General features: G+C 53.4%; 169 protein-coding genes across 169 annotated transcripts; 75 read left to right on the top strand and 94 right to left on the bottom strand.

Annotated features, from left to right (window-relative positions):
• Nucleotides 1–3891: 3891 nt before the first annotated feature.
• On the top strand, nucleotides 3892–4792 carry JN550_000858 (uncharacterized protein; the record flags this gene model as incomplete). The annotated part of the gene is made up of 2 exons (XM_049320562.1): nucleotides 3892–4425; nucleotides 4493–4792. The coding sequence occupies 2 exons, from the start codon at nucleotides 3892–3894 to the stop codon at nucleotides 4790–4792; spliced, it is 834 nt and encodes a 277-aa protein (XP_049176764.1).
• A 684-nt stretch (nucleotides 4793–5476) lies between these two features.
• Nucleotides 5477–7471, top strand: JN550_000859 (uncharacterized protein; the record flags this gene model as incomplete). The annotated part of the gene is made up of 7 exons (XM_049320573.1): nucleotides 5477–5522; nucleotides 5683–5707; nucleotides 5802–5861; nucleotides 5927–5954; nucleotides 6103–6448; nucleotides 6526–7223; nucleotides 7280–7471. The coding sequence occupies 7 exons, from the start codon at nucleotides 5477–5479 to the stop codon at nucleotides 7469–7471; spliced, it is 1395 nt and encodes a 464-aa protein (XP_049176765.1).
• Nucleotides 7472–8254: 783 nt separating this feature from the next.
• JN550_000860 (uncharacterized protein) lies at nucleotides 8255–9634 on the top strand (the record flags this gene model as incomplete). The annotated part of the gene is made up of 1 exon (XM_049320584.1): nucleotides 8255–9634. One exon carries the CDS (start codon nucleotides 8255–8257, stop codon nucleotides 9632–9634), a length of 1380 nt encoding a protein of 459 aa, XP_049176766.1.
• Nucleotides 9635–10383: 749 nt separating this feature from the next.
• JN550_000861 (uncharacterized protein) lies at nucleotides 10384–10982 on the top strand (the record flags this gene model as incomplete). The annotated part of the gene is made up of 3 exons (XM_049320595.1): nucleotides 10384–10530; nucleotides 10616–10816; nucleotides 10890–10982. 3 exons carry the CDS (start codon nucleotides 10384–10386, stop codon nucleotides 10980–10982), a joined length of 441 nt encoding a protein of 146 aa, XP_049176767.1.
• A 572-nt stretch (nucleotides 10983–11554) lies between these two features.
• JN550_000862 (uncharacterized protein) lies at nucleotides 11555–12466 on the bottom strand (the record flags this gene model as incomplete). The annotated part of the gene is made up of 1 exon (XM_049320606.1): nucleotides 11555–12466. The coding sequence occupies one exon, from the start codon at nucleotides 12464–12466 to the stop codon at nucleotides 11555–11557; it is 912 nt and encodes a 303-aa protein (XP_049176768.1).
• A 1246-nt stretch (nucleotides 12467–13712) lies between these two features.
• Nucleotides 13713–17358, top strand: JN550_000863 (uncharacterized protein; the record flags this gene model as incomplete). Its single annotated transcript, XM_049320617.1, has 3 exons — nucleotides 13713–15408; nucleotides 15470–15544; nucleotides 15596–17358. 3 exons carry the CDS (start codon nucleotides 13713–13715, stop codon nucleotides 17356–17358), a joined length of 3534 nt encoding a protein of 1177 aa, XP_049176769.1.
• A 7239-nt stretch (nucleotides 17359–24597) lies between these two features.
• JN550_000864 (uncharacterized protein) lies at nucleotides 24598–26027 on the top strand (the record flags this gene model as incomplete). Its single annotated transcript, XM_049320628.1, has 2 exons — nucleotides 24598–25739; nucleotides 25796–26027. The coding sequence occupies 2 exons, from the start codon at nucleotides 24598–24600 to the stop codon at nucleotides 26025–26027; spliced, it is 1374 nt and encodes a 457-aa protein (XP_049176770.1).
• Nucleotides 26028–27435: 1408 nt separating this feature from the next.
• On the bottom strand, nucleotides 27436–29678 carry JN550_000865 (uncharacterized protein; the record flags this gene model as incomplete). Its single annotated transcript, XM_049320640.1, has 2 exons — nucleotides 27436–29001; nucleotides 29052–29678. The coding sequence occupies 2 exons, from the start codon at nucleotides 29676–29678 to the stop codon at nucleotides 27436–27438; spliced, it is 2193 nt and encodes a 730-aa protein (XP_049176771.1).
• A 770-nt stretch (nucleotides 29679–30448) lies between these two features.
• Nucleotides 30449–32144, bottom strand: JN550_000866 (uncharacterized protein; the record flags this gene model as incomplete). Its single annotated transcript, XM_049320651.1, has 4 exons — nucleotides 30449–31269; nucleotides 31327–31813; nucleotides 31878–32072; nucleotides 32127–32144. 4 exons carry the CDS (start codon nucleotides 32142–32144, stop codon nucleotides 30449–30451), a joined length of 1521 nt encoding a protein of 506 aa, XP_049176772.1.
• A 3181-nt stretch (nucleotides 32145–35325) lies between these two features.
• On the top strand, nucleotides 35326–39760 carry JN550_000867 (uncharacterized protein; the record flags this gene model as incomplete). The annotated part of the gene is made up of 6 exons (XM_049320662.1): nucleotides 35326–35368; nucleotides 35629–35776; nucleotides 35831–36257; nucleotides 36328–36888; nucleotides 36959–38622; nucleotides 38704–39760. The coding sequence occupies 6 exons, from the start codon at nucleotides 35326–35328 to the stop codon at nucleotides 39758–39760; spliced, it is 3900 nt and encodes a 1299-aa protein (XP_049176773.1).
• Nucleotides 39761–44516: 4756 nt separating this feature from the next.
• JN550_000868 (uncharacterized protein) lies at nucleotides 44517–47769 on the top strand (the record flags this gene model as incomplete). Its single annotated transcript, XM_049320673.1, has 9 exons — nucleotides 44517–44741; nucleotides 44788–45151; nucleotides 45477–45498; nucleotides 45549–45838; nucleotides 46022–46718; nucleotides 46770–46845; nucleotides 46893–47272; nucleotides 47339–47604; nucleotides 47684–47769. The coding sequence occupies 9 exons, from the start codon at nucleotides 44517–44519 to the stop codon at nucleotides 47767–47769; spliced, it is 2406 nt and encodes an 801-aa protein (XP_049176774.1).
• Nucleotides 47770–48814: 1045 nt separating this feature from the next.
• JN550_000869 (uncharacterized protein) lies at nucleotides 48815–50131 on the bottom strand (the record flags this gene model as incomplete). The annotated part of the gene is made up of 3 exons (XM_049320684.1): nucleotides 48815–48904; nucleotides 48986–49916; nucleotides 50049–50131. The coding sequence occupies 3 exons, from the start codon at nucleotides 50129–50131 to the stop codon at nucleotides 48815–48817; spliced, it is 1104 nt and encodes a 367-aa protein (XP_049176775.1).
• A 709-nt stretch (nucleotides 50132–50840) lies between these two features.
• JN550_000870 (uncharacterized protein) lies at nucleotides 50841–52870 on the bottom strand (the record flags this gene model as incomplete). The annotated part of the gene is made up of 2 exons (XM_049320695.1): nucleotides 50841–50882; nucleotides 50936–52870. 2 exons carry the CDS (start codon nucleotides 52868–52870, stop codon nucleotides 50841–50843), a joined length of 1977 nt encoding a protein of 658 aa, XP_049176776.1.
• Nucleotides 52871–53676: 806 nt separating this feature from the next.
• On the top strand, nucleotides 53677–54390 carry JN550_000871 (uncharacterized protein; the record flags this gene model as incomplete). The annotated part of the gene is made up of 1 exon (XM_049320706.1): nucleotides 53677–54390. One exon carries the CDS (start codon nucleotides 53677–53679, stop codon nucleotides 54388–54390), a length of 714 nt encoding a protein of 237 aa, XP_049176777.1.
• Nucleotides 54391–55118: 728 nt separating this feature from the next.
• Nucleotides 55119–56332, bottom strand: JN550_000872 (uncharacterized protein; the record flags this gene model as incomplete). Its single annotated transcript, XM_049320717.1, has 4 exons — nucleotides 55119–55154; nucleotides 55224–55310; nucleotides 55370–55780; nucleotides 56036–56332. 4 exons carry the CDS (start codon nucleotides 56330–56332, stop codon nucleotides 55119–55121), a joined length of 831 nt encoding a protein of 276 aa, XP_049176778.1.
• A 2153-nt stretch (nucleotides 56333–58485) lies between these two features.
• On the bottom strand, nucleotides 58486–61743 carry JN550_000873 (uncharacterized protein; the record flags this gene model as incomplete). Its single annotated transcript, XM_049320728.1, has 6 exons — nucleotides 58486–59511; nucleotides 59566–59930; nucleotides 59998–60310; nucleotides 60368–60826; nucleotides 60893–61162; nucleotides 61240–61743. 6 exons carry the CDS (start codon nucleotides 61741–61743, stop codon nucleotides 58486–58488), a joined length of 2937 nt encoding a protein of 978 aa, XP_049176779.1.
• A 3994-nt stretch (nucleotides 61744–65737) lies between these two features.
• On the bottom strand, nucleotides 65738–68383 carry JN550_000874 (uncharacterized protein; the record flags this gene model as incomplete). Its single annotated transcript, XM_049320739.1, has 1 exon — nucleotides 65738–68383. The coding sequence occupies one exon, from the start codon at nucleotides 68381–68383 to the stop codon at nucleotides 65738–65740; it is 2646 nt and encodes an 881-aa protein (XP_049176780.1).
• An 845-nt stretch (nucleotides 68384–69228) lies between these two features.
• JN550_000875 (uncharacterized protein) lies at nucleotides 69229–70158 on the top strand (the record flags this gene model as incomplete). The annotated part of the gene is made up of 4 exons (XM_049320751.1): nucleotides 69229–69287; nucleotides 69347–69375; nucleotides 69460–69921; nucleotides 69992–70158. The coding sequence occupies 4 exons, from the start codon at nucleotides 69229–69231 to the stop codon at nucleotides 70156–70158; spliced, it is 717 nt and encodes a 238-aa protein (XP_049176781.1).
• Nucleotides 70159–70627: 469 nt separating this feature from the next.
• Nucleotides 70628–71182, bottom strand: JN550_000876 (uncharacterized protein; the record flags this gene model as incomplete). Its single annotated transcript, XM_049320762.1, has 3 exons — nucleotides 70628–70887; nucleotides 70968–71082; nucleotides 71141–71182. The coding sequence occupies 3 exons, from the start codon at nucleotides 71180–71182 to the stop codon at nucleotides 70628–70630; spliced, it is 417 nt and encodes a 138-aa protein (XP_049176782.1).
• A 317-nt stretch (nucleotides 71183–71499) lies between these two features.
• Nucleotides 71500–72261, top strand: JN550_000877 (uncharacterized protein; the record flags this gene model as incomplete). The annotated part of the gene is made up of 1 exon (XM_049320773.1): nucleotides 71500–72261. The coding sequence occupies one exon, from the start codon at nucleotides 71500–71502 to the stop codon at nucleotides 72259–72261; it is 762 nt and encodes a 253-aa protein (XP_049176783.1).
• Nucleotides 72262–72716: 455 nt separating this feature from the next.
• On the top strand, nucleotides 72717–73572 carry JN550_000878 (uncharacterized protein; the record flags this gene model as incomplete). The annotated part of the gene is made up of 4 exons (XM_049320784.1): nucleotides 72717–72753; nucleotides 72807–72871; nucleotides 72937–73316; nucleotides 73389–73572. 4 exons carry the CDS (start codon nucleotides 72717–72719, stop codon nucleotides 73570–73572), a joined length of 666 nt encoding a protein of 221 aa, XP_049176784.1.
• Nucleotides 73573–74122: 550 nt separating this feature from the next.
• Nucleotides 74123–74644, bottom strand: JN550_000879 (uncharacterized protein; the record flags this gene model as incomplete). The annotated part of the gene is made up of 1 exon (XM_049320795.1): nucleotides 74123–74644. The coding sequence occupies one exon, from the start codon at nucleotides 74642–74644 to the stop codon at nucleotides 74123–74125; it is 522 nt and encodes a 173-aa protein (XP_049176785.1).
• Nucleotides 74645–76866: 2222 nt separating this feature from the next.
• Nucleotides 76867–78217, bottom strand: JN550_000880 (uncharacterized protein; the record flags this gene model as incomplete). Its single annotated transcript, XM_049320806.1, has 3 exons — nucleotides 76867–77779; nucleotides 77841–78091; nucleotides 78152–78217. 3 exons carry the CDS (start codon nucleotides 78215–78217, stop codon nucleotides 76867–76869), a joined length of 1230 nt encoding a protein of 409 aa, XP_049176786.1.
• A 1498-nt stretch (nucleotides 78218–79715) lies between these two features.
• Nucleotides 79716–80417, top strand: JN550_000881 (uncharacterized protein; the record flags this gene model as incomplete). The annotated part of the gene is made up of 1 exon (XM_049320817.1): nucleotides 79716–80417. One exon carries the CDS (start codon nucleotides 79716–79718, stop codon nucleotides 80415–80417), a length of 702 nt encoding a protein of 233 aa, XP_049176787.1.
• A 587-nt stretch (nucleotides 80418–81004) lies between these two features.
• On the top strand, nucleotides 81005–83320 carry JN550_000882 (uncharacterized protein; the record flags this gene model as incomplete). Its single annotated transcript, XM_049320828.1, has 4 exons — nucleotides 81005–81154; nucleotides 81225–81383; nucleotides 81446–81811; nucleotides 82115–83320. The coding sequence occupies 4 exons, from the start codon at nucleotides 81005–81007 to the stop codon at nucleotides 83318–83320; spliced, it is 1881 nt and encodes a 626-aa protein (XP_049176788.1).
• Nucleotides 83321–85114: 1794 nt separating this feature from the next.
• JN550_000883 (uncharacterized protein) lies at nucleotides 85115–85594 on the bottom strand (the record flags this gene model as incomplete). The annotated part of the gene is made up of 1 exon (XM_049320839.1): nucleotides 85115–85594. One exon carries the CDS (start codon nucleotides 85592–85594, stop codon nucleotides 85115–85117), a length of 480 nt encoding a protein of 159 aa, XP_049176789.1.
• A 1206-nt stretch (nucleotides 85595–86800) lies between these two features.
• On the bottom strand, nucleotides 86801–87333 carry JN550_000884 (uncharacterized protein; the record flags this gene model as incomplete). Its single annotated transcript, XM_049320850.1, has 2 exons — nucleotides 86801–86912; nucleotides 86966–87333. 2 exons carry the CDS (start codon nucleotides 87331–87333, stop codon nucleotides 86801–86803), a joined length of 480 nt encoding a protein of 159 aa, XP_049176790.1.
• Nucleotides 87334–88271: 938 nt separating this feature from the next.
• JN550_000885 (uncharacterized protein) lies at nucleotides 88272–91355 on the bottom strand (the record flags this gene model as incomplete). Its single annotated transcript, XM_049320862.1, has 7 exons — nucleotides 88272–88699; nucleotides 88780–88857; nucleotides 88906–89027; nucleotides 89084–89303; nucleotides 89354–89549; nucleotides 89605–91136; nucleotides 91193–91355. The coding sequence occupies 7 exons, from the start codon at nucleotides 91353–91355 to the stop codon at nucleotides 88272–88274; spliced, it is 2739 nt and encodes a 912-aa protein (XP_049176791.1).
• Nucleotides 91356–92105: 750 nt separating this feature from the next.
• JN550_000886 (uncharacterized protein) lies at nucleotides 92106–94229 on the top strand (the record flags this gene model as incomplete). The annotated part of the gene is made up of 5 exons (XM_049320873.1): nucleotides 92106–92356; nucleotides 92410–92633; nucleotides 92728–92804; nucleotides 92847–93276; nucleotides 93337–94229. The coding sequence occupies 5 exons, from the start codon at nucleotides 92106–92108 to the stop codon at nucleotides 94227–94229; spliced, it is 1875 nt and encodes a 624-aa protein (XP_049176792.1).
• A 413-nt stretch (nucleotides 94230–94642) lies between these two features.
• JN550_000887 (uncharacterized protein) lies at nucleotides 94643–95806 on the top strand (the record flags this gene model as incomplete). Its single annotated transcript, XM_049320884.1, has 1 exon — nucleotides 94643–95806. The coding sequence occupies one exon, from the start codon at nucleotides 94643–94645 to the stop codon at nucleotides 95804–95806; it is 1164 nt and encodes a 387-aa protein (XP_049176793.1).
• A 659-nt stretch (nucleotides 95807–96465) lies between these two features.
• On the bottom strand, nucleotides 96466–99884 carry JN550_000888 (uncharacterized protein; the record flags this gene model as incomplete). Its single annotated transcript, XM_049320895.1, has 3 exons — nucleotides 96466–99638; nucleotides 99700–99796; nucleotides 99852–99884. 3 exons carry the CDS (start codon nucleotides 99882–99884, stop codon nucleotides 96466–96468), a joined length of 3303 nt encoding a protein of 1100 aa, XP_049176794.1.
• Nucleotides 99885–103418: 3534 nt separating this feature from the next.
• JN550_000889 (uncharacterized protein) lies at nucleotides 103419–106947 on the top strand (the record flags this gene model as incomplete). The annotated part of the gene is made up of 2 exons (XM_049320905.1): nucleotides 103419–104051; nucleotides 104110–106947. 2 exons carry the CDS (start codon nucleotides 103419–103421, stop codon nucleotides 106945–106947), a joined length of 3471 nt encoding a protein of 1156 aa, XP_049176795.1.
• Nucleotides 106948–107808: 861 nt separating this feature from the next.
• JN550_000890 (uncharacterized protein) lies at nucleotides 107809–109065 on the bottom strand (the record flags this gene model as incomplete). Its single annotated transcript, XM_049320916.1, has 3 exons — nucleotides 107809–108049; nucleotides 108110–108804; nucleotides 108907–109065. 3 exons carry the CDS (start codon nucleotides 109063–109065, stop codon nucleotides 107809–107811), a joined length of 1095 nt encoding a protein of 364 aa, XP_049176796.1.
• A 3068-nt stretch (nucleotides 109066–112133) lies between these two features.
• Nucleotides 112134–113968, top strand: JN550_000891 (uncharacterized protein; the record flags this gene model as incomplete). Its single annotated transcript, XM_049320927.1, has 3 exons — nucleotides 112134–112449; nucleotides 112791–113478; nucleotides 113536–113968. The coding sequence occupies 3 exons, from the start codon at nucleotides 112134–112136 to the stop codon at nucleotides 113966–113968; spliced, it is 1437 nt and encodes a 478-aa protein (XP_049176797.1).
• Nucleotides 113969–116275: 2307 nt separating this feature from the next.
• Nucleotides 116276–119423, top strand: JN550_000892 (uncharacterized protein; the record flags this gene model as incomplete). The annotated part of the gene is made up of 3 exons (XM_049320937.1): nucleotides 116276–116761; nucleotides 116862–117469; nucleotides 117542–119423. The coding sequence occupies 3 exons, from the start codon at nucleotides 116276–116278 to the stop codon at nucleotides 119421–119423; spliced, it is 2976 nt and encodes a 991-aa protein (XP_049176798.1).
• A 1387-nt stretch (nucleotides 119424–120810) lies between these two features.
• Nucleotides 120811–122255, top strand: JN550_000893 (uncharacterized protein; the record flags this gene model as incomplete). Its single annotated transcript, XM_049320948.1, has 2 exons — nucleotides 120811–122076; nucleotides 122133–122255. The coding sequence occupies 2 exons, from the start codon at nucleotides 120811–120813 to the stop codon at nucleotides 122253–122255; spliced, it is 1389 nt and encodes a 462-aa protein (XP_049176799.1).
• A 4389-nt stretch (nucleotides 122256–126644) lies between these two features.
• Nucleotides 126645–127083, bottom strand: JN550_000894 (uncharacterized protein; the record flags this gene model as incomplete). Its single annotated transcript, XM_049320959.1, has 2 exons — nucleotides 126645–126919; nucleotides 127026–127083. 2 exons carry the CDS (start codon nucleotides 127081–127083, stop codon nucleotides 126645–126647), a joined length of 333 nt encoding a protein of 110 aa, XP_049176800.1.
• Nucleotides 127084–128927: 1844 nt separating this feature from the next.
• Nucleotides 128928–129929, top strand: JN550_000895 (uncharacterized protein; the record flags this gene model as incomplete). Its single annotated transcript, XM_049320972.1, has 2 exons — nucleotides 128928–129371; nucleotides 129624–129929. 2 exons carry the CDS (start codon nucleotides 128928–128930, stop codon nucleotides 129927–129929), a joined length of 750 nt encoding a protein of 249 aa, XP_049176801.1.
• A 618-nt stretch (nucleotides 129930–130547) lies between these two features.
• On the bottom strand, nucleotides 130548–133383 carry JN550_000896 (uncharacterized protein; the record flags this gene model as incomplete). The annotated part of the gene is made up of 2 exons (XM_049320983.1): nucleotides 130548–130958; nucleotides 131011–133383. The coding sequence occupies 2 exons, from the start codon at nucleotides 133381–133383 to the stop codon at nucleotides 130548–130550; spliced, it is 2784 nt and encodes a 927-aa protein (XP_049176802.1).
• A 658-nt stretch (nucleotides 133384–134041) lies between these two features.
• On the top strand, nucleotides 134042–135023 carry JN550_000897 (uncharacterized protein; the record flags this gene model as incomplete). Its single annotated transcript, XM_049320994.1, has 3 exons — nucleotides 134042–134044; nucleotides 134104–134709; nucleotides 134850–135023. 3 exons carry the CDS (start codon nucleotides 134042–134044, stop codon nucleotides 135021–135023), a joined length of 783 nt encoding a protein of 260 aa, XP_049176803.1.
• Nucleotides 135024–135565: 542 nt separating this feature from the next.
• JN550_000898 (uncharacterized protein) lies at nucleotides 135566–138844 on the bottom strand (the record flags this gene model as incomplete). Its single annotated transcript, XM_049321005.1, has 6 exons — nucleotides 135566–135967; nucleotides 136068–136719; nucleotides 136773–136835; nucleotides 136889–137600; nucleotides 137658–138641; nucleotides 138709–138844. 6 exons carry the CDS (start codon nucleotides 138842–138844, stop codon nucleotides 135566–135568), a joined length of 2949 nt encoding a protein of 982 aa, XP_049176804.1.
• A 3191-nt stretch (nucleotides 138845–142035) lies between these two features.
• JN550_000899 (uncharacterized protein) lies at nucleotides 142036–143505 on the top strand (the record flags this gene model as incomplete). The annotated part of the gene is made up of 1 exon (XM_049321016.1): nucleotides 142036–143505. The coding sequence occupies one exon, from the start codon at nucleotides 142036–142038 to the stop codon at nucleotides 143503–143505; it is 1470 nt and encodes a 489-aa protein (XP_049176805.1).
• A 379-nt stretch (nucleotides 143506–143884) lies between these two features.
• Nucleotides 143885–145782, bottom strand: JN550_000900 (uncharacterized protein; the record flags this gene model as incomplete). Its single annotated transcript, XM_049321027.1, has 4 exons — nucleotides 143885–144648; nucleotides 144712–145337; nucleotides 145412–145524; nucleotides 145588–145782. 4 exons carry the CDS (start codon nucleotides 145780–145782, stop codon nucleotides 143885–143887), a joined length of 1698 nt encoding a protein of 565 aa, XP_049176806.1.
• A 990-nt stretch (nucleotides 145783–146772) lies between these two features.
• JN550_000901 (uncharacterized protein) lies at nucleotides 146773–147904 on the top strand (the record flags this gene model as incomplete). The annotated part of the gene is made up of 4 exons (XM_049321038.1): nucleotides 146773–146854; nucleotides 146944–147062; nucleotides 147132–147708; nucleotides 147774–147904. 4 exons carry the CDS (start codon nucleotides 146773–146775, stop codon nucleotides 147902–147904), a joined length of 909 nt encoding a protein of 302 aa, XP_049176807.1.
• A 587-nt stretch (nucleotides 147905–148491) lies between these two features.
• On the bottom strand, nucleotides 148492–152382 carry JN550_000902 (uncharacterized protein; the record flags this gene model as incomplete). The annotated part of the gene is made up of 6 exons (XM_049321049.1): nucleotides 148492–148567; nucleotides 148641–151058; nucleotides 151118–151208; nucleotides 151306–151339; nucleotides 152137–152161; nucleotides 152234–152382. The coding sequence occupies 6 exons, from the start codon at nucleotides 152380–152382 to the stop codon at nucleotides 148492–148494; spliced, it is 2793 nt and encodes a 930-aa protein (XP_049176808.1).
• Nucleotides 152383–154875: 2493 nt separating this feature from the next.
• Nucleotides 154876–158111, bottom strand: JN550_000903 (uncharacterized protein; the record flags this gene model as incomplete). Its single annotated transcript, XM_049321060.1, has 5 exons — nucleotides 154876–155817; nucleotides 155870–156014; nucleotides 156073–156263; nucleotides 156320–157878; nucleotides 157937–158111. 5 exons carry the CDS (start codon nucleotides 158109–158111, stop codon nucleotides 154876–154878), a joined length of 3012 nt encoding a protein of 1003 aa, XP_049176809.1.
• A 957-nt stretch (nucleotides 158112–159068) lies between these two features.
• On the bottom strand, nucleotides 159069–160693 carry JN550_000904 (uncharacterized protein; the record flags this gene model as incomplete). Its single annotated transcript, XM_049321071.1, has 3 exons — nucleotides 159069–159283; nucleotides 159343–159759; nucleotides 159811–160693. The coding sequence occupies 3 exons, from the start codon at nucleotides 160691–160693 to the stop codon at nucleotides 159069–159071; spliced, it is 1515 nt and encodes a 504-aa protein (XP_049176810.1).
• An 864-nt stretch (nucleotides 160694–161557) lies between these two features.
• On the top strand, nucleotides 161558–162927 carry JN550_000905 (uncharacterized protein; the record flags this gene model as incomplete). Its single annotated transcript, XM_049321083.1, has 3 exons — nucleotides 161558–161620; nucleotides 161705–162354; nucleotides 162405–162927. The coding sequence occupies 3 exons, from the start codon at nucleotides 161558–161560 to the stop codon at nucleotides 162925–162927; spliced, it is 1236 nt and encodes a 411-aa protein (XP_049176811.1).
• Nucleotides 162928–164341: 1414 nt separating this feature from the next.
• On the top strand, nucleotides 164342–166306 carry JN550_000906 (uncharacterized protein; the record flags this gene model as incomplete). Its single annotated transcript, XM_049321094.1, has 1 exon — nucleotides 164342–166306. The coding sequence occupies one exon, from the start codon at nucleotides 164342–164344 to the stop codon at nucleotides 166304–166306; it is 1965 nt and encodes a 654-aa protein (XP_049176812.1).
• Nucleotides 166307–167076: 770 nt separating this feature from the next.
• Nucleotides 167077–169235, bottom strand: JN550_000907 (uncharacterized protein; the record flags this gene model as incomplete). Its single annotated transcript, XM_049321105.1, has 4 exons — nucleotides 167077–167352; nucleotides 167411–168432; nucleotides 168498–169107; nucleotides 169167–169235. 4 exons carry the CDS (start codon nucleotides 169233–169235, stop codon nucleotides 167077–167079), a joined length of 1977 nt encoding a protein of 658 aa, XP_049176813.1.
• Nucleotides 169236–170348: 1113 nt separating this feature from the next.
• On the top strand, nucleotides 170349–171282 carry JN550_000908 (uncharacterized protein; the record flags this gene model as incomplete). The annotated part of the gene is made up of 2 exons (XM_049321116.1): nucleotides 170349–170419; nucleotides 170553–171282. The coding sequence occupies 2 exons, from the start codon at nucleotides 170349–170351 to the stop codon at nucleotides 171280–171282; spliced, it is 801 nt and encodes a 266-aa protein (XP_049176814.1).
• Nucleotides 171283–171737: 455 nt separating this feature from the next.
• Nucleotides 171738–172660, bottom strand: JN550_000909 (uncharacterized protein; the record flags this gene model as incomplete). Its single annotated transcript, XM_049321127.1, has 2 exons — nucleotides 171738–172439; nucleotides 172577–172660. The coding sequence occupies 2 exons, from the start codon at nucleotides 172658–172660 to the stop codon at nucleotides 171738–171740; spliced, it is 786 nt and encodes a 261-aa protein (XP_049176815.1).
• A 1674-nt stretch (nucleotides 172661–174334) lies between these two features.
• JN550_000910 (uncharacterized protein) lies at nucleotides 174335–175331 on the bottom strand (the record flags this gene model as incomplete). The annotated part of the gene is made up of 2 exons (XM_049321138.1): nucleotides 174335–175086; nucleotides 175148–175331. 2 exons carry the CDS (start codon nucleotides 175329–175331, stop codon nucleotides 174335–174337), a joined length of 936 nt encoding a protein of 311 aa, XP_049176816.1.
• Nucleotides 175332–181532: 6201 nt separating this feature from the next.
• Nucleotides 181533–182654, top strand: JN550_000911 (uncharacterized protein; the record flags this gene model as incomplete). The annotated part of the gene is made up of 1 exon (XM_049321149.1): nucleotides 181533–182654. One exon carries the CDS (start codon nucleotides 181533–181535, stop codon nucleotides 182652–182654), a length of 1122 nt encoding a protein of 373 aa, XP_049176817.1.
• Nucleotides 182655–185643: 2989 nt separating this feature from the next.
• Nucleotides 185644–187888, bottom strand: JN550_000912 (uncharacterized protein; the record flags this gene model as incomplete). Its single annotated transcript, XM_049321160.1, has 3 exons — nucleotides 185644–185905; nucleotides 186010–187466; nucleotides 187520–187888. The coding sequence occupies 3 exons, from the start codon at nucleotides 187886–187888 to the stop codon at nucleotides 185644–185646; spliced, it is 2088 nt and encodes a 695-aa protein (XP_049176818.1).
• A 4490-nt stretch (nucleotides 187889–192378) lies between these two features.
• JN550_000913 (uncharacterized protein) lies at nucleotides 192379–193898 on the bottom strand (the record flags this gene model as incomplete). The annotated part of the gene is made up of 3 exons (XM_049321171.1): nucleotides 192379–192720; nucleotides 192778–193243; nucleotides 193387–193898. 3 exons carry the CDS (start codon nucleotides 193896–193898, stop codon nucleotides 192379–192381), a joined length of 1320 nt encoding a protein of 439 aa, XP_049176819.1.
• A 725-nt stretch (nucleotides 193899–194623) lies between these two features.
• JN550_000914 (uncharacterized protein) lies at nucleotides 194624–195123 on the bottom strand (the record flags this gene model as incomplete). Its single annotated transcript, XM_049321182.1, has 2 exons — nucleotides 194624–194789; nucleotides 194837–195123. The coding sequence occupies 2 exons, from the start codon at nucleotides 195121–195123 to the stop codon at nucleotides 194624–194626; spliced, it is 453 nt and encodes a 150-aa protein (XP_049176820.1).
• Nucleotides 195124–196742: 1619 nt separating this feature from the next.
• On the bottom strand, nucleotides 196743–200118 carry JN550_000915 (uncharacterized protein; the record flags this gene model as incomplete). The annotated part of the gene is made up of 5 exons (XM_049321194.1): nucleotides 196743–197131; nucleotides 197180–197301; nucleotides 197350–197921; nucleotides 197975–199637; nucleotides 199787–200118. 5 exons carry the CDS (start codon nucleotides 200116–200118, stop codon nucleotides 196743–196745), a joined length of 3078 nt encoding a protein of 1025 aa, XP_049176821.1.
• An 844-nt stretch (nucleotides 200119–200962) lies between these two features.
• On the top strand, nucleotides 200963–201792 carry JN550_000916 (uncharacterized protein; the record flags this gene model as incomplete). The annotated part of the gene is made up of 2 exons (XM_049321205.1): nucleotides 200963–201538; nucleotides 201598–201792. 2 exons carry the CDS (start codon nucleotides 200963–200965, stop codon nucleotides 201790–201792), a joined length of 771 nt encoding a protein of 256 aa, XP_049176822.1.
• Nucleotides 201793–202163: 371 nt separating this feature from the next.
• On the bottom strand, nucleotides 202164–203297 carry JN550_000917 (uncharacterized protein; the record flags this gene model as incomplete). The annotated part of the gene is made up of 1 exon (XM_049321216.1): nucleotides 202164–203297. The coding sequence occupies one exon, from the start codon at nucleotides 203295–203297 to the stop codon at nucleotides 202164–202166; it is 1134 nt and encodes a 377-aa protein (XP_049176823.1).
• A 2599-nt stretch (nucleotides 203298–205896) lies between these two features.
• On the top strand, nucleotides 205897–207063 carry JN550_000918 (uncharacterized protein; the record flags this gene model as incomplete). Its single annotated transcript, XM_049321227.1, has 1 exon — nucleotides 205897–207063. One exon carries the CDS (start codon nucleotides 205897–205899, stop codon nucleotides 207061–207063), a length of 1167 nt encoding a protein of 388 aa, XP_049176824.1.
• Nucleotides 207064–209487: 2424 nt separating this feature from the next.
• JN550_000919 (uncharacterized protein) lies at nucleotides 209488–212435 on the top strand (the record flags this gene model as incomplete). Its single annotated transcript, XM_049321237.1, has 4 exons — nucleotides 209488–210691; nucleotides 210774–211015; nucleotides 211299–211431; nucleotides 211591–212435. The coding sequence occupies 4 exons, from the start codon at nucleotides 209488–209490 to the stop codon at nucleotides 212433–212435; spliced, it is 2424 nt and encodes an 807-aa protein (XP_049176825.1).
• Nucleotides 212436–213169: 734 nt separating this feature from the next.
• Nucleotides 213170–215001, bottom strand: JN550_000920 (uncharacterized protein; the record flags this gene model as incomplete). Its single annotated transcript, XM_049321248.1, has 2 exons — nucleotides 213170–214409; nucleotides 214481–215001. 2 exons carry the CDS (start codon nucleotides 214999–215001, stop codon nucleotides 213170–213172), a joined length of 1761 nt encoding a protein of 586 aa, XP_049176826.1.
• A 1074-nt stretch (nucleotides 215002–216075) lies between these two features.
• JN550_000921 (uncharacterized protein) lies at nucleotides 216076–217953 on the top strand (the record flags this gene model as incomplete). The annotated part of the gene is made up of 3 exons (XM_049321259.1): nucleotides 216076–216163; nucleotides 216242–216327; nucleotides 216427–217953. 3 exons carry the CDS (start codon nucleotides 216076–216078, stop codon nucleotides 217951–217953), a joined length of 1701 nt encoding a protein of 566 aa, XP_049176827.1.
• A 549-nt stretch (nucleotides 217954–218502) lies between these two features.
• Nucleotides 218503–218995, bottom strand: JN550_000922 (uncharacterized protein; the record flags this gene model as incomplete). The annotated part of the gene is made up of 2 exons (XM_049321270.1): nucleotides 218503–218803; nucleotides 218880–218995. The coding sequence occupies 2 exons, from the start codon at nucleotides 218993–218995 to the stop codon at nucleotides 218503–218505; spliced, it is 417 nt and encodes a 138-aa protein (XP_049176828.1).
• Nucleotides 218996–226653: 7658 nt separating this feature from the next.
• Nucleotides 226654–227843, top strand: JN550_000923 (uncharacterized protein; the record flags this gene model as incomplete). Its single annotated transcript, XM_049321281.1, has 3 exons — nucleotides 226654–227113; nucleotides 227263–227502; nucleotides 227662–227843. The coding sequence occupies 3 exons, from the start codon at nucleotides 226654–226656 to the stop codon at nucleotides 227841–227843; spliced, it is 882 nt and encodes a 293-aa protein (XP_049176829.1).
• Nucleotides 227844–230213: 2370 nt separating this feature from the next.
• On the top strand, nucleotides 230214–231821 carry JN550_000924 (uncharacterized protein; the record flags this gene model as incomplete). The annotated part of the gene is made up of 3 exons (XM_049321292.1): nucleotides 230214–230358; nucleotides 230420–231067; nucleotides 231124–231821. The coding sequence occupies 3 exons, from the start codon at nucleotides 230214–230216 to the stop codon at nucleotides 231819–231821; spliced, it is 1491 nt and encodes a 496-aa protein (XP_049176830.1).
• Nucleotides 231822–232394: 573 nt separating this feature from the next.
• JN550_000925 (uncharacterized protein) lies at nucleotides 232395–234149 on the top strand (the record flags this gene model as incomplete). The annotated part of the gene is made up of 4 exons (XM_049321304.1): nucleotides 232395–232728; nucleotides 232820–233094; nucleotides 233158–233276; nucleotides 233333–234149. The coding sequence occupies 4 exons, from the start codon at nucleotides 232395–232397 to the stop codon at nucleotides 234147–234149; spliced, it is 1545 nt and encodes a 514-aa protein (XP_049176831.1).
• A 1239-nt stretch (nucleotides 234150–235388) lies between these two features.
• On the bottom strand, nucleotides 235389–238898 carry JN550_000926 (uncharacterized protein; the record flags this gene model as incomplete). Its single annotated transcript, XM_049321315.1, has 2 exons — nucleotides 235389–235688; nucleotides 235737–238898. 2 exons carry the CDS (start codon nucleotides 238896–238898, stop codon nucleotides 235389–235391), a joined length of 3462 nt encoding a protein of 1153 aa, XP_049176832.1.
• Nucleotides 238899–239812: 914 nt separating this feature from the next.
• JN550_000927 (uncharacterized protein) lies at nucleotides 239813–240748 on the top strand (the record flags this gene model as incomplete). Its single annotated transcript, XM_049321326.1, has 1 exon — nucleotides 239813–240748. The coding sequence occupies one exon, from the start codon at nucleotides 239813–239815 to the stop codon at nucleotides 240746–240748; it is 936 nt and encodes a 311-aa protein (XP_049176833.1).
• Nucleotides 240749–241543: 795 nt separating this feature from the next.
• On the top strand, nucleotides 241544–242402 carry JN550_000928 (uncharacterized protein; the record flags this gene model as incomplete). The annotated part of the gene is made up of 3 exons (XM_049321337.1): nucleotides 241544–241790; nucleotides 241844–242055; nucleotides 242109–242402. 3 exons carry the CDS (start codon nucleotides 241544–241546, stop codon nucleotides 242400–242402), a joined length of 753 nt encoding a protein of 250 aa, XP_049176834.1.
• Nucleotides 242403–242706: 304 nt separating this feature from the next.
• On the bottom strand, nucleotides 242707–243070 carry JN550_000929 (uncharacterized protein; the record flags this gene model as incomplete). The annotated part of the gene is made up of 2 exons (XM_049321348.1): nucleotides 242707–242907; nucleotides 243023–243070. The coding sequence occupies 2 exons, from the start codon at nucleotides 243068–243070 to the stop codon at nucleotides 242707–242709; spliced, it is 249 nt and encodes an 82-aa protein (XP_049176835.1).
• A 712-nt stretch (nucleotides 243071–243782) lies between these two features.
• Nucleotides 243783–244679, top strand: JN550_000930 (uncharacterized protein; the record flags this gene model as incomplete). Its single annotated transcript, XM_049321359.1, has 1 exon — nucleotides 243783–244679. The coding sequence occupies one exon, from the start codon at nucleotides 243783–243785 to the stop codon at nucleotides 244677–244679; it is 897 nt and encodes a 298-aa protein (XP_049176836.1).
• A 455-nt stretch (nucleotides 244680–245134) lies between these two features.
• JN550_000931 (uncharacterized protein) lies at nucleotides 245135–246064 on the bottom strand (the record flags this gene model as incomplete). Its single annotated transcript, XM_049321370.1, has 1 exon — nucleotides 245135–246064. One exon carries the CDS (start codon nucleotides 246062–246064, stop codon nucleotides 245135–245137), a length of 930 nt encoding a protein of 309 aa, XP_049176837.1.
• Nucleotides 246065–246687: 623 nt separating this feature from the next.
• Nucleotides 246688–249771, top strand: JN550_000932 (uncharacterized protein; the record flags this gene model as incomplete). The annotated part of the gene is made up of 1 exon (XM_049321381.1): nucleotides 246688–249771. One exon carries the CDS (start codon nucleotides 246688–246690, stop codon nucleotides 249769–249771), a length of 3084 nt encoding a protein of 1027 aa, XP_049176838.1.
• A 165-nt stretch (nucleotides 249772–249936) lies between these two features.
• Nucleotides 249937–251397, bottom strand: JN550_000933 (uncharacterized protein; the record flags this gene model as incomplete). Its single annotated transcript, XM_049321392.1, has 3 exons — nucleotides 249937–250056; nucleotides 250121–251115; nucleotides 251169–251397. The coding sequence occupies 3 exons, from the start codon at nucleotides 251395–251397 to the stop codon at nucleotides 249937–249939; spliced, it is 1344 nt and encodes a 447-aa protein (XP_049176839.1).
• Nucleotides 251398–253547: 2150 nt separating this feature from the next.
• Nucleotides 253548–254510, bottom strand: JN550_000934 (uncharacterized protein; the record flags this gene model as incomplete). Its single annotated transcript, XM_049321403.1, has 1 exon — nucleotides 253548–254510. The coding sequence occupies one exon, from the start codon at nucleotides 254508–254510 to the stop codon at nucleotides 253548–253550; it is 963 nt and encodes a 320-aa protein (XP_049176840.1).
• Nucleotides 254511–255089: 579 nt separating this feature from the next.
• Nucleotides 255090–257670, bottom strand: JN550_000935 (uncharacterized protein; the record flags this gene model as incomplete). Its single annotated transcript, XM_049321415.1, has 7 exons — nucleotides 255090–255544; nucleotides 255604–255783; nucleotides 255840–256175; nucleotides 256228–256665; nucleotides 256747–257138; nucleotides 257342–257476; nucleotides 257531–257670. The coding sequence occupies 7 exons, from the start codon at nucleotides 257668–257670 to the stop codon at nucleotides 255090–255092; spliced, it is 2076 nt and encodes a 691-aa protein (XP_049176841.1).
• An 864-nt stretch (nucleotides 257671–258534) lies between these two features.
• Nucleotides 258535–261285, bottom strand: JN550_000936 (uncharacterized protein; the record flags this gene model as incomplete). The annotated part of the gene is made up of 1 exon (XM_049321426.1): nucleotides 258535–261285. The coding sequence occupies one exon, from the start codon at nucleotides 261283–261285 to the stop codon at nucleotides 258535–258537; it is 2751 nt and encodes a 916-aa protein (XP_049176842.1).
• Nucleotides 261286–265620: 4335 nt separating this feature from the next.
• On the top strand, nucleotides 265621–267266 carry JN550_000937 (uncharacterized protein; the record flags this gene model as incomplete). Its single annotated transcript, XM_049321437.1, has 2 exons — nucleotides 265621–266672; nucleotides 266726–267266. The coding sequence occupies 2 exons, from the start codon at nucleotides 265621–265623 to the stop codon at nucleotides 267264–267266; spliced, it is 1593 nt and encodes a 530-aa protein (XP_049176843.1).
• A 630-nt stretch (nucleotides 267267–267896) lies between these two features.
• On the top strand, nucleotides 267897–268995 carry JN550_000938 (uncharacterized protein; the record flags this gene model as incomplete). The annotated part of the gene is made up of 2 exons (XM_049321448.1): nucleotides 267897–268051; nucleotides 268134–268995. The coding sequence occupies 2 exons, from the start codon at nucleotides 267897–267899 to the stop codon at nucleotides 268993–268995; spliced, it is 1017 nt and encodes a 338-aa protein (XP_049176844.1).
• A 1468-nt stretch (nucleotides 268996–270463) lies between these two features.
• JN550_000939 (uncharacterized protein) lies at nucleotides 270464–271585 on the top strand (the record flags this gene model as incomplete). Its single annotated transcript, XM_049321459.1, has 1 exon — nucleotides 270464–271585. One exon carries the CDS (start codon nucleotides 270464–270466, stop codon nucleotides 271583–271585), a length of 1122 nt encoding a protein of 373 aa, XP_049176845.1.
• Nucleotides 271586–273064: 1479 nt separating this feature from the next.
• On the bottom strand, nucleotides 273065–275189 carry JN550_000940 (uncharacterized protein; the record flags this gene model as incomplete). The annotated part of the gene is made up of 4 exons (XM_049321470.1): nucleotides 273065–274003; nucleotides 274063–274803; nucleotides 274851–274943; nucleotides 275184–275189. 4 exons carry the CDS (start codon nucleotides 275187–275189, stop codon nucleotides 273065–273067), a joined length of 1779 nt encoding a protein of 592 aa, XP_049176846.1.
• Nucleotides 275190–281893: 6704 nt separating this feature from the next.
• JN550_000941 (uncharacterized protein) lies at nucleotides 281894–282880 on the top strand (the record flags this gene model as incomplete). The annotated part of the gene is made up of 5 exons (XM_049321481.1): nucleotides 281894–281932; nucleotides 281996–282124; nucleotides 282275–282465; nucleotides 282534–282663; nucleotides 282818–282880. The coding sequence occupies 5 exons, from the start codon at nucleotides 281894–281896 to the stop codon at nucleotides 282878–282880; spliced, it is 552 nt and encodes a 183-aa protein (XP_049176847.1).
• Nucleotides 282881–283903: 1023 nt separating this feature from the next.
• On the bottom strand, nucleotides 283904–285651 carry JN550_000942 (uncharacterized protein; the record flags this gene model as incomplete). The annotated part of the gene is made up of 2 exons (XM_049321492.1): nucleotides 283904–284117; nucleotides 284177–285651. The coding sequence occupies 2 exons, from the start codon at nucleotides 285649–285651 to the stop codon at nucleotides 283904–283906; spliced, it is 1689 nt and encodes a 562-aa protein (XP_049176848.1).
• Nucleotides 285652–286584: 933 nt separating this feature from the next.
• Nucleotides 286585–288714, top strand: JN550_000943 (uncharacterized protein; the record flags this gene model as incomplete). Its single annotated transcript, XM_049321503.1, has 3 exons — nucleotides 286585–286685; nucleotides 286820–286955; nucleotides 287023–288714. The coding sequence occupies 3 exons, from the start codon at nucleotides 286585–286587 to the stop codon at nucleotides 288712–288714; spliced, it is 1929 nt and encodes a 642-aa protein (XP_049176849.1).
• Nucleotides 288715–289112: 398 nt separating this feature from the next.
• JN550_000944 (uncharacterized protein) lies at nucleotides 289113–290118 on the bottom strand (the record flags this gene model as incomplete). The annotated part of the gene is made up of 2 exons (XM_049321514.1): nucleotides 289113–289803; nucleotides 289883–290118. The coding sequence occupies 2 exons, from the start codon at nucleotides 290116–290118 to the stop codon at nucleotides 289113–289115; spliced, it is 927 nt and encodes a 308-aa protein (XP_049176850.1).
• Nucleotides 290119–291651: 1533 nt separating this feature from the next.
• On the top strand, nucleotides 291652–293993 carry JN550_000945 (uncharacterized protein; the record flags this gene model as incomplete). Its single annotated transcript, XM_049321526.1, has 5 exons — nucleotides 291652–292140; nucleotides 292202–293173; nucleotides 293235–293325; nucleotides 293375–293538; nucleotides 293595–293993. 5 exons carry the CDS (start codon nucleotides 291652–291654, stop codon nucleotides 293991–293993), a joined length of 2115 nt encoding a protein of 704 aa, XP_049176851.1.
• Nucleotides 293994–294870: 877 nt separating this feature from the next.
• On the bottom strand, nucleotides 294871–296152 carry JN550_000946 (uncharacterized protein; the record flags this gene model as incomplete). The annotated part of the gene is made up of 3 exons (XM_049321537.1): nucleotides 294871–295273; nucleotides 295334–295809; nucleotides 295901–296152. The coding sequence occupies 3 exons, from the start codon at nucleotides 296150–296152 to the stop codon at nucleotides 294871–294873; spliced, it is 1131 nt and encodes a 376-aa protein (XP_049176852.1).
• A 538-nt stretch (nucleotides 296153–296690) lies between these two features.
• Nucleotides 296691–299106, bottom strand: JN550_000947 (uncharacterized protein; the record flags this gene model as incomplete). The annotated part of the gene is made up of 4 exons (XM_049321547.1): nucleotides 296691–297164; nucleotides 297222–298506; nucleotides 298559–298665; nucleotides 298714–299106. The coding sequence occupies 4 exons, from the start codon at nucleotides 299104–299106 to the stop codon at nucleotides 296691–296693; spliced, it is 2259 nt and encodes a 752-aa protein (XP_049176853.1).
• Nucleotides 299107–299933: 827 nt separating this feature from the next.
• On the bottom strand, nucleotides 299934–301220 carry JN550_000948 (uncharacterized protein; the record flags this gene model as incomplete). Its single annotated transcript, XM_049321558.1, has 2 exons — nucleotides 299934–300947; nucleotides 301017–301220. The coding sequence occupies 2 exons, from the start codon at nucleotides 301218–301220 to the stop codon at nucleotides 299934–299936; spliced, it is 1218 nt and encodes a 405-aa protein (XP_049176854.1).
• A 592-nt stretch (nucleotides 301221–301812) lies between these two features.
• On the bottom strand, nucleotides 301813–303545 carry JN550_000949 (uncharacterized protein; the record flags this gene model as incomplete). The annotated part of the gene is made up of 5 exons (XM_049321569.1): nucleotides 301813–302322; nucleotides 302391–302512; nucleotides 302567–302654; nucleotides 302705–302803; nucleotides 302859–303545. The coding sequence occupies 5 exons, from the start codon at nucleotides 303543–303545 to the stop codon at nucleotides 301813–301815; spliced, it is 1506 nt and encodes a 501-aa protein (XP_049176855.1).
• A 1275-nt stretch (nucleotides 303546–304820) lies between these two features.
• Nucleotides 304821–305732, top strand: JN550_000950 (uncharacterized protein; the record flags this gene model as incomplete). The annotated part of the gene is made up of 3 exons (XM_049321580.1): nucleotides 304821–305150; nucleotides 305209–305385; nucleotides 305436–305732. The coding sequence occupies 3 exons, from the start codon at nucleotides 304821–304823 to the stop codon at nucleotides 305730–305732; spliced, it is 804 nt and encodes a 267-aa protein (XP_049176856.1).
• An 830-nt stretch (nucleotides 305733–306562) lies between these two features.
• Nucleotides 306563–309019, top strand: JN550_000951 (uncharacterized protein; the record flags this gene model as incomplete). The annotated part of the gene is made up of 1 exon (XM_049321591.1): nucleotides 306563–309019. The coding sequence occupies one exon, from the start codon at nucleotides 306563–306565 to the stop codon at nucleotides 309017–309019; it is 2457 nt and encodes an 818-aa protein (XP_049176857.1).
• A 448-nt stretch (nucleotides 309020–309467) lies between these two features.
• Nucleotides 309468–310316, bottom strand: JN550_000952 (uncharacterized protein; the record flags this gene model as incomplete). The annotated part of the gene is made up of 1 exon (XM_049321602.1): nucleotides 309468–310316. One exon carries the CDS (start codon nucleotides 310314–310316, stop codon nucleotides 309468–309470), a length of 849 nt encoding a protein of 282 aa, XP_049176858.1.
• Nucleotides 310317–311576: 1260 nt separating this feature from the next.
• On the top strand, nucleotides 311577–311927 carry JN550_000953 (uncharacterized protein; the record flags this gene model as incomplete). Its single annotated transcript, XM_049321613.1, has 1 exon — nucleotides 311577–311927. The coding sequence occupies one exon, from the start codon at nucleotides 311577–311579 to the stop codon at nucleotides 311925–311927; it is 351 nt and encodes a 116-aa protein (XP_049176859.1).
• A 1412-nt stretch (nucleotides 311928–313339) lies between these two features.
• Nucleotides 313340–314989, top strand: JN550_000954 (uncharacterized protein; the record flags this gene model as incomplete). Its single annotated transcript, XM_049321624.1, has 2 exons — nucleotides 313340–314134; nucleotides 314297–314989. 2 exons carry the CDS (start codon nucleotides 313340–313342, stop codon nucleotides 314987–314989), a joined length of 1488 nt encoding a protein of 495 aa, XP_049176860.1.
• An 810-nt stretch (nucleotides 314990–315799) lies between these two features.
• Nucleotides 315800–317138, top strand: JN550_000955 (uncharacterized protein; the record flags this gene model as incomplete). Its single annotated transcript, XM_049321635.1, has 4 exons — nucleotides 315800–315862; nucleotides 315921–316131; nucleotides 316187–316330; nucleotides 316462–317138. 4 exons carry the CDS (start codon nucleotides 315800–315802, stop codon nucleotides 317136–317138), a joined length of 1095 nt encoding a protein of 364 aa, XP_049176861.1.
• A 199-nt stretch (nucleotides 317139–317337) lies between these two features.
• JN550_000956 (uncharacterized protein) lies at nucleotides 317338–318627 on the bottom strand (the record flags this gene model as incomplete). The annotated part of the gene is made up of 2 exons (XM_049321646.1): nucleotides 317338–317780; nucleotides 317838–318627. The coding sequence occupies 2 exons, from the start codon at nucleotides 318625–318627 to the stop codon at nucleotides 317338–317340; spliced, it is 1233 nt and encodes a 410-aa protein (XP_049176862.1).
• A 1136-nt stretch (nucleotides 318628–319763) lies between these two features.
• JN550_000957 (uncharacterized protein) lies at nucleotides 319764–320732 on the bottom strand (the record flags this gene model as incomplete). The annotated part of the gene is made up of 1 exon (XM_049321657.1): nucleotides 319764–320732. One exon carries the CDS (start codon nucleotides 320730–320732, stop codon nucleotides 319764–319766), a length of 969 nt encoding a protein of 322 aa, XP_049176863.1.
• A 2014-nt stretch (nucleotides 320733–322746) lies between these two features.
• On the bottom strand, nucleotides 322747–324522 carry JN550_000958 (uncharacterized protein; the record flags this gene model as incomplete). The annotated part of the gene is made up of 1 exon (XM_049321668.1): nucleotides 322747–324522. One exon carries the CDS (start codon nucleotides 324520–324522, stop codon nucleotides 322747–322749), a length of 1776 nt encoding a protein of 591 aa, XP_049176864.1.
• Nucleotides 324523–326140: 1618 nt separating this feature from the next.
• Nucleotides 326141–327733, bottom strand: JN550_000959 (uncharacterized protein; the record flags this gene model as incomplete). Its single annotated transcript, XM_049321679.1, has 1 exon — nucleotides 326141–327733. One exon carries the CDS (start codon nucleotides 327731–327733, stop codon nucleotides 326141–326143), a length of 1593 nt encoding a protein of 530 aa, XP_049176865.1.
• Nucleotides 327734–329165: 1432 nt separating this feature from the next.
• On the bottom strand, nucleotides 329166–331112 carry JN550_000960 (uncharacterized protein; the record flags this gene model as incomplete). The annotated part of the gene is made up of 2 exons (XM_049321690.1): nucleotides 329166–330415; nucleotides 330467–331112. 2 exons carry the CDS (start codon nucleotides 331110–331112, stop codon nucleotides 329166–329168), a joined length of 1896 nt encoding a protein of 631 aa, XP_049176866.1.
• A 1071-nt stretch (nucleotides 331113–332183) lies between these two features.
• JN550_000961 (uncharacterized protein) lies at nucleotides 332184–333220 on the bottom strand (the record flags this gene model as incomplete). Its single annotated transcript, XM_049321701.1, has 3 exons — nucleotides 332184–332289; nucleotides 332348–332539; nucleotides 332685–333220. 3 exons carry the CDS (start codon nucleotides 333218–333220, stop codon nucleotides 332184–332186), a joined length of 834 nt encoding a protein of 277 aa, XP_049176867.1.
• Nucleotides 333221–334647: 1427 nt separating this feature from the next.
• On the bottom strand, nucleotides 334648–335902 carry JN550_000962 (uncharacterized protein; the record flags this gene model as incomplete). The annotated part of the gene is made up of 4 exons (XM_049321712.1): nucleotides 334648–334686; nucleotides 334790–334877; nucleotides 334932–335418; nucleotides 335518–335902. 4 exons carry the CDS (start codon nucleotides 335900–335902, stop codon nucleotides 334648–334650), a joined length of 999 nt encoding a protein of 332 aa, XP_049176868.1.
• A 920-nt stretch (nucleotides 335903–336822) lies between these two features.
• Nucleotides 336823–338218, bottom strand: JN550_000963 (uncharacterized protein; the record flags this gene model as incomplete). Its single annotated transcript, XM_049321723.1, has 2 exons — nucleotides 336823–337954; nucleotides 338022–338218. The coding sequence occupies 2 exons, from the start codon at nucleotides 338216–338218 to the stop codon at nucleotides 336823–336825; spliced, it is 1329 nt and encodes a 442-aa protein (XP_049176869.1).
• A 1251-nt stretch (nucleotides 338219–339469) lies between these two features.
• Nucleotides 339470–340603, bottom strand: JN550_000964 (uncharacterized protein; the record flags this gene model as incomplete). Its single annotated transcript, XM_049321734.1, has 3 exons — nucleotides 339470–340142; nucleotides 340195–340452; nucleotides 340524–340603. 3 exons carry the CDS (start codon nucleotides 340601–340603, stop codon nucleotides 339470–339472), a joined length of 1011 nt encoding a protein of 336 aa, XP_049176870.1.
• A 1104-nt stretch (nucleotides 340604–341707) lies between these two features.
• Nucleotides 341708–343118, top strand: JN550_000965 (uncharacterized protein; the record flags this gene model as incomplete). The annotated part of the gene is made up of 2 exons (XM_049321746.1): nucleotides 341708–341847; nucleotides 341906–343118. The coding sequence occupies 2 exons, from the start codon at nucleotides 341708–341710 to the stop codon at nucleotides 343116–343118; spliced, it is 1353 nt and encodes a 450-aa protein (XP_049176871.1).
• A 2538-nt stretch (nucleotides 343119–345656) lies between these two features.
• On the top strand, nucleotides 345657–346805 carry JN550_000966 (uncharacterized protein; the record flags this gene model as incomplete). The annotated part of the gene is made up of 1 exon (XM_049321757.1): nucleotides 345657–346805. One exon carries the CDS (start codon nucleotides 345657–345659, stop codon nucleotides 346803–346805), a length of 1149 nt encoding a protein of 382 aa, XP_049176872.1.
• A 3307-nt stretch (nucleotides 346806–350112) lies between these two features.
• JN550_000967 (uncharacterized protein) lies at nucleotides 350113–351327 on the top strand (the record flags this gene model as incomplete). Its single annotated transcript, XM_049321768.1, has 1 exon — nucleotides 350113–351327. The coding sequence occupies one exon, from the start codon at nucleotides 350113–350115 to the stop codon at nucleotides 351325–351327; it is 1215 nt and encodes a 404-aa protein (XP_049176873.1).
• Nucleotides 351328–351885: 558 nt separating this feature from the next.
• On the top strand, nucleotides 351886–352954 carry JN550_000968 (uncharacterized protein; the record flags this gene model as incomplete). The annotated part of the gene is made up of 3 exons (XM_049321779.1): nucleotides 351886–352463; nucleotides 352519–352605; nucleotides 352654–352954. The coding sequence occupies 3 exons, from the start codon at nucleotides 351886–351888 to the stop codon at nucleotides 352952–352954; spliced, it is 966 nt and encodes a 321-aa protein (XP_049176874.1).
• Nucleotides 352955–355021: 2067 nt separating this feature from the next.
• Nucleotides 355022–355561, bottom strand: JN550_000969 (uncharacterized protein; the record flags this gene model as incomplete). The annotated part of the gene is made up of 2 exons (XM_049321790.1): nucleotides 355022–355340; nucleotides 355398–355561. 2 exons carry the CDS (start codon nucleotides 355559–355561, stop codon nucleotides 355022–355024), a joined length of 483 nt encoding a protein of 160 aa, XP_049176875.1.
• An 850-nt stretch (nucleotides 355562–356411) lies between these two features.
• On the bottom strand, nucleotides 356412–356979 carry JN550_000970 (uncharacterized protein; the record flags this gene model as incomplete). The annotated part of the gene is made up of 2 exons (XM_049321801.1): nucleotides 356412–356752; nucleotides 356853–356979. The coding sequence occupies 2 exons, from the start codon at nucleotides 356977–356979 to the stop codon at nucleotides 356412–356414; spliced, it is 468 nt and encodes a 155-aa protein (XP_049176876.1).
• Nucleotides 356980–357469: 490 nt separating this feature from the next.
• JN550_000971 (uncharacterized protein) lies at nucleotides 357470–358933 on the bottom strand (the record flags this gene model as incomplete). The annotated part of the gene is made up of 1 exon (XM_049321812.1): nucleotides 357470–358933. One exon carries the CDS (start codon nucleotides 358931–358933, stop codon nucleotides 357470–357472), a length of 1464 nt encoding a protein of 487 aa, XP_049176877.1.
• Nucleotides 358934–360922: 1989 nt separating this feature from the next.
• On the bottom strand, nucleotides 360923–362718 carry JN550_000972 (uncharacterized protein; the record flags this gene model as incomplete). The annotated part of the gene is made up of 2 exons (XM_049321823.1): nucleotides 360923–362398; nucleotides 362626–362718. 2 exons carry the CDS (start codon nucleotides 362716–362718, stop codon nucleotides 360923–360925), a joined length of 1569 nt encoding a protein of 522 aa, XP_049176878.1.
• Nucleotides 362719–363960: 1242 nt separating this feature from the next.
• Nucleotides 363961–365325, bottom strand: JN550_000973 (uncharacterized protein; the record flags this gene model as incomplete). Its single annotated transcript, XM_049321834.1, has 3 exons — nucleotides 363961–363994; nucleotides 364053–365205; nucleotides 365265–365325. 3 exons carry the CDS (start codon nucleotides 365323–365325, stop codon nucleotides 363961–363963), a joined length of 1248 nt encoding a protein of 415 aa, XP_049176879.1.
• A 4430-nt stretch (nucleotides 365326–369755) lies between these two features.
• Nucleotides 369756–370823, bottom strand: JN550_000974 (uncharacterized protein; the record flags this gene model as incomplete). Its single annotated transcript, XM_049321856.1, has 2 exons — nucleotides 369756–370699; nucleotides 370808–370823. The coding sequence occupies 2 exons, from the start codon at nucleotides 370821–370823 to the stop codon at nucleotides 369756–369758; spliced, it is 960 nt and encodes a 319-aa protein (XP_049176880.1).
• A 2168-nt stretch (nucleotides 370824–372991) lies between these two features.
• On the top strand, nucleotides 372992–375678 carry JN550_000975 (uncharacterized protein; the record flags this gene model as incomplete). The annotated part of the gene is made up of 3 exons (XM_049321867.1): nucleotides 372992–373110; nucleotides 373184–375604; nucleotides 375666–375678. 3 exons carry the CDS (start codon nucleotides 372992–372994, stop codon nucleotides 375676–375678), a joined length of 2553 nt encoding a protein of 850 aa, XP_049176881.1.
• An 876-nt stretch (nucleotides 375679–376554) lies between these two features.
• JN550_000976 (uncharacterized protein) lies at nucleotides 376555–377208 on the top strand (the record flags this gene model as incomplete). Its single annotated transcript, XM_049321878.1, has 1 exon — nucleotides 376555–377208. One exon carries the CDS (start codon nucleotides 376555–376557, stop codon nucleotides 377206–377208), a length of 654 nt encoding a protein of 217 aa, XP_049176882.1.
• A 989-nt stretch (nucleotides 377209–378197) lies between these two features.
• Nucleotides 378198–379301, top strand: JN550_000977 (uncharacterized protein; the record flags this gene model as incomplete). The annotated part of the gene is made up of 4 exons (XM_049321889.1): nucleotides 378198–378498; nucleotides 378592–378943; nucleotides 379002–379042; nucleotides 379093–379301. 4 exons carry the CDS (start codon nucleotides 378198–378200, stop codon nucleotides 379299–379301), a joined length of 903 nt encoding a protein of 300 aa, XP_049176883.1.
• A 1711-nt stretch (nucleotides 379302–381012) lies between these two features.
• Nucleotides 381013–382920, top strand: JN550_000978 (uncharacterized protein; the record flags this gene model as incomplete). Its single annotated transcript, XM_049321899.1, has 7 exons — nucleotides 381013–381015; nucleotides 381088–381388; nucleotides 381442–381689; nucleotides 381752–381979; nucleotides 382244–382370; nucleotides 382519–382756; nucleotides 382812–382920. The coding sequence occupies 7 exons, from the start codon at nucleotides 381013–381015 to the stop codon at nucleotides 382918–382920; spliced, it is 1254 nt and encodes a 417-aa protein (XP_049176884.1).
• Nucleotides 382921–384201: 1281 nt separating this feature from the next.
• Nucleotides 384202–386632, bottom strand: JN550_000979 (uncharacterized protein; the record flags this gene model as incomplete). The annotated part of the gene is made up of 6 exons (XM_049321910.1): nucleotides 384202–384594; nucleotides 384644–384754; nucleotides 384821–386144; nucleotides 386209–386282; nucleotides 386383–386457; nucleotides 386513–386632. 6 exons carry the CDS (start codon nucleotides 386630–386632, stop codon nucleotides 384202–384204), a joined length of 2097 nt encoding a protein of 698 aa, XP_049176885.1.
• Nucleotides 386633–389144: 2512 nt separating this feature from the next.
• JN550_000980 (uncharacterized protein) lies at nucleotides 389145–392202 on the bottom strand (the record flags this gene model as incomplete). Its single annotated transcript, XM_049321921.1, has 2 exons — nucleotides 389145–390218; nucleotides 390265–392202. The coding sequence occupies 2 exons, from the start codon at nucleotides 392200–392202 to the stop codon at nucleotides 389145–389147; spliced, it is 3012 nt and encodes a 1003-aa protein (XP_049176886.1).
• A 1241-nt stretch (nucleotides 392203–393443) lies between these two features.
• On the bottom strand, nucleotides 393444–394634 carry JN550_000981 (uncharacterized protein; the record flags this gene model as incomplete). Its single annotated transcript, XM_049321932.1, has 4 exons — nucleotides 393444–393581; nucleotides 393645–393772; nucleotides 393825–394295; nucleotides 394520–394634. 4 exons carry the CDS (start codon nucleotides 394632–394634, stop codon nucleotides 393444–393446), a joined length of 852 nt encoding a protein of 283 aa, XP_049176887.1.
• A 2116-nt stretch (nucleotides 394635–396750) lies between these two features.
• Nucleotides 396751–397876, bottom strand: JN550_000982 (uncharacterized protein; the record flags this gene model as incomplete). The annotated part of the gene is made up of 2 exons (XM_049321943.1): nucleotides 396751–397162; nucleotides 397212–397876. The coding sequence occupies 2 exons, from the start codon at nucleotides 397874–397876 to the stop codon at nucleotides 396751–396753; spliced, it is 1077 nt and encodes a 358-aa protein (XP_049176888.1).
• A 712-nt stretch (nucleotides 397877–398588) lies between these two features.
• JN550_000983 (uncharacterized protein) lies at nucleotides 398589–399980 on the top strand (the record flags this gene model as incomplete). The annotated part of the gene is made up of 1 exon (XM_049321954.1): nucleotides 398589–399980. One exon carries the CDS (start codon nucleotides 398589–398591, stop codon nucleotides 399978–399980), a length of 1392 nt encoding a protein of 463 aa, XP_049176889.1.
• Nucleotides 399981–400095: 115 nt separating this feature from the next.
• Nucleotides 400096–402046, bottom strand: JN550_000984 (uncharacterized protein; the record flags this gene model as incomplete). Its single annotated transcript, XM_049321966.1, has 3 exons — nucleotides 400096–401304; nucleotides 401355–401566; nucleotides 401611–402046. 3 exons carry the CDS (start codon nucleotides 402044–402046, stop codon nucleotides 400096–400098), a joined length of 1857 nt encoding a protein of 618 aa, XP_049176890.1.
• Nucleotides 402047–403676: 1630 nt separating this feature from the next.
• Nucleotides 403677–405593, top strand: JN550_000985 (uncharacterized protein; the record flags this gene model as incomplete). Its single annotated transcript, XM_049321977.1, has 1 exon — nucleotides 403677–405593. The coding sequence occupies one exon, from the start codon at nucleotides 403677–403679 to the stop codon at nucleotides 405591–405593; it is 1917 nt and encodes a 638-aa protein (XP_049176891.1).
• Nucleotides 405594–406361: 768 nt separating this feature from the next.
• Nucleotides 406362–407903, top strand: JN550_000986 (uncharacterized protein; the record flags this gene model as incomplete). The annotated part of the gene is made up of 4 exons (XM_049321988.1): nucleotides 406362–406555; nucleotides 406629–406770; nucleotides 406840–407209; nucleotides 407269–407903. The coding sequence occupies 4 exons, from the start codon at nucleotides 406362–406364 to the stop codon at nucleotides 407901–407903; spliced, it is 1341 nt and encodes a 446-aa protein (XP_049176892.1).
• A 343-nt stretch (nucleotides 407904–408246) lies between these two features.
• JN550_000987 (uncharacterized protein) lies at nucleotides 408247–408930 on the bottom strand (the record flags this gene model as incomplete). The annotated part of the gene is made up of 1 exon (XM_049321999.1): nucleotides 408247–408930. The coding sequence occupies one exon, from the start codon at nucleotides 408928–408930 to the stop codon at nucleotides 408247–408249; it is 684 nt and encodes a 227-aa protein (XP_049176893.1).
• A 2302-nt stretch (nucleotides 408931–411232) lies between these two features.
• Nucleotides 411233–412460, top strand: JN550_000988 (uncharacterized protein; the record flags this gene model as incomplete). The annotated part of the gene is made up of 5 exons (XM_049322010.1): nucleotides 411233–411655; nucleotides 411728–411880; nucleotides 411955–412199; nucleotides 412265–412374; nucleotides 412429–412460. 5 exons carry the CDS (start codon nucleotides 411233–411235, stop codon nucleotides 412458–412460), a joined length of 963 nt encoding a protein of 320 aa, XP_049176894.1.
• A 278-nt stretch (nucleotides 412461–412738) lies between these two features.
• On the bottom strand, nucleotides 412739–413977 carry JN550_000989 (uncharacterized protein; the record flags this gene model as incomplete). The annotated part of the gene is made up of 3 exons (XM_049322020.1): nucleotides 412739–412840; nucleotides 412981–413319; nucleotides 413378–413977. 3 exons carry the CDS (start codon nucleotides 413975–413977, stop codon nucleotides 412739–412741), a joined length of 1041 nt encoding a protein of 346 aa, XP_049176895.1.
• A 1617-nt stretch (nucleotides 413978–415594) lies between these two features.
• On the bottom strand, nucleotides 415595–417779 carry JN550_000990 (uncharacterized protein; the record flags this gene model as incomplete). Its single annotated transcript, XM_049322031.1, has 4 exons — nucleotides 415595–417128; nucleotides 417291–417339; nucleotides 417391–417550; nucleotides 417609–417779. 4 exons carry the CDS (start codon nucleotides 417777–417779, stop codon nucleotides 415595–415597), a joined length of 1914 nt encoding a protein of 637 aa, XP_049176896.1.
• A 1061-nt stretch (nucleotides 417780–418840) lies between these two features.
• On the top strand, nucleotides 418841–419993 carry JN550_000991 (uncharacterized protein; the record flags this gene model as incomplete). The annotated part of the gene is made up of 2 exons (XM_049322041.1): nucleotides 418841–418966; nucleotides 419019–419993. 2 exons carry the CDS (start codon nucleotides 418841–418843, stop codon nucleotides 419991–419993), a joined length of 1101 nt encoding a protein of 366 aa, XP_049176897.1.
• Nucleotides 419994–421170: 1177 nt separating this feature from the next.
• Nucleotides 421171–425904, bottom strand: JN550_000992 (uncharacterized protein; the record flags this gene model as incomplete). The annotated part of the gene is made up of 1 exon (XM_049322052.1): nucleotides 421171–425904. One exon carries the CDS (start codon nucleotides 425902–425904, stop codon nucleotides 421171–421173), a length of 4734 nt encoding a protein of 1577 aa, XP_049176898.1.
• A 1603-nt stretch (nucleotides 425905–427507) lies between these two features.
• Nucleotides 427508–429619, bottom strand: JN550_000993 (uncharacterized protein; the record flags this gene model as incomplete). The annotated part of the gene is made up of 4 exons (XM_049322063.1): nucleotides 427508–428872; nucleotides 428933–429095; nucleotides 429143–429226; nucleotides 429303–429619. 4 exons carry the CDS (start codon nucleotides 429617–429619, stop codon nucleotides 427508–427510), a joined length of 1929 nt encoding a protein of 642 aa, XP_049176899.1.
• Nucleotides 429620–436709: 7090 nt separating this feature from the next.
• JN550_000994 (uncharacterized protein) lies at nucleotides 436710–437456 on the top strand (the record flags this gene model as incomplete). Its single annotated transcript, XM_049308148.1, has 1 exon — nucleotides 436710–437456. The coding sequence occupies one exon, from the start codon at nucleotides 436710–436712 to the stop codon at nucleotides 437454–437456; it is 747 nt and encodes a 248-aa protein (XP_049176900.1).
• A 503-nt stretch (nucleotides 437457–437959) lies between these two features.
• Nucleotides 437960–439195, bottom strand: JN550_000995 (uncharacterized protein; the record flags this gene model as incomplete). The annotated part of the gene is made up of 1 exon (XM_049308159.1): nucleotides 437960–439195. The coding sequence occupies one exon, from the start codon at nucleotides 439193–439195 to the stop codon at nucleotides 437960–437962; it is 1236 nt and encodes a 411-aa protein (XP_049176901.1).
• Nucleotides 439196–439697: 502 nt separating this feature from the next.
• Nucleotides 439698–440195, top strand: JN550_000996 (uncharacterized protein; the record flags this gene model as incomplete). Its single annotated transcript, XM_049308170.1, has 4 exons — nucleotides 439698–439700; nucleotides 439751–439770; nucleotides 439851–440033; nucleotides 440135–440195. The coding sequence occupies 4 exons, from the start codon at nucleotides 439698–439700 to the stop codon at nucleotides 440193–440195; spliced, it is 267 nt and encodes an 88-aa protein (XP_049176902.1).
• Nucleotides 440196–440602: 407 nt separating this feature from the next.
• JN550_000997 (uncharacterized protein) lies at nucleotides 440603–443098 on the bottom strand (the record flags this gene model as incomplete). The annotated part of the gene is made up of 1 exon (XM_049308181.1): nucleotides 440603–443098. One exon carries the CDS (start codon nucleotides 443096–443098, stop codon nucleotides 440603–440605), a length of 2496 nt encoding a protein of 831 aa, XP_049176903.1.
• Nucleotides 443099–444234: 1136 nt separating this feature from the next.
• On the bottom strand, nucleotides 444235–445816 carry JN550_000998 (uncharacterized protein; the record flags this gene model as incomplete). Its single annotated transcript, XM_049308192.1, has 2 exons — nucleotides 444235–444648; nucleotides 444719–445816. The coding sequence occupies 2 exons, from the start codon at nucleotides 445814–445816 to the stop codon at nucleotides 444235–444237; spliced, it is 1512 nt and encodes a 503-aa protein (XP_049176904.1).
• An 807-nt stretch (nucleotides 445817–446623) lies between these two features.
• On the bottom strand, nucleotides 446624–447847 carry JN550_000999 (uncharacterized protein; the record flags this gene model as incomplete). The annotated part of the gene is made up of 4 exons (XM_049308203.1): nucleotides 446624–447214; nucleotides 447263–447579; nucleotides 447652–447775; nucleotides 447836–447847. 4 exons carry the CDS (start codon nucleotides 447845–447847, stop codon nucleotides 446624–446626), a joined length of 1044 nt encoding a protein of 347 aa, XP_049176905.1.
• A 1335-nt stretch (nucleotides 447848–449182) lies between these two features.
• Nucleotides 449183–450191, bottom strand: JN550_001000 (uncharacterized protein; the record flags this gene model as incomplete). The annotated part of the gene is made up of 3 exons (XM_049308214.1): nucleotides 449183–449844; nucleotides 449910–450080; nucleotides 450140–450191. The coding sequence occupies 3 exons, from the start codon at nucleotides 450189–450191 to the stop codon at nucleotides 449183–449185; spliced, it is 885 nt and encodes a 294-aa protein (XP_049176906.1).
• Nucleotides 450192–451810: 1619 nt separating this feature from the next.
• JN550_001001 (uncharacterized protein) lies at nucleotides 451811–453910 on the top strand (the record flags this gene model as incomplete). The annotated part of the gene is made up of 1 exon (XM_049308225.1): nucleotides 451811–453910. The coding sequence occupies one exon, from the start codon at nucleotides 451811–451813 to the stop codon at nucleotides 453908–453910; it is 2100 nt and encodes a 699-aa protein (XP_049176907.1).
• Nucleotides 453911–454865: 955 nt separating this feature from the next.
• On the bottom strand, nucleotides 454866–455803 carry JN550_001002 (uncharacterized protein; the record flags this gene model as incomplete). Its single annotated transcript, XM_049308236.1, has 4 exons — nucleotides 454866–455045; nucleotides 455131–455426; nucleotides 455526–455611; nucleotides 455655–455803. The coding sequence occupies 4 exons, from the start codon at nucleotides 455801–455803 to the stop codon at nucleotides 454866–454868; spliced, it is 711 nt and encodes a 236-aa protein (XP_049176908.1).
• Nucleotides 455804–458297: 2494 nt separating this feature from the next.
• Nucleotides 458298–460924, bottom strand: JN550_001003 (uncharacterized protein; the record flags this gene model as incomplete). The annotated part of the gene is made up of 2 exons (XM_049308247.1): nucleotides 458298–460109; nucleotides 460160–460924. 2 exons carry the CDS (start codon nucleotides 460922–460924, stop codon nucleotides 458298–458300), a joined length of 2577 nt encoding a protein of 858 aa, XP_049176909.1.
• Nucleotides 460925–462481: 1557 nt separating this feature from the next.
• Nucleotides 462482–463423, top strand: JN550_001004 (uncharacterized protein; the record flags this gene model as incomplete). Its single annotated transcript, XM_049308259.1, has 1 exon — nucleotides 462482–463423. One exon carries the CDS (start codon nucleotides 462482–462484, stop codon nucleotides 463421–463423), a length of 942 nt encoding a protein of 313 aa, XP_049176910.1.
• Nucleotides 463424–464657: 1234 nt separating this feature from the next.
• On the bottom strand, nucleotides 464658–467859 carry JN550_001005 (uncharacterized protein; the record flags this gene model as incomplete). Its single annotated transcript, XM_049308270.1, has 5 exons — nucleotides 464658–465938; nucleotides 465994–466476; nucleotides 466538–466568; nucleotides 466629–467369; nucleotides 467711–467859. The coding sequence occupies 5 exons, from the start codon at nucleotides 467857–467859 to the stop codon at nucleotides 464658–464660; spliced, it is 2685 nt and encodes an 894-aa protein (XP_049176911.1).
• A 683-nt stretch (nucleotides 467860–468542) lies between these two features.
• On the top strand, nucleotides 468543–470662 carry JN550_001006 (uncharacterized protein; the record flags this gene model as incomplete). Its single annotated transcript, XM_049308281.1, has 6 exons — nucleotides 468543–468901; nucleotides 468959–469140; nucleotides 469195–469279; nucleotides 469335–469738; nucleotides 469810–469904; nucleotides 469958–470662. The coding sequence occupies 6 exons, from the start codon at nucleotides 468543–468545 to the stop codon at nucleotides 470660–470662; spliced, it is 1830 nt and encodes a 609-aa protein (XP_049176912.1).
• A 1278-nt stretch (nucleotides 470663–471940) lies between these two features.
• Nucleotides 471941–475008, bottom strand: JN550_001007 (uncharacterized protein; the record flags this gene model as incomplete). The annotated part of the gene is made up of 3 exons (XM_049308291.1): nucleotides 471941–473104; nucleotides 473176–474870; nucleotides 474925–475008. The coding sequence occupies 3 exons, from the start codon at nucleotides 475006–475008 to the stop codon at nucleotides 471941–471943; spliced, it is 2943 nt and encodes a 980-aa protein (XP_049176913.1).
• Nucleotides 475009–476722: 1714 nt separating this feature from the next.
• JN550_001008 (uncharacterized protein) lies at nucleotides 476723–478666 on the top strand (the record flags this gene model as incomplete). The annotated part of the gene is made up of 1 exon (XM_049308302.1): nucleotides 476723–478666. One exon carries the CDS (start codon nucleotides 476723–476725, stop codon nucleotides 478664–478666), a length of 1944 nt encoding a protein of 647 aa, XP_049176914.1.
• Nucleotides 478667–479193: 527 nt separating this feature from the next.
• Nucleotides 479194–480522, top strand: JN550_001009 (uncharacterized protein; the record flags this gene model as incomplete). Its single annotated transcript, XM_049308313.1, has 1 exon — nucleotides 479194–480522. One exon carries the CDS (start codon nucleotides 479194–479196, stop codon nucleotides 480520–480522), a length of 1329 nt encoding a protein of 442 aa, XP_049176915.1.
• A 2828-nt stretch (nucleotides 480523–483350) lies between these two features.
• JN550_001010 (uncharacterized protein) lies at nucleotides 483351–484563 on the bottom strand (the record flags this gene model as incomplete). The annotated part of the gene is made up of 4 exons (XM_049308324.1): nucleotides 483351–483788; nucleotides 483848–484311; nucleotides 484411–484443; nucleotides 484509–484563. The coding sequence occupies 4 exons, from the start codon at nucleotides 484561–484563 to the stop codon at nucleotides 483351–483353; spliced, it is 990 nt and encodes a 329-aa protein (XP_049176916.1).
• Nucleotides 484564–486876: 2313 nt separating this feature from the next.
• JN550_001011 (uncharacterized protein) lies at nucleotides 486877–492184 on the bottom strand (the record flags this gene model as incomplete). The annotated part of the gene is made up of 4 exons (XM_049308335.1): nucleotides 486877–488250; nucleotides 488301–488573; nucleotides 488628–492050; nucleotides 492107–492184. The coding sequence occupies 4 exons, from the start codon at nucleotides 492182–492184 to the stop codon at nucleotides 486877–486879; spliced, it is 5148 nt and encodes a 1715-aa protein (XP_049176917.1).
• A 3949-nt stretch (nucleotides 492185–496133) lies between these two features.
• Nucleotides 496134–497801, top strand: JN550_001012 (uncharacterized protein; the record flags this gene model as incomplete). Its single annotated transcript, XM_049308346.1, has 4 exons — nucleotides 496134–496497; nucleotides 496556–496629; nucleotides 496721–496805; nucleotides 496867–497801. 4 exons carry the CDS (start codon nucleotides 496134–496136, stop codon nucleotides 497799–497801), a joined length of 1458 nt encoding a protein of 485 aa, XP_049176918.1.
• A 361-nt stretch (nucleotides 497802–498162) lies between these two features.
• JN550_001013 (uncharacterized protein) lies at nucleotides 498163–499437 on the bottom strand (the record flags this gene model as incomplete). Its single annotated transcript, XM_049308357.1, has 1 exon — nucleotides 498163–499437. The coding sequence occupies one exon, from the start codon at nucleotides 499435–499437 to the stop codon at nucleotides 498163–498165; it is 1275 nt and encodes a 424-aa protein (XP_049176919.1).
• Nucleotides 499438–500002: 565 nt separating this feature from the next.
• Nucleotides 500003–502143, bottom strand: JN550_001014 (uncharacterized protein; the record flags this gene model as incomplete). The annotated part of the gene is made up of 7 exons (XM_049308369.1): nucleotides 500003–500075; nucleotides 500131–500273; nucleotides 500330–500958; nucleotides 501006–501096; nucleotides 501144–501261; nucleotides 501312–501818; nucleotides 501872–502143. The coding sequence occupies 7 exons, from the start codon at nucleotides 502141–502143 to the stop codon at nucleotides 500003–500005; spliced, it is 1833 nt and encodes a 610-aa protein (XP_049176920.1).
• A 1553-nt stretch (nucleotides 502144–503696) lies between these two features.
• On the top strand, nucleotides 503697–505047 carry JN550_001015 (uncharacterized protein; the record flags this gene model as incomplete). Its single annotated transcript, XM_049308380.1, has 2 exons — nucleotides 503697–503770; nucleotides 503826–505047. 2 exons carry the CDS (start codon nucleotides 503697–503699, stop codon nucleotides 505045–505047), a joined length of 1296 nt encoding a protein of 431 aa, XP_049176921.1.
• Nucleotides 505048–505513: 466 nt separating this feature from the next.
• JN550_001016 (uncharacterized protein) lies at nucleotides 505514–507105 on the bottom strand (the record flags this gene model as incomplete). The annotated part of the gene is made up of 4 exons (XM_049308391.1): nucleotides 505514–506680; nucleotides 506797–506832; nucleotides 506896–506975; nucleotides 507027–507105. The coding sequence occupies 4 exons, from the start codon at nucleotides 507103–507105 to the stop codon at nucleotides 505514–505516; spliced, it is 1362 nt and encodes a 453-aa protein (XP_049176922.1).
• Nucleotides 507106–508570: 1465 nt separating this feature from the next.
• JN550_001017 (uncharacterized protein) lies at nucleotides 508571–509346 on the bottom strand (the record flags this gene model as incomplete). The annotated part of the gene is made up of 3 exons (XM_049308402.1): nucleotides 508571–508946; nucleotides 509020–509077; nucleotides 509142–509346. 3 exons carry the CDS (start codon nucleotides 509344–509346, stop codon nucleotides 508571–508573), a joined length of 639 nt encoding a protein of 212 aa, XP_049176923.1.
• Nucleotides 509347–510113: 767 nt separating this feature from the next.
• Nucleotides 510114–511570, bottom strand: JN550_001018 (uncharacterized protein; the record flags this gene model as incomplete). Its single annotated transcript, XM_049308413.1, has 2 exons — nucleotides 510114–511411; nucleotides 511477–511570. The coding sequence occupies 2 exons, from the start codon at nucleotides 511568–511570 to the stop codon at nucleotides 510114–510116; spliced, it is 1392 nt and encodes a 463-aa protein (XP_049176924.1).
• Nucleotides 511571–512082: 512 nt separating this feature from the next.
• Nucleotides 512083–517285, bottom strand: JN550_001019 (uncharacterized protein; the record flags this gene model as incomplete). Its single annotated transcript, XM_049308424.1, has 16 exons — nucleotides 512083–512302; nucleotides 512353–512733; nucleotides 512786–513325; nucleotides 513379–513544; nucleotides 513596–513660; nucleotides 513711–513761; nucleotides 513811–513882; nucleotides 513945–514068; nucleotides 514121–514465; nucleotides 514514–514679; nucleotides 514731–514904; nucleotides 514955–515730; nucleotides 515787–516003; nucleotides 516056–516423; nucleotides 516479–517013; nucleotides 517061–517285. 16 exons carry the CDS (start codon nucleotides 517283–517285, stop codon nucleotides 512083–512085), a joined length of 4425 nt encoding a protein of 1474 aa, XP_049176925.1.
• A 1396-nt stretch (nucleotides 517286–518681) lies between these two features.
• On the top strand, nucleotides 518682–519729 carry JN550_001020 (uncharacterized protein; the record flags this gene model as incomplete). Its single annotated transcript, XM_049308435.1, has 2 exons — nucleotides 518682–518801; nucleotides 518857–519729. The coding sequence occupies 2 exons, from the start codon at nucleotides 518682–518684 to the stop codon at nucleotides 519727–519729; spliced, it is 993 nt and encodes a 330-aa protein (XP_049176926.1).
• Nucleotides 519730–520236: 507 nt separating this feature from the next.
• Nucleotides 520237–520969, top strand: JN550_001021 (uncharacterized protein; the record flags this gene model as incomplete). Its single annotated transcript, XM_049308446.1, has 4 exons — nucleotides 520237–520367; nucleotides 520423–520623; nucleotides 520681–520825; nucleotides 520883–520969. The coding sequence occupies 4 exons, from the start codon at nucleotides 520237–520239 to the stop codon at nucleotides 520967–520969; spliced, it is 564 nt and encodes a 187-aa protein (XP_049176927.1).
• A 220-nt stretch (nucleotides 520970–521189) lies between these two features.
• Nucleotides 521190–522500, bottom strand: JN550_001022 (uncharacterized protein; the record flags this gene model as incomplete). Its single annotated transcript, XM_049308457.1, has 2 exons — nucleotides 521190–522178; nucleotides 522239–522500. The coding sequence occupies 2 exons, from the start codon at nucleotides 522498–522500 to the stop codon at nucleotides 521190–521192; spliced, it is 1251 nt and encodes a 416-aa protein (XP_049176928.1).
• A 1001-nt stretch (nucleotides 522501–523501) lies between these two features.
• Nucleotides 523502–524395, bottom strand: JN550_001023 (uncharacterized protein; the record flags this gene model as incomplete). The annotated part of the gene is made up of 1 exon (XM_049308468.1): nucleotides 523502–524395. The coding sequence occupies one exon, from the start codon at nucleotides 524393–524395 to the stop codon at nucleotides 523502–523504; it is 894 nt and encodes a 297-aa protein (XP_049176929.1).
• Nucleotides 524396–524822: 427 nt separating this feature from the next.
• JN550_001024 (uncharacterized protein) lies at nucleotides 524823–526085 on the bottom strand (the record flags this gene model as incomplete). Its single annotated transcript, XM_049308480.1, has 3 exons — nucleotides 524823–525666; nucleotides 525749–526010; nucleotides 526073–526085. The coding sequence occupies 3 exons, from the start codon at nucleotides 526083–526085 to the stop codon at nucleotides 524823–524825; spliced, it is 1119 nt and encodes a 372-aa protein (XP_049176930.1).
• A 1120-nt stretch (nucleotides 526086–527205) lies between these two features.
• JN550_001025 (uncharacterized protein) lies at nucleotides 527206–528566 on the top strand (the record flags this gene model as incomplete). Its single annotated transcript, XM_049308491.1, has 2 exons — nucleotides 527206–527331; nucleotides 527391–528566. The coding sequence occupies 2 exons, from the start codon at nucleotides 527206–527208 to the stop codon at nucleotides 528564–528566; spliced, it is 1302 nt and encodes a 433-aa protein (XP_049176931.1).
• Nucleotides 528567–536371: 7805 nt separating this feature from the next.
• Nucleotides 536372–537649, bottom strand: JN550_001026 (uncharacterized protein; the record flags this gene model as incomplete). Its single annotated transcript, XM_049308502.1, has 1 exon — nucleotides 536372–537649. The coding sequence occupies one exon, from the start codon at nucleotides 537647–537649 to the stop codon at nucleotides 536372–536374; it is 1278 nt and encodes a 425-aa protein (XP_049176932.1).
• Between the last annotated feature and the right edge of the window lie 1182 nt (nucleotides 537650–538831).

The raw sequence follows: 538831 nt of genomic DNA on the forward strand, positions 1-538831 counted from the left end.
CAACCATGTATTTGCTGACGACGACTTGACATTCAACGACGAGTAACCCACCAAGTTCGTAAACACAGGAATTCTCCGACAACGAAGACCGATCTGTCGATAACCAACGATGCTAGTAGCCTGACAACGAAGTTCAAGCGAGGATACGAAAAAGAAATATTGTGGTCTATCCCACCGCAAAGGACCCATTTGCTATGCTTTACCGAGGCCGAACGAGCAAGCCTAGGACGGCCCCAAGTGTGCCACCTCTCCTCTTCAGCCGGCCACCATCGCCTAGACAAAACAACTAAATATGCATTACGCGTCGTGTTCGAACAGCAATCGATCGTCTACCGAGACATACACGACCACGGTGTGTCGTAGCACCAGGCTCAACGAGCCTAGGGGCAGAGCACGGTAGAACAAGACAAGCTTCGTCCTGAGGTGAAGGCATGACTATCATGCTTGCACGGCAAGCTCAACGTTAAACAATGGTGTATTCACCATGTAGTGGGACGGCTTGCTGCGTAGTTTGGCCAAGGCGCGTGATGGATCCTGCACAGCAACCTTGCGAGTGGCCGACCGCAGTTCAGTGGGAGCACCGCCATGCCCTAGTAGTCGTATTCTCTTGCATAGAACACATCGACCAAGATTGCTCCATGGCGTCAAGCACCAGCGCTCCGCGCAGCAACAAGCCTTTCATCCACCACGACATGTAACCCCTGGCTTCACAAGGCAACTCGATGTCGCTGCGTATGGAGGGCAGGCACTCACCCACAGTAGTCTAGTGGGCTTGCGAGCCGCAGTTTGTCATAGCCAGGATATCGCCGGAGGCGGGCTGCCAGCCTCTAGATATCCTACCGCTGTTGCCAATATGAAAAGCCTTGTCGATTACCACTGCAGGAAGCGGTCTGCCAAGGTGAGATTGGCGTTGGAGGCACATGAAGGGAACCACGCCACTATCACCGTGCTGTCACAGAGTCCGCTTGCATATGAACGCCGTGTCTGGTATCTTTCCTTAAGCATGTGCACCTGTCACATTGAGAGGCCGAGCCCTGCCCTTTTCTTTGATGTGCCGTCTAAGGGGAAGCCATCTCCAAATAATGCCTCGAGGAATTTGGGCCAGACGTCACTGCGGTTTCGTGCTCATCATCCTACTGATGGACAATGTCTGCTCGCTCGGCGATTCCAAGGCCTGGGCTTCGTATGGTAGACAGCGTGGTTTGTTCAAATATTGGTACAGAATCAAACACTTCACATAACATTCCACTCCTTGCATTCTCAAGTAGACTTCGATAGATAAACCTCACTCACTCCCTGGCTTGGTGCTCGCACAAATAGCAAGTTCTGCAATGTATGTGTAACACGGCTCGTTAACGTTCAGGATCGTTGGCTCTGACTGGATTTGTTTCCTATAATCGCACTGAAAGCACTGCTCTCCTCGCGCTCGTTGTCAGTAAAACCAAAACCGTCTTGTACTTTTTACGTTACATGAGGCCACAATTGTACCGAGGAGTAACACTGTGGTTAAGACTAAGCTGAGGCAGGTGATGAATGTCGATATTACATAGACAGGTCTGATTTCCGGCACTTTGAGACGCAGTTCGGGTGCGCCCATCGGGAGGCGACAGCGAGTTATTCTTCTGCCCATCCTCCGTCATCCTTGAATTGATAACCTAAATTGGATCATGCCACTCTATACTGCAGCATGATCTATGAAGTACAGCCAGTATCTCCGGTCACTGTGCGGTCGAAATTGTTGCCGCTGGGTGCCGATTTACCACTTGCAGCAAGGCTATCCGCAATCCGGCCTGCAGCCTCACTGCCACATGGACCAAGCCCAGACCAAATAAATCGACTAACTATAACAAAGACTACTCTTGGCAGAGTAATTAAGGGTTCAAAGAACCTGATACTGGTTTTTCCTGGCACGTTTCATTGCGCTGAGATGATCTCTGATTACGGGGCTGGTCAAGGAAAGATCCTAGACAGCGAATGCTAATGGAGCAGCTTCGAACTTGAAATTGCCCACTTCCATGGGTGATTTAATCCGAATGTTCTCCAATACTCTAAACTCCGGGATATTGACCAGCGAAGATCAAGACTCACTCAATCTGATCTGGAGGAAATAAAGAGCGAAGCCAACTTCAAAACATGGGGCTGAGAGATAACTTCTGGGACGATCAGAAAAAGGAACGCCTTTCCAATTAAGGAATCGGAAAACTTCGACCTCGATGATGCCAAATGACAGTCACCACGCTCAAGACTTCTTAGAGTTTAAATGCTGCCCCCAGAGAAATTATACACAAGTGGCAACCTTGTTGAAAAAAGGACTGCAGCAGTCAACATGTGCTGGTGGACGATGGGTTCATCACACTCGCAAAAGAGAGTCTCGTCAAGAGATGACAGCACAAGCGCTAAATCATGCCTGTCATTTCCATTAGTTGTCGAGGGCCAGCATGGGATGTGCGAAGAACCGAAAATCAAAAACACAGCAAAGCAAAGGAACCATATGTTTGCTGGTGGATGGAACACTTGACTATTAATCTAGTATGATGGTTGCTATCAGCTTCGGTCGAAAGAGCGAAAGCATGCGTCGGAGACGCAACTTTCCTTGGCTGGAGAGCACCAGAACTCGAGTTTCATTTCTTTGACCAGCTCTGCGACCACGCGATTATCAGTCACGATGCGATCCGAGCATGACGTTTTCACCAATCACCAGGTGTGATTCGTCACTCAGCTTAGAGAAGCGCTGGATTCAAGTCTGAACATGAGTTGGTACGTAGGAAATCAAGAGCTCCAAGAATTGGTAAGATGATGACCACCTTGAGCTCGCTTGAGGCCCGCAATACAGCCTCTTGGTCCTGCTGATGCCAAAATATAATGCATGTTTCCCCCCGTCTTTATCCACAGATCCTGGATGTTCGGGTTTCTAGGATGCTATTACTTCATAGGACTGTTTCCCAACCAACATCAGATGGAAACGGGTCATCGAGAATGTCCGAAGTTGCCTGCCGGGCTGTGGAGCTTAGCCGTATCGAAGCTCTCGCCAATACGGCTGACCCTTTTGAAACATGTGAAGATGAATAAAGTGACCACAAGCTTTAACAAAGCTTCAGATCCCAAGCGCTTGTGAGAATAACGATGACTAGGGGAGCAATAGCAACGAGGCACGTTGAACTGACAGATCATAAAACCTACCTGTCCGGACGGTGCGTCGTTTGCAATGTTGATGGGCGCAACTCGCTGTTTCCAGAATTGTTCCGATGAATCTACCTATACCTTCAGACACCGCGACCTCGATGACTGACCGTGGTTTTCAATATTTCGGACCTTCATTCGCGTGGCCTGGCCGACTTCCGGAATTTCGGAATGCTGCCGTACCTCATAGGTGTATTGTTAACAAAGCCTATCATGGCCACGCCCATTGGAAGTGACTCTTTGGCACACCACAGGTACTCTTGGAGATGCAGCTTAGTCTTGTATTGGCAGGACGCATGTGTTCAGTTTCAAGCCTCGCGGGTGTTGGTGGTAATAGACTCCGTTTGGCTGGAGGAAAGCGGTGGTTACGGCTGCGTGGGCTTCGATTGCATAGATAGAAAGGAGTTTCCATAGCCAATTGCCACCCTCATTATTTCTGATCGTTTTGATTTTCATTCGTATTAGGCTCGAATTGATCACACGTTGATTTACTTAAGCAACTGTCGGCAAAAGTCAACGTCCACTTGTCTTCCAGAAGCGCGGCTATAAAATTGTGGCGCACGGTTGTGGCTCTTACTAAGCTGCGCCACAGATAGAAAAAATTACCAGCTGGTAGCTGTCGCTTCACGCGAGCTGCAAGGCTTCAGCCCGATTCTCCTGTCATTTTCAGAAACCTCCCATGTCCTCAGGCGAGGCGTGATTTTCTCAACAATGGCGACCTCGACCTCCATACGGCCGGTCATTGGCCGGATACTGCAGCACACAAACAAGTGCAGCCCCTCGACCGTCTGCCTAGCAGCTGCCTCCGGATCGTCTCGCGTATCCGCGGCCCCTTTCTCGACCACGACCGCTCTGTCCATGCGCAAGCCGCGGCGCGACAACAACCGATTGCGAGGTCTTTCCTCCCTCTACCGGTCCGGAACGAAGGGCCGAATGGCTGTCGATGGTTTCGAAGTCCCCGAACCGGCCGACTACAAGCCCGAGGAACATGTCAAGACAGACCCCAACCACGGACTGTACCAGTTTTTCTACGAGAGCGACAAGGCGCTGCTACCCCCCGAAGAGGAGGCAAAGCATGGTCGCTCGTGGACTGTCGAGGAGCTGAGGCACAAGAACTGGGACGATCTGCACCGGCTGTGGTGGGTGTGTGTGAAGGAGAGGAATAGAATCGCGACGGCGGCCAGGGAGAGACAGAGACTGGAGTTCAGGACTGGTGAAGACGAGAGTAAAGCTAGGATGCGAGCAGTACGTTGACCCCAGAGCTCGTTCCCCTGGACCAACGCAACTTTTACTGACCCGTGGCGGACTGCAGGTTTCTAAGACGATGAAGGCCATCAAGCAGGCCCTCACGGAGCGATTCTACACCTGGGAGGACGCAAGACAGCTCGCCGAAGAGGATCCCGAGGTAGACCTGTCTAACGAGAGTAGCCCTTATACGCCCCGGTCCTACCTTGAGGAGGAGGTGGCAGACCCTCAGGCTCTTGAAGCCGAGGCGGAGGCTGAAGCTGAGGCTGTTGTACAGGAACAGCAGCCCGGGAAGCCTGCCGAGCAGCCGATCGACCCGTCCGCCTTACCGAAGGCACCTGCGACACCAACGACGACTCAACCGTAGACAGGCGACTTCGGGATGAAATACCAGTTGTACTACTAGAGGCACGGAACAGATGTATAGAAGCTTACCCACCCAGAAACCAGCACCTCGCACCCACTTACCTGGGCGCGCATGGAACGACGAAAGTCTATGGCAGGATATACCGCATGACACTGAAGTTCAGCCCTGTAAATAAGTGTAATATATATTTCCTGACATATTACCGCTCTTGTCCAGGCCATTTGTGCTGGGGTGAAACCGTTTTCACGTTGGGAAAGCCTGAGTGGCGCATGACGAAACACAGAGTGACGAAGAAACACAAGGAAGACACGAATGCGAGATTGGATTCTCCATGTCTATGTCTGCGTGAAGCTTACTTATCGGGGTCGTGCTGCGGCCTGTCGTACCGTTCTGTCGCTGCACACTTGAGAAGCTACCTAACGTTTAAGTAAGTAGGCACCTAAGGTAATAATGGCGGTGGTGATCTGGGACAAAGGCAGAAGACGCCAAAACGCAGCGGGACCCCGCCCATTGGCTCCCCCGAAATGGGTCCAAAGTGGCAGCTCATCAACAGGGTCTACCACAAAGACCATGCAACTCCTCACCGATACTTTTCCTCCCCCCCAAAGGCTCTGTTGCTTTTGTTTACTTCCCAAGATTCCTGGGCTTCCGTTCAACAGCTCTCTGCACTAATCACCACACACCATGGATGAGATCGCCCCCGAATACGATGTCATTGTGCTGGGCACTGGTGAGTCTCCCTGCCCCGCATCCGCCTTTCTGCTTCACGGGCGTCCCCTGGTGGGGTCGGGGAGCTCAGCGGCGATGGGCGTTGCCCCGACGGAGCATCTTGGTCTTGGGATAGAACTCGGGAGCAGAGCCTTGGAATGCTGACAACAGAAACCACACAGGCTTGACCGAGTGTATTCTCTCGGGGTATGCAAATCACTGATAAATCACTGATGCCCCCCTCCCCGCATCTTCCCGTCGCTGCTGGGAACCAGGCTAACAGGTGACCCCCCTATCACAGTGTCCTGAGTGTCAAGGGCAAGAAGGTGTTGCACATTGACCGCAACGACCACTATGGAGGGTGAGTAAAATCCTTTGGAATCTTGATGCCAGCCATGTGAAGCTCTGGCTAACAAACCCCTGCAGAGAGGCAGCGTCTGTCAACCTCGAAACGGTACGACCCCTACCCAACGTCCCCGGCTTCCCGTTCGCCACCCCTTATCCAGCTATCACCAACCAGAACTCGTGGTGCGGTGGTGGTGGATAGCATTCTGGTTCCAATACCGTTCGAGTATGCACCTGGCTAAGATGTGTCGATACAGCTCTTCAAGAAGTATGGCAACTTCCAACAAGGCACCGAGCCGTGGAAGGCCTACGGTAGACCCGCCGACTGGAACATTGACCTGGTGCCCAAGCTCCTGATGTCCTCCGGCGAGCTGACCAACATCTTGGTCTCGACCGACGTCACTCGCTACCTCGAATTTAAGCAGGTTGCCGGCAGCTTCGTCCAGCAGAACTCCGGCTCCAAGGCCACCATTGCCAAGGTGCCTTCGGATGCTGGCGAAGCCCTGCGGTCGCCGCTCATGGGCATCTTTGAGAAGCGCCGTATGAAGAGCTTCATCGAGTGGGTCGGGACCTTTGACGCCAGCGATGCTGGCACGCACAAGGGTAAGCGCACTGTTTCCCCGGCCTCGCCCTCTGCCTGTGCCTGGGCTGAAAAACACTTATGCTGATGAGCTGGATAGGACTCGACCTGTCCAAGGCCACCATGAAGGAGGTTTACGACAAGTTCGGCCTCGAGGCTGGTACTCGGGACTTCATCGGTCACGCCATGGCTCTTTACCTCGACGACACCTACCTTGACGCCCCCGGAAAGGCCCCCGAGTCCATCGAGCGCATCCGCCTGTACGGCAACTCTGTTGCTCGCTACGGCAAGTCTCCTTACATCTACCCGCTGTACGGTCTCGGAGAGCTTCCCCAAGGCTTTGCCCGCCTGTCGGCCATCTACGGAGGTACCTACATGCTGAACGCATCCGTCGATGAGGTCCTGTACGACGGTGGCAAGGCAACTGGTATCAAGGCCACCATGGGCGGCATTGAGCCCGAGATGAAGTTCGAGACCAAGGCCAAGTTCATCCTGGGTGACCCTAGCTACTTCCCCAGCAAGGTCAAGGTCGTCGGCCACGTTTTGAAGGCTATCTGCGTCCTGAAGCACCCCCTGGCCGGCACTGGTGACGCCGACTCTGCGCAGTTGATCATCCCCCAGTCCCAAGTTGGCCGAAAGAACGACATCTACGTTGCCTGCATTTCGTCGGCGCACAACGTGTGTCCCAAGGGATACTACATTGCCATTGTCTCGACTATTGCCGAGACTTCGGCCAACCACCACCTCGAGTTGCAACCCGGCCTGGACCGCCTGGGCAAGATTGAGGAGCAGTTTTTGGTAAGTGCTTGCGTAACTCGTGACGGATTGACACGGTAACTGATGAAACGAAACAGGGACCCCCTATCCCGCTGTATGAGCCCCTTGAGGACGGCACCAAGGATAATGTGTTCATCTCCAAGAGCTACGACGCCACCTCCCACTTTGAGACCACCACAGATGATGTCCGAGACATCTACCGCCGCGCCACGGGTGAAGAGCTCAAGGTCGAGGGTCTGCGCGAGGGCCTGCAGGTTAGCGAGGAGTAGAGAGTTCCGGTGGAAGGTTGGCGGTGGAAAGGCCAGAATGCATGCTGAACTGATGGCCCCAAAGGTGTAAACTGGGACAGTAGATGGACGAAGGAGGCGACTGCCATCAGTCTGGGACTATGCCGACTCGCTAGGGAGACACAATACCACAGTCAGAGCCACGGTGGATGTGATTCGAAGTCCTGGACCAAGAGAGCAAGAAATCGATAGACCCCTGGGCAACGAATAAAATAAATACACTCGCATGAACATTGCACCTGGAAGAGAAGCAGGATTGCAGAGGAGCCCGAAGCTGCTGTAAAGGGTGAAGAGGGTGCGCCCGCAGCTCCTTGCTTGCCACGAGACGTCCCTTGCCGTACTGGTGTCGATAACCCACCCCATTTCTGAGTTCGAGGCTCCATGGCACAGGTAGCGTGTGGCAGTACAAGAGGCACTTACCGCCGCCACCAGCATCATACCATGGGATGGAACAAACAGCTGCCTGTAGTGCATTCCCATCCTCCAGACGTTTGCATACTACCTGCGATTTCCAAGTACGTACGACTGTAGTCGCGGGCGAGGAGGTATGTAAGTAGTTATCGAGGTTTGAATGGGCAGCTGCCAGCGGCCCGATGTCCACCAGCCCGGGGACGGGGACCGCGACCCGGGGGTCGGCCAGTCCCAGGGGTCTGTGCTCGCGAAATTCTACTGGAGCTGCGTCGAGGACTCAAGATCAACGGCAAGCTCAAGCTCCAGCTCTCAGTCGCATTGGTTTGAGCTCGGCCTCGAGCGCATTCCTCAAAGATGGCGACGGCCAAGAATGTCTCCCCCGGAGCCGCGCTCTTGAGATCATCGCGCATGTTCTCCATGCCAGCGCCCATATCGGCACCCAGCGACCTCTCAATGGCAACCAAGCACAAGTCGGCGACGGCGACCACGCCCTTCCCTACTCACCTGACCGTCACCACGCCCCAGGCCTCGCGTCTGGTGGGCGACTGGGGCTTCAAGCGCCCGTTTCCCCTCAAGACGACCACCAAGTCCACCCTGCCGCTGGTGCGCGTCCGCAAGGTCGACTCGATCGAGCATGTGACGGATTTCCGGTCCGCCTCGGACCACGCCATCACGCTCAAGAAGTTCCAGGAAATGAACTTGGACTTCACGGTGCCGCAGAAGGACGACCAGCGGCCCCCCAAGTCCGTATTCGAGGAGGACGCCGACGTCACCGCCCTGACCCCCGAGGAAAGGGTGAAGAAGGAGAATATCCGCTGGCGGTTCAACGGGCCGTGGCTGGCAGGCATGACGGACGGCGAGTTCAACGAATATCTGTCGAGCACCGTCCGCGGGAAGCGGACCGAGTTCCGTGCGTATCTGAAGGCACAGCTGGCGGCTGATATGACCAACGAGCAGAACCAGCAGGCCCAAGAGAGAGCCGAGGAGGCCCCGGTACCCGTCCAGTCCAGCGACATTAGCGAGACTGCCTTCACCGAGCACCTCAGACAGCTCCGGCAAGACCCGGTCATGCTGTTCCAACACGTCAGCAGGTTCCTGGACCTGGCGCCCCTCGCCCCTGAAGAAGCTGCCTTCAACAGGCTGGGTGCTCTACGGCCGAACAAGCGATACACTTTCTCAGACAGTCCGTATGCAGCAAACGGCCCGCCCATTACACACCCCTCTGCTGGGCTTTCCTATCTACGGACCAAGAACTATCTGGACAACCACCCGATCTACGGGCCACAGCAGCGCCACCCGCCCGTCAAGGCCAGGATCGTGACACCCAAGAACAGCGCGGCCAACTACGTTGCCAAGATTGGTGTCGCAGGCTTCATCTCCAAGATTCCGGAGGGAGAGACGTCGTTCAACTTCAAGGCCGGAGGCACGTACAACAAGAACAGCGCCATTCCGGGCTTGAACGATTTCCAGCCAGATGTCGTTGGCGGATCCAAGGTCTACGTGGAACCGCAGAAGGTCACCATCAGCTCCACCGGAAAGGTGGTGCTTGGGTTCGGGGCTACAGACCCCAGCGCGGCCGTAGTACAGAAGGAGATGGTCGGCGAGGGCGTTGTTTTCGAGGACGCCGTCAAGGAGACGAACGAGGCCCTGAGCGCCCAGAGGCCCATGTTGCAGAGACCCTGGGCAGCACGGAGTAGAAGCATCATGGGCAGCTCCAAGACGTACGGGCTCTGATGGGAGCAACGCGAGGTTGTCAACGCGGCTCGGTGTACGAGAAGCTGCGCGGAGGTCTTGGTTGATGTACATTACTTGTGACAATACATACGGATGATATGTGTAGACTAGACTCAGGGGGCCGAAGGGCTGGCTGGATAGAGAGGCAAGTCTTCGCCTTATAGTGTCGCCTGAAGACCAGTCTCAATACCACACACTCTCGCCAGGTGCTGATTCTTCTACGTAGCAACGATTGTGCTCTCTTGTATGGCTAATCTAGCATTCTGTGTTGTCAAACGGCACAGGCTGCACCTCGTAGGATACAATCAGCTAGCTCTTCCCTATATAACTGCAAACCAGAGACCGACCCAGTCCTAGACCGCATAGAATGCAATGGTATTTGTCGTTTTTGCGCAGTGCACGAGCGCAGGTAGTGGACCGGTTGGACTGAGTTATATGGATGGTACCGTAGGATAGCGTCATGTCTCCAAACCGACCAGCGGTCAGCCGCAGCTGTAGACGAGCTGCCGCAATAGACTGCCAGCTGCCAGAATATGGCCTACCCCTGCGGCAGAGGGTCTCTTCCGGCCAATCAGAGCGCAAAACACATTTGCCCTAGATTTTTTCCGAATTCACACCCCCACACCACAGGAAATTCCCACCCGAGTCGACTTTTCCTACTGACGAGCGACGAGCAACTTGGACATCTACGACCTTCACGCCCAACACCCGTCCTCCCCGACCACTCGACAACCACCAATACCGCCAAAATGGGTCGCGTCAGAACCAAGACCGTCAAGAAGTCCGCCAAGGTCATCATTGAGCGCTACTACCCCAAGCTCACCCTGGACTTCGAGACCAACAAGCGTGTGTGCGATGAGATTGCCATCATTGCCTCGAAGCGTCTGCGCAACAAGGTCAGCAGCCACCACACCCGCGGCAAGACACGCGGGAGAGAGAGAGAGAAGGGGCACAGGGAACTGACCTTTGGATGAACTGCAGATTGCCGGCTACACCACCCACTTGATGAAGCGTATCCAGCGTGGTCCCGTCCGTGGTATCTCCTTCAAGCTCCAGGAGGAGGAGAGAGAACGCAAGGACCAGTACGTCCCCGAGGTCTCTGCTCTCGACTTCGCCCAGAACTCGGAGAGCGGCCAGCTCGACATCGACGGCGAGACCAAGGACCTGCTCAAGCACCTCGGCGTATGTGACACCCAACATTTATACCCCCACAGCCACCTGGTGGACAGCCCAGCTAACCTTGAACCTCCTGCAGTTCGACTCCATCCCCGTCAACGTTGTCCCCGTTACCCAGCAGCAGGGTACCGAGCGTCCCCGCCGCTTTGGCGACCGCCCTCCCCGATCATAAGCATGTTGTATGGCATTTGGGGGCAAGTTTCACGTCACGACTGAGGGTTCACGAATTGGTTGATTTGGGCAACTGGCATTACTGGTCTCACGGCTTCATGGCGTCTATACGGACGATAGTGAGTGCTTTCTAGATCTGCAAAAAGAACAAGATCTACCCACACAAGGTGTCCCTGAGTCTTTGGTTGATTCCGAAGACGACGGTTGATGGCCAATTCTCCCCTGCTCCTATTACATGTGTGTGCGTGTGAGATGTGACTACATAGGAATCTCGAAACAAAAGTGATCCACATCCGTTACAGTTTCCCGTCAGTATGGTCGACAACCCCTCGAGTACCAACGCCGGTTTGGATCGACCGAAGTGGCCGATGAAGGTTAATTAACGAGCGTGGGCTCTGTTTTATTTTTCGTATTAAAGCTGTTGCATGGACTGGGCGAACTTCAGAAGATAACTCTGAAGCCCTTTTGCTGTAATGTCCATTGGGGTATCTCTTTTTTTATCTATCATGCTGCCGTAAAACGCCGCGAAATGCTTCAAAAGTGCCCGTACCATCATATCCCCCCCCTCGGTGATTAGCTTTTGTCTACCATACTCGTGTCATCCTCCTCCGGAGCAACCTCAGCAGTGAGTTGGTTGTTCTCGAATTTGGTCTTGTAGCCGTCCAGGACAAGGTGGCCGTCGTCCTTGCCCAACGACGGCTCCTCCGCTGTTCTGGTGACTGGCTTCTCTCGTATCCTGATGGGAATGTCGCGCTGGTTCTGTGGCTCGCCAGACTCTCCCCTCTCCAAGGCGAGCTCCTTGGCGTCCTTGGCCGCCTTCCGCTGGGCCTCGACCTGCTGCTGTCCCGCGCGGTCCTGCGCCAGACGGGCGTCCTGGCCGGCCGGCTCGGCCTCCTCCTTCTTGTTCTTGCTGCCGGGCTCCTCGTACAGGTCGATCTGGATGGTGTCGATGCCGGCGCGCTCCCACGCGGCCGTCTCGCTCAGCTGGATCTTGACGTACATGGCGCGCTTGGCGCAGGCCTGCGAGCACCACCTCTCGACCTCCTTCTTGGGCAGGATGTGGCTGCCGACAATCTTCCACTCGCCGGCGCCCGCCACGCGCCGCCGCGCCTCCGGGCACAGCACGTACCCGCACCGCCCGTTGGCGTTGCGCTCCTCGATCAGGTCGTCGTAGTCCGACGGCTGGAAGAGGCGGATGCCGGCGCGGAAGCCCTCGGCGTCCGAGGGCGCGGGGTCGGCCGCCGAGTAACAGGCGGTACCGGCACCGTCCCCGCGCGCCGCCGCCAGCGGGTACCGGCACAGCTCGACGATGGCGTCGCCGATCTGGTCCTCGATGCCCCAGCGGTGGTGGATGATCTTGGCGTGCGTCGTCGCGACCTCGCGGGCCTTGGCGGCGGCGGCCTGGTCGGCGGCCAGGGTGCCCGGCGCCGAGCTGGGCTTGAGGATGGACTTGGGGGGGTTCTGCTGCGGCGCGGGGGTCGTCATGGCTGGTTTGCAGGCGTTGCTATCTCGCACGAGGCTCGTCGTTCTTGCAGACCTGGAGATCTATCGGTGACTATCCCATAGAAAAAAGAGGGCGCGACTGTGTACGGTGCAATGCTGAAAGTTAGTTAGCAGGCAAGCCACAATGACATAGTGGGCTGTGGCGCGAGCAGGAACCCGCCAGACCCGACGAGACGCGGGACGGGGGACGGGCTGCGGGCTACGGGCTGATGATGAGTCTGTGTGAGTCTGATGGGGGGAGCTGGAGCTGTGACAACCCTGCCCAAGGATCCCCCAAGCTGCCGAAGACCCATGTATGCCATGCCAATTGCCCATTGCCCATTGACCTGTAAGGCATGCAAGCATGCATTCAGGCCCATGATTATTAGCCAGTCAGACGTCCGAAGTCTGGAACGCAAGGAGAAACACCCCCTACCACACAGGACTATTTCTACCATCGAGTGTTCATGCTGTCAACGGGCCCGTGGACGATGATCAGCCCAAATAGCCCAAATAGCCCCAAAACCCTGGCCGTAATAAAATAGAGACAGACGGGCGACTCCACCGACACCTAGCGGCCAGGTAGGACGTCGAGTGGCGCCCTTTTCGGTCTGGCGTGCGGCGGGCCCCATACAATCTTCATGCGCTGACGTCTACAGCTCCAGTGCGTCCGTCCGACTCCAGTTTCTCCAAACGAGCGGGCGAACGTCCACACACCCACCAGTGACACCACCGCCCACCACCACGCCCACACCACCCCAGTCCCGGTTCCAGTCCCAGTCCCAGTACCAGTCCCAGTCGGCCCAGCACTGAGCAAGCAGGCAGGCAAGCAAGCAAAGCAGCCCACTCAACCCAGAGCTCTCCAGCAGGCTGCCGCCGCAACTTGCAGCAACTCTTGTGCTCAGCCTCGACCTAACGAGACACGAGAGGAGACCCGATCTGTTTGAGAATAGTCGGTAACCCAATCCTCCACTTTCGAACACAGCTCAGTCCAATACCTCCGAGATATTTCTCTGCGGCGACCCCTCATCTGCCCGACGATCAGCGGCGCACTGCCGACCACCAGCCAGGCAACTGCCTCCTTCCAACCTGGCCGCCGCCTCCTCCCAATCACCCCGAACCTGAACCTGAACCTGAACCTGACCCTGACCCTGACCCAAACCCTGACTTGGACCTTGAGACCGGCACTCAACTCACAACCTCCCCCAAAACCTATCCTGGTGCAGTCTGCTGGCGACGCCGAGGCATCATGGCTGCTGCACCGTTCAAGGTCAAGGCCATCTACGAGTACACCTCGAGCCACGAGGATGACTTGCCCTTCGACGTCGGTCAGGTCATGACCGTCATCGAGGACGACGACCCGGACTGGTACACCGGCGAGTACGTCGATGCGTCCGGCGAGAAGCGGGAGGGTATTTTCCCTCGCAACTTTGTCGAGAAGTTCGAGCCGGTCGCGCCCCCGCGCCCCACGAGATCCAAGAAGAAGGAAGCCGAGCCTCCCGTGCCACCTACGCCCGCTCAGGAGCCCCATCCCGAGCCCGAGCCGGAACAGGAGCAGGAACAGGAGCCCGAGCCTGAAGCCGAACCTGTCCCACAGGAGCCTGAGGAGGTCGAGGAGGAGACACCAATTGCTTCGCCTCCGCCTCCAGCTGCCGCCGAGCCGCGCTCCCCGAAAGCCCCCGTCGCTCCCGTGTCGAAGCCGGTTGAGCCTGCCCCCGCCGCGGAACCTGCTGTGCAACCTCCGGCAAAGGCGCCAGCCCCTGCTCGGAGCGGCCCTCCCCCGGTTTCCGGTAAGCCATCGAGCAGTGCATTCAAAGACCGTATTGCCGCCTTCAACAAACCGGCTGCGCCGCCTGTTGCGCCTTTCAAGCCAGGCGGTCTCGGATCCGGTGGGAGCTCTGGCTTCATCAAGAAGCCATTCGTAGCAGCTCCCCCAAGCAGAAACGCCTACGTCCCCCCTCCGCGAGAGGCCGCCCCGACTGCCAAGGTCTACAGGCGCGAGGAAGATCCTGAGATCAAGGAGAAGGAGGCCGAGAACACGGAGAATGCGGCCAAGGCAGGACTTGTGCCCACCCAGGAGGGCCAAGACGAGGACCAGCCCAAGCCAATGAGCTTGAAGGAGCGTATGGCCCTGCTTCAGAAGCAACAGGCCGAGGCTGCCTCACGACACGCTGATGCTGCTGCCAAGAAGAAGAAGCCTGAGCGGCCTCCCAAGAAGCGCACCGAGAGCCAGGAGCCACAGGAGCGCGGTTCCATCGACATCCCCGAGACGGCTTCTCCGCCATTAGAACGCCGTAACACGGAGTCCACGGATGACGCCCAACCGCCGCCTCCTCCGAGACAGTCACTGCCATCCCGAAGGAAATCTTCCAGAGGGCCTCCCGAGGATGGAAACGAAGCTGACATGTCTGGCGCTGGCGACACTACCGAGGGCCCTGAAGAGCTGACAGAGCGCGAGGATAGCGATGCTCAGACTAAAGGTATCTCGCGCGCGCCCACCGGCGCTTCTGTTGCCAGCCACGACAAAGCCCGAATCCCTGAAGAGGGCGAAGAGGAGGAGGCCGAGGAGGAGGAAGACGATGAGGAGGATGACGAGGATCCTGAGGTCAGGCGAAAGGAGGAGCTCCGAGCTAGGATGGCCAAGATGAGTGCTGGTATGGGCGGTTTGGGCATGATGGGCATGAACCCCTTCGCTGCGCCCCTGGGGTCATCTGGCGCAGCCAAGAAGAAGAAGCCCCCGCCAGTCGAGCGACGAGCTAGCGAACAGGCTGAAGACGCGAATCCAACGCCCCGCATGGCTCCCCCTCCGGTTCCGACCATGATGGCTCTCCCAGGGATGGGTAAGAAGTCTGAGGAAAAGGAGGCCGAGGCCGAGGAGCAGGAGTCGCCTGTCGAGGAAGATATCACCCCAGTCACCTCGGCTACCTCTCGTGCCGTTCCTGAGCGTGAGTAACTCCATAATTACATATTGTTCTTGTGTGCCAGCGAATGCTAACGTACATGAAGCTCCAACGCAGAGCCCGGGGGGCCCTCCCCCTGTTCCCAGTGGACGACCAGCGCCGCCTCCCGTTCCTGCTGAATGTAAGAGCTGCTTTTTTGTCTGTTGTGAAAGCTTTGCTAATGATGGACCAGCCCGGCCACCACCGCCACCTCCTCCTGCTGGTGTGACTTCGCCCAGCGTTGGATCCGAGTCTGACGACGAGCTATCTGAGAGTCAACTGCAGTCGGTGGAGACACCCCGTGGTGAGGCTCCTCCTACGAGCAGAGCTCCTCCGCCAATTCCTGTAGCTTCGCCAACCATGGCCCCAGCATCCCCTCGGCCTGCTGGGCGCCGGACGTCGTACATGGGAGCGGAAACATCACCGACGTCCCCGGACCAGCCCAGCAAGCGAAACAGCCGTCCGCCGCCTCCTATTCCAGGCTCTGCACCGCTTCCCCCTGCACAAAATCGGGCTCCGCCGCCTCCTCCACCAGGCACTGCTCCTAGCCGCACATCTACGTCTGATGAGAGGGTGGTGTCACCAATGAAGCCTGGGCACCTTGACAACGGAGAAGAGGAGGAAATCACCGAATATGACGGAGACTACGACACTGATATCGGATCCTCGGTTCCCCACAAGGACGCGCTCAAGTCGCATGCTCGGGATTCAAGCTTTGATGAGAGCGTTAGGTCGCCCGTTTCTGACGCTGCGCCCCCGTCGCTACCGCCTCCCATTCCAAGCGCTGCCGCCCCAAGGGCTGTCCCTCCCCCTATTCCAAGCCAGCCGCCGCCGCCACCAGCCCGGCCGTCCGCGGACATGCCTCGTGCTGCTCCTCCTCCTCCACCTCCGCCGAAGACGGAAACCTACGCGCAGGACGACGACGAGTACGATCCCTACAACTACACAGCATCACGACCTGCAGCGCCGACAACCTTGTCTTACAGCATTTCGAGACACGAGGAGGAGGCGGCATCACCCGATAATGCACCGTCCTACCAGTCACCCCCGCCGCCAACCACACGCGCACCACCTCCGGCCCCGCCCTCGAACAGAGCTCCACGCCAGTCCCTCGATGTTTCCAGGCCCACGGGTGGACGAAGATCAATGGACGTAAACCGACCTTCAATTTCGATGGAGTCCGGATTCGTGGCTAATGATCTTGACCTTGCGCCCCACACGAACTGGTGGTCAACGCCAAACGGCGTCCCGCCAACCCTCCAGGGGCGCAGAGATGTATTCTTCGAGTCCGAGGAATCTACCACCTCTGCACCTGGGGGCAGAACTGTTGTCACTAAGGAGGTATATGTCTTGTTCCAGGATTACTCGCAAACGATCATCACAGTGCGGTACGATCCACAAAACCCGTCTGACACGCAGCTTGATCAAAGACATGAACCCCCACCACGTACTCTGCGCCAGGATCAATTGGAACAGGCCTACGAACGATTTGGTCTGCAAATCTCGAACACGATTCCATCCAAGAAGGACTCTGTCGTCGGTGACGGCTCTCCCCATAGCTTGGTCTACGAACTTCTGCGACCGTTCAAGGATGCTCTGCTCCCTGTTGGTACACGCACCTACGGCGCTCTTGTCTACGCCAACATTGCCAATGCTTCCACCACGATGAACGATGAGATCCGACCCGGTGATATCATCTCTATCCGCAATGCCAAGTTTTCCGGCAAGCACGGCGCCATGCACGCCAAGTACTCGATGGAGGTGGGCAAACCAGATCACGTCGCCATCGTTGCCGAATGGGATGGTACCAAGAAGAAGGTCCGCGCCTGGGAGCAAGGCCGCGAGAGCAAAAAAGTGAAGCAGGAAAGCTTCAAGCTAGAAGACCTCCGTTCCGGAGAAGTCAAGATCTGGCGTATCATGCCTCGCAGCTGGGTCGGATGGGACTCGTCGAACTAGAGGTCGGACTGGGGGTCATTCGACTACTACCTGCCAATGCTCATGCGAGTGAACTCTCAACGCTCATCCAGAACAAGCACGAGAATAAATTCACCGGTATCATCACGACATAGCCGAGAGATCATGGGTCCTATCAACGAACATCGACCACAACAGTGGCGTCGCTGATTTTCGTTCTATTGCCAGGGCACAAGCGGAAAGGGGGAAGATCCGGTATTGATCATCAACATCAATCAGGAGGGTAAAAGTAGCTCGGTGAAGGATGAGAGCATGTATTCTGGCGAAGTGAAGAAGAGGAGATGCCTATTGTTTCCACACTGCCTTTCCATGCTGCATACCTGCTGGCGTAGGTAACTGTTCCCGACAACAACACATCAACCCCTTCTCGTTATCATAGTTTATTACCAACCAAATGCGAAGGAATTAAATATGCAAACCCAACGCTAACGACCTCTAATACATCGTGAGCTGTTTTGACCTACCGTTCGGCTGCGGCTGGCGAACTTGGGGCAGAGCTGCGCCCTCAGAGCTTCCTGCAAGCACAACGTTGGTGCGTCCCTCGACCTCTCGCAACAAGGGGCCGGCCATACAAATAATTGCCTCACTATATAGAATGATACATTAATGGAATTGCAGAGGTACACCTTCAACAATTTACTCTCGAGTCATGCCATAAACATACCACCACGCAAGGGCCTCGCTCGAACGACAGCCAAAGCTAACCGAACGTCGGCCATCGCCGTCGCCTATTGTGGAAGCGAAGTTCCAGCTGAAAAAAAAAATTCTACCCCTTGCCTGGCCTTGGCACCATATATGCCAAAACCAGTCCTACCTCGCAGGGAAATGGGACAGGAGACAAAAAGCCACACGGCCCGAGGATTCCCTTCAACTCCCGTAAACCCCCGATCCGAGCGAAACCGCCTGCTTGGGATATCTGCGAGAAGCAAATATTCTTTGCTCGGTTCTGGATCCCGTGATATGCGCTGAGACACCACGTCACCGTGCTTCTGCTTCGCTGCACCTCCTGTTTCTCCTTCCCCAGCTTCTGCAATCCTGCGGGGTGGAAGTGCCGGGAGACGGGCACGTGGTGACTGGCGAGGAAAGAGGCAGAGCGATGGGAAAAAAAGCAAAGCCCGCAGAAAGGCTAACAGGCAGGAGAAGAAATAGCAGGGCCCTCTGCTCACGTGTCTCGCGCCCCAGGGAGCCGGACACGCGAGAGGGCGCGGCTGTCGGGCTCGGGAGGTCTCGAGATTGTCCTCGGCTTGCTTTGTATCATGGACGTTGATCAAGATTCACTATCCCCTTGCACATACGGCGGTGGTCCAGTTGGACCAGCCACGCGCTGCCGTGGGCTGGCTCGGCCGCGCAGCGAAGGTTCGTCAACAGAGTGCGAATCTTACAGCACCGGTTGACTATCCAGCCGACGCCCGTGGGTGATTCGACACCCCGACCCCTGAGCCCTGTAACAGCGGAACGGCACTCCAGGTACGCCCCAGACCAGCGATGCGGATCCGTTAGATCGTCGGATGATGTCGCGCGGCGTTGTGCCCGTCATCGTGGGAAACATATGATACGATGGGCGTTCTGCAGGCTCACTTTCTGCGTACTCCTGTTGGCTAGAAGTGCTACGTTGGTCTCTAAGCACCTTTAGACTGACAAAGGTCCCTTGTAACGCCCTTATGTCGTATGGCATGTTAAGCATCCGTCATGGTACTATGTTCTATATCTCTCTGTGCGAGCCGATGGTCCCAACGAATGGTTCTTAGCAGCGAGATCCGAGTTGCCACTTGTTCTTAGTTGCACAAGAAGAGCCGGATTTTCTATGTACAATCTTTATACTTGCTGTGCCTGCTGATATCGCGGCGAAATAAGCGAGCGAAACCCTAGATACCAGCCGCCGACTCGTCATGGGAAGTCATCTATGACTACACGTCCAATAGGGCAAGGCTGGCCGGCATCACTGAAGGCCGATTTGCTGAACCCAGCACGCTGGAATCCGGGGTCCGCGCCCAGTGTTTCCATGTATGTAGCATGTATGTAATGCATATAGAGTGGCCTAACGCGGTAGCGCCGGATACTCGCTGAATCTTGCGTTTTCTGTTCGGTCGTGCGCTCCTCATGGTCTGCCTACCCCTCCATTTCAGCAAGAGCCTGGCTTCTGATAGATCAGAGCGAGAAGATGGGCTGATGGAGATGGCGAATGGCCTTGTGCGGCTAACAGCGGCGACGGCGCGGGCAGCCATTGGCGATCGCCTTTATATATAGCTTCACCAATGGCACGAAGGCGTGGATGCAGATCGTTCAGCCTGTGTAGCTCTCAACAGTAGCAGGACTGACTGGCTGGCTGTCAGCTCTGAGCAGAGGCAAGGGCTGGGGTACTACAAGCCCGTTGTCGTCCCCACGCCAGAAAGCGTCTTGAAGCCCAGATCCATGGAGAAACACGTTTCGCAGTATATCAAGACAAATCCCATTGTCCAATAATTCGAAATAAAATTTTCACGGCAGTCATCGGAAACCTTGGGCTTGGGGGTATATGTTGCTCACTCCCACGCGTTCTGCATGGTCTATCGCAGTCTGGACGCTGGGCGACCCCAAATGCGCTGGTTTTCTATCCATGGTGTTGTCCAATGGCGCGCTGACCAGCTGAGGTGATCAAGCAAGCCCCAATCGGAGGCTCTACGGCATTGAGGGTTGCAGCGTATTCTCTCAGCCAATGTCTGCCTTGAACCGAGAATCCAACTCAATTCAAGCGACTGGCACTTTTGGGATCGATCTGCAATATCTTACGACTTCAGAACGGGACTGAAGCTCCCTGCCCTGGATGTGTGGGGGATTGGAGCAAGAAAGACGACTAAACAACAGGAGGAGAGAAAAGTAAGAGGAAATCATGTGTGTTTGGGAAAAGAAGTCTGTCCAATTCGGCGGGACTGGAAACTCAGTATTGTGTACGGCCTAACCACCTGTACCAAACACTGACCCTGCACGACTCCAGACAGGCATCAGTGACTTGGAGCACCACTTACGTTGTTTAGGAGCAGAAGCTCCACGCGAACTGTGGTTCAAGGAGGGGGTCTCGAGAACCACCTTCGAAAAGACTTCTTTATTTCTGCAGATCCTCGACATGAATTCGGCGTTCGCTGCTGAAGATCCGTCAATGGGTTCCATGATGGTTTCCTTGATGACATCTAATGACATCTTCTAGCGGGCTGTTTACACAGACATAACGTCAAACACAAGAGAGTGTCATCGTCCAGTGGCCAGATTCGCGTATCACGACAGGCGGCTAGTCAAATAGTACCTCTCTCGTGGCTCTCACTTAGGAAACAAATAAGATTCTCTGCTCCCTCGATAGCTCGTCGACGATATCCACTTCGGGTATATCGGACCAAGCAAACAATACCAAGCTACTGCACCAGCTGGCCGAGCTCCAGTGATACGCATTATCATTGCGTCAAAGGGGACACAGAAGCGGCCGGGTAAGCGCGAGCTCTGATCTTGACGCCGATTCCGGTAACCTGCATTGTGGGGTGCGTGGAAGGACAAACAGGAAGCGTCCCACGGTAGGTTGGTAGGGTTAAACAAATATGTACATAGAGTGGCTGGAGGAATGAGAGCAGACGTGGAAGCCACGCCGGGCTTAGTATCTAGATCCAAGGTGATCAGCATGGTATTAGTGATCATGATCATTGCTCCAGCGGCTCTGATGGAGGCTGCCGGTCTCATGTAAGTGTGCCTGGAGGGCATTTTGAGTGGCCAGAACCACTGCTGCAGCAAGTATCTTTTTTTGCCTAAAGGGCTAATGGCTGCTCGAATAACATGCGCTACAAGAAGCGCAATGATCCGTAGGGCTCTAAGCCTTCGAGGCTCGTCATCACAGACCAAGGCTGTGGCACGGTGGGTAACCTCGTGATGCCTAAACGATGAAAACAAAATCAGCCTGAGCACTCAGTTCACTGCAGGGGCCAGCATAGAGTGGAAGCCAAGGATAGCCACGTCTCCAGAATGACCCTTATCGCATCTGAGTATTCTCAAGATCCCCTAGATTGCTCCATCTGGGCCCAACATGGTCGACGGGGCCTATGACGCCAATCCGTACTCTGCGGGTAGTAGCCCCGATGCACGAAGCAGCTTAACTGCACGGAGCGTCGATTAGCTCAAGGAATGCCTCTCCGAAAGCTGCCCAGCACACGTGCTTCGATCTCTGCGTGCCTGGGGTTGGTGTCGAAATGAGGGTCGATGTCGCACAAACCGGCGAATGAGAGGTTGCCACACTACAGGTCCGCATTGGACGGCCTGCAGGAGGCCACGAAACGGCAGGAACGCCTGTACGCTGCTCATGCGTCAGTCAAAGACGATCTGACAGCAGTGGAACAGAAATCTTGAAGCGAACTGGGTCTGAACTCGTAGGAAGCAGACAAGCGCGATGCATAGCTGGTAGTCAGGCATCATCCTCTTGGGTGCGGATCCTTCTTACTTGTCGGACAAGTCAACTTTGATCGAGGACCAGGTACTGTGGAGCAGTCACGATGCGAAGTCGTGCTGCAGCATGCTTAGCAGGCAATCATCATATGTTGTGATTATCTTGGGGCAAGAAGACAGTCAGTACTGTGTCGCTCCATTCCAGGTTGATCCCGACGATATGCAGGTGTGTAAGTGATTGAGGTCTGGTAAGCTTAAACATGAACTGCTTACAGGAAAGGCTCCGCATAAGGTAAGCGCCAAAGAACGAATAGGAAGCCTACCGTAAACCACCTGGCCGTTTATTATGTGGTGCTGCCCGGAATAGGTGGTCCAGATGGGAATCCCGTGTTAGGATTTGGCGCATGAATTCATGGAGCTCTTCGCAACCTAATGATGCGCGCCTGTGAGCCAGGTGACCTGCGCCTGGGCATGCTGACGTCCAATGGGCCGCACAATGATACAGTGTAGCCTTGAACCGAGCGCATGCGCCCGGGTTGTCTATCGACTGCTCTCCCGTCGCCGCAGCGGCCGTCGGGCAGCATTGTACCCAACTTGCTAGCGACCCCGGGGGACAGTGCCACGTAAGTTGGAGGCTGTACTGCCAGCTTTGATGGGGATAATTCGTCATGAGCGGGATCGCGGACTTGATTGCAAATGCGCATGGCTACGGTGCTGCGAATTGGCCAATGAAACACCCGTCGCAAGCCAAAGTCCGACGGAGAGCGCTGCGTTTGACGGGGCCCGACTCGTCCACGATCGGTTGTTCTCAAAGCCAACGAACTCTTTCCGGACAGTACTGTATCACGGATCCAGGGGCCTTGTCATGAAGGTGGCTGGAGCATGAAGTCTACCGTAACGAGGGCGAAGGATGGGCAGTCAAGTCAGCTGGGTGTCTTAGAATCTCGGTCTGTCAGCCCTGCCCCTTCGTATACTCATCACGTCCTGCCTGCCGGCGCCGCACCGGGGCATCTGAGATCCAGTGTCCAGCCAAGGCGAACAGAGTGACTCTACGCCCTGAGTCACGGCGCGTTCATGGTCTGGACTGTGGTCTGGTTTATTAATAAGATCGATCGGCAAGGGGAGCTGACTGATCGATCTGGAGGCTTCTGCAGAAAGATACCAAGAGGATAGATAGTGAACTCGATGCAATTGGCACGCATGTGCCGGGAGGTAGCCGCGGCACTGGTCTCCTGGGATGTGTGATGCGAAATGAATAAGAAGAGAAAAAATTTTCTGCTTGCAACTCTACTCCCACGGGCAGCCATGGGATGCCGAAAAGAGAGCATGAATCCCACGTTGCGGAACATGTCGCCGTCTGCGAGAATGAATCCTGGATCCTTGTCTTTGGATGACCTTCTAGCGACAGCACCTGCATCTAGGCGCTGACGGAAGTCTAAAGTTCGCTGGGGTCCCGCGGCTTCGGCCGTGCAAGTCGCTGTTCCGTGGGATCTTCTAGCGCGTTCAGGAAAGTACAGGGGAGTAATAACTCGACTGGACTGGGTTACTAACTTGTAGGTACTGATCAACCCGCCGACTACTATGGCCCCATGGATGGATGGTACTGTGCATGGGTACCTAGGTACGCGCTCTTGCTGTGGCAATACACGGACTATTGTCTAGTAACAGTCATTCCCAAGAGTAATGGGAGGCAGCAACTTCTGCTTTCTCCAGTAGCTCGACCGTGGCCTCTTTCCCAATCTTGGAAGGCCTCTGCCAAGGTCGGTCAAGACTAGGCAAGCAGGCTGTTCAGTGTCGTGCCACCCGGGGAGAGTCGTCACCTCATGGACGAGTGGGACATGCCAACTTGCTTAGCTACTGCAGCTGCACGATACTATTGTGGCGCGCGGGCTTGTGACGCTGGACAATGTCGCTTTCTAGGGCACCACCGGGGCCCAGCGCGCAGCCGCTGGCGTGTCCCGTCGTCCCACCTGCGTGCGTCTCCTGGTGCTGGCCCACCGTCCACCGTCCCCCGTCCCCGTCCCCGTCCACCCGTCCTGCCCGTCCCCCACACACCACCTCTTGAAGAGCTGCGTCTGTCACTCCCAGGGCCAGTGCAGCCACTCACGACGGCCGGCTCGGTGGGGACCAGGGTGTTCCACCAACGGGATCTACCCCCAAAGTCAGATCCTGGGTTTACTAAGATGTACTCTGACATCCCGGCCCATCCCATCCCATCTCTAAACGGCGAGCGTGGGCGAAACCGCAGGGTATCTTCCACGCCTCTCGGCTCTACTCTGACCAATATCTGGGAAGCGCGCACCAGGCCGACGGCCGTCCATCAGTCGCACGTCCGAGCTCCGTCTTGCCATCTCTTTCCAGTGAAGCTACCTCGTTTATAACGGGCAGCGTCCATCAGCATCCCCCCCACCAGCCAACCAGTTCCTGGCCCAATTCTCGCAACATATAGCTACCTCTCCCGTATCGACACATCGTCCCGCCCTATTCCTGTATAGTACCATACGACATACAACATACCCCCATTGCACTTCAACCCGCCCCGCGTCTATTTGAACCGGCCACCAGGCACGTCTCCAGGGATCTGCTCGAGAGACCCACCAGCTTCAGGCTTCAACTGCTTCGTACCAAATCACTGCTTCGTGAAAACGTTCATAGATGTTTCACTCGCCGCCCAACTCTGCAGGACCCTTATACCCCTAGGTGCGTCTGACACGGCTATATATACAAAGCCCGCCTGCTCACTCCTGCCAGCAAGCAAGTTTCCGGTATAGACATATTGGCTTTATTTGCACCATATTCACAGACTCTTAAGTCGACACAATGTCAAGAAGACAGTACACCCATGAGTCAAACCACACGACAAGCACGCGAGATTCTCACAGGAGTGCTGAGTCACACGACTCCCGGAGTACGGCGCTGAGCTCGCTCTATGACAGCCCAAGTTCCACGAAGGCGTCCAGTTCCAAGGCCCCCAAGTACTTTCCTGACCGGTACGATGTGGATCTATCCCCGTCGACAAGTCTGTATCCGAGATCCTCAGTTGAGACGTACTCTTCACGCGTTTCCGCCGAGGAGTTCGAGGACCCACACATGAATGACATGGTGGATGAGACGGAGGAGGTTCCCACTTTGCCAGTGTATCGACATGAGATAGCCGACGCCAACGTGCGGCCGTCGTCACCAGACGACTTTGCCTCTCTCTTCCCCAGCCTGAATCGACTGTCGATCAGGCATGACGACTTCACACCAGATGGCAACATGAACCTGCGAGTTGACACGGTGGTGTCAGGCCGCAGGAGGAGGACCGTCCAGTTGTTCCACCTGCGCATGTACGACCTCAACAAGCGCGAGTTTTCCCTTCGGAGATACTGCCGAGATTCTGGCCGGGAGGTCTGCAACTCGAAACGCAAGTATAACGATCCAACGACCCAAAGCCGCCCCAGCTTGCAACGCTCAATGTCGAACGCCATGAAGTCACTTGGACGGCCGCAGCTCAAACGGACGGCTACAGGCAGCTCCGTGTTCTCCACCAGAAGCCGGCCAGGCACAAGCTACTCTACCGCGGATGCCGATGATGAGTTCAACGAGGCCTTCAGCCACGCCGTCTCCCTTGACAGTATGCCAAAGGCACGTCAGGTCGCAACCAACAGCATCAAGCTAGAGTTCTCAAACTATGCCCGGGTTGACGTTCAACGTCGTGGCCACAAGACCTCGAAGCGCTACGAATTCGACTGGTGGGGTCATACCTACATCTGGAAGAGAGTCACGGACAAGTTGACGGGTGTTGTATCTTTCCACCTCTTTCGGGATGGTAGCCACTCTGCACCCATCGCCCACATCGTGCCTGAGACCCGGTCACCGAACCAGGTGGCGGCAGACAACCACGCCGGCGGATGGATCCCTCCTTGTCACATGTGGTTGACAGATAAGAACCTTGTCAATGCCGTGACTGACGTTGCTGAGTAAGCATACTGTAATTTTCCCCCTTCGAGCGATTATAGAATCTAATGTGCAAAAGTGTCGTCGTCGCAACTGGGCTCATGGCGCTCGTTGATGACTGCATCAAAGGGCGCTGGGGAACCAAGCGACCCCACCGCATCGGCCTCCCCATCAGATCCAAAACCACGGACGACTTCGAGCAAGTCGCTCCGAAGGGGCTTGTGCAACGCATATTCTCCCGTCGATATTCGGAGCATCACCCAAGTCCTCCCCGAAACATCCACCAACACCATCCAGTGCAAGCCTACTAGAAAACGAGGCTGGTCAGCCTGGAGTTACACGACAGAAAAGGCTACCACCCTCCCCCCTAAGCGCTGGTCAGCATCAAGGGGTTCGCAGGTCAGCCTGACTCATACCTTAAAAAAATTCGGATGCATACCGAGACACGGTATCATCCACCAGTACAGAAAGAATATCGGGTTCCGACGGACATGCAGACATGTTGACCGGTTTCATTATTATCGCATACCCAGTTTGCACAAACGGAAACTCCGAAACCATTTCAGCTCGGCAGCACCGAGCGATCGGCGACGTCAGCGCGACTTAGCAACAGTATTGTTTTTTTCTTATTTCTTTGCATTTATCGCTCTCAGAAATTTGTCATCTTATTATCACGGCCTACATCCAATGATAGGAGCGATGGTCGCTTTTCTTTAGTGTCGTGTCTTAGTCTTTTTTTATTGTCTACTTTTCTACTCGCATCAAGGGATCAGCATCTGGCGTGGCGTATACTTGGAGGCATTGGGAAGAATTTGCTTGTACAATTATATACAGTATATAACTGGATTGGATGATGGAGCCGGGTTCGGAGGACTCGCGAACTACGTTGTACGATTTGCGCACATTGTCGAGCACGGCATCCGCTCGAACAAGGGCCAAGATATTGACCTCGCAGTCATTGAATGAAAGACCCGTTGTCTGGGAGCGTCATATGCGGTATACTCAGGGTTACTGCCACTTCAGATTTGATGAAGGACGAACACATTGCACGAGGACCCATTCTCTGGTCCATCTTCGTTCTCACTCTCTGTCTCTCTCGCTCTCTTCTCTTTGCCAGCTGTGTGTGTGGGTGCATGCGTGTGGATAAGCTACGTGGCGAGCGATGTAAAGAATCCTGCGATCTTGCTTCCAGCACTTTGTCTACTCGCTCAGATAATGCATGCATTGCGGCCCGATCCTCCGAAAGTGACCCCGGCTCTTCGTCTGGCTTTTACTTTTGGACGTAGCACTTCACTTACCTATCGACTGTGTAAATGCTACTGTCGGCCGTACATCCAAAAGGGCCGTTGCAGCGACAGCGAAGTGTAGTATTTGCAAGTGCGTCGCGCCACTTCACGGACTCGGGCCCAGACGGGTCGGTCCTTGGGCTCCAACTGACATCACGGCAAATGTTGACGAGCGGTTCAAGTCATCGCATGCACGACCACGTTCTGAGCAACAGCTGAAGGGAAGCCAGGGGGTAAAGTTATGCGGCGGTTACGAGAAGTTCGGAAGCTCGACAAGCCACGACTCTTGCCGAATGTCAATTGTGGAATACGCTACTGTTCTAACTCGTACTCAAAGTTCATCTTTGTAACCCCCGGTGCCCCCGGTGATGATCTTCCCGCCTGTTCCTATCAAGCTGGGAGATGTGTTTCCATCAAGTGTCGTCGGTCTTCGTCACTCTTTCGCATCGAACCAGCGACCGAAATCCAATTTCATCAACAGCCGATCCACTCCGCCGATCCGCTTGGGTTTAAATCGTCCCTCACCCTCGTCGATCATGATCTCCCGGCTGTCGCCTGCTGGATCCTCGTCCTCCATCTCGGCCAGGAATTCGGAATCCATGCTCAGATCCCGGAGGACCCGGACGACTTCTTCGACTTCCTTCTTGACCTTGCTCTCCACTTCGCGGAGATGAGATTGGACGTCGGACTCTTCGGCCTCTAGGTTCGAAAAGGCGTCGACGACGCCTTCGTCGGCTTCAAGGTCCATGGACGTCCAAATACCATCCAGCCGGTAAATGAGGGCAACGAGATGATCCGTTTGGATGAGTAAGTTGTATAGCGGCTCGGTGAATTTGGCTTGTGTCAGCAAAAGGCGGCGAACCAGAGCTTGCAAGTACTGTTGATGGGCTATAGATAGAGACTGAGGATCATGATTGGCGACTGTTGGCCTCGTCAATGCCTCATCATATGTAGCTAAACTCTCACTTCCGGGCCTTGTTTCCTCCCTTTTGCCTGTCAACCAGGACTGGAAGTCGTCCCAGAGACCTTCGACGACTTCAACCTGAAGGTACGCCTCTATTTCAGCAAGGAAGAAGATCGATGCGCTGCTTGTGGTCCATGCGCTACGCATGTTGGTCGCCCGCGTGGACCAGCGTTTCCGAAGTTCCTTGGTTTTCGCTATGCCGCCTTGCGTGCTGCTGAACGGCGGCCTCGGGGGCGCCAAATGGTGGCGGCGAAGCCGGGTCACTTTCCACAGGTCGGTGAGCCGAAGGTGTGCGCGACGTATTGATAGTAGGTATGAGTTTATCGAGGTATATGTTTGCATATCGGATCTGCTTAGGAATAGGTCTAGGGGTGAATAGATCCGGACTGTCATATCGACAGGTACTGACAGCAGGAGGTTTCGGAAAGGGGTGGCCACCACTTTGCCCAAAGACAATCCTGTTGATGCTTTCGACTTGGAGAGGTTTAACTGTAGAAGCTCCCTGGCTAGTTCGAGCTCTTCGTCTTCCCCTGCGTGTTGACTTTGCATAGATCCTAGAGCGACCCAGGTCCGAGCAAGCACCGCAGCTACCTCACCTTCCTTGATATTGATCGTACCAAGACCGTCCCGTTTCTCGTAAGCCAGATTGTCTGCTCGGCGCCATCGATCACGGATCTTCTCGTCGGCTTGTTGAGTTAGAGCCATGGCGAACTCGCCACGGCCGAGTAGCATGAATTGCCGTAGCACTTGTAGCATCTCGAGTACCTTCTCCAAGGGCAAGAGCTTCTGTAGAACCGTTCTAGATAGATGTAGGCGAATAGACATGATAGCTCTCGATAGTGCTGTAGGGCTTAGTGGGTATGTGAGAGCTGAAAGCTCTTGGATTTGTGAGGAAAGATGCCCAAGGGCCCCAAGCGTAGGGTCGGCGACGCCTTTGTCGCGGACTCGGTGTAGCGATGTACCAATGAATAGCATCGAAGCTGCCATGTCACCACTGACAAATGACGGTAGCAATTGGGGATCAACCTTATAGTCCTGTAGCAAAGGTTAGCATTATTTCTTGGATAGCTGTAAAGAAGCCGCACCTGCTCATCTTCGCTATCCTTCTGAACGAAGAAGTCATCTGCGCCAAAGCCCGGCAGGCGGCCGTAGAGAACCCAAGCAGAGACTTGTTTGAGCCACGCTGTCTCGGCGACCTGGATCAAGGACAAGGACGTTGCTTCAATGTCAGCATAGCCGGTCTGGAGTTCAGCTCGTAGCTTGTTCATCAGCTCCGCGCCCCGACACGTCGACCCATGATCTCTCTTCTTCAACATGAATTGCGACAGGGCCCAGAGCCACTCGAGCCTGCGAGTCCAGCCGGTGAACTCGCCCAAGGCGGCAGTCAAGGGAACTATGTTGTAGGCTCCGACGAGGCCGGCGTCTTGGCGGAGAATGCCATCCTCGACTTCCAGTATCTTGCGCTGGAAGGCAGCCAAGTGAACTGAGCTGACGGCCGTCGAAACGGCTCGGCAAATTACCGAGGGATGGGTTGCACTGATGTGAGTTGTATGTTGGATGAGACTGCAGTGAAGCTCACTTATATGAGCGGCCGTCTTCAGAAGCTCTCTCTCCGGGGCGGACAGCAGAGGCTGGCCGCCCGCGGTGGACTCCTCATTCCTAAGAAGTGGCGACGGGTGTCCTGACAAGGAGAGCAGTATTTCATGTAGCATATTGACGAGGGAGACGGCCTGTGAGAATGCGTCAGAATGCGCCGAACCTGGGCGTTAGGCCATGCGGATGCATGGGGGGTGGGCGAGAGGGCCATACCAGCGACAGGGGAGCGTTTCCGGGGCCAGAACCTGTCGGCGAAGTCGTAGAAAATAAGGAGGATACTGCCAAATATCTCAAGGCGACACATGGGTACAGTACCGCGGCGGGAGAGAATGGGGGAGACGATGCCAACAGCAGCAGAGGTCGCTGGTCTGATTTACGCCTGTCTTAGAAGCCGGCAGAGGGTTCGGGCCATGTGAAGGCAGCATGCAGAAACAGGCGAACCTGGTTGACCAGGGTCCTTACCAGAGGGAAGCAAAGGGCATTTCAGAGAAATCGATACTTCCGCTGACTGAAATATCACGGTCTCGAGTTCGGAGCGTCCAGATACATCGAGTCAAGTCATTTGCATGAAGGGAGGTGAAATGAGTTATCCAGACCCAGACCGCGCCTGCTGCAGACGGACTGGTTCCGCAGCTTGCACCACACGCGTTCCGGCGAAAGCTATGTATGCATCACGTGATTCTCTATAGCCAATTCAGGTGTCCGTCATTCATCAGACAGCATCGCTATTTCACTCACAGCGCATTGCGAAACGGATCGAGGCTGTCGCATTACGAGACAAGAGACTTTCTTTAATTTCAGAAGCGCTGCCACCGCCACCATTAAGCCCTGGGGTCTTCGTCTTCTAAGCAATGAGAGATCTACCATCCGTATCCCCGTAGGTCGCCTAATATGGCTTCTTCCCGCTTGACGAGCCTGCACTTCCCATGAGAAGATTCGTCGAAGAGTCCCGCTTCTCAATGTTGGGTTCCGGGACGGCCGTGTCTTCCCCTACGATAACCTCACCTCCTCCCTTCACCTTACCCACGACCATACCTTTCCCAACGGCCTTGATGATGGCCTTCCTTGAGACACCGGTGACGTCAATGTACACAAGCCCAACGTTCTTCACACTGCCGCCAAGATGCTTTGACAATTCTCCGGCCTCTTCTCCCCACCTGTGAGTGACCATGGTCGTGGCCGCGTTAGTGCCCGAGGTCATAAGACTACGGCCCGCATGCTCAATTCCGTCCGCGACAGTGGAGAATGCCATCAGACTCTTGTTCAACAAGCCGGGCTTAAAGTTCTCCAGAGGCTGCCCATCGGGCCCGTAGCCCCTGCTCGACCCATTCTTCTCCTTCTTCCTCGTGAGGCTGGCGCCTAGATTCTGTGCCACCTTGGACACTTGGCCGACCGTCTTCGAAGAGAGCTCTGCCACGCCTCCCGAGAACTTGCCAATGCGACGCGCGTGCTCGTGCGTAGTAGGGTTGAACGTGACTGCCTTCTCGACAGGCTTCGTCTTCTTCTGGAAGCTGTCGGCTCCGCTTTGCATTCCCTTGGAAATGAAATCAGACGTTGTCACTATGAGGCGAGATGCATAGACCGCTTTGGAGACCAGGAAAGACTTCTGGTACGACGGATGGAGTTCCATCTCAAGATACTCCTCCGAGGCTGGTGCCACTGCGAGAGCATTCTGCCCTTCACTCGGTAGCGTGATCTCAACTGGATCTGCTGGCGGGTTAGCCCCTTGTTCCCATGTTCAAGGCGGAAAAAGAAGAAACTTACCCTTGGACCCAGGTTTTACGGCACCATCCTCGACAATTTGGTATCCCTCTCCAAGTTCCCCAATCACGCTACCATCTTCCTCATCTACGAGGACGATCTTGCCTCCCGCATGGGTGCTTTGAGACCCATCAACGTACCCTTGGCCGGGGCCATACTCTGCGGGGTTATAAGGGGGAAGCTCGTCCTGGAGGGCTGATTTGGACTTGGATGACGTTGGCGAGGATTTTGTCGAGGAGGCAGGACCCTTCGCCTTCTTGGCCGAGGTAGGAGGCGCCGCCCGCTCCAAGAAAGCCGTGCACTGCGCCAAAATTGTCTCGAACGTATCAATGTCCTCCTGAAGGCCCTTTCGAGTGCCGGGCGAAGGGAACTCGAGCCTAGTGAAGGCGCCGCTGTCTGGCCCTAGGTCCCAACGCGGGATCAAGTAGCTTGTCGGGGGTTGGTGATAGATCTGCGTGGTCGCCGGCAGGGGGATATCCAACTCGGGCGGCTGGACATCTTCAGATCAGCACGCAGCTCCTTGGATGAGTGATGCGGTAGATTGGCAGACATACCAGATGCATGTGCAAGTAGAAGTCTTGCGGTGTCGCGTTCCCTGCGTCGAGTGTCGACGGGTCTGCGTAGGTTGACGACGTTGGTACCATCAGTAGCGACAGGGTTTGGGGTCCCGCGGGTGTGAGCGCCTCCTCTCTGCCATGCGACAGGTGGTAGGCTGAGACGCCCTGGATGGCGTACAACAGCTTGGGTTCCTTCACGATCCCGTGTTAGTCATGCAAAATGACAGCGGCATGTTGTAGACTGACATTATGCCCAGACGCCATTTTCAATGTCGTGGACTCCAACAATGAATCCTGCCTGCAAGGGGGTCTGCGACGGTTCGCCTGTCCGGTGCCTCTTTCTCTCTGGAGAGAGAGATTTGCAGCGGCGTCGTCGCTTTCCGGGTGTTGGCTGTCAATGGAGGTCGTGAGGGGTACCAAGCAGTCAAGTTACAGGACGAAGTGCTGAACCTGAAAGCTTGGGTAGATGAGCTTGTGCAAGTGTGTAAGCCGCGATACAGCTGGAATGTTGGTATCGGTAGTTTGTTGAATCAACGCGCGCGCATAGCCGCTACGTCAAGGCATGTATTTCAAGATTTCCAGGCGCTTAAAGGTGCTGCAGCTTGCACGCCTGGATGTAAGGCGCACCAATACAGAGAGGCCTCACGGGCGACGTCATTGGTGTTCGGAGAGGGTGATCGCCACACCCTTGCGAAGTCTGGAACGTCTCGAATGGCCTAACTGGTTCCAGCAAGCTCCTGGGGCCTGGCTCCGTGGCACGTCCAGGGCGGCAGGGCCACTCTCAACTGCTGGAACAGTGAACACACCACCTGGGCACACATCGGGGACTGCTCCTCTCGTCCAGCAACCAGTCTGGTGAGGGGGGCCATCTCGCCAAGAGGCCTAGAGAGTGGCAGTGTTCACAGCCTGGCGCGTCGAGGGCCCATCCGTGGAACCGTAGCTGTCTTCTCAACACAACTGAAACGCATGAGCAAACAATTCTTGAACGGTGACCCATCGTGAGGAGTCGGCCATCTTGGTTCTGCTGCTATTCCACGATCAAGCTATACGTTCCAGACTGGCCACGCCGCTTCCATGAAGCGAAACGGTGTCTCTCCTCGATTTTATCTGCCTACCTCTTCTCTTTGATCGCCAAATTGATTGTGTCCCGGCGGCAACACCGACTTCCAGCAGGCACTCAGATTGCAGAGAGAGGCAATGATTTGCCTCCCTCACGTATTGCGTATGCCTCTATTGCACAGCCCGCCTGTTTTATCTCTCAGCTATCAAATGTGCAGGTAGTTAGCTGGACAACAGGAGGCGGCAACGAGGCCTTTTATCCCCAGCTGGCAGTTACATTGCTCGGCGAGTATTCTTAGAAGGCGCACCTGTCGCTGGTGACGCAGAGCACATCAGTGAATTGATTGACACTGTTAGGCATGTCTCATGCGGTGCGCCATGTCTCGTACCTGGAGTGATCCAGTGACGACTCGACAACGCAAGCCACGGAAAGTTGTCACTATAATAAATGTTGGACCGTAGTCTACATCCCTCCCGGCAGGCATCTCGGGGAACAGACTGCCGCTCGCTTGACAAATGACAGCGGTATCAACAACCCCTCCCTCCCTCCGTCCCTTGAGCACCAGGGGGCCGGAGGTCTCCCCGGAGAAGTAAGTATACGCAGTACGCGTACTAGGTCATGTAGTCAATGCCCATGGACCAACACACACCGAGTGTGAAGTGGTGGTGTGTACGTTGCAGGGGGAAAGACAGGGACAAAGTCTACGCAAGTATTCGGGCGCCTCCTCCTTGGCGGCCATCAGTGACAGTTGCACATGCACAGTAGTTACAGTATCGCGGCTGTGTGTTGTACACCGAAGAGGGTTGAGTGAGGGTTTTTTGGTCCCTGGGCAAGGAAGACATCCATTGTCCAAAGGCACAGGCAACTACACCGGTATGTCACAGTGCAGCCAGCCTCCAGAGAGTGCAGAAGTGACAGAGGCACTTGTGCCGCATTTGTCAAGGGGGCATGTCGGGTGATCCTGAGCGATTTGGCAGTTGCATGCAGTTAGCTAGCCCGTGCTTCAACAATAATAGCAGCAGTCAATATCGGAGCCCGGGCCTTGAGCCTCGGAAGCGCCTGCGTGCAGCCGCCTTCCCCCCTGGAAAAGGGATTTCAACCCAAATTACAGAATCACGCAACATTGAACTCTGTTTCTTCGCTAAAATAAGTCCTCTAACTACACCCACCCGTAGGCCTGGTCTTTCTTCGGTCAATGGAGATTTGGGGGGGCACGCGCGAAGAGCCAGCTCGTGTCGTCAAGGGGGAGAGAGTATACAATGCAGGACTTATAGTTATCCTTGCCTTTTTTTTTTGTTCCCTTTTGTCGTTGTTTCTTTTCCGTTCAGGATATGATATGATCTTTGTTTGGCGCTTCACCCCAGTTGGAAGGGCCGACTGTGCTGCGCGGGCCGATGTCTCGCGTCAGCACAACCGGCGCTGGCAGCCAAGTTTCGTCACACACACGAATCCATACACGCATCCGGAGTCCCGGAGTGCACGCTACATGGTACGCACAAAACGAGATGCAGCGTCTCCACCCACCCTAAGCACACCCTCGCCGGGATTATGCGCCAGCGTGACCCCGACACATATTGCAACGGTCGCTCGCTTCCAGAGCAAACACCGGGCGGTGCTCGGAAGGCCTCGGTCTGAAGGGCATACAGTTCGGACTCGCGGCGTGCTTGAACGGTCTCCCTAAAGATGAAGGAAATGGCCAACTCGTCGGACTGGTAGCTTCGCCGCAGCTCCCCTCCGGTCTCGATACGTACAGGAGATATACAGCCAAGACGCCTGGTGGAATCAACCGCTGCGCGGGGTCTGAGCGGTACGCGCAGCAGCCGAAGGTGATCTACGGGGCACGAGTTACGATCCTATTGGACGTTGTGCTTGCATTGTTTCCGCTGAAGAAGCAGCAGCCTACCCGAACCCGCCGAGAGCTGTTGGGGGGACTGGCCGGTGGCCGTGGTGCAAGCCGGTCGCTGGGGGGGGGCTTCTATTCCCGCCGAGGGTCGCGTGGCCACTAGTTCCATTTAGCAAGCAGCGACAGCCGCTGTACGGAGGATGCTTCCGAGGCGGTCCATTGGTACGGAGAGGCAGCCACGACGGTGGCCTCACGACGATTGCGTGTTTTGTTTTCAGAGCGCCTTGCTTTTCTCTGTTGCAGGTGTGTACACAGTAGGTCGGCAGGCTGGTTAACCTTTAGGACCTGTGTCAGTGCCTGCCGCTGAGGCCAGTGAACGGATGGTCTGAATCCATGTAGGTAGCATTGGATAACGCAGGCTAACTGTACGTACATGGTACTACTATGTATGCACCGACCTGGGTCAAGCGCAAGGGGGGTGTATGTTCATCCATCCAAAGGCGCAGTCAAGTCAGTTGCCGACCGACCGCCCTGCAATAGCGATGCGCCGTGTAGCAGCGGCACTCCTACCCGATCCTACTACATGTACGTACGGTACCGTATGCTGTGATATGGGCAACCGACAGTACTGTACCTACCCTTCTGACCCTGTTTTTTATTTTATTTCCCTCTCGCGCCGGAAAGAGGAGTGCCCACGGCGCAGCAGCGACCTGCGCTGCGATGCAGAACAGATGAAAGATGACGATCAATCATTTGCTTCCATAATTCAGGTACAACGCATTGACTGGACGTGTCTGGACCTCGAACTACTGTGGCCACGGTACTTGTGTGTCTGTGTGTACCAGTGTATATCTTGGGTTCTCTGGATCCGAGGACCAAAGGAGAGCCGGCCATTGGAAAGAAGAAGCGGCCTATTTTAGGCCGGGATAGACCGCTGGAGGGCGTGGGGTCCCTTTCTGGGGCTATCGCGCTTCTGGGTGCGTCCACAGACGGGTAAGTTAGCAAGGTAGTTAGCTAGGCCACTGTCGCTGTCCAATGGTTCTTCAGTACCACCTCAAGGGATGTGCGGTCGGGTGCCAGGCATGGCGAAGGAGGATCCTGCCGCGAGGACGGACGCACTAGAGGTACCCAGTCGCGCCCCCAGTTCCATGCTTCCCAGCACGCCCAGCAGGCCCGCAGCTGGATGCCCAGCACCACCATTGCAGGCTGCCCCTGGCGCCGTCGATTGGCTGGCAAAGTCGGTCCCAGGCTCGTTGGTCTAGTGGCCTTCCCGTCCCCGGCATTCGACCCTAGCGGCCCAGCGAGCCAGGAGGCACGCCGCACCACGAACCTGCGGCATAGCCAGCTCCGTCGAATGGGACTGGCGCTCGACACTTCTCGATTTTCATCTCGGTCTGTCGTCTGTCTGCTTCTGCTTCTGCTTCTGCTGTCTGCTGTCTGCTTCGCCTCTACCTCTGGCCCTCAACGCTGTGCTGTGTCTTTCTCCCGCTCTTCTGTCCTTCTTCTTCTCCTCCTCCTCCCAACTCCTCCTCCTCATCCAGAAGCACGATCCCGCCCTCACCGTCCTCTCCCTCGCCGGCCACCCATCGCCGTCGCCAACCCCCAACGACCCGATCGAGTCGCTCGCGCATATCTCTCTCCCCTCCCTCACCACCCCCCGACGCTGCACTCTACCGGGACCACCCAGGCACTCCGCCGCTGTTGACATCCTACCCTCCGCACCGCTTCTCGCCCGGCGCCTAACCAGCCATCCCCAGCTGTCTGCAGATATCTACCTCCGACGGGCTGCCGTTTCTACCGAGCACCCACCAAGCTCTGCACCGCATTATACTGGACAGCGATCCGTTGACCCTTCCCTCGTCCACGGATACCTGCAGTCTTGTCATGCTGTAGCACATTGCGACCATCCCGCCACCTCTCGCAATCCCCTCATTCCGATTCTCCTCTTGGCAGGCGGGCCACCAGATTGCGCCTCTCATCGCACGGGCAAGCCAGCCGTCTGTCCGTCCCGACAACAAGCCTCGCGTGCAGACTCCTTCCCGTCGACTTCCTCCCGTGGCCAGCCAGCCTCAGAACGCGGCGTCCCAGCCTCGTCCGCATCCGTCGTTGGCCTGAGTCACCAGGCTTGCATATCTACCGACCAAATCCATCTCGAGCCTCGCGGGTCTGTCCCAGACCCGAACCGTCACAATTAGCACCCCAATCCGAATCCAGTCCATCCTCTCGCCGCCAGACCCGCCCGACACGGATGATACACAGACAAACTCGTCATATCAGTCGGCACCCAAGCGCAGATACGACGACCCGTCGGGTCACCCCGATGCGTCCTTAATACCGCCCACGCCTCCAGCACCCCCGGACAGGCGACTCTCCACCGCCACGGATCTGTCGCAGGGCTCGGGAGTCGGGGGTGTGCCGCGGGGGTATGTGGACCACGAGATGAAGCCGGTGCTGGCAGGCTTGACCTTCGAGAGCAAAAAGCAGAACAAGATGCGCCCGCCCATGCGCTCCAGCATCGCTTGTCTGCGCTGTCGCAAGTCCAAGATCAAGTGTGAGAACAATGGCGGCACCAGCCCATGCGACAGCTGTCTCAAGACGGGCAAGGACTGCGTCTTCAAGCTCCCCGAGGCCAACCCCACGCCCCCGAAGAGGAACGAGCCGCCGTCGGCAATCAAGCAGGAACGGGACGGAGGCTCGGATCGGAAGAAGCTCAAGAAGATCGACGAGTTGTCAAAACTGGATGGGGAGAAGGCTACCCTGTTCGCAGACGAGGTGCTGTCGGCCCCTTTCCTGACCGAAGATGTCTGGGATCAGGTTCTTGACCTGTATAAGCTCCATTTCGCCCCGGAGCTGCCTTTTCTACATTTACCGACCATGAAGGAGAAATTGGGCCGTAGGTTCAGGAATCAGCAGCCCGAGTCCAGTGCGGATTTCAATCTTGTCTTGCTGGGTGTTCTTACGCTCACCGCCCGGTACCATACGGACCTGGTCAAGTACCTAGCGCATATCTGCAACGCCCAGGGCGGCAACGCAAGGTCGCGCCCGGTGCAGACACAGGTCGACCCGGCCGCAGCCTCCGAGTACTACGCCGAAACCCTCACCCGCGCTCTTGGCTCCGTACGAAATGCCATGGGCTCTGCCTCTGTAGAGCGTGTGCAGGCTTTGCTGATGTTGGGGCTCTACGAGTGGGGCCAGACCCGACCGAATACTGGAGGTCTCGGTGCGTGGATGTTTGTGGGCACTGCGATCAGAATGGCGCAGTTCTTACAGCTCGGCTTCCTGGATAGGGATTTCAGGGCAATTGGGGAAAAGCTGCATGATAAGAAGAAGTCTGGCTCCCAATCCCAGGAGACCCTGGAGAAGGAAATCAAGCGGCGCACCATGTTCAGCTGCTTTGTTCTGGATCGGATGCTATCATGTGGGAAAGAGAGGCAGGCGATATTGCATCCCAGCAGACTTTCGATACAGCTGCCTTGCTCGGAGGACAAGTTCGACCTGGCGATGAACGCAAGCACGGGTTTCCTTGATCCTCGGGATGATGATCCCATGGTCTCGGACGACAGCGTTCTGAGTCGTTTCATCCAGTTAGTGCACCTATGGGGCGACATCTCAAGGTATAGTGTCGATGGCGGCCGGCTGATCGAGACCTTGCCCCCTTGGGATCGGGAGTCCAGCTTTTTCAAGCTTCGGACGCGACTCTTGACATTCGAAGAAGAATTACCCGCCACCTTTACCTTCTCGCGATCCAACTACTTCAAGCATGAGAATCACCAAGCTTCCAGCGTTTATGTGTTAATGCACATGCTGAGAAACGTCTGTCTCATCATGCTGCATCGAGAGTAAGTCGACACTTACACCCACATTTCCGCTCATGTTGTCTACTGTACTATGATTCAACATGATTGCTGACGGTATTGCAGGTATATCCCGTTTGTGCCAATACGCTGCAGTGAGCCAGAAGGTCCAATCGATGACCCGATACCGCCGAAGGACCAAAACCCCCCAGGTTTCTGGCTCGACAGCGCCGAGCAGGTCTTCAAAGGGGCCAGGGAGATTATCGACTTGATTGAGATTTGCCAGAAGAAGGATAAACTTCCACAGTCGACAATCGTCTTGTTCGCGATTTGGACCGCAGCTTTCGTGTCACTGTATGCCATACATTTCGAGCAGATGGACACGCAGCAGCATATTCTCAGTTATAAGTGGAATGAGCCAGCGGAGAACGAGCAAGTGGATATCTTTCGGCATGGCCCGCTAGGTCTGGCGAATACGACGCTTAACAAGATGTCCATCTGTCTGAGCATGGCCACTACCTATGTCACAGTACTGCAGAAGATGGACGTGTATTTTGTCCGAATCAAGCAGGACTATCATAATCATGTCAAGGAGAACAAGGGGCTGAGCGAAAAGACTAGCTTGAGTCTTCGTCTTGGTGGGAGAGGCGGCGGCTTGGAAGAGTACAAAAACCTTCCCATGTTGAAGGAGTTTGGCTACCTACAACCTCACGACCATTCCTCGATGGATCATCCAGATCGGTCACGGGCAAGCACCATGGATCGCATGTCACCAATTACATCCGACAATCACCTGCCACCTATAGATCGCGGTGGGCCGCCAAGATCTATGCCGTCGGGTTCTTTCACTGCTATCAACCATGCAGGCCCGTATGGCCTGAATGGTTCTGCTGGTCATCGCCTGGAAGATGCACATACCGACAACTGGAACCGCCCCTCGAATCTAATACGCCAAGCTCAGTCTCCAAATCAGGCCATAGCATCATCAACCTTGGCGATGCTGAATTCTTCTACGGCGGTGGCACAGTCCTCGCCGTCTGACGACGAATACTCGCTGTTTGACCAAGAGCGGAAACGTTTCGCCAACACCAATGATCTGACTATCTTGACGCAGAACAACGACCCATGGATGGATGCTCAACAGTTTCCATTCTTCGACCTACCGAATGATCTGTATACGTAAATACTCGTTCAAAATCCCTACTGAGAAGCAGCATTTAGTGAGCATCGGGACTCTGCCCGGCGTATTAGGAGTTGAACAAAAGAACGGAGACGCCATGTATACGCACCTGGTGATGGATTTTTTCTTCTCTTCCTACTTCTTTTTTTCTTCTATTTCCTTGAATGGCATGGTCATGTTTTGGCGGAAGAAAGCCTTGGAGGAGCGGGGCGGGCGTATCTAATCTTGCTTTCCTACGAGTGATATCCTCTACAGCTATAGCTGCGAACATGAACTTTTTTTGTCTGTTCTCAAGGACATGACTCGATGACGACATTTTACCTCGCGTGGAAGGCTGTCTTAAACCGTCCAAGCTGCATTTGTGCAAGTGACTATCCTTTGCTGAACACGGCACTGATGAAGAAAACGTTTCAAGGGGCGAACACGACACAGACTGCTGTGTTGGGGCCGATTGAGGACTTCGTGGTCTGAATAGTTGGGAATTCGTCACATAACAGCGATAGACTTCGCAAAAAGCAGACGCCATTTTCAGGTTACGTCATGAGCAACTTGACAAGGCATGGCACGCAATGCTTGTGCAGCAAACAGTTGTTTCCCGTCAACTTGGGGGGCACAATTTATATCATGGGACTAGCTTACTAGGGCTTTAAGCTTATTTCCCCAAATCGCACTATCTCTGGCGGTTGCAAGCCTTTGCAGGCCTGATTGGTTTCCAACAGCAGCAAGTCTCATTGTTTCCTCGCTGGTCTCACCCGGCCGAGCTGTACCGCGGCCGGCTCGTCTTGGCGCCGACTAACTAGTCATGACCCGCACGCTGCTGTCCTTGCTCACGGGAAGCAAAGCTGCCTGGATCCGTACGTCCACCGTGCTTCCACCCCGTGCCTCACTTAGCGGGAGACTAGCAGCTACCGGACTGTTGGGTCTTGTCGGGCATCTATCTGAGCGGTCCGAGGCGGGGAGCTCTGTTCAACGGGACCTGGAGCTGGTGAGAGATCCCTGTGTTGCCCCGTCTCTTCCCCCTCAAACTGAACGATAATTTGCGTATGCTGACACTTGCGGCATTCGGACTCTGAAGATGAGGTATAGACCACTTGCGAGAGTGAGGGTTCAATCTCCCTCGCGGTGGATAGGACCAATATAAGTAAGTATATTAGCACATCCCAACTCTCTGTGACACGGGTTCGATATGTCTTGACCTTGCGAGTCGTTTCTACGCTCTATACTAGAATGTGCGATGTGTATACTTGCCTGTTCCACGGAACCCCCAGGCCATTATATAGAGAGTTGAGAAGACCTCCTACAGATTGGCCCCTGGTGAGCTGCCGATCAGAGATAGAGACTACCGACCGAGCGGTCCGGTCACCGTGACTCACACGTACATTGTCATCGGCAGGGGCGGCGCGGGGGTATCCATGTGTCTCATGACGAGAAAGGATTACCGACGAAGGCGTACATCAGTATATAAAAAAGTAGGAGTAGACAAACCACCCGTCCATTCTTATATGCAGGTTACTGTAGATTTACGTGGAGATATGTAGCTTGTTACTGTCTCTGCAGAAAGTTTCGATACAAGCAAGGCCTCTTTCTCGACAATGCCAGGCCAATGGTTGTGAAGCCTATGGTTTCGAGGAACACGTTTCGGTTTTTGGACAGCGTGCCCCCATTCACGTCGTTGCTTGGTCAAAATGTAATGATTGCTGGAATTCCGACACGTAATATATGTAAGCGACAAAATTTTCATATCCAGCCAATACATCTTACCCATAAAAGGTTGGACGGCATCACACAAAGGGATTTGAAGTCTATGACGCCATATCCAAATCTTTTGTAAATAATGACCCAACTTGGATGCTTGAGTGGCCCTATCTTTCAGGGGTATGACAAGCCTCTACTAATGGCACGTAACGTGCCTCATGAGTTTATGTTGGCGGCGATTGGATCAAGACTCCTTAGCAGAGCACGACGAACTTGTGGTGGAAGGTCTGACGTTGAGGAGGCTCTGTTGACCCCACCAGGAAAAGCCATTGTTAATGATTAACCAACTAGACGCTATGGCAGTCTGGGGTATTGATGGCAGTCTGACAACGATCGGCGATCTTGTCTCGGCTCTTAGACATGTCGCAATAGGCACGGGGTTGCCAAGTTTGGAAGGCCAGGGAAGGCCGCAGTGACGATCTGTCTACGCTGACGAGTCGTAGCTCTCTGCTCTAGAGAATAGACCTAACTAAGGCTGCAGGTTTCACCGTCATTGACAGTTCCGTCAGGAAGGCAAGACCAGGCCCAATCCCCGGCCAATCTGATGTGCATCTCGAAGGCTTGGCTGGCAGACTAGCCAGCTACACAACCCCGGATTTTGAGGCTCACCGGCGCACACGTGTAGCTTTTGTCTACCGGGTCAATATGAGCCGGTGTGGCGTCTTTAAACTGCACCACACCATTGCCGACAATACGGATTGCTGGGCATGGAACGATGGTCGGTATCCGATAGACCTATGAGGCTGTAGTACTTCAACACATTGCATCAGCATAGTGGAGTATAAAGTTTTGAGCATATTGCTTCTTTACAACGTCGTTTCGGCAAAGCGGGACTCGGACGAAATTCGACGCTTCTTTACGGTCCCGAGTGATCGATCGCGACGCATCCTTGACCGCAGACCGCAAACCGCAGACACTTGTGGGAAAGCCTGTGCCAGCGAGCGCCCGATGAATGGAGCATGGAGGATCATGTCCGGTGGCAGCGTACATACATACCATAGTGGTTATGGCTGCGGAAAACAGTCAATAACTTGGGCGAGTTCTCATTTTGTGTGTTGGCTCCCAATTTCTCCACAACTCAGAACGCGGAGTGGACGTGCGGAATGCTACATTGCCTTCCGATGCACCAGCACGTATAGTCCGATGATATAATAGTTGCCTGCACAGTCTGTTCTACTGGCTTTGCAATGTCTGTATACGCAACTCGCGACATACTCTTCCAGATGACAAGATGAGGGGCAGTGAGGGGTACTTTGGGACAGTGGAGGCACCATCGTACCATGTGCGGCAGTGCCTTCCTTCCTCGAGCTGGCCCCGGTGCGCGCGTGTGGCGTCTGGATAATATGTAGTCTGTCTAATTACACAAAATACCCAACTTGGGGCCGGACGACCTGTGACGACGAAGTGACGAAACGCGGAGGCAGGAAAGTAACGCCGAGGGATCAAGTGCCCGGTAGGTGACCCTGTGCGCGTTGCGAGATGGGACTCGACGAGCCGTATCAATTGCTGTGTATACTAGGTACAGTATGTGCGGTAGGTATTCTAATTTCGGGAAGTACCATTCAAGGTAACTTTGGCCTGCGGCGTAATATCATTGCCACGGCCCAGATCTTCAGGTCCAAGGGCATTTGCAGGACATCCCTAGCCCGAAAAGGGACAGGATTGCATTGGATGCGGACCTTGCATAGGGCGCAAACCAGGTAAGTAGTGCTCCTCGGAGGCATTCGAACACGCGCGACTCCTGGCGTCAAAAAAGGTTGGATGGACTTTGCGATTACGGATTCAAGGGCGTCAGATCGTGGTTCTACCTTGCACACCAACCCCCACACTAACAGTCATTAGTCGGCCCTGGTGGTTTCCCGTAATAATTCATTGCTGCATGTGGTATTCCGCCTGAGCCGATACCTGCGGTGGTTTGCAGGCTGGCCCGGAAGACGACCCGACCAGTCTTCTCTCCTTTCAGACGACGACAGAGCGAGTGACATGGACATCTGGACCACGTCCCGGTACAGTTAAGTTTACCGTGGCGGCACCCCTGGCCTCCTGGCCGGCCTCGTGCTTGACTATACTCTGACGGTCGCGTGCGGACCCCCCTGGACGGCCTCGTTGTTCGACAACGGCGCCCTGCTGATGATGGGGCATCTGTTCGCCGGGGGACACATACCGGGTCGTACATAGTAACTACGGCTAGGAGCGAAGAGGACAAAGCCCCAGCAACCCATGGGGCCAGCCATACCGGGGGCGCCAGGCACATATGGAGCTTGAGATTGCCGTTCTCAGCAGCACGCACATCATGTGAGGCATCGCACCTGTCCAGGGTCGTAGACAAATTGCGGGGACGCATGCAGGGCGTGGGGCTCCAAGCCTGGAACTGCAGTGGCTTCGGCGGCCCTGATTTGCTCCCCGAAAACCACCTCCCACACCAGCTCCAGGATGTGCCTTCTGTCAGACCCAAGTGCTACATAGCATGACAAAGGGATTCAGTCCTCTCTACAAGCCAGCCCCGAGGCGGATGCTGCGAGACGACTGCTCGTCCGGCTGCTGGCAGACCTGCCGAGGACGTCCGAACATGTACACACATCCCTAAGCCACCAGCTCGTGGGCCATCGCTGCTAGCGCCCTGCTGGCTTACGGACTGTGTGTCGAGGGACGAATCGAATTGCTGCGCCGTCCAAAACGAACTTTGGCGGTACCCGCGATTGACATCACCATCTGAGGCCAGCTCCAGGTCCCGCCGGCAATGGGCCAGTCCAAAGTATTGACTTCGTTAGTATGTCGTAGGTATCTATCTACCTACCGCAGCTCTCCTACCTGCTACCTTTCCTCTCTCTGTGCACACCAAGGCATTCCTTCACGTCCCGTCTTGTCGTTTATATATTCTTCATCCCCACGAAAAACTTTCTTCCTCACTGACAACTAGTCCTCGTGGTCCGCACAGAACAAGTGACTAGCTCCCGCAAGAGCCTTTTTGGTGTCCCTGGCTGCTATGCCTTCCACCACCACCATGTTCTTCGAGTCTCAGACGGTGACCCCCGGCCTCAAGGCAGGCAAGGGGCTCACCTCGTCTTCCAAACCACATGCCAAGTTGGATATCATCGATATCCGCCAAGCTGCTGTCGAGCTTAACCTCAAGGAAGAGATCCACAGATTATTGCGTCCTCAAGAGGGACCACGAACAATGCCAACACTTCTGCTGTATGACGAGAGAGGCCTCCAGATCTTTGAACAGGTGACACGGTCCGCCTCATGAAGTTTGACAAACGTGCTGACCGTAGATTGAGCTCACCTACTTGGAAGAGTATTACTTGACCAACTCGGAGATCCAAGTGCTTCGCCGCTCAGCCCACGCCATTGCTAAAGCAATACCCTCTGGGTCGATGGTTGTTGAGCTAGGCTCAGGCAACCTTCGAAAGGTCCAGATTTTGCTCGAAGCCCTAGAAGAAGCTCATAAGGAAATTGACTACTACGCGTTGGACCTTTCCAAGGAGGAGCTTGAGAGAACACTGGCGCAAGTACCTTCGTTCCGTTGGGTGAAGTGTCACGGCCTCTTGGGAACCTACGATGACGGCCGTGAATGGCTGAAGCAACCTTCGATATCAGCTCGACCCAAGTGTGTGATGAGTCTGGGCTCAAGCATCGGTGAGTATATATGACTTGTCTTTGGTCCCGCTAGACAGCCACGGACTCGCTCATCTTTTGACAGGTAATTTCTCAAGAAAAGAAGCCGCAGACTTTTTGCGGGGGTTCTCGGATGTTTTACAACCGTCAGACACGTTTCTTCTGGGCCTGGATTCTTGCACGAACCCGTCAAAAGTATAGTACGTTACGCCTTGAATCTCACCTTCAGCTCGAAACTCACCCGGCGCCCTCCGTGATAGCTAATTGTTAGTGCAGCCATGCATACAACGGTTAGTATTACTCATGCCTTTGCTGAACCGTACTGAGATCTATCATTTCTGCTTAGATCGCGAAGGTTTGACCCACCAGTGAGTCTAGCCACTTGAGAAACCCAGTCGACATCAGCTGACTGGCTGAGGTTCATCCTGAATGGTCTCGTCCAAGCGAACAAGGTTCTAGGTATGGAAGCTTTCAACCTAGACGACTGGCAGGTCATCGGTGAATATGTCTACGATGTTGAGGGTGGACGGCATCAAGCGTTCTACGCTCCAATTCGGGACGTCACCGTACTGGGCAATTCCATCAAGGCCCACGAGCGTGTCCAAGTTGAGCAGAGCCTGAAGTACTCGGAAGAGGGAATGAACAGGCTTTGGACGCATGCAGGGGTGGTTGAAACGACCCGGTGGATGACAGAAGGCGATGAGTATGGTGAGTTATTTTCAACTGTTTACCTTGTCTCAAACCCAGAAAACATGGGGCATAGTTGCTTCGGCAACTTTCCCAGTATTACGGAACGATCGGGTCTTCAGGTTGTAGCAGGACCGTCCTTCGAGACTGTTGCATACTGAGCACCTGACTGCTCGCCTATTTGATTACACTAACATTTGATAGGACTTCATTTATTGACGAAGCCAACCACCATGCCTTTCAGCCTAAACCCGGATCAGTATGCTGCTACTGCCCTCCCCTCTTTGGACGACTGGAAGCACTTGTGGGCCACTTGGGATACTGTCACCAGGTGTATGCTACCTAGCGACGAACTTTTGGACAAGCCTATCAAGCTACGAAATGCCTGCATTTTCTACCTGGGGCATATCCCAACATTTTTGGATATCCAGCTATCCAAAACCACTAAGACCCCGCCGACCGATCCCACGTCTTACTATGGGATTTTTGAGAGAGGCATTGACCCTGACGTGGACAACCCCGAACAATGCCACGCGCACTCGGAGGTTCCCAACGAGTGGCCTCCAACGACAGAGATTCTAGAGTACCAGAAGGCCGTGCGTGCCCGCTTGACCAAGCTGTATTCTGATGGGCCAGAAAAGATCCCTAGAGATGTTGCTAGGGGGATATGGGTCGCCTTTGAGCATGAAGTTATGCACATCGAAACGCTTCTCTATATGATGCTACAAAGCGATAAGACGTTGCCGCCGCCTGGCATACCATACCCCAATTTCGAGGCTCTGGCTCGGGAGGCCGCCCAAAAGAGAACTGCAAATGAATGGTTCAATATCCCTGAGCAGCAGATTGCTGTCGGTCTCGATGATCCGGAGGATGACAAGGAGGCTCAAGGCCACTTTGGGTGGTAAGTGCATCTGAGAAGGCGATTGCAATGCTATCACTGACGCTCTTCCAGGGATAATGAGAAGCCATGTCGTCGCGTCACCATCCCTGCATTTCAAGCGAAAGCCCGGCCAATCACGAATGAAGAGGTAAGCAAGCCCCATGATGTGTTAGACGGCACCTGACCATGGAATAGTATGCAAGATACATGTATGACGCCAAGGTGGCCAAGGCTCCTACCTCCTGGACACAGGAACCCCTAAAGGAAAACGATGGAGTGAACGGGAACGGGCACATCAATGGCCAGAGCAATGGCCACAATGAAGCCTCGAACCTGGTGCCGCTATCGTTCTTGGAGGGCAAGGCTGTCAGAACTGTGTATGGTCTCGTGCCCCTTGAACATGCCTTGGATTGGCCCGTCTACGCCTCGTACAATGAGCTGGCTGGCTGTGCCGCATGGATGGGAGGAAGGATCCCCACCTTCGAAGAGGCAAGAAGCATATACAGTTACGTCGACTACATGAAGAAGGAGCAGGCAGAGCGCAAACTCGGGAAGACCGTCCCGGCAGTGAACGGGTAGGTTGCCCAAAGAGACCCAGTTTTTCCTCCAGACCAAGGCATTAACGTCAGGATATAATTCAGACACCTAGTGAACGATGGCGTGGAGGAAACTCCGCCATCCAAAGGTCAGTCTGAGGCCAGCGGGGCATCGTCTGGAAACGACGATCTCTTCATGGACCTCACCACTGCCAATGTTGGTTTTACCCATTGGCACCCCACGGCCGTGACAGCGCACGGCAATCGCCTAGCCGGTCAGGCCGAAATGGGAGGTGTGTGGGAATGGACTAGTTCTCCCCTGACTAGACATGAGGGATTCGAGCCCATGGCCCTTTACCCTGCTTACACTGGTATGTGGTTTTCCCCCAACCCTTTTCTTGCGTTGGGGTCTTATCTCGATTACTGGTATATGAGATTGACGGTCTCTAGCGGACTTCTTTGACGGAAAGCACAATATCGTCCTTGGTGGCTCATGGGCGACACACCCCCGCGTCGCAGGGCGGAAGTCTTTGTAAGTTATTTGCCTCCAGGAACACGGGGGATCCGATCACTGATCCGCCTTACTAGTGTTAATTGGTATCAACGGAACTATTTGTATGCGTGGGTAGGCGCAAGACTCGTGCGCGATTTATAAGCGTACGAGTGTTGGACTGGTCCCAGGAACACGTTTGAGCCGTGAAAGCCAGTCTTCAACCCTGGCAGCACTCGTTCGCAAACAAGGTGTAATTCAACATTATACCTACATCCCTGAAAAAACCAATCAAGCATAAGGCTTCCAGTCGGCGCAGAAGGGGCTTCTGGCCTTGCATTGCAAACGTGGCATTTGGGTCGGCGTTTCCTGAGGGACATCAGGGTCACAAGCATCATCATATCGTTACAAGCAAGCATCTTAACACTGTCGGCTCGACCATCCGATCTCTTAGCGTCACCAAAATTTCGTTGGAGTTGGCACGAATCTGACTCACGGGCATTGGGTCAATCGCACATGGTATTGTTAACAAGTAGGAGCACATGATGCCATAGTCAACTAGGTATCCTCTGAATACCAAAAGCAGTCTTTTTTCACGGTCACTTGATTGAGGAGCCCTAGCCTTGTAGTACGATGGCGCTATATACACCGACTTTTTTTTTCTGTGCCTCTCCTATCAAGAAATGAGTGACACAAGCCAGGACTCTTGATAGGAAGCCTCACGCCTTTGTTCCCCCTATCTCGTGCTCATTCCTTCTCACCCGCTTCACCATTTACGCCGCCTAGATAAGCCAAACATGTCGGCATATTTTCCAGTGTGAAGTTGCATGATCAGAAGGCCGGCACTGGGAAATCTCTTAAAAGTGTAGTGTCTATTCTGCCCCCATCTCTCAGGGAGGCAAGCATTCTCAGCTCTAGGCTGTACCCTAAATAACCAACGGAACGACACGGCCTGCCCCTTTTCCATTATACCAGAACGCCATTTGAATGCTGTCAGGACCGGCGGCCTGACGTTGTACCAATGCCACCACCATATCCTTAGTCTTCCCCTCCCTTCAAAAGAGTACTGAAACCGGCCACGCGGGACCGTTCTACATGAGCATATCAATCACCTCCTTGGCCACCTCGGCCGGCGTGAGAACCTTGTGGTCCGCAAAGAAGGACTCGATGTACTCAGGCGGCTGTAGATCCGGAGTCAGTATGGGGGGGTCCTAGCATTGGGGTGCGACAGAAATGGCCAGGTGTGGGCAGTTAGGACTCACGGTATAATCAATCGGGTTGGCCATGGGCTGAGGGCGGGGCTTGGCGGCGGCGGCTGCTCCGCCCTCCTCCTTCTTGCTGGCGTGGAAGTCGAGGAGGTTCTGGTCGAAGCCAAAGTCGAACTGGTTGAGGGGGAAGGTCTTGCCGAACTTGTGCTGCTCGGCGGCGACGAAGAAGGGCTTGCGGTTGGCCTTGGCCAGCTGGGCGAGCTGGAAGGTGCCGAGGCGCGAGACGACGCCGCCGTTGGCCGTCACGGCCTCGGCGCCCACGACCACCATGTCGACCTTCTCCATGGCGTAGGCGGCGGCGGCCAGGGGCACGGCGGCGACGGGGACGCCCTTGGCGCGCAGGGCGGCGATGACGCGGTTGCTGCTATCGCCGTCGAGCGCGGCGTCGACGGCGTAGACGACGCGGAACCGGATCGGCTCGTCGACGTAGTGGCCGTAGTCGTGGCGCTCGGCGGCGCGGCCCAGCAGCGTGCCGACGACGCGGCTGCCGCCGTGGGCCAGCACCGTGGTGCCGTCGTAGATGTGCTTGCGGGCGTTGACGGCGATGCGCTCGCGGCCGTTCTTGGCGCGCGTGGCGAACAGGCGGCCGTTCTTGAGCAGGTGCTGGCGGACGTCCTCGAAGCTCTCGTGGGGGTCCGTCGCCGCCGTGGCCGCGGCCGTGGACGAGGACGAGGTCGAGGTCGAGGTCGGCTGCTTAAGCGAGTTGACCAGGTACTGCTGGAACAGGTCGGTGCCGTGGGACAGGGCGATGGGGTTGGTGACGGCGGCCTGCAGCTTGGCGCTCTGCGTCTTGACGAGATCGATAGTCTCGTAGACGGTGGTGACCTTGCTGTGGCCCAGGAAGGCGATCAGGGCCTCGATGGCGGCCATGGGCATGGTGAGGTCCGGGTCCTCGGCCAGGAGGCGGTGGTAGGTGGCCACGATGCTGCAAAGACGCCATCACGGTCAGCTCTTCTTGTTTTTCTTCTTGTTCTTGTTCTTCCTCTTCCTGCTGTCCTACTGCAAGGCCGGTTCCAGGCTTGAGGATGAAGGCTTATGAGTATAAGAGGGAACGCACTCGAAGGACTCGACGTCCGGGTTGCTGGCGCCGCGGAGGGGCAGGTCGCGCGAGGCGGGCACGGCATCGTCGCCGCTCGCCATTGTCGCAAAGTGTCGGACAAGATTGAACGGTGGGAGGGCTCTTCTACGGGCGAGCATGCATTGGGGGAGAGCGACTGCGTCTGCGTGGATGTCCCGGGTGCGATGCTGAGCTTTCCACCAGCTGGGGGTAGCGGTAGCGGTCTTGAAATGATTCCAGTATAACAATAACAATAAATTATGAGTCAACCGTCGGACGTCACAAAGTAGCAACTTTCTTTGTCGAGTAACCCCCCAAAAGCCCCACGAATGCCCCGCGGTGGCCCTAGCGCGGCCTGGCCTGGGAAGAAAAGCTGCTCGCTGCTCGCTGCTCCGCTGCCCAACTCGATCCGATGGTTTTCAGGGTCCAGATGTGAAGTTGTTGTCTTATCATGTTCGATCCGGGGACCCTCGCCCTTAATAATCACAGCCACACCAATGGTTGAGGCCATTTGTGCCTTCTCAAGCTCACGCGCACTGTCTAATCGACGGACATTTGCATACAGACACAGAATACCTGCTGTCAATGGCATGTGACACACAGCCGACGAGCACGGCGTAGGATGGGATGGGTATAAGTTCAATTAACAGATTCGTCTCAAGACCTCTAGCTACCATACTTGTTTTCCGATGGACTCCGGAACGCCAGTCTGAAAGGGCATCATTGCGAACCCTCTTCCATATGCACATAAACGAACAATGTAGTGACCATGCTGTCTCTCTCCCCCGCCGTCTAACGGCGAGCAGTCTTGCCCACTGTCCGTTTTCCGGAGAACTATGTAGACGGTTAGCTTTCAATTCGGTGTGCAAAGGGACGCCGCTACTCACCAAGTGCTTCGGCATAGTGGCGCCGATATGCCTGTCGGCCTCTCCCTGTCTGGCCATGCGGTTCATCTTCCTCTGGCCCAGCTTGGCCACCCTCTCTGCCTTGTCGCGCGATACCTCGTCCACCACACCGTCGTCTCGTCTGTTGGTCGCGGCCATGCTTCGGTCCCGCGGCCTGCTCTTGGACCGTAGTCTCGCCGCGGGGTCGTCGTCGACGTCCATGGCATCCGACACCTCGGTGCCCGCCCTCGAGCGTGTGACTGATCGTCCGCGAGACACCATGTTGGAGCGTGCCCGCAGACCAAGGTCGGTGGTGTCCACACCCAGGACGTCGAGCCCCTCCTCGAGCTCCGACAGAGGCTTCTTGATGGCCTTGCGCGGGATCATGGCCTGGTTCTTGAGAGACTTGCGCATCTTGGCCTCGTTGCGGATCAGCGCTTGCTTCTCCTTGATCAGCTCGGCCTTCATGCGGATGTCGGCCTCCTCGGCGTCGTCGATCTCCTCGTCCGAGTCGTAGTAGCCCTCGGCCTCGAGGCGCTCCTCTTCCTCCTCGAGGGCCTGCAGCTTGGCATCGATATCCGGGTCGATGTAGTCGTAGACGTTCTTGCCGTCAAAGATCTCCGGTATCCTGTCGTGCTTCCACTCGGGGTTCTCCAGGAGGTAGTCGGCCCGGAGGTCGACGTTGTAGACACCGGCACCGCCATTCTCTTCCTCGATGTCGCGGGCCAGGCGGCGGCGCTCGGGGTCGCCCTTCTGGTACTTCTTCAGCTCCTTGATGGCGTCCGGAATGAAGGTCTCGCGGACGACGCCGTCCATGGGTTGGGCGACGTGGATTCTGCCCATGACGTCGGCCAGGCGACCCCCGACGGCGCCGCTGCTGTTGGTGCCGGCCTTGAGCTTCTGGGACACACGCTCGGCGATCAGGCGCTCGCAGGCGGCGTTCTTGACTTCTTGCACACCCTCCTGGGTGTTGCACGACGTCTGCAGCAGCTCGACATCGCCGGCGCTCAGCAGCGACTGCAGCTCGTCGTGGGTCTTGGCATCCAGCTCCTCGGGCTTGAGGATGTCGATCTTGTTGCACACGATGAAGACCAGCTTGTTGGAGAACAGGGGCTTCAAGCTCTTGAACAGCTCGACCTGGGCCTTGACGGGGTATCCGCACTGCTCGCTCAGGTCCATGAAGTAGAGGACGGCACTGCGCAGATGGGCAATGGCGGTGATGGACTGCATCTCGACGGTGGTCTTGGACTCGAGAGGCCCGTCGAGGATTCCGGGGGTGTCGATGGCCTGGAAGCGCAGGTACTTGTAGTCGAAGTGGCCGACGTACAGCGACTTGGTGGTGAAGGCGTAGGGGGCGACCTCGACGTCGGCCCTCGAGATGCTCTTGAGGAAACTCGACTTGCCGACGTTGGGGAAACCGCACAGCAGCAGGGTGCGGGTGTTGGGGTCGATGGCGGGCAGACGGCCCAAGTGCTGGCGCACCTGGTCCAGGTAGGCGAGACTGTCCTTGAGGCGCTTGAGCAGGGTGGCCATGCGACCGAGGGCGGCGCGCTTCAGCTGCTTGCACTGGAACAGCGACTGGGCGTACTTGAGCAGGCGCACGTAGTCGCGCGAGATGGTCTCGATCAGGTGCTTGGCGGTGGACAGCTGGCCGAGGGCGATCTTGAAGTGGTCGGCATCGTAGAGGGTGTTGAGCAGGTCCTTGTGGAAGGGGTGGATGTCCTCGAGGCGGGGGAAGCTCTCGAGGATCTGGGCGAACTTCTCGCTGAAGGTCTCCTGGGTGAACTTGACCTTGCGCGTGTAGAAGCCGCGGATACGGGAGATCTTGAAGCCACTGCGGATCTGGGTGGGCAGGCGGCGCTGGGTGCGGGAGAGCACGATGTCGAGGAACTCCTGCGACGTCGGCACGGGCGCGATGTCCTTCCAGGTGGTCTTCATCGTGGCGACGGGCTGTCGGGAGAGCTGTCGACGGTGAGGAGGGAAGGGCGAGGGCGAGGGATGTGGTGTGGTCGACTCGGTCTATCGTGGTAGACGAGTGTTATCGAGGAGGGATCACACCGCACCGCAGGACGGGACAGGCACTTTTTCTCAGGAAAAAAAAGGCGGAGCGAGACGATAAAATTTCAGGCGGGTGGCTCGAAATCTTGGCGCTAAATCTCTTATCTTATCGGCGTTAACAGGGGACTTGGCCCCGCTGTCCGACCGCCAAAGTGCCAAAGGGCCAATTGGCGGGGTCAGTCTGGCAGCCAGTGGGAGGAAAGGAAGGGGAAAAAAAAAAAAAAGTTCCAATCCCACCTTCGGACCCCTCCAACCCATGCAAACGATAGTTCCATACAGCATGGTAAAAGTGCAACACTTGCTGGGCAAACGGTTATCAACACTGGCGACATTTCAGAAATGCGTGGTGGAAATAACAGCAGCAATGCATACAACCACTTATGATACCACAATAGAATGAGAAACATCTATATTCTGTACAAGTTGCTGAAGGCCATGTGAACGAAACCTCCAAACCCGACGCCCCACGCCGTGTCCGGACCTGGAACCCCGCCGACTAACAAGTTAATATAGGCCTACCTCGTACATCGATCCCACTTACACATACCATACATACTTACATCCGAGCATACACACCTCTGAGCGCCCTCGACGTCTCCCTTCCTGCCTCCGTTGCTAGCTAGCTAGACACCTAGACACACGCACCCGCAAGCCACGACGAACAGCGAGCAGAAAGCCCACACACCATGTCCATCCCGCCCTGGAAAGCCGCCTTCCTGGCCTCGGCCCTCGACGGCCGCGCCCTGCGCCTGGGCTCCTTCGAGCTCAAGTCCAAGCGCATCTCGCCCTACTTCTTCAACGCCGGCGACTTCTACCGCGCCGACCTGCTGACGGCCCTGGCCGTCGCCTACGCCAACACCATCCACGAGTCCTTCTCCTCGTCCTCGTCCTCGCCCGACGCCGACGCCCTCCCCTTCGACGTCATCTTCGGCCCGGCCTACAAGGGCATCCCGCTGGCCACGGCGACCACCATGGCGCTGGCGCAGCTGCCGGGCGGCGCGGGCGCGCGGTACGGGCGGGTCGAGTACAGCTTCGACCGCAAGGAGGCCAAGGACCACGGCGAGGGGGGCTCGATCGTGGGGGCGCCGCTCAAGGGCCGGCGGGTGCTGATCATCGACGACGTCATCAGCGCGGGCACGGCCAAGCGCGACGCCGTGGCCAAGATCCAGGCCGAGGGCGGCACCGTCGTCGGCATCGTCGTCGCCCTCGACCGCCAGGAGACGCTGCCCGACAGCGCCGGCAGCGCCATCGGCCTGCTGCGCCGCGAGTTCGGCATCCCCATCGTCGCCATCCTGACCCTCGAGAACATCGTCCAGGGCCTGAAGGACAGCGGCGTCGCCTCCCAGGACGACCTGCGCCGCATCGAGGAGTACCGCGCCAAGTACGGGGCGACCGACTAAAGGTCGTCTTGTTCCGTATTATGTAGGGAAAAGGGAGTTGAAAGCTGCCCGGGAAAGTGCTGCTGCAGGTTAGCCATGACAGAATGAACTCCCGGTAGCACGTCTCGGCCCCTGTCCGTTACATACGTCGGACGGGAAGCAGGTTGGACGGCTCTCGAGGCCAGGGGGTACACCATTTAGACGACCTAAAATAGAGATTTCGGGGCTCAGGCCGCCGCCAACCCGTCATTCGTAGATCCGTGATCATGAACAGGCAGGCTTTCCATTCTGAACATTGCCATTTTTGTCGGTTAAGGAGAATAACCACGGCAGTCGGAACTGAGAAGTCAACCACCCCATATAAAGGAGGTTATGGACCATAAGTAAAAAATAAAAATAAAAAAGAGTTCTATGCATAATGCGTAGCTACCCCTTCTGCCATCTATGACCGTGACCTCTATAGAAAACGCCAGCATTTCGATGCTGACGGCCAAATCACACCATGCCTACTCCGCTGGGGATGCGCAGAAACAAATGTGACGCGAACAAACGAAGGTCAGCCACCGTCCTTGGCTATGGGGTATCATCTCTCTCCATTTCATACGTATGTTTTCCACCATCAATGCAGACCGCTGACATGGCAGGAATATGGCTTTCCGGCCACGCTGAGAGTTCAATAGAATACAATGCAAGCATGCAAGCAAGCAAGTCATGTGACTTTACGAAAATGCAGTCGTTTCCTGTGCTCTTCACCGTTTGGGAGAAGGACCCCCTAGGGTGATCGTCTGCGAGTTGGGTTAATCATATTTTATCCTACCGGGGAGAGTTTCCACAGGAATCAAACGAAGACTCACGAGATCGTGCCAACCACCGCCGCCGAACGCAGCACTGCTCTCACCCTTGTGAACGAACCCAAATCGAGTGTAGTAGTTGACGAGATACTATGCACGTGTGTAAGTGGGATAACTCGAGACTTCGGGTTTCTTCCGGGTGGCCCTACCCCTTGCGAGATCAGCGAGATGCGCCTCGCCGTGCCGGAGTTGTGAATCTGCTGCATGTACGCCTTCATGATCAGCTTTCCGAGCCCGCAGCCCTGGAGCTTGGGGTGCACCGCCAGCGAGTGGATGGCAACCGTGTGGCCGTCCTCCTGGTGGCCGAGTGCCGTCTTGTTCGGCTTCGCTGTGCGGTAGTCGCGCGGATAGTCCATGGCAGCGTCCGTCACCAGCTCATCGTGGGACCTCGTGCCCACGACATGGGCCAAGAGCACGCTGACGGCGCCGTCGTCACGCCCCGTCTCGACCGGCTTTGCGGGTTTGCAGGTCTCGATCTCCCATCCCTTGGCGCTTGCAGGTGAAACCGTGCAGAACAAACCCATGCAAAGTTCTGGGCAGCTTGACAAACGGTATTCGAACTGGACTTGCGTTAGCTTCATTGGACTCTTGCTGGCTCACGAAGGAGCTCTGCGGAGACAAGATGAATATTGGGCAGTGATTGGTTGTGTACCACACATGCTCGGATCTTTGGGGGTTCAGAGCCTACTAAGCCAACCTCCACAGGTGATATCGCAAGAAGAAGTGCATGTACGAGAAACCACGTGCAACGCTTGCACTCATGAGGTGCTGTGGGTCGTTGATGCAGAAACCGTGAATATTGTGCAACGACTTACCTTCTCACGCGAGCATCGATGGTCTGGGTTGGCGAAGGCGGCATTCTCGAGCGCGACGCAGCTCTCGAGATCCGAGATGGTCAGAGGCCGGACATTAGGCAGGAAAGGGAACGGGAGGACCTCCTGCACCTTGACATCGCCATTACTTTTGCTCAGGCGCCTGCGTGAGCCAGAGATGGTCTTCTGGATCTCGACAAACTCATCGTCCAGGTCCTCCGTGTCATCGATGGCGTCGTCGGGCCCAAACGGGTCCGGGACGGGCTCATCCCCCTTGATCGGTCTATCGTCCGCCATCATGTCTGCACCCGGGGTGTGACGGGCGGAGAGGCAGCTTCAATGTGCGTGGTCCCCACAGGTATATATGTATGTGTGGTACGGGGTACTTGCACCCGGTCGTGTGTAGAAGGAGTTTTGCGCGTACAAGTGTCGAGCCGTTATCCCGGGATGTTGCAACTGTGAACTGTAATACCTACAGTAAGTAGCTTAGGGAGGTCAAGATTGCGGGGGACCTGTCGAGGCCCGATCTAACGCTTGTCAATGAGCCGGCAGCCGGCAGCAAGCAACGGGCTGTGGAGGAGAATGTGGGGTGGGTATGATGGTCGAATGCTCTCATGGGGCCGGCCGAAGGAATAACGACGGAGCCCAAGATCGTCAGGATCGCGCAGCCCGGGTGGGCTCTATTTAGGCCGATGCAGTCATATCATTCATTCGTCCATCCACACGCACACGGCCACAACGTCGTGTTTCAGAAACAAGTCCAGACCAATGATGCCAGGACTGTCAGATTCAAGAATAGTAAATGGCTGCAGGAAATGCCCCGGGTTATAAACCCTCGGCTCGGGGTTGCACATTGTATTTGATTGTTCAGTTATCCCAGGTCATTTCCCTGTCGTTTGGGGGCAGGTCCCCATGGCGGAGTTTGTTTGCTCGCGTGACCGTCTGCCAACGCGAAAAAGGCGTGATGGTTGACGCTGGCAGCGAGAGGCAATTCGAGGCAACCACGTCAAAACTTTGTTTCTTCAGCAGCAGCAATATTGAATACCGCAGCCCATCCGTTTGGCTGCCTCCGGGCCTGGTTCATTGTTAAGCGCTCGCCTGAGGTCCTGCATACTAGGGCAATGAGACGAGACCAGTAGCGCGGCTCCAGGCGTGCGTACCGCAGTAGAACAACCCCCAACTAGGACTCGGGGTGACCCGTCGAGGTTCCTCGATCGCGCAATGCCCATGGAGAAAGGCATACGGAGCAAATATTGGGACAAAGCATTTCCCAGGTGCACTCGTGCCCAGTTTGCGAGCGCAGATTGCTCAGACCAAAGTGATCTGGTCCTTGCGACTCTTGTTCAGAAGAAACACAAAAAGCAGCCATCGTTGCGCAGCACTTTCCATACAGATTCCCCGCCGATAGGGCTGGGTACCAGCCGTGGTACTGTACCCAAGAACCTATATCCTTGTCTTACGAGGCCAGACAAGTGCCGCCGGCCTCCCTGCGCGGTTCCAAGACATTTGGCCATTGTTTGCCAGCAGCGCCCTCGACGTGCCCGCAAACGGGTGATTGGGGGGTTTCGCTGCCATCGATTGATTATGTTTCACATACGCCGAACCCCACGCACACAAACAGAAGCAGTTCGGACTTGTCCTCAGAGGAGAAAGATCGTCATTAGACCCGCTGCCAGCGAATGTCACGGAGCAGATCAGGTATGCAGCTAGTCAAAATGAAGACCAGAGGGTATCATAGCGTTTATCGTCTGACGAGATATCGTACACGTTCCTCACCGCCCCAGAACCGACCAGCCGTCGTAGTCGCCCAATCCCAAGCCCAATCATTCTCCCCAAATTGTCGCTCGACGAGTCCAGTCTGGCCAGTCAACAACCTCCATGCCGACGCTCCTGCTAAAGAAGTCTTTCTGGTGCCCTAAATTGCAACTTTTCCGAAAGCCTTTTAACCTTCATGTATGGTATGCTCATGGAATGATGGTTCGAGGGAGATTCGAAGAAAATGGTCGACGAGGGAGGCGACAGAAAAAATAAGAGAGCAAAGAAACAAACGAAGAACAGAAACCCTATAGATCAAACGCCTGTATAACGCAAACCGCCGCAGCTTCGTGGTATCTCTGCCGTATTCATGACATTTTGCTTTTTGTGGTATCATAGAGTGCTCCCACCCACTCGATCTTGTGCGCAACGCCGTGGTTTCCTCCCTTGAGCATCCTCGTGGTATCATAGGTTGGTTTCGTCGATTCGGTGTTGGCCGTATCGTATGCAGCATCACCCAGCTGCCCTTGGAAATCGCATCAAAAGGAAAATAGATAAAAAATGATCAGAAACAGAAAAATCAAAACGAAAATCAAAAACAGAGCCGACCGATGCAGGTTTCATGGACCGGGTATTTTGACGCCAGGGTATATCCAGCCGGAGGGTATTGCACGTAGAAGCATCTAAAAGATGAGAATCTAACGGAAAGGTCCACCAATGGGACCGGGGTATCCTGAATTTGTAGAATGAGAAGTGGAAGGCCGGCCACTATCACCAGAAGCGCGGGTGCCATGTCGAGGGGTGACATCACCCCCGCCATGGAGCATACTGGGAGGGGTCAATTTGGTCTCAAAGCCATTGCCAAAGTGGCGGCTTGACCAAGGGTTGTTGTCGTCGTCTGGAAGATTGACGCCGCTATCGTTCCAGGGGTTGCGGTCAGCATTGAAGCTGCGAGTCGACTCGATCGAGATCAGAGACGACTTGGAAACATTGGTAGATCCCTTGAAAAGGGTGTTGACAGAATGTGAACTGTTCTTTCTGCGGTCGAGCGACGAGAGCAGCTGAGACGGCTTTCGAAGCTTGTCTAGCAGCGTGGTGCCTCGCTGTTGAATTTCCTCGCCGAAACCAGGCTTGGTGGGCGAGTCGGTACCAACTGGGGCAGGCGCATGCTGGAGAAGCTTGGAATCAAAGTACTGCAGGGAATCCTCGAACGAATCCGACTTGGGTCGCGGGATGGCGCCCTTGACGACGGTGGCTTCGACACCAGCTGCGGCGAATTGGGCTTGCAGGAAGTCGATGGCGTCGCGGAGGCCGCCGGTGTTGTTGCGAGTCAGCTTCCACAGCAAAGTTACGGTACGGCCACCGTCCTCAGTCTTCTCCTCCGGGTTCTCGTGGACCTCTACTGTAACCTCATGCTGGGTCTTCAGCTTGTTGACAAGGTCGTTGACAAATTCCGGGGACTCGAGGAACTTGACTAGGGCCGGGGTGCGGACCATGACAAGCTCGTGGGTCTCTGGGACCATGCCCAGGAACTCGTCGGCACACAGGGGAACCTGCCACTCAGGTCCGGTCACAGTCACCTCATCGCTTGCCTGTTCGGTACTGGGAAAGACAATCTTGCAATTCCACTTCTTCTCAAGCTCCTCGATCTCAGGCAAACGGGCAATCAGTTGGCGGTGGTACAAGCGGTCCACGTGTACGACCTGCGAAGTAAACTCGGAATGCTGAACCAACAAGATTAGCTTGACACTTGGTACACTGATGCAATCTGGACTTACAGCACGATCAACCATGTCCAAGATCTCAGACTTGACCAGCTCCAGATTCTGAGCATTGCGAGCCGGAGTGCGGCAGATCACATTGTCGACCTTGACGTCATCGTCTTCACGACCCATGCCGCCGCGATCCATGGCGTTGGAAAACTTGACAAAGACCGAGTGTTTCTTCATGATCCGCTGGATGTGCTGACCGCCAATGCCAATGATGCGCTTGTGGTATTGGTCAGGGACATGGAACGAGATAGAAGCGGGCATCTCTTGCTCAACAAGGCCTAGGCCCTGCTTCATCGAGTCATAAGTCGGAGCGATAACGTCAATATCGAAGTTGTATTCTTTGAAGCCATCAAAGATAATCTGCACATTACCTGAAATTTCAAGACATATTAGTACGGAGCGCGGAACACTTTTGGGGGAGGGAAAGAAAAAACGCACTCTGCGTCATGATCTTGTTGATCTTGCCGTTCTTCTTTCCAGACACAAATTCTTTGTGCTCCTGGGCGAGTTCGATCTTGACTCTAATCTGGTGCTGAGTTTGGTTTACAAACTTGATTTGAGACAGTACGGTCAATGCATCCTTGACAGCATCATCAGAACCAGTGACAGTGAAGGTCATCTTGTCAAAGGAGATGTCAGCATCGGAGTTGGCACAGATGTCCCCAAGCATGGTGCGGATATCATGGGGGCTAGGAATCTGAGCAGCACCAGCCTGCTGAATCCACCAAGAGGCGAAATAGTACTGTCCGAACTAGAGCAGGACGTTAACTTTCTGATCAACATGACATGGTGATGAGTGACCACTTACCAGAGACATGATCTCCTTCATCGTTCGCTCGATCTGCAAACCCTCGACACCCTGAACTCGAATCAAGTCACGGTTGGATGCCAAGGGTGGAAACATGGCATAGGTGCCGTTGTTCTCCATAATCTTGCGGACCTTGTCCATACGGCCGAGGAGAATCATATCAATCTTGGCAGGGGAGATGTGCGCGTCCTTGACGAAGAGGTTCGTCCGGGTGACGAGATCGTGGATCTTGCGTTTGGCCAACTCAATGCCCTGAGGGTTCTCGCCAGTGATGTAGATCTCATCAGGTTTCCGACGCTGGGCATTCTGCGGGATGTATCGGTAGGGCTGAGCGAATGGCGGGAAGTAGATAGCCGTGTTCGTCGCCGACTCAATCAGCTTGATGTTTTTTCGCGACCGCCCGCAGACAATGGGATGCAAGGTGCTCTCGACATTCATGACGTCAACCCTGCGTCCGAGCTAGATAGCTAGGTCAGTATTCCTGCCGTTCCATCCCGCGAGGGGAGTTTTTGGGAGGCAACTAACCAACTTGTCGATGAAGATGAGCACATGAGTCTTGGCGTGTTCCGACGCCTCCATGTCTCCGTATATGGCAACACGCCATCTCTGATCCCGGATGACCTCGACATCGCCGTTGAGGCCGTCAACCATGGGCGTCAGCTTGGGGCCAAGAATGAATATGTCCACTCCGCAAAACTGGGAAAATGTGTCCAGGGCGTCAGTGAAATGCTTGAGCAGGACACCGGCTTGGGAATCAGCCACCAGGCCGTACTCGATATCGACGGTTGTGCAACGCTAGATCCGGATTAGTGAGACACAGCTCCCAGTACCATACCTCGACGCGAGGGCCGGGAGGGTGTGGGCATGCATACCAGTGCCAGGGGAGTGTCGTTCAAGATGGTCTCTCGACTCTTGTTGACAAGCTCCGGGGGTCCGGTTAGACACACGGTGGTGACCTGGCCCTTGAGGTGCTTGGGGTTCGTCGAGACGACGTAGGCCTCGATGGGCAGCGGGCCCTTGGTGAGGTCGTTGCACATGTTCCGCAGGTTGGTGACGTTCTGTGCGTGGACGGGCAGCTCGTAGATGGGCACGTCATCGGGTGCGTCGCCGGGGTGGGTCCATCGCATGACCGAGTCACCGGTGGCATGGAGGATCTCTTCCGTGTTGGGCCCAGCCAGATCTGAGGCAAAGGGCACGTTGAACGAGTAGTGTATCGTGCTGTCGGCAGCAGGCGAGGGACTTAACGGCGGAGCTCCCGCAGCGGCGGTCTTCTGGTGCGGGTTTATGGGTGCCAAGTTCATGTTGGGGCGCGGCGACATGCCGAAGCTGGGACTCATCCTCTCGGGCCAGTGACGCATATTGGCGAGTTTTTGCATGGTGAAGAGGGGACGCAGACACGAAAGCACACGACTCTACTGGCAGATGGGATCCGGGGGGGGATGCGTGGCCGCGGTGTCGGTGTCGGTGTCGGTGTCGGGGCCGTCGGTTGCGGGTGGGAGGGGAGGGGGGGAAACGGGGCAGGGAACGACACGAAAAAAAGGAAAAAGAAAGATGAAGGAAAAGAGAGACGAAGGCAAGGTCGAGTCTCTTCCTGGGCTGCAGTATACCACCTCTGCTGTCTTGGGTCGTGGGGTGAGGTGGGTGGTTGAGGTGGGTGGTGAGGAGGAGGAGTCGTAGTAGCCAGGTCGGAGAGGGTGGATGAAATGGGTGTGGACGAGACTGGGACTGGGACTGGGACTGGGACTGGGACCGCGAGTGGACCGGGAGCGAGAGCGGGTTGGGGGGAGACAGTCTGGTGTGCCTGTGCCCAGTCTGGGACTCTGGGCTGCCCAGGTGGTTCGTCGACCGCACCGCTGGCAGATGGTACGGTAGGGTACGGCACTGAATGGGATGGGTGGTGGGCGCGGCAGCGCCAATGACAGGCCCCGGTGGCCAGATCCCAGGTCCCACCGTTAACCTGCTGCGGTGCAGTCAGCACTTAGCACTGGGACAGCCAGCGCAGCGCGGAGGCCCAGAGCCAGAGGGATGCACTGGAGGAGGGCGCGAGCCGAGTGCGCAGCGAGCCCTGTGCGCCCTGAACCAAGCTCGAGAGGAGGGCCTGGAGATACCCGGCGGGTGGGGCCAGTTCGCTAATCCAGCAGCAGGTCTACCTAGTACTAGGTAGGGTCTAGACAAGCAAGGTGTCTCGTCACAGCCCCCCGGGGGACGAGTCGGACCAGGGCCCTGTGGATGGAGATGGAGACTTGTGAGATGATGCTATCCGTGAGCAACACTGCTGATCGGCCAACTGGATCTACACATGTACTGTACTGTATACAGAATGGATGTGGCTGCTCTGCGGCACCCGCGTGCATACGGTATCAGCGAGAGACACCCAGCTTATGTATAGTTCGCAATGGAAAACAAGAGACCACCCCCATGCCCAATCGAGCAAGACACCCTCGTATGGATCCTAGGTTTCGTGCATCGTGTTTGTGAGCCGTTCCAAGAGCCAGGCCGCATCAAGCTGACTGGGGAACCCAATCCACCAGTCCGCCTAGTCGTAAGACAATTTGGGACGACGAACATGAAGCTCTCGACCTACGCAAGCTAACCTCTCTCCCCTTCGGTCGCGGGTGTGCCCCATAGAGCCCCCGGCCGACAGCTCTATCAAATCCTCTACTATGGTACACAGTACGCGTCTTGCTGTCTCTGTCGCTCGGTAACTCTGGATCGTCCCGGCCTCCAGGGCGTGGTTGATCATCGTACCAGCAAAATGGAGCATATCCACATGCATAGACGGAGTAGCAGCGCTGCGCTACTGTGGTACTCTATGGCTTGGTGCTGACCTCATACATGCAGCCAGCGGAGCAAGCCACGAACCACACAATAAGCCAGATGCCCAGTCCATTCCATTCGAAGCTGGCCTCCAAAATTGATAGCTATGTCCCTACAGCGCTCCGTACATGCTTATTGTTCCCGTGAAACTTTTGTTGCTTTCCCATCCCGCTAGCGACCGGCTTCTGATCCGTCGGCTGGCTGCGAGACCCGTCAACCGCGTCTGAGCACGTTCTCTAATTACCCTGATAACTCCAGGTCCAACGGCCTATTGCCGTACTACCCAGGGAGTGAAGCTTCCTTCCATGCTTGTCAGGGTTCACCGGTGGGTGGGTGGAATGGGACGAGGGTACTTGGAGCGAGCAGCGGCCAGCCGGATCTCCTGGGCAGCAGGGATCACCAAGAAAGCCATGCCGCCTTGGATCGCATCTTGATTTCTCTACACTTTGCCCAGTTTGAAATGAGGACATTAAAGCATCTCGCGGTCCAAATTACATGCTTCGCCATAGCCACGGCGGCCCACACGGCTAGCGGTCCACCTTTTGACGGTGACGGACGCGTGGACCAAGATTTCTCTGTCCAGCTGCAAGGAAAGAAAATCCAAGAATAGAGCAACATTACACGGAGCGCTCGGGCACTAGCACGAGAAACACCTGGAAGATTGCGTCTGAACTGTGAGACTCGACACGTATCGTTGGATTGCCAAATGCACCCATGGGCTGGGACCAGAAACAATGTTTCTGACCCGGGCGGCGGTCCTCTGGGCACCGAAGCCACGCGACACCCTAATAAGGTCGGCTTGAAACCCCATTGAAGCTCTCTCCGGCGACATGCCTTGGAGATGACAGGCGCATCCTGACGGTAACATTCCCCCGGTCATAGCTCGCCCCTGAGCTTCACCTACGAACTCTACGGCCTCACGTGACATTCCGAGCCACACATTTTCCACATCAATGGCTCGCTCACACGTACATTCGGAATATGATGACAAGATTTCGCAGTAATGATACGGTCCGTACTTGCAAAGACTAGCGGCATGGGCACCGATCCACATCCAACGTCCAAGGTCGTGTAAGCTGCAGGAGAGCTCGCCAATGACAGCCCGGCGACGGGTTGTGCCTTTCGAACTATGCACGTCAGCGTTCTAACTGGTTCTCTTTCGAATGCCGAAGCTCGACGTCGGCCTCTCTGAGACCTTAACTAAAAAGCACCGAAGGCGCGTCTCCAGCAGGCTTGGACAACTAGACATTGCCTCGAGCAGCTTCCCCTCCCCCTAGAGATGGGTAGCTCGCGGGGTGTTTGTTCCTAGTCTTGACCTAATGCTCTTTAGTTCGATACCTTTCCATGGGTCTGCAGCAGTATCGTCGTTTCTTGACTTCAGCTCAAAAGGGTCGGCGACGGCACCAGCAGCTCGTCCGTAAAACGGTGTGGTAGGGCTGCCAAACCCCCGACTCCGAAGATCGCGAGAGGGAGAGAGAGAGAGAGCCAATGCCGACACAGGACCTCGGATTTTTCCCGTTGGGTAAGAGGCCCCGTCGGCGGGCGCAGCAAATGTATACTTTGAACCCCCAACAAATTGATCAGCCGTAGAATGTAACCCGTACTGCGCATCAACCTCCCGTTTCCTCGTGCAATCCACTTGAAAGGCAATCCCAACCGACAGCCTGACATATAGTAGTAGACCTCCATAACGTCGACCAGAGCTACAATATTCCTGTGAGGCGGCTCCTATGTAGCAATTTACACCCTCATCAAAGATCTAAGTCCAATGGATTATATGTACCAAGTAGAGAGCACCTCTCTACTTCAAGAGCCGAAACCTCCCATGATCCCACACTCCTGCATCGGATTCCTGGAGACTGACTCAAACACTACCTGGTCAGCCCACAACCGCTCAGATATGGATTTTAGGGTTTATATCATTGGCTGCAAAGTTTCACAGTGAATCCCTCCCAAAACCCTACAATGTGAAAAGCTCCCCTGATTTGGACCGGACACCGCCTTGGACGGAACCGTTACATTTCAGAGAATCTGTCCGGCCCTTTCCACAACCGACACCCGACTTCCCCGTTCCAATCGTCTTGCGGATCCACGGCCGGCCACGGCAGCTGGTTAAAGGTAGGATCGACTCTGCCAGAACCGAGGATACCCAGGACCTGCGGCTTCAGTCGCGATCGCTGTCGAGATATTGGCTGGCTCATCACGTGTATGCTTTGTTTTCGTTAAATTTACTTTATACTGATTCCGAGGCCCCAAAACTCAGAGGGGGTTGCTTCGCAGTGGCTGTGAAAGTCAAATGGCATTCATGCAAGCAGCTATAGTATACAGACGCTCTTGTGGCAGCATCTCCTGTACGTGAGAGCATACGCGCTTCTGTCCCTCTGAAACACCAACTCCTTCCAATGCATGCATGTCCTTATCCATCCTACCGCAGGCCTCTGCGGTTTCCAGACCTTTATAATAGCCGTCCTCCTCAAGATTGACTCTTACACAAGCTTGACACTTGAGGCTGGGTATATTTCTCAATGCCCAACTCAGTGCATACCAACTCGTTCACCGGTATAGTTCTCTTCGCCCATCTTCGTAAATTATCTCCCGGTGAACGGTACGTGGCTGCTGTTCGATGAACTGTACATCGTCGTTCGCAACCACAGGGCGATCATAATAGCGCTCTACGGGGCGAACACTAAATTCGCGACGATGCATATCTGGCTCAGCTGCGGGTCTCACGCTGTATTCGCGATAGACAGGCGCGACTTCACGTCTCGCCTCGGGGTGAACACTTGCAGCGTACTCTCGGAGTGGAATGTCAGGTCGAACGCTAGATACGCGAGGGGGCGGGTACTCGTAGCGGACGTGTTCCGGAGGTCGAACACTGATGGGTCTGGCACCGAACTCTGCTACCTCTGGCGGTGGTCGCCCATCGCTTCGATACTGGACAAACTCCTGCCCAGGAGCGGTGGTAGCCACAGGCCGTGCCGAATAATCCCGCTGTCGATATTCACGGTAATCAGGAGCCCCATACTCCGGCTGCGTAACAACTCGTCGAGGAGCGGACACAGGAGAGGCCCGTCTATAGATAACGCCGTCTCTCTCAAATGTTTCAGGACCTGGCATGCGGGTAGCAGCACGCAAGGGTGCTTGCTCGTAGACCACTTCAGGTTCTGCTAATCTCGCAGCCGGTGCAACTGAATGCCTAGTCATGGGAGGCGGAGGTGGCTCAATGTACTCACGTCCATAGCGGTCAACAACTATGCGAGTCGGGGGGCGCGGAGGTGCCATGGCAGGTTGGCGAGCGTCTACCATGACAGGGGAACGGGAGCGCAGGTGGTCCGCGATAGGTCGCACGCTCATACGTCCTTCTGGATGGTACGGAGGCGCCTCTCGATAGATCGGATCTGCTACAGAGTATGTCGCTGAGCGCATTGGGCGGGCCTCACCTGGAGCATACTGAGGAACATAGCCTGGAGAGTGCACGCGACGAACGTATTGCACTGCCTCCTCCGGTCTTCGCTCCTCATACACAGGACGCTCTATGCGCTGACCGCTTGGGGCAACCGAGTGGCGTATCTCGGGCCGATATGGGTCATATACCCTCTCGTATTCCCGGGCGGGCCTGGGGATGTAATCGTCATGTATGGTCTGAACCGGCTGGGTCCCTCTGGCTTCATCGTAGTTCAGCTCATGCTGAGAGCGGTTGAGGGGGCGCTGCCGCTTGTGAGGGCGCGCGAACTGCGGAGTAGTGACAGGCGACGGAGAGCGTGGCTCTGGCTTGATATACGGCGACAGGGGGCGGTCCGCTGCTGGGGCGTCGGCTGCTTTTCGCTTATTCTTCCTCTTGTTCTTCTTCCTGCCACTCTTCTCGCCTTGGGGAGAGCTCTCCGGGCTGGTACCAAATCCTTGCTCTTGTCGCAAAGCCGCCACAGGGCCAGGAGCGCCTTGTAGTATGGTTATTTCAGGGTCAGGTATAGGCTGCTGTCGTGCTGTAGCGAGCGGCGATACATGAGCTGGTTGGGGAGCATAAGGCGAGAGATCATGGGCCCGGATGACGGGTTGATCATGGCCATATGGGTGGTGATTCGGAAGAGCTTGATGTGACGTCTGAAATTGGTTGTGATCAGCACGTTGTTCCGAAGCTGCATTACCAGATTCCTCAGATCTACTAGCAGAGCCACTTCCGTTGGAGCTGACAACCTGTGCGTGCAACGCGTCTCTTCCCAGCAACTGTCCGGCTGTGGTAGAACTTTCACCAAAGTAGGACGGGTAAAATTTGGACGCGTACGGATTAGTAGCATCCAGCACACCGCCGTGGGCTCCGACAGTTGGCATGGCATTACCTGGGCGCTCGGCAGAGGGCACGGTGTGAGGCTCGGTGGCTCTGGAAAGGAAGGGGGAAGGGGCTAGATTCTGCTCGGGCGTGGGAGCGGCTGCAGTGGCTGGGCCGGCGGGCCGGTCATCAAGACGTGTGGGTGCGATATCTGGCATCCGGGCGTCCTCTGCGGCCGCGTGAGCTTCAGGCCTGGGGGAAGGTTCGGGAGTGTCATGCTGACTGGAGTAGAAGGTATTCTCGTCGAACGAGTCGCTTGAGTCAGATGCGTTAGCAGCCATGTCGGCGTCAGTCAGTGGTGGAGCAGTGGCCTGCACGAGAGTGAGAGCCTTGGCCAGTATGTCAGAGAGGTCAAAGTCAGCCGCCTGCTCTGCGGATTTATTGATGGCACGTTCATCAAGCTCTTCCCGCAGGGCCCTCTCGAGTCTCTGCCGCTGCAACTGGAACTCGGCTTTGATGAGCTCTTGCGACTTGGTGAGCAGCAGTGGATCGATCTGGGGAGCGCTCAAGCCGGATGGCTTCGATACGCCTGCGGTCGAGGGCGCCGTGGCCACGCCTGGAACTGCAACAGCTGATTGCTGAGAGTTCGCTCTGTAGGACTGCAGATTATCTGCGGCAAACGCCTTCTGCGGGCCTTTTGTTGTCGTCGCCGAGGCCCTGGGTGATCCAGTAGCCTGCTGACCGCCTGCAAGCTTCCCTCCAAGCGGAGCTGGGACCTTGATACGAGGATGGGTGCCGGCCAAGATGGCATCGCGTAAGCGCACAATCCTATGATACTCTTGCATCTCGAGCAAATCACCTGCAGACGGTGCAGCAGTCTGCGACGATGGCGTCGTGGCCATCGACATCGTAGCTACGTTGGCTTGGGCCATCGCGGTCAACGGGCGGCCGGCAAGCGAGAAGAACGGTTAGAAAAAGAGCGAAAGCCTATAAAGCCATCGACCGACATCTATAAGATTACAAGAAATGGACGCCGGGAGGTAGAACGATCACTTTGCGTCACTGACGCTGTCGGTCGAGTACGACTTCCTGAGGTTTGTCGGAAGGGAAGGGGAGGCAAGACGTGTCGCATCACCAGCCTGAGCCGGAACTTTTATTGTGATGGAATGGGATTACGCACGGGCGCCGCCGCGCTGCCGCGCTACTGAGGTCGCCTCCAGTTAACTTAGCGCTCGGGCAGCTGCTCGGTCCCCTGTAAGATTGTGGCACAGTGGACGTGTCAGTACCCATCCCCCGCCACACGTCGTGGCACGACTCAGCTGCCGCCACAATTCACAATTCCTATGAACGGCCTTGGCTGCACCGAATGGCACTGCACTGCACCATCGGAGCCGCCAGGATCGCCGGTGACTCAGGGCCTCAAGAACGAACAACAGCTGACAAACCCCGCGGCGCTTGTTGAACGACTATAGGATAAAGACTCCTATAAAGACTTGGAATCCTGCCTTAGATCTAGGTTGTTTCAAGCACATCACAGCATAGCTATAAAGAAGACGGCGGCATCCGAGCAAGAGTCATAGACTGGACCATTGCCGATAGCCCCACCAGTTCGTTCCCTTCCGATTTCTCTCTCATCGACCTGGGCCCCAACAACACCATTTACAGCGTCTACCCATTGCCTCAGAGTCTCACCTCTCTTCTGCGCTACAAAGTTCGTGTGGATCGAGCATACATCGAAACGCTATCTGCACGCCAGAATAACGCACACATCACCACGATGGGATCGCAATCCGAAACCCCCAACGGGGACAGGGGCAATATGCCGGTGCTGTTCTTGTAAGTGACGCAGCAGCATGAGAAAGATCCTGATGAGCACGTGTCTGACCTTTTCAAAGCGACATAGACAATTGCTTATACCCTAAAAGTGAGTCTCTGGAATAAACATGTCCTTGATTCAAATGGAAATTGCTTCCGTCATGGTTCTGATCTGATCCTAACTGGGTCTCAGGCACAAAGGTCCATGATCTCATGGCAGATCTCATCGATCAATACTTCGCCAAGCACCTGGGCGTGAATGAGGAGGAAGCCATCCGGCTGCACCAGGAGTACTACCAGAACTACGGGCTGGCCATTGAGGGGCTGGTCCGGCACCATCAGATCGACCCCCTGGAGTACAACGCCAAGGTCGACGACGCACTACCGCTCGAGAACATCATCAAGCCGAACCCGCAACTGCGAAAGATGCTCGAGGACATCGACACCACCAAGGTGCGGCTGTGGCTCCTGACCAACGCTTACATCACTCACGGCAAGCGCGTGGTCAAGCTCCTGGGCATCGACGATCTATTTGAGGGTTTGACGTTCTGTGATTACTCCAAGATACCCATCATTTGCAAGCCACACCAGGACATGTATGCCAAGGCAATGAAGGAGGCAGGCGTAGAACGGCCCGAGGATTGCTACTTCGTTGGTGTGTTGATTGATTCTTTGAAGCCCCTTTCATATACTTTTTTGATTGAATCGTGCTAATGTTCAACCAGACGACTCCTACGGCAACTGTGTCGGCGCCCAAAAACTTGGATGGACCGCCGCTCATCTGGTTGAGGAAGGCCTTAAAGTACCCAAGACCCCAGCGTCGCAGCACCAAATCAGGCACCTGGAGGAGATGCGGAATATCTTCCCGCAATTCTTCAAGTCGTCGAGTTAAGGCAAGTGCTTATGCGAGGCCGAAGAGGAGTGAGCCACTGGAGAAAGAGGCGTTTTCTGCAAGCATTTTAATGCATATCAACACATTCCGCGGATAGGATACGCAAATAAACTAGCTAGAGTAAATTGCCAAAAAAAAAAAAAAAAAAAAAAAAAAAAAAAAAAAAAAAAAAAAAAAAAAAGTAATATCAAACATGCGATTGAACCCTGCCGGTACGCCTATTCTCCCCCTGGGTATCGTAGCGTAGTGACAGTCAATGGTTGTGGAGCGGTCCTTGAGAGCAGTCAAAGCTCAAGATTTCTTGCATAGCGCAGGAAATCTTAGGCAAAACGTCGACAGCAGGCAACGTTTGCAACGTGGCGGTAAGGTTGAACAGTCGAGGAACAGGTCGGGCAAGCACATTGACAGGAACCTGTGCTTCCAAGGGGTACAGCCTTATGCCGAACCGTAACGATGAGACCTGCCGCATTCATGGACGCCGTATGCTCCTAATGACTGTGTCCAACCGGCCCATGATCTCCTTCCTCTCCTTGACGGCCTCTTGCCTCTGGGCCTCGGCGACCTTCAGCTCCTCTTCCAGCTCCTTGATGTTGCGCTCTTGGTCCTGCTCGCTGTTGTCTAGGCCCGGCAGAATAGATATTAGATACTCTATCTGCTGCTCTTTCGTGATCAGATCCTGGGCGAGCTCGACTTGGGCGGCTTTGAAGACATCGGCCGGATGGGGGTCAACTGCACCATCGGTTAGTACCGATGCTGAACGAAGGCACAGGCACCTGTTTCCTTCGGAGGGGCACGGGCCCGGGGCTAACCTTCGTTCTGCTCCGGTTCCTTATTCGATTCACGGACCTGATCGCCCGGCCTCAGGGTCTCGAGGCTGTGGTGTCGGTTGATGTAGTGAATACTGGCAACGAACTGCTGCGCGAGCTGGGAAAGTAACGGGTCAGTAGGGCGGTCTCTTCCGGACGATGGCAGGATTGCGAACCTGGTCGACAGCGTCTTGCAGCTGGGTGAGCCGGTCCCCCATCTCGCTGTTGCGACACGAACGGCAAGCAGTGTGAAGTTCTCGTCGGTTTGCGATCTGCTGTGACGCGACCTAAGTTAACCAACGGATTGAGTACGTCGATTCCGGCGTGGGGTCGCTAATACCTAGGTACTTACAGTAGACTACCGGCCGGGCTTGGGCGCTGCAGGGATCTTCAGCAAGCGCGCCTCTTGATTTCAGTGGTCATAGCTCCTCCAAGGGTTGGATGGTACAGGGGTTCAAAATTTCTTGTACTATCCAGTACTTGCAACACCACGCTTGCAAACATGACCGAAGGAACTGCTTGTTCAGCATGAAACATGAGACTTGGTACGAGGCTGTCGCTGCCTCATAGCCGCCGGCTTGCCCCCTACTCGAGAGTTTACTATTCAAGGCCTCTGCAAGCGCGTCGCTGCTTGATTCACACCTCCCCCCTACGCCCACGTCCGGCCACATCAGAGGAGGAACTCAGATATCCGGACCCTTCCAGCAAGGAACACCATGACGTGCCGTCCTATGAGGCGTACGCAACGCGCATCGGCCTGGATAAAAATGCGACCGTCTACGTGGGCACCCGCTATGAATACACCGTAGCGGCCGCTCTCCGCCAGTTCGGGTTCGACCTGACCCGAATCGGCCGCGCTGGCGACTATGGCATCGACCTGCTCGGGACGTGGGCTGTCCCCTCCGCCCCCCGCCCGCTGCGTGTGCTTTTGCAGTGCAAGGTCTCGTCAGCGAACACAAGGATCGGCCCGTCCATGGTTCGTGAGATTGAAGGCGCCTTTACCGGTGCGCCTCCCGGCTGGCGTGGCTCCAGCGTCATAGGATTGCTCGTCACGCACCGGCCCTCGACCAAAGGGATCCGCGAGTCCCTAGGCCGCAGTAAGTGGCCCATGGGCTTCATCTCTTGTTCATCTGATGGAGCGGTCCAGCAGATGCTCTGGAATTCGAGGGCAGAGGAAGAAGGGCTTGCAGGAATGGGTATTGGCGTTCGTTTGTCTGAAGCTAGCTCAGACCAGGAGTTGGTCCTGACCTGGAAGGGAAAGCCTGTCCCTTCCAACGAACAATCGATGAGCCAATGAATCGCGCGCCGACATACAATGCACAACTAGATGGAGTCGATGTTTGTCAAGCACCTACGACTTTGTACATCCCTGCGGCCACGTCGTATAGGGAAGTGGGTCTTGGCGGTAAGCTCTCTGATTCGTCAGAGATCCACGCAATGTGTCTCAATGATGCTTAGAATATCTCGACAGTCTCTAGAGAAGCATGTGGCACGATCTAAACAACATCCTGGCGCTCGTAGTTTGTAATCGGATGAACATATTGATCCTTGCTTATGAATAGGTGGAAGATGGGAGTTTGTCAGCAGTATCAAGTCCATGTGTATAGATACCGCCCGGTCTAGGCGACATGTTGCCTCTTGTGCTCAACTGAAACCCCATCGATCTCCTAGGCATCTCCGTTTGATAAAGCACTGAGGCCCCCAAATTAAAGCCCCTTTTCACCCAGTTCAATAATTTTCAAATCACTCACTATGGCCAGCTTGAAGCCCATCACTGTCCATGGCCATGGTGTGTCCAAGGAAGCTTAGCCAAAAAGGTTTCCCTGACTGACAAGTTCACAGACTCGAGCGCCAACCCATGGAAGGTCGTGATGATTCTTGAAGAGCTCGGTCTGCCTTACAATCACGTAGGCCATTACCGTGACGCCGTACAAAAACTCAGCCATCCGACTAACACATGACCATCGTACAGATTTTTGTGAACATAGCCACCATCAAGGACGAGCCCTACACCAAGCTCAACCCCAACGGCCGCGTGCCGACCATCGAGGATCCGAACACGGGCATTACGCTGTGGGAGTCTGGTGCAATCATCGAGTACCTGGTGGAGACGTACGATAAGGAGCATAAGATCAGCTCCACCTCATTCCCAAACAAGTTCCACGAGAAGCAATTCCTGCACTTCCAGATGTCTGGCCAGGGCCCTTACTACGGTCAGTATGCATGGTTCACGAGGTTCCACCCGGAGAAGGTCGAGAGCGCCATTAGCCGGTACGAGGAGCAGATGTTTCGCGTCGTGGGCGTGCTGGACAAGATCCTAGAGGACAGGCAGTATCTTGTCGGAGATAAGATGTGAGTGTAGTTCTTTCGCTACTATCTTCTATACAGGTTGAGCTGGCCGAATTTGGCTAATACGCGACGAAGCTCCTACGCCGATATCTCCTTTATCGCCTGGGAGTCCACCGCACGCATGGTGTTTGCGGATAAAATCGATCGGTTCAAGGGCTTTAAGAACTATGATGCGTGGTATGAGAGGATTGCTGCTCGGCCTTCTGTCAAGAAAGTATTTCAGCTGCGAGCTGATGCTATGGCGAAGAGCTCACACTAACAATACCTATGAATCTTCACTAGCCGGGTACGCTCGTCCTGGATATCATAGCTTAGAGAATACACCATTGGCTAGTTTGCGTCATAGCAGTAGATGTTCATGTGTATTGTCCAATCCAGAAAATTTGGAGTCTACCTGTGAAGGAGCGTGAGCGTCTACTTTTGTTGTATATGACAGGTCTTTCGTCCATGTTAAAAACGTGCCATCATGTAGCAACGTTGATCTTCGTTTAAACATAATATCCTCCTGCGAGCGTACTCAGTCGAGCTTGCAGCCCGCGTCCCTTTTGAGTGGCTTGTCCTTTGATTCGTGCTTGTTTCTCGTATATCAAGCTGCCAGAAGAAAAATATGAAAACACACAAAGCCGAATTCGCTAATGCCAAACCCATACGCATCGTACTCTCATCATGACGATATCAACTCAATGATATCAATGGACTCAACCACTCTAGTGGTCTCACCCTTGCTTCCCTATGCGCCGCCTTGTGTCTTGACACAGGAGGGAGCAATTCCTCCGGGGGGTGTATCCTTGTCTGTCTCGGATTTCTTTTCAATCCTCCCACATTGCGATCTTGGCCCGCTCGGCCTCCTCGGCCTTGCGCCTCTCTTGCTCCTTCTCCTCCTCGCGCCGCTTGCGCTCCTTGTCCCGCATGGCCCGCTCGTACGCCTTCTGCTCCTCCGTCAGGCGCGGCGCCTTGACCCCGAGCGCGCTGGCAATCATGCGCCGCGCCACGGCGTCCGTCTTCTCCGGCCGCTTCGCAGCTGTGTCAGGCGAGTCTGGCCCGCCCATCATCGACTGCCACGGCGCACCGGAGCTGTAGCTCGGCGAGCTGGGGGTGGGCGGCGGAGCGGCGAAGCCCGAGGACGAGGATCTCGCCTTGGAGGTGTCAAGGTCTTGCTGTTGGTTCATGGATGCAGCGTTCTCGCCGTTCTCGTCGTCGCCCGAGGACTCGTCCTCCCAGGAGTCGGCAACAACGGGTTTCTTTGTCTTGGCGGCCGGTTTGGACTTGGGGGAGTCGAGTGATAGCTTGGACATGGCGCTTGTCGCCTTCTCGCTTGATTTGGTGGCCATGGCGGCTTGTATATAATCTCGGTCCCGAGGGTCTGTTGGCAAGAAGCTCTGTCCAAGGGCGCAGCGGCGTGCTATGTCTCGAGCACCTCTGACGCCGGAGACGCAACAAGTTATACTGCGTTGGCTTTTGCGAAAGATGCAGGAAACTGGTAGCGTGGTGGGGCACGCAGCTCCGTTTATAGCTTACCGGAACAACGAGGGAACTTGGCTACATGTGCCAAACAAGCTTGATACACTCCACACGAGTGCTAGGACATTCAAGAAGACAGAAGGTCCGTCGGTCGGGGGAGGAAACGAGCACCAAAGCTTGCAGCATTCATCAATCCGCTACAGGGCCGAGTTCCAGGTCGTCAGTCTCACGAGCGCCAATGTGGGGTTGCAAGACCCATGTGAGTAGTATCACCCCGCAAAAGCCCCCAGCCTTGGAATGAACGAGATCAGCGCGTGGGTATGCCCTGGCTGGTTACGTCTCCTTGGCTTGTTTGATACCGACATTAGGTGCGTGGCCGTTTGCTGCACTTCTATGACTCGTACTTTATCGAGATTTGCCAGAAGAATAGGTCAAGCGTCGAGACTCCCTTTCGAGGTCACTGTTGGGATAGTCGCTCGCATAGGAAACCCCGAGTTGGTCAAGGTCCGCGGAGGGCTGACTCGGTCCGCAAATTCAATAGCTGGACTTCAGCCGAACCTCTTTCCCGCCCGTTTTGTGTTTGTCGCTTGATCCGTCCGAACAGCTGGTTGGTTGGTTCCGAACGAGCCGCGGCTTAGCATGATTACCCACGAACTCGAGTAACGGTGCTCGTAACAAGAAGTCCCGAGAAGGGTAGATTAAGTATATCGTTCATTATTGCTTCCATCTAAAGCGCCTGTACATTAATGGCCGACCTCCGAATGCAATAGTGAACAACCAAGACTGCAAGATAAGAATCCACAATGAAATGACGACTTCAATCTCGCCAAGTAGCTGACTCAGGGTCTTGGGCTTCATGGGCTGGATTTTGACCTATACGGGTTACATGTCAGTGGTCTTTGCAGCTCCCACCAGCCCAGTATCAACTTCCGCCTCAAGTCCGGATCGCTCAATTCCAATTCTTAGGTTCTCACATCTCCAAGTCTGAGGCTCTCTCTGCTGCAAAGACGAATTGCTGACCTGTGTTTCGGGCGTTCTATTCATCCGGGGGTATAGCTAGGCCCAACTACGAGTTTTCGGGAAATGCCACTAGTAAAACCACAAGGGTTTGGACTATATGATTACACTGCCCTGTATAATCGCGACTTAGCTTTGTCGTATTAGTCTCCGCCGCCTGCTCGGCCTGTCACACCATGATTACTAAGGCAGTAGCCTACACTGTTCCCCAGCCTTCCAATGCAGAATCTAGCATGACCTCCGCTAGAATTTCTATATCCGTCTATAGAAGGTGTCCCCTCTAATACGCTGCTTACAATGCCCAGGTTGCGTCACGAAAAGGGCTTGCTCAAGCTCCTTCTACTAGAAAATCCTGGCCATGGCTCGCTTATTAGTTCCAGGCGTATGGCTCCTAGGTTAAGTATCGGTCGATTTCAGTGCTCCGGCGCTCCTCAACGCTGCTGCCGTAGCCGCCGTTACAAGAGGCCCGGGGGTAATTGGATTGCCAGACTTCCGAGGATGTTATAGCCTTGCTCGAGCTCTCGGGAATCCGTACGACGCGCCAGAGGTAGACATTGCCCGGTGCCTAAGACACCCCGTCTGCATGTTTTTCTGTCAATAAATTCGTGGCAGGGAAACACCGGACTCCTGACCAAGCCCTCTAAGACTTAGGCTGCATGTGGCTGGAATGGCCATATCGATACCCACTCCCGTAACCGTGACCGTAGGTCCTTCGGCTACTCGACTTCATATCGTAATAGGCTTGCGCGGCCGTATTTGGTCAGTTATTGGGTGCCTTGGGGCTGCCATAGTCCTACTGTCTTTGTAGGATCAGAGATCGACTGGACTGGGGCTGGATCCGAGAGCTGCCGTAATCTTGTGAGCCACTTTTATATATCCAATAATGACAATATAAGACACCCACATACTTGTCACGTCGTTCGTTGGCATAAGGACGAAATGGCCCAGTTACACAAAGCTTTACGGATGTACTTCTCTCATTCACCCAGCCGAATGACCGAAAATGGCATGTATGGATAAGTCTACGGGTATCTCAAAACGTCAAAACGCGAAGAGAAGTTTATGATGTCCACGTCTAATCCGCAAGCAGGTCAACCCCAACGCCTTGGAGAGCGCCGACGGCCCAGTCGGGATATTGAGCCTTGTCGGGGTATATGTCAGCGAAAAACTGCCTCAGAAACGCCGGATACCTGTCCTCAATGATGGCGGTCCGAACATCCCTCATCAACTGCAATTGATACCAAACGTTGTGTATGCTGAGGAGATGAGCGGACACGGTTTCCTTGGATGTGTTGTGGTGAACAAAGGCTCTCGTGACACCAATCCCGCCTTCTCCCTTTCTGCAGCAGATGCAGCCGCATCCCTCCTCGATAGGTCCAAAGTCGATGGCGTACTTGGAGTTCTTGATGTTCAAGACTCCATTCTTGGTGATGGCGTTCCCGAACCGAGCGGTCCTCGTCGGCCACACGCAGTCGAACATGTCGGCACCAAGCGCAACACTCACCACCAGATCCTCAGGGTAGCCGATACCCATCACGTAACGCGGCTTGAGCTCGGGGAGGAGCTCCGTGCATGTGGCTACAACCCGGCAGAAATCCGCCTTGGCCTCTCCGCCACTGAGACCCCCGATGGCTATCCCCGGCGTATCCCGGGCGACCATCTCCCTGCAGCAGTCACGCCTCATCTCCAGATCCAGCCCACCCTGGATGATGCAGAACAAATTCTGCGTCGTGGGGTTCTGGTGGGCAGCGATGCAGCGGTCCAGCCACCTCACGCTGCGCTCCATGGCCTCTTGCATGCGTGCCTTATCCGGCGATGTCGTGACAATGACATCGTCGAGCTGCATCATGATATCGCTGCCGATGGTATTCTGCAGCGAGATGGAGTGCTCGGGGGTCAGCAGCATGGGCGTGCGGTCATGCGGACTGAGGAACCGAACGCCTTCCTCGGTGACGGTGGCAAGAGAGAGCAGACTCACCATCTGAAAGCTGCCCAAGTCGAGTTAGTTTCAAAAGTCACCGCGTCCGTTGTGAGATGAGCGTGCCGTACCCGCCGCTGTCAGTGAGGATGTTGTGGTTCCATCCCTGAAGCTTGTGCGCGCCTCCGATGGCCGCGAGGACCTCCTGTCCTGGTTTCAGGCCGAGGTGGTAGGTGTTGTTGAGGCAGAGACGACATCCTGTCTCCTCCAGTTGCTCCGGGGTCAGGCCCTTGAGTGAGGCTTGTGTTGCCACGGGCATGAAAATCGGCAGCTGGACGGTTCCATGAGGCAGCGTCAAGATGGAGGCCCGAGCCCGGGTTGTCTGGCACTAGTTAGGGCTCACGGCGTCGTTGCACGGTTCTGGGTTTGAGTCAAATCTTACAGAGCAGCGGGCAACCAGGTCAAATGTAAGGGCCGCAGAGGACTGTGATGCTATGACGTTCGCCATTCTCTTGAGCATCCCCTCTCTGGTAGTCGTCGGTCCTGTCAGATCTTGGAGTTTCCTAGGTAGGTACCCTGGCCTCAACGGGATCCTGGTGCATGAGTGGGTGGGTCAATGGGACCTCGCAGGTACGGGAGCAGTTCCGGACGGGCTCGGTCGCTGCTGAATGGACAGCCCTGGAGTTGCAGCAGGCTGCTATGCTATGACCGTTCCGTGTGCGTGCTGCTATCGCCGTTCAATGCCCGTTGCAGGACGCAGGCGTAGGACCTGATTTTGGCAAGGTGGGTTTTGCCGGTCAGCTAGGCCAATTCTGCTCCTCGATCATGGATTCTTCCGGACGCTAACTTCTGCTGAGCAAGACCGTCTGACTAGTTTCCGCAGCTAAACGCAGCATGAAGTGGCATATGGGCTGGAGATTGCCTGCTTGAAGTGAAAATCGGATGAAATTTGAGGCTGTCATGCTCGCGTGAGCCCTTTGGGCGAACCAGGTCTGCGGGTTCTAGAATGCTGCTGCTTGGGGCGTAGCGCCCGCCAGCACAGCGCACGCATAGCGTCCGGGCGCCCCCAGCGCTGGCCCCCCCCCCCCCCCTGGGTGGCCTGGGCGGCCTGGACACCCGCAGATCGGAAGTCTCCGGGCTCGTCGACACCCTTCCGAGCAATTTAGACGGCCATGCCAGGCCACCAGGCACACCCGACGCCGTACAGTTTTCTGAAGATCGTACGATTTCTTTCTTTGGCACCATGATCCCCTTTTACCGCGGCCGTTTCTCCTCGAATAGGAACCCCTGGCGACAAAGCAGCGACCTAAATGGCCCCTTCCGTCGTCAATCGGATCGCAGATCTTATTGATCATTGGCATGGGCGGGCAGCCCCCGTCCTCGACGGAATCCCCAGAAAGCAAGAGTCGACGGTTTTCCTGGCCCTGACCCTGAACCAGGATCCCGTTCCAGCAATGGAGGGCGCCTGCGAACAAAGGCAAGACGGTCACGACAGCCCCGAAATAGCCCAAGTGAGCTGAGGCAGCCATGGTATTTTTCAGTTTGGCCTAATGCCTTGTCTGCCGTCATTGTACAAGTCGCGTGGCCGCCCTCCTCTCAGCCCTAGGACCTGGACCCTGTCGCAAAACGGTTTTCTTGGATCTGCCATTACGGCGACACTGCCCGAGGCGAGGCGGAGATGGGGCACCACATGCAAAAAGCTATGCAGGGGTGACCCCCTTCAAAGTTTGATCAAGATGGCTGGCTTGCTCGTTGCCGGCCGGGTGATGGGGCCAATGCCCATTACCGTATAAGTTGCTGCGATTGCGTAGGGGAGGCAAGGCTTCCTCCCACCCTCCCTAGGTTGCTTATAATCCTCAAGCAGCCCAACCTGCCCCAGGGTCATGACTGTGTCTCGATCGTACGACACATCTCAAGACGCGGCCCCCCTTCCACCTATCACGCTGTCTTGTATTCTACTTCTTGTGTCGTGATTCGCTCTGTACATGTCACCCGTGCCCTGCGCCATGGCGGGCCAAGAAGGCTATTTTCACTTGTTTTCCTCGCTGCCTGCCGAAATAAGACTCGAGATCTGGCAGTATACCTGCTGCCAACCACGTGTGGTGGAAGTATACTATGATGCAGCGCAGGACATATGCACGACCAACACACCTCAACCCGCGGCTCTTCATGTATGCACCGAGTCTAGACGTGAAGCCTCCCGCGTCTACAAGCCGCTCTTTGGTACAATCAGTTACGCCGCAAACATATACTTCCATCCCGATCTGGACACACTCTACATACCGCGACCAACGTATATGGGATACGACGACAATGCCAGGGATTTCACGCAACTTGTGACGGGCGCAGCGGATATTTCCAACCTGGCTCTCGACCATGTAAACCCTGCCATTAGGAAACCATGGGAAACGTACAACAAGTACGCCTTGATGCAGAGCTTCCCGAGAGTTTCGGAGGTCTATCTGGTCCTGGACTCCAACTCGGAGAATGGCGTCGAGAATGACAGGGCCAAGCACGGATTCCTGAGGCTTGCCGAACCAGCCCGCGACTCCTCCGAAGTATGTAAACTGCTTCAAGACATCAAGATGTCCTTTGCCTATGAGGTTGGCGCGGATTTCGGGTTTGATGACAAGACCGAGGGAGCGCCCCAGCAGCCTGCGTTGGTTCTCAAGTCCAGAGTGGAAACCGATTACCTAAGGTTACTGTGAATGAATGAATGATCGATCAGCAATCGATATTGGTAATGTTGGTATGTTATGGTGTTTTAATGCATTGTAAGGGAGAAAAGGGGGTCTTGCTGCAGCATATCGAAGGTTATTGGGCGTTCCGGTACGACCCTTGTACCATGTTTCTGTTGAAGGCGTCGTTGAGCTTTGGGATAATTACATACATGTGATGGCATGTGGGAGTCAAGGAGTCACGCGTGGGAAAGGAGTCATGCATTCAGGGGCGGTCAGCATATTGAGTTCTGGGAGTGAATAAGGAAGCGGGTATCTGTGTCCGGTTACTGCAAGACGAGATGCAAGCGGCACCAGCGGAAGCAGTCCCGGATACTCGTAGTCGAACTGTAATAACTCATCATGAGCCTCTAGAGCAGTTTACGTGCAGGGTATGCTTGTCTTGTCGAAAAGTGTTCTGCTTATTAAGGTTCGTTGGGATGACCTCACGTTCGGTACACAAACTCTCTTATATACTCCGAAGACTTGGGATGAACGACTTGGGATGAAAGGGAAGTGTATGCCCACGTGGAAAAGCACAGCAAGGCAAAGCAACTTTCGGCAATGAGTGAAACAGCATGGCGGCCCCCACGTTCCGTGAGCTTGAGGAGACGGCTGCCCTGACGATCCGTATGATCAAGCATATTCCAGGACTGGGCCATACCAAAGTCGCGATCATAGGCGGTCTGGCAGTGTGGAATTACTTGCCAACACAACGAAGGACTGATGTAGGATGTCTTCTTGATCAGTAGGGAGCTGCGTTTTGAGGATATTGTAGGCTGACAACACACTATCTAGAATATCGACCTCCTCATTGACGCTTCGGTCTCACCAAGTTTCGTCAGGAGGCGGCTGTTGCAGTACCCGCGCTCCGTATTCATTCAGATTGGCCGAAGTCTCTGGTACCAGAGTCCTACGGGATGTGAGATTGAGATTCGCATCATCTCTGAGGATTCGGTGCGTGGCCGCTTCCCCATTGGAAAGCCGTCCTTCTGCTGCTAATCCTTTGTCCAAAACAGGTTGCCTATCTTCCAGCTTCTGCGTGGCCTGTGAAGGATATCCGCCCGGGTGTATTCCCCTACATATCTCTTTCCGATCTGATCGTTCTCAAGATCGATTCTTGTGGTTACCATCGGGCGTGGGGTGCCCGGGTACGCGATGCCTACGATGCTGCGGCTCTTCTGGAATACGCGTCGGCACCGCATCCATTGATCTTGAGTTGTAGACAGGAATGTGTCGTGCGAGAAGGGCTGCCAGATGTCATTGAGTATGGAGGAAGAGGAAAGGCGTGGTGGCTCTGTTGGCTCGGGCTTCATGAACTGCCCAAACGCCGACGACGGCACAGCGTGCACAATTACAGACACAAAGTTCATGCGAACAAGCACGTACGCCGACCGAGACATTCCACCGCCCATGACGTGATAATCGTGGAGACACAACTCGGGAAACATCATGCCGAGCGAGGGCGAAGCCACAGAAAGAGGAGGCATAGCAGTTCTTCTGCCGAGCATCACGATCGTGCCCGCTGCCCGCCGCATCCTCCCCGTCCCCCACCGCGGGAGATTATCCTGAGGGAATATAAATCAAATCACTCCAAGTCACATCATGATCACAAAAAGCCAGAGAAGGAGCGGCACCACCAACCCTGCGGGCATCACCATAATCGGAGAAGATCCGTACATTCCCAGGTGGACCTGCTTCCACTTCATGTGGCAGAAGACAAGACTCCACAAGTACCCAAGTCAAACAAGGCGAAAGATGATCACGGAAAAGGTCAAGAGCATGTACCTCTACCGTACAATGGCCACAGCATCACTCTTCAAAGGTTTCTTCTCAAGGGTCCTTATGCGCAACACCCTAATGAGAAGCCTCCTCATGAGAAGCCTCCTCCTGCGAAACCTCCCAGGTTGGAACGCCTTCCTCCCCAGAAACCCCCCAAGAAGCGTTCTCAAAAGCCTCCCCCCAAGAACCCTCCTCGCAGGAAGTCACCTTTGCCAGAACCTGTCACAAGACCAAAGCCTCCACACCGTCCTGCTCCTTCCCCTCCTCCTGCGATTTCTGATTCATACCAGGCGCCACCACGATATGTCGAGCCTAGACCATGGGAAAGGGTATCACACGACACAAGTCCTCATCCAGGCTTCTTTTACATGAGCGGGGCCAATGGTAACACCCCTCCCAAACCTACGGCCGAAGCTCTAGAACCGGAGCCACGACAACCAGAGCCACGATCACAACCGAGATCTGATAACAGGGCCTCTGTGGATTCTGCCATCTCCGTGAGCACGCCAAAATCCCCTACCTTCAAGGGTGGCCTGAAGACGCTCAAGGAAGACTCCGGTGCCACGGGCGGGAGTTCGACGGATTCGGACCAATACCTGGGAGTGCGATCGCCTTCAGACTCGGAGGAGGGCAAGCCTCCAAAGGAGATCTTCCCAGCAAGCCGCAGAAACCTCAACCCGATTGCGACCTACAAGGAGCCATTGCAGCCTGATCAACATAGCCGGCGGAGCGAGTCCATTCGATCGTTCAACCGCCTGCGGCCCCCGGAGCCGGGGTCTGGTGCAGTCCCAGGCGGGAACGCGGGCGCCATCGGAGGCGTTTCAACCAGGCACAGCGAACGTGGCGGGTCAAATAGGTCGTCCGCACGATCAAGGTCGGTAGATCGAGGGTCTCAGAAGGCAGGCGGGTCCACGGGAGCCAACGGGAAAGGAAGCAGTCACGGTTCCGTCAGATCGTTCCGGCGTACGCGGCCGCCGCCTCTGGTTCTTGGAAACCCAACGACCGCGGAGGTTCATAAGATGTCTTTAGGCGGCATCGGCGAGCCAAGCCCTTCAAAGAAGGTACGCTTCCAGGTAGAGGATGGGCGAGTCAGTGGAGTTGACGATCGATAGTTTTCATCTTGATCCTCACGTGAAGATGTGGAGTTTTACCTTGGAGAACCACAGGATACAGAGCAAGAAGACTAGAGTGATTTAAATATGAGAGATTTGATATTTTCAGTCGAATGAACGGAGGGGGTTAATTCTTCGGTAGGCACATGCACGTTTATACTTTAGATTCTGTGGTAGTAGATGACTTGAATTGAATACAATGATACACCGTATTGAGGTTACATGAGTGGGCAATGATACGGCTAGGCGTTAGTAGGGTGTGATGTAAGGGGGTTTCTTGTCCCTAATCCTGTCTCATATCCTGATCGATCCCAGGAATTGGACAATTCAGTTCCCGTTATTAAAATCACCGCCCAGCTTGACTTCAAGACATGTGTCGCGATGTAATTCGGCCTGAACGTGGTAATTGTGAACTCCCGGCTTGGAATTGTGACTGTTCGTCTACTACAGAATATGGCGCTTGAGCCTTTGTGGAGGAGTACCACAGATCATATTTGCTATGGGCACGTCTTTTAGAATCCGCGGCCATACTAGCCCTCATATTAATGTACGTTGCCACTGCCACCACCAGACTTGCCGGAGTGGCCATTGCTTGTAAGTGGAAGCTCATAGTGGTTCCTTAACGAGTGTGACATGAGCTACAAGGGATATTGCTTCAGAATGTTGCTTTCTGATCTCTGCGGGCATGCACGTGTCGAACTGGGAGTGAGCTTCTAGCATAGAGAACGCTTACCATGTGCAACGTAGGTAAGTATTTGAAGAAGAGGCTAGATGCAGGGGATGATTTTGCTTCGGGATAATCGCAGGGTCAGAGCGGGTGGACGAAAGTGCAACTAGAATCTGGCGCTTGAAAGCTATGGAATACTATGCGTATGGTTAGAGAGGAACCGGATCAGAAATATGTTCGCCGCTTTCTGCTACGCTATGGCAGCATATGAGATAAGACAGTTAATAAACCGCGTCTCCGTGTAACATCCATAGGGTGCGATCGCACGATCCGATCGCACCCTTTGGCAAGAAGCTATATGATACAACCGCGTCCGGCCAACTCGGATGAAATCAATACTAAATTGTCGGTCAGTGACTAGGCAATTATCTCCTGGGCATCACAATGGCATGGCGACGTTTCCTGCCGTTCATCGGTGTACATGTGTGTGGCTATCTCGTAGTCAAGACTCTGCGTCACCAGTAGTCCGCATAGCCAGTCCCGCGGCAGGTCGCTCCCAAGTGTGACATCTCACAGACGATGGCTGCAGATGACCTGTTTCCACTGATGATTCCTGTTGTCTGCCCTCGCCGTTGCTCGTCGTATGCGTGTTGATTGCTGAACAGAAGCCTCAGTGCGAAAACTCCTGCTTGATCCACCGCTTACAGCGACCAACGCTGCCGCTTCACCGTAGAGGCACTTTACAACTAAAACCAGCCTTTTAACGACAAGAATGTCCCGTCCAGACTTCATCGGCGCTCGTCCCGCACTCTCAGAGCAGTCTGGTGCCCCAGATCCCGTTCAATCGCCCGTCCGGACTGCCAGCTCGCCTCACGCCGTCCGCCGCCCCCTGCGGCCGTTCTGCACCATTTCCGGCCCTTTCCCGCGCTTTTTAGCGTCCCCTAGCGTCTCCTAGCCCTCTTTTACGCGAGGTTTCGCCGTCCCGTCCCTGCCAAGCCCCCCTAGCCCGCCCACACCCGCCAATCCGCCCCAATCTCGCCCAACCGGCCACCTGGCCCCCTCCTGGCTTATGGACCGCGATACCATGCCGTTTCTTCATCCAAGAACATCCTCCATGTCGCAATTGGCTAGCGAGTCTGACTGTTAGGTGCTTCCGACGGCCCCGGCCGACGGCGCCGAGCGATCAGGAGGTTCCTGGTTCGAGCCCAGGTGGGGGAGATGGATTCTTCAGCTTTTTGGCGGTTTTGGGCCGATTTTCGCGGTTCCAAGTGCGCAGCGACGTTCTGCGCGGCGGGAACTGCCTTTTTGCCGAGTTTGGGCGTGGTCGGGCGAGGATTGGGTGAGATATCGCCGGTCTTGGCGCACGGGTTTGGAGGGCGGCGGGCCCGCGGCGACACTCGACTTTCTCGGCGGGATTTCGACGGCAGCCCGCCATTCTGCGCACGCTTGGACGTTCTGGTGCGTCCGCAGTTCATTTTGCTAGAGTTTGGGCGCGTTTCGATGACGGGTGAGCGAGCTATCGCGGATCTTGGCATGTGGTTCTCGCTGCCAAAGCCGCGCCACCAGAGGCGGCGACACCAGGACTCTGAGCCGGCTCGCGGCGGCATGCTGTAAGTCTGAGTTAATAGATACGCTCAGCGGCATCTGAAGATTGCTCTTGGCAAGTTTGATCGCGCCACGAAGAACTCTGGGAGAGGCACATCAATTTCAACCTGACGATCTCAGGGACCGAGATGGCGGCCCACAGCAGCAATTTGGCCCTTCTTGCGATTCTGCTCAACAGCAACGCCCTCTTTTGGACAAATGGTTTGATACCGTATCTGAACCTATGGATGCAAGCACCGAGGCAGATTATGTCCATATGCTATAGGCCGCCATGTCCACAATATTTGCTCGCACGGGTGGCCAACTTGCATTGCGGTCCTGATCGAAAGCGCATCGACTTGACCAAACGTGCAGATTCCTCGCAGCACACATCAATCCGGTGCCAGTCAATGAAGCCGTTACATTCCAACCCAATATCCCAGCCAATGCGACTATACATATACATGCGCAGTATAGTCAAGTCGCTGTGTAGTTGCGCCGTCGTTGAGCCTCATTCGAATAATCACGGCGCGGCCCGCATTCGAATAACCACTCCCGGGCGCCTGGTCCGCTGGAGGCGGGCGCTAAAGCCGGCAACCACCCGCTAGAGGGGCAACTCGCAGGGGCAGCCTATTGTACCTGGACAATCAGGTGGTCATGCGCTTTCGCGTAGAGGATGCATGGACAAGAGCGAATGTCAACTTGACCCTAATCTCACATCTGAATCAACTGACTCAAATTCTTTGATTGCTCCGGTCGCAGCCGCAGCAAGGAGACTCGCGGTTAGCTCCAGGATGATCGCCGACGAACGACGGGCCCCCAAAGCCTGCCACCTGCAAGTGGTCAGGACGCGCGATTGCGCATCGTGAGCTTGTACTGACGCCCTACGAAAACACCATGCGAAGACACATCTCAATTGGTTCGAATGACATATTGTACTTGGCCTGTAAGCGGTTCCCTGCGAATTGTCCTGGCGTGGTTACTGGACTATGCATCGACAAATCTACGACCCAAGGACTGACTATCCAATAGTTGTCTTTAGCCAACGCCGTCACCTAAACTCAGTCTTAGACATGTATGGTCCTTTCTGTTATTATCCCTAGGCGATTAAAAATCTGTAGACGACCTGGTCGTGGACAGCATTGTAATGAAAACATCAAAATATATGCAACTTGCAGAGTAAGCCGCAATCGTCGTAACACATCTTCAGCCGTCTCTGGACTTATTCCTCACCTCCACGGCCATCGTAGGTATTTGAGAACGAGAAACTTTTCCAAGACGTATTCGAAAAACGACACTTCTTGTATGTTTTCCACGGAGGCTTTCATCTCTTCCAAGCGTCTTAAACGTCAGGACGTTAGTCATTGATGGCATTTGTCCAACTGAAAACTCACGCATTAATCAATCCCAAGTAGTCAAATAGCTGTACAAAACTGTCAAAACCGTACGACTTGTCCGGTCCATGCTCCCGAGCAATGGCAGTGAGCTCCCTCTGAGGATCCTCAAACACCGCAACCTCGGCCGAGAAATGCCTCTTGTTCTTCCGGGCAAACTGTTCACAGCACGACAGCCACGCGTCAACCATGCTGAGCCAGAGAGTAAGGTGCCCAGTGACGCAGCGCTGGATGGCGACCTCGCGCCTATTCCGGATAAGATGGCTGTCGATGAGCGCTCTGACGGCCCCTAGGACGCGACTGACCTCAGCCATGCCATTCAGCTTCTCTTCGACTGCTTGGCCCTCGTGCTTCGCAGAAATCTTCATGCCAACCTGAACAAGTCATGTAATAACCGCATCGATGCCTGAATAGAAGTACGGTAGTGGTTGTTTGTGCATTGTGTCGAGGGCAGTGTGAATCAGCTCCAAGATCCTTTCCTCTTCAATAGGAAGTGGCGGCATCGAGGCGGGGTCTGGATACAGAGGCGGCATGACAGGTTGTTGGTCGCACGTAGATAGAAACTGTGTCCTGTTCACAAGGATCTGTGTAAGGTGGCTAGATGAGATTTGGGCAATCCAGGCTGGGTTGTGTCAATTTGGTTGGATGTAAACAGACCAAGCCTATATTGAGTCCCGGTGTCGGACACGTGATTGGGTTCGGTAGCCAAGCTGGTTCTCCTCTTGGATGAGATGCTCCGGCCCGAAGACAGAAACATGAAACGCGGCTTACTTTCGAATCTCTTCACCGCTAATGGCTTTTAAACACCGATTCATAGGTACCGGTGCAGGGCAGGCCAGATTGTGTACCAGTCCTCCTTTCTACTCTTTCCGTCCATTCTATTGGGATTGGAGCTGCCCTGAAAGGATCCAAGTCAGCAGAAGTTACCTTCGACTTGTTCATGCCCTCGCCGACAAAAACCAACTGACTGCCACATATTTAATTTAGACCATCTATCTCTTCAATATAAGTAGCTTGAGATGACTTTGTCCGGGATTTGGAAACAATCGTTATAAGAAAGACTTCGTGAGAGGGACTTTTCACGCCAATGCTCAGGTATAAACGCCAGCTGAACCGTTGACTGCTGAGCGATACTCATTCCCTGTGATAAGACGATTGAAAATTTAGGTATTGTTAATGACAGTGTTCTCTGCAATAAATGCGCATATATTTTGCCCAAACATGGTTCTTCTTTGCCAAAATCCGCCGGAACCCACAGCGTCGTACAATCACAACTTAGTATACCCTGTTACTGGTGTCCGTACTTTCACCGTAGCGATTGGCTCTTCGCCCAAGTCTCATCACTGACTCCTCTAATATCTTTGAGGTATTTGCTGAAATTATCCGACAAGATCAGGACCTGGCTCAAGTGCTTCCACTCCAAGCTTTCTTGCCGATGCAGGGCCAGCTGTCGGGCTGTCAGTACAACGTTCCGGATCTGTCTCCCATTCATTTTGTAAGCCGCGAGTTCTTCCAAACGGTCATCGAGCCCTCTGATATTCACTTTTATGTCGTCGTCATCATCATCAAGCATGTCGAAAAAGTTTCGCCAAATGGCCTTGCGGCTCTTGAACGTGAGGGGTTCGTATCTGAGCGCTACGCGTATTCTAGACTGAAACGCTTCGTCGAAAGTACCAACGCGATTGGATGTCAGAATCATGATCCCCTCGTAGTACTCAAGTACGCGGAGGAATACTAAAGCACATCATGGTGAGCCCAGGTTCCAGAAAATAGGCGAGCTCCAGTATAGTATTGAGCATAATGAAATCGCTTACCGGAAACTAAACTGTTTCGCTGAAGATCTGAGACAGATCTCTCCTCTAGGAATACATCTGCTTCATCTAGGAGTAAAACTGCTCAGAGGTTAGATTTGAACGACGACGAGAAACCTCAAAACTCACCGCAATCCCAAATCTTGGCCAGGTAGAGAACAGTCTCAAGGTACTTTTCCACGGTTGTGGCCACGGTTCCCATATCTCCGCAGGTGACACGGTACAACGGCTTTTCCGCGAATTCAGCCACACTTTAACCAAGTCGTTATTAAGATTCAGTTAGAGTCATAGCTAGGAAACGGAATACCTTTCAGCTGTCAAAGTCTTGCCAGTTCCTGGGCTTCCATGGAGGAGCATTATCAACCCGTTTCCTTTACCAACAACCAGGTCGTCCATCTTTTTCGAGTCAGACATCCGCACGTCGATAAGTGCACTGATCAAGTCCTTGGTTTCGCTATCCAACACCAATCTTTTGAAGGCCTGCTTATTCCAAACGACCTCGCTCGTTTGATCAATATTGATGGAGACTGACCATCGTCAGCGAGAGTGTAAAACAGAGGTTGCAATGGTTTTTTACCCCACTTCTTTTCCCTGAGACTGTATCCATGCATAGTCGGAGGCAAAAGAAGAGACTGATCATCTGTGAGGTTGTCATCTTGCGAGATCATGTCTGGCATGCTATCGAACTGGTCAGGCCCTCCAATCTTGGGCCTGTGTTGGCTCCCGTGAATTTTGGCATATGTCGCCATATCAACCATGAAACGCTCTCTAGACTAGTCGTGTCACGTTAAATTAGTGTTATTAATACTGCCACAAGTAATGTCTTACGTAGAAATAACTGTGATGGTGGTCCCAGCCATCGTAAGACACGAGGCGTTGTCTTTTCATAGACCAGAACTGGTTCCCACGCTCGCGCAATCTGATGATGACATCCTCTTCAACGTGTTCAATAGGCTGTACATTCAATTTTTTGATCTGTTTCTCGTCGAGAAAGTTGAGGTCCAATATGTGGCGCCATACATTGCGTTCCAGGTTCCGACCATTGTAGCTCCACTGCCACCCAGAGAAAATAAGTTGATTTGACTTCTTGACAGGCCACTCGTCAAGCATGTAGGCATTGTATATACCTTTTTCTTGAGTAACGACGATCTGATTCGGTTTGAAAAGTTTGTCAATGTTGTTTTCCGCCACTAATCCTCTAGCAATCATGGCCTCTGCGTCGATGTACTCCTGCCCGAAATTGGCGTTCAGGTATTCTAATAGCAGCTTGACTGATGGACCATGTACTTGGTTTTCTTGGACGACTTCCTGGAGCTGTCGACGATGATGGAAGAGAAACATATAGGGTGCTTGCAACTCTTCACTATCCTCACAGGGGTCATCAAAGGTGATCTGATCCAACTTACAAGTGGCGACTCCATTGAGCGCTCGCTGAAGCGTTGGGGACACGATCTTCATTCTCTCCTGTCGTGGTGAGATGTCAGATCGCGTCATCTTAAATGGGTCCGTCAAGAGCTGGTCAGTGTGACGACGCTGCCTCGCTCCCCAACTTGACCCATGCCCACAACGGTACTCTTTGTAGACGACAAAGTGTACATTCTTCTGCTTCCTTAAATAGGCCTCCACATCTCTAATTATCACTTTCCCACAAAGCATTTCTTCTCCCAGCGGCGCACCACTATCCTGGTCCATTAGTGTGGGCACATCCTCGTACACCGTGGCGTCATGATCGTGATGTGATGTTCCACAAAAAACCCGATGCAACACAAGGAACCGTGGTCCCTTGTCCAAGGCTATGGTCTCGGTTTGTTCTTCTTTTTGAGGTGGTAGAGGCTTCATGTTTCTCTTTTGAAACTCTAACCTTGCTTGCAGATTGTGGATAACGTCAAGCAAGAACGCCATGTACTGTGATGAAGTTCGGTCCTCGTCCAGAATATCGATGTTCAAGTACTCATCGGCGAGCGAGCTCAATGCAAAAGTTATGTTTGGCCTCCCTGCCAGTGTTGTGGCTCGTTCATCCGTCCAAGATGGTGCGACTCGACCTTGAAGCTGGGCTTGACCAGTACCATCGGTGACGAACGGCCCATCTTTCCTCTGAGCCTGCAACGACTTTCGCCAATCGCCAGATCCATGGGTAGAATGCTCAGCTTCGTTTTGAGTGTCAAGGCTGTCTTTTACTGCCTGTGATAGATGAAATTGCTCTCGATCTTGTCGAGCCACTTTCTTCTGTGGTTCCAAACCCCATGATTCATCATCTTTTCCTGATGGGGATTTCGGTGGTCTGATAGGAGGTGGAGGGCCTCTGAAATCTATTCCTGGTGGAGGTATCGGTGGTCTGATAGAAGGTGGGCCTCTGAAAACTTCAAAGGTTTACGTCAGTCACGACTTGTGGTAGAAATTGAACGGTCTTTGGTACCTGGCATTGGAGGGGGAAGCCCGGCGGGTGGAATGGACCGTAGAAGTATCTGTTCTTTCACCGCTGCACCGAGTGTATCATCTTTTGAAATGGTCGATTGCATGAACAGAGTTGGGTGCGAAACTGCAGCTAATGACGGCTTCGAAGGTCCACATCGTTCCATTGTTAATGGTATAGGCACTGGTGTCAAGATCTTGATCTAATCAGTATACGCAGGATATGGATTTGCAGAATACTACCTGGTGGTGTGAATATATACTTGTCCTTAGCTATGTTGTCAATTCTTCAATTAATCAGCTCACTGCAAGTTTGAACATTAGAGGGAACGATGATTCGGAATGCGTGTCAGTCAAAGTGAGAACCCGTGACAGTTCGAGTGAATCCAATTTCCCAGGAAACGTACGCTGTTAAGTGGCGAAGAGCCCTTTTAACGACCTTCTTTCTGGGCCGCTTACCACGGCACGTACACTAATTCAAGCTGCCCTGCAGGCAATAGGCAAGGTCCGTAGGCAATATAATTGCACAGCCTTTAAGTAGTGTCAGCAAGGCTAGAATACGTAGCTGTAGATTGACACCAAGTGTGAGCATTCCATCTAAGCTTGGTGCCAGACACCTCCTCTAGGGCTTGTTCATGGCCCTTTCCGCTGACCAATGTACTCGGAGAAGCAGTCTGAACCTGCGACAGACACCACCGGAACGGCGTTGAAGTCGCATAAGCGACTGTAGATACAGTGTGGCTGAGTGCTCAAGTACCAATGCAGCATGCATGTTGGCATGTAGCTGCGAAAGCACTGCCACCATCAGGCTGACACCTATCACACGACAAAATCAGAACTAACGATCAAGATGTCAGACCATCACTCAACGCAAAACTATACGCTGAACTTCATTTGTATGTCGGAGCCTTCACATTATGGCTCTGTTCCGGCCTACCCAGTTGCAGCAAGATTCTAGTAGCCGAGACCACTTGGAACAATGTTACAGCATAGAGCAGACATCTTTGAATAGTCTCCTGGCAGAACTGCAGACGCCAGAGGATGCCCAAGGGATTGTACTACGTAGGTACAAGGAGTGCGCAACAGGACTCCACTCAGGGGAGTGCGATGAATTGAGTACTTCAAGACAAACGTTGTCTGCATGGTATCGCAACGAATCAACCACACGGTCAGTTCCTGCATGATTCGTACGAATGCAACAGACACTCAAAGTGTGTGTAGTTGGTCGAATCCAGCCAAACAAGCTTTCGATAATGCTGTCGAGGTGCTCAAGAAGGAGATGACGCCTAGTGATTGCGATCTTATCTGGCTGCGTGGGAAGAACTCTATGGAAGATGTTCAAAACGCACTGTTCGAGGCAAGGGCAAAGTACCAAAGCCACTCCGGAAAGAGCAAAGTCAGATCGATTTTAGCAAGTTGCTCGTCAAGAGTTGTCTACTACGCGCGTATGTCCTGCCCCCTCGAGTTGAAGATCCTACCATCGAGGTCATCTCATTTAGAAGCAAGATCAAAGGGCGCTGATATTTCTCTACGCTTCAGCCGTTTTTGACACCCTTTCACAACATTATCCTGAGTATGTGTCCCTTGCCTGGGGCGCCTTCAAGTTCTTCTTCACGGTAAGTCACTTTCATTACTACATGGCTAATACGCGAGGCTAGGGAATCCGTAGGCTGATCATCCAGGCCATCATAAATCATGAAGAGCTTCTGGCAGAGTTTGCTCGCGCAATTGCCAATATAGCGAACGTGCTGCCCAGGACCAAGTTTTTATGCGAACTATATCCGACCAAGGAGATGCAAGAAGCAATTGCAAGTGTGTACACTAAAATTCTTGACTTCGTCCTTGAGTCGGTCAAGTGGTATAAAAAGTCAAAGTTACAGCACGCCCTCTCAGCTGTCGTCAGCCCATACAAACTGAGTTTCAAGAATATAGTAGACGAGATCGCAGAGCGGTCGAGATGCGTCGATGATCTCGCAAATGCAGCATTCAAGGCGGAGCTGCGCGATGTACATCTAGAGGTAAGAACACTCAGATCAGAGATGTCATACATGCAAAATCACTTTCTTTCGATGAACCAAACGCTAGTGGGTAAGTAAAGACGTATGCTCTTTGACACCGCAAGTACTGACGCAAGATATTGATCAACAGAAAACCAGATGATTCAGAGGCAAATGACAATACATCAACGCCAGCAAAATATGCTACTTTTGGAGTGGCAAATTGGCAACTTGCGTCAGATTCTGGAGTCTTCTGACTCTGAATACGGAAATGCCGAACAAATGCTGGGCTTTGGCCGGTCGTTGAGGAATCGTAGACGATTGCGAACGCCAACGCATATGCCCCATAGCGAGATACCAAAGCTTGAGGCGTGGGCTTCGAGCCAACAATCCACATTACTCATCGCACAGGGGCATGGGATCAAAAATAGCCCAATGGACTTCGCGGTCGATTTTCTAGATGTTGTCATTGACGCACAGGCACCAGCAGTGTGGGCGTTGCCTGCAGGGTCCGACCACACCCCGACACTTACAGATATTGTACAGTCCCTAGTCCTGCAAACACTTCTTTTGCTAGGCCGTACGACAGGAAGCACTGCTGAGCCGCTTTCTGTGTCGATACAAGACCTCAGTAGCGCATCTTCTACCTCAGACTGGTTCACTATATTAGATAGATGTTTTCGATGTGTACAAAGAGTATTTGTCGTGGTCGACACAGGCTTGATACATGCGGCATGCAGAATTGAGGACAATAGAATGGTTGACATGGACGCAGATCGTTTCGTGAGAAGGTTAGGCGCTATTATGACGTCGAGAACGCAGGGTTGGGTTAAGGTGATGATGGTCTCGTGGTCGTCGGATGTGTTTGAGAAGGCTGAGGCGGAGCTCTCCATTGATATCCTCCAGATTGTCACTGACAGGGGTGCCGCTCAGGAACGGAAGCTTTGGAATCCTAGACTGAAGGCAATGGCGAGGCGGCATTCGAGAATGTCGATGTACCATTTCAGACAGGCAGTGGGACGGTCTGATTGGGATCACACTTGAAAGGTGGTAATAATAAGTCAGAAGAGGTAGTCCTCGTTGATTAACTTGGCGGTGTGAGAGCTGTTAGTTCAGAGTGAGAAGGATGACAAATCGTGGACAGTTTGACGCAAGAATTGCAACCAGAGTTTGGAGAGCCGAGTTCTGAGATCTCAAATCAAGGTTCCTCTGATCAATACGTCTTTGGTGTAGACAACATGCTAAGGCTAAGCTTATTCGCCAGTCCATGGGATGTATGGACCCCGTTAGTATGATACTGCGCTATAAACCAACTTGAGTCCTGCTATTTCAACAGCAGTATATTACCCACAAGTTCTCCTCAGTATTTTCGTCCGAACACCACTTCCTTCTCAGGAGGCCATAAGAAAGGGAATTATTCCTGTTACCGTCCGCTCACTTAAGCAGTAAATACTCTCATGTTTGACAAGGATTTGATGCCTAAGCCTACCAACATAACGGGGGGCCTAAACTGCTCCCAAGTCTTGGATTACGACCCAACCTCGGCATCGCCCCAACAGCATCCAGCGTTGAAATCTTCGGAACCATCAAAAGCCCTCGAGTTGTCCGCCGAAGGACTGGCTTCGAACTCGGGACTTGCGGAGGTTGTCACACCGCCAATCTGCTCATTGTCAGACCCCCACAACGGCAGTTTCACTTTGTTCTCGGACGACACGTCGCAGCCACTCCATGAGCAGCCCTCATCGAGTCAACCTTTGGAGAATGCACTCACATATTTGCCAGACGAGCTGAAACTCGACGATCTATCCGATGAGCAGCTCGAAACCCTGTTCGACGCATGTCCAGTATTTTACGAGATTGGCGGGAACAAGCTAGTTCGAATCTCCAAGAACCTCATTATCAAAGGCGGACATTTTATGTCAAAGGGTCAAGCTGAGACACAGAAATTTGCGTCATCGGCCGGGCTGCCGGTCCCTGCGGTCCACCGCTACTTTGCCAGACCGCGTTTTGATCTTGACTGGCCTGACAGAACAGAATCATGGTTCATGGTGATGGACTTTATTGAAGGGCAAAACTTACACAAACTTTGGCCAAGTATGGACGAAGATGCTCGCAAGGAGATTGTGAATCAAGTCGCCGGTATTGTGACACATTTGCAGTCGATTCCAGTGGACGGCTTACCTCCTGGCCCTGTGAGGGAGATGAGCTTGGAACCCTGGATTGGACCTTGGTTTAGCGAATATGGTGCAGGACCCTTTTCCAATATTGAGGATATGGAGGATTGGTACAACCATAAGATTGATGTTTGCCTCCGCTTTAATCAAGCCCCACCTGATATACCCCGGTTTGATTTCGAGCGGCTGGTTCTCACGCATCAAGATCTTATGGCACGGAACATTATCCTCGAAAAGGACTCGAACCGGCTCGTGCTGGTTGACTGGGGACATTCTGGAGTGTATCCAATTGGGTTTGAGCAAGCTGCATTGTGCAGGCAGTGCGCTGATGAGTGGGATCATATGTTCGGGGAGGCTGTTTGGGAAGCACTACCCGATCGTCGAAGCAAGGAGATCAGGCAATTGAATGGTATCGCGTTTGGGCTAACGGCGGCTCCTCTTATGTAGATACAAATCATGATGTTGACTTCCACTGGAATTACTATACTCATGCCCATTATGTTTCGCATCAGGCCAGAAACCAACACTTGGCGAATTGTTTGGTCGTCTATGTGTAATTCAGTTAGCAGGTGGTATAATGACATCGGCCTGTAGTAGACGCAGCTGGATAGCCCGTAGGCACTCGCAGAGACGCTGGGGAGGCATCTTATTTGATACGTGCGTACGTAGGTACCGCAGGATATCGAGGATGCCCGACCCTGTAGTACAACAGATTCGGTCATACGTCTTGAGTGGACAAACCAGGCCTTGTGAACCAACCATCTATGGCATGCCTGCTGCGAGCCATACCGGGAACCAGTATCATACGTAGGGCATCCCTAGTATAACCTTCACTGTTAAGGGATGTCAAATACGCACCCTCACCGTGCGAAGGGCGTGTACCTTGATATGGTATATCGACAAATATGTATAGGGCAACAGGATCGTGTCCATAGAAGTTCCCTTCATGAATCAAAGTTCTATAAATCTATTTATTAACATGTTGGGTTTTGTTTGTCCCCCAACACTGATAAAATCTATGAGATATCTTCCAGTAGCAGCTGGTAGAAATATCGTCCAACATGGAAATGTCCATCGGTGCTTGTCACATGCCAATCCCCCGATATCTATGTGTCGCGATTATCCCTTAAATAAGCAGCCCAATTTGTAGGTCTGCCCTCTTCACCGCCAAGCCCGTCCCCTTCCTGCCAGATCGACTCGTTCCACGCGCCGAGTCCACAGAGGTGTCTCATTGTCGGACGTCCATGCGGACAATTCCAAGGTTTGTCCAGTTCGCCCATGTGCCTGACAAGCTTCTCCATCTGCTTATTTGCCAATGACTTGCCAATCATGACACTGCTGCGACAGGCTCGCATGGCAAACATCTTTCGCACCTTGGAGGGCCGCGGTATGGTGTTTGCTGACGTTGACTGATGGTCCGTCAAGAGTGAAATCAACTCCTCGAGATCGGCTAGTGTAAATGTAGTCTCTCGACTCAGTGGCAGACTAAGCAACTGACATCGAGAACCCACGGGTTGATATCCGCTTTCATCTATGCTGACCATGAAGCCATTGTTTTCCAGTGCCTCAATGTTCTCCTTGATGACTTCTTCCTCGATAGCGGTGAGCTCGAGGGCTTTCGGCTGCACCAATCTCTGCGATTGAACGACAGTAGTGGCCTGCAGTCTTTCGAAATTGTACTTCTCATCTGTCGCGTGCTGGTCAATGATGAATAATTCATCGTCCATGGCATGCCGATCATTGGCGTCGTCTGGATTCGCTTCCGCTGGGCGCACAGCCAAGATGAAGCCCAGGTTGAACTGGCCAACAATCTTCATCTTGCCGAAGTCTGTCTTTGAGATGGTAAGCGACAACTTCTCTTCTGCATCATCAGCATCAAGATTGTCTTCCGGAAAGTCGGTGGTGGTGCTAGCGGTGGACTTTGTGAGAGAATCTGCCAAGGAGGCACTGCTAGACCGGATGATATCCTCATCTAGGCGGACTCTCTGAAGCAGCTGGCGTGTTCCGTCCTTCCGCTTCATCAAACCCTTGACAAAACTCTGCTGCCGCTTTTGCATCTCCTCTGACGTCGCTTTCGTGGCGTCTTCGGCAGCATCGATCATCTCCCGGACCTTATCTTCTTCCTGCGCCTTCTTGTCATCCTCATCTATATACTCTCCGTCACTATGCTCAGATGGAGCTGGCGTGCCAGACTCGTTGGCATCATCCATGACTACTTCTTCGTCAACAGGAGAGGTTAACATATGAGAATCAGCCTCCTCATCGGCATCTTGCGTTAACTCTTGCCGGAATGGCGAGCCCGCATCGTTGCTTCCACCAGATTCGTCCACTTCATCAAGGTCAGATGCGTTTTGTACAAACAAGCCCTCGCTTTCCTCGCTAGGGGAGCGAGACCTATGGGGACCATCCACCAGGCCAGTGATAATTTCGACTTTCTCGCCTCGTCCTCGCGAGGTGCTTGATGCGGAAAACATCTGTGTGAGACGGCCTTGAAATGAGGGTATGGGTGCAGTTCCCTTGGAGGCAGTGTGTTGTCCTGTAGAGCCCTTTTCCCTTGGCGTTTCTGTTCGCATCCTTTTGGCAGGTGAGCCTATAACACTGGTGACAGTATCGTTGCCGATGGTAATGGTGGCTACTTCTGGGGCTGTGCGTTTGAACCTCGGACTCAACTTCATAGTTCTCATATCTGACGTACGAGAAGGCGTAGAGATACTGGGAATGCGGGGTTCAGCTGTGCAGGAACCCTGATCTTCTCCCTCTCCTGCTGAGGCTCTGGTCGACTCGTTCAACTCTGCCATGTGCGCATTGAAATCAGCTACTCGACTGGGGGCACGGTTAGTTGGCAGTGAAGTCTCGGTCGCATCGGTATCGGCATCATCATCCACGTCATCCTCGTTCTCTGCATCCTGGTCGGCATGTGAAAACCTGGAAACGACTCTTTCCTTGGATCTAGATAGCTCTCCCTGTCGGTTGTTGGGCGCCGGCGGAGACACCTTCGTGGTAGAATCTGCGCGGGCATCAGACTTTTTGTCGAGCCATCGACTCATCAGTTTGGTGGCCTGATATGTTCCTGCCGGTGACTCGCCCAGCATGTTGCTGCCTCCAAGCGCGACATCGTCATTTTCTTCGGCATCCTCCACATCTTGATCTCCAGTTGTTTCTGCAGCAGACCGTGGACCGGTTTGGCCAGTCTTGACTGCCCCCTGAACGCCGACAGAAGGGCTTCTTGTGCTCGTTTTGTCGCTTTCGATTGTGCTCTGGCGACTCATAGTAAGCTTCCTAAATGGTGTTTGCTTGGGCCCTCCAAGTTGCGATTGTGGCACAGAATAATCCTGCGCCTCGAACAACGCAATCAGCGACTCCCTCAAATTATCGAGCAGTCGAGACTGGTCGTGTAGTAGGATTGTCCGCTTATCCGGGCTGACATTTACATCATACATGTGGGTATCGAGTTGAATGTCTGCAAAGATAAAGGGCGACTGAGACGAATTATACGACTTGTAGACCTCGTTGAAAGCCTTGGCAAATTGCGGCAAGCCACAAGGTCGTCCATTCACGAAGAACATCTGTCGATCCGGTGTCTGCCGTCCTTCTCCATGAGCAGGACGTGATACATGACCCTTAATCTTTACCTCCTTGGTACTGTCTTCATCCCCCCGGGTATTCCGGTGTTGGCTTGGCCCACTGGTGGGCTCAAGCTCCAACTCCAACTGGAGAGGTATGAGCACAGTTAATGTCTTGGCCCCAAACACATTAACAATGTTTTCACGCGTCGTACTGTTGCCTTTGGTAGAGAACAAAACAATCTTCTTTCCCTTGTTCGGCTGCTGCGAGACGGAGAACTTTACTCCAGTGAGGATGCAAGCATACTGGTTGAGCACGCCAATGACCCTGTTCCATTCTTTCTTGATGTTTCGCTCGAGCTCCCGACGACGTACTGGAAGGTTATTGAAGAGACCTTCGATTGTCATGGTGGTACCTTTCTGGGCTGCAACGACAGCGGTTCCTCGGAGCTTCCCGGATGTCTCAAACTCGAGCTTGGATCCCTTTGGCGCGTCCGAAGCCAAGCAGGTGGTGACCGAGAATTTTGATAGTGCACAGAGGGAAGACAGAGCTTCACCTCGGAAACCAAAGGTCTGTAGCGAGGTGAGATCTTCATACGTTGAGAGCTTGGAGGTGTAATGCTTCAAGGCCAATGTCTCATAGTTCTCTGGCGATATACCGGCACCATTGTCCTGAACCTCAATCAAGTCCAGACCCTGGTTTTTGAAGCGAACCTCTACATCGGAAGAAGTCAGTAGTCTTTTCCATTGTTTGTCACACAAGGGAAAGCGGCTTACCAATATTTGTCGCTCCTGCATCGACGCTGTTCTCCACCAACTCCTTCACGACAGAACAGAGGTCAACGATCACCTGACCAGACTGGATTTGATGGACCTAGACAGCATCATTAGAACGTTGGTCCGCTGTCAACCGCCTCCGGCTGGCTTACCGTTCGGGCCTCGATCGCCTTGATGGTGGCCATAGGGACTTGGCGTTTCTATTGGTAGATCAGAGTGTCACAGAGGCGATCATCCATGATGATAGGCGACGACTTCCCCGCACTTTCAATAGTCACAAGGACGAGATCTTCATGAATACATGGGAAACGCACAGGAAAGCGATAAAAAGCAGGCTCAGACCCCGGGTCAGAAGCTATCGCTTTCACTCGTCGACTGTGCATGCCTCACAGCCTCTTCGGGCGACTGGCAGCCTCGTCGCGTCCAGTTAAATTGAAACGCGCTCCAGGCGTGTGGCGTGTGGCTGAGCATGCCGCGTAAGCCACCACCCCCGATGCTGTGCTGGTGCTTCTGTGGTCGAGTCGGGAATAGTCAGATTCACGTCCTGTAAGTCCTTTCCAATGAGCCATCACTATTCCAAATATCTAGGAAAGGGAATTCTCGACAGATCATTGCTCTTTCGTTTTGGTGACCTAGGCAGTTCTCATGTCGACGCTTCAGCTAGAACGGGACGTCTCAACGTAAGGCCTCGTAACATTGCAGGTTATTATAAATCCTCAAAAGGGGGACGGACGGCTGGGTTCTTGCGATGTGCCCAGTCACGAATCAATTATTAAGTCACGTCCTCTAAAAGGCGGCTGTCCCAAGTACGTAGTTCCTGTCCTCGTATCGTAATGAGTGCTGCACGCTGTTGGAGTAGTCATCGCAACGTACCACCCAAGAAGATAGGATCGCCTTCTCCCAAATCCAGCTTCGATTTTGCACCTTTTCGTGCAATAATTCAATGGCTGCCCAGACCTAAGGAAAGGTTTGATGAAAACTCAATTCCTGTCTAGCAGTCCTAATGATGACATTGGAGAAGCCTCCAAAAATTTAAGCGGGCTTCAGGTAGCGCCCCTTTTGGTGCAAACACGATCAGCAAGATACCATCTGAGATCACGAGTCCCCAAACTACCATCGATTTCACCTTGTAAGCTGTGATCCCAGCTTCTGCAGACATTTTCTTCCGTGGTGGATGATCAGACCAGCAAGTCGTGGTGGATGCAACTCTCGGCCGGCAGCTTCGGAGATTTCGATGTGACCTCCCCAACTTCCCCTGTTTTCCCCCAGCCACAAATCAGCCGCCTTGGCTATTTAGGGGCGCGTGGGCACGGGAGGACAGGCTTATAATGACGTGACGGTAGATCCACTGCTGAAACATGCCACTAGTCTCGGGAATTAGAATCGACAAATCAACCCGAGGGATGGTTAGGATGCCGAGCTGCAAACTCGTAGTCGAGGGGATTATTGGACTATAGGCAAGGTTGACAGAGCCCTGGACCGATAAAGTCACAATGACCCGGTTTTCGTTCTCTGGACGCTGTCGTTCTTTGGTTAGAATGGTAGATGAAAATTGCGACAAGAGGGCAGCCAGACGAGGTTCTTTAAACCACGGCTATCCCTGCTATGCAGTACCACCGGAGACTTTATAATCGAGACGTAGGGAGGTGGAACTAACTATCAGGTTTCCTGCAATGCACTGCAACAGAATTCTTGATCATGCACACTAAACAAATTTCTCGTCAACACGAGCTTGGACGAGGAAGCACAGCACCTGCTGGGTGCAAAGTAACACACCAGTCCGGCGGAACCTGCTGATCTGTACCTTGATATGAACCGCAATCTATTCGGCTGCTTGTCTTCCTTGACCTATGAGCTGCCAGATTTCCCATATCTTGAAGTGCAACCACTGTGTATGCAGCTCACCACGAGCCCCGTCAGCCTTAGAACCCAGTAAACAGGCCGCGGCTCAAGCGTTTCTTTGCGCACAAGGTCCGCCAACGCGAGAGAGACTAAGTCTAGCCTCTAATCAATGGGCTGCATCGCAACCACGTTTGGATCGCAAATCACGAGACATCTCTTGCATGACAGAGTGGCTAGAGATGGCCGAGCCTGGCTTGCATGCCCACAATGTTCGTATTTTCTTGACCTTATGCTGTCGGACTGTGGCCTATGAAGTACTGCATTAGCTTAACTGCGCGCTTGGCCGATCGCCAAGACCTCTAGCACCATTGCCGGCCACGGAACCCCCCACAACCTGCAGATGCAGAGCAGAACAGAGAGCAGTTCAGTTATCGAGAGAACCCAAAGCCTCCCAAAACATTCCGGGCTTGTATGGTATCTATGTCTCGTAGGTTGAAGCTTTTGCAAACCTTGGACTACATCAAAACGCCAGACTATTGCCTCTTAGCTCTGCCCGGGCCATGGTTGAGCACAGTAGCTGAGTAGCTACCGTAGTACATTCGGCATAGCATGCTACATGTTAGCCGCAGTACCGTGAACGACCGCATTGCAGCCAACGCAGGACCGTGATTCGCTTCGTCCCGATGATACAGCAGCATTCACAATGAGGTACCAAGCCCTCATCATTCGCTGATGCTCCAAGCCACGGACTGCTGAACAGCGAGAAGAAGATGCTGGCCACGGCAGCCGTGGGCAGTGGCGTCGCTCTGGGGTCCTGACTGGATGACTTACATAGAACTAGTGGGGCTGGTGTAACGAGCTGGTCACACGCACTGCCTACAGTAGGAGTTGAGGCAAAAGAGCGAAGCCATTAGCGCTGTCGGGAATCGAACCTAACCACTCTAGGGACAGCGCTAGCACTAGGTACGCGGCCTGCACTTGAGTGCCGCAGGAGACCTTGTTTTAGCGGCCCTTGGACCCCCATGCTTGGAGAGCCTTCCCCGAGAGCCCCCCCCCAAAAAGCTTGCCGAACCTCGCCAGCCACCACGAAACTTGGCAGACGCAACCCTGCATCCCCCACTAGCAGGTCTTTGCAAGCCCTGCAAGCCCACTAAGGTAGCCTAGCCCCTTAGGGGCTCTCCCGACTGATGTAGTTACCTCCATGTGTACAGTAGTACCAGGCCCATGGCATCCATGACATGGCAAAGAGGGTGTGAGCGACCGATGCATCGAATCATTGAAGCAGCCCGATCCCGAGCCAGTCAGGACGAATTGACCTCTTGGTAATCATCGATAGCTCGTTCCTCAACGATAGCCCTCTGCAGACTTGCAGCTTGCTGGTGATCACTCGACCGCCGCACCATCGTCGTTGTTTTCCCCTTGATTCCTCTGCCTCCTTGCAGCGCGGCGATTACTTCGGTGCTCGTCGCATCAGGGGACCACATTCGTTTCCACCGATCGACCTAGACTGGTCCTGTCCTTTCCTTTCGTTGCGGGACTGCGCTTTGGTAAAACTGACTACCGCCCCGGTTGATGCTGCTTGCGCACACGCCCGGGTCCCGAGCCTATGCCTTGTACAACCTCGCGGGTGCACATCTTGTAGATGCCCGGAAACCACGCGCAACGGCTCCCTGTTTGATGTGCGACCAGCCTCCGATACCCCCGCTGGACGGAACTCACGGTGCAGCGTACGCCGGCACGACAGCGACAGCGACGGCGACGGCGACGGCGACGACGGCAACGACGCTTCTTGCAAGCTTACGGTCCACAGTTCACCCATTGCACCAACGCGAGACGATCGAGTCTAGAACGCAGGGGCACCCCCATTCCTCAACTCCATGAAGAGGCGCTCGTCAGGATCCTCCGAGGAGGGCAACTCGAATGCCTCTGTCGCGGCATCCTCCTTCACTCCCGACGAGGAACCAACGATACCAGTGAGCGACCCGCGCAGTTTGGGGCAACATCCACAGCCCAGTCTTGGGGTTGAGCGGCAAGAGAGATCACAAAATGCAGGCTCAAGGCATCCGTCGGCCAGAATAAGACGGCAGAGCAGCCACATCAATTGGAAGCCGGCGCATTCGCGGAACAGCTCGCGGAACGGCCTTAACGAGAAGGAGCTCCTTGCCCAACCACAAGCGCCGTCTATTTTGGCAACGAGCTCCCCGGAGGATGGTGCCGGCGTGCAAGGCGGGAAAATGGCAGATAGGAGGCTCCCAGGTCGCCGGTTATGGACGCGAAGTCCTTGGGCCTCGACGTTGACCACATTCCTCACGGCGCTTGCTGGCATCACATTGTTCTTCACCATCATCAACTCCTCTGCCACTCGCCAGCTGGACCCCAAGGGCTGCCGCATGTCTTACATGAGCCCGCGCTATGTTCATATGAGCGACTTCGATACGGAGCACACAAGATTTGCCAGCAAGTACTCTCTGTACTTGTACCGTGAAGCGGGGATCTGCGATGACACCATGGTTCGTGAGATGCGTGAGCTTGATCAGGTTTTGGCAGAGTTAACACTTCTCCCTTCAGGTCTCTGGAATACCGGTGCTCTTCATTCCTGGGAATGCCGGCAGTTACAAGCAGGTTCGTCCCATTGCCGCAGAGGCTGCACGGTATTACCACGATATGCTCCAGCATGACCCAGTGGCAGCAGACGCTGGTGTTCGGAACCTTGATTTCTTCACCGTCGACTTCAACGAAGACTTCTCGGCCTTCCACGGTCAGACCATGCTCGACCAGGCCGAATACCTGAACGAAGTCATCAGGTATATTCTGTCCTTGTACCTCGATCCCAAAACCTCGCGCCGCCGGGATCCCGACCTACCGGATCCCTCCTCCGTCATCATCTTGGGACACTCGATGGGTGGGATTGTTGCGCGCACCATGTTGGTCATGCCCAATTACCAGTCGAATTCCATCAACACCATCGTTACAATGTCTGCCCCACATGCAAGACCACCCTTAAGCTTTGACTCCCAGATCGTTAAGATATACGACGATATCAATAACTTTTGGAGGCACGCCTACTCCCAAAAGTGGGCCAACAACAACCCATTGTGGCACGTCACTCTCGTATCTATAGCTGGCGGGGGCCTGGATACTGTCGTGCCTTCAGACTATGCCAGTGTTGAGTCCGTTGTGCCCGAAACCCACGGCTTCACAGTCTTCACAACGGGTATCCCAAATGTGTGGACAAGCATGGACCATGCCGCCATCATGTGGTGCGACCAGTTTCGCAAGGTTCTCGCTCGCTCTTTATATGACATTGTCGACACAGGTCGCGCATCCCAAACCAAGCCCCGGGCTGAGAGGATGATGGTGTTCAAGAAATGGCTACTCACAGGGATGGAGGACAATGCCGAGAAGTCACTTTCCCAGGCCGAGCCCCAAATCTTGCTCACGCTCGATGACAACTCAAATACCATCCTGGGGCAAGGCGAGCGCCTCGTACTCCGCCACTTGGGCCATACTGGGAGAGCGAGTGCGCACTTGATTCCCGTCCCCGACCCCAGCCCACTGGAACGAAAGCGGTTCACTCTGCTGACTGATACGGCGCTGGACCACCCGGGCGACAATGGACGTCTCGAAGTTCTCTTTTGTACAATATTTCCCTTACAACCAGGGTCATCTAATATTCTCTTCTCGATGAATATGGACTTGTCTGGCGACAGTAATGGATCCACGCGGCTTGCCTGCAAAAATGCTGCCCCGGATCTCATAACGCTTCCTCGATCGACACAAGATACACGCCTGCCGTTTTACAGAGACGGAGAACAGCCTACCTCGCCATTTTCATACTTGGAATACGACCTGGAGGATCTTGGCGAACACCAGTTTGTCGCAGTCATTGACAAGGCCGTTTCACGATCCCCTGGATGGGTCGTTGCTGAATTCAGCGACGAAAGCAACTACTCTCTGACTAGTCAAGTTAGTCTGCAGCGCCTCCTTACCTTTGGCGTACGGCTTCAACTTCCGGCCGAACGCCCCATGGTAACAGAACTGAGAGTGCCTGCAATCGAGAGCAGTTTACTCGCGTATAACCTGGAGATAAGCAGACCACAATGTGGCAACGAAGCTTTTGCGCCACTCGTACGGCAGTTCCTAAGCCAGCCATACGAGTCCAAGTTCTTTGTTAACGCTCGGGAAGTCAAAGTGAGCTTACACGGAGCCGCACCTTACGTGCCACCACCAATGAAAGCCAAGAGATCGCTCGATGGGCTCGGGTTTCAGTTCTGGGCAGATCCTACGTGTGACTCTGGTATACATATAAAGCTCCAAGTCGATCCCCTGGGCAGCCTTGGGAAGCTCTATATGAGATACCGCACGGTATTCGCTGCGTTTCCTCTGCTCATCGTAACCTTGGCCCTGCGCAAGCAATTCCGTGTGTACGACAGCACCGGGGTGTTTGTGCCTTTCATAGACAGTCTAGACAGCTGCCTCCGCCAGTCTTTGCCACTGCTGCTGTTGTCTTTGACTTTATTTGGTCTGTCGGTCGGTCACCCAGATTCCTCCCATCTGGCAGGATTCTGGCTATGGAAGAACACCACGGGTGGAATAGACTTCGCGCAAAATGACCTTCTGGTTGGCACCACTGATCCTTTCTTCTGGTTTCTCATACCAATGATCGGTCTGACCTGCGTCGGGGTCTGCACGGCTTTCCACTACATGGCTCTCCTCTTGACATCGATCTTCTGTGTCATCTATGGCTGGTTCGCCACAAGTCGAGCATGTGCTCATCAGGACGATAAGAGACGGGCTGTGTCGCCCATGTTCGTGCCCTCCTCACCAAGACGACGTGTCATCACCACAAGCATCTTGCTTTTCCTCGTGTCAACATTTATTCCGTATCAATTTGCATACGTGGTGGCTTGCCTGGTCCAGTTGAGCACAAGCGTCCGAGCCCTTCGGTTTGCCCGCGAAGTTCCCTCCCTGGCGAACTCGAACTTCTACAACTACGTCCATTCCATTTTCCTACTAATGCTCTGGGTTCTGCCCATAAATCTACCTACTTTGGTAGTGTGGGTTCGAAACCTTGCCGTCCAGTGGTTTACGCCATTCTCGTCTCACCACAACGTTTTGTCAATACTCCCCTTCATCTTGTTAGTGGAAACCTTGACAACTGGCAAGATGGTGCCTCGAGTGACGAGTCGCCTGCGTCATCTTACGAGTGTTCTGCTATTCAGCATCGCTATCTATGCGGCAGTCTACGGCGTATCACATGCCTATATGCTGCATTATCTTGTCAACATTGTAGCAGCTTGGCTCGTTGCGGCTCATTCAACGACGGATTCTTTTACATTCGCGGGGCTTCGGTCTCTGTTTGACGGTGACTTTACCGATGACCGGAAACAAGGCAAGTCGCCGTGATCGTGCTGCTTTGAGTTGATCATATACGACCACTTCAGTTGCAGATAAATGAGCACAGGCTCATTGTAACCTCGCTGCATTTATATGCGAGGATGTATATACAAAATCACCTAGACGGTGACGGCGTGCCATCTGCACATATACGCGTCCATAAAGCCTTTGACGACCAATGGCAACTTTCACCAAGACATCGGAAGCATTTTCTCTTTTATATCAGGGGGCATAAGAGGCCCGCATTCCCTTGAGGACCGCTTTGCCGCATCCCTTACTGTATTTTCTTACACGTTGCATTGCATCTGCATATATGGCTCGGTGTTTGGTCTCGAGGTGTTGTATTTGCTTCATTGGCATGTCAGATCAGGCCATCATGGTATCCCACATAATCATACGCCTGCTAGTTGCAGGCAGACGTTTCTTCAACTCGGTCTTGAGGGCTTGAGGGAGGGTGTGAAATGCTCCACGGCGAAAAGGGAGTCTCCAGATTACACAGCATACTATTCAAGCGAACGATACAAGGAAGGAATTCTTAATACAGCACTCAGGAGCACATAGATGCGGGACCCTGAGTTGCTTCTGCGGTGATTTAGAAGGAAGGGAAAGGACTAGCGAGTGAGCCTGCAAGCCCCTCTGTCGATGTGTGAAATAACTCATCAATGGTGGCGGGGCTCAGGAGGATACTAATAGCTGAGGACGAGACCAGGCAGCTATTCAGGACGTTCTGAATAGAGGAGCCATTCAGCCTGCTAGTTGGCTAGATATCGACATACGATACATTGCATCCAAAGTATACTACAAAACCTGTTGATGAAGTCGGTTGTGTTAACCGGAGTATCTCACATTCCCAGTTTCAAACACTGACGCCTATCGCACGAATCCCGCGTGCTTGGTCTCGACGTGCCTGTTGTAGTTGTCTTCTCGGGAATAGCTCCTGCCAAAGCTACGACACCGCGCCTCCTCGCAAAAGAAGAGATGCTCACACTCATCCTTGTGGATGAGGCTCTGGCGCTGATGCCGGATGAGGTCCTTCTCCAGCGTGAATGTCTGCTCGCAGTCCCCCAACGTACAGACAAACATGATCCTGTAGTTCGACGACCTCCGCCGCCTGGAAAAACGGGTAACGTTAGCAACAGGGTGTGCTATAATCCCCGGATTCGGTGCTTACTTGTGGTCGGACACGCCGTGCTGCGGTGTTCCATTACGCTTCCGCGTCTGAGCTACATTGGTGCCCGTCGTTACGTGATGGCTGCTGCTTTCTTCTACTCCTGCGAGCAGAGAAGTGTCATGGCCTCGTTCTGTGGCGGCCACTCCAGCGTGAGTCGGGTATGCATCTAGTCCGGGCACGGTCGGCACGGTCGGCACGGTTGGATTACCCGCGTCTTCTGCTCCGCTATTCGCCGTGAAGGGGTTAACGGTTAAGTTGACTGCCGAGCAGTGGAGCGGCGAGCCGATAGTATAGCATGTTGCGCAGGCTCTGTCATCCATAATGTCATTCGAACGGGTGTTGTGCCATGGTAAGAAAGGGCCAGCTGGTGGCGCAAATCCCAGCCTAGATACTTGGTGCCAATTATCAGTCGCCGGCCCTGCATTGTACATAACTGTGCTCGATCGAGCATTCACAAGTTCTGGTGAATAAGTTATCGGGGTACTCTGCTGCAATTCCTCTCTGACCACTCCATCTGCTGCAGGCATGGCCTTTCCGCCTGGGCAGTACGAGAATCCAGCAGAACTACCGGTCTGGCGCAACTGAGTAAACGTGCTGGTTGAGGAATGGTAGTCAAGCGAATCGGGACTTGGCACGATATCCGATTGTGGGTTCCTTACAATGTCAGTGTGTTTGTTCAGAATTGGACGGGGCGCCTACATTTCTGTGTGTTTAGACATATAAGTATGGAAATCAAAGCCCTGCTAGCACATCTAGTTAGTTGTAGGGGAGAGGGCATCGAATTTGCTTGTACAAACCTCTTGATAGTCCTGGCTAGCTTCAAATACACCCTCTGCCCAAAGCTCAACAGGGGCCATATGATGGGATTGATCTTGTGATGGTGTCGCGATGTTGTTGTCGGAGCTATGTGAGGTAGCCTGCCTGTACTCATTCCATAAACCGTCGAATTGCTCCATTCTTATGAAACGAAGGTAGGTTCCTTTCACCAGCGTCAGTCATCATGATCATGCTCGGATCATCACCGTAGGCCCCACAGGCTTTTTGGCATTGCTACCTGAGTGGCAGCGCAGCAACCAAGGTCATAGTATTATTCGAATACCTATTCCTGTGATAAAGTACGCGGTCAAGTATTGGCTAGCCCTCGCACAGTATCGAGCAGGAAGAGCCCATCCAAAAAATAGTCCATCAACTGAGGAATAAGAGCCCGAATAATGAGGAATAAAATTGGTGATCCAAGGTAACGTCGATCATCTCAGGGGCTAACCAGGATGTTGTAGTTTACATACCGAATTGAGTAAAAATCCAATAAGGAGTAAGTTTCCTCCACTGTCTGGATTCGACAGCAGTCCGATTTATCCAAGAGGCTCCGGCTTGTCCCAAGACTAGACAGTCTTTGATTTCCTGGATAGTGACAATGACAATGGAAGTGTTTTACATATGGCGAATAGATAGACTTCTTCCGCACGGGCATGTGCTTATGTCGCAATCACCCAGAGCTGTCAACCTACTTTTCTTTTCCTGAGCAGTAGCTAGCAATGAAGATATCACTCGTGATTCTGGTCCCCTAGGCAAGGACCTGGGATCTCTTTGTAGCAATTCTTGATGCTTTCCCGGCCCCTGGGAGAACAATGGTTCAATCAAAACGCCTCCTGGGGATGGATCGCCCACGTAGGCACTGGATGCTGTGCTGTATTACCAGCAGATGTGCACTTGCAACAACGCTGACTGTAGATTCTCCGAAGACCCAATGGCGGATCTGGAACTGTTCCTGTTGAGGTGAAAACTTCATCTGAGTCCTAAGGACGCTTCATGCGGCTATGGCCTGAACGGTTTGGATGTTGTCTCAGTCCTCGAATCCAAGGTAGGAAATGGAGGGGGTGCTTCCAGGTTGAGTCCAGCGTCGCAAAATCCACGCGTTGGGCGAATTGATGGATTTCAAGAATATTTGACCTGCGCAATGTATAGAATTGAGTTCAGTTTCACCTTGTTAGCATTCCATGGGAAATTGACCACAAAGTCCTTTATAGATATTAAAACAGCCCAGGGAACGTTAGTTGCAACGCAACGATGGGCCTCCCGCCTATTGGCCGCCATAAGCGAATGAGGCCGCCATTTGAGAATGCCAGCCCAACTCACCAAGATCAAGTATTGAGGCCCGAGGGGATGCGGCGCAGACACACCTACGTCCAATAGCATGGAAAAGGCGCCACCCCCCTTTACAGGGCACTCAAATCGCACACCAATGATTCGGTGACCGCTCGACCTTCGTGGCTTGCGTGGCTGAACAATTGGGCCTCATTGTATTGTCATGTTCGATGCCGGAACAAACCCTCCCTGTTGCAGTATAGTCCATTGGCTTCGCGTATTGCTCGGTTCAGCGCATCTGAAGGCAATCAGTATCCACTCAACCAGCTCATGGCTAAAGATCTGAAGGGGTTTTCAGGATGCCAGGCATCATAAGCGGCGTCCACCCATCAACTTTTACGACGTACGATTGAAGAGGTAGCTTGTGGAACAAGGGCGATGGACGGATTAGTTGTTGGAGCATCTCGACAATGTCCGTTACACGATTGAGAAAAGGCTCGTGGAAAGGGTCGACAGCGACATTGTACCTTGTAGATCCCTTCTAAGAATACAGCCTCACCATGTGTATAAGTACTTACATGAACATCTAACTATTGATCATGTAATAATTATTTTAGCCCAAATTGTCATTCTTGGATGGCTCCGGTGATTGTTGACGAGCGCTCCATCTACATGTAGATCTTAAGCTGGTCACGTAGATTATTATCCAGATCTTGCTTGGTGGCTCTACTCGACTAACTCCAGACCTATGAACATGAACCATACAACCTTGGGGCAGATATACCTTCCCAGCAGTGACATCATGCAGAGTATCATCCCTTACCAACAACTTGGCAAAGCAGTCTCTTGTCCCTTCGGGCAGCAGGCGGCGCAGTATCTGCAACGTTGAGAAGGGGTTTACTAGACGGTGCAACATAGTCACGCCCCTGGGAACTCCAGTCGATGCATAATGTGCAATCTTGTTGCAGCGAACCAACGATTCGATGCATGGCATCGTGACACGACAGCCTCCAGCAGCCTGGGGCGTCCATAGACGCACCATCCATTGGGTCGTTTCTTGGATACTTAATCATAGTGACGCCGTCGCCCCATGCAATACTAAATGCCGGAAGCCACTATAGCAGCTGAGACAGCCATGCTCTTGCGGCTCTCCTAGATATGGGCTTGTGAGCTCATAAGAAACACCGGACAGAACAGCGCAACTTTAGCCTGCTGTTTGGCCCCCAGCTTATGGCATTTCCTACTACCTAGCTCCCCGCCACAGCGTCGTGGGCCGGGTATAACACGCCTGTGCCTTTGGAGCGTGTTTTACTGAAGGCTGTGCAAACCTTTCCCTTGGCTTATTACTGCAATATCGGTCCTGACATCTCGAGCCCGTGTGGCTCCCCTACGTGCTTTTCGGGAGATGGCTGGTGTGAAGAGTGATGGGCTTGAGCCGTAGTCCTGGCGTTTCGGGGACAATTTAGTGGGCTGATCGGATAGCCGCACGCCGAGCCCCTTCTCTGCGCATACGCCCTTCTGAAGAAGTTCCCAAATTCCAACTTCGATCCGTAACTGCGCCGCGCCAGTGTAACATTGACCAACCCTGCCCCCGAAAAAGAACGACGCAATCCGAGCCTAACGACTGCCGTCTCAGGTTCGCTCGTGCTTGTGTTCGCGCTGTCGCTCACAGCACAGTACAAGCCCGCCCGTGTCAATCAAGCAGAGGCGCGCCGTGCCATTTGCTGTCACGTCACCCACGTCCACGTCCACGCCCGCCCACACCACACCACACCACGAGGCACGCAGGCACGCACGTCCCGCCGAGGCCAGCTCCATCCAGCTCCAGCCAGCCCTTGTCCTGCCTTGCCTGCCAGCTCCGTGTCAGCCTATCGTGTCCGTCTCATCTTGTCCCTCTCGAGAGTCAGGCACGCGAGACACACCTCGATCAGCATCTGCCATGTACGCCGGAAACTATGGCTTCCCCAATGGCGCCCCACCCTCGCAGAACCCTCACATGCCAGGCTCGGGTCAAGGCCCGAACCCCAATCAGCCACCTCAGCAGCAGCAGCAACATCAGCAGCATCAGCAACATCAGCAGCAGCAACAGCAACAGCAGCAGCAGATGATGTACAACCCGCAGCAGTTCCCCATGGGGCCCCAGGGCCCCGGCTTCCCCGGCGGCCCCAATGTCAACATGATGCCCGGAGCCGGTGCCACAGGTGGGATGATGCAGAATTCCGGCATGCCACACATGGCTGCCGCCAATGGCCAGAGTAAGAATGATCTTCGTATATCCCTCCCCCTCCAGGCCCTCCCATCCCAGGGTGGATCGAGTTGAGTTGAGTCGAGTCGAGTGTCGCGACCGACAGTCCCCGGGTATCCATCTCGACCGGCCTTGGCTTCTGTCGAGGCGCGGGCCTTGTGTGTGTGCCTCCATACCCGGTTCCCGGTCGAGACCCGGGCGTAGCGGCAGCTGCATGGAAGCACGAGCATACGGCTTCCCGTAGCCACCTGCAAAAGCCGCGCCATTGGCGTTGTTGCATACACAAACACATGGCAGTTCCTTCGTTGCGTGTTGCCGGTTAACATATACTAATCTGTGACTCGCGCGTAGTGCCTAACTACCAGACTCCCTACTCGAACTCCCCGTACGGTGCCGGCATTCCGTCGTCCGTCGCCCCTCAGATGAATATGCCGCCAAACTACGCCGTGGGCGGCAATATGCCCATGTCTGGCTTCCAAATGCATCCCGGGCAGATGACTCCACAGCAACAACAGCAGATGATGCAAAGGATGCAGCCGCCGCAGCAGCAAAACACGGGGGGCATGTCCTCGAATACACCACAGCGCCAGTTCCCGGGTCAAGGGCAGACACCAGGTCCTCAGGGTACGCCCACACCGACCAACTCGCTCCCATCTCAGCAGCCCCAGTTCTCTACGCCGCAACCGAATCAGGGAACGCCACAGAGCCAGACGCCGAACAACGCTCCGCAGCAACCACAGCCGCCGCCGATGGGCAACAATATCCAGACCCCGCAGACGCCGACGTTTCCCTCCAATGTGCAGGGCGCGATGACCAATGGCGCGTCTAATTCGGCGCCGATGAGCCCAGGCGGTGACTCCAAGGACAAAGATAGGATTGGGGTCATATTGGAAATCAACAATGAGCTCCTGTGGGAGTGCACGCAGATTCAAAACACCACGTTGGCACTCAAGAATGAGCGTGGGCCACCGAAAGACGGCGCTGCGAACGACCAGGACAAGACGGATGAAGAGAAGACGTTACTGCAAGAGTTATCACAGTAAGTGCCCGCCAGGTATCGCCTGCCTCACGCGTAAACTCATTTCGTTTACTATAGTTGTATGCGGCGGTTGCAAGGTAACCTTGCCTATTTGGCGCAACTGGCCGATAAGAAGACGTCAGGTCAAGCTGCTCCGCATCCGAATTACATGAAACCACCACCTCTCAGCACCAAGGTCAAGATAAAGCCAATGGCAGCGCCTGATGGCACGGAGGGCAAGATTGAGCCGACTGACAGGGAAGAGACTGTGAAGTACTTCAACCATCTGTACACGAAACTGCAGAACCTCTATCCGGGCGTGGATTACAATAAGGAGCCGGCGCCGCAGCAGCCGGGCGCTCGCCCGGGCGCTCCTCAAGGCCACAAGCCGGGAGGCCAGCCGTCAAACCAGGCCAGCCCGGTGCCCGGAAACCAAAGGACACCGCAAATGACGACGTCAGGCGCGCCTCAACCGCAAGTTGGCCACCCAGCTGCAAACTCGCTGGGCTGAAACTGGCCACACCGGCCACATGGTTGTTTCTGCGAATTGGGCAGCCGAGGGCGGCCGGCAGTCAAGTCTATGCAATCATGCAGCAAGTGAGATTCAAGCGGCTGAGGCGTTGACGAAGCGGCGGCTTGTGAACAGCGGCCAGGCCAATCAGGTTGAGTTGATGCGGGTATCAGGAAAAATTAACTCGTAATGTCATTCTCGGGCGCCGGCGTTGAAGGAGCTTGGGCTATTCTGGTTCTAGCACGCGGAGTTTGGGTATCCATTCCTACGAAAAGCTGGGGGGCTGCGTATATTATACCAATCATGTTGGATATCGGTGCAAGATAAGTATAAGTCGAATGAAAGATCACGTATCCAAGGGCACAAGGATCTGTACATATATACGCCCATCTTATCACCTACGGCTCGAGTTTTGCTGCTCCTGTGAGGAGAGGGGAAGAGTACTTGCAAGTTCGCATGTCATAATCCGGATGTCGCGTATATCAATCTATAGTACGCACATCCACAAGTAAGGGAAACTTGGCACCGACTCTGTTGCTGTGTAGACGTTGGTTTATATCCAGATCAGTTGGGGCACCGCATAAGACCCACGGTTTCCACGGGTTCAAGCGCTCCCGAGTCCCGCGGGTCCGGGTATCAAGCTTGATTCCAAGCTTCGAGATGGAGCGTTGATAGTGGATCATCTCCGTGCCAATGGAGCGAGGAATTTTCCTTGGTCTCCTTCGAGGCCCGTCCAGCCATCCTTCTAGACGGGAAAGGAAGAGGCTGGTCTGATCTATCGAGTGCTTGTTCGTAACCATATCCATCGGGATCCGCTGGCAGGCAGGGTAACAGTCAGACAAACATGGGCGACATGAGTCGATAAATACTGCCGGTCCAATCCGTACGGATTGTGGAGACGTGAAGTTCATGCGAGAAGACGCGACGTTGGACGCCCGCTGCCCAGAGCCTCCAATCACCGGCCGGCTCGAAGGCTCGCGTCGTGTGCGGGTGCATAAGGCCCTGAGCAGCAAAATTGACGCTTGGCCCGATCGAGTTCAGACGACCCCTGGACCTTGCCGTATTAGGGGCCCGCCCACGCAGGTCGACCAGTGAGCGGCTCGCCTGGTTAATAGGGTGCCCATCCACCTCCAGCCGATTCCGACGATCCTCCTGGCCGGGAGCAGGGCAATAATACAATGCACCCTGCCTCGCCTGGACTGACAGCTGTCCAGTGTAGTTAATGCACACGCTGCTCACCGTTAATTGGGTTCCTGCTGTCGGTGAATGCGACAAGAGAGAGAGAGCATCACGAGCATCGCATGACGGAGCCGACGGGAATTCTTGCACAGAGTGGAAGAGCGAGCAAGAGCTTCGAGATTACCTGGAGCCGCCACTCACTCGACTCCTTTCCGGCCTCTCATCTCCCCTCAATTTGTTGCTCTGGATCCGGGGTAATCAAACCGAAGCTAGACAGCCATTCATTACTTGCCACTGCTCTTTAGATTCGAGTCGACGCTCCTGGCCCCGGCGATCGCTGCATAGGTCACTGGGCCAATCTTTCATTTGACTCGCGCGCCACATCCACGCCTGCGGTACATGCGTTCATTGTCTCCAGCTGTTCAGCCAACCCGCGTGCCGTGTCTCGTGATTTCTGAACGTCCAGCGAGCAAGTGTCTCGTTTGTGAAGACGGAGGCGGCTGGTCATACTGCACCACAATTTTCGAGATTTTTTTGTTGCGGCTGGAGCACGACCGCTGGGGAAGGTCATTCGCGAACCGAATCCACTCTTCGCATATGAGGGTTCATTGTGTTTCACTCACTTTCTGAATCCCTTCGATGAAACAAAGGCAGAAGCCACCAGCACGCGACAATACCGCTACTGCCACTCTTCTCTTCGACCCTCTATCGTTCCCGAATCCCTGGCCCCAGCCACTTCTCCAAGTTTTCGGCAACAAACCGACGATAGCTCCAAGACTGTCTCAGAGGTCCCCGCATATCGATCGCCGAGTTTCCAACCGAGCAACGCTTCAAACCGACCGAAACCCCATACGGCACCTTGCCTGTGTACCGAACACAGTCTTGTCATCTCAGAAGAGGATATAATTCCCGCGTACAGGCACAATCGACCAGATCGGTCCAGCCTACGCGTCTGTCTGCCTAGCCAGTCGCAGTAGCACGATACACCGGCGCCGTACGGCACTGCCCAAGAAGAACGAAGGGGGATTCAGCTAAGGGACGACATTCCTACCGTCTGCAGATCGCCATTCCAGCCGCTGCCGCGGTCACCTGCCACGTTTTCCATATCGTGAGGGTCTGCGCTTCGAGATGGAGCCAGACCCGGGGATGCAACAGCAAAATGAAATGGCGTCTTCTCCGGTCGACGTGAAGTCTCCCATGGAGAAGGACGCCCCTGTATTGCCTGGTCACGACTCCATGGTCACGGTGCGCCTCTCGGAACCACCAAACCTATCGGTAAACACGAACCTGCCGCCGAATATCATGCCTTCTAGGCGAAGCATCTTCGGCCCAGAATGCACCCCAACACCCACCAGTGCCACATCACCCAGGCCAAAGGAAGCAGAGGAGGAAGAAGACATGAAGGACAGCCCTGTCAGCCCTCAAATCGTGGCCGACGGCGCCAAAAACTTGATGGAGGAGCTTGAGGACTCAACCGAGGACGACACGGCGGGAGAGGCGTCTGGAGAGCAAAGCAGCCAACAAAGAGATTCATTGGACGAGTCAGAGGAGGACGAGGTCAACTGGGATAGGTTGCAGAAGACCGAGGATGAACAAGCTCGGAAGGATGATAATGTAAGTGATGCAATCCTCTCGCTGGGTCCGACTCCTTCGCCCGACTTTAAACCATGCACTACATGACAATTTGTTGCTGACCTGGAAATCCGTGCCACAGTCAACTGCTATGCTACTTGCGCGGCTTGAGGAAGAAAACAACAAGCTTGCTACAAATCCGAAGGGCGTCAAGGTGAAGGTGATTGAGCAGCCGACGTCGCGGCGTCCGAGACCCCCGTCAATGGCCCAACTACGGGATATGGTTAATGGCCCAACGCCTGTGGCCCTGCGATACTCGGTCGTGCCACCACCGCCCATGACGGATATGGAGTTCTACGTCGCACTCGTCAAAGACTACCAGCAGACTGCTGCTCGGTTGCCGACACTTCTATCCAAGAAGATTCGCAAGGGTATCCCACCGCCACTTCGAGGCGTGGTCTGGCAGAGCATGGCAGAGGCGCGCGACTCGGTCCTCCTGGATCAGTTTGAGAGGCTCAGCAACGAGTCGAGTCCTTATGAGGGAATCATCGGCAAGGACCTGGGCAGGAGCTTCCCCGGCGTAGATATGTTCCGCGACCCGGACGGTGACGGGCAGCGGATGCTGGCGCGAGTGCTGAAATGCTTCAGTCTCTACGATCAGAAGATCGGCTATTGCCAGGGGCTGGCCTTTCTCGTTGGACCTCTGCTGATGCATATGCCCGACAACCAGGCCTTCTGCGTATTGGTCCGGTGAGTGCACAGAAGCAGGCCTATCCCGGCATCCCTCCTGTCGCGCCATCTCAAAGCTAACCTTTTTGACAGGCTGATGGAGCACTATGATCTGCGAGCTTGCTTTCTTCCCGATCTGTCGGGACTGCACGTTCGCATTTATCAATTTCGCGAGCTGCTGCGCCAAAATCTCCCCAATCTATCGGCCCACTTGGACGAGCTCCAAGTCGACCCGGCCTATGTTTCACAATGGTTCCTCTCATTTTTCGCCGTCACCTGCCCCCTACCCATGCTGTTTCGGATCTACGATGTCATCTTTGCCGAAGGTGCATCGGAGACGATCATGCGAGTGGCCCTATCGCTCATGCGCAAGAACGAGAGCCGCATCCTGGCCTGTTCGGAGCTCGAGGATGTCATGCAACTGCTCCTGTCGCGCGGCCTTTGGGACTGCTATCATTACAATGCCGACGAGTTTGTCGGTGACTTTGTCGAACTCTCCAACGTCGTATCGCGCGAGAAGCTAGCCCAACTTGAGCTGAGTTACAGGGAGGAAAAGATCGCCACTGCCAATGCGGCCCGCACATCGGACGTTACCACGGCAGCATCTCGCTTCCTAGGTCGCCTCTGGACAACCACAAGCTCCAGCAGCTCATCCACCAAGTCCGCATTTGGTGCTCTCTCCCCGGGCCTCATTGCGCCCTCAAGACCTCTGAGCATGCTTCGACGCAGCACGTCAAAGCAGAGCTTGGCATCTACCCTCAACTCCATGGAAACCAGTTCTGCCAGCGTCCTGAGTTCCGCCTCGACCGAAGCCTCGACCGTCTCCCGCGCATCTTCCACCGGCGACGATGCATCAATTCGCGAATCCACGCCGACCGCACCCAAGCAGAACCCAATGAATGCCGCCGCGATCGAGAGCAAAGCACTGCATAGCCAGATTGAGGATCTGCTGATGGCACTGAGTGAGCTGCAACGAAACCATGCATTGCTGGCAACCCAGTTACAACAAGAGAGAGAAGAGAGAGAGGAGGAGCGCAAGGCAGTCAAGTCGCTGCTTCACGGTTTGAAGAAGTCGTCTGCGGATGGCCCCAGCGAAAAGGAAGGGGACGGTACGCATGCCGAATTATCGCAATTAATTGAGGGCGTCGAGGAGCGCTTTATAGAGGATGAGAGCCGCAATAGCCACAACGCCTCGACGGCGGAGACAAAACAACAGCTACGAGATGAGTTGGCGCGGACCAAGGAGCACCTCATGATCGAAGTATCCAAGACCCAAGACTCCACTCGTCGAATGGACGAGATGGAGAAAGAAGCATACGCATTGAAGGAGCAGCTGCGCGAAAGCCACAACCGCGCCCGGAACTTGCATCAGGACAAGCAGCGGTTGGAGAAGCAGGTCCATGCTATGCGCGTCCGGGCCTCGTCAGACACACAGCCAGGTGCAGCGGCAGCGGACCAGACGGGTTGGCTTTCCTCGGCGGCCACTATGGCCCTCGCGGCAGCCACCGGAACGGGTAGTAGTGGTGGATCACACGGTGGCCTCCGTGAGCTGAAGCTTGGACGTAGCAAGTCGACACCCAACTCACGGGATGGCCTCTCGAAACGAAACTCGTCGCTGGTTAGGACCCAGACCGAGCCCATCTCCATGTCGTCTGACGAGCACGAGACCCTGGTCATGGAGCTCGTCGAGGCAAAGACGGCAGAGGCCATGGCCCGACAGGAGGCGGACGAGTACAAGCAGAAGCTGGAGAGCTTCAAGAAGGCATACGGCATCGCCCCGGGTGAGACTCCCGGCACGGCAGCCGGTGCAGCAGCGAATGCGGCAGCCAACGCTGCTATGGGCATGTTTGGGCGGCTGACAGGTGCGGTCGCGGATCCCAACGGCGGCGTTAAGGGCGCCTCCTCGGCGCCCGCCCCTACGCAGAGTGCTGCGTCGACGGCGAACGCTGGAGGTTTCTGGGGGTGGAGAAAGTAGATTTCATTTGAAGCATGTTCTAGTTGACGAACTGCTCTGCATGGCATAGCGGTCGGCCTTTTTATTTTTTGGGGGGTTTTTATTTCAAGACTTGCAGGAGGGTATACCCACATGTTACGAGGAGAAAGACTTAGATCACTTCATCGCTGGAAGCAGGCGGGGGCATACTGGTTTTTATTCTTGGTTGAGTGGGAGACATGGACACGTCACGAAGCATGTGTAGTTGCAGCTGTACTGCTAGACGGGACGCGTGCGCTGGGAATTGGGTTGCCTCTGCCTAGCTTAATACATACACCTTTAGACCTGCCTCCGTAGCCCTCGAGGCCGGAAATCTGCCAGGCTGGCGGGCTCTGATTCAAACCAGAAGACAAGAAGAAATCAACATTTCAAGTTGAACTATTGCTGCCCCCCGATGGCGTGGTGAGAGGAAGACCACGGCGGTTTCAGTTCCTTGACATGAACAGCCAAGACTGGTAAGAAATGCAAGTCTATAGCTACGAGCATTTGCCAATCAGAGTATCGAGTTCAATTGGCCAATCAAGTCTCGGCAATTCCAGGATCGGTCAACTCGCTTATGTACACCGGAAGCGCCATCTTGCATACTCGATGTCCCGTCGTTTGGAGCCACACCCATTCAGGATGGCGGCTCTTGATGCTTGTTTCAACCGGTGATTATAACCGCTGTCGTGACCGTGTCTGACCTGTCTATACTGCGGATGTATCTGCTCCTGGGTGACTGCAGGCAGTCAATTCATTTACATGCGTTTGGGCAGACATGGTCACCGGCCTCGCACAACGATGATGTGGTTCGGGGCCAGCACGGGGATGGGCTGGGAAAAGATTGCGAGATGCCGAAGACAATTGCGAGTGCCCATGTCTCTGGCACGCTGATGCTGTCTTGGTCCCCAATCACGCCATCGCTAGCTTCTGCCCGCCACTTAGTGCGGTACTTGGGACCACGCGGGTGGCGGGCGGCGAGTCCAAGTACACGGCTATCGGTCAGCTGGGCAGCTAGCTGCACCCCAGATTATGAGTCCTCCGGTATCCGGTCCGCCGTCACTCACTCAGTGTCAGTCACCCTCCATCTCGACTTCTTCTGTCCCTTACACTTTACTGTAACTCTGCTCAAACACACACCCACACGTGAGAGCCATTGCAAGTTGATAGCATCGCCATCTGCTATCCCGGCGCTGCCCCAAAGCTCAATTGAAGACACCCGCAGTTCCAGCAGCGCTCTTCCGCTCCGAGCTCGGCCTGGCCAGTCCCCGGATCAACCCCACTTCATTGTACGTACGTCAGGCTGTCGGTAGCTCCGAATGATTACCACCCGGGCAAGATTCAGCACCCGATAAAGTCATTCTCGCTCCTTACACCACCAGACGCAACAATGGCTTCTCCCCCGAACAACGATGCCTCTGGCAGCAACGATGATGGCACCAAGCCTCTCAACAAGGCCTTCTCCAAGGTCGACCTCGACGGACACAATCTGCCTCCCTCGCCCGCACCCTCCAGCCCGTCGAATGGACGCCGGCGCTATGCCCTCGCCACCGAGTTGGTCTACACCGAGACCAAGGACCAGTACGGCGCCTCGAGCATCCCCATCTACCAGTCGGCCACCTTCAAGCAGAGCTCGGCCGGCGGCGGCGAGGAGTACGATTACACTCGGTCGGGCAACCCGACTCGCACACACCTCGAGCGCCACATGGCCAAGATCATGAACGCCACGCGAGCTCTGGCAGTGGGCTCCGGCATGGGCGCACTGGACGTCATTACCCGCCTGCTACGGCCCGGCGATGAGGTTATCACGGGCGACGACCTATACGGAGGAACCAACCGACTGTTGACATACCTGTCTTCAAACCAAGGTATCGTCGTCCACCACGTAGACACAACCCAAGTCGCACCCGTGGCCAAGGTCATCTCAGACAAGACCGCCATGGTCCTGCTGGAGTCGCCCACCAACCCTTTGATCAAGATTGTCGACCTGGTCGCCATTGCCAAGATGGTACACGAGGCCAACCCCAAGGCCCTGGTCGTGTTCGACAACACCATGCTCTCTCCTATGCTTTGCAACCCTCTTGATCTTGGCGCCGATATCGTCTACGAGTCTGGAACCAAGTATCTCTCTGGCCACCACGACATCATGGCTGGTATCATTGCCTGCAACGACCCGGCCTTGGGTGACAAGATGTACTTTACCATCAACTCGACGGGCTGTGGTCTTTCGCCCAACGACTCGTTCCTGCTTATGCGCGGCGTCAAGACTCTGGCTATCCGTATGGAGAAGCAGCAGGCCAATGCTCAAGCCATTGCCGAATTCCTCGAGTCCCATGGTTTCAAGGTCCGCTACCCGGGCTTGAAGTCACACCCGCAATACGACCTTCACTGGTCCATGGCCCGCGGAGCTGGGGGTGTACTTTCCTTTGAGACGGGGGATATCAAGCTCTCGGAAAGGATCGTCGAAGCCGCCAAGTTGTACGGAATTAGTGTCAGCTTCGGGTGTGTCAACAGTCTGATCAGCATGCCGTGCAGAATGAGCCACGCAAGCATCGACGCAAAGACAAGGGCTGAGAGGCAGATGCCCGAGGACATCATCCGACTCTGCGTCGGAATCGAGGACGTTCATGATCTCATCGATGATCTCTCACGCTCGGTAAGCTGTCAAAACTAGCCGAGTCACGGTAACACATGTCTAACATCTAATAATAGCTGGTGCAAGCTGGTGCTGTTAATATCACACTAGACGGCTTCCACGCGACTGGAACGGCACAGAGCGTCGCGCAAGCGTCGGTGGCAAATGCTGAAGCCTCAGAGACACCGACCTCCTCGTAGCCGATTTTGTTGTTGGTCACATCCAAATAACGTTATCTGGCGCCAGGATATTATAAACCGGCCGAGAGGGCCTGAGGAGAAATGAAATGAAATGGAGTAAAAAATATCGAGTATCATTCAGAACCCATCCAACCCTAATGCTGGGTTTGTGTGGGCTCAGGGAGATCTGTGGTACCTGACCGCCATCGCAGAATCCCTCGAAAACATATACAAATCATGCCGCTACACTGGCCTCGCGGTTGACAACCGGCATGCTGGCACGCTACCTATTCGACGTCAGCGTGGCTTTGTTGGGGCGGCGCTTGGGGGTAATCACCTGCTTCAACGTCATTTCGTGTAGGAGTGTAGACGCTCGCTAATCGACACCTCCTCCTGGCTCGTCTCGCTAGCCCATCTGTCTAACATGACTGACTTCGGCGGCTGGGGTGTTGCCACCTGTGCAGGTTCTCTCACGGCAGGAGGCAGCTCAGTGGTCCCTGGACGACTATAGGGAGTTATTAGATATATCCTCTTAGTGCGCGATTAGTCAGACTAATAGGCTACTGACCTGTCGGTCTCCTCCGAATTGTCATGGATGCTATGTGGCATGGCGACGTCGAATTACTCGCACAGTTACTGTTTGCGCTTGGCGTGCTGAGCTGGGAAATAGATAAATGGCGTTCAAAAATGTAAAGACAAAAACACACTTGAAGACCAAGACAGAAAGATGTGAGTTGGTATAGGAATAGATTTCCACCCTTCCGACCTGGTCCGTCCCAAGGCGCCAATTTATACTTCCAGTCCTGTACTGCCACAGCATGCAGCATATTGTGACCATTATCGTCACCTACGTTCTCGCACACCAACGCCGATAAGACCATTAGGCTTGTCGCAGCTGCCACGACGGATGGGGCTGCCATTGGCTTCCTCGGGCAGGGGCCTCAGGCGGTTTCTGCTAACAACCTTTCTTATGCACAGCCCTTGTTCACGATAGTTCGGTGCCACGAGAGACAAGAAGAAAGAGCCGGCACAAGATGACGGTTCCGGCTCTCGCAGCGCGGATCATCAGTCTACCCGTTTCGTGTCATTCTTCCAATGGCGTAGCCCAGGCTCGGTGTGACGGGACGTCCACCTTGGTCCCCAAAGGCCCGGAGTGCCATGAGTCTGATCTCTGTGTCCAAGCATGCATAGACTATTGTATGCTGCTCTCTAGCTCACTTTCGAGGTACGCAAGTCCCTGGTTGGTCAAAGTCAGCTTGTTTGGGTAAGACAGAACCATTTCCGCAAATAGGGAGGGGAGGATCGTGACTTTTCAGAGTAGCCTGTCGGGTTGGTGTTGAGACTTTGGTTGGCTCTCGCACCGCACCCCCTTGAAACCGCGAGGTCCGTCACTCCCCCTTCCTCCCTTACGTCCGCCACCGCACGTCGTTTCCCCGCCGCCTGGTGCAAAAGAAACCACAGCCATGCCCTTTTGCTTTCCCCATTAATTTGCAAGCACCTCTTGACCGGTGAAGAAAGGGCTCAAACCCCCAAGACGTCCTTTTGCGAGCACTTTATGGCTGGAGTCTACCGGGATGCGAGACTGACAAGTAGTGAGCTGCTCGGGCAGCCGATTGCAAGCGAAGCTGGCCCCAGGACGGGGAATCTTTGTGTTACCTTATCCCCCATGTTCTTTCTTTTTTTGTCCCTTATCCCCCAGACCATACCGCTCTCATCCCCTTGAGTTCCGCGAAGCGTTATGCAGTCGTCCGCGCCATGTTGCATGCCGTGGACTCAAGAGGCGGTTTTTGCGCTGTCATATTCTCCACAGACATGACATGGCCTTGATAAGAAACGCGGCGGCACCTTGCCTCTGCCTGCCTCTACATACGACGATACGATTGGTTGGCAGCCCAAGTCGAGGCAAGTCGGCTTACCGAACTCGACTTCCCTCCCCAAGATATACGCTCAGCATCTCGCAGCCTCCAGTAACGGCTGCTCGCCGTGCCTTTGTCAAGCGATTGGTCTGGCATACCTTCCGGCGATCCCGCTCGTTCTATGAAAGCTGCGAGTCTCTCAGCTCTCGCATCGGAGAGCCTGGGCTGGCCTCGCCTTGGCGACCATGCAGCAAAACTGGCCAAGTTGGATTTGGGAGCGGTGAAGCGAGCTAGCCTGGCAGGCCCAAGGGAACGATGCGTCCGTTGTTAGCCCTCACGATGTATGTCAGAAAGCAATGTTTGCTTTCTGCCCACGGACGGTGAGCAGGGGGCCCCGTCGCCCGACGCCGCCAAATATCCCGTTAGATACCCACTGCGCTTCCCTCCGTCCCCATGACCCCCTTCATGTCGCTTTCCTTTTCCAAACGTCATTGATGCCTCAATAGGAATCGATCACGGGGAGAAAAGTGACAGGTCCGTTGCAGATGTTCGTGGCTTCAATTCCGCCTGGGGGGCCTGCTCGAGGGTGAGCGCAGACTCGCCGGTGTCTACCCATCGCTGCCCCACGAGTTTCGGCTTCCACGATGTCCGGAGCAATCTGAGCGCCTTGCGGATGGTGATTTAAGAAGGGCGTCGGATCTAGGATCGAGGCCGCTGAGACCGGTCAGTGAGAGACTCTCCTTCTTTGGACCCTAGTCCTGGTTTTCCTGGACCCCTTTATTTCTTTCCATCGTCACATCGGCCCTTCGTGCTGAAACGAGGGGGCTTATTCAACTATGTAAGTCGCATTCTCCTGCTCAAGTCTTGACTTCTTGGTGGCACAGAGACGGGCGATCTCCCAGAGACGGCGCCTTCGACTCCACCTACTTCAGTAATCATTCGTAGAAGTAAACCGTCACCCTATTTTGCCACTGCCATGAAGCTAGACAGGTAAGTCCCCACTCTATGAAACAGCAGATGATCAATTATCAATGCTCTGCTTACTTTGCAGTAAAAAATCCGGCTCTGGTTGCGTGGCTGCTCGAGGATCGGCAGCATAGGTCTTGGTCTCAACTCATTCGTGCCCTGGAGCACGCGGCCATCATCTCGTACGATGTTCACTCAGATCATGTATGCGTCCGCTTCATACTGCTTCAATCGTTTCTCCACAAAGGGAGAAGCGGCACGTTGTGACTCGTGGCTTAATGTCCGAGGTAGGCCCTGGGGACGGTGACCCCAGTGCTTATGTCAACGTATACATACGTCCTGTAGCCTCCCGGCAACAAGGCTTACGGCCTATGCAGACTTTCCAAATGCCATCTCTAAGCTGCTTTATCTGTGGTTTCACCGGTTATGGCTCTCAGATGACACGGCGTTGACTCGCTTACCTCTCTTTCGGCTATCGGGCATTGAATAGCGCGACACGACAGACTGCGTCAAGAATGCGGTTTCTGACGACTACCTGCGTCGCATTATCCCCGGGTCGTGTCCACTGCGAGAACTCGTGCGCAAGTCTCACGATCGAACTACCCAGAACGCTTCAGTTTGTATCTTTGAATCTTCAGGTCTCAATGAAGTCACCATGAGTTTTGTGCTACTCTAGACGCGACTGGCTCGGGGCTCCGAAACCTCACAATATGCGCTTTACCCACGTAGGAGATAATCAAAGAGCTATAGGGCATCGTACACTGCTATGACCTTGCTGTCGAGCTCAATACATGCAAACATCATAGTAGCATACATGGAAACCGTTTTCAATGCCCTAAGCTGGGTGTGCTTAGAGCCATGTCAGGGCTCGATCATGAACGACTAAAGATACGTAACAGGTGGCAATGGGCGTATCTTACGAATGAATTACCATATAAAGGGAGAACATAAGGAAGAGCATGAAGCAAACATCTTCCGATAATACCCAAGAAATTCTCTCGTTGAATGGGTTTCGTATGACCCATGCATAAGAAACGAAAGTGCCCGCGGTATGGCGGAGACCAGTAGTAGATAATCCGCTAAAGGGCTCATACCTGATCTTTGAGAAGACCGAGGTTGTTTTTGGGGACCTACAGTGCTCTGTGATATTTTATTTGTAATTATTCGAGTTTCACTGTTGTCTTGCGTCTCACGGCTGCAATCAATGATGGTCGGAAAAAGATTCTTCAAGCTATGAAAAGAAATGTGAAGCATGGATATGCTTCAAATCAAACGCTTTTCTGTTTCACTACATTCTGATAATTTGCTATGCCAATGATAACCCGTGGTAGCGTGCATTTAATTCCATACCTATTGTGTGTTTCAAGCCATTATTAGTTCGAAGCCAATTAAGAGCAGAAATAACATCACAGCAACCACTTTGGTGGATCCAGAAGGTTCTCATTACTGGGATCAACTCCATGTGGCCTCCCCCCAGGCGTATTATGTGCACATTCATAGTCCTCGTCTCTGGACTATCACCTATATCTGCACCCTCAAGTGCACCTTAGTGCCCGAAAACTCATAACTGTAAAACAGGCGCCATCTCCTACTGATGGCTGGGCGGGCGCAATTCTTGGACCCGGAAGCGTAGTTTGATGCGCATTCGCAGGCTCTCAAATTGTTCGTGGATGGCCTGATGGATGATGGCGCGGTCGGTTTCGTCCTCGATCATCGAGCCGCCGGCGACGTCACCGTGCAGGTAAGCATCGTGGCGCTTCCACTCATCTTCCATCGTGTCGATGTCCTGGGGCCGGAGAGGCGTGGTGCGCACGCAGTCGATGGCCTGCAGCACGTTCATCTCGTGCCAGGTGTCGTCTTCCTCTGTGCAAGGATCGTATAAGTACTCACAGACATCCATGAAGCCGTGGTGTAAGGAGGGTGACATGGGGGCCTATTTCTCCGCAACAAACTGAGGGTGGAAACTCACCAAGAACCCGCATGAACTTTTCCAACTCCTCTTGCCCAAGGAACTCAACGTAAGGCATCTCTGTCAGCATCCTCTGGGATGGGAAAGGGAAGCCGAAAAGATGAGTCATTATTCAAAGTTGCGATCAGAAGATATGTCGAAACTGGTGCTGAATGCTTGTAGGTTATTGACTCTTCTAGTCATACAAAATAAGGCAGCTTCACAGGAGAATCAGTCTCAATATTTATAGGCCGCTGCTCCCATGACGCTCTGATAACAACACTGACAACCTGTCAGACAAGTCGTATTAGAGTGTATATTATCACGTAGCAATCCAGAGTCAGCATTTGGTATTTTCTTCAAGACAACGCATTGATCACGTCAACCACGTCGATGGAAACGACCAAATGTTCAGCGACGTGTCGAACAAGTCAAAAAGCGTGTGTCGTTATAGGTTAGGAAGCACGAGTGGCCCAACGCTTCCAGTAAGATTTTGGTAACTAACTTACAGCTTGAGGGCTCTGCCAATAAGATGTAAGAACGGGGCTCGTATCTTACCGGATTTGTACTATGAAAAGTGGAGTTTCAGATTGAGACTCTGCCAAGTCAATCGGCAGGGGAGGGTAAGTTGGCTCAAAACGCATTGCTCAGGAACTCGTACTGCTTGCTGCTCATTCTTTGTATTGTCCCGAAACCCTCCATGCCAGCATGGCCCACAGTTCCGCAACGCCCACAGCTCAGCAAAGCGTCAGCGCATCCGTTGTCCTTCGAACGTAGAGCCGCTATGCTTATCAGCACGACCAGCGTCTGAGATGTTTTGAATCGACAGTCCAGCATGTGAGACCGTCAGATCGGCTTTCGCCCCGATAACCTCAGCACAACCTGCGGTCGCCGCCTATTGCTAAGAATTAGCGGAACAGGCCACGTAGAGGGAGCGTGACTGCGTATTCAACTTTGACCACCACAGCAAGCAATCAGGCATGCCCTCAACGATGGTCACGGCTAGAAGGTTCAAGGAGTGTGGTCATCCTTTAGTTGGGCAACTGCACCAAGACATGTTCAAATCAATACTGGGCCAATTCCAGCATCATTCGAGCCCCGTGATGGAAGTTCAATGATCTGGGGATCATGAGAAAGGTTTCCAGGGCACATTGCGGCCGAAAAAGAAGGTGGCGCCTAACTGTCTGGAGAACGATGGTGGTTTTGGTGGTTCCTTCCTCGAGAAGAGGAGAAGGAGGAACTAACATGAGACGGTGCTGGGAAATGGAGGCCTACCTAGGTTAGGAGAAACTGGAGAGCTCGCTGTTGGGTGCTATCTTGAGGGGCTTGAAGCAAGCACTGGAGGTCCCGGGACACAGCGAGAAACCAGAAGCTTGTTTGCACTTGAGAGGCTGGGCTGTGATAAGTACCTATATCAACCCTTGCGGCAACAAGGTTTCCAAGACAATGCTCAAATATCAACTCACGTACCTACCTAGATACGTAGTCGCTTGTGGGCACTATCCCTCAATGAAACGCTTTCCACATAAGATTGATGGGAATACACTTTTGATCAATATTTCTATCTTCTTCTTGTGTTTGAGGCGCGGCGAGCCTGACCACTTCCTGGTAACTTTCGTACCGATATTAGGGAGAGACGAGACCAAGAGGGCATAGCTCAACGCCTTCTTCAGTGAGACCAAGTTTTCCTCATCAGAAACGCACGAATTTAATGACCTCTACAAAGCCTTCGACTTTCTACTGAGGCACTGGTCTTAGCTCACACTCATCCATAAGCAAAAGCACGGTGGGCAAGTCGCGATATCTCTAACATCACCCGGCATCTCTGGGTCAGCGCAATCGTCAAACGACAAACCCAAAACTCACGTCACCACAAACACATATCTTCACAGAATAAAGAGGTACTACTCACATCTGACAACGATGCCAGATGGTGAGTCGTTCGTTCCGTTGAACCCTTTGCCTTCCCACTCCGGGTCATCTGAAGACATGCACCCAGCCGGGGGATCTCGCGCGGCGTTGAAGCGTTCGGGGGGTGAAGAGAACCCAGCGGCTGGCGCGAAACGCCAGCGCCTTGACGAAGACTTGAAGACAGAGGACCAACCTGCCACAGGGGTTGCCAGCATGCAGTGCAACGATACGGAACAGCTCTGCGATGAGGCCCGAGAGTGTCTATCACAGCTTTCGAAGCAGGACATGGCCGACATCATCCATGGACTCGTTTATACAAAGAATCCAATAGTTCTCTCCGCTTTGAACTCCGAAGTCCTGAAAATCAAAAAGGCCGAAGAATCAATGACACACAGCTTCAACGACATTTACGAGCAAACAGAGAAGTTCCTCCATGAGGTCGATGCTATCAACTTCGTAAGAAGACAACCACAGAACCAAGCCCTCCAGGAACAAGCCCTTCAGAACTTGGCATCCTGTGTGTTCAGAGATGGAGTCAAGCACTGGATAGATAAGCGACTGAGAAGCTACAGCTCGTGGGGGACACTTCGTGAGGCTTCTATAACACGCATGAAGTTATTCCAGATGGTCTGCAGCGACGACAAATATATATAGAAAGTCATACGCGACGGCGATAAGGTTCGTGACCTCGATACTGATGTTTTCAAGGTACTTGAAGAACAACAGCTCGTTGGAACAGAGCAGTTGTATGGGGACAAGTCGTGGATGCAACGGTTGGAGGCACTAGTGGAGCGAGCCGATGAAGTACACTGCTTCAGAAACTTCAGGACCATGTTCGCCACCTACGATGGCGCCAGGAAGAAGAGAGAAGAAACCCAGCTGCGCGACCGCTTCAAGAAGATGAGAGAGCAACTGGACGAAGCCAGCGAGGGCCCGGAGGATAAGACAGCGCGCAACAAGAAGCTAGCCGAGCTGGCGAGGGAGTGGGCAGAGGAGCTCGAGAACGGCGTCTGAAAGGAAGGATGGCTCGTAAGGTAGACCTGGCCAGGGCAACCGCCTGAGAGACAAAGTCTAGAGCGGTCAGGTAAATTAAGAAATGCGTATGCGTATACGCAGTCGATTTTCTTGGGAACATGAACTTGCCACTGGGGCAACACTACAGAAAACCTGATTCAGGTCATACAAGGCCGAGTCGACGGCGCATCTTCTCTATATAGCTTCCAAGAACAATGAAACAGTATATTGAGACATCTCAGACGCAGAAGACCAGCACACGCTTCGCTATCATCTCCAATCCGTATCCCCACTCCACCGCACTACTGTATCCAATATAATGCCAATTAGCCGTATTCTGCTGTGTACATTCTCTCCACTTGATGCAGGATGAAAGTTGGGTTCAGCCAATCACTGGCGTAACGCATGCACGGCAAGGCAATCAGTAGTAGCTCAAAGCAAGATGATAGCGGAGAAAAAGCCGCCAGTGGCTCTTGAATTCAATCATGGTATCTCTTCATAAACGGTGGGTGAGCTCCCGGCACCCAAGGATTCCAGCCAATAAAACGCCACTAACAATATCTATCCAGTAGGGGGTTCCTTGAGACGGGGCAATGTAGACCGCTCACATTTGGGACCCTACGCCACGATATCCTCCTCGTTCCTCAGCCCAGCGTACTCGGTGCCCTGGTTGGCGGTGGCCAGGCGGGCACACAGACTGAGCAAGACGACCGTCTCGGTGGCGGCGTAGTGGTTGAGGGCATCCAGCAGGATCTGCAGATGTCGGCTGAAGTTGGTCTCCCACTTCTTGATGATCTCGAACAGGTTGTCGATCCGCGCCTCTTCGTCGTGCAGTTGGCTGTTACCCGAAATGCTGTCGTTGTGAGACTTTTGCGACTTGGCCGCCTTGAACCGCTTCCACTGCTCGTCGCTCATGTTGGGGGGCTTGAAGTTGCCAAGTAGGTCTGGGTCTGTCTTTTCCAACTCTCGTGACAGCCAGTTGGCGTATGTTGCGAAGATGGTGCAGGTCTGCATCAGCTTGGAATGGATCTGTAGTATGTTAATGAAAGATCCACAACACGGATTCTCAGGCTTTGTTTACCCTTATGAGCTTGCCATTGGTAAGCATGCAACCCTTTAGGCAAGTGTCAAGGAAGTCCACGTGGTCCTGCATCAGCTCATCCACGGTCCGATCTGGCTTTCCAGACCCATCCGAGCTTCCGTCTTTGGACTTTAACCTCGACATGAGAGACTGCCAGTTTGGCTCGATGACTTCGAGCGTGCAGAAGTACAGTAGTTGCTGTACGAATACAATCATGCGGGCCCGCAATGTCCATACCCGGCGTTTCCATATCTCTAGGCGCCTACTCGAAGACCTGTAAGACCACACGATGCCGCTGTGATGCAGCTGCCAAGTCGTGGAGAGCTGGGACTCCAGGTGTCTCAGCGAGAGAAGGTATCGGAAAAGTGCTTGGTACCGCCATATTGTCTTTCGGCTTATAACCAGGGACACAGGGAACGGCACCGTATAGTTTAGCTGTAACGAGGTAAAGCCATTGGCGTTCTTATCGTTCTCCACTGGCTGATTGCTGAGGGGCTGTAGTGCTTCGCCTTGCTCCATGCCTGTGATGTTGACGACCCTTTGCAACATCTTGATGAGACTGACCTCGTTCATCTCTATATACACATCCTCCTTGAAGGCATCCAGGGATACAATACTTCCAGGCTGGCGCAGAACAATGTCGAGGAGAGACTGCAGTTTGACGGTGTTAACAGACTTGACTGGCTTTCGCAGCTCCGACGCGCCAAGCTCCATGAAGTATGTGAAGTAGTCCGATGGATCCAGGAAGAAGTAATGCTTCAGGGAGCGCAGTCGTGCCGGAAGTGAATGCGTCGTCAACAGTAGTTTCATGAGAGACTCGTTGGCATAGGCGTATGCGTTGTTAACATTATCCAGGAATCGGGGGTCATCGAATGTAAGGGGTAGGTCTTGGGCGACCTTGCTAACATCGACACCTCCACACTCCCTGACGACATTCAGATACTTCCCAGCCAGCAGGACTTTGTCTTTAACAGCTAGTAACTGAGGAGGTATATCGTGCTCACGTAGCGTGTACCTTCGTTCCCAATAGTCGTCGGTGAAATCCTTGTCGAGTATCTCCCGTTTTATGCTCTTCTGTTCCTTGATGAGGAACTCGGAGTGTGGGTCGTTGATGCCGCCACGATGTAACCACTCGTTTAACATGGCCATGTATGGCCTTGTAGCGTCACGTAGCAACGATGTCAACAGGGTTCTCGCCGCAGGATCACCGGACATGGTCTCAAGTCGCTTGGAGATGAGACCTATCGCCACGCCTCCTTTACATATCTTCCTCCCCGTCATGTTCCCGGGGACAATGTCGGCTCCCCGCTTCAGGTTCTCCAGGATCTGATCGATGTCGTCGGGGTCTGAGTCCTCCTCACTTTCTTCATCGAGAAGAGCATTCCGCTTCAGAAGTTCGTGGGCTAGGGAGTAGAGTTGCGACAACATCTGGCTCGTAGGCATGATATGGATGTGGAGTACATGTAAGGTGAAGGTGTCGTTTGTGAGAAATTGCGTTTCTAATTGAGCGATCATGACGAGGTATTCCTGGAGATATTTCCGTATGGCAGCGCAAAGAGCGTGGTTGACAGCGCCGAACTCCTCCCGGCTTTGCACATCGATGAAGTACTCGAGTGCAGAATAGTGCGTTGCCATCTTCAACATGGACCGGGTCAAGTCTTCCAAACTCGGGTCCAGGCCCGGCAATATCTTGTAGGGGGGTCCCGTGAGTTGATCGCGTTCGTCGTCGGGTTTATATGAGAAGGAGAAACGGATATATTGTCCCTCGTATCCCATGAAAACAAACAACAGGTCTTCGATGATGGCGGCCTCCTGGGCCTCCAGAGACATCTCGTAGAGAGGCTGTGGCTGTAGAGCAGGCGGCAGATCTGAGGCGGGCGGAGGAACCGCTATGCGACTGGCCAAGGGGGCGGTCGTGTGTGGTATCAGGTGGGCGACAGGGTCCCACGGTTTCGAAGGGGCCTCGAATACGGGCTCCTTGGGCTTCCCGTCGGCGGTCCGCGGCCTCACGGACTCCTTGCCCTTCCATCTCTCGGGCGGCGCAGTATCTCTGGCGGCGCGTCTCTCGGGGCTCTTGGCGCGCGAGACCAGCTTCTCCCTGGTGGTGACGGTGACGCGCTCCGTCCTCCGCTCGTCGACACTCCTGTTGGCGGGCCGGGGGTTCCCGGAGGCGGACCTCTTGTGCGCGGTGCTCTGGGAGCCGGTCATGTAGGCCGGCTGGGGCGAGCGAGGCCTGCGCGAGTCGGCGCGGTCGGCCTTGAAGCTCTGGGCGGATGGCATGCGGGGTCCTTGGTTGGCGGCGGCGGCGGCGGCGGCATGGTCGGTGGAGCCGTTGGTGCGCCTATCTGGGTGGTTTGGGAGTCTCGAGGACATGGTTACGGGACGGCGACATTGGGAAGGGCCGACGGCAGCCTCTCGGTGTGCGGGCGCGGCGACAGCATGGGCTGTTGTCGAGACGTGTATATCTTCGGCATCGATTTGGCGCCCGAACGAGTCGCAATGGGGCGGGCTTCTAAAGTTGATCCAATGTCTACCAGGCGCGTCAGGGTGGGCTGGCAAGCGCGTCGGTGTGGGTGCCCCTGCTGGCAGCTTCCCCCCCAAGATCAATATAAGTTAACTAAGCCGCTAAAACCTCGGGCCTATCCAGCTATAAGTCGCTGTACTGTAGTACGCAAGGTACCTACCTACCTGTAGGCCAGGACCAACTATGTACTGAAGTACCTCAGCTCGGCGACGGTCAGTGCTTCCCAAGGCGCCTGGCCCAGCTCGTCCGGGTCCCAGTCCAGCCCGCCAGCCCCCAGGCGCAAGGGACCGGGAGCTTCGTCAACGGTGCAGCAGCCTTGAGCTCCAAGCTCCCCAATCCCAAACAACCCGTGGACCCGTCACCGTCAGCCTTCCGAACCTCGAGCGACGAAACACCATCGTCCATCCACCTCTACCTAGGTACTGCCTCCCGACGCACCATCACGGCACCTTCTCCCAGCAAACCACCCCCACAACACCGCCAAGATGTTTATGGCAAGATCTGAATATGGTACGTCTGCCTCGGGTCGTCGTTCGGGCTGCATGCATGGCTAACACGGTGACCAACAGACCGGGGCATCAAGTACGTCCACCCCGTCCCCGGCGCTGCCTGCCGCCGCCGTCCTGTCCACTGACCACCCCCCGAACAGCACCTTCTCCCCGGAGGGCCGTCTCTTCCAAGTCGAATACTCCCTCGAGGCCATCAAGCTCGGCAGCACGGCCATCGGCGTGGCCACCTCGGAGGGCGTCGTCCTGGGCGTCGAGAAGCGCGTGACGTCGACCCTGCTCGAGACGTCGTCGGTCGAGAAGATTGTCGAGATCGACCGCCACATCGGCTGCGCCATGTCGGGCCTGCAGGCCGACGCCCGCTCCATGGTCGAGCACGCCCGCGTCGAGTCCCAGAGCCACGCCTTCAACTACAACGAGCCCCTGCGCGTCGAGAGCTGCACCCAGGCCATCTGCGACCTGGCCCTGCGCTTCGGCGAGAGCGCCGACGGCGAGGAGAGCATCATGAGCCGCCCCTTCGGCGTCGCCCTGCTCATCGCCGGCTACGACGAGGACGGCCCCTCGCTGTACCACGCCGAGCCCAGCGGCACCTTTTACCGCTACGACGCCAAGGCCATTGGAAGCGGAAGCGAGGGTGCCCAGGCCGAGCTGCAGAACGAGTACCACAAGGTCAGTCATTCAATATGAGTCAATGGCCATTATGGGCTAGCTGCGCAGACTTACCATCTGGGCCGCACCTATACTACCATCCAGCCATCCCTTGCCGCTGTGCTCTCCCAGAAGGCAAGACCCAAGCTGACCTGTCACAGTCCCTCACCATCACAGACGCCGAGACCCTGGTTCTCAAGACGCTGAAGCAGGTGATGGAGGAGAAGCTGGACTCCAAGAACGTGCAGCTGGCGAGTGTCACCAAGGAGAAGGGTTTCAGAATATACACGGACGAGGAGATGGCTGCCGTTGTCGAGAGGCTACCTGCAAATTAGAGCGGCGGCCGGGGGTTGGGTTCATTGGCAGACATTCTAGCGATAGACCAAGAAATGAAATGTAAGATTTGACCAAGTTCTGCGCAACTGTCGATGGTGGTTGTTGCCGCTCGCTACAAGGCCCAAATACCTCGCCAAAGTGAAGCTCTTCTGTATAATCAAGCAAAGCACGGTTAATTGGTATTCAATTTTCTAGCCAGAGGCCCACATTATACAGACAGGCTATCAACCTCTCACCCCTCAGGTGGCTCTCTAGTCTGCCATCTGCCCGCCCTTTCAGGTGGTTTGTGTCTTCTGTCTGTTGGTCTACATATCTGCATCCAGGAAAGGAATCATCCCAAACTCACATGTCTTCCAGACCGGCCGTTATATATGAATTTGGAAGGATCCAAGTCTCATCCCAACCTCCTCTTCGAGCGAATGTCCTGGTCTCTCCTCATTATCACCTAAACCTGAACAAAACTATAAACCACCATTTGACCTCCCAATCAGCATCTCAACACCCGCCCGCGCCTTGCTCTTCGCTCCTCTCTTTCCCTCCCTCACCTCTTGGCCCCCTCGTCCTCGGGGTCCGCGCTCTCGAGATCCAGCCTCTCGAGGTCCTCCTGGACGCCGATGATGCCGAGGGCATAGTGGGCCTTCTCCTCGCGGGCGAGGACCAGCTTGCCGTGGCCGTCCTCGCCGCCGACCTCCTGGATGCGCTGGTCGATGCGGCGCGGGTTGCCCCAGACCGCGGGCTTCTTGTGGTGGTCCGCCGACACCGACGGCCGCTTGGCCAGCTCGCCGCCCACCCGCGTGTAGGCCGGGCCGTGGCCGCGGTCGGCCGCACGCGACCAGGCCGACTCGCACCCGTCGGCGATCTGCCGCGCCGACTCCCACCCCGTCAGCCGCGTGATGTCGTGCAGGTGCTGCACGAGCCAGTGGCGCTGGGGAGGGGCTTGGAACTGTGGGGGAGCATCAAGGTCAGTCTCGAGTGATCTTGACATAGGAGTATGAAGGTTCATATGCGAAGAAGATGCGAGGGGGGAAAGTCAGAAGACGTACCTGTACACCAGCCACAAACAAGCAGAACGCACTCTCGATGAGTGCAGCGCTGATGAATGTGCTGACTTCTTGGATGATGCTGAGATGCTCCTCGAGCCCGTGTGCGATCCTCGCCAGCTCTAGCGCGTGGGGCATCGTCTCCCTTGCGGTCATGGGAGCAGCCATCATGGCCACGGGGGGCAACTCCGGGTGGCAACGCCGCAGGATGATCTTGCCCATCAGGTAATTCATCCAGATGCCCGCGATACTGTAGGTACGGTAGCGCAGGGCGGGGCCGAAGGGAGACATGGACATCGGGTGGAGGTCCTGGTCCAGCGGCTCGAAGTCGGGCCCGAGGTGGTTCTTGAAGGCCTCGAAAGCAATGTTGATCCCTTCCCATTCCCGGTGGGCAGCAGCCGTGAGTGTCTCCAGTTCCTGTTCCTCGGAGCTGTCGGACTGTGGCGAGGATCCTTCATCCCGTGGCGGGCTGAAGCCCCTAGGCATGGGCACCCGGTTCGAGGCCGGCATCATGCCCGGGAAAGTGCCAGGAGGGGCGCCATTGGGACCAAAGGTGCCCTTTGCACGGAGCACTCGGCGTTTGCGGCTCAAGTCGCGAGCCTGGAAATTCGACAAACGCCCGAGAAGTAATATCAGATGATCGTATGTTCCGTAGCTATAGACGAGAGGGTCAGAATATCATCCAATTTTGGGCTGAGTCCTGCTTACATGGCATCCGATCGCCCCATTGGTGCGCGAGGTGGGCATTGAGTCCATCGGTCATATTCCAGGCTAGATGCAAGGTCAGCAGAGGGAACGACACGAATATAGGGGAGGGTGCTTACAAGAGCTTTGTGCCTCCAAGAATGCTCTGATAAACATCTTGTTTACAATACCACCAGTATAAATCACTCATAGTCTCGTATGTGTCAATGTCCTTGTCCGTGACCTCACCCCTGACTCTAGGGTAGGCGCTATGCTCCTTTGGCACCAAGCCCAACTCGTCGTACGTGATGCGCCTGCCCGTGATAGTGTTCAAAAGTGAGACATCTATACAATCCCAGTCGCTATACAGCGGGTCTCGTTCGCCCTGCAAGGGGTCGGGCTGTGGTTCTAGGTGGTCGTACACTCCAAACGCACTCATGGGTCCGAAATCGTCGAATTGCATTTGCTGCCGCTGCTGTTGCTGTTGCTGTAGTATTGCCTCCTCCTTCTTTTTTCGCAAGCGGCGCTTTATGTCCATCATTGACCGTGTCATCTCTGGAAAGGGGATGTCTTTGATGATCCAACGACCACCAAGGAGATGTTTGCACCACTTGCCATGATCTGAGTTCCATACTTCGTAGAAAGCAAGCAACAGGATGGCTGCAAGGTTCGACGGCTGCGTCTTCTTGGATGGACGTCCGACATTCCGAGCTATCCGTCGTAATGAGAGATGATAATGTTTAAGTGAAGCTGTGGGCGGAACTTGTTCTAATTTGGCGATCTGTAGGCTGCCTATAGCCAAGATAGCTTGCAATAAGGCAGGATGACTCAATGAGAGAATGGGAATTGTAACTAGGGCAGCTGTCAGGACATTGTCTGAAGGAACACGGGTTGCCGGGTACAACTTACAAGTCCAGATGTGTTGGCGCGATTTCACTTGCGGTCCGTGAAAGTAAGATGTGCCATCGAAAGGATGTCTCTCGTACATGGAGATCGATGGTGCAGTGACATTGACAAAGTGCCAGAATACAGATGCGATCTGCTTGTCATTCAAAGGGGAGTTTGCTGGTCCTGGTTCGTACGTTGCAAGTGTGTGGTCAGAATGGTATGCAAAAGTTCTTGGCTGGAGCCCAGTAGCATCGTAGCGGTCTTGGAGTCTCTGAGAAACAATCAAGCCCAGCTCAACTTCGCGCGTCTTCGCAAGTACGCCATTATCGTCATCATCCGAGTCGCCCATTTCGGCATCATCATCGTATAGTGAGGATACCCATTGCCTCGGTTCAGGTTCCGGGTGTAGCTGCACGTTACCACCTTCTGGAGCTTTACCTTTAACCACTTCAAATGCCTGATCGTGGTCTGGTTGTGTTGCGGGTCCATCCGACAGAAACTCAACGGCGGCTTGAGGTGGCATGTGATTTAGGTCGAGCTGGGGCTCCTCCGGCTGCTGGATCTGCTTCCATTGGCTCTGTGAGTACCCATCGACGGTTTCTGGAGGAAAGAAGGTAAACTTGGATGACGTTGACGCCGGTGGAACCCCGAACAAGTTGGGATCATAGTCTAACGGCGGTGATGGGCCGTGGGCGCCTTCACCGTGGAACGGAGGGCTATAGGATGCTACGGCCCCTGGAATATACCCAGGTGGCGGCGGTTTCGGTGCAATAATCGGTAGCGTTTGGGATGCCGATTTCTGCTGAGCTGCCGATAACTGTTGCTCCCTGACGAGGGCTTGGGGAGATGGCTGCGGGTAGACCAGTGGGCCAAAAGGGGAGAAAGCGCCCAACGGGTCTTTGAATATCACCCGCTGATTGTAGCCTTCGCACTGCCTCTTCGACTTTATACAGTTGGCGCAGGTCGGCCTTGCTTCATCACATTTGATCCGACGCTTCCGGCAAGCTGAGAAAGTTAGTTCCATTTTCTGACAAGGCGAATGGTCAAACACTCCGAAGAAATGGCTACATACTAAGACAACCGGTCTTGGTCCTTTTTCTGATCGCCGCCTTCTTCGATGCCGGATCCTCATCACCTCTCTCCTTGGAGTGCGAGGTCTCGTCAGATTGAGACCTGGATGCCTCAGGAGCCGCTTCGGCAGACTCCATTTGAGCGTTTGGCCTGACCCTTGGTATTTGTAATTCGTCGTATATATTATCCAAGCATTGCCCAGCACGCCTCGACAAAAGTCTAGCACATGGTAGGGCAACAGCTGTCCCACAGAGTCGCACCTGACCGATCGGCTGTCGCGAGAATGCGCAGATGCATCCAAAGCCGGTGGGCACTTGGAGTTTGCTAGGTCACAGATAATATGCTATAGTCAGGGCCCACGACGATGTGTGCTAGAGCTCTGCAGTGGCTCGCCGACACAGCCCAGCGATCACGAAGCAAGACAAGTCAACAGACTCCACGGTCGTACGTCGAACGTCGATATTTGTAAGAAGGGACACCAAGCGGATAGGTGCTCGCATGCACTCGACGCGAGTGACCGCACCCTTGCGCGTATCTGATGCCTGGGGGCACAGGCACTTGAAACGAGATGGTGTCACCGAACTGTGCCGGTCGATATGTTTGGCGGCATGAACGAGGATGGGGGAGGTGGGTAAGCCACTATATGTATAGACCACATGTTTCCGTCGAAGTTGCAGGTTACCTACGGCCGGATCGTCTCTACACAACGCTGGGGGATACGATCCCGCATAGGACTAGGGCGTCAAAAACGGAAAAGGTGGGGTTTTCGTTAAGATGAGAGGTCTTCTTGGAGCTTTGGCTTTCCGGAGCTAGCGGCACTCTTAGCACAACGGGCTCATCGTTCCGATGTGCGAAACCCGGTCGCCAGAGGATGTGAGGATTCGTTGGTCCAACGCACACGTCTGGCTGTTGGCTGGTTGGCTGGGTCATCTCAGGCCTCTCCAGCCAACCCCGAACCCAGCTGAAGTTGCGATTTCAGCTGCTCAAGCCTGGATGCTGCGGCGTTGCGGCGGAGAGCAGCGAGGTCCAGGACAGGGCAGTTTAATAATAGGAGGGGGATCGACTTCGGGAGTAGGGACGCAGCTTCAGCGTCGTGCCAATCAATCTACAGGGATCTCCCCCAAAGCAGACCCCTGGCAATTGCCTGGGCGAAGGGTCTATCTCTCGGCGGGGGTCAAACCACACACAGAGGGACAGCTCCGTCCTGACATGCACGCTCCCTCGAAGGGACCACTCCTTGTGTGCGAGAGCCTCACAGGACTCTCGGCCTTTTCTTTTAAGATACTGCATGACTGGACGCCACCTTCTCTAATGTGACAGGTTGCTTTACAGAAGTCGACCCAAACTATAATCCATTACGGTATTGGGAGGTGCCGAGCCCATGCCGCGGTGGCGTCTTAGTTTGTGCCCTAGCTGGCGCTTTATTAGCAGGGCATCGTGGTGCACAGGTTGAACTCCAGTTCGTCCTTGTTGTATTGGTCTGCCGAGCTACCCCCTGGGCAGTGATTGTCAAATCCCGAGGGCCCCAGCTTTGACTAACACTTGGCTGCATAGATTCCCACCGCCTCGGTCCAGTCTGCAGCATCTGTAGAAAACCAGCGGCGTTCCGCGCGGAGGTTGGTTACACGGCTTGCGTCGACATCACCTTGTCCTACACAAACACTACATCTTGAGGGATTCTGTGTCCCAGTGTCGGCGGTCTGCGGTCTGCGGACTCAGACATGCATGGAAGAGAAGAACTTTCCAGTGCTTTTCGTATCAGAACCGTTGGGGCCGGGAAAGACCGTGGCAGAACCTCCCTTGGATCTTTCGATCCTGTCCAAATGTGCATGGTTCCTCAGAAGGAACCAGGGCTGCTGTTGAAACCCGCTACTGCGTGAACGATGAAGGCTGCCAGCTTTATTCGTGCCTCGCAAAATTGTAATAGTCCTTGAACAGAGATACGGTGCACCTGTTCTGCTGACCATCACGGATCTAATTGTATGGAAAGGTCTTTGAGGGAACCAGCATGTCTTGGCCCCGTAATAGAACCACTATTCGTCTCCTGCTATACTGTAGCATTCCCGTAGATGGATATTGTAAATCGCGTTTCGCCGTCTGCAGAACGTTCTTGTTTGTCTGTCTTGTTCCACATGGTTCTCGCGCGATTCGATCTAAGGAGCTGAAGCCGCATCGCACCTTGTACGCACAAGGCCTCTCGGCATATTTCAGGATTGTGCTACATTGCTCCTAAGAGACTGCCCAGTTCGATCTTCTAAGTTGAGGTGAATGACGGGGTGTGGCAAGGATGCCATACACCAACAATGACTAGAATCCCACAGCGCAACCGTCGAGAAATAATCGATCGAGATCATGCAACCCAGTTGGGATGCGGGGACTAGAACAAGTCCAGAGGAGGAGCTGTTTTAAGTCGGTTGGCTACATCAAGCTCGGTCACTCGACCAAAGTCCGCGATCGGGAGATGGAAGAGGTTATTTAGCAGCAGCACAGATGTCTGAGACAGTGCTACGAGGACGAGCATTCCTGACTGTGTCTGACGCATCTGACTTGAAGGGGTGGTATTGTGACTATGTGCCGGAACCAGCAAGGCATATTGTATTCACTCGCAACTATTTTGAATAGAGATTCCAGGAGCCTGACGCTAGCCGTTTTCCATTTTTATACAACATGGTCCTGCGAGCTTGTCGTTTGAACGATATATCAACATTCGGCCCTATACCCTAACTTCACGTCAGACCTGAGTGGGAGATCGCCAACGCCGAAGCAGGCAAGCGGACTGACGTGCAGATATCCGTAGCTGGTGTGTCCCTGGAAGGGCAGAATGAATTCCGACCATGATACGAAATGAAACGGAATGCACAAACCAGGTATGGCAGTGGCCTCGTGCTCTATGCTGGCAGCATGAGTAGAAGACGCGTATCTACCACATCACTCGCCCAGATCTAGAGTGTCTAGTAACAAGGTTACCTCGGTACTGTATTGTGTGGACATGGGGCGTAACTACCAATGCTCCACGGTCTGCCAAGCTGCGGTAGAGCACCCCACCATCCCACTTCCCACCTGCCACCCAGAGCCACTGCGGCCTGTCCAGCGCCACGTGAAAAGCCCCCACTTCCCAAGATAGGCCCAGCCTAAGCAGATTGGCCCCAGTAAAAAATTAAGCAACGAAGCCTCATCGAGAAATTTCATATGGCCACTACCGCAATCCACTGCTCATACCTCGATCCAGCAATTATATTGGCAAATCCTGTCGTATGATTGAGACTTGGAATAAGCTGAGGTTTACGAATCAGCACCGCAGTCACTTTTCGGAAGAAGCATTGTCAAGATGTTCGCCGTGCCAGGTTGGTCCGTCTCGGCGGCCAGTCTGAAGAGTGAAACTGCCAAAGATGGCAAGGGCCCAGCCGGTGAGAAAGGCGACAAGAAGCGCAAGAGGGAGTCCGGCCCTACAAACGTCACATCGGGAAATGTCGCCCAGCTGTACGAGAGTGTGATCGAGGGCAAGCCGGGGAAGAAGGCCAAGCTGGATGCCAAGAACAAGAAGGAGAGGAAGAAGCAGAAGAAGCAGCAGGAGACTCAGAACCAGAGCGATGCTCCCGCGAAGGATGTCAGTGATGAGAAGGCATCGCCCGCGAAGGGCCATGCCGCGCCGGGGCTCGCTTCCGGTGAGAAGTCAGAGAAACGAAACAAGAAGAAGTCCAAGGGCGAGACGCCGTCAAAGGAGGCTAAGCAGAGCGTTCCCGACAGCAAGGCAGTCATTCCGGCTGCTGCAGCCGCTGCACCGGTACCTGCACCGTCCAAGCTCACGCCCCTGCAGGCTGCGATGAGGGAGAAGCTGGTGTCAGCTCGCTTTCGACACCTCAACGAGACTCTGTACACCCGGCCATCAAAAGAGGCCTTTGGCCTGTTTGAGGACTCGCCAGAGATGTTCCAGGAGTACCACGAAGGGTTCCGACGACAGGTCAACGTCTGGCCCGAGAACCCGGTGGACGGCTACATCGAGGACATTCGGGTCCGGGCCCGGCAGCGCCACGCGCCGAAGGGCGGGTCGGGCGCCGCGCCGCTGCTGAGGACGAACGGGACCTGCACGATCGCGGACCTGGGGTGCGGCGACGCCAAGCTGGCGGCAACGCTGCAGCAGGACAAGAAGAAGCTCAAGCTCGAGATCCTCAGCTACGACCTGCAGAGCCCCAGCCCGCACGTGACGCGGGCCGACATCGCCAACCTGCCGCTGGAGGACGGCAGCGTCAACGTCGTCATCTTCTGCCTCGCCCTCATGGGCACCAACTGGCTCGACTTCATCGAGGAGGCCTACCGTGTCCTGCACTGGAAGGGCGAGCTCTGGGTCGCCGAGATCAAGAGCCGCTTCGCCCCCGTCGGCAAGGGCAAGAAGGGCCCCGTCACCCACAGCGTCGGCAACCGCAAGAAGGTCCCGGGCAAGAAGGGCAAGAACCCCGAGGACGACGCCGCCCGCGAGGCGGAGCTGGCGGTCGAGGTCGATGGCGCGGACGACCGCAGACAGGAGACGGACGTGTCCGCGTTCGTCGAGGCACTGCGGAAGCGCGGCTTCGTGCTGCAGGGCGAAGGCCAGGCGGCCGTCGACTTGAGTAACAGGATGTTTGTCAAGATGCACTTTACCAAGGGGGCGCCGGCTGTCGTTGGCAAGGGTGTGGAAGCCGCCAAAGACGCTGGCCGGCCTGTACCCAAGAGGGGGGCGGTCAAGTTCATCGATGCCGCAGATCAAGGCACGGCGGACGAAGGGAGCATTCTCAAGCCCTGCGTGTACAAGATACGGTGATCAGAGAGAAAGGAAAGGCTTCACAATGTATTCACATAGCGTTTTCTGCACGCAGCGTGCAGGACGGGTGGCAGCAAGTCGATAGACAGGCAGTTTAAAAGCGATGACATGGCTCAAATACCAGTTTCTTATTTGTCATTTATTCTGCGCCGCTATGCTGCCCTCAAGTCTTCCCAGTGTCTTCCAGTAATTATTGACACGAGATCATCCCTTTCCGAGCTTGTGCGGTGTTCATGCTTTCTAGCTATCAAAAGGCGCCATAATCCATTCATTGCCAGCCGATGCATACAAACGGCGCCTGTACCCATCCGAATGCTGTTCCGCCCTTGAACCAAACACCGTGCTTCGCCAAAATTCCAGATGCGAGAGACGGTTGCAATCACATGCGCGAGAACAGAAGACTGGCCGCAAACTCGACGTCGCCGTTAGTAGCTTCCAACGCCTCAATAGCTTGCTGCCGAGTCACTCCTAGCGAGGTCAGATTCTGGATATCTGCGTCAGCAAATCTGCTGGCCGAAGGCTGCGCGGGCACCCGAGGAGCGCCAGCACTGGGCGGTGCTGCTGGTCTCGTAGGTACGGGCGAAGGATTCGGTGCAGTGACAGGAGTTGGGTTAGAGGCCGGTGCAGTGTTGGGGGCTCCGGCAGTGGGACCAGACGATGAGGAGGGCGCCATAACTGCTCCTGATCGTGCGCCGATGGTGGTGCCGCCCGGCCCCTGAACTGTGGGCTCCTGATTTACTGCATCTTCAGTCTCCTTGGGTACATCGGCTTCTCCCAGGAAGTCTACCTCCTCGCCTTGGATGATCAGCTTGTTCTTGGCCAGGTCGATGGTGGCTTGGTGGCCCTTGAGAATATCCAGGCCGAGCAGGAGGTCAACCGATTTTCCCTCCATAACGGTAAATGCAGCCGGGATGTGTCTAGAACCGACCTGGAGCATCGTGTAGTGAACCCGACCAATGATGTTGGCGGTGCCTACGCCACGGGCCACACCAGCAAAGCGGCGATCGACGAGGTGCATGATGTGGCATGCCTCGGCACAGGAGGGGGACATGATAGTCGCTTGGGCACCGGAGTCCACCAAAGCCTTCACCTTGACACCATTGACCTTGACGTCGACGTATAACATGTGCACGCGACCGAATGCTGTTTCGAGATTAGCTCGACCACCCCCCGGTTTGGTAGGTCAGTATACGGCGGGCAACTCACACTCGGGGTTATACTCCATGGCATTTTGCAGGTTGTCCATGACACCCTGCTGCCGGATCATTTCTTCGATGCGAGCCTGGGCCTCCGGATTAAACTCGTCGGCGTTGAGCTGCTCTATTTCACGCATCCTGGCCCGGCGGGCCTCTTCCTGGCGCTCCACGCTCTCGCGGAACAACTGGCCAAAACGGCGAGAGTCGTCAACGGCGGCGGCGAGCGGGGGGTTGGAACGCTCGAGCTCGGCGCGCAGTCGCGGGTCGCCGAGGACTTGCAGGCGGATCAGCTCGGGGTCCTGGGCCATGGCGGCGCTGTTGCTCCGTTGCGGCGGCGCCTGCTGCTGTTGTTGGACATGTTGGCCCTGGGAGACACCTGTGTTACCCCGCATGTCGCGGACATGTAGCGCAAGCATGTCGCCGTCCGTGACGGACAGGTCCTGGAGGGTCTTGGAGTTGTCTGTGATCAGCTGGCCGTTGTGGTAGATGTTCTGGGCGGGTGCCGGGATACCCTCGGCCTCGATGGAGCTGCGCAGGGCTTCGAGCGTCATGTCGGGGAAGACCTCGAGCGTCACAAGACGCAGATCTTGCTCCTCGCCCGTGGCATCGGGGTCGCTCACGCTCAACGTGATACGCCTGTGGTTTGTCAGTCGGGGCACATGCGGCACGCTTCGGCCGGGACTGGGGCTGGGGTGGTGAGCGGCTCTTACATGGTGCCAAACAAGGTGCCGTCGGCGAGCAGAGTGCGGGATGTGTGGTGGGCAAAAACGCTGATGTGAAGCTGTGTACGACGAGTGCAGATGGACAAGTGCTCGTCGACCGTCTGGGATTCGTGAAGTTCGTTCGTGTTTCGCGGCGGCCGCTGCGCCAGATGGTCTCACCTCACCAAATGTTCACCGGTATGGAAGCTGGCAGAATCACAAGGCGGCGACCAGGCGACGTCAAGGCAGAAGACGACGTAACCGTTGGCCCCCGGGCCTAGATTTAGGTACCTGATTGGCGCTAACTCCCAAGCTCCCCCAGCTGACCCGGCACCCTGGTGGCCGTTTAGCTGGTAGCCACAGCGGGTAAGGCGGGGCATCTGCCGGGGAGGGGTGCCCCGGCGCCAGGGCTGCGTCCTCTTCGCGTCCAGCTGCCAACGTCACCCCCAATCTGTACCCTGCTGGAGGACGCGTACCTGAGAAGTTATTCATGCAAGTGTCGAAAGCATCCCCAGCGGTATCCGCCCTGTTCACAATCACTGCACTTGGCCTAGCCTAATCTGCACCGTATGGTATAGGACTCAGCTACTAGGCAGCGCTCATACGTCATGCCCAAGCGTTATCAGCACTATCAGATGTCTCGTGGCAGGCGTTCGCTGCGTAATATTCCTATCCGCCTTTTGTCTCATCATGTCACCATATAACATCGCCTAAGGAGGGCAAACGGCTACGGCAGATGTTGGTCAGTCTCAAAGGAACCCTTTCCTATTTTTTGTTTTCGTTTTTGCAGCAAGGCATGAATGCATGCCCCACGTTGTTTCTCCAGCTACTGAAACATCAGGCAAACGGATGTACTTTATTTATACTTGTGCCGGTCGAACTGGTGGCACGGGCAAGCATGGCAAGTCTTCTAGTCCTGGCTCTCAACGGAATGGCCCAAAAGTCGATCCGCGCGTGTAAAAGAGCAATCAATAACCCATCCAAACAGAGGGCTCTCCAAAACTTGAAGCCCTCCACCTGATCTTTCGCTCGTCTGGTACTCATTTTGGATTAGCCGTATAGATGGCCAAAATGAAATGCTGTCTCGTCTTCCAGGCCCCAACAGTAATGCGTTAATGCCAACGAGATCGCCAACAGTCTCCTCTGGAATTCTTAACAAGGCTCATTGCATGTATAGTTCTTTCCATTGCTAGCATGGAACCCATGCATCATTCCAGTCCTGTGAGATGCTCTCTTGTTGGATGTCCAGCCTCCCTTGCATATACAAGCTTGCATCAGCTATGTTCAAAAGCAACAAATCTGGGTTCATAGTCAATTGTTTCTCTGTGGCTAGATTTGAAGACTGGGATTCCTACAATATGAGTTCCACCATGATCGCGAAAGGGGTGGCAGATGCAGAGGAGGTCGACGCAGTCGGCGAGAATGCCGTATTAGATGAGAACTTGATTTCTGGTGAGTGAAATCCCCCTACGTAGACCGAACGCTTGTGTGACCCCTACGTAGACCGAACGCTTGTGTGACTAATTACTGAACCACGCAAGTGTTGCCCGCCGGCAGCAAAGTTGTGAATGTGGCATATTCGGGTATGAGTGCGTGGGTCAGGACGCTCAAGATCGACGTTGAGCTACCGGACGGATCTACAGAGTCTTACTTCAAAAAGGTATATCTGGCAGTCCATATATCTCGTTGTTCAAGGCACAAAGAGTAACTAATCCACTATCGAATTCAGGGCGCGCCTGGAAACCGAGGTCGCGAGATGATGAAAGGGGCGTTTGAGTCCGAGAGCCTTGTCTACTCGTTTATTCCGGATCACGTCCCCAAGCCCGTCGCCTGGGGCACGTACAAGTCCAAACCAAACATGCACTTCTACCTGTGTCACTTTCAGGACATGACCGACGACCTTCCCGACCCGGCCAGGTTCGGAGCGATGCTCGCGCGGCTGCATCGCAGGAGCATGGGCAAGTCGCCCGCCGGGAGATACGGCTTCCACGCACCGACGCATCTCGCTTTCATCCCGAACGACAACTCCTGGGCCGACACCTGGACCGAATGGTTCTCCGGGGCCATGTTGCGGATGTTCACCGAGGAAGAGAAGTCCCAGGGCCACGATGAGGAGCTGGACCTGCTGAAGACTGCGTTGCTCGACAAGGTGATCCCTCGTTTGTTGCGACCAATGGAGACAGGAGGGCATGCGATCCAACCTTGTCTCTGTCACTCGGATGTGTGGCCAGGTAATGTCAAACGCGATGCGGCCGACGGCAAGATTGTCTTCTTCGACTCCTGTGGCTTCTGGGGCCATCATGAATGTACGTGGATTTAACATATACACACAGCCTTGTTTCTTCTTTGTTCAGTCCAACTTACCATCCAGCCGACCTCGGATGCTGCAAAGCACCTCGCTATAGTCTCGGCCGTCCATATGTGGAGGAGTATTTCAAGAACATCCCCGTCTCGGAACCCGCGGAAGATTTCGAGGACCGGCATGCTTTATACGCTCTGTGAGTCGAAGAACCCCTGCCAAAGTGCAGGCCTGTGTGATCTAACGGGCCAGGCGATATGAGTTACTACACTCCGCTTTGTTTCCCAAAAACCCTGTCTTCAGAGCATCGTAAGAATCCAACGCATAGTGGACTTGAGCCTGTGACTGAACCGTTTTTTTTTTGTCAGGGCCATGGCGGAATTGAGACGATTAGTTTTGAAATACCCGGAAGGGTTTTCTGAGCCGAGAACTATTTCTTGAATGGAACCATGGAGCCGGCGCTTACGCAATCGCCTTGAACTGAGGATGCAAGTCCCTCGGGCATTTGAGTATTTGATGAAGCCTATCAAAGAGGCTGGTATTCCATTGCATATTGCAGAGTGTTAAGCAAGACAGTGTAGCAACTCCAAGCAGCAGCCACCGCATGATAATCTCGAAGCAAGACCGGTAATATCGCTAAGCCGTACACCCAAGGGTGCCCCAGAGGTCCCTCCCCAAGCTCCAGAACAGCAGCCGTGATCTTGAGCACCTAGGTAACGCCAGGCCAATGGTAAACAAGCAATAGATATAGATACATTTTACCCGTCCGAGTCCGTGCTGGCGTCCGCCCCTAGCCGCTAGTTCCGAGTCCCATGTCCAGGTTCGCCAGGTTCACATCGTTACCGTTAATACCAAAGAATTGGAACCTAAGGCAAGTTGATTAGCAAATAAACTACAAGCACCGGTATAACCACATCTAAGAGCCGGCATTTTACTTACCAATCCTCAACGTTCAGCGTCGCGGGCACCGGTGGAGCAGCCGCTGACCCGGTGCTCCAGCTGTCGCTAGGACTATGACCGTCAGGTAAGCCCTCGACTCCAGCGCCTTGCCACATGTTGCCAGCTTGTCCCTGGAATTGTGCGAGGTTGGGTTGTAGCATGCCATTGTTCTGCAATGGACTGCCACTCTGACCCCGATTTCCTGGTGGGGGACCACGTTGATATTGCCCCCCTTGATTCTGCTGCATTTGTGGCCCGTTCATGCCTTGCAATTGTGCCATGAGATTAGGATCCAGACTTTGGTGTCCCTGTTGCGGTGACATCTGTGGGAACTGTGGGATTGCCGTATTCTCTGGAAATAGCTGATCCGGCTGGAAGTTCTCCCATATTGACTGAGACAGATTGGGAGAGTTTCTGGTAACCAAGTATAGGTCGGGAGGCGTGGCGGGGACAGAAAACGACGGGTTGAAAGGGGTTGCTGGCCTGGTGTGTGGTCGGCTATTGGATCCGCCCATGAACGTATCTCCAGCTCGCGCATTAGGAGATGTCACAGGCGGGCCCATTTGCGCTGGGTTTTGGTCGTTCTTCGAATGGGCCGGTGTCTGTGGCCGCGATCGCTCGTAAGACTCCTGATGTGTTGGCGTGTTTGAACTGAAGTCAATGGCCATCTCATCGTATTTCCTCTTAGCAACCTCTTGTGGTCTCATCTGCTGCTGCTGCTGCTGCTGCTGCGCTAGTTGCTGTGCCTGTTGGTGTTGCTCCAACTGCGCTAACGATTGTTGGGCTTTGCGATGCCGCTTGCCAGCAGCCTTTTGAAGACGCTCTTCGTACGACCGATTCCCTAGAATGGCCTCAAACAGCGTATAGACCATTTTGCCCACCAACCACACCTTGGAAACATCCTTCAGAGCCCCCATACAGGTACGAATGCGGTCATGCGTGACTTGCTGGATCGATGGCACGGGCGATCTCATCTGGTAAACGTGCATGATCAGTGCAGAAAACAAGCTGTAGTTGATAAATGCCGGACAGAAGCGCAGCTCGTCGTGGGCTGACAGATTTTCAATGATGGAAGTGATCATGCCAGCTGCTTGAAAAGCGATGTTGCGCGACGGATATGACGAGTCGTCAGGGAACCTGCTGGCATAATGGCTGTTTGGCGGCATGTGGGCGCGGTGCAGCAAACACAGAGTAGTGTAGTAATTGGCGTGCAACAGAGCACTCCAGAAGTGATGTCGGGGCATCTCCCAGTAGACAATCTTAGGGCAGTTTTGTAGCCAATCTGCCAAGGTCATGTCGCTGTGAGTAAGGTCGATGGCATTGCGCTGGCGGCCCTTGGATGCCACAGAATACTGCTGTGACAGAACCAAGCCCATGATCTCACAAAGCTTGACGTATTGCAAGAAGAACTGGACATGGATAGGATCCGGAGGATATACGTTGGCAAAATCTCCCTCGTCCTCGATAAAATCATCCTCAGTCAACATCTCGACATCCGAATCGTCCAGATTGATGTGAACCGGACGACCAAGTGCCACAGCAACTGACCGATCACGGGTGAACAGAGTCCACCAGATGCGCTTCCATAGCCGCTTGTCAGTTTTACTGAGCTGGGAATCCTCCACGGTTCTATGCATGCCGGACCCCTGGGCGACTATAGTCGCAACTCGGCTCCAGTAGAAGACGTTTTTGGTGACATCCTCCGGCCCTTCCCAATACCAACCCATCAAGATCAAGGACTGAACGATCGTTACTCTATCATCTTCATAGTTGGCGTCGTATAGTGCTTTCGCTCTCTTATAGAAGGTAAGTGCGGCCGGTGTGGTGGAGCCATTTGCGTCCATGAGTTGCGAATTGGTGCAAACCCTCGAACCAGCCAGGAGTATCGCTTGCAACAGCAGCAGAGATGGCGGGTTTTTCGAGTCCCGGTATTGCTTCATGAATCGAGACCGATTCACGACTGGGACGATAGGGTGGACCCATTTGAAGTAAGACTCGATGAGTTCATCGCAAAGAGATCTCGGTGGCAAAAGGAAAGCTCCTCGTTGGTGGAGGATATCGATTTCGATATTGTCCAGTTCCGTGAGCCTCGCTCTGGAACCTCTCACGTTGTCCGGTAAGGGGTAATGCACAACGTCAGATGACCCTTGGCGATCGTGGACCAGTAGGGTCAGATTGGAAGATTCTCCGAGGAAAGCTACTCGTCCGGCTTCGGTGATCGGGGCCCTAGTGAATTTCGGCTTCATCACAAGGTCTACATAGGTGCTATTGTCAACTTCCTCTTTCCTGGCCTGAGCTTCGGTTAACGTTGTAGCTGGGGTACCTTCAGACGAGTGGTAGACGGCAGGCCTCGCCGGGAAGGTGGTCGACTGTCCAGCCGGGGCGGGGGATCGATCCTCGATGGCATCACCGCGCTCGCTGAGAAACACTTTTAAGCTTCCAATTCCGCCTGTAGCAATGATAGGGGTTCGGCCTACCTGTCTGAATCCCTTCCACTTGCTCCATTAGGCTTTTTTCTCTTCGGTGCTGGGATCTTGCATTCAATCTGGAAGGCGACGCAATTCGTGCCTGTGACATTCAGGAGTCAGTGGAATGCTCCAACGACCAATCATACTTTTGTGGTGGTTGAACAAGGCCGCCTAGGATTCGGGGAGCAGTGGCTTACATGGTACTCCGAGACTAGCAGCATCACATCTGACCTGTGAGCAAAGTCAATGGCATGGTTCTCCTCCGTTTTGAGGCGCCCGAGGAGTTGTCGTTTCTGCCCGCGCCTATCGTGCCCCCTGCCTGGATCGCCCACCCTCGCCGATAGTCGTTGCCAGTGTGCCGATGGCGCCAATTTGCGAAGCCGAACAGCTGCGGAGAGTGCACTTTGCGTGTCGCCTCCCAGGAAAGGCGACAGCTCCCTCATAATATTAATAGGTAGTTTCGTCCTGATAGCCATATTCGATTTTGATCGCTCTCACTCCTGCAGCTTTTGAGAGCGCCCGCTGCCTGCAAGCCTTGGAAGTTGAACACGAGGCATTGTCTTCGACAGTATGCAATCAACGTTTGCGGGGCTGCACAAGAGTAGGGTCGGCTGGCTTAAGCAGTATCGTGGCTGGCCGGACGGTGTTGCGACGGGTGGTCGAGGGATGGGCGATGCAAGAGGAGCACAGGCAGACACGAAACGACTCCTTGGCATCGGGTAATTTTGTATTGAGGGATCCGGGGATTGCTGCATACCTTTCTAGCATGGCAAGTCTACATATGCAGGGTTTGTCAGTCAGTAAGCGTCTTCTAATCGCGTAGATGCGCGGCGCCGTGATGCGCTGCGATACGATGCGATGCGATGCGATGCGACAGAGTGGCAGGGCCGAAACGAGCGGCAGACCGAGGTGCCGAGGCACAGATAGAGGGCTTCACGCACGCAGCGGCGCAGATAAGAGGGAAGGGGGGCCCGCGGTCCCATGGCAGCACGAAACCAAAGCAGGAAAAAAAAAGAAAGGGAACATACCTCGCAAGCTCTCGACGCACGTTGTCTGTATGGGAAAGCAGACAATTAGCACGAGGTCATCGCCGACCAGTCTGGGGGGTGGGCAGCTGCTGCAAACCTTCGAAAGCTGGGCGCCCCTTGGGCATTCTGCGTCGACGTTGTCGCGCCGGGCGGTGTTGTCTTCGTGCCATTAGCTCCTGGCTGCTGCGCCGGCGACTGCGAGTTCTGATGGTTGCCGCCGGCGGTCGACGACGTGTCGACATCCATCTTCGCCGCTGGCCGGGGGACGATTCTCGGGACGGGGCGATCGTGTCGTGTCGTGTCGTGTCGGTTCGGCGTGGTTTTTTTTGGAAGCGACAGAGACGTTTCGTTTTCTGTCGGGCAGGACTCGGTGCGGTGCGGTGTCGAGTTGAGTCGAATCGAGTCGTGTCTTACTGGGCCACTGGTCTTTAGCTCGTTAGGGCCCCTGGCTGCCTGGCACTGCGCTGTCCCCAGCGAGCAAGGTTTAGCAGCACTACCCCCTAGCCAAGCAGGATGCACTGGCTCCTCGGGCACCGTGACCGAGCAGACACCAGCGGAACCCCCGGCACTTCGTTTAAACTTCCCGTACGCCGTCACGCTTGGCCCTCCTCCTCAGGGCCTGCCTATGTCGACCAATGCAGAGCCGTTGCGGTGACGGTTCTGTGCGCCCCCTATCCTGCGTAAAAGAGCCCGTTCTATTCGCAGTAGGCCCTTGCGCGCGCGTATGTGAGATCATGCAGTATTCGTAATCAAAACCGCGCTGGCAACCGTTGGCGTTGGCGCTGATGATGGCTGCAGGCGTTGGGGTGGCTGGTGGCCATGTAGGTACCGCTAGGCAGCTCGCTATGCACAGCGCAGAGGTCCTGATAAACTTTCCCCAGTCTTGGCTTGAGGAATATGCAGCCAACTACCTACCTGGGTACATTAGCTAATTGCCCAGTTGCGGCAGGTTTGCGAAGGCCAAGATGGCGATAGCTACGCCAAGTTGCGCTGGGCTGAGCTGCGCAAGAAAATAGTTGATAGAGGCCTCTTGTCACACGCCGGTCGAGAAAGACGCCTGCGGTTCCTCTTCAACAGGAAACATCCGAAGATGTGGACCGTTCGGAGTCTTTTGCAGATCACAACCTGCTTTAATGGACTATTGGACTCGATCGCAATAGCATCGAAATCACTGGGGGCAGCTGGGGAGGTGTGGCGCCCAGCGCCTCCACGGAAGCGCATCTGGGTCCGCCAGCGAACCCACCGCTGCGCCTAGCAAATCTCACCGTGCCTTTGCATGTGATGCGTGATTGTCCGTAGAAAGCGGGATGGATGCACCTGCGGCAATGCTCCGCACCCCGTACATGATGGAACCCCATCGCTTTAGGCCCGGCCGAGTCCACCGTCCGCACTGTGAGAGGTGATGTCAGGCGCATAGTCCACTCCCACTCCCACAGCTGCAGCAGCAATGCGCTGAAGGATGCATCCCCAAGGCACGGGAATATGGAGGGCGTGGAGGGTACAGCATCTGGTTCGGGAAATGGTCTCCGTCGTCCACTCTTCGGGGCATCGCGCCTTATCCCAGCTGGCCCCAGAGAAATCCGGGGGACGCTCAGGCACACCACTTCGCGGCCTCTAGCTCACTTGAGGCTAGGAGAATGCAGCCCTGACCGACTCTCTCCGCATCCAGCCCAGGACGCCTCCGTCCACTCGGGCTGCTCTAAGAGCCCGTGGTGTGTGAGAGTTGGCAGGTGTCCAGTCGCGATCGTATGATGTGCCGTCAGGTAATCAGATCCGGCCATGGCTGACGGGCCACTCGCATCGCGCATTAGGCGCGTCGAGAAGTACAGGACTGCTCTGCCCGTCTGTCCTTCACCTCGCCGAGTTCGTCAAGGGAGTCGTCATAGTGAGACCACAATAGACAGACCACCATCGCCACTTTGGGAATACTTCCTCTTGTGGGGGGTTATACCGGCCTTGGTGCAAGAGAACCGGCCGAAATGAGGCTCATTCTCGTGTCATGGCCTTGCATCCCGCAGCATACCTACATCACCACGAATGGATCATGGCTGATGGCGTCGGAGATTGGGCCGTAGCTGATCCAATGGGACTTCTGTGAAGTGGCATATACGTGCCTCCTTTCCAAGAGAGGCAATGGCATTTTGTGACGGTTGGCCATGAGGCTTGCAGTAAACCTGGATTTGGCTCCTTCGCCTTGAACCAAGGTGGAATCCACCCACCTCTGCCACGGACAGAACCGGGGAGGACATTGGTCTTCTACACCCTCTTTTTGGGCTTTGGGAAACTGTGCCTTGCCTTCGGGATGCGATTGGATCTTGTGACTATGCTACTAATGTCTCATGAGACTCGGCAACCCGGTGGAAAGGAACCTTGCGGTCGATCTGCTGGAAGGAATCGCGGGGGAGGGGCAGCTTGGTTACTAGTGGAATCTGGGGAAGATGCCTCGGCTTTTTTACACCCAAGAATCGCGACTACGCGCGTCCGGACGCGTTCACATGCCTGGCCAGCTTCTTCCTGAAAATGAGCCAGTGGCCTAATTTTTCCACCGATTTCAATAGGATAGAAATGCAATGCAAGCACCCTATCCGTTTACGGCGTAACGAACGTGTGTGTGTGTGTGTGTGTGTGTGAAAAGCGTGATCTTGACCCGCTAGTAAGAAAGCAAGAATACAGGCAGAACGTCTTTCAAAGCATAAGATGATTTATTAGCTAGTATTTGTCGTAGTATCCAAGCGATTACTACGTCTGTTCCCCCGCGACTGGCTCTTTCTCCTTAGCCTCGCCAACGACTAATTCAGCCACAGTATCCATCGCCGCGCCGTTGCCATTGATCGCGCGCTTCTGGTCAGGCGTGGGCTTGCCCTTGTCGACTTTGATACCCGAGATAAATATAGCACTGACACCCTCCAGCGCGGCCACGAAGACGCACAAGAGGCTCGCAATGACAAAGTGGCTGATGGTGGATCCGATCTCCAGCCACGAGCCCTCGTCCTTGACGACCCAGAAGAAGTAGAGCGTCAACACGTCACTGAGCGCCATGGCGACCATGAAGAGCGCCGAGGGCGCAACGCCTAGCCTCTTGTTCAGGATGCCCAGGTTCGCCGAAATCAGGGCGAATGGAATCATGATCTTCAAGATGAGCAACGCTCCTTGCGAGATGGGGTCGAAGACTGGCTGGAGCCGAGACACGCTCTCCAAGCTGAAGCCTGAGACGGAAGCCACGTTTCCTGTGCTGAAGAATGCCGACTGTAGTAGCACGAAGAAGAACAATGCCACCCTCGCATCAGAAAGCTTCAGAGGCCTGAAATCCGACGGGACCACAGAGCTTGTGGGTTTCGTTGCCCCATTGGACCCCGTATGCTCTGGTGGAGATGTGGCAAAGATTTGACTGTAATGCTCCAGGCGGACCCAGCTGAGGAGTGTGATGCAATACGCACAGTAAAATAGGCCCTCATATGAAATCGTGAGGATCACGAACGTAGGCGCAAATGTGAGGAAGATGACTAGAAGCCGATGGAGGTAGTGGTGGTTGGGCTGGAGTCTATGCGCCAGGGGCATCAGGAGAGATATAACTAGCGTGAACCAACCAACCACGAAGTTGCCGCGGGGCAAGCCTTGCTTTGCCTGGAGTGAAAGGGCGCTGGAGCGTGTCACAAACATTGCCAGTAGGGTGAGACCGATCTGTGAACCAGTGAGCACGGAAATACGGATGAACAAGAGAACGCGGCCTTACTTGAATCCCAATCAGAGCTCTGGAAATGTGGTTTTCCCTCCTCGAGGATTTCGGGGTTGATGCGTCAGAGAAGTCTGCCAGAATTTTCTCCTCAAATACAAGATATGCTATTCCGACACCAACCATAACGAGGCCTCCAAGCAGGCTGTTTCGTGTCAGTATTTGCCGTATTCTATTATGTAGGAACAGCAGGGATAGCTTACATCAGGGTGACGTTCTCTGTCTTCATGGCCGGCGGCAGAAGTGTGAACGTGCTCATAACCAAGCAAGAGACAAACCACGTGGCAGAGAGCACGGCATGCTCTTGCAGGAAAGATATACCGAGGACTGCCGGATATATGGACCCTACGCAGAAAAGCACGGTGAGGATCTCGCGATGGATGTAGCCAAGTGCCTGCAGATTGTGAGTAGGAAACCTTATAGAATCGGATTTAAATAATCAACACGTACCAGAGACTCGATAATTCCAAGATAGGAAACAGCGTTGATGATCAAGTTCAGCACTTTGCCTCCCGACTGCACGTGTCCAAACAGGGCCTGGCGGCCTTTGGCTAGACTTTCGCGACGGGCGTAGACCTCCTCCCAGAAGAATACAGGAAAGAATGCATAGGCGTAGTAGGTCAAGGGTGAATGAGAAGAAATGAAAGAGGCATATAGGGTGACCAAGACGGACGAGAAGAGCACGACACCAGCAGGGGAACGGCTCGGCTGTGTTGTTCCTTGCAGCACATGGAGGTCGATGACGGTGGTCAAGGCAAAGCCTATCCAGCCAATGTATCCAACCGTGATCAAAGCCCGCAGGAATAGCCAATCATATGTCTGCAAATACCTAAGGCCTTCTAGGCCTAGCTTGATCAGTACTGCTGTTTCTTCGATGGCTTCCTCGTAGTTGCCGGCCTCGATAAGTCCTTGGATGGTCTGCAAACGGTCTTCAGGAGCTTTGGCGTTTGCGCCCAGCGGTTTGTAGGCCTTGTATCTCAGTTGGGTCGTCTTCTTGCTGACTTCCTTGATACGATACATCTCTGAAATCTCCTGTGCGTTCACCAGATATGCTTCTGCCTTCTCGCGAATGGTCCCGGACAAGTACGACAGTGGAAGCTCTCCAACAGAGTTGGCAGGGAATTCGACGCCAACCAGATATGCCATCAAGGCTGCTACGTCGGCTTGGTGAACATCATGTCTCTTGATATGGTCAAGGTTCCAGTCCGAGGAGTAATCGTCGTGCCCTGGAGCGACCGAGCCCTGATGAACCACGGGTTTTGCGACCCCTGAGCCCCAGGTAATCAACGGGGTTCTTGTATTATCGGGATGGCCATCTCCATGGCTTCCAAAGTCACTCATCCCATGATCAGCCGTGAAAACGAAGGCCGTTCTGTCGTCTCCATAGAATTTCTTGATCAATTCAGTAATCTCCTTTACACCCTGGTCAACAACCTTGATGTTGTTCAGGTACTCTTTCGAATAGGGTCTGTATGAATGCCCAGTCGTATCCAATCCAAGGAGGTGGAGAAAGAATACAATCTTGTCTTGTTTCAGGGCCGCGTTCAAAGTCTTGTTCCTCTCGGCCTCGGCGAATAAGTCCTTTACGTGGTCAAAGACCCAATGATCCAGGTGCACAGCGTCCTGGCTGAAGTCCTCGAATTCGGCATCGTAACAGTATGCATCAATGCGGCCCGGTGAAGCTCCCTTTTCGAACATGGGCAGGATATCCGGGCTACCCCAACTCCACGTATGCCTGCTCCGGTTGAACACGCTGTCGAAGTTGACAGGATTTAGCTTCCAGCCGGTCGCCACTGCGGAGACATCTTCGTAGAGACCCGCGATCAGAGCAACGTGGCCGGGTCGCGACTCGGTGGGGACTCTCGTGTGCGAAACGCCAAAGGTGCCATGTTCCAGGACGCGCGAGCGGAGGAACGGCGCAAGAGGCCGCGGGGTCAGATCGGTGTCCTCGGACTCAGGAGTGGGATCGGGGAAGGATTGGAAGGCCTTGTCTGCGCGTAGTCCATCGCCTGAAAATGACTGGTTAGCTTGAAAGCAAAAGCTATGAGGAGGCCTGGAGCTGCATACCAACGAACAGGACAAGACGGTCTGCCGGTGCTTTCGCTCCCTCGGGCCGGTTTAATTCAAACAATTGCATGCCAGAAACGATGGGGCTGACAAAGTAGATGTCGAATATGGAATAGATGTACACCAGGTGAAATACCATGGCAATGGCCAGGAATCCGACCCGGTTGAGCGCCATGGCGTGAGACTCTCGGGAGGAGCTCGAGACCGGGGATTATCAAGGACGTGTCGTCGTGGGATGCTAAAACGGGAGGCGACGTTGCTCAGGAAAAAGTTGCACCCATCCGTCTAGATGCGAAGAAGCACAGAGCGGACGGTTTTATGAGGCAAGAAGAGCCGCACAAAGTTGACGTTGCGCCAGCGTGAAGGACGTCAGCAACGGGAAGAAAACGAATGTAGATGGGCAGCTCCAAAGGCCAAGATTCCTCGTGGACACTTTTCCATAGGTCGCATCGGAAATTATTATTAACGTCAGTTGATCCACGTGGAGCCGTCCGTGGCTTCCGGGGCGTCGACGGGGATCAAAAGCACCTTATTGGCCCTGTTTCTCCAGGGGCTCAATGCACGCTCCAGGCACTGGGCTCTTTTAGTGCTGCAACTTGAGTCTTCGCTGGCCTTCGTGTTCCAACCTTGATGGCTATACTCCGTAACACAGCTTGTAATAACGCGTCATGCTCTGCGGGCCCATGGCTTCTTAGTTACCTGTTTGGAGACCCGGATGTCTAGCAATCCAGTGCCAATCAGGGGACCTCGGTGCAATATTATCATAATGTACATTCCGGGACTTATTCTGCTTTCGGCTGCGCAATGGATATTTCTGCGCTCTTCTTAGGTAGCCTTGAAACTGCTTGCTTGCTTGCTTGCTTGCTGGACGGGCCCATCCTTGCCAACCGGGGCTTGCTTGATCAGACATATACTTTCACCATTTCATGATTGTTGGTTCTAGAATTGCCAAATTAAATGCTTGAAAGCAATGAACATCTCGCCTCCAGACAGAGAGCGTTTCCATTGAAACCTCATCTACCCATACGGCCACCCCGTAACTCCTCATTTTCTAAAACACAGCTCGAAAGCAAAGGGTATCTCTCAGACAACATGCTGGCCACTCCGATCAAAACAAGGGGAACACTGGCACCTAGTCCAGCCTTTCGGTCAGGAACTTCATGACGCGGGAGTAGAACTTTGCCGCGTGTGGCCTTGGGAAAGTAATTTCCTCCGTCAAGTAGTCGGGCAATATTTCCAGCAGATCCTTGTCGCGGCTCTCGTCGAGCTGAGGCAGATACATGACTTGAACCTCGTCCAGGTCATCTGTTTTCTCCTCGCGGAAAAGGATGAGCTTGAAATGCAGTGCTGCAGAATTTGTTAGCAACTTCTTCCTCCATGGTGACTTGGTACAGGGCAGTCCTTACTTCCATTTCTCCCAGTCTGGAGACAGTCATACACGTCGTCGTCGTTTTCTCTCTTGAACCCGCGGACTATGAGGCCAGTCAAGTCGGCATAGAGGTCTTCTTTCATCTGGGCCGACTGGACAGCCGCCTCGGCATTGGCGAGCATACGGTTGTTGGCAGTGTTGCCCTTGATGGCGCTGCTGGGGACCTTTGCATTTGCCGCCTCCGCAGCTCGTGATGCCGACAGCCTGGTGGAGAGCGTCTTGATTTCCGTCTTTGCCGCGGTGAGAGAGCCTGTGACTTCGCTGACCTTGGTCTGGAGCTCTGCTGCGCGGTCTTCGCATGCTTCTAGCTGCTGCTTCAGGCGCTCGCCCTCTTTGGCCAGTTCAGTCTGCGCAGCCAACTGTGCCCTCAGCGTCTCAATGAGTTCGTTGGCGGCTACAAGACTAATTAGCTTCTGTCCATAAATTTAAATAAATATGGGCTTACTCTGTGCGCGCTCCTCCCCTTGCTTCTTGAGCTTGTCGTAGTTGCGCTCAGCTTCCTTGACTCCCAGCTCTCTCAAGTCGCGATATTTCAACTCGAGACTCTCATACTTGCGCGTCAACTCGCCAATCCGTCGGCGTAATGACGGATCGTTGAGCTCTGATGTCGAGGAAGCCATGGGCCGCCGGCTGGCGCTGAAGGGAACGGTGTGATGTTGGGCCCGACTTGCGCTGAAAGGAACTTGCTGCATTGAGCGACTGGCACTGAATGGCATGATAGGATGCGGCAGACGTTGAACAGAGGAGGGAATGTGCTGGGCATAAGCTGGCAGGTCATCAAATTGCTCGTCCTCGAGCCCGTCGTCGAATGTTCCGATATGTTGCGTCTCAGGGATCTCGAGCTCGGCCTCAAGGTCGTCAAAATGGTCAACCTGCTGTGTCTCCGGGACTTCGGTCTCGGCAGGCGGGGTTACAGCCTGTGCCTTGGGCTTGCGGCCCCTCCTAGCGGGTTGCGCGGCAGGCTCTGGCATTTCTGATGCATCGTCGCCAGGCTCATCCGAGATCTTTGCCGCCTTTACGCCGCGCGGACGGCCACGGGCTCCTTTGGGCTTCGCCGCCAAAGTGGAGGCGTCGTCGTCGTCTTGTTGGTGCGCGTCGGTGTCGTCGGGAGCTGAGCGCTTCTTGCCCTTGGCCTGGGTCATGTTCTCCCGCACGTTGGAAGGCTTCTCTGCCAGAGGTTTGCGGCCGGCAGCCGGGGGTCTGCCTCTCTTGGCGGGAGGCATTTTCTGTATTGTCTTCGGGCGTGCGGCGGATTCCAGAATCTCTGATGAGTCCTCGTCCTCCGACTCGACGAGTCCAAGCAACGCTGCGGATCGCGCCTTGGACATGGGTCGTCTTGTACGCGTTGTTCTTGCCCCTTGCGACGACGGCAGGTGAATAAAGAGCGGCACTTGCGCGTAAGATACCGATTGATCTGTTGGGGCCAGCAATTCGCCGTGCACTGGGTGTATCCGCAGCTCGGAGGTCTAAGAAAGCCTATCTCGTAGGAGGGTTGAAGTGTCGACACGTGCGGAGCTGAGAGGGCGCGCCTCTAAATGGTGGGATGACGGGGAGAAAGTAAACAAAGCGAATTTTAGGTGGGCAGCTCTGATCCTAGTCCAGGTCTGCCCGCGTTGCAGCACGGCCGCCCAACCCAGCGGCCCTTTGCGCTAAGTGTCCAGTGCCTACACAGCAGGCCCCGGTCGAAGTGTGCCCCCCTACCTAGGTAGTAGATCCTGCCCCACCCGTCCACGGGTCCCAGTGCCACTGCATCAGACCAGCAGACCAGGCGGAAGCTTGACTGGAAGCACCCGAGTTAGGTACTGTAACATATCACAGTACCCTTGACAGGCCGCCAACCCGCCGGCAGCCCTGGTGCCCAGCCGCTGGAACCCCCCCAACCCCCCCCCCGGCTGGAGCCCCAAGCCAGTCGGGCGCCAGGCCCAAACAGCCGCGCAGTGGCGTCACTGTAGAAAAGGAGCGCAGGGCCTTGACACATGCCTGCGCCTGCGTCTGCAATCGAGTCCTCGGCATTCATTGGCTCTAACCTCACTTTTTGCGCCGCCCAATCACTGCATTTCCGCCGTGGCGGCACTCGACTTGGCTCCAACTCACGTTCGCTCGCCCATCTGGTTTGGACGTTCCTTGGTCCCCCTTCCCATCCACAAGGACGCGAGCAAATGCTTCCTAGCTGGTTGCAGAAATATCTCGCAATGGGTGACCGAAGGCGAGCCGGTTCCGACTACATATGGGACCTGATCATCTTCCTGGGCATGGTATGAATGACCTCTTCCTCCACCACTTGGTGACTCTGGCCGTGTCCCGTTGTGTCCTGGCTAACGACCGCTGTCCCTCTGCAGACCGGCACCGCCTGGTTTCTTACCAAGAACATTGTGTCGAGCTTGCAATCCACCCTTGCCGATCCGGAGAAGGAGAAGCAAGAACAGGCTAGGATCAAGGCCAAGGCCAACCTCCAGCGACTACAGAGACCGAGAGGAGCCGACGACGGCGATGAGTGCGACCCGAGTACTGGCGCCCCGCGTGGGCCGCGTATAGAAGACCTGCAGCTCAACGAGTACGAGAACATGGTCGCCCTCGAAGTCGTTGCGCCTGAGGACATCCCCGTCGGATTCGACAGCATAGGCGGTCTGGACGATATCATTGAGGAGGTCAAGGAGTCGGTCATCTACCCCCTGACGATGCCTCACCTCTACACGCAGGGAGGCTCCCTCCTGTCCGCTCCCTCCGGAGTGCTCCTCTACGGTCCTCCCGGGTGCGGCAAGACCATGCTGGCCAAGGCCGTCGCTCACGAGAGTGGCGCGTCCTTCATCAACCTGCATATCTCGACCTTGACCGAAAAGTGGTACGGAGATTCCAACAAGCTTGTCCGCGCCGTCTTCTCTCTGGCCCGCAAACTGCAGCCCGCCATTATCTTCATCGATGAGATTGATGCAGTCCTCGGAACCCGGAGAAGCGGCGAGCACGAGGCGAGCGGTATGGTTAAGGCTGAGTACGTCGACCCACGGCCGGTTTGGGACTCCTTAGCTAACGTGTTACCAGATTTATGACTTTATGGGACGGTCTGACGTCGGCCAATGCACGCGGTGCCCCGGCGAGAATCTGTGTACTGGGCGCAACCAACAGGATACACGACATAGACGAGGCCATTCTGCGCAGAATGCCCAAGAAGTTCCCCGTCTCTCTACCAGACAAGAGCCAAAGACTGAGGATATTGCAACTCATTCTCCAGGACACCAAGACCGACCCCAACAACTTCAACATCGAGTACATTGCAAGAGTCACGGCTGGCATGTCAGGAAGCGACATCAAGGAAGCCTGTAGGGATGCCGCCATGATTCCGGTCAGGGAGTACATCCGCGAGCACAAGGCAAGCGGCAGCGCCATGGCGAGCATCGACCCGAAGCGCGTCCGAGGCATGAGGACGGAAGATTTCTTTGGCCGGAAAGGTGGAGGGCAGATTCTGATGAAGAACCACAGCCAGGCCAAGTCGGCCAAATCGTCGAGCGACGAGTATGAAGACGTTGACGACGACGAGACACCAGCCGTCCAGCAAGTTGCCTGAGGGATGATCGAGGGCCAGCGAAGGTTAGCTGATAGCAGCAATTGTTATATAGGCGCGGCGTTTTCGGGCGGGCGGTCATTGGTCTGGGCCATCATTTGAATCATTGGCATCTCGGGTTGCAACATAGACTTGGCTAGCAATACCACTCTATAGCACTATTCACAAATGGGAACCGGCGCCACTTTGGTATGGTGAGGACTTGCAAGTACACTTGATGGGGAATCTGCTGTGTCGTCCCGGCGCCACATGTCTCATGACAAGCAACACGGGTTGAAACCCGGCGTGGGAACCTGTTGGGAAACAACCACTCGTATTCGCCTTGGGCCAGTCATCGTACTACCGCTTGGAAATCTGCTTGAACAGATACAAAGGACAGAGCTGGTGCATGCGAGTCAAGCATATCTAGCATGTTGCATCATGCGCGCAAATGCTGGATGCACTTGCGAGTGATGCCCCAGATCCATTGTCACCCATGATGGAAGCGTCTAAAAATACTCCCGCTGTCCCGGGAGGCTCCAGTGCAGCAGCACTGCATAACGGTACTGATTAGCGGCGAAGGGAGCAATACCATGGTACCTAGGTAGTATGATACCATCCTTAGCTGCGTGAGCTAGCGCTGAACCACCTGCCACCAATTGACGCTCTGGGTATCCCCGGGTTGCCGGCAGGCGTCGGGTGGGCCTAATTAAGTCATGTCCAGTAGCTTTTAGTTAGCATGCACTCGCTGGTTGACATCTGCGTGCAGGGGGAGGCCTGGCGGGTTATCCGTCTCCTCAACCGTGACCGCAGCGCATAAGCCCGCAAGCAGCGTCTGAAGGGAGAGAGATGGCACCACAGGACGGCCCCAGGTGATCGGGTCCAAGACAGCCTCCCTCATAGATCTTGTCATTGCCAGCCGGACAGAAACCCCCAAGAGAAAGAAAAATCCAGTCCTCCCGACCTTACCTGGGCGCTGCTGGGTTCCAGGTTTCACCAAGTGCTCTGGCGCTCTCCGAGTGCCGAAAGCAAGATTGGCCAATCCCACCCCCATCGTTCTCGGCCTGCTCTGCTTTAATCGCTCCGGTTTTCCCAGCTGGGGTCCGTCGTCACCAACGACTACCTCCACGTCTCCTGATTCCTGGCCCAGCCCGCGATAAGCTGCCCACGACGACATCCACGCAGACAGAACCCTACCTACCTCGCTGGACAGCGCTCACATTGCCGACCAAGACGGCCACCCACACGGCAACAAAGGGCCCGCGTTTCCGTCGCCAACCCAGCAATCCCCCAGCTCGCCAACGTCGCTATTGTTCTCGACCGCCCGACGTTCCAGAGCTTTGATGCTAGTAACGCATTCCAGCCGCTTCGCGCGGGACACCAGCCTTAGCCCTGTTGGTCACTCCCGGGCGACGACCACCTCCTCTTCGCCTTGATCATGTCCGGCCTTAGCAGGACGACATCGTCAAACAACAACAGCAACAGTAACAGCAATGCCCCGTCCATGTCCTCCACCGGCCTGATGCCCGCCGGCGTCGATGCCGACTCAGGCCGCCCCCGTAACCGGAGGGCCACACCCAGTGCCGTCTCGGAAACCAGCAGGAATCCGTCGACATCCCGCCTGAGCCCGGCCATTAGTCCCGTGCCCAGTCGGGGGGTCAGTCCCATGCCATCAGCCCGCCTGAGCAGCTCCAAGCTTTCCAACAGTGGCCGCTCGACGCCAACCAATGCCTCGTTTAGCAAGGGGCTGCTGGAGGGCTCCTGGGCTCCGAGCTGGACGTCAGTCCAGGACTTCGCCTCCTCGCTGATTTCTGGTGGGGAAAGCGGCTACAACAGCGAGAGCTCTCGACCGAACAGCAGGAGCGGGAGCAAATCACGCCAGAAGTCGTCTATATGGAAGGGCCTGGGCGGTGGAGGAGGTAACAGCAGTCGAAAGCTGCCGGATAACTGGGGCCCGCCGCCTCCCACAAAAACAGCACGACCCAAAGCCGAAGACATCGCCGCAGGGTCGCTGGCGGAGAGACAGGCGGCCCTCAAGGCCATGAAAACGGCCAGTGTGCTCGAGAGCTATGACGGAGTCAACGGAGGGCTGGATGTGGCTGGAAAATACAAGAGGAGGAACTCGGACGAAAACCTGACGAGGACCATGAGCGAACCGATTGTGGAGGAGCACCTCGTTTACCTTCACCACGTGCAACCGAACGATACCTACGCTGGTGTGGTGCTGCGGTACCGATGCCAGGAGCACGCCTTTCGAAAGACAAACGGCCTGTGGTCTCGCGACAACATCCAAGTGAGAAAACACCTCATGATACCCGTGGATTCCTGTGAGGTCAAAGGGCGACCATGCGATCCCCCAACTTTTTACAATCAAAAGGTGGACCACCTAGCAACGACGCCGCAGCCTGAGAGCTTCATCCAGAGCGGCGCCACGGACTCTGCGCAGTCACAAGTTCTACATGACGACTTCTTCAGCTCGCAGCCGCGGAAGAGCCAGTCGCTACCAGAGGAGGAGCAGCCCTGGACGCACGTCCGCTGGGTGAAGATTGATTCCTTTCAGCACCCTACGGAAATTGTGAGGGTCTCCCGGAAAGCCATGGGGTTCTTCCCGCCGAGAAGGAAGAAGAGCATACACACTGTGTCGACCTTTTCCACGCCCCGGCAGTCTCTTGATATGTCTAGGAAAATGACGGCTGATTCTAATGAGCCGGCGCTGGACAGTCCCGGTGGCATATCATTGCGGCGCCAAAGCTCGGTCAGCGGCCGCCCGGTCGTAGGCAGCCTGGGGACATCCCCGTCAGTGGCAAGGAGCAGAGGAAGTAGCATCAGTCAGACAGATAACATGCCCGCCTGGATGAGGAGGCCTGGCGGCGTAGGATCGATGAGTCGGACCGTCAAGGCGCCCGGGCCTGCCAAGGACTACTTCAACACCTGGGCCAATAGAAGGCTCCCCAAGGGCTTCAACATCGACTCGATGCCGTCCATGTCCGTCATGGGCTCCGAGTCGGCGCACTGGGGCTTCGCGAACAAGGGCGACGAGGACGTGCCACGGGGCATCGTGGAAAGCCCCTTCGAGGACGGGCGCGACGCGGACACGGTCAACAACAAGCAAGGCATCGGGCTCGAGCAGGCCGCCGCGACCATCGAGACGTGGCTGCGCGGCGCGTGGGCCAAGCGCCCGACGACCCCGAGGCTCGGCTCCAGGCAGCGCACCGCCGAGGACATGGACCTGATCGAGCTGACCGACACCAACAGCGACGACGGCCGGCCGCGCACCCCAACCCTGCGCATGCCCGAGGCGAACCTGCTCAACTCGGGCTACTTCGGGTCCACGGCGCGCAACGACGGCGACGGCAGCGTCCGTGGCCGGTCCCTGGGGCCCAAGGGGAAGAAGACGGATTGAGACTCGAGCAACAAAGCCTTGCCAGGGCGGCGCGCCGGCGGTTTCTTGGTTCTGCTGGATAGACGAGGCGGCTGTTTTCCATTCCCCCGGACTGGCTCTGCTGGGTCTCTGGGGGCGGGCGTTGTAGGACACATTCTGGCTTTTTCACCGCCTTTCTCTTTTCCCTGTTTCTCTATCATCAATCACGCCAGGGAGGAAGAGCAGTCGGGGGGCGAAGCCTTTCTGTATATATTCACATGTATCATTTTCGCTGCGGGGGGCGAAAAGGGGTCGGGGTAGAGAGGAGGGTTGACGACCGGCACGGCCGTCGCACGCATCGTACAGCACAGCAGCGGGTTAGCATTATTTCTTCATCTTCTTTATTTCTGTTGTTATCGGGTATCGGCGTCCAAGTACGCCTCAGGATCCATCGAGGCCTGGGAGGCAGGCTTCCAAGTAATCCAATATAGAATGGCCATGATATCTCGCCGCTTTACTGTGATCCCGTGTTGAACGAACACGTAGCTTACCCTGAACAAAAGTCATGTGTCCTGGGCCCAAGGAAAGAAGCGTGGGCTGCTTCTGCCTAGGGGCTATGAAGACCCCCTGAGCACACCCACTGAGCGCAAATCTGTCACTTGGAGAGCCCCGGATGCTAGCAGTATTGGAGGATATGCCCGCCCTAGTCCGCAACGGCAGCGTACCGGTGCAGACTCTGGGCCCTGGCTGTCGGGCTCGTATATTTTATTTACAGATAGGTATGGATAGATGTACATTACGCTAACGCTGGCTCAGCAGGTCCAGACGCCGACGATGCCGTCCTGGCGGCCCTCGATCATGTAGCCCTCCTTGATGCGCACGTGCTCGACGATGGCCGGGGTCTTGTTCTCCTCGGCCTGAGTGATGCCGGCGCCGCAGTCCCACTGCCGCGACTCGAGCTTATCATACACCTTGACCACGTCCTCCTGCGCGGCGCTGACGATGCGCCTGCTGTCAAACATCATGCTCGTAATGGGGTTGTCGTAGGCGTAGGCGTCAAAGATGGAGCCTGTCCGTAGATCCCAAATCTATGATTTTGTTAGCACAAGCCAGTTCAACCATGGCCGAGAATAGGCTACTACTCACTCTGATACTTCGATCCAGACTGCCTGTCACCAAGTGCATATCGTCAAATTGCAGACATGTCACTGGCCCAGTGTGCCCGACTAGACTCCTATGGACTTGGCCACTTCGCAAATCCCAGAGTCTCACCATGCCGTCGGCTGTGCCGCAGGCCAAAGCAGAGTCAAAGACCTGCAGGGCGCCAACAAAGTCCGCAGGTCCGGAAACCGAGCGGCCAGTCTGTCTCCAGGCACCCTCGGCGGAGCCCATGGAAGCGGAAGCCTGTGCTGCTGCCCACATGACGTCTAGCGTCTGGATACAACGCCCCTTCTCAAGGTCCCAGTGCCGAATGGTCTTGTCAGCCGAGCCTGAGACGAGAACGTCGCCTCGGAAATGAAGAGCCGTGACCTCGTCAACATGCGCTTCCAAGGTGAACATTGGGCAATCAGACATGGTACCTGCTGGGGGCTCGACAGGTTGATCATCCGGGTTCTCGAAAGCCATACCGTCCTCCTCCTCGCCGTCCTGGTTGCCTTGTGGGTCGTAGTGCGCCTTGCTCAGATCCCAAAGCCTGATGGTGGCGTCCACACCACCGGTCGCGAGAATGTTGTCCTCAACCTGCAGTGTTCTCACCGATGCTGTGTGCCCCTCAAGCACACCTATGCAGCGGCCGGCGTTGAGATCCCATACCTTGACCGAATCATCCATGGCGGAAGACACCATGGTTCCGAAGGGATGGTCAAAGTCGATGGCGGTAATGTTGTCCTCGTGAGCCTTGATCTCGCGGATGGCCGTCCCAGGCTCAAAGTGCTCATGGAGGATGGGCATGGATTTGCGCCTTATCACCTTGTGGCGCTTAGACTTGGAAGGGGTACTAGAAGCCGAGGGGAGTTTTTCGTAGATGGACTTGGACATGAACTCGTCGTTGTCCTGGTCCAGCACCAGGTCGTCATCGTCGTCGTCCCTTGTGGGCGTGTCTGCTGCTATCGACTCTGCCTCGTCTACCAGCAGTTGGGCGTCCTCTATCCGGCCCTCCATGTCGACGACTTTGGATATGTTAGCTCATGACAACCCGCCGTATGCAGAAGCGTAGTAAAAGAGGGCCACTTACTATCGTGTTCCAGCAGGGCCTCCTCCTGTTCCAGACCAGCCAGCCGGTCCAGTATGATCCTGCGCATGCCTGCCAAGTTGGCTATCTTGTTGTCAATCTCCCTGATCTCGGAACTGGCCATGTTCTTCCGTATGCCGAGCATCTCGAGCTCGTGCATGAACGAGGCCCTCTCCTTCTTGAGCTTGTGCAGGTGCTGGGGGCTGTTGGGGGTCGAAGGGGCATCGTCGATCATCTTGCGGCCCCTGGACACGCGCCGGCGGTGCTTCTTGCCGTCGTCCGACAGCTCGGGGAAGCTGGCCTGGAAGCCCTGAAACAGCGAGTACGAGTTGTCGATCTCGGGGATGTTCTGCAGCATGTCGTCGGACAGGTAGGACAGGGCGCGGTTCTGGATCTCGGAGGTGGAGAACTTGGAGCGCACCAGGTCGGTCGGGGTGGTCTTGGCCATGGAGAACATGCTGCGCTGGAGGTTCGGGCGCTTCATGTGCTTGTGGACCTCGGCCATGGCGCTGGAGTAGTGGTTGGCGGCGGAGGGGGACTGGTCGGTCAGGGGGCCGACGAGGTGGCTCGCCGTGGCCGTCACCTTGCGGGTGAAGTGCTCGATGCCCCGGGGCTGGACAGACATTAGTTATCTCTTGCGGGTGGGGGAGCGACGGGGCGGGCTCGCGGTACCGAGAGAATGGAGTCCTCGCCCATGGAGGCTTCATCGTGGTAAGCATTGTGCAGGTCTGTATCGTCCATACGACTCCCTCCTCAATGGGCGGTAGTTGGAGCTTTGTGTGGATTGCGAGGGCGAGGGCGAGGGCGAGGATGAGGGCGAGGATGAAGGCGGGAGCGAAGAGGCTACGGTAGGCGCTGGTGGTTGAGAGGCTGTAGTCGATCCGTCGATGCGGCGGCGATAGCGTTACCCGTGGACGCGCGACGCAGCTCGTCGTCACTTTTGGATTCGAGCTTGCTGGTTTTGGATTAATCCGTGTGACAGACGTTCAATTGGAAGAGAAAGGCACGAGCCACAAATAATAGTACACACGCGACCCGTCCATCAAGCAGCCATTTGACCAATAGGGAGCCTCTCATTCTGGGCCTGGGCCTGGGCCGTGGCCGTAGGCAGTGGGCTCAGCCGGCCTACCTAGGTAGTAGTGTACAGCAGCTCACTGTGGTCCAGTATAGCTAAGGTCCAGTAGCTAAGGTCCAGTAGCTAAGGTCCAGTAGCCGTGGCCATGTAGCTGCTTCAGCAGGCCCAGGTACCCAGCACGCTCCAGGGCTCTCGGTCGGTGCTCGACGGGGGCTGCAGCTGCACTGTTGCGACATGGCAGCAGGGGGGAGGTGTTCCAGTACCGTAAATGCCATGCCACAAAACACCCGACCCTTACCTGGAAGGTCGCCCTGCATGCACCAGCCAGCCAACCAGAAGGTGCCCTGCGTCCAGGGCTCTCTGCCTCACGGAAGAGGCATGGACTCGGACTTGTCCAGCGCGCTGTGCATGCTCGCGCGGTGCCAGTGCAGGTCTGAACAAAGACGCGCATGCGCTCGCCCCAATTGAATGGCAGACAACTCGATTACTGGGCAGCGAAAGTGCTGGATTGCACCGATGGACGACCTCGAGACACAGCAGATGCGACTATCAGCCCGGCAGGGCGAGGCCGGGGCGGCGCCTAAAAATCATAGGTCGCCCGGGGCTCCCACTGCCGCCATCCGCACCTCACCGTGACAGTTTCTACCCGAATATCGGAACGGTGACCAACCAGTTTTGATGAGGCCCGGCCAGCTCCCTCAATGAACAACCCCAGGTCATTACCCCGCGATCAGGATACCCCCGCGCCTTCAATCCGGTACATCACCAGTAATTTCGCCATGGACACAATCATCGACTTGTCCGACGCCTCCAGGGCCCTGGACCTGGCCAACATCCGCTTCCAGCTCATGTGAGTATTAGTGCCCCCTCTTGTCTTGGCGGCACCACCCAAACGGAGAGATATCCCGTCAGAAATTGAAAGGACGAAGAAGAGGAACCGGAACCAGGAGATACCGTGAACCGCATGCTGACCTGTGCTGCAGCCGGCTGGAGGAGACCATCATCTTCCACCTGATTGAGCGGGTGCAGTTCCCCTACAACAAATCCATCTACACGCCGGGGGCCATCGAGATCGGCCAGGAGCCCGGCGACAGCTTCATGGACTGGTACCTGCGGAAACAGGAGGAGCTGCAGGCCCTGATCCGCCGCTACGAGTCGCCAGACGAGTACCCCTTCTTCCACCAGACGGCTAAGGTCAAGCCCGTGCTGGCGCCCCTGGAGTACCCCAAGATCCTGCACGCCAACGACGTCAACGTCAACGACAAGATCCGCCAGTACTACGTCGAGACCTTCCTGCCCGGCGTGTGCCCGGACTTTGGCCGCGAGGACCGCGGCGAGTCCAAGGAGAACTACGGCTCCTCGGCCACCTGCGACATCGCCTGCCTACAGGCCATCTCGCGCCGCATCCACTTTGGCAAATTCGTCGCCGAGTCCAAGTTCCGCTCCGAGCAGGACCACTTCACCGCCCTGATCCGCGCCGAGGACCGCGACGGCATCGGCAACGCCATCACCAAGCCTGAGGTCGAGAAGCAGGTGCTCAAGCGCCTCAAGCAGAAGGCCGAGACCTATGGCCGGGACCCCGCCGCCCACGGCAACGGCGAGGCCACCAAGTCCAAGATCGACGCCGACAAGGTCGTCGAGATGTACGAGCAGTTCGTCATCCCCCTGACGAAAGAGGTCGAGGTTGAGTATCTGATGCAGCGTTTGTTATGAGCAAGGCTTCCCCAGGAAGGTTACGAACTGGGATGAGATGAGATGAAAAAGAATATGTAGATGCTTGGGGCCCATCGATATAAACCAATAACCAGGGATTAGATAGATTTCTTTGCCTGGAGACGACAAAAAAAGAAAAGAGGATGGTATTGCTAGACCGTTGAAGGAATAGCCAAGTTTCTGTATTCCCCCAATCTAAGATTCATGACGGATCCTCCTGGAGGCATATGCAAGATAAGCACATAGCGTTGCCTGACCTGAGAAAACCAGGGCTCAGCGTTATAGGGGCTTTCAGCCGCAATCGTTACTTATTGCGTCCGGTGAAGCCGTCACTCGTAGTGAGCGAGCGCAAGGTACCGTAAACTAACCACATTACACGCAATGCGTATCACTACTAGCTGTTTTCGTGAACAAATTCTATTTAGCTTTCATTGTCTCTAGCCTTCGGTTTATCTTCATGACGGAGGGCTTAAATATTCATTCATCGCCTTGATGGCGCCACCAAACTTGCCAGCCTCTATCAGGATCAGGTGGCCCTTGGACACGATGCCCATCTCCTGGAAGGCGCGCTTGCTGTCGGCGACGGCCTCGTCGTTCTTGGTGAAGGCGTAGCTGCCGTGAGCCAGGGCGTGCTTCTGCAGCACCTCGTCCTCCGGGTGGAAGTAGTAGGTGGCGGGCTCGGCGACCTTGCCCTTCTTCTTGCGGCGCTCCTCGACGTCGAGCGTCGACTCGACCTCGTGGTACGTCTTGGACAGCACCAGGTAGTGCGAGAAGACGTACGGCTCCCCGTCCTCCACCGCCGCCTCCACCTCGTCCGCCAGCAGGTTGTACATGGGCGGCGCGATCTCGGACGGCATGTTGATCAGCCGCTCCGACAGCACCAGGCCCACGTGCTGGCCCGACGCCAGCAGCTCCGGCAGCGCCGACAGCGACTCGGTCGCCTTGGCCTTCTCGCCCAGGTACTGGATGAGGTCCGCCAGGGGCTTCTTAGCCCGGTGTTCCTGCAGGTTGAGGGCCGTGAGCATGGCGTACGGGTCCGCCTCCTTGCCGTCGGTCTTGACGGTGGACCCGATGGTGGGCTGTGACAGTATCAGGTCCGCCAGGCCCGAGATGTCGAATAATTGTGAGTCGACATCGAGCAGCTGTCTGAGGAGCGACTTGGTGCCGTGAAAGTCGATTTCCGAGTCAAAGTTGAACCACTCAAAGTCGACATTCACAATGTCGAAATCCTGATATCTTCCGTGTTAGACCGCTCCTCTCACGATGCCGTCTGAGCCTGCGGCCTCTCACTCACTTCGTCGTCTGAGCTCTCATCCTCCTGCATCTTGTCCGGGTCCGGCGCCGCACCGTCGGCTTCTCTCGCCCTCTTCTTGGCCATCCTTGATGTGAAAATAAGTTGGGCTGTGGTGAAGCACTATGAGAGAGTAGAGTATTTTGTTTTGATTTTCACTTATGGCCACCGTTTCGACTCTCAATGGGGCATATCATAAGGTCCTCAGTAGCGTCACAGCCCAAAAATTCTAGATCCAACCCCGCACTAGCCCCATTGAGGTTTATCTTGATAAGATTGTACGCTTAATCGCATACTTGAACTCCAACTCCTTGTAAGGCCAATCCATGGATGCTGCGACAGACTTGGGTTGTCCCTTCAAAATGCATCCATGGATATTCTTGGTCTCGTTAAGACGAAATAAGCAAAAAATGGCGAGACCCTTTTGCTGTATCCCTCAAAGCAATGTGGGAGATCGGCTTGGGGAGTAGAAAACGCAATCTAGCAATCTGTGATCCGATACGGTCTCTTGATACAGATGTCGGCACCGAGTCCAGTGTTGATAACTCGAGTTGTCTTGAAATTTCAGGCAACTTCAAACTAACCAAAATTCTGCCGCTTGCGGAATCCGTGATCCTGCATAGCAAGTTTCCGGCTTGGCACGGCTATAGGGCTGGCCAGAAAGGTTCCAGACTTGCATCAGCCTGGTTCCATGGGACCCTGGGAGAGTAGATCGAGATGGGATGGTCACCATGCACTGGGCAACTCTAAATGCGTTGGCCCCCTTTACCGCGTTGCGAGACCCTCGGTACAGACGGCAGTGCATTTGAGCTTGAATATTGGGCCTTTACAGCTATCCCTGAAATTACGCGTTGGTGGGTAGCCCAGAGAGGCTGCCTGAAAACCCTCCGACGGCTGCCGGCTTCATAGAGGTAATGGGGTGCATAGTCCATCTTGCTAGTGATGTGGCTCACTTTAAGAAGCTGTAACTTAGGTCTGGAACCCCTTTCGGGATGCGAGACCGCCAGGAGAACCTGAGCACCAGTGCCGATTACCGGGGCTCTCGCAAAGCTTACGCGGCTTTGCAGCTATAACTTTCAGTACGCCTTTGCCAGCCGTGGAAAAACTCCGCAATGCATGCACGGTCAGTCTAGATCTATAAAAATAGTACATTTGCTGCGAGGGAGTACATGAGCTGTGCGGGCGCCAGGGCAGTTGGGATGGGGTGCTGACATCAAGCGGCAGCTCGTCTGCCTTTCAGGCTGTATAGGAGAGATCGGCAGGGGCCGGGCAAAATCCGGGGAAGTCCTGGGGTGTGCATGGGATGGGCTGTGTGGAAGATCTATGTTAGGGTTGCATCTGCCGAAAGCTTCTAGAAACAGTCTCACGATTAAGCCAGGTTGAAGATCGAGCCGAACACCCGCTGCAGGTCAAAGTGAATGGTGAGACTAGTAGAAATTTGACATTATTGCTAGAGCTGTGCCAGTGGGTATTCGTCAACAAAGTATTGCATAGCCCCGTAATCAACCCGCCTCAGTCAGTCGTGAAGACTGCTGTTGAACTCCGCATTTTTCCGTGCCATAGACCCTTCCCTTGGGCCGGTCAAACAAACGCCTCGAGTAAATGCTCCGCTCCCCGATCAGAGGGGGCAATACTATACACCCGCAGATGTAGTATTCAGACCGCAATTAATCCATGCAACCAAACGCTATGCAGAAATAAACATTACAACAAAGAGGCCCCAACTGGGTAGCCTAGCGTGCCGTCCTCAATGCAGCAGCTCTATTGTGGGTGTGCCTCGGAGGGCAGATGCAGGTAGCCTTGTGGCACCTCCTGGGTATTGGCGAAAGCTTCTCTCGTCTCCTGGCCGAGGAATTGATTAAAGCCGAAAGGTGTGTGCAGCTCAGACCTGGGTGTCTCGGCTGGGGTCAGCTGCAGCCCAAGTCCGACGACAGCCTCTCCAGAGCTCATTGGCTTGATGTGGTAGAGCCCACACTCCTTGGCCTCGAGAGCAGCATCGCTGTTCTCGTCCAACAGCTCCCGTCGTGTAAACTCCAAATCATGGCGGGCTTCCTGGATGTAGTCGGGAGCCATTAGAGGCATGATGCGGTATTCCAGCGCCTCCATAACGCAGCGCTCCGTAACGTTGATCTGCTCGCAAGACCAAGCATCAGCACCCCAGACAGAACTGAAATACTGTGTCGTATCGTGCATGTCTTCCAGGAACTTGTTCGCGATAATCAGGGCCGACAGAGCGACGACTTCGGGCATCACAGCATCGTCGCTTGGCGGCTGAATAGGCCCCGAAGGCATGGTGTGGCGCTTGGAGGCTAGCGGAGTCTGGCGTGATCGAGGGTAGGCCATGCGCCATCTGTTGCGGAACCTGGCGGGCAGGGCGTCGAGTATGCAGACAGCAAGGGCAATCGTGTCCATAGGTAGGTTGGCGTGACGGAGAATTGTCTGTACCACGGCAACAGATGGCGGCTCCAATGAAAGTCCCGAGGGTAGCATCCGGGTAAGATGCACAGCTGGGGCTACAGACAACTCCAGTTAGCAAGGCGAGATCCCCATAGACCGGAAAGGAACTGGGCATACCTAGAGACTCAACATCGCACACCTCCGCATCTTCTGCGGGAAAGCGGGGGCTTTGGGTCGCAGACGAGTTCCTGGACGAGGGCGGAGGAGTGGGGAGATTCGACAAAGGCTTGTAGAATTTCCGGAATCGTGCCTCGTCGAATTCAAAGCCGTCATTTTGCGAAAAGCTCTTGTTGTGACCCATCTTGAAAGGCGGTTTTGTCGTAGGTGCCGTACGTAGATTCTTCACGGGATGTCCAGCCAGAAACCGAAACCACTCAGGTACGAGGCGAAGGTGCTCCTCATACTCTGGCTACAAAGGCGTCGAGTACTTTTGTCGTCGGAGTGATCGAAAGGAACGTGACACGACACGATCCAGCGGTGGCTGACGTCGTTGCTGATCCCTCCTTGTTGGGTAGACTCGAGACCGAGGATGGGAGGATGGATGCAGCCCACGTCTAGCTTATATATGTTCTCGCTTGCAGGAGAGAAGCCGGACGCTGATGGAGAGAAGAGAAGGTCTGCCAGCCAGTAGTCGCACGGATCGAACGAGAATAAATAAAGAGCGAGGTCAATATCCGGTGAAGGAGAAGAAATACAAGCTGGAGAGGTGCCGGTTGACGGAATATATGAAAACTGGCTGGGGCTTATGCAGGTCGCACGGTCCCGTAAACCCAGCGCGGCAGCTTTTCGAGCTGTGACCTGTACACGGCCCAAAACCAGTCCACACCTGTGGACAACAAATCCCAGCCCGAGTACGATGTACCTAGTTACAAGGCTGAGAAGGTCCGAAGAATGGAGTGGTGAAAGAACGGGATCTCAAAGAAAGCTAGTTGGCTACCTAGGTAGAGTTCGCGAGTTGCGCGGGAAACAAGCGCCGAAAGACTGATGGATCCCATGGATCCCCTAACTACGCAGTAGGGCACCAAGACACCACACACAGACTTTGGCTACTGCTGGGAACCCAATAAAGACGGTGGCTCATAAAGGTGGTTTCCCTCATTGTTGCTCTGGTGCAACCATGCGTATCTTGAACATTCAGCCAGCCATTGCGCCATTTCGCGTTCTCGCATGACTTGATCGCACGTTGGATGATGATGATCTTCAAAGTCTCGAGAGCGCTGCATGAGCTGGCTGCTGAGGTACACAGGTACAAAGGCACACCCTACATAGTAACTACAGCGCCGCGAATCCGAGTGGCATTCATCCATGCTCCCTCGCTTTCTGCTACACCGTTGTGGTGGCAGTGCGATTCGGCGGGCCCCAGCGCGCTAGCGATGGCGCCATAAGGCCTGAATGACATGGGCTGCACGACGCTAGAATTTGCACAAGGCTTTGGGCGGTGGGGGGAGCAACCAATTACCCAGTGGGCCCAGTGGTGACTTTCTCGAAGCTCAGATGGCAGAAGTCAGAAGGCAGACCTGGCAGACAGGCAAAGAGGACTGCTCAGGTGTGCTTGGCTGCGATCGTGCAAGCAAGGTTCATTTGGTGTTACATCGTCTCAGAACTGACTTCATCAGCAGGAAAAGATAAGGGCCCTTCCAAGCAACAACCTTCTTCATGTGCTAGGGTGCCCAGGTCCCCGGCATCGATGCGTCGCGATGACGATGTCTTTCCTGGCGCTATCATCCCCCCGGACCCAAACAAAGGCTGCGGAAAAGGGGGTTCACTAAGAAGTAACACCGCCCGGCTCCGGTAGCCCATGTTGAAGTACCATGGTATGGGTTTGCTCACCGCAAACCTGAGAACGCGACAAGGATGAACGCCCGACCAGCGCCCCTTCCGTGGATTTGCAGGTGCCGTGTGGTCGCTAATCCCGAAGCGTATGGCTGGAGGTATGCTGGCATCGAAGTCGACAGAGCTGCACTGCATTTCCGATTGCCCCATTTTCTTCTTCGTGATCGGTGGATGGTCCACAAACACCCGTAAAACACCAACGGATGGCCCCATCTTTTACGAGCCTGTCGCACTACCTCGGCCGTCGGCCATACGAGAGAAAAAAAAAATCACAGCATGGAATTCCGATGCCTGCTTCCTGGGGTTTTCATCAGCCTTGACGAGTCAGAATCACCAAGAGGTGTCCTACCAAGGACGACGTCCCCGTGACCTTGTTCGCACATTCATGCATCTGTCTGGTTACATAGGATAATCTACGTGCATTGAGTTCAAGCCTGGCTTGGGTCGTATGGCCCTGACAGTGGCTTCCGCCACAGGGTCCTGGCAGAGCCTGCAGCGGAAAAGATCTTCAGGTACGGGGAGTATGCTAAGTCCGTTGCCGCCAATCCGGGGAATCGATGGATGATCTCAGGGTAACTCTTCGGGACAAAGGCAAGTACGTGTTGCGTTAACCTTCAGAGGAAGAGTTGTATACTCCACACGCTCCACCCACCTGAACCTGTCGTGCTTCGTCACGAGCTATCCAATTTTGGAACAGCCTTCTAGGGAGAATTTGGGCATGCCAAGCGCCCCCGAAGTTCATAATTCGGACGGAACAGGTGCGGGAGGTCTCGATCAAACACTCCTCATGAAACTATCGGCCCACATGGCGAATTCTGTCACGAACGGCGGGAGACGGTCTGCTTTACCTCAAACTCTCACGCCCCATATAGAAACGTTTACGTATATGAACAGTAGTGCATCTCATTTTTCGCTTTCAGCCCTATAGATTCATTCTGGCCATTTGCATGCCATCTACCAGGCGCGTGGTTAGGCACTGTACTGTGTGCGGCGTATCCGTGGATGAAATGAACTGTGCAGAATGGCCCAGCGGCGCGTCTGGCTTGAAAAGTCTTGTTAGTTCAGAAAACCAACACGCCACGCATTCGAATGGTCCGAATAGAGTTGTTGGCAACCCGGAAAATGCCCATACGCTGTGACAATGTCTGAAAAAATGGTCTCACAATGCCGCCTTCCGAGGCCGTGTTGGAAATCAAGCTGGTAGTGGTACGTCGCGAGGGCTGAGCTGGGCTTGCGGCAGACCAGGCGAGGCCTGCTCAGCTTCATCCAGGTAAGGCTTACATGATGAGACGAGATAATAGTGCCCACGCCGCTTACATAACAGACTGACTTGCAGCTACATCTAAGTAGCTGGACTGGTGCCTGTCGACCCTCTCAAATTGATGTATTTCAGTAGTGACTTTCTTCGCTTTCAGAATGGTGTACCAGAAATTATGGGATACCATTTGTTTGCTCAACAAGCCTGTACCCGCGACATCCTCAGGGCCGATAGATGTAAGTCTAGGAGGCGTAATACGCGGCAGCTCGAGAGATAAATACTCCATAGGCTATAACCTATGAAAGATATATGCTCAGCTGACACCGGATGAAATAAGACCGGGCGGGGCGATAGCATCAGCTTGTCTGCCGACGCCACGTTCTGCTTCGCGTATTCAGCTGCTCAGTGCATCACCACTCGGGATAGAAACTCCTAAACCCCCATCTGTTGGTAGGCAATAGGTGGTAAATCACCCGAGGGCAAGTGCGTGTGAGAACAGGAGGTCCTGGGTGGTGCTTAAGCGAACCTAGGAGAAGTATGCTAACCGTCACCTCTTGTGTTATCACGCCAATCAGCATTCGACAGCAGAGGATGGGTTGTCGACACTGCATTTGGGACGTCGTCAATACATCATTGATGATGTAGGAGGATTACGATGCTGCATGTATTTAGGCAGGCGGTTTGAGTTGATTGGCTGAAGGCGGTTGCAGTAATTGGGGAAGTAGCCGATCAAGACAGCCAGTCTCTTGTATCAACAACACCAGATAGTCTGCTCCCTTCCTACCCCCAATGGTTCTTTTTAGAATGAAGAAAATTGCTAGCGTTGCTTGGTCATCATTGGGTGAATGGTGCTTGCGGTGAATTACAATGCAATCAAGTTGTTACGCACACACATACGCTATCACGTATAGGCACCAATCAATTTTTACGCACCATATTCACTAGTGATGGAAATCTGACGTAGGTAAGCCAAAAACAGCGGGTATATCAAGATGAAGATACTCGAAGACTTGGTGTTTTGCAGACCATTGCTGCGTTTCAGGACATCGAGTTAACAACAATAATCGTAAGGGACAACATAACCGTTGGCAATGTCAGATAAGAACGGCAACCGCAATTGCACGAACTGCAAGGACTGCAAGAACTGCGAGAATTGCAGCAACTGTAAGCTATTGACTCTCGTCATAGATGATCAGTGACTCAACTGTATCCCCGTAGGCACGAATTGCGACAAATGCAGCAACTGCAGCAACTGCCAGGACTGCACGGATTGTGAAAACTGCACCAATTCGACGGGATGCACCAATTCCACGAATCTCAACAACTGCAAGGACTGTGACAACTGCCACAACTGCACCGTAAGTCATATATGAGCCAGTCATCGTTGCCCTGAAGTTTGAACATTGAGGGGAACTGCCCTGTCGCTTGGGTACGGGTTTCTTCCTCGACGGACTTCCCCATGACTCTGCACGATATACTGCAACTAACTTGGGCGTGTAGAACTGCTCAGGCCTGAAGGATGAAAGGGATCAGACCAACGTTCACGCTTCCACTGGGGAGCTATAAATGGAGGAGTTATAAAACGGGTTGAAAATCCGTCTCTCTGTCAAGCTGGTCCTGAGGCTTTGCAGCGCGGGCAGCCCAATTGATGCCTTCCTCAACTCGGGTTTCCTGCAATAACTTGACACATCGAAGAGCAAGCCCATCTCTTGGGTATAATCCACGAGAGCTTAGGTTCATGGAGCTGGTTAAGAGAGTGTTAGCATCCGCCGGGAAATAATATTATCTGCATATCAATACGATTCGTTTTCATGTATGTCTTTTTTTTCAGTAGCTAACAACTCATTAAACGGGATGCTGGATCTGGCGCATCCTGTAAAAAAAGATCTTCTGTATAATTATTGCAGACAAACTTCACAGGTACACCCGTCGACTTTTGGGCCAGGCATTATCTTGCTAGAAAGGTACGTTTTGGTCATACGATCACGACTTGATCAAGTCACGATGGTATTGCGTGCGTTCACGGGCATCTTTGAGCCATTTTCTAACGATACACATTTTTCCGGATCAGTTTCATGTACTAGAAGTACCGTTTCGGGGTTCCGAGGGGTTTATATAGCTAAGTCGTATGGGTTCTCGCAATCCATACAATAGTCTGAAGCCATGACTCCGAACACGCACAGCACCTGGATATGAATCGGCGCCAGAGCTATTAGTCCCACTATAGATGAACCGCCGCCTTCCACACTATCAACACGGATGGTCTGGTGGTTGGATGTTGCGGGATTCATGTCCAAGGTCAACGTGCTGGAGTGCCACATCATCATGCCCTCAACAGGGACGGTGATCCAATCAATATTGGCACCTGAGTATGGAGCTGCTCTTCAAAATAGGGTCAAGTGAGTTTCCTTGATTAAACGGCATGCTAGAGTCTAAATTTTAGATACTAGAACGACGCATCGTGTTGACATATCCATGGAGAGTTGCCGAGGAGTAAAGGAAGCTTTTAGTGACTTGGCCATTTGGGTACTATTTTAGTATACCGAAGTACCTGGCTGCGACCCACTTTACAATGGCATTTACTACCCGGGCCATCCGATATCATGACACCCTGCGGGATACGCACAGTAACTTGGCCGTCAAAGAAGAAATTCACTGAAGAAACCTTCGGTCATAAGCCAGGGTCTCACCCGTCTTACTCATCCTGGTCTATGAGCGGCATCAACCTCGATGATATGCAATTGAGGACCACTCCAACGTAAGCCAGCGCCGCAGTACCCAAGCCCCGCCAGCAGTGACGCTCAGATGCCAGAAGCACAGCCATTCAAAAGCGAGGGGTGTTCTCGATGAGCCAGACAAGCCACTTCCTGCTCACCAACAAACTTCACAAGAGTGTACAGAACATGAAGCCAGGGGTAGTGGGTAGGACTGCAGTGAAAGCACTGTGATCTCCGTTTCTCTATATCCTCCTGCATATTGGCATTCCGCATTCGTTGCCGCACGCATCTTAGACCCCGGAATCCAGCTGCACGGCAATCAATGCGTCGCCCCAACTCTGGCTCTGGCTCCTGTTAGCTGCGACAGCTCGTGTTTGGCGGCTGATGGCCCTGCATGCCTCAAGATCTGCAGCCCCAACTTTAACATCGTCACTGCGAATTGATTGAAACGTTGGCGGACTTCGTCGCTCTCAGGCGATATCTGAGAAATCGTGCTTCCCAAGGGAAGCGTCTACGGCTTCATCTGGAATTCAAGCTTCTAGTATCCAGGTCGGCTCAAGATTTGGATCACAACGACAGAACGGATGCGACATTGCTCTCACCCTGACCCCGCCTGGACCCGTTATTCCAGCCTGGGGAGCAGTTCAACTTGACCCGCGCCGTGCGGTCGCGAGGCCGTCTACCACTACATAATATGCCCACCTACCTCTGCCATGGATTCAGGTGGCACAGGAAAAGCATCCTCTATTTCATCGTGCTCCAGAACGTCGAAGATGCGGCCCCCCAGTGGATTATCGCGCCGCGCAGCGCCGTGGCCCTTCTAGAAGCGCTCTACGAGCTGTACGACTTCATACCCCCAAGTGCACTTCTGGACGGCAATGGCACGCCGACTTTGACGCAGAACTACGGCAGCCAGAATGCCCAGAACAGGAATAACGACAGCTACGCGGAAGAAAGGAGAGGACGTCGCGAGAATGCTACAGACAGTAAATCCAGAGGTGCTTCACGGAAGCGCAATAAGTCTTCAAGCCGGCTTCGCAGACCAGACAGACGTCCACAGACACCGCCAGCCCCGCCGCCCCCTCCGCCGTTACCGCCAGAACCTGTTGGTGATGTTGCCTTCAACGACTGGTCCCCTATCAAGATGTTGGAGGAATACGATCCACTTAATGAGTCTGTCATGAGTGGGCCTTGGGCCTACATGGCGGACTATGTGGTGCGCATAGATAACTCCATATCACCCATGGAAGAAATGCTACGATATGAGGAGAGAATCAAAGCCGATAAATTAAGAGCTATGAGCGGGCCAAGTGACGAGACGGGGCGGAAAGTTAATACGATAGGAAGCAAAAAGGCTGGTTGGCTTGAAAAGCTCCGAGATAAATTGCAAAGAGAGGAGGATATTCGGTGGTACGTGGTGGTCTGTGGCGACGAGGAACGAAGGTATTCCGAAGATGGAGATTACGACGAAGATGATCTCGATGCCGAGGACGTCACGCTTTCCGAGGACGAAGAGTTTGAATTTCGGCTGCCCGAGTTTGCCCCCTATGATGTGCCACCGCTGGAGGTCCAACCCTTGCGACTACGCACCTCTGATCAGGCACCGGCGCAGCGGCAGAGGCAATCATTTGATGATAAACCACCGGCCGTCCCCGAAAAGGATTTTCCAAAATCCGTGTCACCCCCGAACCCCCTCCAGAACCTTCATGAGGTCGGCAAAGCATCCATAGAACTTTCTATGAGGCCCAAGGCGAAACAGAGCACTACGGGGCTACGGAGACTGTTTACAAGAAAGCAAGTTGAAAATCCTACTTGAAGTACGGCTTTCGATTTTAGGATAGAAGCAGGCCAGGCCGGGTCACTTGAACCTGTCACAAGTGACTTGTATCAACGATTCGAAAGAGAGAAACATCCTATGGGAGTACAAGCCGTCGCGCAGTACTTCCGCGCTCTTCGATCCTGATACATTGGACTACAAACACATCCCAGGACATGAGTTACGATTCGTGGATCCAAGCACCACTTCCCACGAAGTCTGATGCACACAGCTGCGGACGCCGGCTGATTTTGATGCACAAACCTGAGGCAAGTGCGCTGGGCCCAGTTCCGGATATCCTGTCGCATCAGGGCGTTGTGCTTCGCTGAGCATCAGTGCCAAAGCAAGCTGAGCAATTGTGGTCAGAAAAGACCGATCAAAGGGAGCATCGACTGTGTAAATGATGGCAAAGAGGTACCAGCATTGACGAGATATAAAGGATGTGATTACGTCTGATTCGTCAGGTACACTCGATCTTGAAGGCCCAGAGGTAAACTTTGCTAGATGAAGAAACTTATGTTGCACTCGTGAATTGCGTGACCTACATATGCAACGAGTCACGCACGGTCGTCTCAGAGGTCGATACAGCTTGTCGTGGGCCAGAACTCGCAGAATACTTCTATAGCTACTGAAACGTGTCGTCTGGAACAGTCTGCTTAGCTATAATATATAAAGTCTCTAATCTTGAGTAACCGTTCACTGTACTTGGCCAAACTTCTATGCAAGGTAGTGAGCGTCATACATTCCCGTCTACCAACCCTTGTGCCAGTTGCACTGGCAGGGTACTTACTAAAGCCCGCAGCCACGGAGATAAGCACTCTTCCATTCTTGTTCTGCGAAGGATCAAATATCATCTTGGCGAACGCCACCGTCGAAGCCTCATCCATTCAGCTGTCGCAAGTCGCAAACCTTGCCGTAAGAGGGAGGCCTTCTCGACTTGGCCCATATTTCATAGCTCCATCGAAGCTATGGATGGCATGGTTAGGAGATTACTGTGAGCCCATAGTTATTGCTGTCATCTCCCCAGCTCGACAAAATTCTTAGTGCTGTCAAGGGTGGAGTTCGATAGTCAAATCCCAGCATGGCGGCTCAAGTCCCAAGGCCGCGAAAGATCTGCTACCAGGGGAGGGGATGTGGGATCCGGGGTTTGCCGTTAGGCTTCGCTAATCTGCAATGGAATGGGGTGGCAGGGCGACGCAGCAACAAGAGAGGGGGCTTGGAACGGGTCGATCATGCAGGAAGGAGTTCGAGACGATTTACTTCATCATGAATTCATTCTCGCCGGAAGAATTCGAGCATGGAAATTATGCTCCGGAAAAACGCGTAGTGGACATCCAGCACTGGGTCCTTCGAGACAGGTGTGGCGGTGGGAGTATATGTCCATTGAGACCTCGCAGACACAGATGGACATGCCAGGGTATCATGTTGAGGAGGGGACGCGCAAACATATGTGCTACAATATATTTTAGGTATAGTCAGTCACTTGTAACACAAGCGCGCATAGCGGCCACCAATTAGTGACACACCTACAAGACGGTGAAGAGCACACCAGGGAGACCACCTGGTATACACTTGCATGATTGATTGGCCTGGGTCGGTATAGTGACATATGCAACTCGTATTATCCAAAACGCATGGCATCAGGGGCACGGTATTGGACCTGCAGCTCGTATATATTAAGGACTTGCAGCTATCCAGGACGACGCGATCTTTGATGCACACCACATACATTATAAGACATGCAGAACATTGCGCCATGGTGCGAATTGGGTATATTTTCCATCTAATCCAGAATTGCTGGCTACCTGCAGCTCTCTCGAATTGGCTTGGCCTCTCATCTTCCCGGGCCGACTGAAAGACGAAGTGTGTCGTAATCATTATATACACAAAACTTCACGAACCACGCGAACTTGTCGTGTCTGGTGATCGGCACCAGATGCTTACCCTTCCGCAAGTATATGCAATCTCGATGTATCCCCACCTCCCACCGATGCCTGTCCACAAAAACAAGAAGAGAAAAGGCCGAGAGACGTTGCCCGAACAGCGGCGAGTCGCTTGAATTGTTATGGCGGCTCAAAAGCAAGGCTATGCCTAGAATGTGCGAAGGAAGGGAATGGAAGGCCTCTTTCAGGAGATTTTTTTTTGTTTTGTTGGTTGGGAGATCCTAACCGCATGGATGCGGTAGCAGTATACCTTGAGTCAAAATGAAACCCAGAGAGCCCTCATTCAGCACTGTATATTCCCCCGACGACTTGATGAAGGTATTTCCACCTGATAAGTTGTGTCGTAGTAGGTAATTAGCAACCGCCTCTTGGTTGTGGGGTAATGCGATTCAGAGCCCAGTCCGCTTCCGGATAGAGGAGTCGGCGCTGATTGGCGGAGAGGGGTTCTTGCGGTTAGGCGGGCCGCGCATCCCTATACCCTTGAGAATTCCCCGCCAACCATGACCGATCATTTCGCGTCAGGTGCCGTGCCAGCGCAGCGGTGCAACCCCCAGGTGAGACGGACTCTTGGTACTGGGTGCCCGTCTTGCCCGTCGGGTTCGTCCTCGGTCGTCGGAAGCCTGTTTTGTCCTGCCCAAAAGCCACCATCTCCGCAAATTACCACACTTCCGCAGCAGGTGCAAGTATAGGCGCCGGTGTGTTTGGCATCGGTTAATCCGACGAGGCTGAAAGGCCCTCGACGCAGCGTAGAGTAGACCAAGCCACCGCATGCATGACGACTGACATTGCCGCACGCCGTTCACACATGCCAAATGCGTGTAAGACGAGCGCTTGGCATGGCCGATGTGGGTGAAGCCCCCGGTCGCCTCCAGTGCCATGAAGTGATTGTGCCAGTAACATCGCACAGGCGATTGGTGCTCGGCAGCGACAGTGGTCGCGGGTTGGAATTCCAACAGCCGTTGAGTTCAAGGTAAACTGGGAAAAGGTCCATATGATGTAGTTCAGAATGGGCATCAGTGGTCGTATGCGTCGATGGGATCAAGGATTCAGCCGTTCAGGAACGTTCGTCGCCTGACTTCAGCCTCCTTGATGATCTCAGCCGCCAAGCTCAGACTAGGCGCGAGGACTGCCATCCTCTCGATGTCCATAATGACATCGTTGATGATTTGGTCGATTACCTCCCGGTGAGGCACAAGCGTCAACAAGATGTTGGATAGCGAGGGCGACATGGTAGCCCCCATCACTAGGAGGGTCTGTGAGACGATTGATAGTGCTCCTTGCCACAGGTATGGCATATGGCCGGCGTGACTGCGGTCAAATGGTTAGATTGGGGGAAAAATTGGGGAGCCGGATAAGGCATAAAATAAAGGGATGCAGCATTGGCCAATAAATTTGGGGGAGTCACAACTTACTGTGCACCTATATGCTCCAATTGCCGAATTGACGCCTCTAGGCACTTGTGGCAGCTGTCCCGTACTGAGGGGTCTAGAACGGCTTGTTCGTTGTCCAGCACTGCCAAGATGTAGGGCCGGTATATGATTGTTCGGCAAGCGAAGAATCGCAGCCGTAGGACGGTTTGCACCGGATCCGCCAGTGGTGCTCGAGTAAACGGGAACTGCAATGCCGAAGGCAAACTCTCATACCACTGAGTGAGTTGGAAGTCGAGCTCAGCCACAACCGGTTCCAAACTTGTTGTCGATGCCATGGAATCCTTGGAGTAGATCAGCTGGCTCACACGGTTGAGCAGCCGTCTAAGAGCTACCTCAGCAAGGAAGTACCAAAGGTCGTCTCGCCCTACTGCTTCTGACTCTTCGCCCTGGAACCCACCAGGAAGCCCGACGTGTTCCTCCAGCTGAACAACACCAGAATGAGGAAGATCCAGCTCTGCTAGTAGATCGCTTTCGAAGAGAAGCGCATTCCAGTAGATCCTCTCTGACAGTTCTCTCTGGTCCTCTGGGATCCGTGAAGGTGTCATCAGTAACAACTGTAGCTTGCTGCTGGTCGTGCATAGTAGATTCCATGCTTCAAGAGGCCGGACCAAGTAGAACAAGTAAGCTGCGGCCAACAGATGGCATTGGGCTGCCAGTACGCTATTTGAAGTCATCATGCCTGGCAAGAGAGACCAAGCGGCTGTGAAATACTGTAGTCCAGGGGGGTCTTCCTGAGGAACGACGCGTGATATACTGCCCCTCAGGCTGGCTTGTCCTAGAGCCAGTACGAGGAGCACAATGCAACTCTCTGGCCCTTCGCGGAACCCGTTGGACAAGGCGCTTCGATAGTGACTTCTCCATGTATACGGATTGACGCACGCATACCAAACGTTCACTCGGTCGAAATATGCCTCGATGTACGCATGAGTGTTGGACAAATCAACACACGGCGTCTTTGCCAGAGACGGTAGCGGCTCCCGGGCCATTTCGAGTTGAAGGAGTATTTGGGGGTCGTAAGGACGCTGGACCAAGTCCCGAATCAGCGGCCACTGTAGTAGGTGTAACGCGGCATTTGTGTGGACCTTCGGCATCGTAGATATACTGCTTGTCGCATGGTTGGTCCAAGTTCCTAGGCCACCGCTGGGAATTATGGACACAAAGTTGCTGCCACTAGCAGCCAGCAGGTTGTCGCCACTAAGGCCAGTGCCGTTGCTCATGGGCGGTGAATCGCCAGATATCTGCATGCTGTTCGGATTGTTGACCATGCTCATCTGTAGAAGGCTTTCAATACGATTCAGTCGTTCGAGGATGAGCTTGTCGCCAGCATCGAGCTTGATGCCAGGCTCACGGTAGATGCACTCGGCTCCCAATTCTGTGCACAGCTTACACTTCGGTTTCGTCCCATCACAGCGGGACTTGCGTGACCGACATACCTCGCACTTGCACCACAGTTAGTAAATACTTAATTGACGTTTGCCTCGGACCGCCTTACCGCTATTGTGGCCCGCCTGCGTGGGTAGTCAATCGTTGCGTCGGTATTCCGTCTCTTCAAAGGGTTGATATTCTCATCGCTGGACACCTTCTGTAAGTCGACGGCAAGAGTGTCTGGGCGTGCCTCTGATGACTGAGACAGATTTCGTGCCTTCTGTGCGGAGCCCAAGATTCCCTCCCTACTGAAGTTTGTTGTCCGCGCCGCCTTCGCTGAGCTCGGTGACTTTAATGACGACCCGTTGGAGGCGGAATGTGGCTGCGACGGAACCTCGATGGCAAAGTTCTCCCGCGAAGGCAGCGGAAACTGCCTCCCCGAACTGCTTGTTCCTCCCAACGAGTGAGGCGAATCACCCGTTGAGGACGGCGACATCTTGTTGCTCTGCAGGCTTACCGCAGTCAACGACGTGGTAACCAAGTCGGAAGTCATAGGTATGCTGGGGGCAATAACACTTATGTGCCCACTGGTGTAACCGGACGGGAACCCCTAAGTCTCAAACCCAAAAAAAACCAAAACCAAAGCATTTACCCAGGACGCCGCACGTTAGTCACTGAAGAGGAAATCATAAGTATGACATGGCGAGGGAGGGCCCTTGAGAAGGGGGCCTGCAAGGGACGGCAGCGGCCGACTTGTTATTTAAACGGAACTCTGGAAAACCGGAGGATCTGACTGTACAAGTCAATCTCCTCCACATCCCACCCCATGCAAGGTGCAGAAGCGATGCGCAGAACCCCAGCCCGTCACCCCAGTCCCACGAGACTTAACGCCCTTGTCACGAACCCCAGACTATGTACTTTCTCCATTTGGAGACTAAACCAGACGTGGAATGAGCGACGGACGACAGGGACCTCAGCACTCCTTTGAGCGAATGCGGTGTGTCTAGGTACAAACACCTTTTTCACCCTGGCCTAGTTGGTCGGTGCGCTGCAACCGACACCTCTCTTTGATCGAACGATGATGGGTACCGGCGCCGGTCTTCGCCATTTCTTGGTTGCGTACCTATCCACAGCGGCTGACGATGGCGACTGATGGGGAGCATATGTTCGCCGGCCCGGTGGTCACTGGGGCAGCAGGAGAGCGTGTGGAGGTCAAGCAAGACGGCGCTGCTTACCAGAACTGGATGATCCGTACCCTCTCCGCGGTTCGGCGGCATATAATACGAAAGCTGGCGGGGGAAGCATATGTCAAGTACTTACCGCGGCATTCCGAGGGTCTGGGCCGATGGCGTCGTCTCTGTGGCATGAGCAAGCCATTGTCGCAACCCGTTCAGACAGACCTTGCGCATGCAGTATAAGAGCAGCGCATCTGGTGACCAGCGATCAAGCTTTGGAGAAGACATAGCATAAGGGTATTAAGGTTTGGGGTCCACCTCCGTTCACGACCTCAGATCGGACAGAAGGAAAGAGGTAGCGGGGAGACGAGGCCCTGGTTCACGCCCAGCGTTCAAGGGCATGGTTACCGACCTGGGTACGTAAACTGAACTGAGTTGCCTTTCTCCAGCGTGGGGTGGCCGAGGGTATGCGCCCAGAAAACAGTGCCTAGGCAACGGGTGGTGGCTTGGAGATACCATAGAGATACCCACCCGTGGACTACGGTACCTACTGGACCCTTCCACGACCGTACTGTGCAAGCTGTGCTTGAGTTACAAGCAGTGATTCCCTGCAGTGCGGCACGTCTCGCTGTGACTGGTTGGCAAGCGGAAATGCGGTGGGCATCGACACAATCCCATCCACACTTGACCCCTTGCCATGCTCACCACCCACCACCTTGACCACCTCACCTCACCTACACTACGGACACTGCATACATATGTAATGTAGAGGACCTGTGCTCGCCCCATGCTCGCTACCGCCCGTCTGTGTCGCTTGTGGGAATGAGCACGGCCGCGGGGCGGGGGCCCCCTATCGTGTAGGTCCATCTTGCAGGTGCGCGTCCAGGTGACTAGCATCGCTGCGCTGCCGAGCTGCAACCTGGATCTAGCCGATCTGGCAGGCAGTATTGTTCTAACTGCTTGCCACGAACAGCGAGCGGCTCGTCGCATTTCGCCGGTGCCAGCACCAGCGCCAGCGCCAGCGCCATCGGATGCCTACTGCGCTGGTATCCTCGCTATTGCTGCTTGGACAGACCCCCGCAATTTGGGGTATATTGTGTCAAGATGGCGAGCCCCGCCGCCTAGAAGCTGGATTGGAGATCCGAAAGAACACTAAGGCAGGGAGGATTGCTACCGACTGGCCCTTACCATGGTCACTAAGTTGACTGTTGCGGAACTGTTGTGGGATTCGCGACCCATGCCTATTGGGGCAATACTGATCCAGAATCCTAACCTCGCTAACATTTAGTTGTCCCTCGTCCCACGTCCCATGCTTTCTCGGAACTCGATCTAATGATTCGCATATTCACTTGCCGCCAGACTTCCATAGTCAACCTAAGCATCGTGTTTCAATCATCTAAGAGAGTCGGACGGGAGGTATCCTTAAATTGCAGGCCTGGTAACGCCGGCTCGCCCACCATCCGACGTGGCATTACCATTGCCCTACAGACTTTATTGAAGTCTACCCCAGGACCGACCACTCCAGAGATCCCGCTCCAAGAGCATAGAAAAGCGGAGCTCGATTGCTGTCTGGGAAGACACGGCTCGCTCGTCCTCATAAAAACTAGTGGATCAACGCTGCGAAGGTGGTCTACATAGTATGTGGCAGGCCTTGGCCCTTTAAGCACAGCAACGATCAACATGGTATGATGCGCGCCACAACCGAACGGATGACCTGACAACACGCTTGATTAGAGGTTTCATTGGCCACAGCTGCCTCATGTGTGTTGGTGTAAGAAGGTATTTGCAGGGAGCGAGGCTTCGAACGGGCCGAATGGGTACCTCAGTGAACGACTGTCCAAAACGTGGCAGCCCTGCATGAGAACCAACACCGCCGGCGCCAACACCCTGACACTTATAACTCTACAATAAGATGCTCTCAGGCGATTCCGAAGTTATCTCAAGACACGCGTGGGGAAAGGCATTGAGCTACAAAAGGCTGGGATCCTTAAGTGAATTTAGCAGTTTCAGAAGTCCTAATCAGGTTATGAGCTTATCCCTTGGTTTGTATCTGTTTAAGATGGAACTGTACGTGGTAAACCATGATTGATGGGCACTCTCTGGTTCTTCATTTCGGGTCCGGAACGCATTCTAATTTTACGTTCCTACGACAATCAAGCTTGCGCCATCCCAGCCGGGACCTGGCGTCGAGATTCGGTGGCCAGCTAAGGTCCTGCTTTGAATCACACTAATAGATCCTAGTCTTCATTTCCTTTCATTGGCATCCTAGATTCTCATACCTGAGCCTTGGTTCGAGAATTTCATTACTGAGCCGTCGATGAACCTCGAGCGAGGTTTGGGAGACCACTGTTACAATTACCGGTCGAGGGCCTGGTTCTTCCTTATTCGCATACATCGAATAGTTTGTTACACGTTGACGCGCGGTGGATGTCAAATTACACCCCTGGGCATGTTAGCCTCAGCCCAAACTCCTGGTTCTTGATCATGCCTTCCCTCGAAACCTGTGTTGTCACCCGTAGCCAAGTCGGCCGCGCTGGAGGGCACCATAACACAGCCTCGAGTGAGGCCCGTCGGCCGCGAGCCTCCGCAGACTTCCGCTTCGGGGTACGCAAAACGGCTCATCCGGTCACTTCTCCCAAACGCGCTCGTCAACACGCGGCCATACCTCAACATGCAAGAGAAACCAGGATCCACTTGTGTGCTGTATACAGAATTGCCACTGGCCGTAGTGAATGTGGGATACGTACATATAGAGGCCATCCTTGGACTTGATGGCTGAGCCCCCGCCCTGTGAGATCAACGCCTTGGCCCTTAGGACTTGAGAATGACGGCTGACTTGGCCACTGCGCACTATATTGTACCAGTATACGAGACCATATTAGCTTACTCTTCTACGTCAGCACTATGTCATGACTGCGGACAGGAATATAGTTCCTTGGGCATGTGTACGCCGTGATACTTTCCCAGAACGCAAAAAGGCGCCTAATAAACCCCATTTCGCCATCTATCGCAGAGCAAACCATCTATTCTGCGATCCCTTGCTTCTGGATTGGGAGTACGCAGCGGAATACGCCCGTGTGATTGCCGACCCGCCCCCTGCTACGATCCCACGTTGGTGCAGAGTGTCACCTGGCAAGAACTTGTACCTTGGCAGGGTTGCCATTCTGTGGTACTTAGACAGAGACCAAATATCAGCTTCTTATGAACACCTTGTGCGGCTAGAGAAATCCCTTCTAACAGCGAGTCCTCTGCTACAGATTCCAGTCTCATGGTGATCGCTAGCCTGGCCGTTACGACACGCATACGTTCAATTTATGAGGGGCTCTACGCCTCGATCATTTCTATAATTATCAAATTAATCGAGCCCCGGTGGCGACAGCTCATATTAGTGATAGCCCGCCGTGGCTTGCGAGCGTCCAGTCAGAGCGCTGGAGAAGGAGTGAGCCAGGGCGTACGCGGCTCCACGGCGGCAGGTGATTCAATCTAATTAGATTGTATGCTGCAGAGGATCCCCGCGGCGTGGACATCATGAGCGTTGGACCTACCGTAGTTCTGCTCCAGGTGCTTGATGAGGCTCCTTTGCCGCACGCATGATGAGTAGACCTTTCTACATAGTCAATACTGCGCTACTAGCCGGGCACTCAAGAAGGGTCGGGTTTGCCCTTACGAGAGGCTCATCAACATTGTACCTCAGGCTTTGGCGAGTAGACTATACGTAAAGACCTCTTCAGATTCGTCTATTGATTCTTGGAACGTGAGGCCCCTTTTGTCCAGGGGCCCTCTGCTTGGTCTAGACCCGCTATGTTACTGACTATTCATTGAAGATGACTGCAGTCACCTCCCCTGCCACGGTAGTATTGGCGAGGAACCGCTTAAGCACACCAGTTTTCACATCTCGCTCAATGATGACAACGCGACTGTCTGACTGCAGACCCACCGCAACCAGGTTTCCTGCCTTGTTTACCGAGAACTGGCGTGGAAAGCGTCCACCGGAAGGGTAAGACTGCACGTGCGTCAGGTTTCCGCTCGTATGATCTACGGAGAAGCTAATGAGGGCGTCCGAAACGATCTCAGTGCTGTTGCTTGAATCAAAGTTCGGAATTGTGAATGAGTTTTCTCCGCGGGAGGATACGACGAGGAATTTCTCGTCCGGCTGAATATTTGTATCAGTGACGTTCCTATTGAGTAGTATGAGTGAAGTCAGGCTTACTGTCAGTGTAATCTCAGCGGCTGAGGTTCCATCTGGGACAGATTTCCCTTCGCCGTGCGTGCTGGTAACAAATAATTTCGTGAAGCCCAGGGTCGAGTTGCTATTGTACAAGACCTCGTAGCCCGTGATGGTATTGGCCAGCTCGCTGATCAGGTACATGAGTGTGTGGCTCTCAGTTCTCAGGAAGGCTGCATGTCTCGGCCCAGAGCCGGGAGCGGCTACGAGAGGATCGACTGCTGTCCAGGTGACGCCGCCCTTGTCTACCCGAAAGACTCGCACCAGGTCAGCACCAAGATCCGGCACAAGGATATATTGTCCGGTGGGATCAAGCAGGGCTTGGTGTGGGTGTGGTGCATCCTGCCGAGTCGCGTTGGGACCCGGCTGTGAAAGCGTGTAAGTCTGGTTCTGCAATGGGGCAAGTGCAGACGGGTCGGCTGTAGAAAAAGTACTGAAAGACGATCCAGAACTACGGAAGCGAAGTCAGATGTACTCTTCACTTGGTTCAAAAGTAGATGAGGCCAGGAGCCATGACCACAGTAGGCAGACTACTGCGGCGGCCTGCCGGTTCTGGAGAGTCGAACGTTATTACTGTAGTAGACTGTAACTTACTAGTGTGCCAGAGCTAGACCGTGGCCCCCCTCTCCGAAGACGACGGCACTGACTGGGCCTAGAATTACATCAAGCTGATCAAGTTGAACCAAACTTCCATCATTATTGGTCTTGAACGATGATATAGATCCGGGCGTGGTGAACCCCTCATTCGTACAGTAGAGCAGCGATTTGGGGTAATCCAGGGTCAACCATGATGGGCTGGAGGCACATCTAGTCGACGTTGAGATGGTGTCAATAGAGGCGCTCGAGGTATCCCCACTAGGCACAGTCAGGTTTAGTGTCGTGATCGTGCCGGCATAGGACGATACGTAAAGCAGCGTAGCCGAGGACGGCGTGACTAGCTGCAAGGACAGGAGACCTGCGCCTAGAATCTTCAACATGATGGGCGAGTCCCAAAACGACAGGTGAAGCTGATACGAAACGAAGACGACGCCCAGCAGACCCAGACCAACGGCAACGACTGTATACATAGCCCTTCCATCCTTGGCTGCGCGGCCAGGTCTTGCCATCGTGGACCGTACCCACTTGAAATTATAGGGGCGGCGTGATAGACGAAACTCGCCCTGCCGGCGTAATATCGCAGACTTCGTCTAGAGTTAGGTTGGGATGCCTGATCAGGAAATCAGCTACCGCGATGGGAATTTAGCCGGAGTATCCCTGGCTAGGCAGACCCCAGTCCGGGACATATGGGAAATGCGGAGGAGGCGTCTTAGCAAAATCCCAATCGCGTTGCTGCTACTCCTCCACACTTGCATGAATGAATGCCGGCCCTCGCCCTTGGCCTTGCTCCACTCCGGACCTACTGGAGGGACCAGCGGTCACCCAGTTGGAGTTGAAGTTTGGGACGCTGACAGGGGATGGGCGGGACAGGTGGCCACCCCAAAGGCGCTCTCGTGAGCTGGAAGTCTTGCGGCGAAGGTGTGCAGTTGTGGATGTTCTGGTGCGATCTGCAATGTCTGGTGTCGCTAAGGGATGTGTCTTCTCCCCCGTGTATCTCGAATGCGGGGGAGTAGGTGGAGAAGAGAGGGTACGATCAAGAGGAGAACAGACAAGGATGGAGTTGGGGTTCACGGTACAGTTCGAAGTTGCTCTTGGCGAAGGGGACTTGGCTCGCGAATGGACCAGTGGCCGTTATCTGATGCTTTCTTCTTCATCTATTTGGCTCGAGAGACTAGTTTGCTCCGTTATGCTCGTTGTCCGTGCCCACACTATAACACACACTAGCCCTACAGTTTCAAGGAAGCCGCATTGCAGTGTTGTGTGCCATGCGACCCTGACGTGCAGAGGAGGCCGGGCTCCCGACACCAACATCATCTTCAAGTATCGGATTGGTCTTGAGGGCCATCCGCTTGGCGCCAGACACGGAGCGATGCTGGGCTCTGGCTGCGCTAGTTGGGCAACTACGCAGGTACTGTACTTTCGTCGCTTCGCGCCCGCTCCAACTTACATAGCCCGACGGAGGGCACAGCGGAGTTCCCGTGCCCGGTCAGGATGAGCCGTCATTTTGAGCCCCGAAGCGTAGCCGGGGACTGACTCCTGCTGCAGCTTCGGTTCCATGGGAGTCTTGCAATGTTCGGCTGCGCTGCTGCTACGGCCGGCCTTGTCCTGTGTTGCAATTGTGACTCTGTGCCGGTATTGCGAGCCATACTCAAGGCCCCGGGAGCCCTTGACCTGGTAAGCGAACTCCCTAATCAGGATACGTGCAAGCACTGGCGAGCCGTTTTCGGACCTCATCGCGCACTCTTTCGCGCGATATGTACGTGTACAAGCTTCGCAGTTTGAATCGCTCACCGATGCAGAGCTCGGGCACCTGTGTGGCGTACGACGTTCATGCACCATGCCTTTTAGAGTTCGAAGAGGTTAAGGAGGGACCACGTAACAAAAAAAAAAAAAAAAAAAAAAAAAAAAAAAAAGTACGGTTCATATAGTAGACTTGATCAGTAGTATGATCATTAGCGAGGACATCTCCGGAAGTTGGCCAACTTAGTCGGTGTTTCACTATATAGAAGCACGCTGTAGTACACGTTGTGACCCGTCGGGCCAGCCAGCAGAACAACAAGAGAAAGTCGGGTCTAGCATGATATCATACGTAGGAGCTCATTGTGATGTCTTCACATGCCTACCCAAGCGATTTCTAACGATAGACTCTACGGCTGTGGAGTTGGGAGAATCCGGGGTAATTAAGTCTAGGACAGCTATATCTCGCCTACCAGTCTTTACGTCTCGTTGGACAACACCGTCCGGCTCTCCCCAGTTGACGGGTCTGGCAGGTTTGAAGACACATTTAACCGTATGCTATGGAACGCTACCTGCCTTAGATTCGGCGTGCTTATTAGTTGAATTATAGTCCTTACGTCCTGTGCTAAGGCTGGACCAGATGGTCCGTCGTACGCCGGCCCCCAAATGCTCGCCGTCAGTGCGACACTGCTACAGAGCAAGCGGTCACAGTCTTCAACAGCTGCATGACGATACCACCGGGCAACGTGGTAACCCAGAGACAAGCATTTGCCAACAGACTTCCCTGACCGGCCACGGCCAATTGTTTCCGGAGACCACATTGTGTCGCATCCAGGTAGCATCTTCACGACCCCAACGACGTTCTAAGTAAGCTACAGTTTGGGCTGTGCATGCACATTAGTCTCATGTCATTGCTATGGTATAACCGCGTGGCGTGCTGTATAGGTAGACTGACTGCAATGACTCCGGTTAATGATCCTAGTTACACGTGGAACACCCCAGCAAGTCGAGGTTAGTATCCCTTTCATAAGGCAATGCTTGGTGTGATGAGGATGATGCCGGATACAGGCCCGCGTTAAGTTAAGACAACGAAACTTATGACGGCGTTACTTCTAGGACCGACCAACCCTTAGCAGTTCGGAGGCCTTTTTACTTGACTGACGACAGGTGAATAATGCTGTGTGTGTGTGTGGGCTGGGGGCGTTCTACATTTGAAGTATTTCAAACCAGAGAGGCAATTTCGCGATGCTCTGAATACAGTAAGGCCCTTGAGGTTATGTTTTGTAGTATATAGTAGTTTATAAACAACTTCTGATTAGTTCTTTGATCGTTTATGGAACAGTTGGTGAACAAGAAATTTGCAATGCTGTAATGGACCAACCAAGCCAACTATCCACAGGTCTTTCCTCCCGCCACGCTGCTGGGAGACGTGTATGTCATCCAGGTGGCCATCTATCTATCTACATTTTAATGAACTTTGCCGCCCTTAATTGTCTCATCGCTAGGAGACTAATCTATCTGCGTATGAAAACCCATGTCTCATCTTCCATATTGCGTATTCGCCCAAGGGGAGGTGCCTGCTGTTTCATCTCCCTCCATGTTTCCTTTCCTAAGGATTACTGGTTCTGCGCGTTGGCTAGCTGGCTCAACTTAGCCTTCTCATCGTCTGTGAGAGCCGGGAACCACTCGCTGAAGTTGGCGACGTTATCTCGGGCAGCGTGGATGAAGAACTCTGCCAAGTACTGCTGAGTCTCATCATCACGGTTGCGCATGTTGTTAGCGTCCAAGTAGCCCATAAGATCGCTCTTGGTGCCACCAAGGCTCAGATCAACCGTATCGGGGTCATCCTCCCAGCCGTCATCATCGTTGTCGTCTTCGACAAACTGTGCCGCAGCAGCGGCAGCAGCGGTCGCAGCGCTCTGCATACCAGAGGCAGAAGCGAGCTCGTCAACTAGGACCTTTAGGATTTTGAGAGGGGCGGGAATCATGGTGTATTGATCGGGAGCTGGTGACCCGGTTAGATCTTGAGTCCTGAAAGGCGAGGTCCACGTACTTTGTTTCGCACGCGAGCGAGTCATGATTCTGTCGCTCGTAGGCATGATCAGGTCTCCCTTGACCATGGTCTGTGCTATGCGTTGATCGCCAAGAGTGTATAGCTTTGAAAGAGCGATGACACTGTCGAGGGTCAGTTATAATCATATAAAGATGAAGATATTGCCTTACTTTTGACGGATTTCATCGTAGCCTGCGAAATTGACAGAGTTCTCCAGCCACTTGCTAAAGACAACCTGGAGACCGTTCTCTCCGCTGATTTGAATGTTGCTGAGGAAGTTGACCACCTCTTGAGCCCCAACGAGAGACAACCGAGCAAATACCAGAAGCAGGGATTGGATGAACGTGGCAGCTTCAGCAGTCGCTAGTCGATTCGCAACGGCCTGAAGGAGTTGCTCCAGATACAGTCCCAGTCGCTCACGGCCGGCTTTCTCAACCAGTTCAGCGGCAAGACCACCGACTTCGGAGGCAGCGTTGTCCTCGATGTTGGGGCCCAGGAGTCTGTCGATTATACGGAGGCAAATCTCCAAACCAGAGCGACCGCTCTCATCCTGATAATTGAACATTTGCTCGTGATCATGAGCCAGCAGATACTTCACTGATTCTGCGCCTGGTCGCAAGATTTCTCCCTCATTACTCTCTGTGAGGAGGCGGTTCAACTTGGGGAGGGTAGCTGCCACAAAACCAGGGGGGAGAGGCTCCGTGCCATACTGTGTCAAGGCAGCCATCAACTCCGTGGCAAACTGTCGCGTGTTAGAATTAAAGTACAACATCTTGGGGTGTTTGAGAGGCTTACAGTAATTAGTGGGTTGTCCGATGTGACGTTAGCTACGTCGAATGCTCCAGTCAAAGATGGCAAGACTTTTTGGCACAGAGCATGGTACGATGCAGGATCTGCCATACTCTGAACGATATCCTCAAATGCCTCGCAGATCATCATTGTCACCTGCCAGTTGGAGGCGCCGTGCTTGGCGATTAGGAATAGAAGATCAAGAGCTGGGACATCTGCTGATACAGTGATGCGCTTGTCAATATTGATAGCGCTGCGAAGAGTTTCAGCCAAGGTGACCAAGAGATCATCTGCATCCTCAATGTCTGTCATATCTTTGCTTGCCACCCATTGCGAGATAGCATGAACGACCGTGGCTTGGCCAGGCTGTTGAATGACGCCACCCTTGATGAAACCCTCGACGGCCTTGATGCACGCAGCCTGAACGAGCTCGGATTCTTCGGCTGTGATGGCATTGACGGTTGGTTCCGCTAGACTTGCAACTGCCCCATCACACTGCACAAGCATGCCTGCAACTAGGTATCCTCGGGCGCGCAATAGGGGCTCATTCGGTCTGTTGATTGCGTAGTTCACCAACTCGAGGTAGGCTTGAGTGATTTCAGCCGGCACATTCTTCCCAGTGTCCAGGAAGTCGCTGATAAGCATGTTAAGCAAGTATAGAGCAGCCTCCTGTCTTCTCCACGAAGTTTCGCCGGTGAACAGAGTCTTGGTGTGAGCATAAAGACCCTCTAGGGCCCGCTGACTCAGCCATTCACCCAGCTTGATCAGGATATCGCCTGAAGCCGTGCGAGGGGTGTAGTTTGCGCTGACGGAAGTCTCCTCGGCCAAGTAGAGGCCGACGTCGATTTCCCAGAGTTCTTCCTCCTCGCGGCCGATGCGTCCATACGAGGTGGCCAGTCTCATGAGATCCAAGACCCACTGAGTTTCGTGTAGCGCACCACCACGAGCCGCGAGCTCCGCCTCGAGCTGCTTCTGCACCGGAGAAGCCCTCAAACAGCCGGTCAAGAAATCCAGCTCTTCGAGGACAAGGAAATCTAGCGTGTAGGGCAGCCCGTCCGAGTCTTCTAAGCGGCCTTGGGCTTCATTCTCGATATACATATGGTCGTAGGCGGGCTCCAGCAGCGACAGTTCTTCCCAAGCGGCTCCGAAGAAGTGGGGAGTTTCGGGAAGGAGGAGTTGAGGGAAAACGGACTTGACCTTCATCAGACACTTGACAACCTGGAGCTTGAGGGCAATAACGCCATTCCAGCTCTCGGGTTGGCTGGCATCCTGCCCATCCCGCTCAGGCAAGCGTGATTTCATGATCTGCAGGAAGAATGGGAACCAACCCTTGAGTGCCTCCTCGGCGAAACCCTTGACCTCCTGGGGGTGGTCGTCCTTGACTTGGTCCATGAGGTCGAAACATCCCTTGAAGACAGAGATGGCCAGAGCACGTAGAATTGGTTTACGGCCCTCATTGATCGCAACGTCGTAGACGACCTTGACAATGCTTTGGGCCATGCTAAAGAACTGCTCATCACTCAGACTCTCATCCACAAGATCGCTGAGGACCTTGAGAGCGCCGTGTAATTGGCCGTCCGAGCCGTTGGGGATAACATTGAGCAAAGTGGGCAGGAGCGTTGGCCACTGCTCCGGGAAGTCAACATTGGCAATCTTGCCGACGGCAAAGCTATTTCCCCTCATCAGTCCCGGTTCCATGCAATGACCTCAAGGCTTCTACGGGTTTGATGTAGCCCGTGGTTGGTGGAAAACCCACACCCGCGAGGCTATGTTCCGAACCTAGGGGCACTGAGCATATTGAACAATGTCATAACGTACCTAGCCGCCGTCTTGATCTTTCGCTCGCCATCCGAGCCCAGCGCCAACTCCAGGAGCACATTTCGTACTTGCTCCTTGACCGGGTCTGATATGGGGATCGTGGGGCCTTCATCGCTCTCGCCGCTCCAATTTCTCTCGATGAACTGGCGCAGGGACGAGAGCGCGGCTTGTCGGATCTCGATCGAAATGGACGCGTGGCTGCCGATGTTGGCGAGGGCGAGGGGGAACGCTTCCTTGGACTGGGCGTGCTTAAGGTCCAGTTCCGCCTGCTTGCGCGGGCCCTCGGCCGCCGACTGCGTGTTGGTCAGGTACTGGACGAGCTGGTCCTCCATCGTGACTGGATCGTGGTCTAGGTCTACCCAGGATGGAATCCGTCGACCTCGGGGTCAGATTTCGACCTCGACCGCTGATCGTCGTTCGGTTGCTGTGGAGCGCCGCGATTATGTACTTATCCCGCCTAGAGCTGCGGTGAAACAAGCGGGTGCTCTGGGTGAGGGGCCGAGCGTAGGGTGCGTGTGCGCGGGGAGCCTGGAGACGTGTTGGTATGTGCCGCCTCCTTATGAGGATGTCAGGCCGGATTCGTGATTCAGGCAAACAGTTCGGGAGGGAAATCTCGAGGCCCAGTCAGTGCTGTGCATGAAGGGTCTCGGTGCCAAGAGCAGTCGAGGAAGCGGGACGCGTTTGGGCCTCCCGACTTTTTGGTGCAACTACCGGCAGAAATTGCCCCGATACAAGGCCTATCCTCGCTATGAGGGGGGACCTTACCCAACTAGCGGGGCCATCATCTCATGTGAGCTCGCGTCCCCCGGAAACGCGTTTTCTCGCGCCCCGCTACCCCGCCACGCGACGGCCTGCGTTCACGCATGCAGTCAATGCCCGCTTAGGCTAACTTGTGATCCCGTCCATGAGGCTGATTGCGATGGGCCCCGGTGCTCTTCTGCCTTGTGCTTCCATGAGGCTACTGTAGTGCAGCTGGCGAGGTAAAGTGCCACAGCATTGCCAAAGCATCATGCCGTCTGCGCCATCGAACTCGCAAGTGTATATCCGCTGAGTTGCTGGCAACCTTCCTACGCCTGGCTTGTGTAATGCTTCCTCTTGTGATCACGTCCGATTGCCTGCATTTGCTGCCTATGAAACACATTGCACATTGGACACAATCGCAAGCACCTAAATAAGATGCCATACTCGGCCCAGTCGCAACCCATGAGCGTCACCCTCGCTCAAGCCTCTCATCTCCTCGTCTCCTTCACGCACTTCCTGACCGTGGCAATTCACAATGTTCTCTTCTACCGCAACCTGTACCCGGCCACCACCTTCCTCACCACCCGCGTGTACAACCTGCCTGTCCACCAGTCTCGCCACCCCAAGGTCTGTTCCTGGATCCGCGACGCCGTCGACGCCATCAAGGCCCAGCTGGTCCAAGGCTCGGTGCAACGCATCGCCATCGTGGTCCACGGGCCCGACGCCGCCGTGCTGGAGCGCTGGATGATCGACGTGGCAGCGTTCCCGGCCTTCACGGGCGTCAAGGAGCCGAGGGGCAACCGAAGAGATGAGGAGGACGACGGGCTCGGGGCGCCGGAGGCACGCGACGGGAACCGGGAGGGCGGCATCAATTGGACGAATGTCGACGAGGCGTTTCGTGGCGCGGTAAGAAGGATGGCGTTTGCCGGAGAGAAGATGGGTCCCCTGCCAGGGGGCTGCAGTTTCACCATCGCCGTCGAGTTGAGGGAGGATGGCGAGCCGCCTATCGGAGTGAGTACCGCGTCCAGCGGATATGTAATATAAGATGAGAAAGCTGACCATTTGGGCAGTATCCGCAGCATTGGATCCCGACAGAACGAAATCTGCAGACGCAATCCTCGCAGAGGCCAGAGGCAGGGGAGGATGTTGGTGGTGCAAAGACAACGCCGCTGAGATCGGTCGAAGCTGGCCCCCTTTTCTTTGAATGCTGGGTTGAGGAGGGAAAAGCGAAGTATGAACCTGCAGTTTCTAGCGCATCGTCATGACAGTTGATCTTGACAACGCAACTTAGCTGTTAGTGATGTACGAATCAGAAATAGTCGGTTTCGATTGGAATAGACTGCCAACAAATGTAATTATGCACATGACTATACTAATCCAGCTTTTGGCTTAGGCCTTCGGTGCGAATCCGCCGTTATAGATATGTTTTGTTTTTACAGTGGACTAAAGCTCGAATTCAATGCTGCAGAATATAATACACTTCATTCAATCATTGGCATGTGCAGCTGAGCTGCTCATAGCTACTTTTGGTATCTCATTTCCCATGATCCTCATAATATTTCATACAAAAGCGTCATGGACGCCATTAATGAGCGGCAGTTAATCAAGATGGTTTGGACATCGTCAACCAAACGCCTTAGATGATGTCCCCACCGCCAAAGCCTCCAAATCCACCACTGCCACCGAACGGGTTGTTTCCTCCGCCAGGACCACGTCCGCCAAATCTAGGATTGCCACCAGGCCCAAGAGGATCGAAACGGGCACCAGGTGGTACTTGTGGGTCGAAACCAGGTTCGCCGCCCTGTCCTCCAAATAGAGGATCGTCGAATGCAGGGTGCATGCCCCTTGAGCCTCCAGGACGCGGAAGACCACCACCACCAAGTGAGGGTCTCAGGGGATCGTGAGGCCCCAAGCCTGGAGGGTTCAGGTCATCAGCCCCGATATTTCCGAAAGGCGATCTGCCTGGTGCAAGTCCAGTGCGACCAGGAGGTCGGTAGATGTCGTAAGGGTCCTCGAAACCGGGCGGCGGGAAGTCGCCAGCCGGTACGGGTCTGCTCGGCGGAGGGTTGAGTGGGTCGTTGAACGGGTACGGATTGGCCGGCTGAGGCATAGGGTCCGGCATGACTGGTTGTCTGGGTCCACGTCGTCCTGATTCCTCGGCGTCCTCCCGAGCGGCACGCTCGTCTGGGGACTCCTCATACCCCTCCTTCTGCAGCGAGGGCAGCAGTTTCTGGATGATATTGACCTTGATGAGGCTAGCGAGATCGGTGATCCGACCCTCGCTGATGAAAACCGCCTGTAGCTTTTGAGCCAGGTCCGACCGATCCTCCACCGAGTCATCCGTTAGAGTGATTCGAACAGGCAACGATCCATTTGAGACGTAGTCCTTGGTAGTCACTTCAGCCCGCGCAATACGGTCGTCTTCGAGAGCGATACCGCGGATCTCGGCCTTGCCGCCAATCCTGTCAATCTTGATGACAAACTTCAGTGCCGACTGTTGGTGTGCGTATACGAAGGCGCAGGTGTTGAATGACGCATTCCAGTTCTCGGGAAGGCGGGGCGCAAGCTCTCGGCACTTGGCTTCGATCGTCTTTTCTTCATCAAATCCAAGCAACCGAAAGCCGAGAGATGCCATGCATGCGTGGGCGAAGAGGGCTAGGGCCTCGTGGGAGCTGCTTAGGTCCGATGTAGTGTCACCATGGGGATGGGTGGGCAGGGCATCAGCCATCCCTTGCAGGATGGCCGCGGGGTGGAGAGGGTTCGTCGTCATCTCGTCAGTTCGCAATGAGCAGAATACAGGTCTCTCATTTGAAGAGTCAAGTGAAAAGGGAAACGTAAGCAGTCGGGAAGATATGCTGGGCGAGGCCTCCGTTATATTTGTAGATGAAACCTGCAGGATGCTGTGCTACGTTGTCCAAGATCGGAGCGTCATCCCCATGGTTGCCTCTCGGAGGCGTGGGGTACAGTAGCTCCAGGCAGCTTTATCTTATCGATCGTGCTATGTTGAGCTGGGCTGCAGTTGCCCAACGGCTTTCCACAGCTGCTCTCAGCTGGCAGAAGGCCCAGAGTATCAAGCCTCCCCCTTTGACTCACGAGCGCTGCTATGCTGCCAACTTCCCCTGCGCCCGAGCTCTCTCACGAATACCGAACGCTATAATTCACCCTTGCCTAACCGCAGCTCGTCTATGCCAAGTTGACTCTGTGGCCATTTACTCTGTGTTCACTTGTTGACTTGCACCGCAATCATGCTCTAAGGTCCAGAAGCGGATAATCAGAGGACGATTCAGCCTTATTTTACGTCCACCTCTTTCAAACGGAGGAGACCTGAAGCCCTGAATTCGGGTCATGTGACGACTTTCAGGTTCACATATATTCAACAAGTCGATGATGGCATAGCCGGCACATATGGCTGTCGCATTTGGCCACACCTACGATAAAACGGGTGGTGGTCTATTGTACATAGTAAATGTCACGTAAAATGAGGTAACGTGGAAGCATGACTATCGTCCGTGGTCCTGTAGTTTCAAATTCGTTAATACAATATGGTCGTATTATAGAAGCAAACTGACCCCGTATGGACTAATGAGCGGCCCATCCAGAAGGCGTCTATTTGTCCATTGAACAAACAGCCAACTCTCATCAGATAACAATTAGTCGCACTACCCTGTGTTATTTCAAACATCAATATTGCTTTGTATGAAAATTCAATTTGACGGGTAGAGACCGTGAGCATGGCGAGGGCGAGGAGACGCTCGGGTTCAAAACCTGAGCCCAGAGGTATTTCGATCTACTCGGTACCAAGTCAAGACAACCGATATGAAGTGGTGGAAACTAAGATTCCGCAAGAAACCCCCCATCAAGTTCATCCCAAAACAGAGTCGAGTACACCCTGTAACCCTTCTGTGTCATGCCATATCACTGAAAATGGCTGGCCACCCTCATACTTTGCTCCAGTCAAGGTCTTCAATATTTCCGAGTCCTGTCGATCCAGACTGGATTCCGACACGAATGGCCATGCTCGTATGAGAGGCAGAATGACAGGTGAAGCCGTCGTGCTTTACAAATGAAATCTTAGAGGCGACCAATGGGAGTCATATCGTATACATGAATATGATGAAGATGATGATGATGAATGACGATTGCCTATGATGGTCCAGGGACGAGGTGCTTTAGCGAAGCGTTGAATTCGATGCTACATTGTCCTGTAATTAACTCTGATTTACTTAGAACGATTTTCTATTCACGATGAGCGCCGACGTGAGTTTCGGGCCTAGCTGTCACTACCTCGTCATCAGTCACAATGAAGCAGACCTCCACAATCACACAGCTCCTCCACCATAGCTGCAGTTCTGAATGTTTAGCCGGGTTGGTATCGTGGCGCCAGAGTCGTGTAGACATTACCTTCTCCTTACGCGACGGTTTCAAAGCATGGATTACAAGTAACGCCTCCGGGCTGGGTTGCATATTCGCTCCGGGCACATGACGGTGCTTTCCAGGTTTAGCACCCTCGAGTAAGCCAATAGAGAACTTTGGTCAGAGGAGGCCGGCGTCAGATCGCTACACCACAGTGTTGAAAGCCGCTAGACGGCGTGTCTCCTGACCCCGTTAGGGGACCTTCCGCCGAACTTTCGGTTTCCATCGGCCCCGCTTGCATCCAAGCTCCGGGTCCTGCCGTTTCTCTTTGTCACGGATGACCAAATCAACTCGCTCTGGGTTCCGTGATTGGTTTCCGGAGGACAATAAGGTCAGCTGTGGGATGCGGCTTCGAAGTCCAGGCAAAGTATATTTCGTTGCGCTGCAGGTCTTTGTAAATAGACCTGTCTTTGCGTGCAGATCTGACTGTCGCGATGGCTTGTTGGACGTGGAGAATCAATCCGGGGTAGCGGCGTAGGCGAGTCGGAGAATCGGAGTATCGGAGTATTTAAGACCTGACCAGGACCGGCGATGGGAACGGAGCGTGGATCTTGGAGCCTGCAAGTCTTGTTGCGGCAGTTAGCCTGTACGACATTATCTGGCTAGGGGCCCCTGTCTGCATTTTGCGGCTTACTAGTATAATCTACTGTGTACAGCCCGCTGGTGCAGAGATAATCAGCCATATCTCGGCCGATAGTGCACTTGCTCCCTTTAAAGACTAAAGAGATGCCCAGGCCCACACTTTCCCTTGCTTTCCTCGTACACTCGCCATTGTCCTACCTGTCAGCCGCCTCATCATTCCGCGAGGGGCTGGAGATTGTCATTCTTCGTCAGCAACAGCACATTCCTAGAAAGCAGACTCTGGAAATCACACAGCAGACTAAGCTCACTCCTAAGCTTCCTTCGCCCACTTGGTGCAACCGGCCCACGAATTAACCAAATCACGCATCGTAAAAATGGGGTCACTCACAGAGCTTCCTGATGCAACCTCGCCCAAGCTGATCCTCACAACTCCAACCGAGGCTGAGAAGCGTCAAACATGGACCATGAACCATGCGGAATGGGGTGGTGCCCTGAACTTGGAGGAGTACCTCGAAAGAGAACCCTATCTAGCCACCATCCCGCTCGCTGAGAAGGGAGGTCTGAAGTACTGGATCTTGACTGAGGCATCAGGTCTGCCCGATGCTCGACCCGTGCTTGCGAGCTGCGAATCTTTGAGGAAGAAAGCTCTTATCACAGATCCAAAGAGCGGCGAGGTGAAAGAGGTCGTAGCCTACGGAATCGGCAGCGTGTACACCAACCCCCAATTCAGAGGACGACGCTATGCTAGTCGCATGTTGCGCGACCTGGGCTCATTGCTGAAGCTGGAAACTGAGAAAATAGAGGGCCAGGCTGCTGAAATAGCCGCCAGCGCTTTATGGAGTGACATCGGCAAGTCTTTCTACGCGAAGTTGGGCTGGGCACCATTTCCAAGTGAGCACATCTGCTTCGCAGCATCGGCAGGTACCGACAGTGATATGAACTCTCGAAACGTCACGGAGATTACTTACAGCAACTTGGAATCGTTCTGCAAGTTAGACGAGGAGCTATTACGGAAGCACTTGGCAGAGCATGCCAAGGACAGCAAGCCAAGGTTTGCCTTTACTCCCAATTCTGATATTTTCCGTTGGCATCTCTACCGAGACGACTTTATCGCCAACATTGTATTCAAGAATAGTGGCAAAGGAGAGTCCCAAGTCAAGGGCGCTGTTGCGGGCCCAGAAGGTCGGCGAGTCTGGGCGCTATGGACACGGAACTACAACGGCGATGCTACAAATGTTGCGAAGAATACGCTGTACATTCTACGACTAGTCGTCGAGGATGACACAGTCCCAATTGATGAACTCACAGCGTCCTTTACGGCTGTGTTGAAGAAGGCCCAGTCTGAGGCAGATCGGTGGCAGATTGGGAAGATTGAACTTTGGAACACTACCAGTCTGGCAAACACTTTGGTGGAGAAGAGCGGTTTGGCCTATGAGCGGCACGAGAGACAGACCGATAGCATCCCGAGCATGATGTGGTATGCCGAATCTGACGGAGGTCAGGTTGAGTGGGTTGCGAATGAGAAGTACTGTTGGTGCTGATCTAGATTGAATGAACTGCAAAACGGTGTTGTATCACGGAGAGGCCCTTTGGATATCAGATGGGAGGATCGGCATACGTGGTGGGTTTAGAGGAGCTGTATCCTGCCCACTGAAGTCGCAGGACTTGTGGGTTCGGTGTCTCGCCAATTTCCTTTTACTTTTACCTGCCTACCGGCACTTATTGAAGCCTGGAACCGGGGAAGGAACAAGTCGACAGAAATTCTAAGAATCTCAGCCTCTTGGTATCGCTTCTGACCAATGCCCAAAAGCTTGTCGTAAACGTGGTGTCACGAATTCATACTCGTTCGATATCTGCCGCACTTGGCTTGCTGCTGGCTCCCTTGGTGCGATTTACGAGTCAGGTGCCAGCCTGCACGTTAGGTACCTGGGTTAACTAAGTTAACCACCTATCCTGGACCCTAAACCAAGGTCCACTGTCAGTGTCACACATTGTGTTCAGCATATCCGAGCCCTAGAACATCTATGTTGCAAGTCTTGAACGGGTACTACTTGGTTGGAACAGATTCTTCAAATTGCCGCAGGTGCAATTGAGTTTTGGTAAGGAATCAGATAGAGGGTGGCATATGGCTCGCAGCCTCAGGGTGACATCTGATTGAAGCGATGCTGAAAATGGGTGCCAAAGGTAGGCCAATCAACAACAGCGGCCCTCCAGCCGAAAAGTGTAAATGGTCTCGGGCCGCCAACCAACAGACGGGGCCTGGCCAGTCTCGCCCTCCCCTCCAGGGGGCCAGGCTGATGGGAAGAGACACTTCCTAATTTTAGCTCCAAGGATCTGCGGGTCGCAGCAAGGATCCAAACGCTTACGGCTTGCTTCCATAGAATCGCTGAAATGCAAATGGTGAAAACACACAAGGAATTGAGGAAGGATGACGTTTGTGCTGCACCTGGTACGATTGGCACGTCCTGTTTGCAAGGGACATTTACTGTTTTTGGCCCTTCAATGCTGTTCTTGGGCATGGTGACACAGAGTAGACAGAGCCGGGCCAATCCCGAGCGCAGGCTGGATGTCACGTTGGATGGGGGAAAAAGGCACGATGGGGCCGCTTCTCGCGGCGAATTGAACGAACGCACCACAGTGACATGATCCTGTCTCCTCTCAAGCGGCTCGCTTTTCACGATACAGTTGCTTTCCCCGAGCATCGCATGGCTCTCGGGCCTGTCGCCGCACAAACACGAGCGCTGGACCGGCTTCCGGCGTGGTTTATGATTTATTAGTCTCAGTCTCAATGCTTATTCCACCTGGATTGCCGTTGCTTGGTTCTTTGTCCCCGCCTCCGCGGCCGCCGGTCCCTTCTCGTGCAATGCTGCTGCTGCTTCACTGAACAAACCATCGCATCTGACCTGTTACCGTTCCTGTGCTACTCGCCAGCGATTTATTTCTTATCCCCTTTGCACCGGCCCAGTCGCGCATGGGGCAACCAAGCCTTCAGCCTGAAAATCTTTCGCCCGAAACCAGACCTTGTCCTCCGAGTGGGCGTGCCGTCCGCCGACGACCTGCCCGTGCTCATTTTCCGTCCGATCCAGGGCCGCCATCTGGTCTCGGATCCCGCCGCAAGACCTTAGGCGTCTTCTGTTCGCCTGAAGCATTGTTGACCGTCGCGTAAGTCCTGATTTCATCGGTTTCTGTGGTCTCATACCTGCCCGAGGATTGCAGTGTGCCACAAGTCCTGCACTCTCTCTTGGGAAGGGTTTGTATCACCTCCCTCCTTCCTGTTTTCCACATCCCCAGGCAGACTCTTTAGGAGCCTCGCTCTGTGAATGTAAGCAATCTGCTTGCTTATTATTTAAATGGATGACATTCGGGCATTGGGGGACATCCTACTGAGAAGCGTGCACAGCCGAACGTTATCATCCTCCCAGACGGATTCTATGCAGTTTTTAACCGCAAGCGACTACGAGGAAGATCTTGAACGGCGAAACCTCTCCTTGCCTCAATCGGTGGCAGGTGTGGTGAGCGATCTTGTGACACTCGGCAAACTCGTCTGATTGGCACAGAACGTTGTGAGCCTCAGCGGAACACTGCGAATACAGCTGTGGTTGCAGAAGGCGTTTGTCTGCTGTTGCGCTCGAACGCCTCTCTCACTCTCGCTGACTATTTGATGGATCCCCTGACGACGATGTGAATTTGACGCATCTTACTTCTCGTTCACCCGCTAAGGCGTTGCAATCCTCTCAACCTCACTGATTTATCGGATCCTTTCTCTACAGATACTGATGAGAACGCAGCAGGGATAACGTGACAAAATAGTTCAGAGAATTTGGGTCTTCCAAGAGGCAGGCTCTTCGCTTCTTGTGTTGTTGCCCGGGGCATTGGACACCACGTAGGCAACATCAGTTGCTCTCTCGTCCTACCCAGTCTGGTACCTTGCGTCAAACTCCGCCACACATCGAGAACCGTCCACAATGGCAGACTTGGATGAGCGTAATGCCGTTTCGGACTTGGACCAAGTTTCGTGCAAAGAGGGTGTGCTCTTGATATTTGAGGACATCTGTCCCAAGTATCTGGACGAGCTGGCTCAACAACACGCTTTCAACGCTGATGCCATCATTGCTACAATACTCGACCAGCAGGAACGTGACATTCTATATCCAAGACGCCAGAAAAGTCGAAAAAGGAAACGAGGTGAAGATGTCGATGACGAAGATAAAGAGAAGAAGTCAGTGGACCCAAACACTGAGATTCAAGCAAAGCTCAACGACCACCAACATCTACGCACGATGAGTTCCGCAAAGTACAAGGATATGGCTGCACTCTTGCTCAGTCAAGACTTCCCTTTGATTCCCAAGATGACGCTCAGAAGCAAACTATTGTCACAAAATGGGTCATCGCTCTTCCGGGCCTATGCTGCTATCGATGATGCACTTCGCAAGGGAGACGAGGGACGCATCCCCTGGAGCAATAAAAAAACACGCACGAAGCCTTTGGAGCAGTACACGGCTGCCAACATCGGAAAAGTGAACCGTGAAGACCTGACGGATGAGCAAACGGCGGCCTTGGATGAGTTCCTAGCGGCCAGGCAAGTCCGAGCCCGCAAGGATGCAGAAGCGGCAGTAAAAGCAGCGGAAGTCTCCAATCTCGAGCGAGCCCGGCAAACTGGCCAGACTGCAGAGTGTGGGTGTTGTTTCGAGGAATGTCCACTGAATCGGATGGTGTGCTGTGAAAACGCGGAAGGGCACTGGTTCTGTCGTGGCTGCATGCGTCAACATGCGGAGAACACCATCGGATACTCCAAGTACGAGCTCAAATGCATGTCCATGGACGGATGTAGTGCAGGATTCTCCGTTGCTCAGAGAAAGTTGTTTCTCGACAAGAAGCTGCAAATTGCTTTGGACCGGATTGAAGCACAAGCAATGCTCGAGAAGGCCGGCATCGAGGATCTTGAGACTTGTCCTTTCTGCCCCATGGCTATTGAGTACCCTCCAGTCCATGAGAACAAGGAATTTCGATGTACCAATCGAGAATGCGAGATAGTGAGCTGCCGATTATGCCGTAAGCAGACTCATATCCCCAAGACTTGCGCCGAGGCGGCAGCCGAAGAAGAACACTCCGCAAGGCATACCATAGAAGAAGCTATGAGTGAGGCAGTGATCAGAAAGTGCAACAAGTGTAAGTATGATCGCCATATTGGATGGCGACCCGAGGGCGTGGACATAGGTAACTCGGGGAATTCAAGCTGATCATCGAGCAGGCGCCAACCCGTACATCAAATCTGATGGTTGCAACAAGATATTCTGCACGAAGTGTTCAACCATCCAATGCTACGTATGCCGTCAAACTGTTAAGGACTATAGCCACTTTAACGACCAGAACCGAGGCGGCAAGCAAGGCCAGTGTCCTCTTTTCGACTCTACAGAAGCACACCACCAAGAAGAGGCGCAACGTGCAGAAAATGCAACTCGAGATCGAGTCGCAAGGGAAAACCCCGAAATGGTAATCCCTCAATTTCCTTAACAGCTACACAGATGTGCCTTTGAGCAGTCCCAGCTCGTTTCTCCTCATGAAAAATAGATACCAACCCCAATTGTTCCGTTACCACCCAGATTGGCGTAGTCCTCAATCCTGGGCTGTAGTTTCGACTGCGCTTAGGATCGCATGTAGCATTGCTTAGAAGAGATTCCCTTTGGGCAATGTTTGTATTAGCTATGAAGTCTATTGGACAATCAGAGACAGGTTATTCTGAGTTGAGATATGCGCTAATCACAAACTTCTGTAGGATAATGAAGCGCTTAAATTAAAGATGTCCGCCAGAGTCGAAGAAGACGAAAGAAAGCGGAAAGAACAAGGCGAGCGGCAGCGGGCTAGGGTCCACTTCGCCCCTCCAGCCTTCTTCCAAGCTCTCAATCCTGGTATGTTACCATGTATCGATGCCCTCTAGCTATCACTGCCAGTGCTCCACAGACTATGAAAGCGCTGCTGGCGCTCAGCTCTCCTCCACCCATCTGATCCTAGAGGGCCTAGACAGTTTTGAGTCTATTCACATGAGTCAAAGGCTAATTCATGACCAGGCCCAGCCCCGGAGATCGCCGATGATGGCAGAGCAAGACAACTCAATGCTCGGCAACTCCAGCAAATTGAAGCTCAGGTGCAGCGAGCTCGAGAGCATCGAGAAAGACTGCAAGAGCAGCAAGAGGCTAGGCACAAGACTATTCTTGATAAAATCAGGGCAGCTCAGCAGCACCACCAGAACCACGTTGCAGAGCAACAACGATTACAGCAGGAGGCCGTCCAAAGAAACGTGGACGCGATGCGCCAGGCCCACGAAACACGTGCTCAAGAGCTGCTGGACCTGGTCACAGAACAAACAAGAAACCGGGCGAGACAGGAACAAATCCTTCGGAGAGAGGAACAGCCCATGATCCAGCTGCCATTCTTGCAGGTGCAAGCACCAGCAAATATAGGCGTACCTGGTCCCATCCGAAATGCTGGGCGCATACCGAATTCGGGTCGTACTGCAGCTAATGCCATAGTGGTAGACCCCGATTCGCCACCCCAGTCCCGTTCAGTCCGTGAAGGCCTTCGTAATGACAACGTGTTCATGCCCTTGAGGCTAGGTGCAGACCTCAGTTTCCTGGGACGGCCACAGTCCATGCAAGACGTTCTGGATAACCAACGACAGAGGGGACATCGAGCCATGTTCGGGGGCGGCCTCGAGCAATTTAATAGGTTCAGAGGCGAGTTTGCCCAGAACGCATTGGGGCTTCAGGCTCGGCCTCCGGCGCTTCCTGATCTGGTCAGACTGGACATGTTTCCAGGCGCCGCCAGGATCGGCGACGGAATGAGGGTTCAGCGGGTCATCAACGCAAATGCACGGCCCGCGCCAGCGAACCAGGTTGGAGATGCTAGGGTTTAGGAAGCCATGAATCAGGTCGGCGCAGGTGGTGCGCCCAGGTTGGACGGTGGTGGTATTGACTTTCCGCAGCATGAGGGAGATGGCCGAAGGCATTGAGGCAATTTTTTTTTAGAAGGAATCCAGCAGCGCAAGTCATTGATACCCCGGTTGTTCAGTTTGTAATATTCGATTTGTCGTAATTCTCAGAGCTGGTTTGTCACTGCGGAGTTGGACCCGGTAGCGGTTGTTTTGTTTCCTCCTTCGTTATGGCATGAGGGCAGCATGTTTGCATGGTTGGGAATGCACAGGGAGCACGTAGTTTGTTATTTAATACATTCGTCTACACGTTTTGCTCCTGGGAGTAAATCGACCTGATGAGGACTGTAACGACTTTGTTCTATCCGTGTTCACATTTGAATAGCCTTCGTTCAGCCGAGAGACAAGCTATCAATGATGCAAAGCGATACGCAAGAAGTGCATGTTTGAGTGACAAAGCCTGTTGGGCATCACATATATTTGCGGAATGGCATCATGGGTTCACCAGACATGGGTTTGCAGACCAACTCAACGTCTACATGTTTGTCGATCTAAATAGATCTATCGTCTTCTCTTCACAACCATAATGGATATCTCGCACCGCCATGCCTACAAACACCCTTCCCCCCTCCAAGTGAACCGAGCCGTTATTTCGTGCTTCATACCCTCGTGATTTACCGGTGAAAGGAAAAGAAAAGAGTCCAATCCCAGGCGCGGGCTTAGTAGCTGCGGCCGAACATGACATACTTCTTAGCCAGTGCCTGACATTCAGGGTTGAGACACTTCTGGCCCTCCGCGACCTCCTTGGGCTGCTTGAAGGGAATGCACAAGCTCTTCATGCCCATAGATGCAGCTTGAGGAACCGAGGCATCAGGCTCCTGGTCATGCTTGGCAGTGGTGAGTTCCTTGATCTTGTCCTCGCACTTGGGCTCGAGGCAGAAGGGGATCTGGACAACGTTCTTGGCGTCTAGGGCGGGGACGACCTTTTCCCAATCGTCGATGACGATTCTGTGCTCGTCGAACGACTTCTCGGCCTTCTTGTACAGATCACTCTGGATGGTCTCGAGGAGCTCAGGAACCTTGGTGGCCAGGTCAGCGATAGGGATGGTGCCCTTCTCGCCGGTGTCTCGGCGGGCAAAGCTGACAACCCCGTTGGCAGCATCCTTGGGGCCGAACTCAATTCTCAAGGGAACACCCTTGAGCTCCCAGTCGCTGAACTTCCAACCGGGGGTGTAACCTTCTCTCAAGTCATCCACAGCACGCACGCCGGCCTTCTTCAGTGTGGCCTTGATGCTCTGGAGCTGCTCCTCGTGAGCAGCCTTGGCCTCTGGAGTAGTGCTCTTGGTGATGCCGACGGGGATAACGACAACCTGGTTCTTGGCGATTCTGGGAGGGAGAACCAGACCCTTGTCGTCACCGTGGATCATGACCATGACACCGATGACACGGGTCGAGAGGCCCCACGAGTTTTGCCAGACATTGATGTGCTTGCCCTTCTCTGCGGGGTCCTCAACAGTGATGTCGAACATCTTGCTAAAGTTCTGTCCCAAGCAGTGAGATGTGGCACCTTGAATACCACGGCCGTTGGAAGGAATGTAACCCTCGACGGTGGTAGTGTAGTAACCACCGGCGAACTTCTCATTCTCGGTCTTGGTACCGCGGACGACGGGGACGGCCAGCAGCTGCTCGTAGACTCCAGCGTAGAGCTCCAGAATCTCGAGGACCTCCTCACCGGCAAGCTTCTCAGTCAGATGGGCAGTGTGGCCCTCCTGCCACAGGAACTCTCTGGCACGGAGAAAGGGAGTGGTCTGTTTGGCCTCCCATCGGACGACCGAGTTCCACTGGTTGAGTCTGAGGGGGAGGTCACGGTGACTCCGGATCCACTTGGAGTAGTAGGGGTACATGACGGCCTCGGATGTAGGGCGGACAGCAACGGGGACCTCCAGATCCTTGTCGCCGCTTTTTTTCGAGCACGAGTGTCAGTCAAGTTTCTGCAGAGCAACAAGTCGGGAACCATGTAAGTAACTCACGCCTTGGTGACCCAGGCCAGCTCGGGGGCGAAGCCCTCGACGTGGTCCTTCTCCTTCTCGAGTGACTTGGACGACAGGAACATGGGGAAGTTGGTCTCGTCAACACCCATGGCCTCGATCCTCTCGGTGAACCACTTGCGGATCACGTTCCAGATGTACATGGTGGCAGGGCGCATGACGAAGAAGCCCGAGATCTCGGTGTAGTACTCGATCATCTCGGACTTGAGCACGACCTCCTGGTACCACTGAGGGAAGTTGTCGGCCTTGGTGACGGTCAGGCCAATGGTGTCGTCCTGCTTCTTGCCACCGGCAGCAGGAGCGGCAGCCAGTTTGGCGGCTTTGGCGGCCTTCTCGGCAGCCTTCTTGGCCTCCTTCTCGGCCTTCTTCTGAGCGCTCTTGGAGGGGCCCTTGGCCTCGTCTGCCGCCTCCTTGGCCTGCTCGCCGGATCCTACGACGACATTTTTGACCTGCTCAGTGACGGCGGCCACGGTGTCCTTGGCCTTCTCGATGGTCTCGGCCATTGCGCTCTCGGTCTGGTCGGCGATTTCCACAATGGGGAGGGGGTTGATTGCAGTGCGGTTCGTCTGGCCTGGGGCGGCTTGGACGTTCAAGCTTGACAGTGGTGCTATCGCTGTTCTGCGTCTTGTCTTTCTTCACAGGGCCGGGCTGTGATATCGGAGGGCTTGTGCACGATAGCGGGGTCTGCGACGGGGCCACGGGTGTTAGCCATTGTTCATAGAATATAGGAAATAGTGGGCGAACGAGGGCCGACGTGATCAGGCGACGAGACTCACCTGTGCTGCTGCCGTTCTGAGTAAAGTGCTCGGTGTGACGTGCCGTGGGCTCACGATGTGTCTTTCGCCGGTACAGGTGGTGAGTCAAGTTCCCAAAAAGTCGGGTCGCAAGTTCAAGCAACGCGTCCTTCGGAATTTTGGAATCGGCGTCTGCCCCTCAATTGAGTGCTACGTAAGTTAACGTTAGTACCTGGGTATGTACTGTGTACAGGCGGCGGTCTGGCGCGGGGGAGCAGGCGCAGGGACCAGACAGACAGACCCTGGGACCCCCTGGGCCCCCTGGCAGACGCAGAAAGAAAAGGGAGGAAAAAGAGGTGAACCCCGCCAAAGTACCCTTTACCTGCATAAAGCCCCCGTTACTCTGCTACCAAGCAAGTACCTGGGTAGGTCAGGGGGCTTCAGCTACCTAGCCCCAGGCCTGCCCGGTCCACTAACACAGCGGAGTCACCAGGCACGATTAGGTAGTGGCGGGCGGCGGGCAGCTGCCGGCCCGGGAAAAACCTTCAGCGCCGCCAACTTTTTTGTGAGGGCCCGGTGCGATACGATTCGATTGGATTGGATTGGATTGCATAGGGGAGACGGAGCTCAAGTCAACCCAGAGGGCCGCAGACAAAGACAGAGCTAGGCACCTACCACCCACCCAACACAAGACGACACGACACGACACGACCCGACCCGGCACGACAAGGTCTTGTGCGCTTCTGGATCTGCCTCTGCTCCGGTCCCATATCGCCTCGCACCTGCACAGTTGCTGCTTGATCCCCGCGTCCTCGTCCTCGTCCTCGTCCTCGTCCTCACACCATGGCTTCCATGTTCGAGCAGCCCGGCAACGGGACTCTGTTCCTCGGCGGCCAGAAGATCTCGGGCGCCGACATCAGAGATCAGAATGGTGTGTTGGCCCTGCCGCACCGCCGCTCCAGGCTCTGCCCTGCCCTGCCCTGCCCTGCACAATGCTGACCAACTACAGTCTCTGCCACACAGGCCATCGCGAACGTCGTAAAGAGCTCCTTCGGTCCCAGCGGTCTCGACAAGATGATGGTCGACGATATCGGTGTAAGTGGCACTCAGACTTCACGGGGACGGACGGGGATAGGGGCTATGGAGCTGCCGGAAAGCTGAAAACGAACGCCGGATACTAATGCCATCTCGCAGGATGTCACCGTGACCAACGACGGCGCCACCATTCTCAGCCTGCTCGATGTCGAGCACCCGGCCGGAAAGATCCTCGTCGACCTGGCCCACCAGCAGGACAGAGAGGTTGGCGATGGCACAACCTCGGTCGTCCTGATCGCCGCCGAGCTCCTGCGCCGCGGCAACGAGCTGATGAAGAACAAGATCCACCCCACCACCATCATCACCGGCTACCGCCTGGCCGTGCGCGAGGCCATCAAGTACATGAACGACAACATCAGCATCAAGGTCGAGAACCTGGGCCGCGAGTCGCTGCTCAGCATCGCCAAGACCTCCATGTCCAGCAAGATCATCGGCTCCGACTCCGACTTCTTTGCCAACATGGTGGTCGACGCCATCCAGTCCGTCAAGACCTCCAACAACAAGAGCGAGGTCAAGTACCCCGTCAAGGCCGTCAACATCCTCAAGGCCCACGGCAAGTCGTCGCTCGAGTCGGTCCTCGTCAAGGGCTACGCTCTGAACTGCACAGTCGCCTCCCAGGCCATGCCTACCCGGATACAGGACGCCAAGATTGCCATCCTGGACATGAACCTGCAGAAGGAGCGCATGAAGCTGGGTGTGCAGATTACCGTCGACGACCCTCAGCAGCTCGAGCAGATCCGCGCCCGTGAGTCTGGTATGGTCCTCGAGAGGGTCGAGATGATCCTCAAGGCCGGCGCCAACGTTGTCCTGACCACCAAGGGCATTGATGACATGTGCCTGAAGTTATTCATCGAGCGCGGCGCCATGGCCGTCAGACGTTGCAAGAAGGAGGACCTGAGACGAATTGCCAGGGCAACCGGCGGAACCCTCCTCAGCACCCTGTCCGACCTGAACGGTGACGAGAAGTTTGAGGCCTCGTATCTGGGCCACGCGGAGGAGGTTGTGCAGGAGCGCATTTCAGACGATGAGTGCATCTTGGTCAAGGGCACCAAGACGCACTCCTCGGCGTCCATCGTGCTTAGAGGACCCAACGAATTTACTCTGGATGAGATGGAGCGCTCCGTACACGACTCCTTATGCGCTGTGAAGCGCACTCTGGAGAGTGGGCGGATTGTTCCCGGTGGCGGTGCTGTGGAGACCGCTCTTCACATCTACCTCGAGGAGTATGCCGGTACGGTTGGTTCGAGGGAACAGCTTGCCATTGGCGAGTTTGCACAGTCCCTCTTGGTCATTCCCAAGACGCTGGCGGTGAACGCGGCAAAGGACGCCAGCGAGCTGGTAGCGCAACTGCGATCGAGGCATGCTGTGTCGCAAAGAACACAGGAGGGTGATGGCTCGGCGGACGAGAAGACCATTGCTCGTATGAAGGGATACAAGAACTACGGTCTGGACCTTGCTAGAGGCAAGGTCATCGATGAGATCAAGGCCGGCGTGCTCGAGCCCCACATGAGCAAGGTCCGGCAACTGAAGAGTGCTGTCGAGGCCACCATTGCCATCATGAGAATTGATACCCTAATCAAGCTGGACCCGGAACAGAGGGCGGAGGATGATGGACACGGACACTAGACGATGGCTCAGCTCATGGGGTCGACCGGCGTTGTGTGGAAAGTACCTAGACCTGGGATATGGATGTAACCATAGAGGCCTCTACGGATAATAAAACTTGATGAGACACGAGACCTGAGGAATCTCAAATGTTGTTCGCAAGAGATTATTCTCAAAAGTCGCATCACTGACACATACGCCTTCTTTTCTTTGCTCATCGTTCAGTGTGATATAGCACCACCATCCGACTGTTTGAAGCCGGGGTATTTACGTCAGTCAGCTACTGGCTTTGAGCCGACACTGGTCCCTTGACACTTGACACTACAGACGCCAAATTTCGGAGCTCCAACTGCCGTTTCGTCCCCAGTACATGGCTTTCAGAGTATCTGACAGACAATAAATAGTATCAACATTGAAACAAACCGCAATAGTACAGAAGGCCCCGGGACTGCAGCTATCTGCGCTCATAGTCAGCCAGACAGCTCATCCATCGACGTATAGTCATTATCATAATAATAGTACAATGCAACATATGCCCTAAAATGCTAAATCACCTGCCAGCATCCTTCATCATGCTACGGTGGCCCCTACAGCGACCATCAACGCAATAAGTGCGGCTCCTTGGCCTACTTGGCGACCGCTGGCGCCGTTCCTGGAAGGGTTGCTGCCGGTGCTGCCTCCACCCCTGCCGCCAGAGCTGCTCGAGCCGCCCGAGGAGCCACTGGAACCGGACGAGCCGCTGGAACCAGACGAACTCGACGAGCCCGATGAACCAGATGAACCACTGCTGCCGCTTGACCCGCCGCTCGATCCGCCGCTTGAGCCTCCACTTGAGCCCCCACCCTTGCGGGTGTGCCACTGATGGAGGTTTCTAGAGAGTCGTTTATAAGTCAGTCAAGTGCTCCCGCTAAGCTCGCGGATGTTGGTCTTTTGGATGCCTGACTTACACCTCGTTGTCTACAGGCTCTCTAGGACGGGCTATGCGGACATCCTCCGGCTCAGGCACCGGGCTGGCAGAAGCGAGAGCGATCAAGGCAATACAAAGGGCTGTAGTAAACTTCATATTGGATTATGTGTAGAGGCTCGTCCTGGGCGAAGCTTTGTTTTACTATAAAGCGTACGGGGTTGTATTGGGGCGGATCAGTGGCGGCAGGACTATAGAGCCAAGCGGCGATAAAGGAGACAGTTACGAAACTCTATTTCGTCTACATCCTTTTCCGACGAAACCCCAATTTGCTTTATATCCTATTGGAAATGGCAGATCTCACTGTTCGCGGCGAGTTGACCTCATTCAGGACTATGACACAATGTCGCAGAGAGAGTGCTCGCTGGCAGCCTTATGACGTCGATCTCGTCCAAGGAATCGCTTGGCGCATGTTGCGGGCTCGCACAGCACGTTTCCTCTCAGCCCCCAAACCCCCCGGGGGATCAGAGTCGGCAAGGCGCTGGAGCGGCACAGCCCTGGCAGACCAGCGGCCGCAAAGTCGGGCGCTAACAGGATTTTTGAGCCTGCCATGCACCGTATGTTGCACGACACAAAGATCTGATGTTGCTGCTTCGTCACTAGGCTGATCAGCGCGGCTTATTGGGCGAAGGGAACACTCGTGCATGGCACGGTGGTGCTGGCCCCGCAAGACAGTAGTGCGGCGCGATGTATAGCAGATCGCGATGTCTTTGGGCGATGGCCGTGCTATCTGTTGAAGCATCAAATTCCTGTGTCACACGCTTACGGCGTCAAGACGTCCATCTGAAGACTGTCTTGGCTTTGCTTGTTGTGCAGGCTGTGTTGCTAATGCTGAAGATCTCGGCCGCATAGCCTTGGCATCTCATTCCCAGCGGAGTAACGTTCACTACCTCATTAAGAAAGCCTTAGCTATGCAATCACACCCTATGTCGAGGAATGGAAAAGCCATAGGATGACCCTCGAAGAGATACCAAAATCCTGGGTTCAAACGTACGCTCTCTCAAAATTCAGCACTGTTTTCTATTTCTCTTGACAAGATACGTAGCCACAACATCAATAAAATAGCGACCCAAGCTATGAGCCATGTGAGAGAGACCCCAGCACCGATTACTCTTCCACTAGGAAAATGATTGTCACTACGTTATGCCTGTAACGCCGAGATTGCCTTCCATTGGCAGGAAAAACACAAGTAATGGCCCACACTGTTTCCAGCACATATCTTGGTGTAATGCAGATTTCGACCGATTGAATCTTTAATGCATATTGTGCAATTCGACTTCTCATAAGACCTGTTGAACCCCAATATTCGTTACATTACTACTTTCATGCAAGTTAACCTGCACCTAGATTCTCCACCAGTTTGTCCTCGGACTATTTCTAGTCTTAGCACTGGAGTCCTTGACTAGTTGTGTCGCCAATATTTGTCCCTCAAATGATCAACTCTCGAGAATGACGGAAATCTACGTTCAGAGTAAGCGCGCAACGGCAAATCAGATTGCCTCAGCCTGGTCAGTAACTTTGAGGTCTGAGGATAGAATCTATGTGGCGATGTCGTGGTATATTCGACCACGATCCTAGTGCTCGAACAAAACACAGGCATCATTGAAACAACATCAAGGGACCATATAAATCTGGTATGAGTCGTGGCTGATGCCTAAGAGGATAAGTGCGTTTATTTATCCGACTATGCGATCGACGTGAACAAAGACAATAACAGGCACAGATGTGGGTTTGTCCCCATGGCTGCTTCGTGATGATGAACTATATGGTTGTTGCCAGGAAGAAATAAAGCCATACTTTTCAAACATGATCGAGATTATTCTCTCGCAGTGCATAAAACAACTAACAGCCCTCACAAAGAGTATTCTCAGGTTCTGTCCATAATCTACTGGTCGTTCAGAAATGTAGGCACTTATCTACAGTCACATCTTGGATATCGTGTAAGCAACTTTCAGCCTACGCCTATTCTCCCGCGCTAGCCTCATTGGAAAGGTGCAGAATAGCGCATTCTTGAAGTTTTGAAGATTTCCCGTAACTTGGGGATAATTCGTGCACCTTGTAGAATGGTGCTGCAGTAAACATATTTGCCCACGTCGTCGTAATTCATTAGTCGGAGCTCCAATTTCACTTGTCACCTAGTGGCCCCACGCCATGACTCTCAAGGTCTGGCGGAACCACGGCATCCTGGAGTGTATGTTAAGAACACCGCAGGTAAACTTGCGCAATTGACAAATAAATTTGAGAGCCGTTCGCGCACTGCATATTTCTAGAGCTCATCGTCACGCACGTTGTTGTGGCTGTGAACATCTTGATCCGTTACAGTTGCATAATACGAGTCGCTTAGACAGCCGCTTGTCGAATCTGGATATCAGAATTCGACAATGTTGTTGAAAAAACTGTAGTTCTTTTTAATCTATGTATGCTTGTAGCTGCCATGAGAAATACCGGCAATATTCTATAATCTGAGTGTGTTTGCGTTATTGCATGTCCAAGTTTACGCAGGAACCCAAGTATTTACGAATCTTTCAACCAAGTGTTTCCCATATCTCTCGGCCCCAATACTTCTTACAAGCTTTTGCAAGTTCATATCTAGGTGCCATCCTTTTATATCCCAAAAAAGCCTTCTGTAATGAATGTCTTCGGAAAACGCCGGACTCATTTCCAAATTCTTCGCACCAGGCGATGTGCCAGGACTAAAGTACCATACCCCCCACGGGGACCTATCCTTATGACAACTAGCAGTGTTGGACTCTGGAGGAGTAGGTATAATAGTAGACAGTTCGGCGGCCCTTAACACTGGCATTTGCAAACATGCTCGCCCAAATACCTGAATTAATGGCACAAGGGAGTCGTCGTCTGGCAATACTTCTAGAACCCGTCCGTCAAAGTCTCTCTGCCCTTTTGAAGAGAAGGATCTTGCAGTTTCAGCGTCCTCATCCTCGCTGGTTCCGTATCCCGGAGGCACTTCTGTCTCTGATACCAGAGGTAACTCCTGATGAAAGGGGCTGCGCGCCGCCTGCTGAGGATCCCAGAAGTAATGGCCACCGGATGGTCGTCCCGTCTCAAAGTGAACTATCAGATATTCCAGCTTTTGCCAATACGGTTCCACCAAAGCACAGGACGGACTAGACGAGAATATTAACGCGTCAATGGTGCCTGATATTGCAAGTTCCCTAAGCGTGCTTATGCCTCCCGTGGCCGTACGGATCGCATTGCTTAGCGTATCAACAGTGGATTCCCCAGGAATACAAGTACCGACAGAAAAGTTTGGAGTCCAGAAGAAGGGGGAATCCATATACAATGTAAGGGATTGTAAAACAGATGATCAAGGAGAAACTTCTGAAAATGCCTGAGCTAAATCGCAGCGATGAGCCCGACGCAACGCGATATATCGAATTTCCCAGTCGTTCATTCTCCAGTTGCCTACGCGGAGGCTTGGTAGCCTAGTAGCAATATCGATAGGAACACGATCGCAGATATGTCTCGTTATAGGAGGTATCAAACAAGACCAGATCACAGGTACCGCCGGCAGTTCCGATATATGCAAGAGACGAAGGTACGAATATTGCCATCGCCAGCTCCACAAATCGATATTGATATTGTTGTCCCAGTCTCTGTATAGGCGTAAAGTATTGCGCTCCTCAAAACAGGGCGACGAATAACGGAGAAAGGGGTGGTCCGAACTTGAGTACACATCTCTAATGCTAAGTGTAATATAGCCGTCTGTATGAGCGTCCCAAGTCTTCAAAATGTGGAAGAGATGATGGATTGCAGCCGTGAATACCTCGTTGTTCGCCTGCCGGTCATCCTCGCGCTCGAACCGACAGCGTGCATCATCACTATACGCAGGAAGTATAATGTGATAGTCTATGGCGCTCACATATCGGCGCTGGTCATATGTAACGATCTCTTGGAAGCAGTCTAAATCAGTGCTTCTCAGCCGTATCTCCCTAAATGTGTTGTCGTTCGATGGCCACTTGCCACGGGCATGAGATGGTGGCCAAAGCGGGCTTATCAAAACCTGGATCATCAAGTAACGAACTGATCTCATCGTAGACAAGCTGGGGCAGCCTGTCCATTTTGGCAGCCGGGATAATAGAGTTCAAGTAACGCGTGCCGTAGTGGTATGTCCTTGTGAAATTGAGATCTGTGACGGCAGCTGTGCAGAGACACTACAACTGTAAGACGTAATTGATTCACGAATACTAAAGTGAAGAACAAAGAAGGAAGATTTCGCTACCAACGTCGTCCTGTGTGTGTGGGTCGAGCTCAGGAAGTTTCAGCCATAGCTTCTTTCTGGAAGTGGGTTTTGGTAAGGGCACTTTTTGAAGCAGACTATATGATTATACATATTCCCAGCGCGACATTATCGACGCTTACTACATCTGGACATAGTTGAAGACGGGCTACCCCCTTACAGAGCCAACCGCACTAATCCAGTCTGGGTCTTCCGTCTGGCCCGTCCGACAGACCTATAATCATGGTAGCCGAGAGTCGCAACGTCACAAAGGTTGCGTTCGCCGGTCGGAGAATGCCTGGATAAGCAACCCTACTAACTCATCTGTCATATTCCTGCCCTGCAGCCGTGATGGATCGCGGACTCGGTGAGCTAAGGAATGAGTCGCGATTGGCCAAACACTCTGACCGGCTGCAGCTTCTGCAGGAGGCCCACCGCATGTGCAACTCTGGCCTATGGCCGGCCCGGAGAGAGCCAATCAACGGCCCGGCCACTCGAAGGATCAAAGGACGACTCAACTCTGTAGGGCTGAAGTTGACTAACCGCGCGATATATAAGATGATCGAGTCCTCCATCCACCGATGAGACCACCGACGAGTAGGGGGCTGTCTGATCTTTCGACTACATTCTCTGTGGATAGCTCAGTACTCTTTCCCACCTCCTACTTCCAGCCGATCCATTTCATCCTCCTCCTCACAAGCCGTCACCAAGACATCATCTAAGAACAGTATTGTTTCTGAACCAAGAGCCATACACTGCTTATAGTCTCCGGGCCCTCATTCGATCCCCTCTGTCCTCCCATTCGACCTATCCGCTACTGCTCTTGCTAATCAGCATGTGACAGAACAGTCGTGATCTCGCAGGGGTTCGCCCACCGCATCCATTCCCGCCGACGACAATTCGCACGGCTTCGAAGCCCTTGATACCTAGCAGAAGAGGGAGGTCACTATTCCCCGCGGACTACCCCCTCCATGAAATCTAGGCAACCCAGGCAGTAAGGCGGCCACAGCATCAGAATGCAGAACGAGGCTGCTGCCTACACAGGCATTGCCTGATGGGAGCCTTGCGGTTACACAGGACCACCCCCGCCTTTACATCTGATTTAGGACTGCTGCATAACACCCGCTGCAGATACTCACCAGAGATCCGTTCCAACAACAATCGCCACATCGGGCGGACGAGCCAATTCCCTCAACCATGTTTTTCCACTTGATCAAGGCAACCGCCGCTCAATTCTGCATCAGGTGCAGCACCGGGAGGCGCATTCTGCAACACGTCTATCCATCCGATTGGACCATCGGATGAGACTGCACTCTGACCAGCGAGCATCGAATCACAGCCATGTGTGGGGAGTGAAGTCTGCCAGTGACCGGGGAAGATTGGTATTCTTTGACAACACCCGATGCAAGCTGCATCTTAAGAAGTTCCAACATCCTTGGGAGTCAGGCAAACGTTCGAATCAGCCTGCAGAGTACATCATGCAAGATGCTAGGCACTTCCGGCCATGCCCGCATTGCCCGCTTCTCAAGATGTCCCAACACACTCGGTATATGCATTTGCGACTTCACGTGCCCGAGTCTTGAATTCGGACGATCAGAACCGACTGCACGGATTGAACCATGATTTCACTGAGCAGAGCCCTTGGGTAGCTTGTTACCGTCACGTTGTGTCGCAAATGCCCTGCAACAGTCGTCGAGGTAAGCTTGAATCTAGGAGGTTGGAGGAGCCAGTTTCTATCGCCTTTTGTTTAGCCGAGAAACAATATGTTTGGATAGAACGACAAGTGTCGACTTATGCCTGCATCAAGAATCATTGCATAGACCCTCGTTGTCTCATGTAAGACCTCTTTTCTATTGTTTATTTCCCGAGATTCTCAGAGCTTGCTTTGGGACTAGTTGGAGTTGTCCATGGCATGTGCCTATTCATCTGGCGCCGTGTGTCCATATACTCAATAAAATGTTTTCGTGTTTAACTGCAAACCCACATACACCTTAGAAACAGCTCGGTGAAGCACAACCAACCATACCCCCCTGGGTAATCAGCTACATGTTCTCCATGCATGCTGTGGGCATGGGCTCGCTCGCTCCAGTGCAACCTCGACTCCGGTCTGCTGGTACCTCACACATCGCGCTCTCCCCAAAAGGCATCCGAGAATGATAATGATTGGCGCATCGACTGTAGCCGCCAGTATGTAGCTAGGTGTACTGGAAGTACTGTGGGCATCTTGTTTCATCCAAAGCAGAGATGCTGCAGGTTACTGGTGGGTATATAGCTCGGCCCTGGGCTTTCAGAAACCAAAACACCCTCGAACCAGTATCGGCATCGTTTATGGGCCTTCTCGAGGTTTTCAGACATCTTGTTTCAGCTGAAGGGCGATCCTTCTTGACACAGGCACTACTTCTTAAATTGCAGTTTTTGAACCAGTCCGACGATCGGTTCTCAACCAAATGGCAACCAGCTCGACGCAGGCTTTACATCTTGGGTACGTCGCCGCATGCAAAACGCCGCACATGACGGACACACTGACACAGTTTGGCGTGATAGCGTGGCATCTGAGAAGCCGCAACATACTTATTCCACTCACCCGTCGACACATCCAACAGCCGAGCAGAGTAATCTGCACCAAAGTCGCTTGCAGTCCTACTTGAAGGGGGCGTCCAGCACCTTGGTCTCGTCTACAGGATCGCCCGGAGCCATAGAGACTGCCCATAAAAAGCGTATCGCAGCAGAGCTCGACTCGATTGCTCGCAACCTCCCCAGATGAAGCGCCGTCGAGCTGCACCAAGTCCACAAGGTCTCGAATGTTGTTTTTCAAAGTGTACGCGCACTGTGCTGATAGAGTTGTCTTTGCAAACCCATACTCCGTATTTTCTTTTCCTCTATGGCTCTTGGGTCTTGGGATTTGGAGGGACCTGTTGTACGCGGTCGATTCACAATATAGCATTTGGCAGTCTTGACGGGAGGCTGTGGTGGATCTCGCACGATTGTGGGCAAGCTCTCCTGTACATAGTGGGAACGGAATCTCGCCATTTGAAGAAACATGCAAAACAGCGTTTCCTTGTGGCAGCTAAAACTACCGTGCCGTACGTAAGTGTGATTACATTGGCCGATCCGGTGCAGTGGTGCCCTTCATCAAGTCCCATGGACTGATGGAAATGTACCTATCGAGTGTAGATGTTGTCGTGGAGCTCAGCTGCCGTCAGACCCGCCAGCTGCTGGACAAGTAGATACAGCACGTACCGTAAGCCCTGTAGCCACGGGCAGACCTGGGCAGACCTGGGCAGTCCTGGGCAGCCAGAAACGGAAGGGAAAATGGGACGACGGGGCTGGCGGGTCCCTGTTTCCCCCGGGCGCATTGGCCAATCAGTGGCGTCGAATTTCAGAAGCGGCGGCCTGAGGCCACCAGAAGCGCCCCAAGCTCGGGTGTTCCCATCCCAGATTTTGAAAAGCCTCATCAAAAGCTCATCGTCGTCACCTACCAGCTCCCCCGACTCCCCATTGACACTCCCCTCTCATCGCCATGGCGCCCATGACCGTCGCTACGCGCGCCCTCGCGCGAGAGGCCGCCTCTCGATCGCTCTCGTCCACCGCCGCCCGCGCCTTCTCGGCCTCGACCGCCGTGCGCGATGCCGGCTCCTACTCGAGCCCCTTCAAGGGCGAGCAGAAGTCCACCCAGATCCCCGACTGGACCAAGTACGCCTCCAAGGGGTCCTGGAACACCAACTCGCTCGTCAGCTACTTCATGGTCGGAACCATGGGTGCCATCACCGCCGCCGGCGCCAAGTCCACCGTCCAAGGTTCGTCCTACCTACGATCTGCCGACCACATCCCGACACTCGCACCCGACACGGGAGACCGCGCCCCGGACCGCGCCGGACCAGGCCCTGGGCCGGTCTTCGGGGTTTCTTATATGGAATCTACCCTACCAATGGTTTTGTCCGCGTCGATGAACGTGACAAGCACCACTGGGGGTGGTGGAAGTCCATGGGACGCCCCGAGACCCGCGTCTGGTTCCGGCTCGGTCCAACCTGCAAGGCCGTCGAGTGACAAGGATCTTGCGGTGCAACAAGCTCCAAGATGACTACAGTGCCCGATATTATAGTGTCACTGCTGACTGACTGGCTCGCAGAGTTCTTGAAGAACATGTCGGCCTCCGCCGATGTTTTGGCCATGGCCAAGGTTGAGGTTGACCTCAACGCCATCCCCGAGGGCAAGAACGTCATCATCAAGTGGCGAGGCAAGCCCGTCTTCATCCGCCACCGTACCGCCGAGGAGATTGACGAGGCCAACAAGGTCAACGTGCAATCATTAAGAGACCCCCAGACCGACGAGGACCGTGTCCAGAAGCCCGAGTGGTTGGTCATGTTGGGTACGTATCCTTGCGACACGCGGCAAGCCACGGCATGATTCATGCTGGTTGTTCTGTTTCTGTGCCAGTTTCTAGCTGCATATCCTACACTGCGGGCCTGTCACGGACCGGCCCCAACGCATGAAGACACGCATAAGCTGACATCTCTCGTGCGAGTAGGTGTCTGCACACACTTGGGTTGTGTGCCCATCGGTGAGGCTGGCGACTTTGGTGGTTGGTTCTGCCCCTGCCACGGTTCTCACTACGATATCTCCGGCCGTATAAGGAAGGGACCTGCCCCTCTCAACCTCGAGATCCCCGCCTACGAGTTCCCCGAGGACGAGAAGCTGGTCATTGGTTAAGCGTGGAGACTGTACGAGTACTAGACTGGGGGAAAGTGGCGGTGCATCTCAATCACTTGGTGGAATAGACGTCGCGGAAAGATCGCGAGACCCGACCATTTCTTTAGACGTTCCTTGGCGTTTTGCCAACCTGTACAAAACAAGAACAACAAGTGGAAAAGAACGGCCCATCTTAATCATTGCCTTGGTTCTCCGTACTCCCCAGATGCTTGGGGAGTTTGTGTCAGCATGTAGATGCCAAGGGCGCCTATCTCGACCTGGAGAACATCGTTCCAGGTTTGGACTGCAAGTGATCTACTAGCTGCTCGCCCATCCCAACGCTGCCTGCATGCTGCAACAAAAAGAACAACACATCCAAGCAATCTCGGTCGGAATAAATATCTCTGACGGACCCGAACCAAACATGAGAGACATGTGGGTTGTGAACAATGTTTGAGTGGGAAGCGCACACCCTTACGGCATGTATAGTCTAGAGTGCTCGCCAGTGGTGGTGTGAAGTTGATCTTTTAAACAGGAGTGTGTGATGGGCATGTGCCGCCTATATGTGACATGACCCTCGCTGGCGCTTGGCATTATCCATGCAGTATTCCATCTCAGGGTATGGCATCACCTCTTATGCCTTGATACTAAAATGATCATGCGTCCCCATACACCGCCCAACGCCCGTGTATAGAGGGCGGTTTCCGCACAAACGTACAAGGGTCAAGTCGAAGCGGCCGATCTCTTCTACAGTAGCATCGCCTCTGCGATAGTAACAGGAAACCAGTAAACCCACCAAGGGCCGCAGGTTTACCCAAGCCGGACAACTTGACCGACGCCTGCCACCTGCTTTGACTCACACATGCACCGTGCCGTCGAAGACCAAACGCTGGAAACCGACAAGCCGCTGATGTTCCAACTGATGTTACCTTTCACAATTGATCGACCTACGTGTTCGTCGCATCATCAAAACCGGTACTGACACAAGTGCCGGGCCCAGTCGTCCGAACAAGCGCTGACAATCTGCCCATCGACCCTCGTCTAAACGTGGCAATGGCGTCGTGAAGGGGTGACAACCTGGCGACGATTCGGAGTCCGGTCGTCTGAAGACCAGCAGCGTTCAGGGCGCCGCAGCCATGCTCCCTCGGCTGCTACTGTCCGCGCGGAGACAAGGATCCTCGTGCGAACTGTGAGAGAAGCGAGAGAAGCGCCCTGGGCTGGGCTGGGCTGGCTGGCCCGTCGGCCCTAGCATCGTGAGTGAGGTTAAACTTTACGAGTGTGAGGAATTCCCCGCGGTCCCTGCCTCTGTCCTGCTGCCCTGCTATAAGGGGTGGCCAGGGCTGCATGCAGGGGTTGTAGGTGCTTGATAGCCAGTCACGACGGCGCCGCCCCACACGCCCTGAGTTAGGCTTTGCGGCTCAAGGAACCTGAGACACCATTGGTAAGATGCACAGTCTCATCTCATCTTCGGTTACAAGACGCCGTTGCCCGCTGCGCGGCGTACTGAATGTGCTTTCAGCACCGTGCAAATTCACTACCCAGCCGCTCTGCTGTTCCACGCCCAATTGCACCATGTTGTCGAGGAGCTGCAGCGCGATGATACAGTCTGCTCAGCACCTCGCACATGGCTACGAGGTGACAAACCCGTCATATCGTCAGTCTATTGGACTGTCTTGCTGGAGCCATCGCTGGACCCTTGACTGTCCCCGGACTTCTCGTGGTTCGTCGGCCAATCGGCCCTGCCACCGATGCGGCCATGGCCCTGGTGGCCCTGCCAGATCTGAAGAGCCTCCAGATCCAAGCGCTTTGATGCATGCCTTCATTCTCCTTGATGAGGCAACCGCTCCCGGAGCCCAGCCCAGCCGAGGAGGCGGGCCACGATGACTCGTGTGTCCAGCAACATGGGAACCCGGGCCCTACACCCCCTGTGCAGCTCTTCGTCCAAAGAATGATCGGCGGATCGTGAATCTTAGCGAAAGCTCAGGGAACTATCCTCGCCGGCTATGAGACGTCAGCTTGAATCAAACCCTGCTTGATGCAGGTCTATCCTAGCGGCAGACGGGCGGGTCGAGCAGCCAGACACGGAGTAGGTAGGTAGGTAGGTACTGTTGTGACATCCTCGCCAGCCATGCCGCTCTTGTAATATTGGGGATATATATTCCAGGCCGCCCAAGCCAACGTACAAAAAGTTTCTTCTTTTTCCTCATCCAGCGACAGTGTCTCTCTTTCATCATACGTTCTTTTCCAGTTCTGTGAACTTTTTGATATTGTTCTATACGCTCTTTTGCGATTACCTTTTCACCTATCTCCCATCCTTAGGCCGGGCCTCTGCTTTGGAAGCTATTTATATCCCTAAACCCCTGACCGACACCGTTTTACGAATCAGACAAGATGAAGTTCGAGACAAGTGCTGCCATCTCGGTGCTGCTGGGTGTGGCTTCAGCCCGCCCTGATGCTGTGAGATCAGGCTCTGCTGTGGTTGCCCGCCAGCCACACCGTGCTGGGATGTTGACGAAGTTTCGACGAGAGGTTCCCCGTGAGTGACACCACCCAGATGTCCGATAGAAGTCCAGGGGTGGTTGCTAACTATGCATTAGAGGAACACTCCCACGAGCCAATCTTGGTAGCGGTCAACACTGCTCTGAAGCTGGACAACCCCAAGAACATCCAGGATGCAGTCTTCTCGCTGCTCGGCAACGCCGCCGCTGCTGAGGGTGCCGGTGATGTTACCAACCTCGACTGCCTCCAGCAGGAGGTTGCCGACCAGGCCTTCACCAACGCCAAGGCCGCGGGTGATGTTACCGCCCAGGCCAACGCCCTGCTTTTCCGCGCTCTTGAGCGCAACACTGGTAAAGTTGGTCTGGCATCTGTGATTTGCAACGAGACCGCTGTCAACCCCGAAGTCGCTGCAATCAGCCAGCACCAGGACCCTGCTTCCGCCAATGCCGCCGCTACGAACAAGCAGATCGTCTTGGACCTCGCTGCCCAACTGGCTTCCATCGGCGCCGACCCACAGCTTGCTTTGTCGACTGGTACCTTCCCCCCTGGTGATGTTAACGACAACACTGGAAAGGGGAAATCCTGCGATGATATCGTCGACGTCGGCTGTATCGTACAGCAGAACCTCCTCGTTGAAGATGCCACTGCTGCTGAGATTGACGCCGCCGTCGCGGCTGCTGGTGGCGCAAAAGCCGGTAACGGCAACGCCAACGCCGGCAACGGCACTGCTAATGCCGGTGATGCTGGTAAGTCGACATCCAAATGGCCCATGATCGAAAAAAGTCAACTGACAGCCGAGAAGCATGCGACGCTGCCGCAGGAGACGCCGCGAACAATGCCGCTCCGGCTGGAAAGGCCAAGGGCAAAGCCGGTAAAGCCTCTGCTGGTAAGGACAACGCCGCAGGAGCTAATGGAGGAGCCTCCGCTGCTGGCAAGCAAGCTGCCAACGGAGGAGCCACTGCTACCGCTGGCGTCGACGTGAACGCCTTCACTGGTTCGGTCGGCTCAGCCCCTGTTCCCGTGGTCTCTTCTGCTTCTGACCGTCCCTTCTCCGTCAACGGCGACACGTTCATCAACTTGGGAGCTGCTGTCCAGCGTGCTTGTGATGTTCAGAAGAACGCTTGCGCCAATGCTGCCAACAGCGGTGGTAGCGGCTCCGTCGCCGACTGTGACGCCCAGGCTCAAGCTTGCCGCACCGCCAATGCCAAGAAGCGCCGTGCTGCCCTCGACACCGGCTCTTGCGGTTCTCCCGCCATCGAGTTCGCCGATGGCCTCGACGGCCGTAAGGAGGCCAGCTTTGCTCCCGTCAACTCTGCCGACTTCAACCACGGCTCCGCTCTGAAGCCCGCCGTCATCACCAGCTTCATCTGCCAACAGCTTGAGAGCAAGTGCAAGGCCGCCCAGGCCACCGTCGATGCCTGCCAGGAGGGCGCCACCGCTGCCAATGCTGCAACTGGCCAGAACGCCGCCGATGCGTTCAACGCTGCTCTCGGGGTCTAGATATGATGTTTACGATGCTTGCTAGTGTAAAGATACCAGGACAGTCTAAGCGGGAGTTTCAGGGGCTTCGATTTGGAGTAATCGTTTTTGAATTCATCAGTAACAGCCGTACTATAACCAAAGTACAATGACCATATCATACAATCATGAACAAAGCATTCTGTCCTGCACAAATTGGGTTGAGACGCATTCCACGTGAAGGCTTATCTGTGTTGCCAGTTAGAACCGAAGTCTGCTTCGCAATTTGCTGCCGAGTTTACGACGACTCCGAGTATGCGACGCAGTACCTAGGTAACTAACTTGGGAGGGTGGGGCAACACAGGCGACATTAGTAAGCTCGGTTCGACTACCTCGTCTTACCCATCTGCCAACACAGTCACGTCCAGGAAGCAAATGTGCTTGGAATATTATTCGTTTTACGAGAAATTCTTTATGTTGGTGTTCAAGAATTACTTTGAGAAACTATTTGGAAACCCAGTCTTTGAGACGATTCAAGACAACTGGAGCTGAAGGGATCGGGTTCGGTCATCTTAGGCTTGTGAGGGCTCGCCTAGGTTTCAGTGCAGACCCGAAATGGCAGGTTTCGAGTTCGTGAACGTGACCGATCCTAAAGAGGTCAAGAAGCACTCATCGAAGATTCGACGTCATGTAATGAAGGACATAGGCAAGGCCCGGCGCAAACCCAAGCCTCGGGATCGACGCCAGACCAAGATCATCGACGAGCAGCCTAAAATAGGAGAGGAAGACGACAGCAGACCGGCTGATCGGGCCGAAGACGAGGTTGAGAAAGACTTGCGGTCGTACATACATAAAATGACGACAGCGGGAGTGAGGAACGACGGCCATATCAGCCAGATGGTATACCCATTCGAGATGACCGAAGACAGGATCCAGCTAGCGCGGTATAGTATGTCTCTTAGCTATCATTCTCGCAGTTACAACTGGAAAACAAGATTGGGATAAATTTCGCACATGCTCTAACTAGAGTTCGCCAACAGTGATTGAAGAAGCTCGGCATGTGTATAGGCCGTTTCGCTTCGCGTGGCTTTCTGTGGGCCTCACAGATGCGGCTTCGTGGAACATTACGCTGGCAAACGCTGCGCTATTCAGGAGCCGAGGTCTCGGGGCCGAAGTTACTGAATACACAGAGAGTCAAGAGGCATTAAAGTACTACACTCTATCGCTAGAATCTATATCCAAGCGGTTACAGGACCCGGAGGAGGTTGGCAGCGAAGGACTCGTCATTGCCGTGACTGGATTCATATGTCATGATGTAAGATCCCTTGAGTACGGTGTACAAAGGCAACTCAGAGAGACTCATAATGTCTTGAGGCAGAACTCAGTCGGTAACTTCGAGCGGATGAATGACCATCTCAAGGGCCTCAAGCACATCGTGGAGAAAAGGGGTGGACTTGAGAAGCTAAGCAGCCCCTTTCTGCGGCTGATGATTTCATGGTACCTGAACTACTCTATTCTCCTTTTTCTATCATTCATAAGCTGACTGGCTACAGGCATGATCTTTGCGCGGCCACCTATCTCAATGCCAGCCCGTACTTCAAAGTGCCCGAGGGTTCCCTGACCGAGATCGACACTGGCGATGACACCATGTACCTTGATGTCCTACTCCGGGACTGGGACTTTCAGTGTCCGTCCCTGGGCGACATCATGTGCGCCCTCAAGGCCACAGCCAAGGTGGCTATCTACGTCAACAGACATGGCCACGAGCCGAACTTCTGGAAGGACGACGTCACGATCGCACGACTATTGGGCCCGGCATCCCACGAAATTCTGACCCTGGAAGGGCGGCCGCTCCCGAGCGACTCGGCAGACCCTGAATACTCAGGAATCGCGGCTCGGGAGGCTTTCCGGCGCGCGGCGCTGATCTTCCTCGCCGACGTCAAGATTCGCTGCCTGGCCGGGGCCCGGGAGCTGCCCCGCCACCTCGACGCCTTCCGGCAGATCTCGCGGCTGCCGCTGGTGAACTGGACCGTGGTGCCCGAGCTCAACCTGTGGGCGCACGTTGTCGCCGCCATCCAGGAGGATAGCGACGAGCGGGCCTGGCACGTGGCGGTTATAAGCGGCATCATGGACGCCCTCGGGCTGGAGACGGGATCGCAGGCGCTGGATGTGGCCAGGGGAGTCATTTGGGCCGAGTCCATCATGGGCGAGAAGGCACAGGCGCTTTCTGACCATATTGACTCGCACCGCAGGTTGAATGTGCTGTCGCAGCATCTTCAGGATGTGCCGTTAGACCCGCTACTTGAGGATTTTGATTTCGCGCAGCTCGCCAGCCTAGAGGCTTCTCAACTAGGCCCGACTCAAAGTTAGGGAATATACATCAGCTGGAGACAAATGATAAGTGGTTAACACAAAAACATCTTGCGAGTAATGAACGAAGAGAGAAAGGTAAAAGGGACGAGTATTTAATGCACAGGAAACACCATATGTGTATGTATATTCATGACCCAACGATTGTCCAGCTTGAATGCTTGACAGATGCTCATCCTTCCACACCATGCTGCTCTGCCGAGCTTTCGATTCCGGGTATCTACGGCAAACTGTGCTCTCCTAGATCATGCTATTGAAGCTTTCCTGCGATTTCTTCCAGCTCACTGTGGACTCTAGCCATGTGGGCAGCCACGATCACCTCAGCGGATTCAGTTGAAGGCAGTATCACTGACTGTGGAGTTCGTTTGAAACACCCAAGTCGGTAGTCATAGAGAACGTCGTGATGTCTAATGAGAAGATTCCTCCATTCTCGCCAAGCAAAACTGATAGGTGACAGATGGTCAGCATCTGTCGGTGATATAGGCTGTGGGCAGAACAAGATGCAACGGGCGATTCTCATGGTGTCCACTTCTTCGAATGGCATCGTGCTGCGTGTCTGTGTCAATAGTCTCATTTGAATGAACTACTCCTTGAGCGGAGTGAGCTCCGACATCGAGTTAAGCGACGCATTTCAGGCCAGCAACGAGAACAGGTGATCTCCTGCACCTCAACCCCTCGCTGGCTTTTGCGCTGCCGACACGGTACCTTTGCGTATCAGGATCCAGCTGCAAGTACCCGCGATCTTCTGTTGTCACACTTAGTCATTGGCATGTCAGCGGTCAAATCATTCTATGCCCATGCTGGGAACGTGGCTTGTGCTCGGCACTTAGACTGCGGCGAACTAATGCCAAGGGCTGGCATGGCCGGGTTTCCTAGATTGGTCATGGCCCTCGGGGCTGTAGCTGTTGGTGTCAGTGAGTCGGGATATCCGTCAGTAGGGATAAGCGCCGGCTGCACAGTTGATGGTTGATTACAGCCAGGTGGGACTTCACTGAAAAGGAATTCAATGACGCTCTTGGCAGTATATCGTAATGAAACCCAGTTGACCACCTAAAGAGTCTGTCTCACTGGCCTATCTTGGGTTATGAAGGCTCGTAGGTGTCTATTGATTCCTGTATACTCAAGTCTCAACCGTAGGTACTATGCTTAATCTGGGCCTTCCTATGCCCACTTCGAGTCTAGGTGGACGAAGTCTAGCTCCGACATCAAATCGACAGCAAAACCAACATGTTACTCTATCTAATGAAGCCGCTTAAGCTCTTCTACCAAGTTCCGCATAGTTTCGACGTCGGGACCAAGTCCTGTGCAAATCTGCTCCTGTATCTCCTCATCTACATCCAAGAAGCGTTCGATGAGTTCGCCATCGACAAAGCGGAATGGTGCAGCTCCTTCACGCTGCTCGTTTCTGAAGGATCGATACTGATTGAACCCTAAGCCTCCAATGCATTGAACTGTACTAGCAAGGTTTGTTTGGAAGCGGATCAAGAGATCTAGGTAGCGAGGCGCGATGAGTCCGAAGAGGTAGATTCCACCTTCAACCTGTGACAAGTCTTAGCAAGGAACAAGAACACAAATCTTTTTGCTTACCGTTCCGAGGAATGCCTTAGGGACGACGACGGCATTTTCACTCGAGTCAACTGTGATCTTCCGGATTCTGTTCACCATCTCGCCAAGATTGATCTCGCTGGTGATATCCATGCGCTTTTTGTCCTCCTCCGTAACACCTTCCTTATTGGGGTTTAAGATCATGAGGTTACCATTTGCATCAGATTGAAGCCAAGACGATTCTTCAACGTGAGATACTGTTGTTGACCATGCAGCATGGTGGTGTCTTGCTATTTCCTGCAGCTTCGGGGGCTCATCGCCCGTGTACGGTGTGAACTTGACCAGGGTTACTGACTTCATGAGATCAGCAACAGCGATCACATTCTCGTTGATGGCAATGTCGACCGGGTAAGTCGAAGGTCGATATGAGGCGAGACGATCAATCCTGGCGGATGACGAAGTGACCTCGTTGTACCGATAAACAACTATGGTCTTTGCCAGGCCCGCCACGATGTTGTCGCCTATCATGCCAAGGCATCTGCAAGCACCTTTGAGCTCGTGTTGGGCGACCTGGTACAAATTACGCTCGCTATCGATCCCAAAGACAAGGATGCGCCCTTTGACTTGATCGCGAGACCTGGCGCTAGATTGTGTGTCATCGGGAAGGCTGGTACCCACGATGAATCTTTCTACACGCTTGCCATAGGAATCGGGGAGCTCGGCTCGGATGACCGCCTCGACCATCTCTGTCTCAGAAGAGTTATTGAGAATAAAATCTTTGCCGACTTGGTCAAAGATCACCTCATCAACGAGTTTTATGGAGCTCGTAACGATTTCTTCGTTGTTAATGACTTCTCGCTTAATGCAGCCCAAGGCGAATACATGTTCATTCCGAGAATAAGCAAGTCGCCTGACCGTTTGGCCCATGGGCAGGGTCTGAACATGTGTACGGCGCTCACGATCCAGCTTAGCAAGCTTTAAGGTGTTCTCGGTTGCGACCACGATTGAATCCGGGAATGCTTCAGTATCAAAGGGGCAGACGCAGGTGGCATCGTCCGCTGTAACTGCCGAGTAGATGATTCGGCCTTCAGATGCGTATATCAGACTTGGATGCTCACTCGTCGAAAAGACGTTATATATGCCGTCACCTCGTTGCAGCAGCTGCAAACGAGCATATCTCGTCCCGAGTACGACGCTCTTCCGTCCTGATAGCGAGAAGTCTGTTGGAGACACATTGAACGTAATGACAAGGCCGTCTTCCATAGCAACAAATAATGTCGGGCCACCTAATTCCGGTGGCAATACTTGTGCAAGGACTATGTCACGAGGAATCGATGTGGTGTCGTCTTTCCTTCTGAGTGACTCGCTATGCAGGGGCTGCAGCGTCTTGACATCAACTATCGATACCCTTCCAGATTTCCAGAAACCGATGACACCTATGCCCGGATATTGAGGCGGTAGATGAATGCAGGCAATTTGGTCATTGTCGCCAGGATCGTTGTGTTGCGTCTGTATCAAGTCTTCCTGGATCTTCAAGGAGAGCAAGCTCTTACCGTCGAGCGAGAGCAAAACCCACTCGTCGCTGGCTGAAGCGCTTGTAATGAGACCACCATCTTCAGGCTGCCAGCTAGATAAAGCAACACCGCCTTCGAGATCGATGAGACACACAGCAGTGGGCGTCACTTGTAGCAGCCGCTCGTGTGAGATATTCTGGGCCAATAGGGTGTGTTCAGTGAGTGGCATGCCCTTGAAGGAATCGACCTCCTCAATATCCCCCGTGGGATCGAACTTGAATATCCGCGTCTCCAATAAGAACGACACTACTAGAGTATCGGTCTTGGCAGATGATCGTGATTGAACTGGAAAGAGAGACCGAATGTTCTCCATTTCTGCTAAGATACCGACGTCTTCCAATCCAACGCCACTTCGTACACTGCGCAGACTCCCATCCTTGAACACGCCGCTTCCCGTCACGATCCTGGCCTGACCCGACGAATACTCGTTAGTGGCTTGCTCTTCGCCTTCGCGATTTCCCATATCCATGATGGTGAAGTCTAGGACAGGCGAGATGTTGCGTAATTCTTGGACAAGCTCAATCTTCCAGCTACTTTCAGTATCGACCCTGAAGACCTGGGAGTCGCCGTAGTGAGATCCAACGAACAGAAGCCCGCTGCCCATGTATTGAAGAGCATTGGCCCTTGACGTGGTGCCAATCTTCTGCATGTTCATTCCGGTCACGACGGCGCCGCCATCCAGCTGAATCTCAAGGAGCCACAATACGCCATAGTCGTCGGCAATAAAGTAGTGAGAGACATCATACTCAGCCCAAGCGACGAATATAGATGCCTCGGCTAGGGCTGTTTCTACGGTCTTCTTGGCTGCATCGTCGTAGTACAACAAGCGTGTCTCGCCCACTACGATCACGCCGCCGAGTTGCGCCCGCGCTTGGGCAGCGTTTCGTATAATATAGCGCTTGTGATCTTCCTCACCTCGGCCAACAGGGATAAGCATAGCTGCACCGGGGTCCTGGATCTCGAAGCGATCTAGTTGGTCCCGGGTCTCGAAACGAGATGCCTGCGTGTTCTTCTCATCGGAATAAAGCTTGTAGGTGACCAGTTGAGCGTCGGGAATGTCCGTCCGCGTCTGGTACAAGAAGGCGATCTTGGGCTGGCCAGTCTCGACGTGGAGGAACGTAGCCGACTTGATGAAGAGCTCGCTGATCCGAACCTGGTCATCCCAGTGTACAATTTGCTTCTGGCTTTTCTTGGGGGACATCCGCAGTATGTTCAAAACGCCTTCCCAGAGGAGAACTACCATGAAGCGGCCGGTGGGATCCGCGATGCATTTATCTTGACTTTGCGAGTCCCGCAGATGTTTCTCGCCAACATCGAACCAGGAATTGACCGTCTCGAAAGCTCGCAGTTCGGGATCCCAAGCGATGGTGAAGTACTGAAAACGGTCGGTCCCTATAAAAAGCATGTCTGTGTCGGCATCTCTCGGGCGTATGCGCTGGACGATGGAGATGGTGCCATAGATGACCTTTGTGTCGAATTGGGTCAACAAGGCCGAGTCCTCGTCGACCTTCCAGAACTCGAGGCGGTTTGCCTTTGCAAGCACGAGGCATTCGTCCTCGCCCGGGAACAGGTGGGCGCGCACGGCATGCCGAACGCTGTTCGGCCGGTGAATCGGCGCTACGTAGGCCATGTTGGCGCGTATCTCATGGCGGCCGGCCGAGTCGCTTGCTGCTTGAAGGAAGCGCACACGCTGAAGCCGTGGGCGAGTGGTGAAGCCTGTGGGTTCGGCGCCTAGGTCATACAATCGAGTCCAGTCGCCAAAGAGTGTTGCGCGCGGGTTGCCTTCTACCTTTGGCGCTCGGAATATCGGCGCTGGAGGTGATGATGAGCTGCCCCTCCAAAAAGATGCAGGGTGCAGCTCCAGTTGAGTTACAGTAAAGCTGGGCCTCGCCTATCAGCTCTATGATGCAAATCCCGGAGATAAGCAGAAGTACCACTAATGCCGGGGAAATGTACCACAGGCTACAGTATGGCGCTATGAAGCTTAGGACCTCGATTCTCTGCCTTCAGAACAAGACTTGCCTAGGCAGACAAAGCCTTCCCATGGGCTGGATGAACTATAGAAGCGCATTTCCTTTCTTGAAGCTACCAAGGCTGAGGATCCAGCATTTGTGTAACACGAAATAACGGGAGGATGGTAACAATGTCCCTGATTCGCCGTCATCGTCATGCGAACCACCCACGCATGAGTTAGGCACTTGCAACGGTTCATGTGCGCACTCCTGCCGAGCGGCGATATAGTCAAATCGAGTCAAACGAGGGCTAATCCTTCCTGTTGTTTGTTACAGCGTGGGCATGTGTGTATGCGGCACCGCTTCGATCTTATCTAGCGCTTATAGAGGTTGACGCAGGGCGTCGCGTATCAGCATTCTCCCCGCTTCTTCACCTCGCGCCCTTCCAAGTCAAATAACACGCACATGCCAATCACGATACGCAGCCTCAACCCCCAGCCTTCAATATTTTCAAACCAATGATAGTAGAGAATATGCCCATTCGACCTGGTGGTCCTCACTCCAACATCCTTCATTCTTGTTGCAACACAGCATGAAGACGCCGATACAGTACATCTCGGTGCGGCAGGCCCAGACAGTGCTCTCGGGCCAGGATGAGCTTACCGAGGAGGATCAATGTTGGACTGACCTGCAGCTGGCTTCTCAATCTGGCGATTTGGAGAATATCCAGCGCCTCCTCGCGGATGGAGCAGACGTAAACGCTCCTCCGCTAGGCTATTACGGCAACACTGCTCTTCAGGGAGCTTGTCTGTTTGGTCACGAGGATGCTGCTAGGTTATTACTTGCACACGGCGCCGATGTCAACGCACCAGGTGGTAACAATGGCGTGCGGACCGCGTTGCAGCAGGCCTGCACGAGTGGGAACGCATCTCTCGTCTCGTTTCTCATCGAACAGGGAGCCGATGTCAACTCGCCGGCGGGTAGGTATGTCGGGCGCACTGCATTGCAAGTGGCGGCAGAGGAGGACCAACTCGACATCGTTCGGATACTCCTAGATTCGGGCGCTGACGTCAACGCGAAGCCCGCTGGGACCATGGGCTTGACAGCGCTCGCCGGTGCTGCCTCCATAGGGCAGGTCGAGATCGTGGACCTGCTGCTCAAGCATGGGGCCGATGTCAACGTACCCGCCATCCGCCATAAGGGCAAGACGGCGTTGCAGGCGGCGGCGCTGAAGGGTAGCCTGGAAGTTGTTAACACGTTGATTGATGCTGGTGCCGACGTGAATGCGGCGGGTGCATCGTTTAAAGGTGGAAGTGCCTTGCATGCAGCAGCAGAGAAGGGTCATGCAAAAGTGGTAGAACGGTTGCTGGAAGCGGGTGCTGATGTAGAGCTAGGCTCGGGATGGACAGGCCAAACTGCTTTACAAAGTGCCGCGGTCTGTGGTCACGATGAGATTGTAGAGATTCTAGTGAGAGCGGGGGCTTCGGGGCCTGCCACTGGTGGTCATATTCTATTCGAAAGACTTTGATAAGACAAGAACTTGTACTTTGGGATATGGCCAATCCCGAGTGTTATTCTACTAGACGGAGGCTCACTAATATCGTACCAATTTTATTGATTGACGACCTAACTCGAGCCAATTCATGTCTTCTGGGGAATAATACCCAACTATGAATCGAGTGTCTGTTGTCAATGTGTCTTTGTGGCAACAAGAGGGAGTTTGCTGATAATATTGTCTCTACTCCCTGACAAATTCGTTCTTAGGTTTCAATCTGAATGGAGGACAATGACCTGAAGCAATTGTGTGCTATCTCCAAGAATATGCACCCTGCGACATACTTTGCCGTGGCCGTAGAGCAAGGAATGATGCCATCCCGTACAATCCGAGGCTGAATGGTTCTGGCTATCGAGAACGACTACGAGTTTACGGTCGATATTTTTCACTATTCGAAGCACTATATTGGAAAATACATAGTCTTTGTCCGAGAGATGCCAAGATTCGGCGCGGCGGCAACCTTATCGTCCTTGATCTGTTGGTGCATTCGGGATTATGAGCCTAGTGGATGACCTAAATCCGACTATTAGGGGCTTCCTAACAACACGGCGACATGCGTCTAATTGCAGCAATCCCGAGCTGCTGCGCGATCTACTAATTATGGCCAAGTATAAAAGCTTGGCGTTCACTCCTTAAGCATGCATATACATAGTATTCGCTTTACGGATTGTGATATCATTGTTGTAATCCCGAGATATCGAAGCACACCTTGATTTGTGCACATCCCACATCTCCTGCTTTGTTGGGTAACCAGTCTCCCTCAGCACCATGACGGTCGTCCTTGTCACGGGCGGAAACCGTGGCATCGGCCATGCTATTGTGCGAAGTCTTTGTTCTCGTATACCGGACGCAACGGTTGTCGTGGGGTGTCGCTCACGGGAGATTGCGGCGGAATCCGTAGAAGAGCTGCGGGCACAAGGGCTCCGAGTTGATGGCCTCGCGTTGACGATAACCGACGATGCGAGTATCCGAGAAGCGGTGAGCACTGTGGAGGGGAAATACGGAAGGCTAGATGGTGAGGCCCTGCTGTCGCTGTCGGCCCAGAGCCACCATGGCTAATACCTGTAGTGCTCGTCAACAACGCGGGTGCAGTTCCCGTCCCCAAAAGCCAGGAACTAGAAGAGCTCAGGTCCAACTGGGCAGAGGGTCTGGACTGCCTGTTGACTTCCCCGATGCTGGTCACAAAGGCGTTCATACCACTTCTGCGCAAATCAGGATGGGGAAGGGTCATCATGGTTTCCAGCGCGCGTGGCAGCTTGACAAGAAACAGGGCGCTAGACGTGAGTTTATGATCGGACAGACCCAAAAGAGGCAGACACTAATGATGCGGCAGATGCCACCGTCACAACACTGGATGTATGACTGCTCCAAAGCGGCACTCAACCTGGCTATGATCGAATTTCGAAATTCCGAGGTGCGAGAGATTCCGCAAGAGAAGGACCGCATCACCTTTTGGGCCGTGAGCCCGGGGCATTGCAGGACGGGATTCAATGGCTTTCGGGGTACTAAGGATCCCCTAGAAGGTGCTGAGGCAGTTAGTAGGCTTCTCGCCAGTAGGCGGGCCGAGATACCGTCGGGGACGTTCTGGGAGTGCGAGTATGGCAATTTCCAGCAGATCCCGTGGTGAGATGAGTAAAAGGACTTGGGTGTCGTTCGCTGCTAGGAAGTGCGCCCGTCTAGTAAGCGGTATTTGCCCCGGTATTAGCCATCTCTCGGGGACTCCATAGGACACAAAGGCTGCGAAAGACGTTGTTTGGGTTTTGGTTTCAGAACCGGGTATAGATTCTTGTAGTCGCGCTTCGCAATGTAACGGCGTCTATAGATATACAATCGAGTGCTGTGTCATCTTGACCCAATGCCCCCGCGCTTCAATTCATACACATGTTGCCCGATCTAGTGCTTTGCGGCCTTCTCGTCCTTGCTGTTCTGTTCTAAGAAGTTCCTGTTTGAGGGGTGGTGAGTACGGGGCGGCGGGACAGGATGGGAAGGGGTTCGGCGCACTTGATGAAGTTCTCCTCGTCGGGGCTGGATGCGTTGATGGGAGGAGTCTGGGTGGCGGCCTTGGCCTTGCTGGGGCCGCTGAGACCGACGTAGGCACCACCGAACAGAGCGCTGAGGACGCCCATGGCGAGCTGGAAGGGAATTGAGAGTCAGTCAAGCGGTCGCGTCGAGCCAGGTCAGAGAGACCTGCACGGCGGACTCGGGGGTTGCCGGGGCGGTTCGGGGGCTCTAGGTTCGGGAACTCACGTAGTGGGAGCCAACCTGGCGGCCGAGGATGCTGTACATCTGAACCATGTTGACGGATTGGAGGGGTTGACGCCGGGGGATCGGTTCGGAAGGGGTGGATGTTGTGAGGGATTGACGTTCGGATATGGAGTTGAATATCGGCCTTCAAAACTGCTCAAAGCTCCAGTTTCCTTCAATTGAGAGGCCGTGCACGGGCCAGTGGCCCGACAGACGCCTGCAGCCAAGGCCTACGGAACAACGGAAATGCCGATGCACCGGGTACTGGACCGTCCCTTACACAGTAGGCAGCCAGTCCACTGTAACTCGGGTACGTACCGGCCCTGCTGGGGTGCATAACCACTGAAAACTCCACTGCATCGGGATCTGCCGGCTGACTTTCGACCCTGCATGCCATTGGCTGCAGCGAGGCTCAGAGCCCATCGTTAGCATCATTAGCGGGCAAGTCCTGTACCAGCGCACCTAAGGGAAGCTTAAGCTGCGCTGCGGGTACCGCGACGTCACCTGGGCTTTGGGCTGTCTTGAGACTCGCTCGATCCCGGGACTCCCCCCATCATCGCTCGGAGGAGCTTTTACTCGTCCCATCCAGGTTACATCCGTGGCATAATATCACGCGAGCGCTACCCCAGCTCCGTGTCCAGACCCAAGACACAACAAGAAGCTATCCGTTTCGACTCGGTCGACAGCGTCACCTCGTCCGGTCGACTCTTCCACCCAAGACTCCTACCGAGTTAGACTAGAACTCCGCGCTCCGTCCGTCACCATGTCTTGGTGGGGGAAAGGCTCAGATAAACCCAAGGCTCAGGACCCTGATCCCTCTCCGCCTGCCGCTGCCGCCCAGCCCGCCGAGCCTCGCAAAGATGCGCCCGCCTTCGACCCGAACAAGCTGCCCGAGCGCAAGCAGCTGCCGCGCGGGCTAAAGAGCATCGTCGACAGGTCGGACAGGGACGAGAACTTCTTCGACGAGCTGGTCGACGGCTATGTCCCCGAGAGCACCGAGTCCAACGTGCGTTACGCCGCCTACGCGAACCGCGTGCGCACCATCATGCTCTCCGCCCAGCGCTACGTCGCCTACACCTCGGACATCGGCGAGTCCTTCCGGCCTGTGGCCCACCCCTATCTCGTGAAGGGCGCCTACGGTGTCTCGTGGGCCTATATCCTGGGCGATGTGAGCTACGAGGGCTACAAGGCCTACTGGCAGAACCAGCGAAAGCTGAACCCGGCCTTGCCGCTCAGTGACCAGGCCCAGAAGGCGACGGGTCTGACGAACCCGCCGACGCCGGAAGCTGTGGAGCAGGTAAAGCCTGGTGTCGTGGCGCCCCTGGAGGACTGGAGGACCGTCATGCTGCAGCGAGGCATCTTCCAGAGTCTTGCCAGTATGGGTTTGCCCGCCTTCACCATCCACAGCGTGGTCAGGTATTCGGGCCGGGCGATGAAGGACGTCAAGAATGCCAGATTGCGCACCTGGGGACCGATCGGTCTGGGCCTGGCCGTTGTGCCCACGTTGCCGTACCTGTTCGATGAACCGGTCGAGAACGCGGTTGAGTGGGCCTTCCATAAGGGGTTTGCCCTGTACGGTGGCAAGGACGCTGTTGGCAATTTGCCAACCACTGGTAGAGAGGACGCGCTGCACAAGCGGCCCAAAGAAAAGGAGTTGTAAAAGCGTCAGCGAGAAAACGCTTTAAATAGGCTACGGAGTTCAAGGCGCACACTGAGCTTATCCATTTACATGGCCCGGGAAAGAGTCAAGATGTAACAGTCGGAGAGGCGTATTGCGTCGTGTATATTTTGTCAATCCACTCATTGATATGTAGAAAATACAAATGTGACCCAGGAAACCGGCATTCTATTTGTACTTGAAGCTAACTGAAATGGCGAGCTTCGATACACCACAGAGAGGATACGAGGTTAACAGGTTGTGTCGAACAACTCTTTGGTTTCGCGAACACTCTTCGCTTGGGTTTATCTAATGCAAGGCAATGCAGTACCCGCTCTAATCTCGCTGCACAGTAAATAACAGACATACCCCATCATGAACGCCCCAATCCATGCAAATGCCATAAAACCATGCCTCGTGATAACTCGGAAACTGAATGCAATCCTTTCCCACGTCCCTCATAGCTGAATCAAGTCCTCAGGCGGCCCGATTCCCCTGAGCAGGACGACCGTGTTCCCGCTGGTGAGCGACGCTCCGACCTTCTCGTTGAACTCCAACACCCGTCCGCCCTCGACGTGGAACACCCGGAGCTTGTCCTTCTCGTTGGCCGACGAGTTGTTCACGTTCTCGACCTGGAGGCCGCGGGCGGCGGCGTCGAGCAGCCGGCCTATGACCCAGTCCTTGCTGTAGAAGAACTCGCCCTTGGGGAACTTGGCCGTCGTGGTCTCGGCCTCGGCCTCGACGTACAGGTAGACGCGCTTCTCGGGGGCCAGCTTGGCGTCGCCCTTGGCCGTCTTCTTGAGGCTGTTGACGGCGACGAGGCGCTGGCTGGCGCTCGTGGGCTTGGGCTTGGGCAGGGCGCGGGTGGCGGCCTCCTTGCGCGAGGCGCCCCAGGCCTTGAGCTTGGCGAAGGCGCTGCGGGCCTCGCGGCCCAGGTCCGCCACCTGCCCGCCCGGCCGCGCGCCGATGGGCACCAGATTCTTGCAGTCGTGCTCCTCGCCCAGCCGGTGCTTGAGGCAGTAGTCGCGGTTGCACCGGTCGCAGTGCACGCCGGGCACCAGGCTCGTGCCGACGGTCGTCTTGCAGTCGCGCGCGGCGCACGGCTTCTGCTGCACAAAGTCGCGCATGCGTTTGCCCTCCCCGGCGCTCGGCTTGGCGAGGGCGGCCTGTCGCCGCCGCTCAGCCCAGGCGCCGGCGTTGGCGCATTTGTGTGTCGTCTCGCTCCGGTGGTCCAGGCAGAAGGTGTGCTTGCATGATTGGCAGAAGAAGGGCAGGAAGTCGAGCTGGTTGCAGTATTCGTACTCGCAGTGCTTGCCGATCAAGGTTGCGTCGGCCGTGTCCATCTTCACGTACGATGTGTCTGGTGTGTCGCTCGAGGAGGACGCCATCTTGGGCCGAGGGGGGGGGGGGGGGGGGTATATCTACGGAGACGGCGATGGCGATGGCGATGGCGATGGCGATGGCGATGGCGATGGCGACAACGGGTCCGTGTTTCCAGGCAGAGCTGATATCGTAAGCTCCCGACGACGACGACTCTAATCTCGGTATTGTCAAGCAGCGAAAGACGGGACGCCAAAGCAGGAGGCGAATGGAGGCAAGGCTCCCGGGTATGCGCAAGCTGGCTGATTAAAGGTGGGAGAAGGGTCTCGAATGCTCCGCCCGCCGGCGCATGGATGCCGGTCCCATTCAGGTCCAGGGCGGCCAGATTGTCAGGCTATCTATAGCACCAGGCGATCGCGGGGCACAGCGCTAAACCAGCTCGCTAAGCCCTTCTTGTTCCAGCGCCTTGGGTGCACCACCTTAGCACCAGAGCGCCTAGCCGCATTCCCGTCCCCTGCCAGGCACAAGCGATCAGTGAGGTCACATGCTCTCGCGTTTCGATGACGACGGTTGAGGGAACGCCGTTCACGCTTCCGTCCCCGACTCCAGGGGAAGACATGGAAGACATCTAGGTATACTCCCCCGTTTTGGGTTCCCACTCAACCACAGCAGCACTCCATGCTCGGACGCCATGCCTCCACACCTCCCACGCAAAAGGCTGCGTACGCCTTCGCCGGGCCGTGGCCGCAAGGCAGCCAAGACATCGGCCACGGGGAGCACAACCGCACCCGGTACTGCGCCGGCCCGGAAGCCCACCTTGTTCGAGGATCTGGATTCGGGAAGCAAGACCCGGTCGGCTGAAAAGACAAAGTCAGCACTTCAACAGATGCACGATGACGATGACAGCAGCTCCCTTAGCTCACTTTCAGATTCAGATGTCGAATTCGAGGATGTGCCTGTCGCAAAACGCCAGAAGACAACAGCAGCGTCTGAGGTGGGAGAAGAGGATGAGGACGAGGACATCGAGTTCGAAGATGTCCCGAACCACGAGCCCCAACCTCGGGCCGAGCCGTCGGGTGATCTGGAGCTCATCCTATATCGGAATAACAACGTCCCCATTGAGAGAGACTCGGCCAAGAAAGGGCCTTCGAAATGGGAGAAACTCATTCGCAATTCCACACATTGCATCCATGTACAGTTTCTCTTGTGGCATAACGCCGTCCGCAATTCGTGGCTCTGTGACCCGGAAGTCCAGGCAATCATGATCTCACAGCTAACTCCCAGATTGTGGGAAGAAGTCGATCGCTGGAGGTTGAATAGCGGGCTGGATGTCGAGAAAGAGCCTGCACCCAAGCCCAAAAGGGACGTCAAGGGCAAGGCGGCTTCGAAGTCGAAGGGGAAGCAACCAGCATCGAGATCGGCAAGAGACTGGAGTGCCGCGGCGGATCGACTAGAGAAAGGGACTCCAGACATGAGCCACGGCGACCCCCTCTTCAGGCTCATGAAGTCCCTGTCTTCTTGGTGGAAGCAGAGATTCAAGATCACCGCTCCCGGTTTGCGGAAAATCGGTTACATGGATGTGAGAAGACTGGCCAAGTGGAGGAATGCGTTCGAAAAGGAGGATCACGATCCCGAGAAATTTGGGGAGCGGATCCTCGGCTTGGAGGATTTCAGGAAACACGCACAGACCTGTGAAGGGAGCCGAGATGTGGGTGCCCAACTCTTCACAGCCCTGCTTCGAGGCATCGGACTCGAGGCGCGCATGGTTGCAAACCTCCAGTCTGTGGGTTTCGGCTGGAGCAAATCGGAAGACGCAGATGAAGAGAAGACCGCCCAAGAGACACCGACCAGTGGCACAACTACTCCGGCCAAGGCCAATGGGAAAAGGCCACAAAAGCCTTCTAAGAAGACTCCGGCGAGGCCAGCAAGTCGACGCACCAGGAAAACTGACAAGGATGCGCTGAGAATGGACCTTGATGATTTCGATGAATATGCGGAGCCAATCAGCGACGGCAGCGACGATGAATCTGTTTTGGACGTGACAGATGAGCATCTTAAGCCACGGCCAGCGTTGAAAGTATTCGACAAGGATCTGGACTTCGCGCATTACTGGACAGAGGTCTTATCTCCGGTCACGCTCAAATACCTTCCTGTAGAGCCCATTGTCAGGTCTGTAGTAGGTACCAACCGAGAGCTAACCGAGTCTCTCGAGCCTCGCGGGGGCAAGGCCGACAAAGCAAAACAGATCATGGCCTACGTGGTTGGTTACTCGCCAGATGGTACAGCGAAGGACGTTACAGTCCGCTACTTAAGGAAACAGCTGTATCCTGGGAGAACCAAGGGTGTAAGAATGGGCGTTGAAAAGATTCCGGTCTACAACAAGCAGGGAAAGATCAAGCGCTACGAACAATACGACTGGTTCAAGTACGTGATGAGCGGCTATGTTCGCGGAAGTCAAAGGTGCCCCGTCACAGAACTTGACGAGATTGAAAACTCAACGGACCTGAAGCCGGCTGTCCCGGAGAAGAAGGAAGTCAAGGAGGGTGAGGAGACCCTTCAGTACTACAAGACCTCCAAGGAGTTTGCTCTAGCACGTCATTTGAAGCGGGAGGAAGCCCTTCTACCGGACGCTAAACCAGTCAAAGTCTTTCGCAACAAGGTCAAAGGCGGCAAGATAGAAGAAGAAGACGTCTACCTGCGTAAGGATGTTGTGGCCGTCAAGAGCGCAGAGACCTGGCACAAACAGGGGCGCGCTCCGCTGCCTGGTGCCGAGCCCCTCAAGCACGCACCATACCGCGCCGCCACGACGAATCGGCGGAGAGAGCTTGCAGAGGCCGAGGCAAGAACGGGCCAGAAGGTCTTGCAGCCCTTGTATAGCTACGAGCAGACCGAGTGGATCATTCCGCCTCCGATTGAGAACGGCGTCATCCCCAAGAACGAGTACGGCAACATCGACATGTTCGCCGAGCACATGTGCCCGGAAGGTGCTGTGCACCTGCCGTACCGCGGCGCCGTGCGCGTGTGCAAACGACTCCAGATTGACTATGCTGAGGCTGTCGTGGGCTTCGAGTTTGGCCATCGGATGGCAGTTCCCGTCATCCAGGGTGTCGTAGTGGCGGAGGAGCACCAGGGCAAGGTCCTCGAGGAGATTGAGAAAGACGAGGTAGAGCGCGCGCGAAAGGAGGACGAAAAGAGACGCAAAGCTACGCTCGGCATGTGGCGGAAGCTGCTGATGGGTTTGAGGATCGCGCACAGGATCAAAGAGGAATACGGGCACATTCAGGACAAAGAAGTGTTTGGCCACCAGCAGAACGCAGACGAGGGCGGCGGGTTCGAGGCGATGAGGGAGAAGGATGAGGACATGGCGGGCGGGTTTCTTCCTGAAGGGTATGAGGAGGAAGATCCCGACGAAGCGCCAAAGTACTCGTCCAGCTACTTTCCAGGGGCGCACGATGAGGATGGAGGCAACGATCCATTTGAAGTGGACCATGGAGACCAGGATGAAGAGACAAAGCCCATTGGCTCAGCTGAGGACGAGCTGGTTCGTATACCTGAAGATGGAGTTCCAGAACCACAAGATGAGGAAGAAGAGGAGGAAATTCAGAAGCCAGCACCAAGGGGAAGACGAAAAGTTGCGAAGCCAAAGCCAAAGGCCAAACCCAAAACCACCAACCGACGCCGGAGCCGCAGGACAAAGATTGAGTCCTCCGAAGAAGAGGAAGAGGAGGACGATGATGATGATGACGATGATTTTGACCTTTCCGATTGCGACTGATTTCGTGCCGCGAGTCTCTACAGGAAGTTACATGTCTGGCGCGTTTAAGACCAACGCCGGAATCCGAAGTAGGTCCGTGGGGCCGGTTTTGTACGTTTGTAATATTTGTACGCCTAAAGAGACCATTGCTTGTCAAGATACTTGAAGCTTCCTTACGGTCAACCTCTATAGTCTATCTCGTTTTCTTGTGATCCGTAACTGCAAATCAGACTCCAGGAATCCAGTACCCATGATCTCAACTGGGTTCCTAGGCGCGACAACGGCGAAATCATATCGACTCAACAACTATATCGGAATGGTCAGTCTTCTAGTCATTATCCTTGAAAGCGAGGCTGCAGCATACTCTTACCAAGACTCTCTTCAAATGCAATCGTGCATAAGCTTCTCTGAGCCATCTGTACCTGTCTGTACCCCATCCCAATTGCAGAGCCTCGTGCATGGCCTTGTAGTTCTCAGGTGTAGCATTGACCCATCGTTCTGGCCTGAAGACGTCTGCATCTTCTCCCCAGTGGGTGCTGGCACGCATGATGCCTGCAATATTGTGGATTATCACCGTGCCTTCAGGAGCCTTAAACTTCGACACGGCGTAGCCCCCTTTAGGCGCTTTGGCCGTGACCGACGTTACGGTAGGGTACATCCGTAAGCCCTCATTGATGACCGCCTCGAGGTAGGATAATTCTTGATGTTCGCTGTATCCCTGTCGGGAACTGACGTGCGCGTCTGACCACATACAATTGATTTCAGTCTGGAGTTTGTCGTATACGCTTGGAGTCGTGATGGTTTGCATCAACGTTGAGCAGAATAATATCGCGCCCGAACGTGTGACAGCGCAGCTGAAAGCTTCCACCGTACCAACTGATCCAAGTATTCGCATATGTAAAGACCTAGCAGTAGAGCGAAGGACCCAGCGAAAGCCAGCAATGACTGCGGCTACCGAGGCAATATGGACGCTCCGCTCCACAGCCGGTAGGCTGTCTTTGCTTTTTTGGTTGCCGTTCCGTATATCGCAGGGTAAATGTAGTTCCCCAAGAACGTCCGTGGATAGATCATTGGCCATGTCCATAAGCTTAAGCGGTCGATACACTGCGCTGGTTGACACGAACTCACTCTCTATCATATCTGTAAGACGTGAGCATTGGCTTTCAACGACTTCGTCAAGGAAGATATTCTGTCGTGGTCCCATCCCGATGGCGTTCCATTCCAGTGTGTTCTCCTCGTCGCCTAGTGGCGAGAACGAGGCTGTTGGGTTTGATAATGGCCCTGTCGATGAATCAAGCAAGACCCTTCGGGAGGCATCAAGCTCAGTTAAGACCAGTTGATTGGGACCAATTCGGAATAGCTTCCCTGATTTCCACTCAGTCAAGATTGTATATGCAGGCTATGGAGGACCGACTTACCATATTTGTGACTGAGCTCTATCATTTTGGCGTATTCATGGGGCTCCTGCCGGTGTCCCGTCCTCGATAACCCGAATGTGCAATACAACAAAGCCAGTGGTGGTCCTGGTATGTGTCGAAGACGCCACCATCGCCATGCCAATACAGGGATAATGGCTGCGACGACGAGGGCCCCGATACCCCAGAGGAGGTGGTGGTCAAAAAGCACTTTGAACCTGTAGAACTCCATGGCGGTTTGCGTTATGGGTAGAATTCAGTTCAGAATGTTCGGATGAGTTGGTGCCTGAAGCTGAGGCGCCAGTCCCTAGGTCATGTGTCCCTTCGACGAAGAAGGCGCAGCCGGAGGGGGCCGGAATACTTCTCCCTACTCGAAATTTCGCAGGAGTAAGCACAAGCTGAGATCTTTGCTTACGAGTACTATTTGGAATTTCTAAGGAGAGTCAGTCATTAATGCAGTGCAGGAGGTTTGTAGGGTTGGAAGGCCCCCATCAAGCCTACAATGAAGCTGGGCAAGGATTTGATCCCTTGAAAGGTACCAAGGTAGACGCGGCAGCGGCTTAAGGGCACTCAAACTGCCACATCATGATTATTTCCAACCTCTCATGTATGTAATTATGGTAGATTAATCGTCTTCTTCCTACTTTTCGGAACAATTTCCCAAGTTAGACTACTTGCTCCAGTGAGCATGCAACGCCATTCGATGGTTCCCTCCGCTCCATTCGGCCAGCTTCCTGACATGCCACCACGGAGTGAGGCTTGTGTAATCCCAGGCCTGATCAACCTCTGAGCTGCTTGTAGTCGCACGTAGCGGTGGTGGTTGACTGTACGCCCACCGGATCCAGAGAACTGGTAACGACGCGTATTTGCTACATTCATTCCGATGCTCACGGCATGGTCCGAGTAGGAGGCCGCCCCTTGATGGTAATGCACTACTCGTCCGGGGAAGAGAGAGGAGCATCCGTAGCCTTCGATGACGAGGGTGTCTCCAAGGGTCGTTCTGAGGCAAGATGCAGTACTTCACGGTTTCCTGCATACGTGCTTGGACGGCACTTCAGCATGCCGATGTCGCCACTGGATGTTAATCGCTGGTGATATCTTGTAGAAGGGGAAGTACTGTCGACAGGACAGGACAGGCCCTGTGAGATTGTTCAACCGATACGACACCATGACTGTCAACGCCGTACAGATTGGGTGAGATGCTTCAACGGCATGACACATGCTGTTACATTGCTAAGGTCCGTGTGGTGTGACCGCGTCAAGACAAAATATGCTGTCCCAGCTCTCAGGGCCTCTCTCTCTCTCTCTCTCAAGGCGCATTCTGGCGGTCTGGAACATCTCGATCGTTTTCCTTCCCGATGTGGAGGTGATCATTGGTAGAATGTAAGTCATGGATCACGAGGTACTCAATACATATTTACAAATCAATTTGAACCAGATACGCGGCACCCGCAATGTAACGTGGGCCATTACAAATGCATTATCGTCCACATGTGAAGCTGAAACTGGGGACTTGGGGTATGCAGGCACCCGCCAATGTCACGATGGCTAAAACCTCCTCCCGATACCCGGAGTATTTCGCCAAATTAGATTTCGCTGATACAGTGACTCAAATGGATCTGCCATGGTGTGACAAAAGAAACATGTAGACCTCGTGGCCAGCCCTGATGATGTTGTACGACACCATTTGCGTTGTGAGGCAATCTTGAATTTCCTGCGTCTTTCATTCTTGCTAATAAGTCTCTGATTTCGATTTGTCTTAAGATGTAAATTATACATGGACTCAGCTCCCTACTTATTTTCACTCTTCAGATATGATCTGACTTGACTTCAAGAGTCCTGGTGGGAAGGTCATTGGCAGCTGGCTATTGCTTTCAGTTGGTCTTTGCCACCCTGCACCTATGTCAAGAAGGAAGCTCATTTCCTTCGTTACATTTATTTCGTTCCGTTCAGCTGGTTGATCAACTTGGTAGAAGAGTGTAGAATGGCTTCACTGAACCGCAAATTGAGGTCCATCCCCATTTTATACCAAGTTCAAGGGGTGACTGCAGTCTGCCACTTATGTCTCACGCCGTTTTCCATCAGAGACCCAGACAGCTACTCATGGTGTCCGATGAACCATGCCCGCATTGCGCACCTAACCTCCCGAGATCCCGCACATGAACGGATACTTCAGTTACTGATTCGATCTGTCTGCAGATATCCGAAGACATGTCTCGGCTGAGACATATCGGTGCTCATTGACGGTCAGGTACTAAAAGGGAGATACCGAAATGGGACGCGGAACAGTACACATAGAAAATTAGGGCTATCCAAAATGGTCAGATTTTGAATCGAATTGGTAATTCGCGAATGGGTTGCGTAGTGAATTGAATTCCAGGCCTATTCATCGTCGATCTCAATAGTTCCTTGCTGAACCACGACGGCCTCGCCACCCAGCCAGACATCATTGATCTTCACTTTTCCACTCTCATCCAAATCCGCTGTTGTTTGGACATGAATGTCGCTTCTCCTTCCCATTTCTACTCCTTGTATGATGAGAAATTTGGCGTCCTTGGTTTTCTCCGCAATAGTCAAATAAGCAGCCAAAGTGCTTGCGGCGCTCCCCGTGGCTGGGTCTTCGAACCCAAGCTCCACCATCCTGGTACGGATGCTCCGGACTTGGTCTCCTTTGTCGTTTACCTCCCCATTCTCCACATAGTAGTACCTCGAAGTGAAGCTCGGCGACCATTCCGGGTCCAGGAGGGGGGTGGGCAACCCTTTGAGGTCTAGACGTAGGAGCTGGACCTGGCGCAGATGCTCCAAGGAAGGTAGCTTGACCAGGATAAAAGTCATCCCTTTGACAATGTTCACAACCGGGGCTTGAAGCTCTGCCTCTCGAATAGTTGAGTTGAAGTGCGACAGGCCCACGTACGAGTTGTGCTGTTCCGCCGGTATTACTTGCCCGAGGGTCTTCGCGTGGATGTGGACATTGTGCGGGATCTTGGCCCGAATGAAATCACCTGAGCCCGCGTGCAGACCGATAGGGCCAGCTTTTGTGATGAATCTATCAATGGATGGGTAAAGGCGGCTTTTTGCCAGAACAGCAGATCCGATGGTCGGATGACCCGCAAAAGGAAGTTCCTGTTCGAGGGTGAAGATGTCAATAACGACCTCCTGGGGGGCTTCGTCGGCAGGCTGGTGCATGAAAACCGTTTCGGAGAGGTTGAATTCGAGGGTGATCTTTTGCTTCTGGGCCTGGGATAAATGGTTCTGCAGCGATCGTGGCACTTGCACCACCGCTAACGGGTTGCCCTCCAGGCGTTTCCTGGTGAACACATCAAGCGTCGTGAACTGCAATTGCATTTTGGAATGCGCGTGATAGTGGCGGCTGATTCTGTCAATGATGCTGTTCTATAAGTGAACCTGAGCGCGTGGTTTCTTCTTATTGAAGTACCTGTACTTATTCGCGTAGCTGAGTCACATGTGAAGTTCGTCAACTCCGCATCGGCAGCATTCTAGTAATCCCTACGCCTTTCGGAGTCAAATATAAATGGGACCGACTCAGCCAAACTAGCTCGCAACCAATCGCCGTCATTCTTCGAGGCTCGGGCTGCAGTACATTTCTTCACGTGTATGACAGCATGCACATTTACCACAATATCGCTCTGTCGTGTTGTGGCCTAACTTCAGGTGGCTTCTGGTCGAATGCCATTTTCGCCAAATTAACACGCCCAGCTCTGTGGCAAAGATGAATAGACGTCATCGTGTTTTATGTCTATCTAGGTACCTAAGGCGGTGGCCAATCAGCCAACTCCAATTCATTAATGCAGTGCAGACGAAATCAAAGCCAGTATTGCAAATATATACAGCTTTCTTATAGCCCTATTGAAGTCCAAGAGCTAGCACCTGTCAGCACGGCCAAGAAAAGCTTCGCATCATGTACTAAGTTCGTGTTGTCTCGGTGCCCGCGCCAGGTTGCAATGCTGCGACAAGGGCAGTCAATCTGTCGATCTTCAAAGACAGTTCCGAGATGCGGACCTCGACATCCGTCGGTGCATCAGTGGAATCGTCTTCAGGCTGTCGGGATCGTGCAGGCGAAGGCTGATGAATGTCATCTCCACTTGTCGGACGTCGCGTCACTCGTGGCCGCGGTCCTGATGATGTCAAAGGCGGCGCAGGGCGTCGTTTGGTTGCCGCTCGCCGGGGTCCGCGGAATGTGTCAAAGCCATCGGAGGGTGAAATCTTGGATGTGATGTACTCATAGACCCTGATGACACCGACGATTGGCAGATGTGTTGCCTTGAGCAGTATAATCCTAGCTTGGCGAAACTTGTCTCCTGAAGGGAGGAATAATCTCAACGGCCGGAAGATGCACAACGCCAGGAGGTTGAAAGGGGCTACAGTAAATCAGTGCTGACTCTTTCACAAATGTAAAATTGCAAGGGATTAAACTTACGGTAGAAGTGGGTGAGTCGATTGCTAGTCGATGCCTCAAGCACATACACGCTGTATACGTAGAGATACTCCTCTCGAGCATGAGATATGACTCGAGAGAAGCTATTACTGAGCATACCCGTGAGAGAACCCATAAGTAAGATTGAACTCAGTGTTACAAATATGAGCATCAAGGGTGGCCCTGGTCAGACACGTTAGCCATATCACACGATATTTTCGATAGAGCAGATAGCCTACCAAAAACGGGATCAATGTCATCCATGATGTCGAAGCCGACATACGACGATCCAAAGAAGATCTTAGTGACAATCATCGCCATACTTCTAAAGGAGTAGATCTCTCGCCCAATTAGAGAAAACGTCGTAAGAAACCCAAGATAAATGATGATGACTAGCACCATGAACTTGATGAAATCCTTGCCCATTTCCTTGAGACATGGGATCAATGTACCCCAATAAGGGGAAAGACTCAAAATTGAGCAAATTCTTGGCACCATGAATAGTGCTTCCAGAGACAAGACATCGAAGGCTATGTCCACCAGCGTATAGTCCTCGTAGTACAGTCCAATGAACCCTTTGATATCTGTGAGAAAGGGTTCTAGGATTGGAATAGTAAGAGGACTCACTCATCACCGCGAACACGACGCCAATGGCGATCATGATCATGTCAAACAGGTTCCAGACATCAGCTGCGTAAAAGATTGACCCTGCATCGATATACTCGCTGACTTCGTCGTAGAAGAAAGCGGCGAACCAGATGTATAAGAAAACCTCCAAAGGCGTAATGGCGGCCCGGCTCTGCTCGATAAGAACTGCGTAGTAGAGGAACAAGAATCCACCAAAGAAGACGACCTCATAAGCTTTGAGATATTTTGGAACGCGTAAACGGCAGAAGGGATCGGCAGTATGTAAGTTGTAGAATCTAGGTTTCTTGACCGAGCCCACGGATAGCCGATCCCAGAAGATGATGTCGCCGCTCCAGATGCCCGTGATAATTTTCTGAACGACATGTTGACTGAGGAAGCGCTTTGCATCTGCAATGGCTGCTATTTCTAGTGCATTCACTGGAAGTGTTGTGGTATTAGTGAGTGCTGAATAAGACGAGCATGTACAAATCAGAAGACCCGCTATAAAAAACTCCTTACAGTGTATGAATGGTGCAGTTGGATCAGTCTCATCCTCTTCCTCATCTGAATCGAAGTGCATGCTCATGGTCAGTTTCGAAAGAGACTGCATCAGCTGGTTTCGTCTTTGGGTCCCTGTTCGGATCCTTTTCCCGTTCTCGAGACTATCGTCCGAGTGTGGTGTTGATGAACCAAGTAGTGCTGTGCGTTCATTGCTCTCACCCCGGTCGGGGGCGCTTTGAGATGGAGCTGCGATATATTTTGGGTCAGGTATCTCATAAAGACAGAATTCGACGGCTTCTCGCTCTGAAAGGCGGGTCAGGAATCGCCATGCCACGATTTCGCATGCGTTTGCACGGGCTTCGCTGACGCCTTTTTCATCACCTCCAGTTCCATAATGCCACCGAAGCGCTCTGCAAAGGTAGGTCAGACGTGATTTCTAGGCAAAAAACCGCATCAAAAGAGTGTGTGGACGAAGGAGGATGCGTTCACTCAAATTGGGTTTCTGTTCGTCGCGGGCGGCACCCGCTGAAGCGGAGCAGAACGTGCGGTGGCATATCCCCAACATCATGTTAAGGCCACTTCAGATGATGCTGCCGTGGCATTTGATACTTACAGTAGAGCGTTGACAATAGCCGGGTGCGTCACGTTCGCGCTGAGATGGTCTACCAATTGCCGGAGGGAATCGCCTGCGGACGTGGTCCGTAGCTGTTCGAAGGTACTCGGCAGATACACCACGTCAGCAATATATCTAGGTGCCAGTTAGTCTCCCACTTGGCAGCAACATATACTCGAGTGGACTTACCTTGACAGCTGCTTCACAACATCACGGAATGTGTCGTCATAGCCAATATCAGGCAGCTCAGCCGACTCAAACTGACCCCAGTGCGGTGACGGCGCTCGGTCTCCTTGCGATATGGGGCGCGACTTGACGCGGATAGGCATCCTGTAAATATGAAAGAAGTGTCTGAGCAACCTAACCTGACCACATGGGAGTTCCCGAGCCTAGGAGTTGGTCAATTGAAGGTGAAGTCGAGGTCATTGGCAACCTTGAAGGAGAGGGAATTCTGGGGTTGTTAGCGATGGTCTGTGCTGCCACAGCAAGGAAACAGAGCACCGCCGCCACTAAACTGGCTTAGCTTGGCATTGAGGATTTCCCACGACGCCTCCTGACTCGAGTGGAGGCCCAGCGAGTTTCAGGTTTGGTCAAGTTCATCGACGCCAGCGGAGCTTTCTGGTCGCCGAATCTTATCTACGAATCGCAACGGCGCGCCTCGGTCGATCAGAGACGGTAAACAGTAGACAGGCAAGTCGGAACGACTCGAGAAGCGCAGATCCACTGGACCCTAGCCTGATCTCGGTAGACGAGATCTGTAAGTGGATCGCGATATGCCATCTGACCCTCTGTACCCTTGTTGCGTGGAGCAGCGGGGGAGACCGCTATACGATTCCTAGAAGACACAAAAACACGCTATTTTCAAGCATTGTACAACGTCGTCAAGTTGTGAAATAGTAGTAGCATTAAACATAACTCTATTAAAGCCCAAGTGTCTAACCTTTTCAGGGCACTCCTCCTATGGTCGATTGCGTCGGAGAACCTTCGGAGCAGTTGGAGGTAGACTGCAAGAACTCGAAAGACGCCAGGTCTTAGAATAAGGCATGACAACGTAAATCATCGCGTTCATGAAATCAGCTAAGTGTACATCGGGAATAGGGCAGTGTGATGATGCCAGTGACAAAGGAAACTGGAAGTAAAGAGGGATATCTATCGCCGCAAACCAACCCCAGTCCAACCCCAACCGGACGTGATTACACCCGCTTAGCCTTGAGCAGTATATCAGACGCCTCAGCCCAACCCCTGCTCGATGCGAGCTCGACAACGGTTCTGCCAGACTCGTCCCTGGCCTCAAGGTCGACGCCACACTTGTCGACCAGGAGCTTGAGCACGTCTGCGTCGCCGTTCTCCAAGGCCTGGATGATGGCATTGTGACCACGATAGACCTTGTTGGGGTCGGCACCCTTGTCCAGGACCATCTCGAGGATTTCCGTGTCGCCATCGTGCAACCTCCTCAGTGCCTTGACAATCGGTAGATGCTCACCCGGCGCATTGGGGTCTGCACCAGCCTCTTCGAGGAGGAACTTAACGATCTCTTTTCGGTCTTCCCGGATAGCGGTGGTCAGCGGCGAGAAGACGCCGCCATTTCTATCTTCAACGCTGACGCCAGCACGGAGCAGCAGCTTGATACTCTCCAACTGGTTGGCGACGACAGCCATTTCCATGACTCCCTTGAAGGCCCTTGGCTCGGCAAGTGTTGGAAGAAGTCTCTTCAGGATAGCAGGCTGGCGGACAGCCATGCACACGGGCCAGTCCTGGCCCCTGACGTTGGGATCCGCACCCCTCTGCAGGAGCAGGTCGACCAGTTCCGGGCGGTTCTCCCGGATTGCCGTGGTCAGCGGTGTTGCCGCCGTCTTCGGCGTCTTGTCATTCACCGAAACACCATTATCGATCAGCCAGTTGATGGCCTCCACATTATTGTGCTGCACGGCAGTCTCGAGGATGCCCTTTGGCGAGTTCAGATCTCCTCCGGCTGCCACGAGGGGCGCAAGGAACTGAGGTCGGTTATGAGTAACGCACTTGAAGCAAGGGTATTCAGAGGCGGGCACGTTCGGGTCCGCGCCGTTGGCCAGAAGGAGCTGGAAGATGTCCGGGCGGTTGTCGCGAATAGAGGTGCACAGCGGCGTGAAGATTCCATCCTTTTTGGCGTTCGGGTCTACACCAGCCTTGAGAAGCACTCGGACTGACTCGAGGTTGTTGATAGACGTTGCAAGCTCCATAATCCCTGGGGCTTTCTTAGGATCGGCGCCTCGTGCCAACAAGACTTTAAGGCATGCTGTTTGATACGTCGATGGCCAGAGCATATGCTTTGGGCCCGGAAGATTGGGGTTTGCGCCGTGATCAATCAAGGTCGTGACGACATCTGCCCGGCCGCCTTGGATCGCGTCGAAAAGTGGCGTCTTACCCTCCCGGTTCTTGCCATTTGCATCAGAGCCGTATTCAAGCAACAGATCGATCATCTTCTTCGCCCGCTTAAGAGCTATGGCCTTGATCAAGACTGTATCTCCGTCCGCCATGATCGTATTCGCATCTCCGCCATATGTGAGGAGCAGCCGTGTAAAGTTGTACTTGTCCTCGGCGATTGATAGCGCCAGAGGCGAGTCGGGCGCATGGCCAGCAGCGAGGTTTGGGTCGGCACCGTACTTGAGCAGCATACTAGCTCCGTCGAGGAAGGATTCTTCCACAGCGGAGAAAAGGGGCGTAACCCCTGACTTGTCTGGCGCATTCGGATCAGCCCCAAAGAGGAGGAGTAGGCGAACCGTTTCAACATCGTGGAGGCGGACTGCTTCGTTCAAGGCGTGCGCATCAGGGCTAGTGTCGGGTGATACACCGCGGTCAAGCAGTTGCTCGACCAGTTTACTGTTTCGAGCCTCCACGGCAGAGATGAGAGCGTCCTGCAGAGCTGGGGTGTTTGCGCCAACGGTATTTCTGGGGGACCACCGAGGCATGGTAAAGGGGTCTGCCTTGACACGGACAACTTTGATGGGACCATCAAAGTAGTCCTCTTCCCCAATAAGAGTATCTCCTTCAGTGTTACCTGATGTTCTGTCGAGGTGAGAAGGCGAATGGCTTTTGGCAATGCTGTCCGTGGTAGTAGAAGAAAGGATACGTTCCCTGGCGCCTCGAGACGAAACTGTGTGATCTGAATTCGAAGTTCGCCGGATCAACGAAGGGAAGTGCAACTCCGGGATCGATCGTGTGCTATGGTCATCGCGAACCCCGAACGGAAGGAGATCTGTCGTTGACCCTTTCTGTATATCCAGAGGCGGCAGCGAGTGTGGGGGTGAGTGCACGTGCGAGTGCGAGTGCGATTGCGAGTTTGCATAGGACTCGATAGCGGACACCTCGTCGACCTGTAGCGTTGCCATGTGTGGTTCGAGGGACTTCAGCTTGGCAATGCCAACTACTGACTTTCCGCGGTCCATACGATCCAACGCGGCGGCGAGGCCGGTGTAGCCAATCCCGACGGTATCGTCAATCTTGGCATCCCCAAGAGACCACTGAAAGACAAGCGCGCTCATTCTGAGGGCTTCTTTAGTCTTTTCGAGTGACTCTTTCATTTTATCGACCCCAGTATCCGCGAACATCTTCCTCCAACCCCTCTGGATTTTCCCCACCGTTCCCTTTCGCTCATACTCAAGGAAACGGCTCAGCCACTGGTCAAGTAGCTGGAAGTCGTTGAAAGTAGTTTTGAATTTTTTATCGAGCTCTTGAATCATCTCAGTCGGCAAGTCGTGGTGGTTTCGGGAGAACTCGTTCAGTCCAGCCTCGATAGACCACATGATTCGGCAAACATCGAGAAAGTCGTGGGCGAGCTCGAGGAAGCCGAGTGGGTGGTTTTTGATGGAGCTCAAGAAATCGAGCATATGTATCGATATCTTGTTGCCGAGGACAGTTGCCTTATGGCAATGGTCGAGGGCGACCTCTGCCCTCACTGGCGCCATTTTTCTTGTTACAGGAGGTTCTGAGCTACCGCGGCGACCCGTCCAAAGGTAACGAACGACTACCTTGTATCGTCACGATATAGGCTTGCGAGGAAGAAAGGGAAGGACAGGAGGAGGAAACCTTCTTCCGGAGGGGAAAGTTTGACTGGCCACCGGTGCTTTATTATGCAAGGGGATCACGCAAATGAGCTAGGTGGCTGTATCCACATTCTCGGTTGCGACGCCGAGTGCTGATTCACAGAACATAGAGTCTAGATGAGACGGTGCTCGTGCGTCCGCGTCGACAGTGATCGATGGATGCCATTAGTCTACTCCATTTGCACCAAGGATTGCTGCTGACGAACTATCTTCCGTAGACACCCCAGTCTCCCGATCTATTGACCCCCTAGAACGGACACGCCTATCTCTAGGCCTGTCTCTAGGCCTGTCTCTTTGTACCATGGAGGGGTGGGTTTGCACGTTTAGGGCCATCACAGCTCTAGATGAATGTGTGCTTCGACATCGGGTAGAAACTAGTCTGACAGCTAACTATATCTGGGGAAGCCGGCATGAACCACCGGCCTGGAGCGAGCGTTTCCACGTGGAGAACTGACACGGAGAGCCGCGACTTCAGCTCAAGTCCACGATTCAGATTCTCATGTCTTTGAGATCAGATGGGGTTTTCTGATCGCTGTGCGTCGTTGACGCTGCCTTGCATTCTCGTCAACGTCGATACTTCTTGAAACTGGGGAGCGGCGAACACAAATCATGAGGCATAATATTTTAAGTGATATGATATAGTCAGATAAGTCTGCGGACAGGGGTTGCCCTTGTTTCACTGCAGGGTCAACGCCGATGAAGACAGCGAAAAACACAGACGACCGGGACACCTGTACTCGCCGGTCGGCTGCAGACGGAAACGCAAGAAGGTGGGCTTGCGGTACGCCTGGTCGTCAAGGAGCCAGGATGCCGCATCCTTGTGACAAAAGGTGCCGAGGGCATCGGCAGGCACACTCATTGGCCATGAATCCTGTTCAGCTTGGTCATCTCCTGTGGGCTTGTGTAGTAGGAGATGCTAGCACTAGTCAACACGACGCCGTAGGCTAATAGCCACTGAGCAAACGCTAGCGTGTCCAGGCTCGGCGATTTCTCTACAGGGCATTCCGTTGAAGCCGACATTCCAGGCTGAAAATCCTCGTTTGATCTTTCCACGGCTTGCACGGTGCCTGAGGCGGCGTGTGTTAGCGAACGGGTCTCGGAGACGCATTGTGGAGTTAGCCTGTTGGTGGCGGCCGAAAGGGCTCAACTCGTTCATGATCGCCAAGCTACTGCACCGTGACAGGTGTGCCAGCTCCTTGACAGCATTAGCTCGTTTGAAGAGGGTATCTCGCACGAATGCCGGCAGCTGTTGTTGCTTCCGGGATTCTTCGTATAGGGAGCGCGAGTCAGTGTCACCAGCCCGCCCGTGTCAGGACTGGAAGAACTTGTCGGCCAAGGATGGCCCAGGGGCAGGGGGAGGAACTTTTCATACAGGTTACCAGCAGCCAGAGGACCCCTCATGATACTGAACGTCCACTCTATCCACAAGCGAGATGTTCAGCTCCGTGTGAGGTTTCACGGGATCAGGGTAATGTTCAACTAGACTGTTTATCCAGTGGAGTTAGACCGAAGTCGACCGAGCTGTACAGAACATTCAAAATGAGAGTTAAGGTCAAGAATAACAGTTAGTATCGCTGTACGCCCCCTCCCGGTGGGTGCTGAAATTACAAGAAACCAGAAGTTGGGGCTGAAAGCCTCCACATCGGTGAGCATGTCAGCTACTTGCGGCTTTGCCGCTTTGGTGGTTGCGCCGAAGGGCCTAGATTTTGGCTAACGCAAGAGATGCTTAGTACAAACCTTGATATGTTGGCCAAGGCCCGTCCACGGGTACGCTTCGGGCTGTGCGCGTCCTCAAAGCCCTGAAGTAATTGTCATGTATTACGTAGTAATCTGTACGGAAGACTGGAGAATTTTGGAATGCTCGTGCGCCCAGAATTTTGGTAGTTGGATGCCAGGCCTCTACAAAGTAAGCGGATCTAATGTTGGAAAGTAGGTATAGGATGTCCAAGTAAGACGTGGGTGGAACAGTTATATCAAAGCACACATACACTCTGTTCCCAGATGCAGGCGAGGCGACCGGGTCCAGTCCAACTTTGTATCTCTACCCACACCTGATAAATGTTTCTCCCCTTTCCCATCGTCCAGAGCTATCGCATTGTCAGATCTACCATCGGCCCCGGCTTTCTCCAGTGTGCGCGGACCTGCTGGAGCCACTTCGGCCGGGAGACGATGAAAAAGACCGGGATAGCACTGACCCAGCCGCACGGATAACAACGTTACGTCCGGGGTAGCGAGTCGGGCAATTTCCTCCCTTCCAAGCTTGGAGCACACTTGCCATGGTGCTTTTGACACATGATGGCAAATCCCAGATGGTATGTATCGCAGTATGATAGCATACCTCCTTTTGAGGCCTGTACCAATTTTGTGCGGTCCACACCGCACAATCAAGGCTCATCCACTCTGAACTGGACGAGTTCGTGGCTACGGCGTGCCGGCTCTCCGACAATTGATAGCCCAGGGGGCAAAGGAAAACTAACTAGCTGCCCAACGTCCATAGGTCCCCCTGATGTCGAGGGGTGCCTGAAGGATTCATGGCTAGAGGAGGTGAAGCGCGCTTAAGAATGCTGCCCCCAGTAATTTGATCCCACCCGCTGAAAGGGTGGTTGTTTTACCAAGGAAGGGATCGCTTTCTCCTTGGCATTCTGATGAGGGGGCACAGCCGCCTGAGGAAGCAATGCACATTGACTCCATCTCGATGCTGAAGCCCGTCCACGTTTGCTCTCTCTCACTGTAGCGGTTGACACTGTAATGCAATCATTGGTGAAACCTTTTTCTTCCGCGCACCACATTTCTACTTCTTAAACAATTACGCGCAAAATAGTCATCCGCCGTGACCATAGGTATGGCTGTTAACATCTGATTAGTAGATAGAGGACGCCAGCAAACGCTTTTAGAACACATTAGAATAGCGCTTACTCACCAGCTAAATCGGGAACGCGACGGGCCAACGCGTTAGTTGCAAATCGACATAAACTCTTATAATAACTCACCATGGTGCTCATTGACCACACGATTGGACTGTAGAGATGCGCCGCGGAGTTGCAAGTTGAATGCAGCAACAAAGGGATGTCCTGCGTGCTCTATGATTCTGTGAGACGAACCTAACGATTGCAACTGGGAGCACTTCCTGTTCAGAGAGGAGGGTGGATGATCTGCGCGCTGGGAGGTAACTGAACCTGGGCCGTTGATGATGATGCATCGGTTGAGTATAACCAGATTCTGCTATGGTCCAGTGGCAAGATTCCACGGCAATTGACAATCGCACCTCGGCGGTTCGGCCTGCAGAGCAGATTCCTCGCCTATCTAACTTATTCTCACCCTAGAGTATTGCTCCCAGGTGCTAAGGCGTCGTATTGGCCGTTGAGTTAAGTTATTCGATTGACTTTGCTAGATACATGGACCTTAATGCGGGCTTGGCAAGATGGCCGCGCGCTGCTCTCGGTGATGGGCCCGCCGCCCGCGTGGCCGTTGGAAGTCAAAGGGCGACACAGCCGCAATCGCTTCACCTCATGATGGTAAAAATGGCAACACGCCAATGCTGTAGCGGCTGCTCATTCGCCATCAGCCACTGCCATGGGCCACCAGAACCCCGCTTTGGCAGGGGCCCCTGTCGATGGGTGATGTGCAGCACGGCGAGGTTGCGGTGCGAGGGAGCCTGCCTGCTGTACCATGGTACGCTGGAATTGTGTCGTAGCCGTCTGTCCGGCCCTCTGGCTGCCGTCCATCTTGCTGTCCCTCTCTTGGGGCTCTGCAGCTGGCGGTGGCGAAGCCTTGTCTCACGCGTTTGTTGCGTGGATTGGCTCGCCTGCCACGGGCAGGTGGCCTGCCGCAATCTTTCTTTTAGCCAGCCTCTGCTAACTTACCGTATGTCCATAGGGCCCGCCCCACGGCGAGATTAGCATTGGCTGGCGGGAACTAACCCCAGCCCTCTAAGCTTGTCCTAGTGGACCCTTGGCATTACGAGCCTGGGGCCTCGTTACTTTCATGACGAAGGAAGGATGTGCTGAGCGCCTCTCATCAGCCTCGCTGTGATACCCTGCTTATTCTTACTGCAACTCTGCTTTCTCGCCTCTTTTAATCTTTCCTGTGTTCCGAATCCTTTCGAGTGCTGTCGTTCCTGGTCTCTTGATGCTGCTTTTCATCTGAGGTTGTCGCGCGTATTTCGTCCTATTGTATATAGTTGGTCGCAACGGAGCCATGGCTCACCACCCTATGTTGCGCGACCTGCTCTTTCGGCTGCCACCCGCCACCGCAGTCCTGGTCCTCTCCACACTGTTCGCAACCACAGCAGAGGGACATGCCTTGCCGCGCCAGACGACGACGGTGGAATTCCATGAGCTCAACGTCATCGCGTGGCCGCCCGTCCCGACGGAAGCACCGCTCTCACCCTACGAACTGCTACGAAGGCAGGAAGACAATACGGTATGCGGTTTCATTGGGGGCAATTCCGGCCTCCCTGCCACATGTTCGGCAGGGTCGCATTGCGTGTTGGACACGAACAACAATGTCATGGGATGTTGCCCGAACGGAGGAGCGTGCACAGCCGGAGTATTCACGGGTTGCGTCGATTATAACAGCGGAGCGCAGACCGAGGTGAACCCCTACGTGTACACATGTCAGGGATCCGACGTGTGCTATAAGAATGAGTTCGGCGGTGGTATATTTCAATACGGCTGTGGGACGTCTTCGGATCTGGCGACTACAGTTGAGACTTCCGTGAGCGGCGTCAATGCACTCGTACTGCCTGCTTCTTCCGTGGCCTTGACAGAGACTCCAACGTCACTATCGGAGCCGACTTCGATAAATCCAAACACCGGAACACGGAGTTTCTCCAGCATCTCAAAAATCTCTTTATCGTTCAAATCCTCATCGACGTCCGCTTCAGCATCTGGCTCGTCATCCACGTCCTCAGCCTCATCATCAAGCTCATCGTCGACAAGCACAACGACTTCATCTAGTTCATCTTCGACTTCGTCTAGCTCCTCCTCGACTACCTCCTCCACGACTAGTTCTTCTGCGTCTGCAGCAGGCAGTTCTTCCAGTTCAACTACCAGCTCAGCGCCTACTGCGGCCCCCGCTACAGGATCAAGTTTCGATCGCACGGGGGCTATTGTGGGAGGAACCATCAGCGGCGTCGCCATCTTGGTCGCTTTGATCGCAATCGTACTATTCTACTTGAGAAAACGACGAAACAACCGGAAGGGACCAGGACCGCAACCCGCTGCGCCGCCAACAACGGAATATATGAGGTAAGGGTCTAATATCAGGCAATCCCAGCTCGTTTAGGCTAACGAAGCAACAGTCCCATGAGATCCCATGGCGCAGCATTTGCACCTCTGCCGACTTGGCAAGAAGAGGAAGAGCCAGCGACGCCACAACCACGACTCAATCAACCATATAGCAACCAACCATACAGTGTAGCAGACCAGCCTGCCAATATGTACAACGAACCGCGCAGCGCACCAGAGCCGCCGGTCAATACGTACAACCCGTACGATATGGGCGTGGCGCACTCGACGTTCGGCGGAGACCCAAGCGTGGCAGGGCCAGTGGGCTATGACCCCGTGCACGTCGAAGGGGGAGGCGTGGGAGGCACGCCAATCGCAGACACGTACACGCGATCGGATTCCCGCGAGATCGACGATTTCTCGCACGGCTACACAGCTGCACTCGGGCATATGCAGGATGAAGACAGACAGCCCCTTACCGTCGTGAACCCAGACGACCACCACCACGACCATGATTATGACCACGACGAGCGGCCGGGTAGTCCCATCAGGAACTCGGACAGGCCATTGTGGCAACAGAACCGACGGCAGAGTAGGAACCTCATGTGGATGTGATGATTTGGGCAGCAGGGATAGATAATGATTGTGTGTGGCTTTGCTGTATATACTTCCAAGGTTATAGGAGTTCAAGTGTGGGTCATTCGGGCATATTGCATGCATACACTGGCGACGACTGGAATGCACGGCGTTTTGGATACTTTAGCAAGCGGACATCAATCTGTACATACCGCAAAGCGCGATTGGCTGTTGTATGGTCCTTTTTGGCCATCATTATCGTATTGATTTAAAGGAGACGAAGATTAATTATCAGGCTTGATTCCAGAGAGGAAGAGGGCTGACTTGACCAATTCATGCTATGGTTGATGCTTTATGATGAGTGCTTTGACCGAGTCAGGTAGTTGCTTGCGCTGTTGACTTTGCTTTTCATCCTGTGATTTCCTTATCTGCTTCATGCTTGCAAAGGACCGAGTGAATATACAATATGCTGACTTGCAGTACCGTGCTCCGTATACTAAGGTGGTGGTTGTCGCAAGCCCCTCCCGCGCTGGCAGGGAGCCCCTGGTCTGGAGGCAACCCCGCCAAAATCCCATTAAATTCAGGGAATCCAAGACGCGCTCGAAGACGCGTCAGGCCATCCCTCCATCTTCCAGAATCCAACTTCGACAACACCGCCAGCTCGACACAATGGCTCCCGGACTGACCGATACAACAATTCCGCAGACTACAGAGATGAGCACGAAGCAAAGCGGGGCCTCGGCTCCCACAAAGCGCCACGAGGAGTACCAGTATTTGGACTTGGTGCAGGAGATCCTCGATGAGGGCGAGCACCGCCCAGATCGGTACGTCTGCCGTCTTGCGACTTGCCTCGCCAGGTCGTGGGGACAGGTCGCCGTTCGCTAACGCTAGTTCTCTACTGCACAGGACGGGAACCGGCACATACTCGATCTTTGCGCCGCGGCCGCTCAAGTTCGCCCTCAACGCCGACGGGACGCCGGTGCTGCCGCTGCTGACGACGAAGCGCGTGTTCCTGCGGGCGGTGGTGGCGGAGCTGCTGTGGTTCATCGAGGGCAACACGTCATCGCTGGCGCTGTCCGAGGCCGGGGTCAAGATCTGGGACGGCAACGGGTCGCGCGAGTTCCTCGACAGCGTCGGCCTGTCCCACCGCGCCGTGGGCGACCTGGGCCCCGTCTACGGCTTCCAGTGGCGCCACTTCGGCGCCGAGTACGTCGACGCGGGCGCCGACTACGCCGGCCAGGGCGTCGACCAGCTCGCCGAGGTCATCCACAAGCTCAAGCACACGCCCTACGACCGCCGCATTATCATGAGCGCCTGGAACCCGGCCGACCTCAAGAAGATGGCCCTGCCGCCGTGCCACATGTTTGCGCAGTTCTACGTCTCGTACCCGAGGGGCGCGGCGGCGGCGGCGGAGAACGGAGGCGAGGCCAAGAAGCAGGGACACCTGCACTGCCAGCTGTACCAGAGGAGTTGCGACATGGGCCTGGGCGTGCCGTTCAACATCGCGAGCTACGCCCTGCTCACGCACATGATCGCGCACGTGTGCGAGCTGGTGCCGGGCAGCCTGACGCACGTCATGGGGGACGCACACGTCTACGTCGACCACGTGGACGCGCTGAAGGTCCAGGTCGAGCGGGAGCCGAGGGAGTTCCCGACGCTGGAGATCACGAGGGAAAAGGGGGGGAGCATTGACGGGTGGAAGGCCGAAGACTTCATCGTCAAGGACTACAACCCCCACAAGACGATTGCGATGAAGATGTCGGTATGAGGCAACGGCGCGGACGGGTTTGGTACATAGTGCATTCTGTTTTGGGTATCACGATTAGGAAAGGGATTGTCAGACGGTATATAATTATTTGTGGCATTGGAGTTGTATAAAGCGGCATCAGCGAGGTGGCCCAGTCTGCTCAGAAATAGACGATGGGCTACCTGTGTATCTTTATTATAGATATCTCGCACATAGACACAGCCGAGACTCACGTGGACAAATTTGATGGGACTATCTTCTTGACCACCCTGAGGTTCCCTTGTGTGCTTACATACATGTTCGAATTTTTATTAGGAAAAAGTCGCCTCAGCAGTGAGATGTAGCAGGCAGATATTCGCACGGGACCGCCTACGATTCTACATGAGTAGCATACGCGGCAGGGTCCATCTTTGAACTCCTTGATTTGCTCATTAAGCCCTCTTTGGATATTTTATAAAATCATCGAGGAAATAATATTCCAAGATAAAGATGGCATATTTCAAGAATTACCAAGGCGCCGGCCTTGGGCTTAATGCAAAGATCTTAGCTAAGAGCGAAAATGCTAGGGCACTCTCATGACCTATGGCGTATCCTATCCTCGCAGTGGCATGATATACCACTGATGCGAGGTCATCGGGTAATTATGCAGTCGTTATCACGTCGAGGGATATAAGCCCAACGAGGTGCAGGTCAGAGTGAACGAGGAATTTCAACGATAGAAACGAACACGACCCTGGCAGGGCTACAGCCTCTCTTGGTGGAGGCGAGCAATCGAAACGGGAAGCTGGCAAATGGGGAGGATGAGACATGCAAAGAGTTATGCACTTCGGCAGGGGACACATGCAAGACGGCGGGAGTTGGCCATGGCCCAATGCTCGAGACGGCGGGAAAATGCAGATGCAGATGCAGAGAGAGAGGCGAGCAGCGACAATCGGGGCAGACCAGCGAGGGGGGGAAGAGAACGAGGGAAGGGGGGGGCTCCAGGGCTCCAGGGCCAACCTCGAAGCCCCTTCCCGCCCGCGGCCAACCAGAGACGAGCATCAGCCCATGGGATGCGCAAAAGCGGGGGGCTAAGAGGCGGGCTAAGGGGGGGGGCTAAGGGGGGGGCGCCAGCGGCTTACCCAAAACCAACGCCCCGATTGATGGTTGACCCCAACCTTGGAAGTGCTGGCCGGCCACAAAAATCCCCCTTCTCTTTCATAAACCGCCGTCGGCCCTCGCCCTCTCTCCTCCTTTACAAGCAAGACCCGACCAGTCCCGGCCGTCCTCCCACCCCGACAACGCGATTGTCTTGCTCGCAAGCACACTAGCCCGTCTCCCCAATTGCAAACCTCCCCCTCCCCAATTCAATCGCCGTCGCCATCGCATCTCCGGGACCCCGTCCACCCATCTTATCCCGTCTTACGCAGCTACCCAGCTATATCCATCCATCGTGGCGCCCGAATCGGATATATCGGTAGTCGATTCCCTGATCCATCCCGACCTGATCATGTCCTCGGTCGACGTGTCCACCGTCGACATCGACGTCGACGTCGACGACGTCACCCCCGACGAGCCCTCCACCGCCGGCACCCCCAAGGAGCGCCACTCGCTCACCCTCGACCAGCGCCGCGCCCTCCGCCGCTGGGCCCATTCCCAGACCACCCGCCCGAGCCACAAGGCCTGCATCGACTGGTTCTACGGCCAGTACGGCCAGAACATCTCCCAGTCTACCATCTCCCACTCCCTCTCCCCCAAGTACGCCCGCCTCGACAACGACAACCAGTTCAGCGGCTCGCGCCTGCGCTTCGGCAACTGGCCCGACGTCGAGAAGCTCGTCCTGCTCTGGCACCAGCAGGTCGTCGCCTCCGGCCGCAACCCCTCCAACGAGGAGCTCGCCGAGAAGGCAAAGTCCATCTTCACCCAGCTCCCCCGCTACAAGGGCGAGGCCCCTCCCGAGTTCTCCCCCGGCTGGATTCACCGCTTCAAGAAGCGCTATGGCCTGCTCATCCGCCGCCAGCGCCGCCACGGCAACGCCCCCAACCCGGCCGACGACATCCCCTACCTCGTCGACGCCGTCCCCCGCTTCATGACCATCAGCCACGACACCAGCCCCGCTGCCATCCGAGACGCCGTCGTCCGCGTTGTCGGCGTCGAGGCCACCCTGGGCACCTGCGCCAGAGTGCGCGATGAGATCATCCGCCGCATCGAGAACCCCGGCGCCGCCCCTCATCCGGCCGTCACTCCGAACCCCGGCGAGGTAGATGCCTACGCCGACGAGGACCCGGAGGTGGTTCTCCAGAACGCGCTGCGCGCCCTGCAGCAGGAAGAAGCAGATGCCGAGGCCGAGGCCGCGGCTGTGCGCGACCAGCGTGAGCGCCAGGAGCAGGGCCTGCCGCCCATCGCCGCGGCAGGCCTGGCTACGCCCCAACCCCCTCCGGCCCAGCCCGCACGATCGAGCGCGAGGTTCACCCCTGCCGCTCCCGAAGAGTTGACTTTGACCCCAATCTCCAGTGGGGGCCCCATCTCACAGTCTGACCGGCCGTTGCGATGTCCCTTCTGTGTCAATCAGCGCATGCTGAGAACCATCAAGGAGGCGGTCGAGCATATGAGTACCCACGTTGTCGTCTAGGAGGCTGTGGTCGTGTTGTTGGGGAGACCTTACGAGGGGTTATCAAGGTTTGCCACATAGCATATCCATCTTCGGCTCGCAGTGGGCTGAGGGTCTGCATCTGTATCTATAGGGAGGAGTTTCTGCGAAAGATACCGGCTTAATCTGCTTTGGGAATGGAAGACAAAGGGTTACTAGCCATATAATGGGCGGGATCGGGAATACCCCATGACTAGTCTTTTACACACAATATAATATCGTAATTTTGAAGATCACTTCTTCTCTATGTTTAATTACGCTACATGAGCCTCTCACGCCTCTGCCGGGACTTGACAACGGTCAAGGCATTTATTTTCCAGATTACGGCTCCTCGTGCCGCGGGTTTGCACATCTGGCAAGTACGAGACAAACTGAATGCGGAGTGTTGGTGTGCAGACAGTGAAAGAAATACATGCCGACACAAGGGAGAAGGATTTCGACCAAGATGTTGGCTGCGAGTGGTCCAGGGGCTCCCGGGTCCACAGCCTTGTTCCTTCGAGGGGAGACTTCTGCTCGATTCCAGCAGAAGAGGCACCACGAAGCGAATCCTGATGTCGTGGGATGACTGCAGGTCAGCCACCTCCAACCACGAAGACGAAACACAAAACACGAGATTTTCAAAAGCGTCAATCATCCTTCGTTTCGATTCTCTCTCTGCGTAACTGGAAGTTTCTCACAACTACCTGTGCCTGCCACTGTGTGTGCTCTCTCCCCGACTTGGACGTGGCCTCATCATCATCATTCCCATGTGTCATCCATCGCCAGCGTTGCTGCCCTTCATTCGTCGCGAGTGTTTCATCTACTCATCCTCCTCCTCGCCACGCTGGTTTCAATGACAAGCGAGTCCTGGTAGCTTCCTTCGCTCCGCCGGTCCTCCCAAGTGACAGGACCCTCGTTTGCTTGCATAAAGACCACACCGTACTGGTAAAAGTCTCCTCTCCTCCCCAATAAAATAATTATCAAACAGAAGTGATTTTATAAACAGAAACCGTAAACCCTCCCGAACCGGAAGATGATATTTCCCCAACCCACACCGAACCGTAAGGTATCTCCATACAGAAGAAAGAGAGAACAAAAAAAAAAGGGGGGGTGGAAGGGAAGCAAAAGAGTAAATTGAGCCTTGGCGCCGATGCATTATGCCTGTGCCCAAGATAAGCGTATTCCAGGTTCGCCTATTCAAAAACCGGAACGGCTGGCAATGATCCCAAGGTTGGTCTGGCTTGCTGATTTTGCCCCGGCGAGCAAAAGGCCCATGATCACAGAAAAATTGCCGTGGTGAAACCGTACAAGAGTGCCAGGAGCAGGTATATTTTCAGTTTGCCTAGAAACAAAAGAACTGGAACAGCGGATGCCGGGTATACTTTTTGCAAGAACCGTCGCCAATGATAGATGCAGTAGAAGGCCGAAAAGGGGTATAATATGAACAATCGAAGAACTGTGAAACTGCAAGCTTTCATCCCCTCAAACTTGCTCAACGAAAATGACCAGCTTCTCGTTGTGGTCCAACGCATAGTTAAGGTCGTTATTGCTCATCAAATTGAGCTTATCCCCGCTGGACTCATCCCGGTAGAAGAGCTGCAGCTCGCCGTTCACCTTGACTCGTTCCCGGATTTTATCGTAGAGTTGCTGGAAGTTTGTATCCGACGGCACACGAATGACGAACGTGTCGCCGTTAAAGAAGAGTTTGACCTTGAAAGCCGCTACTGGCATGCCCGGTGACAACGAGGTCTGGGAGGGTTGGGAGAGTGAGGATGTTTGACGAGTCATTTGCGGTTGACCATTCTGCATCTGACGAGGGGCGGCCGACAGCCCACCGTAGCCATTGCCGTTCAGATTGCTCTGCGACGTCTGCCCTGAAGCACTATGTCTTGGCGAGTCGGCCGATGACTGCCCAGAGCCTGCCGATAACCTGTACTCGTCGCCGTTTGCATCGATTTCGTAGTCCCCTTCTCTCGGCGCAAAGAATTGCCTCACGAGATTGCACCCCGCGATGTACTCAGGCTGTCCAAGCAAATTCTTTACATAGGCATCTAGATTGTGTAGTCGTCCCTCTGTGATAGCATCAGTCACGTAGTTGACGGGGCCCGGCATGTACGGTAAGGTGCGTTTTTGTGTGTTGGTGTTGCCGGCTTCGGCAGGGAACTCGGTCAACAGAGCGATTTGAAAGTCGTAAAAGTCCTCATAGTATCGAGAAAGTTCCCAGTGACGGCCATCCTCCAACTGCGCCTCGATGACGAACCAGTACTTCTCTTCGGCGAAGCAGTACCTGGGTATCCGCGCGGAAATGGGAGCCAACAGCTGAGTGGCGGCGGGCTTGGCTCCATAGGCATTTTGCTGCATGTTCTGCTGAGTGTTGCGTTGCTGCTGCTGGGGGGACTGCAGCCCTGCTTGAGGTGATTGCTAGACATAGAGATTAGGCTACCGGCATACGTGCTACTGTGGTAGATGACCAAACTTACCTGCTGGCTTGTCCGGCTTGTGGTCTGTTGCAAACTCATACGTTCCATGCCCTGCTCCATACCCTGCTGGCCTGGGGGGCCTCCCGTGTCAAACTTGCCCAGGGTGATGCTGCTGTTTTTGTACTCAGCAGCCATCTTTTTCCATTCCTCGACTCGTGGGACGCCTGCCCTCTTCACGGCGTCCTGGGGGTTTTGAACCGCGGAATCCGTCGACATGTCGCGAATCTCCACGAATGAGACAGGAATCAAACCGGGGCCTCCGAGCCTTCCGATGGGCTTGGCCACGAACCATTCAGGATTGGACTGTGCGATAACAATAATGGCCTCACCGGCCTTGGCCTCTAATTCATCTGCACGCTCTGCTTGAAAGTCGTACATGACAATTCCGTACACCATGGCGCCGTTCTTCGCTCCAGATTTTGAGCTGCGCTGGCTTACGGCCGGGGTTGGAGGCATGGAGGACGCATTCGTCTCCGCGTATCCGGAGTCGTGATCGGGATTCTTGGACGAAGGGCGTCCATTACCGGAACCTGAGTCGGATTGTGCGCTGTCTCTCTCGGTACGTCCCAAGGCTTGGAAGAATGCGACAGGGACAAGGCCACGAGCATCCGGCAAGGCCGGGTTGCAAGCCTCGTACCAGTCGGTGTCATTTTCGCGGCCTATCACGTGGAAAAAGTCACCGCGCGAGAAGCTGAGTTCCTGTGATGACTGTGCCTCATAATCGTAGAGGGCTCGAATGACCTGCAGAACTTAGCAAAATGAATCGGTACGAGACCGGGACCACGAACCTTTTTCGGTGGGACGATGGCAACGGCGGATTTGGGTGCGATAGAGATCTGAGGTCCCTTATCCTTCTCGCCTTTGATGGATCGCCTGAGGGCCTGTATCAGACGTAGGATGTTAGCTACTGTGTGTGCCGAAGTACTCGAATCACGAGCTGTGTTTGAAGTCGAGCGCGACATATTACAGGAACACGCTACACATTGCAAGCAGAACTAGCTGGAATCCTGCGGGCACATGAGGGCATACACGGGTGTCTCGCAAGTAGAGGAGAGGAGGGCGGGTCATGGCATGGTAGCCATAGGTTGGGGGGAGGGGGAAACGGTGGGTTTATGGCGTACCTTCATCGTCGCACAATGTGTCTGTTGAACTTTGTGGAACGGTTCGATATAGAGGCGACGGAGGCCTGGTGGGAGTGGTACAGGATGAGATGAGCCACCCCGCTGTGTCTCTGAAGCTGGTGACTGAGCGGAAGCCGACGAGGGTCAGACTTTCGGGGGGGGGGGGCGATCAGAGTCGGAGACGGTGGGGTTCGACAGCCGGTCTGAATCCGTACGACGACGTGTATCGAGCGCAAGATGACTTAAAAGCGAACGATGGCGCGAAGTAGGTCGGAAATTTGGTTGGGCGGCGCGAGATATGGGCAGATTGGGCGCGAGGTGCGAGGTGAGACCTGCCGTGGCGCAGGCTGAGGATGGTGACCTCAAGACCGAACCTTTTCGGATTCGGGATGGTCGCGATGGTTGCTGATCGTGGGTGACGATGGCCCTGGGTGTTTTGGCCACCAGATATTTTTGTTGTCGCAAAGTCAGACCCTCGTGATGTGCCCAGGTTGCCCTCGTTTATTTTTTTTTTTTTCTTTCCCCTTTCCCTTTGTTCCCTGACGAGAAGTTGCCCGGCTGGTTCTCCTCGGCAGACAAGACTCCCAACGACAGTGGCTGGTGCTGGACGGCGCGCGATGCTCTGGTAGAGATGGCGGTCGGTAGGTGTCGTCGCCTTTCCTTGGGTGGTTGTCGCGACCTAGATTGGGGGACGAGATTACACGTGTAGGGTCGCGGGATGTCCCAGGTCCAGAGTCGGGTGCAGGTGATGGAACGAACGGCAGAGTCAAAGTCAGAGTCAAAAGGAGGGGAACTATTCGATCAATCACCCACAAGGACTGCGAGAGGAGCCCTCTTGCAATCCTTGGCAGCCGCTAGCTAGGGCGGACGGACTGGGATTACGGACCCAGCTGGTCGAATCGACGGGGCGTTGCTTGGAAAAGAAACGGGCGGGACATGTCACTTCTACCTTGGGAACCCTCGGGCGTTCTGCTTGGACTAACTTTTTGGATCCGGTGGGGGGGTGTGTGGGTGGCCTGGCAAGCCTGGGTGGGTGAGCAGAGAGGGACGTTGGGAGGGGGAGGCTTAGTGAACTTTAGGGGGGGGGCGACGCGCGCGGATGAGGGTGAACAGGGCTGGCACTCCGGTTGTTTGGCAGCTGCTAGGCGGGCTTTTCGCTGGGCTTTCGCTGGGCTGTCGCTGGACCGGGCCTTCGCTGGGCGTCTGGGCTCACTGGGCAAGCTGGGGGGCAGCACCTGGGGCCTGGGGGGGTGTAGTGGTGGAGGGCAGCCGGGCAGTTTGCTGATGGGTTCTGTGGGTGGGTGGGTGCGAAATGGCATTGGGCAAAAATCCATGGGTACTGGATTCCTGCTACGGGTCCCGACGTCGACACTGAATCATGACTGGACGGCAGTGCCCATGCCTGCCCATGCCTGCCCCTGCCCGCCCATGTCTGGCCGGGATTGCCTCGTGGAGTGTGGCTCCTCTTTTAGTTTTCTGGCCCGCGCGGATGCGCTTCCAGCCAGCAAGTGCCAATGGAACTGGGCGTTGCCGGGGTGGGACAAGAGTGCCTGCTTCTCCTCGTTACCCAGGTGTCGTAAATAAGTCATGGGCTTCTTCGATGCTTCCATCGCCTGCTGCCCATGTTATACAATGGGGAGCCTACGTGGGTTTGGGTTTCCGTGCGGCTTATTATTATGGCTTCCTCTCCATCTCTAAATCGGCAGGCCTCGTCTGTGCGGTCAAGTGCTTCCCCGCGCACAGGTTCCGTACCGTATATCGGAAGCAAAGCAACCAAATTATCCATTTGGCACCTAAGCTTGCAAGCCAGCGTACAGGGTACATGGTACTTACCTGGTAGGCCTGGCCCAAGTGCTTTCCCCCTGCCCAGCGACCTGCACCCGGCCTTGTGGAGAGTTACGACGATCGTCGTGGCCTTGGATGGATGAGCGCAACCCAGACAGTTGAGGCATGTTACGCATCGACCCATTTTCGCCGTCAACTACGTACAGTAGTCCACGGTAGTGTTTGTGGGTTCGCATGAGACCTGCATTGAACCATCTCTCTGCTGCTGGCGAGTGCTGCGAGCCTGCTGAACTACTGCAGACCTCACTGCGCTTGGTCCCCACCCTATCGCATTCCGCCCTGGCCATGAATGGGTGAATCGATCACGGACCCATCGCAACCGCACAGAGGAAAGAAAAGAGTTACATTCGGCACCTCGGGTGACGAAACTGAGAACGACAGCTTTGGAAATCGCAAAGAGCAGACATAGACTCATCAAGCTCCGGAGCCCACCCGTACAGCTTAACTGTATGTGCCACGCGTTTACTCGACGAGGCGCATCCACAGAAAAGCAGCCAAAGGAAGAACGAGAAAAAAAAGAATAAAAAAATATAAGGGCTAGTTGTGTAACACGACTCATTGACATACAGCGTACGTAGATGCCTATTACACCTACACCTACACAGGAGGCACTAAGCTAACTTGTCAGGTTCAGATCTGCCGAGCAGCCGCCTGCTTGAGTTCGGACTGACACCCGGCACGAAACCTTAACCCTCGACGGGTACCGTACATGTGTTTCTAGACACTCACTTACAGCTTCTAGATGCACGATTAGCAGTGTTCACGACTCGACCTACCCTGACGCCAAGACTATTTCGATGGCCCGCCGTCGTCGATCCTGCAGAAGGGCCTTTGGCTGCTTTTCTCCAGTCCTCCCAACACCTCCTCGGCTGTGAATCACAGTATCGCACATGATCGTGTGGGCAGGAGGTCTGTCAACAGCTTTGCACAGCCTCAAAACTGAACTTGGCCCCGCCCATCTGCTAGCTCATTGCGGGACAGACAAGACATGGCATTGACAACGGGCTCATCTTGGGTACCGTCGATGCGGCGACAGTTATCGATTGCCTTCTGATCTGGATGACTCGAGGCTAAACACATCGATATACACAGTAAGTGCCAAGTCTTGCTGATCACTAGCACCACGAGATACTAGGAATGGACAAGGCATACTACTTGCCTGATTGCACGGTAGACGGACCATTAAAGAATCCTCAATGCTCGCTCCTTTAGTACCTCCAGCACAATACCTCCAGCGTCTGGTCTCGCAGTGAATGCCAGCCCTGTCAAATAAGTGCGCGAGGTAGAAAGTACCACTAAATGATACTCCATCCTTTGTACTCCCTGGCCCTAGTGTGGATGGGATTTATACTCTGCCTTTATTGAATGTTCTCGGATCAAATCTACAACGCCTATACGATCAAGCACGATCGCCTCACTAGGCACAAGGCTGACAAGATAGTCAAGGTTACGTCTGGTCTTACCATCTCTTCGTGAAGCTCAAATAGTTCATATTTCAAGCCAGATGGTACAGCTTATCGACGAGGTTGCCTTCTCAGCCATGTCAGATCTGGTTAGCTAACGGTGAAATCTTATTCGGCGATATATCCGTCTCCCCTAACACGACATTTACGAACACCTGCAGGTACCTGCACCATTGGACGCCCTTGAATGAACGCAAGGCCGCACAAGTTCCAATCATGCAGAACTGGGACTACATGACGAATTTTGTGTGTCGGTTTGTACGGTCATGCATGAAGTGGATTGGGCCGCGATTGCGGAAGGGTCTCCCAAGACGACCAGTAATGCACCATGTTGCGGAAAGCAACCCAACCAAGCACCCAACAGCTTGCTGTCGACCGCCACCTTGCCCAGTCATGTTACCTATCCCTGTCATACGCGCGCGTCAAACTGTAGGCGCTTGCAGTCGTAATTGGACGATGTGGCAGGGCTCATTAGCTCCCAGTCGCGTCTTCAGAGAATCGAATGGCAGGATCACGACGACTTGCAGTTGCGGAATTCGCCCGTCTTTGGATATTGACTAAACTTATGCGGGAGGTCTTTTCTTCTCTCCCGACAGCTCGTTACGGCAAAGTTTCATTTCATCTGCTCTCCACCCGGCGGTCTCAACTAAATTGGTGCTGACCGTTCTTCGCCGGGTTTGCTCTCGGGGACCCCTCCGGTATCTCCAACCCTTGCCTCCTTGCACAATACCCTGCTCGCGCCATGCAGACGGCTGCTGCATCCTTTTGATGGCGGGGCCTGCTTCATTCTGGAACACCCACCCCGCCATCGATCGAGTTACTGCATTAAGAACCGCCAGTTCACGAGTTCTGATCCCTGGTGTTGGAAGAGGGAGGGGGCACTGGGTGTAAATCACTTTTTTTTTTTTTTTTTGCGCCGGGCTGCCTTTGCTGTTCTGAGCTGCTTATTGGTGATGGGGGACTTCCCAAGTTCTTGCTAATGTCAATAGCTCCGATGACTTGGCGCCAATATCGAGGAACCAACACCTCGGCGCTCGTAGTATGAAGCTGATGCCGCCATCAGCCCACCGAAGTCCCAAATGACGTAGGGGGAAATTGGCTAGGCAATAATTAGTGTGCCTCAGAGAACTTATTTTGCCCGCGACGCCAAAACATAGGTGTTGTGTTATCGGCAAGGTAACCTGTGGTCCATCTCATCTAAATAGCCCTTCCAGAAGGAACATCGGGTGACGACCCTGGTATGACGAATATTTCACTCGTAATACGTAGTAGAGACCCAAGTATTCGCTACAAAACGGAGAATCAGGACGAACATCGCATTGTGATTCCAAATAGTAGCCAGGATCAGTCTTGCGTGGTGTCTGTAGTTCATGCGTTGCGCCCCGGATCATCACGCTCCCGTGTGGCAGCCACCCACAAGCCATCTTGAAACTGGGGGCGGAGACTCCGGGCCCTGAAACAACCACCCTCCATCTGATAACCGTTTTCACAGAGGCAATGACCTCACGCTTGTTTTTTGCAAGGCCATCGTCGACAGCCAAGGAGCTTTCCATTCTCGCAATTCGCTCCCAGCAGTTGCGATATTGTCGAGTGTTGACGAATTAGCTACAGTACATCTCTGTAAGTCTATGTACGAGTAGAATGATGGAGATTGCCCAAAAAGGGAGACTTCATGCCGGGTTCAGCTACACGTCCTTGGTACCACGACTGGGCCATGCAGTACACTCTTACTATCAATTCAGTCAATATTGAATACATCGAGTAAATGCTAAGCGTCAGAGCATATGCATTTGAGACGATCAGTTGCCAATAGCCAATATATCGTCCGTTCGCATTCAATGATAACTAGTAATCTGCTGGCCCTACATTATACTTTTGTCCTCTAGAAGAAGGATCTTATGCAACTTCTTAGCGCTGGTGAGCAACTGTAGTCAGTTATGAACCGGGAAAGCAGCTCAGTGAACTAAGTGGAAACCACCTCTGTCAACATATCAGCGCGGTACTTGGTACCTAGTCTCACACATTCAGATTATGAATGAGGTCGGGAGGTGGAAATATATCACCTTACGATGACAGTTCTCTTGTACATATATCTGGCCGAGATAAACTTTACTTCCTTACAGGTGGAAGAACTTGAAATGTCATAAATGACCGGGCATATTTCCCAAAACCTTGGAAAACTATTAGATTAGGCATGAGACGTAGTTGAAGGTTCTGCGCTCTTCGAGTATCACTTCTTATCGGCTTGGCATAACTGGAACACCGTATAGTCGTCTCCACTGTCTCGCCAGCCGTGCTGAAACCTTTCGCTCATCTCATGGACGCGGACAGACAGTTGTGGGTGGTGGCAAGCAGCTTACAATGTGCATTGGGTCCGAGGATTGAAACGCCTCGCAAAAGAGTCTCTGGTTGCCGTTTACCCCGACTTAAAAGGCTTTCTCAGGAGAAGTAGGCACCTCGCTAGCATATATGACCACATTGGGATTGGATCCGCCAGTGAGTACTTATTGATCGCGAGGTGAACGACCGAGCGATACACCCAGGGTAACTGAGGAAAACTACAGTAACATCCACCAATAGTGGTCGATTCGTAAACATGAACTATGTTGAGACATTGCTTGGGAACTTCCAACCTAACCTGGTAGTTCAGTTGCCTCCTCTTACCACGCCGAACACTTGCATGCGCCAGCTTAAGGCCATACCGTGCGCTAGTCTTCAAGGCTCCAAATGCACAAATTCTATAATGCCAATGTTTGCATATAGATGCGATACCACAAAGACTTAGTTGAATTCGGCATGAATAAGGCGCGTTCTTGTCGTTAGGATATGTATCACTCCGTGGCACGTGCAAGATACGCAAGAGAGATTGTTACGAAGAAGAACTCTTGCATGACATGTGAGCACCACCGCATATACCATTTGTACTCTTGTGTCTTGGTCGAAACAGCGGCCCTCTTGGTCGGTTGATGCTTTGCGAACTTTCAAACGGTTGGAAATCCTTTCAGGCCGTATGCCCCCCTGAGTGGCCTCAGTAAACAGGATACCAAGTACATAACGGAGCTGCTTGCAACAGGCCGTTCATATGTGATCGTGCAAGCCAGTTCGCCTGAGATGGTAAGCATTATGCAATCTTATACGTATAGCCCCGGAAGATCGCAGGATGTTAGCGGAACTCTAAATGATATGGTATACTGCTTTCTCACTAGCTTGCGCTCGCGCTTTGGGTCAAAGCCGAGCGGGGTTTGAGATCGTCTACATTAGCTCTTGCTACATAGGTGTGTCACTACGTAATTCGGAATTGCAAAATGCATGATAAGTGCAGACCTGTTCATCTTGGGAGTTATCCAGACGTTTTCCAGGTTGTTTATATTGTTGAGCTGCAAGACTCCTTAATCATCCATCATGGGGTTCGAAACCGTCAAAACGTTAACCATGAGTCCAGTAAGACTAACTTCATCAGATGATTACAAGCACATTCAATTAATTACTAATATCATGGATCAGGGTGTGACCGTGGACATCCAAGTCAACGCCGACGAGCCCGAGACCTCAATTGACAGGTACGCCGTTGACACAATCTGCACCGGTAAATCAGGCACAGATGCTTTCTACGTCCCTCCACACTGGCACAAGGTAAGGATACGGACCCTGTTATGGAGAATCCCCCCTGCATTAAGCTTCCTTGACTGCTGTCTCGATCTACGTCACTCTAAGCAGCAGTGGCACCAAAAAGAGTTTGGTTCACGTTATTTCTGAAAACAAGCACTGAGAGGCATATCAAAGCACCACTCCGAGCACTTCACGGTCCTCGAGGGCCGGGTGGCCGTGACCATCGACGGCGTGAAGCATGTAATCCGCGCAGGCGATCCCGTCCTCTTTGTTCCGGCGAGGACTGTCCACAGCATCCAAGGGTTCAAGGGGGAGCGTTTGGTTGTACGAGAGCGAGCGGACCCGGCGGGGGACTACAAGGCCGTGTATGTCTCGAATGCTTCATACAACAAGAAACAACAGACCGCCCGGATCTCGAGCTGACTGAGTGTAGGTTCTTTAGCGATGTGTTCTCAACGGGCAGCTTTGGGACCCTCGCCGACGTACCTCATATGCTGCGAGCTTTTTACGACGGGGACACGTACCTGGCTCTGCCACTGTACTTCCGTTTCTTCGACGAAGTGGTCAGTATCACCCGCTGGTCTTTTCTCCTGATCCAAGTTCCCTCCGCAGCACGACAAGGCATGGATTATGTCAAATACATATTGAACTTGCCTGGCATCTGGACTGCGAAACAAAGTTTCTTGCTGAATGCCTTACTTGCTGACCTTCGGACAGTTCATGACGATAGCCGGCGGCCTCGCGCATCTGATTGCACCAAAAAGAGTCAAGACTCTGTGAGTATTTAGAGTGGGAAACATAGACTCTTCATGAGTTCGTTTCCTCAACGATTATGCAGGGGGAAAGTGAATCCGACCCCTAACCCACCTAACCATTAATATATCTTCTGTGGTGAGAAGGATTCTTGCCGCTCGAAGGAATGTGAACTTCGTTAATAGCTTGCTTTGTAGCGCATTGATCTGATGATCGTGGTTTCTGGTAGTCATATACAGCCGAGCCTGAGGTTTGAACCCAATGCTGAATTAAATCATGTTACCTAGGCAGGTAGTTAGATATGCTCGCTTTTGTTTGTTTAATGCAGCCAATACTTGCTCACTGAATACGATAGTTGAAAGAGAATGGAATGCTGATTGATGTTATGATCACTCGGCGTTAAAGTTTTGCGTGTAGAAAACAATTCTTTTAAATACGGATGCAAGCACTATGGACATTACTGGCTACGGACGGCAGCCTTCTGCTACCTCCATTCCCTGCCTCTGCGAAACATCGATGTCAGGGCCGAACACTGCGAGCCGCCCAGCGAAATCCCTCTTCGCTCAGTGGGGTATCATCCGCGAGACCATCAGTCCAAATACTCCAAGGCGCCAGAACGCCAGATCAATATTGCACCTATTTATCAAGTCGTGACACCCACGAGCTTGCTGGATCCTTCTCGCAGGCGCTCGCTTCAGTGTCCATGTTGGCCCGATCATCTCTCGTCACACGCCATCAGTGTGCAAATTTGTGCCAGGGTAGGACACGAATGATAACGACGCGTGGTGCGAGGTTTTAGGGTACCGATACGTTCGGCATGGAGGGCCCCTCAACGAACTTCTTTGCGTGGCAATAGCCAAAACCGGGTTTGGAAGGTGAGTTTCCGCCCTTTGTCGATAGGCATCATCAACTGTAACGTGTCGACACTCAACATGGCGAACTGCTACGGGATGTCGCCAGCGTAGTCACGAGTTCGAAGGGCGAACGGGCGGCAGGTTGTTTGCAATATCAGGGATGCGACAAAATAAGAAAGAAAAATCGGGAGGCGAATCAGATCTGGCCTTTGAGATCGACTCTCCGGAAGGCTTCTGATCTTGCCGTCTCGAACAGAAACTTGGCATTGCCTGCCAGAAAGATGATGGAATCTTCACGCTCCTGGAGCAACTCTTGACCGTTCTGGTCGATAATAAATTGCGCGGCTTCGGCATCCGACTCGAACGCGAGTTCTTCAGTGATGTAGCGAAGTTTCAAGTCTGGTTTGTAACTGTGACAGTAGTTAGCGCGATCCGCTGTTCGACGGGTGAGTGGGCAAGAAAAACTTACGCTTTGCACATGTTTGCTAAAGCAGCCAGCCGCTCGCGCTTGACAAACATATCCATGAGATAGGCTCCCATATTAGGGACATCGAGATAGAGCTGGAAGAATCTGTGGTAATTTCCTAAGGCCAAAGCGGAACGAACATTCAGGGCATGTTTGATAGCGCGCTCCTCCTTGTCTGCTGTGGTTAGATCGGCAATAGCGTCGTTCAACGCAGTACGGTTTGCGGTGTGGATGAAATACAAGATACGATAGGCCTTGAACTCGACGGGGTTCCCCTTCAGACCCATGGCGTAGAGCGCACGCAGCTGGGTCTGGCACTGATTATACTCACCGAGATCCCCCTTTTCCAATGCAATGCGAGCATGTATTTCGTAGACCGAGACAGTGAAGTCATTTCTAATACGCTGGACAGTCAAGTCCTGACGGAGCGACTTGAACTGGTCGCAAATGTAGTTGTAGTTCGATTCCTTCCTCCACTTCTTTTTCAGGAGATCCAGCGTCTGGTGGAGCACATGCTCAGGTCGCACCATGGAGGCCTTTGGTGCCGAGGTCAGGCGGAGATACCGCTTCTCCAGGTCGGTACAGGTTCCAACAACGGGTCCTGTGGAAGGCGGTGGGCTAGGTGACCGGTAGGTGGATTTGTAACCGCCATCAAAACGGCGCTGTCGCTTCTCTGCTTGTTTCTGAAACTTACTTTTGGCAGAGAGAGGTGCGTCCATTCCCGAGGACTGGTCACTGGAGGGCTGGGAAATACGATCCTGGAGGGAAGGGCCCTTGAGACTACGCCCGGGAGTCATTGGGTTACTTTCAGACAGATCAGAAGACTTTCTCTTCTTCGAGGTAGGCTGAGACTGGGCGCGCTCCATGGCGTCGGCGACACCGCCGATGCGGCCGAAGCCAGTCAAGGCCTGCAGGCGCTCAGACTGGACCAGGACCTGGGGCAAGGGCATGTTGTCCCAGTCGGTGGTGTACATGATACCGGAGTCCCGAGCGTGGGAGATGGTCTCCTTTAGCTTGGTCTGCATCTCCTCGCGCGAAACGCCGGGGATCAGGTTCTTGGTCTCAAAAGATCGCTGTACATATGAGCGAACAGAGTCGGGCCAGTCAATCTTCTGCTCCGACTGTGGATGCTGGTGTTGTGTACTACCGGGTGCCGATGCCGCGTTTACAGTTTGGGGCGGATTAGCAGGAGCGGCATACAGGTTGGGGTGCGGAGGTTGAGCGAACGGCTGGCCAAAGCCGCCAGTTCTGACGGGTACGGGAGTAAAGGCAGTAGTAGCTAGTTGAAGAGTCCTGTTAGCGTCTGCTGTCAAGCCGAGGTGAGGATGTTGTGGCGACGGTGACGAAGTGTCAAGGGCAACGGGTAGAGACCCAGACACAGGCGAAGGGGGGAAATATGGCAGTTGGCTGGGATACGCACTTTGTGAGTAGCCATATGCTGCGCCTGGTGGCGGCGGAACTGACGATGTCCACGACATGGCGAGGTGGACGGGTTTGTCGATTCTTCGGTAGCCGTTGATCGTTGTCGTCGTCGAGTGCTGAGTGTTTGTCGGATGACTTGGTTCAGGGCTTGGGGGCGGTTAGTATGGGGATCATTAGCATCAAGAATCGGTATCTGTGATCCCAAAGCGTCTCGCGGAGTGGTGCGCAAATGGAACACTGCGAGCGGGAGCAGGCGTCGGCGATGTGAGTGGCGATGATTGATTTTTTGTGTGTGGTGGTCGAAGTTGAAAATGAAAGAACGGTGAGCGGTGGCGTGGCTGGCCGAAAGGTTTAACAACTAACGCGGAGAGAAGGTCGAAGTTTGGGCTGGGCGCCAGCGGAAATGGGGGGTGGGCGAGTGGAGCAAAAGGCTAACTTGGGTTACAAGGCCACCTGCACGCCTGCACAGGTAAAGGCGCCAGTGGCCAGCAGCCAAAGGGGTCTACGGGCGGATGGGGAGCCCTTCCATGAGCCTGTGAGAGGCCTCGCTATGGCTGGCTCCCCAGGTGCCTGTTGGAACGACGCACCCGACCGTATGCAGGGAGGCCCAGCGCTTCCGCTGTGGGCTTTGTCCCGTCTTGCCTGCCTAGGCCGGACAAACAAGAGGCCCGCAACCCTGGAAGGCCAGGCCTTGTCTTCTGGTACTCAGCTGTGCCGGGGTGGCTGCTGATAGCGATCATCTGATGCCGTCAGCACCCGGTAGCGGGCTAGTAACTTGAGTACAGCTCTACTTGGCGGGACCCTGCCCACCTGGGCAGTTCGGGCGATACAGTGTGCATCCAGTACGTAATGCGACCCCCCGTTCAACTCGTCTCAACCACCAGCACCAGCGACAAGAGGGCACTAGGTATCTGAACCTCAACTTGCACGATTGGCAGCGGCTTTCTCTCAGGCCTGTTCCTTAACTTTCGTGTTCACCGCTATGACGAATGTTTCTAAAACAAATCGACCTCACTACTGCCCTGCGGCCATCGTATCTTCCCGATGAAGTCCTCCTCTTTGTCGAGGACAACGTGGGGTTGTATGAGGGGTGAGTCTTGCTCTCTCTGTACCCTCTGTTTCCCATGCGCCCTTTCTGCAAAGAAGGCAGCCATATCGCCCTTTGAATGCCATATCATACCTTTACCCGAGTGAACTTGGCTGACGCTCCATCCTCGTACAAAGAAAATACAAACTGCCCAACCTGCAGAATGGACAGGTCTACCTGACGTCGCACCGGATATGCTACGTCGACAAGCAGGATCCCAGAAAGCACTCAGTGGCTCTCGACCTCAGAGATGTAGAGAGATATGAATTCTACGTACGTATTCTCTCTTCACTATTGCCCTACTGCTTACCCGGCACCCTCGCTGACTGCCGCTCTCCAGGCCGGGTTCATCAAGTCTTCGCCCAAGGTGACGCTCTTCCCCAAGCCGGCCAAACGAGCCTCCCTACAATCCCGCGCCGCTGCCGCAACGTCGACTCCGTTGAGCAACGGTTCTGGATCGCCGCGGCCACGTGCCGACTCCGGCTTTCGCTCTCCTGCTCCAGCTTCGTCGCCCGCCACCTCGGCTACGTGGGTCTGCACAATATGCAGCTTTCCGAATCCCGTGCCGTCCAATTTCGACCCGACTACTGCCAATGTCCATACCCCCCTGCCCCCCTGCCTGGCATGCGGCATCAAGCCTGCTCTTACACACGTCCTGAAGGCAACGATATCGAATGCCACGAATAGGCCAGCCTCCAACTCGGTCTCGAATGTGAGAGCGCCGACGCCTCTGCGCCCCCAGTCTGATGATACGGGGCTAGTGCTGGACATACCCACCGGCCCATCCACCGCCGTGGTCAACCCTGAGACTGGCTTTCAATGTCCGAGATGTACCTTCTTGAACCACCCTTCCCTTCTTTCCTGCGAGATATGTGGTGGGCCGTTGATATCCCAAGAGGCACCGCCACAAGCCTCGCAGGAACGTCCCAGGACCGACTCGCCCGGACCAACCCTCAATTATGGAAGCGTCACTGGTCTCGAAAACCCTGACAGTGTGAAGATCTCGTTTCGAGGTGGGCATGGAGGTGACAAGATCTTTTACGAACGACTCAAGGGCTCCATGACCCAGCGCAAATGGCTACTTCAGGAGGCCCCGCCTGTGCCAAAGAGCAATAGGATGGGGGATGAAACATCCGGCTCTCTGTCTAGGTCTGGGTCAGGTACCGGGAGGACCAGGACGGCAGGTATCGCCGGTCTGGAAAAGATGGGGCTCGACAGACGCAAGAACAACGAGCTGGTTATTGGAAGCTCCTTTGAAGATCTTGAAGCCCTCATGGCATCTGCCAAGGACATTGTCGCTCTTGCCGAGTCGTTTGCTAGGCAGGTCAATGGAGGCGCCGACAGCGCTACTGCCGAGGCCAACGCGTTACTGGCCGAGTCGGCAAGTCAGCTGGGTCTAGTGACGACAAAGGACATTGTTGGTGGCGGCAGCGGATCTGGTGCAGAGAGCCTCTATCTGTCCGAGTTGGCTCGCAATTTGGCCGAATTTCTGACCGACGACGCTCGAGGCGTCTTAAAGAAGGCCGGTGGCATCGTCAGCTTGGTTGACTTGTGGGCCATGTTCAACAGAGCCCGCGGGGGTGTCGAACTCGTCAGCCCTAACGATTTCGAGAAGGCTGCTAGGCTTTGGGAGAAGCTCAAGCTCCCAGTTCGCTTGCGGACATTCAAGAGCGGAGTGATGGTGGTCCAAAGCCGTGACAGGACAGACGAGACGACGATCAAGGGCTTGCTAGTGTGGCTCCGGGATCTCCACGACATCCCTCCCGACCGTGAAGTTTCCTGGGACTGGCAGGAGTTCGGCCGGGGTGTCACTGCGCAGGACACTGCCGAGCGGTTCGGCTGGAGTATTGGCGTTGCCGAGGAGGAACTGGAGATGGCCGAAGAGCGTGGCGTGTTGTGTCGCGAGGATGGGATCGAGGGGTTGAGGTTTTGGGAGAACTATATAGATACAGGGGAGCATCGTCATCGGTCACGACAGGGGACTGAGGCGGACAAGATCATCGAGGCACTGAATGCCTCTGGACTGCTCTAGAAACCCGACTGTACACCACTTCATTCCACTAGAGAAGACGGGATGACGGAGCGACGCGAGTATATTTGCATACTGAAAATTTGTCTCCAACTGTAGATCCTGATCTGAACCCAAACTCTATTATACAACGGTGACCGGACGTAGCCCTGAAAAACATCCGTTCTAGAAGTCTATCCTCTAGTCTAAAACATGGATCATGAGACATTAGTATGGTAGTCATAGATCTGCGCAGCAAAAATCCCCAACGCCGGAACCAAGGAAGACAGTACAATCGCTCAACGCCTCGTCTGCTATTTGCGCAGCATAGCCAAAGGCCAATCACTTCCAAAACCCGCAAGGTATTTGTTCTTGAAAAGGGAGCACACACGCGGACACCTCGGGGCACTAAAGCCCCTGCATCACGCCAGCTTCTCCATCAGGTTCTTCCGCACCTTGACATTCACGGTACCGCCGAAGCCAAACGCGGGCACGATGCGGCACACGCGGGCCGCGACGCTGACGGCCCAGTTCTTCCGGACGGCGGCGAGGCGCTCGGCCCAGGTCTGCGCCGGGCGGTTGTACAGGTCGAGCCCCAGCAGGTGCAGGGGCGTGCTGAACAGCTGGACGGCGGCCGGGGCGGCGAACTGGGCGAGCGTCTGGCCCGAGACCTGCTTCTGCAGCTCGGCCGACATGCGCGCGCTCAGCACCGGGCCCAGCAGCGGCGGCACGTTGAAGGACGCGAAGATGGTCATGCAGTCGCGCAGCGTGAACAGCACGTAGCTCGGCAGCGGCACCGGCCGCGGCGGGCCTGAGGGCCCGAACAGCTTCACGTACACCTGGTCCTTGTAGATGCCTATGCCGACGTTGGCGGCGCTGCCCGAGGCGAACTTGAGCGGGCCCGCGGCCACGTGCGAGGCCGGCTTGTTATGTAGCGTGGACGTCGCTGTGTCGAGTGTGTTGGCCGTGAGGTAGGTGCCGCCGTACACCATGAAGATCAGCGCGACCGGCTTGGAGAAGAGCAGTGTGTGTGGGCGGGTGAGGAGGGTGCCTAGCACGGACTTGAGGGCCTGGGACATGGTCTGACGGCCCGAGGCGTTTTCCATGATGGACCTGGACGGCGCATGGTCAGCTTGATGATGCCCCCTTAGGAGGGATTGGGTGGTTCCGGATATGGAATATGGCTGCCTACCTGTCGATGACGGAGATCAAGGGCGCCACCATGGAGGCGGCGCAAGCCGCGCTGGCAAAGTCAGCGGCGAGCCGTAGGCCCAAGTTCTTGGTGTTCCATGTCTGCTGCAGCTGCGACTTGACCTCGACGGAGGGTTTCGGCGGCATGGCGACGGGCAGCTTCGGATCTGCGAACTTGAGTTGCGGTGCTAGTCTGTCATCCATGTGCAGATTCTCGCTGCCGCTTTCGTCCTTCATGGTCCGGACTGGCCAGGCAACGACGTGGAAAGCCCGTTGGATTGGTCCTCTTCCTTCTGGCCTTACAGCTGCCTCGTGTTCAGGAAGCAGCTCGAGGACGTGGGACGCATTCCGTCGGCACTGAGGTTTCGCGTGTTGGATGTCACAGCAAAAGGAGCAGACGCCATTCAAAGATTTCCCATAGAGCACCCAGGAGGTCAATTGATGAACGAAAGACTCTACAACAGCGCGGCAGGAAAGATTATAGCAAGTAGGTAGGGCGGCTCGTTATCATCAAACCCAGCCGTCGAGGACCTGTCGTCGATACGGTAGTTCCTGCGATGGGATTTTTAACGGGGCATCGTATGACTCTGGGGACTGGGGGGGATCCTGGAGATGAAGTTGGGCGAGTGAGGTGCCGTATTTTCGTCAGCTGGGCCGAGCACCGGAGCTGGGGACTGATAAGCACCAGGAGCTCGGGGAAGGTCGCCGCGAGCCGCCTATGGGGCAGCGCTAGGTCACCTCCCGGGACTCTGGGAACTCTGGTTCCCTCGCTGTGGGTGCCGCTATCGGGGCCCTAGCCGAAATTACCATGCCTCTGACCATGAGAATAAGCAATCATCGCACTTCATACAACCCGCCTCTGAGTTAAAAGAGACCCGAGAGGCTATCAGATAGACCTTGGTAGTAAGATATGGTAGTAAGATATTTCTTACATAGTAGTCTTGGGGGGCTGGCGGTTCTCTAGTTGTGCTATGCAAGTATTCAAGTGCTCGTCTTCCCGGCAAGGTGCTTGGTGTCACAGGAGCTGTCCCGGTCCGCTACAGTGTCGATCCTGCATGCACCCCGGTCCTGGCGGTGGACACCTGAGCTGTGAGCAGTCGTAGTCGTTCCATACTCCAATAGGTAACTTATACTTTAGACTTACTTCAAGAACGTATTTACTCACTACCACCTTGAGTTTCAGGCTACCTATTTGAGTTCAGAATGACAATAACCATTCTGGGGAGTCAACGCAGTCTTCAGTGTATTTACGCAATCTTCCGTAGACCGTAGTGCGATATAATGTCACCTCGGTGGTCTTAATCCTGCTGCCTCAGCATACAGTAAGTAAATGCATGGATAGCCAATTGTGAGAGAGTCCAGATCACACACAGCATGCTCAGATCTTCTTCTCAATGCAACAAATGCGAATGCAGCAATTCGGGCAGTGACTTCCACCTCATGTATTCTTTCTTCGCGTCAGTTGTTTAGCAGGAGCACCAATTGCTCAATTCGTGTTTCCGCAGCTCCACTAACATCTTGTCTCACGACTAACGGTGTGCCCCAGCTCTGATTCCAGGCAGCCGAATTCTTTTGAGGACGATCCTGCGGCCGCGTCACCCATCTCAATCCCATCTCGCATGCATGTATCGAGCTTCGCAATGACCGCGTAAGAGACCGAACATCTAGCGAATAACTTTTCGTTTCTTAATAAGTCTTGCAACTGGCTTGTCTGCACCTGCTCGGAAGCACCCATCGCAGAAACTGTATACATGCTTAAAGCGATTTACCATGGTGCTTGTTCCCAAGTTTACGCCTGAGCTCCTGATTTCTGCCCCTCGGCGAGGTCCAGCAGTTCCTAATCATGACGGAACGCTGGCGCTTTTCTATCAGTCAACTCACACTATCGGTGGGAAGACGTTGAAGGAGTTCCGCGTGCTCAGTATCGATACCGGCGAGTCGGAGCAGCTGATCGAAGATGAGAAAGCACGTGATGTGCTATGGCTGGGCGACGGGTCGAACTCGGTCATCTATCTTTGCGGCGGCGATGGCGGTTATACCTGGGTGAAGCTTGCAGATGCTGGGAACCCTTCTGCTGAACCAACCATTGTGGATTTCATCGAGGCACCGGTCAGCGCACTCAAAGTCAGGGCGCTCAAGGATGGGTCGATTGCTGTCGTCGTCGTTGGATTGTCAGACGAAAATGGCAACCTCTATAATGAGGAATCTGATAAAAAACAGCACACGGCCAGGGTTACAGAGGACTGGGAACCTCGCATTGTAAGTGCAGTGTCTTCCACTCCCGATCATACGTGACTCTAACCCTGATATTGCGCCTCAGTGGGATTCCTATACGAAACCACAAAAGTATTCGATCTGGTACTCCAGTATAGTGAAAGAAGACGGCGATTGGAAACTCAACAAACCCTTGAGGAACGTATTGGGTGGCACTAACCTTGAAGCTCCTCCCAATATGTACGAACCTGGGAGTCACACCAACGAGTTCGACATCAGCGACGATGCAATCGTCTTCACTGCCCGGGACACACAGGTTGATGATCCGATGAAGACAGGACTCACGGGCGTTTACCTTGTTTCGCTGGATTCATTCTCCGAACCAGTAACACAGAGCGCAAAGCGAATCCCCCTGCAGGTTGAAATCGACCCCAGAACAAGGACTGACCAAGGCCACTGCTCACAGCCAAGGTTCAGCCCTAACGGCTCAATAGTTGGATTCCTACGGGCACCTAACGGGCGCTCGATGGAACAAAGTATCTTTGTGAAGCTTCCCGATTCCCGAAGCGCAATAGACGTGTTCTCCATGGTCACAGGCAATAGCTGGAATTTATTCCCCAGCGGCTTCGAGTTCGCCCCGAGCGGCCACGCCCTTAACGTCCGCGCCGAAGATGCGGGTAGGACTGGCCTGTATCAGGTGGATCTCCAACCCAACGCATATCCCCGGACGATCCTGAGAAACGGTAGTGTTTCGGCCTACTACCCCCTTCGGCGGGATAAGGACGAAGCTCTCTTTGTCACCAGTTCAAGTCTAGTGGAGCCATGGATCTATCAGGTTGTCAACACTGATCCAACTTTGGAGTCGGAGGCGTGGATAGTCTCCAACGCATCTCAACATAGCAACCTTGGCCTCTCTCCGAAACAAGTTTCGGAGATATATTTTGAGGGTGGAGGTGACTACATCGTGCAGGCGTGGGTTATCAAACCCCGGGATTTTGATCCTCAGCAGAAGTACCCATTATGTCTGCTTGTCCATGGAGGACCCGTTGGTGCGTGGGGAGACGGATGGAGCACAAGGGTAAGCTCGTGGACTAAGTATGGAGCAGTAGCTTAGGACGTTGTACTGACAGGAACAATAGTGGAACCCGGCTGTTTGGGCTGAACAGGGTTATATTGTTGTGGCACCAAATATCACAGGTAGCGTTGGGTTTGGCATGGATTTCGCAGAAGGTAAGCAAGGCCCACTCTCCCTGTGAAAACTTTCCTCATCTGTCGTTAGGGGTTAGAGATAGCTGGGGATCGCGGCCATATGATGATCTCATCAATTGCTTGGAGCATGTCAAAAGTATGCCCGGCATTGACATGGAAAATGCAGTGGCGGCTGGCGGGAGTTATGGTGGCTATATGATGAACTGGATCCAAGGAAATGAGCTTGGCCGCCGGGTATGTCTTGTCCATTCTTGTATTGATTGCATATGCGAATCTAATGCTCTTTCTAGTTCAAAGCCCTCGTTTGCCACGACGGCATCTTCCATTTACCCTCGTTCATGCTCCAGACAGACTTTGTTGTAACGGACGACTTTTTCGGCGGCCCTCCCTTCATGTGGAGCAACTTTGACGGCTTGGAAAGGTATAATCCTGCCCGCCCGGATCTGCTGAAGAATTGGAAGACACCCATGCTCGTCATCCACAGCGACAAGGACTATCGATGCCCCATTACCGATGGCCTCGCCGCTTACCGTACCCTCAAGGTCCTTGGAACCCCAGCAAGATTCATGAGCTTTCCGGACGAGAATCATTTTGTGATGAAGGAAGAGAACTCGCTGGAGTGGCACCGACAAGTTTTTGCGTGGATTAATAAGTGGTCTGGTATTGCGGAGAAGAATTTAAGGCACTAAAGAGTAGAGCGCGGGCTTGTTGAGCAGAAAGGTTCCCGATAGGCTGAGGGCATGAAATCAATACTCGAAGGTGGATATATCTCTCAGAAGGCCGCAAGTCGTACGAATTGCACACCTGTGATCACTTCTCTCAGCTAAGAAGGGCCTAAGTCCTAGGATCAACTCAAGAACTCAACGCATATCCAGTGCAAGGCGGCGAGAGGGAGAGTTGTGCACCCCTTTTACTGAAGTCTGGCCTCTAAGTGCAACATAAGCTTCCCTGTCTTTATGTAGATGCACCTCGGTGAACCTGCGGAGAAGGTTTGATGGGAAGGGTCATTATTCTCGTCTCTACTTGCACATCTAGCTACCTTCCAGGTTGTGTTGCAAAACAGGATGTGGATGGCTTGGTGGCTAGGCAACGGCCGTCCAATTTTGCTGTGGTCGAATAAATATAGCATTTTCTAACGACAACAACAACAATGGTTAAATCGTCAAATGTGTGACACTGACAATTTAAACACAGATCCTCTAAGAACTGAGCATTTCGCTGGCTCCTGCCAAACAACCCTGACTGCCCTCATGGCTAGGATAGGCGGTCCTACCAGAACTGTACAAACTGATCATAGAGACGTGATGGCCTCAGCGAACTGAGACCAAATAATCTCAAATAAATACCCAAAAAGGTTGAAAGAGGTACGTTGACTACCCTCCCCCAATTGAACCATTGCTGTTATTGTTGTTCTTTGCGGACAATCCTGTTCAATCTTTGACGCTGTGTGTGATCAAGTCCGCACCGTTTCTTCTTTATGTCGCTCTTCTAGTGATCGTTCTCACCTGATTTCGCTGGTATGGACTTCTTTTTGATTTGGATCTATGAATCGTAATGTGAAGCAATTCAGGTGGTCTGAAATAAGTGTTCTAGTACGCTGCTCAACAACCAAGTTCGATCCTTCTCCCATCCCTTTACGACTAGATCCCTACCAAGACGCAATGCGCTTAATGTTTCGTCATTATTGGGCTTTGAAGGACCACGATTGTACCAGTTTATTAAATGAACGCCCGCGTAGATTGCGGTACGGAAGGCCATCTCGTCGCCAATGCCGCCGTATCCTTTGACGAACCCTTGAATAGCCCAAACGAAGCTATGAAGCCGTCCGAAATGCCAGCGCTCAATAAGGTCACCAATCATATTGCCAATGTCGTATTCTCGGCGTCCATATTGAGCGTATTCCCAGTCGATGACCAAGAGGCTCGTCGAGCCCTTCGTTTCCATCCGCGGAGACGGTGGCAGTAGCACGCTGCGCGCAGACGTGCATTAGAGACACAACGTATGCTGTGAGGCAAGATCTCTTACTTACTTTGCTGACCAGAAATCACCATGTATGAGGCCCCAGTCGTCCCCGTCGTCCTCCGATGGTGTCTTCTTGAAGTCCTTGAACGCCATCTCTTGGATTTCTCTCAGCGCCTTCCCATGCCCTTCAATCAACTCCGGAAACTTCTGCAGTACATCAATGAATCTAGCATACGTGATCTGGTACTTCAAGTGGCGCATAATCCTGTTCTTTTCGATCTCTATTCTCAGCCCCATCTGGTCCGGGGCTGAGGCCCAATCATGGAACGCTTTGAGCCACTTTCCGAGATCGTGACCGATAGATCTTGCGGTCGGTTCAGAGACATCGCTCGAGGCAAGGAGAGATTTCAATTCGATCACACCCGGAAAATACTCAATGACTTGTGTGTTAGTTGTACGGTTGAATAGGTATAGACGCGGAGTTTGCACTGTGGCGATGGATGTGAAGTGGCCCAGGGCATGAAGCATCGTCTCCTCGAATTGCTGTAAACGAATTAGAGATATGTCCTTCTTGGAGCTTGACTGGTGTAGTTGATAGGACTGAGGGAGGGCAACATAGTGGCGGGCTGAATACCGATCGTGTGACATCAAGGGGAAAGTCCTTGTTGACCGCTGCAAAGGCCGTAGAGTGCTTGACTATTACGAAATTCTGCGGAAAGTGCCTTGCGCTTGACGACAGTGGACACAACAGACTGCCGCGGAAAACGAAGTTCGTAGTACCACTTGTCAAATGCATCAGTTCGGAGCAAGCGTATGGCGTCTCCGATAGATCCTTTAAGATGCGGAACACCAACTCCTCCATTTCTGCCTCGTTGAGCGGAGCCATTGTATATAGGCCTAGGTAACCTGAAGAACATGAATGTTTCTCGGCCGTGGTAACATCTCATTTCACTATTGTGCGGGCTCACACATAAGTCGATGTTGCGTGCTTATCCAAGATGACTCACAAAGCTTCATGCAGCTCAGTGTGGCCAATCACCATCCAGATCTCACATACGGCTCATTTAACCTATCAACCTGGACTTGACGAGTGAGTATTCCTCACAAAGAGGACCTATGTGTTCCGACTGTTGCCTACCCTTCGGACGTGGACAAGCAGCCGGTTGACTTAAGAGGGACATGTCCACCCAGATCAAAATCCAGCTTACCGTGCAATACCAGTATGGTAGATATTACGAGTCAAGGGCTATTAGTTGTTGGAATTCGTTATTTATTATCCATTATAACTACAATTATATGTATCACGGCGCCGGCGCCTGGCTTTCCAATGTCCGGCAGTACCAGCAATGACAAAATCCACCAGAACGTTTAATGCCGATCAACCCAGCCCTCGCGTGGTTTGACTGTATTTAAACACCTTCTACTCAGAATCCTCCTGTTCCCTTGACTCTCTTGACAGCTCCCACGAGCCCCTTGGCCCAGCTGAAATGCCCAGGGTCAACACCAGTAGCCCCCTGAGCCTCCTTGCCGTCGGCGTCCCTCCAGACCCCGTCGTCGCGTCCCACGGCACCATATCGATGCGTGTTCTGGTTCCGCCTCAGCCCTTCGATCCACTGTGCGCACACCTCCCGACTCTCCAGCATGATGTTTACTTCCTGGCTGTGGAACCAGCTCTGCGTGTCCTGGTTGCCGGAGCCGACGATGCCAATGCACTCGTCCACGATCATGAGCTTGATGTGGCAGGAGCGGCGCTTCGACTCTGCGACGATGGGGCGTGTCTGGTCCTTGCCCACGTACCAGAAGTAGTGTAAGTGCTGGCGCGCCGAGAGGGACATGGCCTTGTAGAGATGGTTGGCAACCATCTCGTTGTGGCCTCCTTGCATCGGTAGCAGTTCACCCTAGTCAAGACGTTCAGACGACAACTCCAGGGAGGGGAAGGTTTGAGAGAAACTTACGGCGTCGTTGTATCCAAGGCAGATATAGCAATAGACATCGATCCCTCGTTCACAAGCCTGGATGATCGCCGGGACGAGAGGTTCAGCATTTAGTGTTGGTGACTGGATGAAAACGTTCTTTGTAGCGTTGCGCAGTGCCGACAGCCAGGCCGCATTCTGGGGGTTCGAGACGGATTTGTGGTTCGGTGGTCCATAGGGGGATCTGTTGACCAGTGCTATCGGGAACGGCTCATGGGTAGGGTGAGATATATATGGGGTCATTTCCTCTGCTTGCGAGGACGCAGCAGGGTCGCCTTTGACATCCTTGTTGGTTGTGTGGTTGAGGTGTCGTGTGATAGCCTCCAGTTGTGTTTCATGAGGTTTCGCGGAGACAGCCACTTGAACACGGGCGATCTCACCGGCGATATCAATATCGTAGTGCGGGTCTTCGGCGGTGTGTTCTGGGAGGGCTTCCTGCTGCTTGCATTGGGGACGTCCCTGGGTTTCTGAGCCTGTAGCATCTGTTTGATGGAAATGGTGAGAGTCATTGGTAGCATTTGCAGGTAAAACCTGACCTGTTGAATGTCCTTCTGCTGAGTCTGAACCTCCCACTGGAGGCTCCGTGTTCTTGAGGGCTGATGGTGTGAGGTCAGGGGCGAGGTGTTCGTCGGCCTGCGGCCCAAAGGCGGCAGCCCTTTGATCAGTCTTCGGAGGATGGGTTTCAAGCGACCTATTAGAAGTAGACGCAATATCATGACTCGGGCTAGAGCGTTGCGTCCCGCCTTCAGCTGCAGAGCTATCACGGCTCGGGAGAGAAGGGTCAAGTCTCTTGTGCCAGCTCAAGAGCGCCATGTCGTAGAGCCCATCCACGATGGGCCCTTCCACATGCACCATCATCTCCAGGTTGTCATTGTCCTGGATGTTATTGCTCTGCACAATACCAATTTTCCGGTCAACAACCATGAACTTGGAATGAAATGTTCCAAGTAATGGGTCATGGTAATTCATGACCTCAAGGTCAATGTTGGGTATCTCATGCTTTGCCGGAAGCCCAACAGCTTTCCCGGTGTACTCCTTCTCAGAGACAATGTAGTGCGGCTCGAAAAGTTGTTTCGGGCTGCCCCGATCATATATGACCTTCATCACTATTCTCGTGCCTCGCTCACCTGCACGGCGGGAGAGCTCTTTCATCGCATTCGTTATAAACGCCGATGCCACGCTGTTCTGCCAGTAGTTGGTCGCAAGAAAGACTTCTCTGTCGGCCCGGACTATCAGGTTCGACATATGTCTTACGATGTCTGGTATTCTATCGAGTGTCAGCATTATACATCAAAGGTTAAAGCTACATGTGCGCTTACACGGAGATGATGGTTAGTGGTGCAACTCCATTACTGCCGAGCAAAGACGGGCTCACCATTCCGTGATCCGGGTGCTCATTTAGGGTACTCAGCGAATCATGATATAACTTTTCGGAGTTAGTATTTAGAAATACCCACGAAGATATGCAACTAACTTTGAGAAACAAATCACTGGGTCGGTTCGGACCCCAGCTACCACAAGCATAGGCAAGATCTAGCTCATGGTCCGCTGCTCTATCTTTCCCGTCATCACTGATGTGTTGCGAAGTATGCAGACCTTCTGTCTTGTGGCTGGTCAATTTCTTCCACGCCTCCCCCGGTGTAAGACTGGGATCTTTGCCCAAGAGACACGATACGCTCTCAGGTGACTGGCATGACTGGACAAGAGAATTCTTGATGGTGTGGCTGGAGTCACCGTTGGCACTACGGCTCGACATCGCAGTAACGTTTGGATCGCTTTGCCTTGGAATGGTAAGTGCACTGCAGGGAAACTCGACGAAAGTTTGATAGAGAACACTGCCAAGCTTTGGTAACCCGGTCGAAGACATTGTCGCTATACATATAGTAATCTGAACGTAGGTTACGCGTCCGAAGAGGGTGAATTAAGTGGGGAACCAAGGCTGTGATCCATGACGGGAGCGTGAAAGGTTAAGTATGTGCCGTGGTTGCCGTGATGGTGGTTAGCCGAAATCCTGTGTGGAGGTTAGAACAGACTAATGCCAAGAAACCAGGATACACTTGCGTCACTGAACATGTGCAAGCTAGCTGCTTGCCGTTGAGCCGGCGTGTTAATCCTGCGGGTTAGACACGTCGCGAGGTCCTTATATTATTCTTCCAATCAAGTCCTTGATTCAACATAGGCGCAAATCTGCGACACTAGTAATGACCTACTTTGCCCGAAGATCTCTGACAATGCCACTGCCGCGTAATCGGATGGAGAGCAATACCTCCAGCTTGTGAGTCTGGCCATGACCCCAGGCCGTGCAGCCAGGTCATTCGGCACGTCTCGATTGTCTTGGTGCTGTGCCATGCTTTCAGGAAATGGCAATACCAAGAGCTAGAAACGCGAACAAGTGACGTCAGACGCTGTCATGATGAGAACCTAAAACGTTCTCAGTACCTTGCCCTATGTTACTATACCTAGCTCCTTCTATCTTGTGGCGCGGGGCTCGCCTTGGCTCCAAGGAACTGAAGAGCGTCGCAACTGGCGCGCGGGAGTGAAACGAGCATGGTCTAGGCACGACGCACTAGTAATACATTCAAAGAGCCTCCCATAATGTGTCTGTATTTATTCTATCTAGTTTGCGTATCGCTGAGAAAGAAGTTGATGTGTGAAATGGACGATTCCCGGTTATGAAACTGCAGAAATTGCACCTCACAGTTCGCCCATGTTCGCCTTGTTCTCAAGCTTTGCAAAGTCGGTGAAGCCTAGCTCGTAAACAAGACCGAGAGTCATACGTGCATGTTGAAGCATGTGGTCGAACGAGAGGTAGTCGATCAAGTCATCAGTGCCATGGATATGCTTGTCCGAGTCACCAAAGGCAGACTCGATGACAAAAGCAGAGGGGTATCCAGCCTTGGAGGCAGAGGCATGATCTGAGCAAGCATATCCGCACTTGGTCTCGACCCAGGGAATCTCGCAGTAAGCCTCAATCACCTTCTTGATGAAGGCCGTCAAGCCAGGGTCGACGAAATCCGTGATGACGCCGACGCTCTCGGGCTTGCCAGCGTCGAGGGTGCCCTGGACGAAGCCGGTCATGTCCTGCTGCAACATAGCTTTGACGATGCGGCCCTTCTTCTCATAGTCTGAGAAGATGGCCTGGCTGCCGAGCAGGCCGCCCTCCTCGGCCGAATACCAGTGGAACTCGATCGTGTTGGGTGCTTTGCCCTTGATGACATCCTGCGACTGCAACAGCACGCGGAACGCCTCCAGGATAGTCACGGTGCCACTGCCATCGTCGTCGGCGCCGGGCGCGGGGAGTAGAGAGGGCAGCCACAGGTTGATCGAGTCCTGGTGGGCACCGATCACGATGGTCTCGTTGGACTGACCAGGAATGGTGGCAATGATGGAGTTTTGGTCCCATGGGTGTTTGAAGTGTTTCGCGGTCACACCATATTCATCGGCGCCTGCATCCTTGATGGTGTCCTGCACCGTCTTCAACAACCATTCGGACGACTGTCGGCCGTAGTCGGACTTGTAGTAGCGGGTGCGGAAGCTGGTGAACTTCTCCAGGTGCTCCTGAAGGAACGACTTGGTCAAGTTCTTCAGAAGAGGCTTGACCTCGGATTGGAGCTTCACTTTCGATGGGAAGATGGGCTTCGCAGCGGTCTTGACGTGGTAGGATCCGAGGTCGCCGTGGTCGGTAATATCCATGAATTCCTGGCCATTCTGTAGGGGAGTGACATGTTAGCGACACAGCTGCGGCGACGTGGTTGTAATGACAACGGCAGCCCTTACCCGTCGCAGCTCCCATTTCTGGTCTTCAGTGACCCATCTCGTCTCGCCGGGGGCGGTCTCAATCAAGAATTTCTCGACCGATTGCTCGGCGGCTTCGTCGAGTAGCCCATCTGGGAAAGGAATGACACGGTTTATCTCGTTCGCCTCGATGAAACGGGCGCTTGCCGCCGCCGGCAACAGCAATGCCAGCAATGAGGCCTTCATCTTGGACTTGATACAGTGGCGATGGGTTCGGAGAGCAAGGGAATGGATGTTGGTTGAGAGTGTCTGGACCACATGGGAGCTGGGAAGCTCTGAGATGCAGCTCGGAATCACGCGATAAGAGCTGCGACAGCTGACCGTTGCCTAGGAGCCCCTGAGCCCCGACTGACTTGCGACACCTGCCCAAGCCGGAAGCGCTGAGAGAGGGGCGCATGACGCAGTGGACCCGCGCTCCCCAGCTGGCCAGATGCCATTGCGCGGGGGCCCAAGCCACTGGATCAATACCCCGGGGCCCGGGCCTGCCAAGCCTTGTTTTGACTTAGCCGTATGCGGTGTGCATCTCGAACATCTCCCGAGTTGGGGGTTCGTCAGCTAAGTTAGCTGTCCAAGGGTATAGCAATGGCAAAATGCATAGACATGGATGTAGATATGTCAAGGTGTATGTTTGTATAAATATAGAGCGATATTCGCCCACCTTCCATATATCTAGGTAGCTAACAGGCGGTACAGAGCGGCTTATGTTTTGTCTACCTAGCCTGGTTGTGATAGTTGAGCCAATTGACTGCCATGTACCCAGGTACTTCAGCCAACTTAGCTATTCCGCCGGAGGCCCTATAACCACGCCCTCTTCGTCCTGTGTCGTCTCGACCCGCTTCCTCTTCAGGTCTCGTTTATACATAAAAGCAATCGTCGCAGTGACAACCCCCTGTGCGCCGAAGGCCACCGTCGAGAAGATAAAGCCCTTCCGGAAAGTGGGAGCATCCACCTGCGGGTAAGTCAGGAGAGGCACCCACGCGTTGAAAGCGTAGCCCAGCGAGTTCATGACACCAATGACGATGGCCCGCTCTTCCGCATCCGCGCCGCATATCTCGTTGGCCCAACTCATGCTGAGCGGTCCGTAAGGGATCGATGCTCTCTGAAGGAGGAACGCGAACCACTTGAGGCCATCCGGGATGTTCCATATCGCCAAGCATAGAGCCGCAAACCCGCCCAAAAACGTCGAAACCGACATAACCCTGGCGCGATGCCTTATCGCGTCCGACACGATGGCGAACGACACGGTCAGGACAAGCTGAATAGCACTAGCTGCCGTCGGAATGATGTTCTGCACTCGTTTAGAGTCTGGCCAGCTTCTTCAGGAAAATAAAGATGGTATTCTCATCAAGCACTTACAATCTGCGACACTGAATGGCCTGTTGCTTTCAGCCACAGCGACATCGGGTTCACGCTGGAACTTGGGCCAACGTTGATGAAAATGATATACAGGATAGACAGAAGATAAATGTGCCATCGCCCTACGATTCGTGTAAGCCATCTACAGAATGGGGTGAAGATGTGGGAAGTAATACCGAAAATCCGTTTGAAGGCAGACCGCCCCAGATTACCACGAGGCGACCGTCCGACCAGTGCCATCCGCTTCTTGGCTAACGTACGGTCCTTTTGTTTGGGGTTAGATCAGTCTGTAGATCTCGGGCTCCGCAACTCACATTTTCATTCAAATAGAACGCTCGCGTGTTCTCGGGAAGATCAGGGAGTAGGAAGAATCCGGCAAGGCAGATAGGGAGACTGATGACTCCATCCATGATCTACTTCTCTGTCAAAACTTTCCAAGCTCGCCCTTCGAGGATCGTATACACCTACAAAGAGCCATTTCCATCCTGGTAGACCGTGAACACCGTTGAGCCCAGTATAAACTCCGGCTTGCAGATATCCACTGAACATGCTAGCGGCAGCCGACGAAGCATGAAAGATGCAAGCTCGCTTGCCTAGCTCCGATGGCTTGTACCAGCTCCCAAGGATCGTGTGGGCGGCTGGGTAGAATATGGACTCCGCCAGGCCCACGAAGAAACGAATGGCAATGACATGATTCGACGTCTTGGCCGCAGCGAGACAGAATGTCAAGACAGTCCAGAGCAACTCACACGATGGCACCCAAATAGACGGTCGGACTTTGGTCAAGACAATTTGGGACGGAATTTGTCCAACCACGTAGCCTACCGTCCACGCTGTGTCAATAAGGTTGATCTCATTACCATTCATCGCCAAGTCTTCCTTCATGCCGCTCACAAACGCATTAGAAATGTTCGTCTGATCGAGGTTCTTGATGAAGTACCCCAGCGACAGCATTGTGATGAGGAATACGTCGAGCTTCTGGATGAACTTGCGCTCCTCATGTGACCGGCCAGGTTCGTAATCCCATATGTAGGACCACCACGGTGCCTTCTCCCTGGACGGCCCGAACTCGACAACACTCGTGTCATTGTGATCTGAGGACGACTCAGTAATGGCCGTCTCCTTGTCCGGGCCGACCTCTACTTTGGAGCTCATTCCGAGCAGCGGGGTCGTTTCCGAGGACTCCACGGTCACAACTTGAAAAAGACAGATTTAAATGGTCTTTTGAGTTACCGCGTTTCAAATTGACTCCAGAGCCAGTGACGCCCATTTGCTTAGGACAAGATGTTGATGTGGTACTGAATAACAGAGCGAAAGCGCTTACTTTAGCTCGAGAATCTAGTCACCACAGCAATTACTCAGAGGTAAGCGTGCTCTCCTGTCGCGATTATGGAGCACATTGTCGCCATGCTTCTACCTTGTCCAACTCTTGGAACGGAGCTGGGATCTGCACATGACTTGTGCTGATTGGCCCAAGTCACTAAAGGTGATTACGGACTATAATTGCGCAATTGCTTGGAGCCGGGCTAACTCCGACTGTATCTGCTAAGCTTTTAGGGATGTTAGCCTTACAACGGTTTGCTGGGCCTGCTATCTAAATGATTAGCTTAACAATGTCGTATATACCATGCGCATATGTTCTGACGTGTCATATGCTGTTCTATCTCCGTTTTGCACATTACTGCACTGCGAAATCCTGCGAAGGTTACAACATGGCAGAGGCGGTGCTCGAGTTTGATGGCCAGGGATGATAGCAAGAAAGGTGAATCTTATAATCGATAATGGCCTCTGGAAGGCGGCAACGTTGCATGTGGCAAAGGATTGACTTGTGTGATGTGTCAAATTCCAGGCACTCACGAGTGATAAACACGGATAGATAAGTCTATCGTGGCAGATCGGACAGCGAGATCGCAAGTGTCCATGGGCACGGCCCGACAAAAATTGGACCAGTCTTGTGTGCTGTGTCCCTGTAATGCTCCCTTGCGGCTGCCACAGTTTCAAGTGTTGGCCGATCATGAAAACCTCCGATACGTTCATGCGGATAAAGTAGTGTCCAGTGATAGCCTGGTCACTAACATCCGCCCAACCCACGGACTCTGAATTGTTTTGGAGGAGCGGGTGATCGCCCATCCCGACGCAGCTAGGCCTTTTACCTGACCTGCATTCACCAGACTTGTTAGGCTATACACATCTTGAGACATCTGAGAATTGCCAAATCGCACTTTTCAGGTCGGTGGGACTTTGAACCGTATGAATTTTTACGCTATGACACCAAGCACTCGGTTGTTCACCCATGAATTGATGATCGGTAGTTGCCTTCGTTGATTACGACCCACGCGAATGGCCTGCAAGTGAATCAGATAACTACATAGATCCCCCCAGTAGGCCTCGGCGTTGCGATTGTTCATACGTACTAATCATTTGACCACCATGAAGGTTATAACAATACTCTCGTTTATTGGTGGGGCGTCATCGGCCTTGGCAGTCAGCCTCCGACGACAGTCTGACTGCCCAGCCATCCACGTTTTTGGCGCACGGGAGACGACCGCACCGCCTGGGTTTGGATCGTCCCAGTTGGTGGTCAGGATGATCACAACAGCAAACAGCGGTGCAACCTCTGAAGCTATCATATACCCGGCCTCGTCGGACCCGTCGTACGCTATAAGCGTCAGCGCGGGCATTGAAGCTGTGACCAAGCAGGCAACTGCATTTCATCAGCAATGCCCCGAATCAAGAATCGTTATGGTCGGCTACTCGCAGGTAAGTGAAATAAATCTATCGGGTTGACGGAAGAGTTGGAAACTAACTGTTGGCGCAGGGAGCTCAAATCATGGATGACGCTTTCTGCGGTGGGCCCGACGGAACCAGTCTCAATACAACTATGTCTCTTGTACCGAAAGAAGTGGGCAACATGGTGGCAGCGATCATCATGATGGGGAATCCTCGCCACGTCGATGGACTGCCGTTCAATGTGGGGACTGCAGTCGAAGGGGGAGTGAGTACCGCATCTAGGAAACTTCTGCCTTGTAACTGACTTCATATCAGTTTGCTGCACGCCCGGTAGGCTTTCAGTGTCCTGCCTATGCGAGCATCATACAGTCCTATTGTGATGCAACGGATCCATTTTGCTCAAAAGGTGTCGATGCAGCATCGCATCAGGCTTATCCGATGAAGTATGGACAGCAGGCCTTTCAATTCGTTCAGAAGAAGCTGAACGCAACTGTTGGCACATCCGCATCAAATAGCACGAGGCCAGCCTCAAGCGAAGGTGTCAAGGTGCACGACATAGGTTTTACGCAACTCTTAGCCGCTACAATCCTTGCTCTTTTGTTCATGGTATGATCTTCTTTCGACTTCTATGTTCAGATACCACAACTAGCTTTATATACTCAGATAGACCATTAACGTACGCAATGTTTCCTCGAGTTTATGAGAGCCTAGAGGAGTATTGATAAGGGGAATTATTTCTTTTGATAGGTAAAATTTTCTAGTTCTCTAAGATTAATATCTGAGAGAATAACAATCTTGGCCGTCGCAGTACTTGAACTATCGGAAGCCAACGAACATCAAAATTGAAGATATACTCATATAGAAACGAAGCTCCAGGTCTGGCTAGGATGCAAAAGGCGTGTAGAATATAACTGTGCCTTTCTTTGATTGCGTTAACTTAACTCATGGATACCCACGAAGAAGAACAACGCCCATGGCCTGGACGAGTATTTCCGTACGCTATCCCAAACTCAATCTGTTCCGCCCACTGACTTCACTAGCCTCGGGAGCTGCCGTGGTTATGCCTGCATTTAGAACAATGTGCAGCTATAAATAGAACAAGTCGATACTGAGAAGCGCGCCTCAACTCGTAGAGCTTATGATTCACCAGGATTACAAGCACGTGCCGCGGCAGCACTAAGTAGATTCACCACGGCAAAATTATGGTTGACTCCGCGAAAGCCTCCCATTCTCAATGTTGGTGCATAATTCTCATTATAGCTTCGCGGCTCTTGTCGCTTGATCCCCGCACAGATGGTCTCAGTGCCGCATAGCTGTATGCAGCAAACACCCCACCATACCATACTGAGCGGACTGAGCTGACTTTTCTTTCTGGGGGTTTAGAACCCTTTGAATTGCCAGTTACGGCACTGATCTCAGTTCAGTATCGTTGCTCGCTAATCATGGCATCGCAAAGCCTCGACTCACCAACAGCGATGGACGTAGCGATACCGGCCCAGGGAGTGCGAAGATGGTTCAGCATCCGCCAACAGAGGATCAAAAAGTCGTTTAACGAACTAAACACTCACAGCTTCCGGAGCGGACGTAAGGACAGAGCCAGCGATACCCGTAACACCGATACTTTAGGGAAAGATATCCGTGAAGCACAATCCCCACAGCGTGTGCAACAGTCTTTCGACCAGGACCAGGCAAGCTCGCCGATGCCACCCATCTTTTGCTCTGAGCATTCAGACTGGAATGTTGCCAACCATTTCTTTCGGGTAATGACGCAGGATGTGCAAGCGTTTGAGCTCCGGCCTCTGGAGCACATTATCTCAAAGAGTCCCATATGTACCGCCTGCTCAATCATTAGCTCCGCTGTCCTATCCAAACTATCTGAAATGGGCCAAGATGCGCAAATTGCAGGATTGCAGATCTATGTGGGCTCAGCATTCTTTGTGCAGAAGCATGACCCGTACGATGAGTTTGCTACGCATCGGGAAAACTATGAGCTGCACGCCTTTCGAGATGGCCAAAGAGCAACTTGCGTCCTTTACGTAGACATCCACGATCCGGTGGCAGATGGACCTAATCTATTACTGAAGTCCAAGGGTTATTGGCTCGCACCTAAAGTGCCGATCCCCCTCACGGTCTCCTACAGCGGGAGCGAAGGCTTAACGTACCTAGGATTGTGGGAAGAAAACGCGTCATTTGACGTCGACCTCATCAAAGAATGGGTGAGAACATGTGAGCGGCACCATGTACAATGTCGAAAACCGCCCGCAGAACTTCCAGATGGTTGCAGGCTGATTGACATTGAGAAAATGTGTGTTACGGAAGCCCCCAAATCTGCTCGATTCGTGGCTCTGAGTTATGTGTGGAAGAAAGTGCATATCAGCGACAAACATTTGCAACTATGCAGTGCAAATCTGATGGCACTCCACCAACCTGGCGGCGTCAAGCTTGAGCAGTTGCCGGCACTGATTGGGGACACCATCTGGCTTTGCCGGCAGCTTGACGAGAGGTACATATGGGTTGATAAACTTTGTATCGTCCAAGACGATGCCAAATCACTTCACGCGCAAGTATGCGCCATGGATATTATTTATGGGATGGCGGCTTTCACGCTCGTAGCCGCTTCAGACGATGCGCATTTCGGGCTCCGCGGTGTGCCACACCGACCCAGACATTCATTTCTACGAAATGATACCCGGTTGTTCAAGGCCGGCCTTCAGAAACTTGACATAAACTATCATGTCACTGTGAACGGGTCGGAATGGAACACACGAGGGTGGACCTTCCAGGAGCGTCTATTGTCTCCAAGGTGTCTGATTGTCACGAGATACCAGGTTTACTTTAGCTGCGCGGAGGTAATATTCCAAGAAGATCTTGGTCGAATGCTGCAAAGGTCCGAACGCCAGAATGGCATGCGGAATCGTAATGCTATTTCCAACGTTAACCAAGTCGATACTTTGCAGGCGTACAGAACTTGTGTATCCGACTACACATCCAGAAAATTGTCCTATGAGAAGGATAGGGCCCACGCATTCGCTGGTGTAAGCCATGCACTTTCCGGCATGCTCAATAGCCCCGTGCTATTTGGTCTTCCAGTATCATATTTTCTGCAGTCTCTTCTGTGGGAAAGCTCAGGGCCAAGCGGAAGAATTCAACTAGCCGAAGAACCTAGCTGGAGTTGGACGGCATGGTCTGGTCGGGTGGTATACAAGAATACCAAGAGCGAGATCAAGTCGTTAAATGGGTTATACATCGCGGGTCCTGATAACAATTTACGAGAGATTGTTTCGGAGCCCTGGCATCCGGTTGATACGCCTTATGGACTATTACGCACATCTCTGGAAGCCCGAACACATGTCGAGTGCGATGGAACCGATCCTGCGCTACTTTTATTGGACCAAATCGAAGCTAGAAGAGGCCCATCCATCAAAATTGTTGCGCCACAACCCAGCGTACCGTTGAACTGCTTGAGATTTAGCACAACTGCGGCTTCCTTGAGGTTGGGTGTGCGACCCAGGGATCAGCGAACCACGACTCGCATTTTGGATCTATATTCTAGAGAAACAAGGGTTGGTTCGATGGAAATCGATGACAACACGGCTATTGATCTAGACCTCAACGAGACACATACGTTCATTGCGATCTGTGCGGTGAAGACCCGACAGAAGCCGGTCAACCGCATGGCTTCCACTCGACAACGGTTGATGGGTACTTTTGCCGAAAACCAGAATGGTCTCAATGATAATAGGGTGCTACTTATGAATCATGATCACGCTGAATGGACACTGAGAGTCATGTTGATCGAAGAGGTTGGTGGTATAGCTTACCGGGTTGCTCTCGGCTCGGTTGGTGAACAGGCATGGGTAGATGCAGGGCCGAAGTTGAGGACTATCATTCTTGGATAATTCGAGCAAACCAGTAGACCCCGCGAAAATGTGATCCTTGTACTTGCCGCACCTCTGTTCATGATGTTGTGATTGGTTGATTCTATCTGTCTAAATAGTCATGGTTATTATTATGTTCTCAGAATTCCCGATGTCCTTTTTGGTTCCTATACTTGATCTCAGAGTATTTACTCGGGATCAAAGACCAGGATATAGAGGGAATTTCGCCCGAGTAGCGGCCCGAGGAACGAGCGTCTCGAACTCCTTCAAAGCTTTGCCGGTGCCTTGGGGCCGAGTATCGGCAAAGTATTGCATGTTGAAGGGCTGGATAGACAACTACACAAAGAAAAAAAGAAGAGTTGCTCCTGACGACACGACGACCGAGCTGCGAGTATCAGACATGGTCTCTTCAATGCAGACAAACAAAGTAACATTCGTGAAATATTTCATTAAATGTTGACGAACACTGTTATCCTTTCACAGCCAGTACAGGCCGGACCTCAAATCTGTGGATATGATTCTGCGGGATTTCCTTCCCTAACCGCTGAATGACTGACTCTATCTGGCTGCACTGAGTTTTATCGCTGCCAGTGAAGTCGAAAGCACCGCGGTCAGGGTTCCAGGCAAATGCCCCTCCCTGTGCGCTGTCTACCTTCCACGGCGCCTGCGGCTTGGTACTGTCACCGTCATGCTGGAGTTCCGGCTGTTCGTTGATAATCACAAACAGCACGCGTACATTGAAATAGCTTCTGAACAACTCTGGTAACGTATCGGCTTCCTTCAGCAGCAACGCCTCAGGTAAAGCAATCTGCGTTAGATCTGATGACAAGCTGACCATCTTTCCCTGAATGTCCGGCTCAAAATGACGGTCGTCTGGTTCGCAAATAAAATCTTCCCATTTATCGAACTCAACAAACAAAATATCATTCTTTGGGTCAAATAGTCGCACGAATGTAGAACATTTTTCATCCTGGGATTCTCCATCCTCGAGGCGCCTAACCTGGATACCATGGTCGCGAAGCCAGGCCAAGGTGACGTCATGGGCCTCACGGTTAACGAAAGTCGAGGGTAATTCAAACCTGACATCGTCTAATAAGTCATGGCGGAATGAGATGTGCAGATTATCTTCGTCATGAGGGTCGTAGTCCACGTCGGCTTCAGTGAGGTGCTGGAGACGCCAGTACCCTTTCTTGTAGAAGTGCAAGGCTGGCCCGACATAGGGTAGTGCGTGGTCCCACACCTGGACGCGTAGCTCCGGGGGGAGAGCAGAGAACAGTGAAAATGACGAAGGTTCGTTTGTTGTTGTTGTTGTCGTCATAATGCCTGAATGATTGACTGATGAAGGGGCGTATCAGACTGAATGGAGAAACTGTATGAGGTAGGAAGTAAGGTTCAAGACTGAGGGTGGGATTTCTCCTGAAGAAACTCCTGTAGAAGCGCTTTGTTTCTCACCGTTTGATCTGAGTTGACTGTAGTGTTTATACTGAAATCTGTCGGTTTTCCTGTTGCTTAAGGTCGGGCGACCAATCCCTGTTGGCGTGTACTCTCCAGTAAACCAGGTCCAGTTCAGTTTCCGGCAACACTATACATTAGCCAGTAGCAGGATAGATCGCCGTGAACTCTGGCAAAGCCTCGCTTGGTACCACGGAGAATCCTTCGATAGCAGTATTGGTGATGTCGACCTGGCTCCAATTGTGGGGAAGAAGGATTGCGATCCCATGTCGGAGACGACATTCAGGAATGTGCCCTGGCTAAGAAACGTCATTGCTTGCTTAGCTTATCAGTGGGCCCCTGGCGATCATTTCCTAGGTGGTGGGATAGCAAGGCTAAAAATAGAGACAAACAACGGTTATCTCATCTGCAAGTACCAATTGAATTTTTTATCGTTCCACGAAGAGTAATGAGCGACTGCGCTCATATATCGTATGGCCTAACACTGGATGCTGAGCCGCTGGTAGGATTGGTGAAAGCTAGCGCAATCCTCTATAACCAACGCGACCCAGCCCAGAATATAGATCAGAATATAGAGGGAAACTGGAAAGTGTTGAACCTGAATATGATATCATATAGCATATAAATTACCGATTCAAGCGAGCTCAATAGAGCTAGCGTAGCGTTTCCTTGCCTGTACAATCCTTCTAGTTTTCCAGGGTCCGCTCAGCATCCTTATTGTGACGAGCTTCCATATTTAGTCGGCTTCCATTTCTTCAGGGAAATTGGGCGTCTACTCGGATCTTCATTATACTCCTGTTCTCGATGGTGATCTACCAGCACCGCCCGCTCCTGATGGCTCAAAGCAAGTTGGCTCAGGCCAGAAGACATGCCCAGGGAAGATGTATGCGTAGATCCGAGAATAGTTAACTCCTCCTACAATGTAACGCTCTATAAGATCCAAAAATAGTTCCGAGATGACACGGCGTAGAAGAAGTATAAAAAGATCACTGGACTATCCAACATGATACTTTTCTCCAGCACACTCAGAAGAATCATCTCATACAGACACTTGCAAGAACACTTCCAACGTTTCCCAGTTATCTAGTTCAAAAGATTCCAACCCTGCTTTTCCAAACATATCAAGATGTTCAACGTTAAGGTAGCCATTCTCGCTTTCTTCTTGTTGGCAACCAGCGTCTTGGCCGACAAAATCAATGTCAGCTACATCCAGAGGTACAACGGCGGGCAGATGGGGGAGCAACGCACTTCCACCTCCAAGGAGTACGAGGTTGATGACGATGACAAAGATGACATTAAGGAGAGAATCGTCAGCAAGATGGGCTCATGGTCTGGCGGCAGGTACCAGGCCAGTGAATCCAGATTCCGAGGAATCATTCAGATCACCAGCAACACAGTGTCCGACTCCAAGGGCAGGGCTGGTGAGGTCATCGAAGACATGACCAAGATCTTGACCTCCAACTACAAGAAGGACTAAGTTTGTAAGCCACATCTTCCATTTGACCTTGATAGTATACTCATGGGTGGACACAGGGTCACTAGTAGGAACAGTCGTACTGCATTGAGAAATTTGGGGCAGCATTTTGAATTGGCTGGGAGCAGTGTTAGCAACACATCTCATCCAAAGTAAGGTACTAGGGGAATGTACGGGGAAGGGGGGTTTTGGCAATTGTCATTCAAGTCTGACCTGCTTGTGTTCAGCAGAATTTCACTCTTTCCTTTTGGGATGCAAGGAGTTCATAAGGGTAGATTCATTATTTTACAGTTAGCTATCTTCGACGGTCAATATACACGCTTAGACCCAATCACTGTTAAGTTGCAGACTGTACTTGAGCACGCACTCACATACCCAGATCATGTGTCTTTATTCGTTTCGTAGAAATTGTTATGTGTTAGCGGCTCTCAAGGCAGATTAAACTTCCCGGTTGGAACCAGCGCAAACAACAGGTCACTAAATATAGTAGGAGATTTACTAATCATACTGCCGAGCCCTCTCGCTAGGTATCGTCAGAGTGTTGTTCAAGCGGTCGCAGTAAAAGGTAGGTCGTCGTTTTAGGAGTTACGAACCGCCGCTGCTTACTACATACGTGGGTGTTGGTGTCTTTGTGGTTGGCTATTGCTCCTCACTATCAAGTGTGCGCTACCCTAGAGGGCTCAAAGGCGATCAACAGAATGGAGTCAAGAGGGAAGGAGGATATACCACAGTGACGCTTGCCAACGGTTGGCGAGGCCCGCCCGGTTCAACAAGCGGGAAGTCAGGGAAAGGTGGACAACAAAGGATTTCAGGTCTATCACCCAAGCGCATAAAACCTATGCTGCTGACGCGGAAATATCAACTGGCTACTTGAGTACCTGCCTACCTAGGTCAGTACTTCATCAAGTACTTTCCTTCCTGTGGCATGCATCATGCAGAAGCTGCCCCAATTTGTATGGAAATTTGATTACATATGCATAAGTGGAGGTGATCGGGCCCGAACCATTACCTTTGTTGTTCGGAAAGCTGGGTTTGCAATGAATTCCTCTCTATTCAAAAGCCTGCCTGGTTTTATTGTTATGTATCTCTGTTTCTGAGCATTAACTTCAATGTACCTCAGTTTCTTACCTACATTGTGCCTTGTAGTCCACAAAGGTAGTTTGATGGAAAGCAACTCATAACAGAGTACGTGCCACTTTGCCACATGCAGCGTCAAGATATTGCATGACCAACGATACTCAAAATGCGGGAACTTGCATCCCTTGCGTTGCCGCGTCAGTGCAAGACTTGACCCTGGTCATAGACCGCCCAAAAATACAAGGTCGACTTCGCCTTTCTTTTGCCACGTACAGACCAGTTTCTTTCTGTTAAACCATTACCGCTGATCACCTTTTGTCGTCCAGCCAAAAGAAAACATGACCGTCTCTTCGGCGGTAGAGCCTCCAACGGCCGCTGATTCTCAGCAGTTGGCAGGAACCGACTCAACAAGCAACAAAGGAGTGCAATTCTGGCTAGTCTTTCTTGGCCTATGTTTCGCAGGATTTGTTGCTGCCACAGACAGCACCATTATCTTCACAGCCCTGCCGACCATTGCCAACGACTTTGGCGGCCAATCACAGTATGTATGGCTTGGAAATGCATATGTCTTCGCATCCACGGCCATCCAGCCGCTATATGGCCAAGTGTCCAACATTTTCGGCCGGCGCTATCCCATGCTTATGTCGGTTGCGCTCTTTGCCCTGGGAAGTGGCATCGCTGGTGGTGCAAACTCTACGGCCATGTTTATCAGCGGTCGCCTGGTCCAAGGACTCGGTGCTGGCGGTATGATCATGTTGATTGATCTGATCGTCTGCGATCTCCTTCCCCTAAGGGAGCGCAGCACATACCTGGGTACCGTGCTGGGAGCATGTGCTGTGGGCAGCGTTTTAGGTCCAGTGATCGGGGGTGCAATAGTGACCCGTTCAACGTGGAGATGGGCGTTCTGGATAAACCTTCCAGTTTGTGCCCTAACGCTGGCTGTCATGGTTCCTTTCTTGCGTATCTCCTCGAGAAGATCACCATCGTGGGTGCACTCCGTGTCGCGGATAGATTATTTGGGGAACACTGTCTTTGTCGGCTCCATCACGTCTATTTTAATAGGTCTTGTCCAAGGCGGAGTGGTTTATCCCTGGAAATCATGGCAGACCATTCTGCCCATCGTGCTCGGCTTTGTGGGTTGGGCTGGTTTCTTTGTTCAACAGGGCTTCTGCAATGAACCCACCATGCCCTTGCGGTTATTCTCCCACCGTACAACAGCCACTGTCTAATTGCAGGACTTCGTTGTCTCTGTTCTTTTACAGTGGTGTATATACATTCTTCCCCTTTACTTTCAGTCACAGCTCTCTGCGTCTGCTCTGACCTCCGGCCTCAATATTTTACCCATCAACGCTTTCATGATCCCTAGTGGAGCTGTGGCAGGAGCAATTCTCACAAAGACTGGCCGCTACAAGCCCTTACATTGGGCTGGTTTCGGTGTGCTCGCCATATCATGTGGTCTATTCTCGACGATGTCGTCAAGCACCAGCACAATTGCTTGGGCTTGGTTTGAAATCCTCGCGGGCATAGGCATCGGCCTCCCATTGACGACGCAGCTTCCGGCCGTCCAAGCTGTACTTTCCGAGTCAGACACTGCAATTTCAACGAGCACCTACTCTTTCGTCCGGTCATTCGGCTTCGTCTGGGGCGCCACCATTCCTTCAATTGTGTTTAACAGCCGTGTCGATGCCATGCTTGGATCAATCACTGACACTAAAGTCCGCGCCGCACTAGCCGGCGGTGGTGCGTACAGCTATGCACTCAGCGTTAAGGATATAACAGACCAGACTTTGCAGCAAACGCTTGAAGTATATAGGGAAGCTATGCGAGTTGTCTGGTTTGTAGGCCTCGCCTTTGCCTTGGTGGGCTTCTTGTTAGTGTTTGCCGAGAAACACGTTGAGATGCGCGTAACGCTAGAGACCGAGTTTGGCTTAAAGCAAGCAAAGCCGGCAGAAAAACAGATAACTAACAAGTCGAAGGAGGGGGCGTGATTAAGAGTCGTTTCAAATCGTAGAAACAATAACACAGCTTACTTTGTACAAGTTCTTTTTTCAAACTGAATCATGACAAACTTATATCTTTTAATTTAAGTAAATCTTGGGTCTTACTTATGATGATATGGGTCGGGGGAAGTACGATGCGAGCCTACAATTGAGACTCGACCGCGTGAGGCGATAGGCAGCCAGATGCAGGTATCCTCCATTTATCCTGGCTGACTTCCATGCTCACAGTAATATGCATCGCCGTCCCTGTGTACCAGATTTAAGCAATGCTAGACGTGCAGGCTAATTGAGAGTTCTTGCGAATGGAGAGGTATCGCCATGATCTGACAAAAGATCAACTTGTCAGCACCACATCGTCACAGTCCCGCTGTTTCGAATTCATGGATTCAGTGCACAATGGAACCCCCACAGCCACAGAATCCGACTGTGCCATATGACGGCCCAGAGCATGGACTTCTCAACCCCGGTAGGAATGTAGCATGAAGTCATTGCAGTTGCAGTGCTACGCGCCAACAATCAGTAAAAGCCGTTTGATTCACCTGCGCAAATTTCTGGCGCATCGCGGTGAAGTTGGTTGGGCCGATGAATCACGCATCCCTTGCACCGTTGCGGCGGCCCCCGATCCTCCCATTGCAAGGTGACCCCGTCGCCCGGGGCTGGCTGTTCTCCCGACTTTCTTGCTAGCTCTTCCATCATCGACACAATACTTGAACCGCGTAATTGGAACTTGGTATTCGATGTGCTTGTTAGATAGCAAACGCCCTTGCCACCACTCAAATGCAACTTCCGTAGCTAGCCATGGACATTTCCGACGTTATCGCGCCAGATTTTCTCTATGTTTCGCTGCTTGTCGCTCTTTATGTAGGTTTGACCGCATGCCGCTCCCTGTTCAACATCTGACCATGTTTCCCTTCCCAAGGGAATATTGCTGCTAAGCTACCGCATTCTGCTGCACCCGTTGAAAGCGTATCCAGGACCATTTCTCGCGAGACTATCCGACATACACAATGGCTACTATGCAATGCGAAAATCGCTCCATCTCGTGTCTAGGAGCGATCATCAAAAGTACGGCAAGGTGATCCGACACGGACCAAACAAGCTACTATTCAATACCCCAAAGGCGTTACATGGTATGTAGCATGTGAGTTAGTTGTCTCAAATAGAGATCTGATAAAAGGCCTCAAGACATCTACAACAACGACATGGTGGTGAAGTCCTATGTCTACTCAGTCTTCATACAGACGCCAGGCGTACATAGCTTGTTTACTGTTGTTGACAAGCAGCATCATACAGCCAAGCGTCGTATTGTGGGCCAGGTTATCAACGACCGTTCCATGAAGATGTTCGAACCCAGCAGATTTGGTCCGAGGGTATTAGCTTTTTTCCAGCAGGTGCGTCTCTAAGCAACAATGCTATCTCGCACAGCCAGATGTTCTGTTAACCATGACCGTCGATGATAGGAGCATTTTCGACCTCTGGTGCACTTAGTGCTCTGTTCTTCTATCTATCCCAAAGCCCTAGTTGTTACGAGAGACTGGCCACTGAGATACGCTCTGCCTTTGCTACTAGCCATGAGATTCGGGGCGGACCGAAGCTTGCAGGCTGTCAATATCTTCGCGCTTGTATTGACGAGGCCCTGCGCATCGCCCCTCCAGTGCCTGGTACAATGTGGCGCGAACCCGCGGCCAATAACAGCAAACCTCTAATCATTGACGGTCACTACATTCCGCCAGGAACGCAGATTGGCGTCAACATTTATGCCATCCATCACAATCCCGAATATTTTCAAGACCCCTTCACCTTTAAACCCGAGCGTTGGCTATCTGAGACGCCAGAAGCCCAGCGGAAATCCATGCAAGATGCATTCAGCGCTTTTTCTGTGGGCTATCGCGGGTGTGCCGGGAAGGCTATGGCCTACCTTGAAAGCAGTCTGGTAGTAGCGAAGACACTTTGGTATTTCGACTTTGAGAGGGCTCCAGGGAAATTGGGTGAGGTGGGTGGTGGTCGCCCCGGAAGTCATAATGGGAGGAGCCGACTTGACGAGTTCCAGCTCTATGATATCATTTCCGGCGCTCATGATGGACCTTTCCTGATATTCACGTCTCGTGGTGATTCTTCTGCATCTGAGCGCCGATGAACCTGAAAACCAAATCACGATGTCATCAAAGGAGCTGCTGCTGTCTGCTGAGTAGTAGCTCTAGTCACATCGCCAAAAGCTTAGGTTCAAAAGCGGAAGTGGTTTTTGGTGAGGCCACTTGCTTAGGCAGACTCTATCGCTATGTTGCTCTGGCATTACTCGATCTTCCCACTGCATTAATACCTATTATTCTCACCTTTCAATCACTTTGACGAGATCTGAGAGCCATTTTCTGCTCCCGTTCTGGCATCCACTGGACTATCATCGACCAAAACTCTTCTGTGAGAGCCATTCGAGTTGCTGGGTTGATAGATCCGTACCAAAGAGTCACCTCAAGCTGCTTTCTTGCGAGGCCTATGCTATCTTGTAAACCATAGTTGCTCTGATTCCGTGTGGCTGAGTTTCTGCCGCACAGTCCTAACACCGCGGCTCGAGACTCTGGCTGGATGTTGTTCGAGTTGAGCCAACCCAGCTTAAAACTTGTATCAATCTCACTGCTGGGATTGACGGGTATCGAGTCCAAGGCAGTTGAACGCAGCGATTCTGGCATCATCTGGCCAAAATACTTCTCAAATGTGTCAACAACCAAGTCCCTGGCCATCAGCCGATGTGCCAAGTACGGCACTGAGGTATATAGAGTTACTATACGGTCTTAGTCAGCAAAATGCTCTCAATTTTTACTCATCGTGGTAGACTTACTACCATTATTCAACCCCAGCCGGTCTTCGAAGATGGATATGAGAAGTTTCATCGGTGTGGCTGTAAGGGGGATGCCGCCCCGGACTGGGCGTGCACAAATATGTCGTAGTAATTTATAAAGAGGATGGTTTGGGCCAAAGTATATCAAAGCTAGTTCCGTTGTGTACCGGACCAGAATCTGCGAAAGCTCAACTTGACCGTGCACTCGTATGCCCTCCGACATAGCTATGAATGTAGCGAGAAAGTACGGAGGATGTGCTTTTACGAAACGTGGTATCATTTCGAAAAGTTGATCAAGCGCCCTGCCATCGAGCTCAGGCTTGTCGCCTTGGGTCACAGACTTTAATATGTCGAAGTCAGGTGCATGCAAATCGTTGTGTAGTTTGTACTCTGCGGCAGCCGATGAATCCGTGGACCAGCAGCTGGTAGAATCCCAAGACCAGACCTTGGAATCTAGCGAGCACAAGACGTAATTGCGTATCGACCATAACAGAGTTTCATTTTCACTTGCATGATGATCCTTCATGCCCGAAAGCCATCGATCAGGTGAGACGAGTCTGTATGTCACTGCGCTGATAACGTCATCTGGTGGAATTGTGCCATTACGCAGTTGCTCCACCACTCCGGGATGTCTAGTCACATATCTGCGCAGGCGACCCTGGTGAATGTGCTGACCACGTACATAAAACATCACGGGCGATGCTTGCCGGTCTCTTGATGACATAAGCCGTAGAATTTGAAGCACTTCATCTTGATTGAGATTCTTTCCTAAATCCCATATCTTTCCCATATTGTTATAATATTAGTTAAGGTCACTGCTCAATGTCGTTGGACTTGACATCTCAGTCAGGGGTTAGAAATTGGTGGAACACGAACCTCGAACTTTTTCTTGAACATCCTCGTTCTGTCTTGGTCAATGGGCAGCTCAATCAATCGATCAGTAGGCGTCGTGGGGACCTTACGTCGCTACGAATCCATGGTCCTGTTGCATGATGTGCATGACTTCCTTGAGCGTTTTGCGTTCCTGTTGATAAAGCCGCGTGATGAGCTCCCGGTGGCGAGCCCAATCCTCAGGTTTCGCATACTGCCGAGGCATGCTATACTAGGTGCAGAGTTCGGTAGCCTGCAGTATACTCGTTTGTGGTCTTATGGCCTGTGATGTCGTGGTAAGAACACGTCAGAGGCAGAGAAAAGTCTCGGATTGGATTACCTACATACGTACTGGGATATTTGATTCCTGCGCTTAGATCCCTGTCACTCTCTCCCCACACCACGGGTCAATGGTGAGTCAACACAGCGTCGCTGGACAACGATTATACCACCTTCATTTCTTGAGAACGAATGAGAAATTTGGATTCGGAGAAAAGATACAGGTACCTAAGGAAAGCGGACGAGGAAGGCTCAAGTGGTTTAGATTCGAAGCGATCGCATGAACGGGCTAATCCGAGCTTCACTACAAAATGCGAAGGATTTAGAGTGCTTACAGCAGTGGCGCCACCATAAAAAAACGCAGGGCCAGTCAATGTTTTACCCACCTCTCCAGTATTACATAGTATCTAATCGTAGCTTTGGATCAATCGAACTGAATGGCAAATAAGATCTGGATATGTAGAACCGCTCCATGAAGCCTTTTCAAACAAACTTCAGGACTAGTCAAAGGGTCAAGCGTAACGCGGAAACCTGAGACGATAGTGTGCTCCAAATCATTCGCAAGGAGCAATGAATAAACGACTTATCACATCGGACCAAAGAAGAAGAAAAAAAAAGGTTGATTTCGATCTCTCAGACCCCAGAAACATATACACAGGGGGTCTCTAAGCCAGGTTAGCTTCCCATACGGTTCCCAGTTTAACACTTATCCCATGGCCCTCTGTTTCTTGTGGAAGAGCGAGTTCAATGCCAAGGGTACTATTATACTGTCTCATCCTAGAGTGCCCCAGGAAAGAATCGTCCGCTATTCTTTCCTGTCTGTTGCCACCTGGGATCGTGCGCAAACACGACTTCAACACTGCCCAACTCCCCGGGATCTCTGACAGTATCTCGAATGATGGAAATCGTTCTCGCTGCGGCAACCTTGTCTACATGAATGCAGCAAGTGACACCTGGATAGACTGGGTCGTCCCAAGTTGCAATCTCCTTTTCGCCTGACAAGAGACGTGCATCATGAAACGCATCTCCAGCTAAGTATATGTATCTTTTCTCGTCCACATGACACAATAGGTTTATATGGCCGTCGAGGTGTCCTGGAGCATTAATGATGTATACACTCCCGTCTCCAAAAATGTCCATAGCTGCCTCGAATCTGTGTAGCCTTTGCCAGGGTTGGTTGAAATATTGTTTGAAGTTTGCGAAATCTGGATCCTTCACAACCCCAAGCCCAGGGGCTAGTCCAGGTCGACTAAGTTCGATGAGACGCTGCGGATCGGGAAGTCCACTTTCAAAGTGATTGTGGCCACCAGCGGCACTCTTCTTGCTTCCATCGATAAGGCTTGCTGCTCCTGGCCCAACAACATAGGCTGAATATGGATAATCAGAGGGTGTACCAATATGGTCCCAGTGTAGGTGGCTGAATATGATGGCGTCGATATCGGTAGGTGACAAACCGCCCCGAGCGAGTGATACCACGGTATCGGGCTCACCAGATACTGGTTGACGAGTCATGACATGTCTATAGATATCTGCGGGGTAGTCCTGTAACCTTTTCCGGATTCCAAGGTCGAATATGATGCGCGTCAATCGGCCAGTCTCGAGACTTCTGTGCTCAACAAGAAAGCTCAGACTCGGGACTGTGCTACGAGCCGACTCATCGTCGATCGGGCTCACGAAGAAACGCTCAGGTAACGTGAGGTGGCCTCCCGACAGGGCATGCACCGAGACAAATGACTTTGGGGGCATTCCGAAACTTTGAGACACGATCTTCGGGCCAAAAAAAGACGCGGAGAGTCTAATTATGGAAAGGTAGCAATGCCTATGTAATTGTAGTTGAAATCGAAACTGGCCTCCTGTCCCTTCCAACTGCCGCTGCACTGGTCTTCCATCCCCGCATGCAAGTTCCCCGGTATCTGGCAAGACTGAACAACCCCTCGGTTGTATGACAGCGACCACGGTAGCCGGCTTAGGGGAAAGATCCAAGGCGCTCCACTGTTTCAAAGGCCATTACTATAGCCAAGTGCAGTGAGTCCATGCGGGGTAGTGCAGCCCCTCCAAGTCGGATTTGGCATTCTGGTAGATCGAAGTCACCAGCACTAAGTTAAGCTCCTCAGGTATCTCTGTAGATATGTAGCGAGCAATGAAGCAGACAAGACTAGCAGTTCATTTATGTAACTTGTACTTTTTTTTTTTTTTTGGCGCTCATTATCTCCGATTAGAATCACATAGAAACTTTTTGAAGCACTCGAGAACCTTTAGACGGTGCGCAAAAGTCTCTGGGGCATTGCCAGTGTCAGGAGTGTTGCCGAAACTCGCAATACGTTGAACGGTTGTATTATTCAACCTCTAGTAATTTGCAATCCTTGGTGCAAATTGGGTGCAATGATTGATGGTTGAGTGACCAGCAATGTCTCAACGGACCAGAAATCTTCAACATCTGATAAAGCAGCGCCGCGTGTAAGCTCTACCGAAGCCAAACAGCAGAGAATCTTGCCCGCTGCGTTGTCTCAGCCAGAAAACTCTCTCCGAAGTTCAACACTAGCGTTGAGATCCTGGCCATCTCGTCGTTACCTCAGAGCTCGTCTTTTTGTTCGCTCGAGTCTGCAAAGGCAGGAAATGCCTTCGAGATCTTGAAACCACCTGGCACCCGGGTCTGGAAAACGCCCGCTGGGTCGTATTTCCTGGTAGCGTTTGCGATTCTCTCGAGATTATCGGGTCTATATCAGTTTAATGGATCTTGTGTTTCGTATGCGTAATTCAAGTAAACAAAGTCGCTGTCTTTACCAATCGAGGCTGTATAGCTGATGACTTCATGCGCCCAGCGCGAGACCTTTTCCTCCGCTATAGCTACTTGACTCGCACCTTATACTTGAAGCCAGACGATACATAGGACATGGGTCTCGGTCATTCTATCATGCCCAGTACGTTGCCGCCCTTTTCCAACCCCCGGGCCCCGTACGATGGGGGCCAGAGGTAGGAACATCGCGAGATATGAAGTCGGATTCGTTCTTCATATCGTCGACAACCTTGTCGTGCAGGCCGACAACTTTATTGATTACCCGTGCATTATTTTGGAATGAAAGGGTAAACTCGACATCTCTAATTTGGATCAGCCCTCAATCTTACTCCTAATTATGACTTTAGCACTTACATGTAAACATCGCCATCTGTGGCTTCTCTACCTACCTCGCTCTCCTGGTTATCATACTTCAGCACAAGGGACACATGTTGACTCCATCTCAATTTGATTGTCACTGCTAGGACAAACAGGTAATTCTGACACTGCATATATGCGCTTGTTCATATTGATAGGGGTGAAATCCAGTCTTTTTAACATGCAACTAGACGGAGAGGGTGTGCAACAATCGGCTGCTCTTGGATAAGCTTATATATATATATATATAGTGCAATATGTATCCTTCTGTGTTTCCAACCTCCGGCTTGATGAGGCAAACTCAACGGCAATGAGGTCAGGTATGATTATGAGACATACGGTATGGATCTTCTTCTCAAGAAGGTGGTTAGGAGAGGATTATATCGGACTCCTATCAGTACCTCATTGCGCCGTGATACTCGACAATTAGCTACTGAATTCAAGCTAGTAAACTAGTATTGTTCAATAAGTTCAAGAGTGCACACCATTGTTGTTCGAAAGGGGATCTTGGTAATAGTTAGGTTGTCACTTGAGTGCAAGCAAGTTGGAGATGAAAAACGTATGTAATCGCTGATATATATCGTTCAGTTGTAGCAGACAGCTCGTTCACGCACAGGCCCAACTTGTTGCTAGATCTGGGTTTCCTGTGCCATTGTACGTCGCTTTCTTTGGGTATGGGCAGAGAGGTCTTTGTCTGGCAACTTGGAGATTCCCTGAACTGACTTTCCACGCCGTCGCGATGACTGAGTCGACGCTGGTGGAGTTTTCAACCCAGGACATCAATGCAAGCATCGCGTCATGTTGTCGATTGATATTGTTGGGCACGGAATATCCATTGGAAAATGACCCCAAGGCGACTTGCTGGCTTGTTCCCACAAAGTTCCACGGTGCATTCACTGCAGAGGGGCTTAGCCAGCAATGCTGCATCCCGGGAACTAAAAAGAACCGGAAGAAATCATCAATACTCCCACCAATTTCTTCTCTTGTTCTGTTGTAGTAAAGCTTGGATGACCTTGTTGCAACAATTCCGTCGGCCGTGCCATGGTAAAGGATGATTTTGCCCCCTCGAGCCCGATATCCAGAGATATCATACTTGTCTGCAGTAGCATTACCAGGGTCGATTCGCCTAGCGTCATCCGCAACGGTGTCATTGTACTCCTGCCATGTCCATGTAGGGTCGTTGTAGAGGAAAAACCGTGGCCACTGCTGGTCAAAATTGGCTGGGTTCCCGTACAGTTGGTAGGTGTCCCATTGATCCTCAGAACTGTGCTCTAGCCCGTTGTATACCAGTTGCCCGTTAGACTCATTGTAGTCGCTGTATACGTTCTTTGCCGTTTCGACCTGTTCTGCTGTCAGGCAGTTCGAAGCATCGACCCCAGCATTTCCACACTGTATCACTGATAGATCTGGCTCACATGTCTCGGGTGAGCTCACGATGTTGTCTGTCAGTCCATCTTTGGCATCACATTGGGTTCTAACAGTGTCGGCCAGGAGTGTAAACTGGCTCACATCTGTGAAAGACCCAGGATCTGTAGTTGGAAGGTTAAGGGTTCCAAGGCGGGATAACCAAGGCATCAGGCCTACTTGGTCCCATGCCGGCGCGCCAATAAGAGCTCCGTCAAAAGAAGTCGCATCGAGTTGAATCTCCTTTAATCCTTGTCTTCCTCCTGTGGAGCAGCCGCTGTAATAGGAATATTTGATTTGCTTTTGGTAGTAAGCCTTTACAAGCGTCTTGCCAATGACAACGGAACCGTGAATTGCCCTCCATCCCCAATCGTTGATCCTTTCAGGGTTGTTCAGACCCCAGCTCAGATCGGATCCGGAGTTGTGCCCTGTGTCCGTTGAAATGCTCGCCATGCCATAGTGAGGTCCGGGTCCCATGTCGCGCCAGTTGATGCCCCCGAGAAACCCTCCATTTCCCACTGTTAAGAGCTTCCCATTCCAATTGGCAGCTGTGGGCAGGAACAACCCAAATCGATAATTCGAGGTTGATGATGATGAGACATTCACTATAATTGCGCAAACTTCCGGCAAGTTTGTTACGTTATTTGGATAGCCCAAGTTCTTTGCGCCTTCACCGTAGCTTCCGCCTGCATCAACATGATCAGCTCTCTCAATGACCGCCCCGGCGGGGAGGACAGATGAGAAAGCCGATGCCGTGCATGATCCTGCAGCATCTTTGTCTCGTATATAAGGGCCAGCTTGGGCAAGCCGCGAAAGTAGGGTGACAAGACCCCAAAGAAGGGGGAGTGCAACGACCACCATTGGGCTAATCTGGGTAAATCGCAGGTTAAACAGTAAGGCCGCAGCTGAACCAGGTTGTCGGATAACTGTAGATGGGACGAAACAGCCCTGTATTAATATAATGACAATTCCAAACATGTCTGCCTTGACTTACCCCGGCTCTTCTGCACATCATGCTGTTCTATCCCCCTTACTGCAGATTTATGCGTCAACTTGTGTGAATGACCATCCTGCTCATCCTCTCGACCCAATTTCTCGTGAGCTGGCATCTTACAAGCTTCGCCCCCCGGCACGGACTGGCATGCAGATTGGTGGGAAGGGCCAAGCTAACGATTAAGCCCTTGCTAAGTATATAGAGGGAGAGGCTCACGAGGCGCACACACGGCAGCACTAGCGAAAGACCAACCCCAATATTGCGACCCACCCTCAAGGAACTTTTGGACTCAGGAATGGCTGAGATTTCTCGTGACATACGGGCTTACGTTGAGCATCCAATGGAACACGCCGAACCAAATATGCACCACGAATTTGTACACGCTTTTGTGGTGGGCAGACGAAATGTGTTTCCAGCTGATCGGAGAATCCCTTGTTGCCAGAGTTGCATTTTTTCCCGCGCTTACCGTTGCGGCTGACCGCAGCACGTCACTACCGGTCTTGTTTCCCATCTCAGATATGCCGAGCGAGAATGCCAAGACTACGCCTCAAAAGGGAATTGTTGGACAGAAACGTACCGTGCCAACCCAGTCTCCCGGTGCGGGTGGATCCAAGTATACACTGAGCCCCATCTATTCCCCCGTACCCATCGCCCACCCATTCTACACTTGCCTAGGCCTGCAGAAAAATGCAAAAGTGCAAAAGAAGCAACGCAAGCATTGATTTAGATCGTCACCTAGGGGGTACATTTCCGGGTACCCTGGTTGTCCGGCCTGGCCGCACAGAAAATAACAGATGCAACATAACCACGGCGGAAAATCAAGTATCCCAGAGTTTTTATGAGATGCAGGAACCAGGCGGCCTATTCTGACATACCAAGAGTAACTTTGGAGGCGGAGGCTTCAATATATTGACGCTCCGCAAGACTTCTCCCAATGAACCAAGCTACAGCAAGCCACGCACCTCGTATGCCGTCTTATCTCATCTTCATGCGAGAAATCATCCACCACGCATTATTACGCCATCTCATCTACAGGACGGAATCGGGTGTGATAGGAACATCTTGACGTTGACCCCAAATGGCGTCAACATCCCTGTAAGTGCGCTCTTGCAGCCCACGCGCAACGGAAGTGCAAGGTCTTGCATACGTGATAACAAAAAAGCTCGAATAAGTGGCCTTATTGGGTCGCAGCCACGCCCAAAGCCCACTCTTGGGGGCGATAACATAACGATCTGGGTCGTAATTTGGGCACTATGCGCAGAATAGACTTGGCGGGTAACCCCTGCTATGCATTGTATACTGATATATATCACAGTGGATTCCATCACAGTTTGAAATCCACCAGGAACTGAAAATGATATCTTGCCAAATTGGGAGTCTGCAAATTAGAAGACACCTGACTACACCCTCCTGGACCCTATTGCGAAATGGGTCTCCTTCTCCGGCAGGTTCAATCACGCCACAGGAGCACGCAACCCGAGGCCGATGGACATATTGTGGGGTTTAAAGTTGCCGAGGGGTGATTTTCGCCAGTAGCAAGTTGCCCGAATGCGACGCATTTCTGATAGTCGCTGTATCCGATATCATGATCGTATGAAACCGTCACTCGCAAATAAATGATGACTGCTCATTAGGGTTTGGCCCGACATAAGTCAGCACCTTGGGGTAAGCACAAAGCGAAATGCTCCTCTTTGCTTGCTTATCCGCAACTCCGACTGCCGGCCCAGAGGCAGGGAGAGAATCTGGAGCAGTGCCGTTTTCCACCCACGCGCGAAGGGCATCGAATACAGTGCCGCTAGGATCAAGACCGGGACCGCCACCGCAATGGCCAACACCAGGCGCCACAAAGAATCGATAGTAATCGGCCATGTCCCCATTGAAAGAGCTGGCACGCTCATAGTAGTCGATTGTCCCATTCGATGGAATCAGTGGATCTTGTGTCCCGTGCCAGGCAAGTAGTTTGGTGCCGGCTTTCCTCAGATTGGTCAAGTCTGGATTATCCGTGCCAATGATTGAGGTATACTCGTCAACAGATTGACGGAAGAAATGATCCCATTGCTCCCTGCTGATTGTCGTAGTGTCGTAGGAAGCGTTTCTGGCAAGGAAAACTTGCAGCCAGTCGATGCCAATTTGGAACGGTATCACGGTACAATTGTCCACGGCCCGACAGCTGGTAGACAGCAGACCTGTCAATGAAGCATCGGGATGTATCCCATACCATTGGAAGTCACCATCAACTGACGTCGGTCCCTGCCAGATAGCATTTGCAAGTTCAGCCACCTTATCTGTGATGATAACTGTTCCTTGAGGTCTCGTACAGTTGACCGTCTGTCCAATCAAAGTCTTTGCATCGAACTTGCACCTGCCTGGGAATGATATTACTGAGTCCTGGACGCCGTCTAGACTGTCGCACGCTGTTGTTGCCGCATTGGTGATGGCTTGAAGGACGCATGCGGGAGGACTGATGTCTTGCAACGTGTTAGCTAGAGCCTTCTGGTTTGTTGCAGGGGGAGATGGCCTACCAAGTACTTGCGCCATGAAGTCCGACCAATACTGTTGCAACTGGAACCGTTGCCAGTTAATCGCTGGAGAGCCAGCAACAATGCCATCAAACTGCTCAGGATACCGTTGAGCCATCATGTGGCCCTGACGGCCACCAGTTGAGCAACCATTCCAGTAAGAGTACGTGGGCTTTGATCCGTAGTATATCTCAGTAGCTAACTTTCCCAGCGACGCCGCTTCATTCAGAGCCACGCTTGCAAAGTCATCAAGCGCTGGCCAATTCGTATTGCCTGGGCTTACAAGTCCCCAATCCGCGGTGCTTTGTGTGGCACTATGCCCACCGTCCGTTGACGACGAAGAATATCCAGCGGCTACTGGCGAAAGGATGGTGCTTTCACTGCCAGCACTCCAACCACCACCACCGGCGATCTGGAAGCGAGAGTTCCATTTGGTGGGATCCAGAGGTAGGCCTATCCACGTATTGACGACATCGTTTTGTCCTGGGTGCGTATACTTCAGAGAAATCTTGCAGAAGTCCACGGTTGCTTTGGATTGTGTGACATTATAAGACAGAATCTCAATGTTACTCAGGGTAAGGGATTGGAAGGTTGCCGGATTGCAGTCCGGGGCAGCGGCGGTCTGGATTGCAAATAGCCCAAGCAGGACGCTCGTATAATATGAAGTATGAGCCATTAGAATTGAAATCAAGATACCGCAGGCCGTCCACTCTGAAAAGAGGGATGGGATAATGACAGAGACTGGCCCAAGGGTTTATCAGTGATTGATCCCCACAATATGTCCCTCAGGACCATTTTAAATGACGCGCCAACAGCCAAAGACAATCCAACGCGTGCGACCAATGCAGCGACGGGCTAGGTGATGATGCTTGTCAGGACGGCAAATAGAGGAGGTAACGAAATTAGCGCGGCAACATGTGATTCTGATCGTCCAAAGTAGGCAGTCCACTGTTCGTTACCGTTACTCTATAGATTGGCTGGTCCGTGCCTCTGATTTCGGCAATATTACCCGGCATTAATCGCTGTCCTGGCTAAACCTGTCTGGTCATACACGGTCGCATGAGGGCGTCGTTCTTAAAAAGTCATGAAATCATAGAATCAGAACTGTTGTGCACCTCAACTGGGTAATTCTCGCATATACATGTGGCAGAAGGGGGATTGGGTTCGGGATTTCCCGTGACGTGGAACCTGAAAACGACAGAGATTTCTTGTGAGGGTTAACATATCCTGGATTGTCTATAGGACTTAGGTCAATAAAGTTTAATTAGGGTTTGCAGCAGTAACTGCTTGGCAAGCAGCACAGAATTTCCCACATGGGAAATATACAGGGACCGAATACATGACCTATTCACTTCAAGTCGGTCTGCCATCACTGTATTATTGCCGACAAAGCTGTGATTCAGGTCAAGATATGAACAAACCGTAAGATGCCACAAAATAGGGCGAAGCTGCAGTAGAGATCAGTTTACCACAGCTCTTCTGATTAGTGACAGGCTTAAGTCAAGACGTGTTTCGACCACAGCCAAATACAAACGAGAAGATATAAGGGTAAATCTATATGGCCATCGTCCATGGTTACCTATGTTGCAGGTTTGTTTCTCCACTGTAGATGAAGGCCAAGAGTAATCCTCCACTCTATTCCTCCCAGTGGTTGACGAAAACCCCCAGTCCTTACCCGCCAGCTACAGGTAGGCTTGGTCTGAGAGTATCTCGGTATATACTGAACCTGCATATTTTGACAAATGTGTCCTAGGCACTGGTTTATAAATTGAGGAAATCCTTTGAGAGAATATGAGCTGTTCTTGCATCAATTTTTCTTATATGGCGGTTCTTGTGTGGGTTCAAGTGGGACAGGCTTTGACATGACACCTCTCCATGACAATTCTTGGAGGCTTCAAGCTCCGCACACATTCCACAACATTGTGAATTGTGAAGCCTACGACTGCTCGGCTTCAAGGACGATTTGAGAAGTCAAATACTCACGGTGATGCGGGGAATGTTAACCCCAAAACTTGACTCGAAGATCAAATGGGAGCAAATAAAAACTACATTGGAACTTTATTGATGTAACATATATCCAAATTATCTTGCAAAGTATGAATTTCACTCTATAATGCTGTCATGCCCTCCAACTGGGCTTTGATCTGCAGCGCCACCATTCTGGAGAAGTATCGGCACATGGCGAAATTGCCTCCATGAAGCCAAAGTCCCGGTTGGCCGCTCCTCTTCCAGATCGTTCGCATCTCACCCTCGTTGTCGAAACCCCAGACATCGCCAACGCGGTCGCCGACCTCATCGCCAAAGATCTGCCGCGTGGCCGTGCGCATGTTCTGGTAGCCGGTGGCGACGACGATCTCGTCGGCCTCAAGCTCAGAGCCATCAGCGAACCGCAGCCCGTGGGGGAGGACCTCGTCGACCTCCTGACCCTGCTTTACCTTCGCCTTGCCGTCGATAATGAGGTGACAGCTGCCCACGTCGAAGTAGTAGCCCCCGCCGCGCTGAAAGTACTTGATTAGAATGCCACAGTCATCCGGGCCATAGTCGACCTTGAAGCCTGCCTTCTCGAGGCCATCAAGGATCGGTTTGTCCTGCTCGATCTGGATCTTGGTCAGCTGCTGGTGGGCAGCCTTGAGGACTTCGGCTGGCCATCCCCACACGAGCAGGTCTGCGTCATCAATTGGTGGACCGTCTTCGCAATAAAGCTTTCCCAGCAGTAGGTTTTTGATGGTATCTGCGCCAATTATGGCAGTTGAGGTCCTTTGTACCATCGTCACATCGTAACCTTCCTCGTAGAAAGCTTGGCAAATGTCCATGGCAGAGTTACATGACCCTACTACGATCGCCTTCTTGCCTTTCTGGTTTCTCGGACTATACTTTCCTGCACCTTTAAACTCTGAGGAGTGGCAAATAACGTCTCCTTTGAAGTTCTCCCAACCCTTGAAGTTGGGCTCGTTCTTCTTTCCCGAGTGACCGGTGGCTTGTACAACATGCTTAGGGTGTAAAACTCGAGATTCTATGCTCCCGTTGGCATGCTTGCGTGTGACGACGATCGTCCACTGGCCTTTACTGTCATCCCATTTGGTCGACTCAATCGTGGTCTTTGTCCAGATATTCAGCTCGAGCATCTCGGCGTACGCCTTGAAGTACCCGGCAAGCTTGTCTTTTGGTGTATAGATAGGCCAGAACTTGGGAAACTCCAGATACGGCATCTGATCGTACCAGATGGGGTCGTGCAGGACGAGTTGGTGGTATCTATTTCGCCAGTTGTCGCCAACCTCGTCGCAGGCATCCACAATCAACGTCGGAACACCAAGCATCTTGAGGCGAGCATGGATTGTCAAGCCGGCCTGGCCAGCACCTGAGTATGGTCAGTAAAGATCAAATCATAGGAAAAGAAGACGAATCATACCGATCACCAGGACATCGGGACTGCTGTTCTCAAACTCAACCTCGTCTCGTCGTCGGTCTAACCAGTTCTTGCGCGAGGCGATGGCCCCATGTTGAACCCCCTTAGCTCTGTTAGGACCGATGGGCTCCTCGAACCCTGTGAGCTCATCGAGCGAGGTGAAGCAGGTCCAAATCTTCCACTGCCCGGCATCTTCCACGAGGTTCATAAGCCCGCGGCCAGAGCCATCCTTGGTGGTCGCAATAACGAAGAACTGGATACCCTTGACCGTCTCATGAGGGTTAAATGCACACAGTCTAGGTCCACGGTTTGGCTCGGACCTGTCAATTTCTATTTTCTTCAAATTATGTCCATCGTCAAGGAACGTCGCGATCTTGTTGTTCCCTTTAATCGTTCGTAGGTCCCATGTCAAGCATAGGTGGTCCCGCCAATATCCCTCGCTGCAAAATAACTGAGCGACAGATACATTGTCGTTTCTTTCAAGAGACTGATTTAATGAATCGATAATCTTGGAACTGATGGCATCGGCATCGACTGCCACGTTCTTCGCGGTCGAGGGCCACCGCGCAATGGGCGTGTTTACAGAGCCTGGGGCTATCTGCCTGGTGGTCTTGCCCGCAACCGTAACAGGAATGGGTCCAATAGTCATGCTGTTGATTTAACTTATGTTTTACCGGCGTGGAGTAATGCTGTCTCGCAAGGCTTCAGACTTCTGAAAATGCAGACCCTCTTTGAAAGAACCGTGAATGGAGACCATCAAGAATTTGTAGCCTCTGGGCTCTGATAGCACTCCTCCCCAGAAGCCCCCGCATGCACCCATCTCCAAGTATTCCGGCGAAACCTACATCTCCAACCACGCAGCTCGCCATTTTAGGAAACAATAGGCACCAGAAACAATGGCGTACCACCAAATGATCGTCCACACGCCAAGCACGAGCAAAATTAGAGTTAGAAAAAGGGGACTCCGTTAATCCGGCGCCCAATGAACGATGCCATATGGTGCCGTGTACGCAGTGTTCTTTATGTATGGTATAAGCCGATGGGCTCACCCTAGTCCTTGTAGGGCAACCCGGTGCTGAGGTGCAGGTTGGAAGGTCAAATTGGACTTATTCCCGGCCATGCTGCTGGCGCCATGTCTGAAAGTGAAATGACCAATTGCCATGCTCTCGGATGGCCTACTGAGCACACATACCACGGCGCCAGTGGCCCCAGCCAAAGCCCTCTGAATTGAGAGTGATGTATGATGCCGTTACATCTGTTCGTGTCTATCTGGGTAGGGACCCGTGGGTGGGGTTGCCCACACTTAGTCGGTTAACCCCACGGGGAAGCCTGCAGAGCCTCCGCACAGGATCCGCATGATACCCGCACATTGACGTCCGAAGTCGCCTGGAGAAAGCTGTAGCCCGCAAGTATTGTAAGTCCATATGTACCTTGGTAGGTATTGGCTGCCTGCGGAGTAACCAAGGGCTCATGCGTGGGACAGGCAAAGAACACTGAAAAAGACAGCACAGAAAGCTATATGACGTGCCCCCCTTTTAACTGCAGCCAGCACCCTCTGCTTGTTACCGCAAGATCAATCCCCGACTCCTCTGATGAGTTTCAATCCCAGAACAGTTACTGATAGTCCAATCTCGAGATGTATGACTCCGTAGCTCAGAACATAATAGAATATTGTCGGTTTTGTAAAGCCTCGCATAATCATCCCCTCTCTTCATGGTGGTCAGCCCTGGGAAGAGCACCAGAAGTTTTGATCGTCATATTCTTGTGCAATGCATGAAGGAGTGATGCCTGTGTTCTGTAGCGCTATTATAGTAGCCCCTTCAATGCTAGACACACATATTAGCAGATATACATGGTTATCCAGCTGAAGTGAACCAGCCATACCTTATGACGGATCCGTTCATAGTCCTTGCCTGACATTGCTCGAACCATATGTCACTGAACCGCGCGAAGGGAACTTGACCAACGTTTGTGGAAAAGTCCTCCACGATCCACTCGGTATCCGCCTGGCAGAGTGGTGTACCATTAATGAGATTGAAGGTAACGGTGTTGCCCAACGAATAATTCTCAAGAACCCTTCACCATGTCAGTTTGTTCGTCTGCTGTATTTACTACATTGGAGAACATTATATTTTGTATAGAAGATGTGATAGAAAAGCATGAGTGAATCGAAGGCGGGGGAGTTGACTCAATCAAAATAATGTCGCTTAGGGAAACTCACAGCTGTGCCGAAGTGGAGCTCAATACTGAGATATTGACAAACATCCAGTCTCCAGGACTGAGAGGAAACGACGGAATGGTATAGGCAGCATCAGGGATCCACTCAAGCCACGCATTCGAAGTTTGAGTGCCATTCTGGTCAAGTGAAGTCGTTGTTCCAGCTTGCAGGAGGGCGGTCTGGCAGCTAGCACCATCAATGCCAATCCAAGAGGCGGCATGTTGGGGATAGGGAGTATTTGGACGTGATGAGAGGTTGGGAGCAGCGAAGTATGCGGATATCCCTGTGAACTTGTTGGTCGAAGGCGTGTGCTGTAAACCACCGCACCAGTTTCCGGAAGCACCAGTGGGGTTCCTCTTCCCTTTGACATCATAGGGAGGTGCATTGCCTCCACGATGAACCTGCGTTCGTTCGAGTGTCACTGAGTCTAGTAAAATCGGTTTGGCCTTAGAAGTTCCGGATACGACGGTGACCTCAAGATCGGCGTAAGCCAGAAGCACCCTTATGAGTATAAAGATACCGGAGACGAGGGCCTTCATGGTGAAAGCCGCTGTTGAATGTATAATTGGGCACTGAAAAGTAATGATGCTGGAATACGGGAGAAATTGAATCAGACGGGCAATCAGGGGTTGTATCAAGGGCTTGATGTAGAACCACCACGGTGAGTTATATAGTAGAGAAAGGCCGATGTATCTGTTTTCATGGCAGGGGCAAAGCTATTTCACCGCATTGTAGATGGGTCACGAAGTCAAGATGCTCTCGGGCATCCTGGTAGGCATTAGTGTGCATACCTTATGATTACAACATGTTTGCTCCTCTGACTCCGTGCGCCGCCCTGCTGACAGGCTCTTTGTCTAAAATTATATCACACCGAAGCAAGGGCAATGACTTAAAGCCAGTATAGAAATACAGTGGTTAGTATCTGCCAAGAGGCTCCTGTTGATCGCTCCCAGCCGTTCATGGGGGCCATGTGATCAGTGAGGCGTGCCACAAGCAGGGTTGAAACAAGACGAGAAGGATAGATTGGTCCGATTCCTAGATGATGAAGGGGAGCCATGGAAAGACTGTGTCAAAGGTCGAATCCTGAATATGCACGTTGTCAGACGGCAATTTTGAACAGGGCCAAGACCCTAGTAAGTTATGATTACCCCTAGTCCCAAAAGAAAAATGGGTGTTGCAATGCGCCACTGCCCGAACCTCACCCAGGCCACCATTCGCCGAGTTTGTCCTCCTGGTCTCGTCGGTCGCAATGCGTTTCTTGATCTGTGGAGCGTGTTTTATGGGGGTGTGAATAGCTAAACACTGGTTATCTAGACAGCTGGCTGTCACCAAGCGCGAGTTAACTCCTATAGACTGTTGCCTATACAGACTTGAGCTGTGGACTGTGTACCGGCTTTCATGGTCACAGTCAGTATCTAAGCAGGACCTCATACAACTGTGATCGACAATTACAAGATCTAGAGACACAACTAGTAGCACTCCACGAGGCTCTTGCTGCGTACGTAAAGCACAGCTATGTCTTGCGCCGTGGCACCAGTGTAACTGGCCTGGTTTGGCTGCCAAATTCGAGCGTTGGTAAGCATTGAGAACAGATAGACGCAGCAATACATGGGACTGGGAAGGGAACCCGTGTCAACGTCCTACACTGAGTTGGGTGGAAGAAGGCAGATTGGTGGTGTAGGAATGCAGTCTATGTGCGGCGTCCACTGTGTATGTTGGTCTCCCAGGGTCTTCCGAGCTGGCGTGGACAGTCAAGTAGAGCAGGAGGGAGATTACCGGCTGATGATAAATCTCAGAGCTTGCTTAGCTGAACCTGGAGCGATTATGTATAGCATTGAACACAATACCTAGAATGCAGGAGAATTGCTAGAAACCCATTTTAGTTCTATTGCAACAATGAGCATCTTCTTGTTTTCTACGTGATTTCTAGTGACGAGTCTAAAATTGGGCAATCCAATGATGTTCCCTACAATCTCGCCGTCTCGACCCATGGGTTACCCCATAACTAGACCAGAGTCAAAGCCGTGAGTCTAGCATAGCTCCCACAATGGTCGAGGTAGTGTAGATCTAGGGGGAGGCTGTCCCGTCTTCACCTGCTTAACACTCACGTAGACTACCTTACGTGATGGAGTGCCAGTGAAAACGGAGCACGAGTCCAGGCCGTAATAATCAGATATGGAGTGGGTGAGCCATCGCCTGTTCATGTCAGCATTGGGTCGAGTAGCCCAGGCACAGTCAACGGTGTCTTACTTGAATGCACTTTTCTCGTCATCTTCCCCCAGAGCATCGAATAGCATACCAGTTTCGTCTTTGTGGCCTTCACGTCTTGCCTTCTTCCAGCCATCTCTCATGGAGCCGTTGCGGCCGACGAAGACAATTTCTTCGTCCTCGGTATCATCGCTATCCGTGTCGGCCAACTTGGCAACGTCGCGGTCAATGAGGAACTTCCGGACAGGCTCCTCAAGCGAACGAACCCAGGTTTTGACAGCGGGGATTTTCTTGGCCCGGACGAATAGCTCGCGGGGTACACGGCCATGTACATTCTCGTCTCCCAGGGTCTGAGTCTGCATCTGCTTTCGGCGGGCCGCGGCAGCTTTCTTGGCTTCTACATCGCTGCGCAGACGGCTATCCCATATGGCAGCCACCTGGTAGGGTACGTATTGGACGGGGTGGGTAGGTCGCGGTTCGTAGTCAATGGGCTCGGGTGGTTGGACATTCGGGACGTGCATTAAGCGATCTAGATCAAGTCAGCCCTAATGAAACTCCATGGCATCTACGACAGTGGTTTGCATCATATTTCGCGTCCCATAGATGCATCATAGAGGCGTGCTCGTACCATTCTCCCAACGCCGTCGCTGCCGGGTGCCCTCCTTGCCTTTCAACAAGGCGTCGCGACGCTTCATGCTGTCACGGCGAGAAGGGGGTCGGCGCGGCGGCGTGATAGCGTCGGTCGATCTGTTGGGCTCATGTACCCTCACGGAGGGCTTCACGGCACTGTGGCCATGGTCGTCGAGCGGGATCGTGAGTGGGGTTGTGCCCCGGGCCGTGGGCGAGACGCTCAGCGATTCAAGTGCCGATACGGCCCATGCTTCAATATCTACGGGAGCCGTCGAAGCGCCGGGACTCGGACTTTGCGATTGATGGGAATCCGCCTGCGCTTGAGATTCGCTCGCGGTGCCATGAGGCTCTGGCGGCGGCGGCACGGCACTGTAGATAGCCATCTTCGACGGTCTGCGATAAGGGCTACCATCCGGGTCCAGCGGACGGCAAGGTCTGTGATGCAATGTCCCGAGGAATCCGGCGAGGGAATGGGGGACGATATCTCAGAGTGCTATGCCGGACTGAGGTAACGGACCGGGCGCGACAACAGATGCTTGACTACCACGCTGTCGATGGCAGTCAGACGAACGGATCGGACCTCGACGAGAATGACACATTGACTTGGACAATGACTCGTTTCCCGAAACCAGCGAGCGATAGGGAGCTTCGGCCAATCAGAAGCGTAGCGCAAACACGAGGGTTTGGATTGGGGCCTGGAGAGATCCACTCCGGACTTCAGCTCCGCCCTGGGGGTTTCCAACTTCCTGGGGATCCATCTGCGACAGGGCTCACCTACTCCCTGCCATTGCTTTACGTGCTGGTTGATTGGTCGAGGTTACACCCAGATGGCGGCTTCATCATCATGGCTCAGATGAACGGCTTCGGCCTAGTTGTTGTATCGGCACCTGAAGCCTCAATACCTGGGAGATTATAAAACGCCTAATAGAGCGTGCCCATGGCGAGTATATTGCAACAGCCCTGGGCGAACAGCACGCCCAAATGTAGATCCAGAGGCGGTGGAAAAGGCAAGAGATTGAAATACAGAGATGAAAACGAAATATAGCCCATATAGAACGCCCCATCTCCAGTTCCTTCTTTTATAGAACCCTCTGCCCGCTCCCGCTGCTGTCTTGTTCTTTAGTCCCATAGTATAGCTAGGGTCTGGATGATACCAACCCCCCAACCCCCATTCCCCAGTCCAATAGCTGTATCTAGCCAGTATAGCACAACGGGAAATGTCTAAAAACGAAGGTCAAGGCCGCTTTCTCCGGCTAGTACCTCCTACCCTCCCAAGTACATGGGCAATAATACTTGACTCTCTTCACTTTGTCTCAGGCCCAGCAAACGCGCCTGGAATCCCAGGCACTGATTCCCGGTTGGCACTGTGGACACTAACCCCGTTCAACTTCAACCCATTCTGGCTATCCCGCAGGCCCACCATGTCGTCCAAACCAGGCCCGGTGCCAGCAGTCATGGTCTCGTGGCCAACTCGCCGACCACTGCCGCTGAGGACTTTGATGCCGCCAGATGCCCCGGACTTTGCCACACCGGACATGGCGCTGTCAAGCCCCCGGCTCGACACCGAGCTCCTCACGCGCGTGGCCTCCTCATCGACGAGCTTCTCGCCACCGAAGAACGCACGACCGTGGGGGAGGCGTCCCCCGAACCCGCCGGCGAAGGGCAGGCTACGGCCACCGCTGCGCCGCCGGCGGCCCCAGAGAATAAAGATGCCGAGAATCAGGGTCACTGCCGCTAGGCCGCCGATGACGGGCGCGGCGATCCAGGCGTTGGACGATACGGCTGTGTCCGCAGGGACTGGGGCAACTGTCGCAACGGGTATGGACGAGGGAGTCGACGTGGCCTCTTCAAAGGACGCCGGGACGGAGACCGTGGTCATCATCACGGTCGTGGCAGCTGCGGGCTGGCTGGTGGTTGTTGTCGTAGAACTGGCTGCACTCGCAGGGGCCGAGGATTGCGTGACAAACCCCCCCGAAGCCTGCGACGAAGGGTTCGCCGCAGCATTGTTCACCGAGACGAAGGCAGAGTCGATGTTAGCCTTGGCGAGTAGCCCTCCCGTGGTGATCTCGGTCTTCAGGTAGCAATTCTTGAAACCCGCAGACTGAGTGAGGTCGAAGCTGATACCCCCACACGCCGTCATGTTTGCGCAAGCGTTGAGGCATGCCTCGAACGAGGGCTGGAACTGTTGTTCAATGTCGTTCCCGACAAACACCTGCGCGCATTGCAGGTTGAAGTTCTTCGCCTGCACGAACTCAATATTCCCCGTGCCCAAAGATGAGCAACCTGAAGTCGGAGGCGGATTGGGCATAATGCCCCTTGCCGAGTCCGCGCCGCTGGCCGCTTTGATCTGAGCACCCGACAGATCCGATTTGAAGATGCAAGTGTTATCCAGTCTGAAGGTGACGCCGTCGCATCGGGGATTCTGATGGGAGGTACTTAATTGCCCGTCATCAGCCAGAGCTTTACAAAGGTCACCCGTGGTGAGAGGAGGAGCAAACTCACCAAATGCCAGCACAGGTGCTGAGCGAGTCTACCTGCATTCGATCTATCTCGATGCCTCCAATGTCGACACCGCATAACACGTCAAACTTTTGTATGTCTCCGATCTGCGTGTTGTTGCCATTGGGACACGGAAAGTGGCTATTACCTAGTTGGCGCACCGCCAGGGCTGGCAGGACCATCGCAGCCGAAGAGAGCATGACTTGCTCAAGATGTACAAAGGGGTGCACTGCACCGCCCAACGGGAAATGTATACTAGTGAGTGACAAGGAATGGTATAACGAGCGACAGCGGCTATGGCCAGGTGCTAGACAAAAGATGTCATTCGGTGTCACGAAACGTTCAAACCATCCAAACGGAGGAATGGTGAGTTTTGGGATGGGTAGGCTATGCTCGACGACTTATACAGCTATCGGAAGCGTATAGAACAGTCCACCCCTCTGACCCCTGGCGGCCCAGTGAGGTTGAAGCTTGGAATCGCGTTTCAGGGGTTTTCGTCCGATACTCGCCAATGTACAAGCGAGGGCATTTGGGTCATGAAGGGGTCCGGGACGGCCCTGAATGGCTTCCCGTCGCGGAGAAAATAAGACAGGATCGCCTTTGACAGCACTCAGCCTTAGAACAGCGGACGGCGGAGGCTCTGCTTGGACGTTGACATGCACCCCCAACCTTGCCAGCCGCGCATGGATAAAGCGACATGAGACGAAACTGGGGGCGAGCAAGCCGCGCCGAATGACAGCCCGTCCTTGCGCACGTAAACACGGGAACGCATGGACCAGAGTATGCAGAGAGGCTGCAGCAAGGCCCTCGTGTTCATGGTGCATTCCTGTGCGCCCGGCGTGGCATTTCGTAGTCGGTGGCAATGCTGCATTCATTTTATTCCTCATGTACAAGTGACCGAGCGCAGAGAACAGGCAAATTTGTGTAGCTGAAGTATGAACTTTTAACAAATTCGCGCAACGTGTGACCTACGATGCCCGACCTCGTTGAAGATTGGCATAGTACCGAATGTTTGGCTTGCGCGGCACGGCTGGTGCTAACCAAAGATCGCCCATCTGCGACACGAACTGCAACTTGATGGAGTGACACACAGGCCCAATCCGACGATCCATGAGGCTACGACAATTCGTTCGCGAACATAGAGAGGCGGTGGAAAACTTTGCCCTGGGAAGCGAGGAGCATTTCATGCAACATTGTGTAAATCCATGCATCAAGATACTTTGGTTTATGTTAAGGCGCGGCGCAGCGGGTATAGTAAACAGCATCTTTGACAACCATGGAAAAGATGGCGTCGCCCAGCCCAACCAGATAACCATGAATATTTCTAGAATTGCAGTGTTCATAGTTGCTTCCTCAACTATTGGTGACACAGAACCTTGGAAAAGGCGACGGTTTCGATACGCGAAGACACCGCGGGTCTATGTTTCGGGGCATTTAGCCTAGCCGCCTTATCACCGGACACCAGAGCTTCCAATGCCGCCGGGTGCCAACAAGGGCTGGTCCTCACCGACTCCCTGAACGCTCTCTCGGTCGAGGGCCTCTTCAATTTCCTCCTGGGTTTCGGCATACGCTTGAAGATGCGCCGAGTACGGTCCAGGCGAAGGGAGCACCCGGGGTGTCGTCCGCCGATTGTATGCTGGCCGAGACTGGTGGCGGTCTCGTTCTTCGCGCGATGGCCACTCATAACGCAGCGCCATGCAGAGTACAATGCCTTGCATAAATGCGGTAAGCACATAGACGCCCCAGGAGCTCCAGCCGGCCCACCCGAGCCGCGCGCCGAGGCTGGCTGCAAAGAGAAAACCACCAGGCGTCTGCACACACATCATTGGAATACTCAGACTACCGGCATGCTTCAGGTGGTAGGTGGTCCAGATCTGAGGGATGTACTGAATAGCCGCCAGAGATGCAGATAGGACACCTAGGGTGTTGGCCCAGGCTCCGAGGTAGCTTGGGGCACCGAGAGCAAGTGCAGCGGAGATAATCACAATAAATAAACCCTGGATTAGACAAAGAGCAGCAACGCCGATAGCTGTCCGCCATGAAGGTTGGTCTGGATCCATCTCTACCTCTTCCTCATCCACATTGGCCTCGTCTCGACGGAAGAAGATCAGGAACAAAACAAGACTACGATTGGGTTAGCGCTTGGTCTGGAATCCACGAGTTGCTGGGGACGCACATGATGGCAAAGCAAATCCACTGTACCCCAATCTGTGCTATGCCTAGGAGTCCGGCCGCACATTCAAAGGGACTAACTTCGGTGCAGCACGAGACATCGGCTCGCGATTGAGGTAAGACCAAGATATTGCCAAACTGGGAGTTCGCGCTGGTCACGCCCAGTAGAACGAAGTAGGGCGATATCCCTTCGGACGTGCCACGGGAAATGATCCGGTAGTGCTGAAGAAGATACGAGAACATGATACCAATAATGATAAGTCTGGGCAGAAGCTGTGGTTAGCACTGCCGTGGCTCTGCTGCGCGCGTGTAGGCATCCCTCTCGGTACTCACATGGAAATGAAGAAGTTGGTATAGCCCACTTTACGAAGCTCTTCACAGCGGCCCTCCATCATCTCCAAGAAGCCGTCCATCTTGACTATATCCCGACGTATTCTTCCGTCCGCAACACTTCGCGGCTGTTTCGAGTTCGCCGACTACTGAGCAGAGGGTAGGTACAGTGGGCAGACGCGCGTAGGCGAACAGTTCGAGCGGAACGTGGAGTCGCGGTGAGCTGGAAGGCGTGGGGAGGGTGCAGACGGAGCACAGAGGCGGTAGAGAGGTGCTATGAGCACATATTGCGGGAAGTCTCAACAAAGTCGCGACCCCGGATTACGATCAACACCAAGAATCAGCAGCAATAAGGTTGGGTTGTGATGGGGGAGAAGGACCCGGAAGAGCCACCCCTCCAGCAATTTACTGTGGTCAGTTGCCCATAGTATGACCGCTGCGACCCGAGGGTGCCGCCTGCGGTCCAGCGCGAATTGCAGCCCAGGATGGGCCCCGGGGGGTCTCCCAGAGGCCCAATGCCCCAAGAGGCCGAGAGCCAAGCAACCAAGGGGCAGGGGACCGTTGCAGCGCACAGGGCAACTGCAGGCTCCCGCAGTGGCACAGCGCCTTATCTAGCGCTTGTTCGGACTTCAGCACAATGACGTGGGATTTATGGGGCCCACGGGGCCCCCTTGCACCTGGGTCCGGAGGTCAGATAGCGCCCAGGGCAGCGAGACGTAGCTGACAGCGGGCTCTCTGCAGCGCTGTACTTTGCAGTCCGGGGCCGCTCTAACGCGCGCAGTTCGTGCCGGCATCCGAAGCTTAAGTTAGCAGTGAACCTGGGCGTGCCGGAGCCAACTCGCTCCACGTGCACCTGTCGACATGCACCTTTCCCATGTGTGCCCACCGCTCTTGCGTTGCAACATCGGGAGAGAGTGCTGTGTAAGCCTGCGACTCTGGGTGGTCCCATTGCTGGGATTTGCAGACAGATCGTCGCCGTCGTTGTCGCGACAAACGAGAGACGGGCATTCATGCTAGGCTGGTCGATGTGGCCTGTCGCTCGCGGCAGTTAGCACGCCTGTGGAGCTCGTCGCAACCCTCCTGGTCTCGATCGTCACCGTGTCTGAAGATTATTCACCGGCGTGCACTGCAGGGTACCTAGGTAGGTGGTTGCACCAACGCTACAACTGCCGCCCGACTCTGGCAACATGGCTCAGGCGAGTCATGAGAAGACTGATCAAGGTCAGCAGAGCAACAAGGTCAGACTTGCTGCTTCCAGCGAGGACATCACACGTCGGCAAGAGCCCGCAAAAGACCGGATCCCTGGGTTCTTCGAGACTGCTCACTGGTGCGCCCCCCTGGTTTCAAACCCAACTACACACTGCAGCGCGCTGATAGGCCAATAGGACAGCTGATGGAACCACTATACTCACATCAGCTTCCTCCAACCAGATATCGGGCTATGTCGTCCCTCAGGATCTCCTGGAGCACCACGACGAGCCCCTGACCCTGTCTCCGCAAAGCACCATCAATCTTGGGGAGACTTCCAACGTGCTGGCGTCGGCACCTTACTTCAATCTCGCGGACCCTTACACCAACCAGCTACTAGTATCCAGTCGTGACCATCCTATCCAGCTGTATTACTTATTTCCGCCATCCTCCGATGGCACCGATATCCCATCCCACACTCCGGCTTCCTCATACCCCTTAATCAAAGCCCGGTCTGAGACGTTCTTGTCTGCCACGTCGCTGCTATGGCCCTCTCCTGGGTCGCACTTCATCGCGGGATGTAGGAATTTCATCGCCAAATTCGACGCCAGTCGTACAGGGGAAGAGCCCATCTTGCGTATCAAGACCATCCCATCCGAGAGACACCTGTTGAAAGGGGGCGGAGTGGGGATGCGTGGTACCGTGTCTACTCTCGCAGCCCAGCCACCCGACCAAAATCATACCAGCGTGGTAGCTGCTGGAACGTGGACTCGCTGGGTCGGTCTTTACGACTTTGCTCAAGCCGGTGAATGCATTTCCACCTGGAGCATTGCGGATGCTGTCAAGGAGACCGCGCGTGGGAGTAGAGATGGTATTGGCGGCGACGGGATCACCGAAACCAAGTGGAGCCCCTGTGGAAGGTACCTCCTGCTTTCAGAGAGGAAATCACGTGGCATCCTTGTGTACGATGTCAGGGTCATGGGCCAGCTGCTTGGGTGGCTGGAGGACCGTGACGCGTTGAGCAACCAACGGGTGCACTGCGATGTCTTCCCATCTCAAGATGAATTCGGTGGTTTTGAGGTCTGGTCGGGAACCACTTCTGGTGCGGTCAAAGTCTGGGAAGGGGTCGGCCATCATGCGGGCGCTCAACCACCAGCCTGGGATTGGCAAGCTCATGACTCTACGGTGGGCAGCACATGCCTGCATCCCACGGGGACAGTCGTTGCTACCTGCTCTGGAGCCTGGGAATTTCCAGCCGATGAGAGTCAGCCTACAGACCAACAACATGAAAACGAGAGAGACGGAGGAGATCCCCAAGATAAAGACAAATCAGAGACATGGATGCACAGAAGAAGTAAGGAAAGTACCCTGAAGATCTGGGATTTGAATGTCTCCAATGGAATGTCATAATTTAGCGAACGAAGTCTGAGAAACTCAATGTCTTTTGATCAGTTCTCAAGCTGTCTGTCGTGCAACTTATCCATCTCTTCCATGAGGCGCGCCTTTCAACGAGGATTTGACAGAAGGTTGCTCATACCTACAAGCGTAATACCTCAAGAAACTGGTGGTAGAAATGCAGTCAAGGCCGGGATGCCGGGTTCTGTACCTGACATTTTCAAGTTGTCAATAGCCAATGGCGACTTCCCCTATCTTCAAAGAACCCTCCCTGCCTTTCATATATCGGTCTAATCGCCTGTCGCAATGGACTGAACTGCAGTGCCATTTCTCGTCGATGATATCTCAGCCTTGTAGTGCCAAGATAAACCATCGATCACGTCCAACCTGATTGCTCTTCTCGGGCTACCCAGACAGTCGTCGTGAGTGCGACACTGCTCGGTATTAGCGCGGCCCGTCACTCTCTGTTTCGGCGTATAGATTTCGGCAGCATGAATCTTAAGAGCCGCAATGACATGTTGGGAGGAAGGTACGATTTTCTGACCCGATCCGCACCCCCACGAAATATGGCGGAGACGGGATGACACCACAGGCCTCGATGTTCCGCGCAGTATGATGCACATCCGCTCGAGAGTCAATTCACACAAAATGAAGCTTAATAGCGATCTAGCTATTGGTTTTAGGAATAACATGATGTGTGCAATATTGTGATACACAACTCGTGGAAATCTACAAAGAGCAAGAAATCGTCGACCTTTGGAATTTTCCCTCTCCTTTTTGCACTCGCCAGCACATCCGAGTCGGCTCTTCTTGTTTTCCAAACGCACTCAACGTTCAAAATGGACTTCCTGTCCGGTGGAAGTTTCAGCAAGTTTTAGTACATAAACCCTGGACTTGCCTATCCCTACTCCTGGCCGCGTTACGAGATGAGTCAAGCTGCCAATTCCCCCCATAGGTATCATTTTCCCTGACGAAATAGACCGCTAGTTGTTTCAGTCCTCTTCTCTACCTACCTAGCCTTTCTCTGGTCGTGTATTTCTGCACTCCTCTGCTAAAGGGAAGTGCCAACTTTGAGATGTATGTTCATGCCCTGCTTTCAACATTCCACACTCAGCATTTCACGCTCATGAGCGCCCAGGCAGAGATAATATCGCGGCAAACACGCATCCGTGTCTTGTTGGATATCGAACAAAGGCTTTGGAGGTACTTCGCGTGAGAGAGATATCTTACTATGAATTCCGGATCGCTTTGGCTTCCAGGGTCATTTCTTGAGCCGGCTCAGCACTTCATACAGACCGCGAGATTCAGGCCACACATCAACAGCTTTTTCCAGGTACAGTGCAGCGATACCATCCATGGATTAAGACTCGTGCACAAAACATATCCTTGTTTCTTCAGTCAGCTCCTGCGATGTTGTACTACGGCTGGCTTATACCGAGTATTTGAGAGACGGCAATTGGTCTGTTGAGCCAGATCATACATATTATGATTGCGAGCCTCAACAGATCCTAATCTAGTACAATGAATGTATTAGAAGCTGATTCTTTACCACATAATAGAACTCGGAGTGGAAAACAACATCTAGGTCTTGGGACATTCTGACTCCTAACGACTCTATGAGAACGGAAGATGCAAGTATGCACGCGAAACACAAGAGGGCTTTTCCGAAGTCAACAATTCTCGTGGCAAGCGGCAGTCAAAGTCATCAGTTGGATGACTCGGTTGATCACCAAGCAGCATACTTCCCAAAACACAGGTTGAGTTGCAACCGGGAAGGAAAGCGTTAGTACACACCAGTGGTTGGGGTCTGCGGCATTCTTGAGCAAGCGACAACTTCAGGAGAGGATGTTCGATACAGCAGTGAGAGACCATCCAGCAACGCAACGTCTACCTCTGTCAACGGCAACTCAAATCTCACGCGCAAGCAGTCGGCCGTCAGATTCCAGTAACCATCGCTCCACATAAAGCAACACAGCCTTTGACAGCAATCAACAGCCTCTAAGGGATGCAACATAACTGAAGACTTGAACATTAAGCATCGCCGCGGTTCAATCATGCCTAGATGATAGTGCCTTTTCAATCGCACCTTGCTTCTATACAGGCCAGAACCGATCAATGAATTCAATCGGCAGGTTCCAGGGGCACTCCGGTCAGATAGTGAAGAGACTTCCATAGAAGACGCTCACTGACTACTCTGTCTTCAGTTGTTTTCACCAGAAGACCTCAACATTGGATGATTGGCCCAGTTCCTGTGTACCGACGGGCCTGGACAGCACCTGGTTGGCGACTCGTCTGATCTCGAAAGGTCACTCGAGCATACCGTTTGTCGTTAGTATGGCGGAAAGAGCAAGATTCACTTGCAAATGGAGCACAGGGGTCGGTGACTAACAGCCCTCACGAATGTATAAGTACAGACAATACGACAGGCCTGATGTACATTTCCCCCTCCGCCAATGTACCCAAACAATTCAGCATCAACAACATTGTAACAGCACTCAAGTATCCACTTGCCGCTTAGAACTCCCCTCAATATCTCTGCAAAAGCCTTCAGCGATGCCAAACCAGCACAAGGACAGCCATATCGACCCGAGACTTCGAGAGCTCTCCCCTTTTGATCTCAGTGAGCTCGAGAACTTCCACCTCGACGATTCGCTCTTCACCCCTGGCACTGAAGCTCAGCCTCAGGCCTCTCAGGTTGGCGATGCCATGATGAGCGGCGCCTTGGTCGACAACACCAACTTCCCTGGATATCCTGAGGGTCCTTACCCCAGGCCTCGACAGGGCTTTTCGCAGAGGGAGCTCGAAGACCAGCAGAACTGGGTTAACGACCTGCAGATTGAGGCCAACCAGGGTATACTCGATCTTGCGAACAACATAAACCAACAGCTTTCGATGGCTCAGGGATTCCGTGTTGCTCGCAACGAAGCCGCAGAGAGCCTCCTTGCTTCGCACCCAGGTCAGGCTACAAACGCCAATCTTCACAGCCGCGCTCGAGCTATGCAGGCCGAATCTCAGTATCTCGGCACGACCTCGCAGCAGGCCGCCACTTTCCAGCAGCACGCAGCTTCGGGCCAGGCCCCTCAGCCCATGGGGATCAACCCGACTCCTGGGTCTGGTCTTGTTCCCACTGAAGTTCCTGGTCCACGACGTGCTACTGCTACCGATATGCAGTGTGCGCCTATTACCGGAGGTCGCGCCCCTCCGAAGAAGGTCACGGTCGACATTTCCGACGACGGAACACCTCGAGTTGTCACAACTGACGGCGAAGACGGCGGGCCCATCAGACTCAGCGATATCGTGGCACGCCCCCGCTCGGAGCAGATTACCGCCCCGCGAGCAGGACAGCCCCCGCTGAAGCGTGTCAAGATCAACAAGCGATCGACTCGCGTGCCATACCTGCCCATTAACGACGACATGTCGGACACAGAGCGACTCCGCCGCGCCATGCGCAACCAGGAGATGGCGGAGATCGACCGCGCCGAGAAGCGCGCCAGAAACAACGCCGCGGCGAGGCGCACTCGTGAGAAGCGCGAGCAGATGTTGGCCAATCAGCGACAGACTATCGCGCAGCAGCAACAGAGCATCGCCGCGCTCCAGTCCCAGCTGGACGCGGCGCAGACGGAGCTTAAGCGAAAGCGACGTCGCAATGACGATGCCGACAACGACGACGACGAGTTCTTCGAGAAGCGACGTCGAATCTAACTTCGAGCGCGAAGAAACGGATATCTTGGAGGAGGAACGGTTACATAGCGTAACTTCGTAGTTCCATAGTTTGTTAGTTTCGCGAATTGAATTATAGTAATTAACGTAGAATTGACGCTCATGGTATGGCGACTGCGCACGTTTGCACGCAGTGATATTCATGATCTGACTAGAAGCCAATCTACTAGAGACACAGTGAAACGCACCATAGCTCGGGCTTAGGAATCGTCCGTAGATGTATCATACAAGGTGCCAGGGTGAGTAGCGTCTAGAGCAATGACTATATGTTTAATTATAATTCGCATCACCACCTCTGATCTTACACAAGGCTCCACGTGCTCACTTGGGAGTATGTACCTCTCTAACCCAATTTGGAAACCCCGAATGATGTTTGTTGAATAGTGAGATGTTTGTTGAATAGTGAAGTAGATTTTAGAGTACTGCCTAATGTCAACAGAGGGTGAAATCTCGGGAAAGTTCGCTGCTGCCGCCGATAAATGATAGCAGTGCCAACTTGGACTCGGTAACCCAGATATCAGGCCTTCAACAGCCCTCCCATAAGCACATGACGTTGTTGCAAAGCTACTGAGCATTAACACTGCTACCACGACCTCCGACAAGATCGATGCCCAAGTACCAGCTTATACAGGGTCATCACAACAACCAAGGTAGAAGGAGTGTCGTTTGGGCAAAGCCTTAATGGTATCAACACCTGGTTGATTGTCCTAGGGCGGATCTAACGCGGATATGATCCAAGCTACAAATCGACTGTGGAGGAAGGATTAAAAGACCTGTTCTAGCTTTCCATTCATCTAAGTTGAAGTGTTCACTGACTGTTTTCAATATCTCGAGGCATGGTGGCGCAGGAAGCACGTAGAAACCGAACTATTCACCACACTACAGTAAGATGTTTAAGTAATGAGTTAATATCACTCTTGATTTAGAGTTTCGCCAAAAGGTCCCGAGGTCCAATTTTACCAATAGGGCCTCCACGGTTCGTGTTGGGGGAGGGGGCTAGTTCATGAATCTGTATCTGATTCTGCTGGGCGATTTTCAGAGCTGGTCGAAGTTTTCTTGTACTGTTGAAAGTTTCAGACTCGGGAATTCTGGTTGTAGATATCTCCTATTGACAGCTGTGACACATCCTGAACGCAAGCGGTGGGATACTTGAAGAATTATCAAGATTGTGGTGCAAGGGTTCCGGGCTATGGTTGGCACGCATGATTCGTCTGTGTAAAATGATGAAGCCAACGTCAGTCAACCTGAAGGGGCCGGTAGCACCAATCATACGGTTGAGAGCGTAGTGTGCATAATCATCTTACTGCTGGCTCTGGAACAAAGCAGCAAGAAGAGAGCTAGATAAAGCAACCTGCTCTCCTAACTCTCCACCACTAGTAGTTCTGACATGTTCTCCGATAGAGTGGATACGACTGCGAATCAACGGGATGTATTAGGCCGTAGTGCCGACAGTTCATGAGCCACATACGCGAGACATAGGGTGTAGGCTTCGTCAACATCTGCAGCACCTTGTTGATCTAGCTTCTTATGGCGCGCTAGGAGTTGTACAGCTGCCATATATACGATTTTATTTGTTCCATTGATTGTTTATGACGCCACCGAGCGAGTCTCCCTTTATCATTTGAGATGGTACTCCTGTCTCATATGAGACATATGTCAGCTTCACGATCAGATAATGGACAAGTCCCCAAAGCAGTGACCAATATGGGAGCAAGCGGTCTGCTCCATTGCAGAGTACTATGGTAGGATGATCTTAATGAGATATGGGGTCTGAAGATTATTTCCTCTTTTTGCCTCCTTTCGGGATCGACAGTGCCTTATCTACGAATCGCCGGGCTCGGCACTTTCCGACGGTCTCTTCAGCCTCATACCGCCATTGTACCCCACGTATTCCTTGATCTCCCTTCACATAAGGGCATCATTGTCTGCAGACGTGGTAGCTTAATAGGATACATCGCGAGACGATGAGATGAAAAGAGGCAACTTTTGTTGAGATCCAAGCTTGAATTTCCGACAGCGGCATATACATATGGCGCGCAGGTCACGGAGGTTTCGTTATATGGATAGGAGCTATGACACTTCAGTGGCCACTTGCTACCCACCATCTTGCGGTATCCGACAGATTGATCCTGGCGGGGTCAATGGATTTTTCCCCTTCGAGTTTTCTCGTATGGATCCCTAAAATCCGAGATAGCAATTACCCAAGGCACTGGGTCATATAGTCGCACCAAAGGGCAGCCGAGGTACCGAGCGTGGCGCTACGCCGACATGGCCATGTGGGTTCGTGCATGGCGCCCCTGCTGTCAAGCATGTCACCTATGGCGATCAGTGTCAAAGATTGCGCCACGTGGAGCAAGGTGTTATTATGGCACTGGTGGGCAAATAGCATGCCAACTTGTTCGAAGCTTGGCTCGTCGTCCGGAGTAGGCGAGCGTGATCTGCAGGTTTGGCAGCAGGGGGCCCGTCCTTCTGCATTTATTCCGCACTTCGCAGGGATCATGAGGCAAGGCACTGTCAGTTCCTGCAAATCACCGGGCCGCGAAGAATAATGGCGGATGAGGCTTCGTCTTTCATTGGGAGAGTCGAGGCTAGCAAGGGGCGCTTGGCAAGTTAGCCAAGTTGACGTCGAGTGGCACACGTTTCTCACTTGGTCCGTGACTCCTTCTAGCAAGTGCGTGGTGACTAGACAATCCGCTTGGTGCTATAGTGCAAACTCAAACGTGTGGGTTCAGTTCGGCTATTTTCAGCTGCATTTGAGCCTGCCAGTTCGTCACTCCATTGATTGACTAGTCTGGCTTGGTCTCTTGACGCATGCCAATCTCTCATGGAGTTTGGGAAATCCGATCTGCGCCCCACTGCTTCATTGGCTTCTCTTGCGAGATCACATCCCATCCAGCGATTGCCGGTAATGGAGATGCCTGTGCCTCGCCGCCAGAGTGGGTTCGAGCTGAAGATGTCCCGCCAGGGATCCGAGAGGATCGACATTCGCGTCCATTCTAGTGGGAGCAAGCCAGAACATTTCCGGTCTCTCATCCGCTAGCTCGATGTGCCCCGCAGGTTCTGTTGATGGAAGTAAGTGAGTTCTTCCATGGTCTGTGTATAGATAGGTAGCTTGGTCTGGTGTCGCTGGACCCCAGCGACAACTAAAATCTGACGCGGACACAGCATCCACGTGTAGTGCAAACTCGCAACGCTATTAGGCAAACCCGCACGAAGTGCTCAATCATCTTTTCTCAATACCAGGACATCACTAGAACAGTAGCCACGGCCGGTTTGTCTCGGTGATGTGATGGAGTCTATGGAATCGCGGGGTCCCAGTGGCGTGCAATTCCGCAAGCTAGATCCGTCAAGATCAGAGATACGCCTCCTCCAGCTACAGCCAGCCGACGATATCGACCAAGCTCCCGTCGCTCGTCTTATCAATGTGGCCCTCACAGACAAGATAGAGTACCTGGCGATATCCTGCTTACTATCAGGAACCGAGACGGAAAATATCATAATCAACGACAACAATATTGCAGTGCCAGCCAGCCTAGGCCAGATACTCAGACATGTCCGCGCAGTTTTTCTCGATCCTCCGGCCCAACCTGGTCGGCCATGGTCCCCGACTCAGACGAAGAACAAGAGACCCAACTGGCTGAAGGAGGCTTTGAGGCAAGTCAAGTCAGTTTTCGGAGATTCACAGGGGGGCCGGGATGACGAGAAGACCCTCTATGTCTGGTTTGACGCTCTTTGCATTGATCATCGGAACCCACAAGAGGAGGCTCAGAAACTCACGCACATGGGGATGGTCTACCGCTCTGCCCAGATGGTGGTTGGGTGGCTTGGGCCCAAGGGAGAGCTCACTGATGTCTCTCTGGAAATATTACAGCACGTGGAAGCGGCAATGCCGCCCAACTTCGGCGAGCCTGAGGATAAGCGACTTCACCCTGAGAACTATGCCCCGCAACACCAATGGTTACAGAAGGTAGCTTATCTCTGGTCTCAAGGGCTTGAGGGCCCTTACTACCCAGCACTTGTTGATTTTACCGGGAGACCACTTTTTCACCGAACGTGGCTTATCGATGAAATTGCCATGGCCCGATATCCGATATTCCTGATAGGCGACCGACTGGTTTCTTGGAAGCAGGTCATCACTTTGAACCGCTTGCTAGAAGAGCTTACCAATGAATCGCTCGTCTTCCCGCCAGGCCTACGGTCTGTTGCACAGTCGTGGCCACTTGGCACTGTTTACACTATGTTGAAGCATTACGAAAATAGGATTCGGGACGAGGAGAAGAATACCAGGTTGGGTGTGCTGAAGCAGGTCGAGATGAAGAAACAAAAAGAGCAAGCCCGGGAAATATCAGGAGCAGGCGAGATGGCGCAGACTGAATTCAGGCGGAAAGGCTCCATAGCGCCTTCGATAACGTATGAGCCGACGTCGTTTGAAGCCTCAAGGGAAACCATTGGTCAGGCATCTTCGATTGACAACTCGAGGAGAATAACGGGCCGGGCGTTGTGATAGAGAGGGTCTTGCTTGGAGTTCGGGGGGAATAGCATCGCATCGGCTTATGGGCACGGAGGCCTACAGGGAGGCAAGACAATGCTTTAACAGGACTGACGTGTTTCGGGAGACCGGTCAGGTAAATGAGATACCCTATGATCCCGGTGTAAGGAGGGGCAAAGGCGGAAACCAGAAAGATACCTACGTATTTACTAGCGAGGTGCTGGTTCAACAGCCGCGACTCTGCAAATATGAGAAACTAAGCATATGACCATGGCCTCATCATCAGGCCTATCGATTTGTTTCGTTTCAATGATGGCAAAGACCAATCGCAACGTCAACCTTGTAAACAAGAGTGAGAGTGGTTAGGTCTGTCAGGCTGGCTGTAGAAGGAGTCCGGCTTCTAGCGGCTTTATTGTGGGAATATGTGGAGCACCACCGGAGCCTGAGCGGGGTTGGGTCTTCGGCGTTGGCGTTGGCGAGGCTTCCGGCTTTCAACGTTAAAACTCGGTGGACTGACCCATCACTTCGAGGCACGAGAAGCCCGTTCGAAATATCCCATTCTGTCCATGCATCATGGCGCCGGTTTATCCAAAGTTCGACACCAACAAGTCAGGCCACCTCAAGGTATCCTCCGTTCACTCCGTTTACTGGGAGGAGTGTGGTAACCCCTCTGGTGTACCGATCATTTATCTCCATGGCGGGCCTGGCGGCGGCACAGAGGAGTCGGACAGACAGTACTTCGATCCGGCCCACTACCGTAGCATCCTTTTCGACCAGCGTGGCTCCGGCAAGTCGACCCCGCATGCTTCCTTGGAGGACAACACCACCTGGACTCTAGTGGAGGACATTGAGAAGCTGCGTCAACACCTTGGTGTCGACAAATGGATTGTCTTTGGCGGTTCATGGGGTTCGACTCTCTCTCTCGCTTACTCGGAGACATACCCAGACCGGTGTCTAGGCCTTATCATCAGGGGCATATTCACTCTGAGAAGGGAAGAGCTTGAATGGTATTACCAGCAGGGGGCCAATTTCCTGTTCCCAGACTACTTCGAACCTTATGAGGCCGCCATCCCCAAGGAGGAGAGAGGAGATATGATGGCGGCTTATTACAAACGCTTGACCGGGGACAATGAAGAAGAGAAGCTCAAATGGTACGCACTTTCCTCTGCATGCATTACCTGCGTGAGTCTGACCAGTTTGATACAGTGCCGGTGCTTGGAGCCGTTGGGAGGTATCAACCAGCAAACTTATGGTCGACCCATCCTACATCGCTAAAGCGGACGATCCCAAGTGGTGAGTTTAACCTCATGCCCATAGAAGTTCAACTGTTGATTCCGTCAGGGCTCTCGCATTTGCACGCATCGAATGCCACTTCTTCGTGAACGGGGGCTGGATGAAGGACGGCCAACTAGTTGATGACGCCCACAAGATCAAGCACCTCCCTATCGTCATTATCCAAGGCCGATATGATGTGGTATGTCCCGCAAAGACGAGCTGGGACCTTTACAAAGCCCTGGGTGGCAAAGACAACAGCAACATAGAGTACAAGATCATCGGCGACGCTGGACACAGCGCCCATGAAACGACCATTGAGGAAGCCCTCGTGGATGCGGCTGAGAAGTTCAAGTACATTAAGCCTTGAAAGCACCGGAGTGGGTGACTTGATTAGAATAGGCCTAAGCCCAGAAGAATTCAGATGAGGGAAGTTTGGCCATTAGTAGCTTCTCATCAAATATAGCCTTGAACAGATCAAGGCGGATAGAACATCACGTCGTTGAATGCTGAGTTTGATCAACTCTTTCCCTGTCCTTGACTTATAATTGTTTCTTCTCAATGTTTTCGCATTTGCCGAGGGGGGAAAAGGTACCCCAAGTGTATGCCCCGCAAGTGCGGAGTGCTTTGGTTAAACTTAACTCATAACATTACGACCGTCTTTTTATGTGAGCGCTCAGTAAACTTATAGCTTTAATGCAATTATTCTCATGTACAGTGGTAATTCGGTCTATTAGCCGTGATGAGTAGCTTTACAGGTGAACATCGCCCCTATTCGGATCGTACTTTGACAGCAAACCAACAAGCATGCTTATAATGGCCGCCTCCTGCACCCTTTATAAAATGCTTAAAGATGAGAGTCTCAATCAGCGTAAGCCCCTACACGTTCGTATACCCAATCAAACAATAAGCAAGCCCCAGTCATCGGTAAGAATGGAAGAAGGATGACCCCTAGCGCTACTAGTCGAAAAGCTTTCCGGAGGACTGAGCGAATACTCTCAAATTTCCTCTTCATGTTGTCTTTCATACTTTCGAACGTAGACCAGCGCCGCAGTCTTGGTGGCGTGCTGATGGATACACGTTGGCCTAGTTTGCAGCCCTCTTTGGAGGTGCGGTGGCGGCAGAATGGGTAGAACACGATCATTGCCAAAGTATTCGGCAAATATTCTGGTTAGCGCTGTTTTTGTGACCTGCGAGCCAGGTAGGGAGCACCGATAGGAGTGATTAGCTGAGTGGATTCTTGACCTGAGATTGGAGAAGCGAGATATCCCAGAGTTCTTCATTGCTAGAATGACCAGAAACTGTGAGAGATATGATTTATAAACGTGTACGCGGAACTTCGGAGAAAGCATGGAGTACAAAATCAAAGTTAAAAGACTACTCCCAATAATTCTAATTGTATATAGCCAGGCTTTGCCAAATTTTCACATGATATCTGAAAAGATGTCGTAGCCTGTGATTCTACGCTGCGGCTATATGAGACCTATCTCGTCGCCGCACTGTCATCAGCACTCTGGCAAACATATGTTTTGATATGCTCTCTCCTTGCTTATGAGAACAAACGAAATGACGCACTACTTGAATTGTTGTGCGGATGCAAATTTTGTCCCCTCTTTCGAGATATGAACTCAGGCAAGAAGGGGGTGAATTCAGATGAATGCAGTTTGCCGACTCGAATGTGGTCCGCTGAATGTATTAACGATGTCGTGCTTGTTATAGAATGGCTTATTCCAGCTGTAAACATTTATCTAGATAAGCCCACTTAGTGACTGATCGTGCGGTCAGTCAACTTGTCCTTTTGGTGTAGTGGTTCGTGGGCTGTCCCGTAACATTGGTATGAGTTTAGCTGTACTCATTTTATATGGTGTGCAGAGGTCCTTGCAGCAGTCGTTGTCGTGGTTAGATAACTAACTGGACAGGTAGTTGAATAGATTATAGAGCCAGAGGCTCTAGGTTTGGGGGTTCCAATTGTGCGTTGACACAATCGCAGGTGGTGCGAGCAAATAATTTGGTTTACTTCCAAACTCAAAAGGCCAGAATCCAGGCGCGCTCAAAGCTAAGTAGTCGATTGGAAATCACACTCCTTTCCAATTGTTGTTTCTAGGCAGGCTATAGTGGCTGCCACCAGATTGTGTCCAACGCCAAACATGTCCTGCCGATCGCGACACCGTTCCACAATATCCATGCACCCGCGGTAGACAAAAGTCGCCTACCTGTATACATTCGACTGCTATTGAACTCTTTAGACTGACGGGTGCTCTTCTTGTTATCACATACTTCTTCCTGAGCAATGTTATAGGATGAGGAGTGGCTCATCATTAATTCGGATCTACTGAAACTGATATCCTACCGTCCCACCTCACTAGCCATTGTGCCGGGAAACCATGTTGCACGTAGCCCCGTCAAAAGTGCCTCGACCAAATGCCACTTCTTACTTTCATCTCTCGGTGTCTTCGATTGACCCTACACAACCTCGAGAAAGGTGCCTCATACGTTTGAGTTCAAATTCTGCCCAGGTCTTCTTCTTTGAAAAACATTGCTGAAGGTTCTCGAAGAGGTCCACAAAGAACATGCCGGCGAGGAGCAGTAATGCTAGTACCAGCACAAAGACAATGGTGCAGAGAAGGAACACAGAGATACCGAGCAAGAAGGACCCAATGATGTTGAGAAAGGTCACCGGAGGGTCGCATGATCTTGAGAAGGATTCGCGGAAGGTTTCTGGTAGCTTGCAGAAGTCACTGCCCGTTGCCTCGTATCTACATGCGAACTCAACATGTGGTATATCTTCAATATTGTACGGGTAGAAGACTCACTGTGCGCAGAGTGTGGCATTGTTGCTGATCGTAAGTGCCGCCTCGGCCCAGTCGTTATCGAGCCCTTCGTGAACTTTGTTTTCCACCAGGATCGCGCAAGCATTGCTCGCAGGCTCCCAGGGGTTCTTCAACTTGCGTGCGATGACCGAAACAAACGTACCCATCTTCCGTGGTAGGGGATGGAAGATAGCTAAGTGGACAGTATTTATGGAGGTGTCCTGATGCAAACAGCTCTCTATGATGTGGCAAGTTGTAGATGATGCCAGGTATAGATTCTCTGGCCGTCTGGCGTTCAAGGAGCCGAAGCAAATAACGTGGTGCAGAATGATGATTATTCGTGGTGGGTGCTTGGAAGATGTGCAAAGTGATGCCTAAAGTTTCATCCTCTTTCTGCAATAGACATTCATGAGCTGCAGTTTTCGAGTATCGCGCTTTCCGAAACTGTTCTCCGCGAGACGCCAATCTCTGGCAGCCGTCAGCGACGTCGTCGAACCAAGAGGCCGCTGCCATGGCTATTTGGAGAATGGATATGTGACTCGCACCTGCGATCTTGCAGCGCTAGAATAGTATGAGCTCCTTGCTCGTGTGATAAAAGAGCTTATACAGAGCTAATTGGACCTCTTTGCCAAGGGTCCAGGTTCCTTTTGCCTCGTAACTATCAAGCACCCTTCAGTCATATCAGAGGATTGAATACCCATGAAAAAGACTTAAGAAAGTTGGAGTTTCTCACTCAGTGAAATGTATGAGTTTGGCTCTATGTTACCATTTCCCCAATATCAGCTGCCCAAGTTCCCTCGCTGTATGATAGTCTGCAAATACCAAATCAACGCCGATGTGCTCCAATACAACCCGACGCCCATGTTCAAATCGGGAGGATGGCACGACGCAAGGCCATTGCCTTCAATTTTCGGTCTCTCCTAAACTCTTCGGCCGAGTAGTCCTTGCAGGGGATCGCCGCCTTCTCGAGACTATTCCCAAACCGTGACATGCACCTTACCCCTTCTACCACCTCTCTCAACCCCAGTACCCGTCCTCCCAGAGCTCCTTGCGGTAGCCCTCGGTGAGCTTCTCGTCGGTGCCGTAAACCTCCTGCCAGCCGACGAAGCCGCGGTCCAGGACGTAGACGGTCTGGGCCTTGTCCGGGGGCGCGGCGCCCTTAGCCTTCTGCTTGGCCAGGAGGTCGGCGCGCTCGCGCAGGTAGCGCAGGGCGGCGCCGGGCCCGCGCTGCTGGCTCAGTGCGCAGTGGAAGACGACCGTGTCCTTGCCGTCGAGCTGGCGCAGCAGCGTCGGCATCATGGCGTCGAGCGAGCGGCTGGGGAAGTGGAGCGAGCCCGCGATATGGCCGCCGATGTGGTCTTTTCCCCCCACGGTGACGGGCCATCGTCAATATATGTCCAATCGTGGGGGACAGGGTAGAGAAAGGAAACGCCAATGGCTGCGAGGAACTCTACTTACCGTCATCCCTCACATCAACAATGGCGATTGAGCCGTTCCCGGACCCAGCAGCCTTGGCCGTGAGCTGCTCGGCCAGCTTGGCCGCCGAAATGCGCTTGAGATCGCTGAGGGTCACCAGAGAACTCATTGTGTGGACAGCTCGACGAGACAGTATGGTCATATGTCGGGGGTCCTGGGCCAAGGGTCAAGTGACGTTGATTGGTGGGTGGTCCTGATGGCGCTGTGCTGAGGCTGAGGCTGAGGTGAGGTTGCCACCAAGCATACACTGCCGGAACTGCTGCAAGGGCGGGCCGCTGGAGACCCCGCAATCTCACATGACAGGCTGCGTTATAGTGCATAATATGCTGTACCACCCACTACTGTACCTTACTTAGCTCCCAGTGCCCAACTTCCAGGTTATGGGGAAGCTGGTCCTGTGCCCAGGGATGGCCATACACCGATCAGAAATGAAGATGCATCGAATGTCTTGATTATTTGAGCTATGTGTTTATGACACACTTCGTGCTTGACAGAATGAGTTAGATGCTACAAGTCCCAGACCGATGACGCCATGCCTCCCAGTTTGATTACCATAATGTAACAACACCATCTCCCCCAGTTGTCTAATTTTTCTCTATTCAGGGCCACATGCCATCAAACATGAATAGCCAGTCCTCCCAGTATTGCTCGTATCGGCCGACGAGATAGCTAAGGCCGTCTCCTTCTGTGCCCGTCTTATATGGTCTTGTGTATAACCCGCCAGTCTTCAGATGTCGCTTGATTGTCATGAAGACGGAGAAACTACTGGGCATGGGCCCAACAAAGTATTTGCTTCCTAGGAGCACGACGAAGTCGACCAATCCTTGTTGGTCCCAGCTCAACGCGTCAAGTGCCTCGAGGTCTGCGCCGGCCAGCAGCTCTCGTTTCGTCACGACCTTCATGTCAGCAGTCTCAAGCGCCTGCTTCTCGAACTTCTTGGCCTCCGTGATATTGCCAGTGGCCAGATATGCAGCTTTGTAATTCCCTTCCTTTGCCTTGCGCAAATAGCCCGTAGCTTGAGTGTCGTACACGGGCCAGAAGTTTAATGCGTCGTTTTCCGTTCTGAGATGCACACCTAGAAAGTCCCCTTCTCGCGCTCCCTGGGTCTGTGCCAGGCTCTGCATGTTCTTCAATGCGATTTTCCCAAGACGCAGGAGCTCCTTGTTGAATTTCAGAACACTACCAAATGTTGTAGCAAACTCAGGCCCATCGCGCCAAATCTGCCAGTCCCAAAGCACGCCCCATTTAAATCGAATCAGCCGCGGATGCTCGCGCGACGGAGGAATACCGTATGATGCATTTCCAACCCATATGCGGAAAGTGTCACCGAAGCGGTCGGTATGGCGGTTCTGGTCTTTCCAGTCACACCCCTTACGGTTGCCATAGTCCTTCGGAGCTATTTCCTCGATGCGCGGTCTGTTGTCCATATCCAGAGGGACATTGGGGATGTCCGTTACCTCATCGTAGAGGGTGATCTGTGGGCAGTTCGTCTGGAACGCATCCTTGAAGTGCTGCTCATCGAACATGTATGATAGCGGGAGGTAAGAGGTGAACAGATCAGCCAGATCCTTGTCCGATCGCTTCCGAATCTTGGGGACCACCAGTCCGCTTGCGCCAGCCTCGATCGCATACCGTAGACACGTTTGAATGTAGTTGCGAATGTTCCCAACACCGCCCGAGTTGTTGTCGCAAATGTAGACCAGCCCTTCCACCCAGGTCGTTTCGTCGCAAACTCGCCGTAGTGGCCAGCCCACAAATGGGGCTTCGGGATCGGAGAGATCAAAATCGATATTCGCTGGTGGTGCTGGTGTCACAGGCTTTGCTGGTTTGGCTGGCGGCTCGGGTTTCACGGGATGCGCTGGTGGCGGCGGCTGTGATGGTGGACGAGGTGCGGCAGCTTGCTCAGCGCCGGTTCTCGAAGTGCTACTCCATTCCACTGACGTTGGAGGCACCTGGAGGTACCATATCAAGATGATGCTGACGATGCACAGCGTCGGTATAAGGATATTTCGTCGAGGCATGAAGCCCGCAATTTGTTGCGGTAGGTGATTGGCGATTGCCATGTTGGCAAAGGAGCAACCAAGTCGCGCCGAACTGGCCTAAAAATGGTCTACAGTCGGTACCTGGGCGGGCCAGCACGGCCAGCCGTTCGCATCTGCGGCGCCAGGGGGATCGCCGAAAACGCTGGGAGCGAAGTCAATTCCGGTTAGGAAGGTCGCTGGAAAGCCGCAGGCGAATCTGACTGGAGCTACCGGATCGGCTTGGCCCGCACCTCTCCTATGTAAATTGCACCCGGTTTCACACAAAGGACCTTGCCTTGGAGGGTGTCTCCTTTGAGAATGCCGAACCACACTCGCTCCAGGGCTGAAGTGGCTATTCTAACTCCGACAGTAATTGGTGTATAAAAGATCCCCCCGGGGCGAAGCTGCTAAGAAACAAGCCCGACTTGAGTCTTGCGGCTGTTGATCTCGAGGGATACCAATAGCGATCGAGGATGGACGAATCGAAAACGTTGCGGACTGAATGAAGAAAAGAGTGACAAGAGTTAGAGAATGGCAGATGGAGGGAGGAAGTTGAAGGAGGCGGCGACAGCCAAAAAAGAAAGCCAAAGCCGAACCTGCAGAGGGCCTGAGTAATGCGTGTGCCTTCCAGTTTCTCACGAGAAAGAGTGGCAGTGTAGCCGCACATATAACAAGAAGAGAGAGAACAGAGGCGGCAGTCCGAAGCGCCAACCTTCCTTGACGAAATCAGAATGTTTCTCGCAAAAGAGAAAATAGACCTCGAGAAAAATAAAATATAACGCTCGGGAGGATGGAGATTATTTGTGTCGCGGCTTCGCTCCCCCAACAAATAGAGGGCCGAGTAAGACACGCCGACGAACGAGAATTGCCCCTTCCGCTTCTTATTTGGGGATCTGCCATGCTTCCGTTGCAAAGCAAAGAGGCGTGTAACCAGCCTACCAGCAGCAAAGCCTGGGTGTGCCCCACCAAAGTCTCATATCCTCAGAGAGCGGCGACCCTGCGAGCGCCGTCACTGCCGACTTGGCGGTCGAGGTGGCCCGTACTACGTACTGTAGTCCCTGAAGCCAACCACATTGTGCTACACTGCAACCCGAAGGGCTCATTGGAGACTGGAGCCTGCGCGCAGCCGTACTACTCTGTGCCGGGTCGCGTAGCTACGGCGCTCAGAGGACGGAGGCGTCAGTGTCACCAATAGACGCACAGTTGGTCTGCTTTGGACACTTCAGCACCAGAAGCCCGCTGGGCCAATTAATGCTCGTGCGCGGTCTGGGGAAAGACAAATGTCTCAAAGCCACACGGTTGGTCACAGTTTCATCTCCGTGTTTGCGCTCACAAGAGCGAGTTTGCGCTACCTAGTCTTGCCAGTCTGCCAGTCTGCGGAATACGCTGTGGTCAATCTCAAGCAAAAGAATGAGAGAGCAAAATTCAAAAGATTCCCTCTTAAGGATCGACCGTATATTTGGACTGAGTTGTGCAAATACACCCTGGGGCAGTGGCGATCGATAGTGGTGTTTTGGAATATGCTAACATGCCATCGAGGTGAGGGGGATCATGCTTTTGCCAAGATCATGTAGTGCAAGTTCCAATCTCGACCGTGCCGGGTACCGAGCTGGCCTGGAGCCCTGACGATCATCCATCCAGAAACATCAATTTCTTGAAGTGGGATGTTCGAACATGTGTGCTGGGTACGTATGTTAGGCTGGAAACCGTAGAAACCCACTTAGGTGTGGAGGGCACTGGATCTACGTAGGCGAATCCGCTCGTGACTATCCGCAAGCCGGACAATCGAAACCCGACAGCAGGCACGATGCGTATGAGCTTCTGGGGTTCGAAGACCGTAATTTACATGTTCCTTGCTCCTAAATCTATAACAGTGATCTAAGATCAGCTGCATCCGTTGAACCTACGAGGTCTCGCCAGCTACGCAACAAACTCATACAAGTCAAACATAAATAGACAGCCGCCTGAAGCCATGGAGGAAGTCAGAGGCAGACTGGGAAAGCTTTGGGAGTAGAACACCAAGTATCGTCGTTATGCCTTGCCAATCCACCCAGAATTGATGAAAAAGTCAAATATTCTTCCACCCTTTTGGCCGTCCAGCCTGCATATCTCTTTGACCTGCTTCTTCTTCAGAGCGCCATTGCCTTTGAGGGCCTCCTTCAACACTTGCTCCTTGATCATGAGGTACGGCTTTGGCTGTAGCCGGGACACCTTGCAAAGCTCCACCTCTTCTGGTGTAAGAAGGTGAATGTCGGGCGCGTTGTCCTGCGTCAACGGCAGTGGCTGAACCCCGGAGATCGGCTGCGACTGGAATTTTTGCTTCGCAGGCGTTGCAGCACCATTGGTGGCCGTGCCGTTGGTGATGCCGTTTGCATGTCCGTTGGGGACTGCCTTTGAATCACCGTTGGGAAGCGACGAGGCACCGTTGGTTGCAGGGCGGAATGGCAGCTCAGGGGCAATTAGGAGAGCAGCGCCGCTCGGAGGTTCCGGCTGCACATTCTGCTTAGATCGTTGTTGAGTGGCGAGTCTCTCGCGGTCCATGGACCCCATTGGAATAGATCTCTGTATGCGTGTTGCCTTGTCTGCCTCGTACTTCTCTCCGCTGCGGAGGTCTCCGATCCTGAGGTTCCTCCAGTCTTGAAGCTGTGAGATGGCTTGACGGAGGTTCAGCTCATCGAGGAGGCCTTGGCACAATGACTCGAAGTCGTCGTGGTTCATCATCCTAGCAAAGGGTTTCGCCTTATTGAGCACATCGCGTTCCTCCTTCGTCCTGTTCTTCTCCACCTTCGTGTTCACCCGATAATCGAGCAGGTTATGCTCAAAGACAACCTTCTTCCGCTCGACTCGTTGGGTGAGGCGTGCATTATAGATGTCCATGACAGTCAGCTTGAGCTCCATCTCAGGCTCTAGCTCGCCGGTTCTAGGGTTGATGCCATCGCCAGGGTCAAATTGCATGAGCTGAACGGCCTCCTCGGCCTCATTCGCATACTCCGTCTCGAATTCCAGACGCCCGGGCATGTAGCCTTGAATCTCGTGACAGGACGGCACACTGGCAGTAGGCTTGGTCTTGGGCGGCATGGGTGCGGCGTTCTTCTGCGCTTCTCTCCGCTCCTCTATCCTCCTCTTCTTGCGAGCCTGGAACTCTTCCCGTGAGATCTCTTGCGCGAGTTCCATGTCGGTAGGCCGACATCGCTTCGGTAGGGGAAAACATGGCGACTCGACGTAGGTCTTGATGTAGTGATCCCGTACCTCGTCCTTGTGGCGATAGCCACCAATGTGATCGGCGATATCTGCCCAAGACCCCAGGCCGTAGATTTCGCATCCTTCCAGCAGAAGTAGCTCCTCGTCAGCACCCCATTCGGCATCGAATATCGGGATCGAGTTCTGCTCGATGACTCTATAAGGGTGTGTGGCCGGCTGGTGGCTGCCGCTCGAGGCTCCACTGGAGAAGCATTGCACGCACAAATCGTACTCTTTGCAGTCCGCATGTGCGCATCTTATGCGAACCTAGACAATCCATGATCAGAACACGGAGCGCTTTTAATCGGGGACGAGGCCGGGCAGGGGAATGGGGATGGCTGTGTGGGGGGAAATGAATGTGAATGCATGACCGAGTGTCGGGCCGGCTGACGTGGGGAAGCAGCCGGCCGAGCGACCGCGACGCCGGTCAGCTGGAGTTGGGTAGAGGCGCATCGCGGGCAACAAGCAGAGGCCTTGAGGCCGTGAAAACATACCGTGGATGTGATGTCTGCCGAGCATGAGTCGCAAACATACTTGACGCCACCTTCGCCGCCCCGCGTGGCCGTCTTCTTCCGGATAACACCCATCTCAACGCCGTGTGACGTGCTGCGATGGGTATGGGGCCACGACACCGACTCGAGGACGACGCTGCGACAGTCGGGCGCAAATGCTACCTGGGCTCGCGGAGTATCGTCGATTCAAAAATCGTCATGTGGATGGGCGCGTCGATGTCGAGCGGGCGGCACGCGTCGATGGATGGATTTGGGCCGTGGAACTGCTGTGTCTGATGGGGATCGTTGCCGTCGGAGTGCCTGATGTTGCCAGGGGCGGTCGGTGATTGCGTCGCGATAATGGAGCTGAGGGCGGCAGGAAAGGGCGCTAATCGGCTTTGGGTGCGGTCAGAGCTCCTCCACAAACACCTCCCACCGGACCGTGCTGCATTCCAGGCTGACCTTGATCACGTGCTTCCCTCCCACGCGATGCTATAACTTGAGTTATCCACTGCTGCTACTTTGCCTGCGGGACGGGTTGCGAGCGAGATGCCTTGGGCACAGCACGCTGAACCAATTTTGGTGACTGTTAGATCGTATAGGAGTCCTCTAAATCTACCGGTATCATTGCATCAACTTATTCACCCAGGGCAGCGCATCTGCTTGGGATTCTTACATGCACAGGTCCTGGGACTAGACCATACACAACCTGGGCTCTGGTAACAGGCCTTGATTCATTTATATGTTAGTCTTCGGGCAAGAAACGCCGCCTGCCACTGGTTGTCGAATGCCCTTGCAGTAATTCTTCTATTCCGCGGTGCACCACTGTGTATGTACCTGGTGACCGCGGGTCTCCTTGAGCCGGTCTCATGCAAAGAGTCAATACTTGTAAAACGATGCCTCTAGTCCCGCATATTTGATTTCCAGCATTACCGCTTTTAATCGTCTCGGGGGCCATGGGGGTAGACTCCGGTCGAGGCAATATTCTTCCAGTTCAGACATTATATGATGGTGCTGCACCCTTAACGATTGAATTCCTCGTGTCAAAGCTACTAAAGCCAGCCTCCAAATCCTCCAAATCCACGTCGCCATAGCGCGATCAAGTATGTGTACATCATGATTGCTCCATGTGGCCATCTACTGAAGCCAAATGATGGAGTATCGTATCTGGGTCAAAATGGTCGGTGATTTCAACCATTGGGGGTATGGGGGGTATGGGGTATGTGCAAAACAGAACGAACAGGGGCCTCGAAACTCCCAAGCAAACCACAAACACATGCGTACAACTCTAGATTTTTCTTCCACAAAGCCCCTCAACCACCTTTGCCGTGCCTCTCCTCAGAATACGCCCATAACGTACGGGATGAGAGCTCTGTCGTGAGTGTTAGCACCTCTTATACCAATTGAAACCTCGGGGTCAGTGCACGTACCCGACAGCGAGAGTGGCACTGAGGCCAATGAGAGCTCGGTTTCGGACCCGCTCCTTTCTCAATTCGACTTCCGTCTTGACCTTCTTGGACTGAGGCCCGGTGAGTGCCTGGCCATCCTTGTTCTCCTCTTCCCCATCGCCAGCGGTGATCTCGTCGGCCTTGCGCTTGCCTTTCGACGACTCGCCAGATGCCGCGACTTCGGCGGCAGCAGCTTGCACCATTTGCTTGGCCTCGTCCACCATTCTCGCGGCTTCCTCGGCAGAAGGTGGCTCGTTGACAGGGAGCTCCAACTCAACGGAGGTGTGGGTCGTCTCGACACCCTGGAAGACTCTTACATCCTGGTCAACCTTGACTTGAACCTTTGAACCCTCCTCAGCGGGTGCGAACACAAGGGAGGGTTCCTTCGTGATTTCCTTGATCTGGATCTCCTCGGTTGCTGCCGATGATGCCGTGTCCTCTGTGGGCGTGCCGTTGACGGCGAGTTCTCGTCCTTCCTTGACGGAAAGCGTATCTGTTACCGCCTGCTGCGTCGCCTTAACCTTGGTGCCTCTCTTTCTCGGGGAAGCGATGGGTCGGGCCTTGGCGGGACTCGCGGAGCGTCGTCCACGTGTGCTACGGGGAATAGACGAAGGAGTGGGAGGCGCCAGACTGATCTGGGTGGCCAGCAGAGGATCAAACTTGGGAGGAGCTTGAATGGACTTCGAAGGGCTGTCAGGCGTGTTGGTGATGGAAATCTCATCCGGGTCCAGAAGCGCGCGAATCCAGGGGGTGATCTGGTATTCTTCGGCAATCTTCAAAGCTTGCTCCGGAGGAATCCAAACATTCCCCGCCGTCTCCTCGTGGCTGGTGGTTTCGAGCGACTTGATGTACTTGCGTTCTTGCTCCTCCTCCGATGCTTCGGCATAGGGGAAAGTCGCCTTGAACATGCCGGTCGCGGACACGTAGCCATCCTGACTGCGGCGCATGAGGAAGTACGAGTTCGGCGACGACTTGAAGATGCCCGAAATAATACCCTTGGGGAGAGGAGCGCGAAGGTGGGCATAGTCGAAGACGCCGAGACTCGAGGGATCGACGTCGCCGGCAGCGCCGGCCGCAACCATCTTGGCCGTCAGCTTGGTCTGGCCGAGGCGGCGACGGGAGACAAGCTCGGTATCTGGAGTTCTTGTAAGTGGACTGTCTTATAGCCATACCAGGGGGGCAATCGTCAAGTACAAGCCGGGATGTCGTTCACCATCAGAGGGTTGTGCTTCTCGGGGAGCTGTCGAGAGGCCATGGTAACGGGTTGGTTGGGGTAACAGGGGTGACCAGAATTGTCAATTGAGCACTGCGCGATGGAAGGTCGGATCAATAACGCGTCCTCGCAGATGGCCTTTGGACGATCGCAAAACGGATGCGAAAGCCGGATTACAAGGTGTTAAGGTAGATCTGGTGTGCTGTGGCAGTCGCATCAGTATGGAGTCGCGCAATTCAAGTCGAAACGCGAAAGTGCAACGAGCTTTCGTGACAGAGTCGCGAGGTAGGGATAAGCTCGATGCGCTCGGGCCAAGTAAGTGGGTAGAACTCACATTTTAAAAGCGAGTAGGGGCCAGATAGAGCTGGCCTGGGACAAAAGGGGAGGTGATGGAAGAGAAAATGGGCGAAAGAGACTGGCGAAAGAAGACTCAACCGGCGACCGATTGGAGGCAGCGATTCGGCAGGCTGGGCGCAATAAGGGTCGTCGCAGAAGGGACAGGAAAAGGATGAGAGATGGGATTGTCACAGAGGCGACAGGACATGGAGACGGCCACCTCCCCGTCGCACAGGCCCTGGGGCTTTCCTGGGCCTGGCGTCCTGGGCTGCTTCGGGGGGGGGGAAGATTTTAGGGTCCAATTTCGCATGCCAGCGGCCAATCAAATCGAGTCGCCGGTGGTGCCCTGGGGGTCCACTCTGAGTAAGGCATGCTCGAAATGGGTAAGCTGGCAAGGGCGAACCCCGAAATGGATGGTTCTTCTGGAAGGTCGAAGGTTGAGGGCTGAAAGGGCGCTAGCGGGCCATGGGCGCTGGGGACTCGAGGAGAAAGCTTGGGCATCCCCGGGCTCTCCCGTCAGGAACCGGAGACCCAACCAGTCCAGGCTCTGGCTGCATGAGTCTCTCTCCCCTCATGGATCTACCTAGGTACACAGTAAGGGTCTACTCGAGGATCGGTACAGAGTATACACAGCCCTCGCTGGGCTGGGGCGGCTACTCGTCCATGGTCATCGGGCTGCTGCTGTGCTAACGCTCACACACGACGAGTCGCGACAGCAGGCCAGCCAAGCAACCTGTAAACAAACCACCAAGCTACCTTAGATAGTCCGGATACCCAGGCAACTAAAGGAAATTGCCCAGCGAGGCCTCAATAAAGTGCAACCCGCATCCCTCAAGTGTCCACCAGCAGCAACAGTTGATGGCTTGTTTTGATCGAGTCACAGACTTACATACATACATGCACAGCACCTTCGAGGTCCGATAACTACCCCATGGCGTCGGTAGCTACTTGGATGCACCATCACCACCTATAGCTATGAAGTATACCAAGGCATTGTGGGAGGTTGCTAGCCTTGTTAGTCCCGGCCTATACTTCAGATATAATTCAACTGATCAACGTAACTACTGTGCCTGGAGTGTTGCAAACAGGACCCAAACGCCTGCCGTCCAAGTTATGCAGTTATGCTTCTCTTTCACAAACGTGTCGAAGCCCTCCTAGGGAGCAGGTTCCGACCTGGACTACCAATCGTCGAGACCCCTACACAGTAAAGCTTAAATCCGCGATCAGACATAATCGACGCAGTCAAGGGCTCCTGTCATCCACCCTTTACGGTACAAGGGTCTCGTCTCGATACGCCATCGCATTCTTCACCGGCTCAAACATGTCCCATCTGATCTGCTCAGGCCTTCTTCATGCAAATGATTCACCCGTGCCGGCCCTTGCAGTGCAGTACCACGGCCGCCGTGGCCCAGCCAGCCAGGACCTTAGCCAGACCCCCCTTTGCCCCTCTCCAGCAGGAGCAAAACCCCACCTAGCTGCCGTAAAACGGCATAGCTTGCTCTCTGACGTCCTAACTCACATCCCACTTCTGAGAGGCAATCCATCACCGCCAATTGCCCCTCTTCACGATAATCTCTCTCTTCAAAGTTGATTCCCGAGATTGGATACCACCCAGAAGCAGCTTACACCCCGGCCACCAACCGCAAAGACCACGCATCCAAGATGGCTTCCCACGAAGATGACCACTTGCCCGAGGAGACTCAGGGATACAAGCTCAACCAGCCCAAACAGAGCTTGGCCGAGTACCAGAACATGGGTGAGTGACCTTTAGCTTCTATATCTTGCCGTGTCTCTTCTCGTACGCTCCACGTCTCTATAAGTCTGGTACGCCGACTTGGCCGTTCGTCGACATCCTTGTGAACGAAATGTCGAGGACCGCCATGTCGCTATGATCCAGTGTTGCGGCCCGATTATCGTTGGGTTGTTGATACCGCCAGCGATGGACAGCTGGATTATACCATGAGCGCCCAACGAATCTGGCTTTGTTTCCGATCGCATGCGATGGATGATTTCCTGCTCAGCTCGACTGGCGTCCTTCTCATGTGGTATGATCTTTCAAGTTGAGCATGGTCCTCGGACAGAGGCACCAACGATGCTATGGGTGTCTATCCGGCCGCTACTTTCTTAGTGCCGGCGTGAAGAACGGGCCCAAAGGTGTCGACGGGACGATGTGGACGACAAGGTTCGCGATGGGTGCATTGAGGCAGCGAACCAAACGGCATGGCCACTTGGTTTGTCTGCATCGCACCGGCAACGCACCACGACAATGGGCCGTGCAATCCATCACATCTGGGGTCTTTACGGAGATGTGAAGTGAATCTTGCCCGTGAATGAACATTCTTTGCGTGCATTTCACTTCCCCAGCAATTCTACGCAAATTCGGACGGAGAAATACTGCAACTGCACAATCGATCCAGAACAACCATGGCCGCTATGACAGCGGACAGTCTCGAGACTGGCATGTTCGTATGGGCAGATGCAGATCTCCTGGCTTCGGCCTCCTCAAATTATGCTGCAGTACCGGCGCCGGCGTATGTGATCAAGACCACATACACGGCCAACGCCTACCCTCTTTCCAACAGAAGGTTCCGCCATGTCCTAACCAAGCCTCGCCAGAGACTGGGAACATCTGCCTCGATCTCACGCATCAACTTGGCTAGTGACCAGGAAGAAGTCTACGAGTGGAAGATCGAGGCTCTCGCCTCCAAGCGAGTGCCTTCGAAGGACTGGGAAATCTGGCTCACTGGCAAGAGATATGATTATCCTGGCCCGACTCGATCTCCCGGTCCTCTGCGATGGAGACATGTTTCTGTGACCGAGACCCGTACTGACGATTCTGCACCTGGACGCATTCTCTCAAATTCTTGCCACGTTAGATCGATACTCATGCCTAACACTGCTTCTCCCACAGATGCCAACGACGAGTCTCTGCAACGCTACAAGCAATCGCTAGGTCTTGGTGGTGGCAAGGACCTTTCCGACCCCAACGACACTCGCGTCTGTATCATCAAGAAGCTGTCTATGGAGTCCCCCGGACGCCCCGCAGTCGACATCGATCTCTCTGCTCCCGGAAGTGAGACCACGCTGAAGGACAAGCCTTTCAAGATAAAGGAGGGCTCCAAGTTCACCATGGTCGCCGAGTTCAAGGTTCAGCACGAGATCCTCAGTGGCCTCCAGTACGTCCAAGTCGTCAAGAGAAAGGGCATCAAGGTCAGCAAGGACTCGGAGATGCTGGTAAGTCTACGGAATAACGAGCTCTGAGTTGTCGCCGCTGACAACTCCCAAAGGGAAGCTACGCACCGAACACAGAGAAGCAGCCCATCTACTCCAAGCGCTGTAAGTGATCTCTCCAGGTTTCATTATCTCATCAATACTGACATTCCTCGCAGTCCAGGAGGAGGAGGCTCCTTCCGGTATGCTTGCCCGTGGCCACTACAACGCCATCTCCAGCTTCGTCGACGATGACAAGAAGACCCACTTGCAGTTTGAGTGGTCTTTCGACATCGCCAAGGATTGGTAGAGAAAACTCGTTCAAACGGCGTTTGAGATTGATTGGCTGAGCTGTCCAGTACGGCGTTGGTCGACTGATTTAGTCGGGCAATCACGACTGAACGGTGGGGGGTCCGCTGATACGGGATGGAGAACACTGAAACCCCAAAAATACCTAGACTTTGCGACTTTCAGTACGGCCATGCTCTCAGTTGTGGCTGACGAGGGCATGTCCCGATGTTCGCGTACAACCTATGCTTCATACACGCTCCGGCACTGTTCAGCTTAGAGCCTTCCATGCTGGAGGAAGCTACAGAAATACATACACCATTGCACTTCGCCTCAACTACGTGAACCTTGTTTATTCGTGCTTTGGACCAGAACAATGACAAAACCCTGAACAGATCGTGAGTGGTTCAACTCAGGTGGGTATAACTCGCCAACGATAGATTGTAGCCAAAGGCCCGGCACGCTTTATATTTGTAGCAATATTTTGAGGGTATTTCCTTCCTTTTTTCACCTCGTTCATTCATCCTACCCGTCTTGATCTGTCCGTATGACTCCAACTGGGCGTCTATAATGCGTCATGTGAAGACCAATCGCTTCAGTTTAATCATGCCTCGAAAATAAAGGTTTCTCATGTCTCTTCAGAGAAAATAATCTGGCAGAGCGTTACCGTCGATCTTTTCGCCGCCCTGCTGTAGATCCTTGTGTTGGTCGTTCTCCGGGGCCGCTGCGAATACATTGAAGAAACGCTCGCCCGTGTCTCCAACCTCGAGCACGCTGGCCATATTTCCGCACCTGTAGCAGTAGTTTGGCGCGCTCCAGACCGTACTTAGGTGGTCATCGTAGAGCACCTGGAAGCCCTCCTGGCATAGCTGGTGCGCGCGTAATATGTGTGACATGCCGTTCACGGCTAGGAACTTCTTGACGACCTTGGCGCCGAATGTGTAGCCCGCGCCGCGGGGCGATAAGGAGAACTCGTCCCGCTCTGGGTCCGGGTCCGACCAGACCAGATCTGCCATCGGCCCTTCGTGCGGGATCTCGCGGAACCGGTCGATGATCTTGATCTGGTCGATGGAGTGGATCGACGGAGAAAGGCCGCCGTGCACGCAGAAGATCTGATCGTTGATGACGACGCTGAGCGTCAGGAAATCAAACATATCGGTAAAATAGTGCCAGACATTGGCGTTGCCGTACTTGCGGCTACACTCGGTGTAGAAGCCGTAGCTCTGGGTGACGCCGCGGCTCTCATGGTTGCCGCGGATCAGGTGCACGCGGTCGGGGTAGCGCAGCTTGAGGCAGACGAGCAGCGAAATAGTCTCGACGCTGAACATGCCGCGGTCGACATAGTCGCCAAGGAACAGGTAGTTGGTGTCAGGGCACCAGCCGCCGATCTTGAAGATCTCGATCAGGTCGTAGAACTGGCCGTGGATGTCGCCCACCACTGTCACGGGCGCCTTAACGTGGACCACGTTGCTCTCGCGCATGAGCAGCTCCTTGGTCTTGGCGCATATTGCCTCGATGACCGACTCGGCGAGAAGCTCCTTCTTGTAGAGACGCGAGATGCATTCGTCTAAATCGACTGAAGCTGTAGAGGGGGCACATGTGGTGTCAGAATATGCAGCACCACGTTGTTGGAGACGGAGATGGAAACGGCGACGGCGACGGCGCGGGTTGGGGGGAGGGATGGACTAACCCGGAAGCCCAGGCATCTTGGGCGCGGCTCAGCCAGTTCGGGCTGGTTTCAAGGCGCTCGGTTGTGGTCGCAAGGTGGAAGTGGCTTCCTTCTGCTCCGAGCGAATGCTATGTCGTCTTTGGAGTGTGTTGTCGTTGAAAGAACCGCAAACATGATCGATGGGAACGAATCGTCGTCTCACATGGGGCCCAGCTCGAGCGGTCGAAGCTCTGGAATCGTCAGAGAACACAACATCAGAAGGTGCGCTGCTTGGCCGTGAGGCGAGTCGTCAAATCATCTCTTTACAAATCAGAGCTGAGCACGAGACGGGATAGTGAGCGATGGGTGATACGCTGCGTTGTTAGACGCACGCCATGAGGGTCTGCCGTGGGAGTGGGCGGACCTGGATGCCGTCTCAGTTTCAACGGGACCCCCGGAACATTTTCTCACCGAGTCCCGCTCCTGAAGCCTGATATCTTCGGCACGTGTGGGTTTGCCAACATCAACCCATCTTTTTCAACTTCACATACCCGATCCGCTTTGGGTCTCATTCAAGCTGCACTCAGTCTCGAAAGTCATCTTATCGGCTCTCGGGATGGCTGAACGAATCAGTTTACCAGTACACTACTTGTCCCTGATCTAGTGATCTAGGGACATGGTCAGAAGGGGTATTACCCCCCAGAACAAGGTCGTGGACAGTTCAGATTATGGCGTTATTCACCAACTTCATCTTCAGGAGTATCGGAAACATCAGCTGGAGATTTCCTTTTTTTTTCTTTCCTCGAAAGCTCAGTAGGCCGAGCCAGACCCCAACTGGTTCTGTGGATATGGCCTGCTTGCGGCTTCAGTACTGGGCTCGCATGACCCCCGGCTGGGGCAGATTGTATACGTCTCGTACTTATTTCGTCTTGCTCCACCTCTCATACCGCTGCTATTCGGGGCATATGTATACCTTGGCGGTCTATCCGACATTATAGTCAGATTTTTTTCTATCATTTCACGGGCTAGGTCTCAGATCTCTCCTCGCCGTGCTATGTCTCGGTCGCCGTGTCATGGTGATGAGCGACGCAGATGCCAAACTATGCCAACCATGATATATAGATCAACCTATGTGTTCCGGAGTTGTGTTCCGTACCATACTATTTCTTGCAAGGTGTTTGTAATCCCATGAAGTGAATCTCTCATGTCGTCTAGACATTGCCTTGACCTCCTCGGAGCTTCCCGGCGTTTAGCCGATCGCTCCAGCACGTTACCGTCCCTAGGAAGCGCGGCGGTTGCAGTCCAAGCGCTCCGACCTCGATCTCACAACGCTGCCAGATGTCACGACTCCAGCTCTTGCGACAACCAACTCACGACTCACCGTTCACTGCTATCGCAGCTGGTTCGATCTTGGGCTCGATTCATGAGACGACACGCTCTATCCTGCATGACTGCCGAAACCGTCGCGGTTCCGGGTGCGTGTGTGGTGGGGGATAGGCGTCGCGGGCGCCACTAGTTGACGGCGCCTGGGGGCCTCACATCATCAACGGACCAGCTCACGTCTTGATCTAGTACGTCTATCTGCGCCGTTTTCATTCATTTGCGCCCAATTCTTGAAGCCATAGAAGACATTCGCCAAGGCTAGGGTCTGCGCATATTCTTGATCGAGCCGCATTGCGGTGTTGCATATGGAAACCCGTATACGCTGCCTGCTCTATGCGCAGGAGCATACGCAGTAACTGCTCCATGTAGCAGTCCTTGGACTCTACCCTACTTCATTACTTCTGATATTTATCCGTGGTGGCCAGGAGAATTATCTGTGCTCTAAGAGGTCGAAAGCTCTTACTGCGCAGTGTCCAATGTCACTGGGCTTCAATCTCTTCCATGCCGCCTTATTCCAGCCCCAAATCCGTATTAACCCCCCTCCCACATTCATCAATTCACTTGCGATATTCCCTTGCCTGGAGCCATCTTCAACATATCTTCCTCAAAGCGAAAGTCCTTGTTTCCCCGGAGCAACTGCTTTCACCTTGCACCTGTATTGGACATCACTGACAAAGCGCAGAAACTTATGGCTCTTTCGGTCAACGACGAGCCCCGGTCGTTGAATATTCTTGAAAAGTATTCTCCAGGGTTTTCACGCCGTGCGTTAGACTCCATGCACACAAGCCCGGACTATTCACAGCAGCCTTTTTGTTCTCCTCCCTCGGGATTTCCCTACCCATCATGAACAGTATGGCTCCTGGACACCAGTCAGCCCATGGCGAACCACCACCTTGCTACAACTGTGGCATGAGAGGTCACATATTTACCGCCTGCCCTGAGCCAACCAGGGATGTTCCAGCGTAAGTGAATCTCAGCACAGTCCTCGTTGCTCATTTGACCTGTTTCCACTCATCTGACACTAACTTATCACAGAGGCCTAGAGGCTTCTCGAGCGCGCCAGCAAGCTGGTGGTAGCCGAGGTGATGACCATCCCAACAAGAGACATAAGGGTCCGATTGTGACGCGTTACACGCATCCAAGTCAGCAGGGCCCGCCCATGAACCCGTACCAACCGTCGCCATCAGCCCAACCATATCCGTACAGCCAACCACCGCCTCATTGGCCTCCGGCTCAGGTCCCTCCGCCCTTTCAGGGACATCATGGCGCCAGCTATCCATCTCAGCAGGGATATTCCGACATTTATGGCCCTCCTCCCCAGCCCTTCAGCGCACCACCCTATGCCCAGCCCTTCCACCAGCAGTATGGACCACCTGGAGGCCCACCCGGTGCCGCTCGTCCCCCGATGCATTTTGCATCTCCAAGTCATGCGCAGCAAGGGCCTCCACAACCGTACGGCCCTCCGTCACATTATCCTCCACAAACCGGTTATGGATACCCAGGTCCACCGCAAGGCTACCCCCCCGGGCTACCCCATGCTCCTCCGCAAGGCTACCCGCTGCCGGATTACAGGTCGTTTCCGGGACCGCCGCCGCCAAGTTTTCCGGTCAATCCACCCGCGGGCGTGTCACGAAGCCACGAGCCACATAGACAAGAACTGGATTCATCGTTCTCGGACCGCCGTAATGACCGGTGGGGCGACGAGCGACATCCACGAGGTAGAAGGCGGGATCACCATGATGATCGACGACCGACCGTTGGGCACGACCATAGTGGATATAGTCGAGGACACTCCAATGACGGTAGTTGGTCTAAACGCGGGCGGAGAGATGATCGCCGTAGAGGCGATAGGCATCATGCTCGGCGCCACGGCAATGTGGACGAAAGACATCGCTCGCAGAGCAGGCCGCGCAGCGACAGCCACCATCTAACACAGTCACACAATACTCCGTCTCAAGGTACGCCCAGTGTAACAGCCGACGGGGAGTCACAGCAGCCACCTACGCTCGAAGCCCTACAGAAAACTGATCGCTTCGTTGGACCACCGTCTGCGGTAGATAATTTGGTGGTGAAGGCTGAGGATGGAGCCAGCAACGCAAGTAGCTCTCCAGTGCACACCGAAAGTGGCAATGGCGGAACATCTCAGAGCAGTAGTAGCCATCTGCCAGATGAAGACTTCCAATGGGAACTGGAAAAGGCATTTGCTGAAGCGCCCTCGGACCACAAAGCAGATGCCATTGCTGAACCCTTACCCGGGGACTACTCGGAAGACATCTTACTCCCGCCTGCGTTTGATGCTAAATGTGTAAAATCCAAGTATGCCACATCGGCTAACCTTGACGATTTTGCGCTTAGCATCCGTGATACCAATCAATGGTCCAAATACCGCCAGCATCCTGCCTTCCTAGAGCCTTCGGAGGTATCTCTGCAGAGTCTGGATGCATACATCAAATCCATCAAGAGCCACGGGACCCGCAATGATCGACGTGGTAGGAATCAAGCCCGACAGCGGGAACACCGTGACCATATAGACCGAGATCAGCGGTCCTCCGGCAATCAGCGTAAACGGAAATGGGCGGACCAACAACATCCAATAAACAAGCCAGACCACGGTCTGACCTCTCATTCACCGTTCGCTCAAGTAGATCATTACCGCCATCCGGCAAAAGAGACATCCCCGGAACCGGGGGAAATCAGTGATTCCGCGCCACAAGCGTTCGAAGACTTCCCGCCTCACATTACTACCATTCCACCGACTGATATCGATTTTCCACGATGGGCAGATAGCCGCGAGACAATCTCTCACTATGATCTTTCGAAGCCCCGGCCTCCGAGGGAAGTGCGAGACTATCACGAACTAGATCGTTATCATCGCAGCTCGGATTCTAGAATGTTCCGTAATGGTGACGCCTACAACTCGGAACCCAGCTTACGCTTCGAGAGATCTCGAAGCCCAGGCTCTAGAGATCGATGGGCTAGGGATAGTAGTCCAGGCTACAGGCAGGACTATACAAGGCATGGCAGCCGCGGTGCTACGGCGTCCTCTGGAGAGCCCGCGCGGGATCTTATTCAAGAACGCGTTGATGCTATGTTCCAGGTGCCTTCTTCGGATTATATACAACAGAAGGTCACTGAGTTTCATGCTCGATCCAGAGACAGGTCACCATCACCGCATCCACGGCCTGCTCGGCGACCGTCAAGCAGACGGCACTCTAAGGTTTCAGGTACCGGTGATCGCCCAGAAAGTCGTCACGGACCATCAAGCCGCCGTTCTTCAATAGGTAACAACTCGCAAATCGAGTCTGTAGGGTCGCCTCTAACGCCCCTTGAGGCGGAGCTGCTTGGACTGGCAGGCGCGTCCGATGATGAATCTGGCAACAAATCACCCAAACGTCAAGAAGATACCCACCCGCCCAAATTCAAGCGCAAGCGTGCCAAGGTGGATTCGGCCTATAGGTCAGTCGCATCATTTGTCGTCCCCCAAACTTGTTTATTAGAAACTAACTCATGGAACTAGTCGACGATGGTAGTAACAACCGAAAGTATGGTCATATCCTATGGCGCTTGGTTTGTTAGTGCCTTGATATCGCACGGATAAAACCTCCAACTTTTCAGCATGGATATTGCCATAACATTCTCTGTTTTTTTTTTGTCCCTTCTCTTTTCTGTCTTCCTTTCGGAGATTCTTCATTTGCATCTGAAGGAAAAGCGTGGTTCAGAGTCTCATTTCAGAATAGCAGCAAAGGCGTTCTCAGGATCATCAGGTGCACCGTCCAGGAAATTTAGTGGCCTCCAATGTTATGTAATATATAATAGGTAGCATTACGACTGCAGAGGGGAGCATGGCTAGGCGTTGCGGCACATTGCAGAATCCGCATCATTACAATTCAAGTCGTTTGTATCACTCGTTGCAGTATAATGTGACCTCTAACGACTCCTTTGGCGGTAACACAGTGAATCATTTTACCATTAACATGCGTAGAGAGATTGAGTGACGATATCAACTTGGCTGAAGACGTTCCGATTTCCGATCAGCAAGTCTCTTTGACCATAGCTTCGCCTTGATGCTCCTTTGTTCAGTTTCGCTTTTGATACACGACGGCCCTAGCTGGGAGTCGTGAGAATGGGATTGTAATGTTCAGTCTACCTTTGGAGCAATCAACCCTTTGTATAGAGATTGAATCTGACTGCCAGACAAAGACATCCTGTGCGCCTGGTTACGAATTTTGTTTCTTTGTTTTATATAGTCTGGAACAATTATGTCGACACCAATGCCATTTTCTTCCAAAGAGGAGTTTTCATAAATATGGAAAAGTGCGCCCACTCCTGCTAGGTACAGAGGGAGGGCCACGCATTAATAACGCGTTGGTTATTTTACTATTACGACTCACCAAACCCATATCGAGATGTGTCAAGGTGTTACTCTACGATGGCAATGTTCACGTTGCCGCGGCGTCGTTCTGCTTGACAACACCAAGTACAGGCAGGCGTGTCCACAGGCGCGGGCTCGGAATGGCGTTTGTGGCCATGACCGCACGAGATGGTCTGTTCGCCGTCTTCAAGCAGGCACTGATATAAATCCGCGTGAGAGTCTGACTGATCCTAGGAAGGGGAGTGGTCTCCTCAGATGGAACGAGTTCCACTGTATCCAATGCGAGCTACACTATGAAATTTTGAGGCTGAATATCCATGCCGACAGCCCTGAGCTGGAGCTGGACGCAGGGGTGGGCGAGATGGGTGACGAATCTGACGAATACGAGCCTCTGGTCGCTTGGAGCACCGCAAATCAGAGGGAAGTCGAGCAATCGAGCGATGCCTCTACAGTCCGCAATCCCCTGAGATGGTTCCCGCTTCTACCCTCGGACGGACCCTCGGATATGAAAAGCAACTTTGTCGCCGAGATTTTCCCACAAAGCGGTGAGTTTTCCGACACTTGGCTTCGCGGAAGTGACAGCACTCAAGAACAAGTATCAGAGGAGGATGAGGAGGAGAGCAGTGACGATGATGAGGAAGGAGGCGTATCTCTGTCTGCAATCTACGACAGTGATGACGAAGACTGAAGGGTGAACGTGACCGTCTGGCAACTATCGATCACACCAATATAGAGGCTGTGCTTCGGGTTTGATCGTGCCAGTATATCCCTTTCTCTCCGAGGTAGGTATGTCTAGGGTTGTGGGCCGTTTTGTTGGCCTGACTATGCTCCAAGTTCTGTACTATATTTGGAAAATAAATGATATGAATCTGCGCAAGTGCACCAATGCTTAGCCCACGTGGAACAGATTGCCACTTCCCACCCGCAGGCAAATTCTCACACTAATATTCGCAGTGAATACTGCTCTTTCTAATGACCATTCGTTTACATTGCCTGACCTCGGTTCCGAAAGCGATGATATTGGTTCATGATGAACGCGGGGATTTGGACAATTACCTGCACCCTTCTGAAGAAATGCCGCCCACCCTCTAGGCCCAGCCATCAGGCTGTTTTGCGTGTCTGTTGATCACGTTCACTTAGGCTAGGTCTCAACTGTGAAGCAAGGTTGCACGAAAAGCAGAACATGTTTCATCAGTACTCCGCATTTGTCCAGCGCAGAAACACGCCCGTTAGCGTAGAAATGCTTGAGAGTCGCCATCGGCATTTAGCCGAGAAGTTACTTATACGGACTGACTGGAACACCCCGGTATATGGCTCCACATTCCCCTCCACAAGACGTCCCTTAATATCAAGAACCCCAAATCGCCGGAGGCCCTCTTTAATTAATCCATTGACTCCAATTTCTCCGAAATAAGAATCGGTACATACGTTACCGTGTTTAATATGCAGATTGGTCAATTATCCGTGGAGAGTCAACGGTCGGACACAAGGATACCACAACGGGGACAGGCCGATGGCCACTAGCTTTTCCGTAGCGTCATACCGGACGAAGTATAGGGTCGTCGACCAAATAAAGAAAAGCTTATCTAGCTTGGGGTTTCCTCGAATTTGGAACAAAGCTTGACTCGACCTGTCTAGACGTATTCGCTTGCCCGATACAACAGATACCTTGACAAGATGCAGTTCCTGACAAGATTTGCGGTCTTGGCCGGCCTTGCCACCATTGGCAGCTCGCAGTCCTTGACCAAGGTCAACGATTTCAATGCCGGCCCCACGAAGCTCGGGATGTATGTTGTCGTGCCCAAAACCCTCACGACGCCAGCGCCGATGATCGTGGCAGTACATCATTGTCAAGGATCGGCCCAGGGTTACTCTACCGAATCTAAATATATGTCATTGGCGAGCTCGCACAATTTTATCGTCATCTTCCCCAACTCGAAATCTGGCGGTGGCTGCTTCGACGTTGCCTCGACTGCTAGTATGTCTTCCCACGCACCCCCTTCTGGCCTTTTGTCATAGTGCATGGTGCGAAGATCATCCCCTGGGTTTCTTACTGATTATGATCCGACAGCTTTGACCCATAATGGTGGCGGCGATAGTCAGACTATTGTGAATATGGTCAAGTATGCAGCAGAGAAGTACGGTGGAGACTTGAATAGGACATTTGTTACAGGGACCAGCTCGGGTGCCATGATGACAAACGTTCTCGTCGGAGCCTATCCCGATGTATTCAAGGCTGGATCGGCCTATTCTGGAGTACCAGACGGATGCTTTTACGTAGCGGGCTCGACTGCCACTCAGGACCCGCCAGGTTGGAGCAACTCTTGTGCCAATGGACAGACTACGAAGACTGCACAGCAATGGGGCGACCTCACGCGATCCTACTACCCGAACTACACTGGCCCCCGGCCCAGGATGCAGATGTAAGTGTCATCCTCCCTAACCAGACTTGGATGCTCGATCTAACGAAATATAATATAGCTGGCACGGAACTGCTGATAACACGCTCCACTATCCGAACTGTAAGATCAAAATTGCCGGAAACGAATGGGAAATGCTAATCATTATTTAGACCAAGAGGCGATGAAGCAATGGTCCAATGTCTTGGGCTTGACGACATCGAAGCAAACAGCAAACACACCTCAAAGTGGCTACACGCAGACTATTTACGGGGATGGAACAACGACAACAGCGCAGCTAGTAGGCTACAGCGCCCAAGGTGTCGGCCATTCCGTGCCAATCCACGAGACAATGGATCTCGCGTTCTTCGGAATCGCGTAGTGATCAAGTCTGTTGTGCAGCACCTCGGTAAATGAGGCTAGCATCAGGTGCACCTTGCTCGCGTGTTCTTGTCCATAAACAATCATGATGTGTGTAGATAATCCTAAATGTACATGAAGTTGAAAGTCTTGCAATTTGCTACCATCGACGTGAATTATTCGTCCTTGTAAGTGAAGGCTATTTGTTGAGACTACTCACTGTTCTGCAATGGGTCCAGCCTCCCAATATAAATCGAGGCTTTGTCGTATATGGGGCTTAACCGTCTACCGTAGTATTATAGCTTTATATTTTTTCGTTGTGAGGTATTGCGGTCTGATTAATCTTGTCGCACAAGAGAAAGAGTGATGGACATGGAGCATCAGGCGCTGAGCCGCTCGACTTCAATATCCTAGGCTTGTTCAATAGGGTACCGCTTTTTGCATCTCTCGGTTCTCTCATTTACTTTAATTAATCCAATGGCTCCAAATCGTGTTCTGTTTAAAGGCGTCCTCGCGGTTTTGGACTAGGCATCCAAGAGTCTCTGTGATCATGTTGCTGTCGGAACTGGGGACACAAGGACGGCAGTTTGGCTTTCAAGGGTCTGCGGTCTTGATGATGGTACGTTTTGACTGGGTCAGCATTGTCGCGTTTCCAAGATATGAGGTGTTTTGGCCGTTCCTGCTCGACTGATGTTGTCCCTGTCTCTAGTAGCAATGTGGTGGTGAAAGGGTAATGGTCCAGTTCCACGATCAGTATAATCCTCCAAGTAACCCGGCAGCTAGAGCTCCCTCAGAAGTCCTTAGAAACTGAAGGCTGGGCCGCAAGTCTAGGAGTCAGCATGAGCGTGTAAATAGGATGGTTTATCAGAAACTCGACAGCGTCAAAAGGTCATCATATAGTTAGCTATTTCTTATCCTTTTACTTAATTTGATTTCTTACAGCAGTATCAGCTGCTTCCTGCGATTGAAAGCAACTCTTAAGCCTTTTGGCTATATATATATGGTGGAGATCTTTGAGACCATGTTCAAGTGGCCTTCAAGTTCACATCTGCGCACCTTGAATGATGGCCAGGACAATTTTCGCAACCTGATTCATGATATCTTTATAATGAAAATATGTGCAAAGACAGAGTCAGCTATACTACGCTGTCGAAAAGCTTTGAAAGAACAAATTAATACAAAGACTTGAATCAATCCACTCACGCGCTTTCTCAGATCACAATCTTCAAAGAGGCTACTGGCTCCTTTGTCAATGCCATGGTACTCTGTTGTGCAGGGCGATGGAAGGTCTAACACGAATACGGCGTACTGCTTAGGTACTGGGCAGAACTAGAGTAGCCATGGTAAGGTCAGCACCCGAGCCTAAATTCCATATTGACTTCTCGTACTTTCTTTCCCTCTTTCTGTCTGTCGCGGCCGCTTATGCCGTAGACCGCTAAAATAAAAATGACAAAGATGCACACAAATCTGCAGCTCGCTAAGATGCAATGGGGCGATCTTTACACATTGGCCAATAAGACAGCCTACAGAGATCCAATGAGGGTCTCCATGACTGGTTCATGTCCACAGCCAAGACCAACTTGATACTTTGCAACCGCGCAATCACAGTGGACTGGGGCGTAAAATGGGGAAGAGTGGCCCGCCTCGCGTCAGGCTTTGCGAGGAGCACAGCACATACAAATTTACCTGATCGGCGCTGCAGTATAAAATGACAGCGGCACATAGGATGGGACATGGTATTTTATTCTTTTACTTCGACTCCTATAACCTCAAAGACCGGGATACGATTAACGCTAAACTTCTAACAGGCGATGGCTACAGAGACTCTGTCGCTCGCTGGCAAAGTAGCAATCGTGACAGGCTCTGGGCGCGAAACTGGTCTCGGTGCAGGTATCGCAAATGCTCTTGCTCGTAACGGTGCCTCTATAGTCATTAATTATGTAAGCGACACAACGCGCAATGGCGCTGAAACGCTGGCGAAGAGATTGAGTACGGACTATGGCATCGGAGCTGTTGCGATCCAAGAGAACATCGAATCACAGGATGGCGCCAACAATCTCATTGAGAAGACCCTTAGACTACTCAAGACGGCCCATATTGATATTCTAGGTTAGTCTACTCGTTATCTGCAAATACCAAGACATGTGACTCATCTACTGCAGTCAACAATGCCGGGTGCAACCTGCCAGGTTCAACTCTAGATACGCCATTGGAAAACATACAGAAGCAATTCTCTGTGAACGTGTTTGCGGCAATATACGTCGTGCGAGCTACAGTGCCTCACATGCCACGGGGCGGGCGCATCATCAACATAGGCAGCATCTCGTCCAAGCTGGGTCTCAAGAGCCTGCCTTTCTATAATGCAGCAAAATCAGCACAAGATTCACTCACGCACACATGGGCAGCGGAGGTGAGTTGCATTTTTGATTGGATTCAAGTGCTATTTGCCGCAACTAATATCTTTGTTTGCAGTTTGGGCGTAGCCATGGTATCACCGTCAATACAGTGGCCCCGGGGCCCGTCGATACTGACGAGCAGAGGAAATTTGCCCGTGACAATCCAGAGGGATACAAAGCAATCCAGGATCTAGTAGACATGACGAAGGCGGCGGATCGTGTCGGGGCGCTCGAAGACATTGCGGATGCGGTACTGTTGTTGGCGCAGGAGAAAAGCCGGTGGATCACTGGCCAGTATATTGACGTTAGTGGTGGCACCACAGGGAAAAGCTAAATGCCTATCACGAATGCACGCCATGTAGCATACTAAGTACCTGAGGTATCAGGCAAATCTCAAAATAGTCACTTTACGGAGGATGTGCTGTTCAGTTTAGGGAACGACATTGGATGTATGTAGCCGCGGTCGCCAACCTAGCGTAATATCTACGTCATACGGGGTCATTCTTTTACCGCACGTGGAACAGACCCTGACCAACTTGCAGTAGTAATATGCGCAAACACAATACAGAAGAGGGTTTCAATCCATCTCTCAATCTATGTGAGGATTATGCCTACAGACCAGAGCTGGACGCAAAGTCCTCCCTACCAACCTGCTGATGGCGGCGACTCTTTTGACAAGAAGCATGAAGGCCGTTGTCAGTGTGGGCGTGTAAAGTACTGGCTAAGTCGCGACAAACCTCTTGTTGCAAAATTCTGCCATTGCCGTGGATGTCAAGTGCTGCATGGTAGGTGCATAATAATCCTACAGAGAGTATAACGAAAACCGAACGCTGACGTCTTCAGGCGCTCCATTTCAGTGGGCTGCTATCTTCCACAAGGAAGACATGATGTTCGAGAATGGCACGAAAGACCTAGTCTTCTACAACTCAGCGGACAACACCTTAGAACATGACTTGCCTTGTAAAGTGAGCTGCGCACATTGCCGGACCCCGATCATGGATGAAGGCAGGCGGATGGTGCTGCTGTTTCCGACGCTCATCAAATTCAACAATCAGCCACAAAGAGACGCCTTTTACCCACAGTGAGTCGTGCAATGATCGGACACTGACAGCTTTCCCTAATATCTTATCTCGCAGTTGCCATATATTCTACTCACAGAGGGTAGTGGACATACCTGACGGGACGCCAAAATGGGACGGCCTAGATGGACTTGAGAATGGTATGCTGCTTGATGACATGCCATAGCAGAGCCACACCGAAGTCGCGCGTTACATTCAAATTCGACAGGAAAAAGAAATCGTGTCGTACGGTCGACTTCTACACTACACTGCCGAGGAGCTCGACGGACGTCTAATTGCGACCCATGATCTTGCGCCGAGATGTAAATAAGACAAAAAGAGCAGATTCAAGGATAAAAAGTCAAGATTGATCCGAGGCGGGCTCGATCCGCCGACCTTGAGTGTGTTAGACTCACGTGATAACCAACTACACCATCGGACCATTGCAATTGGGACTGAAGTCGTCACCGACCCAACTTGTCACGACGACAGCTTAAATCTGTAATCAAAACAGCAATTCCAGCATTGTATTTCACAATGAGTCATTCTTGGAGCGTGATACAGACTGCTATTGCTAGCTGCCAAATGTGACAGGTCCCTTAGTTTCCATGGGACGCCGCTACTAGGCTGAGGTACTGCATTCTACAACATGGTCTAAGGCAGGTGACGGCGTTGCCCACCGCGGCTCGATCAATGGAAGTGTGACAGGGAATTGGGCCTACGGTTATCTATAGCCAGCACTTTTGCATGTTTGAACCGAGGCCTGGACACTGACGTGCAATGGTCCTAGAACTTGCCGTTCCATTTGTTCCTGCAAATTTCCAGTCTCGACTGCTAGCCACGAGGATTTTCAGGAACCTGGGAATTTTAGAAGGGTTAGGAAGGGCTTGGTAGCTCGTTGCTTTTTTTTTTTTTCTTTGGTTCTTTCCCCATGCAGATGGGCAAGCCTCAATCGCTGCTAGCAACACATAGTAAAGGAAGAATAATTATTGTGGCTTTGGCTAGCTCCTAATTTCTAAAACACACTCATTAAAGTATCGAAGCATTCTAAGGAGATACACATTTAGGATCTCAGCTGAACTAAACCATGACCTCAGGTGGTAGCTGTGGCTGTACCCTTTTAGCAGCTGACGCTTGTGCAGTTACTGTGTTGGACGCAGGGCCTGGTGCTGCCCGTGTGGTAGGCGGAACCGGTGCAGGGTTGGTGGTGGAAGAGGCTATCCTAGTATGAGCAGCGGGAGCAATCCTGGTCTGCGTTTTCAGAGGCAATGTATTACCATGTATCCGATTCTGCCCAGCACTGGAAGATGATACAGCACCAATTCCTTGAGGTGTCCTATGCCGCAAGCTTTGCGTAGGGGACCCCTGGTTGCTAGTTGCACCCCTATTACTGCGTGAAGGTAGTCTGCTTGAACTCCAAATCATTAGATGCTGAGCCACGCTGCAAGAATTCAGAACAGTTCTGGCTTTACCTTGAAGTAGCCCGTGCAGGCGGGGCAGGGAAGGTTCTTGACGATATCAGCTGTGGGATATTTGTCGACATCGTGCTCGCAGGAGTAGGCGCAAGTGCCGGTGGCTCCGGCGGGGCTCTCTTAAATCTTTCCGTAAACTTGACCCAGCGGCGCTTGATTCTTGGAAACATAATGTCTCGAAGATGCCACGTGAATACAACAAACGTTATCACGGTGGAGCTGACACCAATGATGAGGTACACCCATATGTAACCGGAAACAACGGGAAGTTGCACCTCATCCTCGCCGGAATCTGCATCCGTAGAATTTGATTTATCTTGTCTGATAGATTGTAGTCTGATATCTTTCCAGTCGTTCTCCCATTTGAAGATCGGCATCGCGAATATTGTCTAACAATATCGTCAGCTGTGCCATGTACCTGAAGAGAGTCGCACTTACCGCAATAGCAGTCATTGGAAGGTAAATCAAGGCGACAAAGGAGATTGCCGTGCCGAAACTTGTATTTTGGGCACTGGTGTTTGCTTCTTGCCTAGCCAGTTCGCTTCTGATCTGAAGTAATATGAGTATCAGAGATTGTTTGCTTAATTGATCAATGAATGAACGTGCGCCACTTACAATGTCCGTCGTGAACGATATCCCTTCCACGTTGATTCTGCATTTGGCACTCAATCCCTCCAACCTAGAAATAATGTCATTGAATCGCTCCTGGAATAAGCTAGTTATTTCCCTCAAAGTCTCATTATCATCGCTGGCAAGATTGCAACCAGTCAAGCCTTGGGTGCTTCCTGTTCTGGTATTGGCTGCTGATCCGCGAAGTCCTGAAGGCCTGGTGGATGGATTTGAAGACGGGGTAAGGGTAGTGGTTTCCGCGCTACCGAGGGTGCCCCCTATCGTAGTATTGTTTGAAGATCCTTGGTACCCTAATGACGTATTTCCTAGGCCAACAGTGGTAGCTGGAGTGTTTGAGCGACTTGTGGATGGGGTCGGGTTAGCAGTGGTAGTGTTGCTGAGACTCGTTCCTATTCCAGCTCCCCGTGGTGCCGTCTGCGCGTTGGAGCGGGATTGCGATGGAGCGAGAGTTGTAGTGCTACTTCGAACGTGACTGGAGCCAGTATGTCCTGCAGCTCCGTGAGATCCGGAAGGGGTGTTAAGAACACTTTGTGGTGGAGCTGGAGTATGAGTAGTAGCTGACGCGGTATATTGCGTGCCCCCGGTGTCAGTGGCCACTACTGATCCCTGTGCTCCCGATGGCGTGTTGGGCCGACTTGATGATGGGTTAGGTGGAGCATAGCGTTGCATCAATGCGTCTATCGCTGGCTTATGGGCCTTTTCAAGTTGCGACCTGGCTGTGTCAACCTCCTCTTCGGCTTTCTTGCTCGCCTCACGAGTTGCCCGGACTCGCTGTATCAGTTCCCAGCTGAAACCATGATGGCCTGCACTGACACGTTCGGCTTCAATACTCGCCATAAGCTCAACATATCTTTGTGTTTGGGCACCGACCAAATCCTCCAGACGATTGAGCTCCAATTCAGCGCATACTCCAAGCATAAGCAGTGGATGCCCAATCGCATCGCTCCATCCCTTAACCAGACGTTTCACGATGCGAATCTGCGCATCAGAGCAGCCAATCATGACAGCGAGAGTAAGCTTCTTACACGCAATGTGTGTGGCTGCCATGGCATATGCTTGTGTATCGCTTTGATTGGTCATGACTGTATGCATCCAGAGTTTATCTCTAAAGTGATCATTGAACTTATGCGTCCGATTAATAGAGATAACGGATGTTAGCTTCCTCGCGACAACCTTGGGAAAATGTCCAGGAAGATGGAATGCCGTGGCGACCTTGGTCCATCGAGTTTGGCTGATTGGTAGATCAGTTAGATTTGCTGGCTGAGATTCGCTCTCCGAGAACTTCACGTCCGCGGCCTGGGGTATAAACCTGGAACAAAAGCTGGTGTTAGTGACTAAGACAAAATCAAGGCTGGCGACAGCGTCAAGCCTACAGGATGCAGTATCCATCCTCTGGCAAGTCCGTGAATGAGAGGGAGGCGTCATTTAAGGAGAACAATCGGTTAGCCTGAGCGAAATTCACGTTAGTATAGAGAGCCATTCGGTGTGCCACCAATTGTCCCCCAGAATGTTAATAACATTCGTTGTTACCGGTAGAATAAACACACCGAAAACAAATCTGTCCACTTGTCGTCACCCGAAAGCTTGATGTCTTGATCTGATGCCGTTGTTCGCTGGTCATCCTGCTGACGCTCAGTCCCAATGCTCAAGTTTTAGGTTATGATCTCGGAAACTCACGATTTTGTAATCCCGAATGACACGGCATGTCTGTCCGGGAGTCTGAGGGCCTAAGTCGAAATCAAAGTCATCAATACGATTGGGAGCTATGAAGGGGTCCGAATTGGGTACCCATTCCATGGTTCTACAGTTGAACAATCACCAGTGGTATGTGTACAGCGAACATCGTCTCCGGACGCGTGGCATAGCGGAACTCGTGCCACTTTCTACTCCGGCGTGTCAGGGTGCGGCTGAGCCGCCAGGGTCTTGAATTTCCGATCACCTTGCGCTGAGCCTGTTTGAAATTGAAGGTGCCGTAATGGGCTTTAGCCAATACCATACTGCGGACTGCATCCCCCACGTTGCATTGGCAAGGATCGCAGACGGCAGGCGGCGCCATCAGAAGCAGGCTGTGGTGATAATCCCACCATGAGGTTACAGGCTCCTGAATGCTTGCTCGTTCTACAGCGAAACAACGTCCTTGCTGTCTGTAAAGAGGGGAAAATTGGGACGTACGCAGATTTTGCTCAAGACGTAATTCTGAGTCAATCTGCCTCGATCACTTACGAAGTTTTGGCTGCGATTAGGCAGCCGCCAGTTATAAAGGTGTGATGAGGGGGTCACACAGGGCGCAGGTCCCTTTGGCGGGGACGCTGCATGCGGGTGGTTTTCAGCTGCGCAATGCCACCATAATCCTTAGAGGGCAACGATAGGCTTGACAAATTATTTAGTGTACATATTCCTACATCCCAGCTGCAGCCCGTAGTCACGTGTGATTTATTTGGGTTGGGGAAATCCTCCCGCCGCGCATGAAGGCGGCTCACTCAATTTCTTATCTGACTAAAACGAAGACGACTGCTTCAAGCGGCCGCGCCCGAAAGTTTGAGAAGAGAATCATCAGACTCAGATATCTTCGAGCCTCGCGGAAGTCTCCTTTTCTACGCGGAACTACGCTGTCGTACCAGGGTTATTAGCGCCCATAAGTTGCGGCCATTTTCGCTGCACTCCACGAATAATCATGTCCGGGCCTGTCGCGTTTTGCGAACAAGTAGTGTTGATGAGATATATCAACCCGAGGAGGTTACAAAAGTACTTGGATGGGAAATTTGGCAAGAATAATTACAGTGTCGCCGTAAGCAAAACAGTTGAACCTCCCTCGATCGAGTTCCCTCAATGCACAAGTTGAAGTTGGGTGTGGGTTACATGATTGACCGAATGCCCCCCCCTATAGCTGAAAGAGGATTTATATATTATCAGGACTCCCGAAGAACTCTCCGAGGTAAGATAGTGTATATTCAAAATCAAACAACCTTTTGCCCAGACTACTAATGCGATCGATGCCAGGAGGATCTCGAGAATATCAGAGACTTGGCGCACACATTTCGCAAGCCTTCAGAGCCGTCCTCAGGCAATAGAATAGAAAGGAGCGTAGTTGGATCTTCAACTCTGACTAGAATTCCCGAGAGTCATGCACAGGAACCAGCTCGGCAGACTGAGCCACCGCTCGACGATAAAGGCCTCAATATGATGGCGTCCGAGGCAGAGCCTCCAGCAGCCCAGGTTTCCAGGAGAAATACCGCATCAAGTATTACCAACAGTATCAGCAACGGGATCAGCTCCATATTCAAAAGAATTTCGGGGGGCAGTTCAAGTACGCCTAGGCGGGGACCTTGATTCTAGAAGTATTTCCACCTTCTGGAAGAATATGCGGTGCAACTCGGAATTTTCGACTCCTTAATGTTTACATTAAGAGAATTGTACGCCGTAGCTATGTTATACGACTAGCTCTACTAGAGAATCTGGCTTGACGCCCCACGCTCTGGTATACCAAAATAGTCACCAAACTTTTACCCAACTGAATTCAGTATGACTCCAGTGGCTGTACCGGGCGGTATCCTACTATCACGTAATTGCTGCCAAGCGCCCTCCATGCCGTGAGGCCTCTCGATACCGGCCAAAAATTTCAGTTTGACATCGCCCAGCCCATTCTCAGCACAGTATCTTCGCCATGCCTGGCCCAGGCCCTTGACATACAGCAGCTTCCAGGACTTTATTGTCATGTAATGGTAGGGGTACAATATGGGCCGGCACACTATCGTCGAATTTGCCACAACCCTTTAAAAGAGATAAGGACGCCTTTATGGATCCACAGAGACCGCTCTGCAGGCTTGAGTTGTATTCTACTATACTTATAAGAACTCGCCCCTATCACACCAAATCCAATCTCTCACATCCAACTTGAAGAAGATTTGGATGCTCAAGAACTATGCCAGATCGAAATATTGATTCTTCACCCAACTCGAAAGGGATAATATGGTCATATAATACTGCTCTACTGGATGGGACCGTTTACCGGTTTTGAACATCCTCTCGATTATGTTCTTCAGAAAGCCCGGACAATGGAGTAGAATTTCCTTCTCGACAGTGTCACAATGCTGGGAAATATATAATTTAAATCATGTCAACGGCAAGAGAACCTATTCCAAGCTTGATAGCTTCTTCATGTCACATTTCAAACGTTTTCATCATTGTAGCATCAGTAGCGAGAATTTGTCCTTCATTTGTCTTTACGTTCTTCTATAGCTCATGCCTTATTCTCCCAACATCAACAGAGTCCGATACCTGAAAGAGTTACCTTTGCGTCCAGGACCCCCTAAGGCCCAAACATTGATCGCCGTAAGACGTTCCGAAGGATCGAAGATGTCTTATGACCCACCGGTTCAATCAGCTTAGAAGCCCGGGACGACCTAGTTGGGAAAGAGATCATATCTCTCAAGCATTTTCTGTGCAAGTCTTCCATCTCAAATGCTACTTTTGAAGCTCGAATGCGTGTTAGGGGGTCGGTGTCGAGCATCCTGAGAGTCAACGCCAGAAATTTGTGGATGTACCAATATTGTGTCGAACCTCTGTGGAGACGTTCGATCCAGTCTTGCACTCGTGGTTTCAGTCTCGCGGTGGGATACTTTTCGGTGCCTTTCCCTTTTTCAAAAACTTCGAAGAATGTGTCAGAGATAAACCCATACGAGTCTCGACTACAACGGAGGTCCGGAAACGTTTCCGTCACAGCCTGCTCACCCTCAAGAAACCAGGTGATGAACTCGAGGAAGACGCAGCCTAGGGCCCATATATCCACGGATCTTGAGATCCTTCCTTGAGTTGAAAACTCCGGTGCCGAGTATGTCATGGACCGTGGAATGTCAGTCGAAGTCAAGTTGGATCGTGAATCTCTCCGGTGGAATCTTGCAAGCCCGAAGTCTCCCAGGACAAGGCTACCCAAATCGTTCGTCTCACTCGCCTCATTATTGGGAAACCAGAGTATATTTGTTGGCTTCACATCTCCATGCCGCCCATAACGGGGTACTGGCTCAATTTCGCTCGATTCGTGTGGAAAGCCACTGCGCCCTTCATGGATGAGTTCAAGAGCCTTAGCCAGCTCCAAGCACTGGCGCAAGAGCCAAGGTATAATTGCAACATCACCCACGTGGGCCTTCTGTGAACCCCAAAATGAGCGTAAGGTTCCATCGGCCCACGGGAAAATCATGTAATAATCCGCAAATAAATCATTGCCACCTCCTGTTTGAACTTCGTATGTTGCCAATAATTGAACAATGTGACGTGGACGGCCCTCTCTGAATTGAGTCAGTGCCTCCCTCTCAAGCTCGAACTGCATACGGTCGACCGCATGCAGTCGTTTGACCGCAAACACGTTATTCGTATTATTCCCCAACTGGAAGGGTTAGTACACATATGAGGCCACAGTCTTAGAAACGTACCCCATAATCCCCAAAGCTGTAATGGTTTGGATGTATGACAACCTTGCGAATATCACTGAACGACCCATTCCTAACTTGGTCATCCTCAGCTCCAACAGTAGCAGATTGACCGAGATGTTGCTTCAGATACGGTAGGATATGGTTTGCAGTCAAATTCAAATGCGAAACCAAATGTTTGGTCTTGAAAACTGGTGCCAGAACTTGCCACTGAGCCTCAAAGAACCGCTGACTGTAGGATTTCCTGGCGAATGTTTCCGTCACGATTTTCCATTGTGACCAAGAATGGCTGTCTTGTTCCTTCAAATACCCTGGTGGCGATTTTGAGTGAATTAATTTTGGATCCGGCATGGGGAGATGTTCGTCTGTCAACCCAATACTGTCAATGACGAAGCTCGTAAATTGTGATAATCCTGACAAAATCAACACCACGAATATCTTTTGACTAGAGGACATAACACGATCAACCAAGGACGCGGATGCTTGGGAAACAGGCATAAGCGTGCCGCATATATGTTTGATGGCCTCTCTATCCAAGATCTTCTCCAAGACCCCCTCCGGGATGAAAGACCTGCCAACAAGGCTTTCAACTTGCCATTCGTATAAAATGTCTTCCAATGACTCAATGGTCATGGCAGAATATGTATCTTGAATAACAGTCATGTCGTGGAATATCCTTGGCTTTAGTTCCTCACCCTGCGCTGTTGCTATGGGTGGTGATATTTCCAGGCTCGAAAAAGAGTGCGGTGTCTCTATGGTTGAAGTAGATGTGGGCGCATTATGCAAGCGGAACCCCAACCGTGTCTTAATGAAGATATCCTTTGCGTCGTACTCTGACGGTATTCCATAGTGTTGAAATGGTGTTGCGATGCGGTGAAATGAGTTCGGCCTTTGCCATTCATTTCCCCCTTCGACAGGACGGAGGTATATCTTTGCCATGCCGCCAAGATCGTCCTCGCAGTTCAAATAGGCCTCGTAAAATGTGCCTGCCGGCTCATCAGGGTGACCGTAGATAGCGTCACGACCACTGACTGGTGCGACAGGCAAAGAAATGCTCAAGCCCAGCTGGGTCACCGTAGCTGGCGTTGACGGTTCTCGAAGGATGTGAGACTTCCGCCCGATAATACGAAAATCTTCTGGAGATTCCGCAAAGACACTGGATGATTTCCAACAGCGTGGGTTGCCCTCGTCGACAGTCCACATGAAGAGCGATTGATCGCTCGTGGTCCGTAGTATTTCCTCTTGTAATCTGACGAATGCTCTTCCCCCCTCACCATAAATCAGAGGCAAATTTATATCAAACAAACCCAGAAGGCAGTATGCCTCGTCCTCCTTTCGCGCACATCGTCTTTGGGATGCCCACGACATCCTGGTGGCAACATTGAATTCAAGCGGGGAACGCAAGCCTTCTATGCATGATGCCGGAACACCGGATATTTCTGACAACAGCACATCGAACTCCGGGCATCCTTTGCTTCCTATTAGATTCCAGGCATTGTCAAAGAACAGCGTCCTCGGCGGCGCAATCAGTTCCTGGAGAGTCCAGCCCCTAGTGAACCACTTTGAACGGCGCAGCTGGTGGTAGCGATCCTCTTCGGATAATGCATCATCGACGGTGAAGACATCTGCCAAAAAGACATAACACCACGCGGCCTGCCGGAAATATTGGTACATTGAATTGATAGCCTCTGTTGTCTCAGCGCTGCTGGTTCTATCGACGCAGCACGTGTCTATCCAAGTCCAGTCCAGATTGTCCTTTATGGCTTGACGGCAGGCGTGCTGGATTTTGCGAAATCCGATCTTCAGCGGTGCGTCGCCATTGATGATGTCGTGATATGACACCTCCCCGTTGGCCCATATGTGCGAGAGTGCAGCGTATGGTGGCACATCATCACCGGTGAAGTCGTAGAGTTCCAGCGTTGATACGTTTAGAAGCCGCATCGCTTCGGTGTTTGGGCGATCTTCAGGTAAACGATTACCGGGCCATATAGGCTGCGATGGATTGATGCGGCTGAACTGTAGACATGACTTCTGTCTGTTCGTTTCGCTGTCGTAGACTGAAGTGAGCTGAGGTGGGGAATCTCCATGTTTTCAACCAATCATCAACGCCTTTGGTTTTCGCTGGACTTGGGCGGACTCCGGCATTGTCTGGCTGCCAGCTGGCAGAGCATATGCCACTTGGCCGACCCTCAAGGCAACATCATGATACTGAATATAGTCTCTTTCAATATCGCGGCTAGCAATGATTTGCCTTCTCGCAGATTCGCCAAAGAGGCAACAATGCCACTGTGTTCGATTTATGTGTTGCTCTCACCCATAGTTGAAACCAAAACTGTGACTAACACGGATTGAGTCGGTGGAAAATAGCTTGCGGCGACTCCTTCCCACCGTGAGTGGCTTGAGTAACTCTAGGACCCGAAGCCACCGAGCAAACTCACCCACTTGTGCGTGATTCTACGTAAAGATCTTCTCTTCAATTTCCTTGAACTTACGTTCTCTCAATCGTGAAGGTTGTGACAACACAGCACAACAGGGCGCCTGTTCTTTTTTGTGGAACACGCGGATAAGTAGAAACTGTGGTATGCATGGCTCAGGCGGTACGTCTTTCATGATGGTGCAAATTCAATCCCTATTTGAACTGAGCATCGGAAAGCGGAGTGAGAGAGCCATAGAAGATGCAGTTGTTTGTGACAAGCGCTAGGTCTTATTGTAGTGATGTTGCTTTTTGTTTTATTAGAAATATATATATACATCTAAACTGCGTATTCAGTTGAGTTAAGTTGGTATGAACTTACAGCAGGGTTGAAGTTCTGTTAATGATACAGTTATCAAGAGCTGGTTGATAATCCTCGGGCCTATAATAAAATAGGTAAGCAGTCCACCTATCTAAGTGGCTTGCGAATCTCGCGTGTAGACATTTCCCGGGTTTTGGTGCATGATAGATTCTTACATGGTATGGTGCAGATGGCTCAGTAATCAATTATCCAAGAATTGTTCGACACATCAACATAGAAGACGTTTCTTTAGTCCCAGGACGATGACTACAATGACTAGTGTGGATATCATATTTTTCATTATTCTATCGACATTCTGCGAACTATGAACAGATACGCCGATCCAGGTCTCCTTGCGCTTGAATAGAATAATACATCTCGTGAACTTAAGGCTTGCACGATACCACTTTACATCATGGCGTGGCCATCAACACCGATGACTTTGCCGTTGATCCACTCTCCATCCTGAGAGGCAAGGAAGCAAGCGACACGGGCAATGTCGATGGGGAGACCGACTCTGTGAAGAGGCGACCAGGTGGCAGCGAACTGCATAAGTGTCAGTAAGCATCCATGTACTGAAAATGATTGTTATGGAAATATGAAGCATACCTCATCAACACCCTCATCATCCAGCTCAGCGCCGCCAGGGATGTACTCGCGGCAGACGGCGTGGTACATGTCAGTCTTAATGCCACCGGGTGCGATGGCGTTCACAGTGATCTTCTTGTCACCGAAGTCTCATCCTCGAGTTAGCGTTCGAGCTCTTTGGAGGAGTGAATTTGTCCTTACCGACGGCCATGCATCGCACAAAGGTCTCAATGGTACCCTTGCTACCACTGTAAATTGCGTGCTTCGGGACACCCTTGGCCTGGCCAGTGATGGAACCCATGAGGATCAGACGTCCGCCAACCTCGAGGTTCTTGTAGGCCTCCCTTGCAACGAAGAACTGGCCTCTGGTGTTGACGCCGAAGACACGGTCGAACTCCTCAGGGGTGACATCCTTGACGTGGCCGAAAGAGACAACACCAGAGTTGGAGCAGACAATGTCGATCTTTCCCCATACCTTCTTGGCCTCGTTAAAGAGCTTGACAATTTGGTCAACATCGGACACGTTGGCCTTGATCGACACGGCGTCGGAGCCGGCCTTCTTGATCACGTTGACGACCTCCTCAGCGGATTCGCGGCTGTTGGCGTAATTGACAATAACCTTCGCGCCACGGCGGCCAAGCTCCTGGGCCATCTCCCGGCCAATGCCGCGACCTAGATTTGATTCAGGTTAGCTGGATATCCTTACACGTGCTGTATAATCTCATGCACGTTTCAAAGTTCCGGCCCGAAGCGTCTACGGAGCTCCGGTGGGGATGGAACTGGTCTGGCCCCACTATGCCGGCTCCGGGGGATTGTGGCTTGCAGCGGGGTGGAAGAAGAGGAGGAAAACGTGGGGAGACCGGGAAAGCAGGAATTTAGCATCGAATGCGACTTACCAGCTCCAGTGACTACTGCAACCTTGCCCTCCAGAGAGGCAGAGGCCAGACCCAGGGGACCGGGAATGCGGTCATACTTGCTGGGGGTACGGTGCTCGCTAGTAAGGCCAGGCATTGTGACGGTAGTTTGACTGTCTTGTCGGAAAGTTTGCAAGCAAATTGATGCTGTTCTACGGGTGACTGATGGTAATCGAGATGACTGATAAGGAATGAACTCATTGTCAAGAGACAGAAGAAGTCATCCTTATATATCAGCCATTGTGCTATTTTCTGACCACTATACGCCGCTGGGCGCCTCCAGCCAGACCCGGAGCGGGCGGACAACATTGGAGAGAGACCGAGCGGACAGAGCACTGTACTTCGCCCGTGTTATCGCGGGACCGAGCAACTGAGGTCCAGCTGAAACAATCACACCGTGTCTCGCTCGCGGCCATAAAACAGTGCTCAGGCTGGCGTTTTGCGTTCAAAGGCCAAGTCCAGCCTCGATCCACCCGCCTGTATGGTTTGGTTTCAATCCAACACCCCTGTCCGGACTTCGATTCTTACCAAACCTTGTCATGTCCGGCGCACCGTGTCGGATCTTTTCGATTAATCAGTAAGTACAGCACCTGTTTTGTATGAACGAAAGTTGATTCTTGTGTCAATTGGTCTATACATGATGCACACTATCTTCGAGCTGCGCAAATGTGCAAGCCAACCCTGGCTAGCACAGCCGCCTCTGCAGTTTAGACTTCGAGATGCCCGCGGACCCAGTATTCATATTCCATTCGGGGCTCGCGCTTTCGCTGATACCGGCGCCCCCAAGTTCCGAACGTGGATTGTTGCTATCCACTGTGAATGCTGGTGAATTTCTCGTCGCCGAGCTACTGCTGCGCTGCAGAATACCTCTGCCACGCAGTGAAGTATGGTGTCTCCGAGGCTACACTGGGTGTAGTCCGGGGCCGGCCAAGACAACAAACTCCACCTGTGCCACGCAAATCTTCCTCATTCGTAAGATAGGCCGGTCACCCTTCACGTCCAACGTTCAGAGTCCCAGCAATTTGAACTGTAAGACCTTTGAGACGAAGACCCTGTGGAAAATCCTACAGGAGTCTGACGGTTCATGGTGTCGAGGCGAGTTCTTTTAGCCGTGGCGCAAATCGCAAAACAAGCCGCGATAGCCCTAAAAGCAGGGGATACTTTGACGGCTTAGGGGGCACAATGGTGCTAACTAACACACTATCTTCAAGAATAACTCTATTCATAGCGAAACCGAACAGTCCAGGTACTCGGCTCGGCTACTATCTTCAGCAATAGCCCACGGCAAAAGTCACTGAACTTCCTTATTACTGGACGGCATTTATGGGACGCCAAATCTTCGTTGTCACTCGCCCGACTTATACACTGCCGCTGAACAAGCCATGCATCCCGATTCGCTGTAGTGGCTCAACTCGCGCGGCCTGCATATCTTGGTACCAACCAGCTTCTATAAAATACCCTGGGGATTGTGGTGTATGTACTGCTATTCGATGTGACCCTCATTGCTGAGGAAAACAAGTGGTGGCCCGGCTCGCGTCTATCCGCCTAATTTAATCAGTTTCTGGTTTTCAAGCTGCATAGGAACGCTTAGATCTGTAGCTAGGTGCAGATGCATCGAACTGGAATGACTGTGAGATTTGATTACAGGCCAGACAATGTATAATAAGACCTCGTCGAGATTAGAGACTTGTACCTACCGATCATCTGATCATAACGTCCTGCTGATGCAGCGCCGTGCAAGGTGACCTGAAACTAGGGCTGCAACTCCCCGTCACCATAAACTTCGGGGGGCGCTCCGCCCCGATGGGGCCGCAACCTTCGCAGTTGGAGGCCCGAGGCTTGGCTCCGGTACTGTGGTGGGAAACGGAGCCCCTGGACCCCGGCTGTCCTATCACGTCACCAAGTTCCTGCATCTCTTAAAGATAGATCTTCACGCGCAAGCCTAAGGAAACCCTGACGCCGAGAGAAAACATTTTTAGTCTCGGGCCAAATCTCGAGTGCCGGGAAGTGTAGCGCCCACTCACGTCCCACCCGTGAAACAGCCATTAAAGGTATCTAATGACTGAAATAAGTTGACAGAGCTCAAATAATTCTCCTCTCTCTCTTTTCTCTCCTCAGCAATGATAACACAGTTAAATAATAGACATCTGCGGTAGATGCACCTCCCCTCAAATCTCTGCCTCTATATTCCATTCGCGAGCGCGCCCATCCGCTCATTGATCCCGCACAATTATACCAGCGGCACCGACTTTCGTTGCCTCTGCGTTCAGAGCATTAATCTCGGCACTAACATATGGGATTCCATTCTTCAGCCTCTCCGCCTGAGTAAGCTGCTCAATCTCTCCCGGAAAGTAGATTCGCTCCACGCCAGCAGCCTTCTCGGAGCCCACAACCCGCTCGTACAGATACTGGATTCGGTCGCGGAATTCATCCAGGCTCATGAAGAGATCTGGCTTGATAGCTACCAAGAAATGTCCAACGTCTGCAGGTTTAGATGGGTCGTAAGGACCTGTGACGTGGCCAGCAAAAGCAGAACCTGACAGGACACCCGAGAAGACATCCATCATGATAGCTAGTGCAGACCCTTTTGGTCCGCCCATAGGAAGCATGACTCCTCCAAGTGCGCTGTAAATAGTCAGCATCGTGCAACGCATTTTTTTAAACGCACACTCACGCAGTTGGATCATCGGTGGGATTTCCTTCAGCGTCCAGCGCCCAGTCTAATGGGATCTTCTCCTCGCGGCGTTTGGCCTTGTAAATCTTGCCGCGGGCTGCTACGGAAGGAGCCATATCAAGAATAAACGGTTTATCCCGTCCTGGAGCACCACAGGCGATCGGTGATACGCCCATGAGCTTACTCTTTCCTCCCCATGCTGGCAGGGCGGGGCTTGAGTTGGTGAACACCAGGCTCATCATGTTCGCATCAATAGCCTGCTGGACGATCCACGCGCTCATGCCAAAGTGATTCGAATGCTTAATGCTGATCATCCCAATCCCGAATTGTTCAGCCATTTCAATGGCCAGCTTCATGCCGGCATGTGCGGCAACGAAGCCGAACCCATTCCGACCATCGACCTGGCCAACCACCGGAGTAACCTTCGTAACGACCGGATCGGCTGCCGCGTCAAGGGCACCTTGCTGGATGCGCGCCATGTAAGACGGGATTCTGTTGATCCCGTGTGTGTCCACTCCACGCAAGTCTGCTTGAACAAGACACCTTGCAACAGTAGAAGCGTTCTTCGCAGACACGCCGTTACCCTTCAAAACATCCTCGACGAACTTTTGGGCATCCTCCGAGCGGACGTACAACTTGCGTGACTCAAGTGGGGCTTCTGCCATACTGTATTGTACTTCGTATGCGTGAAACTTTTCGCGATAGCTCCGAGGTTTCTTTTCTTTCTTTCTTAGTCTTTCTTAGGTACTCTTCTCAAGAAACTGGTGGCTGGACCCGATGAACATGTACTCGTGAATGCTGCTCGAACCCAAGAGATCTATGCGTCTTTGAAGGAAGCTTTATGTATGTGAGCAATTGGCCCCACTACGCAGTGTTCTCGGTCTCGGCCCGCACCCGCTGTAACTGTCACTGGGCAAATGCTGCAAGATCACACGTCAGCCTTGGGGATAAATTAACCTAAACTAGAATGATTACGTGAAAATATCAATTCGAATTGGAGCTTTGCCACGAGCTCCATCTCGGCGTATCCTACAGTCGGCTGCAGAGATGCTGCTGGATTTTCCTCTCGAACAAAGGCGGTTAGGAGGCAGAGGGCAAGCATTGGTGACTCTGCTTGCCTTCAGCCAACGCAACCATGCTTAAATTAGTCATTACATCTCTCCATTATACAAGCTAGTTCAAATTTTACCCAGTTGCATCCAAAAACCTGTTCAGCGATTTATATGTGTCTTGGTTCTCGGCCGTCAACGAAGCAGCTGTCAAGGTTGCCCACCAGCTGACAGCCGCCATGTCTTGTCGCGTCTGCGGCTTTTAGCGCGATGGCTCGTTCAGCATCACTGCAACCGATGAAAAGAGCCAACCTCGGTCTGAATCATTATGTCTACTTCAGCTTCAGCGAGAGGTTCAAGTGAGGATTCAACAGAAACTGACGCTCACTATGAAGGTCTTGCCTACGATTCTCAACGATCTCGCTCATCCCGACCAGACAGTCCTATTTCTATCAATGAGCTCCCAGAGACGAATGAGGGTCCAGCCACTCGGAAGTTCTGCCACCTTCTGCAGCTGAATCAACAGGCGCTTTATAATCGATTCGATGAACATAGTTCTGAAGTTTCAGGTCTTTTCAAGGGCGTACTCAGTGTTTCCAATGAGACACAGCAAAATGTTGCAGAACTTGCCGCAGAAATCAGTTCTCTAAGGCAGGCACAGCTTGCGCTCCGCCAAAAGCTGAATCATGACCAAAGAGAGTACTACGACGAGGTTGAGGCACTAAAGGTCGCATTCAAGGAGGAGTTGGAAGCAGTAACCGAGGTCTCAAATGAGGCAAACCGCCAAGCGAAAGCCCTTCGTGCTGAGGTACAACTGCTCCGACGGCAGATGGCCACGCCGTCTTGGCAATTTCCTCAATTCAAGAAACTGCCTCCTGAGATTCGCAACATGATATGGCGCTTCTCCCTGCCAAACAACATCGTTCACGTGCGAGAGACGACGAGGATGGACGGGCTAGTATCCGGCTGGGATCTTGAACAGAGCTGGGCACCTCCGGCGGCTTCGCGTGCATGTCGTGAAGCCAGAGCTGTTGCATCCCACAGCGGCGGCATGGTCTACACCGACAAGCTCTTTAATGGGCGACAGTGGAGCTGGTTCGATGCGACGAGAGACACTCTATACATCAGCGTGATCTCGAACGAGGATCATGAGTTCACAGGTGTCATTGGGATTAACAATATTGCCAAGGTTGCGCAATACGTCACGCTTCACTCGGCTGAGAGAAAATACCACGACTGTTTCATGCAACTGTTCCAGCCCAATCGTTTTCCTAATCTGAAAATTTTCGATTTTGTGAGCATTAGCTACAAGCTGCCTCGGCGGTATGATCCGCGCCTCGAGTCTCGGTTGTTTGTTTTAGGCAGCAAGGTGGTGATCGTGGCTGTCGGCGACTTTCAAAATTTCATTGCAAACCTGCGCGGTCACGGTTTGTCTTGTTGCCATGAGGGCTTGGAGGAGTTGTTACTTAGCCTCATCAACCAGGACCAGTGGCCTGTTCCATCGGAAGACCTCGATGACAGCATTGTAGAGTGGTCGAAGTTCAAACGTTTCGCCACTGAAAGCTGGTTTTCCGTACGGCGTCGCTGGTTCCGTTTGACAGGCGAGAAGGGAATGGATAGCATGGGGAAGAACCGGTGTGAAGCTTCTATTAAAGGGCGAGGAATGCTGACACCGTCGGTTCCAACGTTTAGAAGAGTCATCGTTATCGAGTCCGGCTGAGCACGTCATGATATTGTGCATCAACGGTCAGGGTTAGTTCACTCTAGGTGCAGTATGCTATGACCAACGTAAAATTTCTGGCAAGGTCCGGCAACCGTGCAAGTCTCTTAAGATATCATAACCTCCTTGGTCCGTAAGCGGTCAGGAAGTCAAAGTCCGCCCCCTCCTCAGCCTGATTGACAGATCGCATGTACAAACCCCGATAGCCTCTCATGGTATCGCGAGCGATCCAGTGTGGCTCTGTTTTGTCTTCGGTAGCTTGTTCTTCCAGCGCAATCTTCCTAGCAGCCACTCGCTTCGCGACAACCTCGTCTGTAAGTTCAACGTTGAGCTTCCTTGTCTGGATATCACACGTTATTATATCACCATCTTCAATGATGCCCAGTATTGACGAGGGATCTGCAGATTCGGGAGACACATGAAGGACGATAGTACCTCCGGCGGTACCACTCATTCGTCCATCGGATATCCTCAGCATATCAGTGACCCCTTGCGCAGCCAGCTTGCGTGGAATAGGGATCAGACCCGCTTCAGGCATTCCGGGGTTGCCGATGGGGCCGATGCCTTGAAGCACCAGTATGCTGTCAGCTGTGACCTTCAATTCCGGATCATCTATCCGTGCGGCTAGGTCGGAGGTACTCGTAAAGACAACAGCGGGCCCAGAATGCGACAGCAGCTTTCGCTCCTTCGAGGCGCTCGCTTTCATCACAGCGCCCCGCGGTGCCAAATTTCCGCGTAGGACCACCAAGGATGAGGATGGATACAAGGGGGAATACTTGGGCCTGATGCAGTTGGCGGGGTTATCGAAAGGCAATGGTGTTACATTCAGAGAGTCCAGCTCTTGGCCGAGAGTTCTCCCGGTAACCGTAAGCGCCTCGAGATGGAGAAGGGGTCTGAGTTCATGTAGAAGGACGGGCATGCCGCCGGCGTTGTGGAAATCCGTCATATAGTTATCGCCGCTGGGCTTGAGGTCAACCAACAGAGGAGTTCGACGGCCGACTTCGTCGACTGTCTCAAGTGTGATGCTTCCGGCTATGTCTGGGTGTCGATTGGCTATCGCGAGCAAATGTACAACAGCATTTGTGGAACCCCCTATTGCTTGAAGCACGGTGATGGCGTTAATAAACGATTCGCGAGTCAGGATCATCTGTGGCTTGAGCTGGGTTTGCGCAAGCATGACTGCTTTTGCTCCAGCATCCTCCGCTATGCGAAGCCTGGCCGAGGAAACTGCTGCAGGCGTTGCACCTTTTATCGGCATTACCCCGAGACCGACTAAGATGCACGCCATAGTAGAGGCCGTGCCCATCACGCCACAAGTTCCAGCCTGCCGTCCAAAGTCAGGTGCGATTTGACTACGACCGGCTTATGACTTACAGTGGGAGCCAGCTCCTCGTTGAGCTCCGCAATGTCCTCGATATCGATGGTACCGGCACGAAATTTGGCCCAATTGTTGCGGCAATCAGTACATGCGCCAATGCGAACACCTTTGTGGCTCCCCGGCATCATCGGTCCCGTAACGAGATGTATAGCCGGCTTGTTGGCAGATATAGCACCCATTAGCTGAGCCGGTGTTGTCTTATCACAGCCTATATCACAAATTAGTCTCGTTCAACTGGTGAGACTGTGTGACGCTTGCCTCCAATGAGAACGACCGAGTCCACAGGCTGCGCCTTGATCATTTCCTCGGTATCCATACTCATCAGGTTCCTTAGGAACATACTTGTGGGCGAAGCGAAAGACTCGTGCAGACTGATAGTAGGGAAGTCAATTGCAAGACCACCATGGAGCTGGACACCTCGCTTCACGGCGTCGATCAGCTGCGGGATGTTGGCGTGGCAGGGGTTGAAGCTGGAGTACGTGTTCACTATGCCGACAATAGGGCGTGAAAGAGCATCCTCGCTGTATCCTAGCGCTTTGATGAATACCTTCCGAAGAAAAAGTGAGAAATGCGCATCGCCATAGGATGTCAGGCCTTGACGAAGACCAACATTCGACCCGATAGGCTTGCTAAGATCGTAGTCGGCATTGGTTATCGCGTCCGGTTCATGAGCTGCGTCAGAAGACATCGCGACAATCCCAAATATGTCGACGTTGTATTCTCGCCATCCACAGATTAAGATGTATGAAAGTACGAGACTCTCGGTATTCGCTCCGAGATGCTGGGGTCCGGGAGTCCGGTGCGGGGATGGTCGGCAAGCACGCCATTCGGAAACGGGATGATACCGATTGGCCGCCAAGCGACATGAGACAAGTGAAGCCTATACACAACACATCGTAAGAGTACATTGTGACATCAGGCCCGTAAATTTCATACGATGCATATGGGCGTTACAGGCTATCACTATGAATGTTTGTTTCTTAGTAGTAGGCATGCTATCAAAACAATATGGGGTAGTTGATATGGCAAACAGCCACACTGCAATCAAGCCTAAATCATATCAGTGGTGCCTATCACTCCAAAATCTGTGATCCCTCTTTGATGCTGTATAAAACTGTTTTCAAGACCTGGGATTTTGATTTCGGCTTGTTTTATGTAGCCTGATGTGGTAGTCGCAGACCCCACAAGATCCGTCCCGAGGAGGCATGTCACGGCAGTGCATTAGGTTTACAGAAGGTCCGGTGAGATACCGAGGAGTGTTCGCTATATAATCCCTATCTTGTCCCTTCTCCTTGAAAGGGGGCAAGATTCAGTCTCTTCATGAATTGAACCATACGTTTGTGCTTCTGATTATACCTAACCTCACAATCCCCTTGACAAGGCAGCAGAAGCACTTTACTACCGTTTACGTATGCGAGTGATCTCGTCTAAGCAGACTTACATTCGTTCCGTTTTCTGTCATAGCATATAATATAGATCGTGCATCAGGTGAAATAAGGTCCTATAGCCACTGGGTATTCGCATATGATTCAATTTCCGTGCGGCGTTGAATGGCAGTTTCGAAGAGGCTGAATTATTCATCGCCTTTCATATTGATCAAGGAGGAGAGAAGTCGTCAGCTCTGAGTAATCAACTACGACTTCTCAATATTTTAACCACATCCATATTATATAGGAAAATCAGAGTCCAGCTGTTATTATAATGACTACGACTTGACACAATCCAAGTTTTTTCCTGGGTTCAGATCACTTCTCGAAAAAAGCGCTGTGCTGTAATCGCATGTGAAAGCAGAGGTTCCTGTACATTCAACCAAGGCTGATTCTCCTGACTATCACAGCTTGCCCCGTGGGTTTCCTCCCACCCAATACCAGCAATATACGTTCTATAAATTCGGGCCACTGCCTTTTGAATTCCAATATGAGTGGTATATGTTGTTTAAAAAGTGGGCTGGAACTCTATTCGACCTTGATAGAGCAGATAGTTGACTCGCCCTCGACGTTCAACCCGTAACTCTATTTTGTTATCGCAGAGAAAAGGAGTCACGAGAACTTCAGGTACAAATGAGGCTGTTAACTTTCTCTTATCACGAAAACTCTAGCTTTCTCCGGAATGCACTGCGCCGGGTACAAAAGTCGTGGGATGTTCAGCATGGACGCATTATCTTCTTGCCCGCTACTAATCACACAATCACCTTTGCAACTCGGGGTTCTCTGTTGTCGAACTTCACTGCCGATAAATCCCATTTACTAGGGTTCAGGACTCATCTCACTCCAACCAGAGGATCTATTCTCTTACTGTCCTCACCTTCCCTGACCACCATGGTTTTCTTTAATATAGATGACGACGCCGCTGAGGTATACAGACGTGACCCAGAGGCATTTACCCAGCATATCAACAAATTCGTGTGTTCCGTAGCGCACAAGTTCGGCTTGCCTCAAAACGCCAGACTTCATATCACACAACTAGGCCAGGGCAGCTTCAACGCCGCGTACAATATTCATGTCTACGAGCGCAATGGAGAGGATCACGACATAGTATTTCGAGTCCCACACACACGCCATTGCTTATGCAAGGAAGCCCTCACCCTGAGAGAGGTTGACCACCAGATCAAGGCCAATGAACTTCAAACTCTGAAGGCCCCGAGGGTCTTCGACTGGTCCTGCGGTTCGGACAACGGCTTCGGATGGCCATATATGATAGTGGAGAGAGTAAGAGGCACAGCTCTCATTGATGTCTGGGGCTCATATAACGATGAGCAGCGCATTGGGATCGCAGCACAACTTGGCCAGGCCCATTACGAAATGTTGACCATCAAGAGCCATGCCACCGGGAAGTTTGACGCTAATAATGATTGCCAAAATCCTAGCTTCCGGCTCACACCACACGGGAGTAGCGCCGAATACCTGAAGAATCACATCTTACAGTACGGGTGTAGTCCCCGTATGTCTTCTAGGATACAACAGTGTGAGAAGAATGATCACCTCCCAAGATCAGTCGCGGATACAATGTTGGATTCATTCGAGTGGAGCATATGCTATGAGGAATGTACAGGAAGAACCGTCCTGCACGGTAAGAATACCTGGCTCAAATTCCAGAGGATGGTTAAGGAAATGGAATTCATTGGGCTATTTTCTGGGGATGGGTACGAAAATGGAGCATTCAACGTATGGCACAGAGACCTGTTCCCTCGAAACATCATGGTCGACACCGACGAAGCTGGCGTTCCAATTCTGACGGGCTTCATCGACTGGGACGATTCCATATACGGACCAGACTTCGCAGCCTGTCCCGCCCCTAAATGGATGTGGAGAGACTGCTATATGGCGATATCTGGGGACTGTTCTTGTTGCGGGAGAATCGAAGAGGAGTCTCTGGACGAAATGAAGCAGGACGCGCACAATTCCAGAGGCAAAGCCATCAAAGACGCATTCGACTCAAACGCCGGCCCGAGCTGGCAGAGACTGGCCTACCTTCCCGAATACGCGATTGCCCGCAAGTTGTTCGGTATCGCATCACGACGCTGGATCAGCGACTGTCGGACCCGAGAATCAGAGAAAGCAGTGGGTGAGAGCTTGATAGCCAAGTGGCACGAACTCATTAACAGCGATGCATTCAAAAAACGTTGGCACCTAAACGTCTACAATGGCCAAATACGGAAAGCCTCTGTCTCATTGATCTTGAGGGAACAGTTGAGCGAGGTAGAGAATGCACAGTATCTGGCTGTCCTCTACGAGAGAGAGCTTAGCCACAAACGAAACGGCGGCGGAGGCAACACCTCCCCAGCACGACTACTACCTCCTCCAGGGTTCAACACTATACATCCTGGCCAGAACACGGGGACAGCCTCGGGATGGACCGGCGGCAACAGCAACTCGCAACACCCAGATCAGCAACTTATACTGCCATCAATTTCGCAAATTCTCCAGCTGCCTCAAAACACCCAAAACGGACCACTACCAGTGGCTCCGGCATACGACCCATTTGGCTTTGGCCAGCCACCGGCATACAATTACGAACTGCGTAGACCAGCTGGACGGCCTCAACTTCCGGAAAGAGTGCGCGAAGGCAACAACCACGATGGGTTCACTCAGAGCCACCAGTGCCAGTGCCGAGAGTGCGGTGATTGCCAGGCGTACAATACGTATCAACAAAACAGGCAAAACCGCCATGGGCTCGCTGGCCGCCATCAGCCCCCATGGGTTCGGATAGATAACCGGCCCTTCAATCTTAACTAAAGAAGGCCCATCGGAAGCCCGGCCGGGTTTGGGGATGGGATAAGGGTTGGTACCCGATGTGGGATTTGGTTGGCGCTCCCTGTGTTTGAGTAGAATGAGAAGCGAGAGGAGATAGGTTGCAGAAGAACCACTATGTCCGCATGGACTAAGCGAAAGCCTGTATTATCGTACATTTGGATGGCATGAATATAATATTTTCCAATACACAACACGTTACATTAAGATGACTCGATGTGCCTAGGTACTAACCGGTGGGCAGTATTGCTTGTCAACGCAGATTCATTGGGAGGAGTGTCTCCAACCGCTGTTGGCGCATTGATGATAATAGACCGTATATAGGTAGCCAACGGCTCTCGTACCTACCGATGGGCTTAGGCGTATAGTCGTAGATCCGGCTGCATACCGACAAGTCAGCTGCATATGAGTCGTACCAAGATCTGTGACGGTTCGATTCATCGGAAGGATCACTGACTGGCTTCAGGGCGTTTAGCGCGCCTTAGAGGCTAGCCCCATAAGGATCATGGGTGGGATGGCGATCGCGACAGGGGGGTCACGCCCCCCCCCCCCATGCTTGATTTTCAGCCCCACCTCCATAATTATATCGTTGTCAGCAAACTGTTGACGCGGTGAAAGGTTCAGCCAGTGAAATCCTCCAGCCTCGCCCTTACAGCCAGGTCGACTTGCGGCTCTATATCCTAGACGAGCGACGTCCTCCATCGAACCCTCCGTTCTTAACTACTGTCGCGTCGCCCCGAGCTGCCCACCACCATGACAAGAAAGTCGATGAGTTCCCTCCACAGGGTACCATCCGCTGGTGGAGTTGAACATGGTTATCCGCAGGGTCACCTGGGCCACTTGACCGCCACTGAGGAGCAGGCCCTCAAGGACTTCAAGGTCCTCCTCGAGGAGAAGAACCTCTGGACACCCGGCCCGCCACCGTCCCACGACGACCCGACTTTGCTGTGCGTCTTGATCTCTTGCATACCTGCTACTGTATAGCCGTGACATGTGTTGACCAGATCATTCGCAATGCAGCCGATACCTCCGCGCGCGGAAATGGGTGCCCCAAGACGCATACGTTCAGTTCAACGACACGGAGGTGTTCCGCAAGGCGAACGACATTGGAGTGCTCTACGATACCATGGATATTGATGCGTACGAAGCCTCCAAAAAGCTTGTATGAACTCCCCAAACCCTACTGCGCAACCCTTTGCGCCGCCATGCTCACCAAGTATATCTCTGACAGTATCCGAGATTCACCGGGCGCCGGGATCGCCGGGGCATTCCCATCTACATATACCAAGTGCGACACCTTGACTCTTCGACCGTGGCCAAGTACGAGAAGTCGGCAGACACCACCTACAGCCAGGCTAAGACGGATGGCAAGACACCCGGGAAACTACTTCGGCTATTTACCCTGTACGAGAACCTGACTCGGTTCGTGCAGCCGCTGTCGTCCGAGTGCACCGACCGAGAGAGCGCAGAGACCCCCATCACGCTCAGCACGAACGTTGTCGATATTTCTGGTGTGAGCTTGCGACAGTTCTGGAACCTCAAGGGCCATATGCAGGCTGCCAGCCAACTGGCTACATCTCACTACCCGGAGACCCTTGACCGTATGCTATAATCTTGGAATCACAAAAAACAGGAACCACAACGCTAACTCTATTGGCAGGAATCTTCATCATTGGCGCTCCTGTTTTCTTCTCGACCGTGTGGGGCTGGATCAAGCGGTGGTTCGACCCCGTGACAGTGTCCAAGATCTTCATTCTTGGTCCGGCAGACGTATTGCCCGTTCTGACCAGTTTCATCGACATTAGGAACATCCCCAAAGCCTACGGCGGCGAACTGGAGTGGGACTTCTACGACGAGCCCAGATGGGACGACCCCGAGTACCAACGTATCATAACCTTCCAGAACGGCTACACGTCCATCCCCGAGGGACCAATGTACGTGCGGCCTCGTGAGGATGGCACTACCCTGGAGCTCGTTGCCGTCGGCAGCAAGGACCAGAAGCACCGTGACGAGGTGTTTGCCACGATCCCCAAGGCTTTCCCAGCCAAGAAGGAAGCTGCTAGCACCGCAACTGAAGCCACTGCCGTCGAGTCAAAGACCGAGGACGCCGAGACCGTCGCCGCTGAGACCAAGGTCGATATTGCTGTAGCGCCCGCCGGCGCAGATGTTCCTTTGACAGAGGATATCAACAAGCTTTCGGTCACCGACACTGCACAGACAGACGGCACCACCGAGGTTTCCGAAAAGATCGCTAGCCAGCCTGTTGTCCCGAAAGAGACAACGGTACCTTCGTAATATCCATCTCCAACACATTGTAAAGATTAGACCTAGATATGCGAAGTCTTCGCTGCATCTACCAGAGTCGCGTATATAGAGCATATATGCAAGGTGGCTTACCATTTTGATTGTCAACAGCACAACAACCTATTAGGGTAAAACAGGCGCATGGTTGCGGATAGAAATCAGGTTATGGGTTCTGCATTTGCACCTAGCAATGGGATAGAAATCACCCATATGCCTCTATGAATTTAAATGATCGATCCCTCAGCCTTAACACCTTGACGCCTTGCAATGCTGTGGCGCTCCGTCCGTAAAAGCAAGTCTATATGAAAAACGTTGACGCATTTGCCAATCGCACTCATGAACCTCCATCTCTGGCTCTTCGTCGCCTCCACTCGAGAATGCCCTTCTCGACCTCGTTCCAAGTGACACCGTCTCGGACGAGCCACATGGTGACGCCCAAAGTCTCCGTGTCTCGATTCCGGCTCTCATCGTCAAAGAACAGCATGTCGGTGTACGAAATGCCCGTCCGCTTGTTCAGGGCCTCGAAGTGCTTGATCTTGCTGCTGGGGTAGATCTCGAGCCCGGCGTCGAAGAACTCGATGGCCTTCCTCGGCTTGTCGCCCTTCTTGCCCGTCGGGGCCTCGCCGTCGGCGGCGGCGGGAAACAGCGTCGACGCCGCCGGCACGTGCAGCAGCTTGAGCATCTCGCGGCCGAGGTCGGGGGCATGGGTGCGGCTGGCGACGCCGAGCTTGATGCCGGCGGCGCCCAAGCCGTGCAGCACGGCGGGCACGTCGGAGTAGAAGGCAAAGGTCTCGCCGACCTTGTCGGTGCAGGCGCTGTGGTTGGCGTTGGCCTTGAGCGGCGCGTAGACGTGCGTGTCGACCCAGAACGGCCACAGCGTGTAGTCGAGATCGAAGACGACGAGGCGCGGCAGCGGCAGGCCGTCGCTTAGCACCCCCGGCAGCGACGACGCCAAGGAGGACGAGGCATTCGAGGAGAGCGAGGTCGACGTCGCCTGCTTGGAAAGCTTTTTAGGCATCTTGGACAGCAGGGGCGCGGATCCGAATAGAAGGAGGAGGATGCTGGGGAGGACGAGTATGTGGAAAAGCAGGAACCCCCGGTTCGAAACGAGTGGCATGTAATAGTAATGTTGCGCAGTCAGGTCAGGTCAGGCATGCAACCTCAGGGTGCAGTATGGCGATAAGATTCTCTATCCCTTTGGAGGGGCATTCAGTCACCCCTCGGCCGGTGGCGTCATTGGACCCAGCTTAAATGCAAGGTTACCTAGCACCAGGTACACGGCAGGGTAACATACTAAATGATATATTCGAAGCAGCAACTTACTCCCAATCATCGCCACATATTCAACTGGTCTCTCTTTTTCTTTCAACCGATATAGAATAACGGGATCCTACTCTCTGCCAATTCAGTCTCGCGTTTCGCACATATTCCATAGGTTTTTCATCAACACCATTGTGACAGGCACATTATGATACTTGATGCTATAGTACAACATGCAATGGGCAATACTAACTTACCGTCGAGTAATACGGTCCAAGGCATTCACATGCAATGCGTCCAAGTCATTGCCGGGGTGTGGACGTTGCTACGCTTGACCAGTTGGCGCACATCTATGATTGTCTTCTCCTTTAGACACCAGCCGTTCGTAGGCTCAAGGACGAGTCTTAAACTCTGCAATAAAGTGATCTTACTCCTCGACACGTATGGATTACAAAGTCTTGAATTCCTTTCGGAGCTTGGAGCAGAGAAAGAGCAGGCCTGTTGCGTCGAGGTCGTCGGTTTCGATCGTGATGTACCCACGACAAAAAATCAGGTAGTGATGGGGTCTTTCGAGAGCCGCTACCGAGCGATTGCGAATCTCTCAAAGCAGGGCAGCTTGTGTCGTCAATCTGCCGAGACCCTGCTTCGTGGTTTCGAGGCTTCTAGGCGCACAAGTCGGCAAGGAGTCAAGATGTAGACCTGACAATCGGGAGTCGCTCCAGCCCGAGTGACCCAACGTCACAACAGCTACTTCAGCAGACAGTAGCCCGTCTCGTGAGCTGCAAGGGCGGATATAGCTTTGTATACCACAAGGCTCAATCCTTTGTCGTCCATGCAGTTGGCTGAAACTTGAAGTAGCGCTCATGAGGTGTCTGTTAACGCTTCACGCAACCTTAGCTGTCGGCCGATTCGTGGTTTTATGCTAGCTTCATCGAACGGCAAGGTGACGGTGGACGACAGGTAGCGGAGGGGGCTGCGACGAGAAAAGCAGGTGTGTCGGTGGTGCTGTTAATCGAAACGTGGAAGAACGTCCGTCATTTGACAGTCCGTTGCCATCGGGGCGAGATTCTGTCACGAGCAGCGAGGCTGCCTGTTGGCAGGAAGCCAGCTATCATGTCTATCATTTCTTTGGGCGGCTTCTCCAAGCTGTACTGATTCGGGTCGGGTAGGATGGGTGGTTCACGGCTTTGAGTCTAGTTAGAAGGGTAGACGATGTGTAAATGACCCGATGGCACATGTGGCCACGGTGCTAGATCTGAGCCCGAACTCCAATTCAAGGGTACTGAAACCTTGTGCCCACAGCCCCCTTGGCCTTGGCTTGGCCCTGGCCGGGTGCATATCGAGTCCAAATCTTAGCGGATTCGCAGTGTCCCAGGCCTACCTAGGTAGGGACTCTGGACAAGGCTCGGTCTGAGTTTGAAGCCGCGTCGAGGTCCGTCCTTGCTTTTCCCCGTGAGACTTGCAGAGGCACTGCAGTCACGAGCCGCGCCCGTTGCCGTCGTGCATCTTCCAAGAGATCTCCAACGTCAAAGTGCGTCAGACTTCGATATACCTCGGGCCAGGTGAGGATTTGCCCCATACGGCCCATCCTCTACTGGTGTCACTGGGGCACGGGGGAGCGCTATAAGAAGAACTGCCGAATCGTTCGACTCCACGAATGACGCTGCGGGGAGGCGCTCGCTCGGGGATGGTGGGGTTAATAATACTTTGGTAAGACGGTCTCCAACTTCTCAAGCCCCTCGCTGAGCAATTCACTGGCGCTCTTGTCTCAGCCCCTTGGGGGAACGGACTCCTCCACAACCCCGGCTCGATTTAACCGTTGTGCCAGAGGCTATATCATAGCTTTGCACCCCCGGCAGCGACGGGCGAAATAAAATCTACATGATTGGAAACTCTCTTCCTCTTTCCAAAGTATTCACTAGAGCTGTGATTGTAAATCCCATCCCACCCTACCTTTACCCCAAGGGCAGTATAAGTGATTCAACTCACTGAGGTGGACCCTTGTCTATTTGTGTATACCCCAAGCCAGCAATCCCCCCATTCCGGAAACCCCCCGCACCATGGCCGGCGACGCTCCCCGAAAGATCAGTCTCAACCGCATAGCACACGCGTACTATAAGTACGCGGATATCGACAAGGCCGTCAAGTTTCTGGCCGATTTTGGCTTCACCGAGGAGAAAAAGGTCGGTGACAAGATCTACTTCCGCGGCTACGGAACCGAGCCTTGGGTCATCTGTGCAATCAAGGCCGACAAGAATGAGTTCGGTGGCATCGGCTACGTCGTGGACTCCGAGGAGGACCTGCAGTACGCCTCCGAGATCTTACCCAAGGCTACCAAGGTACACGTACTAGAGGATGCGCCAGGGAAGGGCAAATGTGTGACCTTCGCGGATCCCGTGGATGGGTTTCCGTTCCACCTTGTTTACGGGCAGGAGACGACGGATATGCTCGATATTCCGCTGCCACAGGAGGCCTATAACTATGTAAAGCTCACGATCAGAACGGACGGGCTCAATGCCCACCATGACCAAATTCAGTGCTAACAAAGATGGTAGCCCACGGAAAAGAACCGAGGAGTGAATCAGTTCCAGCGCTTCCAGAAACGGCCAGCACCCGTCCATAAGCTTGGGCACTGGGGCCACTGCACCACGAACTTCGCCAAGGCATACGAGTTCTACACATCTCACTTTAATTTACTTCCCAGTGACGTGAGTGCTCAAATAACCCAACCTCTCCCCAGACTTTCCAGCAGTAGATCGGTCGCTTATTGGACATCTGATAGGTTGTCCACGACGAAGCAGGCGTCGACATGACAGCCTTCTTCCGTCTTAACCGTGGCAAGGAGCAGGTTGACCACCACTGCTTTTTCTTCTACCAGGGCCCGAAGTTCCACGTGCACCACTCGTCGTACGAGACGCACGATTTTGACACCCAAGTGCTCGGCCACGACTGGCTGCGAGAGCAGGGCTACAAGAACTGTTGGGGCGTGGGCAGGCACGTTATGGGTAGTCAGATCTTCGATTATTGGTAAGTGGCAGGGAACCCTAACGAGGGACTTTGCATAGGCGTGCGTAGCTGACCATTCCCAATAGGTTTGACCCCGCTGGGTTTATCATGGAGCACTATGTTGATGGCGATCTTGTTGACGACACAGAGCCGACACATCGTTCCAAGGCATCGCCTGACAGCCTGCACGTCTGGGGTGAGAACTTCTGTACAATTATGCTCGCTTACGACACAGCTAACCCGATGTTAGGACCTGACGTCCCCAGTGACTTCCTAGTTTAGTGGCATGTTACTGTAAACGACGCCGCCGACGGGCAAGGTTTAAATTGAATTAGAATGAAGAATTAATGGCAACCAACGTTTTGTTACATGTACCTTTCCCCGATTGGCGTTATGATATACGACTTCTTGAATTGAGAACATTAATCTTCTAACAGGCAACCCATTTATTGACATTGTGCTCTAAGTAGAGCTTAGTAAATATATGTACAATGAAGCGAAGTTCGCTCAGCAATCACGACCAGAATCTAGTCCCCCTATTAAACCGAGTTGATACATGTTTAGACGCACTGAGAGTAGTACTCGTTCATGACAGTGCAGGTACCCGAAGCACAAGTGGTTGATCCGGTGAATCCCTTACCGCCACACTGTCCGTAGAGCGCCTAAAGCATCAGTGTTAGTGTAAGTGATCTGATATAAGGGGTCGCTGCTTTTTGCGAGGTTTATGGGACTTGGATCTTGGACTGTGCCAGCATTTGATAGGGAATAGCTGGAAAAGGGGGCAAAGTATCTCGTCACTTACAACGCTTCCAGTGCTAGACCCAGAGGTAGGTGTGGCCGAAGCAGGCTTGCTGCTGGTACGTGTGATCAGGGTAGTAGGGACAGCGGTGGTAGGAACGGCGCTTGTGACGGGCTCGGTCTCCTCAGCGTCGCAGCTGTCGTCTTCATCGTCGCCAGCCTCACCGGTGGCCTCGGCGCTGGGGGCGGTGCTGGTCTCCTCAGCCTCGCACGAGTCATCATCCTCATCATCGGTTCCGGTCGGGGTAGCGGCGGTAGTGGTCGCGGCAGGCGCACTGGAGATTGCAGTAGCCTGGGTAGTCGAGGCAGCAGCGCTTGTGGCAGCAGCTGTGGTCGAAGGCGCCTATATTCATTAGCATCAACATGAAATTACCATCCCATAATCCAAAAGATCGACTTACAGCAACAACAGTCGAGCTCGATCCCGAGCCACCACTGCTGGAACCACCAACAGTGAAGTCGACGCAGGATTCGTAGGTCTGGCCGGCGCTCTCGGAGTGCCAGAAGTGCTGGATGACACACTCACCAGCGGTAGCACACTTGCCACCGAGATCCGGGATGGTGACAGAGTAGGACGACTCGTTTGCTGAAGTTGCCTGGGAGTTGGAGGCAAAGACGTCCCAAGAGGCCAGCGCATCGCCGATGACGGAGTTCGTGGCAGTGTCGACAATACTAACATTGGCGAATCCGGTGTGAGGAGCACGAAGTTCGAAGGTCATGGGCACAACCTGGCCGGCGGTGTAGCTCTGCACGTTGTCCTTGTTGTCCTCAAACTGGAAACCCTTGCACAGCCAGAGGTTGCACTCGGCAGTGAAGTCGCTCTGGATGAGCTGCGTCTCTCCCTGGATGTTACCGTAGGAGTCCGAGTTCATGTTGTTGAAGATCTGCTCTCCGCAGACCGAGGCCAGAGCACTGCCAGCCTTACGGGGCGTGGGCGAAGTCAAGGCTCCATGTCCAGCGACCAGGGGGGCCACGGCGGCAAAGACGATAGCGTACTTCATCGTGTTGGTGATAGTAGAGGAGCTTGAAAAGTTCTGGGAACGGTGATCCGTGAATGCGAAGCGAGTTCGTTCTTGTTAAAAAACAGTGCACCAGTGCGTAATGAAGATGTAAGACGAGATAAAGAATGTCGAGGTCACCGACCTGTAGTGAGCGAAGAAAGCAACGGTAAAGAACGGGGAAGACTGATGATGGTTGGGAGCGAACCTCTGGCGAGGAGCGAGATCTCATATTTAAACATGACTTAGTTGCGCCTCAACTTGGATACCCACAACACCCATGATGGACATCGTCCCCCATGCTACGGTGAGCCTGGCAGGTATGTTAGGTGAAGTTTCATCCCATCTTAAGCACCACCCCACGTCGATGGACAAGGCCAGGGTAAATCGTGCAGGGGTCTGGAGAGCCTCATCGCTTTTACAGGTCCATTCCGCCAGGCCACCCATGTGGCATTATACTTGTAACCGTGGTAGTGGATCCGTTGGCGCGGCGCCGCTAACCCTCGCTTCTCGGTACGCACCGAGAAGCTGGGTGGGTGATCTTATGGGTCAGGGGCTGCAATTATTTAGAAACGTCTTTGCGGGTCGCTGAACTTTTGGGCGTCTGATGATGATGCTGTTCGGAGATTGATCACTTATTCGTGGATAAGCCGCAGCCGAGAAAGAAGGCAAGTCAGAAGGCGATGCGCATTCAAGTCCCGGATTGACCTGTTCCAACGACCATCCTGGGCTCGCTTTCTTCCATCAAGCGGCTTTTTCCTGCCTGGCGAGTGAATCGATTGGCGAGGTCGCAAGTCCATGGCATTGGCCTGGCCCGAATTATGCTTCAGTTCTCCAGGTGAATCCAGATCTCATCCCTCCAGTGCAGGCGTCGCTTCACCAGGAGCATAACCAGGAAGTGGAACCTCAACGAGTCAGACATGTATCTCGGCTGCATCACGAGCCGCCAGGTATGCTCCTGTTCAGGTGTCGCTTACACGAGATGAGGCTCAGCCGAGATCCAGACTTCCAATATGATGTTAGCTCAGCTTCTAGAGCACCGTCCCCGACTTGACTCTATGTCATGAACAGGCCTCGTCGCGGCTCGGTCAGTATTCGTGCTAGCGTACCGTCGCTGGGCTCTTGGCCGCCAGAAAACAGCTGTATTTGTGTTGTTTGGTTGGTGGGAAAGGCGCTGGCGACCACATGGTGTGAAACAAGGATGGCCCCATAGGTTCCGGGGCCCCTTGTAAATGTGGCCCTGCAACCAGCAAGTTGGGTGGCTAGCGGCTTATTCTACAAACTTGCATTTCCACAATGTGCCACTGGCGCTCAACATGCGCTACAGTTCCAAGCGAAAAGGTCGAATATAAACATATCACATTCAAGGGTTGATTGAAATATTGTGACGGTCAGGCTACGTGATTGTTACATATGCTCTTGGAGGATTTATTCATCACGGCCGCGGTGATTGGAGTACTTCAATTGGCGGTCCCGTGCGCCTGATCTATAATTTCAAATGTGTCTATCAGAGACTGAATTACCTAACGAGCATTGATTCTCAAATACAACAAATTATCGACTATGGGACCCCAAGTTCAACTCTACCATATACAACCGACCTCCGAAAGCACATAGGTCTTAACCATCATGACCCCAAGGGTCGACAACCCAGACTTTCTCAATCGCAGTGAGCGCCGAATGGCTAATCTCCTTGGCTCTCATGCCCTTAGCAGAGGTCACAGCAATCCAGACGTGCCCAGATAACCCTTCCGGAACCACCGTCTTCCCATCTGCATCAAGGTCCGAATACTTGATACCACCCCAGGGTCCGATCCAAGCAACATACCGACTTCCATTTGACGATGGTAACGACACGGTGATGCTAGTTAGGCGGCCGGTACCACTCTGCGTTTCCTTAGCGGTGATATTTAGTGCCGGCAAATCAGCTTTGCTGTTGAGACTATCTGCTTCAGGCCCGCATGTACCTCCAACAGCATACTTGGATCGGACATAGCCAAGCGCGAGCTCGACGGGAATCAACACCTCACGAGGGGCGCTGGCGGCCATGTGGTTCTGCATCATGTTGATCACAGCGCTCATTCTCGCCTTTGACCCAAGCGCTGTAGCAAGCGCGGCGATCATCCAGTGGTCCTGCCCTTCGACTTGCGTTATGATATCCATGACAGCGCCTGTGGACAAGGTCGTGGCAGTCAAGGAGGTTTGCAGCCACTCATCGAAGCTGCTGCTGTCTATATTGAACTTGCATCCGTTAATTGTTGGCTTGTTGAAGTGCTGAAGAGACTCGATATAAGTCGATCTTTGAATCAAAGCTTGTGCGAACATGGAGCCAAAGATGCTGATAATAGACTCGGGGATTCCCGTCCACTCCCCCTGGCGCAGCTTGCTATAGCCCTCAAACAGGACTTGTACCACAAAATGGTCCATCAATTGCATGGCTTGCAAGTACTCCGTCGCATTTGATGAGAGCCTATCAGTCCAGCCATAGTTCTCAGGTACAGAACCACCAGCCATTGCAACCATGTAAGGAGAATAGGTGTAGCCAGGAGCAGGCACGTCCGTGACAATCGAGGAATCCCATCCAGTCTTGGTAGAGTCAAACACGACGCCGTTCACATTGTAAACGGCCGTACCGTTGACTTTAAGAACACCGACGTTAGGCTGATGTGTTGGGAGGTTGGAGGCAGGCGCCTTCGCCGCCAACTGCTTGAAGGCTTCAAAGGTCTTGTCCCCGGTAGTCGCTGCATTGATGCTTCCCACCATTCCAGCCTGGCAATGCGTCTTTGCGGTCTGCGCACAGTAGAACCAAATTGGCTTGGTGTCCTTGACTACAACTTCAAATGTCACTCCTGACGGTGCTTGTTGTGTTGGAACGAAGGGGGTGCTGAACCCGCCATCCAAGGGTTGGCATGGGGCATCGAATGACGACTGCACAATTGAGTGGTTGGCTGGGTTGAAGCTAAACTCTATTACTGTCCTTGGAAGCTCTGCTACGTTGCTTGGATCGAAGACCAGATTTCCATTGGAGCCCACGTCGACATGGAGTTTTCGAACGCCTCCGACAGGAAGCCCGTCGGATGGCGTCAGACTTGGCCTCTGGGCATTGGATGCAGCTGACTTGAAGTTGGAAAATGTGTTCGTTCCCTCAGGAGATCTAGCATGGATGAGATCAGCAATTGGCCCCGTGATTGCTGCCAAAGGTGCCCCTTGAGTATTAACAGCCTCCTTCAGTAGGCTCAAACGGGACCCCTTCGAAAGGGCGATTTATTTGAGAGGAGTATCAACCCGTCCGGGCATGCAAGAGGGTTTTACTCACGCGTTGATGGCATGAACCATTCCATTCTGGCAGTGATCGTTGTTCCTTTCTGCGTTCGAGTAAGCGAAACGCGTTGTCGTCGTCAGCAGTGATGACTTACGGCCACAGTACACCCATATTGGCTTAGTATCGTTCACATGAATGGTAAAGGTGGTAGGTGCTGCGTCGTCTTGACTAGGGTTTGCGACGAATCCGGAGAAGAAGCCTCCTATCTGTGGTCGACACGGCTCTGCGAATGTTGACTGAACGACGGAGTGATTCTGCTTCTGTCAGCTATTCATATCTAGGCAGCCTGTAAAGGGCGTATGGTCTATGAACCTTGGCAAAGAAACGATAAGTGATTTGGTCTCCCACTTGAGCGTTCAGAGTCTCAGGAATGAATTTCAGCTGTCCTCCTGCACCGACTGTCACTTCATGATGTGTTGCGGCTACCGTTGACCACGCAGATATCAATGTGAGAGCAACTGAAGAGAGTTGAAGCCAGGTCATTTTGTTCCAGGGAAAATACAGATACAGGCACGAGTAGTCGGATAAGCTGTACAACGTCCTTCGCACAGCGCGCTCGTCTTATTAAGTCTGAGCAAATTTGGCAGTGCAAGGATTCTGGATTAAGAGATATGTAAGCTCTCGTCCATAATGCATCAGCGAACAAGGGTTCAGCGTATGTTCAGAACCTGGGCCGCGAACTGGCGCCATCGTAAATCATGTAAGTTGATAGGCCGGTAGCCAATTCTATTTTGGAGTCCGCCCTTACAGTGGCCCCTTGTCTCTTTGTAAGCCATTTTTGGAACTCGCCAAGTCTACCCAGGCGGCCAGCGACAGGGTTGGACTGAGCGCGCCCGGAACTTGTCGATACCGCGCAAAGCCACGCGGTTTGCGGACAACCGCGTGCCACTGGCCTCATTCTCAGTGCTTTTCGTTTCTCGGGCAGTTGGTTCCCGTGGTCAACACCGCCACGTACATATGATTCTGACGGCTACCTTTTCTCCCCAGACCCTTGCTGGCTGTTGGCGCCAGGGGACCTCGGGATCTTTCTGTTAATGAGACAAACACACCATTTCAGACAACATGCCGAGCGACACCGTGGCACAGCACGGCCCAGCCCAGTTGACCCATGCTCATACATTGGAATAACAACTCTACTCCCATGGGTGTGCAAGTAATCACCAAGCACTACTTGGTTATAAGCGCTTAGCTATCGAGCCAAAATCGGCGCCAGCAGCATGGCTCTTAAGTAAAATCGCTGTACTCGATGACTGCTTCCGTTCCCATGGCGAACTAGTTCTAATTCTGGCCTCTGAAAGCGTCAGCCAATGATTCATTCCTGTCACTTCTAACACTGGCTTGGAGGGTGGTCTCCGATCCTAGCAAGCCCCTTTGCCGTCCCCCTGCGCCTTGCCAAGTGGATCAGCCCTTGAAGAGTGATTCGTGGGGTGTATGGGACATCCAGTATAATAGTTTGCCCTACGTTTTCATCGAACTTTCTCCTCATCGAGCCTTCCGGCATTATTCACTTTCTTTCAACCCTTGGGCCCTTCGACACTTACATCATGCCACGCTTCTGCGGTTTTGGTGTTGGGGCTCTACTCTTGGCAATTTCCGGCTTAATCCAGACAACACTCATCATCGTCTCTGGTTCAGGACCTCATGTTCTCTTGGAGAATCATTTCATATCGGTACGCCATTGCTCTTTACTAGCGAGTCGACCTCTGGTGGCTGATTATGTAGATCGATGTGTCCAACCTGAACATACCAGCAAGACTATACAATTCAACCTTCCTCCTAGACATTGGGTCCTATGCCGGGTTGGACCTCGTCGGCTCAGGCTCAATGCCCGAGACGCTTGGTTTGGGAATGACATACACGGTCTCGCTCCTGACTGCGTGTGCGCGAGACAGCAATGGCGACTCGAGCTGCGCCAGGCCAAAAGTTGGCTATTGGTTCAACCCAGGAAAGGACTTGAGGCTTGACGGCAGCTCCTTCATGGGACTTCAGGATGACGAGTACCGGAATCAAATCGAGTCCTACAAGAAAGTGGCGTACTATCTCGCCGTCGCCTACCTTGTTTCAGCAGTGAGCCTATTTCTCTGCATCATTCTCAATCTGATATCGATATGCTTCCCTTCAGCTACAATAGGGAGTCTAGTATTCGCCTTTATCGCGACTCTATTTCTCTTCACCGGCTCCGTCGTCTCGGTCGTCAAATTCGGCCAGCTTCGGGACCAGTTCAACACCACACTCGGAAGCACTGGGCTCCACACCACTCTAGGCCAGAGGGTCTACATCCTGAGCTTTATTGCTTTCGCCGTTTCGCTTGGCGCTACGATTGTCCTTGCCGTCCGACACAAAAAGCAGCAAAGCATGCAGCGGCACCGCATCCTTGATCGAGGGATTCCACCAAAGGGTTTCGCCGCAGCAGAGTCCCAACCTGCCACAGGCGTCTTCAAGCCGGGAGTGATCCGACATCTGACGACCTGGAATCGACACAGGTACAGTCAGGTTAAAAAGCATCCAGTCGTCGTTCAGAACAGATCTATCAGTCCCGAGGATGATCACCGTGGCCTCGTGGCCGCCGTGGAAGACGACTTTCCACATGAATACCCTGGTGATATCGCTATGGGAGCCATGTCAACACACGCATCAACTCGCGACAGGACTCTGAATGATGCATCAACTGCGTATGACCCATACCATGCTATCTAGGGGTAATGCTCTGAAGATCGGCGTGGAACGTGGCGAATGCATATGGAAAGTCATGAGATGTTGACAGAGTACCGTGGATCCATCCTTACGGCTCTAACGCTCTACGTCTAATATCGTTGGTGTATTAGAGGAGAAGGCTTCCAATATAAAGTTAGGCATTACTTCTCAATCATTGGACATTTGTTTACAAATCAGAGAACCATTTATGTCGACGTGAATGACGCATCAATGCCACTTTTCCATCTTCGATTTGACTGAGTTCTGCAACAGTACGATATATCAGCCCTGTTACCGTACCACTTACCGTTAGATAGCGTCACAGCACACGAAGGGCTGCGGCACAGGCTTCTATACTTGAACTTCGGTTTTGAATTACATGCAATATTAGGCAGCTTGGATGCGTCTAGCACTATTAGACTTCATTATCCCAACATTCCACTGTAGTTGCACCGGTACTAATTCTAGCACGTTTTCCAGCAGCACTCGTGACCATTTCTACATGGCCTAGCATCTACCATATTATGCGCCGCACGCAGGGGGTGCTGTTCGAGCTGCAGGGAGAGCTTAATATAGACCCCACCGCATCTGCTTTGAATGAAGAACAGCGCTTCCATGCGTGCTAGGTTACACCGATGCGACCTCGCGCCAACATACACATGCGTACTTCCGAGGTCGACCAGGCCTATGTCGAAGTCATCTCTGTATCAGCCTGATCATGTCTCCTATTTTTGTCGTTAAAAAAGTATATTGTACCGCGGACCATGTCCTAGTGTGTACCAACCTAATTTCCTTAAATTCTGTACGAATATCTCATAACAACTGTGGTGCACAATAAACTATTACAGTAGGCTAACACGAGAAGCACATTCATGATTATGCGCTGGCTATCGCACAATTACTCCCAAACACATATGAGAGAACAAGTGTTCACATATTAAGACCCGCATCGTGAAGCTCTACTACTTCATAGGCAGTAAAATATCTAACCAAGTCAAAGCTACATAGTTCCTGATCTAAGCCCCTTGCGCCCAACTCCCGATCTGATCACCACGGGGGTAGCGTCAACTCCATCGCTAGCCTCAACATTACCCTCCCTGTCAGTATCAGCGGCAGGGTCTGATCGGTAGTGTTGCTGTGGCGCCTGCATCGCTTTTAAGGCCATCCAACCGTCCCGGTCCTACTGGAACACAAAGATGACGCCCAAGCGGTCCACCGAGACCGTCATTGTGTACGGGTGCTCCAGCACGGCTATGTCGAGGACAGTATCGAGATGGCTCCTCAGCAGTCTGGCCTGCTCTGCCGAGATGACAGTGTGCCGGGGTGGCTTTTCCTTCTTTCTCGTCGATGCCTCTCCGTCCTTGCCCCCTTTCTGGTCTGAGGATTTGGGAATCCGCTCGAGGTTCAGAACGAGGCCGGGATTGTTGGGCGACGTCTGTGCCATGAAAACAGGCTTGGCCCCGGCCGGAGCGTCTTGGTTGTCGCCCAGTAGACCACTGAAGACACTGGATTGCTCCACCCTGTTAAGGTCCCAGAACCGAAGCTTCTTGTCGCCACCCCCTGTGACTATGTAGCCATAACGTACATCACGCTCATCGGATCCAGAAGCCCCGCTGCCTACGGCCATGGCACGTACACAGCGGTCTGTGGCGCTAGCAGCGGAAGGCTCGATGCTCGTAGCAAAACGGCCAAGCATGCCCTCAGGCTTATCTTCGTCGACATCCCAAGCCTTGTATTCTCGTGGCCCTTCCTTGGAAGAGGATGACCCTGCTGCGCGATATATCTCCCGGCATTGCGTCTTCTCGAGATCCCAAACGGTTACTTCGGGAAGGCCGGTGCCGCCAGCCACGCAGACCCATTTTCCGCGGCCTTTGCTGGGGTGGAGGGAAAGTCTGTGGATGGGAGTTTTGCCTGGAATGCCCCAGCTCTTGAGCCGTAGTTTGAATCGCAGATCCCATAGGTCCAGCACGCCATGTGATGTTCCGAGCAAAAGCCAGTGGCGTTTGCGGTCCACCACAAAGCACGTTGGGAAACCATGGTGCACAGGGTTCTCAAGCGCGTAGAGAAGAGTCATGGTCCTTAGATCGATAGCCAGAATACGCGAACGGTTCGTAGCGATCAGTAGAACGGAAGGGAGATCCAGCTTAAAATGGGTACACCAAACTGCATATTCATCGGCCGGCAGTTGGTACTCACGAAGCAGCCGCAGGCGAACATACTTCGGCGATCCGCTGGAATGTATCGTGTCGACTTTGACAATGTGTACCGAACCATCGGTCGCACAGCTTATGAAGCTGTGTGTGTTCTCTATGAAGCATAAGGCGACAACCCTAGCCCCCTGCCCATGTTTGTGAGTTTGCCGAGAGCGATGGGAAACATTTCGTTCAAGTCTTCCGGTGTCCCAGACCTTGACGGCACCGTCGTCGCCTCCTGTGATGAAAAACATATGATCAGGGGAAGCAACAATTCGGTTGACTGCCCCTATATGTTCCGAAAAGGTTGCTATGAGTCTTCCGCTTGGTCTCCATGCGTCTTGTTGTGGTTGAGCCATGCTCTTGGCAGTCCGTCGGGACACCGGTGCGACGAGTGGACCAAACTCAGCAATGTCATGTGGGTAGTTATCAATGAACATGCCATCCAACATCTTTAAAATATTAGGGTCGTTTCCTTCGTACGTATGCGAGGCTCTCTGCCTAGTAGGTTGGCCGCTTCTGGTATTCAAATCGACATTCTCCTGAGCGGCCCCGGGCAATGCTATCTTCGGGGGATTCTGTACAAACGGTCCTTCAACTTCACCGAACGCGTTCGTTTCAGTTGTGCTGGTCTCCGCCATGGACCTGTTACTGTCTTTTCTCAATAGATCAAGCGCACTGGACTGTTGTCGGACTGCGCGACGGGCAGAGAATGGTCTATCTGAGGGTGTCACGTCTTCGCCCCTCTCCGAGGTTCGTCCGCGAACGGCAGATGATGCGCGCCGGGAGTCGCCAAACCCGCCACGACCATCGACAGGAGACGAGGAGTGCGTGCCTGTAGGCGATAATGACGTTCGAGGTGATACGATACCGCCTTGGATACTCAATCTAGACCGGTGGCTGTTGATAGCAGCTGTCTTCCGTCGACCGACCGGCTCGTCTATGGTCATGGATGCATCCAGGAGGGCGTCAGCAATGGTGTAAGGCCCTTTGTCGGGAATTGGACGTTGGCCAGCTGGTTGGGATGGTTGCTCAGGTGCTATCGTGTCATCGAACATGATTGTTTGGACCTGGAATTTCTCATTCTCAAGTATACTGCGCAGAGTGAGTATTGGTGTCAAGCCAGTAGAAGTGCCTTCCGTCGTAGCACCGTCACGGCTCTTCATCTGGCTTAACCTCCAAATGAACTCTCTTAGTACCAAGAGCTTAAATTCGTCTTCTTGAGTAAGCCCGTAATTACGCAAGCGTAGAAGCCATTGCTCGTCTTCCTCGCTTTTCGATAATTTGCTGAGAGCCAAGGCTTGAGGCTCGCGCGACCCCCTCGCCATTCCCATGGAAGTGATAGTAAATGTAGACTGTTTCTGTCTCTGTATAGTCTTCCAAAACAAGCTCTTGTCTGCCTTCTGTGCCCATACCAAGGCCTGATCGAAGACCGTCCGTGAGAGTGGCTTCTTCAAAGCATCAAGCAGCCCCAGCTCAGAAAAGTCGGGAATTATGGCATCTTTCAGGAAAGGGCGAATATGAGGCAGAACGATACACCTTATATCGGCGGGGGACAGGAGTTTGGTAGCACTTGACAAGAACTCCGCCGCGGATTCGCGAACCCACAGGTTCGGATGTACCGTAAAGCGACCCACGACATCGAGGAGCTCCCAAATTTTCGCCTTTGATAGGAGACCAAGGTTTGCCAACTCGGCGAGAGAGTGTAGTGCTGCTTGGACTACATGCTCCTCCGGATCGGTCAAAGCCTGAACCATTAGTGGTAAGTTGAACTCTTCCAGGCTCGTGCTACCTAGGAAAGTAGCAATGCCGACAACTGTCTCGAAGAAAGCACATTTCAGCATCCAATCTCGGTCGTTCAAGTACGTGTTCAGATGCGTCAGCAGGATATCGTTGGACTCTGCACTTCCGAAGAACATGCAGAGCTCGGGGACAGAGCTGAGGAACGCGCGCCTGACAGCTGCATCCGAATCTTCGACCAGAGCTTTGGCATGGATTTCAAAGAGATCCACAAGCTCCTGTGATGCATTGTCAAACACGTTATCAAAGGCTGCCTCAGCGTCACTGCCGGCTTCGATTTCCGGATCGGCCGTTGCGATAGACCCTTCTGCACGCAATATCGCCGTCATTTCCAGGAACCTGCGAGCCGTGCTAGCCAAGCTACCTAGACAGGAGGCATATGTGGCTCTAACCAGAGGTGTTGGCTCTCTACGCTCCTTGCCCATGACTGGCTGTCGCGAGGCTCCGGAAAGGAACACCTGCATCCTAGGCATGATGTATTCTGGAAAGACATGTGCGTTGACAGGTGTCACTACAGTGACCATGGCTAGAAGTTGTGTGACCGATCTCAGAGCTGCAATAGCTACGGTATCGACATCGTCATTGAGTAGCATCATAAGGTAAGGGAGAACCCTGTCCAATTTTGCCTCATCCGTCAGTCTCTCGGAGAAGGCCAGCATCACGTCGCAGGCTCTCACTTTAGACGCAGCGCGTGCGGTATGCCTCAGGGACGCTGCAACTAAAGAGAGAAATATCAAAGTCCCGTCGTCGGCTGCCGGCTGCGCGGAAGCGGAGACGAAATGCTCATTGTTGGGAATATTCAGCCTCACGGGAAAGAGACCTAAGCCCAAACGCGGGTTGAAAGGCGCCACCTCGGTGGAGGGCTTGCCATCGTGGTAGCCCAGGAAGTAGGAAATTTTGTCAAAGTCATAAAACACACGGTCTATCCGCTCGTCAGTTTCGCCGAGGTTCTTGGCCGCCCCTGATACAGGTGCGCGCCCCGAGGAGGAATCGGTGAGAAGCTCCATGTACTGGTGCAAAAATGTGTAGAAATATTCGGGGAAGACTTTGGCCTTGAATATGTCCAGGTATTGCTCAGCAGAGTAGCGTTTCTCCGGGTCCAAGGCCAACATGCTCGAGAGCATCTCCTTGAGGCCTGGGTCGGATATCCTGCTGAGATGGGATATGACAGGATCGTACTCGCCACGCCGGAACCTGAACAGCTGGCTGAGACTGAAGATGGGAGCTTCCAGGAACATCTCGGCAATGGCGCAACCCGCGCTGAACATGTCCATAGCCCATGTGATCTTGCCGCTGCCCTTGGGCTCCTCGCCCGGGGCGAGGAAGCGTTCGGGTGCTATGTAGCACGTCCGGCGGCCCGAGAGATCGAAGAAGTAGGAGTAGAGCGCAGGGTTGTTGTCGGGGAGGGTTGTCGGCTTGAAAGAGCCCGTGAAGTCAGTCAAGTAAACCCAGTTCCACGACGTAACCAGTATGTTCTCCGTCTTGATGTCTCCGTGGTACACGTCGCGGGCATGACAGTCGCGCAGAGCACACAGCAGCTGGAATGCGATCCACCTCTTCTCTATATCCTCTAGGAACGGCCGGGTGGACAAACGGTCGTAGAGCGAGCTGTACATGAACTGGCGGACAAGGTACGCATTCGTCTCGGTTTCGAAGGCGCGCTCGAAGGCCAGGGCGTTGGGGACGTCTCGTAGTTTGTCCGTTTCTTGCAGGATCTTGGCGCCGTATGACTTCAGTGACATGGGCGTATGCGGCTTGACCGTCACCTTGGCCAGGACCAGGCCATCGTAGCTGCGAGCACGGATGGCCTTCATGAAGCGCGCATCGCCGAGAGACCGTTCGTGTACGAGGTCGGAAAGCTCGGGCACATCGATGCCGGCCGAGCCGGCGTATGGCGTCGTGAGAGAATAGCTCTGCCCCATGGCGAGCGAGGGTGTTCACACGGGGGCGGGCTACCGGGAAGGGGTGCGATCGCTCGGGTTCAGGGTCATTTTTGAAGCGAGGACGCGGTCAGGTCGACCAGACCCACGATCTGGACAGACCAAAAACGAGGTTTGATACGCCGGAGTACGTGTGGTGGCTAATTTCTTGCCAGACGCTGAAGTACAACTCGACGAGGCTTTTGGTCGCAAGGCTGGGTATGGAAGGCACGAGGGTGAGCTCGCGGCTCCGGAGGCTCCAGGGTGTTTGGTTTGTCCTCGTTTGCTCAGCTTGAAGCTTGACGTAACGCCACCATGCGACCAGTGGGCGGGTCGAGTGCTGGAGTTAAGGCGTCCCTCACCTCGGTTGTGGGGCACTTAACGCGTGACATGGGCACCTGGAGGGATGTCTGGGGCTAAGGTTCCTGGTAGGAGGACCCGACCCAACTGGAGCCCCCAAGCGCAACTAGGGCCTGCATACTTACCCACTGTAGAGGTGCCACCACTTCCAGACGCTTGGATCATGCGGCTCACGGCTCCATACTCAGATACGTCTCGAGGTAAGTAGGTACAGTAGGTAAGAGTAGGTAGATAACTTAGGCATGTAGGCACAGTAGGTAAAGGTGCACATGGCGAGCAAGGCTATTGGATTACGTCGGATCTCCCAGGTCTAGTTTGGTTGTCACAGGTGCACCCTACCGTTGAACGCGCTCAGGGACTTTCACCTCCACGGTGTACCACGGCTGGCGTCATAAGGAACGATACCGGGAAAGTCATAATTTTGTAGGATCATCCTTGTTTTATTGAACTACGTACTGAGATGTTGGGCGACTGAGATGTTGACGAGGACGCCCTCGAGCTCATCTCCGTGTGATGTAGCCACAGTGCCTCTCCGTCACACTGACGAAGATATATCTGAATTGTCAAACCTCGTCCCCTTTTTCCGTCTAGTATGTAGACCCCCGGAAATAGGACTTTCTTCCCCTTGAGACCACTCTGCGTGCTCCTCTCTCTTCCCCACGATTTGAAGCAGAAGTGAATTATACACGGCAATGGCCCTCCCCAACATCATTCGCATCAAGAAAACTTCCTCGACAGTGCAAAAGGGTATATAGAGAACAATGAAGTCAAAAAGGAGGGGAGGGCGCAATGCGTGATTGTCGTATTAAGAACCTGTCGGATCGCGTCTCTTCATCTCGTCAATGTGCCGCAGGCAACCAGGTGAGCACCACCATAGTGGGCATCAAAATCCTCGCGGTCGAAATCCTGATCCAAGGGCGATGTCGTGTGAAGTGAATTAAGTAGGTCGTCTAGAACTGAAGGCATTAAGCGTATCGTCGCAGAAATGCAGACGGTCGTGTCTATGTGGCAATATATAGCAGGCTGGTGGGATCGGAAAGGAAGACGAGGCGCCAGGAGATATAGACAGAGGCGCGTTGCAGGTTCCGTAGCGGGCCGTTTGCTGAGCAAGCGCGGCAGATCGTCGTTTGGATGCGTCGTTGGAAGCTTTCCAGTATACCCTCAACGCCGAAGCAGTGCGGACCGGAATGTCTTTCTCCAAAGACTTGTTTCAGAAGCGGAAAATAAGCCAAGGCTTTTGCGCAACTCAGGTGTGGAGACCTTGATGTGCGCTGGAGCCGCTTTCCGTCGATCCGTCGCCCTCGATGGTCTTTCTCCAGTGCTCGGGAAGGCAGACACAGACGAGAGGGAAGGCCTTGATTTCGCCACTGACCGGAGGTGACACGTCTCGGCCGCGGCCAGACGCGTTCGACACACCACTGTCCCGCTGAGCCTGTCGGCGTGCTTCCCACTCCTCTGCGCGCTCATCCACCATGATGCCAGTAGCCCACCCGTCGTCCCAGATGCCTACCACCTTGAGCATATCGCCGCGGTCCAGGGAGAATTCGTCCGGTGCGCGAGGGTGGTATGCCCAAAGGACAGCCACTCGATCGCCTGGGCTGATGTCGTCCTGTGAATAGTAGTCCTTGAAGAACGGTAATTGTTCCGACTGCTGACTGGCAACTCCTTGAGGCGACGACATGCCACCACTAGTCGGCGACTGGGTTTCGTCGCCGGCCAAGACGGAGTTGCTGGACAAGGAACCATTCCTACGAAGCATCGTGGGCGGCGGTCGCAAGATACCCGAGCGAGGCTCTGATGTAGGGCTCTCACCAAACTCATCCGACGACGAATGGTTATCTCCTCTTCTCCTCCCTGCCATATAACCTGCTGCAGCGCCGGCTGCGGCCGCAGTTGTGGCACCTCCACTGCCTGTTCTGGACCCTCCATGCCTCGATGGTGAATCGGCAGAATGCCCTTCCAAGGCGGACATGCGAGCTATTCTGCCTCCAGGCAGTACCTCATACCCCTTGGGGGCCGCAGCCGCTGTGGCAGGAGTCGCCATGGCGGGTATTTGTGTTGTCTGTGGATGTCCACTCCTCGAGGGCGACGGCTGGTTGAAAATGCTGCCCTTGTGGCTGTCGCCCCTTCTGCGGCGTGCCCGTCTAATGCACAGGAAAATAAGGGCCAAGAGAAGGGCGAGACCAAGAACGGAGCCAACTACAATGCCAGCAATGGCACCGCCTGAAAGTCCGTTGTTTGTAGCCCCTGCAATCGGTGTACTAGTAGGTGAGTTCGTCGGAAGCGAAGTGGTGATGGCGATGGTAGAAGTAATCTGCGGCAAGACCACACCCGCACATCGTCTCTCGGCGTTTGAGCTGTAGCAGCACGTGTCTGTCGAGTTGATTCCCCCTGACGCGCAGTAAGAACACAATCCTAGGGTGCTGTTACCATAGCCACAATTGTCTGGCTCATTGTTGATGGCCGAGATGCATTGAGAGCTGGACAGCGAATCTGCAGGCAGGGCGCAGTTAGTGAAGTCGGCTCTGATCTGACTGGCAGCATTATTCCCAGGTCGAGAACACAGTTTATTGTCGGACAGAACGTATGCTTCGCTCTCGGCATATTGAGCCTGTAGGATGATATCAGTCACGCGAGTTTTAGATTTGATAACAATTCACATCAGTCTTACACAAGAATCAGCACACAGAGGCCGAGTGGCACTTCCAGACAGGGCACAATCGCTGATCGAATTTTGCACAATGGAATTGCAGATGACTGAGGTTGTGAATCGTGCATAATAGTCCGACGTGTTTGTGAAGTTGATGTTGCCACAGCCCAGTAAATTTTGGTACCTGGTCCTGTCAGCATAAAAGATCCAGATAAAGGGTTAGCAGCTTACTTTTCACGAACATAGTCGCTCTGGACATATGAGGTCAGACGTGAGTCAAAAGAGGCTCTGTCTGAGACAAATTGTAGGAAACCACTGGAGACACATGTTAGAGCCTGTCTTTCTCCAGAGATGGCTAGCCACCCGGCCCAAAGCTCATTTGATAACTCACAATAGTCCTACAAGACTGCTGCTTGTTGATATAGACGCGGACTCAAAAGCGGGACATGTCGTAGTCCCTGAGAGCGGAATACAGTCAGCCATTGCGGGTGTGGCCAGTGCCAAGATCGACAACACGGCCGCGCTTTTTGACATTCCAGAAACGACCGTCCTCCGCCTCCCTGCGGACTGTGCTGATCCAACGCCCTCCATCTGTGCAGTCTGAGTGCCGAACGTTGCGTGAACAGTGGCAGACTCGTCCTCCAATTTTAAGCTATTGCCGTGTGGTATCAGTAGTATGCTGGCGGCATGTCGGTTTGATCCTAACATTGCTCAATGCGTCATACTATCCGGTTCCCAGGGAAGATGAGTACTGAGGTGAGTTGCTGTCTCTCTACCCAGCACGCGATTTCCAAAGCCGGGTAGGGGAGAGGTGATGTGCGACGTCACTCGTGCATGCAGTGCTGAAAATTTGGCGGGCAGAAAAGAAGTCGTTAAACCGTAATCGTAACCAAAAAATCACTTGTAGGTGGTCCAAAGGTGAATGGGAGACGGTTGCACTGGTTGATGTGGAAGAGGTGGCGGTAGTGGTGAAGGTCGACTAAGGATTAAGGGCCGCGTGGGTATTTCAGGTGTTGTAACGAGTGAACGTCTCCGACTGGAGAAAGCGAGAAGGATTAAAAAAGTACGACAAGGTAGCGACGACCAGGAGAACGAGGACTGCGTGCTACTGCGAGGTCGTGCTTGACGTTTAGGGGCTTGTCTGCGCGCGCACGATGCTGGACTGTAGTGCAGGTTGGGAGGAGTTGTAGGAAGCCAGCCCAGGCGTTACACAATGGGGGTCTGGTGTGGGCGGACGTTGGTCGTCGAGGTATCGCAGGTACGCAGGTACGCAGGTATCTTGGCCGATGCTCGAGAAGTAGAGACAGTACTGCTCGGGGAGTAATGCTACGAACCAACAGGAAGAAGCAGAAACATAGGGAAACGGGAAAGGGATCGCGCACACACGGAGGTGTGTTGTGGTTGGCCGACCTGAGGAGAGGTAGGGTAGAGAGAAGGAGTTGAAGGTACGAAGTGACAAACAGGAGAGAAAACTGGAACGCGCGGGTACGGTGGGTGTCCAGGTGTCGAGGATCCGCGGGACCGTGGGTGCGTGGCCTCCGCCGGCTGCGAATCGAAAAAGCCCATGCCAAATAAATGGAGCGCAACCGCATGGCCAGCTCGTCGACTATCTAACAATGGCCTAGGCTGGAATGCGTCTTGTGGTCCCTGGCATCCATCACCGCAGAAGCGACACTGCGGCGGCCGGCCACGCCTGCAACTCGAGATGCAGCCAAAATGGAAGCTCACGAACTCACCCGCCCCAGCTGGGCCCACCATAGCGCCTGTGCCTGTGCCTAAGCCTGTGTGCCTGTGCCTGGCATAGGACTTGGCTGATTACCTCGAGGTACTGAGTCCCGACCTCCGAGGTTCTTCGTCGGCCTCTCCTACGTATAGGTCACCTTACTGGCTGTGTACTACGTGAGGCAGTCAACCAACCCCCGGTCAGGTTATCTTGCCTCTCTTACGACCACAGCACTGCAATTCAAACGCTGGCTCCCAGCGGGCCTGTCGTCGCGGCCGGCGACTCGATGTTGAAACTTCCTCCAGGCCTCCCCCCAAGCTCCATGTGCGAATTTCCCAAGGATAGACCAAGGATGCACCAAGCACCTTAGCTTAGCGCGACAGGCATTGGCCCGGGGAGCTTTGCGGGATCGGGTAACGCGCCCTTGGATTTAAAATTGATCTGACCAGGATGGCCGGCCTAAGCTTTAGGACGGTTGCCGATAGCAGCCACGCGGCACACGCCTGCGAGCCTCGCTCTAGACTACTCTAGGTAATCTTCTTTCATCTGGAATTGGCTGAATGACTCTCCCTTCAAGCACACATGATAGCTCCGGCAGTTCTGTAACCAAGGGCCACAATCGATTCGACCTTTGGTGGCAACTGGCATTGGACGATTTACAGCTTTTAGATTCTGAGAACTGACCAAGATTCTTGGGATGACAGCAACTCTACGTCTGTAAGCTTTTAGTTCACAGTGTCAACGCACAGCAAAAGTCAGCTCGCGGACGCGATCACCATCTTGGCCAGTTCGCTAACTAGTGTTCTCAACCGTAACCTGGCCGTCGGCTACAGCAAATGGGATAGGGTGAAGGGGGAATCCCCATCTAACCGCCTTCCCCCACGGGTGGTACTTTTACGAGAAAACTCACCAGCACGCTGGTAGTGCTGTACCTAAGATAGATAAAGAATCAGCGGCCCGCTAGCCTACTTTAAGAAATCCCAGATCTGGCTGGGCAGCGAATGGTGCTGTCTCATCTTATGCGCCCGGGCTCTGATTGGCTCCCGCAAATCTGACTTGTTGCTTCAGGACCAGATGGGGAATATCCTTCGGCAAGGGGCCCCCTGCGGCACCCACAGAAAGCCCCGAGAACTCCATCCATGCCAGGACCTTAAACTCACATTCGCGAAATGACGATGAACCCTGATAAAGGAGACAGTCTCTGCATAGTACAAGTACAATAATGGTTCGCGCTGCACTGCCATTGTCCTCAACTTGACCGCGCGGTACCCTCTAGCCTTGCCAGGCGGTGAGAAGGTTCGGCGGGAATAGGACAACAGCGAGCTTATGCGCTCTTTCTACGATGTCGGCCTCAATGGTCGAACGGGCTTAGCCGCTAGGTATGCCAGTTATGCGCTACCCTCCTTCTCGGCCTCACAACGGGCTCAGCCGTGCCCATGAAGTCTCATGAAAAGCATAAAAGCCAATCGTCACTGGAGGTAGACGCTTGGCACGGCGTGACTACACAGCTCTTCCAGATGCCGCCATCTTTGCGACCTACCTCAAGAAAAACGCGCAGCCAAAGTGCCTTGCGATGCCCGCTGGTCCAGCGGTTACTACGTGCCTAGGTACGGTTGCAGTCGGGAAGCACACCATCATGCTCCCTTGGATGCTACCCTCGACAGCTTTCCGGTTGAGATCCCTACCACTGTCTATCACCAGTCCCAAAGCCCAGGGAAGGATATATTTGGCACTCAGCCAACCGTTGCCGAACCCGGTGTCTCGCTGCGGAGAATTTGCGGACGCGGCATAATCGTCCCACGCGCGAATGAGCTCAGCCGCCTTGTCGAACTGCATCAACCTTATTCAGCGCAGGCCTGCATCAGCCATCGTTTCCGGTACTTGTTGCCGTTTCACCTGGCCCAAAACTCGCGTGGGATGTCGCCGCATTTCGCAGCTTTGCCGCCTCGGAGAGCCAATTGATTAAACAACCCCCTTCCCACACTCACGAACGCATGGCCACATGCAGAAGACGCTTGGTTGGACGCGTGTGAACCACTGACCTTGGCTCTCTTGATCTTTCCTTCCGTTATCCATGAAGTGCTCCATCTGTAGCTCTCATGACAGTTGATCATTGGTGCAACCTGCAGCTTGATTTGGCATCGTGTGAGACAGGCCAAGAGTGTGGTCCTAGCTTTCGGCAGTCGCGTATGGAGTCTCATGCTGCTCATGTCCAACCCTTGCCCACCACGTCCGTTGTGAGTTAGTGATGACAATCGAAATGAGAGCGCCCTCAATTTCATCAAAGATCACGCCCGGTGAACAAGAGGTTGGAGTCACGTATTGTCTATGCAGCATAATCGTTCATTCTGTTTCTGCGAGACCCGGACCTGTACCAGCTATAACCAGCTATAACACATACCCAGGAACTCAGCCTCAGTGACAGTAATCTTCATTTACCCCTTTATGGCCTAGGGCAGTTTGGAAATTTCATCAATGCGGTAACGTTGAATGATAACCTCTCGATGCTATAACAGAATGAACCCCCTCGTTTTCCTGTCCCACCTGCTTATCATTGTTTTGATGAAGAGTCATGCGCTTAGAACTCTTGCGTTGAAGTGAGGCCTCGTGCCTTTCGGCCCGCCAGGTAGGCCTCCATATCCCTTGTCAGCAACTACTACCGAGGCATTTGGATCGGAAAGGGCGTTCGTTCACTTGACTGATGTGATCCAATGGATCGCCTTTCTGGAAGAGCTTATCATTTATTGAGATGAACGTGCATTGAGTAAAGTCTATGCAGTATTAGAACTCCTTGTCTTACCGCTCGAATTGACTTCTGAGGCTCTGCAGATTCGCATGGACTGACCCAGCTTCCCAATAACCTTGCCGAATCTGCCAGGCATCAGAAGACTTAGTCACTACGATGCTTCCATGAATCCAATTCTCTATTCGTCACATTGGTAATGACACATTGCAGGCTGTCTTGGACTGCATGACTTCACTACCACAGAGTACTATCCAGGAGTGTCCGCAGCATCGTGTGCTGTCATGTCAAATCACCATTCAGTTTCATGATCCCATTGGCGGACTTGGGCAAACCTACGTTCCACTGCTTATTCCAGACACTACCGGCAAGACGTCTCTTTCCGAGTTAGGCACGTTTTTATCTTCATAGAAAGGGCCATGTTCTGTTCGCATGAAATATCACGACAGGGGCTAGTATTCTGGTGTTCACACCTCAATGATCCCTAATAGTGCAGCCGTATGGCGGGGTAAAGGCGACCCGACAAGTGGTGGTGTGATAGATGGTCAAGGGAGTCTTATCCCTCCCAACACGTGCCACACCAATCCTAAAGGCCGTCGACGGCGTTCCATTGAAGCTGAGCTGCAGGCACTCCCCGCTACCAAGCTTTCGCTGTATGCGCATGATGGGGTATTGAAGCGATTGCCCACTTCGATCAGGTCTCACGCAGGATACCCGGCGCAGAGGGATCACAAGGATGGTTTCACAGAAGCTACCCCTCCCTCAGCTGGACGCCATCCACCTCTCTATACCTGCGGTGGAGGGGCTCTGGGCTAGTCCAACGGTATAGGATTGCGTACTTCTGATCGTCACATGCTTATTATAGCTCAGGAGCATGGCACCTTCCCCGCGTTCACCATGGAGAGCTCCAGCGCGGATGGCCTCGTGGCGTTTGACGATCCCAGAGCTGACAGCATGGGAGCTCGATGCCATTGGGCGGCCTGCAATGCTGAAACAGAGGCATCGCGGCCATGATGGCCGATACTCCGGGCGGTGGCTGGCGACGCATGTCAGATATTGAAGTCACCGGCAGCTGAGGATGTCGTTCTTCACGAGTTGGACCTGGAGCCTGTGACGATCAGGCTTCCTCCCTCACGTCTGTAGCAATGTCTAAATCCGGCTGCATGCAGAAGTCAGCGTGGCAAGATGCACAAGTGACCGCAAGACAGGCATATTTGGGGGCAGAGCTTGCGAAGGATCACGTTGCACGCAGTCAAACCTCCGAGAACGAGTCTGTAGCGGAAGAGGATCATGACTGACGGAGAATTTTGGATCCTTTCGGGGAGCCGCAAAGAATAGTCCATTCCTCCCGATAGAGTCGTGGAGCTGCAAGCAGGATCATGCAGGAAGGATATTGCTGGGGGTTCCTTTTTGGCTGGTGATCCCAGATGTCTGGGATGAACATCTGCGGCCCGTGGTGTACAGGGTGTTCTTTGATCCTACAGAGCCGCATGCAGAGTCCCTTTGCCACCATGAACTTACATGGGACTTTTTCTCGCTGGCTCGCTCCATGATGCCTCAGATAGCAGCAGACAAAAGACCCTTGCATGGTAATTCTCTTCCTTTCTGAGAGTTATGAGGGAATATTCTATCACACTTTTTCGTGCAGGATTGTTGAGGTGCATAACGCGGGACGAACAGAAGGAGTCAAATGTTGCGAGTTGAAGGTCACTCGCCAGGCTGTACATATAACGTGACATATTCTCTTCGACCAGAAAGGCAATATGCCCAGGGGTTGTTCCGGTGAGACGCTCTAAAGTCGAAGCCATGCAAGTGTTAAAAAGCAATCACATTATATTAGTTGCGGGTTATTATACTGGTGAGATAGTCAAATTTAGCATGTTCAAGGGAAAATGGTTCATATCTCTTGCTCTTCGTGGACTTACAATAGATTCCCTGTATCTCTTCCTATCTCCATACTAGCACCGTAATTCGGGAGAATCTTCTTTGACTAATCATTCAGATGAATTTGGTTCTCGTACGTGGTCGATAACAAATACCATTGCAAACGAAACTCGCGCGAGTGAAGGACAACGTATGTGCTACTTTGTTCTCGTTTATATGAGGGTTATTCCACGCCCAATAACCATCGTTATTCGCGGTTGCTCTCCGGCTCGGGGTGTACAATTTCTTGACATCTATTTATGTAAAGGAATTTTGCTACTTTTTCCCTATATATATGCAATTCGTGGGTAAACCTTTGATCTTGGTGAAGTGCAACGAACTGTATTGCATATGAACTCAAAATTCAATAAGCCCTGACTATCCAGGTTCCTCTGAGTACTGGTGTTTTGTTACCGTAGTGACCTTGACACTGTAGTTTCAGGGGGTTGAAGAATATTTGCTCCGGACTATAGAGTATCTATTTTATTGCATGTAGCGACTTCGGTTCCAATGCGGCACGGGACAGAGTCGTTTCTTTGAAGAACATTATAACGTCCTGAGAAGCCTTATATCAACGGGAGCTAGAACAAGCGCACCCATGCCATGCCCACCCCAAGACGCTGACCTTGACTTGGAAGCCAGTTTAGAATGACCTGAACGGTGTCTTATAGGAAACTTGCTTCATCAGGCGCCTTTGCCGACCATTAGGCAGTGACATAGAACTTTTCCCGCGTACTACATTCGTATACTTAATGTATACCAAGTGTGGCCTGGTCATAGAGTATGAATAGATCAGCCTATCGCTCGTAAGTGCTTAGAAATCAAAGAATACGTATCAATTGACATCAGAGCCAATGTGTAACCATTAGCATCGGAGGATACCAAGTACTCAACTCCACTAAAATCCGACAAAGGCCACCTCTCTCATTGTCTTACCGGAGCTCACATTTCGATTTGTAACAAGGCGGCGACTGGTTGGTCGTTGAGCACCCTCGCGCCCTTAATAATGACATGACACATGTGGGAGGGCACTATGTGGGATGGCTGACAAAAGTGAGATCCCATTGACCAATCAATCCTCGCCATAGCGGCTGTCCGTCATATAACAGCCATGAATTCAACGGTAGACAAGCTAGTTGGGTAATTCCAATGGTTGCTCTGTATAAGCTCGCGGGTGCCGTTACTGATGGACGCGAAAGGCGTCCACAATGGCCTTGCTGGCATTCTTTTCCCCCAAGGAGGCATCTCCAACCTGGGCAGATTTATATCTTAGACAGAAGACATATAAAAGGTCTTAACTAACAGAATCACAGTAAACCACATTCCATCGCCAAGGTCATAGATAGAGTTCATAAAGCAGTTGTCCCTCATCACCACTAAACTATCCACAGCCCGTGAAGAATTCCACCATGTCGTCTCCTTCCCCATCCCTCACCCTCTACAACGGACCAGGGTCCTGCTCGCTGGTCCCTCACATCCTGCTCAACCACCTCTCGCTGCCTTTCCAGACCGTCACCATGGCCTTTGCCACGCGCGAAGGCGGCAAGTGGGCAGCGGCCGACGGGTCCATGACGCACGCTGAGTACGTGCGCAAGGTCAACCCGGCAGGTCTTGTCCCGGCGCTGGGAGTCGGCCACGGCGGCGACGTGATCGTCGAGATGGCGGGGCTGCTGAACTACATCGTGTTGCTCGCGGGCGGCGACCGCGCCGAAGGCCTGCTCGGCCGCACGACCTTCGAGAAGGCGCAGGTCGCCCAGTGGACGGCGTTCCTGAGCGGCACGCTGCACGGGCAGGGCTTCGGAAGCCTGTTTCGGCCGCAGCGGTTCGTGGGCGACGAGAGGTCGCTGTACGAGATTGTCAGGGCCCAGGGCAGGAAAACCATCGAGGTGGCGTTCGGCCGCATCGAGGAGCGGCTGAGGCAGGGTGACGGGCGTAGGTTCATGGTCGGCAACGAGCGGACGGTCGTGGATTTCTACATGTACGTGTTCTACCGGTGGGGCTGCGAAAACGGGTTCGACATGCTGCAGAAGTATTCTGAGTACAGCCGCGCTGCCCAGGAGCTTGAGGGGGTAGAGGCCGTCAAGGAGACATTGAAGCTCGACGGATTAAAGGCGTGCTTCCATGAGGATGGTGATAGTGCAGCAGCTGCATTGTAGGAAGTTGATGGATATTAGGGGCATATATATAACTGGGGATGCTGCAAGCTCTCACACCGACGTCCCAAATTACAGATTCTTGTTTCCCTAAATGTCCATGGACCATTGATTCAATGAGTCACCGTGTGCTCTGCCCAGATAATACCGGAAGAGGAGAGAGGGTTGAGGTCGTGAAAAGCCAGCGCTGCTTCTAGGCCGACTATGGGATATTTCTACTCGAATAAAAGGGTAGATCTTTGGCAAGGAACTCCGCATTTTCTTCTGAAGAGAGTTCGCAAGATATATGTCTACATGCTCTTTGATATTGTATGGTACATGGTCGTCAGGAGGCCACGACACCACGTCGGCCCCCTTTTCCCTGGGATTGAGGCTCCTATCGCCGCCAGGCTGTACAGTATTGGTATGGTTTTTACACAGAAGGCCAGCAGCCATCACCTGCACCATGGATGGATACAGCGCCTTCTCTCATCTCTTGTCCAAGCAACCTCATCGTCTCCGGGTGATTATGAGATAACCTCGCCAATATCCACGTAGGCAGGCTTCCACGGTGCGGCATCCTCTGCAAGGGTATCGCTGGGCACGGCGACGACGCCAGGACTATACAGATACCAAGCCTTCAGGGCGTTCATGGCGGCAATCTTCCGTGCCGAGTCGAGATCCGGGCCGGTGCCTTCGCCAAGCTTATCTCTCCCGCTGTAGATACCGACCACGAACACTGGTGTCCTACTCAAGCGACCAGTCTCGCTCTCCAGGCGGGCGACTGGGAGCTCAAAATCCTCTCTGGCGCACAGACGGGCCAGCTCTCGCGTGGGAATCTTAAACTCGAAGAGGCTGGCCAGGTCTAGGGTCCGCGAGAGAAAGTGCGGCTTGATGAAGTTCTTGGCAGCCTCGCGACCGCAGTGCAGGTAAACGGCACCGACAACGGCCCTCACGAAGTTGGCATGAGCGTTCGTGGGCATATCCTTGACAAGCATCTCCTTGGAGTTCTTGTCATTGCGCATCTCGAGAGCGCCCGTCTTATCCGAGACAGATGACTGGCCAGGGACCAGGTCACCAAAGGCGTCGTCGTACATGACACGACTGCTCATACCCCTCCGCCACTTGTAGCGCTGGATCTCGGCGCTCTCGGCACGAACGTAGCCCCAGCTGGTGTGCATGGCGGTGGGCTTGTTGATATCGAATTGCAGCAGACCCGGATCGACCTCCTCGCCAGGCGAGGCCGTGGCCTCGACACCCCAGGCGCGCGCAATCTGGTGCAGCACGGGGTTGCCCACGTAGCCCTTCATGGCGGTGAAGAGTATGGTCATGGGGAGACGGGGGTACTTGGTGATGAGGAACTCGGAGGCGTGGTTGTTGAGGAGAGCGGCGCCGATGCAGGCGAGGTTCGCATTGTTGAACCTGGGGTGTGCGTCGGCGGAAGGGTCGATCAGGGCGCGGGCCAGGGTCTCGACCGGTATCTTGGGGGAAAGAGAGAGTCGTGCATGCAGGGCGGCGAGCTTGGCCGAGTACTTTGCCCTCGCAGGGGGTGGTGAGGGCAGCGACGTCGACCTCCGCATGAGCTCCTTTGGCGAGAGGGCGTCTTCATCCTCGACGTCCAACGAGAGGGGCTCGCGGCCCGAGACGGCGCTGGCGTACCCTCTCGTGCACAGCGCCGGTGTCGTCGAGCTCGATATCCTCGATACTCTGGCAGCTCTCGGGGCGCCGGCAAGCAGTTGGCTCGCTAGCCTTGTCCTCCTCATCTTGGAAAATTAGGGACTAGAAAGAAAAAAACACGGCTGCTCCTCCCTCCAGCCGGCAGTGACGGAGACTCGGGAAGCGGTAGAGGTCGCCGGGGCTTCGGAGGACGAACTGTCGCGGCTCGTGGTGCGTCTGCGTCTGCGTCGGCGTCGAGGTCTCGTGTCTACATTAGCTCAGGAAAAAGTTTCGAATTGAAGCTGCCGTCGGGCCAGGGATTCTCTGAGCGGCGCCCCAGCGCGCCAATGGCCTGTGCACCTTTGTGCACTACCCACACTTGTGCATTAACTAGACGTAGTCTGGGACTAGTTATGTACATATGCACTGTCTCTTCTGTGCACAAGTTCGCCGGAATAACCCTGGCTAATCCCCGTCTGCCGGCCGGCCTCTCCAGCTCTCCCAATCAACTCCGAGCAATTGGTGACGACCTCAGTCGAGCTCTTCGATTTCTCGAGATCCCCCGTCAATTGAACACCCCGAGACTCCATTCATCATACCCAAGACAAGATGGTCAGTCGCATTTCCCACTCCCTCTGTGTTCACCAGCTAACGCGAACCAGGGTGGTGGTCCAAGAGTCCCGTAAGCCGACGAGCGAACCCGCGAATACACAGTCCCCCTCCAAAGCTACCTGTCCCTCTGACCGTGTGTGCAAAACCCAGGTACCCCAAGCACGTCTGGTCGCCCAGCGGTGGTTGGTACGCCCAGCCGTCCAACTGGAAGGCCAACACCGCCGTCTTCAGCGCCGTCATCGTCGGCATCACCGCCCTGGCCTGGAAGCTGAGCGCCGAGCGCGAGACCCGTCACAACTTCCCCGAGCCGGGACGCTTCTTCCCCAGCAGATAGTACGTCTCTCCCTGCCCTCTTCTACGGAGAAGTACTTCATAAGCATAAGGCGAATTCCTCCAATTGTCAAATGCGGCTAACGTTGCCGGCGCTTCCCCAGTTGGAGCAAGCAGATCATCGAGCACGAGAAGGCAGAGGCCGCCAAGAAGGGCGGTTCGTGATGCGGCAGAATCGAGAGATGGGGACGTCCTACCTGTACATAAGCAACTAGATGTGCGAATAGAAGGAATTGATCAAGATCCGATGTTCGAGTCCTGATGCGCGTCACGTTTGCTTGAATTGTTGATGTCTCGTACTCAAGAACTTAAACGTAACTATAATAGCTCTTCCGACATGCAACACGGCGCCGGCACCATTGGCTATTTGTTTTCATGAGACTACAACACTGGTTGCATGGAGTACTCATTCTCATGTCAAGCGAGAGGGTTGCAGCCATGGAGGGACCTGCAGTCAAGTCTGATGATCTTGATATCTGGGTATCAACTATTCTCTACACCATGCTCCCCATCACGCCGTAATTAATTGGTACATACTGTTTTAGGTTCCCCGTCCTGTAAACAGAGCTAAATCAACTGAAATGATCGCCTTCGCCTAACTTACCCTCGATCCCTAGCCTGCGTAGCCGGCTCCGCTTCTCCTGCTTCACAGCATCTTCTCGCTCCTCCCTTATCCTCTTCCGACGCTCGTAGACAGCGCGTATGCATCCCCTGATCTGCTCCTTGCCCTCGTCATAGTTGGCCCGTGCGAGTTCAACCACCTTGTCGATCTGCTCAGGTGTGTAGATGAAATTCCACGTGCTCATATAGTCGCTCTTGGCAGGGTCGACGCCCTCCACCTTGGGGTTAGCCATGAAGGGCAGGTAGACGACGGCAAGCCCTGCATCGGGCTCGACGAGCTGCCACTTATTCGACTCATCGACGGCCTTGCTTGGCGGGGGAGGTTCTGACGACCGCTCCTGGCTTTTTCCAACCCAGATAGTGCAGTAGCCCAGGTCCGAATCTTCGGGGTGCGACTGGTTGTGTATAGCCTTCTTCTTCTGATCAGCCGGATCGATCGCTTCGCCTGCCTCATGGGCCTGCTGGGCCTTGCGTAATCTCGCATCCGCATCGGCTGCACTATCGGCCTGTGCGGCTGCGAGTTCCTGTTCCGCCTGCTCGGGCTTTTCACCCGCCTTGGGCCAGCCTACGCCCACAGGCCATCCTTTGATCCCTCGCTGACGGGCGTATCCGTCAGCGACAGAGAGCCAGTTGTCTGTTTTGATGTCGGCAGATGCGTCAAAGGCAATAATGACGTCGACATCGCGTCCAGGCCGGAGTAGAGGATAGATCGGCAGGTTGTTGGACATCCCCGCATCCATGAGTTGAATATGGGGGCTTTTGGCTATGGCAGTCGGTGTTGTAAAGCGGAGTTGGTCTTCCATTCCATACGCAAAATTGGGGATTTGTGCAGGATCGATAGGATGGACCTTCGAAAGATCCTCGTTGTGCCCATGCACCATCTCATCAACCGTGCCAAAACCGGCGAGACTCTTGACAATGGGTCGAATCTCGCGGTAGTAGTGGCTTAACGTTGCGCAAAACGCAGACCCAAAGATACCCATCAAGAGCGGCATCCGGAGTTCAGGCAGGTGGAATCCATTCTCGGGTGGCACGTCTACTCCGTTCTCAAAATTACGTCCCATGGCCCATGTCGGAATGCCGGCGTTGAATTCCTCGCAGAAAAACTCGTAGGGAGTCATCTCGAACCATTGGAACCATGCCTCCTGCTTAGCCACTTCTTTGGCTTTCTCAGAGGCGTGCCCTTCCGCTGCAGTAACACCTTCGATGTCAGGGATCTCATGCCGAACCGCAGTGTAGATCGGTAGCGGGTTCTGTCCGTATTTGATGTACTCTCGCTGGTTTGACATTTTGAAGTCGCGATCATTTATTGCCAACTCGCCCTTTGGGACGAGCAGCCTCGCCGCCAAGAGGATACCATAGACGTCGACGAGGCCAATATCCGCGTTTGGGTCGCCTTTCAATTTCTCAACCATACCACTTAGAAGCAACTTGTTCGTCGGTGCCGACAGAACGGAAGCAAAGGCTGCGGGCGGGTATGCGATGTGGACGCCCAGCCGAGCTTTTATGTGGTCGATGACTCGTTCCAGTCTGCGTCCAGTGAAGGAAGAATGGTAAAGTGCCTGGAGCCAGCATGACCCGCTGACACCGGAAGTGTATGTCACACAATCAAAGAGTCCGTCTTCTTGTGTGGCAAGCATTGACCCTGTCCCTGCAACCAATGCCCTGAGACCTCCACCAGAGCCGCACATGGCAATGGTTGGCACGTCGTCGGGATGCACATCCCTTTCGTCCAGTCCAAGGTAGCGCGCCAAGGCCATAGTTGCGACTCTTTTCCGGCGCGCGAGGAACTCCTTTTCCTCGTCACAAAGCTCATCCGAAACACGGACCTTGGCCTTGTACCGGATCTCGGGGTTGATGAACGGATCGTGGGCCTCGTTCCATATCTCATCTGCGATGGAGCCGGGTGACATTGACAGCTCCCGCTGTAGCTTGTTGAGGTAGACCGGCAGACCCTTGGACCAGTCCGGGAGTATCATGTCGACCATGCGGTCCGACAGAGAGGCCCATTCTATGTCTGTGATGGTCGACAGATCCTTGAACTTGCTGGTAAAAGCGGTCCACGCCGTAGAGTCCACGGGCGGCTCATCCTGCTTCACAGACTGCACACTTTCCTCAGTCTCACGCCCGAGTCGAGCGCGGTGCAGTTCTTCGCCTGGATAGAGCGAGTATATAAGTAAGCTACCAAGACCGAGGACCGGCACCACGATTCCGAAGGGGCCATTACCGGGTTTTCCATCCTGTTGCTGCCGGCTTTTTCCAGTCGTAAAGAAGGTCCGTGGTAGTTGGCCTTTGTCCAACCCTCGAGACTGACCAACGCGTGCAACGGATGCGTTGCGCACCTTGGCGGTCCAGGTTGTAATTGGCGCCGAGTGACAGCTGCTGCGTGAGAGCCATACGCGGTGCCTCGCGCGACAGGGCTGCAATCCCTGGTATAGCCTCATCATCGCGTACCATTCATCAAATGTGCAACGAGTGACTGCCCAGACACCTCCTGCCTTTTAGACGTAATCGAGTCCGGAGGTAAATTCCGCGCATCGACTGACCTGGCAATTAGTTCGCGAGCTTGTCCAGCTAGGGTGACATCATTGACGGGTAGTTTGCGACTAAAGGTATTATAGATCAATTGGTGCATGAATTTCGGGCTTATGTAACTATCAGGGTTAATTTCATTTGGGACAAAATATCTCAGCTCAACACGTTTGACGATCTGCTCCGATCGTGTATCTTTGCCATCTAACGAAGGGATTTTCTTTCTTTCTCTACCTTCTCCCCCCATCCCCCCCCCCTCGCTCCAATTTTATATCCAATATTACATAAACAGCTTTGAAAATATACCTTTACCTCCTTGTGCGCGCTTAAATCATCGTCCACGCCGCACACTGCACGTAGATACCCTGGCATCTAGGTACAGCAAGTGTACAGATGAGATCCATATGCTGTATGAAACTCGAGGATATGAACTTGAGTCTTTTTGTGTTACAGGAGAAGTCGAAATGACGCAGCCAGCGGCTACACTACTTGCCGCTGATAATGGGCAATGGAACTGTTTGGGTTTGAGTGCAGGGACTTCAAGTTCGCCTTGGTTATTCAAGAGAACGCTGGCCCTGCATGTAGCAAACCTTCTGAAACGTAGAGCCTTCTGTATATACAGTGATGGCGAGTCACATGTAGCAGCCTGCTCACTTTAACCTCTGATTCCAGGTCGGAAGCAGGCTGTGGATGGCGCAGCGTGTGTAACTTACCCCTGCTGGTGTGCGTTGCTTTTGGCCAACAAGGCAAACCATGAATACCGTCGATCGTGCAAAGACTTTAGTGGCGGCAGTACAGTCGCAGCTCTCATGCCTTGTACAGTTTAATCGTGGTGGAATTCAAACTTGGGCCGATCACAGTGCGTGGGCTTGGTAACAAAAATATCTAGACAAGAACACATTCCCAATTGACGCCAGTGACCTTGGAATAGATTAAAGCACGAACCTCTCGGGAAAAGTACCTAAATACACCATAAACCCTAGATATACATAAAAACAACAAGTTGGCCACATATAAGTCTGCGCTTGGAATAATTCTCTTTTGTGGCACATCATTTAGGCAGGGAAAGTATGACTTGTGGTGCCGTCGCAGTGGGTGTCTCCGACGATGCTTGACCAGTTGTACCACCCGTTTTCCTAGTGAAAAGCCCAGCGATTTTATTAAACAATTGGCGGTGCATCTGTTGGCCATTGCCAAAGTCCCATATGATGAAAATCAGAAACGTCGTTGGCACCGTGCATGCCCAATATATCCAAAAGTTCTCAGTGACAACCCCGGGTCGATCCCAGTCCAGCGAGGGTATCGCAAAGAGAGCAGCGAAGAAGGTCGCGGGAAGAAAGCCCATAGTCATCAGAGCAATGACCTTCATGTCAGAGGTGTCCTTCTTGGCATCCTCGGCCAGGTCTTTCGAAGCACGAGCTATATCTGCTAGATCTTTGTTCGTGCGGCTTATAAGAGTGGAGATCTAAAGAAGTAATGGATGATAATCAGCATCAAGCCAGTTTGAGCGCTCTGACCAGGTCAGGTATACTCACCACCGAGAATTGTGCGCGTGCTCGCTCATCGAAGCTCTTGCCAGAGTGCCTAATCGTCCGAATGCGCTGTTCCAGCAGTCCCACAGCTCGACCGAAGGACTTGGTGCACGCGTCGTAATTATCCCGGCATATCTCAGGAGCTTCTTCATCAAACCATTGATCCCAATAATTTCGAGACTTTAGACTATCTGCCATTGCCTCGATCATGTCAATGGTTTTAGTGACGTTGGCGAATACCCCGATGCTCCTCGCTATACTTTGGCATGCATCTGTGAGTTTCGCAAGTTTCTCGCTGGAAAGAGATTCGTTGGCTTGAACATTGAGCTCTCCCCGTGTGGTAACCCTCTCTCTTCTTGTCAATAGTTGAGCATGGGTGCGTGCATCTGGCTGGCCGTAGGCATTGCCGAGTCTTGCCTTCTGACTAAGATATGCGTTTTCTTTCTTGATCCAGAAACCATGACCAGTAGCGTCCTCAATGTCACCAATTTTGTGACTCTCCTTGACCAGAAGTATGTCAAGGTGAGAAATCAAGTCCGCTATACTGATGCATGCTAGTGACAGAGGGTGGTACAGGTGCATCTCCTTTAGCATAGGCAGAGCGAAGTTGCCGTCTGCATCTTTTAACTTAGAGCTGCTTTCGAACTCACTTCGCTCACAGACCATGCCCCTGGTTTCGAAAGTTTTCGTATCGAAGGACCATACCAACATGTATAGATATTCCTTGACCATGAACGTGTATAAGCCGTTCGTGTTGTCCACACAGTACCATCCTGATCTTGAGGATATTAGATAACCGAGCACAGAGTCGTCCAGGCGTAAATATTTCGTCAACTCCGTGGTTCTTGGCCGATCTTCCGAAATCAATTTCCATATATCACGAGGGAAATAGACCAGGTTCAGCGAAGCTCTGCTTGTGCCGGTATCGAACAGCTGCGCCGTCTCGATCTTCTCAAAAAGCGTGCGGAGTTCGATAGTTGTTTCTGTCGTCTGGCCACCACTGGACGCAGATGCGCTGACAATTCTGATATGATGATCTGGGCCAGCCTCTTGACGAGGTCCGCTGAACGATTGGCGTGAAATGCACTGGAGTATCTCCATGATGGCGCTCGGACTGGCTCAGAAACGATCTGAGGCGGCGACTTGTGCTCAGCAACGTTCAGAAGGACTCTCGGCGTCGAGCATGTCTACTTATCTGGCTGTCCCTCTCTGTGAGCTGCGAGAAGCCTGATCCAGCAGGCTGCATGTTTCGCCAGCCCAGCCCCTGGTCAGCTCTTGGGGGCTGAGTTGCATCGTATTGCGCCGTGCAGGGGTTGTATGGGTGTGGCTTGTCAGCTCGAAAAGCCATGAAAGTAGACGTTAAATCATCTCTATCGCAGCATTTTCAGGTACTATCTGAAAGTGATAACTGAAAGCGATAACCCGGAACTTCATCCGCCACTTACTCATTTTCGTTACCGTTGTATGATTGTACAATTTCTGTATTGGCGGGTATAGACGCAAGTGTCTGGTAGGTATCCGCCCCACACCTCTTCCCGCGACAAGGTACATGCTACCGCGGCCCGGCTTCTGAGTATTTGCCAGGGTGCCGGCGGCTACCTGCACTTGCCATCACACCGGTTGCTGAGGACATGCCTGGGTTTGGCGCCACGGGTCGGCTACTAGGACATTCCACACTATACGATTGATCCATGCTCACGTCAAGAGGTGATTAGGCATAGTCTTGGGGCCCAAAGTTGATCAATGGATAATCCCGCCCTATGATTATCACGTAGTGCGTAAATAGGCATTAGCGCAGGATTCACATCTGGTTGCCGAAAGCAGATATATCAGCATTGCATTTATTTTCTACCGACCTATGTCCAACTGTCATACAGGTCGCCATTCTAACTGTGGGATGATGTGCATTCATGGAGCCCCAGCCGCGATCTTCTCAGCCTTTATAAAAAGAGGTACCATAGCAGCCTCTGCTACTCGGAATTTTGGCGCGCCAACCACCTTGAGGATTGCGGAAATGGCGTATGAGTGCGTTGTTAACGAGATAAATGGGGAATCGTCGTTCGAAAATATCTCCTCAAGGAGTTCGCGTTTCCGTGCGACGTGGTCTTCTGGAGTCTCTAAGTAGTCGGCTCTCCAGAGCGAATCAGACTCTGCAAAGCCAGGTTCGATTTGGCACTCGGGGAATGCCTTTGCTATCCAGGACCTGGTACTGCGTTTGTCGCATGTGTGGCCTGTAAGTCGTTCCCTCAAAAGCTCCTTTACTACAGGCTGGAGACTTCGCTGTTGACTCTTAAACACGGGGGCATAAACAAGCCTGGTAGTCTCTAGGCAACGGGCTAGAGGACTCGTGTACAGGGTCCCCGGAAGGGGCATATCGTCGTTCTGAACGCCGTCAATCCAGAACTGCGCGAGCCTCTGAGCCTCGACAATTCCGGAGTCCACAGCACGGGCATCGAGCCAGATGACCTTGCCATCACCCTCAAGATGAGCCCAGTAATCCTGGAGACATTAGCGACTAGTCATGTGGAAGTGAGTATGACGACCTACGTTCCATGCATCCGTGCCAACTTGCTCCATGAAGATATTGTGTACTCCGGCCGCATGCCGAATTAAAAACAACAATTTGTAAGACTCACCATGCTCATTCCTTTCATTGAGCCCTTGTAAATATTCTGTAAACCCCCTCCACGAAGGCCGTTGTTCACCACTGGACGGACCCTCAGGCGCGGCGCCATACCCCCGTCCTGTAATCCCAAGGTTTGGGAGAGTTTGAACTTTGGCGTCAGGATAAAGCTCAGCGGCCTTTACGTAATCTACGAAAAACCCAGGCATAAAAGAGAACTTGTACTCGTAAGATGTCTTGGCTATGTATTCAGTCAGCCGGAGCAATTGGACGGGAACCGCACGGCTGTTGGTCATCGCCATGGAACACTTACATCGTGGTTTGAGCATAGACTTTATGCTCGAAGTTTGATACTCGGTCGGTATTACGGACTCGTCCGCATCTGATTTTGGCCCGTTATTCGGCTCGAGGGATGCGGTGGTGTTGTCGGTGCCGGCCTGGTTGGTTGCGGTTAGTCCCCGCTTTCCCTCTCGGAGGAAGCGTAGTCGCTGGCATACCACTGGTAACATTGCTCATTGCGCTATGAGCCAAGTCAATCGCCCTCAGCCAGTTACTCATCTGGGGGCAGAGGCGGACTCGTCAGTGTGGTTTCCGGCCCGTTTTCTAGACCAGAGCCCGGAATCCATATCCTGCGCTCGTGGGGGAGATGGATCGAACGAATCAATTGTGCAGCTTGTCATGTGGTGGTTGGCGTTGGCAGGGCCAGCTGGAGCCTTGTGCCTCGTGACGCACTGTACCCTTGGGTTTGAAAAGAATTACCCCCACACGCCTCGGAAGCTCATTCACAAAGAAACCAGGCTGACAATAGAATCACGTATGTCGTAACTTCTGCTAGTTGGCGAGTCAGACCATAGAGGGAATGCGTAGTACTTGGCCATATTAAACACTGCATCGCGTGTTCAGTGTGATTTCCTCCAGACTATATCAGCACTGTGCAGATTGCGGACAAGTTAAATCGTTGCCCGCTATTTGGTTTATAAATCAGCAAGATTAGTTGTATGCAACCAAAAGTCGCATTCTGGCTTCCTGAGTCAGCTATTATTGTTATTCTCAAGTCTAGAAAAATAGAGATTGATGCTGAAGTAGTGTTCCTTAAACATAGGCTTTAGATAGTTCTATTGCGGATGAAGGATCCTGATTTTCCATATAACCCGTTCTGGAACGTACCTAGGCATATAAGCGAATAAATTAAACGCGACCTACTCAGGGAACACATGAACAGTTACAAAGTGATGCAGGGAGTTGAACAGCTGAAAACGCGCCACGAGAGCCAAACAAAAAAAAAAAAAAAAAAAAAAAAAAAAAAACAGAATGTAAAGCGAGACTAGATCTCCGATGCAGGGAATCGAACCCTGGGCCAGGGAGTGAGAATCCCTAATGTTAACCACTACACCACACCGGACTTGCTGCATGTTTGTTGACTGGGTGTCTTTTTGCATACAGCAAATGATGATGGAAAGAGAGGCTCAGGCCGTATCAATTCCAGTGCTTCTCTTATTCGTGAAACAAACGAACTTTCCAAGTGTGTTTCGTCATGGAAGGAGCGCGTTTGCAATGTCGCCTGCCCAAGAGGGCCGCAAGCAAACGGGTCATCCGACTCACGGATTCGACTCACGGGTCTGGAGTGGGCCGCCATGAAAACCTTCAAGCCACCAACTGGCGGGTTGCCCTATAGTTCTGAGATAGGCCCTCATGCCCAGCTATTTACTCTTTTGTCACAATTCATCCAACCTCCAGGCCGCCTGTCGGAACGACTTACAGCCGACGTGGATATTCTGTGGGATATATAAGCTTCCCTGCGTTCCTTTCTCACTGTGGTCGACTACTCTGGCACCAGCACCAGCCTACCGCAGGATACCGATGTGTATCACGAACCCGGCGTTGGACCGTAGCTCTTCTGTCAGAGCCGACTCGGGAACCCGCCAGGTCCGGAAGTGCTTGTGGAACTCCTTCATCCATCCCTCAAAGATCTCTGGGTCCCGGAGTTGTTGGGCAACAATGCAGATAGTCGGCGTTTGAGGAGACTGTGTTGCGGAATCTGAACCACCGAGCTTGCAAACATCAACGCAGGTCTCCACCAACGGCCGGATCAGAGCATCGTTATAGATGCAGTCGCACGCGATGACGACGTCGAAGCTCTTGGCATCATCAGATCCCGTGAGATCAGACGTGACCTCGTCCAGCTCCCAGTCCAGGGACGCGAATCTCAGATTGTCCTTTGACGACGGTGCCGCCGGGGTTTTCCTCTTCCGCCGCGTGCCTGGAGCGCTGGAAGACATGTTGCTCATGTTCTCTGCCAGATTGCTTTCCACGAACTTGGACACATAGGGCTGATCTGTCAAGACATATCTGGACACGGACGGCGCAAGCACCAATCCTGTAAGACCAGAGATTCCGCAGCCGAGTTCGATCACATTCGACGACGGACCCAAGGCGCCAATCTTCCAAAGGGGATTCCTAGGTGATGCTATCCACTCTGCAAACATGGGAGTGACCTTCCAAAGTACTGGTCGAGGTTGATTAATTACATGAAGACTCTCCGTTCGCCAGTGGCCACAGAGGGAGACCTACCAGCACCGGTGGTCCCACCAGCGCGGTTCGACGATAGAACTGTTGGGGACTGGTGAATCACATAATCCTTTCCAGCAACAGTCAACTCGAGAGTAGTGGCCCTCGAGTCGACAAAGCCGAGATTCTGCGATGGTATTTCTTGGCTGAAAAGAAGGAAAGCCTCTGTCATTGCTGTAAGCCAAAGAGTTTTCGTTATAGGGTTGATGATTCCAGCGCTCCAATCAAATTACCTTCTTCCGGATCCTCCACTTCGGATCCGAACGTAAGATGTAGTTCGTCCATTGCTATAGTACAACTAGCATGCGCAAAACGCGTCTTCAGGGGTGCTGCCACTCGGGGGTGTGTGTTGCCAAGTGCTTCAGGCACTGGCTGGGGCAATGCTCGCCAAGATGGTGTTGCAGCTTGACCAAGAATCCTTTCTTGGCGCAAGCGTCCGTACATACACTGCAACTCTAAAAGCTCGCGGGCCTGTCGTGGTGGGAAAGCCTTTGGCTATCCAAGTATCAAATCACACGCTATTGCCTCGCAGTGGATACACGTGTTGAGCAACAAGGTCTCTAGGGTGGCGTAGGCAAGGCTTGCGACTGATGAAGCGGCCTGCTTCGCTGTCGTTGTGACTTAGATCAAGACTGTGGCTGTAACTCCATAATGCAGTGGTGGTTTAGTCTGTCGTTTGGAGATATCGCCAAGATGTATGGCTCTGCAGAGGAGATGAGCAATCAGGGGTCTTGCTCTGGACGCCAATTCGCTTTGAGCAACCCGACTGAGCGTAACTCGTAGCGAGAAGTCAATGACGGGTTCCCCTGCAGATTCCTATCTGCGTGCCAGTCAATTAAACTAAGTTAAAAAGGTATGCCCTACAAGGCCCCAGTCAACCAGTAGGGCGGCACTGATTTTCGGTACGGCTCCAACTTCTCAACGGCATGCTTAGGGTGAGAGCTTGGACGTTTCTGGGGACCGTGTACGTGCATGCGTGGTGTGCTGTGAGCTCATTACTGGCCAGGCTGGTTGAGTCGTCCTGTCCCCAGCTACGTAGAAGACACGTTCAGTATCGGATCAGACTTTCAGCAAGATGGGGGGTTTACAGCTGATCTTGACGGGCAGGACCCGAGAAGCCCTCTCGTTCCTGAGGCACGATTACCCCGTAGCCTGCGCAGACTGGCAGCGGTGCCTCGGAATCGATGGCAATGCAGCCCAGCAGCATGAGCACAGAGCTCGGCATCGAGGGTTGCATTTTGGAGCTGGGGTTTAGCATGAGGGGTCTTGTCCGCTTCAGGCCTGGGGCGGGCTTGATCAGGCGTGATTGGCTCTCGGCATCGCTGGGCGGGCGCCGGTCGCTGGGGGGGGGCCAGCGCCGGGGGGTTGGGGCAGACTGGCAGGTTTGCAGATGGGACAATTGTTTTCGTCATAGTACCTCTGGGACCTCTGGGACCTCTGGGATCTCTGGGGAAGCTCAGGCCAAGACGAGGCCCCATAGGTCCGCCGTGGTCTCCGTCCCAAGCCAGTTGAGCAGATTCCAGAAAAGTAGAGGGCGAACGCACCCCGTAGGCACCGTAGGCCCTCCTTGGCACCGCCGTCGACCAGCGACGCCGACCAAATACCAAGAAGACCATCACCTTCGAAGGCTTGACAAGACCGCCTCCCAGTCCCGTGTCTCAAGCAGCTGAGCAGCGAACGTGCTTGGCTTGGAAGTTGGAACCGCCGTCCCTCCCCATCCCCTCCTACCTCACGAGGTCCCCTTTGATGCTTTCTCTCTTCGGATCGGCACCGAAACATCCTCAAACCCGCCGCACCTGCGTCACCTTCTCCCAACTACAACAACAATAATACATACCCAACTACCCCGTCAACCTCCCCCCCGCTTCCCCCCTCGCTCAGGCGGCCCTGACCCATCTGTCACCATGTCGTGGGCGGAATCAAAATTCAAGAATGTGACCCTGCAGCCGCGCATGTCGGCCAAGGGCCCCTACTCCATCGAAACCCCCGGAGCAGAGCCCGTCGAGGGCGAGACCATCCCTCGCCGCCTGCCCCAGGCCAAGGACGGCCTCATCTCCAAGCCCGTAGACAACATCTCGACCGTCTACGAGCTGGTGCGCGTGAGCGCCCAGAAGTACGGCAATGCGAAGGCCCTCGGCTCGCGCCGCCTCGTGCGCACCCACCAGGAGACCAAGAAGGTCAAGAAGATCATTGACGGCCAGGAGCAACAAGTCGACAAGAACTGGACCTTCTTCGAGCTCAGCCCCTACGAGTACATCACCTACCACGAATACGAGACCCTCGTCCTGAACATCGGCTCCGGTCTGCGCAAGCTGGGCATGCAGAAGGACGACCGCGTCCACATCTTTGCCGCCACCAGCCAGCACTGGCTCGCCATGTCGCACGCCGCCGCCTCGCAGTCCATGCCCATCGTCACCGCCTACGACACCCTCGGGGAGGAGGGCTTGAGGCACTCCATGGTGGCCACCGGTGCGAAGGCCATCTTCCTCGACCCCCACCTGCTGCCCACCCTCGGCAACGTGCTCAAGGATGCCACAGAGGTGCGCTACGTCATCTGGAACAGCCAGAACCAGGTCAAGGAGGATCACATCAGCGCTCTCAAGCAGAACTTCCCCCAGCTCACAATCGTCAGCTTCAAGGACCTCGAGAAGCTGGGCAAGGAGAACCCCTCCGACCCCGTCCCTCCCCAGCCCGAGGACCTCTGCTGTATTATGTACACGTCCGGCTCGACTGGTACGCCCAAGGGTGTTCCTCTCAAGCACAGAAACGTCATTGCAGCAGTCGCCGGTGTCAGTGTCGTGGTCCAGCCCTACATTGGTCCGGGCGACGGCCTGTTGACCTACTTGCCCCTGGCGCATATCCTCGAGTTCGTCTTCGAGAACGCTTCGCTTTACTGGGGAACCACCATGGGCTACGGCAACCCCAAGACCCTGTCGGACCAGTCGGTGCGCAACTGCGCGGGTGACATTCGCGAATTCAAGCCCTCGGTTCTGGTTGGTGTGCCCGCGGTTTGGGAGAACGTCAAGAAGGGCATCAGTGCCAAGGTCGCGGCCGGGTCCGCTGTCGTGCAGAACATGTTCTGGGGAGCAATGTGGGCCAAGCAGACTCTCATGTCGGCGGGGCTCCCCGGTTCCGGCCTTCTCGATGCCGTTGTCTTCAAGAAGATCAAGGAGGCAACCGGTGGAAAGCTGAAGCTGTGTATGAACGGTGGTGGGCCCATCGCGAGGGACACGCAGAGGTTCATCTCCATGGCCATCGCGCCTATGATCAGCGGGTACGGTCTCACCGAGACCACGGCCATGGGCTGCCTGATGAACCCCATGGAGTGGACGTCGGAGTCGCTCGGTGCCATGCCTGCCTGCATCGATGTCAAGCTGGTCGATTTCCCTGATGCTGGCTACTATGCCACCAACAAGCCCAACCCACAGGGTGAGGTGTGGATCCGGGGTCCCTCGGTGCTGGAGGAGTACTACAAGAACGAGAAGGAAACGGCCGAGGCCATTGCGCCTGGCGGTTGGTTCAAGACGGGTGACATTGGCGAGTGGGATCAGCACGGCCACCTCAAGCTGATCGACCGCAAGAAGAACCTGGTCAAGACGCTGAACGGCGAGTACATTGCGCTGGAGAAGCTCGAGTCCATCTACCGGTCGGCCGCCGTGGTCGCCAACATCTGCGTCTACGCCGACCAGTCCAAGGCCAAGCCCATCGCCATCATCGTGCCCGCGGAACCGGCGCTGAAGAAGCTGGCCGCCGCCACGGGCGTCCCCGACGCCAGCCTCGAGGAGCTGGTCCACAACAAGAAGCTGCAGAGCGCCGTCCTCAAGGAGCTCCAGAACGCCGGCCGCTCCGGCGGCCTGTCGGGCATCGAGATCATCGACGGCGTCGTCATGTCCGACGAGGAGTGGACCCCACAGAACAACCTGGTCACCGCCGCCCAGAAGCTGAACCGCAAGGGCATACTCAACAAGTACAAGAAGGAGGTGGATGTGGCCTACGGCTCCTAGACGCAGGGTGTGAAGAGGCGAGGGCAGCGAAAAAAGAGAAGGAGAGGCTAGCAAAGACCGGGAGCAACGGCGACGCGTGGCAGGGGCTGTTGTCAAAGACGGCCTACGGAGAGAACTCGATAGGACAGGAGAGCGTAGCCTCCTTTTTGTGTTTTATTTTGAAATATCCTTTTTGTTATCCTAATGAAGAGCCTCGGTGTTTAGCTGGTACGGATGGACTGTTCTGTATATAATACCTTGTAGCAACAACACGGAATTCTTCTTCTAATCTTGGATCGCGCCTGCGTCTACCATTTCCAAATACTCGCAAGTTCTATACACATATGCGAAGCTCACCAATGTCGAAAATGCCAGACAGATGTCTTCTGTTCCATGGTGGTGGTTTCCTTCTCAAATAGCGCAAAGGCGACGTGTAGGTCTTTGGGTCAGGCTGGTGCAGGGCAGGGTTGAGAAACTTCACGTAGTCGGTCGCGTGTGCAGGCCCCGAGTCCTTTCCACCCCTTCGCCTCGGGCTTTGGGGAGTTCTCTTCATTTCATTTGCGTCGGAATTCAAATCTCGAGAGCTAGGGTAGAACAAAACCAGGAGGGAAAAGAGCTTGAGAGAGATAACACATGTAGGAAGGGGAGGATTTTTCCTTTCTCACCCCCCCTCCCTTTTCCACCATCCAATCCATCCCGCAAATCCCAGCACCCTTTCCGCGCATGCCGTCTGTCCGTCCGGCCATTCCGACCATCCCGTTGGCCGACTCCCCCGTCTGGTGGGACTTTGCTCCGAGGTTCCCGGCTGGCCCGGTCCGGCGCCGGCGGGTTGCCGCTCATTGTTGCTACATAGCCCATGCCACTCTCGCCTAACAGACCGCGGCGCTCTTGGTCTCTCCCCAAATTTGTTGTTTCCGTTTATAGTTGAGTTTTTTTTCCTTGAGAAGTAAAAGAGGGTTTTATTTAGGGGAGTCGCTCATACCAGGCCGTCGTACAGCGACAAGGCGGAAACGATGGTTTCGTCGCGTTTACTTCCCTCCTTGAATTCCTCCATGTCTAGACTGCCGTTCTCGTCCTTGTCCATCATGCGGAAAATCTTCTTGACGCGCTTCTCGGGGGTATCTTCGTCCTCGGGGAGCTTAACCATGGACCCCACCTGTTGTCAGGTATTGGATTAGCAGACCATTCTTATTACGTGTTTCCTCTTTCGTTTCTTGAGATTCTCGGTCTGTCGGGCTTACCATCTTGTAGATCGCCTCGACAATCTTGAGCATCTCTTCGTAGCTGATCTTGCCGTCGCCGTCGATATCGTAGAGCTGGAAAGCCCAGTCTAACTTGTCCTCCATCTTGCCGCGGCTCGTAACGCTCAGGGCGCAAATGAACTCCTTGAAGTCGATGGAGCCGGACTTGTCGCTGTCAAAGACGTTGAAGACGTAGTCTGCAAACGACGACGGGTCGCCGAAGGGGAAGAACTGGCGGTAGATCTTCTGGAACTCCTCCTTGGTGAGCATGCCCGAGGGGCAGTCCTTGAGGAAGCCTGTTGAGAAAGGGGTTGCCCCGTCAGCAAAGCGTCCGCCTCGGGGGGTATAGGGAGCGCGCATGGGCAGCGTGTCGGTTCGCCAGCGCCTCTACTGACCCTTGTACCATTGTTGCAGCTCCTTCTTGTCAAAGTGCGTCGACTTCTGCAGTTCGGCCAGCTGCTCCTGGGAGAGTTTGGACTGTCTAGCGAGAGGGCAGAGGCGTTAGCAACATGTCCTGCCCTTACGAGATCGTGGGAAGTGTCGGGCCCGTTGGCACACTAATCGTCCACTGCCGGGCCTTATCGCCCGCGGACGCAACGCTGGCTGGCTGGCTGCCCCTCGGCGAGCCGGCGTAATGCGCGCAAAGGCGCCCGGGCTCCCGCGGCTGGCTCATGGGACAGGATGGGAATTCTACTCACGATTTACCCATGTTGGACTCGAGGGAGCGTCGGACGAGGACGCTGTGTAGACGTGTCTAATGGTGCGATTGTGCGAAGGGACAGTGTTGTGGGCGGCTGTCCGCTAGCGACGGCGAGCCGCGTGTTGTCGTATGTACCCAGGGAAAGGAGGGGGAGGGGAAAGTCCAAGGTCACGGAGCGACGTCGCGCATGTGTCGCCAAAGTGAGTGCTCGTCGGCGCGCAACGAGGGTTTGCGTTCAATCAACAAGTATGCGAGTGCACCGGCGCTTCTGCAAGGGACCCGAAAGTTTTCTATGTATGTCGGGGGGGCAGTTGGGAAAGGTAGTCGTCGAGCCGGGCGTTGTGTTATGCGGGCGGCGGGCAGACAGGCAGAAGGGGGGGGGGGGCGCGCGCGAGGGCGGAGGGCGGCCGGGCCTCGTTTTCTTAGTAACACTGGACTGGACGCTGGGGACGCTGGGTACGCTGGCACTGGGGTCTGGCAATCTGGAACTGCGACCTGGACCTAGACCTGACCTGACCTGGAACTGGAAACTGGAAACTGGAACTGGGTCGGACTCTCTACTTGCCAGCCGCTTGGCTCTGGACGGGTCTGGTGGGCGCGTAGGCGGGTGGAGGTAGGCTTGGTAGGCTTGGTAGGCTTGGTAGGCCGTCCAGCAGGTGGTAGACGAGGCTTGCCGCTTCGTAAAACGCCAAGAATATCCTATCCTTAGTTATCACGTGAGAACGAAAGGGACTTTCGACCAGTCGCCGTGTGGTGCGATTGATAATACGAGTGATAAGCAGAGCAGAAGCACTTGCACGCTTCTTGCAGGCGTGTTGTGCAACCTTGTGGTATAGCAATGAAGGGAGCGAAGTGAGTGAAGTGAGATGCTGTGCGGCATGCTGTACGGCATGCTGCCCCTGGTCCAACTTCGGAGGGGGCGTTTCTGGGGCAGTGGAGGGGCAGCGGCGGGACGAACAGCAGCAGGCGAGACGTTTTGCGGCTGATGATGACGATGTAGGTAAGTTAGGTTATGGGTACCTACAGCGACCGCGACAGGTTACGTACGGCCTTTTGCCCCTCCTGGCTGGCTGGCTCGCTGGCTGGTTGGCTAGTCCTTGGACACCTCCTGGCTTCGAGTCCCTACTTGCTCGCATTGCAACTGAACCAGCTACTCTACTGTTCTCATGACTTCCATGTTGGTTCGAAAGCGGTCGGTTCTCATGGTAATCAACTGGCATTGGATGCGACCGATCGTGGCCAGGAAGGACCCAACGGCCACTGGACCTCGTCCCCTGGAGCGGTTACATAGTACACACAGCGATTCGCTGGGTATCGACTACCTACATAGGGCAACGTCACGACCATGTATGTAACAACAGCTGCACACGGCGACTTTCGTAAGCGAGAGCAGGCGGGGACCCCTATCGAGTTCCCCGCGAGGGGCTTTGAGAAACACCAGTTGATTCCAAGGGTCTTCCGTCGTCTGATGTCCCCTCTCGCTGTCTCGGGTCACACGAAGCAACTTTGTTACTGAGCCAAGTCTGCAACTCAAACCAGTGTGACGACTCGCAAACGCTCGGACAGTCTACGAACCGCGAGTCGCAGCCGAGCCCCTCTGGAGACCTTTGCTGACCTAAGGGGGCTGTGCAGCCCCAGTCCTGGCTGCCCGTTAGGTTAGCGTCACCACCTTTGCTCCATCCATCTGCGCCGAGCAAGCCCATGACGACCACTTTTGCTCGGATAAGCTTTTTCCAGATTCGCCCAAGCTTTCAAGATCCAGATGGCATTCTGGGCAGGACTTCGGAGTTATGTTGATGGCCCTTGTGTAACATGGGCAGTTGCCTCTCGTGTGTGATTAGGGAGGCAGCCCAGCGCTTCTCCAGCAAGATACCATGATCGGCCGTTCTCCCATCGGCTTGGCACTGATGACGGATGCAGTAATATCCCCGGGCTCTCTCCGTCGTGTAACTCGTATAAGTCTGCGTTTCCAACCGTCAGGCTGCAGTTCATTGGCATTGGAGTATGCACGGCGGTGTCGTGACGATAGTTATCAAGTACTTACCAGGTACGATACTCTCTAGTTCTGGTCATCAACACAAATAACAATGCCCGAACACGCTCAGCCAGGCTGGAAGCAACATCACTGTACTTATGCCTTATATTCCAAACAAATTGATATCTAACATGAAAAAGGAGCCTCAATGCTGCCCACAACGCTCCGTCAGAAAATGCAAAACAAGGCCTACCTTATCCACAGCGACGGAGGGAGTGTGTATCATGTGCCGCCATTTGCCGGTCCCAACAGTCCATAGAAACGCCGTGATGCCTCCTTCAATTAATTCATCCCATCAATGCGTCATGACCTTCCCCTTTTCATGGTTCTTATACGCCCCCTCCAGGGATTTTCATCTGTTCTCTCCGTCACACAGTAGACCCAGGGGCAAAGGATTCGAGCGAAGAGAGCAGCCGACTGTATAGACAATGGTCAACCGACCACAGCTTTTGCGCTCAGGCTCTCCAAAAAGCCCGGCAGGTCATCCTTCTGGACCTCGACGACGCAGTGCTCAAAGCTGTCGATCCGGACCCTTGCGTTGGTCTCGCTGATCACATCCTGGAACGCGCTGCCGAACTTGTTGAGGCCGTAGCCCTTCTTCCGCCGCTCATCCTCCTCGTCTTCCTCGTCCGAGTCCGAATCCGAGTCACTACCCTCGGACTCCGTCTCGTCGTCTTCTTCGTCGTCATCGTCATCGCTGTTGCGCTGAGCGCGCCTGGCAGCGCGTTTCTCCTCGCGGATCTTCTGTCTCGCCTCACGCTCCTTCTGTTTTGCTTCGCGGCGAGCGGCTTTCTCCTTGGCCCCCTCCCGGTTCAAGAATGCCAGGTCGGGTCCGCCTCCACCACCGGTGCCGACTACGACATAGACACCACGCTTCTCGTTCAGGCTAGCCACCACAAGCGGCGTGCCTCGACCGCCGTTGGAGAGCTTGCCTCTGTCGTCTCGCTCCTGTTCGGTAAGAGCCTCGCCGATCCACAAAGCCAGTTTCGTCAATGCAGACGGGTGGGTGAAGAGAGGGACGTCCGGGCCGTCCTTGATTACGCACATGCGGAAGGCATTGAGATGCTTGATCTGTCGCTTGCCGATAAGGGACGTGCCGGTGCGGAAAATGGCACGATGGAGATACTGTGCCGTCGGTAACCCAGACTTCAGTGCGTCAATGTCCTCCAGGGCATCATAAGCCTCCCAAAAGCGGGAGACCCATTCCTCTGTCTCCGCCAGGCCGTCGTCATCGACCATGTCTGAGGATTGCGAGAACGACTGGCTGGCCTGGAGACTACCGTCGTGGCTAACGTACGTGCTGTTCCGACCAACTTCGAGTAGAGCACCGATGACAACGCCAACGTCTTGGGCAGAAAGAGTCGCTCGCCATCCCCAGCTTCGGACAAAGCCCCAGCCATCCTTGGCTCCACCCCGGTCTCGACTATCAGTCTCGGCCCCGGGCACCATATCATCTAGATTGTAGAGGGAGGCATATTTTAGAAGTTTGGTGCGCAGCTCCTTCTTTAGCGTCATGTCCATATGCGTGTAGCTCTGCTTGCACTGAACCAGGCTGACACCCATCTTGGCGAGTAGTTTGTGCAAGCGCTTGAGGCCGCTTTCATTATATATGCGCAGTTTGGAGAAGAGGTAAGGCGAGTGAAGCATGCTGTCGTAGAGTGACCAATGCCGTATGAGTAGAAACCTTGGCTCCGGGGAGAGCCGAATGGAGGTATCCTCCGGGCTGCTTGCTGTGGTCGGTATTATGCCGGGGCCCTCAGTCTGAGAGACGCGGCCAGTCTGCGAAGTGAGTTCAGGCGGGTTCAGACGCCGCACCTCGTCGCGAAGAAGCTGCCGCAACCGGGCACCACGAACACCCATCCAGCCGGTGGCAGGCGTGTCGGAGCCCTTCACAGAGATTGCCAGGCCTCCCGACGAGCGGCCGTAGAGTTCCATTGAAGACACGCCTACAATGGTCAGCCACAGCAAATCGTTGTCTTCCCTTCCAAGCTCTGAAGCCAAGGAGTAGACCATAGCGGACACCGGTTCAGAGTAGGAGGCACCCCCTCTGTAGTAATTCCGAATAATACTCTCATTCTCCTGCTTCATCCTGATCAATTTTCTGCGCAGCGAGCGTGCCGATGGACCCTTAGGTGGCTGTGCAGCCGAAGGGGGATCTTCTGCGTCGTCCGATGTGATCAGGTCGTCTCGGAGAGACACCAAGCCTCGTCGTGCTGGACGCGGAGATTCGGCAATCGGCGTCGACTGCAATGCGCGTTAGTTGCAGCGCCAGAATATTCTCCTAAACGACTTACAGAATTGCTCCTCCTCCTCTGCCTTGGCCGGTCATCCTCTTCGTCACTACTCTCCTCGTCGCGGTCGCCCCAGGACTTTCTCTTTTGTCCGGGCTTCGGTGCTGGTTCTTCTTCGCCGTCTGACTCCGAGTCGCTATCGCCGTAGAGCTCGACGCCATCATCGTCAATGTCCGGCATGTCCACCAAGGCGAGATACGCGTCCCGTTCAGCATTCAGACCTTCTGCAATATCCCCGTCGTCAAAGACGACGATGCCGCCCTTGCCAGGGCGGTAGGAGCGTTCTATACGCCCCGACGCGACGCCTTCTGGAGCGCGCCCTTGGTAGCTGGTTAGACCTTCGGCCTCAGGCTCGAGTGGGTAGCCGCCGAAAACGTTGCTCAGATTCCACGGGCGATGGGCGTCGAGAACCCAGACTTCTACACCGCCAAAGCTAGACTCTTCGCCTTCGACTTCGAGGCCCAGGATGGTGCCCATGTCGACCATGCCGCCTACGCCCAGACAGATGACAACGCCGCCGTTGCCACCACGCGTCTCCATCATGGGAGCGACCAAGTCCTGGCCGGCGCGTTCGAGGTCGCCATATCCGGCCACGGGATGTATCTTGTGGGGTATGTAGTCATGCTTGAGCAGGCGGGTCAGGATGCGGCAGGCGCAGAGAGAGTCGGGCTCGAGGGCGACGAGGACCAGCACGGGCGGCGAGAGCGGATGCCGCGTGTTCTGCAGGTGGGCGTAGAGTTTCGAGATCAATTCGCGTGGCAGATACATGTTCGGTTGTATCTGGACGCGTCGTCGAGGACTACAGGAATCGATACATGGGATCTGCGGGTTCGGGTGGTCGTATATCGATTCTCGGGCGGGAAGCACTTAAACCGCGGCGAAGAGGCAGACGCGCGCGTGTGGACGTGATGTCTGTCGCTTCTCGAGTATAGGATGCAGTGTAAGAACTGGACAGGCTTTGCCAGTGTTAAAAGCAAGCAACAGAATACCAATTGCACACGACGACAGACTGGTCGCGATATCAATGCTGTGCAAAGTCCCAGAGGCGTGGCAGAGTTCTGTTAGTGCACGTCCAGCTGGGCGTCGGTGTTTATGGCGAGACGCGGTTTCCCACTGGCAGAGACGCGACTTGGGTAGGTACCAAGGTACCAAGGTACGCCGGCCAAAGTGCCCAGGTACTTCCTCAGAGCTACCGTGCTCTGGTGCGCCAATCAGATCACTCGGACGAGCCGCTGACCGTGGCGGGCCCTCCCGTGCTTTGGGCGCTGTTCAGCCACACACCCGGACACCAACGCCGCCAATGCCAGCTGAGCAGCTACTGTACGGTCTGCCACATTGCTGCGGGGCAGGCACTGAACACAGTGCATCCGACCCACAGGTACCTCATACCTTTTACTGTATTGCCTGTTCACGGCTTACAACAAACCAACTCCAATGCTGGGGAGATTCCCAAACTCGACATGTAATACCGCCCCAAGTCATCATAGCTTCGCTCATCGCGTCATGTGATCACTTGAACCTGTACTGAAAATCACATAGCAGGTCAGATGAAACACGCTCTGGGGATTATCCCCACCGGAGAATGAATCAACTCTACCACTGTCTCCAGCGCTCCTCATGCATCCATACTTCTTTGGCCCTTCGTGATGATCGACCGAGACACGCGCAGCATTGTAAATACAATTATGGGCTCGGACTGCGAATATATAATTTTCACGGTAGAATCCACCATGCTATCCTAGCAAAATGCTCCAGGAGTCGTGCATGTACGCCATCTATCCTTCCAGAACCGCCAGCCGACAAAGGAAAGGGCACAAGTGCCCAAGGGCAGAACAGGGTCATATCATACTCCTTTATCCCCATAATACAACGACATTCTGACGGAAAAGGTAAAGCATGCCATGGCCATCAAGGAACCATTCAACTCAAGTATCGCTTTGTATCATTGCTGCAACGACTGCCTCTAAAACAGAGGGCGGCAGATAGAGACCCCAAAGTATAATCGGTCACGCGTATAGCATCCAGCATTTTTACTTCTCAGTCATGTCGTTCAGGCCGACTCACAGCGAGCCGCGCACCGTGAGAAGTGCACAGGTAGTGAGCAATGGCTTCACTTCAGGGGTCGTGAAACCCGAGGACTATGTTATTCCCCCCAAAGCGCAATCTGCTCTGAAGGCACTCGATCTCTTACAGGCAAGTCTGCCCCAGTAGCCATTGCAAATATGAACACTTAATAGGCCGACCTTGGGCGGAACTAGTCGCTAATCTCCAGCCTTGCAGTTGAGCCCCATCACGCCGGTTCATTCCACGGCCATAGACACTGTAATGAACTTCCACTTGAGGTATATGGCAGACGCTGCCAGGAAACAAGTCAACTACATCTCACTAGACGAGATGCCTATAGGGCTTTGGAATGAGCAGGAAAAAGGGGAAGAAGGAGAAAGACGTTTCGAACAGCTCATGAGGTACCTCCTAGCCGAGAACCCTAACCTCTTCTACCGCATCAAATCGAATGCCTGGACCATATGGCCCATCAACACGGGGAACCACTGGATGGTCATCATCCTGCGCATGGCATCGAACTTCCGTAAGAAGGGATCACAGACGGTAGCGGCCGCCGCCATCCTCGAACCCGGACACGGGCTGAACTGGATCAAAGACGTGTGGCGCAGGGTGCGGAGGCTCCTCTCGTGCGCAGGATTCACGGTGCGTATCCAGGCGAGGCGGGATGTGTGGTTTCCGGCCCAGCGGGATCACTTCTCCTGCGGCTTAAGGGCGGTCGACCTCATGCGGGTATTCCTACAGCGCATCGAGTCGGCACTGCTCCTGGGCAACGGCGACGAGCACGTGTGGGAGAACTTTAGCGGCAACCTGCAGCCCGACAAGGTGCGCGCGCTGATGATCGGAATCTGCGCCGTCGAGGCCATGCGCTTCATCCACTGCGGCTCCGCGCGCACCCGGGTTGGCCTGCTCCCGTGTTTGAAGGTCCGTGGCTTTATCGACTTCCACACCAACGCCGACAAAGTGCACAGGCCGATGCTGGAACCGTACCAGGAACCGCCTCCTCCTGGCGGTAGCAGGACGAAGCGCGAGGCGCCTGTTGCCATAGAAAAGAATCCCTTGCTGGAGCAGATCGAAGATGAACTGGCTCGCCAAAAAGAGGCCGAGGGCCGGCCGCGCAAAAAGCCGCGGAGGGGTGATGGACCTGTCAGTATGAGGACGAGGAGCAAGTCGAAGAGGTCGGAGTTGGTACGGGAGTTCGGTTGATTTCGTTATGTAGTAACATCTCTTATCTTGGGGAGGCAAGTGCGATATGCTGCCATATATGTGTCCTATTTCAACTGTATCCTAGCAATATTCTGACTGTGGTCTGCTGTACATAATGTTAACTTCCTTTTCATTGCTCAGGCTGAGTTTCATTAAGGGGTCCGTAAAACCAATGACACATGTTATTCGCTATTCTGTTGAACTGTCAACAGAATAGCATCGAGTTACCAACAATAGCCTGTGAGCCTCCAGGAATTCCACTAATGGCACAGCCCCATTCTAAGGACGTAGAGCAAGTCGGGCAGGTGATCGAAGGGATATCGACTTTTACTGCGGGACTTCATGTTTCTGAAACGAACGGTAGTTGAAAGGGGCGTCGCCGGCATAGCAGAATCCCATTCCTCGACTAGTGTCACACGGATGTGGTATCTAGATCTTCGTAGCAACAACTCGGCGTTTGACGAAAGTGAGCCGGACAGTATTCATGGAAGGGCCAATGTTAGCTGCCACCTGGGCGAACTTCCCATGACTGGGTGCAAGCTGGCTTCTGATGCTCGTTGAGTCGGTCTGAGAGGTCCTTGAAGACGGCCCCCATGCTCCAAGTCGACATCAGCTGTGATGATCTTGTAAGAACCCAGACTTATTGATAGTCGCGGCCGATATCTCTATTTCCGATCATCTTGAGGCTGAGCCCGTGATGTCGTCTTAAGTTATTTTACAGTGATTCCTGCTGCTTCGAAATGCACTTGTCATGACTTGATCTGAGGTCCTGTTTGAGGTGAAGATAGACCAAGGGGTCAACTGTACATTTCGAACTCGATGACTCTCCACTTCATGTTGTGAACCGAATGTGGTTGGCTGCAATCTTTCCCTCTCATGACGAGAGCGGTCTTGTAGAAACTCAATATTCAGGGTTTACATTCGCACGACTTGTGAAATACTCGCTATCTACCTAGGTAATCGTGTATGTGACTCATATTCGCCCAACTGTTGTCTATCTGACTATCATAAACTCCTCCACATGCTAGACTTTTGTACATATTTTTGGTATAGTGCTTACTGAAAATGTGAAACTTGACTTACGTGTTTACAGCCCTGCCTTAATGTGTAATGGGGTATCCTAATCGTCAAATACGTGTTCATGTGCAGTTTAGTCTCCCCAGCTGATGATCTTACAATCGAACAAAAATTTCATGCCCTGAAGTGGGTAGTACATCACTCAGTCCTGCAACCTTTACTGCCAGTATGGTGCTGCGGCGGGATCCATGGGAATCGGGGCCACTGGTGCCGGTGGATGCATCCCACTGTATTGCTGCATCAGGAAGGACCAGTCCACTTCACCGCCGAAGTTGACATCGGCAAACGCTCCAGCATACTGTCTGTTGATATCCATACCCGGGATACCACCCCAGACGTTACCACTGCCGTCGTAGGGCTGCATGTTCGGTGTTTGGGCATTGAGTTCGGCCTCTGGGGACGAGAAACTCCTCGGCGTCATCAGTGGTGTGGGTGGCTCGGGCGATTTGCTCTTGTCTCGAAGGCCCAGCCGGGCTACCAACTGTCTCATGCCTGTGATGACGGGAGGGGCGGCAAGGGTCCTCCCTTGCTGTGCCTCGTACGCCTCACGAGCAGCCCATGCTTTCACAAAAAGCTGGCTGAACCCAATGTGCATTGGGCTTCGCATCGTCTTCGTCATGCCTCGGGCTTCATGATTCTCGAAGATCGTCTGCCACCCTCGTTCACATAGCTCGCCGGATACCCTAGTACGCAGATCTTTGATGAGGGCCACATAACCTGGGAACGGGAAGTGCATCAAGGTAAACCAATGGAATCCTTTCAGCCCCTCGTTGGTCTGAATCATGGTATCGTACTCTACCATCTTGATCGCTTCAATGAAGAGGTTGTCGTTGTCCTCAGAAGATATTGGTTGAGGGGTCGTCAGGGCCACCCTGAAGAACCCGGAGAGAATCTTCAATTTGCAGATGTATTCCCGGGTCATCGTCAGGGTGAAGTAATGGAGCGGAATCTTTGGGTCGCAGTACTTCAGGTATGTGTCTTCCAAGTGCGTGGAAAACCGTTCGATATAGTTCACCATGCGGTGATCCGCTACGTTCGGTACTTGGCCAACATGGTCGGCCATTACGGCCTTCATCTTATCGCTGCCAGGCGCCTTGGCAAATTCGAGTCTGGTAAGCGAAAACATCATCTCGGTCGCCCCGATGTGTGCGTTAGGCGGCTCTTTCGCATGGAGGCTTAGGTCAGCGTCGTTGATGTTAAGCGGAAGCTTGCAATCCCCTCCGTTGGATATGGCCGTGATGGTCGAGCCGGTCATCTCCCCTATCCGCCGATCGAATCCTGCTAGTGTCCACCACAGCCTCCTTCGTTCCTCCACTTCAAATGGTGACAAGTTGAACTGTGCGCCATCCCGATGAAGACCCATGCGGTATGCCAGGCGGACAGCCATCCCTGTGAGACAAAATAGTGACCGGGGGTCCATATAATGCCGGATACCCAGCTTTTGACCTTGTTAGGCTGAAATCGTGAAGACGGGTAGAGTATGGATCACTCACAAGGTACAACAGAAACGCTTGGAGAAGCGTCAGATCTGGGTTTCGCATGAAGCCCGCGTTAATGAGGGCCTGTTGGCAAGCGACATAGTACCGCTGCAACAATAATGGTCTCTCCTCATTGAACAGGAGACGTACATCATCATCTTTCATGGACGTCACAGCCATGAAGTAGATGGAGAACATGAGCGCCTCGAGGCTCTTGGACACCTTGTCGATGTTGGCCGTCGCCTCGATAATGCGCTCCTGGAGGGTAGGAGTGTGTGTAATTTTGAGCAGGGGGTTGACGTTGTTGAGGTAGGTTTGCCATAGTTGAATGATTTGGATGGCAGAGGGGTGCTGATCAGTTACGCTCTCTGAGCCCCCTCCGATGATGAACGGGAATCCGTCCGAGTTGTCGAACATCTTGTCATAAGCCTGGTTAATGCTGGACCCTATATCATCCTCATCGGACGAGTCCTTCAGTATGTCCTCTGTCATGCGAAACTGTGGCACGCTATCATCAGTATAAGCCGGCCAAATGCGGCAAAGGGGCCGAAAGACGAACCTCCTTTTGGAAAGGAAACCACTTGAAGGTTCTGCGAGTTTGGTTCGATTAGCATCCCATATATGGGACGAACTTGGGGGAGACAACTGACTTGGGCACTGCTGGAGTTTCCCCAGGAGCAGATATCAAGTCGGGGTTCAGGGGGTCGGCGGACGTCTGCCTGGCCCTGACGAGGTCCGTATCCAACTCATCCCCCTCATGGACGGTGCCAGGGTCGATGACCTTGATGTCAGGTCCGAGACTTTCGAATTCAATGCCATTTTGGGCGAGTAGGGCCTCATATTTCCTCAAGCGAGCGACCAGGTCTCGCTCGGATATCCGTTTCTTGCGCCTCCTTGGCGGCTGCGGGGGGATGACCCGGCACTCGACGCCCGCCTTTGCGCAATTGGAACAGGGCTTGTTCTTATCACATCGCACCTTTCGCTGCTGGCACAGGACACACGAGGTGCCGCGGGTCACCTTGATCACATTGGCCAGGTCCTGCGACGACGGCTGGCCGTGCGGGGCAGACGAGGAGCCAGGCGAGGTGCTTTGCCTATACGGATCACCGTCGGTGTGAATGCTGGACTCTGCCGTGTCCGACATGCTGAGGTGAGCAAAAGTGAAGGCGTCCCTGGGTGTCGGTCCCGAAAGGGTCTTAGGCGTGCACAGCAGACTGCGGACAGCACCAAAGGGTGATATGACGCCCCCGGGTCTGGGTCTGGTGCCGGTTCCGCGAAAGCAACAGGCCAATCCTCTCTCTGCACGCCCTGCGATAGTGGGCTGTCGCCGCGACGGGGCCTCGGGACCGAGGTCTACGTACGGGTCGTTCCCAGCAGCGACGGGCAGCTTCCTGCGATCGATGCCGGCGTGGGACAGACAACGTGTGTTGGTGCAAGAGCAGGACGGAGAGGCACACGGGAAAGTTGTGGCCGTCGAACAGAGAGGCACATGAATTCTATACTACGCGCCCAGCTGGACGGCTCCCGTCTTGCCCCCAAATAGTGGGACTCTCAATGATCCGTGTTTATCTCAAGGTGCATGAGCAGCGCCCTCAAAACCGCCCCCCCTTCTGCCATGGATGCGCTGCACAACACACTCGACCACTGCAGGTGGAGAACCCTTGCTCGAGGAGCGGGTTCTGCAGTGTGCTGCAGGGCTCTTCAGGGCTCTCAGGCTCTCCAAGGGCTGTACCGGGGCCCTACAAGGGCTCTGCCGGGCTTTACAGGGCTGAGGGCAGGATTGGAACCTGGAAAGGATGCCGCCTGCTGCCAGCCCAGGCCTGAGAGGTAAGCCAGAGGGAGGTGGCCACCGCCATTAGTCATGCAGATGGAGCGCGGCATCGCGGAGTCTTTGGCTCCGAGCACTGGGGCCCAGCCTTGCCGGCGCCCCTCCCAGGTCGCACCTCGGGACCGAACCTGAATTCTCGTGCCCGAGGCGGCCTGTAGAGCACCCGACGGCCCTAAGCCCAGACAGGCGTAGCGCGCCCTCGCTCACTGCGGACTGCCAAGCCCTGCCAGAGCTCGAGGTCTTGGCATTCGATGCTTTCCTCTTTCGGCTGCGAGAAAAGCAACTCGGTACCCGTGCAAGCCACTGTCGCCCGTGTAACCTGCCTGAGTCCCAGAGACCTCACTCCCACATGACTCCACGGTGATCTGACACCGGAACTCCCCCAACGATTAGCCTTCAGCAGTGAGCCACGGAATTCATCGTGCCAACGGTCCTGCTCCATTCGTCATGACACGGACGTTGGGAGGCTTACTTTCCGACGCCAAACATGCGACGATGGCTGCAGACGGTAAGCCAGATATCCACGTAGTGGCTAGTTAGCTCTGAAATAATGAGTGTACATAACTACGCTCGATAGTCTGTTCGTAGTTCCTCGTATGTCCCAGTGCTCTGTCCTGCTGCCAGTTGCGTATCCCTTGGAGCCTCGGTTTCCAAGTAAATAAAGCCACCGTCGCCCACCCGGGTCGAATGAGACACTCGTCGTGTTACACACTTGCCACTTTGAATCCCCTTGGCAATGTCCACGACATCCTCGATGACGGAGAAAAAGTCGCAGGCCACTGTCGAGCCGGCGGATAGAGACTCGACCAAAGATGTCGAGAAGCTGGACGGCGCGAAGCCTCCCTCGGAGGAGGATGAGGCAGAGGCGAACTTCCAGCCGAAATCCATGAAATTCTGGGCGACAATGGTCTCCATCTTCATGGCCCTGTTCCTCGTGGCCCTGGACCGGACAATTATTGGGACTGCCATTCCCCGGATCACCGTTGAGTTCCAGAGTCTGGGTGATATTGGGTGGTATGGCTCGGCTTATCAGCTGACGACCTCGGCGTGCCAACTGATGTTTGGAAGAATCTACAAATTCTACGATATCAAGAAGTGAGTAATGTGCGGATTCTCTTTATGCCGTCGTTGGGGATCCTAACACTATTCCAGGACCTTCTTTTTCTGCATTGCAATTTTTGAGATCGGATCTGCCGTGTGTGGCGCTGCGCCAAACTCGATCGCTTTCATACTCGGCCGCGCCATAGCCGGGCTTGGGTCCGCCGGTATCTTCTCGGGGGTGATGATGATAATGGTGCCGCTCATACCGTTGAGGAAAAGGCCAATGTTCCAAGGTATGGGTTCTCATTTGCGAAATGGAATGCGGAATTGCTGACCAGACATGTAAGGCTTCTTTGGTGCCATCTTCGGCATCGCCTCTGTAATGGGCCCCTTGATTGGCGGTGGTTTCACGGACAGTACTGTCTCATGGAGGTACGTAAAATTTCCGTCATCTGAGAGGAGGGTTACGTTCTAATACTCTACATAGGTGGTGCTTCTATGTCAATTTGCCGATCGGAGCGGTAGCCGTTGCCTGCCTCATCTTTACGCTAAAGTTACCAAAGACGAATCACGAAACCGTATCGATTTGGAAACAATTCGTTCGACTCGATCCTCTCGGCACATTCTTTTTTGTGCCAAGTGTCGTCAGTCTTTTGCTTGCGCTGCAATGGGGTGGGTCGACCTACGCCTGGAACAGCTCCCGTATCATCGCTCTACTGGTTGTTTTTGCTGTTTTGTGGCTCGCTTTCTGCGCTGTTCAGGTACTGAAGCCGGAGACGGCGACCGTGCCTCCCCGAATCATCACGCAAAGGACTGTCTTGGCGGCATCGATCTTCATGTTCTGCGTTGCTGGCAGTATGATGATGATCGTATTCTACCTGCCATTATGGTGTAAGTCACAATTCATACCTCAGGGATTGCAATTGAAGACCTGCGGATAGCTAACAGGATTTCATATATAGTCCAGGTAGTGCAAGGAGTGAGTGCTGTGAAGTCAGGCATATACACTATACCCATTGTCCTGAGTATGGTGGTTGCAAGTATAATGTCTGGTGGAGTAAGCACACTAGCCTGATCACCGTCTAGCATACAACTGACAGTAATCACTAGGTCACTCAGAAAATCGGATATTACGTGCCAGCCATGATCATCTCCCCCAGTCTCCTCGCCGTCGGGGAGGGTCTCATGAGTACCTTCAGTCCAGGAGAGAGCTCATCTCGATGGATCGGCTACCAGTTCCTTGCTGGGTTCGGCCTGGGCATCGGCATGCAATCAAGTGGGCTGGCGGTGCAAGCTGTCCTCGGCCGGCCTGATGTGCCAACCGGCGTGTCCATAATCTTTTTCATGCAGCAGCTGGGAGGGGCCATCTTCACGTCCGTGGGGCAGAACCTGCTGAGCACATACCTGGTCGACGAGCTATCGGGGGTCATACCCGGCGGTGACGCAGCGGGCATCGTCGGCAGCGGCGCCACGGATATCGTGTCAAAGGTCCCCGAGAACCTGCGCGACACGATTCTTCAGATCTACAACCATGCAATCACTCGCATCTTCCTCTGCGGCATGGGCGTCGCCCTCGTCGCTGCCGTTGCGGCGCTGTTTGTCGAGTGGAAGAACATCAAGAAGACGGGGCCGCGACGGGCACCTACACCTGCCGGCTCCGACAAAACCGCAACAGAATCGACGACGTCTGAAGAAGCTCCCAAGCCGGCTGACCAGACCGCTTCGCCGTCATCGGCCAGACAATCAACGGAGAAAACAAAGTCGGTGCCAGCTACTGACATAGCTAAAGGGAAGGAAGCGGAAGCTACACATTGATCAGGCTCCTTCCCACAATAATATATTCAAGTGAGGTTGTCCAGATGGGAGCAGCGTTAAAAAAAGCGAAAGTTTCTGCACTAATAGCATTAATCCGGAAGCATGGTTAGAAGAGGGATATTTACGCATACGATACCACTCAGTTAGTCAAGTAGAACATGTAGAACATGTAGAAAATCTATGCTCTTGAGATTTACTCTCAGTGTTCAAGCCATACAAGCGGCTTGCTTATGCTCCACCCGTACATGCCTTGTTCGCTTCGGTTCGCAAACAAATGGTCAACCGTGCAGCGAGCAATTCCCTCGCCAACTCACTTTTCTCTGTGGAGAACAGAGTCTCAGGATGTCGTCATGGATCCCGATGGACGGGGATGCCAAGCAAACCTCGGGAAACGTGGCTTCGCAACGAGGGCGTGCGGAAGACCGGTGCATGTCTCACGACTGAAAGCCTAATAAGTTATGCCAGATCTGCGGCCCCACGCTTCACGGTGCCGATATGCAGGGGCCCTACCTACATAGGCAGCGACGTACACAATACATAAGCTTTCCGGACCCTAAGCTCTCGACTTGAGCAAGCAAGAGGTTCTTGGCGGTAAAGCTTGGCAACGGTTATGCAGATGAGCTGAACTTAAACCAGTGCCTCGCGTACCAGTGGTGGGTTACTTGGTCCGAGGTTCGACGGATTCTGTTGTTACGACAACTGAGCAACCAAGCACTCCATCGTCCCCATTGAATCCCTCAGATTAGTCCACGAGAGCCTCAGGGGGAGTCCATTATATACCCGGCGAATCCATCATATACAACCTGGAGCAATTGGGCAGCGCAAGATGCTCGCAAGTAGTGCTACCATATATATTCACTATTTACTCGGTACATGAAGGTTACAGAGACACAGACCGGAGCACTGCTCTTGCAATCGTGATTTTCTCTTAGAATATATGGGCAGCCATGTTGGGTTGCGGTAAAATTTACCGCAACCCTTCAGCCCGAAGAATATACCACAGTAGACCGCCTTTGCGAACTATCCACATGATGACTTGAGGGAGAAATTAAGGAGGGCAAGGGGGGTATTCATCCATGTCAGCATGCCTTTGCTGATCAAACCAATCGTACACTGGAGCACGTGCTACTCTGCGAACGCCGCTGCAACATTACAAAACAGATGGTATAAACGCTGAACACCTTGCCATGAATGTACGAACCGAGAATGAATTCCTTTGGAAACGGAACGAGGGATCCTGGCCATGAGGACAAAGTGAGCCACTATAGTCTTTCAAGCCTATAGGCGGGCAGCAACGATCTCTTTTTCAAAGATGCGTACACCCCAAATATCGTAGAAGCATATCCTTTCAATGAGGTTGAGTTTGAGGTATGGCGTCTCGAAGTCATCATCAGTTGCGTCACCGTCCTCGCTCGAGCTGCCGTCCCAACCATCAGAGGGCAATATGGGAAAAGGGTCTAGTATGCTCGGTTCTGGAGCAACCCCCTTGCCCTTTCCCTTTTCCCTCTTGGGCAGCTTCGGAGCGTCTGATTTGCGGATGATGCGTTCTGCACGGTTATCATCGCCCATCGCAATCCACTCGAGTTGGAGTTCGGGGTAGTGTGAGACTGTATCGGCAATGAATCGGCGGATCTCGCGCATGACAGACAGACAGGTGTCGTCGTTCCTGAATGACACTATGTGCAGCGCTCGTAGTTTCACGAGCCCGGATAAGTACTGTAGGAAGGCATGAACAGCGCGGATGCCCATGACCACAGCTAGCTCCTCCAGAAGCTTTCCTCGTCTGCAGATCAACTGCATAGTCTTCTCATCCATATCCCAAGAGCCATCAGCCTCATTCTTGATGATTAAGCGCTTAATCGTTGGCATATGTTTCTTCAGTATAGCACGGCGAATTTGTTCCAATGTAACCTTAGTCTTTGGGGCAAAGCTTTCGGGCTTGTACTTGGGGCCACGCTCAAGCATAAAAAGCTCCTCGACGGTATCCAACTGTGAGACCAGATGCAGAAATGGCAGGGACACGTTGTCAGTGAAGATTTCACGTAGCGGAAGCGGGGAAATCTTGTTCTCCTTGGCCATCAATGTCCAGATTGTTGCTTGGTTACCAACATTCAGGAGCGTGACCCGAGTCAAGGTCCGGAGGTCGATGGCTCGACCAAGAACCGAAGCTTTTACGGGGATGAGGTAGAGACTTAGGGACTCAAGAGGAATTCCTCTTGTTTTCCTTACATACTCGCTCACGAGACGTCGCAATTCCCCACTGTCGACCGGCGCTTGCTGGATGGCATTTGCTTCGGCTTCCTCAAGCTCAGCTTCCGCTAGATTCAACTCGTGCTGAATAGCTTCATCCCAGACTTTATCCCTACGGTGACTCGTAGATTCAGGTCGCCTCTCAATTGGGTCAATCAAGTGCGCAAGGGTGTCGGCATCAACTGATATATCCTGCGATTCCATTATGAAGGTGTTAATATGTGATTGGACTTCCGAGTTCGGAGGATCTGGATGTGTCTTACCTTGGCAGCGGATACACTAGGCACTGCTGAGGGTACTTTAGACGGGCTCCCGTTTGCTGTCGAATTTGTTGCACTAGGGGTGAGAACTGTAGTGCTGGGAGGAAAGGGCTCATTCTTGGGCGCCACGTCTTCTTTAAGTTCTTCCTGAGGCTCGTCACCGAGTTGCTCCTCTGGCGCTGCCACGTCAATATCTTCGGGCTCTGTGTCGTCGTCGCCTTTTTTGGTGGCCTGATGCAGTCTAACTGTCTCACCTGCGGCTTGACAATCTGAGATTGGAAGTCCTGTTTCTGTGTTTGTGACTGGATTCCCAGATGCTGCTTCGACCCCAGAATCAGCGGAGGTCTCCGGTACAGTTTCTCGTTCGACATCTGCGATGTACATGTTTGCGGCCAGTGCAATCATGTCCAGGATATCCTTTTGGGAGTGTACGTCCAGAGATAGCTGTTGGGTGTTTTCAGCCAGGCGTTTTGAAACATCCTGGATTGCAACAAGAAACTTATTTTTGCGATCGCCCTGAGGTTGCTCGGAAGGATCGGGTTGTTTCTCACTCTGAGTCTGCATAGCCTTTCGCAGGGAATGATGCTCAACGTCGAAGATACGGCCCAGAACAGACTCCTGGGCCCGGCGTTCTTCCTGAGCTCGAAAAGCCTTTGCGGGACCGGTCCCGTCGTCGTAATTGGCGTTCATGGGCACGACCTGGAACTCATCGTCGTCATCGGACTCATTAGGATCTACATCGACGTTGGGTTTCCTAGCCTGCGATGCTAGATAATCCGAAAACGAGAGCCTCAGCTTTCGTAACGTGGAAGCTGAGTTGCGAACACATGTCTCGAGCTCGGAAATGAGGTCAAGATCCTCGATGTCCAAAACGGCGAGGCTCTCCAAGTCCCGGAAACCTGCGATCGTCGGTGGCTCCTGTGTTTCGCGCTGCTTTCTGGCAATCCTTGCTTTGGTTGGAGGCTTGAAAGTCGATGGGAGTGCAGCGACGGCAGATGGAGGAGCATAGGTGGTGAACTGGCCTGGGCCAATGGTGGAAGCGAACGGGCCCGACGGCAGCGGGCTGAAGAGGGATGGCTGGAAAGGATCGGCCACGTTATAGAAGTTCATGGGGGCGGTGGCAGCTCCGTTGCCAATGCTCGCTGTGGACTGGGCGGATGGTATGTTGGACCACTGTGTAGCGTTTGGGGGGCTTGCGGGCCCGCCAAAAGGGCAGCTGATGCTGTTGTAAGGGAGCGGCGGCGGAGGTTCATACAGAGAAGGACCGCTCTGCATGCGCACCTGTAGGTTCTTGAGAGATCGGATGTTGTGCAGGGCCTTGTAGACAGGGCGGCTGAGCTCGACACGGATGTTCCAGCGGAAGGTATCCAGAGACGTCGCCTTGCGGAGTGTGAGGAGCAGCAGCGTGTTCATAAACTTGCCACAGCTGACGCTGAAGAGATAGGGCTTGTAGGCGGTCTCACCCTTGTCGCCGGCGCTAAGAGTATCGAGGGAGAGATCACGAAGATGCTTGGCATAGTTGTACTCGCTGGTAACAAAGGTGTCGAGGCCGCCGGCCAGGCCGTCAAATGGCAGGTCGAAGCTCGGGTCATCCTCATCGGGGAACACGATGTGGAAGTTGCGATAAAGCTGCGCGGCGGCCAGCTCGTGGAATCGCTTGCAGACCAGAGAAAGGCATATCAGCTCGCACTGGGAGCACTGGTCGCCGGGTTAGAAGATGACGGCGAAGGGGGCTCTGTGTTGGGCGCCTACGTGGAAAAATATCTCCTTCTGGATCTCTTCAGGCAAGCCCAGGAAGCCGAGGCGGGCTGGGAGCGATGCCGGGCTCGCCGCCATTGCTGTGAGGCTGGCGAGGACAATGAAGCCGTCGCAAGAGAGAGGATGCAAGTAGAGGATGGGAGAAGGCTGGCTTAGAGATACATGGGCGCTGAGGAGGCGCTGAAAGTCCGAGAGCCGGCCGCGACACAAGACGAAGCGGCGAGCTGTCGATCGGGGCCAAAGCAGGGCCTACTGGTGCAGCCACGCGGGTGTCGTTGTCACGGTGTCGACGTCGATGTCGATGGCGATGTCGATGTTGATGTCGGTTGCGGGGCAGACAGGTACAGTACTCGAGCCGTACTCGAGCCGCTGGCTGACAACGGGTCCCGAGTGGAGTGGCGGGCTGGATAGCTGCGGTACCGTACCTAGTTAGGCGGCCCTTAGGGGATTTTGGTAACGAGATGGCGTCCGATTTACTAGAGCACCTTGGGGCTAGGCAGGCCAGTCCACCCATGGTGATGGACCGCACGGTTCGCCAGCCGCTCCGCAACAACCGTCAGCCATCACTTAGCTCCGAGCTACCCAGGTAGGGGTTTGGCAAGGGTCCATCCGCTGGGACCCTGGGAAGATGCCAAGCAGAACCAGAACCGCCGAGTATAGCTTGCTAGCTGGTGTAGCTCGTATGACGAGCTCGAGGATAGCATGTCTCCTGCTGCGCAAGAACGTTGTTCTCCGTTCTTCTTGGCCGAATTGAGCCGGCCTGTATTACCCGTCATAGTTTTCTCAATGCTATGTACCCATTGTTCCACGAGCGCTGCAAGTTCTCTACGGTAGCACGGAAATGCGGAAGACCAACCGCCCTCATACGGACCACGGACGAAATCGCCTATCTACAGTAGAATCTAACCGTGTTATTCTGAAATAAGCAGCATTCTCAGGCCCGAAGACGAAGCCCGCAATGAATCAGCAATTGCATTCGTACGGCGCAGATCAAAACATGGAAGAGCAAGCCATGCATCGGGGAGCCTTGTTCGTCCTTGGGCGGCAGCACCATCCAAGTCAGTTCAGAGCCTTCTGCCGTGCTACACCAGTCGCGAGTCCCTTAGCACGGGGCGGTGATTACAGCACACCAGAAATAGTCTTGAACATGGACCGCAATGGTCCATGCATGCGTGCGCGCAGAAATCTATACTACTCTGACGGCATATGGAACAATGGCGTGGACAACCAAGCCCTTCAAGCCCTTCTGCTGTTTGTTCTCGAACGTTGAGAGACTCCCCCAATGAGGCGCTAACGTAGGCCAGTGGGTTCGGATTCTAAAGTTAGCGAAGGGGCTGAAGGATCGCCCCCCCGGGCGCCCCTGGGCTCCCCACTCGGCAGGGCTGTGCCGCTTAGCGGGGTCGCATCCCAGAGGTCGCCTGGTCGGGTGTCGGGTGTCGTGGTGTGAATCAGATCGTTGGACTGATAAACACGACCGGCGCAAATCTCCGTCATTCGCAAGGCGGCTGTGCCACTTAATGTTTGCTTCTCTCGTCCATGTTGAACCCTCGGGCCCGATCGTTTCTTTTCCTGTCCGCTCTTGTCGTCGCCGAGTTGACCGCTTGCTCACTCACTGGCCTGCGTCTACCATTTTTGATAAATCCTCCCATCGTGCTGCAGTCCAAGCTGGGCATCCAGTAGTGACCAGCGCTTTCGTTCTAAAATTACATTTGCGCCGTCAGATACACGTCCAAGACCGCATCCATCCACGTTCGAAGACGATCTCCCTCCCCGGAGCCGAAGGACTCTCGCCATGGCAGAAGTAGAGGAGCCGCAGTACGCCAGTCTGAAGGAGCGCATAGCTGCTCTCAACCAGCAGAAGAACTTCAGCAGTAGTGGGGATGGCCCCAAGAAACGCCCCCCTCCACCGCCGCCCCCGGGCAGGCCCAAGTCCGAGGTCCAGGTTCCAATGGTCAATGGAAACGGGGCGGCTCCGGCCCTGCCACGGCGCACCACGGCAACGGAACCGATACTCGAGGCCCCAGATATCGTCCCCGGACGCCGTGCGCCGCCGCCTCTGCCAGGCCGGACGAATACAAACAGTTCGCTGCCCTCTCCTGCCCTGCCCACGAGACGCCCATCATCACAGACCCTAGGTACGCGGAGAGGCTCTAATGCCTCCGACGTGTCGCATATTTCCGCCATCTCCAACCTCTCCTTGCAGCCCATATCCTCTCACACGAGCGCCACATCCACCGAGACCCAGTCGACGCGCAAACTGCCCCCCACCTTGGATCAGGCCAAGCTGCCTCCCCTTCCACCGACGAAAAGGGAGAGAGAAGCACAAGCAGCCAGGGAAGCCGAGTCAGCTACATCTATAGCCCCCGTCCGAGCCATCAAGTCAGCCCCGATAGTACCTCAAGTGAAGGAAACGCAGCGTCCTGGACTCCCTCCTAGACTGCCGTCCAGGCCGGCCAAATCTCCGTCCATCCCTCAGCAGAATGAAGGGCCCTCCTTGCCGGCTCGCCGGCTACCACCGCCGCCATCAGCTGGTTTCACAGGGCCTGGTTCTTACACTCCACCCACGCCACGGAGGCCCGAAGCAAGGCCCGAAGCACCGCCTCCTGTCCCCCTCAGCTCGCGTCCGACCACGGCTCAGATCAGTGCAGTGACGGTCCGCGCTGCAAGCAATAGCGTCATTACGTGTCTGGTTTGCCGTGACTTCTCGCGGCCTGACACGATAGCGTCGCAGTTCCCGAATCACTCGCTTCCTCGCAGTGACCCTGTTGGATATCTGGCAAATGTTCTTTGTGCATCCTTTCCCTCACATACCGACAAGGCACGCGCCATCTTTACGTGGTGTCATCACAATATTGCCTACAATGTCGAAGAGTTCTTCGGCAAATGCATCAAGAACCGCAGCGTTGAGGAGACAATCTTCCACGGCAAGGCCGTCTGTCAGGGCTACGCTGAGGTCTATCAAGCGATTGCACGGCGGGCTGGCCTTGAATGTGTTGTAATTGGGGGTCATGGCAAAGGATACGGCCACAATCCGTTGCAAAAGGGCCAAGCACCTCCTCCTCGGGACCCTACGGGCCATGCTTGGAATGCCGTCCGCATCGACAACGGGGAGTGGAAGCTGCTGGACGCTTGTTGGGGAGCCGGCGCCCTCATGAATGGACAGTATCACCAGGGTTTCAATGCCTCAATGTTCTACATGTCCAACGACATGTTTGGTCTGAAGCATTTCCCCTCAGACTCGAGACACTTTTACCGCAGCGATGGCCGTATTCCCACGTGGGACGAGTATATGATCGGCCCTACCAATGGTGAGAAAGCCGCCTGGTATGGCAATGGAACGAAAGAAGGCATTTCCGAATTCACATTCATGCCGGCCGAGAAGCATCTTTCAGTCAACAGCAATCAGGTCATTCGATTCCAATTCGGAAAGATTTGCGAGCATTGGGATGGTACCAAGCATGGGAAGGGTAAGAATTATTTGCTCGTACTTTGTACCAAAGGTCGCGATGGTAGGAAGGACGAAAATATCCCACTAGAACACGATGGGTTCTGGTGGTGGCTTGATATCAACTCCGTCGACCTTGGAGCTCCTGGGCAACAAGTCAAGCTTGGTGCCATCACCACATGGGGCGATAACAAGAACCCTAGAGGCCTCACGAAGCAGGAATATTACCAAGGGCTTGGGAAAGTGGGCTGGTCTATGGAGTTCTATACCATTTGGGAGCTGGTCCCGTAAGGGGGGGCCTAGCGGAGATTAGGTAATCATTAATGAATGTCACGAGTACATAACGCCCACGGCTTATCTCACGCTCTTCTCATGATTATGCTGAGAAGGGGGCTGTCCAGACGTCCCTGATAATATCAGATGACTTTGTGGTGAGGATGCGACACGTGCCGGGTTGGAATGCTGTCGGAATTCCGTAACGGCATCCCAGAAAGCTTAAACATGCTCCTCGCGCCCTGACTCCCGAGTCGACCACAACAACAATGTGATGGATGTCAATTCGTATCAAAGGACCAATCATTGCAGAATTATACCAAAAACAAAGGCTATACTCGCCCTTTGTAATCACCAACATGCCTTACTTGGGGGACCCCCCGGCTCACAGCATAGGCGGGCAATCCCTGGATTCCAGTATTGACTGCCAATGGGCTCTTGTATTTGATAGTCTTGGGAAGATGACAGACGAAATAGGCACACCGAACTTACCAAACCACCGAAACCCCTTCTTGGAAGCATCAGCGCCTTTGGTATCTCCCCCTATGACCTCCGAGCCCAGTAGTCCAGACGACTACGGCACAAGTCTAGACAGGGGCTATGACACAGGCGACGACTACTACAACCCGCCCGAGTTCTGGCTTCCTCGCATTCGGTTACTGTGCCAAGTCCTGTGGCCGTCGGCTGCGCACGAAGAAACCGCAATTGCGTTCATCGCCGACGGGGAGAACAACAAGGTCTTTGCGCTGACCATCGCGGAACCGGAGGACCAGCACGTCGGACGGCGCGAGTACGTCCTTCGCCTCCCCGAGCTCGAGCACGACGTGCTGCAGGTAGTCGGCGTCTCGCGGTACCTCACGAGGCAGTTGCTCTCAGGTTCCGAGGACTCCTTGGCGCTGGTGTCCAAGATACCCCAAGTGGTTCGGTGGGACCACACTCGCAATAATGCACTGCAGTATCCCTACATCATCGCCAATCGCATGCCGGGAATCAACCTGGAAACATGCTGGGACCGTTTGGGCTGGGGGCAGAGGGTATCGGTCGCGAGGGAGATAAGCCACGTCTATTCGCAGTTGCGGAGTTTGCGAAGCCCGGTTGCTGGTAGAATTCAAGTCTCGTGTGCTGCTGAGTCCATCGAGGAGCCTGTCGAACGCCCGGAGAAGCTCGTAGAGGTCAAGCCATTTGATGAAACCGGGTGTCAGGGGGTCTCATGCGTCAATGGCTTCAGTAATATTGAAGACACTACACTGCATCATCCAAGCCATGCTCGGGCGGAATCATCCTCAGGCGAGGTGGTGATCGCCGCTGTCCGGCGGCGCTTCGAGGAGCTCTACCATGGAAGCAGCGACGCATCAACGCGGTCCACTGTCGCCAGCAGCTATGAACGTCTGCTCGCCGTTGTGGAGGACATGCATGGCAGGGGTGTCTTTGACGACGAGGACGGGATCTACTGCCTTGCCCACCTAAACATTCAGCCAAATAATATCTTGATCGATATCGGTGACGGATCCCAACCAAGAATCACAGGGATTTTGGGCTGGGGCGCTCCTGTCTTTGGGCCTAGTTTCCTGGCAGCGGAGCCACCGGAGTGGTTGTGGTCGGAAGCGCGGTCTGCAGAAAGAGCACCCGAAAACCGCCACATCGCTCCTCAGATACGGGGTCAAGTTCAGGGGAGTGACATGCTGACCGGTAACTCCCGGATTCGAAGAGCATTCGAGGACGTCGTAGGGTCTGGGTGGGTACGGCAGGCGTACTCGCCCGAGAGTGCGATCGCAAGGCGGATATTGATATTATGTACTGCGGATAAATGGGGAGCAGGACAATGGAACGAGTTGGAGGATATATTTCGGGCATGGGAGGGCACTTTTGAGTGAAAGCATTAAACATCCTACGTATTGGCGGGTTGGTCGGAGTTGGTCAAATACGGGATGTTATAGATGCTGGCTGTACGATAGTATGCCTTTCGATTCCGATCAACGAAACTCCAACACTGGCTTAGATTTTTTGCCAGTAACGAATAGTACATAGCACAGAACAGCTCCCTGAAGAACAAGTATGCATATATGGCGGGTTACCTGGCACTTCAAATACCCTGACCCAAGGACAGCAGTCCTTCGTCACCCTCCTCGAAAAAGATACGTCTGCAAAAGACAAAAAACATACAACACCGGGTATTCGCTGATGGTCACCCACCCAGCTACTAATCCGGCCCTTGCCAGTTTATCTTTAGGAGAGCAGACGGGATCCTGAGTTCTCTAGCAGGTATGGTCGTATGTGCTAGGTTCTCCAGCTATCTAGGTACTTCATCAAGCCTCAAGCTTCGAATTGTCTTCTTCCGACCTCCTTGTGCCGTTGCTAGAGCCGATCCAAGGAACGTACTCTGTCATACCATCTCTATCTCTTGGCCATTACGAACCCTGGTAAACTTCCACGGCAGCAGACTGAGTATGGTCTCGGAGAATCACCACCTTTCCTCATAATAGCTTTTGTTGTCGGAGTATCGGGAGCCCAAAGAACAGCACCTGGTAGCCGTATTAATACTCATAAGTGTCCCGTTACCCACCTTACCCGCAGCACCCTATGTAAATCCTATAATTCCCATATCAACCTTGCTTAGCAGTCCCCCGTTTACGGATTGTACAGTTGAGATTACGCAAGTTGACTCCTTTCCTTACATCGATGTAAACATGGCAGCATAATCTGGACTATGAGGACCTGCGTGTTTGTCAAGGTAAATGAGATTACATCTTTATATAGACGATACTGGAAGCCTATGAGTTCTCTATTAGGCACGTCGGTCCCCTGAACACAAGGCATTCGCGGGAGATTTCCCGGTAATTGGATTGGGGCTTCGTACGTGCTGAGGAGTAAAACCACAAAGAATACCCTTGATTTATACAGTACGATTCTGTAACAGAAAGTCATAATTACTTAACGGCTACAGTGATCTCTTTGGTTGATAAGGAAGACGCTATTGTCATCGCAAGATTGGAAAACCAGATTTCCTCAGATATCTAATATGCTGAAGATGTGCTACAACAGTGTCCGCTTGGATGTGATAGCGTCGGGATGGAAGATTTCAGCCGTTTCCAGACAAGAGTGACCAAAACCACACACAAACGCTACGCATAATGATACTTGCTGTACAATCGAGACGCGGCGGGAAAGATGTATGTTATACTCCTCATGTGAGTTTATGGAAGACGCAGGTTCACCTCGAGATGCATCGTCAGACTAGGACAGATAGCTCTTTCTCATGTTCGCATAATCATGTATGCCTTCCTTCCCATGGTGTGGTGTAAATGGCCCGCCAGAAGCAAACAGAAGAAAGAGCTAGCTGCAAGTCAGGAGGTTCCCTGAGCTACAGGACGAATGCTGGCACTGGTCTGGGCTCCCGAACTGAACCTCGATTTATCGTCCATTGAACTCCAACATCAACTTGATACAGTCATCCTATACCCACAGCCATCCGGTGTCACGCTCCATCAACTATCAGTATTTCATCTGCCCCTCGTAAGACGATTTCGATTTTCGAGCGGCCCTCGCTGGGATCCATCGCTCCACCCCCTCATGGTCAAAAGCAAACGACATTACCGTCCGGACCAAGTGCTAGATCTCTGCACAGGAAATAGTCCATCTGAATTCCGTATCTCCGCTATAGAAACAAACGGCATCGCAGACATGATCCACCAGGCGTGAAACCGTCAACGCGCGAACGCACATTACTAGCACTTGCCTTTCCTCCAATTGGAACCTGGCGACGAGCCCCAACCGCCCTGACGACCACCACACCCCCGTGGACGTCATCGCTCACACACGGCCGCGAAGCAGACGATCTTACGCTCACCTGAAGCATGTCGTCATACCCAGCAGCGACGACCATGACCCTGAAAACTGCGGAACACGCTGGTAGCGGAGCAGAAGCCCAAGGCACGGCAGGACGGTTATATCAGAGGGATATACACGGCCGCGACGTTTTATTGTGGACCAGCCTGGTGTTATCGGTGTTACTTATAGTGCTCTGGCTCGTGTATGGTGTCTACATTCTGCGGGAGTATCGACGCCGCAGAGCCATGGGCCGCAGTATTGCGAGCCAGGAGGCGGGAGTGCAGTAGAAGGTCGAACTGGTTAGGTGGACTTGCACGCGTATCAAGTATTAGATAGTCAACTAGTATACTAGTGCTCTCATCAATATGCTCTGTCGAGGCCCGTTTTGAAGGTGTATTAGCTGGAGCGATCAACTCCTGCTGCTGTCTGAACAACGTTGGAGGGTGAGTTTCGCATCACTGAACTTGATTGAAAATTGCTCTCACTGCTACTATGAATTCATCACCATAAATGTCACCACGATAGAAAGAAGGGTACCGAAAAACGTCGTAGTATAATCTCGAACTATTACTACTTACTGCGCACCTAAAGCATGTTCGCGTTCTCGTCTCGTGGTCATTCTTCCACAGATGCCAATCTCGTTCAACTGCAACGCCGAAGGGAACCCAGCTGTCTACTCCGTTCATCAGAGCACCCAGTGTCGTATCTCTTATGCCATGAGTCGTAACAATGTCGTGTGTGTGTATTGGGGGGATCGTCGGAGGTTCGTCTGGATAAGCAGGTCCATCCAGTATAGAGGGAGTTTTCTGTACAGAGGGGGAGCAAGGGAGGTGGGGTATTATTGATTGCTTGATCAGACTGCTATTGCCGTCATTTAGATCAAGGGCTCCTCTTCAGTCTTCACGGCGACGGGGGCAACGGGCTCGTCGTGCTTGAAGTCCTCCTTGGGAACAGCCGGGAAGGCCGGCTCCTTGGGAACGGCCGGGAAGTCGGCCTCCTTGGGCTGCTTGGTGACGGCCTCAGGAGAAGCGCTGCGGCCGCGGAGCATCTGCTGGGCCTTGGTAGTGTAATCGCCCATGTACTGCTTGGTGATCTCAGTGGCCTGGGAGGTGTGCTTGCTGGCAACCTGGCGGAACTGCTCGGTCTGGGTGTTGACAACGTCCTGGGCCTGCTTCAGGTGGTGGTCGATGAGCTCCTGGTTGGAGGTGTAGATGAGAGGCACGAAGAAGACAATGGTGGCAGCAACCAGGGAGAGGCCCCAGTACGGAACGACCTTGGCGAGATAATAGGAGAAGAAGGCAGCGACAGCGACCTTGGGATCTCGTCAGTAAGGGCGCAGGAGGGCCATGAGAGGGGAGATAGGCAACTTACAGCAGCAGAAGCCCAGACATTCTCAGCAAAGAAGACGCGCTGGGCCTCGATGACAAAGAAGTTGATGAGCTCGTGAACGTCGCCGATCAGAGCATCGAGGGTCTCGCGAGGGATGGTGTAGTACTTGCGAGGACGCAGCTGGCTGGCGAGGCCGTTGTTGAGAACGGTCTTGCCGGCAAGCTCGGCCAGGACAGTGACGCCCAGGGCCATCCAGGTGAGCTTGAAGCCGTATCGGAGCACGTCGAGGTACCTAACCGCGAAGATGAAGGATACGACACTAGCGTAGGCGATGGCCGAAGCTCGCGGGTTGTTCCATGACAGCAGCTCCGAGAAGAAGGAGTGATAGTGTGTCAAGGGCTGGCCCGTGGCAGCAGGCTGGGAGGGTGTTTGTCTGGAAGCAGCGAGGTTGGAGAACTCGGAGCTGGTCTTGGCTGACTGGTCCTTGACGTTCTGAGCAACGGGGCCTGGCGAGAGCACGGGGAGACATCAGTACATGTTGGTCGCAGGAGGATGGACAGATAAGGCATAAAACCATGAAATGAGAACGCGGGAGGGTAGCTTACCGTTGGCGAGCTGGGTATAGGCAGCTTGAGCATCTGTGGTTGGGGTTATCAGCATCGCGAGCGTGGCCGGAGCGATCGGAAGAGCATCTGAAACATACTGCCTTTCAGGGAGTCGATGGAGCCGCCGTTGGCAGCGGGCGCAGTGTCGGCCATTGCGGCGGTTTTCGGGTTGGTGAGTATGGGATGAAGAGGATGCGGATCTTGAGAGTGGAAGTTGGTGATGAGACCTTTGCGAGCAGCGGGCGGATGGAGGAGATTCTCAGGACAAGATGCACAGAGTGTGTGTGTATGGTATGAGTGTGTGTGTGTGTGTAGATACAGGCAGCTGTGGTGTGTGAGGACGAGCTGGATATTTTCGGGTGGAAAGGAGAATGACGCTTTGCCCTGTCTCGAAACGAAATTGGCTAGCTCGGGGGAGGGGGGTCCCCTTGTGACGACACAGCAACGAAGTGAAGTCAATGGAAATACAGCACATCCCGTCCTTTCGAAGGGGCCCGTGCTTCCCCTTTACTGGCAACTCACTTTTTTTATTTATTTATTTTATTTCGTCTTTCTTGCGGCCAGGCGCCGTGATGACTGCTAGCGCCGACGCCCTGCCAGCTAGCTTGCTTCTATCCATCATAGCTCCTCTGCCGGTTGCTTTTCGCGATTCTGCACCGACGGACGTACATATGGGCTCTGCCTCAGCTACAGATTCGAAGCTTTCTTTGCCGGAGAACAAAAGGGTAAGTTAGTATGTGGTTACAGAGGGTACAATCTCGTCTCTGGTGCTTTACGTCCCTTTGCCTGCAGCGCAAGTGTCCCAAGCTGCGGGCGGCGCATACTCCATTGTCCGAGACGAGACAAAATGCTTGGGTGTGTTGCGCACCTCAGGCGTGTCATATCTTTGAAACACACGACAGCAAAATGCAGGCAGCACTGAAGTCCCGGGGGGCCCCATGCATACCACGCGCCGAGCTGTTCTCTCAATGAGCTGGTACTGCACCTATCTACCTGACAGCATCTCTGCTCACTGATGGACCAACCCCCTGTCCGCAACGCGAGAACAGACAGACCCGACGTTTCCGTGGCCTACAGTGCGGTCGTCGTCCAAAAGACGTACGATCGGATCGTCCATCGGACGTTGCGCAGAGGCTAGACTGGCTGCCGCCCGCTTGTTTCGGGCGCGCGACGCACTGGCTGGGCCCCACACACGTACATCATGGGCACCCTAAGCACCCCGAGCGCGCCATCGAGGCAGGGGAAGAAAAAACAGACTCCCACAGCTAAGAGCTAGAGCTACAGTACCTAGGTAGAGCCTAATGGCAGCATGGCGCAAACCTCCACCCCTTGGAAACCGGTTATCCAACAGCCACGAACCCCTCCAACTCGAGGTGGGATGGGATTGGATTCACAGAATGACGGTGTCACCCGGGCGCTATCGAAACCCACGCCTGTGAATCTGCTGCCCAAGTGTTCATCTGAACACATCTCCTTCCCAGGTGACTGGGCCCACTTCTTGGTGTTGTTACTCACGTCTCGCGAAGCTGTCCCTGAAAGCTGGGCTTGCCTGGCCGGTGCCCCCATGTCGTCACCTTTATGCATGTGATTCTTGGAGCACACGACACCTCATCTGGGCCGCCTCTGATTGGCCGGCGCGCTCGCTGGCCGCCACGCCGCCCCCTAAGACACTAGCTCTGGTCTTGAGGGGGATGGGTATTGACGAAATCCAGATCTCGCGCGTTGCGTGACGAATGACGCAGTATCCGCCGTGATAAACTTGGAGATCATAGTTCCACCCGCTGGGGCAGATCGCTCCCAATCTGCCTGCCAGCTTTCTCGCTTTTCCAATGCCCCACGATCCAGTATAATCGTTTGAATTACTTAATATAGCCCTCCAATGATGATGACTCAACCAGTTTTGCCAAGTTGTCTCTTTGTCGCATCCCGTGGACCGGCCGAAAAGCTCCGTGCCGGCACATCATGGAGCCGCTGTACAAGGCTGATGCAGATTTGGGCTTGGTACCGTTTAACTTACTCGTGTAAAACGTAGCGATTATATACGCAGACCAAAATAGCATATTAACCACAGCTCAATATTATAGCACTATTCACGGCCAGCACACAACTCGGGTAGCCAATTTGTGTCAACACATCACGAGCACTCTAAGCATGTCCGGTGTCATGACCCTGTATTACAAGTACGGGCGCCTCAAAACCTATGGTACAATAGAAATCGTGATCTCAGCGTAAGGAAAACGCACGAGGGCGTTGGGGACGAAACTGCAGCCATGTACTGGCTGCAAGCAAAGGAAAACGCATGGCCTCCTCAAAAGACTGTATAAGCAACCACAGAGCAAACGCCAAGGTCAAAGTCAACCATAGTCTCCCAAAACCAAGTCATGACCACCCTCGGTGAAAGAACTCAGGAAGCCCTCACCGCCCAGATCCACCAGAGCTTCATTGGTATTAGTGGCAGCGATGGATCTAGTCCGAGTCATCCATAGCAAAATCATCGCTCTCATTGCCCTGGGCCTCATCGGCCACCTCATCCTCCATACTCTCATCCTCGTCGTCATCAACGACATAAACCGGCTTCTTCTTCGTCGCGGCGGCACGGCCGGCACGGCTTCGCGCCACAGGCTTCGGCGGAGGGGAGTCAGGTTCTGCCATCTCCTCGTCTTCATCGTCGTCATCCATGTCGAAGGGGTCCTTCTTGGACTTGGCTTTCTCGACGCCCTTCTTCTTGGCGTAAAGCTTGGCCGCGGGCGACAGCTGGACAGGTTTGGCAGGCGCCGCAGTTTTCTTCTTGGCTGCTGGTTCGGCCTCCTTGGCCTTGGACTTGCTGCCGGCCGGACGACCACGGGCCTTCTTGGCTGGGGCGGCGGCAGGAGGGTTAGAATCCTCAACTGGAGAGGCTGATTTCTTCGTCTTGGATGCCACAGCCTTGACAGCCGGCTTCGTCGGCAGAAGGTCATCATCGCTCAAGAAATCATCCACCTCGTTCCGAGTGAACGGCGACTTGTGCGGGCTTGGCCTAGCCAGCATCTCATAGTTTGTGTCGTCGTGAGAATCGAACTCAAAAGTCTTGTTGGGCTTGGATTTGGACTTCACTGCCGCAGACCCACCGTGGCTGCTGTCGGGCCGGGACATGGCAAACAGACTAAGTCGGCCAGGCTTGTTGTCACCCGAGTCGCCAGTGGTGCCGGGAATGCCCTTGACAAGGGCGCCAACGTCGCCGAGCATGTTATCGTCATCGTCTGAGCTCGCAAAGTCATCATCGTCATCAATTATGAACGTCTTGGCCTTGGCCGCCGCAGCGCGCTTCCCACGAGTAGGTGCCGGAGCTACAACTTCATCTTCCTCCAGATCAGACTCAGCTTTGGGCGATGGCTCGGGAGCTGGGGCCTTCTTGGCTGGTTTGCTCTTGAGCGCAGCATAGTCGTCGTCGGAGAAGGCATCAGACTCATCATCAGCACCGTCAGTGCTCTTCTTGGGCCTGTTGGTGAACTTGTCTGCAAAACGCTGGTGGGTCTTTTGCTCTACGACCGTAGGCTTGATCACCTTCTTTGAGGCAGCCTTGGTCTTGGCAGCAGGTGCATAGTCATCGTCATCCTTGGCCTTGCGGCCACGTCCGGCGCCAATCTTCTTCGATACACGACGACCCATGCGGCGGATAGACGTGGTGATCTCAGCGTCGAGGCGCAACTGGTTGTGCCATTCCGCTTCGAACTCGTCGAGATCAGTACACCACAGATCTTTCTCGCTCTTGGCCTCAAGCTCGTCGTGTTCAGCCTTCTTCTTGATGAGCTGGTCCTTGAGTCTGTCAAGACGTTCCTGGGTGAAAGACCAGATTGGCATCTGTGACTATCAGCAAAGTAAAAATGTAGAGTGGGCACCAGTGAGCTTACCGAGAGAAGGTAATCGTAGTCTCGAGTGCCAGCATCGCTCTCGGTCTCAACCTCTTCCTCTCCTTCGGCGTCGACCTCATCTTCATCAGACTTGGCCTTCTTGGTATCGGAATGTTTTGGGAACGGGTCGTATTTTTTCTGGCGAAGCTCCTCTACGACCACCTGCTTCTTCTTGCGGTTGACCACAAGCTCGCTGTCCATGATTGCCTTGATGAACCGAGCTTGGTTGCTTAACTTGCGATGCTCAGATTCCAAAACGCCAAGCCAATGGGCCTGTGGCTGTTAGTGTCGCTCAAAACTCGCAGGCGATGCAGTGAGAGAACATACCTTGCGTTCCTTGTACTTTTTCAAACGGTAGACATAGAACTCTTCGAGAATCTCTTCCACGTTCTCATACTTCTGGATCATTCCGCGGGTGTTGAATGCTACCAGGTTGGAAGTAGGAATCTGCTTCGTGAGCTTGAACTTTTCAAGAAGCTTTTCTTTGCTAGTTCGAAGTTCAGCGGCGACCTTTTCATCCACTTGAATCTCAAAGTGCACATTCTTGTGGTCGTTGAACTCCTTGTAGTCTTTGATCCAAGACGGCCCCTTTTCTCCTTTGATGACCTCTTCTAACTTGGCCTTGAAATCATCCGTCCACTGGCGAACGGGAAGCTCGGTAATAACGACTTCAGGTTTCTTCTCGTCGACATAGCAAAGACCGTTGAACGCGTAGCGATTGGGACCGGCTGGTTCTGGCTCGCCTTTCCAGCCTCGGAACCAAGGGCTCATCGGCTCGAAAGGCTTCTCCTCTTCACCATCAAGGCGCCCCATGCGTCGCTTGATGTTCTCAATGATTACCAAAGGATCATAGTTGGGGATGTTTGTACTCCATCCAGTGCCAATACCATCTGCACCATTGACAAGGACCATCGGAAGGATGGGGGCGTAGACTTTCGGCTCGATCCTCTTTCCGTCTTCTACGAGATCCTCTAAGTTGGGCTCATCAAGAGGCGAGAATATCTTGCGGGCGAAGGGGGAGAGTCTTGTGTAAATATAACGAGCACTGGCAGCATCGGACCCACCGGCGAGGCGAGAACCGAAGTTACCACTGGGCTCAAGGATATTGACATTGTTGGACCCCACAAAGTTTTGTGCCAAGTTGACAATGGTCATTTGCAATGACACTTCGCCGTGGTGATATGCAGTCTGCTCGGACACATAACCTGCCAATTCCGCAACTTTCTTGTCCTTGGTAATGTTTCGCTTCAAGCAAGCGAAAAGGACTTTGCGTTGTCCAGGCTTGAGGCCGTCAAGCATCGAGGGGATGGAACGCATGTTGTCTGCCATACTGAAAAGAATCAACTCCCTATTGACAAAGTCGTTGTACGTGATTGATTTGGTCGAGTGGTCAAGGAATGTGCCAGGTACAAAGTTTCCGAGCCATTCCTTTCGAGCGTCGGCCTTCTTCTTGGAGAAAGCAAGCTCGAAAAGCTCAGCCTCGTCGGGCTGCATGACATTGAACTCCTTCAAGTGGTCGTCGAGGTTGGTGAAGTAGACTTGGGCATCCTCGTTGGAGCTGGTACCCAAACCCTTGAAGTACTTGTAGTGCCATTTCTTAAGCTCGGTTTGGCCTGCTTTCCACTCCTCGTACTGAGGCTGGGTGAAGAAAGACAACAGCTTTTGGGGCTTCTTGGGGTTAGGGCCCTGCCAAACCTTGACGATAGGAGTGATAAACTCTCTAAAAAATTCAGGAATCTTGAGCAGAGAGGGATATTGAACTTGCAAGAAGTTGATCAATAACCCCTTGATATGACTACCATCATGATCCTGATCGGCCATAATCATCAAGTGCCCGTATCGGAGACCTTTAGTATCCGTGTAGTGCTGTTTGTGTTTCAAGCCGAGGAACTGTTTGATGTTCTGAATCTCGGAATTCTTTGAAATCTGGTCGATCGACGCGTCACGAACGTTGAGCATTTTGCCTCGCAAGGGGAAGACACCAATACGGTCAGGGTCCAAGATAGCACGGCCGGCGACAGCCAAACTCTTGGCCGAGTCACCTTCTGTCAAGATCAGGGTGCATTCGTGGCCATGCTTGGTGCCAGCCAAGTTGGCGTCGACAAGTTTGGCGTTGCTGATTCTTGAGCGCTTGTTGCCATCGCTCTTTGCCATCAGCTTATCAGCCTTGCGCTCGGCAAAATCAATAATGTTTTGGATGGCATCTGTCTTGGCGATCGCTTTCAAGAACTTGTCACTCAAATCGCATTTGCTACCAAACTGGCTTGCTTTAGTAGTCATCTGCTCCTTGGTCTGAGACGAGAAGGCCGGGTTGTTGATCAGACAGTTGACGAAGATAAAGATGTGGTTCCTGACATGGTTGGCTTTCAAGGTATGGCCCTTCTTTTTCTTGTTCAAGTGTGCGAGTAGAGCATTACTGATCTTGTCGGCGATGAAGCTGATATGCGTACCACCCTGAGTGGTAGCGATGGAGTTGACAAACGAGACCTGGCGGAAGGAGCCGTCTGACACGGCGAACGCAATCTCCCATCGCGGGTGGCCAGTGGAATCCTCAAGGATGACAGATGACTTATTAGGCTCGGCACCCTCCTCGGCTTCGCGCTCGGCTGCGATGGCCTTGGCATACATCTCACAGTACTTGGCAAAGTCCAACTTGAGCCAAGTATCGTTGAGGTAGACCTTGACCTTGCGAACAGTGCCCGCCATGTCGTAAACTCTGCGATAGATGATGCTTTCGAGGTCATCATCGATACCGTCCGGCATTCCAAAGCGGACAAAGTCGGGCTTGAACGTAACCCTAACAAAGTCGGCGGATTTGTTGGATGTGACTTTGGCCTTTTCCATCTTGCTCATGTTGTCGCGCCAGGTCTGCTTATATCTCTTGCCGTTCTTTTGATCCTGACATTCCAAGGTGAACTCTGTACTGAAGACGTTGCAGAGCTTCGCTCCGTAACCGTTTCGACCACCGACGGTCCTCTTCTCATTGTCGTCAAAGTTTGATCCGGCAAGAAGATGGCCAAAAACCAGCTCCGGAATAAGCACTCCCTCCTTCTCATGCATCTCCACGGGGATACCTTTGCCGTTGTTCTCGACTGTGATTAGGCCGGCCTCGCGGTCCACGGTAACCTTTATGAAGGTCATGTTCGGGTCTGTTTGCTTGTTGTCGGCAGCGTTGACGAGGATCTCGTCAAAGATCTTGTAAAGACCGGGCACATAGCTGACATCGCGGTGCTCCATTTGCTTGGTCTCCTTATTGAAGGTCCACATTGGTTGCGAGGTACGCTCTACGGAACCGATGTATGTGTCAGGTCGCTTGATAATGTGCTCCAGCTGGGTCAGCTTCTGGTATTTCTCAGTCGCCGTCTTGTCCTTTGCAGATGCAGACTTGTCGTCCGCAGGTCCATCCAGCATCATGCTGTCGTTCTCGATCTCCTCCAGCGGCTTGCCTGCAGATTTCTTGGCCGCGGGGGCCTTCTTCTGCTTCTTGGCGTTGGGCGGGGTGTGGGAGAAGTCTGAGTTGGCGTCATCGTCGTCGCCCTCGTCGTCGCTTGCGGGCTTTGCGCGCTTCTTGGGCACGGCTTTGGCGGTTTTCAGGGTTGTCTGAACCATCTTTTTGGGGGCGGCCTTGACTGCTGCCTTCTTTACGGCAGGCTTAGCTTTGGCCTTGGGTTTCTGCGGCGGGATAAAATCAGTTCTGGTGCTGGTGTTGTGGGGAGGTGGGCGTGGTGAGTGACTGAATTGTGACGCGAACTGTGACGATCATGGCCTGGGGCCAACGTCAATCAGGATGACATATTGCAACTTACAGGCTCGGGTGAGAAGGCATCTGAGTCATTCTCGACGTCGTCATCAAAGACGGAGTCATCCATGATATCAGAGTCCATGGCGACGGTGTATGCGACGCAGCGCTGCGCAGGCGTGTCGACGCACGGAGAGAGGAGGAGCGATCGATGCCTGAAGGCTACTTGGTGGAATGAAGGGATGAGAGGACGCGGCCTAATGAAGGGCTGCTCTTCATCAACGTTGGGTGAGAAGAACAAAACAGACTATGCGGGACACAGTCCTCGATGTGGGAAGTGAAAGGTTGTCGCGATGCGATGGGGGGTCGCGAAGTGAACGACGTTGGTGGGTTGTTTTGATTGTGCCTCGAGATGTGAAGCGACGTTGTTTATTTCTGGCCAAAGTCGGGGCGGCCGCGTCTAACGCGTCTTGCGTCGCTAACTGGCAAACTGGGTGCCGGGCGCTGGGCTGCTAGCCCGCAGGGGGGTTTCACCAGAACCCCACCCCCTAAAAAAAGCCCTGGACTTCAAAAGCGAATTGGCAAGGCGGGCCTGGCGGGGTGGCTGGGTGTGGCGCATGTCAATAACACGCACGGACCATATTTGTGGCACTCCATCCAGCAAGCCCAGCTCGGTTGTTTGCGAAGGTGAGGCCTTGAGGCCTTCTCTTTCCTTCCAATAACAAGTCCGCCTGGGATGGGAATGAACTGTCCAGTCCCACTGCCCTTTCGCCTTGCACACCCCTTGGTGAATGAATGGGACTGGCACGACTCTCATGGCAGACTGAAGAACGGCACGGCTTGAACTTCTCTCTGGATACCAAGCTGCATTTCTTGGAAACTCTCATCCCGGAGTATGAGTGGCGATTATGGACGACAAGTGGTAGTTTCGTCGGCAAGGTTCTTGGGTACCATAACATGGCCTGCTCACCTTCCCTACGTCGGTGCGTACATAGTTTAGCTTGTGCCATTCACTCTGGTGGAGCTACTAGCTACCTTGGTCCCAGAAGTAGGAAAGAAAAATCATAATGATAAAGAAGTGAGATGCCACAGACTCGTCGGCTGTGGCACTGATGACTGATGTAACAGCCCTTACTCTGCGATTCGATTGAGCCCGCCTCGCATAGGTCGTCGAGAGGCACCGCCTGTACAGGAGGCGGGTTGTAGTACGGCAGCGCTTGTACATATCAGAGCGCTTCCATCTAACTACTTCAGCTCAAGGTCCTGTAGGCACTTGGGTGGTGTTGATGTTGCTGGAAGTGGATGGCCTTATTCAGGGCTGGCTCTACGCCGCTTCCTCATTACACGCGGATCGGCAGGGCAAGCTATCCAAAGGCCCGATTCCCAATCCCCCAGAAAGACATTAGCCCAAGAGACCGTCAAATTTGACAAGACCCCCGAACCGAACACCCCATCGCCAGCAAAGCCAATAGTATCAGCCTCCGTGCTGATGAACGCGTCGGTGGCCCTGGGCTCTTGTGCGAATGTGTCCTACAACGACACATGGCTGTCCGGGGCTCATCAGAAACCATTGGTTTTTTTTCTCCGCCCCTCATGCGCGTACGACCTGCAGACAATTGCTCCCGTGGACGAAATAGGTAAAGAAAGCATCCCGAAGTCAAGGTACACACCCGGCCCTGTCCAAGGTTCCACCGCACGCCAAAGCCCAGGTGTCTATGCACTCCTGTCATCCAATGCTGTACCACAGGCAGCCCACTGTACAATCATCTGAAACTTTACCACCGCCAGAGAGGGCACTGATGAGCCTCAGACTTGGCCAGATCCAGACATTGGAAAGGCGAGAACGCGGGGAAGAGCCGATCGCTAGTCGATGCCATCTGCCTTTGTTGCCGCCGGACCCATGTTCCATCATCCCTACACACCTGGTCATGTTGCAATGGATTACCGAAATTGGCATGCCCTCTTCCACCTTGGCCGTGTCCTTGAGAACGCGTGGGGCGTCCTCTCATCCCGGCTTTAGGTATCAATCGTGTCATGTTACAAGCAATTACACGGAATAATAAGCTTGATCTCAGGTCTCTCACGGCCTGATAAGCATGTTGCCATGGATCTCTTTGTCCGCGCTCGACCTTGTCCAATGTGACCTCTCCCCACTTGCCCTATCCGTTTGGAGACATATACAGCTTAGGCCCTGATTTGCTGCAGCATTCAGACGTCTATCCTCTCACGGCTAGCTGCAGCACGTAGAGTGGTTGAGGAATGCGAGCTGCTGGGCGTCTCCGAGGGGTGGCCACTGACTCGAGACACTCTGGATCTTCGCATTTGCAGGCTCACTACATCGGGAACAAAGTTTATACCTTGCCTAAAGTTTTCCAGCGAAATAGGCGCCCTATGATCCACGGCACATCCTGCTTGGCGAGTCCAGTATCCGAGTCTATACCCGTTTGTCACTACATCTAGCGAAATATGTCACCATAACGCCTCTAGAACGAATTCGATATATGAACCCGAAATTTTCTTTTTTGATTACGACATATATAATATTCGAAGGGTTCCTGCAACGCTTTATAATATCTCCGGGGAGCTTTCCCATGAATTCCTTCACCAACACCATCTGGTCGTTTATGTCGATTATCGTTCTGTCAAAGAAGGGCAAGATTCCACCTTCTGTGTTTCATCTGGACAATTGTGGTGCTTGTACACTCTAAAGCCCATAGGGAAAACAAGGGTCGATGTAGTGACTCTGCGACATCCACATCAAGCCCAGCTAGAGAATCTCTTGACAGAATTCAAGCTCTCTTGCAAGCCGTAAGACTCCGGGCCGACGATCATATCGGTAGGTCGTCTATCCCCAAACCTACGCTCTGAACTGCACGGCTATGCACAGTAAGTCTCCACTGTAGCAGTCGCCTTCTCGGCGGTGAGGATCAAGACATTTGGTGAATAATTCGCAACTTCTGCTCTGACAGTGGAGCGCCAGTTGGGGAAGGAAGCCTCGTCACGAAAAATGATGTGTGGATTTCCCCTCCCATCTGAGTTGGGAGTCATGGGTACACGTGTGTCGAGTCAAGCAATATTTGTCTAGGTTCTGATCTGCTGAGGACAGCGGTTTCTTTGTTCTACACTCTTGGGAAACCCGGCTAGCCTGGTAAGTGTCCCGGCACCATATGCAGCCATCCGACAAGTTGCTTTCTGTCAAAACTCCTCTATGTATTTTCAAACAAGCCAGCTCCCTGTTTGGGCTCATGACTGCCCAATATTTGTTGTGCCAAACTCATTTGTTGTCTCTGGCGACAGATCCGCTGCGTCATGCAGTCGCCTGTGATCACCCCTTTCGGGCCAGCAACTGAGCTGGTGAGATGGACTGAAACATTGCTATCCTCGATGAAGTCCTAAAATCAGCGACAGGGACTCATACGCGTCTAACTTTACTTTGGATCTATCCGTACCGCTGAGGTACGGAGTCGACAGTAACTTTGGCGCTCTCCAGTTCCTAGGTTCCGAAACATCGAGCTCCGTCAGGAGGTCGTTGCACAGCCAGGTTGAGCTCTCGGCCTGACATTTAGCTCGGCTACTCCGTCGCTGTAAGTTGTAGATAGTCATCAAGCTGCTAGCTCTCGCGCTGCCTCGCCTGTGCCCGGTCACCTGTCACTTGGTGGCTTTGAACTCGATCTCCCAAAGAGCGGTGGGCGTACACAAACGGACTTCGCTACTCTCACAGGTCGATTCCAAGACTGCTTCGACAAAGGAAGCTGCACCGAATACATATCTCGACAAGGCTATACCGGTCACCGCCATGTGATTTGCATACACCTGCATGACCGGATACCGTCAAGAAAGAAGCAATCTCGGTGGCCTTGTGCCATCCTCGGCTCATTTTCTTGGGGAGCCGCCATAGAAACCAATCTGTTTGTTGATCTGAAAAGGAGTCGGTCCTCCCCCCCTCTCCTTTTCTGGGGCTCCTACTGCAAGTGCTGTCTGAGTTGTCTGGCTCTTCTTCCACCAGAGCCCTGTAGCCCACAGTCGACAACTTCACACTTGCAGTGGCTCTACATCCAATATCCAAGACATTCCTCAGCGCACCACTCACCGCCATGCTCTCCGTGGCCTCCCTTCTAAATCCTGCTCCCTCGGGGCCTTCAATTCACAATCGACTACTTCCAAGCCCTGCTTCGTCCGTCTCGCCAACTGCTTCACTTGCTGATGAGCCTGTATTCCTCGATCGACCTATGATGCCGAAGCACAAGATGGCAAAAGATGCCGCGGTGTTCACAAAGGGGAAAGTCAAGGGTTCCGTGCACTTCTATCCGTTCGAGAGGCTCGACGATGCCTCCTTGCGTGAAGTCCAGAAGTACCAAGTATTTCCCTTCGGGAAGATACAGGATTATTGCCGGCACATTCCATACAACAGTGGGAAGAAGGACTTCTTCGAAAAGACTGGCCGAGAAAGTTTTGAAGGTAAACGGGTCCTCGGGAGTAGTGCTTCGCAGAAATTGGCTTGCTGATCCAATCACAGTCTTTCAATACGTTTTCAAGGTTCCTGGAGATGACTCCGAGTATGCCGTCATGTGGGACTACAATGTCGGCCTCGTTCGCATGACACCTTTCTTCAAGTGCTGCAAATATTCAAAGGCAGATTAATCCTGAGCCTCATGTTGAGTTGCATGCTAACTTTAGGTAGACTACCCCGGCAAAGATGCTTAATATGAATCCTGGTCTCAAGGAGATCACTCACAGTATTACTGGCGGTTCGATTATGGCTCAAGGTACACCTAACTCCAAATCGGCGTCTACTGGTATTGACAAGCGTGTCTGACTGATATTCAGGTTACTGGATGCCCTTTCAGTGTGCAAAAGCTGTTTGCGCGACGTTCTGCCATCATATCGCTGGTGCCCTAATTCCTCTCTTCGGCCCAGAGTTCCCTTCCCAATGTATACCACCGGAGGCCCCTGAACACGGTCGCATGATTATCGATCCAGCTACTGTCATCCAATCGACCACAGAAGCTGAGCGCTACCGCCGGTTGTTCACAAATATGGTGACCTCCGCCGCCAATGCTGTCCCAAAGAGGGAGCGTAAAATTTTCAAAGGCGTCTACGATGATCATCGGCATTACCCCCGTCATCGACTTCGCCGACCATATCTACATTGCGACAGCCCCTACGTAACCGATACGGATGGTGAGATCTCTCCGGCATCTGTTCGAGTTTTGCAGGATCGATTCCATTATTCTATACCACCTGTCGCTCAACATCGCGTCCACAGCGGCTGGACACCGGCGAACGCAACACATCACTATGATGCCCCTCCGCCGAGTCCTTGGCTAAGTGCCGTGCCAAGATTCACGAGCAATCAACCTTATCATCTTTGCACGCCTTCTCAGCCTTCAACCCAACCTCATGTCCGGGATGGACGTTATCCTCGCAATCACCCTCAGACAGTACAGGCGTACCCCCCGACCGCCAATCATTGGAGGCCAAAACGCTCCGCAGAACATATCGACACAGACTGCGAATACGACGGTGGCGAGAGTAGGACTGCTACAGGACCCAGCACAGCAGCTACCAGCCCGCTAGAGAACAAGATGATGGAGTCTGCGATTGGCGCTGAGAAAAATGCAGCGCTGCTCCTCATGAACCTGAGCGTCCGCGACGCAGGGGCCAAGAGAGATGGGAAGGACTTAGGCACGACCTCGGAAACCGCTTCGCCGGTTGACACCGCATTTCCGAGGGTTAAGAGGTCGAGGGCTAGCTCAATGTGACTATTTTCTTGGAGGATATAATAGGGCGACCACGCCCATTGGTGGTTGAGTATCGGTGCTCTCGTGTAATCTATCTGCATCTGGTTGAGGACGTGTGTCACCCACGAAAGGCGGCTGTGCCTTTGAACATGGATGCCATCATCTAATTGGAGTTTCGAGGAAGGCTGTCTGAATTACAAAACTCTATTTGAAACGCACAGGGCAGTTTTAGGAGAGCATGTTCCCTTGTGCCGGCGATCTCGCTTGCCCAGGTAAACATCATATCAAGGCAACCAACACACTGTTTACTCAAATCAAGAAGCTATGGTCTCTTGTCCATGTGACGTAGTTTCTTTTTCTTTTTTTGAACTATGATGAAAGTCTAGCTACCTTTTTCGGCGGCCTTCTTGCTCTTGTAATCCTGGACCCAGCTCTCGGCCTTGGCCTTGGGCAACACGAATAACCTGACAACCTCATCGACCACCTCTACCTTATCCGAAGAGAGTATCTTCAAGAGCGGTGCCTTCTTGCCCACCTTGATCAGCCCACCGGTGACAGTATCCATGTAGCACTCGACAGCGACCAAAGTATAGTCTCCGTTTTTATCCCAGGGCAGCGGGAATACGTAGGACAGATGGTCTGCCACCGTCTCCTGCTCGTTGAATGCCTTAATGAAGTCGGACTCCAGGTCCGCTGGGTACAGCAGCACGGTGGGGAAGCTGAGGGTGCTGGTCGGGTCGTCCTCGTCCGGAACCAGACGCACGCGTGCGTCCTCCATCTCCGGCGGCTTCTCCGTCGACCTCATCCGGATGCCCCTGGCCTTCAGCGCTGCTTTTAGCAACAGCTCGCGCCGCTTTTCCTTGGCCAGCCTCTCGTTCTCCCTCTTCTTCCGCGCCACGACGAGCTCGTTCTTCTTGATGATCTCCTGCGCCACAGCCCGCAGCGCCTTGTTCTCCTCGTCGAGCGCCAGGCCGCGCGCGCACGCGTCGTCAGCCTCCTCGATACGGTCCACGGCCAGAAGCGCCTTGGCGGAGCGGTAGTATGCCTTGATGTTCTTCGGGTTGAGCCGCAGCGCCGCAGCGCCGTCTAGCCAGCAGCTGCGGTAGTTCTTGAGCTCCAGATGGCTGGCAGCGCGGTTCACATACATGCTCTCAAGCAAGGTGCGCTGCTTCTCGACCTCCTCAGGCTCATCAGGCTCGGTTTCGGACGCCTCGATGACACGGCCTTGGATGTCGCGGCCGGCGCGCTTGCGCTCCTCGCCCCGCAGTACTAGGATGCCCTTCTCGTAGAACTCGCAGGCATCATTCCAACGCTTGGCCCGGAAGTACTCGTTGCCGCGCTCCTTGAAGTCCGTGGCGACCTCGAGCGGTGTGCCCTCGTACGCCAGCGCTCGCAGTGCCTCCGTATCGTCGTTCTCCTCGAGCTCCGTCATGAACAGCGGGGACTTGTTCAGCTCCCTCCACACCTCATCCACCGTCTTGTTATTCGTCATAGCCCGGGCCTCTGACATCTCGGGTCCCATGACGCTGGGTCCGCCCTCCGGAGCTGCTGCGCTCGGAGCTGGCGCATCTTGTGAGGTCGCCTCCGGCGATTCTTGGGTTTCTTGTGTGACCTTGAGCTTCTCAGCCACCTCGTCTGTGATCTCTTCAACCCGCATGTTTGCTGCGTCGTCACTGAGGCTCACTCCGTGAAAGTGGTGGAAATTGTGAGTCAAAGTCAAAACTTTTCCGTTTCAACGGGCAATCATCAAGTTTTCTATATGATCGTCACCAAATTCTCCTCTCGTGTGAGAAATTTAGAAAGTTGCATTTGCGACCCACTCTTTCCCGTCACCAGCATGCACTAACCGGGTGACTCAACCCCGATAAGACTCCGTACTTGGGGATCTTTCGAGGTGATATGATAATAAGCATTACGTATTGTACTGTTTACATGCATATCACAGTATTCGCTTGGATGGCACAAGTATTCATGCCGAAGTTTATTAATGACAGAAAAGATAAATTGGTTGATTCCATCTGGCTGGGTAATAATAGCTTCCTGAATGGCATCGGCCAGTCCACTGACCGAAAGTTGCGCAAAAGGGCAAGATCTTAGGCTTCCTGGAACCGTACCTATGTACTCAGCCCCTTGGACTGTTCTACAAGTATGATCACCAACCTCTGAATCCGGAATGATCACCATTAATTCCTGGTCATTACGCAGGTAAATTATGGTTGGTATCAGGGCAATGACAGCCATAGATCCTTCATCTTTGGATAATTCGGCGTTCCCAAACCAGTGACGGGGTCCCAACTGACAAGACCGAGTTAGTGAACCTATTACATCTACAGTCATAAGCAGAAATTACCCTGGGACAGCCTGAAACCCCTCGCTTCCGCAGCCAAGGTTGGTGCCATTGATAATATCGTTGAGCACTTCAGGGTTCGCATATAAGGTTGGGTTCACAAAGCCAACAGTGCTTTTACCGTATGCGGCACGCTTCTCATTGATCTGTTATTCATTAGTCAAAGTCCCATGATTTCATGTTGAGTCAGTGTATCAAGTACCAAAGTTATAATGGAGGCGAAAAGCGGCGCTGCGAGACTCGTTCCGTAAAAGCGATAGTCAAAACCGTTTGTGAAGACCCTCAGGTTGGCTCCGTTGGCTGAGACATCTGGTGAACCCCGTCCGAGCCGATTATACAGTCCTTGCACAGTATCGAAGTTTGGGTTGAATTGTTCATAGTAGGGGTAACTCGGATCATGTTTCGTAAAATAGGTCGATACAGCACTCTGTTGGTAATTAGGCTGCGTAAAATAGTTCGAGAATCCTCCAGCTGAGCTGAAATTAGGCGCTCCGGACAGCCCAACCTGCATTACGCTCTCAGGGTCGAGGACTGTTTGGTTGGGGTAGAGCATAGTGCCTCCCACAGAGGTTACATATGGACAGCCGTTGGGGTATTGCGGATTGAATATAGTGGAGTCTGGGCCGAGACATCCATTGTCAGATCCATCGCCAGGAAATGAGGCAACACCATAATCCCCAGAGGAGATCAAGATTGAGACACCTTGGAGGCCGAGCTTCAAGAACTCGTTGCACTGGCGTTTTGTATAATTAAGGGGTAGGTCTGCCTCCGCCTCTCCGTAACTGACACTTATCACAGGTGTTGGCTTATAAACGCCGCATTGGCGTTGTCCTGCATGCGTTAGCGGGGACGAAGAACCGCTTAAATCTTTACTTTACCTTGGTAACCAGCTGGATTTGGGTTTGGATAAACGGGATCAATGGCTGGGTTGTCGCCTGTCTCCCCATATGCGGAATACGTGCAGTATGACTGGGTTCCCGTTAACTTGTGTCTAGTTTCTGACATAGAGCACATACACCATCAACTGCATCTAAGAATGTGTTGAAAAGATTCACCCCTGCAACTTCTACTGGGGCGTAAATCTGATCATCGACTTGGTAGAGAGTTACGTTTTGTGGATAGATCAAAGCCGTCCTATTAGAGATTTAGCAAACATTGGATATGCGTTAGGGGAACTTGCGCACGCGATGTAAATATCTAGATTCGCCTCTCCTCCAACAAAGTCCGTGGCATTCTGGGGAAAGTCATATTGCGCTCCATCGATAGTGGCATTGATGGGATACGTTCCATTTGGTATCCAGGGAGCATAAGCAGCATAGCTTTGATCCAAGTCGGCTTTAGAGAAATAATCACCTTGCTCGAATAAACCAAGGCCGAGTCCCTCGACTGCGGCGACTGACTTGGGTATGTCGTACAGGGCTTGATAGCACGGCGGAGTGATGTTTCGGCCACAATCTTGCAAGTCGAGAGGCAAATCACGAGCAGACGGCGGTTTATAGGCCCAGGGGTACTCGGCAGCGAATGGGTCGTCCTTGACTGAAACGCGGCCAATTGGCTTTCTGGGACTGCGGCTGTATCTCTTATCTTTCTTCTTCGATGGATCAGGCACAATTCTCTTCTGCACCGGCATCAGCTTCACACCAGGCTTTATGAAGTCGATATGCGAAGTCAGATGCTCAGGAACGGAGTACCTGAAAGGTCAGTTGGGTCGACATAGAGAGCGTCAGTATTTGATCCCACGTACTCATCGCTTCCGACACGCAGCTTGCCAGTGTTCTTGTGTTCATGTTCATAAAATTCCGTCTTGAACAGGGCCTCGGCTTCTTCGACGGATGCATCGAAGGAGATCCATCCCTTACTGGTAGACTGCGCGATGCGCGATGTTTCAATGCCAGCAGACACGAGCCATTCTTTGACAGAGCTGATTGTTTCCTCTGTGGGGGCGAACATGTTGTGGACAGCATCAGCGCTCCACCATTGAGCATACAGGGGGGACTCTGGATGTGACACTTCCATGATTAAGTCATGGCTCTTGTCCAGATTGCTCTGTGAAAGCCCGATCTGCATCGGCAAGACGGCAGAGCTGTCAAGTCGACTAGTCTTAACCCAGTCTCGAGCCTGGGAGGTCCGTTGTTCATGGACTACATGGCGCAAGGTTGTAGGGACTGCAATTGAGAGCGGCACAACAGCTGCTGCTGCGCATAGCACGTGCGGGAACATTCTTTTCGCTGCTTGATTTGAAGAAGGACGTACTGCTCCTAGCAGGGGGGTGAAAAGCATCGGGTTCCATTCTTATACGGCATCATGATAGTTGCTAGTATTGCGCAGTCTTGGTCCGGCAATGCTTGTAGTATGTGCATGGCAGACTCTAACTTAAACCAGTCTGCACAGGAACCAATTGAATCCCACAGACCCACCTTGGTTATCTATGTATCCACGACTTCTCAATATACCAATCGCCATTCCTGCAGCGAAATAATGCAGGTACATCGTTCTGAAGCAACTGTCTCATGGGTAGTAAGTCACTCTGGACAAGGTCGTTTTGCGGGGCAATCGAAGGTTGTCGTATGTCAGGCCATAAAAGGAAGGAGGACCAGCCGAATGCAACCTTGGTGGTCGTGGCCATGACTTGACCAGGCCAGAGATAAAATATAGTGAAATCTCATAGCTTGTGATTGGCCGAAATATTGCACCATTGGTTGCGCAACCTTGACCCCTGCTGGGCCGTACATTAGTGACTGCTTAGAGGTGGGCAACATTCGCCAGTTACCATTACTTCCATTACTTCCAGCTGGCCCCGCTGCTGGGTTGTGATATTGATTTCGGCATTCCCACGCGTCATGAAAGCTTGCCGAAGCTTGTTCTAGGCCGTGGAGGCTACATGGCTTCAGCAAGTATGGCTAATCTGGGGGGCTCTTGACGCTAACTTCGATCGCAACATATTAAAAGACAAGAAATCTACCCTCTCAGACCGTCTAGGCGACAATATCTATTGATGTTTCCCGGTTTTCAAGCGTTTCTTAACCCAATGGCACACGGCTCCGCAATCCGAGGTACTATAAGGTTACCACGGGGGTAGATGGAACGCGAGACTCACCTCCGGCTCTCCCTTTACTCACGTTTCATGCACTTCAAGGTGTGCAAGGTGTTGCTTCGCGGCGGGAAGTGAGAACGAATGCATTCGAAGACCATGCGGCATATTGCGACCAATCATGGATCGACTGATTGTTTTGCATCACACCAGAAATCATGTTCAGTGACATTGTCTGGCTTCGTCAGAAGATGCTGTTAACCTAGCGGAAGAAAAAGCGGGTAAGTGCATATGAGAGTAGCGGGTTATCTGCCAATTGAGATTTTCGTCACCTCTCCGGCCTCGGGATCCGCTTTTAGTGGGTTCTCGCAACGGCACCAAGCACTTCAATCCGTGATGCCGGGGTACGATGACTCCTTGGACTCCGTAGATATTGGTGACTCAGGCATTGATTGACTATTAAATCGTGATAGAGGCCAATTCGCCTGGGAGAGCTATCTGAGGCGTTTCCCCGAGTCACTACGTGCCACTCTGCATCATGTCGCCTTTCAATCTCGAAACTTGTGCCAGGCCTAACATCCTCGCATTGGAGCCCTACCGATGCGCGCGAGAGTATGTCAAGCGATCACCGTAAACCCTAGAGTCCATCATCTGACCGCGCGTTTAGTGACTACAAGGATGATGGCACAAATGTCCTCCTGGATGCCAACGAGAATGCCTTTGGGCCGTCGCTGCCGAAGTCAGTCACAGCAAACGGCGCTGCAGCTGCGGCATCGGGCAACCCGGAGATAGATCTTTTGGGCCTGCACAGATACCCAGACCCCCACCAGCACGAGCTGAAGCAACTGTTGTGCAATCTTCGCAATACTCACCACCACACTCCTAAGGCGATCGGGCCCGAGAACCTCTTTGTGGGCGTGGGCAGCGATGAGGCCATCGACGCTCTGCTGCGCTGTTTCTGCAAGCCCGCACAGGACCGTATCCTGGTCTGCCCGCCAACGTACGGCATGTATTCGGTGTCTGCGCAGGTCAATGACGTGAGCCTCGTCAAGGTGCCCTTGCTGCCGGCCCCGACGTTTGGTCTCGACGTGGAGAAGATCATCGAAACGCTGTCCTCGGAGCAGAACATCAAGCTTGCCTACTTCTGCTCGCCAGGAAACCCCACAGGATCACTACTCGCCAAAGAGGACATCCGGAGAGTTCTGGAGCACCCGACATGGAACGGTGTGGTAGTCGTCGACGAGGCTTACATTGACTTCTCGCCCGAAGGCTCCTCGTTGGCTGAGTGGGTAGCTGAGTGGCCGAACCTCGTCGTTATGCAGACTCTGTCCAAGGCGTTCGGCATGGCTGGTATCCGACTAGGTGCTGCCTTCACATCGCCCCCGATCGCCCGGCTGCTGAACAGTCTTAAGGCACCATACAACATCTCCAGCCCTACGAGCGCGCTGGCTACCTACGCAGTGTCTGCCAACGGTCTCACCACGATGAGGGGCAACCTAGAGAAGATCGTTGTGCAGCGAAACAGGCTGATTGAGGAGATGCCCAAGATCAAGGGTGTGGGGCGTCTCAGGGGTGGCCAGGAGAGCAACTTCCTCCTCTTCGAGATCCTGAACCAGGCAGGACAGCCGGATAACGTGGCAGCGCTCGCCGTCTACGAGTCCTTGGCCGAGAGCAAGGGAGTTGTAGTACGATTCCGCGGTAAGGAGCACGGCTGCTTAGGCTGCTTGAGGATCACGGTTGGCACAGAGGAGGAAGTCACAAGATTTCTGGCGGCGCTTGAAAAATCGCTAGCCGAGTTCTACGGTGCCCAGAAGATCCACGGCACCGAAGCTTCTGTACCAGCCGACGAGGCTCAGCGTGAGGCAGACGCAAGCGGCATTGTGGCATAGACTGGAGTTAAGAAAATACCATAGAGAAGAGAAGTCTGCCACCTGAAATCCGTTAAATTACACCAAGATAGAGTTCTCCAGAATGGTACTGTTCTCGGCGCACGTGTGACTCTTCGGGCCGGAAGGGAAGATATCTTCGTATTTGTGACTTAGCATCTACTGTAGCGTGATCTTGACACGCCTCAGGGGCTATGAAGGACTGTGTCTCTGGTGGTAGAGCTGTTCTTTAGCGATCCAGAAAACCAAACCGTAAGATGGGTCCAACATTATTAACAAGCTCATTCTTCAGTAATAATGTCAAGACTTCCTTATCACTGCTGAATAATAGGGACCTTTCATTATCAGGATCGGGGAACAGCACCCCAAGAACGTAAGTAAATACAACATTCTAAACGCCGTGTCCATGCTTGCGTACTGCTTGTGTCTGAAAGCATCTACTTTTACCCTTGTTTCGCTACCGCCATTTCTAATACATACTATACACAAATGCTAAACCCAGCCAGACGAATGTGAAAGCGGGGGCGCCCAGCGTGACAGCGCCGTTGGATCGCTTGGTAGGCGTTGGACTCGCTGTGCTGACCGGATCCGAATTGCCTTTGACACGCTGAATCTCCCCAGCCTTGAAAGGTGGCGTCGCCTCCTGAACGAGTAAACCCTGGATCGTCTCGAGCGCACACAGTTGCTGACCGAGGCCAGAGTTTCCGTCAAAGCCCCCGGTATACCACTTGAAACCGCAGGTCGTACCCCCTTCCCCTCCAGAACAAGCTTTGCCGGCTGCCGCAGCATTCACCGTTAGTCTCGGTGAGATTTCGGAGAGCGTTGACGGCATCATCTTGGTCGTTGCCCACATGAACCGGGACATGTATGCTTTGAAGCTCAGCATGTCCGTCTTACAGATATCGTACGTTTCGCAGGCATGCTCCCACATGATGTCTGTCGCGTTGTCGAACGGACTGAAATATGACTCAGTACCCTTCAACAGTCTGGTCGCCCTGTCACCCCAGGTCTGATCGCCGTTGGTGTAGTTGTACAAGACAGCAGCGCCATAGAGATATATCGCCTGCGAGTATGAGAATGAAACCGGGTTGGTTTTCTCGCAGTTATCTTCGTCTCCCGCTCCATCCAGCACATCCAACGCGCCACTGCCAGTAGTGTCGTTGACAAATCCGACGGATTCTGACCAGTCCCAAACTTTTTGCGCCCAATCAAGATAGGTGTTGTTTCCGGTAGCACGAGCAAGCCTGGCTGAGATCTGGAAGAAACCGCCATTGCTGACTGAGTTCTTGTAGGTCATGCCGTTCGGATTGTCTTCAAAAATTTGCCAGTAGAGTCCTCCTCCACACTTTGTCGTGTTCCATCTTGGAACCATCGTGTTCCAAGCGTTGATGGCTATATCGAGCCATGCTGGAGTGTTATCGTCAGGCTGGGGGAAGTTTCGCTCCGCAGCCTCCAGAATAGTGAATGTCCAGAAAGCTTGATCGTCGTTCCCTTCGCTACCATAGTGTGTGGGGACCATCAAATCGAAGTCGGGTCCAAGTTGTGAGAGCAGGGCTTGCGTAATTACATCATTGTAGGTCGAGTCGCCCGTGTAATGAGAGTAGTCAAGCATAGCTCCCCAGGCTGCTCCAGATTCCTATAAGCGTCTGCGTTAGTAGTCCAACTCCTTATAGGGAGTCTGCATCTGAAAACACAGCTGTTTGCCCTCGAACTTGTCTGACAGGGGAGGAGAAGGTCCTCAAATGTACTTACCCACCAGTAAATTGGAGCAGGCCAAACTGCAATTGTCTGAGTCAAAACTGTCAGTACAAGTTGACTTCATGGTCGTTCATTTCGCAAATGATGCCCTACTTCTTCTGTGTTCGTGATGTTACCGGTGTACAACGACATGGTACCGTGAGCAATAGTGCTTGCTACGCTGCGAATGGACGCTTGGGATGGTCAGCAGCAACCCTCCAATGAGGCAAACACTTGGAACGTACCGGTATCTGCGATGTTCATATCCTTAGGCGCGGTGATGGTTGCTGCCACCGCAGCTGCGTGGACTGATTTGACGAACATCGTGGCTGCGGATCCCACTTCCTGAACAGCCGCAAAGTTGCCGATGAATGTAATACAAGAACAGAGTCACTGCTTCGTCTACGAAGCGAGTTACGTAGGTGGGATATATAACAAGGCTTGGCAAAGGATTGTGCCAGTGATAACGAGGCAACGATTGTTCAACGACAGGTATTCGATTTGGTATGGCAGGAGAGTTGACGAAACGATTGTTCAAATCCGCTAGGGACGCGTATGAAGCAGGGAACGAGAGAAGAATTGAATAATGCGTGGCCAAAAAGCGAAAGGTGGAGATGCCGTTGGGCAACAAAGGTGAATGAACGAAAAGAGCGATGGGCCAACATCATCATGTCACGGTGATTTGGAGGCAGCACCTTTTAATTAATTCGATGGAATCCCATGGCCGCAAGACGGCCAACATGGGTTGGACGGATCACCATGGATGGACAGCCACCTCTACGCCGGATAGGGAACTGAAAGCCAGCGTCCCAGGGGAACGATTGGTCGCCAGGCGGCCCGTTGTTTCGTTTTGCAAAAAGCATATCCAGGGTCTGGAGCCAAAATTGGCTCGATGCAGATCTGGTAGGCCGGGGAAGCATTGTACTGTGTATGCAAAGACAGGGGTTGAGGGGGGCACACCCAGTCGTGGCTGCGCTTCCGGCACTTGGACAGAGGGCAACGACGTCAAAGCCTCAACCCAATGCATCTCGCGCCCCTTGCCGCCAGGACAGCGGCTGGAGGTGATAGACATTCGCCATCTGTCTTTGCACTAGGAGGGACTCCGTCCATCTTGAGATGCAGCCTCAAGACTCCATTTCAAGTCTGACCAATGCTTCTGTGGATCTTGAACACTCGTCTTTGGGGAACGGTACCTATTCGATGGCGAACCCCGCGGCTTTCACGTGGGGAACAGAAAGAGGCCTGCCAGCTTGACCCCTCGATTAGGGGGGATCTCGACGTAGATCATGGGCTGCACCAATCAGGGACTCGACCAGGCCTCGATTGGCTGACAGCGACCGCCTGGAGGCGCAACTTTGTACCTGAAACATCCGCTAAAATTGAGCTTGATGCTAGCGCCAGGGGCAATCGACTGGCCGCCGCGTCACTGTTCTCTTTCTGCTGAGCCGCGCGACTGCTAAAAAAGAATGGCTTTTGACGTGGAGCGTGTCGCCCAAAGACACCCATGGCCATATCGTGTCTAGCACCAGCGGAGGCAAGAAAATATCCCTAACTTCGCCTTGACGTTTGCGAATAGAATCTGCAAAATGAGAAAGACTATTTTGGGAGAGCATTGTCCGTTGCGTATCTTAGGTCGTGATGGATAATCGAGATATGAGAGTATTGGGCGGCCGGATGATTAACCAATTATCATTCTATTCTATCTCGTATTTTGCAAAAGGGTATCTTGTTAACTCGTAGTTTGGAAGCAATGTCACACAAAACCGTCTCTTTCTCTCTGGGTATCGTCTCATAGCACCACGGAAGCACCTGCCAGCGCGACCAGACCAAGCAATACGGTCATGTCCCATTGCAACTGTCGCGTTGCAGCGCTTCCCATGCCATTGGCTGTCTCGCTTGCGGTATCGCTCTTTGACGTGGATGATGCCGTCGGTGCTGTTGCTGTAGTCTTGGGCTCCACGGCCTCGGTCTTGACGGCCGCGGCGGCGGCGGCAGAGGCGGCGGCGGCGCTGGCCGAAGAAAGAGCCGCGAAGCCAGCAGTGATTGTGACCTCGAGGAACATGGACTTGACACCGGATCCTGACTCGGTCGATACGTTCCCGCCTGGTGTGCTAAACGTGCAGACTGCGTTGTCGCCTGAAAGTGCGCAAGCCTCGCTGATTGCGCTATAGTTGGTATTAGTCTCTAATCGCCTACACAATCGGTATTTTGTGGTGAGACAAGACGGGCAATACTTACATATCTGTGCCGTTAAACTCCAACCCGAATGTAGATGGGCCTTCCGTAACAGTCATTCCTGCGAACGGAAATGGTCAGTTTCTTTTTCGCTGTTTGGCCGCAGATGCGGTATGCACTCTCACCTGTTCCAACGCCGCACTCCATAAGGTTGCCGGAATCGCATTGTAGGAAGTACTCGGTCGCCGTGGGTGCGGCTGTAATAACGGACGCCACCAGGCTCTGCGTGTCGAATCCGGGGAGGAAAATGCTGGTAACCGATGTCGTGGGGGTTGCGGCAACAGCGCCGTGTATTACGCCCGACAGGAGGGCGAATTGCTGGGTCCTCATGTTGTAATACGTTTTGCTTTCATGCGCGTGGCGTCTTGAATACTCGTACCAAAAACCCAAACACCTGGCGAGTCCCTTTGCAGTACTGGCGTCTTGGAATAGCTGCGTAGTAGAAAAGGTCAAGCAAGCAAGCTCACTGAGGGCGACAAGACTGTTAAATCACTGAGGGCGTCTATGGAGTCGTTGGCTATCTTCACCTATTTCAGTGGCTCTTTTGATTTGGCCTGTTTCGGATTTAGCAAGGCAAGCTGCAAGCACAGCCCTACAGTCCCTACCGCCAACCTGAGACCCGCTATAGTTTGATTAGACGACGGAGGCACATCAATGCATGAAACATGGTGTGATTCAATGAGACTGAAAACCAACTGCACTATCAGTTCAAACTTCTGGATTCCGTCCCATTACCAAGGAAGGCAATATGTAGGGCAGGTTGTCGTTATCGATGAGTCCAATGGCTTTGCGACGCTGGACAGAGTTGCGGCTGGTGGTAGCCCATACCAATGAACCACGATTGACCCTTGCCGTGGTGCCATGCCCAGGCAACCAGAGACATAACGAAGGGCGTTAGAATAGTGCAAAAGACAATTGGCAGGAAGTAAGATAGCAAATGAGATGTATTGTAAACATGATTTTCTGTTCTTCTCCGATCATAATGTTGCTTCTGCCATGGTCTTATATTAGTCTGGAATAGGTTGTGGCGCTTCAAACTTGGTAAGGCATGCGTCCAACGATGCATCGCCATGGCTTCTTATCTAGGTATTAAGACCTTATCCATCTACGCTGACATTGACGTCCGTCTCAACGGTGATGAAGCGTCCTTGGCCAGCTCTTTGAGCTATGATATGCTTCTCTACGGCTAAAGCCTCTCGCTTCCATTCACGCAGTCTATCTTCCTGAGAATCCGAACCCGGCTCGGCAACGTAGCCAGAACAGAGTCTCAGACTGGTGATCTTGCTCCAATCTCTTGCCCAATCGACCAAATCGATGACCAAATGAGCATCTGCCTCTTTCCGTAAAGCTGGGAACCAGTCGCCACAGCCTGTCAGATCCAAGTACTCAAGGCCATAAAGGGCTTTGCTGAGTCGTTTCAACACCGATATGGCCTCGGACCAGTCGTCGTCCAAAGAATGACTGTACGCATTGGTACCGCCATAGTGGACAGATGTTCCAGTCACAGGGGAAACCATCTTGGCAAGAGTTGCGTTTGGTGTCGTTGACGGAGTGGGCCACCCCGACAAGTTGAGATGAGTCAACTGTGGTAGCTTGGTAGAGAATACCAATAGCTGCCTCCAGGAAGCAGCCTGCCCCGGCCCGGTAACTGCAAGCGATAACTGTGTCAAATTTGGCAGGAGACAAGCCGGCGCTTCCGGGATCTCGGGCGCATCCCAAGAATCCTGAATTTCAGTCTCTGGGGTAGCATCAACTGGTAGCAGTAGGTCCATCAAGGACTTCAAGGACAAACCTTTGCCGATTGAGCCTGCCAAGTCTAGGTGCGTAATATTCTTGTTGAACCTGGCCGGTTCAGGCTTCTCAAGGTCGTATTCAGCCAACTCGGTCTCCGGAGGACCGGCAAGGATCAGGCGTAAGTCTGATGATGAGATACCCTGATCATGGTACTTAGACACGTAGAATATGAGCGCGGTTCTGAGTCGGTTCGGCATGGTATAAAGGTAAAACCGGTTCCAGTCTTTCTGCACCGCCCAGTCGTCGACTAGACGGTGCAAGGCCATGTCTATGAAGCTGCCATCACCCGGCACGTATGCTCCCGGCAACGGCCAATACTGTATGTTCGTTGCCGCCTTGTGAACTTGAGCCGGGGCATGTCGTGACTGCGACAAGGCCAGCCAGGAGCGCGGAGGAGGTGGCCCCGGTGGGATTCGCCGGCCGTTGATGTCTCGTCGCTGGAGCCGGCGGGGCCTAGGCGCCGGGGTTTCGGGATGTTGCAGGAGCCACCGCAGCTGGGGAGGGACACTGGGTTGCGGTAAGATATCTTGCGGTGAGCTGGTGCTCAGAGTGCTCCTTCGCATGTCAGCGAGGATCTCGTTGACTGAACGGTCATGGTGTTCTGCGGACGCCATATCAGCACGCCAAGGCCGCAGTATAGCTAGTCGGTGCACGAGAGTGGCTTACCAGGCGTCCTCTGGGACGAAGACGATATTCGAAGAGTCGGCGGAGCTATCGACGGCGGCTTTGAGTACTTGGTCTGATGTCTTTTCTTGGGCATAACAGCCGTTTCATGTGGGAAACCTCTGCGGAACAGATATTCGGCAGAATGGTGACAGTTGAGTGTAGTGGGATGCTCGGATGCATATACGTGCTGGTACCGCGGTCTGCTGCAATTCGAGTCATCGTCATCGCGCGCCCCCACCTGGCCCGTGCAGGTCCGCTTCTACAGGCACTGCAGGCCCACATGAGGACCCCAGATACCCCTGTTGACGCGACTGAAAGACTGATATAATTGAGAGTTGACTCACCAGGAGGATTTCGTCGCATTTACCGAATGTCTTTCTTTAGTCATATGACTCACCCTCTCTTCCTTACAGAGACTACAGCCCCTTTCGGATTTCCAATGCCTAACTTGACAACTTTTGGGAGCGTGGACTTAACAAGTCAATCTATCAACAATCGTATCCAGTGATGAAGGAAATATTCACTGCACTTTATCGATTTAGACACAAAGACGGAAGAAAGGGGGAAAAGGAAAAAATATCATCAAGCCGAAGCCTACAAGCTAGCCTAGTCACCATGCGATGCATCCCACAGGACTCTGAAAGGACCCAACTTCCGCAGCAGATCGCTGGGTGCTCCCTGCTCTACCACGGCCCCCTTTTCTAAGACAACTACTCGATCGAAGTCTGCGATCGTGTCCAAACGATGTGCAATGGAAATGACAGTATGGGTAGCGAACTCTTTTCGGATAATCTCTTGTACTCGCATCTCGGTGTGTTGGTCGACACTTCAATTGTCAGTAACGAGACCAATAGAGGAGTTAAATGTCAGACAGACCTGCTTGTGGCTTCATCGAAAAGGACGATGTTGCCATGTTCCTTCCTCAAGATGGCTCTGGCTAGGAAAAATAGTTGACGCTGCCCATGGCTGAGCGTCTCCTCTTCTAGGTCAACATCGAGACCACCTTTCGCTTCGATACTTTCTCGTAGTCCAACTTTTGACAAGGTAACCCATATTTGATCAGTGCTGGCTGATTCATATGGGTCGACGTTTTGTCGCACACTACCCGGAAGCAGGAACTGATCCTGTGTGATGACAATCAGGCGGGCCCGGGTCTCCTCTCGGGAGACCGTGGATAAATCAAGGCTATCAATGATGATGGTGCCCGACGAGAGATCTAGCATCCTGACAAGGGAGAGAAGAAGCGATGACTTGCCACTGCCCAGGTATTTTCAGTATTTGTCAATGGCCCCGGGACGAAGTTACGTACCTGCCAGTCCTTCCAACGATGCCGATCTTCTCACCGGCTTTTATGGAGAGAGAAATATTATCAAGCGCCAGCGTTTCATGTTTTGGGCCATACGAAGCAGATATGCCTCGCATATCAATGGCTCCTTGAGCTGGCCAATGCAATGGTGTCTCCCTTTCCTCACCCACGAGATTCTCATCGCCTGTATGTTCGCTGAATTGCTTGATCCTGGCAACAGCCCCTATTGAGGTCTCCAGAGATGTCCACCACAAAATCAGCATCCTCATAGTCTCCGCAAACGTGATCAGCTGTACTAGTGAGACACCCGTCAACCCGACGGAGATCGAGTCACGCAGTTTCACCGCCAACCCAACGACAAGGAGAGCAAGTGCGGCAATGATGAAGTCAAGCACCAGAGTCAACCATCGCTGAACCATGAGAAGTAGATAGAAGGGTCTCTGGGCTCGGTCAACAAGCTCATAGTTCTGCTGGATAGCTGCTTGTCCCCAACCAAACGCCCTAATGGTCGACAGGCCTGCTAAAGTCTCGATGAATTGTGTACTAGGCTTTGTTAGCTCCTTCAAACTCAAGAGGTTCTTGCGCAATCTACTTACTATACTGGTGCCTTTTCCTCAAGGTCAAGAAATCGCAGTTGTCGAGACGTACGCAGATAAGCTTTTTGTAGAAAGAAGAAAACACCGATCAGAGCAGGGTAGCTTATTGCAAGATACCATGTTGCAGTGGCAATCAGGATTGCTTGACCAATACATGTAAGAAAGCCTACGCATTTTAATTAGTGGTAACTATTCTTTTGCGAACTCGATCACGTACTTTGGATGGTGACAAGCATTCCTAGGGGTAGGTTCCTATCAACCTCTCCAATGTCTTGGGAAAATCTAGACACGTTAGGGCATTTGTTTTCTTACATCGAATCATCGTAACGCACCTTGTAGTGAGAGATCCGGTGTCGTCCGTAGTGAAAAGAGCTAGCGGAGCACTAGCTGACTGTCAGAATACTGGCAGTAAAATAGAACATTCCTCTTTACCGGACAACCGTCTGGAGTAATCTGCCATGTAACTCGAGCCCGGACTTTGCTACTATCTTGACAATAACAAACCTTTCCGAGTATCAGTCTCACATTTCATAGCACAGCAGTATGTTAGTAGCTGGCTATCTTACCAGGTCAGTAGAAAGAAAGTCAAGAGTGCGGCGAATTGGAGTGCCGTATAAACGCCAAGGTAAACTCCAATGCTCTGGTTACCCTCAGCCTCACTGGCATCAGACCACCATTTCAACCAAACAGCTATCATCATGTAAGTAAATCAAGATATCGACCGTTGCGCATTCGTACTCACTTGGGAAGGTTTGCAGAAACGCGTTGGAAAATTCCATGACGACGAGAATGGCCGTAAAGGCTGGCCCCAGAGAAGAGAAATAGAAGCGGTATACAGTATTGTCGCCAATTTGCCTGCGCTTGTCCGTGATGTCATCTTTGGGTGCGTCTTTACCTACCAACTGCTCGACTTCCTCGTCATCCTGGGAGCTTGTTTCACTATTTACGTTCGGGTTATCTTTTCTCATTCTATAAATGGATTTCACGTAGCCATTTTGGCTCATGACTTCCCCGAATGACCCGGCTTCTGCGACAGAGCCATCACTTCCGAGGACCAACAGCTCGTCGGTCATTGTCAACGGTAGGACTGGGTACCGTTAGCGTAAGGGCCTCGCACCCTTGAAGTAGTACTTACTTGACTGCGTCGCTAGGATTATAGTAGTCCCCCATTTCTTCAATAAACCTTCGTTGGTGCTGAAAAGCCGGCTACAGATTACACTCGCAGTGTGACCATCTAACCCACTAAGTACATCGTCGAAAAGAGCGATATGAGGTCTTGAATACACTGCCCGAGCTAAAGCCTAAGAAAGTCAACGATGGGGCGAATTTGGAGAAAGGACTGCGTAACGTACTACTCTCTGTTTCTGCCCACCGCTCAGGGAAACACCCTTGCTTCCGATGACCGTTCTATCGCCGCCCGGCAAATGAGCAAGGTCCTTCTTCAGATCACAGGCCCAAATGACCTCCTTGTACAGGTCTGGGTCGAAGTGGGCGTATCCGATGATGTTATCGCGGATGCTATCATTCTACACTTTTCAGCACTACCAAAATATTGTAATGGGACACGACAACTTACTTTGAGCCAAGGAGTCTGATCACACCACGCCTTCGGGCCAGAGGCTACAGTTACCTCCCCACTGACAATAGGGACCTCGTTCAGGATGCCTTTCAGCAGAGTGCTCTTGCCAGAGGCAACTGGACCCATTATAATTAACATCTCTCCTTTGTACACTACTGTGCTGACATTGTTAATGGCAACGGGTGAATCTGCCGCCCAGGAGAATGATGCGCCTTGTAAGCGAACACACGTGTTGTTCGTATTCAGTTGCTTATCTTGTCGTGTTGATCCCGGAATAGATCCAAGCTCGATTTGTCCGTCCGCAGTTGGAGACGATGTAGACTGAGGTGATATATATGAAGATGGAGAGGCATTCTCTGAAGATCGCGCGACGTCCTGAATCTTCCCTTTGTGTTTATCTTTAGTTTTGAGAGACAGGTATTTTTGTATCCTATTAAATGATGCCAGAGAGGCATTTAGGTTCAAAATGGTCTCAAAGGTTCCGAATAGAGGGGCGGCAAGAAGGATGATAAGTGATAAAGAGGAGAAAAGCCTGGTAGCCTCGAACGTCTCACCGGCCCTTGCTGCCACAGCTACAAATGCCGCGAAGGCAGCAACGGGTGACAACAAGACGGGTATTTGCGCCAACGCAGCAGTAGATACCATGATCATGCGGAACGGCTTGGCAGCGGCGATTTCGTCGACTCGCATTTGGGTGATTGTTGCTGCGAGCTTCGGAGCTAGACCAGACATCTTGATGCTCTTCATATGTCCAAGCATCTGTGAAGTGATTCCTTGCAAATGAGAGTCTCAGCATAAGACAGGAGTGAATGGAAAGCATCTTTCTTACCAACCCTTCTTTGAACCTTGGTGAACCAGGCAGCTTGGGAGCATTGGGCTTTCGGGGATGCGTACATGGTGATTGATAGTGAAAGCAGACAAACCACGACTGGGGCTGCTGCAGCGGGGCCTATGAGCCTGCTGAGAAGCCATGTTGCAACAGCTACTTGAATCATATCCGCCCAGAGGTCGTGGACCTGTCGCATAGCACGGACAATAGTATCGACCTGATATCATTAGCTTCATCCATTTATACTGCTTGTTATACGCCAGTCGTACATCAGTACTCATCAAAGTCACCGAAGCTGAGTTATCAGCGGTGGTGATGCTAATCTCTGTGGTTTTCCTGAAGATTGCAGTAATGAGAGTGCCTCGTAGCATTGTTGCCATCCGGAACGCTCTATGAGAGTAAAACCCAGAGGAAACTGCCATGCCCGCATATACCAAACCGTACGCTGCAATGAGACCGTAGCTGATATTGGCAGACTCATTCATATCTCGCAGGTACTGAAGAAATCGTTCGAGTAGCAATGGTTGGCAAATCGTGAACCCGACTAGTATAAGTCGTGGTGGCACTGCAGCGAGAATTGGCCATTTCAATGTGACCACACATGCATTCAGGAGCTTATGCTTGTCGTCCCGATGAGCTGAGACAGTTAGTACAAGTCCCGACAGAGTCTTTTCGTTGAAAAAATCACGCACCTCGATTCCATGCAGTCCAAAACTTCTCGTTGAGCATGCTAGCTGACATGTCGTCGTCCAATATGAAAAGGTCATCTGGCCGCAGTAGCTGACGAAAGCCGCTAGCTAGAAGTGAGTTTAACCACCAAAAGAGACCTTGATTGAATATCCCGCTGGTTGACTCCGGGCTCTGGCGACAGCCATCGTCGACTGTCCAATGTGCCTTCTCTTTTGCCTCCAGTGAGAGCACAGCTGCTTTCCAACAGAAGCAAAGCGTCCCAACGGCTTTAATGGGGATTGGCAACGAAAGAAGCCATGTAGTTCGCAGAGTTGCAAGATCTAGGATCAGTGAGAAGAAAAGGTATGTAGTGAATGTTGCAGACGGTTTCTTGGACTTGACATGTTCCATGTAGGATAATGCTAGGGCCACAAAAGTAGCCACGGACGACAAGCCCGAAGATGCTATGGAAACAGAGCGAGAGGCTGAAGGGCCTGTCATGGTCACCCACAGGATGGTCGAGGTTAATTGGAAAATCGACAACAGCGCAACCGCCACCTATTTACACGTTAAAGCGGATCATTGCTTTGATTGTTGACACTCACGAGTTTGACATATCTAGCAGCCGTGCCCCGGACTACATTCGGCAGCTTTCTCAGTTTCCAGACTCTGAAAGGCGAGACCAGAAGTAAGAGAGAAGCAGGGATGAGCGTGAAGAAAGATTGCTCGAACGTTAGGGTGAAGTCGAAGTCATCTCTACAGCCCCCAACGACCGGACCAAACGCATCATCGGCGGTTGCCAAGCACAGATTCGCAGACGAGACGTTCATCATGAACATCAAAATCAATATATTAATCACATCCACAGGAGACTGAGCATGGCGCGTAGATCTGAAAAGGTTTGAACGAAAATGAGTGTGGTGATTCTATAAGCACTGCGAAAGGGTGTATTGGCAAATTACACGAAAGACGCGATGCCCAAATGGGAAAGAAGGAACTTAGACTACTATTCGCCTTGGGGCTTTCCATTCGAAATTTGTCATCAGCCACATCTAGCATGCTATATGGCCAGCCTGGATTTTCGGAGGTGTAACCAACCCCAAATGAGTATATGAGGACAAAAGTACAACCGGGACATTATACCTGGATACAATGGGTTAGCTCGCCCGTCGTGAGCCGCATGCTGTGTCCCTTGCTTGGTAACGGGGCCGCGGCATAGAAGCCGAGCGACGCCCAGCATATCAAGACCCTGAAGAGGCACTGCCCGCCAAGCTCTCCAGCAAAATACATGGTGTGAAAATAGCTGCGACTGACAGGCCAAACCTGCGGCTGTCGCTCCGCCGGAAAGTGAACTACCGTGGCCCGGAAATTTGCAAGACTATTTCCAACGCTAATCAAATGCAGCGTTGACAGGTGATACGTCGTGGGGAGACTCCATAGCACTAGGTACTTGTCAGCCCGTCGCTCGAAGACAAGCGTCTGGCGGCCTTAGAATCAGGGTGGACAACGGTATCCTCCGGGCCAAAACAGTACTTCAGGCCGATGCAACACAAGATTTGCCCCCAACATTCACCAATGCGTGTCTGGGTTGCTCGTATTTGGCTGTCATCGTCCCGGCGGCAGTTGAGGTTGATGGGTTTCAAGATTGACGTCTGGCTAGCGCTGGTTGGACGAGCGTGGCTGGCATGGATCAGCCGCCGTCGAACCGGTTTGGATGCGTCTAATCTGCCCACCCGGACCCTATGACGCAAGGCCAAGAGACCCTGCAGATACCAATCACCCCTAACCACCGCATTTTTATCACTGCCAGGGTCTGAACTTCGCCGGACACCAGAGACGTCGTCATGCGTCGAGGACGACAGCCGTGTGTTAGAGTCTCCCCACCAGACGATGCACGCACCAATTCGCGCCCACCGAGGCGGTCAGATTGGACCCTATGCGTTGGCTTCCTCGTGGGCCGGGATGGCCCTGGTTCCTGCTCAAACCGGGTTTCTATTGACTCGTGAGTCCTGTGTTGGACCGGCTGTTGCATCATGGCGCGCAAGTTGGCACGAGGTTTCTATATAATCCGGAGATCTCTTTGTTCTTCAGCCTCGCCAACTCTGCATATAAGCCTGCAACCCTCCTGCGTATCCTCATCCGCCCTCCGCGGTCTGTAATTATAACCTAGAGCAACATTTTCTAGAACATTTATCGTAGTACACCAGCCTTCTACATTCCGACAAGATGAGGGCCTTCGCATTAGTGATACCCTTAATACTGTCCATTGCCGGCTTCGTGCTGGCGATGCTATCCCTGTTCGCGGGTTCCAAAACGGGCCAGCTGGAAGACTTCCATATCATCGCCGTGAGTGCCCTTGCTGTAAGACCGTCGCGGGAGAAAAGGCTGACCATCAACAAAGATCAACATGTCAAACTTTGGCCACGATCTGGTACCAACGGCAACGACGGGTGGCTCCGACCCAACTTCCACGGGCAGCGGCATCGGAGGCTTCTTTAGCAGTGTGGTGGCGACAATCGCGTCAGAGATCAGCGACGAGCTCGACGACATTGCCGACGACATTGCTGATGAGCTCTCTGAGAAACTTGGCATCTCACAATGGTATTCACTCCACGTCATGACTGCGTGTGAGGGACAGTTCGCACCAAACGCTACGACCCCAGGTGCCTGGTATAACACGACCAATTGTACTGCACAACAGGCCGGCTTTCAGTTCAACCTGACGGAGATATTGGATCGCCAGATTGAGGTCGGCCCTCTGAAGCTAAACCCAGCCGACCTGCCTGTGCCGGACGAGATCAACGATGCGATCAATTATCTCAACAGCTTCTTGCTCGCGATGTTCGTGTTCTTCTGCCTGGGAGCTGGATTTGCTGGCCTGTCCTTCTTGGCAACTATTGCAGCGGTATCACTGGGCACCTTCAAAGGCAACCCACCTCGATTCACACATCTCGGCAACGCTATCTTATCAGGTCTTGCTGCTCTAGCCCTGATGATCGGGGCAGCGATCACAACGGGAGTAGCAAAGAAGGGTGAGAAGGAGATCAACGACAAGGGCGGCGATGTGGGGATTTCTGCAAATGCTGGCACGAAGTTCATAATCATCACCTGGGTATCATTTGCAGCCATGTTTGTTGCATGCGTCTTCTGGTGTTTCGCGGGCATTGCAGGCCGTCGCAGCAAGAGCCGCGTGAGGACCTCCAAAGTCGAGGAGGGTCGTCACAGCTATGAAACATCGAGCTCTTCTCGCTTCAGATTCGGACGACGAAGATAGGGGCAACAACAACTCACTATGGTGTGTTAGTGGGATCAGGAGTATCTAGCCGGTTGTTGCGCCAGGAACTGCTAGCTGGTATTGAGCACACTTAGAATTGATGAATTGACGAATTACGGAATATCACTGTGTGTAGAGTCCATCTCCATCATTTCTGCGCACGCCAAACGTTCGAAAGACATAGATCTCGGGCTTGAAGACGACAAGCTGCACTTACTTAGACTGCGACGCGTCGGATTGGGTGACTAAGTTGAGCTGGGCAGAGGTTGGGAAGTCGCTGTAAGTGCAATCAACCAACCCACCTGAAGCGCCCCACTGCGCCGTGCCCCCAGGCAGGGTCCAAGATCCGCGGCCCCAGTCATGATACCGCTGATGGGGAAATTGCACATCAGCCCAAAACTCACCGACCTTCAGATGAAAATAACCAGCCACCTACTCGCTGGACGCTGATAATACTCTCCTCTAACCTATCAATATCCCGTATTGTAAACTGTAAACTATTGCAATATGCCTGCCGTCGACGCCCAAGAGACAGATGAGCTGCTGGAACGCAGTGAGAGACGAGCTAAGCGGTTGTTATCTGGGTTCCTGGACTTTGCATTCTCAGGCAATATCCTTGAAATCGCCTTCGGTCTGATGTAAGCTCGGGACGCTATGCGATGAAGCCGTCAATTCTGACACAATCCTTCTCAGTCTTGCCTCAGCCTTCACGGCCCTCACGACGTCGTTCGTGAGCGACATCTTACTGCCGCCGCTCTCGGTGATATTACCGCTGAACAGAAATTTGGACGAGAAGTTCGCCGTCCTGCAGTCCGGGCCCAATTACGACGCTCTAGATGGCTACACGACGCTTTCGCAGGCTCAGGAGGACGGCGCCGTTGTGCTAGCTTATGGGTACGTATCTAACATATCCTGCACTTGTGGGACATTGGAGCTAATCTTGGGTCACAGCCTCTTTCTAAATAGATGCGTCAACTTCTTGGGCCTCGGTTTGGCTCTCTACGGCCTGGCGCTTCTCTACGAGCGCTTGTCTCATGACCCTATCGTCAAACACTCCATTAAGTGTCGGTATTGCAAGAAGCGTATCAGTGATAAGGTAAGCACCGCGTTGGCGCAGTGTTGTGAACCCCATTAACGTGGACCATTTCGATAGGCCCTTCGTTGCGTGAATTGTACGAGCTGGCTCGATGGACGCGAGGATACCAGACGGATCTGGCCGGACAATGTGGCACAACAGTAAGGAAGTCATTACTTGCATCATAGAGCGAGGGGTCTTTGCATCATCGGAGTATACTGCGCTTCTATACCCTAGAGTCATCCAGCATTGCGGTAGCGGGCGTTCTAGTCAGTGACTTGGTAGATTGACAGCCATATACACACATACACACACACACACTGTTCTGTTCCCCATTCGGTCCATCAGCCACTACCGATTCGCGAGCACCAACATCCCCTTGCTCTTATTCACGTTTCTTCATACAAGGGCCCCAGAATTTGGTCGGTGTTGGCGTTGGGCCGCTGGCGGTTGGGAACGGTGGCATGCCGGGAGGAGGTGTGAATCCTGGAGGGAGGGCAGTCGGAAACCCGCCGCCTGGGAACCCTCCGGCGGGAAAGGTGAAATTGCCCGGAAAAGAAATGTTCCCCCAAGGTGATGGGTTTTCTTTGCCGCCCTCTTTGTAGTAATGAGACGCAGCTGAGACCAGATGACTCTGGTCAGCGGTGGTATTGACGCCAATCGTGATCCACATCAGGATTCCGTCGGCCGGGTTCTCGCTCAGGAGCACATAGTCGAGGAACGGGTCATACTCTCGGCTGCTCTGCTGCGCCGTCAGGAAATCTTGGGCGTTCGTCGTCAGCTTCATCATGTTGTTGGAGTACGGCGGCATCGTCTCGATCATGCTGGCCAGCTCCTGGTCGAAGTACAGTTGGCCGATGTGGTTGACTTTGCCACCAGTATACGTGCCGTTCTCGAGCAGCGTGGCACCCCTGTTGCTGGTGACGTGGATGTGGTTCGTCCTCCCGAGATAGTGGCCCGGGAAGACGGAGTCGAATTGCACCACTCCGTCGATGTCCGTGATCTGGACCCCTCGGCTGAAGGTTGAGTTCAGGCCGCCGCCACTGGTTACGCCCGAGTAAACGCCGGTCGCATTTGCGTGCCAGACGTCAACCAGCATGTTGGGGACGGCAGCGCAACTCGCGACGTCGACAAACTGCAGGTCGAGGTGGATAGGAATGCCGTCCTGCTTCTCAAATATATTGGTGCGAATGAACTCTCCTTCGACCCAGTACGGGCCGATGATGGTCTCAGGGGCCAGTCCTGTGGTCACGTTTGACCCGAATATGGTGTGGATGGGAGTTGACTTGTCATACTGGTGCTTATCACCCTGATTGTGGCAAGTTTGCATCCACTGGTCAAGGTCCTCCTGGTCCCTCCTGGCAATCATGCGACCTGGAGAACTCTTAGCAAGCTAGCTCCTCCGTATACAAAGGGCAAGGATTCTTGTCATACTCTCTTCTAGTCCGCGTTGTTCCCTCATCTCCCGTGCCTTGGCAGCTCGACGCAATACTGCCCTTTCCTTCATCGCCTTGGCGATATTTGTATGCTGGCATCTTGCGATGATCTGATCCGCGTTCTCATCGGCGCGACGGGCTATCTCTACGCTCCGCTTCAGCTTCGCTGCGTTGCGGTGCTCGCCAGGATGGGCAGAAACCGAGCCGCATAGAGCGGCCAGAGCCAGCAGAGAAGCGGCAGTTGCTCGGAGGCCTACCATTGTGACGAAAATGAGATCTTTCTCCGGAGAATACGTTGCGAGTTTCCTGATCCCTGAGAGAACCACCGGGGGATCGAGGTTTTCCCTCTTATACAAGCATCCTACAGTATCTTCACGGGGCCCTGGAGGGCTTTGAATTCCTCATCTCGGCCTACTATGAGATCTTAGCCGCCATGCCAGCATTACGTGGACATCAATTCCGGTCGTTGTCGGCGGCTCGGCTCTTTTCTTGAGAAACATGGCGGCGAGATCCTTGCATCCACTCCTATAGTCCGGCAAATCCACGTACGTATCTGCTCCTCGCTGGTTTGAAGCGGATCAAATACCAAGATGACCCAATCGGGATGGGTAATCACGGATGGTGGTCTGTGCAGGGTACCAGGACCAAAAACGGTCGCTTGTTCTGGAAGCCGGGAGAATGGGTGAAGTTATATTAAAGGTAGCACTAAAGGCTAAGACGGGATGTGGAGATCTGCCAGGTCCGTACGTGGCTTGCAGGAAGGTGAGTATAGAGTTTGCGGGGAAGGCATGCATGGAAACGTTGCCGTGAAATGAGTGTCAGTTTCAAGTTATTTCCGGAGTCGCATGGCATACGCTTTCAAGCGGCGAACTATTTGCGTGTAGCTCTATAGGCTACTGTTCAGCCCCTGTGTAGTTGGTTCTTCCCGAAAGACAAATGAGAGACAAGAGACGCTTCACACATGGCAGGAACTTCAAACGCACATGATGTCAAAGAATTTTCTGACTATTATGTTTATTTAACTGCACAGCGATTGGATCGCTTCCCAATATCATATCCCTCATCTCCTCATTGGGAATATACGTTCCTTGAAGTCTGTTTCACGTATCGTCATTTCTCCTCTAAGTCGTTTTGAGATGTGGCTGAAACGCCCAGCCCTATAGCTTTCTGCATCTATCCGTTTCTAGCTTGAACTTTTATCATTTTCTCTTCTATTCATATCCCTTGGAATGTTTCGGAACAGAAAAGAAAATTCATCTCCTCAGCGTCCAGCGAGGACATTGAGCACACCGCCGTCAACCGCAATGATCTCTCCGTTAACATACTGGTTTTTCGCCAGGTACAAGACCGTCATTCCCATCTCCTCGTCTCTTCCAGGCCTCATGAGAGGCACATGCCCCTTCTCCTGGATCTTCTCGGGTGCCACGTGACTCTTCTGTCGATCATCACTTGACTTCGCCGTCATCTCTGAGGGAAAATAGCCCGGCGCGATCGAGTTGACCCTGATGTTGGCCTTCTGGAACTCTGACGACATGAGCTTGGTGAGATGGACGGTGGCACCTTTCGCAGTGTTGTAGCTGAAGTGTCCCTGCGCGTGTCGCATGATGCCCGACATGGAGGACGTGGTGATAACGGAGGGTGCGAAGGCCTCGAGGGGCCCGTTTGGTTTCACTCCGGCTTGGAGAAGGGACAGAAAAGCAACGGTGGTAAAGTAGACTGACGTGACGTCGACATTGAAGGTGTTCTGCCACTCCTCGACGCTTTCGTTATCCCATAGCGCTGCCTTCAGGTCTTCCGCGTTCTCGTGCTTTGGTTCCGCCTTGGGGCCAGCCACGCCAGCGTTACACATGAGAAGGTTGATGTACTTCTCCTTCTTGCCCAGGTCGGTCACCAACCTCTGCAGATCCTCCTTCTTGGTGACATCACACGGACCAATGGGGATTATCTCTCCGCCAAGAGAGTGGACAGGATCGTGAGTCTTTGCTGCATTCTCTAGAGCCTCCATCCGGCGACCGGTGATGTACACCTTAGCTCCGTTTGCTGCCAAAGCTTGTGCGGCCATCAGACCAATCCCAGTTCCGCCCCCTGTGATTACGGCCACGAAGCCCTTGACGCTGAAAAGCTTTGATGCATCGAAGTGATGTGTCTCGGCCATGATGGAAGTTGCTGTCGCAGAAGGGAATAGTAGGGATATGGGTATTCTGGACGTGAGGGGTAGCGAAATGATAAAATGTTCAATTTGCTGAATATTGGTTGTTTTATGCGCAGTCACGGCTTTTTTCGTGGTGTCAGCCTTACGTTCGATAACTCTGACGTTGCACCTGCCCACCATGCAAACGTAAGTGGTCCATGACGTAAGGTATAATGTTTAAGACACAATGTGGGCCAATCGTGTGCGGGATCGCCAGGAACAAAAGCTCCTGATCCACTAGGTCGCCTAGCCTCTTAGTCTGTTGGAGAGCGTCGAAGGAAGGCCCGTTTATAGATCAAAAAAATGCCAGGTACTGCGCACACTCATTATGCTGGAAGATATCGATTCTCTGAATAGGCAGGGTATGTACACTAATATCTCATACTACATCTCATAGCTTCGCGACCATCTGCGAACCCTTCTTCAATGATGCAGATGCATCGTTAATGAACTCGTCAACAATCGCCTGAGCGGGCTTCTGTTCGTTGACGAGCGCAGCGCACTTGCCCATGAGGAAAGGACGGAACTGCTCCAACATATCGTCGACATCGTCATCTTCACTGACCTTGGCCGACTCCGTTCCTGGAATCTTGTCACCGTTGCCATTCATGACCTTCTCGAGATCAGACTCGTAAGGCAGTATTCCCTTGGAAGTAAGCTCCTTAATCTCATCCCGGCGCTCGTTCTCCCAGTTCTCAATGTATGGGTTGGTTCGCACTCGCAGCGGCCGTCCAGTGAAGATCAGGGTGCGGATTGTATCATTGAAGCTCGCAGTCCTGACGGACTCCTTGTGCGCCTCAGGTGCACCAGCCTCATCAGCCAGGATAAATCTGGTACCCACCCACACGGCGCTGGCACCCATCATGAGGGAAGCAGCAAGCATGTTGCCGTTGTGGATGCCGCCAGCGGCAACAACTTGGACCGGCCTGCCAGTCAACGGACTCTTGGAGTTCTTGCAAGCCTCCACACAAGCCGGGATCAAAACGGTGGTGGGGACATCTCCGGTGTGACCACCACCCTCGCCACCCTGTGCACAAATGATGTCGCAACCAATGTCGAGACACTTCTGGACGTGCTTTGGGTGGCCAACCATATTCATATAGAAGATACCGTGCTTGTGCAGCTTGTCGACAACTGCCTTTGGCGGGACGCCGACAGCCGAAACGAATAGCTTGGCCCCAGACTCAATGATGACGTCGACCAAGGCATTGAGCTTTCCCTTTGTATAATCATAGCTAGGTGGCGAGGAATACGATGTTAGCACCTACGAACAACTGTGTTATGGCTCGTGGACACCGGTCTCGGCGATAGACCTACTTCGTCTTTCGAGCATTGCCTCCAACCTGAGGAAGCAACAGATCGATACCAAAGGGAGCGTTCTTGTCCTTCAGATCCTTCTTCATTTCTTCAATCTGGTCCTTCAACATATCTGGCGAGTAGCTCATTCCACCGATGACGCCGAGGCCGCCAGCATTTGTTACCGCGGCTGCCAGCTTTGGGCCTGCGGCAACGTTCATGCCGGCCAGCAGGATGGGGTGTTTGATACCGAAGAGATCGGTGAGTTCCGTTCGAATCTTCTCTGTAAAGGCCCGAAGTCAGCAAGGCCGCGCGTGGTACGAGGTACGTTTGGGAGAAACCAACGCGGAGATGCCATCTTGAATAGAGCAGGGTAGACTATGACGCTGAAAACAGTAGCGAAGCAGTGGCAGACGGCAAACAGGCTATATCACAGGACGATTGCAGAGAGTTACGTGGTACGGAGAGTACAGAGAGACAGATAATCGCTTCCAGAGGTGAGACAGAGACGGAGAAGACAGGTAGAAGGGTATCTGGCAAATGCCGACGGGGAACACGGTATATCTAGTTTGGCGACTTGAATGGCGGGACTCCCGGCAAGGACGTGAATCTGGGGAAGTTCGCCTCGTTCGATGCCCGCGCCGAGGGGACATGCAGCGCATGTGGTCCACTCTTTCGCTGTGGGCTAAACTGCGATAGGAATAGTGAGACGATCCCACCGCGAAGTTGCCGAGGCTCTTTTCCGCAGCGGCACCTACCTCTGCGACTTGCCTCGCCCAGACAGGACTGGATGGGCCAATTTTGAACCGACGCTGGACCTGGGGAATGGCCACGGTAAGAGCCTCCTCGTCGAGAACATATAGACTCTACCCGCCACGCAGCGCGACACAAAGTGAAGACCCAGTTTCTCGGGCAGGCATCAGTGGTAGCCACTTCTGCCAGTGACTTACACTTGGAGGACGGAGCACGTCGATGTTCGGTTAGTCCTGGCCGCACAGCTGGGCAGCGGAGCCCCTCGGGGCCTGGGGGCTTGGGAGCTTGGGCCTTGCCGACCCCACAGAGGCTAAGACCCCCCTAACTGTTTTTTAGCGTTGCCTGCCAACTAAGTGCGCTTGGCCTCGATTCGGCTGGCGCCGGCTGGACCCTGTCGATTAGATTTTCCTTCACTTTCGGATAAGCCTCAGATGACTACGCCAGGAGTGCTGGACCTGAGTTGCTGACAGAGGGTGCGAATAGGCGACTGATTCGTCTCAATGAGCCTCCCTGCGTCACCTCGGGCATGGAGCTTTCTTTGCCGCCAAGCTCAAACCTCACTTTTCACCCGCTCATCCCTTAACCTCTCCGTTCCTCGTGCCCAGATTGCGCAACCCAGGAAAATGAACCAAGCTCACAGGACAGCTTGCGGCTGCGCTGCGGCTCGTAGCTCAAAGCGGATTGCTTACGTTGCTCTCGGAAGTAATATGGGTGACCGAGTCGCGATGATCGAGCAGGCCTGCCAGGAAATGGAGGCACGGGGAATCAAGGTCAAGCGGACGAGTAGCCTCTGGGAAACCGAGCCCATGTACGTTCTAGATCAAGATAGATTCGTGAATGGGGCCTGTGAGGTGCGTTGCCCTATTTTATCTCAGGTCGTGCTTGGTTCTGCATGCTAAGAGCCGATCAGGTTGAAACTGAGCTTGAAGCACTGCCCTTGCTGGACCAACTGCAAGATATCGAAAAGTCCATGGGGCGAAAGAAGCTCATCGACAAGGGTCCTAGAAACATAGACCTAGATGTCTTGCTATATGGCGACGAGAAGGTCGATCACGAACGGCTCACTGTACCGCACATTGGCATCCCCGAACGGGAATTTGTCCTGCGGCCTCTTGCGGAACTGATCCCTACCAAGGCAATCTATGCGTCAAAACCTTGGAAGCTCGTCCAAGATTTCCTCAATGACCTCCCTCCTTCATCCGACCCACTGTCCACGTTGACTCCCATCTCTTCCACGGTTCAGTCATTGAATGCCCTGAAAGCTGACCGGAAGACCCAAGTCATGGCTATCCTAAACATTACCCCCGACTCGTTCTCAGATGGAGGCGTGCATACTCCTGATTCTTTGAGGGATTCGGTCCTCACTTTCATCCGCGGAGGGGCGACCATGATTGATATTGGCGGGCAGTCAAGCTCCCCGGGAACCCCTGACATCAGTGCAGACGAGGAAATCAGCAGGGTTCTTCCAGCGATAGAGCTTATCCGCAGTCTACCAGAGGCACGAGATGTCGCCATCAGCGTTGATACATATCGTGCTCCCGTAGCCGAAGCCGCCGCTCAAGCCGGAGCAGATATCATCAATGACATCTCTGCTGGACAATTGGACCCCAACATGCTTTCAACAATGGCACGACTTGGCAAAACAGTTTGTCTGATGCATATGCGCGGGAACCCGGGGACTATGAGCAAGCTGAACGACTATCCAGAAGGCCTGATTCCTACCATAGCCAAGGAGCTTCTTGAACGGGTTGCGGAAGCAGAGGCAGCAGGTATTCGTAAATGGCGCATCATCCTAGACCCCGGCCTAGGATTCGCCAAGGTTGGGGAGCAGAACCTCCATATACTAAGGCATTTCGATGAGCTGCGGAACTGGCCGGGTTTGCAAGGCTTCCCGTGGCTACTGGGCTCAAGCCGCAAAAGTTTCATTGGCAAAGTGACTGGTGTCCCAAAGCCAATGGACCGGATCTTTGGCACGGCTACAACTGTAGCAGCGGCTGTGCAGGGAGGCGCAGACATCGTGAGAGTTCATGACGTCGTGGAGATGGGACAGGTGGTCAAGATGGCTGATGCTATCTGGCGGTATTGATCGGTCATAGAGGCAGCACTGCGGCGCGCGCATCTGCAATCCATGGCATAGCTCCTCGTCTGGGTGCCAGGCTGATTCCTCAACGACACAGCCACTTGTGTATTCACGCGTTGTGTAACCATTACCACATGTACACCACCCTCGGGCCCTAATTCTAGACTTTCGACTTTGTATGAATGATCAAACGTGGACTCCGCACGCATCAGTGATCCCATCGAATCCCAGCCCCCTCATGACGGCTCGAGCCGCGCCGCACGGGCGCAGTGCGTGAAGGCAGCGCTGCACTTCTCGTATCACCCACTTGCTTACGGGTTCGTAGGATCCGGCGTCGAGAGGGGTCTGAATACATGTCACTGGGAGGTACTTTACGTTCAGTCGACCGTTTCTGTGCCACAGAAGCGACGGAAAGTATCAAGGCTACGTGCTCTAAATGGGACCCCGTGAAACCAACATGCAGACAGGAGGTACCGCTACTTGCCACAGCTCTTCCCTTAACTCTACATTATACAGCGCTTATAGATATCAAAGCGTATTTGATTTAGACATTGAAACGTGTTTTAATGAACATTGTGGACAGCAAGTTGGTCAATGTAAGTGATTTCGGGAAGCTTCCAACGAGTGTGATAACGGACGTGCTCGAGCACGGAGAAGGTTATGTTGAATGCATGACAAAAGCGAGTTATGTGGAAAATTAGGAGAAATACGGCCGCGGCCTCACTATATATAAACAAGACTCGATCGTTCCTAGACTAATCACTACCACCACGGCTGGGCTGAAGGAAGAGGCGTATAGTAAGGTGAACCTACGATATACTGTCTACTTTTTCTGATGCTTGCTGAAAGTTGTACTATTAGACGTCCATTAGGCATTCAATCTTGAAACGAATCCTTCCGCCGCGAACACTGGTTTGTCTAGAACGAAATCAAACATTACCAATCAACTCGCACCAGCAAGTTGTCTGCACCATAAGAACAGTACGTTTCAATTTACTGAAATCCTGTGGCGTTCCTCAACACCGATGCTCCTGTGGAACTCGCCATTGACATTCCATAGGTATATTCTCATGTGCCCTGCGTCGGGCTTTACCCCCCTGAATCTCAGCCAAAAAAAAACTGGCTAGTTGCCCTCCTAGCCTCTAGACTCTGTATCACAAGCGGTACCTACATGTCACGCCCGAAGGCAATGCTATCGTTGGGCTCCACGTCACGGATTGCAGGCCAAACATTGCGATGCTGAAACTGACGAAAGAACTATCTTGACAATGCCGCAACATGAGACCTACGGAGTGCTAGTCCATGTAGCGAGCTGATTATTCCTATGTTCTAACGTATCATAAGCGAGACTTCTTCATAGTTATTTTTGATGGGTCGTATCGGGCATATGCATTGTTGCTGCAGTTTCACCTTCTTCTCTTCTACACCGTTCTGTTTTATTTTCTTCTTCTCGTCCTTTTACTTACTCTTCCTCCATTGGTGTTCGCTGGCACTGGTTTAGCTTGTACTGTTCTCTCTCACGTGTCTGCTTGAGCAGAATTGGTACCTGGGTCTTTGAAGCCCTGAGCTCATGAACTCATTACAATATCTTAACTTGCACATGTCAACAGCGCTTCAATTCCCAAATAATCATAGTCTCCATGGAAAACTCACAGTGTATCAATGTCTTGTAGAAGCCATTGGCGGAAACGTCCTAAACAGTATGGTCAGAACGTATCGTAAGCGAGGCACTCTTTTAGCCCTGCTGAATGGAAGGTGTACCGCAGGACCTGAATGGTTTCCAGACATTTCCAATGCAGAATGTGGCTTGTGGCGGACGATGCACTGCACAGACCATTACTTTGGACTTAACAACCTCTCTAATATAAGCTCGACTTGACTTAGATCCGTGGCCCATCGGTCTAATAAGGGATTCCGTAGACATTGCCAGTATCACGTTTGCTGCTAGAAAGATGCTGGAAAGATGCTGGAAGGACATGCTTGGTTTGAACTTAAGACAGCAAGGCGGGACTGGTTCTCGAAGCTGTAGGCAGCATGGCAAGAGTATTGCTCATAGATGTGAAGTCCTCGCTAATATCAGTTGCCGTCAACTGAGTTGAATCAATGAGATTTTGCGCCCAAAACAAAAACCACAGAGACCAAGAAGTTCTCGTACCGAATTATGAGAGAACTGTGATTTACAGTTGCTGCCTCTTTCCAGTTGGGTTTCCTGTCTTTCACCGGCATCCTGGATGGCAAAGTATACTATAAGTTCAAAGAATGCGCTCACGTCTTCCATCAACGTGAAATATTTTCAAGATTACCTCTAGGGATGCCTGAGTAGGTATTGTGACATGATTGCTACTAGGTTTCGTGTTGTGCGTGTTGATACTACTGCTGTGTCGGACATCAAGCTTAGTATCGAATGCGATGGTAATCTCTCTTGTCTCAATGAATACCATGTGTCTACGTCAGGATATTTCCTCACCGGTTTCAGTATCAATTTGAAGCCAATACGTGGTCCCATCCTTCCTTGGGATAACTAAGTGCATGAGCGCACTCTGCAAAGATCGCTTGGACTCTATCAGCGGTATAGTTCCAGCAGATTGTACCAAGGATGCTGCATCTGGGGGGCAAGGTATAATACGATGCTTCGGGTCTCCTCGCTCTTCTAAGTGCGCTTCTAAGTGCTATCAGCACATGCAACTAGCCAAACCCTTGATTAGTGTAGAGCTATAGATATTGGAAACACGCAACGGAGTTACGATGGTGTAACCGACAGCCTGGTGGACGACGGCTGTAGAGACAACGTTGCCTTTTAGGTGCGGAACTTTCGCATTGAATCAAGGCGTGCTCTAGAAAGCCTCTCGTTGATGACGAGGCCATGTCCAAGGCATTATCGGTGCAAAAAATGACGCATGCAAGGAAAGTCGGTCGTCGAAGCACCGTACTCTCACTAGGGTTGGATTGCGAAGTTCACATTGCAATTGAAGAACCCGTTCGAGCCCTTGATATTCCACCATACCATCCCGGTTTCTCGCATGGTGGGCTTGGTAATATATATATATATATGCAGCGTTAGTCAATAAGTGACTACTGGCATATGTATATGAGTGTCTATTGACGTGTCTACTCAGTAACTCCAAGTTCAATGGTATGAGGTACGTCCACTTAGCGCCTTTACGTCCTACTAATTCTCTAGACTTGTCCGTTGGCACTAGTCATTTATCGCATCCGAATATTGTCACACTACATACGTCAAGAAACGGTGGTTGAGGATGCGGTGATTCCCAATCACGACCTGGGCGCTTGGCACAGAGCACAATGCGCGACGTTATGTCACTGCGCCCAGACATCCTGTCATCAAGGACAAACCTGCCCCTTAATCTACATGATGTGGCAACGCGAGTCAGATAGCGGTGTTTTGCCCCTTCACTGGTTTTCTTTGCTGACAGTGGATCTTTATGCACTTCGACCCAGTTTAGATGATATATATAGGCCGTGTCAGCTTGGTCGGTCAGTGTTCCACGTGTTGGAGAGTCATGTATCAAGGCAAGAAGAAAAATACCCAGATTAAAAAGAATAGAAGAAAAGAGAGAAAAAGTAATGTGCTACATATGTATGTTCTGCCGCACTAGTCAAACTAGTCATTCCAACGAGAGAAATGTGTCGCCTGGCCTGAATGCCAGAACAGCGTTACGTCACGGGAACAAAGAGTGAAAAATGGGTAGCAGCTAACGAACATATAGGTCAGATGTAGGTACGATCGAGGTGCATGAGCCGTTGAGCCATGGTACCGTGTGTTACGATGCCACCAGCATTGGCATTCATTGCATGCAAGGGCGAGGATCTACAAATGCGAGCAAGTGTAATCCCTCAAATGACATGGCTCGATCCTTCCGCTCGTTATTCCATGATCTCTATCCCTTGCGTACTTGTTTTTGCACCCGTTACGTTGATTGTTGCTAATGTTTGTTTGGTATTTGATAGGAGATTATGGAGCCTCAGGGATTAGGAGAGTATGAGGGGGGTCTCGGGGCTCCTGTATCCTCTTTGATTGTTGCCCAAGTGCTCCTTGCTTTGGCATACGCCAGGCTAACGGTGTGGACAGTTAGCTAGGGCCACACACATGTCCGTAAAGATGCAGAGAAACCTCCGATTGGTCTTGTCAACCGTTTTGAACAGCTACTGCAAGTAGGAAATATGAGAAGTGAGTTTCTCCGCGCTTGAGCCATCCGGAGCCCGGGACTCAAGTCATACAAGCGTCTGCGGCTTAGGTGACACCGGTCCTGAAGACCCCTGCATTCGGGTTATACACCGGTCAAGGATTTATGCAACTGGTAGCTGTCATGTCATATCCAAACAGTTCTCCCCATCTTTTTGAGTAGGCTAGAGTTTGACAGAAGGAGGTAGATTGCGAGGTTTAGCGGCTGGCCCGTTTGCAACGTGGCTCGTCGCCTTCTCACCGAATTGCTGCGTGGGGAATCAGAGCCAACCAGCTAGGTGCCGAGTAAGATGATATTAAGTAGACGCTTATAACCTTGTCAAGGTGATCTGTGGCACCTGGACGCACTGGCAGTGGCACAGATAGACGCGACAGCAAACAGAAAGACACGGCGAGGATGGATGCGAGTGGGGCCACTTGCCCTTCGCGACCGAAGAAGGATTGCTGATCGACGTCGCATTCAAGCAAAACGGCTGAGCCTTCAATATTGTAACCCCATAATGTCTTGACGTTGCTGTTGCTGACCGTCATTGCAGGCTGAGTCAGATGCGTGCTTGACGGCTCTTCCCCGGTACCCGCAACCGCCGTGATGTGACGTCTGCCCATGGGTAGATCTCATAGGGCTGAAGACGGGCAGGTTGTGTAACGAAACTCGACATTAAGTCAAACTTAATCTTGAGTTATAGATAAAGATAAAAAATTGAAAAATGGAAAATATTCAGTCGTCGCTTTACCAATCACTCTATGGGACCCAAGGTGGTCTGCGGCCAATTGATGGAATAATTCACTTCTTGACAATCAGTAACCAGTGGTATCGGCCAGTGCGGCAAAGGCTTTTACTGCATCTGGAGGCGTATGGCAGGAATAGATGTGCCGAGAAGGCCATTCTGCGGACGGTAACTCCGCCAGAAGAGGATACTTTCTCACTTGGCAACCAACTTGACAGAATCGGTGTCATGTAGCGATTAAGGGCCCCCGCCCGGATCTGCAACCGTATCCGTTGGCCTCAGTGAGCTGGAGCATGGCCTTACAGATCTGCTGAATGAGCCCTCGTCTTTCTTTCTGAGCCTGTCCTGGTACGGGTAGGGTATGTCCCGGCCAGTTCAAGACATCTTGTTCGCGCCCGGGGCCAAACACGAATCCCTTCTCGACGTTTTCGGCCAGCAGCAGGTACCCCACCACCAGCCCTTCCGTCCTTCCATGTGCCGAATAATGTGGATGAATCAGGAAACCGGTCAAGGCGGGGCTCATCAACCTCTTCAGACGAAGGGCAGCCTTGAGGCTCGAGGTTTTGTTCTGTTGCATTGCCATCGCCGCTGCAGAGGCAATGGCGGATCATGAACGAGTCCTGTTGCATGCAGAGAGCTAATATGTATAACACGATGCCACACATCGCTAATTCGCGGGGTTTGTGTGCTCTGGCCCAAACGTCCAGCTAGGCATAGCGCGAGAACTGGGGCCAGAACCGGGGCCAGAGGGAAGCCCTTCGCATGCCAGGCCATGTTGTCCAACAAGTTCTCGGCAACGATCATGGTGCATTCCCAAAACCAGATTTCCCGAGATTTGCGGCCGTTGCGAAGGAGTCGTCTGCAGGCTTTGGACGTTTTCAGCAAGTCTATTATTGGCAAGTCCGCCCGCATGGCCTCTCTGTCAATAACATTGCTTTCTTCCATGCATTGGACATCAACTTCTCTACCAAATATTCCCTGACCGGCGAGTTGCACATACCACGGCCATGGCAACTGATGAACAGTCACGGGATAGTCGAAACAAGGAACGGCCGGAACTTCATCCATTGATCCCCACAAAAGCTTAATTAGACAACCTTACAACGTCAATGGAGGATGTGATGGATGGCGCTGCTACGAGTTGTGTCTGGCTACCGTACGGCTAAAGTTGCGGCATGCCGGCTGCCATCAGAGGCAGGTTGGATCGACTGCTGCGCTATCATTATGTTGAAGGGCCGCGTTTTTGTTCCAGTGCCTAGGAAACGTCCTGGGGCTCGCCCAGTAAGCTGCAATTCGACCCCTACAAATGCAGGGTCTGCATATGGCGCCGCTTGCTACGTCCTGGCCGATCAAGAATGGCTGGGACGGCCAATGGCCCTCCGACTGTATGCAAAGGCGCAGAAAGACGCAGGCTCTCACAAATTCCGTGTCACGTCACCAGCCATCATGCGCAGGGCCATTTGCCCATTGAGCCGCGTGAAGGGCGGAGCCACGTCGAGGAAAAGCAATGGGACATGGCGCATGGAACCATAATCGTGTCGCCTCGCTTCTTTTCCGGGTTTCGTCAGGTGCCATTTCACCTGTTTAGTGCCAGGCTCTGGGTCGATCGCCTTCAAAGATGGATCGCAAGGGTTGCCAGAGGGGGACCCAGGAGAGCATGCCGGGGGCCAGGTTTTGGCAGTGCTTGGCTGGAAACGGTTCGATCGATCCTCCAGGAGGCCCCTCCAGAAGGCCCTCCAGAAGAGAGCGTACCTCTGGTCTGTTAACCCCGTCAAGCCCGTCGCCCGTCGTGGTGGTGGTGGTGGTGGGCGGCAGACGGCGGGGCACGGTTCGCGAACCTCTGGTTCAAGCCAATAAGGCGACCCTCCCATCCGCTAGTGCGCTGTTTCCGATGACCCTGGCCGCGCTACTTTAGTGCCCGCAGTGGGTCTACTAGGTTGTCTGCAGTGGCTCTCCCAAAGGGCTAGAAACCCCGACCACGTTCAGGTGGCGCTGAAGGAACCGTAATGGGCTTCCGTAAGAATACGTCCCAGCACTATCGCGGCTGATGTCATGGCTGGCGGTCCTGGAGGTAAGTCGAAGGGGCTCGGTCGTCGTGGGGGCCGTTTCAGATGAGGCCAGGCTCGGACTGCATGGCATTTGTGAGGTGAGGCATGGGCATGGGAATGGGAATGGCGGAGAATGAATAACTGCCTGAGGTAAAATACATGACGAAACATATACCGAGCCACAAGAGAAACCATTGCTGGCAACGTGGCCAACGTCCGTGAGGATATGATGCCACAGGGTCTTGCCTCCTCAGGACTCAAGCCCGTGTGAGGATGCGGCACCCAGAACCTTCCTTGATAATCCCGATAAATCAAGATCCACCACCAGTAAAGGCCCACGGGGAAGGAATCTTGTCTCACCAGGAGGTTCAAGTAGTAAGCAAAAGCCATTGCAGCCGAAATAATGCCCCATTGTGACCCGAGTCTTCCAACGCCACCCAGATGCCATACCATTCACTCCTTCCTGCCTTCGATGAAGTTGCTGAATCATAACCTTGGGTATCCTCTCTGTCACCACAAAACAGTTCTCACGCCAAATTTTACACATGCGCATGGAATCTGACCGTCAAACAAGCAAATTGCCTTAGACTCCCATTAGGTCCCGCGATAGCCCTCCATGCAGATCCATGATCGTTCTGTCTGCCCTATAACATGCGCCTGGTATTCTCTGAGCCTAGCATCCGAGCGAACATGCAATGCCGTTTTCCTTACCAGTCCCTATCACAAAGGAAATTCTATTGCGGTTTAGTTCACCGCCACGGCATCCAAGTTGGAGTATCCATCGCAAGAGGTCGCTTGCTGATGGGTGCGAGGACTCGCCGCGATGCGCGATCAAGTCGACTGGGGGATTGGGTAGTACCCTGCCGAGCTTGACTTGCCCTCAAACCGACTGCAGCCTTGTCCATAATAAGCCGGCCCGGGATGATAAAATATACTGGGGAGACTCGGCTCATGCTCATGTTTGAGCCTGGAGGATGCTGGTGGGTCAGCACTTCGGGAAAGCGAGGGGATTACTGAATCTTGGTCGTTACGGGGAGAGAACATGGGAATGCCCTCTCTAATGTCGGTGCCTTCGTAGATAGGCGTTGGGTAGTATTGGTATTCCTTCGTATTGTCGATGACCTTGGCCTCCTCAGGTGACATGACCTGATCCATGTGTAGGTCGTGGTGGCGTGAATTTCCATAGTGATGAGTTGACCGTGGGTCATAACCACTGCCACCGTAGCTGGTGCCCAGCATCGACGATCCGCCGCCGTAGTCGGGCACTTGTGATCCCGAATAGCTGCCGAGAGTGCCACTTGACCCGCCCGGTCCGCTGCTGGTACTTCCCCTCCTTTCTGACTGATAGTGACCTGGTGAGCGCCCTCGCACGATCATTTTGGCTGATTTCCGTTGTGCTATCTTCATCCACTCGTGTGGAGCGCCCCTCCCAAGTTCGCCGACGTTGGCGTATAGTTCCACTACTAGATGATAATACTGCTGTGCCGCCCGTCTTTTGCCGTTGTTCGCTGTTGCTTGTTTGAACTGAATGCGCTCAAAAGTGTGCTCGGTTGGGTGACCTCCTGGAGATTGAGAGTACTCTCCGTACAGGCTGCCCGCAGAGCTTCCAGCACCAAGGCGATGCGTATCCGTATACATTCCGCCCAGGGGGTGGGGTGTCGGCGTCGGCTGTTTTGGACTGAGCTTCACTCTGTCTGGTCGGGAAATGGGTCCCTTGTCACGTTTGGGGGTGTGCTGGACTAGTTCAATATTGTGTGAATCACTTTCGGCGACCACAGCTGAGATGGTCATGGCGAACTCGTAGACATCGTAGGCAGTGGCCGAGCCGTTGGGCGTATACTGCATCGCTATCCCGTTGAGACTTTGCATTGCTATTCCCGACACGTTTGGGGTCAGGCTGTATGAGCAGATGCAGGAGAAGTAATTGCGTCGATAGCAGGTCCATTCACCATCAGAGAGAAAGAACCCCTTGTCGATCGTCCCATGAATGTCAATCTTGACAGGCGTATGGGAATGACCTTGAACATAGACCAACTGGCCATGCGTAACAACTGGTTGCAGTGGTGGAATGTTGGCCTGACCTTTCGGGGCATACTGGCTGGAATCCATCCTGATTGAATTGATAGAGTTCGGAAACCCAATGTTTGGGCTTGGTGTGGGCGACAAGGGATGTCGCCGCGGGGCCCCAGGGAACTGTGGTGATCGTTGGTGATCCGCTCGAGGAAAAACAGGTTGCGATGGTGCGTAGATAGTTCTGGCGCTGTATGGGTTTGGCAACGAATTGATGCGGTGGCTCTGTGCCATGCCCACGGAGGAGGTGCTGCAAACTCAATGGTAAGCATTAAAGCAACTGCTTTGTGGCCGGGTGTTAAATGTGTGCAGTTTGTGGCTCACCTTGATCCCAGGCGTTGCCTTACGTCCAAGCTAGAGAAATTTGGAGAACAAAATGGGTTATCGGGGGCATAACCAGTGCCTGTGTGAAGAGGCGCCGGAAAGATGGGAAGCGGCGGAGGCTGGGTTTCTAATGTTAATGGAGTTGCAGTAGAGTCTTGGCTGTACCTAGTGAATGAATCAGCAGCAGGTCCAGCAAATAACTGATCAGGACTAAAATGATATGCAAGCTAACACAACAGGACTCCTATCACTTGCCAGGTGAGAGGAAGTGCTGAAGTACCACAGGCGGTAACACTGCCAACACTGGCGTGCCACAGAAACAGCGGGGATTGGATCAAGGCATGAACCACGCCACCACGCGGCGAGCAACTGGAGAGGCCACAGGCTTTGAGGTAGCACATTTGTAGCTACAGAAGGCCACAGGCTCTTGCACACAGCCTTCCCGGCCTAGTCGACGGAGAGCGCCTGTGGCAGCGGAGAAGCTTTCCAATGTTCTAATTGCGTGGCTCGCGTCGTAAAGGTTCGGGTGCCTTCAATGAAACAAAAGAGAACCAAGAGTGATGGTTCTCCTGTCTGATGATACATAGGGAAGTCGATTATGAAGGGAGGGCCTCGATCACTATGATGGTCAGGGTAAAGGGGGTTTCACTAACCTTATATCGGAGGTGCCTGATATATCGATGTAGTCCAACCCGTTGCAAGAGGGCGGCGATGGATCAAAATCCGGCTGGAAGCACGGCTAAGTTAGAGAGTCTTCAGCGAAGTGGAAAAATTCAAATAGAACTAAGCATCATTGTTTCGTCATGAAAAGGCCTCGTAGGGCGACTCTATTACCAGGTTGTTGGCATTGCGCGGCGAGTGATCGAGCTGTAGTATTCTGCTGACCTAAGTGCAGAT

This window comes from Neoarthrinium moseri (assembly GCF_022829205.1).
Source record: "Neoarthrinium moseri strain CBS 164.80 chromosome Unknown scaffold2_Wmoseri_CBS_16480, whole genome shotgun sequence".
NCBI lineage: Eukaryota > Fungi > Ascomycota > Sordariomycetes > Amphisphaeriales > Apiosporaceae > Neoarthrinium > Neoarthrinium moseri.